This window comes from Petromyzon marinus, chromosome 22, assembly GCF_048934315.1.
Source record: "Petromyzon marinus isolate PM22_M1 ecotype Great Lakes invasive population chromosome 22, UKy_Petmar_22M1.pri1.0, whole genome shotgun sequence".
Classification (NCBI taxonomy): Eukaryota; Metazoa; Chordata; class Hyperoartia; order Petromyzontiformes; family Petromyzontidae; genus Petromyzon; species Petromyzon marinus.
The window spans coordinates 12394618-12960000 of NC_133688.1; the positions used below are offsets into that span (position 1 = coordinate 12394618).

At 47.2% G+C, this 565383-nt stretch overlaps 13 protein-coding genes across 24 annotated transcripts in view; 7 read left to right on the forward strand and 6 right to left on the reverse strand.

The window, feature by feature from the left end:
- Window positions 1-29740: 29740 nt before the first annotated feature.
- LOC142925635 (uncharacterized) lies at window positions 29741-34321 on the reverse strand. The gene is made up of 2 exons (XM_076068724.1): window positions 32012-34321; window positions 29741-31198 (listed from the first exon to the last, which is right to left on the reverse strand). Exon 1 carries the CDS (start codon window positions 33243-33245, stop codon window positions 32205-32207), a length of 1041 nt encoding a protein of 346 aa, XP_075924839.1. The 5' UTR covers window positions 33246-34321; the 3' UTR covers window positions 29741-31198; window positions 32012-32204.
- Window positions 34322-97782: 63461 nt separating this feature from the next.
- GAPVD1 (GTPase activating protein and VPS9 domains 1) lies at window positions 97783-169079 on the reverse strand. 5 transcript variants are annotated; one of them, XM_032959032.2, is made up of 33 exons: window positions 168916-169079; window positions 161480-161700; window positions 156332-156599; window positions 154448-154687; window positions 152163-152327; window positions 151595-151765; window positions 150070-150156; window positions 148723-148857; window positions 147028-147259; window positions 144725-144900; window positions 142807-142942; window positions 140461-140634; window positions 138442-138615; window positions 137411-137545; window positions 136454-136588; window positions 135531-135650; window positions 134756-134833; window positions 133603-133850; window positions 133191-133521; window positions 131424-131585; window positions 130273-130562; window positions 129279-129363; window positions 127915-127998; window positions 119246-119362; window positions 117982-118111; window positions 117105-117226; window positions 115828-115987; window positions 115151-115338; window positions 113534-113747; window positions 111284-111356; window positions 104975-105040; window positions 102880-103011; window positions 97783-101717 (listed from the first exon to the last, which is right to left on the reverse strand). In XM_032959032.2, exons 2-33 carry the CDS (start codon window positions 161662-161664, stop codon window positions 101577-101579), a joined length of 5154 nt encoding a protein of 1717 aa, XP_032814923.2. In that variant the 5' UTR covers window positions 161665-161700; window positions 168916-169079; the 3' UTR covers window positions 97783-101576. The 5 variants fall into 5 exon arrangements, with proteins under 5 accessions (XP_032814923.2, XP_032814921.2, XP_032814918.2 ...); XM_032959030.2 differs by having other exon boundaries at window positions 133191-133850; window positions 140461-140631; XM_032959027.2 differs by having other exon boundaries at window positions 133191-133850.
- Window positions 169080-177933: 8854 nt separating this feature from the next.
- On the forward strand, window positions 177934-183737 carry LOC116945001 (transcriptional activator protein Pur-alpha-like). Its single transcript, XM_032959026.2, has one exon. It carries the CDS (start codon window positions 177951-177953, stop codon window positions 178914-178916), a length of 966 nt encoding a protein of 321 aa, XP_032814917.2. The 5' UTR covers window positions 177934-177950; the 3' UTR covers window positions 178917-183737.
- A 26519-nt stretch (window positions 183738-210256) lies between these two features.
- Window positions 210257-219557, reverse strand: LOC116945087 (CDGSH iron-sulfur domain-containing protein 1-like). The gene is made up of 4 exons (XM_032959193.2): window positions 219547-219557; window positions 218558-218787; window positions 214564-214784; window positions 210257-212378 (listed from the first exon to the last, which is right to left on the reverse strand). The coding sequence occupies exons 1-4, from the start codon at window positions 219555-219557 to the stop codon at window positions 212286-212288; spliced, it is 555 nt and encodes a 184-aa protein (XP_032815084.2). The 3' UTR covers window positions 210257-212285.
- Window positions 219558-223406: 3849 nt separating this feature from the next.
- Window positions 223407-236992, forward strand: LOC116945000 (ubiquitin-conjugating enzyme E2 D2). Its single transcript, XM_032959025.2, has 7 exons — window positions 223407-223605; window positions 228165-228228; window positions 230409-230440; window positions 230992-231069; window positions 233983-234088; window positions 235802-235895; window positions 236555-236992. The coding sequence occupies exons 1-7, from the start codon at window positions 223582-223584 to the stop codon at window positions 236598-236600; spliced, it is 444 nt and encodes a 147-aa protein (XP_032814916.1). The 5' UTR covers window positions 223407-223581; the 3' UTR covers window positions 236601-236992.
- Window positions 236993-246925: 9933 nt separating this feature from the next.
- Window positions 246926-287907, forward strand: LOC116944999 (prolyl 4-hydroxylase subunit alpha-1-like). 4 transcript variants are annotated; one of them, XM_032959023.2, is made up of 15 exons: window positions 246929-247118; window positions 259423-259525; window positions 262668-262764; window positions 264055-264200; window positions 264930-265067; window positions 266622-266885; window positions 268177-268415; window positions 270227-270403; window positions 274680-274750; window positions 276883-276982; window positions 278777-278830; window positions 280959-281018; window positions 285057-285125; window positions 286204-286300; window positions 286455-287907. In XM_032959023.2, the coding sequence occupies exons 2-15, from the start codon at window positions 259438-259440 to the stop codon at window positions 286523-286525; spliced, it is 1671 nt and encodes a 556-aa protein (XP_032814914.2). In that variant the 5' UTR covers window positions 246929-247118; window positions 259423-259437; the 3' UTR covers window positions 286526-287907. The 4 variants fall into 4 exon arrangements, with proteins under 4 accessions (XP_032814915.2, XP_032814914.2, XP_032814912.2 ...); XM_032959021.2 differs by lacking the exon at window positions 274680-274750 and adding an exon at window positions 273683-273753 and having other exon boundaries at window positions 246931-247118; XM_032959022.2 differs by lacking the exon at window positions 274680-274750 and adding an exon at window positions 273683-273753 and having other exon boundaries at window positions 246931-247061.
- Window positions 287908-301516: 13609 nt separating this feature from the next.
- On the forward strand, window positions 301517-350048 carry LOC116944998 (uncharacterized). Of its 2 annotated transcripts, XR_004403187.2 has the most exons (21): window positions 301517-301739; window positions 307496-308043; window positions 309313-309405; window positions 316568-316702; window positions 319769-319882; window positions 322731-322813; window positions 325072-325177; window positions 326981-327127; window positions 328161-328310; window positions 328717-328885; window positions 329401-330016; window positions 331444-331547; window positions 334341-334523; window positions 338258-338380; window positions 338992-339356; window positions 339615-340809; window positions 341512-341678; window positions 342834-343001; window positions 344131-344302; window positions 344648-344730; window positions 345444-345567. XR_004403187.2 is itself a non-coding variant. In XM_032959018.2 (20 exons), the coding sequence occupies exons 2-20, from the start codon at window positions 307912-307914 to the stop codon at window positions 347087-347089; spliced, it is 5868 nt and encodes a 1955-aa protein (XP_032814909.2). In that variant the 5' UTR covers window positions 301517-301739; window positions 307496-307911; the 3' UTR covers window positions 347090-350048. The 2 variants fall into 2 exon arrangements, 1 of the variants encoding a protein (XP_032814909.2); XM_032959018.2 differs by lacking the exon at window positions 344648-344730 and having other exon boundaries at window positions 345444-350048.
- Window positions 350049-354129: 4081 nt separating this feature from the next.
- Window positions 354130-400266, reverse strand: LOC116945085 (broad substrate specificity ATP-binding cassette transporter ABCG2). The gene is made up of 16 exons (XM_076068725.1): window positions 399892-400266; window positions 391643-391838; window positions 391331-391390; window positions 389268-389385; window positions 387212-387379; window positions 386484-386641; window positions 369492-369643; window positions 368138-368257; window positions 366606-366814; window positions 364443-364594; window positions 364150-364239; window positions 363399-363523; window positions 361568-361722; window positions 359289-359378; window positions 358492-358544; window positions 354130-357966 (listed from the first exon to the last, which is right to left on the reverse strand). Exons 1-16 carry the CDS (start codon window positions 399896-399898, stop codon window positions 357819-357821), a joined length of 2001 nt encoding a protein of 666 aa, XP_075924840.1. The 5' UTR covers window positions 399899-400266; the 3' UTR covers window positions 354130-357818.
- A 19145-nt stretch (window positions 400267-419411) lies between these two features.
- Window positions 419412-428360, reverse strand: TMEM254 (transmembrane protein 254). Its single transcript, XM_032959017.2, has 4 exons — window positions 428157-428360; window positions 421851-421954; window positions 421633-421692; window positions 419412-420574 (listed from the first exon to the last, which is right to left on the reverse strand). Exons 1-4 carry the CDS (start codon window positions 428241-428243, stop codon window positions 420457-420459), a joined length of 369 nt encoding a protein of 122 aa, XP_032814908.1. The 5' UTR covers window positions 428244-428360; the 3' UTR covers window positions 419412-420456.
- Window positions 428361-428411: 51 nt separating this feature from the next.
- Window positions 428412-459228, forward strand: BMS1 (BMS1 ribosome biogenesis factor). Of its 3 annotated transcripts, none has more exons than XM_032959013.2 (23): window positions 428412-428659; window positions 430220-430516; window positions 431347-431537; window positions 435751-435830; window positions 436265-436453; window positions 436723-436865; window positions 438230-438351; window positions 439036-439232; window positions 439890-440059; window positions 441481-442403; window positions 442695-442796; window positions 444430-444653; window positions 445843-445924; window positions 446373-446446; window positions 448231-448458; window positions 449416-449604; window positions 454033-454213; window positions 455392-455450; window positions 455588-455710; window positions 456238-456385; window positions 456657-456832; window positions 457315-457476; window positions 458274-459228. In XM_032959013.2, exons 2-23 carry the CDS (start codon window positions 430248-430250, stop codon window positions 458493-458495), a joined length of 4254 nt encoding a protein of 1417 aa, XP_032814904.2. In that variant the 5' UTR covers window positions 428412-428659; window positions 430220-430247; the 3' UTR covers window positions 458496-459228. The 3 variants fall into 3 exon arrangements, with proteins under 3 accessions (XP_032814904.2, XP_075924842.1, XP_032814903.2); XM_076068727.1 differs by having other exon boundaries at window positions 444472-444653; XM_032959012.2 differs by having other exon boundaries at window positions 430224-430516.
- Window positions 459229-460648: 1420 nt separating this feature from the next.
- On the forward strand, window positions 460649-469563 carry LOC116944994 (protein AMBP). The gene is made up of 6 exons (XM_032959011.2): window positions 460649-460822; window positions 463124-463266; window positions 464666-464736; window positions 466378-466497; window positions 467881-467982; window positions 469197-469563. Exons 1-6 carry the CDS (start codon window positions 460706-460708, stop codon window positions 469247-469249), a joined length of 606 nt encoding a protein of 201 aa, XP_032814902.1. The 5' UTR covers window positions 460649-460705; the 3' UTR covers window positions 469250-469563.
- Window positions 469564-472658: 3095 nt separating this feature from the next.
- On the forward strand, window positions 472659-487350 carry LOC116945084 (protein AMBP-like). Its single transcript, XM_032959191.2, has 9 exons — window positions 472659-472883; window positions 474794-474936; window positions 477027-477097; window positions 478103-478219; window positions 482000-482101; window positions 484068-484114; window positions 484703-484766; window positions 485655-485822; window positions 487105-487350. Exons 1-9 carry the CDS (start codon window positions 472773-472775, stop codon window positions 487275-487277), a joined length of 996 nt encoding a protein of 331 aa, XP_032815082.2. The 5' UTR covers window positions 472659-472772; the 3' UTR covers window positions 487278-487350.
- A 1338-nt stretch (window positions 487351-488688) lies between these two features.
- Window positions 488689-565383, reverse strand: part of COL24A1 (collagen type XXIV alpha 1 chain) — a 150340-nt gene continuing 73645 nt past the window's right edge. For both annotated transcript variants that reach the window (XM_032959009.2, XM_032959010.2), the window contains exons 13-61: window positions 561637-561690; window positions 558801-558845; window positions 555984-556037; window positions 555382-555426; window positions 553186-553239; window positions 549572-549625; window positions 549215-549268; window positions 547967-548020; window positions 547114-547167; window positions 545437-545481; window positions 544587-544640; window positions 543597-543641; window positions 542857-542910; window positions 542087-542140; window positions 539439-539492; window positions 532054-532107; window positions 531242-531295; window positions 529489-529533; window positions 529259-529303; window positions 528248-528301; window positions 527310-527363; window positions 525472-525525; window positions 523618-523671; window positions 522469-522522; window positions 521347-521454; window positions 519778-519831; window positions 519290-519397; window positions 517121-517174; window positions 516648-516701; window positions 515635-515691; window positions 514713-514766; window positions 513169-513222; window positions 512939-512992; window positions 512464-512517; window positions 509184-509291; window positions 507017-507124; window positions 504985-505092; window positions 503852-503905; window positions 503513-503575; window positions 499873-499926; window positions 499689-499724; window positions 497944-497961; window positions 497434-497469; window positions 496828-496854; window positions 496314-496379; window positions 495756-495924; window positions 493369-493478; window positions 492210-492428; window positions 488689-491384 (exon numbers count right to left, since the gene is read on the reverse strand). In XM_032959009.2, coding sequence (XP_032814900.2) covers window positions 491241-491384; window positions 492210-492428; window positions 493369-493478; window positions 495756-495924; window positions 496314-496379; window positions 496828-496854; window positions 497434-497469; window positions 497944-497961; window positions 499689-499724; window positions 499873-499926; window positions 503513-503575; window positions 503852-503905; window positions 504985-505092; window positions 507017-507124; window positions 509184-509291; window positions 512464-512517; window positions 512939-512992; window positions 513169-513222; window positions 514713-514766; window positions 515635-515691; window positions 516648-516701; window positions 517121-517174; window positions 519290-519397; window positions 519778-519831; window positions 521347-521454; window positions 522469-522522; window positions 523618-523671; window positions 525472-525525; window positions 527310-527363; window positions 528248-528301; window positions 529259-529303; window positions 529489-529533; window positions 531242-531295; window positions 532054-532107; window positions 539439-539492; window positions 542087-542140; window positions 542857-542910; window positions 543597-543641; window positions 544587-544640; window positions 545437-545481; window positions 547114-547167; window positions 547967-548020; window positions 549215-549268; window positions 549572-549625; window positions 553186-553239; window positions 555382-555426; window positions 555984-556037; window positions 558801-558845; window positions 561637-561690 — 3213 coding nt within the window. In that variant the 3' untranslated portion in view covers window positions 488689-491240. The remainder of the gene's footprint in view (window positions 491385-492209; window positions 492429-493368; window positions 493479-495755; window positions 495925-496313; window positions 496380-496827; window positions 496855-497433; window positions 497470-497943; window positions 497962-499688; window positions 499725-499872; window positions 499927-503512; window positions 503576-503851; window positions 503906-504984; window positions 505093-507016; window positions 507125-509183; window positions 509292-512463; window positions 512518-512938; window positions 512993-513168; window positions 513223-514712; window positions 514767-515634; window positions 515692-516647; window positions 516702-517120; window positions 517175-519289; window positions 519398-519777; window positions 519832-521346; window positions 521455-522468; window positions 522523-523617; window positions 523672-525471; window positions 525526-527309; window positions 527364-528247; window positions 528302-529258; window positions 529304-529488; window positions 529534-531241; window positions 531296-532053; window positions 532108-539438; window positions 539493-542086; window positions 542141-542856; window positions 542911-543596; window positions 543642-544586; window positions 544641-545436; window positions 545482-547113; window positions 547168-547966; window positions 548021-549214; window positions 549269-549571; window positions 549626-553185; window positions 553240-555381; window positions 555427-555983; window positions 556038-558800; window positions 558846-561636; window positions 561691-565383) is intronic.

Genomic DNA, 565383 nt, shown 5'->3' on the forward strand with positions numbered 1-565383 from the left:
TTGTTGCCACTCTCTGTTGTTGCCCACTCTCTCTGTTGTTGTTGCCCACTCTGTTGTTGTTGTCCACTCTCTCTGTTGTTGTCCACTCTGTTGTTGCCCATTCCCTCTGTTGTTGCCACTCTCTCTCTCTTTCTCTGTTGTTGCCCAATCCCCATTCTGTTGTTGCCCACTCGCCACGCGGGTAGGGCACCAAGTTTGACTCCCACTGTGGGAAAGGGGTCGATGAATGGGTGCATCGGTGGCGGTGGCACTTGTGGGGATTGTCGTTTGGGTGGTCCTGCCTTCTCGTGCGCCTCCTCCCCCTCTCTCTTGCCCCTCCCGGCGCACAAAGGGAGAGAAGTTCCGCGGGTTTGCCAATTTTATTTTTTCTCCCAGATACAACCTCGGCGCAACTCGCGAGCGGGAATCCGGCGAGCGACGGCAAAACGCTCTCAGCCAGCGGCGTGCGCGCCGAGGAGGCCACCGACGGCCTCGACAAGACGCGGCAAAGCCATGCCTGCGCTCAGCTTTGGAAATTGAGTAAAGATCTCGCCACCATGGACGCTACGGTGGCGAGATGTTAACTACCTTGCCAGCTATACAGGAGGTTGTGGGTTCGATCCCGACCGTGATGCCTGCTTATTTGGAGTTTGCGTGTCCCTCTCCCCGAGGTCGCATGGATTGTTCTCCGGGTCCTCCAGTTTTTCCCTCCACATTTAGAATCAACATCACGCGTTTAGAGTATTTGGCTGCTATACATTTCCACATAATGAGCCACTTCGTTGAGCTATCATTTGTGGTCAGGTTGCTTCTGAAAAAGAGCTAAATAGCTCAGTGGGCCTTACTTGGCTAAGTAAAAAAAAAGTTAGTTTATTTTAAGTTTTAAATAAATGTACGTCCAATCTGAAATAAAATTTATGTTGAGTTTAACACATCACCGATGAGATCCCAAACTACCTCAATTGGTGAACGTCACATTCCCCGAGCGGATACGAATGATTATGGCCTACAAGTCAAACAAAATAAGAGACAAGGCCCATGGATGTTCAGCTTAGAAAATGTGGATTAGAGTTTTGCTTCTAAGCTTAGTGCTTTGAGCAAAACAAATCACCAATGATATCCCTAACGACCCCAATTAGCGCTCCGTCTCTCTTAGCTGAATGCGAACGCCTGGGAGAAATTCAACATTGCTATAATCGATTATAATCGTATTATTTTCCGATAATTCCGATAATTATCGGAAGACAACGCTTTACAAGCGTTGCGTGGAACTCGTGTGCCGTGAGAGCGGTGGAACGGTGTCATCGGTGGCAAGCGAGTGACGTCTGAACCGGTCCAACTCGCGCAATGAAGTAGGGTCAAACCACCCTCATGATTAGCACGACGTGGGGAGGGCTACGCACAGCAGTGAGTTCACAAAGGGCGACGGTCGAGAATGAAAACGGAGTGCCAACCGAGGAATGTAACGTGTCCGACGGGACGTCCACCGAGGAGATGGAAGCATGGAATCGGTCGGCGTGCAGGTTCCATGTAGAGCGTCACATTGCAGGCTCGTGAGAGGTGCCGATGGCAGCGGATTTAAAACGATGAAAACTAAACTATTTTCCATGCTACCAAGTAAGGCCCACTGAGCTATATAGTTATTTTGTTCAGAAGCGACCTGGCCACGAATGATAGCATGACGCAGTGGCTTATCGTACGGAAATTAATAGCAACCAAATGCACTAAACGCACGTCAATGCTAAATGTGGAGGGGAAAACAGGGGGACCCGGAGAAAAATCCACGCGACCACGGGGACAGAGACGCAAACTTCAAATATACAGCAGGCGTCAGGGTCGGGATCGAACCCACGACCTCCTGTATACCAGGTGAAGTGGTTAACATCTCACCACGTGGAGAGAGAGAGACACGCAAACTTCAAATATACAGCAGGCGTCAGGGTCGGGATCGAACCCACGACCTCCTCCTGTATACCAGGTGAAGTGGTTAACATCTCACCACGTGGAGAGAGAGACACGCAAACTTCAAATATACAGCAGGCGTCAGGGTCGGGATCGAACCCACGACCTCCTGTATACCAAGTGAAGTGGTTAACATCTTTCCACCGCGGTGGAGTGAATTTACCGTGGCTGACGAGGACGACGATGAAGACAAAGTATTGCTGCGATCATGCCAAGATCCCCTCGGGGAATGAGATATATACGATGTCGTTGGGTTTGTTTTTTTTACTCTCGTCAAATAAAGCACCGCAGATTATTTAGTGTTCATTCATTTATGGTGAGAGAAAGGGAAAAAAAAAGCACCAAGAGGAGTATTTGGAGTGCGAGAGAGTCGACGGCACTGCAATGAGCTCGCTCGGTTTTGTTTTTTTCTGCCGGTGTTTGTGCGACGTTGTTATTTGGCAGTCCCTGTGCTTGTGCGACGTTGCATCCTTGTCTACTATTTCACATAAAGACAAGGCCTAGTGCCGCCGCCTCTCATTGGGCCTCTCAAACGGGTTTTATGCAAGACAAATCAAGCCATCTGTTTCGCAATTATAGAACTGGAGCAGGCAGTACAGCAAGTAGGGTTTTTTTTTCTGTTTGTGTCATCCACTCAGCGCTGCCCATAGACTCGGCACAACCCATAGACTCAGCACTGCCCATAGACTCAGCAACGAAAGACACAAATTCGCCCGTTTTCTCAATGAAAATAAGTAAATTTCAAAATATCACTGTCCTGGTCACAAAAGCGAAGTTTGTGGGGAATAATAGCCATTTTCTGTACTCTTTGAGGCGTAAGCAATTAGGAAATAACACGTACTACCCAGGAACAAAATATGTTTATTGTTACACAGTGTAAGAAATATTGCCGGGGCTCCAGGCTTCACGGTGACAGCTCGTTCTCCTGGCGGGGGGGGGGGGGCGAGACCAGCGCTGGTGGAACGCACGACAAGAGGAGTGGAGAATTGAAAGACTGGGCCACAGAAAGGAACACTAAAAGAATGTGTTAAATAGTTTACACATGAGATTACACCGCCGTGCGCCGGGATTTGCGCTTTGTGAGCGGTCAGCGTGGCCCTCGGTGCTCAGGGGAGGTGTGAAGGGCCCCCCCCCCCTCCCACCCCCCGCCCCCCCCCCCCCCCCATTCATTACGCGGCACTCTGTGCTGAACATGTGTGAAAAAGAGCTTGGCAGCTCACCGGCTTTCTAAATATTCTTGATTTTGAAAGAAAGATTCCGACCCGTGGCATCCGCGGCGGCGGCGGCGGCGGCGGCGGCAGAGTCCACGGCCGTCGCTCCGTCGATTAAAGAGCGGCGACCGGCGCAGGGAACGGCGGCGGGGGGCCGCTGGCGAAGGAGGAAGTTTAACTTTGTGTGCCGTGACGCATGCGGACGGGTGGCTCAGCGGTGGAGCGAGCGGCTCGCAACGTGAAGCTTGCGAGCCGTCGAATCCTTGCTTGTGCGTGGTGGTGGAGGCTGAGTCAGCCCGTCAATCTTTCCGGGGGGGGCGGGGGGGGGGTCGGTAAAATTCGTTTTAAAATTAGTTTTAGCGGCCCACGGAGGAGTCGGCGCCTCACCTTACGAGGCAGACACTCGCCCCCGTCATGGGAAGGTGGAATCTCCACCGTTAGCTGCAAACAGGAGGTTAGCGCGCCGACTCCTCGCTCTATTGCGCCAGAAATAACTTTATGAGATTTTTTTTTTTTGGTCTCATATAAAACCGACGGCAGTTATGCAGTGCAGATTGCATTTGTCGCCGTCGTCATCTCGATCCATGGGCAGAGAGCCCGTCGGTGCCCTCTGCACTTTTTGGCATTTGTTTCCACTTTCCTCTCTGTATTGCAGTGCCAATATGGCTCAAGCAGTGCCACATCGGTCTGGCACCAATGCCTTGCGTAGTGAGGTTTGAATTTATACAGCTTCTAAATATGACGGCGTTCCCAGATGCGGCACAAACGAAAATAAATTAGATAACGGAGGGAAATGAGCAAAGAGATCCATTGAACTGACATTCACCCTCATCGAGATCTGTCACAGCAAGAGACATTCACTCTCATAGAGACCTGTCACAGCAAGAGACATTCACTCTCATACAGACCTGTCACAACAAGAGACATTCACTCTCATACAGACCTGTCACAACAAGAGACATTCACTCTCATACAGACCTGTCACAGCAAGAGACATTCACTCTCATACAGACCTGTCACAGCAAGAGACATTCACTCTCATAGATACCTGTTACAACAAGAGACATTCACTCTCATAGAGACCTGTCACATCAAGAGACATTCACTCTTATACAGACCTGTCACAACAAGAGACATTCACTCTCATACAGACATGTCACAACAAGAGACATTCACTCTCATACAGATCTGTCACAACAAGAGACATTCAATCTCATAGATACCTGTCACAGCAAGAGACATTCACTCTCATACAGACCTGTCACAACAAGAGACATTCACTCTCATACAGACCTGTCACAACAAGAGGCATTCACTCTCATACAGATCTGTCACAACAAGAGACATTCACTCTCATACAGACCTGTCACAACAAGAGACATTCACTCTCATAGAGACCTGTCACAGCAAGAGACATTCACTCTCATACAGACCTGTCACAACAAGAGACATTCACTCTCATAGATACCTGTTACAACAAGAGACATTCACTCTCATAGAGACCTGTCACATCAAGAGACATTCACTCTCATACAGACCTGTCACAACAAGAGACATTCACTCTCATACAGACCTGTCACAACAAGAGACATTCACTCTCATAGAGACCTGTCACAACAAGAGACATTCACTCTCATAGAGACCTGTCACAACAAGAGACATTCACTCTCCTACAGACCTGTCACAGCAAGAGACATTCACTCTCATACAGACCTGTCGCAACAAGAGACATTCACTCTCATACAGACCTGTCACAACAAGAGACATTCACTCTCATAGAGACCTGTCACAACAAGAGACATTCACTCTCAAAGAGACCTGTCACAACAAGAGACATTCACTCTCATAGAGACATGTCACAACAAGAGACATTCACTCTCATACAGACCTGTCACAACAAGAGACATTCACTCTCATACAGACCTGTCACAACAAGAGACATTCACTCTCATACAGACCTGTCACAACAAGAGACATTCACTCTCATACAGACCTGTCGCAACAAGAGACATTCACTCTCATACAGACCTGTCACAACAAGAGACATTCACTCTCATACAGACCTGTCACAGCAAGAGACATTCACTCTCATACAGACCTGTCACAGCAAGAGACATTCACTCTCATACAGACCTGTCACAACAAGAGACATTCACTTCATACAGACCTGTCACAACAAGAGACATTCACTCTCATACAGACCTGTCACAACAAGAGACATTCACTCTCATACAGACCTGTCACAGCAAGAAACATTCACTCTCATACAGACCTGTCACAACAAGAGACATTCACTCTCATAGAGACCTGTAACAACAAGAGACATTCACTCTCATACAGACCTGTCACAGCAAGAGACATTCACTCTCATAGAGATCTGTCACAACAAGAGACATTCACTCTCATACAGACCTGTCACAACAAGAGAAATTCACTCTAAAACAGACCTGTCACAACAAAAGACATTCACTCTCATACAGATCTGTCACAACAAGAGACATTCACTCTCATACAGACCTGTTACAACAAGAGACATTCACTCTCATACAGGCCTGTCACAAAAAGAGACATTCACTCTCATAGAGACCTGTCACAACAAGAGACATTCACTCTCATACAGACCTGTCACAACGAGAGACATTCACTCTCATAGAGACCTGTCACACCAAGAGACATTCACTCTCATAGAGACCTGTCACACCAAGAGACATTCACTCTCATAGTGACCTGTCACAGCAAGAGACATTCACTCTCATAGAGACCTGTCACAACAAGAGACATTCACTCTCATAGAGACCTGTTACAACAAGAGACATTCACTCTCATACAGGCCTGTCACAAAAAGAGACATTCACTCTCATAGAGACCTGTCACACCAAGAGACATTCACTCTCATACAGGCCTGTCACAACAAGAGACATTCACTCTCATAGAGACCTGTCACAGCAAGAGACATTCACTCTCATAGAGACCTGTCACAACGATAGACATTCAATCTCATACAGACCTGTCACAACGAGAGACATTCACTCTCATAGATACCTGTCACACCAAGAGACATTCACTCTCATAGAGACATGTCACAGCAAGAGACATTCACTCTCATACAGACCTGTCACAACGAGAGACATTCACTCTCATAGAGACCTGTCACAACAAGAGACATTCACTCTCATACAGACCTGTCACAACGAGAGACATTCACTCTCATACAGACCTGTCACAGCAAGAGACATTCACTCTCATACAGACCTGTCACAACGAGAGACATTCACTCTCATAGAGATCTGTCACAACGAGAGACATTCACTCTCATAGAGACCTGTCACATCAAGAGACATTCACTCTCATAGAGACCTGTCACATCAAGAGACATTCACTCTCATAGAGACCTGTCACACCAAGAGACATTCACTCTCATAGAGACCTGTCACAACGAGAGACATTCACTCTCATAGAGACCTGTCACATCAAGAGACATTCACTCTCATACAGACCTGTCACACCAAGAGACATTCACTCTCATAGAGACCTGTCACAACGAGAGACATTCACTCTCATAGAGACCTGTCACATCAAGAGACATTCACTCTCATACAGACCTGTCACAACGAGAGACATTCACTCTCATAGAGACCTGTCACATCAAGAGACATTCACTCTCATAGAGACCTGTCACAGCAAGAGACATTCACTCTCATAGAGACCTGTCACAACGAGAGACATTCACTCTCATACAGACCTGTCACAACGAGAGACATTCACTCTAATAGATACCTGTCACACCAAGAGACATTCACTCTCATAGAGACCTGTCACTGCAAGAGACATTCACTCTCATAGAGACCTGTCACAACAAGAGACATTCACTCTCATACAGACCTGTCACAACGAGAGACATTCACTCTCATAAAGACCTGTCACATCAAGAGACATTCACTCTCATAGAGACCTGTCACAGCAAGAGACATTCACTCTCATAGAGACCTGTCACAACGAGAGACATTCACTCTCATACAGACCTGTCACAACGAGAGACATTCACTCTCATACAGACCTGTCACAGCAAGAGACATTCACTCTCATACAGACCTGTCACAACGAGAGACATTCACTCTCATAGAGACCTGTCACATCAAGAGACATTCACTCTCATACAGACCTGTCACAACGAGAGACATTCACTCTCATAGAGACCTGTCACAACGAGAGACATTCACTCTCATACAGACCTGTCACAACGAGAAACATTCACTCTCATAGATACCTGTCACACCAAGAGACATTCACTCTCATAGAGACCTGTCACAGCAAGAGACATTCACTCTCATACAGACCTGTCACAACGAGAGACATTCACTCTCATAGAGACCTGTCACAACAAGAGACATTCACTCTCATACAGACCTGTCACAACGAGAGACATTCACTCTCATACAGACCTGTCACAGCAAGAGACATTCACTCTCATACAGACCTGTCACAACGAGAGACATTCACTCTCATAGAGACCTGTCACATCAAGAGACATTCACTCTCATACAGACCTGTCACAACGAGAGACATTCACTCTCATAGAGACCTGTCACACCAAGAGACATTCACTCTCATAGAGATCTGTCACAACGAGAGACATTCACTCTCATAGAGACATGTCACATCAAGAGACATTCACTCTCATAGAGACCTGTCACACCAAGAGACATTCACTCTCATAGAGACCTGTCACAGCAAGAGACATTCACTCTCATAGAGACCTGTCACAACAACACGTAAGTGCCTATGTGGTGCATGTTCATGTGTCTGCGCCCATGCGTGCGCGTGTGTGACGGGGAGCGGTGTTGCAATGGTTAGCACTACGCTGCGCTATGAACCCAGCGACCAGAATTCGATTGCCTCTCATAGCCAATCCCGGTGATGATCATTTCAATATTGAATTCAGATACCAACGTATAAATTAATCAGAATATTTCTTCATACTGGAGAAATACAATCAATCACTCACAAAACCACCTACCCACCCTCTCAAGCTCTCACGCACACAATAAGTCATTCACCAAGCCGTGCCGGCCTTCACAGGTGCTCGCGAAAAGCACCTGCCCCGACAGCCTGTTAAGGCTGTCGGGGCAGGTGCTGTGGGATCTGTGTACTTGCGTGAGCGTGTAAATGTGGCAAGCGATAGTGTCGCGCGATAAGCGCACTTCGCCATGAAGCCGGCCAACCAGTTCGATTCCCGCTTACGGCAAAGACCGGTGGCGGTTGTCTGAATCGGTTATGGGCCTCGCCTAGGTCGATTCAGCCTCAAATCAACACGTGTAAACATCACCACTAGGGAGACAAATTATAATTACACCCAATTACATTCCTTAAATCATTATCAAATGGAGCACATGAAGATATATAAGAATATTGGGGTAATCTGTGATTCAAAACTGAATTTTCAAGATCACATTGATTATATTGGTAAAAAGACAAAATAAAAAATTGGTTTTCTGTATCGACACAAGCACTGCTTCCCCCCTATGTTCCGTTTGGAATTGATAAAAGCTACCATACTGCCTCTACTTGATTACTGTGACATCGTGTATAAATCAGCCCACAGTACTGTACTGAAGAAGCTTGACCCAATTCATCACTCGGCCTTGAGATTTGGATTGAACTGCCCATATAGGACCCACCACTGCGATCTCTACATTGGGTCAAACTTAACATCGCTTAATGATTGACGGCTTGTGCATCATATCTTATTTATTCACGATGTCCCTGCTCGACTCCTCACTGTTTCGAGGAACAAATGTGACCGAAGGTGCACGCTCATTTACCAGCTTCACATTCCTTATTGGCGTACACACACTGGAGGAAGGGCCTTTGCTGTTGATGCCCCCAGGGTATGGAATGCTATCGCCAATGAACTGCAACTTGGATCACTACCTCTGAGATCTGTACTCAAAACTGCTCTTGATGAGCTGTACACCCCTAGCTGCCAATGATATTCAGAATGGCCTGAAATCAAATGCATCGCTCCGGATGACCGCTGCAAGGTATGATCTTGAGTTTGTACCATAGTGTGCTGATCTTTAAAGGTGCATTGAAAAATGTTGATACTCCTGCTTCTAGATTTGAAGCTTTCGTGTCTGCAAGGATCCATACTCTTTGGTTCTATTCGGTAAAGTCACGTAGGTAAAAAATAAAACAACAATAATCACGACGTTTCGGCCACGAGACAGTCTGGTCCCTTCACCTGATGAAGGCCACTTGTGTTGTGACCGAAACGTCGTGATTTTTGTCGTTTTATTTTTTACCTACGATACTCCTGCTGTTATGGAGTGACTCGTGCTGCCAGCTATGGATGCAAAGTTTGGTCATACATGTTATGTTTATCGTTTATTGTTAAATTTGAATTACAGTTCCTATGATCACTGTTACATTGTTTTTTATAGCTTTATTTTGGTGATTTCGAAAACGTATGGTTAAGCCATGTTTGTTTGTTGAGGTACAGAGTTAGCCTGATAACTTTAATCTAAATTGTCTTATGGTTGTTATTGTTTGACTTGCATCCCACTGGGATTTGTGCACACAGCGTTGATATACGGTGGTTTTTTTTCCGTAAGATTTTGCTGTTTTTTCCTGGATGTTTCTGTTGTGCGTCGTCACGTCAAGATGTTTCTTGTTCGTGTTTTGTTTGTTGCGGTTGCACCCGAGTCAAGAGCCATGCGGTTTCATTTATTTATTAATAAATGAAACTGAAACTGAACCGGTCCTGGGCCTCCCCTAGGTCGACTCAGCCTCAAATGAGTACCCGGTGCGGTGCGTAAACATCGCCACTGGGGAGACAAAGGCGGTCGGGCGTGGTGCTGGCCACCCACGCCCTCGTGTGCCGTGCCGGCCTTTCATAGGTGCTCGCCAACAGCACTTGCCCCGACAGTCTGTGAAGGCTACCGAGGGGGGATCTTAGTCTTTGTGCGTGTACAAGCGCGGTGTGTGCCTGCGTGCGTGTGCATGGGGCTCAGGGCCGGGCCACGGGGCAGGAGGATGAGCGGGGGGGGGAGCAGAAGGAAGAGAAAAGCGCAAATCAAAGCGTCCATTTGTAGGACAGGAGATTAACGCCGCTTACAGGAGGAGCCCTCGTGAGGGGATCGCGGGCTCCGATTGAGACGTCGCCGCTCCGACGTCGCTCATCAAACGAGCGGCCCGCGGCGGACAGAAAAGAGAAGGTGAGGGAGGAGGGGGGAGCGGCATGAAAGCGCGATCATAATCCCCGGAGAAATCCATAGGCTAGGCCTTCGAGGGCAAAGCCCACGGGCCAGCGATGGTCAGCCACCCACGCCTGGGCTCTGGTGGCCAAACATTATTGGCCCCCACAACCACCCCCCCCCCACCCCCACGCCGAACAAAAAAAAAGGTTTTGTTGAAATGTTGAGGACGCAGGGTCGTGCCAAAGGTGGGAACGACTCGAGAGTCCCGTTCCCACGTGCTGGTAGTGGTCACGATTGTCAAAGTCAAATTCCCCCTCAAATGAGCATTCATTCGGGCCGCGCGAGCCTCCCCGCTCGCTGTTCTGAGCCAGCGGCGGAAATTCCACGTTCCCGTGGCAGGGGCGAGTCTGTCCATGGGATAACCAGACTGGCGAGCAGCGCGTTGAAGTATGGTGAAACAACCCCAAGACAGACACGATGTGGAGAGGCCTCCATCCGATCCTGTGTTGATTATTCTACTCTAATCCACTGCCCAATGGTGGAAGGTCTTCGGCTCCAACTGCCTCCATCCTGTCCACCCGCGAGCTCTCTGCCCTGCCATCCTTCCCCGTCGTCCTTCAAGTCGCCACGCAGCCTCCCGTTTCCTTCGCCCAACGTCCTTCGTCGGGCGTTCACCATCCCCCCCCCCCCCCCGCCCCGCCAGACCCACGTCTGCGTCTTCGTCTTCGGTGTTTTTCTGCGTCGGTCTCGCGCGCTGTTTCCCCGACTTCTTCGGCCCATGGACCGCTCGGCCGATGGAAACATTTCCGCGGACAACCTCAGCCAGCCTCTTCAACCCCCTCCCTCTATCCCTGATGGCAACACGCATTCACTTCTCTCTCAATAGCAGTAATAAAACATTTATTCATATTAACCGGAACATTTTAACATTTTTTACGCAGTTGTAAAGTTGTATTAGGGGGGGTGGGATGGCATTTAGATCTTAGGCTTAGGGTAAGTTTAATCAGGGTAGTTTACCTAACTTAATTATTAAATCTTGATTTGAAGCTTTCGTGACTGCAGGAATCCATACTCTTTGGTTCTTCCGGTAAGGTCACGTGGGTAGAAAATTAATAGATCACGACGTTTCGATCGCAACACAAGCGACCATCTTCAGGCGAGAGAGAGAAATCTACTGCAACAAGGTCTTATGTAGGCCTGAGATGGGTGCAGCCTCAGGGTAAGAGGGCGGGGCTAGAGATGGTCTGCCTGAGGCTGTATATTCAATTTCATTATACAATTTAATATCACGAGTAAAATACGAATTAATGTCAGAGACTAAAGGTATAATAAACGTTTGTCGTTATTGTCCGGATCACCGTGAGTTTGCATCACAGCCCCGCTGACCACCCTGCCGGGCTCCTCGCGGACTCCGAGAAGCACTTCTCACTGGGGACTCTCCTCCTCCTGAACCTGCTCTCCCTGTCTTCAAAACCCAACTTGATGTCCGACATCACCGCACGTCCGTAGCTTAAGCCTTCCCGGTCTCCCCCTCACGTTCCTCCTCCTCCCTCTCTCTCTCTCTTTCTCTCTCTCCAAGAGTCCCCCGGACTCTGCCAGGGGGAACTCCACACGCTCGTCAATGACGCCGCCTTGAAATGTTGCAGCAGTTAAGTCGTTGACGTTTCAGGCAACGGCTCTTCTCCATTGCACATTAAGGGCGTAAACGATGCGCTGTGAAAAAGGAACATTAGCCCGAAACGTCACCTCTTGTATATATTTTATTTATTTCGCAGACAATGTTATTGAGTGTCATTGTTGTTGTTGACCGTGCTAGTGCACCCACTGCCAACGTAGCAGCAGCATCACCAACTAATTCCACACGAGGGTTTTCACGGCTGATCAGGGGCTGTTATTATAATTATCATCACCCAGATGACGTCTGCACTGTGTATGTACGTGTGGTGTCATCAGCGAGTCATCAGTAATTTGAAAGCCAACATTTTATATATATATTTGTTTGGAAATTTGTTTCGAAAACAAAGCGGATGAGCGGCAAACAAAACTTGGTTACTTTCAGCGATGCGTCTCGCGTCGGCTGGAATTGTTACATCGTGGGGGATCGATACAGCTGGCAGTGGCTTTGGGGAGGGCCCTTCGTCCGGTAGCGGACTGGCCATGGTCGACGAGGACGACGAGGAGCCGCCTGCTACTCGTCAAAAAACGAAATTGGAGCGCGCGCGTTCCAAGTTCCCCGACGGCACAATCGTTCCGCGCTCACCAACTATCGGACGGACGCGGCGTGCAATCGGCTTAAACGCCGTACGAAGAAAAGGCCGGGTACCGATAATAACGCAGGGGTGTGCTGTTGAGATCACACGCCGCTCTTGAAGACAATTATTTATTAGCTTTGATTCTTTCGGTAAAGTCAAGTAGAAGGGGAAACAATCAGGGGCGGAGCCAGGATTTTCAGGCCGGGGTGACATTCAACAAATTTTCATTTCAAGAATGATTTAGAGAGAGTCAGGCTGTTGAACTTAGACGCCATCGGTTGGCGACACACTCTGACAATGCAGTTGCACGGAGTCCGCCAGACCGAGTGTCGTACACTTATACGCAGAATGTCACCCCTGTCACCCCCCCCCCCCTGGCTCCGCCCCTGGAAACAATAAAATAATAAAAAATATAAAACAATAAAATTCTCACGACGTTTCTACTGCAACACAAGCAATCATCATCAGGTGTGAAAACCACAGCAAAATGTTCTTGCTGTGGTTTTCACACCTGATGATGATTGCTTGTGTTGCAGTCGAAACGTCGTGAGAATTGTATTGTTTTATATTTTTATTATTTTATTGTTTCCCTTCTACGTTACTTTACAGAAAGAACCAAGAATATGCATCCTTGCAGTCACGAAAGCTTTAAATCAAATTATTTATTAATTTAGCGAATGCTTTTACGCAGTTAAGAGCACCAGACACGCATGCAAAATAAGTCATTAAATTGATATATGTCGATGTTACGAGTGGACGTCAATTGATGTCATTGACAAGAGGTCGCTAATAATGTGGCAGTCTGCCAGAGTTCAGTGTCTCAAATCCCACCTAAGTCCATTCATTCCGAGGGGGCATTATCCTGTTAACAAAGCACATCTGCTGCCATGATGATGACGTTACAGGATGAGCACCCTGTGACGTCCTCATCATCGCCAGCATCAACAGCGTGCTCTCTCGTCTTCATCTAAGGGAAAATGTATTTGCGATGATCAAATCGTAAGTTATTCTAACATTCAAATCTCTCTTCTTGGCACGTGACAAGGCTGAACTATCGCTTGGTCGATTCAGCGACTGAGTCCGTGCCTTGAAAGGAAATGCCGAATGAACAAAAAAATGTGAATGAAGGAGTGATTCAAACTAAATGAATTACACGTTCAGACAATCGTTGCTTTTTCCTTCGAATGCACTAAGCGTGTCGTGGCCGTGCCGTGCGCGTGGTTCAGCACGATGCCCGTCGTGTCCCTCCCACGTGCCGGAGCGAAACGTCGGACACCGCGCCGAGCGACGCACGGCGGTGCGATGCTCACGCCCGGCGCGGTGTTGTACGGCGCAAGCCGCCGAGAGGCTACGGGGGCAGAGCGTGCGAGAGGTTTCAGAAGGTGCGGCGAGCGAGAGGGACCCTCAGCGTGCCGTCTCAACGGTTGCACCCCGGGCCACTTCTACCAACACGTCACCGCCAGGAACAAAAAAAAAAGGTGGCAACGCTTCGTTTCGTTTTTGTTTATTATTTAATTTCGTCTGCAAAATTGGGTTTGTAATTCAGACACGACGGGACATGCGTCGGAGGCATTTTATCTGTCCGTCGTAATGTCGTTGTGTTTTTTTTTTTTGAAGTTTGTTAATTTCTCACATCGCTCCGGAGCCGTAAATCTTAGCACGTGACCGCGACGTGAAAGAGTGGGAGCCGTCCCCACGAGACTTTTATTAAAAAATCTGAAGTTTCGTGACTAGTTCGGAATCGCATTCCTCGTCGCGAGCGAATTCTCTACATTCGCAAGCGACGCTTTCTTTTCTGTTCTTTGTTCAACTTCCGAGTGTCCCTTCAAAGTTGTCCTGAGCGAGGTGCACGAGCGGGCCCAGCCCCAAACTCGCGCCCTTGCACCCCCGCGAATCCCTCGCGGCTTTCGTGCCGTCTCGGCGGATCCTGAGAAGCTCAACCTCCGCCGCCACCTCCACCACCACCGCCACCTCCACCGCCACCACCTCCACCACCACCGCCACCGCCACCACCACCACCACCGCCGCCGCCGCCACCACCGCCACCACCTCCACCACCGCCACCACCACCACCGCCACCACCTCCACCACCACCGCCGCCACCACCGCCACCACCACCGCTTGTGCTAATTTTTTTAATAACCGCCGAGCCGCCCCTGCGTGTTTACTCTCTCCGCCAGGGCGTAATTAAAAAAAAATAAAACAAATACAGCCCCCGCGCCGCAATCACGGCCGCGAGTTTTCAGCGTTGGGATTTTTTTTTATTGTGGAGGACCGCAATAACGCTCGGCATCTTAGGAAAGGGAGAGCGGGGATTGCGGTGAGATCCCAACCAGCTGTTCCTAAGCCCACGCCCAAACAGAAACCTCATAAAAATAGGGTTAGGGGGGGCTCTCCACTAATCCTCCCGGCCTTCCCCATTCAAATGAGCGCCTCCCAGCTCCGCGAGAGAGTGAGAGAGTCGTACGCGGCCGGGCCTGTCCTTCCTCCTTCACGTTCCTCCCGTACCCACGAGGTTCGTTCACCGCGAGTCCTAGGGGCGTCGCCCGCCCGGGTGACTCGGACGGACGTCGTCCAGGCTGGGAAGGGACGCGGTTTGAGTGAAGTGGCCGGTTATGTGACATCATCGAAGTAATTTTTATTTAAAAAAAAAATTTTTAACAAATGCTTCACGGCTGTCCGTCAATCCGCTGCCGGATGAAGGCCTACCCATGCCGTGTCGGCCATGCGGGTGGTGTAACCATACTTCACCACACCGGTCAGTGCGGCGTTGATGGAGTGGGGGGGGAGGGGGGCAGGACCGGTGGCCACTGATGATCGCCGGGGGCCGAGAATCGATCTCGGGTCGCCTTGCCCACGCAGCGATGCGCTAACCACTGCGCCACCACTCTGGCCCACACTAATTGGCGGCTGCGAAGGATCTTTCTTCCACGTGAGGTGCTTTCGCTGCGCTCTGCAGGAAAAATAATCGACCGCGTTTGTCTCGACGCAAGTGTAAAGAAAAATGTACGTTTGCTAAATATATTTAACTCGGTCCTTTTATCCTCTCTTTAAAATTATCAACTCTGATCGTTAATGTCCTTATGTGCGAGCACCTTTCACGCAACTGCAAAGAGCGATAAATATCCGTTCTGTAAAGCGTCTTCGACGATGATTCATGATTGTCTTTTGGGTCAGATCGCGTCAGTAAAAAGCGTGTAGTCAACCCTCCGCCACCCGACATCGCCAGTTCATGAAGTTGTCACGTGATGAACAAAAGTGCCGATTTATTTCTACTTCAGCACTCGCAGTGTGCCGGAAAGCGATCCACAACATGTAACAATTGGCTACAGATGTGTCCCTAAGGATGTCTGGTGCTGCTGAAATCAGTAATACATTGGCACGTTTGTTCATCACGTGACGACTTTATTATGTGTCTGTGTCAGGTGGGGGAGGGGTTACGACACACATTTCACTCACGCGAAAGTCACCTATGAATCGTGGTTTTGGTCACCAAAGCCCATGTAATGAAATCGTCTGGGAGAGTTGAGCTGCGATGGGAAATCATGGGTGTTTCGAGTCACTAGAACATTTCAGCAAGCGCCACTAGACACTCAGATCCATACACTTACACCCGTCACTCCCACAATGCACCACGCATTGTGTGACGTAATTAATCTAACACGCGGTTGCTGTTGCTGCTGCTGCTGTTGTAGGTATTCGATGAACTGGTGTGATGCACAAACAACATCGTGCAGATGGTACGGGACAATTGTGTTTATTTTTGTTTTGTTTAAAACCATCGCAATAACTGCAGCAGAAATAAAACCAAACCCCAAACCTCACCAAGTCGTCCCCCTTTCACCCAAAAACGTCCCCCTCAAACGTTCGAGAGCGCGATTACGTCCGGCGCGAGTCGCCCAACAGATAAAACTCGCGGATGCGCAAACCAAAACACACGCGCGGGCGTGCTGCGGAACACTTCCCACGTTCACTGCCGGGAGCCAGCGGCGGGGAGCTCCCGCGTGGCCACGGCGAGAAACGAGCAAAGTGAATCCCTCCATCAACCTCCCCGCCAGGTGGTGGTACTCATTTTACCCCCCACCCCCGAAAAAAACGTCGGTGAGTTTCAGTCGGAACCGCCGACCCGGGATTTACGAACGCGCTCCGGACCGCTGCGGCCACTCGGCACGCGACGGGGACGTCCTCCATCGACGCCGAGATCCCACGGTAAATCCCCCCCACCCCATCCTGCCCCATCTCCCCTCTACCCCACCGACGTCTCGGTGCCACAGCTCGCTCGGGGATGTCCCTCTTCAGCTTCAACACCAATCGCGAGAGCATCCACCCACCCCCCCCCCCCCCCCCATTGTGCCTCTGCGCTCGCGTGTGCCCCCCCTCTCGTGTGCCCCCCCTCTCGTGTGCCCCCCCCTCTCGTGTGCCCCCCCCTCTCGTGTGCCCCCCTCTCGTGTGCCCCCTCTCGTGTGCCCCCCTCTCGTGTGCCCCCCTCTCGTGTGCCCCCCCCCCTCTCGCGTGTGCCCGCGGTTGCTCCCCAACGCCCGCGCCTGCACCGCCGCGGTTTAACCGGCCCGAGTGAAGCGGGGCCGGCCACAAAGAGCCGCCTTGTCCCCCCCCCACCCACCCACCCACACCGCTTCCTCGCCTTCATTAGTTTGAGATTAAATTAGCGGCGCCCGTGGCAAATCGCCGGCACCCTGAGCGCAAGCACACACAGTGCCAATGCCCGAGTGGGTGTGATGCTTACTCTGCCCAAGTTCAACAATGCAGAATGCGTGTAAGACCCCGGACAAGGATCCCTCGAATAGCCGCACACACCACACACACAACACACACACCACACACACACGCCACACACACACCACACACACACCACACACACACCACACACACACCACACATACATACACCACACACCACACACACACCACACACACACCACGCACACACCACGCACACACACCACGCACACACACCACACACACACACCACACACACCACACACACACAACACACACACCACACACACCACACACACACACCACACACACCACACACACCACACACACACACCCACACACACACCACACACACACACCACACACACCACACACACCGCACACACCACACACACACACCACACACACACACCACACACACCACACACACCACACACACACACCCACACACACACCACACACACCACACACACCACACATACATACACCACACACACACACCACACCCACACACACCACACACACACCACACACACACACCACACACACCACACACACCACACACACACACCCACACACACACCACACACACCACACACACACCACACATACATACACCACACACACACACCACACCCACACACACCACACACACCCACCACACACACACCCCACACACACACACCACACACACACACCACACACACCACACACACACCACACACACACCACACATACACACACCACACACACACCACACACACCACACACACACACCACACACACCACACACACCACACACACACACCCACACACACACCACACACACACACCACACACACCACACACACCGCACACACCACACACACACACCACACACACACACCACACACACCACACACACCACACACACACACCCACACACACACCACACACACCACACACACCACACATACATACACCACACACACACACCACACCCACACACACCACACACACACCACACACACACACCACACACACCACACACACCACACACACACACCCACACACACACCACACACACCACACACACACCACACATACATACACCACACACACACACCACACCCACACACACCACACACACCCACCACACACACACCCCACACACACACACCACACACACACACCACACACACCACACACACACCACACACACACCACACATACACACACCACACACACACCACACACACACCACACACACACCACACACATACACCACACACACACACCACACACACACCACACACACACACCACACACACACACGCCACACACCACACACATACACCACACACACACACCACGCACACACACACGCCACACACCACACTCACACACACTACACACACACCACGCACACACACACGCCACACACCACGCACACACCACGCACACACACCACGCACACACACCACGCACACACATACACCACACACACACCACGCACACACACCACGCACACACCACGCACACACACCACACACACACCAAGCACACACACACACCACGCACACACACCACGCACACACACACGCCACACACCACACACACGCACACCACGCACACACACCACACACACACGCACACCACGCACACACACCACGCACACACCACACACACCACACACACACCACGCACACACACCGCGCACACACGCCACACACACACCACGCACACACCACACACAAACCACATACACCACGTACACACCACACACAAACCACATACACCACGTACACACCACACACAAACCACATACACCACACACACACACCACAAACACACACACACCACGCACACACCACACACACACCACGCACACACACCACACACACCAGGTACACACACCACGCACACACCACACACACACCACGCACACACCACACACATACACCACACACACACCACACACACACCCCCATCACACACACCATGTACACCACACACACCTCACACACCACGCACACACCGCACGCACACCACACACACCACGCACACACCACACACACACCACACACACTACACACACACCACGCACACACACACGCCACACACCACGCACACACCACGCACACACACCACGCATACACATACACCACACACACACACACCACGCACACACACCACGCACACACACCACGCACACACCACGCAAACACCACACACACCACACACACACCACGCACACACCACACACACACCACGCACACACACACGCACACCACGCACACACACCACGCACACACCACACACACACACCACACACACACCACGCACACACACCACGCACACACGCCACACACACCACGCACACACACCACGCACACACCACAGACACACACACCACGCACACACCACACACAAACCACATACACCACGCACACACCACACACAAACCACATACACCACACACACACAACCCCAAACACACACACACCACGCACACACACCACACACACACCAGGCACACACACTACGCACACACCACACACACACATACCACGCACACACCACACACATACACCACACACCACGCACACACCACGCACACACCACACACCCCACCACACACACCATGTACACCACACACACACCACACACCACGCACACACCACACACACTACGCACACACCACACACACACCACGCACACACCACGCACACACCACACACACCACGCACACACCGCACACACACCACACACACTACGCACACACCACGCACACACCACACACACACCACACACACACACCACGCACACACCGCACACACACTACGCACACACCACACACACACCACGCACACACCACACACACACCACACACACCACACACACACCACACACACCACACAGCGGTCAGCGCTACGCTGCGCTACGAACCCGGCGACCTGTGTTCGATTCTCGCTCACGGCCAACACCAGTGACGATTAATTGAACCGGTCATGGGCCTCCCCTAGGTCGACTCAGCCTCAAACGAGTATCTGGTGCGGTGTGTAAACATCGCCATTGGGGAGACAAAGGTCGCTGGACGTGGTGCTGGCCACCCACCTATGAAGGCCGTGCCGGCCTTCACAGGTGCTCGCTAACAGCACTTGCCCCTACAGTCTGTTACAGGCTACACGCAGGGGATCTTTGTCCTTGATGTGTTCACACTGCACCAGCTGATGGAGGGAGAGGGCCGGCACGGCTTCTGACATCGCACGTCGTCCCTGGTTGGGAATGGACCGCAGGACGCGAGGATCACAGCGCAGAGTTTTCATTCTCTTGCCCATTTTACATTTCGCGCCGAGTGTAAAATAAATAAGCGGACGATATACGCCTCCTTTCGCACGTCCACGTACAAAAATAAAAACAGTTATTCTTGCACAAAGCCACCAGCCTGCAGGGGCTTCTGGGAGCGTATAACACTGGAGCTAGAGTCACAGAGTGGCTGTAATGGAAGGTGTGTGGCTGTAGTGGAGGTGTGTGGCTGTAGTGGAGGTGTGTGGCTGTAGTGGAGGTGTGTGGCTGTAGTGGAGGTGTGTGGCTGTAATGGAAGGTGTGTGGCTGTAGTGGAGGCGTGTGGCTGTAGTAGAGGTGTGTGGCTGTAGTGGAGGTGTGTGGCTGTAGTGGAGGTGTGTGGCTGTAGTGGAGGTGATGGCTGTAGTAGAAGTGTGTGGCTGTAGTGGAGGTGTGTGGCTGTAGTGGAGGTGTGTGGCTGTAATGGAGGTGTGTGGCTGTAGTGGAGGTGTGTGGCTGTAGTGGAGGTGTGTGGCTGTAGTGGAGGTGTGTGGCTGTAATGGAGGTGTGTGGCTGTAGTGCAGGTGTGTGGCTGTAGTGGAGGTGTGTGGCTGTAGTGGAGGTGATGGCTGTAGTAGAAGTGTGTGGCTGTAGTGGAGGTGTGTGGCTGTAGTGGAGGTGTGTGGCTGTAATGGAGGTGTGTGGCTGTAGTGGAGGTGTGTGGCTGTAATGGAGGTGTGTGGCTGTAGTGCAGGTGTGTGGCTGTAGTGGAGGTGTGTGGCTGTAGTGGAGGTGATGGCTGTAGTAGAAGTGTGTGGCTGTAGTGGAGGTGCGTGGCTGTAGTGGAGGTGTGTGGCTGTAGTGGAGGTGTGTGGCTGTAGTAGAGGTGATGGCTGTAGTGGAGGTGACGGCTGTAGTGGAGGTGATGGCTGTAGTGGAGGTGTGTGGCTGTAGTGGAGGTGTGTGGCTGTAATGGAGGTGTGTGGCTGTAATGGAGGCGTGTGGCTGTAGTGCAGGTGTGTGGCTGTAGTGGAGGTGTGTGGCTGTAGTGGAGGTGATGGCTGTAGTAGAAGTGTGTGGCTGTAGTGGAGGTGCGTGGCTGTAGTGGAGGTGTGTGGCTGTAGTGGAGGTGTGTGGCTGTAGTAGAGGTGATGGCTGTAGTGGAGGTGACGGCTGTAGTGGAGGTGATGGCTGTAGTGGAGGTGTGTGGCTGTAGTGGAGGTGTGTGGCTGTAATGGAGGTGTGTGGCTGTAATGGAGGCGTGTGCTGTAGTGGAGGTGTGTGGCTGTAGTGGAGACGTGATGGGTGTAGTGGAGGTGTGTGGCTGTAGTGGAGGTGTGTGGCTGTAGTGGAGACGTGATGGCTTTCGTGGAGAGGTGACGGCTGTAGTGGAGAGGTGACGGCTGTAGTGGAGATGTGTGGCTGTAGTGGAGGTGTGTGGCTGTAGTGAAGGTGTGTGGCTGTAGTGGAGATGTGTGGCTGTAGTGGAGATGTGTGGCTGCAGAGGAGACGTGATGGCTTTCGTGGAGAGGTGACGGCTGTAGTGGAGAGGTGACGGCTGTAGTGGAGGTGCGGGTGTTGTCACAGGTTGGGTGTGGCATGCAGTTTGGCCCCGGGCATCCTTATGATTGGGATGTAATGAAAGGGACAGTCGCGGGCAGCCATGGGGCAGTGGTGGTAGTAGTGGAGGTGATTGTTATGATGATCGCAGTGGTGTTGGTGGTGATGATGATGATGGTGGCTGTCGTGCAGGTGGTGTTATTGGTGATGCTGGAGAGAAAGACTTGCGGCGGTGTTAACCAAAGTGTACGGCGCTGGAGGTGATGTTCGATTGCTTTGGTGGCGGCGGTGGCGGTGACGGTGGTGGTGACGGTGGTGCCGGTGGCAGCGGCTTCCGGCGATGGCACTGCGCGGGGTGGCGACGATGCTCGCGACGCTGCGAGTGGCAGCGGCGGCGGCTGCGGTTTGCGATGGCAGAGGCGGTGGCCGGGCCCGCCCGCCAGCAGCAGGAGGCGGATTACGGCATTCCGTGCTCACCGCCCCGGCTACCGCGCGGCTAATATTGGCGGTGCGCGGCGCCCTGCCCATCACGCCTCCACCCCCCCCCACCCCCCCTCGGTGTTGATTCAGGTGGAGGCCGGCGGCTCGCGCTTTCTGCACAGCGAGCAGATTTTTTTGTTTTGTTCCTCCGCCCTTATTTTTCTTGCCCTGGAAGCGGCTCCAACGAGGACAACCCCAGGACTCCGGCGTGCTCCTCCTCCACCTGGAGCGGTGATACTGCCCGAGCTCATGGTGCCGTGCCATGCCGTGCCGGCCGAGCGGCACAGCCACGTAGGCACGGTCCGCACTCACGCAGCCTCAAGAACCTCGGGGGCCTGGTCAGCCCAGGGCCTTTGGGCCTTGGAGAGGGCCTCAATAAAAAAAAAACGAACTCGGTGCTCGACTTTAGCGGGAACGGTCCGAGAAATCTGTTCCAGGGATTGCTGCGGCCTCATTTTGTCCTCACGATATTGCGGCGGTGATGATACTCTTCATAGAATTATACGAATCGAGGGTGCAGTAATACATGGTGCAGTCAGATGGGGTTATTATGAATAGGTGGTACCTTGTACTCGAGTTGGAGTGCCTTACGCCAAAAAATCATCTATTCCAAGCCAGCCTTGTGGCAGCGTTCTGGAAAATATCTAGTGGGAAATCAAGTTCTGGATACACGATATTATAATGGCTGGGATGTAAGACTGCAGCGTTATGATACATCCTCTGGTGTAATATGGTCATCGAAGCCATGGCATTTCCACGTGTATTACTCTTCTTTGGTTCTTTCGGTAAAGTCACGTAGAATGAGAATAAAATAATAACATAAAATAACGCAATAAAATTCTCACGACGTTACTGCCAGCGATGTTCCGAACTGAATATCGTTTTGATCGTTTTAACTTTTACGTATCTTAACGAACCCTGTCATATGGCGACTGGCGCTTGCTACTATTCCCATGACCGAGTCGATGATCGGGGTGCCCCCCCCTCCCCCTCTTTCGGAATGACCCAGCCATCACAGTATCCTGCAAACACGTGCAAGTGCTGGCATAAACAAATGACGTGCAATTCGAACACTACGTTGGAAAACACTCGACACTGAAATAACTCACAGGCGAATGATAACGGCGTGCGTGGCATCGCTCGTGGGTAGTGGTAAAGGGAAGAAATGTAATCCACAGAAGTCCCCCCCCCCACCCATAACAACTATAACAGCCCAACAGCTCCGCCCCCCCCTCCCCCTATCAGACTGACAACCCCACGGAGTCGCCAGCGTGGGGTTGGCGGGTCGCGCAAACACGAGACGGGAACCGCAAAGCGACGCAGCTCTTCTGCTTCGTGCCGACGGCGGCGCAGCAAGTAGGGTTTTGTGCCGATCGATGATCTCTACCGACGCGGCGAGCGATGGAGGCTTTTTTTCCCTCTCTCTCTCGAGACAAATGCGGTTTCCTTCGCGAGCCGAATGAAAACACTCACATAGGAAGTGACCAATTCCATCCCAAGTCGGAGCCTCCTGCACACCAAATTGTCTCGAGACTCATCGAGGCTATCCTGTGTAAATAGACCCCTATTATTATTATTAGGATGATGATTACTACTGGTGCGCGGTGTATGGATTAAATGACATCATGTACTTTTCTATGATCATTTCCCTGCAGAAATAAGCGGCCGGCGGCGGGGAAAGCAACCGGCCGACCACAGAGAAACGCCATCGCGCTTACTGGGCGCACCTTCAATGAAGGACAAAGCGTCGCCAGTAGGTCCGAGAGACGTCGGTGACAACGAGCGGTCAAGCGCTGACGATGGAGCGGCATCCAAAGGAGGGAATAACACGCGGGAGAGGGCGGTTGGGGGGTGGGGGGGTGGTGGCGGCGGGCGATGAAACCGGTTTATGTGCAGGTGCCGGACCGATTGGTGCATCTCAGGACCAGCCGTGAAAAATTACAGAGGCTTGGGGAGGGCTTCGTCCAGCAGTGGACTGATCATGGCTGGTGATGACGTAGACACGAGACGCGTGCATTCGTGACAAAAACAAGACAAATGATCCCCCGTGTAGCCTTAAAAGACTGTTGGGGCAAGTGCTGTTAGCGAGCACCAGCGGAGGCCGGCACAGACACACGCGGGCGAGAGGCCGGCACCACGCCCGGCCGCCTTCGTCTCCCCAGTGGCGATGTTTACACATCGCGCCAGGTGCTCGTTTGAGGCTGAGTCGACCTAGTGGAGGAGTCCCAGGACCACGGTTCAGATAATCGTCACCGGTGTTGGCCGTGAAGCAGGAATGGAAGTCGGGCCGCCGGGTTCGCAGCGCAGCGTGCCGACCTCTGCCCAACCACTGCTCCGCACTCTTCACGGCACCCAGGCACACGGGGACACTTGCACAATGGTCCCTCCCTCGACGAAGCTGCACCGGCGGTCGAGAAGCGCGCAGCCAGCGAGCACCGGTCAGGCCTGGCACGGCGTGCGAGGCCGTCTTGCGTCCACTGCAACCACGTAGCCACGTTTTTAGGCTGAGCCGACCTAAGTGGGGCGTGCGCAGGCGATGTCTCAGAAGCGGGACTCGCACTGGCGTTGTGCCTCGTGTGCCGTGAGTTGCACCGCAGGGTTGCGATCATCATATCCAAACTATTTTTTTTAAACAAATCAATTTTATTTTTATTTGACAAGGTAAAAGCCCCACGCTGAGCTGTTACAGCCCTTTTTGAGAAGTGACCTCAACGAAGTGGCTCATCGCGTGGAGATGTAACAGCAGTCTAATGCTCTAGAAGCACGCCGCTTCTAAGTGTGGAGGGTGACAACGGGAGGAGGATCCGGAGAAAATTCCACGCGACCACGGGGAGAGAAACTCGCAAACTCCAAATACACAGCAGGCGTCAGGGTTGGGCGTGGACAATACCACAGTAACGGAATTAGACAACGGAGCATAGAAACCCGACAATAACAGAATGTAACACACAGGCGTCACTCTGGGGATCTTCGTTTCTGAATGCTTAATACACAGCAGACCGGACGTCCTGGTCACGCATAACAACACTTAATCGAACAACAACAACAACAGGAGGAGCATCAACACGCAGCCACAGCGTGTTAGATTCATCGCACTCTCAGTGTGTCTATGTTGTGTGTCTCTCTCTCTTTCTATGTGCCTCTGTGTTGTCTCTCTCTGCTTGTGTGTCCGTCTGTGTGTCTATGTTGTGTGTGTCTCTCTCTATGTGCCTCTGTGTTGTCTCTCTGCTTGTGTGTCTGTTTGTGTCTTTGTGTTGTCTCTCTCTGCTTGTGTGTCTGTCTGTGTGTCTCTGTGTTGTCTCTCTCTGCTTGTGTGTCTGTCTGTGTGTCTCTGTGTTGTCTTTCTCTCTGCTTGTGTGTCTGTCTGTGTGTCTATGTGTGTCTCTCTGTGTCTCTGTGTTGTCTCTCTCTGCTTGTGTGTCTGTTTGTGTCTTTGTGTTGTCTCTCTCTGCTTGTGTGTCTGTCTGTGTGTCTCTGTGTTGTCTCTCTGCTTGTGTGTCTGTCTGTGCGTCTCTGTGTTGTCTCTCTCTCTCTGCTTGTGTGTCTGTGTGTCTATGTGTGTGTCTCTCTCTGTGTCTCTGTGTTGTCTCTCTCTGCTTGTGTGTCTGTCTGTGTCTCTCTGTGTGTCTATGTTGTGTGTCTCTCTCTACGTGCCTCTGTGTTGTCTCTCTCTGCTTGTGTGTCCGTCTGTGTGTCTCCGCTCGACCTGTTGACGCCTGCTTGCGTTGCAATCGAAACGTCGTATTCTATTATTTAATTAATTTTCTTTCTACGTGACTTTACCGAAATAACCAAATGGCAGATTGCATAATGTCACACAATGCGTGGTGCATTGTGGGAGCCGGCACAAGAGCAGAGTGACGGGTGTAAGGTGAAGGATCTTATCAGTAACTAATGGCGCTTGCAACAATGTTTCAGCGACTCAAAACTCCCATGATTTCCCATCTCAGCTCAACTCTTCCAGACGATTGAATTAACATGGGCTTACGCGCCCAATATGACGATTCACGTGTGCATGCATGTTGAACGTAACGCAATCAGATCGCGTGGGTAAATTGCGCGTCGTAAAACCCTTCCTCCACCTGACACAGCCAATGAACAAAGTTGTCACGCGATAAACAAAAACGTGCCTGTTCATTAACCGGTTCATCTGATTTTTTTTTGTTACTGCCGGGGGAGCCACCTGCGCGCGAATTGTTTAAAACCTTGCGCCTCACTCTCCAACACACCGGTGGCGCCGCTGAAAGCCGTAAGCAACGGGCACGCTGGCTCGTCGCGTGACAGCGCTGGAGAACACAGTCCGCACACGTTCTACGGCCAGCATCATCAGGCACTTGCCAGACATCGGGTGCTGCTTCTCGTAACGCCAATTGGATACGACGCGATGGAGTGAAGGGAACCGCGTCGCGCGATTGGGAACCAGCGGTGGTACGGCTGCCTCGGCGTGGCATCGCACAAGGCGGTGGGATGCTGCTGGATGCTACCCAGGCGCCTCTGTCTTTGTTCGGCCTGCGTTACGCATCACGCGTGTTCATCGCGGACTCTGCTTTGCTCTGCATTGTGTATTATTGAGAGCGAGATTGTTCTATCACCTGGTGTTCTTCAGGAACGCAACTGCTACTACCGCGGTAGGGGAGAACAGGCTGTACTTGCTGATGCGATAAACATGGAACTTGAAATTCCGTTGCCCTGGAAGCGCACGAGTAAGTTTACAACGTGCGCATACACTTACGAGTCAGCCCCCCCCCCCCCCTTTCCAACGCACTGACGATGATTATTATCTCATTAATCATCCCTTACAAGCGCTGCACCCACGAGACTACACAGCGATGGGCGACCATAAGAGTCAATAACGTACAAAACAACGGCGAGCACAACAAATAAAACCCCACCTCTTTCATTATAAAGTCATGCTGCAAACGTAACAAAAGACAAAGTACCCCCCCCCCCCACGTAGCCTCGTAAAAATTTCGGAGCCAAGTGCTGTTAGCCGGGAGGCCTACGACGGCTGGCAAGGCCCTCAAGGGGGTGGTGTGGCCGCCACCACTCATCCGTCTCTCCAGTGTCGCAATACGCACTGCACCAGGCACTCATCCGTCTCTCCAGTGTCGCAATACGCACTGCACCAAGCACTCATCCGTCTCTCCAGTGCTGCAATACGCACTGCACCAGGCACTCATCCGTCTCTCCAGTGTCGCAATACGCACTGCACCAGGCACTCATCCGTCTCTCCAGTGTCGCAATACGCACTGCACCAGGCACTCATTCGTCTCTCCAGTGTCGCAATACGCACTGCACCAGGCACTCATCCGTCTCTCCAGTGTCGCAATACGCACTGCACCAGGCACTCATCCGTCTCTCCAGTGCTGCAATACACACTGCACCAGGCACTCATCCGTCTCTCCAGTGTCGCAATACGCACTGCACCAGGCACTCATCTGTCTCTCCAGTGTCGCAATACACACTGCACCAGGCACTCATCCGTCTCTCCAGTGTCGCAATACGCACTGCACCAGGCACTCATCCGTCTCTCCAGTGCTGCAATACACACTGCACCAGGCACTCATCCGTCTCTCCAGTGTCGCAATACGCACTGCACCAGGCACTCATCCGTCTCTCCAGTGTCGCAATACGCACTGCACCAGGCACTCATCCGTCTCTCCAGTGTCGCAATACGCACTGCACCAGGCACTCATCCGTCTCTCCAGTGCCGCAATACGCACTGCACCAGGCACTCATTCGTCTCTCCAGTGCCGCACTACGCACTGCACCAGGCACTCATCCGTCTCTCCAGTGTCGCAATACGTACTGCACCAGGCACTCATCCGTCTCTCCAGTGTCGCAATACGCACTGCACCAGGCACTCATCCGTCTCTCCAGTGCTGCAATACGCACTGCACCAGGCACTCATCCGTCTCTCCAGTGCCGCACTACGCACTGCACCAGGCACTCATTCAAGGCCAAGTCCGCCAGGCGAAGGCCCGGAGCCGCTTCGGATGTCACTCGCCATTGGCCGGGAATCGAACTCAGCTCTCACCGAGTTCGTGGCGTGGCATTGCTAAGCAAGGCACCGCTGCTCCCTCCCTCGACGCATGCACCCTCAAAGATCTCCTTCATAGACTGCACAGACAGATTGTCGGGGCTAAAGCTGTTGGCCAGCACCTCCGTGCAGGCTGGCACGGTGCACGAGTGGGGGGGGGGGGTGCTGCAACTAGCACCATACTCGACCAGGTACTCATTTAAAGCTGAGTCGACCTAGGGGAGGCCAAGAATCAGTTTCAGATATCACTCCCCCATTTATCTGAGGTCAAGGAGTTCACGGAGCAGTGCTAAGCACTGCACCCCGTAGAGACAAAGATAACGACCCCCCCGTATAGCCTTAACAGAGAGTTTGGGCAAGTGCTGTTTGCGAGTAGCACCTATGAAGGTCGGCACGGCACACGAGGGGGTGGGTGGTCAGCACGACGCTTGCCGAGTGGCAACATTTACATACCACACCAAGTAGTCATTTGAGGCTGAGTCGACCTAGCGGAGGCCCAGGACCAGTTCAGATAATCGTCACTGGTGTTGGCCGCTCGGGGGTTAGTTGCGGAGCGCGCTAACCCCCGCAGAAAGACAAAGACACATACCCACACAATCATGTGAAAATGTTGATATGCTACGTTCGCTAAATTCCACAGGTGCCAAAAAAAGTGTAAATTGGAAGAAAAATTGAAAGAGCAGCGGAGCGAGTTTTGTGTGCACGTGCGTTGAACTTCTTTCGCGTCGTACGTAGCCAACCGTGCGAATCGTAGGCGCGTGGGAAGCGCGGCTCCCGCTTTCCCCGCTCCACGCGTTCGTCTCGAACGTCGCCGAGGTGCGAAACCAAACGCCGTTTGAAGCACCGAGGAGGTGGCAGCGGCGGTGGTGGTGGTGGTGGTGGCGGTGGTGGCGATGGTGGTGGCGGCGGTGGCGGTGGTGGCGGTGGTGGTGGTGGTGGCGGTGGTGGTGGCGGTGGTGGTGGCGGTGGTGGTGGCGGTGGTGGTGGTGGCGGTGGTGGCGGTGGTGGTGGCGGTGGCGGTGGTGGCGGTGGTGGCGGTGGTGGTGGTGGCGGTGGTGGTGGTGGCGGTGGTGGTGGTGGTGGAATATTTCCCAGGAGTGCCACGCGCGCAACGCCCCGCACCATCGCCCCGAATCCCCCCAAAACTTGAAATTGAAACTTTCGCTCATAAAATCGTGAAAAACATTGTGTTTCTTCACAAGTGCCGGGCCATCTGGGGGGGGGGGGGGGCTCCCCCACGAACAGCTCGCTTGGTCGAGCGCTCGCCTGGTCGAGCGCGGCGCGCCGATTTGGCCCGTGGCCACCCGCGGACCACGCCGGAGGCTCCGTGCGCGTCGATGCTCGTTCCGTTCACGGAATCGTCGACGGAAATATTCGTCGACGGGGGAGTGGTCCTTTTTGTTTTACTTTTTATTTTAGTCAACGATGGCTGCGATTCAAACGAAAATCGTCGAATCGCGAAGGACCCCACGACGACGGGGAGAGACGAACCGGTCCGCGCGGAGACCACTTAGTCACGCTGTCCACCAATCGATGTTAATTTTATTTTTATTTTACAAGTAAGCCTTTCTTAAAAGCAAGGCCCCATGTACATTAATCATTGTCCTAAATTTAAACCTTCGAACCATCCAATCAAGTTCGTCTACAACCGCACGTTTTGCGTAACGCCGATTTAGTTTTGATCTGTGAGCGCCAGGATAAACAGGTTAGCGTATTAAGTTTCATTTTTTTGTTTTACTTTGGACGGTCACACGGTGCGCAGACGAAGACAGCAAATGGTGATTGTCAATAGATGAAACGACTTACCGAGCTGTCTGATTGGCCTACCTGGCGGTAATCTTGAGGCCGGGAGGCTGCGTGCCCCTTCACACCAAAGATGAATAATATTAGCTTAATATCAGCATGTTTGACGAAATGTCTCACAGCTTTAGTCGACTTAGGCTAAGAGAGTGGCTGCACGAAATCAGGCTCAATGAATGCTCGGACGAGAGCGGAGTGGAGTGTTTATGGAACGAGGGCAACGCGGACTCTCGAAGGCTGCACCGAATCGGCGTGCGCTGTCCGCTATGACTCACGGATGAGACATATCGGACAACGACGACGAGGAGGAGGAGGAGGGTGCAACAAATGGTGAGGAGCGCGCAAAAGAAGCACGGAGAGAGGAACGCTTGAAATGACGTTCAGAAAGAGGAACGCGTGAGAATTGGAGAACGTACGCAGGTGGATGGCATCGTCCAATCTATCGGAAAGAGTTGGGCTATCGCGGGACACTTCACGGGACGGCCTGGAACAACAGCGGAGCGGCAGCTGTGGAGAAGAACTCGTTCCGAGAGAGCGTCCACCGGGGAGACGGAGCGATGAAACCGGCTCGTGTTGCGCAGGTGCTCGGTGTTTTGTGACGTGGCGGGCATCGCGGAGAGGGTGGTGGCGACTGGTGCTGCTGCTGCTTGCTTGGGGTCAGGCCTTCGTCCAGCAGGGGATGGGGCACGGCTGTTGACGATGAAATGGACACCGCCTGTAAGCGAGACGACGCGCTTCGTGGGTGTTAATGAAACCTCTGGCTGCCGCTCGCCATCCCTGCGCGCCCCGTGCTCCCGGAGAACCGACAGACGATATTCCGCTGGGCCCCAGTTGTAAGGTTAGCAAAATACTCGCCTTTTTTTTTGCGGTGCATCGACGACGCCTGCGTTTGATTAGCGACTCTCGCTCGGGCACGTCGGACGTTATCTGGGCTACAGGCGGCGTCAGCTCTCAAACCCCCTTCGCCGCCCTTCTCCCTCCCTGCCTGCCTGCCTGCCTCTCTCGCTCGTTCTCTCGTCCTTCTCTCCTCGTCGGCCCAGCAATCGTAATCTCCCTCGCGCCCACAGAGTCAAGTCGTACGTGCTATCTCATCGTGCGCGCGCGTGCGCGTGTGTGTGTGTGTCGAACTTATTTCGCAGCGTGCATAGCCAACCGTGCCAATTGGAGGTGGCCGGGGAAAGCCACCAAACTAAACAGGAAAAGCAGTTTGAGGGCAATGAGTTGTCAATCTAAATGTAAGAGTACACAGTCCCAGTGACTTCCAAATGTCGGAAAGAAGAGAGTTGCAGAAGCGCACGCGAAAGCGCGCGATGCGGTGACGTTAACACGGCGCCGTGTCTCTCGATATCGGCCATGGCTATAAGTCAACGACTTCACAATAATAATCATCATCATCATCATCAAAATCGGTTTCTCTTGGGATGGGTCGCCGTGTAGGCATAATGTCAACTTTGTAACTGTAACCCTCCACCAATTCACGTTGTTGCGTTGGCGAATGCGCCGACTGCTGCGGTGTTTTGCAGCGAACCCGATGGAATGTCGACGAGGGCGCAAAGTTCGCCACTTCTGCAGGCGGCGTTCCGCCGGGGACTCCGTCCAGCATCGTCAGGTTCAGGCCACAGCTCGCCTCTGGCGAGACGCGTGGAACTGCAGCGGGAAGATGGGGGGGGGGGAGTCGTTCCGAGTCTCTCTTCACCAGACACACCCGACGCAACACACACTCAGCACACACACGGAACACACGCGAGACAGGCGATGGACAAGAGAGAGCTGAGAGCGGAGAGATAGGTGAGTGGGCGGAGGGGAGTAGAGTGAGATGAGAGGTAGGGTGAGTGTGTGGAGGGGAGTAGAGTGAGAGGTAGGGGAGTGTGTGGAGGGGAGTAGAGTGAGATGAGAGGTAGGGGAGTGTGTGGAGAGGAGTGGAGTGAGATGAGAGGTAGGTGAGTGTGTGGAGGGGAGTGGAGTGAGATGAGAGGTAGGTGAGTGAGTGGAGGGGAGTAAAGTGAGAGGTAGGAGAGTGAGTGGAGGGGAGTAGAGTGAGATGAGAGGTAGGGGAGTGTGTGGAGGGGAGTGGAGTGAGATGAGAGGTAGGTGAGTGTGTGGAGGGGAGTGGAGTGAGATGAGAGGTAGGTGAGTGTGTGGAGGGGAGTGGAGTGAGATGAGAGGTAGGTGAGTGTGTGGAGGGGAGTGGAGTGAGATGAGAGGTAGGAGAGTGAGTGGAGGGGAGTGAGATGAGAGGTAGGAGAGTGAGTGGAGGGGAGTGGAGTGAGATGAGAGGTAGGAGAGTGAGTGGAGGGGAGTAGAGTGAGATGAGAGGTAGGAGAGTGAGTGGAGGGGAGTAGAGTGAGATGAGAGGTAGGAGAGTGAGTGGAGGGGAGTAGAGTGAGATGAGAGGTAGGTGAGTGTGTGGAGGGGAGTAGAGTGAGAGGTAGGGGAGTGTGTGGAGGGGAGTAGAGTGAGATGAGAGGTAGGTGAGTGTGTGGAAGGGGAGTAGAGTGAGATGAGAGGTAGGGGAGTGTGTGGAGGGGAGTGGAGTGAGATGAGAGGTAGGGGAGTGTGTGGAGGGGAGTAGAGAGAGAGATGAGAGGTAGGTAGGGGTGAGTGCATGGAGGATGTTCTGACTGAGAGGTCTTCCCAGATCTAATCGTCAAGGCCACCAGTAAGTGCAGTGCTACGGTGCCACGTGACTTACTAACTATTGTGACGCGGTTGTTGACGTTAATGGTAACGGCACGTGGCTCCGCGCTGTGGCAACGTCGCATCTCGGTGGAAGATGTCTACAGAAATATCCCCGAATTGGCGACCAGACACCGGAGGCCCCGCGGCCACCGGTGAACGCCGCCCGTCGTCATTATCGTCGTCGTCATCATCATCGTCGTTGTCATCGTCGTCGTTGTCATCGTCGTCGTCGTTGTCATCGTCGTCATTATCGTCATCGTCGTCATCGTCGTCGTCATCGTCGTCGTCGTCGTCATTATCGTCATCGTCATCATCATCGTCGTCGTCGTCATCATCATCGTCGTTGTCGGCGTCGTCGTTGTCATCGTCGTCGTCATCGTCGTCATTATCGTCATCGTCGTCGTCATCGTCGTCGTCATCATCACATCATCGTCGTCGTCATCGTCGTCGTCATCATCATCGTCGTCATCGTCGTCGTCATCGTCGTCGTCGTCATCGTCGTCGTCGTCGTCATCGTCGTCGTCGTCGCCGACGTCGCCAGGCCGCCCTGGCGACGTCCGCTTGAGTCGAGGCCGTTCGAGAAGCAGGGCGAGGAGCAGGCTGGGACTGCACGGACGTGATTGGTGGAATTCTCCGCCGCGCCGGGCAGCTCCGGCGGATAATTATTATTGCACAATCACAATTAATTTGCGGAAACATTTAACACACTCGTATGTTTACAAACATTGCAGTCTAGGTGCACTTTAAGGCCACGTGAAGTGTGGGAAGCTTGTTAGCACATACGCGCAAGCAAAACAACACAAAGATGCCCCGTATAGCCCTACACGATGTTTGGGGCAAGTGCTGTTAGCGAGCGGCACCTATGGAAGCAGCCACGGCTCACGAGGGGGTGGGTGGCCAGCACCACAGCCTTTGTCTCCCCAGTGGCGATGTTTACACACCGCACCAGGTACTCTATTTAAGGCTGGGTCGATCTAGGGGAGGCCCAGGACCGGTTCAGATAATCGTCATCAATGTCGGCCGTGAGCGGGAATCGAACCCGGGTCGCCGGCTTCGTAGCGCAGCGTAGCGCTAACCGCTACGCCACCGCTCCCCCACCCCTCCCCCTCCCCTCCCCCTCCCCTCCCCGTACATGCACACACACGCACGGCGCACACTTACCTACTCCTCTTTATCGCTAAGCGAATCAAAGGGGGAAAATGCAACGTAGGATATGGAACATTTCTGCTGTTGATTTGCGAGATCAGGCCGTGTCAACGGGAGCCAAGCCCCCCCCCCCCCCCCCCCCCACAGCGGAATGCGGTGGCCTCTGGGTTAGGGGGCCTGGCCCAGCGCCCGAGGACAGGGCCGACCTGCACCGGCGTCGCGGCCCACGGGGCCTTGTTCCAATTGAGTCGTGAACCCGTTCGTCGGCAACCACCGGCCCGCGCCATCTCTCCCGGCAGGAAGCTCGCCCCGGTCCTCGGCGGCAGCGTTGAGTTTCGCCTCTGGTTCGTCGCATCGCGGAGAGAGACGCGCGAGGATATACGTGGAGGTGAGACGTGGAGGTGAGACGGGGAGAAGAGACGTGGAGAAGAGACGTGGAGAAGAGACGTGGAGAAGAGACGTGGAGATGAGACGTGGAGGTGAGACGGGGAGAAGAGACGGGGAGAAGAGACGGGGAGAAGAGACGGGGAGAAGAGACGGGGAGAAGAGACGGGGAGAAGAGACGGGGAGAAGAGACGGGGAGAAGAGACGGGGAGAAGAGACGGGGAGAAGAGACTGGGAGAAGAGACTGGGAGAAGAGACGTGGAGAAGAGACGTGGAGAAGAGACGTGGAGAAGAGACGTGGAGAAGAGACGTGGAGAAGAGACGTGGAGAAGAGACGTGGAGAAGAGACGTGGAGAAGAGACGTGGAGAAGAGACGTGGAGAAGAGACGGAGCGGAGAGACGTGCGCAGAGACGCGGCACCGGGACGAAGGATGTTACAGCGTCGTCATCGCTACTAGCGCCGTTGTCGAAATGAGCATCGTAGATTTCGTAATAAATACAATCATCACCGCCACCATCATCATCACGATAACTCACGGAAATGCGGCACCGTTGTGCACAATAGCGCTGCTATGACAGACGGTGGCAGTCACTCGGTAGTCCAAACAATTTAGCTACAACTCCCTCTAACCCAACACGATTATAAACCCTCTGCTGCACCCTCTTTCAAACCCTATCCCTGACCCCAAACCACCCCCAATCTCAACCGGAAACCTAACCCTATCATATCCCCAACTGCTAACCTCAACCATATTCCTACCCTCAACCCTATCTCCTCTAACCCTAACCCCGACCCAATACCAACCAATCCAAACCGTATCTCTAACTCCTGAGCTCAACCCTAATCCTATCCCTAACTCCTGACCCCAACCCTATAACCCTAACCACCCTGATCTTATACCTCGCCCGAAATCCCGGCCATATCCTGAGCTCCGAGCCTCAACCCTCACCCTTATTCCATCCCGTCCCCCACACCCCCACTCGCGTTGTTCCCATGAACTTCGCTGTTCGTTCACTCACGAGGCCCAGAGGCCACTCACGAGGCCCCCGAGGCCACTGACGAGGCCCCCGAGGCCACTGACGAGGCCCCGAGGCCACTCACGAGGCCCCCGAGGCCACTGACGAGGCCCCCGAGGCCACACGCGAGTGGCCCCGAGGCCACTGACGAGGCCCCGAGGCCACTGACGAGGCCCCGAGGCCACTGACGAGGCCCCGAGGCCACTGACGAGGCCCCCGAGGCCACTGACGAGGCCCCGAGCCCACTGACGAGGCCCCCGAGGCCACTGACGAGGCCCCAAGGCCACTGACGAGGCCCCGAGGCCACTGACGAGGCCCCCGTGGCCACGCGAGTGAACGAACGTCGAAGACGCCAGCGGCGTTGTTGGTTCACTGCGCGTCTGCAGTGCGGCGCTACGGAGAGAGGAGGTCGTGGATCCAGAGGAGAGCGTCGCGCCTGTGAGAGAGAGAGAGGGAGGGGGAGACGCTCGCCTGCGTAGTGGCTTTCCACAGCAAGGCTCGGCACTGCACTTCGATTCATCATAAAGGCTTGTGGTTTTATTTATTTTTGGGGGGGGGGTTAGATCTCGTTAAGTAGTAATGCGTTGTTAGCCCACCGCCTGACACAGGGACAATTAGTAAGGTTTGTCGCGTGAACACAACGCGGCAATTAATGACTGCTTCAGCACCACCGGCGTGTGTTGGACGAGCAACCCCCACAGCATTTGCAGTTCGAGTTAACGACGTTTCGCTGCTCATTACAACCAGCTGCATCAGCTCGGAGCACGCAACCATAGCCACAATCGTCACGCTGCTTTTGAAAACCACACCAGCGGGACTCATGTGGTTTTTTTTTAGTTTGTTTGGCTGGCTGGCTGGCTGAGACGCGGTGGTTACGCCACCGCAAAGATCTGCATGGTGATGTCACCCTCATCCCACAGCGTTGAGCCGGGTTCGTGCATCGCGCTGTCGTCACCCCCCCCCTCCTCTGCCCCCTCCTGCCCCCCACTCACCCTCTACCCCGGCCAGCGCGCGTTGAAGTTCAAAAAATAGCCCAAGGTGAGCGATTTCCTTCTCAAACGAGGCTTGAGACGATGGTGCTCATCTCGTGCTTAGAGGCCCTGAGCCAGCGGTGGGAATTACACATTACTATGGTGGGGGGAGGGAGTGTCCATCCATATAGAACGACTGTTGATTCCCCCCCCCCCCGCCCCCCACAATGTGGTACCAATTTTATCTACCGCGGAGGGATGATGGGCCGAGTCAACCGCACGACCGCTGAGCCGCACGGCCGCGCCTACTACGTTTAGCTGCCTTTACCCATAATCCCCGGGACTTTCGGTCATTAATTACAACTCTGCGGGCGGACAAGCGCGCGCGCGCGTTCGCAAAGAAATAAAAACTCAAAATCTGCGAGCATGGGGGAGGGCGGGGGAGGGTGGGGGAGGGTGGGGGAGGGAGGGGGAGGGAGGGAGGGGGAGGGAGGCGATTCAGGCAGCCCTCCGTGCGCGTTTGGGCGAGCGGGCACGGGCAGCACATGGGACGCATTGTGCGACGGTGGCACAAGGGTCACATTGTGCGGCCCGCGTGTCAGGTGACGCTGCGCACGTGGTTTGCGTGCGTGCGTGCCGACCAGAGCCATCAGCAGCATCAGCAGCAACAGGGGGCGGCGGGGGGGGGGTGGCAGACCACAAGAGCTAAATCCCGCGAGCGATCGTACAAGACGAGAAACGCCAACGATTAAATGCGTCCACGTAACTTGGGAGGGTATAGCAGCGCAGCTGAACAGTGTGCGATAGAAGTGTGGAACGATGGATGTGTTGGAGTTGCACCGGAGAGGAAGGCGAGGATCGAGAGGAGGTACGAAGGTGGACGACATCGTTGGAACGGCTACGAAAATAAACCGCGCGTGGGCAGGACACGTCATGGCCCAGAGGGGATGGTGGAGCGAGACGAAACAACGGCGGTCAAGCAAACGGATCGCATCCGAGAGGATAACCACCGGGGGGGGGAGATGGAGCAATGAAATGAAGTTTGCGTCCAGGCGCCGGGGTGGATCATTGCAGCATGTGATCGTGAGATGTGCCAGCTGGATGTGGAGGTCATCATCGCGCAGCGGACTGACCATGGCCGATTATATATATTTAAAAAAACATCGCGCAAACAAAAACAGACGCTCACGCACGTTTTGAGTACCGATTGTAAACACAATCGATTGTCGGTGCGGTGTTTCTACTTATCGAGCGGAAGGGTGAAAAGTCTCACCTCTGTTTTTCCCGTGTGTGTCGCTGGACGGGAGGTGATGGGCAGTGGGCGGGAGGGCTTGGTGATGCCATCGGCATCATCAGACATTACTTGACCCGGTGGCTGAGGTCAGGGCGCTGAGCTGGCACCGCTGGTAGCCCGGGTTCGAGCCCAGGCAGCTGCCCCGCGATTGAACCGGGTTCCGGAGTGTCGTGTGCGTCGATGGTCGTCAGCCTGGTCAGCAATGACTGCACAACAACAACAACAAAACTATGCAATTGGGCTTCCCGCTAGAATGTGGCCCAATTCGATGCGTGGCAATTTTGACGGCCGAGCGACGAACAGTCTCATCGCAGATTGTGTGGGCCAGGCGAGACCTCGCTGCTTTCTCCGGGTTTTTTTTCCGCAGCCGTCTCCTGTGAGACTCGCGGACGAATTCTTCTACTGATGAGACGACCACCGAGAGCGCAAATTGGAATTAAACTGAAAGCAAGAAAATACCTCAATTGTATTGAAAAAATTAAACGAATAGGTTAACCAAACATAAATTTTGCGACCCAAAGGGGTGTTATGTAACAAGACATTGCAGACCCCTACAGAATGTGTGTGTGTGCATGTACACAAGCAAGTCCGCGAGCTGCGAACCTGGCGACCCGAGTTCGATTCCCGCTCACGACCAATAACAGTGGCGAATATCTGAGCCGGTTGTGGGCCTCCCCCTAGGTTTCCTCGGCCTTACAGGCGACAAAAGTCGCCGGGGTTTGGTGTTGGGTCGACCCCCTCGTGTGCCGTGGCAGCCTTTATAGGAGCTACTCGCTAACAGCACTTGTCCCAACAGTCTGTAAAAGCCGATACGAGGGAGTTAAATGTTAACTTTGGATTGTATACAAAAGACCAAGACAAAGATTCACCGTATAGCCTTAACGGACGTTTTGGGGCAAGTGCTGTTAGCGAGCACCTATGAAGTCCGGCACAGCACACGAGGGGGTGGCTGGCCAGCACCACGCCCGGCCGCCTTTGTCTTCCCAGTGGAAATGTTAACACACAGAAACACGAACTCAGTTGAGGCCCAGAACCGGTTCGGATAATCGTCGATGGTGTTGGCCGTGAGCGAGATTCGAACTCGGGTCGCCGGGTTCTTCGCGCAGTTCTAAACGCGTGTGTAGACGCGTGTGTACACATGGTCGCGCGCGCACACACACACACACACACCGTGGGAGACGCTCAGGAGGCGGGTTAAGAGCGTTTGAAGAGCGCGGAGTATGTGGGAGGTTAAACGAGTGGCTCAGGGTGGCCAAACGAGGGTTGCTTTTCACCAATTGTCAGACGCAGGGCCTCCCACACGGCGCTCCCATCGCACTGCGCTACGGCTCGGGGCGCCCAGATGGGACCGCTCCTCCTGCCTCCTCCGCAACGTCTCCCCGACCCCCCCCCCCCTCGTCGCCACCCGCCCCGTGCCGCCCTGCGCCTCTCGTGATGGTTTCCCACCAGGCAACTTTTTTTTTTTTTCTCCCCCCGGGGCTCGTTGGGGAACCCGCGAGTAGGCAGCAGCCCTCCACTTGCCGGCCGGAACGCCGTCTCCGTGGAATTCTTTCGGGCACGCCGCATCCGTCTCGTCCTCCGTTTGGCAGCGTCGTGCCACGTCGGGGTCACGCCGGCTTTGTCGTTGCACGGAGGGCCGGTGCAACGCGTCAAGAGAGAGCCCGTTTCGTTAGCCGTGTCCAACGTTCAAATATTGTTAGTTTGATTTCACCGCCGCTTGAAGAGTCTGCACAGTAACGCGCAAGCGCTTCATTGCGGCCGCAACAATTTTTTTTTATTCTGGCGTGACAAATCAAACGCCGCCTTATTTCGCGTATCCGCGCATATCGATTTTATAAACCTGTTCACTGGATGGCAGGAATATGGGTGCAATGGTTTAGGATTATTATTACGAACAGGCGGTGCCGTGTGCTCGAGTGGCAGTGCCTCATGCCAATGATCCCAACTCCAAGTCGGCCGAGCAGCGCTCCCAAAGATATCTGAGTGAGAAATTAAGCAAATTAAATATACCAGAGCGTGACATGTACACACACACACAATGTGACAGGTACACACACATTGTGACAGGTACACACACACACAATGTGACAGGTACACACACAATGTGACAGGTACACACACAATGTGACAGGTACACACACACATTGTGACAGGTAGACACACAATGTGACAGGTACACACACACACACAATGTGACAGGTACACACACACACAATGTGACAGGTACACACACACAATGTAACAGGTACACACACATTGTGACAGGTACACACACACATTGTGACAGGTACACACACAATGTGACAGGTACACACACACACAATGTGACAGGTAGACACACAATGTGACAGGTACACACACACACAATGTGACAGGTACACACACAATGTGACAGCTACACACACAATGTGACAGGTACACACACACACAATGTGACAGGTACACACACATTGTGACAGGTACACACACATTGTGACAGGTACACACACATTGTGACAGGTACACACACAATGTAACAGGTACACACACAATGTGACAGGTACACACACACACAATGTGACAGGTACACACACACACAATGTGACAGGTACACACACAATGTGACAGGTAGACACACAATGTGACAGGTACACACACAATGTGACAGGTAGACACACAATGTGACAGGTACACACACAATGTTACAGGTACAGACACACACACAATGTGACAGGTACACACACAATGTGACAGGTACACACACAATGTGACAGGTACACACACAATGTGACAGGTACACACACACACAATGTGACAGGTACACACACACAATGTGACAGGTACACACACACAATGTGACAGGTACACACACAATGTGACAGGTACACACACACACAATGTGACAGGTAGACACACAATGTGACAGGTACACACCAGGGACGTGCGGTCAGGGGAGGCACGGGAGGCAGAGCCTCACCTGTCATACTCTAATGAAAATAGCTGTTACGAAAACAAAAAGAAAAAAAAATATTAAGACGTTTACACTGATCTGTTATAAATGTCATTTCTGTACGATTCCAATCATTTTTATAGTCAAAGTCGACAAATTTGCGGAGCTCCGCTGCAAATACAGGAAGAGACGAGAGGTGAGGCAGCGACGAGCTCAGCCTCCCCTCTGATTGCGCAACCCCTCAGTAACTGGATGGAGCGCGGGCAATACGCGTGTGTCTGTTACTATCTCAGTATATCACAATGTAATGTTTGTAGACCCCTTAATTTCATTTCCTCGCCTTCCATACTCCAGGTAACTTATTTCACGTATGTGTATAAAGATTTTTAGGCTCGCTGGTCTCGTCATGAAACTGCAATGGAAAAGCACCAGGGGAGGCAACGATCGCATCTGCCTCACTGAGGGGGACGTGTCTAACACGCCCCCCTCACTGAGGACACGCCCCCTCACTGAGGCCACGCCCCCACCGTGAAGCCACGCCTCCCTCAGTGTGTGAATCTGGCTCTGACACTAGCCAGTGCCTCCCCAGCCATTGACCTCACTGCACGTCACTGGTACACACACACAATGTGACAGGTACACACAACGTGGGAGTACAATGACTTCCATACGACGCGTGTCAACGCGATTCATTCGTTTTATTTGCAGAGACCGGTGTGAAACACAGATCACACAGACAGTGAATTGACATGGTGTGCAACAGGTTTTGTGTTCACTAATTTGATCACATTGATAATTAAGCACGAAGAAGTTCTGGCGGGGGTTTGTGTAAATAATATCTTGTTTTGGCTCTCATTAGTTTGCCCATTACCCACCCTGCCATGCCCTCTAACTACCGCCAATGAAGACGCTCTTCGGCTGTGGTCTATGGATCTCCAAGTAACTGTATGGATCTGTATGTAACTCTGTACATCTCTATGTAACTTTACGGATCTCCATGTAATTTTATGGATCTCTACTGTAAATCTCTATGTAACTTTATGGATCTCAATATGTAACTCTATGGCTCTGTATGTAACTCTATGGATCTCTGCGTCACTCTATGCCCTGTTAGGGCCACCACTCGCGATATTCTTGGGCTGCGGTCGTCCTTCCTTGCAACAGAGATGCTCAGCTCGATGGGGTCCTTACTGGCCGAAATAATGAAGTCCGAATCCGAGCGTAAGCATAGGCAGAGAGAATGAAAGGCAAAACACGGCGACGGAGAGAGGAATACAAAGATGTGAACAGCGACAGAGCGACGGACAAAGTCGATAACAGGAGGACAATAGCGTTCAGACACGGACGGTGACGGACAGAGAGGCAACTAACTATACGTTGGGCAGTGACAGATGACAGATAGACAGACAGTCAGGTGGACAGGTGGACAGCCAAACAAGGACCCTGGCATGGAGGCAATGCCATAGACGCGCGAGCATTGACGGACAGCCAGACAGCGGAACAGAGAGGGGAAGCCAGCGATGTACTAAACCAAAGCGAGGAGAGGCACGCAGACAATCATGCAGACGACAGAAGTGGTAGACAAGTAGACGGACACATGGACACAAAGTGGCAGCTGGGCAATGATATAAGCGGTGAGACATCGATAGACAGGACAGAAAAACAGAAAGACGGACAGACATGAACTGACAGTGGGGAGGGAGGGGGGTAATCATAAGCATTGACAGGAAGATAGACAGACCTGGCAGCATTGATGCAAAAGAGATGCCATGACGGACGCACAGACAGAGGGGGCAACGACCTCGAAATAATAAATGACGGACAGACAACTGAAATGGACCGACGTTGGAGACACGGAGGCAATAACGCGCAGCAGTGACAGACGGACAGGCGTGTGGTGACACAGAGACACCGCGACGGACAGTCGACCCTGACCCCTGGAGATCGAGGCGACAGTCGATTACGGAGCGAGCGAGTGACAGCCGCGGTCCGTCACCATCGTCATCATCATCGCCGCTCTGCCAGCGTCATCATGTTCATCATGATCCCAGCACAGGTCAGCGCTGGGGGTTTATTAGCGCAGCGACGAGACTGTCAGTCAATCTTTAGAACTGCTCTTTTTTGTGGTTTGTTTTTTTGTCCTTCCCGTCACCCCCCTCCCCCCCTGCACCTCCGATTAGCACGGCTGGCTACGTACGGTGCGAAAGAAGTTCAACGTACACACGCGCACACAAACGCCTTGTTGACGAGCAACCCGCTCCCCGCCGCAGCCCACCGCGAGCAGCAGAGCGGGAGGGAGCGAGCGAAGCGACGTTCCCTCGTCCGCACCGAGTGCTCATTTCAGGCCGGGTGGGCACGGGGGAGGCTCAGTAAAAGTTCCGATGCCGACTGCTGCCGACGTTGAGTCGTGGCCACGAATCAAAGCCCCAAGTCGCCGGGTTCGCATCGCAGTAACACACGTGGTGTGCATTTGTGTCATTCCTTCACATAAAGTCCTGGTCACAAAAGCAAAGTTTGTAGGGAATAATATACATTTTCTATACTTTTGAGGCATAAGCAATTAGAAAATAACACTTACTATCCAGGAACAAAAATCGTGTTACATAGTGTATAATCACTCACTCATTGGCCTAAGGGGCCGTCCATAAATGACGTCACGCACCTGGGGGGGGGGGGTCAGACATTTGTGACGACGTGTGACGAGGGATGGGGGGGTTTGAGAAATGTGACGTCACATCAAAATGCGCAACTCTTAATTAATATAGACAACACGTTCTACTTAATTAAATATACTTTTTAATAAATGTTTTCTCCTACAACATCAGAGTGCAGCGCCACATTAAATACGCACTACAATGACAATAGTTTAAAGCGATTTTAAGCATGTTTATATATTTTTTGGGGGAGGGGGGGCAGAGCTTTGTGACGTCATATTTGAGGGGGGGGTCTGACTTTTTTTGACGAGGGGGGGGGTCAAAAATCGTCCAAAATCGCGTGACGTCATTTATGGACGGCCCCTAAAACATCTTCATGTAGAGAGAACCGCAGAGCAATTGTTGGTGCCGGCTCACCGCATGGCAGGCTCCCCAGCTAGGTCCATGGTTCCTCAACGATTGTTCGATGCAATTGCCACGAACAACGCTGTATACATTTTGATTTAAAGCTTTCGTGACTGCAGTAATTCATATTCTGATGATGACCTTTGTGTTATGGCCGAAACGTCGTGATAATTTTTATTGTTTTATATATTTTATTATTGTATTGCTTCCCTTCAACGTGACTTTACCGAAAGAGCTAAGAATATAACGCTGTATAAAATAAAATAAAAAAGATGTGTATTTGTTTTTAGGCTATCAAGAGACGCTCTGTGACCTTGGAGTCAAGTTTGCCCAGAGGCATCGCATCCGAGGTGTGGAGGAAAAGTAAAATCTAAAAACATTTTATTTTATTATACCAGGTAAGGCCCACTTGGGCTGTGTAACTCTTTTTGTCAGAAGTGATCTGGCCACAAATTGATAGCTCAATTAATTTGGCTCGTCATGTGGAAATGTATAGCAGCGAAATGCTCGAAACGCACACGTCGATTCTAAACGTGGAGGGAAAAAACCGGAGGGACTCGAATAAAAATCCACGCGAACCACGGGGAAAACATCCAAACTCCATGTGTACAGCAGGCGTTAAGGTCGGGATCGAACCCGCGACCTCCTGTATACCGGGCGAAGTAGTTAACATCTCACCACCAAGGCGCTGTAGGGAAGGGCGGTTTTGAGGTCGCTGTGCTGAGCGCGGCACGTGGTGGAGCGGCGTCACAGAATTTGTGGTCGGAGATGTGGAATTGTGTTAAGTCAAAATCTGGGGGGGGGGGGGGGGGGTGGGAGGGGGTGGGGTTGTGGGGGGGGGCACCGGTGCCCCCCATTCCTTCACCCAAAGAATTTGCAACTCCGAACAGTTGAGGGTGGGTGAGGTCACGGAGGCCACAGACAGCCACCCCACCTCAAACTACAAGGGAGCTTTGTCCAGGCTTGAGGCCTTGGGTTTTTATTATTATTAATTTAATGTTATTTTTTTTTCCAACAAAACAACTAAGCCATTTATTTGCCAACTGCAGACAGTTGTTACTGCCCAAGGTTAAAGGTAACAACATCATGTAGTTTTTTTGTTTAAGAAAAGCAATATCAGATGCACATTTCATTGAAAATATTTTTTAAATTAAAAACTGGAGGAAAATAATAAATAAACTGGCTGCTAAAATTTTCCAGATCTTTTTTTTAGATCTTCCGTGTCTGGTTTAGGCGCTGTACATCAAACACAACGGCATCTGCATCACGGTATTCACCAATTGCATGGAGCGGTGAGTAGTACAGGTCAAAAATCAAGAGACAAGTGACGTCACTTCGTCGGACCACAGATAAAGAAGATCCTGGAGTGCAATGAATTCCTCCAAAAAGCTCACTAGTAAGGAGAAAGCGGCTTGGGACAGCCTTGTCGCAGTGGCTCGTGGCTTCCTGGGCAATCACAAGGTCGAAAACTATGTGGAGCTGGTTGAGACTCTGGTGAAGAACTACGGCACAATGGGCTGTAGGATGTCCCTCAAAGTCCATATCCTTGATGCTCATCTTGATAAATTCAAGGAGAACATGGGAGCGTACTCGGAGGAGCAAGGCGAGCGCTTCCACCAGGATATACTAGACTTTGAACGCCGCTACCAAGGACAGTATAACGAGAACATGATGGGAGACTACATTTGGGGGCTGATTCCATTAAAGTGATTTACAGTATAATCGTAAATCTCGAAAAACTACTCACTTCTAAATCTTTTAAAGTAACTTTTGTATTACTGTAGTATAAATACATATTAATTTTCATTCATATGTTGTTTTTTATGACTTTATGTGAACGAAAAGACACAAATTCGCCCGTTTTCTCATTGAAAATAGGTTCATTTCAAAATATCAATGTCCTGGTCACAAAAGCAAAGTTTGTTGGGAGTAATATCAATTTTCTATACTTTTTAGGCATAAACAATTACGAAATAACACTTACTACCCAGGAACAAAAAAATTGTGTTACATAGTGTTATCACCACAACATGATTACTCACTCAGTATTTTCAGGAAACACTTTTGTGCTGCCTTGGGATTGGGGATTGTCGGCGTTAAGGCACTAACGACTGAAGTATACGGTATTCCTATCCTCAATAATAATTCTACGTATGTACGTTGAACTTCTTTCGCACCGTACGCAGCCAACCGTGCTAATGGGAGGTGCGGGGGAAGGGCAACAAACTAAACACAAAAGGCAGTTTTAAAGAGGTGAGGATTTTTTTTTAAATCCGATAATATTGCACCCTCTACTCCGACAACATCATCAACATGTTTAGAACGAAACAAGGTTTAAAGGGATGTGGCGTGCCAAAATTATTACCGGGGCAGCGTTCAGGACTGATCTAGCCGAAGTTTTACCATTGCTTATTGAACGAATGAAACCATGAAAGAGAGCCGTTTGACACCGTGGGTTGGGTGGGGTGAAGTGGTTTTGCAGTGGTATTCTTTTTTTGTAAAACTTATTTTATCCAGAAAGGTCTCTTATAGAAATGTAAATTCATTTCGCCAAAGCATGCCCTCTTGTGGGAAACCCACTGCCACCAACTAACACCACCGTTTATGCAAACACACGTGACTGTTTAAGGTTTTTTTTTATTCTGCTCAATTTTAACTAAAACCCATCAAGACTGCTGGTGTGTGAATTCAAAACTGACCGTTTGTGAACTTTGGTAAAAAAATATATATAAGTTTTCTCAGGGCTCCAACTACAAGTCAGCCAATGTCTACTGACTCTACTCCCTCCTCTGAAGAAGGACCATGAGCCAAAAACGTCAGCTTCCTGAATAATTAATGTCTGTAAAAAAAAAAGCATCGTAAATGACGAACCGCTATGGGTATATATTTTTTTGATCTCTTGTAGTGATGCACGACCTTGCTGCCATCCAATACCTGACGTGGTACGGTTTGCTTTTGAATTATTTTGTTCCCGTTTTATTGTTTCCTGTAACCAGATTCCTGTAGTGCAACCGGGACCCCATCGAAAATGAGGCACTTATTGCCCGACGGGTTTTACCTGCACCAATTTTTTTTAAAAAACTCGACCCTACGTACGTAGGTGCCGCAAATGTGCGCTTGCAACGCGTGCAATGTATGCACCAAAGACGTGCCGCCCGATTGGCATCACGATCAGGAATTAAAACGATTTTTATTTGACCAGGTAAGGCCCACTGAGCTATACAGCTCTTTTTCAGAAGCGACCTGGCCACGTGGAAATTTATCGCGGCCAAAATACTTCCAACCGCATGTTTCTAAATGTGGAGGGGAAACCAACAGAGGCAGCCGGAGAAAACCCCCACGCGACCACATGCAGACTCCAAATAGACAGGCGTCAGGGATGGGATCGAACCCACAACCTCCTGTGTATCAGGCAAGGCATTTAACATCTCCTAGCCACCGTGCCACCCTATCGCACAACCCCTCAAATCGACCAGGGCGTGCACATACATTTAGACGCCTAGCGTTGGTTCCATGATTCTGAGGGCGTGCTATAGGGGTGGTATTGTTGTGTGGTGGTGGTGAAGACTGTGTGAGCTGAGTTGGATCAGCTTGTGGTGGGGGTGGTTGTGCCATGGTGGGGGGTGGTTGTGGTGATGGTTGTTGTGGTGGTGGTGGGGATGATGGTGGGGGTGGTGGTGGTGGTTGTGGTGGTGGTGGCTGTGTAATGGTGGAAGCGATGGTGGGGGGTGGTTGGAGTGATCGTTGTTGTGGTGGTGGGGATGATGGTGGGGGTGGTGGTGGTTGTGGTGGTGGGGATGATGGTGAGGGTAGTGGTTGTGGTGGTGGTGGCTATGTGATGGTGGGGGTGGTGGAAGCGATGGTGGGGGGTGGTTGTGGTGATGGTTGTGGTGGTGGTGGTGGGGATGATGGTGGGGGTGGTGCCGTGGTGGTGGTTACGGTGGTGGCTGTGTGATGGTGGGGGGTGGTGAGAGCGATGGTGGGGGATGGTGGTGGGGGTGGCTGGGCACGAGCAGCCTTGAGGCGAGGATTGACTTCACTTCGCACTGGGGGGTGGTGACAGGCTGGGAGGAGCGGTGGGGCTCGTGTTGCGAGGTTGTGGCGCGCACTGCTGCGAGGAGACAGCGGGCTGGCTGGCACTGCAGGTGGCGCGGTGACGGCGCTCGGCTGCTTAGTGGGGGGGGGGGGGTGGGGGGAGGAGCTCCACTCCCTCTCACACACACTCACACACACACTCACAGACACTCACACACACAGTCACTCACACACTCACACACACACTCCCTCTCACACACACTCACACACTCACTCACACACACACTCACACACACAGTCACTCACACACTCACACACACACTCCCTCTCACACACACTCACACAAACACTCACACACTCACACACACACTCACACACACTCACACACACACACTCACACACACACTCACACACACACTCACACACACTCACACACACACACCACACACACACTCACACACACACACACACCACACACACACTCACACACACTCACACACACTCACACGCACACTCCCTCTCACATACACACACTCACACACTCACACACACACACATACACCACACACACACTCACACACTCACACACACATTCACACACACACTCACACATACCACACACACACATACACCACACACACATACACCACACACATACTCACACACACACTCACACACACACTCACACACACTCACACACACACTCACACACACACTCACACACTCACACACACTCACACACACTCACACACTCACACACACACACACTCCCTCTCACACATACTCACACACACACACTCCCTCTCACACATACTCACACACACACTCACACACACGCTCCCTCTCACACACACACACTCACACACACACTCACACACACACTCACACACACACTCACACACACTCACACACACACTCACACACACACACACACTCCCTCTCACACATACTCACACACACACTCACACACACGCTCCCTCTCACACACACACTCACACACACACTCACACACACACTCCCTCTCACACAAACACACTCACACACACACTCACACACACTCCCTCTCACACACTCACACACACACTCCCTCACACACACACACACACTCCCTCTCTCACTCACACACACGCACTCCCTCTCACATTATTTTATTGTTTCCCTTCTACGTAACTTTACCGAAAGAACCAAGAATATGAGCCACTGTTGTTGTTAATTGGTCGTGAAGAGAGTGGGAATCGAACTCGTAGGGCAGTGCTACAGAGACACCCAATAAACACGCAACGTTGGATCAATGTTGGGCCAACGTTGGCTCAACGTTGGAGTACGGTTGGGCCGACGTTGAGTCAACGTTGGAGTAAGGCTGGCCCAACGTTCCATGTTTACTAGAACTGATGTTCCAAAAACATCTGACACAACACCCAAAAAAATGCAAACAGGCTGTACGTCTCACAACCGTTCTGTCAACCCACTGCTGGACGAGGGCCTCCTCGAGTCTCGCGGGGTTGTTATCTGACCATACTTCACCGCCCTGGTCGCGATCGCGGCCGAGGCTACAGTTAGAGCCCGTGGACTCGAATCGCAAGACGCTTGGCGATTACGCGAGGCGAGAGACGGCACGCCGGGTGCGTGCTCCGAAATTTCACTCGCCACGTGCTCCTGGCCAGCGAGCGTGGGTCCCGAATCAAATCATTAGATTCAAGAAATCGAGTCATCGTACGTCGTTGTATTTTTTTTTTAAAGCCGGTGATTGATGTAGCGGCCTCTGGTGGCCGCCCGTCCGCACTGGGTCGGAAACCTGCGGGTACCGGAGCCGCATGCGGCTTCGTTAAGGACCACATCGCAGCTCTTGAAATATTGAGTTGGGTTTTTTGTGTGTTTATATCCATGCAGAATTCGGATAAAAAGTATCTTCCCGTTGTTGCTTTGGTCGCTGACCCCTGACCATGGGAATCAAATTCACCATAGAAGTCCAGTTTACCATGGAAATCTAGTTTACCATGGTAGTTCAGTTTACCATGGGAGTCCAGTCCACCATGGAAGTCCAGTTTACCATGGGAGTCCAGTTCACCATGGAAGTCCAGTTTACCATGGGAATTCAATTCACCATGGAAGTCCAGTTTACCATGGGAATCCAGTTTGCCATGGAGGTCGAGTTTACCATGGAAATCCTGTTCACCATGGGAGTCCAGTTCACCATGGGAGTCCAGTTCACCATGGAAGGCCAGTTTACCATGGAAGCCCTGTTTACCATGGCCCTAAGCGAACCAATGAAATAAACACTCGTTCGGTGCTCATGCATCATGGTGATCATCATCGGCCATGATCTATCCCCTGCTGAATTGATAACTATCCTAAATCCCTATAGCCCATCTCTCAAGAGACTTGTGATGCTCGGCAATGCAACCCACATACCAGATGATCTCACCGCTCCATCTCCACACTCGACGTTCCCTTGAGCGAATACCACCTTTATCTACTCTATCAAACGTATTTATTCACCTGTATAACGCATTTGTTTATAAAGTTCAATATCCCAGTTTGGTGGCGTTAATGTTGAGTTTATTAACGTTCATCTGGAAACGTATTGTTTACCGTCTGTCAAAATTGAATGTGATTTCCTGATCAAATCAGCATCAAGGCACTGGTGCTCATCTCCTGCTCACAGCCGTGTGCCAGTGGTGGAAATTCCACATTCCTATGGCGGGGCCATGTTAATGAGGACAAGGACAATCAGTGTTGACTTCCGGACAAATTGTTCCTTGTTTTCATCGACCTCGGACGATCGAGTTGTCAACGTGGATGGAGGAATCAGCGAGTGAAGTCCGCGCTAGTAGCGATATAAGAGTTGTAAGGAGGTGACTGGTGAGCGAGTGACTGAAGCCAATCAGTGAGTGCTGGATCCAGCAATCAACCATCAACAAAAAAAATTGGCCAAGATTGCGAACAACTTCTTTTCAAAGAAGCTTTAACTGGTAGGAACTAAGTTGTAAACTGAGTGTACCAGCCTGCAATAGATTAATGTGTCCGTCCGTCCGTCCCCTTTCAATACTTTAACGAAGTGAAATCTCGTGCTGTTGGGTGTAAAAAAAATCAGCAATAGACAGCGCAGAGACTTGTCCTACCAGCCCACCCTGCAGGGACCTGTTATATGCTGTAATGTCGCACCAGTGCGATGCGCGTGTGGGTCACGTAACGCGTCAGCTGTCGGTCGTGGTGTGCGTATTCGTGGTCCCGTGGACGCTCCCTTTAAGTGGCTGATGTGACGACCTGTTTGTTATAATCACCCGTGTAAGAACATTCCTTGAGGGACGCGACAAATGTCACGGACAGGCAAGATGAGTAAGGTGAATTACGGATATCAGTAGGTACACATTCGGTAGGTACACAGCAAGGCACTTTTCGAGAATAATCATTAGAGACAGGTCGAGTTGAATTTCTTGTACGTGTCATGAGAAGGCAAGAGCGTGAATCCAAATGTGCTTTGACTGGATAAATGAAGTTTAACGCGTAGCCTTTCGCGACAAATATTATTGTCGTTAAACCCACCACCACCCGACAGAGCCAACTAGTCACGTGACACAAAACATGCCAATTCGTTACGAGTACAGCACACCCGTGTGTTGGAGAGCAAAGCCGGCGTGCTGTACTCGTAACGAATTGGCATTTGTTTTGTGTCACGTGACAAACCTTACCGATTGGCCTCGTCGGGTGGTGGCGGTTTTAACGATACACATTTACGCGATCTATCCCAACAACAACAACAACAGCAAAAAACCTCTACTATGGACGAGCTGTACTGTGAAAGAAAACCTGGGAAGACAACGAATTAAGTTTCGGAGGCAATTCGAACAATTGGATGCAACTTGGAGGGGAGTGTCCAACGCAAATGTTGTGTGGGCAAATATCACGGCCGGAGCTAAATGGAAGGCCACGATCGACGACGTCTTTTGATCAAGTATATGGCACTCCGACAAACCCCACACTTTAGGCCGGCCCACGTAACAGGCAACGTTCCGGAAAGCATCGAGTGAGAATCTGGGCGTCAACGGCACGGTATGACATGTTTGGGACGCGTAAATACGCGTCGCGTGTGAAACATTGCATGGGGGGTGGCAATGTTGGTTAGCTATTGTAACGAATTCGTGGCATATTTGACCATGATAATTTGATCCATCTTACAGGCTAAAGAGGACCTTCCCATTACGACATTGTTAACTACTGTATATCCTGCACAACGACGCTGATGGGCATATTTGAGTTCGGTATTACGACCCGACCTACCACCGTAGCGTAAGGAGGGACACGGAGCCCTTGCCCTGTAAGATGGGTTGCTTATCCGACGTTGACGCAAGGAAGCTCGACTCTGCTGATGAGCGGCTGCGTGTCGAAACCGGTGGCAGAGTCCCTACTGGTCTTGCTTGAATCAATGCTGCTGAAATGACGCACTCCCAAACAGGCCGTGTGCGGCTCATGGGTTGCGTAAGAAATATTAAAACATTTCCACGTAAAATTATTATTATTTGTTATTTATATTCTCCATAACGACGTGCTTGACCAGACTGTTGGGGCAAGGGCTGTTAGCGAGCACCAATTGAAGCCGAGTCCGGCCTGCGAGGTCGTCATGGACGCAGCACCACGCCCCACCGCTCATGTCTCCACCCATTTAAGGCTGCGTCGACATAGCGCAGCTCCAGGCCCGGTTCTGATCATCACTCGGCACTGATAAATATCCGTGGCCGGGAATCGAACCCCCGTTCGCCGCGCCGTGGTGTAGCGGTCCGCGCTACGATGCTCTATGAACCTGGCTACCCGAGTTCGATTTCTGCTCACGGCCAAAATCAGTGACGATTATCTGAACCGGTCCTGGGCCTCCCCTAGGTCAACTCAGCCTCAAATGAGTATCCTGGTGCGGTGTGTAAACATCGCCAGTGTGGAGACAAAGGCGGCCGGGCGTGGTGCTGGCCACCCACCCCCTCGTGTGCCGTTCTGGCCTTCATAGGGTGCTCGCTAACAGCACTTGCCCCAACAGTCTGTAAAGGCTATACGGGGGATCTTTGGGACTATTGGAATAGACAAAGATCCCCCCGTATAGCCTTTTTTTATTCTTGACCAGACTGTAGGGGCAAGTGCTGTTATCGAGCACCTATGAAGGCCGGAACGACACACGAGGGGGTGGGTGGCCAGCACCACGCCCGTCCGCCTTTGTCTCCCTAGCGGCGATGTTCAAACATCGCAACAGGTACTTATTTGAAGCTGAGTTCACCTAGGGATAATTCACATTATTCGTCACTGGTATATAATTATCAGGACATGTTCTGTTTGCATGGTCACCACAAGTCCTGTGTTCGGTTACTGCAGACATGATTCCTTGCAAAGCGTTTCTATTTGGTGTCTGAACATCTTGACACCTCCTGTTTTATTGCCAGCAAGGGTCAAACCTCTTCTTATTTTTTCAGTCTTCGTCGCCGGTGTTGGTGGCCGTGAGCCGGGGAATGGAACCCGGGTCGCAGCACCTCTCCCCGCTGATAAACACCGCGCGGCCACGTTAGAGGCAGACACGTAGAGACAACTCCGTCCGGCAACTCCCTCCATCACTTCGCTTCAACGACCTCGCGTCATTATGCTCCATTTGAGAAAATTGTTAAGCTTGCGGAGCGGTTTGGGTTCCAGATAATTAAAATTAAGTGCAGCCTGTCCTGCAGACATCAGGGCGGAACGAAATCTTGATTGGTGGTGGGAGCCAAAGTGGGGTAGGGTTAGGCTGTTACTGCTGCTGCTGCTACTACTGCTCGTGATGCGAGACAGAATTTAGCCGGGCAAGTCAAAGTATGCGCGGGGTGAATCATAAGATTTACGGCGCTTTGTCAATCCACTGCTGGATGAAGGCCTCCCCACACCGGGAAGGGTCATGGTGATCGTGCGAGCAAGCACGTGCTTCAGCCAACGCTGGTCCAGTGCGGGTTCGCGGATCGGTTGAAGCGGGAGGCCCCGGACTGGCTCAGATGCCCTTCGTGACGCGCCGCTGATGTTAGCCGTGTCCGGGAATCGAACTCAGGATGCCGGGTTCACGGCGTATGTGCCCTAAAACCTGCGCCACCGCTCCACCCTAATCACGGTGGCGAGGTGTTCACTCCCTCGCCTGGCAGACAGGAGGTTGCGGGTTAGATCCCGACCCTGACGCCTGCATATTTGGAGTTTAAATGTCTCTCCCAGTGGTTACGTGGATTTTTCTCCGGGTGCTCCGGGTTTTCTGTCTACATTTAGAAACGTGCATTTAGAGTATTTGGCTGCCGCTATACATTTCTACGTGGTAAGCCACTTCGTTGAGCTATCATTTGTGGCCAAGGTCGCTTTCTTAAAAGAGGTCCATTGGGCATTACCTGGTAAAATTCAAATAGTTTTATAGTTTAGTTTATTCACACGCCCAATGGATCATGAGTGATTGTCTGACCATACTTCACCACGATGATCAGTGCGGGTTGGTAAAGGGATGGGGGTTTTGGACCGTCACAAACAAAGACAAAGATCTCCCGAGTAGCCTACGCAGAGTATTTGGGGCAAGTGCTGTTAACGAGCATCTATGAAGGCCGGCACGATGCAGAGGGCATGGTCTGACTTGTACCACTCCAAGCCGCCTTTGTCTCTGCGGTGCTCGTGTTTACCACTGGTTACTTATTCAACGCTGAGTCTACCTACCTAAGGGATGCCCAGGAACGGTTCAGATAAATCGTCACCGATGTTGGCTGTGAGCGCGAATCGGGTAGCTGGTTTCGTAGCGCAGTGCGCTCACCACAGCACCGCCGCTCACCACTCACAAGTTGACAAAGATCCCCCGCATAGCCTTAACAGATTGTCGGGGCAAGCGATGTTAGCGAGCACCTATAAAAGTCGGCACGGCACACGAGAAGCTGGGTAGCCAGCACCACGACCGGCCGCCTTTGTCTCCCCAGTGGCGATGTTTACAGAGCGCACCGGGTACTCATTTGAGGCCGAGTCGACCTAGGGGAGGCCCGGAACCGGCTAAAATAATCGTCACCGGTGTTGGCCGTGAGCGCGAATCGAACCCGGTTCGCCAGGTTCGTAGCGCAGTGCGATGGCCACAGCGCCACCGCTCCCCACACTCACGTTGACACACGCGCGCACACACACGTTGACACACACACTCACGTTGACACACGCGCGCACACTCACTCACGTTGACACACACACTCACGTTGACACACACACTCACGTTGACACACGCGCGCACACACACTCACGTTGACACACGCGCGCGCACACACTCACGTTGACACACACACTCACGTTGACACACGCGCGCACACACACTCACGTTGACACACACACTCACGTTGACACACACACTCACGTTGACACACGCGCGCACACACACTCACGTTGACACACACACTCGCGTTGACACACACACTCACGTTGACACACGCGCGCACACACACTCACGTTGACACACACACTCGCGTTGACACACGCGCGCGCACACACTCACGTTGACACACACACACTCACGTTGACACACGCGCGCACACTCACTCACGTTGACACACACACTCACGTTGACACACGCGCGCGCACACACTCACGTTGACACACACACTCACGTTGACACACGCGCGCGCACACACTCACGTTGACACACACACTCACGTTGACACACGCGCACACACACACACGTTGACACATGCACGCATACACACTCACGTTGACACACACACACACACGTTGACACACGCGCACACACACACGCGCGCGCACTGTGATCCTAATCGCATAGCCAGGAGCCACAAACACAGATAAGGAGCGCGGGGCTCTTAATACATCAAAGCGGGCAGGACAATGGGCATCAACCCCACTTAAACGACTTAATGATCCAGACTTTCCCCCATCATTCCCTTCGCTCCTCTTTTTGTAATTGAAATAAACCCGACCAGAGGATGTCCCCCGTATAACTTGAGACGAAAATAATAGAAAACTCAACACATTCGTCGATGGCACTGCCCTCCCTGAGAGGTAAACGATAGATGATAGGCATAAAAAACAGACGACGTTTCGGGCAGCTGCCCTCCTTTCATAGCAGGGAGACAGAGCGCACCCAGAGCGATGATCGAGTGAATACAGTTACAGTAATGCCCCGGTTTACGTCGGGGATGCGTTCCTGAAAGGCGTCACGACGACGGATATCGAAACGACGTGAATCGAATCGATTTACAACGTTGTCGTGGGCAGTGGAGGCGAAGGCTGAGAGGCGACGGATAACGAGGGCGGGCGGATGATGCCGTCAGCGGCGTGAGTGTGAGGGTGTTGGGACGACACAAATCAGATCGTGGTATTAATAAAGTGACGACGTATTTACGAAACGACGTTAACGAGGGAGAAATCAATCGGGGAATGACTGTGTACACAGGGTGGTGCAAAGGACGCATAGGGTGCTTATATTTATTCGAAAAAATGACATTGGGTAATTTTATTTATTTGACCAAATATTAAAAACTGACCGCCATTAACACGATTTCATGATGCGTGAATTCTCCTTTGGAATAAATGGAGGATTTTTTTTTTTAAGATTACGTACGTGATCTTTGAACGTCAATGAATTATGGTGTGTCTCAATTAATCGAGGTTTTTTTTATAATTAATCGAGTTTTATAATCGACACGTTTAAAGTGACCCCACAGATAGAAGACAAATATATATTCAGAATGGTAATCGATTAATTATTAACATGAATAACAAACAATTGTATACAGCATCCACAGTATACACACCATGGATCCCTGAGACGAAAATAATAGAAAACTCAACACATTCGACTTGAACAATGTTTCCAGGGGAACCCATTGGATATTAAGTAGCAGACAAATCATTCAAAAGTAAAAAACTAAATGTTTGTCATATTTGTAGAATATGTAGTTGTTGTACAACAACGCCGAGTTAGTCTTGTGTAAGTGTATGAATGCGCTCTAATGTGAATTATTATGTATTGCAATACTATTAACTAACTAACAATTTATTAGCTTAGCAGGTAAGGCCCACTGAGCTACATAGCTCTTTGTCAGAAGCGACCTGGCCACAAATGATAGCCCAACAAAGTTGGATTATCATCACGTGGAAATTCACAGCAGCCAAATACTCTGAACGCGTGATGTTGTTTCGCAATGTGGAGGGAAAACCCGGAGGACCCGGAGAAAAATCCACGCGACCACAGGGAGAGAGAGAGAGAGAGACGCAAACTCCGAATACACAGCAGCAGGCGCCGGGGTCGGGATCGAACCCACGACCTCCTGCGCACCAGGCAAGGTAGTTAACATCTCCTAGCCACCGTGATGATGATGAGAGAGATAAAATCTACGCGACCACGGGGAAAGAGACATGCAAACTCCAAATATAGAGGCATCAGGGTCGGGATCGAACTCATGCCAGGCGAGGTGGTTAACATCTCACCACCGTGGCTCCCACGTCCTGTTAGCGAGCGCCTATTAAGAGGTGGTGTGGCCAAGACGAGAAGGGTGGTGTCACCAATACCACACTCGGACGCCTATGTCTCTCTGACTAAACGCACTTGCCCCGAGAGTCCAAGAAGGTTGTTGTCGTTTCCACAACAATGTCTGTGCGTCATGTTTGTATACAACATATGGCACACTTGTTCTAATCGTGCTATAATAGTAAAACAACGTTTTTGCTGGCTGGCTGGCTGGAGGGAGGAACGGACGGACGGTCACGTCTGGCAGGGTAAGAGACACAAGATAAAGGCGAAGCCCCTGCAATTGCTGGGCTCACGCCACTGCTGACGGAAGAACCTCCCCCCCCCCCCCCCCCCCCACGAAGGCAAGCTCCGGAATGCACCTGTCGGGGGTCACTTGGCCTACTCTTCCTCCACGCTGGACGGAAGTCCTGGAAGAGGTGGAAGCACCGTACCCACATTTCACCCCACCGTGCGCGACCTGCCAATCCACCGGCTGTCGTGTGCCTATTTATAAACGTTCCGGTTTCAACTGCCGCGCCGGGAGATCGAAGCAAATTGTTTCAATTCCAGTGCTCTAACCATCACACCACGGCAACATTACCAATTAGACTCACACAAAGACGAAGATCCCCCGTGTAGCCTTAACAGACCGTTGGAGCAAGTGCCGTTAGCGAGCACCTACGAAGGCCCGCACGGCGCACGAGGTGGTGGGTGGCCAGCACCACGCCCGACCGCCTTTGTCTCCCCCCAGTAGCGATGTTGACACACCGCTGAGTCGAGATTCGTACATACACGCGCACACAGACGACACCGCGAACTCATAGACACGCGCAGCCTCATATTCATCCCGTGTCACTGTTGGTATAGCCCAGAGTTTATTTGTGTTTGGCTCATGAAAAAGACCCAGCACATTTGTAAACGTAGCACCGCGTCACCGGCGAGGTGGTATGGCGTTGGGAAAAAAAACAACCAGGCCACGATTGTGTACTTGATGTTGTGAGCCATTCCAGGGCACCCAGGGTGGTAGCTGAGTGGAGTAGTCCGCTTGCTCCACCAGTGTACCGCGTGTTGTACTGAGGTAGCTGAGTGGGGAATCTGTCTGCTTGCTCCACCAGTGTACCACGTGTTGTACTGAGGTAGCTGAGTGGGGAATCTGTCTGCTTGCTCCACCAGTGTACCACGTGGTGTGCTGGGGTAGCTGAGTGGGGAATCTGTCTGCCTGCTCCACCAGTGTACCACGTGTTGTACTGGGGTAGCTGAGTGGGGAATTTGTCTGCCTGCTCCACCAGTGTACCACGTGTTGTACTGGGCTAGCTGAGTGGGGAATTTGTCTGCCTGCTCCACCAGTGTACCGCGTATTGTACTGAGGTAGCTGAGTGGGGACTTTGTCTGCTTGTTCCACCAGTGTACCACGTGTTGTGCTGGGGTAGCTGAGTGGGGAATCTGTCTGCCTGCTCCACCAGTGTACCACGTGTTGTACTGAGGTAGCTGAGTGGGGAATCTGTCTGCCTGCTCCACCAGTGTACCACGTGTTGTACTGAGGTAGCTGAGTGGGGAATCTGTCTGCCTGCTCCACCAGTGTACCACGTGTTGTTTTGGGCAATCATCGTTTGGTTTACGCCTGAGGGTGTGTACCGTACCGCATTCTCAGTTTCGTGGAGTCCGTGATCTTCCGTTAATGGGGGAAATATTCCCACCACCTTTCACGTCTTGTTGTTGTCTATGCCGTATGTACTGTATATTTGTTGAACTTCTTTTGCACCGTGCGTAGCCAACCACGGTAATCGGAGGAGCCGAGGGAAGGGCAATAAACTAAACCCCAAAAGCAGGTCTAAATAAATTAGTTTTCAATCTAAGCGACTTAAAAGTGTATAGCTCCAGTGGCTTTCTAATAGCGGAAGGAAGAGCGTTCCAGACGGCCGCAGAAGCGCATCTGAAAGCGCGTGATGCAGTGACCGTCTGTATAAGAATAGGTTTCACCCTTTATGGCAATAAAAAAAGATGTTCAGACACCAAACAGAAACCTTTTGCAAGGAGTCATGTCTGCATTAACCACACGCAGTACTTGTGGTGAACATGCAAACAAACATGTTCTGATAATTATATACCAGTGACGAATAATGTGAATTATCCCTCGGTGAACTCTGCTTCAAATGAGTACCTGTTGCGATGTTTGAACATCGCCGCTAGGGATACAAAGGCGGCCGGGCGTGGTGCCGGCCACCCACCTCGTGTGTCGTTCCGGCCTTCATAGGTGCTCGCTAACAACACTTGCCCCTACAGTCTGGTCAAGAATAAAAAAAAAGGCTATACGGGGGGATCTTTGTCTATTCCAATAGTCCAAAGATCCCCCGTATAGCCTTTACAGACTGTTGGGGCAAGTGCTGTTAGCGAGCAACTATGAACGCCAGAACGGCACACGAGGGGGTGTGTGGCCAGCACCACGCCTGGCTGCCTTTGTCTCCCTAGCGGCGATGTTTACACACCGCACCAGATACTAATTTGAGACTGAGTTGACCTACAGGAGGCCCAGGACCGCTTCAGAAAATCGTCACTGATGTTGGCCATGCTCTGGCAATATAGACCATTTGTCTTCGAGACTGATTGGTCTACACCGGCGACAGCCTTCTTTAGGCCCTCGTCTCAACCAGTGTTAGACCAGAGAACAACGCCAAAAGGCGAACGGCCAGAAAGGGTCAGAACCTATTCTCACACTTTGATACTGGCAGGGAAGGTGCCACGCAGTGACACAGTTCGATGGCCAGCCAAACGCCGCGGCCACCGCTCTGTCGTCCTGGCAGAGAGAACCCAGGGGCTGTTTCCCTTCGTCGGGTCGATGAAAACAGAGGAACGTTACCAAGTGGACTCGCGAGTTTTAGCGTCACAAAAGTGAAAACCACAGCAACGATTTTATCAGGGCACGTGCCGGATGAATTGATGCATCGCAAGATCGTGATAGGTTGGCGGCGGCGGCTTGTGGGAGGCCTTCATCCAGCAGTGGATTGATCGTGATGGTGTTTTATTCGGAGGCCTGTGAATGTCAGAGTTACACGCACGGGGTTGCACCTACTGACGGAGCGAGGCCAACCTTGACAGCTTTGCCATCCTCAACCCAATAACGGAGGGCAGAGAAGCGGCGCTCAGAATCAAAATCGGAATGTGTATTCAAACTGGAGGAATCCGATGGGCTATGAAGCTCTTTTTCACAACAACGAGTCGAGCGTCGGGCGGATAAACCGCAAAAAGTTGGCACAGCGGGGAGCACAGGTGGTGCACCTGCAAGTCATCTCAGGCAGTCAACCCCATGGCATCTGGATCTGTCCCGTGACCTCCTACCAAAAGACTTTCGACATTCCACGTGGCCTTAGAATGTACCTAGCCTGGCACAAGCGCCGTGGTGACGTCGCCGCCAATTATAGTTGTCAACGGCGGTTGTTATTCTTGTTAAAGTCAAACATGTTTGTAAAGGTGCAGCCCCTGCAATTGCGCACCAACGCCGCTGCAGGGAGGTAGAACTTCGACTCGAAGGTAGCTAACCCCTCTGGAGGGTAGTCGAGTCGTTTGTATGGCCTTCTCTTTCACGCTGGTGTCTCGGCAGAGGCCATCTAAGCGAATTCGTGTGCAGCATCTTATTATAAAAGCCCGGCGTTCCGTCTGTCCGTTTGTCCGTCAAACTGAATAATTATAAGAGAGCCTTTCAGAAGGCCTGAATCAAAAAGTTATAGAAAGTGGATCCCGCCCGCTGCCTGCCCACCCCCCCGATACAAAAAAATGTCGGCATTTATACCTACACACCTTAACATACAATAGAGTCAGTAGTATCTACATGCCTACACACCCTAACATACAATAGAGTCAGTAGTATCTACATGTCTACACACCCTACATACAATAGAGTCAGTAGTATCTACATGCCTACACACCCTAACATACAATAGAGTCAGTAGTATCTACATGCCTACACACCCTAACATAGAGTCAGTAGTATCTACATGCCTACACACCTTAACATACAATAGAGTCAGTAGTATCTACATGCCTTCACACCCTACACACAATTGTCAGTAGTATCTACATGCCTACACACCCTAACATACAACAGAGTCAGTAGTATCTACATGCCTACACACGTTAACATACAATAGAGTCAGTAGTATCTACATGCCTACACACCCTAACATAGAGTCAGTAGTATCTACATGCCTACACACCTTAACATACAATAGTCAGTAGTATCTACATGCCTACACACCCTAACATACAATAGAGTCAGTAGTATCTACACGCCTACACACCCTACACACAATAGAGTCAGTAGTATCTACATGCCTACACACCCTAACATACAATAGAGTCAGTAGTATCTACATGCCTACACACCCTAACACACAATAGAGTCAGTAGTATCTACATGCCTACACACCTTAACATACAATAGAGTCAGTAGTATCTACATGCCTACACACCCTAACACACAATAGAGTCAGTAGTATCTACATGCCTACACACCCTACATACAATAGAGTCAGTAGTATCTACATACCTACACACCCTACATACAATAGAGTCAGTAGTATCTACATGCCTACACACTCTACATACAATAGAGTCGGCAGTATCTACATGCCTACACACCCTACATAAAATAGGGTCAGTAGTATCTACATGCCTACACACCCTACACATAATAGAGTCAGTAGTATCTACATGCCTACACTCCCTACATACAATAGAGTCAGTAGTATCTACATACCTACGCACCCTACATACAATAGAGTCAGTAGTATCTACATGCCTACACACCCTAACATACAATAGAGTCAGTAGTATCTACATGCCTACACACCCTACATACAATAGAGTCAGTAGTATCTATATACCTACACACCCTACACACAATAGAGTCAGTAGTATCTACATGCCTACACACCCTACATACAATAGAGTCAGTAGTATCTACATGCCTACACACTTTAACATACAATATAGTCAGTAGTATCTACATGCCTACACACCCTACATACAATAGAGTCAGTAGTATCTACATGCCTACACACCCTAACATACAATAGAGTCAGTAGTATCTACATGCCTACACTCCCTACACACAATAGAGTCAGTAGTATCTACATACCTACACACCCTACATACAATAGAGTCAGTAGTATCTACATGCCTTCACACCCTACACACAATTGTCAGTAGTATCTACATGCCTACACACCCTAACATACAACAGAGTCAGTAGTATCTACATGCCTACACACCTTAACATACAATAGAGTCAGTAGTATCTACATGCCTACACACCCTAACATAGAGTCAGTAGTATCTACATGCCTACACACCCTAACATACAATAGAGTCAGTAGTATCTACACGCCTACACACCCTACACACAATAGAGTCAGTAGTATCTACATGCCTACACACCCTAACATACAATAGAGTCAGTAGTATCTACATGCCTACACACCCTAACACACAATAGAGTCAGTAGTATCTACATGCCTACACACCTTAACATACAATAGAGTCAGTAGTATCTACATGCCTACACACCCTAACACACAATAGAGTCAGTAGCATCTACATGCCTACACACCCTACATACAATAGAGTCAGTAGTATCTACATACCTACACACCCTACATACAATAGAGTCAGTAGTATCTACATGCCTACACACTCTACATACAATAGAGTCGGCAGTATCTACATGCCTACACACCCTACATAAAATAGGGTCAGTAGTATCTACATGCCTACACACCCTACACATAATAGAGTCAGTAGTATCTACATGCCTACACTCCCTACATACAATAGAGTCAGTAGTATCTACATACCTACGCACCCTACATACAATAGAGTCAGTAGTATCTACATGCCTACACACCCTAACATACAATAGAGTCAGTAGTATCTACATGCATACACACCCTAAAATACAATAGAGTCAGTAGTATCTGCATGCCTACACACCCTAACATACAATAGAGTCAGTAGTATCTACATGCCTACACACCCTAACATAGAGTCAGTAGTATCTACATGCCTACACACCCTACATACAATAGAGTCAGTAGTATCTATATACCTACACACCCTACACACAATAGAGTCAGTAGTATCTACATGCCTGCACACCCTACATACAATAGAGTCAGTAGTATCTACATGCCTTCACACTTTAACATACAATATAGTCAGTAGTATCTACATGCCTACACACCCTACATACAATAGAGTCAGTAGTATCTACATGCCTACACACCCTAACATACAATAGAGTCAGTAGTATCTACATGCCTACACTCCCTACACACAATAGAGTCAGTAGTATCTACATACCTACACACCCTACATACAATAGAGTCAGTAGTATCTACATGCCTACACATCTTGACATACAATAGAGTCAGTAGTATCTACATGCCTACACACCCTACATACAATAGAGTCAGCAGTATCTACATACCTACACACCCTACATACAATAGAGTCAGTAGTATCTACATGCCTACACATCTTGACATACAATAGAGTCAGTAATATCTACATGCCTACACACCCTACATACAATAGAGTCAGTAGTATCTACATACCTACACACCCTACATACAATAGAGTCAGTAGTATCTACATACCTACACACCCTAACATACAATAGAGTCAGTAGTATCTACATGCCTACACACCCTAAAATACAATAGAGTCAGTAGTATCTACATGCCTACACACCCTACACACAATAGAGTCAGTAGTATCTACATGCCTACACACCCTAAAATACAATAGAGTCAGTAGTATCTACATGCCTACACACCCTACACACAATAGAGTCAGTAGTATCTACATGCCTACACACCCTAACATACAATAGAATCAGTAGTATCTACATGCCTACACACCTTAACATACGATAGAGGCAGTAGTATCTACATGCCTACACACCCTACATACAATAGAGTCAGTAGTATCTACATGCCTACACACCCTACATACAATAGAGTCAGTAGTATCTACATGCCTACACACCCTAACATACAATAGAGTCAGTAGTATCTACATGCCTACACACCCTAACATACAATAGAGTCAGTAGTATCTACATGCCTACACTCCCTACACACAATAGAGTCAGTAGCATCTACATACCTACACACCCTACATACAATAGAGTCAGTAGTATCTACATACCTACACACTCTACATACAATAGAGTCAGTAGTATCTACATGCCTACACACCCTACATACAATAGAGTCAGTAGTATCTACATGCCTACACACCCTACATACAATAGAGTCAGTAGTATCTATATACCTACACACCCTACACACAATAGAGTCAGTAGTATCTACATGCCTACACACCCTACACACAATAGAGTCAGTAGTATCTACATGCCTACACACCCTAACATACAATAGAGTCAGTAGTATCTACATGCCTACACACCTTAACATACAATAGAGGCAGTAGTATCTACATGCCTACACACCCTACATACAATAGAGTCAGTAGTATCTACATGCCTACACACCCTACATACAATAGAGTCAGTAGTATCTACATGCCTACACACCCTAACATACAATAGAGTCAGTAGTATCTACATGCCTACACACCCTAACATACAATAGAGTCAGTAGTATCTACATGCCTACACTCCCTACACACAATAGAGTTAGTAGCATCTACATACCTACACACCCTACATACAATAGAGTCAGTAGTATCTACATACCTACACACCCTACATACAATAGAGTCAGTAGTATCTACATGCCTACACACCCTACATACAATAGAGTCAGTAGTATCTACATGCCTACACACCCTACATACAATAGAGTCAGTAGTATCTACATACCTACACACACTACATACAATAGAGTCAGTAGTATCTACATGCCTACACACCCTAACATACAATAGAGTCAGTAGTATCTACATGCCTACACACCCTAACATACAATAGAGTCAGTAGTATCTACATGCCTACACACCCTACACACAATAGAGTCAGTAGAATCTACATGCCTACACACCCTAACATACAATAGAGTCAGTAGTATCTACATGCCTACACACCTTAACATACAATAGAGTCAGTAGTATCTACATGCCTACACACCCTAACACACAATAGAGTCAGTAGTATCTACATGCCTACACACCTTAACATACAATAGAGTCAGTAGTATCTACATGCATACACACCCTAACATACAATAGAGTCAGTAGTATCTACATGCCTACACACCCTAACATACAATAGAGTCAGTAGCATCTACATGCCTACACACCTTAACATACAATAGAGTCAGTAGTATCTACATGCCTACACACCCTACACACAATAGTCAGTAGTATCTACATGCCTACACACCCTACATACAATAGAGTCAGTAGTATCTACATGCCTACACACTTTAACATACAATATAGTCAGTAGTATCTACATGCCTACACACCTTAACATACAATAGAGGCAGTAGTATCTACATGCCTACACACCCTACATACAATAGAGTCAGTAGTATCTACATGCCTACACACCCTAAAATACAATAGAGTCAGTAGTATCTACATGCCTACACACCCTACACACAATAGAGTCAGTAGTATCTACATGCCTACACACCCTAAAATACAATAGAGTCAGTAGTATCTACATGCCTACACACCCTACACACAATAGAGTCAGTAGTATCTACATGCCTACACACCCTAACATACAATAGAATCAGTAGTATCTACATGCCTACACACCTTAACATACGATAGAGGCAGTAGTATCTACATGCCTACACACCCTACATACAATAGAGTCAGTAGTATCTACATGCCTACACACCCTACATACAATAGAGTCAGTAGTATCTACATGCCTACACACCCTAACATACAATAGAGTCAGTAGTATCTACATGCCTACACACCCTAACATACAATAGAGTCAGTAGTATCTACATGCCTACACTCCCTACACACAGTAGAGTCAGTAGCATCTACATACCTACACACCCTACATACAATAGAGTCAGTAGTATCTACATACCTACACACTCTACATACAATAGAGTCAGTAGTATCTACATGCCTACACACCCTACATACAATAGAGTCAGTAGTATCTACATGCCTACACACCCTACATACAATAGAGTCAGTAGTATCTATATACCTACACACCCTACACACAATAGAGTCAGTAGTATCTACATGCCTACACACCCTACACACAATAGAGTCAGTAGTATCTACATGCCTACACACCCTACACACAATAGTCAGTAGTATCTACATGCCTACACACCCTACATACAATAGAGTCAGTAGTATCTACATGCCTACACACTTTAACATACAATATAGTCAGTAGTATCTACATGCCTACACACCTTAACATACAATAGAGGCAGTAGTATCTACATGCCTACACACCCTACACACAATAGAGTCAGTAGTATCTACATGCCTACACACCCTACACACAATAGTCAGTAGTATCTACATGCCTACACACCCTACATACAATAGAGTCAGTAGTATCTACATGCCTACACACTTTAACATACAATATAGTCAGTAGTATCTACATGCCTACACACCTTAACATACAATAGAGGCAGTAGTATCTACATGCCTACACACCCTACATACAATAGAGTCAGTAGTATCTACATGCCTACACACCCTAAAATACAATAGAGTCAGTAGTATCTACATGCCTACACACCCTACACACAATAGAGTCAGTAGTATCTACATGCCTACACACCCTAAAATACAATAGAGTCAGTAGTATCTACATGCCTACACACCCTACACACAATAGAGTCAGTAGTATCTACATGCCTACACACCCTAACATACAATAGAATCAGTAGTATCTACATGCCTACACACCTTAACATACGATAGAGGCAGTAGTATCTACATGCCTACACACCCTACATACAATAGAGTCAGTAGTATCTACATGCCTACACACCCTACATACAATAGAGTCAGTAGTATCTACATGCCTACACACCCTAACATACAATAGAGTCAGTAGTATCTACATGCCTACACACCCTAACATACAATAGAGTCAGTAGTATCTACATGCCTACACTCCCTACACACAATAGAGTCAGTAGCATCTACATACCTACACACCCTACATACAATAGAGTCAATAGTATCTACATACCTACACACTCTACATACAATAGAGTCAGTAGTATCTACATGCCTACACACCCTACATACAATAGAGTCAGTAGTATCTACATGCCTACACACCCTACATACAATAGAGTCAGTAGTATCTATATACCTACACACCCTACACACAATAGAGTCAGTAGTATCTACATGCCTACACACCCTACACACAATAGAGTCAGTAGTATCTACATGCCTACACACCCTAACATACAATAGAGTCAGTAGTATCTACATGCCTACACACCTTAACATACAATAGAGGCAGTAGTATCTACATGCCTACACACCCTACATACAATAGAGTCAGTAGTATCTACATGCCTACACACCCTACATACAATAGAGTCAGTAGTATCTACATGCCTACACACCCTAACATACAATAGAGTCAGTAGTATCTACATGCCTACACACCCTAACATACAATAGAGTCAGTAGTATCTACATGCCTACACTCCCTACACACAATAGAGTTAGTAGCATCTACATACCTACACACCCTACATACAATAGAGTCAGTAGTATCTACATACCTACACACCCTACATACAATAGAGTCAGTAGTATCTACATGCCTACACACCCTACATACAATAGAGTCAGTAGTATCTACATGCCTACACACCCTACATACAATAGAGTCAGTAGTATCTACATACCTACACACCCTACATACAATAGAGTCAGTAGTATCTACATGCCTACACACCCTAACATACAATAGAGTCAGTAGTATCTACATGCCTACACACCCTAACATACAATAGAGTCAGTAGTATCTACATGCCTACACACCCTACACACAATAGAGTCAGTAGAATCTACATGCCTACACACCCTAACATACAATAGAGTCAGTAGTATCTACATGCCTACACACCTTAACATACAATAGAGTCAGTAGTATCTACATGCCTACACACCCTAACACACAATAGAGTCAGTAGTATCTACATGCCTACACACCTTAACATACAATAGAGTCAGTAGTATCTACATGCATACACACCCTAACATACAATAGAGTCAGTAGTATCTACATGCCTACACACCCTAACATACAATAGAGTCAGTAGCATCTACATGCCTACACACCTTAACATACAATAGAGTCAGTAGTATCTACATACCTACAAACCCTAACATAGAGTCAGTAGTATCTACATGCCTACACACCTTAACATACAATAGAGTCAGTAGTATCTACATGCCTACACACCCTACACACAATAGTCAGTAGTATCTACATGCCTACACACCCTACATACAATAGAGTCAGTAGTATCTACATGCCTACACACTTTAACATACAATATAGTCAGTAGTATCTACATGCCTACACACCTTAACATACAATAGAGGCAGTAGTATCTACATGCCTACACACCCTACATACAATAGAGTCAGTAGTATCTACATGCCTACACACCCTACATACAATAGAGTCAGTAGTATCTACATGCCTACACACCCTACATACAATAGAGTCAGTAGTATCTACATGCCTACACACCCTAACATAAAATAGAGTCAGTAGTATCTACATGCCTACACACCCTAACATACAATAGAGGCAGTAGTATCTACATGCCTACACTCCCTACACACAATAGAGTCAGTAATATCTACATACCTACACATCCTACATACAATAGAGTCAGTAGTATCTACATACCTACACACCCTACATACAATAGAGTCAGTAGTATCTACATGCCTACACATCTTGACATACAATAGAGTCAGTAGTATCTACATGCCTACACACCCTACATACAATAGAATCAGTAGTATCTACATACCTACACATCTTGACATACAATAGAGTCAGTAGTATCTACATGACTAGACACCCTACATACAATAGAGTCAGTAGTATCTACATACCTACACACCCTACATACAATAGAGTCAGTAGTATCTACATGCCTACACACCCTACATACAATAGAGTCAGTAGTATCTACATGCCTACACACCCTAACATACAATAGAGTCAGTAGTATCTACATTCCTACACACCTTAACATACAATAGAGTCAGTAGTATCTACATTCCTACACCCCCTAACATACAATAGTGTCAGTAGTATCTACATGCCTACACACCCTAACATAGAGTCAGTAGTATCTACATGCCTACACACCTTAACATACAATAGAGTCAGTAGTATCTACATGCCTACACACCCTAACATACAATAGAGTCAGTAGTATCTACATGCCTACACACCTTAACATACAATAGAGTCAGTAATATCTACATGCCTACACACCCTAACATAGAGTCAGTAGTATCTACATGCCTACACACATTAACATACAATAGAGTCAGTAGTATCTACATGCCTACACACCCTACATACAATAGAGTCAGTAGTATCTACATGCCTACACACAATAGTCAGTAGTATCTACATGCCTACACACCCTAACATACAATAGAGTGAGTAGTATCTACATGCCTACACTCCCTACATACAATAGAGTCAGTAGTATCTACATGCCTACACACCCTAACATACAATAGAGTCAGTAGTATCTACATGCCTACACACCCTACACATAATAGTCAGTAGTATCTACATGCCTACACACCCTGACATACAATAGGGTCAGTAGTATCTACATGCCTACACTCCCTACACACAATAGTCAGTAGTATCTACATACCTACACACCCTACATACAATAGTGTCAGTAGTATCTACATACCTACACACCCTACATACAATAGAGTCAGTAGTATCTACATACCTACACACCCTAACATACAATAGAGTCAGTAGTATCTACATGCCTACACACCCTAACATACAATAGAGTCAGTAGCACACATTGGTGGTGGGGGGGGGAGAGGACATCAGTGGGGGGCCGACGGGCGAGGCACCAAGGAACGAGAAACCCTCCGCACGAGCTCGAATGAGACGGCCGTGGGCCTTCGAAAAATGTTCGAGTTTAACAAACAGATCCTTCTTCACGTTCTGTCGCGGTTCGCAATCAAAGCGGACGGCTCCGTCCTTTGATGTGGGCTTGAGGTCACATGCTAAGGAGCGGGGGGAGGGGGGGGGGTTCAGGTGAGACTCTGGTCAGTGGTCCGGAATGATAGGCGACGCTTTGTAATTGGGTCGGAGCTCCAGTCGGGCTCCCCGAGTCATCGTCGTTAGCGGTGGGCAATGTCACTTCAAAGTGGCATGCCTATATCAAGAGAGCGACTCACGTGCGGGTGTAGAAACTAAGATTGCCTCCCGCCCGCCCGCCCGCCCCCGTCATCTCGAGGCAGCGGAATGTGCTGTTTGCGAGCGCCTATTTAAACCAGCACCGCATACTGGACAAAGTTGACGGTGTGGACACACACCACAGACGAAGATCCCCCCCGCATAGCCTTTAACAGACTCGCCGTGGTGAATGCTGCTTAGCGAGCACCTGTGAAGACCGACACTGCGCACGAGGGGGTGGGTTGCCAAGCCTCAAGCCCGGCCGCCTTTGTCTCCCCCGAGACGGTGCCTACACATCGCACCAGACGCTCATTTCAGGCCGAGCCGACCTAGGGGATGCCCACGACCCGATTCGGCTCGCCGGGTCCGTAGCGCAGCGCGCTCACCACAACCACGCCACCGCTCCCCGCTGTAATGTACACAGACACGCGCGGCATGCATGCGTGCAACAGAAGCCCTCATTGTTGAGGGCGTGGGTGGCGTGCCCTGTGTGGCATTAGCGGCCGAGCGGAGGGCTCGGGACTTGTGTAAAACTCGGCGTCGCTCTGGGCCGTCAAGAGCCGATTAAACGGCGATTGCCACGTGTCCCGTTGAAGGGTAAAAGCCATCGTCGCCGCGAGGAGCGTGGTGGTGGTGATGGTGATGATGATCGCCGCCTGTGCGGGGTGAACGTAGCGCTGTCGAGCCTGGCTCCACTGCTCCGAGTGGCACGCATCCGCGTGCCGTCCGGCTGTAAACGCCCACAACAACAATACTACTACTAATAATAATCACCACGATATAAACACACGGCACGGTCATCTTTGTTAATCCGCTGCTGGATGAGCGCCTTGCCCCCCCCCCCCCAACCACGCCGCGGGGTGGAGCGGTGGCGCAGTGGTTAGCGCACTGCGCTCTCAATCCCGTCCACCTGAGTTTCATGCTATTAACCCACACGGAGTTAAAATAGCTCGACCCCACATTACTTGCAGGAGCGAATAAATGTATATATTCCATCAAGGTCCTCAATATCTTCGGATGTCCAACTGCTCAGCAGTACTCCCGGGTCTAGGTTGGACTCTTTTGGTGACCGGGCTTTTGTTAGCGTGGCAACCGAGCCATGGAACGCCTTGCCACTTGAAATCAGCCAATCGAAGTGGGTAGATGTATTTAAGTCTGCTTTGAAAACCCCATCTCTTTAAAGTGGCCTTCCCTCTTTAGTTTGGTCGGTTACCCCCCTGGTTCTGTTTTTGTTGTTTCCTGCATTTCATGCATTCCGCATTGGGATCCTAGGATGGAATGCCGCATTATACATTTGACGTATGATTATTACCTACTATAATACTATAATCACCTAGAAATGTCTGTCCATCCCGCGCGTGACGTCACTCCACATGAGACCCCCCCCCCGCTTGACGCCCCTCTACATGAGGCCCACCCCCTCATTAATATTCATGAGTGAGTGGATTTTTGAACTAACGCAAAGTCGCTTCAAATATGACGTTTCTTTACAGAAAGTCACGGTAAAAAATACATCTACGCAGCACAGTGCTACATCCGTGCGTGACGTCACTGCAAAAGAGCCCCCCTACATTAATATTCATGGTCGAGTGGAAATTTACACGAACGCACAAGAAGGTCGCGCACTCCACATGCCCCTCCCCTCATTAATATTCATGAGCGGGTGACGTCACTCCACATGCCGCACCCCTGCACATTAACCATTAGCGGGTGGCGTCACTCCACATAGGGCATCAACCCTCCGTCATCAACGATCATGAGCTGAACAATTTTTCTGTTGAATATTTCAGATTTACTGCAATAAACAACCCGTACTTGGACGGGTACAAAAAGCTCGTTATTGTTATTCCCGACCGCGGCTAAGATCGGTCAGTCACGAGTGACGTCTTGACATGGACCTGGGTCTCGCCCTTCTCAACCTTCCGAAAATGCGCACTGACCAGCGTGGTGAAGTATGGCCAAACAACCCCCATCCATGGAAGACGCGGCGTGCCGTGGGTCATGACCAGGGGGTCATGACAACCCAAGAAAACAAAAAAATTTGGAATTCGGTTAAAAAAAATTCAATATTTAAAGAGCCGCAATGCAATGCTGCGGTGGTGTGAAACACGAAACGGTGGTTCCTGTCTGGTGACTGAAGGTCACGAAGATAGCGTGGTCAACACCAACCCCGCCCGCCTTTGTCTCCCCAGTGCTGTCGTTCACAAACCGCCTCGAGTCGACTTCGGGGAGACACAGGGCCCCATTGGGATACGCGCGTCACGGATGTTGAGCGTGAGCGGGAACCCAACTCGGTGTCGTCGGGGTTCGTCGCTCGGGTGCGCTGAGCAGCTCCATCACGCACGCGCTCCATCACGCCCGCGCTCCATCACGCACGCGCTTCATCACGCACGCGGCCAGAGGCGGCAGTGGCGGCGTTTGGGGCCGATCAAAGCTTCCCTTCTGCAATTACCCATCGACCCGTAACACAATCACGAAGAAAATCACGTCCGTGCATAGTCCCGGCCAACACCCAAATATAACAGTGACGTCAGAATGGACGCAACCACGAGGCCTCTGCGTGTTTATACGCAACAAGAGTTTAGTATACAGGGGCCGTCCATAAATGACGTCACGAGATTTTGGACGATTTTTGACCCCCCCCCCTCCCTTCGTCACACGACGTCACAAAAAGTCAAACCCCCCCCTCAAATATGACGTCACAAAGCTCTGCCCCCACCGCCCCCCCCCCAAAAATAAAACATGCTTCAAATCGCTTTAAACTATTGTCATTGTAGTTGCGTATTTAATGTGGCGCTGCACTCTTGATGTTGTAGGAGAAAACATTTATCAAAAAGTCTATTTAATTAAGTAGAAAGTGTTGTCTATATTTATTTAAAGTTGCGCATTTTGATGTGACGTCACATTTCTCAAACCCCCCCCCCCCCTCGTCACACATCGTCACAAATGTCTGACCCCGCCCCCCCCACAGGTGCGTGACGTCATTTATGGACGGCCCCACACGCACAACCGCCTAGGCCGTTCGCGCTTGTACGTGTACCCACGCAGTCACTCGGCGTTTGTTGCGGAGCAAGCGCGCGGCGTGTTCGGGGTGTGAGGAGCGGTGGCGCCGTGGTTTCGTAGCGCACCGCGAATCATCCCGCGACGAGGACTCACCTCGGGCAAAGTGGCGCCTGCCCCGCTCCCCGGTTCACCCCAACTGACGTACGTGTCGAACTTCTTTCGCGCCGTACGTAGCCAACCGTGATAGTCGGAGGTTGACTCAGCCTGAGATATGCACTTTGCGCGGTGTGTAAACAATAACACTTCATCATAATAAACTGCATTTTATGCGTGGAGCGGTTTTTTTTCTCTCCCCCACGCTCAAAGCACTGCACATTAAAACGTATTCAATATATTTAAAAAAAAATATTACATGACGATGGCATATGGATAAAACATAAGAACAGCGCAGAGAGCATTCAAGGGACGGAATATGCAAGGTGGGAGAGGTGGCGGAGGGAACTCACTTGGGGAGACAAAGGCGGCCGTGGGGTGGTGTTTACCACCCCACGATGAAGGCTGTACGGGGACATCGACATTTGTATTCCTCTGTGCCTCAACGCTCACGCTCTGAGACGAGTCATCTCTCAGCAAATGGTAATGGTGGCTGCTCATACCCGCGTGCATACCTCGCCTGCTGCTGTATATTTGGAGTTTGCGTGTCTCTCTCTCTCATCATCATCATCACGGCATCACGGTGGCTAGGAGATGTTAACTACCTCGCCTTGTGCGCATGAGGTCGTGGGTTCGACCCCGGCACCTGCTGTATATTTGGAGTGTCTCTCTCTCTCTCTCCCTGTGGTCGCGTGGATTTTTCTCCGGGTCCTCCGATTTTTACCTCCACGTTCAGAATCAACATCACGCGTTTAGAGTATTTGGCTGCTATACATTTCCACGTGGTGATAAGCTACTTGGTTGGGCTATCACTTGCGGCCAGGTCGCTTCTGAAAAAGAGCTACAGTATACAGCTCCAGTGGGTCTCCCCTGCTAAAATAATAAACAGCGTGTAGAGTGTATTCGCAAGATGTAACCGCTGCGTGTCGTCTTCGGCGTGATGTCCGACGTTTCGCTGCACGTGCACGCGACTGGAGACCAGTTCCCCGAAGCGGCTGCGAGCACAGTGGAGCGAAATGGTGGAGACATCTTTCATTCGGGAAAAACACGATCGACACAACATCAAACGCACACTTTGGAGAATAAGTACAGCAAGGATCGAGGCGCACACTTCTTCTTGTTCTGCATCTTCTTCGTCTTCTTCATTTTCTTATTTGTCTTCATTTTCTTTTCTTCGTCTTCATTTTCTTCATCTTCTTAATTATTTTCGTCTCCCCCCTCCTCATTTCCGAACATAGATGGACTCGTCCATCTGAACAAACTGTCAAATCGCTCTCCGTGGTGCTAACGTTAAAAAAACCGCCACTTTTTTCAAATTTTCTTGCTGTGGTTTTCACGCCTGATGATGATTGCTTGTGTTGCAGTCGAAACGTCGTGAGAATTGTATTGTTTTATATTTGTATTATTTTATTGTTTCCCTTCTACGTGACTTTACCGAAAGAACCAAGAATATAATATAATCATCTTCTTCTTTCCATTCTTCATCTTCTTCTAATTCTTCATCCTCTTCATCTTTCGTATGGCTGATGCGAGATGCAGAGCAGCAGCAGCAGCAACAACAACAACAACGACTTCGCGTCCACGTGGTCAAGCCAGACGATCACCGCGTCAGGAGTAGCGGAGTGTCATCGCCTGCGATGACTCCTGCGTGCCTGTGGGTCGGGGCTTTGCCTCGTCGCACGTTGCACTACGGCCTGTTCCGGATGACCACAGAGTTACACCACCACCACCACCCGCGTGTTTAAAATGCTCCAAGGGTATCCGCATCTACTGCCGCCATGGCCACGTGCAGCGGATTCGGTGTCGGCTGGACCACGAGCTTCGTCGGAACGATCAAACCCAGGCGGCGGGGGATCTTCTGCGTTGAGTCTTTCACCAAGGTGGTGTTTTTTGTTGTTTGTGAGTTCATGTGAACTCCATTCAGCTCTACCCGAGCTTCATCGTGGGGAGAGGGAGGGGAGGGATGAAGTCACGCGCTGACTTTCACACCGGTAAGTGGTGGTGCAGCGTGGCGAATAAAATAAAATAACCCCGAAGGGTGCCGTCGCTGCTGCGTGAATTCTGCGCTCGCGCGTCCCGGGCGTGTCTCGGCACGGAGACATCACAACAACAACAACAATCGCCATTCGCCACTAAGTGGTCACAAAGTGGCGGTGACGTCACCACGACGCTTGTGCCAGGCTATGTGCACCTTGAGGCCACGTGAAGTGTCGAACGCCCGCTGGCAGGAGGTCACGGGGCAGACCCAGCAGGTGCCACGGGTCGACTGACTGAGATGACTGAGATGACATCACACACACAAACACGCACGCAGCCCCGTGTGTGTGTGACACGCAGCCTCGTGTGTGTGTGTCACACACACACACACACACGTGGCTGCGTGTCACACACACACGTGGCTGCGTGTCACACACACACGGGGGCTGCGTGTCATACACACACTGGGCTGTGTGTAACACGCACACTGGGCTGTGTGTGTCACACACACGTGGCTGCGTGTCACACACACACGTGGCTGCGTGTCACACACACGTGGCTGCGTGTCACACACACACTGGGCTGTGTGTGTCACACACACGTGGCTGCGTGTCACACACACACGTGGCTGCGTGTCACACACACACGGGGGCTGCGTGTCATACACACACTGGGCTGTGTGTAACACGCACACTGGGCTGTGTGTGTCACACACACGTGGCTGCGTGTCACACACACACTGGGCTGTGTGTGTCACACACACGTGGCTGCGTGTCACACACACACGTGGCTGCGTGTCACACACACACACGTGGCTGCGTGTCACACACACACACGTGGCTGCGTGTCACACACACACGTGGCTGCGTGTCACACACACACGTGGCTGCGTGTCACACACACACACGTGGCTGCGTGTCACACACACACTGGGCTGCGTGTCACACACACACGTGGCTGCGTGTCACACACACACGTGGCTGCGTGTCACTCACACACGTGGCTGCGTGTCACACACACACTGGGCTGTGTGTGTGTGACACGCACACTGGGCTGTGTGTGTCACACACACGTGGCTGCGTGTCACACACACACACGTGGCTGCGTGTCACACACACACACGTGGCTGCGTGTCACACACACACGTGGCTGCGTGTCACACACACACACGTGGCTGCGTGTCACACACACACGTGGCTGCGTGTCACACACACACGTGGCTGCGTGTCACACACAAACGTGGCTGCGTGTCACACACACACGTGGCTGCGTGTCACACACACACGTGGCTGCGTGTCACACACACACACGTGGCTGCGTGTCACACACACACACGGGGGCTGCGTGTCACACACACACATGGCTGCGTGTCACACACACACGTGGCTGCGTGTCACACACACACGTGGCTGCGTGTCACACGCACATTGGGCTGTGTGTAACACGCACACTGGGCTGTGTGTGTCACACACGGGGCTGTGGGGGGCGTTGGTGCAGCGGTAAGCGCAGTGCGCTAGGAACCCATCGAGCCGAGTTCGATTCCCGCTCACGGCCAACACCAACAACGATTTTCTGAAGCGGTCCTGGGCCTCCCCTAGGTAGACTCAGCCTCAAATGAGTACCTGGTGCGCTGCGTCAACATCGCCACTGGGGAGACAAAAGGCGGTCGGGCGTGGTGTTGGCCACCCACCCCCTCGTGTGCCGTGCCGGCCTTAATAGATGTTCGCCAACAGCACTTGCCCCAACAGTCTGTTACAGGCTACACGGGGGCGACCTTTGTCTTTGCTTTGTTTTGTGCGTCACGCACGAGGCGGTGTGCCACAACCGGCCGGCTCCCACCATCATCAGCACCAAAAACGCCACCAATCCTCGCGAGCCGTGTCACTTCAGCACTGGAGGATTGAGGGGGTTAAGCGCGCGCGTGTGTGTGTGTATGTATGGCGTGGGTGTGAGAAGAGTTGGCGTGGTGCAATGAATGAGTTATTGCATTCGTTTGTTCATTCGTTAATTGCATCGAATTATGCTCCTGGTTTTATTTTAAAGTGTGTGGGTTGTTTGGTTTAAGGCGATAAGACAAGTGGAGGACATTCCGCCGTTGTTGGCAAGTGGGTGCGCACGCACGACATTGATGCGCCATGAAAGAAGGGACGTTGCCCGAAACGTCGCCTGGTGCTGAGTTTGTTTTTTTAAAGAGGCAAACATCAACGAAAGGGACGAGCAACACGCTCCAGCGTGTGGAGCAGTCGACAAAAAACCCAGCAAGGGTTGTGCATTGCTGGGGCTCGCCAGGCCTAACGCCGATCCACTGCTAGATGATGGGGCCTCCTCCTCCTCCTCATCTAGCAGTGCAGGTCGCGGGTTGGCGGCGGAGGGGGGGGGGGGGTGGTAAATTGACCATACTTCACCACGCTGGTCAGCGCGAGTGGTGGCGAAGGAAAAGTGTAACAATTTAGCTAAAAAACTAAACTATTTTTTTTTATTTTACCAGGTAAGGCCCACTGAGCCATATATATCTCTTTTTCAGAAGCGAACCCGGCCACAAATGATAGCTCAACGAATGTATCAGCCAGAAAAACTCAAACCGCATGTTTCTACATGTGGAGGAGAAACCCCCGATGGACCCGGAGAAAAATCGATTCCACCACGGGAAGAGAGAGAGAGACGCAAACTTCAAATATACAGCAGCAGGCGGCAGGGTCGGGAACGAACCCACGACCTCCTGTATACCCGGCGAGGGAGTTAACATCTCATAGCCACCGTGGCACCGTCAGGGAAGCCGGCAACGCTTGTCCCGAGCAACAATCGTAGCATTCAAACAGACAGTGGGCATTACACATAAGACATCAATTGACTGCTGAAACAATAAGCACACGACGTAGCTTGGAATGTTGAACAGGGTCAGTCGGCAACGATATGTTTGTCACGATACGGTAAACGTGATCACGATTTGACGATTATCGCGATATCAGTATATATTTTTTTTCCAAAGCTATTAGTTTACGTTTCCTACACTTTAAACTGCTATGGTGGTTTCGTATTGTTTGTTGTTGTAACGTTCTACTGGACATCTGTGAAAGAAAGAGCTTCATAGCTCATCGGATTCCTCCAGTATAAATACATTTTCTGCGGTTCCGATAGTTTTGTATTTGTCCTTCAATCGCGCGTGCGTCTCCCAATCATTGCAACTTTACCACCTGGAACGGCAATTACGCGCATGCGGCCAAGTGATCTAAGAGAGTAACCAGCATTGCATGAATGCAACAATAATGTAGGCCCGACGTTCAGGGTTTATGCAGAAACACATTGCATGTGCATTGAGCACGCGGGCTATGTATTCAGAACTTTAATGATTGCTTTTGTGATTTCACCAATCTTTTGTAGGACAATAAGACATTCCCTAAACATCTATTTCAACGAAACTTTGCCATTTTTGTTTTTTTTTTTGCAAAGACTGACTATGTGGTGATTGTGGAATTTATATAGTGCGATATATTGTGGAATTCCAATATCGCGGCAAGCCGAGCAATAATGTAGGCATGAGCTAACATGACCTACCACCAGCCCTAAGCCTGACCCCAGCCCTATCCCCAAGCTAAAACTGCAATGATTAATTGTATGCATCGATGTCCATGCCAAAGAAATACACCCATGCATGCGTCACATACAAACCCTTTCGCATGCCTTAAAATAATTATCATCAATCTATATGATCACATTTACTCACCCGCAGATGTAGCCACAAACAGTGTGTATTTTAGTTAACCTGGTATGCATTGTGTAAAATTACTAAAACAGTCGAAATGTAATAATCATATTATTATTTAACTAGTGTAATTGCCCATCGTTTGACGGATATTTTCACGTCGTAAGCGACCCAGTGTTTCTCGACTGTGTCGATTACGCCATGCTCGGCTGTCTTTCTCTGTTCGAGCAGCGTCTTCGTTCGTCTGCAGACCCTTCTGGATTAATCCGAAAGAAGTTCTAAAATTACAGAATGTGACGTGCTGAATGCAATTTATCTTTTCTGAGAGGCATTTATTACAAGCCTGATGTATCGTAGGTTTGTAATAAGAGCCGTTTGAGTTACCCTTTCTATCAGAAACAGAGTAAAAATCGTATATAAAAAAATAGGTTTTCCAAACTTTAATTTTTCCTCAAATGTGAAAGTGAATAAAATACAAACACCTGGTCCTCGACTTACGTTCGTTACAAAATATGCAATATTTGTAGGAATGATTTAATTATTATAAGTATCGACTTACCGGATTCTGTATTGATATGAATACAAAATAAAACGACCCATTTATAAACCGAAAGGCCAGGATCGGTGTTCACAAATTTTCGATACAAATGTGAGCAGAAGGTCGCTTTTACCAAAGTGAATTTGCACTGAGTTACAGTAACTTACTGGGTTCTGATTTGCTGTGAATTAGAAATGTTTTATGTGTTATTGATCGGAAGGGGAGAGGTTGGTGTTCGCAAATTTTCACAAAAGTTCACTCTCAGTGCGAGCAAAAATTCATCAAAGTGAAACACTAACGAGTTCAAATTAAAAGCGGATTCTGCTTCTTTATTTACATTCCATATCCTAATACTAAACTATTGTCACGCACAAATTCACTGAGTTATTATTCGTCTGTAACGGTGGTGTGGCAAAACGCAAAGATAAAAGCAAGCAGTTGCGAGCAGTTGTGTAACCGGTTGCTGGCAGGAGAGGCGCTTTCCCACCTGATGACGGACGCTTGTGGTTGCGCCCGAAACGTCGTCATTTATTTTATTTTATACCTACTACGTGACTTCGCCGAAAGAACCAAAAAGCATGGTGAACCGGACTTTGAAGCGACGGGTTTCACCGCGTGCTGCACGTGGAGCGCAACTAGTGCTGTTTGCAACTTCGCGTTGTGAAGTGGCGCGTGACTCGTGGACGTGGACGGTGGGGTGGGGTCCGTGACCCGTCCCGTGCGTCTGTCAAAGAACCCTCAAAGCCGCGCGGCCTCGTCCCACGGACGTCCCTGGCTTCGTCCTTGGGTCCTCATCGACGAGGCGACTGTAACGAACGTCTTCTCGCGACCGCGGTCAAGCTGCGAACCGGACATTTTCCCGAAATGCCGGTCAAGCTTGCCGGGTGCAAATATACAGGGTGGTCTAGATGTCTTGTGACCCCCCCTCCCTCCCCCCCCCCCCGCCCCCCCATTTTAATTCTCCAAAACTTGTTTTTTTTAAGTACGGTTTATTTAAAACAGAAATGTACGTGCAAAGGGATACAAAAAAATATATATATACTTTAGGAGGTCAATGAACTGCGTGATCACGATGCACGCGGGGACCGCCCCTCTGTCCACTGCAGTGTGGAGTTCCCCGTGATGGACGTCGACTCAGAGTGGCTGTCCCCGCCGTGCGGCGAGAGAGACCCGTGGCAGGCGACGGTCGGCGACAGTGCGCGGATTTAGAAAGCCACGTTTAAAGTTTACGTTTGAAACAATTTTTAAGTATATATTTTTAAAGTTCATTTCACCGCTCGCTGTGCGGAGTTTCTACATCTCTCGCTCCGCAAAGTGAGATGGGGGGGGGGAGGAGGGAATGAGAACCAAAAAATAAAACTCCACGTTACAAATTGTGTCTGACAGCTTTGACCGGCACTTTCGTGAAGTGTCTTCGGTAGCGAGACTTCGGCAGCGCTCCCAGAGGGCATTTCACGAAGCCGCCGTTCGAAGGTTGGAACTGGCACAGCAACCACGAGAGGCCGGCGCATCAAACTTTAGTCGAACAAAACTGCGAGCGCACGCACGCAGACGAGGCCCCGTACCTTCTTGACTCACGGGGGGGTGATGGGGAAAGTTGTTGCACAACTGTTCGCTCGGGTGAGCGCAAAGCAGTTGCGCGCGTATTATTTGGGTCTTTCGGTAAAGTTACGTGGAGAGGTTCAAAGAAAATAACCAAGAAAACTACGACGTTTCGATCACAACACGAGCGATCCTCGTCCTCCTCCTGATGACGATCGCTTGCGTTGTGATCGAAAAGTCGTAGGTTTTTTTGTTGTTCTAATTTATTTGTTATTTTCTTTGAACCTATCTACGTGACTTTACCGAAAGACCCAAATAATACGAATTCCTTGCAGTCACGAAAGCTTTAAGTCAAGATTCAGTTGCACGCGGTTTAAGGTTTGCGCGCTCTCGAGAGGACGAAAACTGGTTGGGCGCACCTCCGAGACTGAGCGATGACATCAGCTCGTGTGTGCAGGAGACGAATTGGGATGGCGACGGTTGTTGACTCGATGCAGCAATGGATGGCGTCTGCAAGCGAAGTATGTGGCCTGGGCCATTGCACTAAAGGGGAATCTGGATAGATGAAGGATGGGGAGGGATGGAGGTGGGGGGGGGTGCAGCCTCAGACGCTGCGCCCGGCTGCCCTGGAGACAGGAGACGGCGGAACCCCATGGGGCTTATGCAGAGACGGCGTCTCGCCAGCCTCCACTCTCACTCCCTCCACTCTCACTCCCTCTCTCCAGCACTCACTCACTCACTCCCTCTCTCACTCTCTCTCTCTCTCACTCCAGCACTCACTCACTCCAGCACTCACTCTCTCCCTCTATCACTCCCTCTCTCACTCCACTCTCACTCCCTCTCTCACTCCCACTCTCACTCCCTCTCTCACTCTCTCCCTCTCTCACTCCCACTCTCACTCCGTCTCTCACTCCCTCTCTCTCTCCCTCTCTCTCTCCAGCACTCACTCACTCCCACTCTCACTCCCTCTCTCTCTCCAGCACTCACTCATTCACTCTCTCACTCCCTCTCTCCCTCCAGCACTCACTCACTCCCTCTCTCACTCCCTCCCTCCCTCCAGCACTCACTCACTCCCACTCTCACTCCCTCTCTCACTCCCTTCAGCACTCACTCCCACTCTGCCTCCCCACTCCCTCCAGCACTCACTCCCACTCTCACTCCCTCCCTCTCTCCAGCACTCACTCACTCCCACTCTCACTCCCTCTCTCACTCCCTTCAGCGCTCACTCCCACTCTGCCTCCCCACTCCCTTCAGCACTCACTCCCACTCTGCCTCCCTCTCTCCCTCTCTCCCACTCTCCCTCCAGCACTCACTCCCACTCTCACTCCCTCTCTCTCTCCAGCACTCACTCACTCCCACTCTCTCTCCCTCTCTCCCACTCTCCCTCCAGCACTCACTCCCTCTCACCTTCCAACACTCTCCCCCGCTCTCCCTGCAGCACTCACTCACTCCCTCTCACCTTCCAACACTTTCTCCCGCTCTCCCTGCAGCACTCTCTCTCGCTCTCTTTTCCTCCCTTCGACCAACACTCTCTCCCTCCCTCTCTACAACAGTCAGGACGTAATCCTTACTGTTGTAATCCTTACCTCCCTCTCGCTGTCTGACACCGCTCACGCACATCTCTCTCTCACCTATCCACTCACCCACTGAATCACGCGGCTACTAACTCGCCATTTCTCTCACTCACGTACGAGCACCTTAGAAGGTCGGAACGGCACACGAGGGGGTTGGGTGGCCAGGACCAATCCCGGCCGCTGTTGTCTCCCGAGTGGCGATGTTTACACACCGCACCATACATTTACAACAAATTCACCTTATGGCTGTACCCCGGGGTTCCATAGGCACCCCGGCTCTCGCATAATGTCCGTGATGCAGTCACTGTCAGTCTGTTGATGGTCGGCGATGCGGCAATCGACTCATCTCGACGAGCTGTACACGATGCACCATCATGGTGCGTGCGAGAGTTCAGGGTTTCAGCGCAATCGTCCTCGCCGAGTTTCTACATCGCGGGGTAGCACTGATTTCGCATTCATTGGTTACCCCAGTCGCGGAGTGAAGTAACACCCCTGGGAAACGATAGTGTCCCAGAAACAAAATATTTAATTGCCTCGCCCGCTTTGAATTATTTGGTCACCCCGGGGTACCGCCATGAGGATCAAAGACAAACTTCCCCCGTGTAGCCTGAACAGACTGTTAGGCCAAGTGCAGTTAGCCAGCACCTATGAAGGCCGGCACGGCACGCGAAGGGGGTGGGTGGCCAGCAACCACGCCCGGCCCCCTTTGTCTCCCCAGTGTTTACACGCGCACGCACACACACACACAGAGACGACACCAACGCACGGCGCGAGCGACCCTGTTGCTCACGGATGCCAGACCGTCTCCCGGAGCGATGTCTCCTGACCGGGGGAGGCGCGCATCACCGCCACTTAATCCTGATGCGATGCTACGACGCGAGTAGGCGGCGGCGGCGGCGTTCGTGATCTCGTGGGGTCCCGCTGCGAGATCCCCTCCACTGGGAGGGGAGGGGGGCGCTACTGGAGCTGGAGAGGGGGTGGCACAATCTCAGGCACACGGGACACGAGCCCCATCCAATGGCATCGTCCCAAATAGAAGCGTCTTTCACAGACTGCAGGGGCAAGCGCTGTTAGCGAGTGCCTATGAAGGTCGGCACGGCGCACGGTGGGGTTGGTGGCTAACACCACGCCCGGCCGCCTTTGTCTCCCCAGTGGCGATGTTTAGACGCCGCAGCAGGTACTCATTTGAGGCTGAGTCGACCTAGGGGATGCCCAGGACCGGTTCAGATAATTATCGTCACATCGGCCCGGACACAAACGCGGAGACATCCACGGCTGTTTCTCGCAATGTCCGATGGCCGCGCCTGTTATCCACAACTCTGGAGGCAAGGGGTTGGTGGATCACGCAGAGGACTCGCGTGACTTCCAGTGCTGTTCATTGCAAGGCCCGCGAGCCACTGACGGCCCCTGGTGGCCTTTAGTACGGCCCCTGACAATACACAACGAGTGAAGACACCACCCCACCCATCATCATCATTGTTATCGTGCTGCTGCCAAACCCTCAATGGTTTCACACTGACGATGTCTTATCGGCGAAAATACCCCACCCCTCCCCACCCCCACCCCTTCTGAAAATCAGTGAAGACCGCTGACCTCGAGCGTTAATCAGTTCGCGTTTCCGCGTGGAGGGGTTTCCTCCGGGCGCTCCGGTTTCCTGCCACTCTGAATCGACACACTCGATTGTTACTAAAAAGAATTAAAGCTTTCGTGACTGCATAAAATTACTGATTGTTTTTTTCGGTAAAGTCACGTATGCAGAAATACAATAAAATTATATTAAAATAAATCAATCACGACATTTCGACCGCAACACAAGCGATCTTCACCAGGTGTCAAGAATAAATCATGGAGGTAAATACAACAAGAAGATGAGAGACGAGAATTCAACAAACCTAAGAAAAAATTACGTGAAGCACAACCAGTCAGGCCAACAACACAGTTAGACACTTCCTGGCGGACCACGAATTTCAGAAGAGTGTTAAATTTCTGGATTGCACATACCAGCATAGACAGAGTGAACAAATACGAGGTACAAAGTCAGCAGAAATACATATACAGGCCCACAAAGAGGCAAGGAGGGAGGAAAGACCGGACAGAGAAGCAAGGGGAAAGAGAAAGGGGGCCGGAGGGATGAACAGAAGCCTTAAATAGGAAATAGTAATTTTATGCAGTCACGAAAGCTTTAATTATTTATTAACACACTTCTACGGGGAAGTTACCTTTGCAATTCTGTCCTAAATGTGCACCCCATGCCTGCTCCTACCCCTCCCCCCGCTTCTGTTGCTGTGCATGATGTGCTTATTTCAGCTGCCGCATCCTCTCTCTCCGGCCCCTCCCCCCAACTTTATTTCCTATTTAAGGCTTCTGTTCATCCCTCTGGCCCCCTCTCTCTCTTTCTCCTTGCTTCTCTGTCCGTCTTTCCTCCCTCCTTGCCTCTTGGTGGGCCTGTATATGTATTTCTGCTGACTTTGTAACTCGTATTTGTTCACTCTGTCTATGCCGGTATGTGCAATCCGGAGGATGAACACGAAATTTAACACTTCTGAAATTCGTGGTCCGCCAGGAAGTGTTTAACTGTGTTGTTGGCCTGACTGGTTGTGCTTCACATAATTTTTTCTTAGGTTTGTTGAATTCTCGTCTTTCATCTTCTTGTTGCATTTACCTTCATGATTTGTTCTTGACACCTGATGAAGATCGCTTGTGTTGCGGTCGAAACGTCGTGATTGATTTATTTTAATATAATTTTATTGTATTTCTACATACGTGACTTTACCGAAAAAACCAATGAGTACACTCGATTGTTGTTACGATTATTGCGTAAAGGAAGCTCGCAGAAAAAAAAATGGGCCTTGAGACTCCGCAAAACCTTCCGGAGAAATACTCGTAATGACCGACGCACTTTGCGTATCCCAAGATGGAGCACTAATCTCTCCACCGCTAGACGAAGGCGTTCCACGGTCGCCACCATCCCACGGTGCTGCTGTGTCCGCAGTCCGTCTCGCTTCCCGCGAGGGAGCTGGGCCCGTCGCTCCACCTCTGTGGTGGTCGTCATATCGGGCGCGTTCCTTCACAGACACACACACACAGAGATCTGCCATGCCATCATCACAATAAGTGTTGTCCATCGACCGTCAATCCCTTCGAACGACGGGTCCTGCGTAAAACTGTCTTATCAGAGCACGTCTTCCTCCTTCAGCACCATCTCTCTCCCCCTCTCTCTCTCTGTAATTCCCAGAACACGTCTCGTCACGCTTTGCTATTTTGTGGATTTTCGTTCCACGTGTGTTTTTTTTTCTTCCCATCCATATGCTTAGGGCCAGGTAATGCCCCCTGATTACAAACTTATTCCACCCACAATCCCGGTAAACATGCCAATGTTGGACCAACGTTGACTGTGCTGCTGAAGAGTCAAACTAAAACTCAACGAAACAATGTTTTATTTTACCAGGTACGGTCCACTCAGCTATGTAGCTATTTTTCAGAAACGACCTGCCCACAAATGATAACTTTATCATCACGTGGAAATGTAAAGCAGCCAAATACTCCAACCGCGATGTTTATTCTGAATGTAGAGGGGGAAACTCGGAGGACCCGGAGAAAAACCCACGCGACCACGGAGAGAGAGAGCGAGAGAACACGCAAACTCCAAATATACAGCAGCAGGCGTCAGCGTCAGGATCGAACCCGCGACCTCCTGCATACCAGGCGAGGTAGTTAACATCTCACCACCACCCAACCTGCAAGCTCTGTTCTTCCCGTCTCATCCCACTCGTGACGTTTTCACTGAGGGAGTGGATGCGGATACCCATCCCACAGTGGATTGGGGTCTTCCGTGTTGCCCTACAGAAAGAACATTCGCGCTTGATTGATGCTCAATGCCCTCTCAGCGTCTGAGAGTGACCGCTGGTGTCACCGTCTGAGTGTGACCGCCGGTGTCACCGTCCATCACTGGGTGATGCGTAGCCGCACGCCGCAATGCAATGTACTACGAGTGGCGTCCACGTCCCCACTCCTCTCCATCCTCGCCTCGTGCAAGCACGCGGCGTTCCGCACTCTCCGTCGTCCGCTCGATGTAGCTATTCGCTTCGCGACTCGCAGATGGCAGTGAGGCGGTGGATGCAAGGCTTGTTCTGTTCAACGCAACGATTCGCTCGCTCTCCAGGTCAGGTGACGCAAACTCTTTTCTTAGGAACACGTGCGTTGCACTTTTTTTACGTTGTTATGCAGAAATTTCTTGTTACGCATTGCTCGTCCTTGTGGAGCGAATGTACGTAGGACTTCTTTCGCACCGTACGTAGCCAGCCGTGCAAGTCGGAGGCGCGCAGGAAGGACGCCAAACTAGACACAACGAGCAGTTCTCAAGAAATTCGTTCTCAATCTCGATTTAGCAACGATTGGTTCTCAGGTTAGAAGCACAATGGCAAGAGGACAGACATTTGTATTTTTTTATATATATACACAGTACGTGTACATCAATATAATGTAGATAATTGGGTATGAAGTGTAATGTTCCTGGAGCTGTTGTATTGCTCCCGGCCCTGAGCAGTGTTACGCAGGGGTCGTAACGCCCGCGTGAAGTGTCAACACATTTGCGAGCGGGCGTGATGGATATTTCAAACCCCTTTCACCTCCACTACACCACTCGCCCCACACTCTCCCTCCCCCTCTCCCTCCCTCCCCTCACCCCGAGTCCTGCCCCCTCCCCTTCTCCGTGCGGTCCCGTGTGTGATGATGATGGGTCACGGGCTCGGGTTAGGCTTCCAGAGAAATGCAAATAAATACTGATCACTCTCACCCAGAAGCCACGAATCCCTCCCTCCCAGTCTGCCCGTGACGCGACCCCCCACCCCCTACGCAGCCCCGTACTGGGGTCATCCGCATTTGGCATAGACGTTTGACAAAGGCGCAGCCCTGCAATTGCCTACGAGCGCCCCCGCTCGCCGAAGGACCTCGACTGAAGGCAGCTTTGAGAGGGCCCTTTCCGGTGGATATCCTTGGCCTACTCTTTCACGCCGGCCAAAGGTGTCGGAAGAGGTCAGAGTAGCGACACCTCACACCACGAACTACACGCGCCAATCCACCACGTGCCCATCGACGCCGTCGCCAAAAGTCGAGTCTGTTCCCCGCATTACGGCGGCAACTCCCTCCAATTTGCAGAACGTGCCGCTTAAGCGAACGCCAAATGTAGAGAGAGAGCTGTTCTGTGGCCGCTGGTTGCGATTGAGGGGACAACGTTAGCCATGGGCCATGCGCACTGCCGGCTCCGTGCCGGACGTCTGACACAACTCGCTCGGCAAGTGGCGTACGGGCGCGTGACCCACGGCCAACACGGATTAAAATCGGCGTGCGAGCAGTGATGTCGCAATCGGATGTTCCCCTCCTCACCGACCCGGTGCTCTGTCCCGAGTGGTGAAGTATGGTCAAAAACAACCCCCGTCGTGGTGGCCGTAACGCGCTGCTAGCCTGGCCACCCGAGTGGATTACATCGGTGGCGAATATCTCGGCCGGTCGACTCAGCCATAAAACGAGAGCACACGGAACGGTGTGATGAACACAACAACAACAACAACACTGAGGGCCACAGAGGCTGCCGGGGAAAGGTTCTGCCCCCTCCCCCCCCCCCCCACGGGCCGCTTCGTGGGCCCTCGTGGCCAACAGCACTTGCCCCAACAGCACTTGCCCCATCAGCACTTGCCCCAGCAGCACTTGCCCCATCAGCACTTGCCCCAACAGCACTTGCCCCAACCCAACAGCACTTGCCCCAGCAGCACTTGCCCCAGCAGCACTTGCCCCAACAGCACTTGCCCCATCAGCACTTGCCCCAACAGCACTTGCCCCAACAACACTTGCCCCAGCAACACTTGCCCCAGCAACACTTACTCCAACCCAACAGCACTTGCCCCAACAGCACTTGCCCCAGCAACACTTGCCCCAACCCAACAGCACTTGCCCTTACAGCACTTGCCCCTACAGCACTTGCCCCAGCAGCACTTGCCCCTACAGCACTTGCCCCAGCAGCACTTGCCCCAGCAGCGTGTGTCAGTGCTGCACGGGGGAGGGGAGGGGGGGGGGGATCTTTGTCTTTGTTCCGCGGCGCTTGCGCTGGCAACGCGGACGCAGTGCCGGGCGCGTTGGCAGAGGCGCGCCGGAGGGAGCCCCTTTGGCTCATTCTCCACTGCCAATGAGCTGTGACGCTGAGGCGCCGGATCCCCTTTGTGAGACTGTCATGTCCCGGCGACCCCACGGGGAGAGCAACGAGGGGCCGGGCCAGCCACAGTCCCCATCCCTCGCTCTCCACACCCCCCGCCACCACCACCGCCACCACCGCCACCACCGCCGCCACCGCCACCGCGAGCAGCCTCCCTCGCCCCACCGCCTCTCAACCGCCCGCGAGCGCCAGGGCCGCTAATTTGCGAGGACGTGGGGGACGATTTTCTCCGTCGGGCGGAGCGAGTCCCCTCTCTCTCTCTCTCTCTAATTTTTTTCAATTGGGGAAGCTTCATCCTTCTGTAAATCACGATTTTATTTTTAAACAACAACGGCGAACAACAACCACCTCCGATGGGGGTGGTTGTTGCCAGCGCCGCGTTTGGAGGGAAAGTTTCGGAGTTTGCTGTTCACCCCAGCGTGCCGGCCTCGAGAGCGGGGAGCTTCGGCTATTAACGCTCGTCCAGGCGTGTTGACCATGGTATGCGCGCGTGAGTCTGTGCCAGTCGGTGAGAACACCGGAGACGGTTATCCTGAACCGGTCTTGGGCCTCCTCTAGGTCGACTCAGCCTCAAATGAGTACCTGCTGCGGTGTGTAAACATCGCCACGAGGGAGACTTGCCCCCAACAGTATGTGGAGGCTATACGGGTGACCTTTGTCGGTGAGAACGTGGCACAATACAAGTAGGAGCTTGCACGCAGAATGGGCGGTGGGATCGGTGGGAACTTGGGAAGGAGAGGATGGGCGGGGATGGCATGGATGGCTGAGATGGATGGGAAGATGCGTAGCGATTAGGTTGGGGAGATGAGAGGGGTGGGGAGATGAGAGGGGTGGGGAGATGAGAGGGGAGTGGAGATGAGAGGGGTGGGGAGATGAGAGGGGAGTGGAGATGAGAGGGGTGGGGAGATGGAGGGGTGGGGAGATGGAGGGATGGTAGATGAGAGGGGTGGGGAGATGAGAGGGGTGGGGAGATGAGAGGGGAGTGGAGATGAGAGGGGAGTGGAGATGAGAGGGGTGGGGAGATGAGAGGGGTGGGGAGATGAGAGGGGAGTGGAGATGAGAGGGGTGGGGAGATGAGAGGGGAGTGGAGATGAGAGGGGTGGGGAGATGGAGGAATGGGGAGATGGAGGGATGGTAGATGAGAGGGGTGGGGAGATGGAGGGATGGTAGATGAGAGGGGAGTGGAGATGAGAGGGGTGGGGAGATGAGAGACGGGAGGGGGTGGGGGGAGGCGGTGGGGCTCAGGTGGGGGGGTGAAAGCGAGAAGAGAATCACACGAATTCCACGTGTTCACGGGAGAGATCCTTACACCTGACACTGCTTAGCAAACACGAGCTTGGGTTTCCCTTTAACTAAAGCACCACCTCTCCCACCGCTCCCTCCCCATCACTCACACACACAGATCTGCCTTTTAGCCACACACACTGTTGGAGCCAGTGCTGTTAGCGAGCACCTATGAAGACTGGAAAGGCACACGAGCTGGTGGGTGGCCAGCACCACACCCGGCCGCGTTTATCTCCCCAGTTGTGATGTTTTTGTTTTGTTTCCACCGCACCAGGTACTCATTTGAGGCTGAGTCGACCTAGGAGAGGTCCAGGACCGGTTTAGATAATCGTCACTGGTGTTTGCCGTGAGCGGGAATCGAATCCGGGTTGCCAGGTTTGTAGCGCAGCACGCTAACCGCTACACCACCGCTCCCCACACTGGCACACACACACACGCAGACGCACACAGACACACACGCAGACACACGCAGACACAGACACACACAGACGCACATAGACACACACACAGACACACTCACAGACAAACAGACGCACACACACACAGACTCACACAGACACACACGCAGACGCACACAGACACACACAGACGCACACACACACAGACGCACACAGACACACACGCAGACACACACACAGACACACACAGACGCACACACACACACAGACACACACACAGACACACACAGACGCACACAGACACAGACACACACACACAGACACACACACACAGACACACAGACACACACACACAGATACACACACACAGACACACACACAGACACACACAGACACACACACAGACACACACACAGACACACACACAGACACACACAGACAGAGACACACACACACAGAGACACACACACACCGACACACACACAGACACACACAGACACACACACACAGACACAGAGACACACACACACCGACACACACACAGAGACACACACACACACACCGACACACACACACACCGACACACACACAGACACACACAGACACCGCGCCCCAGGCTGAGACGGCCTCTCCGCGGGTCACGGTGCTGCTGCAGGAGCCACTCAGCTCTGGAATGAAGATCCGCGGCCCCGCAGCGAGGGTCACCGCTAATAGCGGCGCCCCCTCGGCACCGCTCGCGAGGGCTCTCCCCGAACGCACGCGCAGGGGAGAGGGACACAGCGAGCGCCAAGAGAGTGTCAGTGGCGGTGGTGCTGCTGGGCTGTTGGTGGGGAGCGGTAGTGTAGCGGTTAGCGCTACGGTGCGCTACCAACACGGTTTACCCGAGTTCGATTCCCGCTCACGGCCAACAGCCAGTGACGATTATCCGAATCGCTTCTGGGCCTCCCCTAGGTCGACTCAGCCTCAAATTAGTAACTGGTGCGATGTGTTCAACCACCACCACCACCACACCACCACAGGTCACAGCAACTCACTCATCCACCCACTCAACCACCACACTGCAGGTGACATCAACACACTCACCCACCCATCCACTCGCCCACGCACTCTCTAACCCACTCATCGCACTGACTCACTCATCCCCACCACAGGGGTAGCGGTCACCTTCAAAGTAAACACCAAACTCCGTCCTCGTGTCGCCAGGCCACGCCGAGTCCCCGCGTGCTCACGCGAGTGCGGAGCGGCGCCTGTAACCCCACCGGTGGTGCTCAGCTCACGCGATGGTAACTTTTTAATCCCTCCGCCAGTGCGCATTGCCTCGCTCTCGTTATCACAGCAATGGAATAATACAGGAGGCGAACAAGGGGACGTCCATAAATGACGTCACGGGATTTTGGCCGCTTTTTGACCTCCCCTCCCACCCCTCGTCACACGGTGTCACAAAAAGTCAGACCCCCCCCCCTCAAAAAATATGACGTCACAAAGCTCTGCCCCCCCCCCAAAAAAAAATTATTAAACATGCTTCAAATCGCTTTAAACTATTGTCATTGTAGTGCGTATTTAGTGTGGCGCTGCACTCTGATGTTGTAGGAGAAAACACGTAATTAAAAGGAGGCGTTGGAGAGCAGAAATTTAGCATACAATTCACTTGAAAATATTCAACGTCTAACTAAAACTGCAGATGTTCAGAATATATTGAAATTACCTTATAATTATAAAATATTAATAGTAATTATAACTATTAAAAAATACTTTAAACTTTGTAGTAGAACGAAGCAAAATGGAGAGTACAATTATAACAATCACATATTCATTCCACAGAATGAAAAGCCCTGGTAGAATCATTAAAATAAAAATGTTTAATAACAATAATTTTAAAAAATACACCATGTATGCTTCTCCATTCTCCCATGGAGAAGCAAATTGCTCCTTCATGGAATACATAAAAGGTGACCTTAGTAAATTTCAATACTCAAATAGTTAATCATGAAAATTAATCAAAATTAGTGTTCTAACAATTCTATTGAACGAAGTAGAACGTGTTGTTTATATTTATTTAAAGTTGCGCATTTTGATGTGACGTCACATTTCTCAACCCCCCCCTCCCCCCCCTCGTCACACACCGTCACAAATGTCTGACCCCCTCCCCCCCCCCCCCGAGGTGCGTGACGTCATTTATGGAGGGCCCCCAAGGGCAGGCAGATCGGGGTGAAGTTAACAATTTGAAAAAAAATAAAGGATCGTCTCCGCGTGGCGAAGAGAAAGACGTTCATACTCGTTTATACAATCGGCGTGCATCAGCACCGTACGTAGTCGACCATGCTAATCAGAGGAGCAGGGGGAAGTAAAACACACACACACACAAAAGCAGTTTTAAAGAAATTAGTTTTCAATCTGGGTTTAAAAGTACACTTCTCCAGTGGCTTTCTATTATTGTAAGGAGAAGATATCAAACATCCATACGCTCCAAACCTCGGATTTCTCAGCTAGAAACAAGCAATGTTACTGGTATTGGGCAAATGCAGGGCCCCTTCTGGAAAATAGTCGTTCTTGTTATTATTGTAATGACGACTTGACGCACTTTGACCGCGTGGGTTACTCTTGTTAACCAACATTGCTTTATACGATCAATGAGTTTCGAAAGGTCTGTTACGCCATTCGAACTTACCACGTAGATTCAAATGTTATCGATACGCGATCACTCACCGACGACTCTCATGCACGACATAATTTCACGCATTTATAAATCACCTCGCCACGTAACTCTATGGGTCCCCACGTAGCCCCCCCGCCCCGCCCCTCCCGCGGTTGAGAACCACCGCGAGTCGTTGCCGTTGTGACGTCGTTGTGACGTCGGGGCCACGCGTCACCGTCCAGCGATGCCCAAGCGCCACCCAGCGTCTCTCCGCTCTTCCACACGCAAGACGATTTTTGTTTGTTTGTTACTGGGAACGCCGCAGCACGACCGACCCCACCGCGGCGGCTCGCGCTCACCGATGATTCTCTTCGCGCGGCCGCCGATGTCGACGGCAACATGGAGGCGATGGAACCAGGACGATTGCGTCAGGCGTAGCGGAGGGCCTCAATTCCATTCGAGCGTATGGCAAGCGCCACGGTGGGTGGCGATGTGTTAACTACCTCGCCTGGTGTGCAGGAAGTCGTGGGTTTGATCCCGACCCTGACGCCTTCTGTATATTTGGAGTTGGCGTGTTCTCTCTCCACGTGATCGCGTGGATTTTTCTCCGGGTGCTCCGGTTTTTCCCCCTCTGCGTTTAGAATAAAGGTGTTTTAGAGTATTTGGCTGCTCTGCGTTATTACCGTTTGGCTGCTATAACATTTCCACATAAGCCACTTTGTTGACCCATCATTTGTGGCCAGGTCGCTCCTAAAAAAAGAGCTCTATAGCTCAGTGGACCTTAGCAGGTCAAACGAAAAGTTTAGTTTCTATGTCCAGGAGCTGTAGTCCAATGTCCGAGGTCTTCTGGCCACCACAAGATGGCTTCAGGAGAGAGTTCGTGTCGTTTCTCTTGTTCCTCCTCCATTGAACAAACACAGACCACGGTTCAGTTCATTTATTAGGTATATTCCTGTGAGCCGTGCGGCTCTTACATCGGGTGCAACCACAACAAACAAAAACATGAACAAGATTTACTGTGCGGTCCATAGTTTGTGTTGCAAGGCCACAATGGCACTCTGGCACGCGTCTTGACGTGTTCAACTCACGAAGGAGCTGTGCGCATCGGCCTGTTGACGTGGTCGACGATTAGGGGCAGTGTCTTCGAGGAATGTCAAAGCGAGGTGGTGCGACGTTTGGATTTCGAATGAGTTGGGTTTTTTATTTTTCTGGACGTCCAGAGCGCATTGTTGTGGTTAATTTTTTTTATTTTTCTGGACGTCCAGAGTGCATCCCTACGATGCCTCCTCCATATTTTTGAGAATTGGTCGTCGAGTCGTTATTACGCCCCACCGTCGATTCGGCGTGAGCACAGTCGCCGGACACTCAGCCGAATTATTTTTACTTTATTTTAACAATGGTAACTTCACCCGTGATGTTTGGGGAAAAAAAAATAATCCGACCGGAGTTCACAAGATGTGGCACAGAGACGGGTGCCCCATCAACCCTTCCGGCCATGGTGCCCTGCCAAAGATAAGTGTTCTTGAAGAGTCTGAGGTTGCGTATGTTCTTTAATCCACACAGCTTGAGAATGTTAATGGGGAGCGGGCGGGCGGGGGGGTGTGTTAGGCAGCGTGCCCTGGTTGACACGAGGTTGCGCGGCTCGCGAACAGAGGGGGAGGATGCGGCTTCAAGACACCTGCCGTAATTAGTAACTCCACACCTGGGAAATGCGGTTTGGCCGGGCCGCCTGGGCAACGCGAGCCGATGATTGCCGATGGACGAAGATGAGAAATGAGGTGGGGGGGGGGGGAGGTGGGGGGCGCGGGTCGGGGGTCAAGCCGCGCAACAAGAAGGCATGAAGAGGCGGAAGATGAAGATGTAGGGAGGGGCGGGCTTCATTGTGGGCAGGTGTCGCCCTGTGGGAGCCTTGCGCCGCGTTCATCCTCGGTGCAGTCCCTGCCTCGTGTCCAGTGCCACGCAGCGAGTCGCTCTGCGTTGTTACCGTTGGGCGGATGATGGACGTAGACATTGCATACAAAGGCATGCGTATCCGGCGTATGTAAACTAAACTGTTTGTTTAACACGTCGCAGGCTTTCGCGACCAATATTATCCATAAGGTTTTTTTTCTTTTGGTGAGATCGCGTAAACCCACCACCACCACCATACACAGCCAATGTGTAAGGTTTGTCACGTAAACAAAACATGGCAAGACCCAGAGTACGACAATTATTGATTGTGGGTTTCATCTCCAACACAACGGTGTGCTTAACTAGTAACTAATTGGCATGTTGTGTTAACGTGACAAACCTCACTAATTGACTGTCGGGATTAACGGCACATTTATTTATTTACGCGATCTAACAACAACAAAAAACCCTCTATTATGGATAAACTATGTATTTTACCAGGCAAGGCACACTCAGCTACATCTAGCTCTTGTTCAGAAGCGGCCCGGCTTATCACAAAAGATAGCTCAATGAAGTGGATCACCATCAATGTGGAAATAAACATGGGGCAGAACGTTTGCCAATCTAATTCTGTAGGTGACTCCCCGCACTGGCCACGAGTAGCGGGGGGGGGGGGGGGGGTTAATCTCGGATTGAAGCTTTCGTGACTGCAGGAATGACGATACTCATTGGTTCTTTCGGTAAAATCACGTGTGTAGAAATAACGTCGTGATCTATTTTAAATTTACTTCTACATACGTTATTTTACCGGAAAAGAACCAATGCGTATACATGGTGGGGTTATTCCGCCGTACTTGATAACACAAGAAATGTGCGTGTGGTATCTCAGCCTCGGGAGCATAGTGCAGTGCAACAATGCATTTTGCTGCCCTGCCCTCTGCTGATAATGTAGCCCCATGGCCGCCTGCTTTATGCACGGTGATTGCGCATGCAAACACGACACGGGTGCAACGCTGCTTTGGCTCCTAGGTCCGGGTTCTGCAGATGGGTTGTCAAAGACTTACTTCCTCCACCGCTTCCTGCAGGGCAAGACCACGATGCTTGTTGAACAGGTGTTTGTTTCTCTGTGCACCTGAAGGAGATCCACCTGAACGACCCACCTCAACCGTGATCTACGTGGAACTTCTTTCGCATGCACATCGCTAACCACACTCATTAGAGGTGCAATTTTTTCCAATCTGGTTATAAAAAAGTGCATAGGCTCCCAGTAGCTTCTGAATAATCGGAAGGGCGTTCCAGACGGCCGCAGAAGCGCATCTGAAAGCGCCGCGCGATGCGGTGGCCGCCGTCTTTGTTCGATGGCGAGCAGCCAAAAGCCGCCGCCGCCGGTGCTGCGAGGATGACGACCGGAGGTCGAGTGACGATGGTTTATGCAGGACGCACCAGGGTGGAGACAGAGAGGCAAGCCTAGGATGAGGTGGATCCAAGTGGTAAGACCGGGAGCAAGAGAGCCTCACCATTCTGGCAAATTGCCCGATGAAGCTGGATGTAATTACCAGCGAAACGTCGTACTCAAATTTTAAATGATGTTGATTCACTCAACACACCGGTGGGCTAAAGTAGTGAACTATTTGTCTTTTGTCAACGTGACACATTTTTTACTGATTGGCCGTGTCGGGTGGTGGAGGGTTACGACAAATTTATAAATAACGCGATCTAACCCAAAAACCTTTATTATGATTATTGGTCGTGGAAGCCTACTAAGTGTTAAACATAGGAAGGGATGTGGGAGTAGACATGGAGATGGCAACGCACAGGAGTGAGCAAAGAGGAGCAGGGATGTGGATCGTCTACGAGTGGGGTGAAACTGCCAGGTAAGATGACCAACATTGTACAGATATTTAAAAACACAGACACCTTTCGATCATACTAAAAAAAACACAAACACACATGACTGTTATATATACGATTCCATGTTGTATACTTTGACGTGTGATTAATTACAGGCGCTAACATAAAAGAGGAATTCACCGTTTTCAACGAATCTGAAACGACTTACATCGACTGTGCGTAACCGCGTCCCATTCAAGTGCACATCAAACTCTCGCCCCTCGCCACCCACGCCGACTAACCGCCGCACGGGTGGACGCGAAACCTCCTCGACACAGTGCGCGTTCTACCTCGGCAGCAAAGCACAAACAACTCCACGTGGCCTTATTGTGCAATAGAGGCCGGGACTTGGTCACACGCGCACACGACACACGGGGGGGGGGGGGGGGGGGAGCGCCAAACCCGGAGCATTTCCTAATGCCCACACTCGCACGTCTCTCCTACCTTGATCCCGCAGTTCTTCGGCATTGGGATTGACGCGTTTATTTTTGTTTAAGCGATTTGGTTGGTGTTTGGATGTGTCGAATGAATCTTGCGGCCTGTCATACACGTTCGCGTCCAATATATGCTTTATTAATTATCTTCGCAAAAGCTTTTGTCATCCGTCATCACGGCGACAAAACTGTAGGTATAATGAGTTACAGGTCTGATTTTCCTCAAACCAACAAATACAGGTCATGGATTTACCAGCGATCACCTGGAAATTCATACAAATGCATATTTCCTGCATTGCATCCCTTCGTCGTTGTGTTAATGCATTTCTCAATTTCAACAATCTTAATTTTGGCTTACTCCAGTAAGCATTACACACGCCCTTATGGATCTGGAAAAGGTGATTCCGTGCCAGTGCAAACCCATAAGGGAGCGGTACACTGGCTAAGATTTGGCAAGCAACACTGTCGACAACTAAACATTGCTCTCTTAAGCTGGGTTCACGCGTGGCCACGTGCATAAGGCAGCGACGGAGCAAACTCAAAAGGATGCAGCAGAGGCACCTACGGTTCAAGTAGAATCGACTTAAACCAGCCAACGCCGAGCGGGGCTTGCCCGTATTTTAACTAATGCTCACAGTAGCCCGAGAATCCCCAAGCACCACATATATATACACACACACACATCACCTCCTGTGATCAAGTGAAAACCCATCTTACCCAAGTCCACTGGGCACTCTCAAAGCCCTCAACTTACTCTGGGGGACAAGCACATGTCAAATTTACACCTTAGAAGAAACACATGTGTATACATTCAGTATACCGCCCGTGTGTGTATACATACATACACACACACAAAGCTGTACGCATGCATGTACATACACTCATACGTACGCACAAAAAACGTACAGCGTAGACACACGCGCACACACCGTTTAAGCTTAAACTAAAGCCCACAAACGACACTCCAAAGTGATCGGGGGCCTCAAGCAGAGTCGGCTGAATGGGCCTCCTTCGCTCGGCCCATTTTCAGTGGCCATGGCTGGAGAGGCTGGAAATGTCTGCTCAGAGCGCATGCCGAAGTGACCGTTAAAACCCAAATTGCGCCAATTCCAACACTTTGATTTGATTCTCCACTAAGCTCCAATTATAATTGTGCACGGCGATTACATTTAACTACTGTGGAGTAAGCTGGCAAAACATTTGGCGCCTACTTATTCAGGTAAATATGCTTGGTTTGTTTTGGCTAAATACTATTTCAATAGACGAGTTGTTATGACGATTGTTGTGCAGGTAAAAACGTGGCTCTGCACACTGCGCCCCATCTCGCTCTGCTGCACACGCTCTACTAAAGGGGGCCTTCCTCCTTGCTTTCCAAAGGTGTCTATACATCCAGCGCCGTTGTGGCGACGTCCCACACAGGCTACGAGGGGGGTTAAGGCAACAGCTACAATAAGCACCCACTATCTTGAGAATACTTCACAACACTTATCGCTATCCTCGTGGCCTTATAGACCAAAACACGCGGTGCAGAGTGGGGCTTCCGTTCATTGTACATTAGTGGGCACGGGTGGAATGGTGGAAGCAACTTGAGAAGCCGATCTTGGACACCAAATTTGAAAAGCAATCGTCGCACAGCTTGACGTTTAGGTGTAGCATTCTTCACCCCTGGTGTTGTCAAGACTTCAAAACCCTGGACCGTTTTAAGGACAGCGGTCGCGAGTAGCAGATTTCATCGATAAAAAAATGAAGCCCACAAAAAAACACGTTGGCCTAAATCAGGCATCGGCGACGCACAGTCATTCGAACAGGACTAGTCGGTACACAAGGTGACCTCCTAAAGAATCTGGGTTGGTGGTTTTAACACCCACGCTGAAGGGAAATTAATACGGCACATGTTTAGTGGCACAGCTCCAGGCCGTTCTCTTTGCAAGTGTTTCTCAAAAGCACCCGTCTGATCCCAGGGAGCACTCCTTGCACGACCGCACACAGGACGACCGCACACAGGACTTCACCACAAACATGCACGAGGGGGAAGGAGGGGTGGGGAAAGAGAAGTTTTGAGCCAGCGCTTCCGATACTCCGCACACGTATTGGTAAACGACGGGCATGCGCACACACGTAAACTTTATTCTGCACCTCCGCTGCCAAAACTCCCTTAGGCGTCACGCTGCCTGCAGCTGGTACGACGCTCGGACAAAATCGACAACCCAGTAGAGCACCGGAAGTGGGCCAGAGGCAAGGGCAGAGGTAGAGAAGGGCGGCCGTGAAGCCTGCGGAGGGCGGACGAACACGAGGGGTCCAAACGCAGCGGGCAGTGAAACAGCGGCGTCGCTGTCGCGGGTTGCGGGCGTGCGAGACCACGCCCTCGATAGCGGGGCGGAGGTGGCTACTATGCGCCGGGGTTAAGAGTGGGGAAAGTGGACGGAGGGGTCCCCATTTCATTCCTCACACACCATGGCGGCCCAACGCCAACTCGGCTACGCCGCACGGTGGTGAAACACAGCGAGATCTGCACCGGATTCACCATGCGACCTTCGCCATTTCAACAACGCACAAGTATCGCGGCGCTGCTGTTACGTTCGAAAACGAAACCTGTTCCAACGGTAGACGCATCTGTACCGAGTGATGTATGTTATCTTTTGCTCACCTGATGCCATGCACAAGCTCCATGGGACATTGACGAAAACTCAGCTTACACACCACGATGATATTGTGGTTACAATTCCCCGCAGTTTGTATCGTGAAAAAGGAAATGGCTTAGAAATGGCTTTTCTTGTCGGTAAGTGGAGGTTTTTTGTGTAAAAGGCTCATTACCAAAATGACGAGTTGGTATTGGCTGCAAGTAAACATGTGTGGCGGAGTGTAAGAATGACTCCTGCAACAGTCCGATGGAACATTTCAAAATCCGACAATTAAAACTTCAAATTGAAGTCGGTCGGAAAAGGTTCTGGAAATTCGAAAACTAAACTCAAGATTGAAGGAAGCAGATGATTGAACGCACACATAAGAGTCACATGTAAATATCTAACGACTCCTGATTTTTAATGTGTCCTATGTACAAGTTAAAAATAAAAGTCTGTGACGTGGCCGGGGATTCAATGCCTGCAAACAAACCGCTGCGCATCCGACCCCCACCCCCCCAAAGATGACGGGCGCCCGACAAATCAAGTACTTCCGAAGGACGTTACGCTTCGTATATATGTACAAGTTCTACATACTTGAGTCCCATTGAGATTGAAAAAGTTGGGGCGGGACTCGAGAAGAGTGATGCTGCAGACAAAAACCAGCTATGTACAAAAGCAATTTTTTTTTTACACGCCTCTCCTCGACTCGACATCTGCGTAAACTATTTAGGCTTTTTTTTCTCGGCTCTAGAAACGACACATGCGTTTTAACGGATCGTCGATGTCCACCACGGATGGACTTCACTTGCGGTCGTCTATGGTCTTGATGAACTCGATGGCGGCGGTGAACTGCATCCACCAGTACTGCTCCTCCCCGCTCAGTCGCTTCTCGTAGAAGTTGTTGATGTACTGCACCGTGGACAGCATGCACGGTGGATTGGCCTGTGCATAAAGGCAAACGATTCCCCCCCCCACCCACCCCGTATAGCCATTATCATTCACGCGCTGTTTGGGACAAGTGCTGTTAGCGAGCACCTATAGAAGGGCGGCACTGCAGAAGTGGGGGCGTGGGGGGCGGCCGGGCGAGTGGGAGAGTGGAAGCGGCCTTACACCATGCCAGGCTGCCTTTGTCTCCCCGGTGTTTATGTTTACACGGTGCACAAAGCCACCTGTTGACACTATGCCTGATTGCCTCTGGAATTTCATGGTTCCTCTGCAAGCTTTTTCCTTTTGCTTAAGGTGCAAGCGACCGTTGACTTTTGCCTTCGCATTCTGTCTCGAGATTTTTGTTTACGGCAATATGCGGTTTAAAATAGAAGCCATTGTCAACGATTGTACAAACTTCTTACGGGTGAGGCTTGAAAGAACAGGAGTGTTTTTTTTTCTTCTCACGTTTACATAAAAAGATATAAAAAAAACATAACGTAATCGTATTGGCAAACGTAATTAGTGCTGAAAATTTACCCACAGATCACTCAATTGCGATTAGACATAGCAGCACCGCCGACTACTGTGAAAACTTGGCAGGACCCTCCTGGAAGAGAGTCTTGAGACTCGGCGAGGCTTTCCCGGGTAAACATTCAGGGTAATAATATTCATAATTGTACGCATCACCGTCACGCTTGCACCTTATGGATTTAGCGAGAGTGGCGGTGAGACGGGGAATCAGCGACGTTACGTTGTCGCGGTGGTTGGGACTGACTAAACTCAAACTAAACTATATTTAAAATAACCTATTTTTTTATTTACCAGGTAGGGGACCCATGGAGCTATATAGCTCGTTTTCAGAAGCGACCTGGCCACAAATGATAGGTCAATAAAGTGTCTTCTCATGTGGAGATTTATAGCAGCCAAATACTCTTAAACGCGTGACGTTGTTTCTAAATGTGGAGGGAAAAATCGGAGGACCCGGAGAAAAATCCATGCGACCTCGTGGAGAGAGAAAATGTCAAACTCCAAATATACAAGCAGGCATCGTCAGGGTCAGGCTCGAACCCACGACCTCCTGCGTACCAGGTGAGGTAGTTAACATCTCGCCACAGCGGCGGCCCCTCTGAATGGTGGGGCAGGGAGAGAGCGACACGGAGTGGGGAAGCATTGCCACCTTGATGACGACGTAGACCAACACCGGGACGAAGTCGTCTGCTCCCGGCACCGAGTCTTCGTTCGCGAGACTCAGCAGGTTCATGATGGTCGAGCACGTGCGCAAGATGCACTGCACCTTGTCTCTGGGGGTCTTGGGAGGGACAATGCAGGCGGGAGACAAAGAAAAGTTATAACCTTCGGTCATTCGTGGACCGATTATCTCGGCTTTCAGGTTCACTTTTGGCAAATAAAGAAACCTCTTCACTTGCAAGCCGGTTTCATTATCAGCGGCTCTTCACTTGTCGTGGGGCGAGCGACTCCATGCCAAAGTGACCGTAAACACCTTGGCAAGTCTTTATCCCCATTCTATGGGGTCAAACAATGCATATGTTTGTGTTGCTAAATAGAGAAGTATTGCATTGTCCATGTTTTTGTTTAATCTGGGCCACCGATCCCACCTCCCATTGCCAATCCTTCCAATAGAGAGTCGGCCATATTCTATAAACATGACAGCACCAATGGCAATTGGTGTCGGAACCCGGACTGAATCTCCGTTACACCAACTGGGAATAAATATTCGGTTGCAGTAACAATGTGCTTCTGTTATAACCTTGACTGTCCAGTTTGTATACTTTCTTATTATTCGTTTCGTTCGTATACATTTTGTACACTCCCTTCGCCTAAATGTAACAATAACATAAAACTAGTGTACATTTTGCATGCATGGTTAAATAACCGATTTTTACCGAAGTGCAATTTGATGGGACTACCAGGAGCGAAAGAACCGATGCAGCGTCACATGACCTAGTGTGTGATTCAGAGCTACGATTAGCAAGGGCAGCGGCAACCAGGCATGGGTGAACCAGCACTTGACAGTGAGCGCCTATGAAGACCCTGCCAGCCTTATTCGGCGGCCACTAGCAGCACTTGCCCAACCATTCTGTAAGGCGAAATGGATGCTCTTTGTCTCTATTAAGAGCTTAGTGTGTGCTCTGTTTATGCCACTGCATTTAGCTGATGCTTCCTGTCGTGTCTCTTATCAACACACTCGCTGCTCAGGACCCATCTTGGGGTTAGACCAATCGGTGGCCGATACATCTTGCACTGTGCTCCAGTCTGGTGGATCCTAATGGGCTCCACGATTCACCAGACCGCTTTGACTAACAATAGTGGACAGAGTATATTTTTACCTTGTACAATGTTTATTGGACCACGTAAGGCCCACCGAGCTATATAGCTTTTTCTGAAGCGACCTGGCCACAAATGATAGCTCAACGAAGTGGCTCGTCAACTCGAAATTTGTAGCAGCCAAATACTCTAAACGGATGTTGATTCTAAATGTGGAGGGGAAAAAGCGGAAGACCCAGATTAAAATCAAAGCGACCATGGGGAGAACATGTAAACTCCAAATGTACAAGGTTTCAGGGTCGAGATCAAACCCACGACTTCCTGCATACCAGGCGAGGGAGTTAACATCTCGCTACCACGCCTGCCAGTAAATAAAGTACCAGCGCCATATATTGGAAAAAATATATTATTTTCATGCATGGATTCTTATGCTTACGCAATAATTCCGATTTGTCCCGCGATCCACAAAAGGTGTTTTGCGATCCACGTTATTGGCCACTGCTGGGTGAGACCAACGTCATCAGTGCTGCTGTGATGGTGTTGTAGCGATGAAAGTGACCCATCATAACAGCTGTTTAAATATTACAACTGCCTATGAACAAACCACCTGGAATCTGCCCCACCACAGCAGATCTCAGAAGCGAAGCAGGGATTTGGCCTGGATACCGCTTTGGTTGAGCGAGCGCCACGCATGGCCGAGATGTGCTATGTGGCCAGTCAACCCACATGGCATTGGGAGGCCATCATCCAGCAGTGGATTGAAAAAAATGCTGCCTAATGTAACATCGCAATAACATTCAGCCGTGCTGTTAAATGTCACGTACATTCATATGTTTTACTGCGTTAATTATAGGATGTCATGTGTTAACCATGAGATGGGGACAACGTGCATGGTCCAATAACGTGTAAGGTGTGGGCGATTCTGCCTGTTATTCACATTGGGAACACGACACACACATGGGAGTGAGGTGAAGATTGTCTTGTACCTTGTAGGCACTGATGGTGCGGACTTCAGCTTGAGCGGATGGCCAGGGAGCCTCCTTTAAATAAACCTGCACGCCCCCACACAAATCACAACACACACGGATCCCCCGGTTAACCTTCAACAGACTGTTAGTGCATGTGCTGTTTACAAACACTGAATCAGGCTGGCACGGCACACAAGTGGGTGGGTGACCAGCACCACACCCGGTGCACCTTTGTCTCCCCCAGTGCTAATGTTTATGCACCAGGCACTCATTTAAGGCTGAGTCAACCTTGGGGAGGCCCAAGACTGGTTCGGATATTCGTCACCGATGTTGGCTGCGAGCAGAAATGGAACTCAGGTCACCGGGTTTGTAAAGCTGTGTGGTAACAACCACTGTGCCACCGCTCCACACGCATCAACAAAGACAAAGATCCCCCATTATAGCCTGAACAGACTGTTGGGGCAAGTGCTACAAGCGAGCACCTCCGAAAGCCAGAAGAGCACACGAGGGGGTGGGTGGCCAGCACCATGCCCGGTCGCCTTTGTCTCCCCAGTGGCGATGTTTGCACACCGCTCCAGGTACTCATTTGAGGCAGAGTCGACCCAGGGGAGGCCTAGAACCGGTTCAGATCATCGTTACAGGCGTTGGCCGTGAGTGGGAATCGAACCCGGGTGTCCGGGCTCGTAGCCGCTTCCCTGCCTACCACACGCACGCGCGCACCACACCACAGCAAAGGACAGTTACAATTCCACTGCTGTGTTAGCATGCAGCTATCAACATGGCACACGCACACTCAAAGACCACTCTTAAACTCTCCACTGTGGTGTGCTCCAACTCTGTTGAGTTCACATTGTCAGGTGGTTCACATGATAATTGATTTAAAATGTGTATTGCAGACACCGTGTTGAAACAAACCGACCAATATGCTGTGCATATACACGTACAGCCCTTTTGTCATGTTACTGCACTCAAGAGGGCCTTCCCCACCCCATGAGGGTTGTAGGGGTTCTTTGACCATACGTCAACCAAGTTGGTCAGTGGGAGTTGGCCAAAACATTAACGCTACTCCAATTGACAAGTTATCCAGGACATGTCTCTTGGCAGGTTACACACATATTCTTGGTTCTTTCGGTAAAGTTACGTAAAAGGGAAACTATCAAAAAAATATATATAAAACAATACAATTGTGGTTTTCACACCTGATGATGATTGCTTGTGTTGCAGTCGAAACGTCGTGAGAATTGTATTGTTTTATATTTTTATTATTTTATTGTTTCCCTTCTACGTGACTTTACCGAAAGAACCAAGAATACGAATCCCTGCAGTCACGAAAGCTTTCAATCAAAGGTTACACACATTTGTTAAACGTTTTTTTTTTACATTAAATGGCAGTGACAAACATTAAAACCTTTGCGGTTGACAAACATAATTAAGAGAAGAAAAAAAAAAAGTCGCACTCCAACCAATAATGAATTCCTGAGCTGCGTTTCAGTGGTTAGCCCCCCCCCCCCCCCCCCCCCCCCCCCCCCCCCCCCATTCGACTGTCATCAGCTCCTTTATTAACGTCGGGGTCGCCAGTGAAATCCACTACGGTTTTTTTTTTCCCCCGAGGCTGATGAAGTCGCCGACAGTTTGCTCCGACCGAAACCCCCAAAACGTCGCTCCTCTCGCGCCGCGCACACAACCGTCACGTGTCGACGACCTTGGGTCAGGATCTTCAAGACTTTTCACAAATCTGGCTGTCGCCTGATGATGAAGCTGGTTGTGATTACTGGCGAAACGTTGTACTCAGATTGTGAATGTCATGGCTTTGCTCTCCAACACACCGGTGTGCTGTTCTAGTGACGAAATGGCCACGTTCTGTTTACTTGACAAACCTTAATAGTTGGCCGTGTCGGGTGGCGGCGGGTTTTTAACGACACATTTATATATTTACGCGATCCAACCCAAACAAAAACCTCCATTATGGACGTTTCCCTCTCTTTAATTTAGCCTCGCGCGGTCTCCTCCGGATGGACTTTCGAAAAGTTGAATATGTGCGCGTGACATTCCCACAGGTTGGGGCATCGAGCCTATCACCCCCCACACTAAGCGTGGTCCTCAACGCCGATAGCCCCCCCCCCCCCCCCCTGCTGATGTTGTCTCTCTCCTCTCCCGTACCCATTGGTGCATTGTGCCGGGCTCGTGTTCTTATCACAATAAAAACATTTTTTTATATATGTGCGCTTTATGCATTTCATGTTTTACGATCTAATGTATCTCTTGAATATAATTTCTACTGAGCAAAGGAGAAATGTGGATCGTGATTTCACGGGTATCGGTAGCACGACTTCGCCGTTCTTCATCAGAATCTCTATTTATCCTGGAGGGATCTGATGAGCTGTGAAGCTCTTTTTCATAGATGTTCAATAGAGGCCGGGTCAGCAAGTTTCAAACAATACAATGTGGTATACAACACTAAGATAGAGACAAGTTAAGTCACAAATAAATAAACACGTAAAATAAAACATGGAAGTACCAATTGCACTCGAACATATATTCCTGCAGTTTCGGCAACATTAAAAGCAAGCGTGGGCAAGACAGCAAAAACACCAACAATTCAAGACCACGCCAAGACAATACATTGCACTTTAACAATTAACTATCAACACGTGGGTAAGATTTAACAGTGTGAAATCACAGTCGCAGGGAACATTCCATATGCTAGGAATGTCCTCAACCACGTAGCAAGGACTACCAGAGCACAATGGTTACAAACACAACCAAGACAGAACAAGTATGCGGTGGAAAAGGTGACCTTACAAACACCCTTTCTTGCCACGATGGTAACCTCAAGTGTAACATACACACACGCAGACAGCCGCAAGCACACAGACATTTTTAATTAGAGAAAAATATAATTGCGGAAAAAAATCTTGGCCTCCAATATCCCTAATTTCCACATGCGAGTGAGACGGGTGGGTGGGGGAGGTGTTTCTGTGCAACATGCAGGCAGGCAGGAAAGTGGATGAGCAGGTGCGCGTGGAGGGGGTGAGCCGGTGAGCTGGTAAATCGGTAAGTGGGTGGATGAATGGGTTGGTGGATAAATGGGTGGGTGGGTGAAATGGGTGAAGGGGTGGGTGGGTGAAGGGGTGGGTGAAGGGGTGGGCGAAGGGGTGGGTGGGTGAAGGGGTGGGTGGGTGAAGGGGTGGGTGGGTGAAGGGGTGGGCGAAGGGGGGGGTGGGCGAAGGGGTGGGTGGGTGAAGGGGTGGGCGAAGGGGTGGGTGAAATGGTGAAGGGGTGGGTGAAGGGGTGGGTGAAGGGGTGGGTGAAGGGGTGGGCGAAGGGGTGGGCGAAGGGGTGGGCGAAGGGGTGGGCAAAGGGGTGGGCAAAGGGTTGGGCAAAGGGGTGGGCAAAGGGGTGGGCGAAGGGGTGGGCAAGGGGTGGGCAAAGGGTGGGCAAAGGGGTGGGCGAAGGGGTGGGCGAAGGGGTGGGTGGGTGGGTGGGTGGGTGGGCGAAGGGGTGGATGGGTGAAGGGGTGGGTGGGTGAAGGGGTGGGTGGGTGGGTGAAGGGGTGGGTGGGTGAAGGGGTGGGTGGGTGGGTGAAGGGGTGGGTGGGTGGGTGAAGGGGTGGGTGGGTGGGTGAAGGGGTGGGTGGGTGGGTGAAGGGGTGGGTGGGTGGGTGAAGGGGTGGGTGAAGGGGTGAAGGGGTGGGTGAAGGGGTGGGTGGGTGGGGTGGTGAAGGGGTGGGTGAAGGGGTGGGTGGGTGGGTGGGTGAAGGGGTGGGTGAAGGGGTGGGTGGGTGGGTGGGTGAAGGGGTGGGTGAAGGGGTGGGTGGGTGGGTGAAGGGGTGGTGAAGGGGTGGTGGGTGGGTGGGTGAAGGGGTGGGTGAAGGGGTGGGGTGGGGTGGGTGAAGGGGTGGGGTGAAGGGGGTGGGTGGGTGGGTGAAGGGGTGGGTGAAGGGGTGGGTGGGTGGGTAAAGGGGTGGGTGGGTGGGTGAAGGGGTGGGGGTGGGTGGGTGGGTGAAGGGGTGGGTGGGTGGGTGAAGGGGTGGGTGGGTGGGTGAAGGGGTGGGTGGGTGAAGGGGTGGGTGAAGGGGTGGGTGGGTGAAGGGGTGGGTGGGTGGGTGAAGGGGTGGGTGGGTGGGTGAAGGGGTGGGTGGGTGGGTGAAGGGGTGGGTGGGTGGGTGAAGGGGTGGGTGGGTGGGTGAAGGGGTGGGTGGGTGAAGGGGTGGGTGGGTGGGTGGGTGAAGGGGTGGGTGAAGGGGTGGGTGGGTGAAGGGGTGGGTGGGTGAAGGGGTGGGTGAAGGGGTGGGTGGGTGAATTGGTGGGTGAAGGGGTGGGTGGGTGGGTGAAGGGGTGGGTGGGTGGGTGAAGGGGTGGCGTGGTGGGTGAAGGGGTGGGTGGGTGGGTGGGTGAAGGGGTGGGTGGGTGGGTGGGTGAAGGGGTGGGTGAAGGGGTGGGTGAAGGGGTGGGTGAAGGGGTGGGTGAAGGGGTGGGTGGGTGAAGGGGTGGGTGAAGGGGTGGGTGGGTGGGTGAAGGGGTGGGTGAAGGGGTGGGTGGGTGGGTGGATGAAGGGGTGGGTGGGTGGAGGGGTGGGTGGGTGGGTGAAGGGGTGGGTGAAGGGGTGGGTGGGTGGGTGAAGGGGTGGGTGGGTGAAGGGGTGGGTGGGTGGGTGAGTGAAGGGGTGGGTGGGTGGGTGGGTGAAGGGGTGGGTGGGTGGGTGAAGGGGTGGGTGGGTGGGTGAAGGGGTGGGTGGGTGAAGGGGTGGGTGAAGGTGTGGGTGGGTGAAGGGGTGGGTGAAGGGGTGGGTGGGTGGGTGAAGGGGTGGGTGAAGGGGTGGGTGGGTGGGTGAAGGGGTGGGTGAAGGGGTGGGTGGGTGAAGGGGTGGGTGAAGGGGTGGGTGGGTGAAGGGGTGGGTGAAGGGGTGGGTGGGTGAAGGGGTGGGTGAAGGGGGGGTGAAGGGGTGGGTGGGTGAGGTGAGTGCAGGGGTGGGTGAAGGGGTGGGGTGGGTGAAGGGGTGGGTGAAGGGGTGGGTGAAGGGGTGGGTGGGTGAAGGGGTGGGTGAAGGGGTGGGTGGGTGAAGGGGTGGGTGGGTGGGTGAAGGGGGTGGGTGGGTGGGTGAAGGGGTGGGTGGGTGAAGGGGTGGGTGGGTGAAGGGGTGGGTGGGTGAAGGGGTGGGTGGGTGGGTGAAGGGGTGGGTGAACGGGGTGGGTGAAGGGGTGTGGGTGGGTGAAGGGGTGGGTGAAGGGGTGGGTGGGTGAAGGGGTGGGTGAAGGGGTGGGTGGGTGGGTGGGTGAAGGGGTGGGTGGGTGGGTGGGTGAAGGGGTGGGTGGGTGGGTGGGTGAAGGGGTGGGTGGGTGGGTGAAGGGGTGGGTGGGTGGGTGAAGGGGTGGGTGGGTGGGTGGGTGAAGGGGTGGGTGGGTGGGTGGGTGAAGGGGTGGGTGGGTGAAGGGGTGGGTGGGTGGGTGAAGGGGTGGGTGGGTGGGTGAAGGGGTGGGTGGGTGGGTGAAGGGGTGGGTGGGTGGGTGAAGGGGTGGGTGGGTGGGTGGGTGAAGGGGTGGGTGGGTGGGTGGGTGGGTGAAGGGGTGGGTGGGTGAAGGGGTGGGTGGGTGGGTGAAGGGGTGGGTGGGTGGGTGGGTGAAGGGGTGGGTGGGTGGGTGAAGGGGTGGGTGGGTGGGTGAAGGGGTGGGTGGGTGGGTGAAGGGGTGGGTGGGTGGGTGAAGGGGTGGGTGGGTTGGTGAAGGGGTGGGTGGGTGGGTGAAGGGGTGGGTGGGTGGGTGAAGGGGTGGGTGGGTGGGTGAAGGGGTGGGTGGGTGGGTGGGTGAAGGGGTGGGTGGGTGGGTGGGTGAAGGGGTGGGTGGGTGGGTGGGTGAAGGGGTGGGTGGGTGGGTGGGTGAAGGGGTGGGTGGGTGGGTGGGTGAAGGGGTGGGTGGGTGGGTGGGTGAAGGGGTGGGTGGGTGGGTGGGTGAAGGGGTGGGTGGGTGGGTGGGTGAAGGGGTGGGTGGGTGGGTGGGTGAAGGGGTGGGTGGGTGAAGGGGTGGGTGGGTGGGTGAATGGGTTGGGTGGGTGGGTGAATGGGTGGGTGAATGGGTGGGTGGGTGGGTGAGTGGGTGAATGGGTGGGTGAATGGGTGGGTGGGTGAATGAATAAATGGGTGGGTGAGTGGGTAAATAAGCCAGTGAGTGAATGAGCTCATGAGGTCAGTGGCTGAGATGGGTGGGTGGGTAAGCAGGGGAATGAATGAGCGAGTGGGTGGTCGAGTAGATGGGTGGGTGTTGGTGAGAGGGTCGGCAGTAAAGCGGGTGAGTGAGAGAGTAGGTGAGCCGGACGAGCGAGTTGCTCTCACCTCCGGGATGAGCAGTGCCCTGTGGTTGGCCGACACAACACGGCACAGCCTCTGGATGTGTTCATGGAAGAGCCTGCGTGAGAGAGACGCTCCAAGTCAGTGGGTGAGGCTCCCACCTCGCGCTCGACCAGGGACCATTCATGGCGGACGCAAGCTCAAGGGGTCAGGCTGTGCTGTGCTATCAGCCAACCTTCGTGACGCAACGGAGAAGTGCTTTCTATTCGAGGAAAAAAACCACACTTGCTATTCATTGTTTCAGGTGTGGAGGCCAGGTTAGTGGATCACACAGACGGAACCAAGACGTTGGCGAGGTGTCAACCAGTAGAGGTGGTTTGTGGAAGGCAAGTTGGTTGCTGACCAAGATCTGTCAATTTAGGAGGTGCTAAACCCCATCCAAATACGTTGAAGCCCATGGAATGACACTAACATGGACATGGGAATACATCTCACACAAGGTTTTTAGGAAAATCGTGAAACATCGTACTAGCTTTCGTAAGTAAATAAAGGACTTTCAACTTCATATAATTGAAACATCTATGACAAACTGCGGTGTATGAACATAAAACCACCGGGGCCCTTTATTTAGTGGGTATTGTAAAATAGTTGTTCCAACAGCTATTTTAGCATGTATGGTTTTTAACTATAGGTGCGGCATTTAATATTGCGACCTGGCCCCATAAAATATTTTAATTTGGCAATTCCAATTCACACATGCACGAGCCCACACACGCGGGCGCAAAGGTGCGTGCGCGCACGCCCTCAACCAAAAACACACGCACACATACACAGCCCACCGCACACACGCACATCCAATACGAACCCTAATCAACCACACACCCCGAAGCGTACCGCACGCACATCCAAACACACCCACACTTACGGCCACACCCAGACACTACAAAGGCAAAGATCCCCCGCATAGCCTTAACAGACTTTCCAGGCAAGTGCCGTTGACGAGCACCTATGTTCGGAAGGCACGGCACCCGAGGTGGTGTGTAGGCCAGCACCACGCCCGACCGCCTTTGTCTCCCCAGTGGCGAAGTTTACACACCGCGTAAGGAACTCATTTGAAGCCGAGGACCGGTTCAGATAATCGTAGCTGGTGTTGGCCGTGAGCGGGAATAAAACTCGGTTCACTGGGTTCCTAGTGCAGCGTAGTGCTAACCGCGACACTACCGCTCCCCGAGGCATTACGCACGTGCGCGCACGCGCGAGTAAGCAAGCACACGTAAGTGCACGTCCTTTAACATATTTGGATAAACAAAGCAACCGCTGACAAGAGCTGTGCTTTGGCCAAACCCACATCATACACAAGCAGCAGCAGCAAACGTCATTGGGTTATGTACATGTTCAACTCTTTTGTGAATCCACTGCTGGAAGCAGGTCTGCTCCAGACCACGTCAGTCATGGGAGTTTTGTTTGACCGTACTTCACCATGCTGGTCAGTGTGTGTTGTTGAGGGCGGGGAGAAGAGATGTAGGAGCATAATAGTACAGTACAACCGTAGAATGTGCTGCACTGCCCTCTAGTCAAACACCCTGTCTTGGCTCTTTCCCCCTCCCTTGATGTTCAATGGAGCCATCAGCAAACTTTCAGAAGGCTGGCTGATAAGGAATATTCGTCTCCAAGACAACACAATTTGAAATCATACGGCAGACATACGCGACTGCATCTCAAGAGACATGCACATATTAATATTATACGGAGAGGCTGTTCATAGGCTGCGGAAAAAAAAAAAGGTCTCCAGCCCGAGCTTGAACAGGAAGTCAACAGCACAGCCGGCTGGGCGAATATGATTCCAGACTATGGAGCAGCAGAGGAGAACGTGACCTCCCACTGAGCAAAGATTGAAAACAGAACACCTTGATTTCAAAAACAGAGAGTACATTTTGGAGCTGAGTGGGAAGTGGAGAGTAATAGTGAGATAAGTGGGTAGTGGTAACCTGGGAAAAGGTCAATGTAGGATGTTAAAGATGGTTAGGGCAATCTTGCAATTCATTCAAGGCGGGCTTGGGAGCCAATGGGAGGATTTTAGAACTGTGGTCATGTCATCACGTTAACATGTGCAGGTGCGGAGGAGTTTGGCCGGGGGCTTTGATGAGACATTGATTGTAAAGAACTCAACTTAAGCCAAGATTTATATATATATTTTTAGAAACTCCTGGCCCTAGATACTTGCACCACCCCCCCCGACCCCTACTCTCCTTCCCCCCACCCTTTCCCGCAACCTCCCCCCACACCCCTGCTCACTGGTCGCGCATGATGTCGCCGTCCTGGTTGGGGTAGAAGGCGAGGCGGAAGATGCGGCTCATGATGCTGCGCTCGATGGCCACCTGCGCATCCTGCAGCTGCTCCTCGCTCGCGTGCTGCCAGATCACGTCCTGCGCCATGGCGCCGTACAGCGACTCCAGGAAGTCCGACACCACCGCCGTCTTCTCGTCCGATGCCGTCAGACCCTTGAACTCTGCAGGAGCGAGTGGAGGCGGCGGTGGTAGTGGCGTGGATGGCAGCGATGTTGGAGGTGGTATTGATGGGAGTGGGTGGTGAATATGGACGTGGTGGTGGTGGTTGTTGCGGCAGATGTAGTGAAGATAAGAGTTGGTGGAGGCATTGGAGGTGGCGATGTTGGTGGTGGGTGGGGTTGACAAGACGGTGGAGGTGGTGGGGATGGTTGTGCCAGAGGGTGTGAAGGCCATGGAAGCGATAGTGATGGAGCAGAGGGGATGTGTGGTGTTCGCCGTTAATCATTCAGGCATTCATCAGTTGATTTATTAATTCATCACACATACATACATTCAATCGTTCATTCATCAGTTAATTTAATTAACAATGCATCATCATGAATTCAATAAATCAGTTTATTAATTTAGTAATTCATTCAGTAATTAATCTGATTGTTCAATCACTCATTGATATATTCAATTAATTATTCAACATTGTTAGGGAGAATTTTTTTTCGTAATAATAGAATACGACGTTTCGATTGCAACACAAGCAACCATCATAAGGTAAGAATGAATGAGAAAAAAAATTAGAAATGTAATGCAATACAACACAGAGTCGGATAACACAACAGTCAACACCCTCCCTACCTGGTTGATTACGTTCTTCCAAAGATTGCTAAATTTGAGAGAGACAACCCCCCCCCCCTCTCTCTCTATTTAAGGCCTCGACACAGAGGCGTTGTTTCTCTGTGTGTCTGTGTGTCTCTCTTTGACTGTGTTGTCTGTCTATGTGTCTCCGTGTCTTTGTTTTGTCTTTCTCTCAAATTTAGCGATCTTTGGAAGAACGTAATCAACCAGGTAGGGTGTTGACTGTTGTCTTAGCCGACTCTCTCTGTGTCGTATTGCATTATATTTCTAACTTTGTTTTCTCAATCATTCTTACCTGATGACGGTTGCTTGTGTTGCAATCGAAACGTCGTATTATATTACTATTTAATTTATTTTCTTTCGACATGACTTTACCGAACGAACCATAGAGTAATTCCTGCAGTCACAAAAGCTTCAAATCTAGATTGTTAGGGAGCATACAGGGTAAAAGAATGTATAAGCAGAATTCTATGCCAAACATATCCACATATAAAAAAAAACAAATGCTGTCCAGACCAATATTATACAGCAGCATTTGTTTCAGCGAGCAAACTCTTGGACCGCTTGACCCTCTGAGCCTCATCAACAGGGTCAGGCTCGTCAAAACAAATGCTGCCCGATTATCAATCGTGAGGTCACCACACCTCCTCATCCTCCTCCTCCTCCTCATGCATTCAGTCGCTCGTTCCATCGTTCACCGAATTCACGAGTTCACCCCGCCCCCCCTAATTAACGATCACGGGAGTCGCCAGATGCCGCCGGCCGCGCCGCTCACCATCGATGAAGGCGAGCACGCGGTCTTCGCGCCGCCCCAGGAACAGGCGCACGCACACGGCGGTGAAGTAGCGCGTGGAGATGTCCTTGTCGCGCTGCACGCGCTGCAGCGTGCGCTCCAGGTGCGCCTGCGTCGCCTGCAGGCCCTGGCGGCAGCGCGTCAGGTACGCGATGTACGGCGCCCGCCGCCTGCGAGGTTGAGTGCGACCCAAAACCCCCGCCCGGCAAAAAAAAAAAAAAAAACTTGTATCACGTGTAGGCCAGATTGACGAAAAGGCATACAAGCACAGACAGCAAGAGTAGGCACAGCTGGATAACAGACGAGCGCACAAAAAAGGGAAACAGGTAAGGTGGTGGTGGGGGTAGGCAGAAAAAAACAGAGCGGATCTGACTGCAGGCTGGTAGGCAAAGAGGAGAAGTAAAATCAACACCGGCAGGTGGGCCATGTTGGGAAATCGTGCACGCAGACAAGACGCGCAGCAAAATCAAGCGGCGACACAAGACCGCAAAGTCCAAAGTCAGGCAGTTAAAGACATACGTCAAGCATGTGAAGAGACAAAGTCGGGAAGGCACACAGACGAGACGCAGGCAGACAGGCGAACAATGGAGGGGGACGGACGAACCGTGACCGCTCTTCCCTCCGGGGCGGCTGAGCCACGTGTTGCTGGGCGCTTTCACCTGTAGTCGTCGTCGATGGCGACGAGCAGCTTGCGGCAGGTGCGGTTGTCGAAGCGCGCGACGCAGCGCAGCGTCTCCTGCAGCTGCGCTATCTGGCTCTTGTCCTGCAGGTGGATGGCCTCGGCGAGCTGCACCTTCAGGAAGCACACGATCTCGTTGTCTGCAAAAGACACGGAGCGGGCCGAAGAGTTGTGCGTACCGCCAGGGGGAGTGGGCGGCTGATCCGAGTGCGCGGGCGGTGCGCGAAGCAGCCACGCCGGAGCCCGTGGGCTGGAGGGGCCCCGGGTGCTGGGCTGTGACAAGCGATGAATTATTGGACGGGAGGGCCCCTTTTTTGTTCCCAACAGCCGGGGGCCCTGTGCCGAACGTGCTACGGGCCACTACGTACCACAATGCTACTTTTTCATAACACATGCACACCCACGCAACAGTTTTAATAAGGCAGCCGCGTAGCAAAATGTTTTGTTCTGCTTTCACGGTCATTATTAATGATAACTTCTTGAAACGGCTGTTCCATCCTTGCGTCTGTGTGCAAAGGTCACGCTCCGGTAGGGCCGAGAAAATATCGAAAGACTGGGTTGCACTGGAAGCAAAATTATCTTTGGAAGGTTATAGGGTAGTGGCATTAGGCGGCTGACCTTAGAGGATAGACAGATGACACAATTTACAACGGTAAGAACCCACTGAGCAAGAGGTCTCAAAGGAAATCTGCATATGATGATGACGATGATGCATCGGGTTAATCAACTTGACGATTGCAACAAAGTTCTTTGCTCCCTCTAGCATCAATCCATTCGTTTAAACACATCTTGGTTTCCACAACAGCAGACTTTTCTAATACAGGGACATACATTCGTGATGCTACGGTGATACACCGAATATATCATTGACATAGATTGGTGTCAACTTTGCAACAGCTTTGGAGATACATCTCGAGGAATTGAAATGGGAAGGTTTGATGGCATCCGCGGCATTGGCGGTGATGACCTCCTGAAACCCGGTCCTGACCCTGACACCTTTATATTTGGAGTTTGCATATCTCCCTCCCTGTGGTCGTGTGTATTTTTCTCCAGGTCCTCCGGTTTCCCCCTCCACATTTAGAAACAACGTGCGTTTAAGGTTTTTGGCTGCAACAAATGTTCACGTGATTAGCAACTTCGCTGATCTATCATTTGCGTAGCATTACCGACAATGCCGGCGGCTGCGCAAGCACGCCGGACAGACCGATTTCACCACCATCACGGCCACTCAAGGCAACCCGCGCCGGTGCCGCTGACCTTCGGGGTCCAAGTGCTCGGCGGCCGGGAAGGGGCCGTTGCGCACAGCGGGCGCCGACAGCAACGGAAAGGCCATGATGTCGGCCGAGCACAGCGCCAGACGTAACTTCTTCTTGGCATCTCTGATGACGACGACGACAACGACGATGGCCACGAGGACGGCGCCAACGAGCGGGGGAGTTGCACGAAGAACAATGGGCGGGGGGAAAAAACAACAACAACGTGCGTTCGCACAGGTTCCGCAAAAACCAAACGCTTTCCTTACGTAATTTTGTCTCGGAAAGTGTTTAGTTAGCAACACGATGCCCGACGACCGCTTTTGTGCCCGCACATCTGATGTTTACACACCATACCAAATACTAATCTAAATCCGAGTTGACCTAGAAAGGCCCGGGACACGTTTGATACCACCTGCCACTGATATAAGCCTTGGCCGGGATTAAACTTAAGTCACCAGGATTGTCGTGCATTGTGCCAAGCACTGTGTCACCACTCTCCATAAGATAACCCAATTTAGCGCAAGGCTCTGGGGTGAAATTAATCATATGTTTATGATAACGGATTAATCGGCAGGCATTTTAAAACGGACGATAGGCTGTTGGTTTCCAAAACACGATAAACTCAAAGTTCACACTCAGCGTGATACACCAATGACTAGTGATGATGATAATGACGCCATCAAAACCATGAAATCCTGTGCTTCAAACACGTTTTGAGTCGAGCGTTAACATCATTTATTCCAATCATATGCAAATTCGACGCAAATGTTTATTTCATCGATTAATGGAAGCAATCATGAATATTGTAATTTGCATCTCTACCACCAAACTCCAACACAAAAGGCTGAATGGCACTTTGTGCAAGGGAGTCAGGACACCTGAAGGTGAAGGAGGAGTGCCGAGGGAGGGCCGTCTGGCTCGCCGAGTCTGGGAGATCGTCGGCCGAGAGGCTAAGCGCACCCTCGTCACGGGGAGACTCTTGGAAAATGTCCCCATCCGCCGCTGCCTCTGCACAACAAAGAGACAGATCTCATTCAAAAACCTCTACGGCCAAAGGTGTGCTCGGAGGTTCACACTCACACACACTCACACACGTGGGTGGGGTTTAAGGACCTGGGGAAGTTTTAGTTGGGCTTAATCAAACGGCAACGGTCATAACCCAGCAGTTCTGATCTGACAGTAAATGATGTGATCTTGTCGTAACCAATCGTACGAGTTGTAAATAATTAGCATAATATGTCCGATCATGTGGTGAGGTGTTTCAAAATCCGAAGGTTACAAGTTCAGATCCGAATCAGGGACCGACTCGCCCCACAATTCTTCCAGGGTACCAATAATTTCAGTACCGTTTGGCTGGGAGCCAACAGTGATTGCGCAATGAAGAGACTGGAACCACCACTGGAAAAGTGAATTGTACACATTGGCTCAGGCCGATCAACAAAGATAAACGCTAGCAGAGACAACTAGGCCAAGAAAGTAACTTTACCCGATAAAAAAAAAAACGTATGACAAGCGATCCGTGTCTTGTCTCATGGGTGGCGGAGAATATATTTGTTCTTGTGCAGGTGTCTCCCAATAAAGAGTGAGCCAAGTCCGAGTCGATCTAGCAGAGGCCCAGGATCGGTTCAGATATCACTCGCCACTGTTAGCCGTGGCCGGGAATCTAACCAAGTCCGCCGTGTCTGTAGCGCAGTGCGGTTAACCACTATTATACAACGACGACAACCGCCGTTCGCCACCAAGCGGCAGTGACGTCACCACGGCATCATAAAGACACAGATCCCCCGTATAGCCTTAACAGAATGTTTGGGCAAGTGCTGTTAGCACGAACCTATGAATGCCGACACGGCACACGAGGGGGTCGGTCTCCTGAGTGACAATGTTTACACACTGCACCAGGTACTCATTTGAGGCTGAGTCGACCTAGGAGAGGCCCAGGACCGATTTAGATTATTGTCACTGGTGCTGGCCATGAGCGGGAATCGAACTCGGCTCGCCGTGTTAGTAGCGCAGCGCGCGAACCGTTACACTACCGCTCCCCACACACACACACATACACCCATAGACATCGACATACCCACAAAACACATCCACTCGCTCACTCCAACAGATGCACACAGACACAGAGCACCCAGCCGGTACCGTTGTGCTGCTCCTCGCTGGGACTCGCCCGCTTGATTGCGCTGCGGTACTTGTCCAGGATGTCATCAGCGGCGAATGTCTGCGGGCCCACCACTGGCAGGGCCTGCATTGCCTCGTCTGAACAGGGAGGGCAACACGCACACTACATTAACCAAGACAAAGATCTGCCGTGTAGCCTTTGACAGACTGCTGTCCACAAGTTCGCCCCGTGCAGCTGTTGTATACGCGTTCACGGGAGAGATCCTTATACCTGACACTGCTTAGCAAACACGAGCTTGGGTTTCCCTTTAACTAAAGCACCACCTCTCCCACCGCTCCCTCCCCATCACTCACAGACAGATAATTTCCTTTTAGCCACACAGTTAGGGCAAGTGTTGTTAAAGAGCACCTATAAAGGCTGGCATAGCACATTAGGGGGGGGTAGTGTAGCCAGCACCAATTCCGGCCACCTTTGTCTCAGCAGTGCTGATTTTTACATGCCAAACCAAGTACTCATGTAAGGCTTAGTCAATCCAGGAGAGGCCTGAGACTGATTCTGATAGTACTCAGCTCCCCCAGCAAGATGGCGGTGGCGGCGTCTGTAGCAGCGTGCGAGTTGTTTTTGCGAGTTGTTTTGCGTGAGTGTAAACTGTGCGTGAGAATGTGTGAAAATGTGAGTGAGAATGAGCTGTGTGTGAGCTGCGTGTGAGTGAGCCGTGTGTGTGAGTGAGCCGTGCGAGGGTGAGCCGTGTTAGGGTGAGCCATATGAGAGTGGCCGTGACGAGAGGGACTTCTGCATTCGTGTGTGTGTGATGGTGTAGTGATGTGCACTGTGTGTGTGTGATTGAGTGGTGGTGCACTCGTGTGTGTGTGATGGTGTACACTCGTGTGCGTGTGTGATGGTGTGATGTGCGCTCGTGTGTGTACCTGGCGCAGCCTGAGTGAGGCCTGGTTAATCGTGCACCTGGCGCAGCCTGAGTGAGGCCTAGTTAATAGTGCACCTGGCGCAACCTGAGTGAGGCCTAGTTAATAGTGCACGTGGCACAGCCTGAATGAGGCCTAGCTGATCGTGCACCTGGCGCAGCCTGATAGAGGCCTGGTTGATCGTGCACCTGGTGCAGCCTGGGTGGGGCCTGGTTGGTCGTGCACATGACACTGCCTGAGTGAGGCCTAGCTGATTATGCACCTGGCGCAGCCTGAGTGAGGCCTAGCTAGATCGTGCGCCTGGCGCAGCCTGAGTGAGGCCTAGCTAATAGTGCACCTGGAGCAGCATGAGTGAGGCCTAGTTAATCATGCACCTGGCGCAGCCTGAGTGAGGCCAAGGTAATACTGCACATGACACAGCCTGAGTGAGGCCGAGTAAATCGTGCACCGGGCGCAGCCTGAGTGAGGCCTGGTTAATCGTGCACCTGGCGCAGCCTGAGTGAGGCCTGGCTGATCGTACACCTGGCGCAGCCTGAGTGAGACCTAGTTAATTGTGCACCTGGCGCAGCCTGAGTGAGGCCTAATTAATAGTGCACGTGGCACAGCCTGAGTGAGGCCTAGCTGATCGTGCACCTGGCGCAGCCTGAGTGAGGCCTAGGTAGTACTGCACATGACACAGCCCGAGTGAGGCCGAGTAAATCGTGCACCTGGCGCAGCCTGAGTGAGGCCTGGTTAATCGTGCACCTGGCGCAGCCTGAGTGAGGCCTGGCTGATCGTACACCTGGCGCAGCCTGAGTGAGGCCTAGTTAATCGTGCACGTGGCGCAGCCTGAGTAAGGCCTAGCTGATTGTGCACCTGGCACAGCCTGAGTGAGGCCTAGTTAATCGTGCACGTGGCGCAGCCTGAGTGAGGCCTAGTTAATTGTGCACGTGGCGCAGCCTGAGTGAGGCCTAGCTGATCGTGCATCTGGAGCAGCCTGAGTGAAGCCTAGTTTATCATACACGTGGTGCAGCCTGAGGCCTAGTAAATCGCGCACATGGCGCAGCCTGAGTGAGGCCTAGAAAATTGCGCACGTGACACTGCCTGAGGCCTAGCTAATTGTGCACCTTGCGCAGCCTGAGTGAGGCCTAGTCAATCATGCACAAGGCTCAGCCTGAGTGAGGCTTAGTTGGTCATACATGTGGCGCGGCCTGAGTGAGGCCTGGTTGTGCACATGAGACTGCCTGGGTGAGGCCTGGCGGATCGTGCACCTGGCGCAGCCTGAGTGAGGCCTAGCTGATCGTGCATCTGGAGCAGCCTGAGTGAAGCCTAGTTAATCATACACGTGGTGCAGCCTGAGGCCTAGTAAATCGCGCATATGGCGCAGCCTGAGTGAGGCCTAGAAAATTGCGCATGTGACACTGCCTGAGGCCTAGCTAATTGTGCACCTTGCGCAGCCTGAGTGAGGCCTAGTCAATCATGCACAAGGCGCAGCCTGAGTGAGGCTTAGTTGGTCATACACGTGACGCGGCCTGAGTGAGGCCTGGTTGTGCACATGACACTGCCTGGGTGAGGCCTGGCGGATCATGCACCTGGCGCAGCCTGAGAGAGGCCTGGTTAATCATGCACAAGGTGCAGCCTGAGTGAGGCCTGGTTGATCGCGCCCATGGCACAGCCTGAGTGAGGCTTAGTTAATAATGCGACGGACCACAAGCCGTGTTCTTGCCAAGACGGCATTGCCATGGACCCCAAACTGTGTTCCTGCCAAGGCAACATTGCCACGAACCTCAGGCTGTGTTCCTGCCAGGGCAGCATTGCTACGGACACCAAGCTGTGTAAATGCCAAGGCAACATTGCTACGGATCCCAAGCTGTGTTCCTGCCAAGGCAACATTGCCACAGACCCCAAGCTGTGTTCCTGCCAAGGCAACATTGCGAGGGACCCCAAGCTATGTTCCTGCCAAGGCAACATTGCGACGGACCCCAAGCTATGTTCCTGGAGAACTTCACGGAGATCGTCAAGATGGCCAAGAGTCCCCTGTGTGGGCTTCAGTGGGGCCGCCTGGTCGGGCAGCAGAGACACGAGAGTCCAAGAAACGATATTTCAGTCGTGGGCTGAGCTCAAGGAGGGCTAGCTCGAGCACCATCCTGCGGCGGGGAAAGGAAGTGGTGCAAGCGGTTCAGCCGAGCCCACAACAGCCAAAAATCTGCTGTCCCTGTCTGGGGGGGGGGGGGCACTGTTCAACCCTAGCACATGGGCGAGAAGCCGTGCATGTGTGATGAGCGCGACAAGACGTTTTCTCGCGCTCGGCCTACAAGTATATATATTTTTTCTTTTCCGATTGTGTGTTAATCTGTGTTTACCCCGGATATTTTAGAGATGGCAATTATCCTGCTGTGTATCCTACTGCTGTCCCTCCCGGCCATATCTAGTGCCACACTCAACTCTACAAACAGCTACCCTCGTTACTTTGCGTCCATACTTGTTGCTCGATTTGCCACTACACCTGCTAATGAAACAGCTCATACACTTCTACACTCCATCATTGTATCCTTTTAAACCCTATTTTTTTCCCATTACTTCACCAGCACTCGTTCCAAACTTCATTCTGCTCTTAAATATAACACCGTCTGCGAGCTACTGCTATTCGTCCAAGGTTCGCCGCTCTACATCCTTTCACAGAAAATACTTGTGCAAACTATTAATTCTACTTTTCTTATTTCTGGGTGGTATTGAGCTTCATCCTGGCCCAAATGAAAATAACTCGTATAATTCTGTAGATTTTTCTGGCAGGAAAGGTGTTGGTGTTCTACATGTCAACATCAGAGGGCTGGTATGATTAAATTAAGTCAACTAAAACTGGGCCCCATTTTCTGCCTAACAGAAACATATCTCACTCCTGCCATCAATGACTTGCAGATTGCGATCGACAACTACAACCTTTTTCGGCTTGACCGAGGATCTAAAGGAGGTGGACATGCCATCTATGTTCGAAATACTATTGCATGTTCACTAGCTCACTCCTTGTTTAAAAAAAATGTTGCTTTGAAGGTCTGGCTCTCAAAATAACTCTACCAAAAAATCAACAGATATTGGTAGTGTGCTGCTATCGACCACCTAGTGGGAAGGATGTTGAAGCTGCATCTGCACTGAGAGAGCTTTTTGGGGTCCTCTCTAAAGGTGAAATAGTTTCAGTGGGTGATCTAAATTGGAATTGGCTAAACCTGCCGGCCGTGGCCACAAATTTTGCAGATGAATTTAATCCGTTTCAATAAATAAATATCCCCACAAAACCCAACCTAAAAAATCCGGGACAGTCATCTCTGCTTGACGTCCTATTGACAAATGCCCCTCACAATTTCACGCTGACTGGTGTTCTGGGTAATAACCTTAGTGATCACTCCTTCATTTTTGGGGTGAGATCATCAGCCAAACCCAAAGCACCCCCTAAATTGGTTGAGAAGCACTCTGAGACACTTCAGCACTCAGGCATTTACTAATGATGTGCTTCACTCGGATATTGACAAGGTCTGTGATATCCCCAACCTGACTTTGGCTTGGGAGACCTTCAGGTACACGTTTTTCCAAATTCTTAACAAACATCCTCCGTTGGTTAGATTTAAAACTAAAGGCAACCGCCCACCATGGTTTGATTCTTTAATTACAAAGCTTATGAAAACTAGGGACAAGGCTTGGGTTTTTGGGTTAGATCGCGTTTTTGGGTTAGATCGCGTTTATTTATAAATGTGTCGTAACCCTCCACCACCCGACACGGCCAATCAGCAAAAAAAGTGTCACGTTGACAAAAGACAAATAATTCACTACTTCAGCCCACCGGTGTGTTGAAGAGTTAATCCACATTTACAGTTTGAGTACGACGTTTCGCTGGTAAATACTTCCAGCATCATCGGGCAATTCGCCAGAATGGTAAAGCCCTCGCTTGCTCCCGGTTTTATATAGAGCAGCAGGGTGACGTCATCACTTAACTCATCAGGTGCAGTGATTAGAGGCGGAGGGGGGGGTAATGTAATTATATAATCGATTAGTAATCAGTCATTGGTTATGATTAGTAATGAGTTGTAGATTAGTAATTCTTTAAATCAAAATGTAATGTGTATTATTTAATAATACGCTTCCAGGCCGCACTAAGCCGGTAGCTGTCAGAGCGATTAAAGTTATTCTTGTTCCTCTCAATTTCAATGGATTCTCTAATTAGTCTTTGCCAGTAATAATTAGTTTTACACACCACTGCAACATTGTCAAAATCAATTGAGTGTCCTTGTTGACAAGCATGTTCTGCCACTGCCGACAGTTGTGTTTGAGATAATTTAATATTTCTCTGATGTTCTTTTAGTCTTACGCTGATGTTACGTCCCGTCTGCCCAATGTAGCAGCTGCCACAACACTGTATTAACCTGTATTAACCGGTGACATGGTCTCTATCCTTTCTAAAGGCCTTAACTTTGCCGTTACCCCAAGCACAATTCCAGTGGATGAGATAATTGCTGAGGTAGAATCAGCAGTTAGACTCCTTCCACATAATGAGGCAGAGATGACTAGACATGAGGTTGCTAAAATAATTGAGAATAGCAAAGTTCCAAAAGTAAATATTAGCTCTAACGAGGCAAAAGCCTTAAGAGAGCTGCGTGTAAATAAGGATATCCAAATCCTAGCAGCTGATAAAGGCCGCACTACTGTAGTGATGTCACGAGCCGATTATGATAATAAAATTAGAAATTTACTAGAGGAAAGTACCTACATTAAAATTAAACGAGATCCAACTAATACTTTAGAACGTAAGACCACTGCAATAATTGCAAATTCATTAATCCCTAAAAATGAGCAATACCTAATTAAGCCAAGGGCCTCAAAACCACCTAGACTCTATGGGCTACCAAAGATTCATAAAATCGGCATCCCATTACGACCCATAGTCAGTACAATTGGCTCTGCCACATATCAATTGGCAAAATATATAACCAAACAAATACAGCCCTACATCGGTAAGACATCTTCATTCATAAAAAATTCAGAACATCTTGTGAATGTGATTAAAGATATTAAACTTACTCCTGATGATATTCTGGTAAGTTTTGATGTTATTTCTCTATTCACTAAGGTTCCAGTGGACGAATCGCTTAAATTACTTGATACACTAGTAAAGAATACCGGTTTACAAAAAGATATTCCGAAACTTGCTGGCCATTGTTTAAATAACACTTACTTCTTATGGAGAGGGGATTTCTTTGAACAAAAGGAAGGAGCAGCAATGGGTTCTCCTTTATCCCCTGCTATAGCAAATTTGTACATGGAAAACTTTGAAATAAGAGCACTTGCCTCGAGCACATTAAAACCATCCTTTTGGTTTAGGTATGTGGATGACACTTTGGTTGTCTGGCCACATGGTAAAGATACACTTAATGATTTTCTAAATCATCTCAATGCACAAAACCCGGCCATCCAGTTCACCATGGAAATGGAGGTGAATAACACACTCCCATTCCTAGATATTTTGCTTGGACATGGCCTAAACGGTAAAATAACACACAGCGTTTACAGAAAGCAAACGCACACTGATGCCTATCTGAATGCAGAATCACATCATCATCCAGCTCAAAAATCCTCTCTTATCAAGACGCTCGTACATCGGGCGAAAACGGTGTCAGATGGTGAGAGTCTAGTGAGAGAGATTAAACACGTTAAAGACGCACTACGACAGAATGGCTACAATAATGCTCAAATTAACAGAGCACTGAATGCCAAATCACGATCGCAAAGCAATACTACTGAAAGCGACCACATTGTTAAAACAATAAAAATTCCATATATCTCAGGAGTAACTGACAAACTAGCCCGCGTTTTGCAAAAGCAAAACATTACAGTAAGATTTGGTACAGTACACAAAATTCAAAAACTAGTATCTTGCACTAAAGACGCATTACCTAAACTATCAACAGAAGGTGTATATCGGATTAATTGTTCATGTGGCAGCTGCTACATTGGGCAGACGGGACGTAACATCAGCGTAAGACTAAAAGAACATCAGAGAAATATTAAATTATCTCAAACACAACTGTCGGCAGTGGCAGAACATGCTTGTCAACAAGGACACTCAATTGATTTTGACAATGTTGCAGTGGTGTGTAAAACTAATTATTACTGGCAAAGACTAATTAGAGAATCCATTGAAATTGAGAGGAACAAGAATAACTTTAATCGCTCTGACAGCTACCGGCTTAGTGCGGCCTGGAAGCGTATTATTAAATAATACACATTACATTTTGATTTAAAGAATTACTAATCTACAACTCATTACTAATCATAACCAATGACTGATTACTAATCGATTATATAATTACATTACCCCCCCCTCCGCCTCTAATCACTGCACCTGATGAGTTAAGTGATGACGTCACCCTGCTGCTCTATATAAAACCGGGAGCAAGCGAGGGCTTTACCATTCTGGCGAATTGCCCGATGATGCTGGAAGTATTTACCAGCGAAACGTCGTACTCAAACTGTAAATGTGGATTAACTCTTCAACACACCGGTGGGCTGAAGTAGTGAATTATTTGTCTTTTGTCAACGTGACACTTTTTTTGCTGATTGGCCGTGTCGGGTGGTGGAGGGTTACGACACATTTATAAATAAACGCGATCTAACCCAAAAACCTTTATTATGAAGATCACTGTTACGTTGCAATTATGGCTTTATTTTTTGGTAATTTCGAAAAGTTTTTTGGTTTGGACATGTTTGTTTTGTTGTAGTACGGAGTTAGACTGATGGCCTTAATCTAAGTTTTCTTGTGGTTGTTGTTGTTGTTTGACTTGCATCCTACTGGGATTTTTTGCACACAGCGTTGGTGTACGGTGCTTTTTTTCAGGAATATTTTGCTGTTTTTTTTCATGGATTTTCTGTTTGCGCAGTCACATAGTCACTTTAAGATGTTTTTTCTTGTTCGTGTTTTTGTTTTTTTGTTTGTTGTGGTTGCACCCGATTCAAGAGCCGAATGGCTCACAGGGCTATACCAAAATAAATAAACTGAAATGTTTGCCATGGCCGAGAATTGAACTCGGGCCGCTGGGTTCATAGCGTCGCGCACCAACCACTATCCAGTGCTGCCCACACATACATACACACACATTGTATTCTTGAGATATGATCATACACAGATTATTAAAAATTCTAAATAGTATTCTATTGTATTTATTATCCGGCTTGTTGGTGTTTTGTTTTTGGGAGCAGCTACATCCCACCGAATTTGAACAGTGTCTTTGTGGGTTATCACACTGTATGCGCTGTTGATCTGGCAATAGGAGTTCGATTCCTGGCCACTGCTAACATCAGTTGGCAAGTGATATCTGAGAAATGGTGCTGGGCCCCTATCCTCTTCCTTAACCTGCATTGACCACCATGGTAAAGTATGGTCAAACAATCCCCATGACCAATACAGGGTAGGCCTTCATCCAGCAGTGGATTGATCATGGCTGCTGCTGCTAACCATTATGATTGTACTATAGAGCTAAATACACGATTAGAGGAATGTATTTAGGTTTTCACATGGACAGAGAACCAACCATAAAAAAAAAGATTGCATGGTATGAAAGAGGCAGGACACAAAATTCCAACAGATACACACAGACAGACAAACGGAAAGTATGACAAAGTCTAACACAGACAGGCACCAATCCCAACAGACGGACCCACAGTCTGACGTACGGATACAAAGTGTGAGTGGCAGACACAGACCATCCAAGCCAGACCAGACAGATCATCCGGTGTCGAACCTGGAATGGCCTGAAACCTGTTCTCCATGATCCCGTCCTCCCGCTCCCGCTCCTGCCTGTCTCTCTTCTTGAAGCTGATGGGGCCTGTCAGAAGCCACAAACTACTCCGTCACAAACACAGGTCGAGCGCCCCAATGCCGTTCACAGCACGCGCAACCGCACATGGCCAACGCGAGCGACGTATTTCCTTACATCTCACACGTGATCCAGTTCTCACCGACAAACAAAAACTATGACCATGACATCAGGGTGCCCGGTGACATTTGCCGAGGCCTTGCTGAAAGGACTCGTAGACCGTTGAAACTGGTACGAGGCGGTCATGTATGAAATAAATTAAAATGGATTTTAATTTCAACAGGTGAGAACCCACGGAGATGATGTATTTGAAAGGGTGGCCTGGCTCGATAACGGACGACTGTGCAGTGCATTTCACAACTAAATGCGTACAGAGCTAGGGATCACAAAATAATTAATCACACATTGTCACTGCATGCAACGGCAGATCATAATAAGGTACTAGCAAATGCATTCAATACACTGGATTAAAAAAGCAGGCTGCAAAATTAAATTAAATTAGGTAGAAATGCAAATAGAATCAAATGCACTCAAACTTTACAAGTTTGTCAGAGAAGCCCAGTTTTCAGAGGATAGGGCTAAGGGTCACCATCGACAAAGAGTTTATCACCTCAATAGGCCTCACCCGAACTAAACTGAATTGTTAACTGGAGAAGGGATGCCCCGTGCCTCCAGGTTTGCACAGCATTGTGAGCGAATGAGCAGTCTACAAAACTGGTATTAACTTCTGCTGCCATGTAGCAGAATTGTGCCTCGCCATATTTAAAGAGTGCAAGGGTTTTGAGCCTGACATGTTAAGAACTTGGTGTCACATCTGTTCCAATTGCTTTGAAAATAAATTTAGCCTGTGTAGATCACATACCTGTCAACCCCTTATCAGTGCCTACCTTATCATACCTTATTGATCACCTCGTGCCCTTACACATCTCAACTTTCCTCCCATCACAAGGGAGAAACACAAACAAATAGACAAAAATTATGTTACTAAAACACGTTTTGTTTGCCCGTATTAAAACGGCTGTACGCTGTATAGACCTGAAAACTCAATTTCCATGTACAAGACTGCGGCTAACCCGTATGGGTTGACAGGTATGAGATCTCTCCGCCGGGATAGTGGGAGCTAACCTGATTTAAAGCAGAGGTCACAATGGTGGATGGAGCGACCTTCGCTGACAATCACTACTAATCCACCGTATATACGAATCTCACAGAAGGCGCCCGAGCTGATGGATGAAATGGAGTATCCTTTCACAGGAGGCTCTCCTCGAACTGACTGGACGCTCCGTTACCTTTCTGGATGGCCGACAGCTTTTTTTTCCACCACGGCTTGCTTTTGTCGGACTTCTCATCATCACTGTCCTTTCTGTCATCAGACTGCCAACACGAGACGACAAGACAAGCCGGTATTGCACAGGAATACTCGCATACAAAAAACACAACGCATTCACCCCTAACCTTTCCTTCCTGGGTATATAGGACGCAGCTGAGTGGGATCATCAACATCAGGATTTGCTTGATTTTATTTGCTTATTACAATGCAAATTATATTTTGATTTAAAGCTTTCGTGACTGCAGTGCTTCATATTCTTGGTTCTTTTGGTAAAGTCACGTTGAAGGGAAACAATAAAATAATAAAATATATTTAAAACAATAAAATTCTCACGACGTTTCGACTGCAACACAAGCAGTCATCATCAGGTGTGAAAACCAACGGCAAGAACATTTTATTGTTTTATATATATTTTATTGTTTCCCTTCAACGTGACTTTACCGAAAGAACCAAGAATAATGCAAATTATATTTATCTGTATTTTATTATACATATGCGGTCGTTTATGAATCCACTTCCGTGTCATCCATTGGGGTATGTTTAACAATACTTTCCCACGCTGGTCATTGGGAGTCAGTGAAAGAGGGGTAGAGAGAACAGTTTATATCTTACGCGTCACTGAGCTTAGTCAAGGTTGGGACCCCAAGTGAAGTTCACGAGCCACTATGCCACTGCTCCACCACTATACACCGTGTTATTACAAGAAAACTATTTAATAGGCTACAGTTTCAGGAAATGGTCTTTCTTCAGTGTAGAGAGAAAACCGAGAGATTCAGAGCAGTCCACTTGTCAACTTGAACATTAAGGCCACACCGTGTGAAGTGCAAACTCAAATTTGCACGCACGTCTCTACTACCCCGCGAACTGCTAAGAAGACATTGAAAAAAAACAACAACACAAGGCACACGACGTCTCGGCCAAACGTAGTCTCGGCATGCCAACGGCGGACGCACCTGGTCCGAAACAGCCGCGAAATGGCCCCCGTCATCGTGCGGCGACTCGGAGGGCAACAAGCCGGCCATGTGACCTCCCGTGCCCGCTGACCCGGACGACAAACCGGACGCAGAGCCGACGCCCGGGCCGGACGGCTCGGACACGCTGTTGCGAGCCTCGGAGCCGAGAGGGAGCTCTCGACCCAGCTCTTCCCGGCCACCGCCGCCGCCGCTCGCTCCACCGCCGCCGCCGCCACCGCCACGGCGGATGCCCCAGTTCGAGGAAGAGGCAGCCAGCATGGCTTCATCGCCTGGACCAAAAAAAAACAAACATCGGAGTGTCTCCCTGCTCATACATGTAAAGGATTGCGATCTTATGTGTTGGCCGCCGTCAACACGTGGTGGTGATTCCATATTCTTATGGCCGGGAACAGCCTCCATAGGACAATATCATCCATAATGTAGGTTTTTTGGGTTAGATCGCATAAATAAAAATGTCGTTAAACCCGCCAACACCTGACCACAGCCAATTAGTTAGGTTTGTAAATCCACAATATTTATTGGCTCTCCAGCACACTGCTGTGCTGTACTAGTAACGAATTGGCATGTTCTGTTTACGTGACAAACCTTACTAATTGGCCGTGTCGGATGGTGGCGGGTTTAACGACACATTTATATTTACGTGATCTAACCCAAAAAAACCTATATCATAGGGATGTCCATTGTTGTCGATTTTCCGAAATGTGGTGTGAATTTTCTGATAACTGGATGAATGATGGGCTGAGTTAACCCTAACCAAGATTTGCTCTGATGTCTTATTACTATGGGTTTTAACAACATTTTTACTTTATGAGTGAAGATGCTGATTCAGGATTTTTATTTTCCGCAACTGATGGAGCAATGGCATACATTAAAAATTACTTTTACGCAATACTCTATTAAGACTCAATCTGACCCACGATTAATGCAAACACGTGGATATGAAGACAACGTTCATGAATCATCGCCGAGACCGTGAAATATGTAACACTAAACCAATTGATGCTCGCATCATTAACTAGAGCAACGTAGTGACGGCGGTGAGTATGTATGTACGTAGTACTGCTCTCGCACCGTAACGCAGCCAACCATGCTAATCGGAGGTGCGGGGGAGTGAGGTGTGGGTCTGCTACCGGCGAAAGTGGTGCGCTTGGTCCAGGCGTGGTGAAGGGAGCTCTCCTCCGAGTTGACGGGCCTTCGCGACCAACTCAGGGAGGGCCCAACCGCGTCCTCGCCACCCGGGCCCCTCCGGGCCGCGCTGGCCAATCCCTGGCCCAGAGGCGCTCCCAGACCTGCTGGGCGTGCGGGCGTGAGTGCAGGCGAGAGGCCAACAAGGCTAAGACAGCTTTCCATTGTGTACCTTTCCAGTGACAACGTCAGGCAGGTAATGATTAGCACACCACGCTCAAGCTACGTGCAACAATTAGTGCATGCATGTAACAATCATCAATATATGCTACGTAAAATTAATGAATCTTTTTTTCTTCTTGGTTCTTTCGGTAAAGTCACGTAGAATGAGAATAAAACAATAAAACAAAATAAGACAATAAAATTCTCACGATGTTTCGGCCACAACACAAGTAGCCTTCTTCAGGTGAGGAGAGACAGGTCTGTATGGAAGACAGAGCTCGAATACAGACCTGTCTCTCCCCACCTGAAGAAGGCTACTTGTGTTGTGGCCGAAACGTCGTGAGAATTTTATTATCTTATTTTGTTTTATTGTTTTATTCTCATTCTACGTGACTTTACCGAAAGGACCAAGACGATGAATCCTTGCAGTCACGAAAGCTTTAAATCGAAATACTGAATCTTTGTTATCTATTCCACCGGAAAAGGCGGGGGGGGGGGGGGCTAAAGGGACAGTGGGGAGGGTGGGGCGTGGGGTAGGTGAAGTTGACATGGCAAAATATGCAGAAGATTCGGATGAGCAAGCTTGGGGGTTTATGCGAATGGAAGAGCGTGCGAAGCCACTGGCTGCTTTGTATTTCTGAATATTCAATGCAAAGGTTACATTGCAGCTCATGGAACAAATGACGCAGAACTAATTTGCCAAGACAAGGGAGATTTTTAAAGTTTACAAAGACGTCCTTTAAATGCTCAAATAAGCGCACGCAAGAGGCATACTTTTAGTTGTGAATTTCTGCTACTTAGAACTGGAAACCTCGTGAGAGCCTGTTAATGATTATCTGTTAAACGTTGAGTGATGAATAATCCTCGTTATATTCCTAGTTATATATGCAAGCCAAAAGTGTGCCAAACCAGTAGACGATGCACGCCTGTAATCCAGTGCTTTGAACGCGGGGTTGGTGGATTGTGTGGAGACTATTGCGCATGCAAGTCTCCCATCAGCAGTGCTTCGAGGTGGTCAATCTATCGTAGTAAAGCAAGTTCATTGCTGGGAAGCTATTTGTGCAGAGGTTGCTATCCCCCAAGTTTCCTCCAGATTACACCAGCTATTGAGACTCAAGTGAGACATTGCCAAGTAAATAAAGGACAAATTATTATGAATGAATGTGCGGCGGTGTGATTCAAGTGCTCTATGCGTCATCAAAAGGTCACGAGTTCAAATTCCATTCAGGAGTACAGTTCAATACGTGTACCATTTTGCGGAAAGCCACAGCGGTCATGTTACAGAGAAACAGGCTCCACCATAGGACTGTGCAATTTATAGTAATGGCTAAGGGCTGCTAATGGCAATAAGCACCACCTCATGCTCATTTGTGCAGAGGCACTTTTACACAACTGATTAAAAAAAAAAGAGTAAGCAAATTAATTCGGCCCTCGTCTCTATGGGCTCTCGCTCGGTTACTAATAAAGGCAATCTCTCAATCTGTCTGGCCGGGCTAACGTGCCCCGCTCCGTCTCGCTGGCACCGTCGCACTACCGATACGCAAACGTACTCGTGCTCCGCGGGTAGCCGTCCCGGCCAGGAGGCCCGCCTGTCCCCTCCGAGCTGCGCGGCCGCACGAACTGCGTGAAGCGTTCCCGCACGGTCTGCGGCCGCTCGAACGCCGACTTCCACCCAAATGGCCTTTGCGCCGCAACCACCGCCGCCTGCTGTTGCTGTTGGTAGTGGTGATGGTGATGCTGGGGTGGCGATGGCGCCGCGGGGTGAGGCATCGCCGCCTGCGCAGCTGCAGCCGCATCCCCGTCGCCCTGCTGGTGATGCTGCGTCTGGAAGTGAACTTGCGTCTGTCCCGAGCCACCGTGCAGCTGGGGGGAGAAGTGCACCTGCGATGGCGTGAACTGGTAGGGCTGTTGCTGTTGTTGTTGCTGCTGTTGCTGCTGCTGCTGCTGTTGCTGCTGCTGCACCTGCTGCGACGGTTGCAGTGGCGGCAGTGGTGGTGGCACGAAGCCACCGTAAGCGCCCGGTGCCCCACCAGAGGCAGCGGCGGAAGGAGCGTCGCAGAAACCACCGGGCGCAGTCGGGTGCTGTCCCCCGTGCCCGGGCTGCCCGTCCCCCCCGCCGGCATTGCCGGCTGCATCCGCGAGGAATGGCTCGGACGGGGATGAGTGCTCCGGGCGCGACACCTGGATCCTGGGCCGCACCACGGGTGGTCCTGTCTCGTGACGACGGCACAAAGCACAGCTTTACAAAAAGGAAGAAGACGCAGCCCAAGAAAGATTGAGGAGCTATCTTCTGATGGATATGTATGTCGTCCGATAAGCATGTTACGGTGGCGCCAATTAGTTTGCTAAACTCAAGTTCTCGTGTGTACGATACTGTACCAAATTGTGAGCGCTAGAATGGATTCATTACGATTCATGCAAATATTTAATGAATGTTACTTTTAGGCAAACTGTTTAAGTGATAAATAAAAAAAATGAGACACAATACAGGTGAGATGGTAAAATCCAAGACAAAAAAGAATCAACAGAACACCTACCCTGAATCGTGGCAATTCATACAATTGCTAGGAGGTGAATCTTATCATAAATAGGACCTAAAAATGTGTGTCCCAAGCTCTCCTAACACGCAATTCATACTCTTAATGATAAAGACTTTAAAATAATTGTGAAGATGCTTAAGTAAGTAACGGCCCTGCATTGACACTTTTTTAAATGTACGCGTGACATCGGGGTAATGTCACGGCCGGGTTATAATTGCAGCATCTGACTTATTTTAAAGTAAATTATCTCTTTAACAAAGCTCCAAACTGGTTTAGGACAGGTCAGAACACCCAGGTGTAGTATTATGATTAGAAAAGAAGAGCTGTTTGTGTTTTTTTATGTCTTTATTGGGTCTCCATTGATGGCTTTATCCAGAGGACATCTCATGCGAGGGAATTCTAAAACTTGTTTCTTCTAGCGCAATGGAATAACGCTTTCATTATCGAGTCCAGCTTTCCAAATGTGCTCCATCCAACTCTAATTGACCTCTCTGTCATCAGTTCAGTTCCGGTCAGTAATGACCCTAAGCATACAAAAGTCTGCTTTGTTTTTTAGTTGCGTCCATCCCTCTCACCGTCTGCCAGGTTGAGCGGATCAAATATGGAGAGGATGGACTCGATTTGGGATGAAGAGGAGGTCAGCTGCTGAGGACCTGCACGCACAAGACAAAGATCCACCCCCCCATATAGCCTTAACACTTTTAAGGCAAGTGCTGTACGCGACCACCTACAAAGGCTGGCAGAGAACATGAGGGGTGGTTGGCCAGTTCCACACCAAACCGCCTTTGTGTTTCCCTAGTGATGTTTACACACCGCACCTGGTACTCATTTGAGCCCGAGCCGACCTAGGAGAGGCCCAAGACCCGGTCTGCAGATAATCGTCACTGGTGTTGGTGGCTGTGAGCGGGAATCAAACTCGGGTTGTTGGGTTCGTAGCGCAGCATAGCGCTAACCACTACACAACCCCTCCCCCACTGTAACCTTCACCAACCCACCGACCAGCAACGTATGGTCAAAAAACCCCACAACTTGTAGGACATGGGGAGATCCGCATTCATCCAGCGGTGGATTGACAAGAGGGATTTACAACCAATATCAGAGCAGAGATGTAACCGGGTCGTCTTCTCCTTTGGTATGGCTGATGTAGATGCAGAGCAACTACAATTTCACATTCAGGTGGTCAGGCCAGATAAACGCATCAGGAGCAGCGGAGTGTATCGCCTGTGATGTCTCCTTCGTATTCGTGGATCGGGCATTGCATCGTTATATGTAACCGAGTGACTGGCTCACGACAGTGGGTGGACAAAAGGTGAAGAGGCTGCGGAATGAAAGGACCGAGAGGAAACGCACCGCGCCCAGCCTCCTCGGTCTCGGGGCTCGTCATGGAGTCTTTTCCCCCGAAGTCCGAGTCGCACTCCGAGCGCAGGTCCTCCGTCTTGTTGGGGTTGTCCTCCGAGGTGGCACTGATGCCTGAGAGTCGACACGTTCGAACAAGCGTTCAGCCCGTTCGCTGGCTACTGAAGGTTTGTGCTAAAGCATACAAAAACTGGTCACCACGATAAATTAACACCGGTGATTTTTTTTCATTCGCCTGACCCTAGCTCTGAAATATTGTTTCTCGGGAAGACAATGTATAAATATATCTACTGGTCAAAGGGATCACATAAGCGTTTTGGCAAAGCACTGAAATTACTATTGAAATGTCGATTTCAATTCCCAACTGGGAGTCAACTCATGCCGTCATCCTTCCAAAGTGAAATAAAAATATCTTTATGGAATGTCCACAGAGTGGCTTTGCTCTTTCTGATGTTGATCCCATATACTGCTCATGGGTCCTGCCGACTCCTCTGCCGAAGGCCGCCCACTTCCGCCCTTTGCCTGTATTCACAAGTAGAATATGTATAACCGGGACCGAATCCCAATTTTCACCAGTGGTACAGGACACCGAGACAGCCTTTTCGACACCAAACTGCTTCTGAAATGGAACCGTTTTAAGTGCCAAACTAAACTCTATATGATGTTTTATACTGGTAGGAACGAAGTTGTAAACTGAGTGTACCAGCCTGCAATAGATTAATGTGTCCGTCCGTCCGTCCCCTTTCAATACTTTAACGAAGTGAAAAATTCCAATGTTCCTACCAGCCCACCCTGCAGGGACCTGTTATTAAACACCGAGCTAAAGCGGGGTATTTTTCAGCTCTACCATTCAGCCACCAGGCCGCCTGTAGAATGTAATTTCAAATGACAAATCTTTGCATCTTCAACGGCCTTACCCGAGACGACGCTGAGGCCAGGAGTGCTGGGCCTGGAGCTGACCTCCCGCACATCCGTGTCGTCTGACACCGAGCCCAGGCCAGAACAGCTCTCCAGCTCCTGCAACCGCTCCTCCTGCTTCAGCTCTGTCACCTCTGTGAGGAACACACAGGACAACAAAAGAGTGCTGTAAGCAATAACCCTTGAAGACCGGCATGGCACACAAGTAGTGTGATGTGGCCAGCACCACATCAGGCTACTATTTGTCTCGACCGCTCATTAAACTGCACCAAGTACTCTTTTTAGACCGAGGCGACCTAAGGGAGAGGGGCCCAGGCCCGGTTCCGATGCCACCGACGTTAGTTGTGGCCACTCGCCACATATTCATATACACGTGTGCATACACGCTCATCCATGCAAGCACACATGGAAACACAAAATCATAGGCACGCACGGTCAAGTGCTGGCACACTAAAACTAAGCTCCTTGCCCGCTGAACTCGCACCGAGCACCATGAGTCGAATTTACCGAGGGGCTTCCAGTGCAGAGATCACGTGAGTGGTGATGGGGGACGCCCAGAAGTGCCTGCCCCTGATGAACTCCTCTCCCGTGACCCTGGGCACGGGAGAGGAGTTCATCCATACGGAGAATGACAACAGCAGGCCGAAGGTAAAACACAACAACAGCCGCCATTCACCACTAAGTGGTGACTTCACCACAATGCTTGTACCACGCGAGGTGCACTTTGAGGCCACGTGAAGCATCCAAGGCTTGCTGCGGAGAGGAGGTCACGGGACAGAGCCAGGTGCCATGGGTTGACCGACTGAGATGACTGGCGGATGCACCCTACCGCGCCAGGTAAGACATGGGTGTGCTCGCGTTCACGCATTCACGCATTCACGCATTCACGCATTCACGCGTTCACGCGTTCACGCGTTCACGCATTCACGCGTTCACTGGCGTGCCCGTGTACTCACCCGAGTCGCTGGCGAGCACCTCGACGCTCCACGCCTCGCTGGTCGTCTCCGACATGGCGGATCCCGTGCAGCGCTCCAGCAGCCCCGAACCGGGCAGCCCCAGCAGGTTCCCGAGCATGCTGTCCGCCGCTGTGCCTGCACGCGCGCACCACCACCCCCCCCCCCCATCGCACTCCGAGTCACATCCCCAACCCACTGCCGAGAAACTCTACACGAGAGCACGCACAGCTACGAGCACGTGTGTCACTGAGGCGTGATGTTTTTTTAGACGAGCTAGGTTTGAATGTTAGACCCAACCCTCCCGGTTCCCCTCCTCCCCCTTCTCCCTTTCTTTCCCCCCACTATGCTTGTTATCTGTCCCCTTGTCCTTACCCCCTCCCCGTAAAAACGTTCATGTCCCTGCTTGCAGTCCCCACCTGGGTGGGGCAGTGAGCCCAGTTCTCCCCCCGTCAATGGGCCCTGCTGCGTTGAGCTCGGGGCTGCCGTTTACGGAATTTCTGTTCCCCCCCCCCCCACCCCAGTGCATTTGGCGATCGGTGCTTGTATCGGGCTCGCATTGAATCAGTTCTGTAGGATAAGATCATATGGAGTAATATGGCACAGTGCTCTGATATGTTAAATTCTGCTTTGCACAAAGCTTGAATTCGCCCAGTGACTTAATCTCAATCTGCTGAAACAATGACTATGCGATGTCAATAGTCTGCGTTGGTGAAACAATGATCCCCCATATAGCCGTAACAGACTGTTGTTGCAAGTGCTGTTAGCGAGCACCTATGAAGGTCGGTACGGTACACGAGGGGGGTGGGTGGCAAGCACCACGTCCGACTGCATTTGTTTCCCCAGTGGCAATCTTTTTACACAGCACCAGGTACCCATTGAGGCCGAGTCAACCTCGGTGAGGCGCAGGACAGGTTCAGATAATAGCCACTTGTGTTGTCCATGCGCGGGAATTCAACTCCCACCAGTGAAACGCACACACGCACGCACGCACGCCCTCGCTCGCTCGCTCACAACCACAGTCACGCACTCACCGGCGATCTCCTGGAGCCGATCCTCGTCCGGGTTCGGGTCGAAGTCGCTGCCCACGACGTCGGTGCTCCACGTCTCGCTCACCGTCTCCGAGATGTCGCGGTCATCTCCGAGCCCCATCATGTCGCGGATCTCAAACTTGCGCAACTTGTCATCCAGGTTGTCCTGCGTCGTGGCTGCCGACAATGGGGAAGAACAATGGGGAGGGACGCATCACCAACATCATCATCATCATCATCACTAAATTAACCAAAAATTGTCATCTCCCGAATTCCCTGCCATCTTCCGACCCATGGCGGTGGCACGCGAGTTGCTTGTTCATTCACTCGGTTATCCACGAAAGCCTCGACGTCAGCCCCGTTAGCCAGAATCAGAATATATCAGAATCGGAATATTTATTTACACCGGAAGAATCTGATGAGCTATAAAGATATTTTTCTTTACATCAGAGATCCACCACAGCCACCAGGAAAGAATAACAGAGGTTGGCGACCACCACAAGCTCCACCATAGGATGAGATGCATTATGTGACGTGCCCTTTATTTACCCAGGAAAGCCTGAAAGAGACTTCTTCAGGAAGGTCCTGCTATGGCAGGGGGTCGGCAAGCAAAATAACAAGAGTCATTTTCTCTGTATTCGATAAAAAACTAAATATTTCGAGAGCCACAAGCTCCACCATAGGATGAGATGCATTATGTGACGTGCCCTTTATTTACCCAGGAAAGCCTGAAAGAGACTTCTTCAGGAAGGTCCTGCTATGGCAGGGGGTCGGCAAGCAAAATAACAAGAGTCATTTTCTCTGTATTCGATAAAAAAAACTAAATATTTCGAGAGCCACAATGCATGTGAATACAAGAACCGCACGGGCACAACGATTTGCAAACGCTGCATTACAAATCATTTTTGGGGATTTTAAACATTCACCATTTGTCTCCATATATATAAAAGACAAAGTTGTGAATATGTGTGTCTGTTCAAAATGTTTAGCGTACTTTCCCGACATGCAACAATTTTTTTTTTGGGGGGGGGGGAGCTCAATAATGCATTTTTTTTTTGCACGGCAAGTGAGCTGTAACGTCAAATCTGTCATGTGACCCACACATGTGGAACCGTAACGCATTGTAGTGTAGTGGTTAGCGCGCCGTGCTACGAACTCGGCAACCCGAGTTCGATTCCCGCTCACGGCCACCACCGGTGACGATTATTTTTACCGGTCCTGGGCCTCCCCTAGGTCGACTCAGCCTCAAACGAGTAACTGCTCTACTGTGTGAACCTTGCCACTGGGGGGACAAAGGTGGCCGGGCGTGGTGCTGGCCACCCACCCCCTCGTGTGCCGTGCCAGCCTTCATAGGTGCTCGCTAACAGCACTTGCCCCCTACAGTCTCACAGGCTACATGGGGGATCTTTGTCTTTATCCTGTGTGTGGCGGGGGGGGCAGCGACTGCGTAGGGATTCGCGCGCTGCACTACGAACCCGGCGACCCGGGTTCGATTCCCGCTCACGGCCACCACCGGTCACGATTCTTTGAACTGGTCCTGGGCCTCTCCTAGGTCGATTCAGCCTCAGCCTCAAACACGTAACTGGTGTGGTGTGTGAACATCGCCATTGGGGAAACAAAAGCGGCCGGGCGTGGTGAATCCAAGTCCCAGGCAAAGCCGGGTAGTTAAGCTAGTCAAATATATTTTTCGATTTAAAGCTTTCGTGACTGCAAGGATTCATCTTCTTGGTTCTTTCGGTAAAGTCACGTAGAAAGAGAATAAAACAAATAAAACAAAATAAGACATTAAAGGCATGTCGTCCCGACAGTTCTGTTCCTTCACCTGAAGAAGGCTACTTGTGTTGTGGCCGAAACGTCGTGAGAATTTTATTGTTTTAGTCAAATATAATTTGGAGGGCTGTTTTTTTTGCAATTATCGTCTCGGGAGCCACGAAGCAGCCCTCAAAAGAGTCGCATGCGGCTCCGGAGCCGCAGGTTTTCTGACCCCTGCGCTCTGGGAGGGGGAAGAGCGGCAGTGCTCACCTTGCTCATGCTCGAGGAGATGCAGAGCAGCCGCGTCGCTGTTGGCGGAGGCGCCGGCTCCCAGCTCTGACACGGACTCGGCCTCCAGGTCGAGAGACGACACCGAGTTGGAGCGGTTCGACGGCCCTGAGGGGTCCGGGTATGCGCACGCGAACACGCCCGAGTTAAGGCCTGCTGTGGCGCTCCAACCGGCACACAACGCGGGGTAGGGAGACGGAGGGGAGGGAAGGAGGGAGGGAGGGAGAAATAACACGTGCGGTGCGTTAGGCTGCTTGCAGTGATGGCAATGACGGGTGCGGCACGGTCCGAATAAATAATTGTGCCATAATAATCCTGCAAACCAAAAATGTCGACAGAAACATGTGCACAAACGTAAATAATACATTCTAATGCGTGCGATTCAACAGCTTAAAATATAAATTTTGATTTAAAGCTTTCGTGACTGCAGTAATTCATATTCTTAGTTTTTTCGGTAAAGTCACGTTGAAGAGAAACAACAAAATAACAAAATATATATAAAACAATAAAAAATTCTCACGACGTTTCGACCATAACTCAAACGGTCATCATCAGGTGTGTCGGTTTGCATAAATTTATTTTTAAAACGGCATAATTTCAACCGAGAAGATGGATTCTATCTTAGCAATCATTGGAAAGATTTGATAAATCATTTCAGTTCTTGATTGATTGTTCACGCTTACAGTGGCTTTCAGACAGCATACATTAAAAAAAAAATTCGTCTCCCCCCTCCTCTTTTCAAAAAATAGATGGACTAGTCCTGGGCAAACTGCCAATCGCTGCGCGTGACGCAAACGTTTTTTTTTAAATAAATAAATAAATCTGCCGTTTTAGAAATAAATTTATGCAAACCGACACACCTGATGATGACCGTTTGAGTTATGGTCGAAACGTCGTGAGAATTTTTTATTGTTTTATATATATTTTGTTATTTTGTTGTTTCTCTTCAACGTGACTTTAGCTTAAAATGTCAAAAAAACTAAATGAAATTGGACACCCCCACGAACATTAGATACGATGTGTATTGTGGGCTGCGGGAGTGAAATGCGTATCCGTCAGTGAACGTGCACGTCGGTGTGCGCATGTTAATACACGAGCAGACCTTCTTCCGTCAATCCCCCAACTGGATGACAGCCTCCCGACACCACATGGACTTTCGAGGGTTATTTGATCGTATTTCATCGCGCGAGGCTAGCGGAGGCCGGTGAAGGCAGGGGAGAGCAGATGTTGGGAGCTGTCTATAATACAACGGTGGATTTTTTCTGCGCTGCCTTCTGCCGACACTTTAGCCCTCGCAGCAGCCTACAACGCCTTTTTTACGCACGGCGTTCAAACCCTTCGGACACCAACTAGGCCTAGGCCCGACCAAGTTTTCAAGATCTCAGGAGATTGCGGCGTGTTCCGAGCGACTTCGGTCGAATCTACAAAAACGATTTTCTTTTTTTTTACAAATATTGTCTCAAGAGGAAGGACAATAAAATGTTGTTGGCTGACCCCGGACACTCGAGAAATATAACTTGCGTACATGACAACGCATTCAGATAACAAACTTCAAAGTTTAAAGTCTGAAGCAAAAGACCTTGAGCATCACAGAGCATCAAAGTTGAAAGTTGTTTATGCGTTGCAGCGATGTGAAGATAAGCTGACGCGGCTGTGAGAAGAACTCGCAGCACCACGCTGTCTTCAAAACTGATGTTTCACACTCTGACCCAGGCTTATTACTGCCCAAAGAATTGCCAGTAAAGGGTCAGATGTGGTCGCAGAGACACGCTCCAGCATGCGAAATAAGGGGGGGGGGGGGTGGAGTTGGGAACCCGTTCTTGACGGATATAAATCCATGGTTCCCTCCCGCCGCACAGTCAGCACAACCGTTATTATGTTGATATACTCCAGAGCACCGGGCATGCGGCAGAAACCAGAGCCGCAGAAAACGATCAGTCAGTCATCCCCTAACGGCTGCTCGCGTCCATATATCTGCCTCGCCCAATACTGTTCGGGCTTGTATGCCAATTCTATGTGCTGGAGACCCACTTACCACTCCCTTCACGAAGAGACGGCTTTTGCCTGCAGGTTGAAAAGTGAGAGCACGGCTCCCCCGGAAAAAAAAAAAATAACTTTTGAGACTGCACAACGCCAAGTTCTCTGCTCCGATTGTCAACGCGGTGCGACGCGATTTCCTTATTCGCCTTCACCCCTTTCGGAGAACGGCATTCCGCGAGCCAATGCTTTTGCTTTCAATACAGATTGTTCGCTCCAACACGGCGAGGTTCCGTTTCCGCGCGGGCAACTGGAACTGCGGTGCAAGTCGTCCCGGGAGGTCGCCCCTACCTTCGGAGACGCCCTCCAGGTTGTCGGAGCACAGCGAGAAGCGCAGAGTCTTGTCGGGTTTGCCCTCGGCTTCCAGTTTACCCTCGTCCCCTCCGCCGTCCCCCTGGCTCCCGCCAACCACCTGCAGGGACAGCACCTGACAAGCGCATACCGAGATGGAAAGTGACGTGCAGGCACAGACTGCTGTAGGCTTGGCTACAGATTCCTTACATATCATAACGCCTGCACATATCACGGCTTCACACGGTCAAATTTCGTTGCTCCAACTCTTCCTTAACTTCCATTCTTAGTCTCTACCACTGGCCACCATCCCTTCAAGCAAAGACTGGGGAGGCATTTATCTAGTAGTGGATTTATCGTGGCTGATGATATCATAAGGGGAGTGGTGGCGCCGTAGTTAGTGCACTGCATTAGGAACCTGGCGAGTTCGGTTCATCAGTGGGGAGATATCCAAACCCTTTCTCTGGCCCATAATGTTCACCAAACCGTAATGACCAACGTGGTGAATTATGGTTAAAAAAAACCCTCCATGACCAAAACAGAATGGCAATGGGCTGCCAAAGGACCGTGACTAGTTTTAAATATATATTTATAATGCATTTCTGTGACATCAAGCCTCCATCCAGTGGATTCTTCTGCCGTCTCTCTCATAGTCTTATTTTAACAGAAACAAACACCTTCACGAGCTACCCAAATTTTCGACGATAATTTCTAGACAACCTCAGCCAGTTTATTTCAGTTAAGGCACATATTTTTCGAAGAGGAACCTAAACTATAAGGTGAGTGTGGAAGGTTTGGTTTCAAATTGAGCAAATGAGCAGAAACTGCGCTTGGCTGGAATAAGGTCACACATCAAATGCGCCACATTGTGAAAAACGAAATATACATATTTCAACATCAGTGACTGGCCTAAGGTCACTAACTTACTATACTTGTGAAACCAATTTAATTGCATCTGCCTGAAACGAAAAACAGCATCCCAGCAATATCGGTGCAGTACTCCGACCTCCCGAGCCACTTTTTCATCTCAGCCCAGTAGGTTTAGAAGTTTCACAAATCTACATGATCCACCAATTCAGTCCCCATTCAATGGCAGAGCCAAGATTTTCAGGTAGGGGGGCAACCCCTCCAGCAATGAAAAATGATAGGAATTGTAAGTAAGGACTTGTCCCTTGCTTTTTATTCAACGCGTGTGCGGCGATGGCACAGCCATCGATCGAGGGTCGAATTCGAACCGTGTGTGATCGGCATCGCGCTCGCTGAAGGTGAATGCCTTCAGGGAAGTCGTGTACTGTATACGCAACTGCGCACAATTCTGAGGCACTTATAACTGCTTTGCTGTAACTTATTACCAATTATGGACTCAGACTATTGTCCTATCATCTCATAGAGTCCCTGGCACATAATAATATGCTACACAGTGGCAGTGGGGGTCGCAAAATGCCGATGTATTACTAATAAATTAGGGATTTCGATCGGATCATTGGGGGGGCACGTGCCACCCCACCCCCCCCCCCCACTGGTTCCGCCAGTGTCCCCATTACTTTGCACCGACATTCGTGTGTATATATAAGCACACACAAAGATCCACTGTTTAGCCTTAACAGGCTGTTGGGGAAAGTGCTCTTAACGAGCACCTATGAAGGCCGGCACGGCATATGAGGTGGGTGGCCAACATCACGCCCGGCCGCCTTTGTCTCCCTAGTGGTGATGTTTAAACACCGCACCAGGTAATAATTTGAGGCTGAGTCAACCTAAGCGAGGCCCAGGACCGCTTCAGATAATCGTCACTCGTGTTGGCCGTGAGCGGGAATCGAACTCGGCTCGCCGTACTCGCAGCACCACCGTTCCCCACAATATAAGTGCGCACAAGGACACACGCGCGCACACACACACAGACACACAACCATGCACACACCTCATTTTCTGACATGAGGCCGGGCAGCACGTCCGAGCAACTGGCGCCCAGCGAGAGCACGAGCACCTCCTCCGGGACCTCCTCGGGGTAGCCGTCACCGGACGCCGCGTCGCCGTCGCAGTCCTGGGGCTGCTGGCCCCCCGCGACGGACAGCCGGCCAAGACTGCGGCCAGCGGCTGGAGGAAATCGCGTAGCCATGCAGGCACACAAATGGCATGGTGCAAGGGCAAAGACGCCTGCTTTGAGCCTTGCAGACCAGACAGTACAGGGGTCGGCAACGTGCACCTGTGGAACCGCATGCGGCTGCTTCGTCACGTTATTTATCAAGGACCATCTCGTATTCACAAGCTCTGCTCCTCTTGAAATAATGAGTTGTTTACCGAATTCGAAAACAAATTGTCCTGTTGTTATTTCGGTTGCCGACCCCTGGGCTAGTACAAAGTAACTCCTATTACCAGCAACTCCATTTATCCATGGCCCCAACCGATCCATGAAAGCGCCTATTATCTGTGGATGGATGCGTCCCATCATGTGTGTTCTTGTCAGATGAGAAGACAGCACCACCCTAATAGACACAGACACGAGTAGTTTTACTGTTTCGATGGCGAGCGCCTATTGAGGTATGCAGCCTGGAAACACAAGGCGGTGGTGTTGCCAACAAGAGGCATGTGCTTGGTCACCTTTCTGTCATATTCATCTCCCCATACCTGGTACTCATTTAAGGCCCAGTCGACACGGGGGAAGGAATAGACAAGGTTCAGGTACAAACTGGGTGGCAATTATTGTAGGACAGTGCACATAACACCACACCATCGGCCTTTTAGTTCACGGCCAACTCCACCCCAACCGTTTTTATGCCGGAGAGAGATGCAGAAAACATTCATCCCATGTCAAAAGAGCTACACGTTCAATTAGCACTGGTCCTTTATTATTTATGACCTGGCAAGAGCACCGGTCGTTATACGAAACAATAAAAGATACGCGCCGTGTGAACGAGTGTCAAAAATGTACTTCAGTTTGGCTGTTGCATCTATTAGTCATCAACGACGGCGCATGTGATTTAGGGAATTTAATACGTTTGATAACATATGAATGGTGAATACATTTCAGTGACATTGGCCAATGCCCTATGAATCAAGAGACATTTTCTTGAGACAACAAATCTATATTAGATAAGGTGAGGGCCTTTGGGTGGCATGCATCAAGGGTTCTGCATTGTGCAGGTCAACAGATCTTAATCAAACCGAGGTGGCCCAATTTGACCCAATGGCCTTTTCACTGTAAACTTATTTCCCTGCGATAGAAATAAAAGTTGATGCATTTTCATCACTTTATGATTAAATGCTCCTGCTCTTACAACCAAGTTATGTTCTGTTAAAATTACCATGGGGAGATGCTCATCTGTTCACAGCATTAAGCCGGTGGCATCAATTTCGCATTCCTATGACGATGGCCAATCAATCCACTGGATACCCACTGTTGACTCACAACAATGTGGTTCACCAATTGCAATGCTTGGGTTATCTCTGGCTTCTTGATTTTCCTCTCACAGCTAAACATAAATAAATAACAACATACCATGTTATTGGTATTGACCAACATATCCCAATTCTGAAATAAGACCTGCTAACTACTCCAGTTGGGATTACAGATAGCTACATCACCCCACTCGCACTGCGAAAACCTGGCAGGATCTTCCTGAAAAAAAGTTATGAACCTCAATGAGGCTTTCTTCGGTAAACATGCCGAATTATGAAACGACTTAAAACTAGCGGCCTTCCAATTGCAAACCATGTGCTCTAAGTATTGCGGGAATATTCTGGGTGATTGGTCACCAACAGCTCTGTAGTAATACCAAACAAATAAAACAAAGCTTGCGCATACTCCGGGATAAGACATTGAATTTGTTTTTCGAAGTGTTGAATTACCATTGTGGAAGGCAATAAGGTTGCTGTGAGGTCCAAGTACATTTGCATATTCGCAAAGTGATTTTAGCTCTGTCTTTCATGTCTTCACATTTTGAGCAACCAATTGATCAATTTGGCTGGTTTTCACACAGGCCCAAGTCCGCAACAGCAACAAAACATTACGCTCTGTGTGTATGTGGAACTTCTTTCGCACCGTACATAGCCAACCGTGCTAATCGGATGTACGTTTAAGTTTCAGTCAAACCGAATCACCTTCACAAGAGTAACAGTGCCTCTTCCCCATTGCCGACGGACGCACGGACGGACGGACGGACAGACAACCCACAAACGCTCTCCAACCTCAGTTGGAAAGCGTTTGCAGCAGAGATCCCTCACCGATCTGCAGCAGGTTCTTCTTGCTGGAGGGCGTGGTGGCGGGCGAGACGTGCGGCGTGGCAGACGGTGTGCACCCCTGGCTGCACAGGGCATGGCTGCTGCCGCTGCTGGTGGTGCCTCCGCCGGCGCCAAGTGGCGGTTGGGAAGGGAGGCGCGCGAGCAGGCTCTCCAGCCACGAGCGGTCGTCATCCGCCAGCGAGTTAGCGGCCAGCACGGCGTGCAGGAAGCCGATCTAAGGCACCGCGCCACCACCACCACCACCATCATCATGTGTAGCCACATACAGTAGATTATTCGATTCCTGCATGTATCACGGCCGGGTACTGAGAATAGTCGTGATTCGAGTGTGCCCCCAATGCGGCCACCCGATGCACAAATGGCGCAACAAATATTCGGCGGCCTGCGAGTGCGGCCACGAATCCCAAACCATGGACCACATCGTAAACACTCCGCTGCTGTCTTCACTGCTTTAAAGGAGGAATGGAAGAGATCCACTCTGCTTTTGGACAGACAATTGAGTGGATAACAAAACGAAAATGACATCTTTAATCCGCTGCTATCAACCCATATGAAAGAAGAAGTGCTTCCAAAAGGCCAGTTATCATCATCATCATCATCAACCTTGATCTTATCCACTGCTGTGACCTTCTCCCGCACCTCCGATTAGCACGGATGGCAGCATACGGTGCAAAAAAAGTTCAACATAGATACATACACCAACAGCAGCATCAGAGGTGGGTAATGATGCGGCGATTCAGCAATGGCAATACACTCTTGTCCTCGTAGTAGAGAATTACATGTGCATACGAATAGATTTTTTTCTTATTCCTGAAAATTGAAAGCGAGTTTCATTTATGCTCACATGCGAAATGAACGACACAGAACACGCCAGTCTCAACAAGACAGAAAAAATGTCACCTTAAAAGGCTGGAACGTTAAGAATGAGAGGGTCACCATCAGCCATAATCCATCCACTGCTCGACAAAGGCCTTCAAGCCATTGCCATCTCTCATGATCTTGCGATAAAACGATCCACACAGTTTTTTTGCACACAAGCCAATTTCATCGCTCCTCCGCAGTCAACATCCCCTGAGGATCATTCCCTCTCTTGGCTGCCACTCAGCCATCATCCCTTCCAGCGACATGTCCTGCCCAAGCCCACTTATTTTTATGAACAGCATTCATATGATGCCGCGAACTGGCATATGTTCTCCAATCCACACGTTCCTCTTTCTCTCTCTCGGTGCAATTCCTAGCATGCGCCACTCGCGTGATACAGTACAACGGTGAAAAAGGATCGATGATTGAATCGAGTTGACAACTGCAGGGATGGGTCGGTGGGTGGGTGCGTGCGAATCATTGCCGTGGCTAATCCCCACTACCACAAACATCACGCTCGGCACAGACACGCGTCATAGTGCTCCAGCTAATGGGCGATGTTGACAAAGAACGGCAGATGGCAGTCACTGCCATGCAAACATCCACCAATGCCAAATGAAAAAATCATGAGATGGCTTTGAGCAAGGACGAGCCCCCTTTATTTCATCTGTCACACCCTATGAGTCGACAAGACCGCAAAAACCTGACCACGCCGGTTTTTCCACAGCCGCCAACTGAACAGATTAAACAAACTGCACATCCATTCAAACCATTGAATTTGACGTTTTTTCAACGACTTATCAACTCCAGACGTACCATGCCCTGCAGCTGCTCCGCTGTGATGAACACTGTGGTCCTGCTCAGACCCTCCATGAGGTTGTAGCTGGACAGCGGAGGAGATTCCAGCACCCGCGCTCCAATGATCACGTCCACGAAGGACGACACACAACTCTGCACGCGCACAAACAAACACAAAGATAACCCTATGTAGATTGGAAGACTGAGGAGACCAGTGTTGCTCATGTGCACCACAGCACACAATGGGATGGTGTAGTTGGCACCGAATCAAGCTGTCTTTGCCTTCCCAGTTCTGATGTTGAACACATCTCACCAGGTACTCAATTTAAGCCAAATCAACCTAGGGGAGGCTCAGCTCAGATGCACATACCCATACCTGTATGGTTTCCCCGTATTCTTGTACAGAGAAATTTAGTTTTAAGGTCCACATAGCGCACAGCCGTTTCAATACGCCCAAAACATTGTTTTGTCTATTTGTTTGCGTTTCTCCTGTGATAGGCCTTTGTAGGATGAACACTGAGATGTATAAGGGGCACGGGGTGACGAATCAGGTCTGAATTGGTCTGTAATAAGGTAGGCACTGATAAGGGGTTGACAGGTATGCATACCACTTGTTATTGATTTTATAAGTGACTGTCATTTATCTCCAGGTCCTCTGATTTTGCCCTCCACATTTAGAAACATGCATTTACATTATTTAGGTGCTACTAAATTCCCATGTATGGTGATGATATAAGCCACTAAACGAGCTATCATGTGTGGCCAGGTCACCTCTGAAAAATAGCTCATAGCTCAGTGAGCTTCACCTGGTTAAAATAAAAACATTGTTTAGTTTCGAATTCAACTCAAGTTGACGGGTTCATAATACCAAGTGTCACGGTTCCTCGTGCATAAACTCACACGCAAAAGAAATATCGCACACACCAAGGCCGTGACCGAGCACCAATGAAGGCTGGCACGGCAAATAAAGGTGGGCTCTCAAACCAGCACCATGCATACCCGGCTGCCTGTCTCCCGAGTGCTGATGGTGACACCACCATCTTCACTTGATACTTACAGGTGCAGCAGGCTAGGTTCAAATTCCAATTTCCACTGATGTTCATTTCTGGACTTTTGAAAGGAAGCCACTGGGATCATTTCAAAGTGTACCAACCGCTACGCCACACGAACATGCATAAACATACAAACCCATCCCCCCCAAAAAAAAGGATAATCAGCTACTCGTTGTGTTAGCTGTCTACAAGGATCGGAAACTGGCTGGATCTGCCACACGTTATGCTAGTCGAAATGACTCTGCCGACTACTCATTGGTCCAGTCACTTGGCAGGAATTGCCGCTCGGCGAGACTGGCAAAGGACTGCGTACCCGGTCAAACCTGCTGACGATGTTCTTCATGCGCGAGTCGCTTTCCTCACAGCCCAGCATGGCCAGCTGCTGCAATGCCTGCCCCACCTGAATCCAAAGAAATCGCAAGACACAAGAGTGTGAAGTCACATCCCATCACGTCACAATAGAAATGAAAGGGCACGCCCACCCGCATGCGATCTTTGAATGTTACCCACTTGTATGTGTGGGTTTTCTCCAGGTAATCCAGTTTATTTTCACATGCAAAACATTTATTCATGAACCTGGCTACACATCCAAATGCACCTTCCTGAAAATGAGTCTTGAGACCGACCGTGTTTTTTTTCTGTCCATTATCATTTCATGTTATCGATTCATTAATCAACCGACTTAAAGGAAAATGCAACCCAAATAAACAAGTAGCTCATTAACTTATAAGCACATACTTTGATTTTGTGTCGTCATCAGGAAAACGACCGCTTGTGTTGCGATCGAAACGTTGCAGTTTTTTTGTTATTTTCTTTGAACCTATCAACGTCACTTCACCGAAAGACCCCAAAGAATATTAATTCCTGCAGTCACGAAAGCTTTAAGTCAAGATTTGGGTTGAACTTCTTTCGCAAGGTACGTAAGCAAACCTTGATAATCTAAGAGTTCCTTTGTTACTCTAAAGCACTTTGAGGTAGGATTGTGTTTGGTTTATATTAACATTCAAACGGCATGGGGCATTACTCTTGTCCCGTTTGCAGCCCTGAGTCAGAAGTATAAATTACAAATTCTTATACCGGGGTAACCACTGCTGGCATCATAATAGGCACGTAACCATTCACCACGTAACAGGACTGTTAAAATATGAATTATATATCAATCGTAGATTAAGAGAACAAGCCAGAATAAATGACACAATGCAAATTATGGTACAAAAAAATCTATTCTGCAATAAAAATGTGCACCAGAATGAAAACAATTCAACGAAATGCCAAGAGGGGTGAATGTGTTACATGCATACTTCCTCCGACAAAGCAGAACTCAATAGATTTATAAAAATAAAACTCAATAATTTACAGCCCTGAGTCAATCCACTCCTGGATGAAGGCCTTACCAAGCCGTGTCAACCAAGGCTGTTGTGCAGCTTGGTGAATGAAGGGGGAGTAGCAGGACTAGTGAGCGCCATGGTGGAGAGAGACCGCCACAGTAGTGAGATGTTAACTACCTCGCCTGCTACACAGGTTTGATCCCCAACTGGACTCTTTGCTGTAAATTTGGAGTTTACATGTTCTCTCCGTGGTCACGTGGATTTTTCTCTGCGTTCCTCCGGTTTTTCCCTCCACATTTAGAAACATGCGTTTGGAGCATTTGGCTCCACTAAATTTCCAGGTGATAAGCCACTTCATTGGGCTATCATTTGTGATAGCCAGGTCGCTTCTGAAAGAGAGCTATATAGCTCAGTGGGCCCAACCTGGTAAAATAAAAATCTTTTTAGTAGTAGTTTTAAATAGTTCAGCATCTGAACCACATCAATCCATCGGAGGCACTCTTCGCTTACCTGCATGAGGTTGAATCGGGCCACCTCGTTGATGGGGGCATCGGTGATGACGCCGTACTGCTCGGGGTTCACCAGGGCCGGACAGATGAAGCAGGCGAGCAGCAGGTCCGTGCACACAGCCCGAGCCTCACCGGGGCTCAGGCCTTCCGCGCGTGCCAGCGTCACGTACGCCTGTACGAGGCGAATTTATGACCGGAAATGGAAAAGTGGATTGAAGACAGAGGCGTTTACCACCTTCACTATCATCAGCATCATTGCCTATCGCCATGATCGTTAAGCACCACCTGTCATCGTTGTAAAGATTCACACTCTCACTAAAGGACGACGCACCCCAAAAAACCAACAGTTCTTATCTACAGTGGATGTAACTCCAGGTCACCCAAAAGAAACTTGTAGCTTCAATCATAAGAAACAATAACTGAAAGTTCAGCAGACACAAAGACAGACGAGTTGACATGAACAAACAAGCAGAGACATGGATACAGACAGAAAAAACAAATAAAAAGACATTCTCTCTCCACTGGACATCCTCTCTCTGCTGCTGCTGCTGCTGGATGGCGTGCAGTACCTGCGAGGCGACCCAGCGCAGCACGGTGGGGAAGCAGTGCGTGCTGCGGCGCAGGCTGGATGCAAAACGGTTCACCAGCGCCACCAGCCGCGTCACGTTCACCTCCACGGCCTCCAGCACGCGCGCCCGGAACTCGTCAGTGCCGCGCGGGCCAAACAGGCGCTCCTGTCGCCGCGCGTGGGAGACAGGGGGAAGAGGGCAGCAGTGGTGGTGAGGGGATGTGAATCCACCTGTACATACCTTTGAGTGTGTATCGCCTTGCTAGTTACTTGGGTGCATGAATGTGTGACCGCCATGTATAAAAAAAATAACCAGGTTATAGGCTGTTGGGATACGTGGTGGGTAGCATAGGGAAATGTAGCAATATCCATCATTGTACTGTATTTTCTATGCTCCTGGATCGATGATAACCACCATCACCAACCCACATTGAGCAGTGTGGTTAAGTAAGGTAAAATAACCCCCACAAAACCTGCAAGGCTTGGTAAGGCTCTCATCTTGCAGTGGTTTGTAAAGAGGGCTGTGCAAGTACAAACAGATCATGAATTGAGCTCCAAAGTGCATTTACTCTAAAGGGAATTCTATAGATTTCAAGAAACTCAAACATTCCAAGTACCCCACATAGACCAGTCACCGGAGGTTGAAGCTAGTCGGTTGCAGCCTCACACACACTTTTGTAACGTCATATACGAAAGGGCCAAGCGACATCACAAAGTGTATCTAAATGGACATGGCATAGAATCCAATTGCTAGAACAAGCTTAAACATTTTACAGTGAGGATCTGGGGATCTCAAAGGGCTCAACAAAGTGAATGCACGGAATGCAGCCGCGCCACCAACAGAATTCCCACGTGGAACAAAAGCCGTTGTAATCCGTCAACAAAGATAAAATTAAATAAATTGGAATTACCGCTGCTTATCATTGCACTGGTAGCACGCATGTAATTAAAGTTGGAGGGTTTTTTTTCCTGAACTCACAATTACATTTCTAAAAAAAATAATTCACCCACCTCAAAATACACTGCCACTAAAAGCATGCTCAATGGCCAATTTGTGCAAATGTCAGACACACAATTTAGGTTTCCCGCTGATACATCACTAACATGTTTAATTATGGTCAACAAATCAAGGCCTGGAGTGTGTTTTTTTGGTGGAGTGTTCCAGATCTGATTGCTATCTCCTCCAAGTGCACCTCATTAGATGAACACTGCAGCTGATGAATCCTTTAAAAGTCCATTAATTTCGCTGGAATGGTTTCACCGAGTCTCAAGGTTTGTTTTCAGCAGACTTGCACGGTGGATGCTTATCCAATGACCTACTTACTTTGCTGCATTCAGCAGGCCACCTTGCAGCCCCTGCACATGAAGCAATCCGCATGATCCACTAATTATCTCTTGAGGCCTTGGGCCAATCGAAATGTGAGAGAATTCGAGAAAAAAAAAACGTGGCTCAGGGGTCAGAGCACCAAGTCGGCACAGATGAGATCCTGGGCTTAAATCCGGGTAGCAACCCTTGGTGGAAATTTTCACCTCATTTGCAAACGAGACAACGCTATCAGCCCTGTTACCGATGACTGCGCAAAAATACCCCCACATTCTATTTGGGATGCAGGAATGTGCAACATCCCTCATGTTGGGCAAGTGACGTGTCTGGAAAGAATCTCAGATCTAGTTCTACAATATCACCTTCCACGAGCTGTTCTCTTAACACGGGGAGTTACACTGCTCACAACGTGACATCGATCGAACACAGTGGGAGCTAAAATTGGTAAAATAAACTTTTACCTTATAAATATTTATAAAGCGCATTATTCCAAGGCGCTTAGCAGCAGTTATAATATTGCACGTAACACGATAGTGGTGGAGATAAAGAGTGGGGTTATTAAAAGTGGTGGTGCAGTTATGGTGACAGACTAGGATAACAGGTGGGAGTGGTTCAGGAGAGGTTGGGGTAGGCCTGGTTTTATCGGGGGGGGGGGGGGGGCAGAGGCAGGAAGGAGCAGTATAATGGGCTCGGGCAGGGGTCGGCAACCTGCAGCTCTTTAAGGACTGCTTCGTGACGTCATTCACATGCATCTGAGCTCTTTAAAAAAAAGTTACCGAATTCGAACAAAAATGGATCCCCTTGTCATTTTGGTTGTCAACTCCTGGGTTAGGGAGAAGAGGTGGGGTTTTAAAACGAAACAAACATTAGACAAACATAAAAACTAACGGGTCACGACCAAAAAGCCACGGCATTCAAAATAAAAAGTATCCTACGAGTGCCGACACAGAGCCAGCGCAGACCTGCGTGTGGATCTCGAGGCGGTCGAGAAGCTTGGCCGGGTCTGTCTCGAGCCGGTCTTGGTCTTCGACGAGCAAACGCAGGATGGGCTCGCGCAGCGCCGCCGTCAGGAAGATCTTGGCGGCGGCCAGGCCATCCGAGAGCAGGCGGAAGAGCAGGCTGAAGGAGCAGGTGGCACGGCGGAGGAGGCGGCGCGGGGAGTCGCTCTGCTTGAGCGAGAACTCCATGAGGTAGCGCAGGACCTGCAGGCCCAAGAGCGTGGCGACCATAAGCGTTGCCACGGCCGCATGTCAACGCTGGCAACAACTACGTGAGATTTAGCTTTATTTATTTACGTATTGACATGTCTGTTTCTTTTTACTTACCACCAGGTAAGGCCCACTGCGCTATATAGCTCGTTTTCAGAAGCGACCTGCCCAATTAAGTGGCTTAGCATATAGCCAAATACTCTAAATGTATGTTGCTTCGGATTTAAAATCCGGAGCACCCAGAGAAAATTCAAGGCGACCATGGGCAGAAAATGCAAACTCCAAATATAGACGCGTCAGGGTCAGGCTCAAACGCACGACCTCCTGCATACCTGGTGAGTGAGTTAACTTCTCGCCACCGCGGCACCCGTTACGACTACGCTTACAACCAAATCACCCAGAATGCACCCCATATCATCAGATCTCAGAAGACAAGTTTGATTTTGCATGGTGATTGGATGGGCGACTACCATGCATAAATTGTTAGCTTATGTAGAGTTCAGTTGAATCTGAATGGAATGCAAAATCAAAATGTCATACTAACCAGAGCATGGATCCCATATTTATTGTGTGAATTCTCTCTTTGTCAGAGTATAGGTCAAGAGATCATAATGGTCAATTGTGTTCTATCCTGAACTTCCAATTCGGTCATATCCTTCCATAAATTTATATTATCTTCTCCAGCTGCAACATATAAACGTCAGAATCAATCAAACTAAAAATTTGCCAAAAAAAGGAAAATCATGAGTTTGGTTGCAACTAGATCAGCTAAAAGCAAAACCTCCAGCTATATGGTGATGGTGATGAGATAGTGAAAGCAGACCTCTGAGGTTAGGTCGACTGTTACAACTACAGGTTGAAACATCACACAGACGCCACTGTTACTTTATGGAGACTCACAACTCCAAATATACAGGCGTCAGGGTCGGGATCGAACTCACAACCCTCCTGCATACCAGGCGAGGTAGTTAACATCTTTTCACTTCATCACCCAAAGCTCTTCACTGGATATGAAAATGCAACACCATCCTGAAAAAAAATCCTATTTATCCATACAACTTTATCATCATCACAACCGTAAGAGCTATCAGTAGTAAAAATAACCATGGTGGCAGCAGCTATATTTTCTCTGATTATCTATTGACCTTGGTTCTGTGTCTCCACGTATAAAAGAAAATATATTTTAGTCCCCGGCTTATTGGCTTTCCAAAACCAATATTATCCTGCAGGGCAACCTCTTCACCCTCTGGAAGAGGTCGAGGTGGAAAGATTGCCCTTTTTCAGAGGGCAGCTTCTTCCAGATGGCACCGCTGTGGCGAGACGTGAACTACCTCGCCTGGTAAACGGGCCATAGGTCCGAGCGCGACCCTGACGCCTATATATATGGAGTTTGCATGCTTTCCCCGTAGTCAAGCGCATTTTTCTCCGCGTTCCTCCGGTTTTTCCCTCCACATTTAGAAACATGCATGTTGAGTATTTGGCTGCTATAAATTTCCACATGTTAAGCCACTTCACTGGGCTATCATTTGTGGCCAGGTCGCTTCTGAAAAAAAAACAGCTATGTAGCCCACCCAGTGAGCTTTACCTGGTAAAATAAAAAGATTCGTTTAGTTTTCATCTCCTCTTCAGTCAACCCACCTGCAGCAGGTAGGCCTCGTCCTGCGGGGTGATGCCATTGCCGTAGAGTGCGGTGTACACAACCTGCAGCACCGTCGTGGTGCCCTCTAGGCCGAGCCGCTCGCCGCACACGAGGCACGAGGCGACGAGGCGCGGGGCCTCGCGCAGACGCGCCACTAGCTCGCCGTACATCCCCTCGTGCGAGCCCAGCCGCCGGTAGCCCTCCACAAATTGCGTGTCCTCCAGCACCTTGGCACGCTGGCAGCACTCAGTCGGAGACGCATCCACACTGCAATGGCCGCGCAATTGTATCATGTTAGATAGGTGCAGTCGAGGTGGTGGTGGCGCTGGTGGTGATTGTGGTCACGATTAAACTATTTTTTATTTTACTAGGTAAGGCTCACCGAGCTATATAACTCTTTTTCGGAAGCAACCTGGCCACAAGCGAAAGGTGGTGCTGATGATGGCGTGGTAATAGTGAAAGATGCTGATGACTAATGATGTAAAATATTGGGTGGTGGTGGTGGTGACAGCAATGGTGGTAATGTTGGCGATGGTGGTGGTTCAAATGGTTGTAATGGTGAGAACGAGGGAGCAGTGGTAGCGCAGTGGTTGGGGCACTGCGCTATCAACCCGGCGACCCGAGTTCGATTCCTACTCACAGCCAATATCGGTGATGATAATTATAATCGGAATCGGTCCTGGGCCTCCCCTAGGTTTAATCACCACCATTTTGGAGGCAAAGGCGGCCAGGCGTGGTGCTGGTCACCCACCCACTCTTCTGCAGTGCCGGCCTTCAGAGGTGCCCGCTAACAGCACTTTCCCCAAAAGTCTGTTCAGGCTTTACAGGAAATCTTTGTCTTTGATGGTGACATTGATGTTCGTGGTAGTGACTGGAATTGTGGTAATGGTGGTGATGATAAATTTGGTGGTGGTGATGGGAGACATAATGGTAGGATCATGGTGGTGGTAATAAAGGTATGAATGTTGGTAATGGTTGAAATAATGGTGCGGATGGTTTTAAGAATGATGTTTGTGGTGGCTATGATCAATATGATGGTGGAATGTCTGCAGTGTTGATAGTAGTGGCGTTAATGTGGGTGGTTTAACGAGAGTGAGTGATGATGTTAATGGTGATAATGATGATCATGGTCGTAATGGTAATGATGACTGTGGTGGCGGTGATCATGTACAATAGTACTCCAGTTCCTGGGAGGTAGGGTAGAGGTGGATGATGCAGAGATCATTGTGTGCATGAAATAAAACACCTACTCGGACGGTGAGGTGGCATGGAGGAGGCAACACATAAAACATGTTTCTGCCAGTGCAGGGTTTGTCTCCGAGTATGATTGGATTTTATCCACACAGCTCAGTTATCTCCACCCTCATGCATAGTCCCAATGAGGTGGCCAATAAAAGGCAGTACAGCAAGTTTGTTGCCGACTGTTCGAGTGTCGCAGTGTTAAATAGCAACTGATCCCAGCCAAAGTAATTTCCTCTACTCTGTCAGGATCAACAACAAATATTGGCATCATATAACACTCGTAAAAATGTTGACATTATATGTATTTATTAATTTCCCCCATCGAATTTCAAAGCCAGCTGATGTAATGGGGTCAGGCACTGTGATCATCTACATATTCACCCATTCCCGTCACACTGATTTTGAAGTTAGACAATACAGTTTCAGAGCGGCTCACTCTACAAATGATCTCACATGGTCTGTAACCTCCATTTAAAATAAGACGGCAGCACAGTTTGGAAAATTCTCCGTAAACATCAGCAAGCAGCGACAGAAATAAACCGTTCAATTACATGGAAACTGGCACAGCAGCGAGTGTGACGACCACAACTCTGCACCCAGCCACCCATTGTGTGAGCCCACAAAGACAAAGATCCCCCATATAGCCTCAACAGACTGTAGGGGCAACTGCTGTTAGCGAGCACCAATGAAGGCCGGAACGATACACGAGGGGGTGGGTGGCCAGCGCCACGCCTGACCGCCTTTGTCTCCCTAGTAGCAATGTTTACACACCGTACCAGCTACTCATTTGAGGCTGAGTTGACCTAGGGGAGGCCCGGGACCGGTTCAGATAATTGTCACGTGGCTCAGGGTGCAGCCTTCATTTCATGAGGGTTACATCATAGAACGCTTGCTCTTGGCAAGATAAAATGTGTCTCGTGGGAAAGTGGATTAAGAGCAGTTCCGATCCTACACGTGTTTAAAATTATGTTAAAATGCTTTAAGGTATTATTCTGGGTTAAATAAGAGATTTGAGTTGAATAATCATTCTAATTATTTTAGGAGTCCTGCATCCTCAAATATTCCTTACGGACATCATTAGTGAATTTCACGGCTTGCGAATTCACGGTTACATTTTCGGCCCATCTGCAATACTAATGTGCTTAACTGGTACATTGCGCAGACCGACCGCGCCAAATTGTGAATCACATGCGAAAATGTACGCAACCCTAACCCCCCTCCATGAAATGTCATGACCCATTATGCGGCAGAAAACACATTTATTTGGAAAGCGCCAGTTCCTTTGGGGGGGGGGGGGAAGGAGGAACGGGCACCTTTCTCCTGCCGTCACTTTCCACCAGTCCTCCTCCACCCACGGAAGCACATCTCCCCTCATTATACAGTTACAGCACTCGCTGGGGACTTTGCTGCGGCTTACGTAATGCTGTGCGCCACAGTTACAGTCCAGAAGGCGGCAGCCGGCGGAGGGTTGCTAACCCTGAAAGTCCTTGGGCTCAAAGGAGCACATGCGCAGCTTTAGAATATTTCGCTGGCATGCGCAAGCAGGCCTGTCCGTCACCTTTCATTGGAATAAAATGCACGCATTTATTTTTCAGCAGCGTGGTCCATCCAGCCCCGCTGCGAAGTACAGCCGCCGTGGCCTTTGCTTGAATTAGGGAGACCTTATTTATAAAATAAATATAAATGTGCCTTCATTTCATACGCTCACAAAGTCGCAAGCACGTCACGTACAAGGACACAGTTCAGCGATTGTGCCGAGCGGTAATCGCTTTCGCGAGAGACGTGCAGCGGCACACGACAACGAAAAAAAGCTGTTCGAATGCAACTGCTTGACAGGAAATTATGACGGAGTGCACCAAAAATATTGACCAACCATAAGAACTCTCATGGTGCCGAGATAAAAAGTCAGAAGGGCTTTAACATTGGCACGCCAGACTCATAAGCAACTGCGTCATTTCATCTCGCGAGTAAAACATATCTCAAGAGCCATTCGTAAGCCAACATAAATAGGTCACTCAAAGTCAGTTTTTATATGCACATCACGGTGAACATTTTTGATTGGAGGGGGGGGGGCAATAGTTTTTTTGGGAGCATGACATTACGGACCTGCCATAAACCTCTGATAACAGCTCATAAGGGATGTGCATTTTCCATGAGCAATGAGCAGCTTTTCAGCATAGCGAAATGCACCGGATTATAAAACTACTCTTGAGACAGTAGCTGGAATGCAGCTACTGTGCAGCCTAGTATATGGCAGTGACACTCAACCTCACCGTCGTTTAGTTTACTGGACATGAGCCCATTGAGATTATATTCTGTATTAAAAAAACACCTGGGATTGCCTTCAACACCAACGCTAACCCCAAACCTAATTCCTAACTCTAACATCTAACCATAAACTCGAAACCTTATTGCTGACACTTAAAATTAACAGACCTCTAATCCTAAAAACTGAAATGTGTCTCTTGCACCTGTGTGATAATTAAGTCCTAAACTCTACCTATATATCTAACTATCAACTGATAAAATTTAGAATGATATATAATCCTAACTTTACCCTATAAAACTAGCCATGACCTAAAACTATGACCTATTATTCTAGGCATACTATGACCACCTAAATTCTAATCCTAACCCATAAAACTTGTTCTGACCTCTTAATTGTATCCTTCACTTTAAATGTAGGTCGTAACTTTAACCACTAGCAACAACAATACTCGTAAGACTAACCCTGACCACTAAATGGAACTAATTAACCCTGATCCCTAACAATTACTTTACAACACTAACCATTACCTCTGACCCGTAACACAATTAACCTGTTAATCTAAACACTAACTTTTATCCTAACTCACAACCGTAACCCACACCCCTACATGCAACTAACCATTAACGTATAACACTAACGCTAACTCTAAGGTCTAAACAATAACCTCAATCCAAAACTAAACCACTTTCCTCTAACTGCCCCCTAACTGTATGCCCAATCCCCAATAACAAATCTAACCCATAATATTAAACCCAAACCCTAACACCAAAACCATATCCTAACCATGACCACCAACTCTATCCTAGAGGAACCGTAACCCTTAACTTTGATCACTTGCCTATAATCAGCAATACTAAACGCCCTGGCCCCGTATTGTGCCCATAATATATTGCCTTTAACCCTAACTCTGACACTAGCCCCATCCTCAACTACTAACGCGAAGCACAATCCGTGCCACCTAACTATAACCCTATATGAATCACAGCATGAAGAACACATTAAATGATAATCCCCGAACACAAAACCCTGCCATCTCACACAAACACTAACCCCGAACCCTAACTATAACCGTAAACTTCATACCTTAAATAAAGCCCCTAAACATGAACCCAACCCAACATTCGCAGCCCCAGAGCACAATCGCTACAACCTAGTTCTAACGCTAATTCATTACCCAAAAATCATAACCACAACCACTATACGTTAACACCTAGCATAAACCCATCCCTCAACTCAAACCCAAACCCCAACCACTAACCACCCTGCACAAACCCTACCACCTACTCCTGAGCACAACTATAAAATCCCTAACCCACAACAGCTATCATCATCATCACCTTCATCACAATTCATGGGCAGATAGCCCATAGGTGTCCACTGCACATTTCATAATTTGCTTCCACTTTCCTGTCTTGTGCTAATATGCTGAAGTAGTGCACATCTTTCTGTCACTAATCTCTTATGTCAAGCCATTCTCTGCTACGTCTTCCTCTCTTTTTTTCCATTTTTCCACAACACTTTTAATTTTCCTGCTGCTATGCATCCCACATGTGTTCAAGGCAATTTCCAACCGCTATCTCCCGGTGTTACTGCTCGACCGGCCATGCTTTCCCGGCCCAGCATGCGGCACACGCACCTGGTGAGGATGAGGCGGTCGAGGTTGATCCGCTGCTGCTTGCCGATCCACGCCGTGTGGTAGAGGCGCTCGGCAGTCTTGAGAACGTCGGCATTGAGACGCTGCAGGATCTGCCGCTCAGAGCTTACGTAGAGGCGCTCCTGCTTCAGCTGCTGCGACAGTGTGCTGATGTCCGGCTTCATCATGGCCAGCCGGGCCCCGCCCTGCTCGCTCGTAGCTTCCTGAGCACACAGGCAAATGCACTCGTTAAAGTGTATATTGACATTAGTAAGTGTCGGGGCTGAGTAGCTCAAGGGACTCATAGTGGTCGTGTCAGAACACTGACCCGGGTACTGCTGAGAGAGAGCCCGAGTTTGAATCCGGATTTAGGCCACTGTGGTTAAACTGGATTTTCAAGTAGACCGAGACGATGGGCTCGGACAGATCGTCAAATACTGCGTCAAGAAAAAAGCCACCTCGCGAAACATATTTTATTGTTTAGAATGCACAACATCCGAGGACCGAACATTTTGGTTTCTCTTGCGATGAGCAAATTTAAAAGGCATAAGGGTGTTGTCAACGAGCTCTGTATGAGAGGTCTATTGAAGTGACTTTGCAAGTACAACTGTGGTTAAACCACCTTCCTGCGTGACCCACTGACATGCTATGCTTGATGTGATGCTATGCGCGCTGTGAGTTCTACGTAAAATGTATTTATTCCCTTGGCATGGCAACGATAGCACGACTGGGATCAAATATATAGACATGTAAAGGTGCATCTATTTATCAGTTAAACGTATACTCTATGCTTATATTCATGCTACGTTCACTGACACGTGTGTAAGAATCCGTAATTTTATTTGTATATGTTCTACTGAAGGTGCAAAAATCCCCAGAATGGCAAACTGATTCTTAAAATGAATCGTAACGCCTAATTGCAACAATTAATCAATATGGTGTAAGTGGGGGAAATCATTACAAGCCCAAAAATATGCAATTTAAATATCCCCAAAATGTTTTATTTACTTAACACTCAACAATTCTCAAGAAATGTATTGAGAGATGCAGCTTAAGTTGTTTAACCAATTTCTTTTGGGGAGATGTTTACACGTGAGAAAGAAGCCCACAGTTTACTCCCATCCAAGAAGGGTATTGTGTCCCAACGGTCTCTCACCTGCTTTTGAATATAGCAGTTCATTCATGCATTCATTGATTGACAAATGTAGATTCCAATAGCAGTGGTGGGCGACATCATGCAGCTGAATGGGTTCCATCAGGTTGTCCCATGTCAACTGGGAGCCAAACACTGAAATGAATGTCGCCAATAATAGTTTTCTGAGAAAGCTCATTAATCTTAGAGGCTAAAACCAACAAGCCTTCTTAATCCAAACTCCACACAAACACAGGGCCAAGATTGGATTATGGCCACATTCTCAACCCATGGTTTGCAGGTGAAGGACCTCTATTTGTATTTAAAAAAACATTAACTTAAACATCCATGCTGGTTAAACAAGGTGGAAGATACAGATGGATGGCAACACTTAGACATTTTTTTTACCAGGTAAAAGCTCAATGAGAATGAAAATCTCCTCTTCAAGGGAGGCCTGGCTTTAAACCAATACAGACAAAGAGCAAACAAGTTCCAATGCATATACAAAAGCAAAAAAGCAAGTGTTTAAATTGCTACACAATTTACAGTACACATTAAACAGTAACACTTCAAATGTATTCTCGTAAATGGTTACCTGTGCTATTGAAAAAAGTACTCCGCCAATGGCCTGGTATCCCACGGTGTTCAACTGAAAGCTGGGAAGATTGAGGCAAAGCTAGATGATGAAACTTTCCCAAGAAATCAAACCTTGAGTTGACCTGGTACCTCACCTAATTCCCCCCTGCATTGGTGTGATAACGTCAATAACAGGACAGCCAAACTTAGTAAACAAAAATCTTCATATGGCCAACAACCACAAAACACATGGGACGGTCACGCAGGGTGATCAGGCATCTGCTTCGCTCATGTTAGCTGGTTGGCTGCAGGGTTTTGCGTTTATAAATCTGCGGGTACACCCTGCGAGAACACTTGTCTGCCTCCCGCAGATCTTTTCCCGTTACAAATAAAGCTGTGTTGCCGTTACAAATAAAGCTGTGTTGAAGAAGGAAAAAAATATATATAGCTGCGTCTATATCAAGCTGCATGTGAACCGTCTGGGCGCTTCATGCAGGCACGAGCCGTAGGTTGGCAACACCTCGTATATCTTGCGAGGTTAATTCGTGCGTGCAAGCCATCACCTATTCCTAACCATTTAATTTCCACGAGGTATCTACACCGTCCTCTTGGGCGCATTCACTCCTTGGGCTACCGCTCTGTCGTGAGTCTCAACCACCGGCCAAACCTCCTTTGTAGCGAGGTGAGCAGCCCAAGCCAACTCACTGTTCTAAACGGCCAATATGATATTCATATTCTTGTTTTTTTCGGTAAAGTCACGTAGAAGGGAAACAAACAATAAAATGCTCACGACGTTTCGACTAAATTTTTATTTCACTTTATTGTTTTCCTCCTACGTGACTTTACCGCTAGAACCAAGAATATGAATCCCTGCTAATCCATGTGTTCATCCTACTTTTTTAAAAGTCCACCATGGAAATTAATTGATGGAATCAGCTCGTGTGCATATGATAGATGGCTTGCGACATCGTATGGCCATGAGAAATGGCGATGGTTTGGGGAGGCCTTATCCAGCAGTGACTTGATCATGGCTGATGATGACCTATACTGTTCTTATTACTCAGTCATTTTGCAGCATTGTTTAAAAATAATTGCAATATTTGCATGCAAAGGTTAATAAAAATGCATTGCCATATAACTTATGTTTGTGTTGTACAGGAAAGCTAAACATTTGAGTATGGTTTGTCTTATTCTCATGGGTGAGTTATGCTGCTATATGTAACATGAGATGTAAAGTAGAAGGCATGTCCTTTCATGTACGTTCTGCATGGACATTCAAAGTGCTCGAGTTAACAGGTCATTTGAGAATGCGGCTGTTAACTTCACGACGGCTGTTAACTTCACGACGGCTGTTAACTTCACGACAGCGCAATATTCTGCAGTGCGTAAATACGTCACCAACCCAGAGGGCGATCAATCAAAGACCGTGCTGGGCTCAAAACAGCCAACCTCAAATCATTCTTGCCATTGCTGGATGAATACCCTATCATGTTGGTTTCTGCTATCTGGACAGTAATTCATCTTTAATCAGCTCATCTCTGACTTCTCTGCAGTTAACTCATAATGCCCATCTTCAATAAGAGTCCCCCCCCCCCATTCTCCATAGCACACAAATAGAAAATGCTTCTCATAGCATTACCAATGCCTATGCCATGTATTCATAAAACTGTATCGCGGAGCTGTCGTGCATAGAAAGTCATTTTTTTCAGTGGTGATTTAGCATTCTGCAGCAAAGCTGGCAAAAGCCTTGTTTATTTTTGCACGCACTGTAAGAATAAATTATCTTTTGAAAGCTGAAGAGATTTAGATGGATGCGGTTGTCTCCTTGTATGGGGCTAACAATGCAGGTAGGCTTACAAACCATCACTTACCAGATGTATCATAGGGCTTGCCAATGAGCACCTGAAGTGTATAAGTCCTATTAATGAGTGATTCCAAATGAGCCTCAAGACAGACTCATTAACTGCACAGAATGCACCTGACAAGAGCACTTTGGAAATCCAATTCAGCCTCAGATCAGTGAGAGTAGCATAAAATTAATCCATGACACACTGCGCTGCACTTGCAGATACCCATATTTGCATACAACTTGCAGAGAAAACGCAGCTCCTCTCATGCATGCATGCAATTAACAAAATGTTCTGTTCCAAATGTATTATCAATTTTGAATAGTGTTCCAAATATAAGTATAAACAATATACATACAACATTTATTTAAATAGACAATTTTCAGCAAAAAATTAATCACCGGTTCCTTTAACCAACAGCAGAGTTTGTGCTAAATTATACAATGTATACAATTTACACATTACATCAACCAGGAAATATGCGTTTATATCCTATTATAAGACTGAGACTGCTCCATTAGAGAAGCCGTGTATGCATTAATCAAAAACAGCAACCAGCAACCCTGATGTCCTTCTGAAATTGACTTGCATGCAGCTGGGATTTCAAAGGATGCATAAAATTGGGCTACTGTAGGCAAGGGCCGTTTAGAACTGAATTCATAGGACCACCCATATGGTCAGCTTCTGTTTGAGCTGTGTGGTGCATTGTGGGATAAGCTCAGGCTGCAGTTACACCGTGCAATACAAATAGCATGGACGTTCACGAGCTTTCAACTTAACTAGTTTTGGATGCATCTGACAAAAGTGCACGACGTGCAGTTTTGCCAAGATGACAGTGAAACATCACACATTTGATTCAATACAGAGTACCAACTTTATTTCCTCTAGAGTTACAATTTCCTCATTACCGCCAAAACACAACATAATTTGTGCAATAAAATAGCATTTAATACCAATTCCTGCACACTTAAGCGTACAGGTTGCTGACAGTGTAGGGCAGTATGGCTTATTGCCAAAATATAGAGTGCTGTGTGCCCTCAAAGGTATGAAGCAATCCCTTAATGTATCACAAGAGTACCCAGAGAAATGAGTCATCCAAATTACATAGCTTCTCTATACAATTAAAACAAACTTCAGCACATCACCCGTGTACTGTATAGCTCTTTTATACACAGCCCTTACCGAACCATTCCACAGAACTGTCTGGCACTCAATATCATACAATGCTCTATGTGTATGTTGACCCTGTACTATTACTATGCTGTATTACTGTAATTTTGACTGCAAAAGTGACAGTTTCCATTCCTACAAATCATGGGTCTCCCTTTCTAAAAACGACCCATTGTGTGAATTGCCTCTCTCTTAATTTAGAGGTTGAATATCAGGGTTTGACAGAAGGGACATCAAGTTATAACATTACATTGTTTGTTAAGTCCATGAATAATTCTGAAATCTCCAATCGAAAAGCAATAACACATTACCTTTTTACATATATGACAAAGAACAGCCGTATAGCCTGAACATATTGTTGGGGCAAGTGCTGTTAGGGAGCACCTATGAATGCCGCAACCGCGCACGAAGGGGTGGGGTGGCCATCACCACGCCCGATCGCCTTTTCCTCCCGAATGGTGAGAAGTCGACCTAGCAGAGGCACCAGGACCAGTTCAAAAAAAAATCACTGGTGTTGACCTTGAGCAGGAATCGAAATTTGGGCGTTGTGCAGCAGGGCTAACCCGCTGCACTGCCGCTCCCCATACACATACAAACACAAAGATCCCCCCGTGTAGCCTTGAACTGCAGGAGCAAGTGACATTAACGAGCGCCCATATGCGAAACAGTACATACCACACACACGCAAACAGTAAACAAGTCGGCAAACATAATAACAATAAGCACAGTTGGCTTGAACACAGAAATTACAAAACGCAAGGGGCAATGGTTAACAAACCATTGCACGTTTCCACAACTTGGCTCGAACCGCAAGAATGCAAGAGGGCGGCCCAGGCAGGAAAACTCGTGCAGGTCACGCGGCTCGGTCAGGCGATTGGGGGGGGACCACGGAAGTTTGAGAGAGTAACACGTGCGCGCACACACACACAGGCTTGCGGTGCCCATTGCACGATTATAGTTTCCAATTAAACAGTGTCTGTCCGGAGCACGAATCACTCCGTATAGCATGTGTTCTCTGCAACCAAGTTCGTCCTCCGATGTTATTAAATGCTGGCGATGTGGCTGTAAGGCGATCAACAGAACAAGTTGGATCTCACATACAAGTAATGTTGCAATACTGTATACAGTACAGTATATACATGTGGAAGTCTGCATGCCGGCTAGCTTGCTTACAGAAAGCTGCACTTAATTACAACTGTGATGTGTGGATAGATTGCACCTCGGTGTTTACATCATGTATACACGTTTATAATAGCCTCGGGTCTAAATACTTGACGTTGTTTAGGCATCAAGAGCGCTACAGAATGACTCTAAAATGCACACTGGGCACGCGCACTACAGCACTTGGGCCTGGGTATTAAGGAACACATGGGTTGCATGGCTCCTAAAAAAAAAACTCGTGGGTGAAAAGTTCTTAACAAGGCAAACGACACTTTTCCAACGCTAATTTACTTAACATAGTACAAATGCTCAAAGGATGTTACACTCGCACGTACTGCATACTTCAAAGTCCTTCGGCTATTCAAATGTCATGAAACAAAACGTCCATATTAAGAGTCCACAACAAGAAAATAGTGCAAAATGGGACCTTTTAGCCAGTATCTCACCTCGAGCTATACATGCTCTTAATACGTGTGGCATTGTCTTTGTAATGTTCGCCTTCTGGAGTTGTTCTCTGGTCTGACACTGGTAGTTGAAACTAGGCCCTAAAGAAGTATGTCTCTGGTGTATACCGATCAGGTTCAAAGACAATGCCGGAACACATTACCAGAACATGTTTGTTCGCATGTTCGCCACAAGTCCTGCGTGTGGTTAATCCAGACTTGATTCCTTGGAAGAGGTTTTTATTTGGTGTCACGAAAGCTTCAAATCAAGATTAACAGATCCTCTTTTAATGCCAGCAAGGGTCAAACCTATTCCTATTCTTTCATAGGACAATCCTGCCTTTTTATTAAGTCCTATCAGATGTACTAAAACATAACGCCAGTCTAACGCTGCCTATACCTACACCTAAAAAAAAAAGTTCCAATCTACACATTAAAATCTTAATGTAAACATATTATGCCCTATAGACTAGAGTCAGGATGTGGAGGAATGTAACGACACTGAACATCGATCCGTATGCTCACGACACTTTGCATGGAATCAAAGCATACGTTTTGTATTATTTAACAATAATATGGTGTTCAGTCCTACGGGAGTACAACGCCGCACTTGTGCTAATGCTTACAAAGGTGACTTAATTAAAAATAAGAAGAGAACAAAGAATCAAGTCTCTCGTCGAATGGCCCAGTCAGCGGAATCGATACGCAGCGACGCTATTTCACACCCGCCCAACCATCATAAACACGTCAAATACGCTACATGCAAACATTCAATGCCAAACGTCGATCAAGCCACGGCTTGCCCCGTGCATCGTCCAAAAACGTAGGGAGAAATCGTTAAAGCATACTAATCGCGCGCGGCCTCCATCAGGAGTCTTAAGGAATCTCAGCGACTGCTTTGACACCGATCGCGGGTGGACGGCGCCTCCCCCGCCGTCGAGATCGCGCCAATCGCGGCATCGCATCTAGGAAACAGCGAGGATTCTCGCGGGGCGCTAAGGCCGCCCCCATCCCCCTCCCCTCTCCCCCGGGGCGAATCTTTCCAGCTGACAAAAGACGCGACCGGCCGATGACGACGGCGACAACAACAACGCTTTCGTGACGACTTACGAGTTTCGCTTGGCGGGGCAAATAACAGAGACTGCGAGACGCGGCGTCCGACTGTCGTTAGCACGCAGTTGTTTTCATGCCACGCGAGAGACGCGCCTCGACTGTGCCCATTGAAATCCCTAGCGCGCACAGGCGGGCCCGCTCGCCAATTCGGGAGCCTCCTCGATTGGTCGACGCAGGCTCGTCTCGCGCGCCCAGCCAACCAATTGCGAGCGCGCGCATTGCCGCCCACCCCGCCCCCCACTAACCCCCCCCACTAACCCCCCCCCCCCACCACAGTGCTAAATAATTGCACATCTGAACGTGTGACATTTTGGTTGCATTTGCAATGCTTCCAAATTTTGCATCTAACATCCCAGAATATGCATTTGCAAAGCTTCAAAAATTTGTATCTACCATCCTAAAATATGCAATTTATATATTTACACGATATTACGTGTATTGATTATCTGTATACTTTTGGGCGTTGGGTGACATAATTCTGGGTGAAGCCATGTCATTATTACACGCCCGAACCCAAAAATCAATTCATGAATCAATATTGACTGCGAAAACCGAAATGTTAAGATAAATTGATTTTGCTATCTTGCTTGAGTTCCCTTTCAAAATCCGTGTATATTATATCATTTGGTTGTTTCGGTTAAAGTCACGTAGATGGAAAAATAAGTATCTATCTACGGGACTTTACCGAAAGGACCAAAGAATATGAATTCCTGCAGTCGCGAAAGTTTTAAGTCCGTGCATATTATTCGAGCTGTAAGGAGAAACTCAGCTATTTAACATAACCAGCCACTTGTTTTCCCTCACCACCGTGTAAAAGTGAGATCATACACCAGCCAAAATATCACCCTTTACAGGAAAATGTATCTTATCCCTCATGACATGAGGGACCAATACGCATGTATGTTGAACTTCTTTCGCACCGTACGTAGCCAACCGTGCTAATCGGAGGTACAGATATCAGAGGTGCTAATATCGCCGATTCTTCTATCCAGCGGCGTTATTCACAAAAATATTCAATTTGTCTGCAGGTGTAAAATATCAGATACTGTAAATACAGATAATCAGAATATTTTGGCACTCAACTTCTCCGAAACACGAAAAACCCAGATCATTTGATGCTGTCCCACATTGACTGTTGGGAAAATTGGTGGATTATGGCAGACAATTTGAATAGGGCCACAGGTAACATTGCGTTTTCAAAGACCCTATTAGCTGCGAATAACAGGAGTCACGAATATAACGGTAATGGATAAGAGGAGTTCTGTATCTAGCCACTATAAAAGTGGTCAAATGCACGAGGTGAATTAAGGATTATAGGTTAAAGAAGGTATGCACCAATTGTAAACTAAACAGAATTCCATCGAGTACAGTAAAATCATTAAAATATATGAATACGCAGAAATATTGCATTACAAATTAAATTATTTAATTGAAATGGTCAAACATGCCGCAAACAAATATGAAAACTGAATGCAGTGTAAGTGATGTTGCAGATGGATACTAGGTCAATTTCCCAATCACATTGGGCCTTCATCCAGTCGTGGTTTGATCATAGCTGATGACCACCGTGGAAGTGATGTCAAGACAGCTGAAACGTCCAGATCCTCATTTCAGATCAATAACAAACCGAAAAAACCTACCAGCAAATGACCAGGTATGCACCAGATATCGTCAGATCTCGTAAGCCAAGCAGGTTTTGAGCCTCCATCATGTTTGGGTGGGCGAACCAACATCCATAGCAAGTTTGCTGGCTAGTATCATAGGGGCAGCGTAGCAAAATCCATTGTTGCTATTGCACTACGTTCCCGAAAACTACATTCACCGCCTTTCACCGACAAACACCGAGCATCGAAAAGTACTCTTACCCAAAAGGCATGGGGGGGGGGGGGGTCTTATCCACCAGTGTATTGGCTGTACACGCACATGAGAACCTACAAAATAACCTGCTATGTTACGCATACCACAAACATTCAGCAGCAGCGTCTTTGTGGAGAATGTGACGAAGTAAATTAGACAATATAGTGCCTTCCCGTGTCTGTGCCTACACATAAAAAAATATAAAAATGATAAACGCATTTTTTTACACTTCCTTCCAACCATAGGGTTGTTAGAGAGGCATAAATGAACTGCGCAATGTAATCATGAAGGTGTGTTTTACCAAACTTCCACGAACCAGTTCATTGTTTATCCACGTGTCACTTGTTTTAAACCGTCACACCACCTGTTCTCCTGGGGTCATTCTTGTATGGCTTGTACCACCATAATGTATAACATGTCACCCCTAAGGCCAGTGTATATACATTAGGTCTGTCATGCGCCCACCACCTCGTGGGAGCAATGATTAAACAAGGCAGTTTTCCTGTGGTTATAAACAAACCGTCTTTATTCACATGCCTTGGCAAAGGCTGCAATATATCACACGCAACTTCAAACTACAAGGCTATAGAAGTGGCTGCATGTGGATATTTTTACTTATTAATTAGCTCTGTCTGTAATATGGGGGTCACGATTATTCTAGTCAAAAAGATGCAATGTCAATGCAATTTTCGAATAAAGCTGTATCACGATAAGAAATATACCCACATTCAAAACCGGGAAAAGCGATAAAGGGGTATTAACCAAAATTCAAGATTAAAAAGGTAGCGCTAAATAGAAGAGCCTTTTAAGCCAAAGCGATGACATTATGTACCAAGTAACATAATTTTGTACGACTCATTATCGATAACGTTATTCATCATCAACGATGATCAATCCACTGCTGGATAAAGGCCCCCCCAAAGGCACCACCATACACTGCGGTCCTCCGATGTTAACAATCCATCCAACACTTCCACAGAAGCTGATTTTACTGCTGCTTGCAAGGGTACCAATTCGTCATTGCTGTTCTTGACCATCAGTCATCATGCATGAATTCTAGCAATGTGTCCTTCGCAAGCCCTGTAAAATCGGCAGTTCACCAGCAGTGATTCCAAGCACGTCTGACTGGTGCAAAGGTTGCTGGAAACTGGTACTGAGTTTTCTTATCTTGAAACAATGCTGCTGAAATTATACACTCCCAGTCCATGCGGCTGATGAGTTGTATAATACGGTACTTTTATTTCTACGTGAAGACAGATATGTGAAGGAGACATCTACCTATTTTTTTGTAACTTTCTTAAAGATCAATACAGTTTGTCTTTAACCTGCATTTGAAATCAAATCCATCTGTCTCTCAATGCAATTCCAAGCGTGCACCTCTCCATGCTTACTTGAACACTTTTCAGACTTTCACACTTTATATTGTTTGCACACTTTCCATTTTTTGTAACATTAATATTCATTTTTGATTTAAAACTTTCGTGACTGCAGGGATTCATATTCTTAGTTCTTTCGGTAAAGTCACATAGAAGGGAAACAATAAAATAAAATAAAAAAATATAAAACAATAAAATTATTGTTGTGGTTTTCACACCTGATGATGATTGCTTGTGTTGCAGTCGAAACGTCGTGAGAATTTTATCGTTTTATATTTTTATTATTTTATTGTTTCCCTTCTACGTGACTTTACCGAAAGAACCAAGAATATTAATATTCATCTTTCTTTTTCCACGTTATAGCAAAGAATACACATTTGTGAACGAAGCAATTAAATACTGCCGAGGGCAAAAACCTGTTGAAAAGCTCGAGTCCATTATATGCATGAATTTGTCTTCCTTGTTTAGATAAGTGTTTAACAACCCCCATAGGTGTTTTTTAAAGGATACTATACTGCCGTTTTGTATAGTTTCAAAACAACATTGTATTCCCAGTGTTCATTTTAAATTATTATTATGCCTCAAACTGGTCACCGATAAAAATCAGTACTATAAAGGAGAAATATTTTGCCGTGAAAGCATACTATGCAATTTACTACACATTAACAGTGTGTACTGTAATACTCTAATTTTATTCAGGTCCAGTGGCAGATCCAAAGAAGGGGAGCAATTCGGTTGATCAACCCTGGCCCCCTCGAACCCCCCCAAAAGTTGTATTTTATTGTTTACCAGATAAATACTTTGAATGTTTTTTTATTTTACTAATGTAAGGTCCAATATAAAACCCTTGAAAATTCGGGACTGTCCCTCCCCTTCAGAAGTCTCTAGATCCACCTAAATATAGGTCGAAGTGAATTTTGTCTAAATTGGACCTCACTCAATTTCTTCATAACATCCATTTCATATACCTGGATTCACATTCAAAGTGGGTTTCCTGTTTAAAGGCAGAATCCCACCATGGGGATATGGAATTTCCACCAATGGCCCAGAGCCATCAACAGAGATGGCTACAACCCAATTGCTCATTCGAGCGAAAACATCATTTCATAATGTTAATGTATGCACAATTGCATCTTATAGGAATACCTTGTACACTTTGAAAGATGTAAATCCTTATTCTTTCCATGAATGCACTTGTAATAAAATGTGTACTTATTTCTAAAATGTAACCTGAGTTTACTTCCTGGTCAAAGCTAACATCAGTGGCAAGTGATATCTGAACCAGTCCTGAACCCTCTTACTTCACCAATCAGATCAGCATAGCAAAGAATGGTAAAACCAATCACCATGATTGACACACCACAAGGTTTTCATCCAACAGTAGATGTACAAAAGGACTGTAAACTATATTTTCATTTTAAAGAAAGTGGTGGTGCAGCAATTCACAAAATGTACTATGGAACCCAATAACCTGAGTCTGACTCCTGGCAACAGCATCAGTGATTGCCCACCACCGTCAATTAACGCGAACCGAGGTGGTGAAGTATAGTCAAACAACCTCATGAAAAACACGGGACGGGGAATTCGTTATCAGTAGTGGATTGACAGAGCTCTTTATTATTGCATGCACTTACCAGCCTCTGAAAGAAGACAAGTTGCAAAGAAGCCAAGAAGAAACCACATTTGTAAACGTCATCAAAACTCGGACATTAATTTTCTTCGCAGAGGAATGTTTAAGCTTGCAGGCGACAGCCTTTGGTAATCGATCTGAAGGCTCAGATGGCCATTGCTGGTGAATTTCCATCCTTTTCAATCAGCTGATTCTAAAAGTGGCCAGAGGGTGTCATGTAAAAGCGCACACCCCACGTGCCACAGCTACGCTCAGTGTGGGCCACCCAGAGCCAACACACCCATCCATCATCATACTCAAGGTCATCCCAAATAAATATTTTTTAATACGTTTATTAATTAAAAGTACATAAAGCGAGATTAGGGCGCACCACTAGCTGCCTGTGCTAATTGTTAATAAATAGCAAATGTAATTGGAAGATTTTTTCATTTAAAAACTATTTCTTACCATATTTGAATGGGTTATTGGATTTCCCAGCACAGTGCAGTATACATTTGGGTGCAAGTGATCTTGAGTTATATTGTACCTCATTTTAAAACGTATCAAAATTTAAATTTGTACATTCATCCAATTTTGTTGGCTTACATTTAATATTGAGCGCTTCTTCACTGACGTTTGATGTTTTTCTCACTTTGCCATACCCATTTCTGAGGCTGTACGTTATTAACTGTTATTTATTAAATTAGCCTTTTGTCCGTCCAAGGAAGCGAAAAACAGACCACGACGTGATATTCATTGCATCCATTCGTGTGCAATTTGTAAGGCAGCGGTGACACAGACTTATTCAATTTTAAGGTTATAATCCATTGTTCATCATGACGTCCTTATTACTTCGATGTCTCAATAGCATTACGGAGATCACGTGACGTGAGGGTTCTGCCTTTGTAGTGAGGGTTGAAAGTTGACGCACAGGAGGGGGGAGGAGGCGCCTCGCCCCACCCCCCATGTGGAGTGACGTCACTTGCTAATTATTATTAATGGCGGGGGGGTGTCCAGTTCGAGGACGTCACCTGCGCATGATTATTAATGAGGGGGGCTGGTCGACGTGGAGTGACGTCACGCGCGTTGCACACAGACATTCTTGGGGAACTGTAGTAGTAAATGCATGGCTGCACCTTTGAAGGACTCAAGTGGTTTTAAAGCAACTGTCAGTTATAAAAGTGTTTTATTGTCACTGTGTGGTGCCGGCCCTGGAGGGGCACGGCGTGCGATGTACTCACATCGCGGACGTCACGTATGTAGCGACATCGTGTATGTCACTGTGAAATGCCGGCTCGAGCGAGGCACGGCATGCGATGCATTGTCATCGTGGACACCCCGTAGGTGGGTGTGGTACCAGCCCTAGAGGGGGCACCGTGAGCGCTGGGATAACGCAGTGGCACCACGCGTGGCGTGCAGTGCTGACTCCTACAGGAGGGAGTGTGAGAGTGTCAGCCATGGGATGAGGTTACCCTAGGCCAGGGGTGGGGAACGTCCGGCCCGCGGGCCGTGTGAGGCCCGCGAAATCATTTGATCTGGCCCTGCCAAGGCAACCGCAGGCGGGACTCGAAATTCAATAAATCTAGGAGCAAATCTGGAAAAGCAGTTGCGAGTAGCGACATCGTCAATACCAGCTAACATCATCACACTCCTCACCAAAGAGAAGCAGTTCCAGCCATCACATTAGGGGTGAGTTAATTAAATGTTTGGCCAAATATAACAGGCTAACTTTTTAAGTTGATAATTTTGTATGGCCCGCGAATGATGTTATAAATATCCAAATGGCCCTTGGCAGAAAGAAGGTTCCCCACCCCTGCCCTAGGCCATGGCACTCTGATTGATCCTGGAAGGCACGTGACCAGTAAGATGTACACAAGGGCCCCAAGGTGGGGCCTTGGGGGTGGTCACGTGTCAGGGTAAGATCCTACGGGAAGGGTCGAGAAACGACAAGAGGTTTCTCGAAGGTGGTCGTGGCCAAAGGCAGGGGCCCAGCCACGACCCAGCAGCATATAAACCGGGGTCTGCACAGGGACCGAGGTTCAGCGTTGCTATCGTCATCTGAAGATCTCCGATCTACGTCCAAGAAGAAGTCACCAACACGTGGATGAGGACCCCAGCTAGGGTCCTGTCCGTTGCAGCTACTCCCAGTAACTAGCGTAGTTAGCCTAGTGGTCCACCACCATAGGTTATCTGGTTAAAGGGCAGTAACCCCTTTGTGTTATGTGTTGGTGTTAATAAATGTGTTGCCTCCAAGAAGTACATCTGCCACTCAGTTGAATCCACTATACATGTATTTATATCGGATTGCTGCTAACGTAACTCCTTTCTTTGCTGTACCAGAGTTGGCTTGTGACCCTGGCCTTCCTTGAAATCCACTGCTGGATGAGAGCCCCCTACACCGATTTGAACACAGCTCAGCGCGCAACGCTGCTGGTCGTGTAGTGCGGGTTGGCGAAGTCAAGGCGTATCAAGGTACCAATGCCACTGATTTTTCGCACTACCCTTAGACGTGACCTCAAATGACCTCTTGTTGCTAAGAACTGAAAATGCCGCTGACAGGAGTCAAAGGTGTCGCAGAGATTACAGAAACAAAAGCAACTTTTCAAAGTCAAGTGGTAGGTAAGCTCCATAGTACAGGTTTATTGGGGTTAGATCGAGTAAATGTCGTTAAACCCGCCACCACCACACAGCCAATTAGTAAGGTTTATCACGTAAACAGAACGTGCCAATTCGCATACTAGTACAGCAACACCGGTGTGTTGGGAGAGCAAAGCCACAACATTTACAATCCGAGAACGGCGTTTCGCCAAGTAATTACAACTAGCTTCATCAGGTGACGGTCCAGACTTGTAAGCTGCGTTGAGTCATTGCACCTCGTGGGTCAGTCCAGTCGGTCCGAACAGACCATACAGCACACAAAGTAACGACGTAATGCCCCGATCCACAAATACGAAGGAGACATCACAAGCGACGATGACAACTCCGCTAACCCTCCCTCAACGCGGTTACCATCCGGCCTAGACCGCCCGAAATGTCAAATTGCCGTTTGTCGCTCTGCGTCTACATCAGCCATACGAAAGGCGAAGGAGTCAAATCCACCGTCCAGCAATTGCAATGCAGCTTTTGCATTGCAATGCCCTTGTTAAGTGCATAGCAGCGAGAGAAGATGGGAGAGAGAGGGGGAGGGGTTGCCTCGGTCACTGCAGTCTCGTATGCAAATGAGGCTCTGACCCGCCGGAGCAGACGTCACGTGACCCCCGCGGAGCTTCTCATTGCACTTCCCACAACGCACGCGTGCGCTTCGCCTCATTTACATATTGAAAGGGAGGGGTGGGGGGCGATGGGGGCGGGGCGCTAACAACCCACGTGACGCGAGGGGGGGGGGGAGCTATTCCTCATCCACCGCTGAGCAAATTTCAATGCCCCGCCTCCCGCCGCTTCGATTCTCCGGCTCCGGTTGCAAAAGCCTCGCTCTGATTGGACGAAACTTATCCCCCCACACATACAGCCCCCCCCCGCCACCCCCCCCCCCGGCGTGACGTCAAACGGTAACCTAATTGGACCAATCGCAGCGGGTGTATCTTGAAGCACGGGGGGATGGGTTATGAAGGGGGGGGGATGACGTCGCCAACATCGCCTCTCGTGATTGGTGTCGTGTTGCGGGCCTTACGTCACGACCGCGCGTGCCTGCTCCGGCCAATTGTAAGTTGCGTTATGTAAAGGCGCCCGCCCCCTATTGGGGTCCTTGTGGTTGAGGGGGAGGGGTTGGCCGGTGTGGAGAGAAATAAAAAAAAGTGGCGCCTCGCTCTCAAAGCCGCGTGCTACGATTGGTTCCGAACCGTTCCGACGTCACCCAAACGCGGTGCCACCGACCAATGGGAAGCGTCGTCTATACACGTCGGCACTAACCGTCGCACCGATTCGTCGTTTTAAGCGAGTTGAGAGTCCGCGGGGAGGGGGGGTAAAAAAAGCCCCTCCCCTTCCCACCCCCCCCGGGGTTCGTCTCCGCCCCTCCGCCAAACCGTCACGCGCCCCTTTGAAAGCTCAACGGCCATTGGTCCAGCCGCCGAGCTCGCGGCGCCGTCGACCAATCGTGAGCCGAGTGACACGGAGTTGTCTGAGGGGCGGGGCTCGGGAGGGGGGGCAGCGGGGAGGGGGGGTTGCGAGGGGAGGGGCTTGGGAAGAAGGCAATGATGATGGCGGACAGGGACAGTGGCAGCGAGCAGGGGGCGACGGGCGGCGGCCTTGTTGCCGGCGCGGGCGCCGCGTCCTCGTCGGGAGGCGGCATGATGATGCAGCAGCAGCAGCAGGAGACGCAGGAGCTGGCGTCAAAGCGCGTCGACATCCAGAACAAGCGCTTCTACCTGGACGTGAAGCAGAACGCCAAGGGCCGCTTCCTCAAGATCGCCGAGGTTGGCGCGGGCGGCAGCAAGAGCCGCCTCACGCTCTCCATGTCCGTGGCCGTCGAGTTCCGAGACTACCTGGGCGACTTCATCGAGCACTACGCGCAGCTCGGGCCCAGCTCTGGCATGGGTGGAGGAGGAAGCGGTGGCGGCGGCGGCGGCGGCAGCGGCATCGGAGGCGACTCGCTCCACCATCACCACCACCAGCAGCAGCAGCTGCAGCAGCAGCAGCCGGACGAGCCACGCCGCGCACTCAAGAGCGAGTTCCTGGTGCGCGAGAACAGAAAGTACTACATGGACCTCAAGGAGAACCAGCGCGGCCGTTTCCTGCGCGTCCGTCAGACCGTGAGCCGGGGCCCCGGTCTCGGGGCCCAGGGGCAGACCATCGCCCTGCCGGCGCAGGGGATGATCGAGTTCCGAGACGCGCTCGCCAAGCTCATCGACGACTTCGGCGTGGACGAGGAGCTGGCGGAGCTGCCCGAGGGCACGGCGGTGACGGTGGACAACAAACGCTTCTTCTTCGACGTGGGCTCCAACAAGTACGGCGTGTTCATGCGGGTGAGCGAGGTGAAGCCCAGCTACCGCAACTCCATCACGGTGCCCCTCAAGGCGTGGGCCAAGTTCGGCGCCACGTTCAGCCGCTACGCCGACGAGATGCGCAAAATCCACGACAAGCAGCGCGAGAAGAGAGCCGAGCATCTGCCCCAGGAGGAAGAGGAGGAGGCAGGCGATGATGATGGAGAGGAGGATTGACTCGGTGGTGACCGTGCCCTGCCTCCCTTGTCTCGTCCCCACTTTCCGCCACCACCTCGCCCTCAGTCTCCTCCACCACCACCTCCCTCAGCCTCACTCCTGGTTCACGCCGAAGTTTAAAGCCGCCACCCAGACGTGTACACCCACTCTGAGTTCACCACCACCCTCGCGATTGTCAACTCCACCTACTTAAGCAGATATACCCGGCTCTATCGTTAATCAATTAAACTCGCACTCTACTAAACTCGTCCTACTGTAAACCTACCCAGTTCCAGATCGAAACCCACCTCACGCTAAACCCTAACCCAACCCCTTCACGCTCTTAATCTCATGCGATCTTACACTCACCAAGTTTCCTCCCACTCGAAACTGACCTCGTGCTAAGTACTAGTTTCTTTCCACTAACCCCTCCCCCAGCTCCTTCCCACTCTTAACACCACCTCTCCAGAATTCCATCCAACTCGCAGACACTATAATCCCACAAATCACGAACGCGTCTAAGGTTACCTCCCGCTCAAAATCCATAAAACCCGACCCCTACACAGCTTTTTCCCACTGTAAACACGCTCGACTCTAAACGTGTTGGGCTCTTTCCCATTCTAAACCCACCTTGTCATTCCACTCTAAATACATACAAAACCAAACCCACCCATCTCCAGACAAATTCAAAACATCTAACGAAACCTGCCCATGCCCTTTGAACTTAATGCTCACCCAACCCCACTCGAAATCTACCCATCCAGCATAACTCCAAACTCACCCACACAATCTAATCGCCTACCCAACTCGCTGCCCCCAGCAATTCGCATAGCCACAACATAAAATGCTGCTAACGCTAAACTCCAGCACACGTTTCCAACATCGCGTGTCTGTGTCATTCTGCCCGCTTGTATCACCCCGATTCACTCTGGTAAGGTTGTCACTTTCTCACCCCTCTCGTCGATGGCACCCAACCTCTCAATACTGTATTACGAGTGCGTGTCTCCCTGCTTGTAACACCGTGGGCACACTTCGACAACGAGCGTGCCTAATTCTCTCACTTCCCTCGTCACCTGTAATCCACCTCAATATTTAGTCCCATATCCGCCCTGCTCAACCGCGACACCCCTTTACACCACTACAACTTTCCCAATAGCTCTCACTTTCTCTCCGAGACTCTCACTTTCCCCTGCCCTTAACCTTGAGGCCGAAGATGGCTTTGTAGTCGGCCACCTTATTCGAGTCTAAGAAGCCGAAGTTGGCTTCGTATTAGGCTGCCGTTACCACCTTGTGCGAATGAGAGGCCAATTTGGCTTTTTATTCGGCCGCCTTGGACAAGACTGCAGTTGGCTCCTTAAGTCCGCCACCAAACCTTATTCTCATGCGAGGCACGAAAGCTGGCTTCTTATTTGGCACCTCAACCTTCGCTTGCAGAACAGGAGGCCGAATCTGCTGCTACATATTCGGAGAGTCAAAAAGGTCCAAATTTAACCCTTGGGGCTCCAAATGTAGCCAATTTTGTCCTCCGCTAAGACGCCGGCTTGTGACCTCTTGTTGGAATAAGTATTTGGCTGAATTAGAAGTCAACTTTGGCCTTTTTCCTCAACCCACGCTCCCTACCTCTCTCTCCCAGTGGAGAGGCTTTTTTTCCCCCTAAAGGCCCCGTTACTTAACCTACCCAACACCCCCAAGGCACCTATACTTTCCCTTCCCCCAGGCCCCTCTTTGCCCCGGGACTGTTTAGCCTAGCAGATCCGTCATCACTTGAGTTTATTAAAGAAAAAAAATATATTAAGGAAATAACAAAAAAAATATAAAAAAACGAAAAATTACACAAAAAAATGCCGGCACTTGAACTGTTCCAGACTTAGACTATTCAATTGATAGGTAAAACTACAACTCTCAACAGCCAGCAGCAACGAATTTGACGAAAACCACTCGTAGAGCTGTAACCCACCCATCCATCTGCATTTAAATCAGTTGAAATATATACAACAACAAAAATAGGTCATTGCAAAATGTGTATCCACCTCTGGTCTCTAGCTCCGCTGTCTAGCAAGCCACACGCATCGGTAACAGCTGCTATATACTTAAGTAAGACGTTGATAAGAACTGTGTTTTTCCTACTTGACAAAAAAGAAATATAACATTTCTTGTACTAAGCGTTTTATTTCCCTAAAATAAAATTTTGTACTGTAAATGTAAGAGCAATTGAATATTTGCAGATGAAAAGAGAACATGAGATTATATACATAATTATATGTGTAATGAAGTCTACAATTGAGGCTTTTTTCCTTTTGGAATGTAGCACAACAGAGATTTGAGGAATATTTTAAAAAAAATATTGCATAAAAGTTTGAAACTATTTTTAGTTTTGCATTAAAAAAAAACACAAAAAATTATAATTGCAGTCCACGGTCTAAATTTAAATGCAAAATAACCTTGAATACGCCGAGGCTTTCGTTGACCGTAGGTTATGATTTGGATGGGGTGGATGCTCTATGACAGTCGTACCACAATGCACAGTTAACCCCATCTGTCCAAAAAGCAACGGTGATGAACACAACACATTTCCCACATCCGTAGAGAGAGAGGAAAAAAAGGTGCATTTATCAACGGATACAAAACAAATTGGTTACGGTCATTTAGATGTTATTTTTTCCCCGCGAGGTGCACATCCCAGTTGTGTCACGAGTGAAAAGAGATGCAATATAATTGTTTTTGTTGAACCCATCACAAGTTAGGAGTGCACTACTGGGTTGTTATTATGATTATGAGGGGGGGGTTATTTTTTTCTCTCCTTGACAGTTAACTGGACCAGACTCGGGCTGCAATCGATTAATAAGCAGGGGGCGATCAGCTTGTCTCGTGCATTGACGCCGATTCGGCTTGCCACTGTGTTATAATATAATACAACCATGGTGCTAAATATGTTTGCATTAAAACGGCTGACAGGGACCACGGATGGCTTTGGCAAAGCTTCAAGTGGCCTTTTTTTTTTTGGGGAGGTGGGGGGGGGGCATTGCTTTGGTGGTGCAGATGGCAACGACTGCATATAACGCCCACCCCCTGGTTGTAGACTGTCCCTGGGAGAGGTTGCATTTTGCTGTACTGCTTTTTGGTTGCATTGAGTAAGTAGAAGGTGGTTTTCTGCGGTTTTTTTTTCATTTCGATTGTTTCGTTTGAAAATTTGTACGGCTGATTGATGATGAGAGTGCATTGCATCCCCGACCTTTGTGTTACCGTGGGGTGATCTTGTGTGCGTACAGGTGTGTGACCATTAAACAAAAAAAAAAGCTTAAAAAAACAAAGTATATAAAAGGTGGTTTCATAATCTAGTCCATTATTGTGATTCTTGTAATCCTGAAAGGCCCATGGAGAAGGCAGCAGTGGAAAGAAAGTTCTGATTATATGCTGCTATTTTTTATTAAAAAAGAATACACACCAAACCCTATTTTCGTCATCGGTCTGTGTGAGGCGCATGCACCTTCTGCAGTTTTCAACGCAAGCTGGACGTGCCTGTGTGTGATCTAAGCAAAATAAAAAGGGGGAGATTATAATCAGTACTGTACAGCATTTTCGTGGTTTAACCCAAATCTTCTTTTCCAACGCTTGTTAAAACTGTCGATGCTTTGAGTTAAAGTTGTTGAATGTGTGTTTCGTGCACTGGTGAAACCCACACAATTTGTTGTACCCTTGGCACTTTTTGGAAGAAAAGAAACCTTGACATGATCACAGTTTTTATATTTGTCTCGGATGAAGACAAATAATGGCGAGCAGAAGTGATTTTGAATTGGAAAATGGTAATAAATTATTTCATTGATTCGCATGATTAAAGATCCAGAGAGGGAAAAATGACATGTGTTTTATACGAATATTGAAATCCTCGCAGAAAAATTACTGACCTGTTTTCATACCCTGGTAGTGATATTTCATTGGAAGTGACGCAATTTTAATGACTTTAATGTGCCATTCATTGTGACCCCCTTCATTTGTAACGGGGACTTTAAACCCTCGTTAATTTACAGTCGCTAAAACATTTTCAGTAATGAAATCAGCGCGTTGCATTCCTGTATCGTGTATTCAGCAGGAAATAGCTTGGAGCCAACGACTCCATTCTCTTTCCCTGTTCCTCAGGTCAAGAGTGTTGGCATATTTTGTCAAATATTTACAAGGCTGATAGCGGTTTAATTGAAAAAAAACTAAACTATAACTTGGATCCTCACAGACAAATTTCCGGCCGGCGATGGCGTATGAGATTCGTCATAAGATGCTATTAATCTTGAAGTTAATTCCCGATTAAATTTCTTCTACTCGTCATGTAAAACTAGGTATGGGAAAATGGATTGACCTAAGCCTGACTGCTGGTGAAGCCCAGTGTGATTATGCTCACACTGGTGTCATTGATTTCTGGTTCTGAAAAATAATTGTGCCGTTTTAGAACCAAAGGGCTAACTCAAAAAGCACGAATGCAATCTAAAGAAAATGTCTGTCTCAAACCTTGGTAAACCTCTGCTGCAACAAAAAACCAGTGCACCTTATCTGCTAGTTTTTTTTGTTTTAAACGATAAGCCATGGAGCCTTTTCATCGGTAAATACTTTTTGAAGTCAACCGTAATGACAATTGCTTTCTTGCAGGATGTTGGTGCTTCTGTCGATGTCCTCTGCAGTTGGTTTTGTCCGCTGACCCCATTGTTCAATGTTGGCATAAGATATCGTATGTACATGCATACTTGCATCAAGGACTTCTGCATGTATCGTAAATATTGTGTTTTTACGACTTACAGACGTTTGGCCAGTCTTTGCAAAGATACAAAAAAAATACACTGCACTGATAACCAATGTTAGTGTCTTGCCGCTTTTTGTTTGAGTCAGGGAGAGCGTACGGAACCGGTGTATGCTGGCAAAGGGAGCACAGCGGTGAGAAGGGCCCAACGTTTTCAGCTATATGAGCCTCCGCAAGGGCTCGGTGTGTGTCCCAGCCAGGGGCAGGGCGGGTGCGTCCAGGTTTGACCGTGGTTCACAGGCCCTGGACGTGAGTGCGCACACACGAGCGATTACAGCCTCAAGTGGGTCTCGCTGTGACCCTGTGGAAGTGCCAAAGCGGTCTTTTATTTCCCTTACAAGACGCACATGTATGCAAAATCTACAACGAGGTGTACCAAATATATATGCTTGCTGTACAGTATATTATCCAAGGAAGCCTCGCTGAATTGGAAGACCCCCAGGAGGGGGTCGCTCAGGATATTACATTAAAATAAGTGCTATTGCACAACAGATTTAACGGTTTACATATGCGTATACAATAGTCTCTTCCCGACGAAGTGCGTTGGCATGGCATTTTCTCCATTGATAGCCCTGAGTCAGCAGTGGAAATTCCACATTCCAAAGATGAGGGCCAGTCACCGTAGGTTGACTCCCGCTGTGCGTTAACATGTGTCACTTAGTTCTTTTTCGTGCAGTCTGCCCGCTGTGTGCAATACGTAAACAACGTGCATGCCTCCCGTACGCTATGTTCACGTGGGAGTAGCTCGTTGAGGAGGAACGGTGGCACAGCGGTTCGCACGCTGCGCTACAAATTCCAGTGACCTAAGTTCAGTTCCCAGCAATGGCGCACGCCCGCCAACTTTACCAAGCCGCACTCACTATTATGGTGCAGTACGGTCCAACAATACGGTACCTTAGAATTGACAATGTTGTGGATTTTACTCTACAACACACTGCTGAACTCGTAACGAATTGCCACGTTCTGTTTACGTGACAACCCGTACCGATTGACTGTGTCGGGTGCTGGCGGGTTTAACGACATTTATATTTATGCGATCTAACCCATAAACTATTACGGATAATATTGGTCGCGAAAGCCTCCGTGTTAAATATAGTACCTATGACCAACATACGGGCGGCCTTTATCCAGCAGTGGATTTGCATATTGTTGAGAGATGTTCACAATCGCTCCGTGTTGTTGTTCCCAGGCACCGCAGTCATGAAATGCAGCGTCGTACCAAATTGCTGTAAATGCACTTCATTTATTCAGATCTTGGAAGCTAAGCAGACTTGAGCCTGGTTAGTACATGGATGGGTGATCACCAGGGCTTGGCAGATGTTGTAGTGTCCAGGAGATGGCTGTGCTCAGCATCACTCCCTCAACTGTGTAGGTATTCTCCGGTTGCTCTGATTTCCTTCCACGTGAAGCAAAACGCCCGTTAACCAGTATTTATCGAAAGTTCCGATGCAGAAACTCCCCCCCCTGGAAAAGTCTCGAGTCTTGGCGAAGCTTTCTTGGGTACGTAAGGGGCATTGTGGATCCTCACAAAGGCAATGCGAGCATCGTTTGCCACTGCATGATTGGTGCCGATGTACATCGAGGCTCGCGCCGAGCAGCGTTTACTTCCCGGGTTAAGTTTCAAGAAGTCATCCAACTCGGGGTTGGGGCTTTCTTGCATCGCAAGCCGCTGCGGTGCTCGTTGAAGGATAGCGGCCGGGAATAAATTGCTGGGCTGGCGTTTGAGACTTGTGGCGCCATCCCGTGCGTGCTAATTTTTGCGTCGGGTTCTCTCTGTTCCGCGGTCGAAATGCCTAGTAAAAACATAGACGAGGCATTCGACTGCATTTTGTCGTGACATGGGCTGAACCATCCGAGCTATGTTTACTATTTAGTCCACGTATACCATGAGAGGTGGCCTCTCTCTGCCGAGATTATCGTATATATCTGGCCAGGGGAAACTTCCACCAGGCTACAACGAATTACTATTTATAAACAGAACATGTACACAATAGACTAGTAATGGAATGAAAGTATATTCTACTTTGATCATGTACATCCTTGTAGTGCATTCGTGGTCATATTTGGTGATTACACATTACCCATATACGTGTGTTACCTACTGTGTATTAAATAATTTTTTTAAGTTTGGCCATCGTCTGATTTACAGTTTTTTATTGTGAATATTAACACCGCAGTGTACATGGATAATTGTACATGTAGTCTGTTCATGCAAATGACCTGAACTGACGTCTTCACAGATCAGTGCACCAACTTGTGTACAGCTTGTCCCCGTGATGTCAACACAGGACGCTCTCATGCGCTGCAGAGGAGTCTTTAACATATCCTCTATAGTCCACCGTGATGTCTGCGAGGGCCAGACATCACGGTCAGTGCGCCCTTCACTGGAACATTTCAAATTTGATTCCCACGACCTCCCAGTAATTTGTACAAGGCAATCGCCAAAACACGTGGCCACGGGCAGTGTACTGTATTGAACTGCCGATGACAATCGTTTACAAGAAGCTCAATGGGATCTCACCTAGTTAAGGAAGTCATTTAATCGATAATGCCAGTAATACTAGAAGGAGAAGCGAACCCATTTTACTTTTTAGACTGCCACCTAAGTAGCCAGTGTGCAAGTTGTAATTTATGTGTTTTTAATCACATTTACTCTACATTGTTTTCAGTTTCACAGTCCACGTGATGATGTACTCTTTGATTCCACCAACTTGTTCAAAAAGTCTTGAGAGAAATACCTTTTAAAGTCATCGTTGGTTTTCAGTACTCGTCAAATTTCCGAGTTAATCTGTGCAGTAAAAAAAACCAACCCCAAAAAACAACGTTCATTCACCCCGGCCAGCCAAGTATCCCAGTGAAGCCCAAAAACAATCCTATATCTCCATTTGTTGAAGAGCCCTTCCCCGTGCTCATTAATCGGAATGTGACATCTGCAGCCGCCCGTGCGAAGGTCAGGCCTCGTCAGCCACTGGAAGCCAAGTTGCGCTGTGCATGGTCACCTCCTCGTATCGCGCCTGCAATTAGTGACTGCAATTAGTGACTGCCACTACCTACGACCGTGTTGGGCACTGTTTGTAAAAGCTCATCAAACAGGGCTCTGCACTATTATCAGCGATCCATAATCTCGCTGATAGCAAATCAAATGGCGGTTACCCTACTAATCAAAAGTGGACACTCGCTTTAGTGTTAACCCACAACAATGCACAGTGGTGTTTGGCAATTGGTAAAATGGACATGCGATCCCCATGGCTTGCTATACACAATGAGACCGTATTATGTCCAATTGAGGTGCAGCAAATCAGTTACGAGTTCCATTCTGAGAGGTCGGCTTAAAGTGAAAGCTCGCGCCGTGCTTATCCAGAGTAACTTGTGTGCAGGTCACTTTGGCTAATGCGCCCCTCCACTGACCGTGCGCAGGTTGCTTGTACCACTGGCGTTGGGGTAACTCTGCATGCCTGCTGCTGCCTCTCCCTAGGCAAGCGTTGCACACACAGGACGGTGCGAGTGGCCGCGACTCGAGCTTCGGGCGGTGCCAAAGAGGCCAAAGATTTCGACCTCGCGGGTGAAGGGACGTGCAAGTGAGGTACTACCCCCCCCCCCCCCGCACGACGGAATGGTTTGGATTTAGAACCGGGGTGGAGAACCTACGGCACGGGTACGCTGGAACTCTACCCGCTAATCCATAATCGGTGCATTTCTAATCCCACACCTCCGATTAGCGCAGTTGGCTACGTATGGTGCAAAAGAAGTTCAGCATAAATACACACGGTCCGTGGCCAGATGAGGCCCACCACTTGGCGGCACTAAGCATCTTGGCGGCACTACTTGGGAACTACCATTAGCGGGGGATAGATTTCACCTGGCGCCACCGTGTTTCTGATATTAGCACGCCCGGTCACTGCTGCCATTGCCAGGACCTATAGAAGTGACCGAGGCGTGTAATAATTTGTGGCCCGCCGAAAGTCTTTGAAAGTCCGATTTGACCCTCTGGTTGGTATAATGCTGTAAACACCGCCACTGCTTACAAGTGTTGGGATGCAGAGGTGCACGATTTGCTTAGACGGAGCACGATTCACAGGTCAAGGGAAGAATGTCTTTCTGTTAATTTTTTTTGTGGGAAAACGACCGGCAAATATAAATGTTTAAAATTTGTCAGTCGTGCAAAGTGAACCACCTTCGTGGAAATGCATGAATTGCGCTGCAGTCCTTTCGATGGGGCTGGCTAAATGGGAGCAGCTTGGAGAGGTGTGGGATTCGTGCCTAATAGCCGTGCGAGAGATAGCAGGTCAAGTTATGTAACACGAATACGAACGCATTGCAGCGCCAAGCGGCATCTCGGCAAGCCGCGATGCCGCTTGACGTGTGCGTATTTTATACCAGGGCACCATGTGTATAAAGCGTGCGCTCCCCCTGCATGTGAAAACGTTTTGACGATGTGATATAAATATTTAGAGATTTTATTTAGTGGTACGTTTTGATCGTTCACGGAGTGTGTTACTCATTAGCTACTGTGAGTGTAACTGTTCGTATGCCTATTTAAACACGAGGGTCATCAGAAAACGTTTCAAAAATATAATTCTCATAAGACCCCATGACGTTATGCGCTGTCTCCAACTCTTATGAACTCTGTCTCCTCTGGCCACTCAATTCACGTGCTATGAGGATGAGGCAATGCCCGAAATGTTGCCTATTGTATATATATATTTTTTATCAAGCAAATGTTTTATTGACGAATGTGTTTATTTTTGTTTTACGTTGTGACAGTGACGTTAAGTGATCATCGCTCACTCGAACGAATTGAAAAATTGTTTCAGTTATTCCGTGCGAAAATGGGATCTGTGAACGTTATTGACGGACATTTTTTGTTGCATTCAAGTTTGCCTTTGAGCCCGTCATGAATGTGCGTGCACGCACGCACACACACACACACAAAACAACACCAAAAAAATTCAGAAAAATCCACAATGTCATCAAAAAATGTAATCCTTGTGCATGTGTGGTGTAGTCCAGGGTCATTGAAAGGCCTCATTGGCATGACAACGAGGGGAGCTGGTGGGAGGAGATGGCAGGAGGAGGGAACAGTTAATAGTCCAATTTTAGTGCAATTTTACACAAACTCATCCCATACGTATTCTTGGTTCTTTCGGTAAAGTCACATAGAAGGGAAACAATAAAATATTAAATACAAATATATAAAACAATAAAATTCTCACGACGTTTCGACTGCAACACAAGCAATCATCATCAGGTGTGAAAACCACAGGAAGAAAATTTGAAAAAAGTGGCGGTTATTTTTAACGTTAGCACCACGGAGAGCGATTTGGCAGTTTGTTCAGATGGACGAGTCCATCTATGTTCGGAAAAGAGGAGGGGGAGACGAAAATAATGGATGCGGTCTGAAAGCCACCGTAAGCGTGAACAATCAATTAAGACCCGAAATGGTTTATCAAATCCTTCCAATGATTGCTAAGCCAGAATCCATCTTCTCGGTTGAAATTGTCTCTGTGTTTGTATATGTGGATAGCCTCATGAACGAATCTCTCATGATAGCCAGATGGCTTGCAAAGAACCTCTGTCTTGGAGAAGTCAATGTCGTGTGAGCCTACTGAATTATAACAGTGATCTGCCACGGCCGTGTTTTAGGTCTGCTTTGTGTTCACGGATGCGGTCCGAGACATGTCGTTTGGTTTCTCCAATGTAACTACTACCACAGAGGAAACTTAGTTTGTAGACGCCAGGGTACTGTATGTCCGGAATCACATCTTTTACAGACGGAATCAGATCACGGATTTTATGTAATGTGTTGAATCAGACCTGGATCTTGTGTTTATTCAAGTTTTTGGAATTTTTTTGTGATCCCCGCAATGTAGGGTAAAGTGTTGATTTTGAAAGGCTCCTCAAGGGGGTCCTTCTTCATGGTTGGAGTGATAGCTTTGCGGATTGTGTAGTCGGATTAACCATTAGCCTTAAGAGCTTGGTGTACATGCTTGAGTTCACTGGCTATGTGTTCCTGGTCGGATGTGCATTGGGCTCTATGGTGCAGAGTCTTGATGAGGTAATTCTTCTGGGATGGATGGTGGTGGGAATTCGGTTTCAGGTAAGCATCCGTATGGGTAGCTTTCCTGTAGACAGAGTGGCTCATTGAACCATCAGGTCTCTTTTTTATTAGGACATCCAAAAAAAGGTAGCTTGCCATCTATTTCGACTTCCATGGTAAATCTGATGGCTGGGTGTATGGAATTGATGTGGTCGAGGAATTGGTCTAGAGCAGGCCGGCCATGTGGCCAGATGACAAAAGTGTCATCCACGTACCTCTTCCATAAGGTTGGGCGCAGAGTGGCAGTCTGGATGGCGTCAGTCTCAAATTTCTCCATGCAAATGTTGGCTACAACCGGAGATAGGGGGGAGCCCATTGGGATGCCCTCAGTTTGTTTGTAGAAAGTTCCATTCCAAGTGAAGTATGTATTGGTTAAGCAGTGTCTCACCAGTGGGGGTACCTCAGTGTTTAGTCCTTGATGAACCAAATCTTCAATGATTGCGATGGTGTCAGGTACAGGAACTTTGGTGAATAAGGAAACTACATCAAAACTGACAAGCAGGTCGTCTGGGGACAGGGAAATACCCGTGATTGTCGATACCAGGTGAGTAGAATTTTGTACCGCAGAGGTGGTTTTTCCAGTGAAAGGCCGCAGGATTTCAGACAGAAAACGAGCCAGTTTGTAGGTGGAGGAGTTGATAGTAGAGACGATGGGACGAAGGGGTGTATCTACTTTATGTATTTTTGGTAAGCCGTATAATCTTGGTGGCAGCAGAAGGTTTCAACGAGAACTGTTTGGTTTGATCAATTAATGCGGTTGAATCAGAAATGATTTTGTTGGTTTGTATGATGAGGCTGTTGGTGGGATCTATTTTTATTTTTGTATAGCTGCCATCGTTGAGTCATTCTGTGTTGTTATATTCTATTTTATCCATGATGACAGTGGCATTGCCCTTGTCGGCTGAGAGGATGACAATGTCATCCCTCTTTTTTATTTACATAATTCAAAACGCTCATCTTTGCTGAGGTTGCTAGCTGGCATCTTAGCGTTTTTGAGGTTGCAGCGATTTCAGATCTTGCTATGTCTGCAGCAATGTGACCCAGGCCCTTGAGAGCCACGTCTACTTGGGCAATGATATCATTAACTGGTATGTGTTTAGGTGTGACTGCAAAGTTTAGCCCTTTAGCTAAAACGGATTTCAGACCATCAGAAATTGAACTGTTACTGCGATTAATTACGACTTTGTTAACGTCTAGCTTTTTGGTGTGTGGGTCCGGTCTTTGTTGGAGAGGTTAAATTTGGAAATCTGGTTGTCCTTACATTTGGTCGACATAGTGGCAGCTGAAGAGGCAGTCATATTGTCTACATGTTCCCAATCCAATGTGGACATTGTTGCCGTCAATAATAAGTGTGATTTGTAGAGTGTCATACGGTTGTTTTATTTCGCTCAAACCTTCACAGCCTGTTTGCATGCTACTGCAATGCGAATAATCCAGGGGTGCCTCGCCTTGACCAAGCCATCATCCCCCGGTGGCCAAGGAGGTGGCAGTACAGCCAGTGGGTTCATGTGCCCATCTGTGTGGCCCTTGGAGAGTCACGGTCTCATATGCGTGGGGATTTCTCCGAGGACCCGGATTTTCGCCCCACATACAAAATACAGCTTAGTTGGCACTGGATAAATAGATTTATATTGCTATCACTTCATTATATTATTATCGCAAGTAAATAGTTTTCAGCATATGGGTCGGAAGTTAAACGTTCAACAGCATTTGTGTAAAATCATGTCTTGCTCTGTGTTTGTCGAAAATAAAGTCACGTGGCTTTTGATCAAGATCCAGCCAAAAGCATTAAAATGACGTTCCAGTATTAAAACAAGCATAGCCGATGACATCCAAAGAGTCAATATTATCAATGGTATCCAAGGTAGAAGGAACTTTTGCGGCTCAGGTGAGAGAGAGGCTGTTTGGAATTGAGCAAGCGAGCGATCGACATTCTGCCAACAGTCCACGATATTTAATTCTCAAAAATTTTAAAGAGAGAAAATATATACGGGGCGGCGGGGGGGGCGCAGGGAGAGCTCCCAGGCAGGGGATATAACTGTGACATTCCGTCCAGGAGTCCTTTTATGGACCTCCTTGGCAAAGACACCTGTCTTTGAGAATCCCTTGCAAAAACACGAACAAGACTGCGCCTGCGAGCTAGCACAGGCACATATATGATCCCTTGTGCAGTATCCAACATCTAGGGTAGGCACACTGTAAACGTGGTGGTGGAGGCCTTGTGCTAATAAAATGGCAGTGCCGTTGCCGGCGTGAAGGCCACACCATTTGCCAAGTTCCTAGAAACACCACGTAACCCAATCCCCTTGCCCTATTTTGCAGCCGCGAGCCCGCTACTAATACAGTGGACGTCTTGTTTACAGGATTGCAGGGCGTCTTATCCCCACGCAGGGGGCTGTGGCTTGCCACCTCCCCCCGTTCGCGGGGGGGCACCTGGGCAAGGAGGCCCTAGCAGGGGCAGCACCAACAACGACAACCACTCAGTGGCGGTGATGTCACCAAGGCGCTTGTGCCAGGCTAGGTGGACTTTAAGGCCACGCAAAGTGGCATTGATGGCACCGGGCCTCACCGGCGAAAGGGCAGCCCGGACCAGAGCTGCGCTCTCCGCTTATCGATTACCCAACCGATTATTCACTGGCAAATACTCAACTGCATCGGGTGAAGATGTATAATGATGCATGTTGAACTTATATTGCACCGGACTTAGCCAACCGTGATAAACGGAGATTGCGGGGAAGGACAACGCCATTGCCATCAACCGTGGGCGTAGCTTGTAGGAAGTTTCCCACCTTCGGCAGACAGGATGTTGGTTAGGCCACCGTTTTTTTTAAAGAGCCTGAGAAATGGACTACGTTGCCGAATCGACACAGAGACCGTGGCTTTCCCTAGTGACGGCGGGCCGTGTTGTGTCTGTGTTGCGTACCCTGCGTCATGTGTTTGAGAATTCGTGACCGACGGTGACGAACGCGACTGCAATCCAGTAATTTTACTGGGGGGGGGGGGGGGGGGGGAGAGGTGGGGTTGGTGGTTCACACGGAGATTGTCATGCTCACAAGGCTCCCACCTCCTGCACGGAAATGTTTACGTCATGACGATCCTTGTGCCTGGACGAACAATGCATTACCCGTTAGTTACGCGTGCATTACATCTCAGTGGGAGTTGGGTGGATTTTCAAGGGACATTGTGTTTTTGAATCGTACCTTTATACCTCGTTTTACCATCCATCTGTTTCAAACATTATCCTTCCAATAATATGAATTAGCTTCATCATTTGTAATCGGGTTTTTTACGTATATATAAATATTTTGACACAAAGGGATGCGATTTTGACCATATACCAAATATTTACTGTATCGTTTTCATGACCCAGGCCTCGCTTGAAAAGACACTTTTAGTCTCAGTGGGTTCTCACCTTATGTAAATTATGGATTCATTTGACTGAGAGATGAGCAGCGGCAAAATGAATTAAATTAGTAATTTACACGGTACAGAAAGTAGGCTATGCACCAGTTTGTGTGGTTTTAAAACACTTTCAAACTCAAGGTTCCCATTGTCAACCCATTGTCACCTGGGAAAGCCATTCTTTTCTGACCTCTGTCCATCTGTCGTCTGGTGTAGTGGGGGGTGGGGGTCATAATAACGTTTGTAAATCCCATGCAATATATGCACAACTTTAGGATTAAGCTATGTTGCTGTTAGTTACTAACTCCATAGCATAGGGGCCGCATTGATTTATGGGTTGCCCAAAAACTTTCCTTTTAAAACCAAAGCAGAAGCCTTGTCGACCACAGCAGCTGCACCACTTGCACACTCGATAACTAATACACTGGCAGGTCACAGGAAATAGATGCAGTTCAGAGACAATACGGACTCTTAAGAAGAGTGAGTATGGGCAGGACACAACAATGGCCGACAGACAAGACTTGTGATGGAATTGCAGACCAAGGAGAGAATGTGCGGAGGGGACGCCCAACGTGAAGATGGAGCGATGGCAATCTGGCCCAACTACTCGTGTAGCTCCCGTCCTTTTGCCCATAGCCGCGAGTCGAGTGAGTGGCCGGAAAATAAAAGAGCGGCACAAAAATTCAGATTTTCACGTGGTTCTGCAGGACACTGGGACATCCTTTTCTGAGAGTGGAACTTTTCCGTACCGTCCAGGACGTTTGGTCGCTTTACTTGTAGAGCCCCTTTAAACAGGTGATTTGATAGCATGTGTCAGTGCACAGTAGACATCCCTCTGTTTTTGCTGAATCTGCAGAGTGGCCATGCGGGCTGGTATGCCGCACTCCCTAAATGGGCACAACAATCATTCTTGTCATTCTCTTTTGAGGTTGGGCGGATGAGGTTGGTTTTTTTGTTTGTTTGACTCGTGGAAAGAGTGAGCCAAAGAGGCTAAGACGCTCGGGCCGACGTGGTTGCGCTTGAAGCGGCTGCTTCAGAACAAACTAAATAAATACGAACTTGCGCCCCCCCCCCCCATTACAAAAGTACCGTCTTGTTTGCAAAGGTGCGGGCGTAACGGGAGCGGGCGGCATGGCCATGTCTCTTGTGAGGCTGGAGGAAGTCGTCGGCCAAAATGTATCAGATGGACGGCTCCACAAGCTCTCCTCGGCGAGGAGCAAGCCCACGTGGCCGCGCCGAGTCCGTCGCCCGAAGGCGCGTTTGCACCTCCTAATGCAACGAGCCTCAAGGCACGCGACGGATCCGTGGGGCTCCGAAGCCAGCCCCTAATTTATTTCGTCAGAAGTTTTTTTTTTGTCGTGGGTGACAACTTTTGGAATGTTGTCGGGTTTTTTTTTCTTTCTGCGTGGTGCATTTCGGAAGTGCTGCCCTCTGTTGGGTTCTTTGTGCCGCTATGTGACAAGGCCCCACACACACTCTCCCATAGAGGCTGGTCCTAACCCGGTGGTTCAGCAAAGGCAGCCGATAAAGACACAGGGGCCAGGGCGCTTGGGCGGCAATGCGGCCCAGCGGTAGCGCTTTCGCCACTCGTTGCAGAGTTTCACGGTTCGAAACCCAGCAGCGACCCGCATGATAACTGCCGTATGTAAGAGCCGTGATAATATTATATTAACTATTTTTTATTTTACCAGGTAAGGCCCAGCGAGCTATTTAGCTCAAGTTTAGAAGCGATCTGTCCACGTATGGCAGCTCAACGAAGTGGCTTATCACGTGGATATGTATAGCAGCGAAATACTCTAAACGCGCGTTGATTCTAAATGTGGAGGGGAAAAACCAGAGGACCCGGAGAAAAATCCCCACGACCACGGGGAGAGAACATGCAGCCTCCATAGGTACAGCAAGCGTCAGGGTTGGAATCAAACCCATGACCTCCTGTATACCAGGCGAGGTAGTTAACATCTCGCCACCGTGACTCATAATTCATAATAATATGCGTCGCCCACTTCATGGTGGTACGTTAAAGATTCCCTGACATTCGCAAGAGTAGGCCATTGCGCGAGCCGGCGTCAGGGTCCAAATTCACCGAATTCGAAAATGACACCGTAAAATCGTTTAACGAGGACTGTACACAGCAGCAATCACCACTCGCGACTGGCAGGCAAATGCCCCAGGTCACTCTTGCAAATGAGACTATCACCTGGTTTAACAAAATAAACTTGAACTGCTGTGCTGATGATCCTATTAATGGTTAAGACGAGTTATGCAGAAGTGGGAGGAGAGATTCGTCCTATTTGCGTTCATCCGTGGATGAACCATGCCAGCCGTGGTCTCTTGTAAGCACTAAATTCATTCTTCTGTGTTTTTTTGTTGCAGATTAGGTTAATCACCCATAAGTGATGGCAATTTCGTCATATCACCTGGGTAACATCAAGGATACCGGGAGTTCATATTCTTAGTTTTTTCGGTAAAGTCACGTTGAAGGGAAACAACAAAATAATAAAATATATATAAAAAATAAAACATTCTCACGACGTTTCGACCATAACTCAAACGGTCGTCTTCAGGTTGAGTTATGGTCGAAACGTCGTGAGAATTTTTTTATTGTTTTATATATATTTTATTATTTTGTTGTTTCCCTTCAACGTGACTTTACCGAAAAAACTAAGAATATGAATTACTGCAGTCACGAAAGCTTTAAATCAAAATTTTATACCGGGAGTTGTTTGATAGGCGCTGATTGTATGACACACCAAAAGCACACCCCACATCAACGTGTACGAGAGGAATTTCGCTGTAATATTAATTGTTCACATATATCTGAGGACTTCGGTGGAGCACGGTGGCTAACGCTTTGCGTTATGAACCTGGCGACCTGAGGTCAGTTCCGATCGTTTGCTAATGTACGTGGCGAGCGATAAGTGAACTGGTCCTGAAACCCCCTCGAATTTCATCAAACTCCACTGACCAGCGTGGCGAAGTATAGTCCCGTTGTGGAGAGGCATTCATCAAGCCTTGGATTGGCTTGGCAAAGGGCCGAAATTTAGCTTATCATAGTACCTCGCCGAGCCCCTAAAACATTGCAAATTGTGGGCCTTGCCAGGGAGGTTTGGCCCGTTGGCCCACGGAGCGGTGATAGGTTTTCGTGTCGGCGGCAAGGCTGACGTTAGGGGTTTGAAAGGGGGGAGAGTGGGGGGCTATTTTGGGGGATATGGGGGTGCAAGGAGTGTAGACCAGGGCCCGGGCGCAGTCAGCTGTCATCGTACTCTTGCAAGGGCCCTGCCGCGCCTCCTGCGGCCCGCGCTCAGGGCTCTGCCCACCGCATTTGTTTAGACCCAGCCACCTGTTCTCCCTTAATCCCCCCACTGTCGCTCTCCCACCCCACCCCCCTCCAATGCGCTTGTGTAGAGGGTCCACGGAGGGTTTTACTTCTCTGCGCTTCTCAAAAGGTGGCCCTCGCATTTCGTTTAAAATTACTCGTTCATTACTCATTCGTCGTCGGCGTCGCAAGTAGCGGTGTTATACGGTGATTTGGTTGCGTCAAATTGAGTGTTTCTGTGCTCAAACAAGAAGTGCGGTGGCACTCATCTGCTTCACTGGTAGCCACGAGCCAGTGGTTGAAATTCCACGTTGCTATGACTGGCACCAGTCTATTCACATAAGACATTACATTCTCACAAAGTGTCAGGACATTTCATAAGGGATCTAATTCTAGATATGTTTCCGACTGATTACACCGAGGGGAGAGCCAGACCAGGCTCAAAGACGCCAATTGTGACGTGGCTCAGATACCACGTGTAAACTGGGCCACAATGTCGAGCGCAATCCACTCCATGGCCACTCTCCTCTGCGAACGCAGAGCTTCACGAACACGTGCACAATAACCGCCGACGATGCGCGTGGAACGCGCGCAACCAGTGTTCATTCCAGTTCATTCAGGACTCCTTGAGCACTACTGTTCGCAGATTTCCGAGCTCCAGGGAAACGTTGTAGCGCGTATAGCCTTATCGCAGAGAATTCATAGAATGAAAAATACCAGGAATGCAGCGGGAAGTTCGCTCTGTGGCCGTGGGTAGAGCAACAGCAGCATTTGTCCCGCACGTGTTGCTTTTGCCCGATGCTCCCCTTAGACTGCGGCCACTGAGCAGGAAACTCAAGGGCTCAAATAGAGGAACCGTGAGGCCCTCGCATGCTGCGTGCGTACCTAGATCCCTTTTGTCAATCCACTGTTGAATGAGGGCCTCCCCGCGCTGTTCGGCTCGTAAAGGGTGAAATGTCCATACTTCGCCACGTTGGTCGGCGCGGGTTAGTGATGGCAAGGAGAGCTCGAGTGGGGGAGCATACGAAGTACAGTACAACTGCACATTTACTTTGTACCAACCCCTGCTGCCCACCGCATAACCCATCCAAGCAGTGGCCAGGCTATTAAAAAAAAAACCTGCTTAGCTTTCGGGGTCTGATGAGATTGGGGCTTTCCGGGTGATTTTGTTCAAGGAGCGAGACGGTACGCGTTGAGGGGACGCGCAGCACACGTTGTGCGTACAGGTTGGATGTCAGTGTTTGTCGCAGAGCCACTCGGTTTTAGGTGTAATTCTCACGGTCATGCTGACATTTATTCTTTTTAATGACCAAAGCGAGGTTTGTCTTCAATTGAATCTTAAATACCCCCGTGACTCTTCCATTCAGAGAGCAGTCTATGGATGCCCCAATTTGAAATCTAAATTCCATCCAAACTCTGAATTGGTTACAATTTTTTTTAAAAAAAGTTCCCGTATAATTAATGCAAATACTGTATGCCCAATGCAAAACAATGTCATTGTTCACTGAGCTGATTACGTAAGGCACGTTCGTATTTAATGACTATATCTGTACATATGGGGGGCAGCAGTGGTGAGTTAGTGGACTCTGCAGTGAGCTTGATACAGGGTCACAGCTAACGTCACGTGTGTTGGGGTTAGTGGCCATCCATTTAGTACGTACGCATGGAGGGGAGAGGGGGGGTTAACCCAAATGCGTACGCTTGCGTATGGGGGGTCTACTGACAATGTGCGTACGCATAGCAAACGGGGGGGGGGGGGGGTGAAACCTCGATTATAATTTGTCTACATTGGCCTTCAACTGAGTTAGATAGTCCGGTGGTGGACTATCTGTTTGCTGAAACACGTTAATATTATTAATCCTTGATCGTTTCTGCGTGGATTAATTATAGGCCGTTCTATAGGATTCCGGGGGGGGGGTGGGGGGAGGGGCGGTGCGTCAGGCGAACGTACGCAGGTGGGGAAGGGGGGGTAAAAAGTCCGCGTGCGTACAGCGAAGGAGGGGGTCAAGTTTTGACAGCTTTTTGCGTATCAACTAAATGGATGGCTCCTAAAGTGTGGCCAACTCCCACCCCTTCCAATACGCGTGACCACGCGTGAAAGAGTTAGGCCACAATACCCTCGAGTGATCTAATCGAACGAAACAAACGGGACGGGCACAGAGGCGCAACGTTATCACGTCCTCGCGTGAAATGCTGCCGCACGCAGTGTTAGGCAGTGCTGGATGATCCCAGTATGCACAAGTAGCTACTACATATGTAGTAGCTACTTGTGCATACTACATATGTAGTAGCTAAGGGCCCCGCACTTTCAAGGGCCCCGCGCTAAATGCTTTCAAGCTATCAATTCCGGTTCAGTGATTCTGCACTTGCTCTATTACTATAGTACTATACCGCCTTCAACTTTTATGAACCACATGTGTGTTTGAGGTGAGCGATTTGTCGTATTATCTGTCTGCGTAGCAAATAAAAAAAAATACAATTACTTTACTATGCAAGTTCAAAATGTATGTGTTTTTACATCATTTTTTTTTTATTTAGGGCCCCTTTATAACATGTGCTTCAGCAGGCCCCCGCACTATCTCAATCCGGCACTGGCTGTGTGTAGGTGTAGCCAAGGCGCCACTTTATGGAGCTCACGGACGTGTGCGCGTGCGCCTCCCAATTTCCGCGGCGCCGAAAAATGTCACGAAGCCCTCAAACGCAGCTGCTCGGACCAGTCGGTTATCGAGCGCTCCCGTGGTTGCACGTGGCGCGCCCGCTGAGGCCGGAGGGCAGCTGCTGCCTGGCGCGCGCACGGCGACGATGGGAGCCGCCGTGCGCCACGAATTCCTGAATCCATCATCGGGAGAGAGCACACGGATCACCTGCTACGTGCCGAACACGAATGTGCGGGGTCTCGAGATTTACTCCCGATAGTAGGGGGACTCTCTGCCTTTGCTCCAGCCCGTCCGTGCTGTCGGCTTCCTGTCCAAGTCCAGGTTCATGTCTTCCCTTATTTATTCTTCTGACTACTCACCGACTGCCTCTCCATATATATTTTACGATGGACAGCTCCCGCTTTTACGTCGTTTCGCAAATACGTCTTCACTTCATGAAGACCGCGGCCTGATTGGCACCGACTCAACCCCCAGACTTACGTAGCCGACAGCATCACCATCCGCCCTTTCTCGTTATCCGTCGCCTCTCAGCCTTCGCCTCCACCACCTAACCCTGTAAATCGCTTCGATCCACGTCGTTTCGATATTCGTCGTCGCGCCTTTCCAGGAACGCATCCCCGACGCAAACCGGAGTATTAGTTGATGCCGTTTCTGTACGCGGTCTCGTCGACATCAGTTTCTGTTTTAAGTGCGATAAAAATCCGAAATGTTATTGTGAGTGCAGTGAGCAGTGCACCACTCTGAGTCAGAGATGGACCTCGGAAGATGGCATAGCAGAACTACTTCCAAAGTCACATAAATATGCACCATTATCCACGCTACAGGGACATCCTTTTTTTTGTCTACTTCTCAAATCAGTTTCAAATCTGTGTAACTAACAACCTATCATAATAAACATGATTCATAACGTGCGGATATTTCGCAAATTGGACGCAATGTTTAATCGAGGACTCGGAGGTGCTGAGCCGGAGCTCAAAGTTCATGATTTGACTGCATAAACAGGTGAGAGCCTGAAGTGGGTGATAGTTTTGTTTATCGCCTGAACAGTTGAAAGCCTAAATAGTTGAGAATCTGAACAGTTGAGACCCGGAGAATGAACGAAAATTCATTTTTGTCCCAATGTTTTTTTTTGTGGGGAGGGGGGGGGGCAAAAATCCGTGCTCACCGTCTCTTTTTCTTATCAACAACGGGGCCACATTGCAAAAGGGCGATGCTTGTCTCGGCCATTTAAGAAGTCAACGTGTCAATCTGGGCCCCCTACCTATTACAGAGCGCACTCTGCCCGGTGAGATTTACACCAAACTCTTGTACGGAACCCCTCCCCCCCCCCAGCCCCCCACACCCCCAAGGCCACCCCCGGTGACGTGGCCTCTTCCAGTGGGGCATTTTCTCTGAACGGCGGCGGTGGCGGTGGCGGTGGCGAAACAAATCGCTTCGTTTCTGCGCCACGTTAGTCGAGTCCTTAGATGGCAGCACTAATAAAGGAAGGTCTCGTCACTTAAGCGACTGCATTGTTTGCAGCATTTTATTTTTTACATAACGCACACGGACCACCTTGCAAAGACACAATTGTCAGCTACTTTAAATAATTGATAACGTTCAACTATTTACCCTTCTCCTGGTTAATCAAGTCACAAATCTACTGCTGGATGAAGTCCTCCGCGTGTCGTGTCGGTCATGGTCAGTTGTTTAACCATACTTCACGCCGCACGGCAGTGCTGGTGGGTGGATCACGACGCCACTGGTGTTACCCGTGCCGGCAATTGACAACTCAGGTCATCGGGTTCGTAATAGCCCAGCGTTCTAATCTCCACGCTTCTGCTTCACCCTCGTCTATTAATAGGGCATTTGTAATCCTGCTGAAAGCCACGACCCAGCGATGAGAAACCACGGCGTTCATTAATTTACGCGGACTGGTCCACCACGTACGCCGTGTCCTGCACTCTTCTCAGCTGCCGAACCCATCGCTCTGAATGGCAGCTCCCTGTGCTCGGCATCACTCGGGAATTTCCTTCCCTGCGATTCATTCACACAACTCGACGCTTCTTCCCCTGCCAACAAGAGCCCTCCCCTCCCTCCCCTCACACCCAACCTCTCCACGTCCTCTTACTCATCTTCCTGGGTTCAAATCGGTGCAGTGAATTGTACCACATTAGAGCATCGGGTTGTTTGCCCAGTCACATCTGCGTGTGTGGGCGGCTGCAGCACAGTGACCCACTGCACACGTGCTACGAGCCCGATTGTAACAAGGGGCAGCCCTGCAAGTGCTGTGCTCACGCCGCTGCAGGTAGAAGGGCCTCCACGAGAGGGAGCTCTGGAGAGCATCCCCAGAGGGTATTGTGGTCTTCTCTTCCAGACTTGCCAGGCATCCAGGAAGAGGTAGGAAGTGCCCATACCTCACCGCCGTGAAAGACGACAGGCTTCCCCCGCAGCCCACTCTAAGTGACAAATCTGCGACGAATTCCATCAACACGGCGACCGAACATTGATCATCGAACATCGATCTTGCGGTCTCCAGAGAAACAATTCACCGCACCACAAGGCGACCTTTGGGTGGTAAGAGGCCGGGAGATTTAATAAATGTGCACCATTGTTTCTGTTTCCGCGTCGGGAGATTGACCTGGTGACCTCTGGATTGCAAGTGCAGTGTGCTACCCCACCACACCACGGCAGCATCCCCCAAGCCCGAGTTAAATTCCCAGCTATAGATAGCACCCGTGACTTTGTAATATCCAGACCATGCCCTGGGAATCCTCCCCTAGGTCGACTGAGCCATAAATGGGTACCTTGGTGCCGTGTCTGTATAGTGGCACACTACCGGCTCGCACCGCCGCTTAGCACGGTTGGCTATGTACGGTGCAAAAGAAGTCCAACATACAAACCCTTTCATGGGCAGTTCCAAATGTATTAGGCAATCGATAAAAGCCACTCAGCCTGTAAGAGGGATATATTGATCTAAAGCATGGAATTCAACGTCGTTCAATTTGCAGATTCCATAGTTTGTGTTTGAATGCGCGAAGACCAGTATCGTAAAGTATGGTCAAACAACCCTCACTCCGGATAGGGCGTGTGGAAAAGCGGCTTTCATCCAGCAGTGGATTGACAGAGGGCTGTAAATGTGCAAAGTGTGATGACTCTGTGCAGGCTCAGCGTCTCCCTCTCTGGTGGAATAGTCGGTCCGTTTATCTCCATATATATCAAAGGCAAAGTTGTGCTTGTGTGTGTCTGTTCAAAATGTTTAGCGTACTTCCCGACATGCAACAAACTTGAAATTTGCCATGTGGGTACTTTCCAGACTGTACACCATGCAAAAATTCTTAAAATATATTTTTTTTGGGGGGGGGGGCTCAATAATACATATATTTTCTGCACGGCAAGTGAGCTGTGACGTAAAATCTGTCATGTGACCCGCGCATGTGGAAGGGTAACGCATTGTAGTGTAGTGGTTAGTTTGAAGTTTAATTTGTTAGATATACGGTGAGGGAAAAAAGTATTTGATCCCCTGCTGATTTTGTACGTTTGCCCACTGATGAAGAAATGATCAGTCTATAATTTTAATGGCAGGCTTATTTGAACAGTGAGAGACAGAATAACAACAATAAAATCCAGAAAAACGCATGTCAAAAATGTTATAAATTGATTTGCATTTTAATGAGGGAAATAAGTATTTGACCCCCTCTAAATTAGAAAGATTTCTGGCTCCCAGGTGTCTTTTATACAGGTAACGAGCTGAGATTAGGAGCACACTCTTAAAGGTAGTGCCCCTAATCTCAGCTTGTTACCTGTATAAAAGACACCTGTCCACAGAAGCAATCAATCAGATTCCAAACTCTCCACCATGGCCAAGACCAAAGAGCTCTCCAAGGATGTCAGGGACAAGATTGTAGACCTACACAAGGCTGGAATGGGCTACAAGACCATTGCCAAGCAGCTTGGTGAGAAGGTGACAATAGTTGGTGCGATTATTCGCAAATGGAAGAAACACAAAAGAACTGTCAATCTCCCTCGGCCTGGGGCTCCATGCAAGATCTCACCTCGTGGAGTTGCAATGATCATGAGAACGGTGAGGAATCAGCCCAGAACTACACGGGAGGATCTTGTTAATGATCTCAAGACAGCTGGGACCATAGTCACCAAGAAAACAATTGGTAACACACTACGCCGTGAAGGACTGGAATCCTGCAACACCCGCAAGGTCCCCCTGCTCAAGAAAGTACATATACATGCCCGTCTGAAGTTTGCCAATGAACATCTGAATGATTCAGAGGACAACTGGGTGAAAGTGTTGTGGTCAGATGAGACCAAAATGGAGCTCTTTGGCATCGACTCAATTCGCCGTGTTTGGAGGAGGAGGAATGCTGCCTATGACCCCAAGAACACCATCCCCACCGTCAAACATGGAGGTGGAAACATTATGCTTTGGGGGTGTTTTGCTGCTAAGGGGACAGGACAACTTCACCGCATCAAAGGGACGATGGACGGGGCTATGTACCGTCAAATCTTGGGTGATAACCTCCTTCCCTCAGCCAGGGCATTGAAAATGGGTCGTGGATGGGTATTCCAGCATGACAATGACCCAAAACACACGGCCAAGGCAACAAAGGAGTGGCTCAAGAAGAAGCACATTAAGGTCCTGGAGTGGCCTAGCCAGTCTCCAGACCTTAATCCCATAGAAAATCTGTGGAGGGAGCTGAAGATTCGAGTTGCCAAACGTCAGCCTCGAAACCTTAATGACTTGGAGAAGATCTGCAAAGAAGAGTGGGACAAAATCCCTCCTGAGATGTGTGCAAACCTGGTGGCCAACTACAAGAAACGTCTGACCTCTGTGATAGTCAGCAAGGGTTTTGCCATCAAGTACTAAGTAATGTTTAGCAGAGGGGTCAAATACTTATTTCCCTCATTAAAATGCAAATCAATTTATAACATTTTTGACATGCGTTTTTCTGGATTTTTTTGTTGTTATTCTGTCTCTCACTGCTCAAATAAAGCTACCATTACAATTATAGACTGATCATTTCTTTGTCAGTGGGCAAACGTACAAAATCAGCAGGGGATCAAATACTTTTTTTCCCTCACTGTAGCCCTGTGAGCCATGCGGCTCTTGAGTCGGGTGCAGTCGCAACAAACTAAATATGAACAGAGAACATCTTAAAGCGACGACGCGCAACAGAAACATCCTGGATAAACCAGCAAATCTTCCAGGAAAAAAAACACCGTATTACAACGCTGTGTGCAAAAATCCCAGTGTGATTCAAGACAAACAGTAACAACCATAAGACAATTTAGATTCAAGTTATCAGGCCAACTCCGCACTTCCGCAAGAAACATGGCTTAACCATATGTTTTGAAATCACCAAAATAAAGCTGTAAAATACAATGTAACAACAGTAATCATAGGAGCTTTGATTGAAATTTAACAATAAACGATATACATAACATGTACGAACAAACTCGCAGCCATATCTGTCAGCATGACACTCCCCGTGTATGATGTGTGAGTGAGTCAGTGGTAGTGTGAGTGAGTGTATGATGTGCGAGTCAGCGTATTGAGTGAGTGTATGATGAGTGAATCATTGTATGATGAGTGGGTCAGTGGTTGTGTGAGTGTATGATGTGTGAGTGAGTCAGTGTATGATGTGTGAGTAAGTGTAAGATGAGTGAATGTATCACGCATTCCTCCACGCCATCGTGGCCTCCTCCCCGCTATTGGCCTCTAGGGCCCAAAGTATGCGCTTCATTAGGATCGGGTGCCATTCGCTGATTGTGATTGATGATCCCCAGTATTTATATGCGGATAATGAGATTCAGTTAATGAGTGTGATTTTGAGGCTAATTTGGATGGGTTTTTGCGGCTTAACGAGTTCAAATTTCGTCCTTTTTACTTTCATGTCTCAACAGCGTTACGGAGATCGCGTGACGTGAGGGTTCTGCCTTTGTAGTGAGGGTTGTGAGTTGACGCCGAGGAGGGGGAGAGGAGGCGCGACCCGAGTTCGATTCTCGCTCACGGCCACCACCGGTGACGATTATTTGAACCGGTCCTGGGCCTCTCCTAGGTCGACTCAGCCTCAAACAAGTAACTGGTGTGTTGTGTGTGAACGTTCGCTACTGGGGAGACAAAGGCAGCCGGGCGTGGTGAATCCAAGTCCCGGGCGAAGCCGGATAGTAAAGCTAGTTTAAAATAAAGGCCCTTTGAGCGAAGAAGCTCTTTATGAGCGGCCTCCGCTGCCAAACCGGCTGATAGGAATGGCAGCGAGCACGTGGCCAGGGAGAGTTCACGCGAGTTGCATCGAACAGAAGCGGGGACTTTCGATTTAAAGCTTTCGTGACTGCAAGGATTAATCTTCTTTGGTTCTTTCGGTAAAGTCACGTAGAATGAGAATAAAATAATAAATTGATAAAATAAAATAACACAATAATATTCTCACGACGTTTCGGCCACAACAATGAAGGCCGCTTGTGTTGTGGCCGAAACGTCGTGAGAATTTTGTGTTATTTTATTTTATCAATTTATTTTATTCTCATTCTACGTGACTTTACCGAAAGAACCGAAGAAGAAGAAGCGGGGACATTTTATAAACGTGGCAATTTCCTTTTTTTTCCCCAAACCAGCCTGAAATGTTGGAAGGGGAGTGAACTCACTTGTCACGTGTTGAACTTGTGAAAAAATCAGGATAGGTTTTACCCTTTTCTGGCAATAAAACAGGTGTTAAGATGTTCAAACACCAAATAGAAACATTTTGCAACGAATGTTGAACTTAATTCGCACCCTACGTAGCCAAGCCGTGTTAATCGGCGGTGCGGGGGAGGGGAATGCAACAATAGTAAACACAACGTAAATATTCACCAGGCGGAGGAGGGAGCCAGTGATTAAATGAACGCGACAGCTTGTGGGCAGGAGTGGGTCAGCTGCAGAAGAGCTTCGGAGCAGTAAAATAAGTGGCAACAAAATAGTAATATTTAAAAATACATTTTAAAAACACGCTTTAATGAAATGTACCGTACGAGTAGTGGCTGAACTCCACCACTCCATGAAGTGGCCCCGAGGCTTGCCACAACGTCAGGGGGCCGTGGTCAATTACAGCCAACGTCAGTTGAGCGTGGACAATTAGACCCAAGCCGAAACATAACATATAAAAAAGATGGTTTTATGATAGAATATAGTATTGTCATCAGTATGACATAAGTATACCAAGTTAGCAGTCGATGCCACATTGGGAAGTGGGTTAAAATTGAGTTACAAGATTTGAGGATACAACAACAGACAGAGCAAGTTAAATAAAAGCGTGTAATAATAAAAACGGTCTAGAGAAGCGGTCTTCACGAATGTTCAGAGGTGGTGGGAGGGGAGGGTCACTTTCGCCGATAAAACATCGTCAGCGCAAGGGCCGCCACACGTTTTTGAACCATTGAGGGTTTGACAGCAGCACGATGATGATTATGGGTGCGGTGGTGTCTTCACCCGTTGTGTATTGTCGGGGATCCCACGTGCAGGGGGCCGCACTAAAGGCCACCAGGGGCCGCACTAAAGGCCACCAGGGGCCGTCAGTGGCTCGCGGGCCTTGCAATGAAGAACGCTGGCCCTGAGCGTGGGCGAAGAGGACTGACGTGGAGTCCTGAAGCACAAACATCCGTCACCCAAGCCGGCCCTGGTGTCGGGCTGCGATGGAGGCCACGCGCCGCCTTCACGACGTTAGATTTTTTTTACATCGATTTTGCTCATCAGCAGGGAGTTATCGTATTGGCAGATACGTTTTTGGCAAGATAACCAATTACGGTTTGCCTACTTATAATAACGCAGTGCTGTAATTTTTACTTGTAATGCGCCGCACGGAGAAAGAACGACTCGGGAGATGCGAGGAATCACAGACAAGTGCAGTGGCAACGCAGTGAGCCCGTGCCAAATCCCCACCCCAAAGCTCTGCAGTCCTCTATATATGAAGGTGTTACCAGCCAATGAATCACCGTTTACATGTGGGAGGACACCAGAGTACCCAGAGAAAACCCACGCGTGCGAGGGGGAAACGCTCTATCCCATACAGACGACACAAGTGCAGTCAACACTTTGCTGCACCACCTCCTGGTGAGCCAGGGTATGGGCACCTTCTAGACACCCACTGGAAGGGCGCTTCATGTGTGTGATCCATCAACCCCTCCCCTCGACAGTGCTCTACTGGATTAGAGGCGAGTGTGCGGGAGCTGGATGAATCATTGCATCGCGCAACTGCGAGAGATGGGTTGGGGAGGCCTTCGTCCAGCAGTGGATTGACGTGGATGATGATGATCGATGTAGACTCTTGCACTCACAATACATGCATTGAACGGTGCACGTAAAATGTAAGATTTAATTCGTAATATGCCGTTACATGGAGCAGACAAAACTGTCAAATGAGACATAGTAAGAAACAATACCAACGAGATGCCAACAATGAGACAAATAATCCGATTCTTGGAATAAATTGTGACTATTACTGACTGGGGGCAGGGGTGGATCCATTTAAGACTCTTGTTTAATAGAACTCCACAACATGCCAATGCCACTGCCTTAAATGGATTTATATAATAGTATCATTATAATAGATATATAATAGTATCATTTCTGAGATATGAAAGACAATTGCCCGAAAACATTGCCAATTATATTTCCTTTTATGCCAACGTTGTTGACAAATGTGTTGTGGAGCTTTAGTAATTTTTGCTTGTGCACCACTGCGAATACAGCAGCATCACCAAACAATGCACTGTTTAGGAGATGTTTTTTTTCCAATGGTGATGTGGGAATAACGTGGAATTTCCTTTAAAAAATATCAACTCGGTAAACATAGTTTGACAGTAATCGTTCATAAGTGCCATATTTTATTCTCCTGGAATACTTTGCCAATTATAACTATAAAATTATAAACTATTCGATATTATAATCTTAGCTCTTTCGGTAAAGTCACGTTGAAGGGAAAAATAAAATAATAAAATATATATAAAACAATAAAAAAAATTCTCACGTTTCGACCATAACACAAACGGTCGTCATGAGGTGTGTCGGTCTGCATTAATTTATTTATTTTTAAACGGTGTATTTATTAAATAAATTAATGCAAACCGACACACCTGATGACGGCCGTTTGTGTTATGGTCGAAAGTCATGAGAATTTTTTATTGTTTTATATATTTTTTATTATTTTATTGTTTCCCTTCAACGTGACTTTACCGAAAGAGCTAAGAATATGAATTACTGCAGTCACGAAAGCTTTAAATCAAAATTTATTCGATATTAGTTCATTTTAGAGGTTAGATTACATAAGCTCCTGTGAAAGAGATGCATTATGGCATTAAGGCATCATGGGATCGTGACGGCTGGTGATGGTGATGGCATGGAGGCGCATTCATCCCGCTTTGGATGCACCAGGGCTCATGAAAAAAAGGTACAGCTTGGAATTATTTTACTGTGTTAATCTACCAATGAAATTGGTAGACAAGGCTCACCTGTTCTGATCCTTAGTGTGTTGGTACGGATGCCAACACACAAACAGCGCGCTGTTACATTAATAAACACGCTGGTAACACATAGCGCGCCAGAAACCAACCCACTCGCAAAATATGCAAATGAAACATTCACAGCACACACGAGGCCTCGCAGCCCATGCCACCTACCGTAAAATGGCCGTAAGTCAGCTCAGCAGTTCTCATCCCACGACTCGCGCCTTCTACCTTTCAAGGGGGTGCCAGTTTGCAGCATCATACCTGTCAACCCATACGGCTTACCCGTATTCTTGTACAGGGAAATCGAGTTTTCAGGTCCATATGGCGTACAGCCGTTTCAATACGGGCAAACTTTGTTTCGTCTATTTCTGTTTCTCCGTTGTGATGAGACTTGGCAGCATGAACATGAACGTTAAGATTTAGAAGGGGCACGGGGTGACCAATAAGGTCTGAATTGGTCTGTAATAAGGTTGGCACCGATAAGGGGTCGACAGGTATGCAAGCATGGACACCGCGCAAGGAGAAATGTCGAACGCGTGCGCGGGAACGCCGGCGCCAAAACACCCCCACAGCGGGCAACATGAAACAAACGCCTTGCCAACATCGCGAGAGACGTGTGCCTGAGCGTACTCTGTGGTATTGTGGCTTTATTAACCTGGGCCGAGCAGGTGGCAAGCGGCCCCAGCGGTCTAAATTAGTGGTGGGGGCCACCATACCAGAAATGTTGAGAACCACTGACTTGGCGCTGTCTTCATGCCAACGCTTGCTTGCTTGACTTGACCGACCGGGGCACCGAGTTGTTGTTGTGTGCACCGGTCTTTATCTTGAATCTTCAAGTTATTTGTAATTAATACCTAATTTAACTAAATATTTACTTGAAATGTGAAGTATAAAAGGCTAAATACAACAGGTATTTCATTTTAGCACTCCCGAAGGACCTGTATAAATGAGCACGTGGCAGAGCGGAAAGAAAATTAGATCAGAAGTGAAGTGGTTCACGATTTGTTTGCATGACTGCGCTAAAAACCTTTTACTGGTTCCCTGTCAAATCCAGCATCAAGTACAATGCCATACTCTTGTCATCTTTCAAGGTCAGTCAGCATATCTCTCCACTCTACTTAAACCTCTGCCCACGGAGAAGTGCCGTGTTTTTCAGAGCACGTCCCGAGATCTTTTTATCGTCCCCCGCAACCAGGACCCGATCCTGGGCGAGTGGCGTTTCTCCGTGGCTGTTCCTGTCATCTGCTCCACAAACGAAGCATTTAAACTGCCTGAAGCTTCAGGCTGGCACACGACGAACTACCAGCCTGCCCTCCGTGCCTTCAAGTAAACAATCAAACAACAATGTGTTTGTTTCGTGATATTTGTGCGAGTTACAAATTGTTTATTATTTAATGGCCGTCGGTCTCGTGCGCTTTGCTGGCCTTAATATTACCCTCTCGTATGTGTTTTATTTCTCTCTCCAAATGTCCTTCCACAAGTGGTATTCGCCAAACATCCCAATGCAGGCCCCTCCTGAAAAGGCAGTCTTTAGACCTGGTGATGCTTTTCTGGGCACACACAGGTCATTGCGATATCAGTAGTCCCCTAACACTGCTATGCCCCAGACATAACTTACAAAGTAAACACTTCACGAGTAAACTGCATTTATTAAATGCAATACAAACTACCCACAGAACAAGACATGTACTGCAGCCGCAAACACAGTACATGTTACAATCATAACTTACATGGTACAACATTTGGACCAATCTTAAAGATTGGAGATTGAACATGATCTTTTTTTTTCTATTTTTGTTTTTGCTCAGGCGACTTGTGTGCATCATGTGCATACACATGTTATCTCCTACAGTGCATTTCACACCTGATAAGATTATCATTTTTGTTTAAAGTGGCTCCAGGTCAGAATGCGAATCATTTAAAGTGACGCTAACGATGCTAATGTTAATCATAAAATAAATGATAAAAATAACATTGTCTTTCATCATGCAGAACACCGGACCATCACGTTTGTGTGCCTGTCCTGGCATCGGATAAACCTTTGATGGTGAGAAAGCAGTTTTGTCAATACGAGATTCCTTGCTCAGTTTGTGCTTTAAAGCTTTCGTTCACATTGACTGGAAGCAGTGTTTTAGGAAATAATGCACCAGCCATATTTTTTTTTGAAGATGATTGCCACGGGCGTACTGTGCCAATCAATACGGCACGTTATATGTCTAAATCACATCGCTCGTTGCCTTAAACGTGCTACTCTACGAACCGCAACAGAAACCATCGCAGCTGTTTTACTTTCAGTCCTTTGGGCCTTGCTCTGGAGCAGCTTTAAGCGCTATTAGTCTTAACTTGACCGACCGCCACGGTGGCTAGGAGATGTTAACTACCTCGCCTGGTATACAGGAGGTGGTGGGTTTGATTCTGACCCTGATGCCTGCTGTATATTTGGAGTTTGCATTTTGTCCCCGTGCTTGCATGGATTTTTATCCGGGTCCTCCGTTTTTTCCCTCCACAATTAGAATCAACGTGCATTTAGAGTATTTGGCTGCTATGAATTTCCACGTGATAAGCCACTTCGTTGAGCTATTATGTGGCAAAGTCGCTTCTGAAAAAGAGCTATATAGTAAAGTGGGCCTTACCTGGTAAAAACAAAAAAAAAAGTTTCATTTACAATAATCGAAAGGGCCACGGAGCCCAGCCATTCGAAGGATTGAAGCCTCATGCTTTGTCAAGTCACATGGGTGCAACGCCAAACATTTACTCTGATGATGCTGCAAAACTAATTCCAGCCACTGGTATTACAATAGTACCCCTGCTTTAAATATACATTTTTTTTAAATCATGTGTGTGCTATCCACCAAGCCAATACGGTTTAATACATGCTCTCTTTCAGTTTTATAATTGATTGAAAATGCCAGGATGCACATTTAATGAGCCAATCAGACTAAGGCCTTTGTTTCAAATGTAATTTCACTCCTTAATCTGTGCTCTAGCTTCAGAAGGAAGGACCCTCCTGAAAAAGAGTCATATGACTAAGTGTGGCTTCCTGGATAAATAAGTTAACAAAAAAACAAGAAGCGGATTAACACTTGCCATCATATTTAATTAAAAAAATGTGTAATTGGAAATATGGGCCGACAGAAATCTGAACCGATGTGACATTGTTCGTGGAAATGCTAGCGTTTGTAAGCCACTGACCTATTCACCTTAAGGCCTAAACCTAACACAATTCAAGGCAACTAAGGCACATAAAAGCAGAGAGGTGTGGCTTAGCCTTAGACAGAAAATCCATTGGGAAGGAAGAGCCTGTGGAGGAGGGACTCCGACAGGCAGCATCAAAGGGACCTGGTTAAAAAGGGAAGGCTGAGACCAGCGGTTCTCAACCTTCCTCAAGACTGCGAAGCTATTAGCGTCGCTTTCGCATTCCACAGGCCCAAGTACGGTGGGAAGTGCTGTGTAGTGATAAATGTGGAAGCAGTGGCATGAATCTATACCAATGCTTGCGCTTTGTGGACCTCAAGGTTTCTCGCAGAACTACTGGTGCAAAGCAAGTAGGAGAGAGCGTGTATTTGGTTTCACACTTGTGTGTTTGGCTCAAGTAATACAGGGGTCTGGGGCTGAAAGGAACGATGGAGGGGAGGGGCTTGTGAAGAAAGGGAGGGGCTTATGAGCTCTTCTTGACCGTGATGACGAGCGGCCCAACGTTGTCTCCCGTCGTCTCATTGTGTTTGTTGTGTGTCCCATCGCAATAAGGGAACTGCAGAGGGTGGCAGGCAAGGGCGACACAAGCAGGAACAAACGTGAGACACTACGGCTTAAGCTATTATGCAGAACCATTCCACTGTGATAACATGCTCGTTTGTGCTACGTTTCGTTATCGACTCTATACGCAAGGGGGCAATGTACCTTTTCCAACGGAATGTTGTAGCTTTCAAGATTGCCAAGATGCTCAGACAACAAGTTAATAAAAAATCCCTCTTATCGAATGTTTGCATTGTCCTGTTTTAATATACTAATATTGAACATGTACATGTGCAGCTCTTTCGTCAATCCACTGCTGGATGAGGACCTCCCCACGCTGTGCAGGTTATGGAGGTTAATTGATACATACATCATGCTGGCCAGTGTGGGAAAGAGGACAGGGAGCATAGACATTGGAGCTTAGTACAGTACAATGGCTTTTTCTGCATTAGCCCCTGCTCAGAATATAGCCCCACAGTAGCCTACACCTGTTTATATGCATGGTGAACATCCATCAAAGTAATATCGAGGTTAAAATCTGCTTAGCTTCCGAGATCTGATGACACTGGGTGCATTCCTGGTGATTTTTCATGGGAATTATTTAAAAGTATATTAAGATATAGTAATATGGGTACGTAATAAACAATTGTTACTAACAATACACTTTTTTTTATTTTACCACAGACCTATATTGCTCTTTTTCAGAAGCGACCTGGCCACAAATAATAGCTCAACGAGGTGGCTTATCGTGTGAAAATTACTCGCAGAGAAATACTCTAAATGCATTATTCTAAATGTGGAGGGAAAAACCGGAGGAACCAGAGAAAAATCCACACGACAGGCGTTAGGGTCGGGATCGAACCCACGACTTCCTGCACACCAGGCGAGGGAGTTAACATCTTCGCCACCAAATATCCTGTTCTTTAAACTTTTGTACTACTCTGGTGATAAAAATAACTTTGAAGCAATCGTTTATCTGTCAAGGCAACTGCTCTGGGATGCTTCTCAGCAAACCACAACGATACTTCTCAGCAGCCAAATTTTCTACAAGGTTATAGTCAAGAGCGCTAAGTTATAATACTGCTGGCGCTGGGTACACGTCCTTCCAAGAGTACCCTGTGTTTTAGAATAGACCGGCATTGCTTTGCAAACTTGTGAAACCAAAGTCATGTGGGTATTAAGCCCTATGTTTATACCGACCATACTTTTTCAGCACTCTCTATAAAAAACAAGTCCTAAATATCAAGACATCTTACTGCAGATAAAATGGTATTCCTAACCAACACATAAGGATATGATGCACACTATGGATATCCATATTTATTAATATACATCAGCCCTCTGGGGATTATTATTAAACTGGGGAATGTTACATTTTATTTGCCAATTACTCTAAAGTACACATTTGAACTGGTTTTATCATTTATGGAATGTAAAATAGGTCATCTTGGAAAGGTGCTTTTCGACTGATGTCCATTGCTCTGCCAGTCTAACGCAGTTTCTGAATTTGAATTTCACTCGACTTGGATATGAAATGTTAATTTCATATTTTCCCCTCATAATTATTATAAACAATCACGTTGTGCCTAAATCTGTGACCAGGCTGACACCATCAAAGACTGCACAAAGAACCACCACATTAAATTCGATTTTTCGCTTAAATAAGTTTGACTGCCGTGCAACACACATTTCTCGGTAACAGAACATGTGAGGAAGTCTGCCCCCTTGTGTGTCGCTAAAACAGTCGATTGAAGAGATCTTAATACTGTAATAATGCTTACATTTATGGAGTGCCTTTAATCGATGATCTCAAAGACACAGGAGCAAACACTCAGCAAAATAAATAACGATGATATCTGCTTCATATTCTTGGTTCTTTCGATAAAGTCACGTAGAATTCGTGAGAATTGTATTGTTTTAATATTATTGTATTATTTCCCTTCTACGTTACTTTACCGAAAGAACCAAGAATATGAATCCCTGCAGTCACGAAAGCTTTAAATCGAACATATCTGCTTCGGTTGGCCATTCTCTAGCACGCAGGGTTGATGCATCGCCCTCAAACACGCGGGCTCTCAGACACACGCAACACATCAACTTGTGACATGACGACAGCTCAAGTCAATAAATGCCTGACTGAAGAAAAAGAAACAGACACACACTTGAGTTGACCCTTCCCCACCGCCGCCGCGGCACCACACCTTCTTGGAGCGCCAGCACCGGCAGAACGCAGACTCGTTGCCCAGGTCGGACGTGTCCATCGCATGCACCACCTTGGGGTTCTCCTTGTCGATGGAGGGGTTGATGCGGCAGCACGTCTTGGCGCAGCACCGCCCCGGCGGTGCGCGCCACGCGCGGTAAGCCAGCAGCCCCACGAGCGTCACGCCGCCAACCCCTGCGGCGATCTTGAGCCAGATCGAATCTGCCTCGGTGGGGAGAATCGTCGCAAAGTCAGCCGAACGCCGTTAATCAATGTCTCTTTTGATCTTGTGATTAATTTGCTTTCGGTAAAAGCTGCAAAGGATGTGGCTCCCCCTGTCTAACTTCACGTCAAGTTTGTGAGCCAATTATATTGGCCATGCTGCTGGTTCTACGACATAATTTCTAGGTGTGTAACGTTGTATCACGTGTATCAACTAAAATGTATTCTTATTCCCATAATCCACGTGTGGAATCATGAGTGTGAGAATCTATTAGGACTTTTCAAGATTATATGGTGTTAGATTTAAGGGAATGCAGTAAACAAAACATCAAACGAGACGAAAAAATACAATCAATTATAAAACGAGGAAGTACAATTTATAGAAACATCACCTCTTCAATGTAATCGCAACCCTAACTTTGACAGTGTGTTGAATTGCTAGTGTGGGTTATGAATTACATACCCCTCTTTATAATCACTTTAAATGTTCATTGTTTGGTAGGAGTACAGCTTAACATATATTTAAATAACCAGGTTGGCACATACCATGTTAAGTATATTTTTTATCAGTCTTTTGTGCTTGTGTCGATTTATCAGCACGTGTAAATTTAGCCTCAATGTGTATGGTATGCATAACCATCACAACCATCAGCACCATCGTAAAGTTCAAGCTTATTTAATTTAAACAGGTGACAATTCAACAAAGCAGGATAGTCTCATTTGCAGGAGTGACCTGGACCACCAAAATGACAAAATCAAATCAAATAAAGTACAACAATGAGGCAAATAGAAATCAGAACTAAAACACAAACACACCACCACTGTGAAGTGGGAACAGATAGGGTCGCTTGTAGAGGTTAGTAATCCACTTTACATATTTTTGCATCTGTCAAAAGCTTCAGATAATCTGTTCCAACTGACTGACGCATTTATTGCACACATGGTATAAATGTGATATATCCTAATAGAGACCACGCCACTGCACAGATTGTTTGGATTTGCATATACTGTACCAATATTTTTTTGAAATCACATATGCAAAGCACAGGCCCAAAAGGCCCAAACACCAAGTGGCCAGCAACAAACAGCACAATTAAAAGTGTAATGTATAAAAGTTAATACGCGTGTTGAGAATGTGCAAAGTTACAAGAGCCTAAAAAAAGAGATCAAGGGAAGGAATTCCACAGTGCAGCAGTGCAAGGGAAGATGCAGAAAGAGAAGGGCTGTGACCTTGCAGTATGGTGGTTGAACACAGTGTAGGCGAGACAACAGTCAGTCTGGTAGACCAAGTCCCCAACTAGGCCTCGGCAATGTAAGGTAAAAACAACGAGCTTACCTTTACCCTTCATTTTACCCTTATCCCATACAAATTACCCGATCACAGGGTAATTACTGGGGCACTACTACACATGAAAAAGGTTTGTAACAGGTAAATGCTAGGTAGAGCGCTTTATTCATACAGAATACTCTGGATGATTCCAATTTTAAATGGAGGCCACGGACTGCGCCACGGAGCTTTTAGCAAGCGGTAAACAAGGTATTCACCGGGTAATACTTTGCGCTACCTTTACCCTACCGGGTAATTCTTCCGCGCTACCTTTACCCTACCCTTTACCTTACCCCTTGGCATGTCGATACCTTTACCCTTTCACTCGGTAAAAAGGGTGATTTACCTTACCTTGCCGAGGCCTATCCCCAACATCGGTGTGGGGGAAGCAATGAGTGCAGTTCAAAGGAGCAGTAACCATGACAGTAGCGACATACCCAAACAGAGGTCAATGCTGCCTTATCGGTTTTTCATTTCAGAAGCACCATTCACGTAAATGCAATGCGACAACATTTCCCGGTGGTGAAAATAAAAGATGAGTCAAAATGCATACCGTCATCAGCAACCACGATCAAAACCACTGCTGGATGAAAAGTCACGTAGGTAGAAAACAGTCTGCGCCTCAGCAGCATACCATGCTTTCGCACCTGATGATGGATGCTTGTGTTGCGCCCGAAACATCGTGATTTATATTATTTTACACATTCCAATTCCATCGACAAATGCAGAGAGAACACTTCTGCTATGCGACAAATGTGCTATTATGTTCGTGCTAATCCATATTCTTTATAAGCTCTGCAATCTAAATTAGTACCTTATGGTCCAAAGCACCATGAATTGCTTTCTTTCAGAAACTTAACTCGAATATGTCAATTAACTCATGCTGAACAAAAACATTCTAACAGTTATAACGCATTTTTACATAGAATAGTTCAGCGGTAGAGCAAGTGGCTCGCAATCAGAATGTTGTTAATTCAATCCCTGGTTGGGGATTAACTCGGCCATAATCTCCCCGCGATCGATAAAACAAATACCAACTTGTGGTTAAATTAACAGTTTGTCCTAAAAAATTCACTCGCCCCGACCATAGGAATGCGGCATTTCCACCACTGGATTCAGGATCGAAAGGTCCGGTGTAGGGTGGGGGGGGTCTGCGTTGGGAGTATCTAGATGTGTTGGTGGGTAACCCAGATCCTCATACCTGGACCTTCCACCCTACCCGTCTAGGTCCCTCAATAGAGAAACCATGTAGCTCTCATGTTCTATGAATACTGCTCTCATATCTGGAGGAGGGGGGGGGGCACCCAGTTCCCACCTGACTATAATTGACATAATTCAACGTGAAGCAGTGAGGTTAAATGATAATCAGGCCAGGCACTCACTGCGGTCACTTCACTCGTCGATGCCCCACCCATGCTGGGCATGACTCGGTCGACCCAGAGCCGTTTCGTCTCGCGCACAACGGCGTCACAATCACCAACGCTGCAGGTCAGTTTAACACGTCGTAGGCTTTCGAGAACAATATCATCCATAATGCATGTTTGTTTTTGGTGGGGGGGGGGGGGGGGGAGATCGCGTAAACATATAAATGTGTCGTTAAACACGCCACATCCAATTAGTAAGGTTTGTCACGTAAATAGAACGTGCCAAGTCGTTACTAGTACAGCACACCGGTGTGTTGGAGAACAAAGCCACAACAAACTTCATCAGCAAGTGATGCCATCACATCTACCCCTCTATTAACAGGCGGATTTCTCCACAAATCTGGCTGTCGCCTGATGAAGCTCCTTTTAATTACTGGCGAAACGTCGTACTCAAGATTGCAAATTAGGGGGCTTTGCTCTCCAACACAACGGTTAGTGCTGCACTGGCAACGAATTGACACGTTCTGTTAACGTGACAACCCTCACTAATTGGATGTGTCGGGTAGTGGCGGGTTTAACGACACATTTATATACTGTAGATCACGGCGCGTCTCGACTTTCGGCTCGTTCCCTCGGCACTGATCCACTCTTTTTTTTATTCCCTCCCGTTGTCTCGTTGTCAAAACGTTCTGATGGTAACCTTACTAAATTCCACAAACGCGTTCACTGTTATTCAATGCGGTTGTAATCGTGCTGTTTTGACGCTGGCCGATTCGCGTTTTGGCCCTATGCGCAACTACCGTGGCAAAAAGCTACACATATATTAGACACACACACACAGAGATAACATATCGATAGAGAATCCCTATTAAGTAGCCAAAGACCCCACCGGGGATCCCGACCGTCACCCTCTACGCCGTCGCCCCCAAAGGGAGGGGATTCTAGGCAAGACCGAGGTCTCAGGCGCGGCCTAGTCGCGGCTTGACCCCTGCCCGAAGCGACCGCGCGGCACGACTCGGAACGCTGCGCCGCGACGAAGAAGAGGAGGGAGTGACGGCGGCGACGTCCTCCGTTGTGCTCACCTCGCAACGAATTCATGGCTCCGTCTCCTCCCCTGCCTCGGACGACGCTGCCGATGCTGTCGCCGCTGCTGCCGATGCTGTTGCTGCCGCCCGGGGCTGAAGGACGCGCGTCAATCGTCTCCCTCGGCACGCGCGATTGGTCGGCGAGAGCCCACGCGTCAGCGCCGAGGGCGACGCCGATTGGTCCGACGAGCCGTTTGTTTACGTCGGCGACGTCGCGCGTCACTCGTCTGGAACGCAACCTCGGAGTTCACAGCGATTGGCGGATGGAGGAGGAATTGGGATCGGATTTAGTGAGCACTTTAATTAATAATTTTATTGATAAACACTCCAGCAGCCCCATAAGAATGCATTCAGATTTGATTAGTAAGCACTTTAATTTACCCACGAGAATGTATTCTAATTGTATTAATAAACACTCCAGTAGCCCCATAAGAATGCATTCAGATTTGATTAGTAAGCACTTTAATTTACCCACGAGAATATATTATAATTTTATTAGCGATCACGTTAGTTAATCAATAATGAATGCATTCTAATTTGATTAGTAAGCACCCCAGTTACCCCATAAGAATGCATACTAATTTGATTAATAATCACTTTAGTAAAACAATAAGAATGATTTTTTATTGTATTAGTAAGCACTCTTTTATTAATTGGTTATATTTAGTGACTTGCACTCCTATCGTTTTTTTTTTATTGTTTGCTGTTGTAACTTGCTGACCTGCCCCATACTGGACATCTGTGAAAAAAATAGCTTCATAGCTCATCGGATTCCTCTTGCAGTCTAAATAAAGATTCTGACATTCTCGCACCTGACAATGATTGATGTTCAGAAGCTACTGCAGATGCCAATGTTGAGGTCTGCGAGCCACGATAAGGCTTCAGAAGAGAGTTGGTGTAGGTTTGCTATCCTTCCATTGAAGAAGCGCAGAATAGAGCGGTTCACTACATGGCCAATATTTTGGGTTGCATGGCCACAATCGCACTGTGGCTTCATGGAGGAGATGTGCCCATCGGCCTTGTTGATGTTCTGACGCGGGTTGACGGTTCCATCACCAGTGTCTCCGCGGGGGAATGTCAAAGCCAGGCGGTGCAAAAGTTTGGGTCTCGAATGAGGTGTTTATTTTGGACGTCCACGTTGTTCCACTCAGCATTCTTTCGGACTTGGGTGAGATTCTAGGATGGTGACCAGAAGTGGGACTGGGACTTGAATCGGTGGCGAGGTACAATTTTGAGGTCTTGGTTGATGATGGGTAGGTTTATTGTCATTGGTAAGAAAACGTGTAAACACTCCCTTGTAGTTTGCGTGTCTGGGTAATTTTTTTTTGGTGGCGAAACGTTCGCCAGAAGAGGGAGTCAGGGGATTGGTGCCGGTTTAATAGTTACGGTTATGATGCGTATTTCGTAATCTAAGTGTGCATCTAGCAGTGTTGTGTAAGAGTTCCCGAACCAGGCTTGAGTAGAGGACTGCACTTTGCCACTGAGTGAGTCAAGTGACAGGTTGGCAGTTCGCAGCACATCAGCTGAAACGCCCCATGTCATTTGTGCAAGTTTCTGTAGCAGGAGGATTCTTCATTTGGTTTGATCACATATCTGTTTAATGTGGGACTTCAAGGACAGATAGTCCCAAATATTTTTTTCAGTGGGGTCATAGCGCACTGTGCTACTTCAGGACACATCAAGGTTGACATTTTATGTATAATCGTTGATGTGAAGAGTACTTGTGGTGGTTTTGGAGGGCTTGGTTGGAGTTTTCACTTTAATACGTAATTCTGGCAAATCGCCTGATGAAGCTGGTTCTAATAACCAGTGAAACGTCGTTCTCAAATGGTAAATGTTGTGGGTTTACTCTCCAAAACACCAGTGTGCTGAAGTAGTAACTAACTGGCACGTATTGTTTACATGACAAGCTTTACTAATTGGCTGTGTAGGGTGGTGGTGGGTTAACAACACATTTACATTTACGCGATCTACCACCCAAAAAACTTGTATTATTAAATATATCTCCAATAACATTATAACAGCTGTCAGATTATTGGCATTGTTTTCTAGATTTGTGCCCTATGCAACAAGGGCTATGTCATATGCATGCCTGAACTTGCAAAATTATTTACATGGCAGGCCACATATGTATGTTGAATCATGACCGTGCTATTACGGACCTTTGAAGGGGGCGATTGTTCATAATTCTCTTGCGGCTGTGTGTTACCGGCGAGGTTGAACCCTTAAAGTATGCCTGCTAACCATGGCATTGATTAAGTGAACGGCATCTGATGATTTTGGACAACTTCAGCAGCAGGCCAGGATGCGAACAGTGTTGTAGGCAGCGGATAGGGCAATCATTGCTGTGCCAGATTTTTGTTGTTGTTGTTGACGCTGGAAACCGGCTTCTATGAGGATGGTGAAGGCAACGATCTGTTTGTAGCAGCAGCTACGGCCAGTTCGAAATCCGGCTCGTTCAGGAGGCAGTTGGGGGGGGGGGGTGGATAATGGGGCAAAGTTTGGCGAGCGTGGCACATTCCATCGGCTTGGAGGTGGAGAATAAAGACAATTAATATCGTCATCTAGGCAAATGGACGTCGTTATTTTGAATCCAGGTATGGTCAGTAAGTGCTGTAGTTTACCTATAAGAATGCATTATAATTTGGCCAGTAGGTACTTTAGTAGTAAGCACTTTATAGCGCTTACAGCTCAAGTAGTAGTAAGTAAATTTGTGATTCGGTGGTAGAAGTCAGCATTTTAGTGCTTGTGATGGCACTTTAGTGCTCACGACTACCAAATCACTAAAGCGCATACTACTCCATGTGATAATCACTTTACATGGTGTGGCTGTGCTGATCACTTCAACCAGAACTTGCCACATTAGAAAAGTAACCACAAATTACTCATTTGGGATTACAGTATAGTGTACATTGGCAGATTAGTGCCCAAAATGGGACATTTTTGTCAGTATCAAAATAGGAAAAAATAATATTAGGTTTCATCCTTTCTGGCAATAAACTAGGTGTTAAGATGTTCAAACACCAAATAGAAACTTTTTGCAAGGAATCATGTCTGCATTAACCACACGTACGGAACTCATTGTGCGTTTCAAAGACAATGCATCTAATATCGGAGCATGTTTGTCTGCATGTTCATCACAAGTACGTGTTGTTAATGCAGGCATGATTCCTGGCAAAAGGTTTCTTATTTGGTGTTTGAACATCTTAACACCTGATTTGAAGCTTTCGTGACTGCAGGAATCCATTCTCTTTGGTTCTTTCGGTAAAGTCACGTGGGTAGAAAAATAATAGATCACGAGGTTTTGATCGCAACACAAACAATCGTCATCAGGTGGGACAACCACAGCAAGAATAAACTGCTGAAATAGTTTTTTTCTTACCGAAAGAGCCAAGAGTATGTTCCTGGTTCTTTCGGTAAAGTCACGTAGAAGGGAAACAATAAAACAATAAAAATATAAAACAATACAATTCTCACGACGTTTCGACTGCAACACAAGCAATCATCATCAGATGTGAAAACCACAACAATAAATTTTGAAAAATTGAGAATTTTCTTCTTGTGGTTTTAAACATTTCTTGTTGTGTTTTTCACACCTGATGATTGCTTGTGTTGCAGTCGAAACACCATCAGAATTTTATTGTTTTATATCTGTATTATTTTATTGTTTCCCTTCTACGAGACTTTACCGAAAGAACCAAGAATATGAATGTGATTTTATGGTATTTCTACATACGTGACTTTACCGAAAAAAACAATGAGTAATTTAAGCAGTCACGAAAGCTTTAATCCTTTATTAATATGAATCCCTGCAGTCACGAAAGCTTTAAACCAAAAGCCAAGAGTATCTTAACACCTGTTTTATTGCCAGAACGGGTAAAACGTATTCTTATTTTTTTTGTTATCATAGATTATTGTCCGTTTGCACGCCAGGTCCCGCCACATTGTGCGCACATTGACAGCTGCCACTGTAGGTGCCGTTCAAGTGTTTCTAATACGTGGGTTATCAAAAGTGCATGCTCTGGCGTATAGCACGCGACTTCAAAGACAAATCACTGTTAACCTATGCGAATACATCTGCATATCGATAAGTCGGCACTTTAATAAATATGTGGGAATGTTTTGTAATGCGATGAGTGAGCGCGTTCGCCAACCTATCACAATGCATGTGACGTCACAATGGGACGTCACGCGTCATATGCTTGTTCATTCCGCAGAAAAAAATCGCACGTGGCGTGGGAACGTCACTTTCGTACGCACGACGAACGCGTCAAATTGTACGAATGTAAATAATCCTAAAATACGACGTAAATATTCTCTCGTGTCCTTAAATCCGACATTTCATCCTTCGTAGCCCAAACGTTTAAATACGACGCAACAGAATAATTAATTATAAATCGTGCAAATTAATCAAATCGATATTACGCCCCGCGCTGCGGCATGGACGAATATGAATCGAAATGAATCGATTCCCGACGCGTACTCGCATTCACGAAGTGCGTGCCCGCAAACGGTAACGTTCGACACCGCGGATCGATTCCTCAACACGAATCGCCGATCACGGAATCACGTGGAGGCCGTGCCCCGCAAATAGTGCGCGCGAGTGCGCGCGCGCGCCACCGCCCCCGCCGGGGGATGGGGGGGGAGCCCCGCACTTTTTTCCCCGCGCGGAGGGACGCACGTCACGTGCGCGCGCTCGCCCCCGCCCGCCCGCCACGACACACCCCCCCCTCCCCCACCGCCTTATAAAAGCGGCGGTGGAGTCCTCCGCGGCGGTGAAGCGTCCGGTCCAAATTCAAGCTCAAGAGGAGTTTTTTTTCCCCTCCCTCCCCTCTCTCCCCTTGGTCGGTAGCGCGGCGCTTGGTGTCGGGCCGCGCCAACGCAGCGACAATAATTCGCCTTTCCGAGCGCGACGGGTTAGAAAGGGAAACGGACAACAGCGGCAGCGTCGTCGTCTTCGTCGTCGTCGTCGGCGTGAGCGAGAAAGAAGGACGCGGGGAGGAGAGAGAGATAAAATAATCATGGCTTTGAAGAGAATTCACAAGGTAACAGCTAGCTTAGGGGCGCCGTGGTGACGGGCGACGGCCGCCTCGACTAGTGTAGGCCTCTGCTGGGGTGTTTGTGGGGAGAGTGAGTGGAGAGGTGGTGGTGGTGGGGTGAAGAGGAGCCAGTGGAGGAGGGGGGATGAAGAGGAGCGAAGAGAAGGAAGGAGGGGAGCGTGGCGACGAGTGGGGAGGGAGGTGAGGGAGGGGACGAGGTTAATGGTGACTAAGCACAAAGAGACGTGGGTATGAGGAACAAGCCGAAATGGGGGTATGAATTAAGAGAATGAAGAGCAGGAATAAGGTTTTTTTTTTGTGGGGGAATGGGGGGGGTCATGGTACTCGGGCGATTGCTGGGAGTCGGGGAAGAACGAAGTTTAATGATAAGGAACACGAATAGTGAAAGAGGAACCATGGGGGGGAGGGGGGAGTGATGATGAGATGGTGCGGGTTAATTGAGGGAAGGATGGGAGAGAACGTCGACAAGATCACAGAACGACGTGGTAGGTACGAGGAAGCACGTTGAGGGATTAATAAAACAAAACGCGTCTTCGGGGGGGCGGGGGTGGTGGTGAGGATAAACTGGGAACCGAGCGAGACGAGGAGGATTGCTAAATAAACGAAGCTGCGTTAACGAGGAGCGGCATGAAATAACAGGAACCATGTTTTGCGCTGGGGATGGTTGACTGTGACGTTCCTGGATGACGGCTCCCACTGTTCCTCCCCGCTCCAAATCGCTCTCGTTTTGCTTCTCTTTCCCTCTCCACTTGTCTCTTCTTCCCCTTCCATCTTCACCCCCTCCATCCCCCCCTGTCACGAGAGGTTTGCGCCTCGCGGTGCGTGCGGGTTCCGCATTGACGCCCGCATTAAAGCGCCAGCTTTGGATCGATTCTGCGCCTCCGTTCGGTCATTTCGTTGAGTCCTTCAGCGATATTCTTGACCGGTTCGCTAATTCGACACCGTCGTTCAATCGTTCTCTGTGTTCGAGTTAATTCGCCTGTTGTTCTCTTGACACCATTCCCTTTGCTCATTCTCTCGCTTATCCGCCGACTCGTGTTCGTCCAGTTGGATTCATTCAACGCGATTCGTTCACTCGGTTTCGTTGACCCAGTCGATGAAGACTTCCCCCCCTACTCTTTCGTGTGTGTAGCGACTCGTTAATTCGCACGTTAAATTATATAATCATTACCGAGTGGTTATATCTCTTTAAATTTACAATTTCGTTCGTACATTCAACTAATGGCCGCGTTCGCTCAGTCGCCGTATACATTTTAACGTTTGCGTTCCCTTCGGTAATTAATTCACGTACCGTTTTTTTGTTTTATCATTTGAGATATAATGAAGGCGTTGACGTATTCTTCGTCTCCTTGGTTAATTATCTTCACTCGGGTCAGCCAAACTCGTTACATTAACATTCAGCCGGCGTCAAGGCACGAACGGGGATTTCATTTGGCTCTCCGGCAAACCTAAAATAGTCCTAAAAAGTAATCCATCGACACGGCCTGTCCCCTTATTTAGATGTGTTCGTGTCGAACGAGTTATATATGTGTGTGTGTGTGCGACTGTGTGTGTGCTGCACAGTGCATCTTTGTGCACGATGGTGGTAGTAATAATGCCGGCTGTTGTCGTAAAGGAACGTGCTTGTAATTGGAATGGTTCCATATGGCCAATACCGCATTACTATGGGGATGAATTAAACCCTTGGTTGGTGGTGATGTCACTGGTTATGCCGAGTGCCGATTTTATGCTGATGGTGAAGATGGTGGGTGCTGACGGTGGTGGAGATTGATGATGGTGGTAATGAGAGTTTCGTGGTGGTGGTGGTCTTTATAGTGGCATTGGACGTTGTGCTGATGGTGTTTGCGATAGTAATGGTTGCAACAATAGTAATAACGTGATGGTTGTGGGTGTAATAATTATTTTGGCGATGTAGGTGGTTGTATAAGTTATGTTGATTGTCCTAGCGATTGTTGTTGTGGTAACGATGGTAAAGATTGAGTATATGGTGGCCCACTGGTGATATTGATTGAGTGGTAGTTATCATAGTGGTATTGGTGATTGTAATTTGTAGTGTTGATGGCAGAAACCTTTGGTGTGGTGATGGGATCATTTTGACAATGGTAGTTATGATTATGCTGTTTATGTTGATTGTACTGTACTTGTAGTGATGGGTGGTGTTGATTTGTGTGAATATTATGGTTTTGATGGTGGTGATATTGGTTCACGTTATTGAAGTCATGGTGATGTTGATTCTAGTAGTCGTGGGATGGGTGTTCCTAGTGATTGTGGCGATGGTTGACTCATGTTTTTCTCGTGACTCATGTAATTCCATCGTGAACTTGCCACATACTGAAAGCCCGTGCGTTGGTTAATAGTGCCATTAGTGTCCTAAATACATTTCCAATCTATTTGTACCCTTTAGAATATCCATAAGTTGACCCTTTTGTATAGTCAACATTCGGTATAAGGTAAACGTTTTGTGCGAGTCTCCACACGGTGCTGTCTGCACAGGCAAAAATTGTACATTGAACAGGCCTCGTACACGCGATGCTGTGTAGAAACCGTGCACTCAACATGCTGGGTTCGCATCCGTTACACGGTTACAGTGTTCCAGAACGGTTGACAATCTTGCACGCACGCAACGCGGCGTTCTCTGAAGCAGTGGTTGCGGATTGCCATCCTTGTGAGCGAAAATGGCCACAACCACGGCTGACCCCTTTTGCGTGACCCCCCCCGATGATAGTTTTGGTCGAAGTTGCCGTGGCCACCCCCGGGGAAGTCGTCCGCGTCCTTAAAACGCCGCGGAACGGGAATGACGTTGCAGTTTTGAAGGACCGAAAGGGAAGTGACATCGCTTCGTGGCGTAAACAACAAAAAAAACGTTTCAGCCGGGGCCCGCCGACGCTTCCGTCGGGGGCCTTTTGCCACGAGTTTCATAACGAACTACGTGTTTGGCTGTGCATTGCCCTTCGTGCCTCGGCCGTTCTTCCACAGGAAATGGCCGTGAGGCACAGCAGATATTACTCGTGGTGGTGGGGGGGGGGAGGGCTTCTATGGCTGGTTGAGTGTGTGACGCACAATTGTATGTGGCCTGGCAGTTGAAAGGTTATGCGTTGTCAGGTTGCGCATGCCGCTTCTGAGAGGTGTGAATTTGGCACGTTATGCCGAGCAAGGGTGGCACTATAGAGCTATATAGAGAGGCTCCCGTCAGTCGTTACATCGTGTGTTATCATTTTATTCTATAATTGGAACATGAGCATCTATGTTCCAAAAAAACTGACGAGCATGCAAGAATGATTGTGCTTTTCTGCTGACTAAAGTCGAAGGTCGTTGACGTCATTGTGCCTGCAAGATTAAAAAAAACTCAATACCTTCCTTTATGGGCTGCTGTGTCAGATCTAGCTGTCATCTCTGCTTGTATCCAGCCAGCGAGCATACAATTCTAAACATTTACGGCACTGCGGTACAGCTGGACAAAACTGCCATTGGGCACCCTGGTGAATTTGACATTGAAGTGAAATGCATTGCCATCTGTAACATGCGGTGTCGATCAATGGCTTGAGTGTTCAGTTTACAGGCAAAGATGCTTTAAATCAATTTCGCGGAATTTATGATGTGGACAATAGTTTCTGCTGAGCAGCTCCAAGCACAAAGTGTCAAACTGCCAAAAAATAAGTATGGCGTGTCGTACACAATTCAAATGTGTTCAGGAAATACAGTAATTTAACTGTTGGTGATGAAATTATCCTTATTGCGGTACCCTGGGGTACAAAATAATACAAAATGGCCGAGGCAATTAAATATTTTATTTCTGGGACACTATTTTTTTTCCAGGGGTGTACTTAACTCTGCGACTGGGGTACCAATCCGAAATCGGTGCTACTCCGCAATGTCGAAACACAGCGAGGACGATTGCGCTGAAACTCTGCACGGCTGGTACGCACCGTGGTGGTGCATCGTGTACAGCTCGTCGATGAGTCGATTGCCGCATCGCCAACCATTAACAGACTTTAAATAACCACGGACATTATGCGAGAGCCGAGGTACTATGGGTACCCCAGGGTACCGCTATAAGGTTCATATGTTCATTGGCTCTCCTGAAATTCAACACATTTGAGCGAGCGTGTGGCAGTGGGCATTTGCACCAACAATTACGACAGTTTTGCGCATTTGGGAGCGTTACCCAAGCTTCGCTGTGCATGCCCAACGTATTTGTTTTGTGTGGAATATACAGTGAGTCTCCACTTGGTGAAATTGTATTCGCCATTTTAAAGAAATCATCCGTGTTAAGTATCTGAATGTTAGGCCACTGATTGTCCTTGCGAGCAGTGATCAAACATGCTGCACTCGATTACACCAGCCCATCCACATTTTTAACCGAAGGCCTCCGCGCACTGTACCTCCTTGCCGCAACAATGCGTGCAGAACTGCATTCCCGTTACACAGGTTTCGTTTTTAAAGCCTTACATTTTTTTTAAATCAATCGCTCCTGACGAACGCCGTCTTCTTTAAGGAAGAAATGCTGCTTGTGACAACGTTGGGTCCTTCTCTTCTGCCCGCAGGAGTTGAACGACTTGGGGAGGGATCCTCCGGCACAGTGCTCTGCAGGACCCGTTGGCGACGACTGTAAGTCATTGAAACGTCTTTTACATGAGAAGCACAATCGAAATCTTTATTTCTACTGGAGGAATCCGATGGGCTTTAAATCTCATTTTGAACAGATGTCCAGTAGGACCAGGTCAAAGTTACAACCACAAACAATACAAAATACGATAGGAGTGCAAAGTAGAGGAAAGGTAAAACACATCGCTTTTAAAATATATTAAAGTAAAACTGAACTCTTTTTTTTGTATCTTACCAGGTGAAGCTCACTGAGCCATTAACTTATTTTTTTTAGAAGCGACTTGGCCACATGATAGCTCAACGAGAGTGGCTTATGTGGAACTCCACAGCAGCAAAATAATCTTTAATTACATATTTCTAAATAAAGATCTTGAACCTTACTCTTTGGTTCTATTCGGTAAAGTCACGTAAAAAAACAACAAAAAATAAAAAAATTCACGACGTTTTGGCCACAACACAAGTGGCCTTCATCAGGTGAAGGGACCAGACTGTCTAGACAGTCTGTCTAGACAGTCTTGCTTTTTTTACGTGACTTTACCGAATAGAACCAAAGAGTATGGATCCTTGCAGTCACGAAAGCTTTAAATCTAGGATCTTGAACCTTACTCGACAGAAAAAAACCATCACAAACCTTGGACCCCAATGATCACTACCTTTTTATGATTGGTAACCAAATTTGTATATAATGGCGTGTCCCTCCGCAAGCTGACGCGCATGAATCCTGATTGTGCATGCTTACCAGGGCTCTGCTGTGACACGCTGCCAAGGAATCCTCTGGGCCATTCTTCTGTAATGCATCTTTCATTAATTCATGAATGATGCCATCTTGTTTATGTCAAGAGATTTGTGTTCGAGAGACTTTAATGTCCTTTTTTCTTGGTCTCGCAAGAAACTGATTACTTTCATGGCAGTGCTGTATTGGCTTTCTGTACTTGGTGCAAGTTACTTGACCAGGGTTAAAGCCTAGAGCGGTAGACATCAAGGCACATGCCCCACCCCCACTGCGCTACCTCGCCCACCCCCCTTCATCAATATAGCTGTAAAGCTATAGACGGAGCGTGTTATAATAAGCAAATGGGCCCAGCAAGTCAGCTATGCGGGCAAAGTGTTTTACTGCGTTTGGTAACACCAAGTACAGTGCTGTACACTCACCGCGAGCGCTTGTGATATGTATATGCATCCTTGATCCTGTACCCTGCAAATCCTGGCTAGACTTCTGAACTTGACACTGCAGGGCACACATGAAAGGGATGGAGAATTTATCCCACCGTTGAAGCAAAATTGCTTTGAAAATGTGTTGACTAAAATGACGAATGCTGCATATTTGGTGATAATTACGGACGTGCATGAAACGTGCTTTGTTGGTTGTACTGATTTATTTTTTTTATAAATTATTCTAACGTTGCTGTTGACGTGCTTTAATGTGTTTTTAAATAAAGGTCGGTTTTTTCCACAACGGGGCAAATTAGCTCTTTTTTAAAGAAACCTCATTTGACACATATAAAAAGATACAAGTAAAACTGTCAGTCTCACATCCTGGGAAGTGCGTGTCTTATCTCTGGGGTTAAACGGCAATAATAGTCTAACGTTGCGGTGGTTTTGTCCACGTTTGCAGAAAAAAACACGACGGTTGTTTTGCATAAAGTAGGTCCGCGTAGTGGTGTGATGTGGCCATCGGTGTAACGTTGGCTTTGCCGAGTGTACGCCCTTGACGTGGCTGAGCTTGGGTAATCTGTCTCCACTTCTGGGTACAACCACGTCGAGTTTTTTTTAAAGAAGACTGCGTTTGTGTTTTTTCAATAGGTTTTTTTCTCTTGAGCAATGTTGGCAGCCGGGTACGGTTTTTACAAACTGCGCACTTGCGTTCATGATTATGGTATATAACTACATTTATTACTGACCTTTTACGCACTGCTTTTTATAGTTTGAGGCGGATTTATGTTTGAGTAGACAGCCAAGATGAGAGTATTTTTGCACTTGAATGCTGAGCTTTATAAATACCTGTTGCCACACTGCATTCAAGTATTACATAACACTTTATAAGCACCTTCAATGAAGGTGATAAAAATGTTTTGTTGAGCCCATTTGGATGCGTCCGATCACTTTTAGGTTCCTATGTTTTACACGTATATTTTGTATTCGAGCTGTGTTATAATGTTGTGGCTTGTCGTTTCTCCTTGCAGTGTTTCATTGGCAGGCCACCATTATGGGACCAGTAAGTCAATATTTAATGTAATGCACGACACTGTTAAAGGCTTTGCGTCACATGTTTGCAGATGGGCAATTCTGCCCGCGGAGTGTCCTGTGTTTGGTAGAGCTAGTGGAAAAAATAATCGTAAAGGGAACGCTCACTGTTGCACCTGCGGAGATGACGGGTTTATTGGTGTGAACCGTGCCTTACGTTTTAAATGGGAAGGGCAAAAAGTTCACCTTAAGTAGTTATGTTCAAATGGTGGCAAAGGAAACCCTATAAAAAGGGAAAAACACTACTTGTGATATTTAATGTGAAACGCACGTACATTTAACAAGTACCCAACCATCATTCTAATTCTCTTTACCTTTTCATAAAGTACACCAAATTGAGATAGCTGCCGGTGAGTTTGTGCTTCACGAAGCTGAACAGGCCTAAACATGAAAGAGTACAGTGCAATTTAACAAATGTAATCCTGTCACAGCGTCTGTAATACAGTATGGAAAGTGTTTCGGTCTGTGTATGTGAACGTGTGTACAAATTTAATTACTCCGTTCATGTTTGTTTTCATGTAGAATGACAGCCCATACCAAGGGGGTGTGTTCTTCCTGACCATTCACTTCCCAACAGACTATCCTTTCAAGCCTCCAAAGGTCGGTGTTTGTTTCCTGGGCTGTGCACAGCATTTGTTTTGAATGACGGTGGAATCCCGCGGGAAAACAGATTTTGTGAGAATGTAAGCCCGTTATATTTTTTTCGGGAGCTTTTACATTAGGGCTAGTGAGACTGAAGTGAAGGAAACCTGCCTTTAAGGCACTTTAGAAGATACCTGTTGAGCTCGATGGTGTTTCCCGTGAAAATATTGGTGACTCCTCAAGTTATAGTAACCTCGAGAAAGTGTTATCTCAGAAGTGGCGAGCCTCAACTGTAATGATATTTTAAAGGCACCTTTTTAGGACGTGTTCCCGTCCAATATGGAAAATCATGACCGAGTTGTATAAATTCTAATGGTCTGTAAACGTGAAAGATGAGATTTGACACAAACATAGTAGAGTTTTCAGCTTAATAACATCTGAAAGCCAAGCCTGTTCTTTTGGATCCCTGGATTGCAGAGTAAAAAAATATCTTTGCTTTAATCTGCACCTATGACATTTAGTCTCATGGTTATGAAGAGTGCTGGATCCAGAAAGGAGTCTTTCAAAACTGTACTTTTGCTTTGGGTACATTTAAAAAAAAGTCACAGGAAAGCCGATAGAAAGTAGGCAAAGCCCCTCTGCTTTGTTATTAGTCATTACTATTAATTATATTAAAGCTGTTTTCACATTTGTGTTGCATATCTTCCTTACAAGCATAGTAAATATGGAGCACAAAATATTAGACTGCATTCAGCAAAATGTTGTTTTATTTATAGAGAATGGGGTTTGGCTATGCTATGATGTAGAATGTTTATTATATATTCTTCATATTTTTAATTGGGATTTCAGTACTGTACAGGTAAACTGAATTGTGACATTCTTGTTTTATATTTTTATTGTTTTGTTGTTTCCCTTCTGCGTGGCTTTACTGAAAGAACCAAGAATATGAATCCCTGCAGTCACGAAAGCTTTAAATCAAAATTGAATTGTGACAATTAATTCCTCTCGTAATAGGTTTGCTTAATTGCCTATTTCCATGGAGTGCCTGAATATTGCAAGTTCAATGACATGTCTGTTTAGGTATGGCATGCAAACAATGCTGTAATTCAAGTCTCTCTCTATTAAAAGTTGATCCGAAATGCTATGTTTACACCAACCTGAGCCTTGTTTATTTACAGATTCTTGACAATACAATATTTATGGAAAGTCTGCCCTCGCGTCTCTTGTTCTTGACAGGCCAGGTTCCCACAATGGAAACGTGACTATTGAGACCGAGCCAGGCAGAGTTGGTCTCTCCATGCGTTAACACTGCTGCACTGGAGTGCACTGTGCTAATGGCATCATTTAGCGAGTAGACAAAAGCTTGGAAACACGGGCAGAATATTCTGCATAAACATTCTCGAACCTCCATTGTGATGTTTGTGTTAGGAAACAAATGTGCTTTCAGTAGCTGGTATAAAAGTGTTGAAGATAAAATTTATATAGTGCGGTGATACGGCCTAGCGGGAGTGCATTCGCCACTTGTCCTAGAGGAATACTGTTCGAATCGGTGGTCGCCCTTATTATAACTGGGTATGACATGTGCCGATTGCTTAACAATAGACGTTAAAGATTTGACGGTCATTTGCAACACTCGGCCATTGTGTGCCGGTGTCGAGGTCTGAATTTGCCACGTTTTAAAAATGACCCTTAAATTACGCAATTGGAATTATACGCAGAAATCATTTCACCCTACTGGCAGACTGATGCCCCAGGGTCAGTCTTGCAAATAACAATTCGTCTCGACTTCTCGCCTACTTCAATAAATTTGAACTTAACGTAACATTTTTAGTCATGAAAGGATTCCTACTTTTTTGTAATGTGTGAAGCGAAAATATAAATTAATGAATAGACAAACTGAATGTGATATATTGTCCAAATAGGTTTTGTTATTTTGCAGCATTGTTTTCGAAATGGATATTTTGAGGGATGATTTAAAAGTGTTTTAATTTCCGAAAATGTTATTTTTTATGAAAACATGGGTTTCACAAATATAACCGCGCCTCTGTTTCCTTTTGTTGCTTAAAGTTCTTTATCTCGCGAAGCACATGGTCAGACCAACCCCTCGCTAAACCGTTTTAACGTTTGCGTCCAGTTTCCCATCATTGCAAAGACAATTTGAATCCAATATATTTTTGGGAAATTAACCGATTTTGTGGGCATTTTTTGTTAAAAGCCACTTTGCACAATTCACATTATGAACTGTAAAACTTAACTCGTAGGAATGGACAAAGTCCAAGTTTATAGTGCTGGAAGACTACAGGTGTGACTTTAGTAGTCATCTCGGCACATGCTGTCAGACACATTGCTCAAGGCGAATGAGCAGAGTAAGTGTTCCCCTTGGTTTAAACTAATTTTTCTAGATAAGGCCCACTGACCTATATAGCTCGTGACTTAAAGCTTTCGTGACTGCAGGAATACATATTTTATGGGTCTTTTGGTAAAGCCACGTAGATAGAAAAAAAAATAATAACAATATCACGACGTTTCGATCGCAACACAAGCAATCGTCTTCAGGTGAGAGGAAGACGATTGCTTGTGTTGCGATCGAAACGTGATATTTTTGATTATTTTTCTATCTACGTGGCTTTATCAAAAGACCCATAGAATATATATATAGCTCTTTTTCAGTAACGACCTGGTCACAAAAGTATAGCTCAACAAAGTGGATTACCATGTGGCAATTTATAGGCGCCAAATTCTCTTAAACACATGATTCTAAATGTGGAGGGAAAAACCGGAGAAATCCACGCGACCACACACAATCCAAATATGCAGGTGTCATGGTCGGGCTCGAACCCCACGACTTCCTATATACCAGGCGAGGTAGTTAACATCTCGCCACCGTGACGCCCTCATGATGCCAGTGTTTATGGTGACCGTATGTTGCAGGTCGCATTCACAACGCGCATCTACCATCCAAACATCAACAGCAATGGTAGCATCTGCTTGGACATATTACGCTCTCAGTGGTCTCCAGCCCTCACTATATCCAAAGGTAAGTGGTTTGTCGAGTCGTCATAACCGTGTGAGCTATGCACGTCACTTCATCCCCACTGGTTTTAAATAACGTATTCCTTGCCAGTGCGGTCTCTTCTTGCCCCTTTTGTTGTGTGCGCTCCAAAGGCAATATGAACTGAGGGTTGAAGCCCAAACTGTTCGTGTTACATATCTAACTATTCTGATTCTGAAATGGTTGTGCAATGGGCAGTAAAGTACGGTGTTTTGTAAGGAAAAAAAAATCATAGTTTTAGCAGCAGTTCCGTGAACAGCTTCCCCACACCCTTGCAGACCACAGTCTGAGAACCACTGGCATTAAGGAAGTGTGTGCATTTTGCCAAGTTAAGAGTAATCGCTTCTTACAGCCAACATATTCCTGCATTGTGAACTTCATTGATTAAAAAAAACAATTTTATTCAGAAACCCATTTTGGTTAACGGTAGAGGAGCCAAGATAGTTGGTAGTGCAATTCCTGCCGTTCCACTATACCATACACTAGCATTTCACAACCTTTCGAAGCTAGCAGCTGCTTGTCACAAGTAAACTATTTTCACAATCGCCCCAATATTAACACGTGCACGGACAAAATAAAACTCGCATACAAGCACACAGCCATTTCCACAGTTAAACGTACGCAAGTTTCCCTTGCTAAAGGAGTATTGATGTACATGTTTGGCTGGGTTTTTTTTCATCACGGCTAAAGGAATCCTGTCTACTTAGATGTGAAAATATGCTCTGACATGGAAATGCCCATGTATATGAACACTTGCATACGCACATCTCCATACGTTTGTGTATAAACAAAGATACATACAAACATACACATACACGAGCACACGTTCATACATAATTGCACTTGTATGTAAATACGCATGTGCGTGCACACACAATAATACAAATACTTTACTTATCCGGGAAGCCACACTGAGTCACACAGCTCTTTGAGAAAAGAGCTGCATTGATTTTTTTTATTTTAAGGTGTTTTTGGCCAAACATGCATGTGCACTTGTATGGAAGAACAAGATGTGGAAAGGATGCAGTATGATAAACAAGAGGATAGATGCAGCGGAGACTCGTACAAGAGAAACATGAGGCATGCAGGCATTAAAGAGACACAAGGAAAGGAAACCCTCGCAACAACTTTGCCTTTGCTAGCCCCCTGGAGGTCATGACCCATGGATTTGTAAATGTGCCGTTTTTTATATATATTAAATTCATAGATTTGTTACTTGGCAAATAAATTGATCATATCGTGTTTGTATGTGGCATTGCTTTTCACATCACTGTAATTTCAGCCGGTTAAGGAATTTAATACCTGAACGGTTACTTCACCGTTAGAAAATATTGTTTTGATTAGATTCACTTTTATTATTTGTCACCTGCTGTGAACTGGCAAGCAAATAACTACGGCAAGTCCTCAATTGGATGCTGAAGCATTTGCACGCCATATGTTAGGTTGATGCAGCCCACTCCCACGCTTCTGTCTTAACATTGGCTCTGCTGCTCTTGTGGATTTCTGGTGGTTTTGGTGTCGAGGCAGCTGGGGATGCGTTTTACGCATAGTAGCGCCTGCTGTACTTTGCATTCGGGTACCAGTTGGCATCGCACCTGCGTGCCGTGCACTCGCACGCATCCGCTGCCTCGCGTGTCACGTACACGTTGCTGGGAGTTTAACATTCCTCTCGTGCGTTATTGTGTGTGCCCCGTGTAGTGCTGCTGTCCATTTGCTCGCTGCTGTGTGACCCAAATCCCGATGATCCTCTCGTGCCAGAGATAGCACGCATCTACAAGACGGACCGAGAGAAGTGAGTGGCCTGCTTTTAAGAGCTTCCTGCTGCTGCATGGCGGCCTCTTCCCTTGCCTCTTACCCTAAGATCTACAAAAAGCACAATAACCACATGCCAAAGAGGAAAAAAATGTTCACCCAAAGGATTGTTTTGCAAAGCTACTCTGTCTTGAGTGTCCATGATCTGCTGTTTGCATAATGCCCAAGTGAAAAAAAAATAGAACTGTGGCTACGAACACCAAACCATGAACCATATAATTTTGTACTGCCCCAAATGTAAATTTGAAGGTGGTGGGTATATCTGCTCTTCACCAACTTTGAGACCATGCAGTTGAATGGCTCAATTACTTAGAACTGAATCTATAATAGTTCTTCATTGGCCAGAAGAAATCACATTCCTGTGAAGACTGCACCATCGCAGTGCTGTAATGCGAGTCATCGCGGAACGAGTGCAGATTTTTTTTTCATGGTCTCGTGTTAAGATTAAGAATGTACATACACGTCCAAAGTTGCTCACGAGTCGGCACACTGACCATCGAGACTGGGTCCCTACTTTTTTATATAGCTTCATAGCAGTGGTTTGATGTGAATATCGTGTTGTAAGTGGTTATAGACACAATGTCATACCAGATTTATGTGATTCTCGTGTACCGTGACCTGTTCTCGTCTCGTTTACAGGTACAATAAACTCGCCAGGGAATGGACGCAGAAGTATGCTATGTGACACAGCGGAGGGGAACCTGGTGCTCCGTTTTATACGTCTGTTCTGCTTTTTGTCGCTCGGTTTTCTTTTTTTTGGTTTGGTTTTTTTATTTTATTTTCTCTGACCTGTGTGCACACCAATCCCTTCTGACCCAGCGCCTTCCCAGCCTCCATTTCATCACTTGGCACAAGTGCTTTATTTTAACTTTAATTTCTTCCTCCTTTTTTACCCCTCCCCCCCCCCCCCCCCCCCTATGCAGTCCCCTCCACCTTGTCCCATTGTGTGTATAAACTCCTGCCCCCTCCTGTACATTTCTGTAATAAAAGAACAAAATTGTGAGATGTTTCTGTTGTAATATACTTGAGGTCTTGCTGTAGAAAACATAATAAAGCTAATAAATGAACACACAAATATACCGTGGTGGCCTATTTGATGTCGTGTTCATTTGCCTGTAAAGTGCTATCTGCTGTGTGCATGTATGTACACTTTGTCTGGAGAAGGTTTGTGAAGGACCCTACAGGGCAGTTGGAGGTAGTCGGCCTCCAGCAACAATGGAGGGCGTGAGGAGCGACACTCCCAACAACGAATGGAGTGCCGGGTGGCTAAAACACAGCAAGTTTGAATAGCAGGGGGCACAGGTGTTGCATCGGCTAGTCCTCGGTCGACCCATGGCACCTGGGTCTGTCCCATGACCTGCCACGCGGGTGTTCGACACTTTGTGGCCTTAATGTGCACATAGCGTGGCACAAGTGCTGGGATGACGTCACTGCCACAGTGTCGAATGGTGGTTGTTCATCAACTTCCGCACTGTTAAATATTGTTTATATTAATGAAGTCACTTTAAAATCCAGTCATGGAAAGCCTCTTACTCATTGGTAATTGGTGACCTAACATCGGTGACATTTCCTTTAGTGTTGCTAACCAACGTCACTTTTTTAGCATATAGTATTAAAGCTTTGGTTACACTTCTACAGTCCTCGTGGGGTGCAATCTTGCATCTTTTTAGACCTCTTAAAATCGCCAACCCTTTTACTGCTTAAAGATATTTTTCAAAAGTTATTTATTACATTTAGGGTTTGAGGAAGTTGAGAGCAAAAACTGGAAGACACTGACCCGACCCGTGAGGTACTGGAGTTTTTAATATATGGCTAAACTCACTATAATCAACTAACTGCACTGGTGTAAATACAGTGGATCTAGTATTTGCAATATTGTGGTCAATATAAACCGTTTTGTGCTATAGTGCAATATTTACTCTGGAGATGAGAGCGCAACGCTTTGTGGGTGGTGAGGGAACGGTGCAGAAATGTTCGTCTCGTGTGGAGTAGCTGGGAGATTGTGAACTGAAGGCAGTGTTTATCACTCATGTCTGCGACACGTTCGGTTTTCATAACTACACAATTGATTTGAACAATGGCGATGTGTTAGTTAATTTTGTAAGCAAACCTGACGACCAAAAATGTGTGCTGCTTAACTTTTTGTTTAGATTTGATGTACAGTGCTTTGAGATGACCAATTTGAAAGGCGCTTTATAACACTTGAGTTTATAACTATATACTTTGGAAGTGCGTTTCTAAAATATATTATGTACAATTTGGTAGTTGTCTTGGAGACCACTAGCCAATGTGAGATATATTAATAGATTGCTGCCTTTTCTATGCGTCGATTTGTTTAGATCATTTGTGCTGAAAGTAACGGGACGAATTTGCTACCACTTCTCGGTGGCACTTATCTGTGGTGACCTTGCAGAGTGGTAGCACATTTACGGTTTGTTGCAGAGGTTCACTCTTAGAGCACCAGCAACCACCCTGGTAAACACTTATTAATTTGTATTATAGATACGTGCCGTCTGCGTCGCTGTTAACATTGAACCATACTGGTGTCGGGAATTAAATGGACCACATTTTGATAAACTCTCAATTGGAAAAAGCACAAGGCAAGATCGCCCCCTCCTAGCAGGGAAATGCCCATTTGTCAGCATATTCTATGTCCACCTTGTCGCATGGGGGCAGGTGCCACTAGGTGTCCCCTTGGCCAGACTGCAGCATGCCATTGGGTGATTGATATGAGAGGATGTAAAGGTTTTGGGGGCTTTTTAGTGCCCTCTGCATATCTGAAAAAGTAAATGCAGTAATTTGATTCAATGATCACTTTCGGGAGACTCGTGAAGAAAGGTGCAGATAATAGAATTAGCCCTTTCGTGAAAGAAAAATACCAATGCTGAATCAATTTAGTACTTATGTAGTGGATTCAACTGAGTTGCAGACGTACTCCTTAGAGGCAACACATTATTACACCAACGTAATACACAAAAGGGTAGCTGCCCCTTTACTAGATAACAGCCTGGGGTGGTGGACCACCCGGCTAAACTACACTAACACACTGGGAGTTAGCTACAACGAACCGGACCTCGACTCTGGTCCGGATCCACATGTTTGGAGACTTCTTCAACTTAGAACGTAGATCTTCAGATGACGGTAGCAACGCTGAACCCCGGTCCCTGTGGGGACCCCGCTTATATGCTCCAGGGTCGTGGCTGGCCCCGCCCTTGGCCACGCCCACCTTCGAGAGAGTCCTCGCTCTAGACCCTTTCTGGAGGATCTTTCCCCCCCCGGCCTGTGACCACCCCTTAGCCCCCACCTGGGGCCCCATGTCGACTTTACTGGTCACGTCCCTGCGGGGTCAACCAGAGTGCCATGGCCCAGGGTCACCCTGTCCCTGGGCTGACACTCCCACTCCCTCCGGTAGGAGACGGCACTGCACGCCACGCGTGGTGCCACTGCGTTATCCCAGCGCTCACGGTGCCCCCTCTAGGGCTGGTACCACACCCACCTACGGGGTGTCCACGATGACAATGCATCGCATGCCGTGCCTCGCTGGAGCCGGCATTGCTCAGTGACATTCACGATGTCGCTACATACGTGACGTCCGCGATGTGAGTACATCGCACGCCGTGCCCCTCCATGGCCGGCACCATACAGTGACATCCGCGATGTCACCACTTATGAGAAGCCAATTCTGGTAGGTTTTCCATGGATTAATGTGTATTGTATAATCCACATGGTAACATGAGTTCCTGCGAGTTGGGTACACAGATAACGAGTGCAGATAATACGTTTATGGATAAGGGGAGTTCCACTATTTAATAAGCAACTTAGCAAGAGCAAATATTTGCTGAAGACAATACTCAAGGAAAACATTATTTAAGAAATTGGCCAAATATCCCAAGTAAGACCACTGGAATAGCGTCAGTGAGCCAAATGCACTTTTATTGCTTTCCGAGAGTGAATTCAAACGAATTTATTATGCCAACAGATGTAACACTAGAACTGTACCAGATTTTAAGATCCTCAGGAGTTAAAGATGCACTCAAAACTTGTGCCCAGTGTCAATAAAAGGTGTACAAACTGGTCACACACATGCATTACCCACAAGATGACAAGACGCACCACCCAAATGTTTGCTCTATAATACAGGAACATTGGCGAATATCATAATCTGACTACGGTAATAGGTTTTGTCGCATGGAATCCTCAATGAATCAATATTATTCATATGGGTCCTGCATTTGATATGTTTGGCCAATTCCATTCTTAAATATTGACGAGTGTGGAATAAATGATGGATGGGCAGACCCAGGAGGAACAAATACCCGAAGAAAACACCAACATTTGCACACAAGGGGTTCACATCCGAAGTTGCTCACAGATTGATTCAATAATCCACTGCTCTACGACTGCAACGTTTACGCTACCTTGATTTTTGTTGTATGAATTTGTGTGCTATTTTTTTTGTTTTGTTTAAAAATAAGTGGGGTGTATGCTCAGTCGGCTTAGCACTCCCTCTCCCACCGCTCGCACGTTACGACATCCACCCACGACTCTGGTTCAGTTGCAGAGATGGAGGGGCACGGTTAAACGATTCCATAAAAGCAAGTGTGTTGTTGTTGTTATTGATGTGCAAGGTGGCCGGCAAGGCAGTTAACGGTGTGGTTAAAGGAGGGCACTACCGTTCGTGAGCGAGAGAGACCAGCATCGGTGCCTCTAAGGTTGTATATGCGTGACTTTACGAACTCGGCAGTTTTACTGAAACTAAACAAAATAAGTAATATTTAAAAAAATACTTTTTCAAAAATACGCTTTAATGAAATGTACCGTACTAGTAATGACAGAACTCCACGACTTTAGGAAGTGTCCCCGAAGCTTGCCATAACGTAAAGGACCGTGGCCAATTACAGCCAACGTTAGTTGAGTGTGGACAATTAAACCCAAGCCGAAACATAACACATAAAAAATAATGTTTTAAAATGTTTTTGTTACTTTTAATGATAGAATATAGTATTGTCATCACTATGACATAAGTACACCAAGTTTCCAGTCGATACCACATTGGGAAGTGGGTTAAAATTGAGTTCCAAGACTTGATACAACAACAAAAACGACAACAGACAGAGTGAGTAAAAAAAAAATCGTGTAATAAAAAAGGGGTAAAGGTGCACCCCTGAAACTTCTTTCTCACGCCGGTGCTGGCCGAAGGGCATCGTCTACTGCAAGGGGACTCTCGACTGGAGCCGCTCTATTGGACGCATCATCAGCCACGATCTATCCGCTGGTGGAGGAAGGCATCCAATAGCTGTTACCATCTCACACACGCCAAAGACGTTGAGTTATGTGCCTGTCTCTCTAAGTGTATATGTATCATTGGCCTACTCTTCCACGCTGGACAGCCTTTCTTTTGGAAGAGGCGTGAGCACCCACACTTTACCCTCCACCCCCCTCCCCTGCCGATCGGCCGTGGTGCACGGGGTGGGTAACTTTCGCATTGTTTTAGCTGCCGCACCGGGAGGTCGAATTGAACCAGAATCCTTAGGGCAGGGGGTCCCCAACCCCCGGGCCGCGGACCGTGAAAAAATTGTACTCCACGAAACCGCTCCCTGGTGCCAAAAAGGTTGGGGACCGCTGCCTTAGGGGACTGTAAATCCATCCAGCGTGCTCACCATTACACGACCAAATTCAAGACAAAGATCCCCCGTATTATTGCCTATATAAGTCATTTTTGTTTCTCTCTGTCTGTCAATGGACGCAACTTGCGACGGTTTTAACTTACAAACTGTGGGGGTTATTTTGATTTAAAGCTTTCGTGACTGCAGGGATTCATATTCTTGGTTCTTTCGGCGAAGTCACGTGGAAGGGAAATAATAAAATGATAAAAATATAAAACAATAAAATTCTCACGACGTTTCGACCGCAACACAAGCAATCATCGTCAGGTGTGTTGCAGTCGAAACGTCGCGATAATTGTATTGTTTTATATTTCTTTATTATTTTATACGTGACTTTACCGAAAGAACCAAGAATATGTGGGGTTTATGTTTCCAAAAAGTACCCAGATACCACGCGATAAGCCCCGGGGGGTGAGCCACCACTATTCATATTTCACATCCGTCAACTTTAAAGTAGTTAAGTTAACATTTTTTTAACTATTAATCATTAATCTTGATTTGAAGCTTTCGTGACCGCAGGGTTCCATACTCCTCTGGTTCTTTCGGTAAAGTCACGTAGGTAGAAAAAATAATAAAATAGCACGACGTTTCGGTCGCGACACAAGCGTCCGTCATCAGGTGAGAAAGAATGATCTGCTGTTGTGGCTTTATATAGGCACGGGAGGGTGGGGGGTGTAGAGCCGTGGCTGCAGGAGTTCACAGGGGGGGGGGCAGGGGGAGTGTTTGTGGAGTCGTGGCTGCAGGAGTTCACAGGGGGGGGGGGCAGGGGGAGTGTTTGTAGAGTCGTGGCTGCAGGAGTTCACGGGGGGGGGAGTGTTTGTGGAGTCATGGCTAGAGGAGTTCACGGGGGGACAGGGGGAGTGTTTGTAGAGTCGTGGCTACAGGAGTTCACAGGGGGGGGGCAGGGGGAGTGTTTGTAGAGTCGTGGCTACAGGAGTTCACGGGGGGGGGGAGTGTTTGTAGAGTCGTGACTGCAGGAATTCACGGGGGGGGGCAGGGGGAGTGTTTGTAGAGTCGTGACTGCAGGAATTCACGGGGGGGGGCAGGGGGAGTGTTTGTAGAGTCGTGGCTGAAGGAGTTCACACGGGGGGGGGGCAGGGGGAGTGTTTGTAGAGTCGTGGCTGCAGGAGTTCACGGGGGGGGGGCAGGGGGAGTGTTTGTAGAGTCGTGGCTACAGGAGTTCACGGGGGGGGGCAGGGGGAGTGTTTGTAGAGTCGTGGCTACAGGAATTCACGGGGGGGGGGGGCAGGGGGAGTGTTTGTAGAGTCGTGGCTGAAGGAGTTCACACGGGGGGGGGGCAGGGGGAGTGTTTGTAGAGTCGTGGCTAGAGGAGTTCACGGGGGGGGGGGGGACAGGGGGAGTGTTTGTAGAGTCGTGGCTACAGGAGTTCACGGGGGGGGGGGGGACAGGGGGAGTGTTTGTAGAGTCGTGGCTACAGGAGTTCACGGGGGGGGGGGGCAGGGGGAGTGTTTGTAGAGTCGTGGCTAGAGGAGTTCACAGGGGGGGGGGGGGCAGGGGGAGTGTTTGTAGAGTCGTGGCTACAGGAGTTCACAGGGGGGCAGGGGGAGTGTTTGTAGAGTCGTGGCTACAGGAGTTCACAGAGGGGGGGGGGGCAGGGGGAGTGTTTGTAGAGTCGTGGCTACAGGAGTTCACGGAGGGGGGGGGGCAGGGGGAGTGTTTGTAGAGTCGTGGCTACAGGAGTTCACGGAGGGGGGGGGCAGGGGGAGTGTTTGTAGAGTCGTGGCTGCAGGAGTTCACGGGGGGGAGAGGGGGGGTGTTTGTAGAGTCGTGGCTGCAGGAGTTCACGGAGGGGGGGGGGGCAGGGGGAGTGTTTGTAGAGTCGTGGCTACAGGAGTTCACGGAGGGGGGGGGGCAGGGGGAGTGTTTGTAGAGTCGTGGCTGCAGGAGTTCACGGGGGGGAGAGGTGGGGTGTGGCGTGCAGGGACGGGTGGGGGCTGGAGAAATGAGCACGTCAATGAGCTTGAATTAGTAAACGAAAACAGCACGGGTGTAAGAGTGAGAATCGCAGCAGTTAAAACTTGACATGGTTTCTACACGTCCTTCCAATGATTGCTCAATCTCAATCCATCTTCTCCATTAAAGTTTTGTCTGTGTTTGTATATCCTCTTATTATTATCTCATATTACTACGCTGAGCGCGCGCCAAAACACACATCTGCGCATGCGCGAGAACGCTGACACGTGGTTCCCATAGCAACGCACACACGCGGATCGGTGGAGGGGGGAAGAGGGAATTCTCATTCGCGTTAAAAATTAAAAAAAAGACACAACGCTGAGGTTAAATTTTCACACTGTGTTGTCCTCTTCCCCCCCCCCACCCCAATGTATGCACTTACTACTATAGGGTCAATAGATAATACTATAGTCCGTAGATACTACTACTGTAGTGCGGGCGGGGAGATGGTGGGGGGGGGGGGGGTAGCGGCCCAGCCCCAGCTGGCTAAGGCGCCACCTCGGCCGGTTTGGCAAGCTAGGCGAGGCCGGGGACTCTGCACGGGACTAGGCCTTACCACGGTATTCTGTTAAGTTAGTAGTTAACTGCTATAGAGTCGATAGATACAATTATAGAGTCGGTATATACGACTATAGAGGAGGTAGATACTACTGTAGAGTCAGTAGATACTACTGTAGAGTCAGTAGATACTACAGTCAGTAGTTACTACTACAGTCAGTAGATATTACATACAATCAGGAGCTACTACTGGGCTCAGTAGATACTATTGTACATTCAGTAGATACAACTACAGAGTCAGGAAATACTACTATAGAGTCAGTAGTTACTACTGGAGAGCCAGATACTACTGTAGCGACTTGTAGCATCACTACTGTGTACACACACAGACGTGTGACGTCACTATATGGGGGAGCGTCACTACCATGCGGGTCTACACACACACATGACGTCATCCCGGCTGGAGGCAGGAATGAGGTCAGGGCCGCTTCTGGACTCGGGAGGCCACGGGGGTGGTGTGGCACTCTCTGTGATCCCGGCTGGACACGTGACCGGATCCCAGTGGGGGCCGGGGGCACCTCGGGGGGCACCTCGGGGGGCACCTCGGGGGGCACGTGGACAGCGGGGAGGCTTCGAGAGGGTTCTCAAAGGGAGGCGTGGCCGGGGTGTGGCCCAGGCACGCCGAGGCCCATATAAGCAGCCTCCTCACGAGGTTCGAGGCTGCTGCCCGTATTAAGAATGAAGATGCATCGTGAAGATGCCAAGAAGAGTCACGACTCCAGTCAGCGGACCTGCCAGTAGCCCACCTGGCTGGGTCACGCTAGAGTATCTGAGAGTTAGAGAAGTGTGTGTTAGCTAGAGTAGGTCGGTGGTCACCACCCTATGCGTAATGTAAGAGTTAACGGTTGTGTTCAGTGATACATAGTGTTGCCTCCCAAGAAGTTGTGTGCGCCTAAATTCGAACCCATTACACCACTATGGAGTCAATATACACTACTATAGAGTCAGTAGTTACTACTGTAGAGCCAGATACTACTGTAGTGACGTCATTGGATGTGACTGTGTGAAGCCGGTCCGGGAGAGGCACGGCGCGCGATGTCTCGACATCGCTGACACCACTTGGATGTGGATGCAGTACGGGCCGTAGCCGGGCTCGGTGAGCACTGACTGACAGTGACGGATGGCACCACGCTCTGCGTGCAGTGCCAGCCCCTACAGGATAAAGGGCGAGAGTGCCGGGCACGATACGGGGTTACAAGGGGGCCATGGCACTCTGGTTGAACCCGGAGGACACGTGACCGGAGGTATCTACCCGGGGACCCCCAAAGGGGGGGTGGGGCTGGGGTGATCACGTGTCCAGGTGGAGATCCTTCTCGAGGTTTGGAGGTGGGCGTGGCTAGGGGCGGAGCCAGCCCCGCCACAGGTTATAAGCCGGAGCCCTGAGCAGCACCGGCTGCTGTTGTTATCCTGAAGAATCTACGTCTACGCACTACGTCCGAAGAAGAGTCACCAACACGTGGACCTGGACCCAAGCTGGGGTCTTGTCCATCGTAGCTACTCCCAGTGTAGTTAGTATAGTTAGCCTGGTGGTCCACCACCATAGCTTGTCACCTGGTGAAGGGGCAGTTACCCCTTCGTGTTAGTGTGTTGGTTTTTAAAAATGTGTTGCCTCCAAGAGTACGTCTGAGTCTCCGTTTGAGCCCACTACGCTACCATAGATTCACTAGATACTACTCACTCTATTATATGTAGGGTGTGTAGGTATGTTTGCCTACGCGGGGGTAAAAACTATTTAGCCCCCACTTCTGCAAGACTCTTATAATTTTGTTGACGGACAAATGGACAGACAAACGGTACGCCGGGCTTTCACAATAGCTTAGTATTAACATAACATATGTTATGTTTTTAAGAGAAGTTTTAAAATATATTTTTCCCCCGGGCAACGCCGGGTACATCCCGCTAGTAGCCTATAACAGGCGGCACGGCACACGTGGGAGGAGGCGTGGGCGGCCAACACCGCGCCCGGCCGCCTTTGTCTCCCCAGAGCTGATGTTTTACACACCGCAACCAGGTACTCATTTGTGGGCGATTCGAGCTTGGGGAGGGCCCGGGATCGGTCCAAGATGATGGTGGTTCGCCGTGAGTGGCAATCGAATGCAGCGGTGCGCGCTAACCACTGCGCCACCGCTCCCCCCCCAACACACACACTAAAGTCACGTAGGTATAAAATAAAAATTTATTTTAAGTCACGTAGGTATAAATAAAATTTTATTTTATTTTCTACCTACTATGTGACTTTACCGAAAGAACCAAAGAGTATGGATCCCTGCAGTCACGAAAGTTTCAAATCAAGATTACACAAACTAAACTTTTTTTTTCATTTTAACCAGGTAAGGCCCCCAAATTGAGCTGTATGACTCTTTTCTTCAGACGCGACCCGCCTATCACAAATGATATGCTCAACGAGGTGGACTTATCGTCGCGAAGAAGAAATCCGTAGCAGCCGGATGATCTGAACGTGATGTTGATTCTCATGTGTGGAGGGGAAGACCCGGATAAAAGTCCACGCGACCACGGGGTGTGTGAGAGAGACAGAGAGAACATCGCTCAGACTCCAAATATACAGCGGGTGTCACAGTGGTCGGGGGTGGAACCCACGGCCCTCCTGTGTATCGGGCGAGGTAGTCAACATCTCGCAACCACGGCCCTTTAGGGCCCCACCGCTTCCAAGGCGAACTGCGCTGGCAGGCAGCAGGAAGCGACGTTTCTAAACGAGAGTGGAAACGGGGGTGGCTGGGTGGGTGGGGATGGGATTTTTTTTTAATGCTTTCCGTTTAAAGAGGAAGCGAGGGAGGGGTCGAGGGATGGAGTTGATGGAGGGAGGGAGGGAGCAGGGCAACTTAGACTTGAGAGCACTGACGTGGGCAGTCTCCCTGTTAAGAAAGGCGGAAGGCTGCTCTGCTCTGCTCGCTGCTCTGCCCACTTGGAGCGTGGCTTAAACTGAGACTGTGAGCGGCACACACGACAACAACACGACTGTCTGTACTCGGCACGTCACAAAGCAGGTAGGCGTGTTTCGAGTTGTGTTTGGTCACGACAACACTCGGGTGCGTAAACAAAAGTGATTAAAATAGTGACGTTCTGCAAGCCCTGCCTTGCCAATGCTGCTCTGTATGAATACAATGTGTAGTTGTGTACTGCACAGAGTACGGTTACGTAACGCATAGGCTGTGTAATGGGGAATACAGCACGAGTTGTTGTACCGTGTTAGAGCGATACGGTGCTGTGTGTGCTGTGTAAGAGTTGGGTAGTTTGCTTGTGCTTGGCGAGACGGAGTCGACTGGTCATGTTCACTAGAGGTCAGCAGCTCTCTGGAATATTCTGTTGATCCAGCGGAGCAGTGCACTTGTGAACACTGAACACGTGTACACAATGATTATACACAGTATAAATTACACACACACATGCTGCACATACATCAAAACATACATTTATACACAGTGTGTTCACAAAGTGTATACACACCTACACTGTACATGCAATGCTTGTATGTATACTGCACACAATTGTGATAGAGTACACACGATATATACACAAAATGTGTACACACACTACACAATTATTATACACAATACACACACAGCAATACACAAATCAGACACACACAATGTGTGTACATACACTATACATACACTATTTACACATATATAAAATATACATGAACAATACAGTTATAAACAATGTGCATACAGACACACTACACATTGTATACACATACTGCACATAAAACATACATAGACAATCCGCACATCCGATTAAGCACGGTTGGCCACGTACGGTACAAAAGAAGTTCAACATACATACGTGCTGAATATGTTTTTTACCTTCATAAGTGTGATGTGTAGTTCAGGTAACGTATAGGGGGAGTGGTGGTGCAGTGGTTAGCGCACTGTGAAACCCGGCACATTGATGAGTTCGATTCAGGCCACGACCGACACCAGTGACGAGTGATATCTGAACCGGTGCTGATGGATCCCCCCCTGTCTGGTAGGACAGCACTCCAGCGCTGTCCTACCAGACAGTCTCGTCCCTTCACCTGATGAAGGCCGCTTGTGTTGTGGCCGAAACGTCGTGAGAATATTATTGTGTTATTTTATTTTATCAATTTATTATTTTATTCTCATTCTACGTGACTTTACCGAAAGAACCAAAGAAGATGAATCATTGCAGTCACGAAAGCTTTAAATCGAAACATTCTGCTAATTGAATGAGGGCATTGAGTTGGGGCTATTTGGGCGTGTGTGTGTGTTTTTTTGGGATCTTGTGGAAGGGAATGCCCCCAGGTACACAGCGAAAAGTCTTCTCTCCTCTGTTTATTGGTTATAGGGGCATTCCCATAATTTCCACAAGTCCTTTTTCAGTTAGTGCAATGTGGATTTTTTTGTGGTCGTGCAAAATATGAAGAGGAATTTAGCCCATTAGGACATCCAAAACAGCTGGGATCAGCCTGACTAATTTGCTTTTTTGGAAGGCTCAGCAAATATTTCTCGAGCAATTTGTTAAATTTCTCTCCCACTTCTGCTCAACCAAGAGTTATAAATGGGTGCACCAAAGTTAGTTTATTGGTAGATCCCATGTAGTGGGTTAAAGCGCGGGTGACTCTGACATCTTCCAAGACGTCTGCCCAGCGTGGAAGAGAAGGCTACAATGCCTTCTAGAGGGGCACATGGTCTCTGATTGCAAAACGTGGCACGTGTGTGATGGTGACAACATTTGGAGTTTTTTTTTTAAACACAGCAGTGGAAACGTGCACTTACAGTAACATCAGCAAATACTACACTTTTGCGGCCCTTTTTTTAAAAATCGCATATCAAGTTGCATGTGTTCTTCAAAATCACCGTTTTTATCCGGCGTTAACGTTTTCAAGTTACAATTAGATCTGGTACGCAGAGAACCTGGGCCATGGGCTTTGAAGTTGCAGTGGGCAAGTGTGGACGTGCAGGTCGTCACATACACTCAGAGGGCCGAGCCGCCCCCTCAGCCCCAGCGCCCGTCCCCACATAGGAACTGGCAGAAGAGGACCAGACGCATTTTTTTGGGCGATATTGGCCGCTGGCAGTGGCACACAAGCCCACATAATAAAACTGAAGACATTGGTCAATAACACTGTGGCTTTGAATGAAAAAAATACAATGGCGTTTCAAGCAACAGCCCTTCTTCATAGCACATACAGCAATAGCAAATAATTCTGTCAAAACTGCCAGTTAACCTCCACTTGGTGGGAGGTCGCTCCTTCTCCTTTGCTGCCCACGCAATGTTATGATAATTTGCACTTATTAGGCACCTCTCGTGGAACTTTCTCTCCAGCAGTCTGTGCTGTTGACTCCCTGCCTCTGTTCAAGTCCAGGATAAAGAACTTGTATCTTCTGCCTATGACATGAAATGCAAGCTGCACTGCTTTTGTTGACCATCTTGAGATGCAGTTGTATTTAGGCACTTTTATGAATCCAAATTGTATTGTTTGTATCATCCCACTTGGGCGAATGAGCATTCCGTGGAGAGGCAGCACCACCTATATTGGAAGGCAACAGTGGTTGCCCTGAAAGGCCTGGCCCCTGCCATTTAAATGTGCAATTGACACAATTGACCCATGGCCTCCAATAGAGATGGGCTGTGTTTACAGTGTCTACAGACACAGCTGAAGTGTAGAGTCTCACATAGCTGAAATGTAGATCTGTCCCTTTTCTACTTAGCACTATACAAATGTAGCACATACCACTTTTTTATTTCTGTAATTTATGGGGACTTTTTTTGTTGCATGTGGACAATTGCCTTAGAGTGTGCAGACAAGATGTGGTATCGGTTTTGTGTTGGTGCTGCGGTGTGGTGTGCGGGCACAGTTGTGTATGTCCCCACCCCATTGGTGTACGTGTAGAAACTTCAAAGGCCATGTGGTCCAACCACCATATGCTCCTCCGTCACGACACAGCCATAATTTTTCTCATGAAAACACTTAACACCGTTGCCGTGGTCATAAAGTGTAGCCGTACGTGTTTCCCTTGGCGTGGGTGGATAACAGATAGGCCATGTTGGTGGCAGGTTTTGGTGTAAGACCCCCCACCCCCACAGGCAAATGGTGGGACTCGGGTGCCAGGGAGTGCAGGGAGTGTTAAGTAAAAACTCGACTGCTATACTACAACTTATTAATATCAAGATGTCGTCGTGGCCATATCCGTGGATGCCACCACACCGCACCAACATTTTTCACTACCAGAAACCACAAACTGGTGCACAGTAGGCACGCGCGACGTCCAAGATCTGTTCCAACATTAGCCCACCATGTGGTTGAGGTCTTCTGTTTCTAATGAATAAAATTTTTTAAATACTTAACATTTTTTTTTATTTCATTGCGTATGTTCAATAACGGTACATATATACTTATGCAGATCTCTATGGAAAAATAATGCCTTGAGCTCAGCACGCTGGTCATCTCTCAGATGAAGATTGTCCATGTCACGTCTGAAGAAGTAAACTCTGCCCTTAGCAGTACGATCAAGGGGACATCTCCTGGATCAGATGGTATAACTATGGACATCACCAAAGAGTTGTGAACAATTGTTGGCACCAAATTATGTGTCTGGTACCTGGGACAGACAAAATTTTTACTCAAAAATAAATGCCACAATCATAGATTAATGCCTCAATCATTCTGGTATAAAAAAAAATATTATACAACTGTCTTTAACAACTATAGATCCCATTATCTTCTTATACTCATATAATAGTTTTTTTCATTGAGCTCATTGGGAACAATTACAGAAAGGCCCAGGCGGGGTTAGAAAGTACAAATGTTAATCGTATTCTGGTAAAGCCTAATAATTGTTAATTACCAATGTGCCTCAACTTTTGTAGATTTACAAAAGAGCACTTGACTCGTTAGAAAATGATGCAGTCATCCAAATGCTCATAAATATACAGCATGCTTCCAAAAAATGTTAACACTTCCGAGAATTTGCAACAACACCACGTGACATGCGCTGCTGCCTCCGGGTTCTGGAGACCACCTGGATAAAATCCTAGGCCACGTGTTGACAACGATGGCGAACAAGTGGAGACTCTTTGACTTTTTTAAGCTATTAACATTACATTTGTTTTAATGTTACAGTGTATTATCAGTTCTTTTTCCATTAAAAACGAAAGTCCCATGTAAGTGTTACAACATTGTTGAAGCACCCTGTATATATATAAAAAATATTGCAGACAATCGCGGATAATTGGATGCATTTGCCGAGTGACTCAGAAAATGGAACAGCCACACGAAGATGGTGGGAATAAAGTAACAACATTTTTAAAGGGGGAGTTAGACAGCGTGACACGTTTGCACCAAAGTTTATTCATAGCAAGATCAGAAAAATATTTCTTGAGCCTGTGCATACTGCTGGGTGGACCGAGGCTGTGGGGGTTGGGGGGGGGCATTTAAGAACCCTGTCCCATTGTTTCATCTGCAGCGATCAAACTGGCGACCGGTCAAATTGCAAGTCCAGTGTGGTAACCGTTAGCGACCCCGGCAGCATCTCCTGCCACAGAATGCCGTGCAAATAAACACTCCACAAAAGGCCATTTTCTGCTCACAGTGCCTCTTTAAGGGCTCTAAATATCACTGCTGCCGTTCACCGAGCGGGTACGTCTGGATTTTTCTAGAGAAATTGGAAGCGGTCCTGTACATTGGCTTTGGCTCACATATGGCAAAGTTTGCCGGCGCGAAGGAAGGAGGGAGGGGGGGGGGGCTATAAGCTACGTGCGCTATAGAGCAGTGGCGTGGGCTTGCTTCTTTCAGGGGGGGCGTCGGAGGGCGATGCGACGTGGCAATTTTTTTCTGCCTCGCTGCCGTTTTCTCACTTCGACGGTGAACTTCATTTTTCATCGTCCTTCTTACAAGCCCCGACAAAAAACCGTCCCATTGTTGCATCGGCTTGGTTGTTTGTATTCTCTTCATCGGCGTAATTCTCTTCCGCGCCCCTTTCTTGCGGCACATCGACCGTTCTCATATCCCGTTCATCCAAATTCTTCCGTCTCACCCCCCTCCCTTACTTTGACATTAAACCCACATTTCCATATCTGGCACGTTCTTGTCTGTCAGTTTGGTTATCTTTTTTTACATATATTCCAAAGGGAGAGATTATACGATGTGACCAGATGTGCGTGCGTGTGTGTGTCTGCCAGTATGGGGACTGATCGTACGGTGGTTAGCCCACTCATCTATGTGTAGTGTTGTTCACCAGCACGGAGGCACACACTCTGGACTGGGAGGCAACACTTTTATTTTACAACTTCCCGAGCGGGTAACACGGAACGTAACTCGGGTTCTATAGTAGGTGATGTGGCTAACGATGTGAAGACCCAGAGACGACGAGACACGGGACCCAGGCTGGATTCCACAGACGAGCCAAGCTCTCTCTCGGGACTGCCCCTTTATGCTCCTGAGCGTGGCCTCGCTCCGCCTTCGGCCACGCCCCCTTCGAGACCTTTCCTGGAGGATCTCGGCCCAGCATCACGCGCCCTCCCGGGTTCACTCAGGCCACCACCAGGACCACGCCCCCTAGGGCTGGCTGACATGCCGTACCCACTCTGGTGCTAGAGAGAGGCTCCAGACGCACAGCTGCACTCCTGTAACAGCAGCTGGTGCGAACACGCTAGTGACGCCATTTACGTCACTACATATGAACTCGGAGACCGAAGTTTTTATTCCGGCCGCAGACTAAAAATGTGTTGCGCTTGGCCTTAACTAATGCCAATGTGCGATCGTCCGTTCTGGGGAGACAAATGTGGTCAGGTGTGAGTCTACGGCCACGTTGCACTGTACCAGCCCCGGCGCTTTGCGTTAACGAGCTACAGTTGATATATGGGAGGGTGAAGCGAGGTTCAAATACCAGTTGCCACTGGTAATTGGCAACTTTGGTTCAAATCCAGGCCATGTGGATCATGGCCTAGAATTGACATCACGCCAGAATATGCAGTGCATTGCACTAGTCAATAACCATGACGTTATGGTAGGAATTTACACCGTCATGAAAAAAACTACTTTCACGAGGAGTTATTTTTGTTTAACACGTGCCATAATGTGTTTGGCATTTTCGCACTAAATCACGTTGCACTCTTGCAAATGTCTAGTTTCTCCAGGTGAACATTAATCACCGATGTGCTGACTGTAGATTGAAATTCTTTCACACTGTACGTAGCCAACCATGCTAATCGTTTGCCAACATATGTGCTCGTGGAATGCTGCTTATCCGTGAATAAAAATGTATTCCTCAGTTTAAAAAAAATTTCATTACCCTGTGAGCCAATAAGCTCTTAAATCGGGTTTCATCAACAACAAAAAAACAACACGACCGCTTCTCCGACATACACAACAAGTATGAGACTGGTATCAAATTGCCAACTTTGCCAATAATATATTTATTTTGCAAAGCATCTGCGCATTAATGTCAGTGACGTGATAATTTCACGCGAATGTCGCGACCGACGTGACACAGGGAGGCGGGCGGTGTGATGGAGACATCACATCGATGGAGACAGCGATTCATTGCATCCACTGCTTGGTGCAGTTCCACACAGTTACATTTTTGTAAGCCACCAACCGTTGGTTGTACTTTCAACAGTGTTTGGCCCCGCCGTAGAAATGCATAATTCCATCGTGAATATAGAATTCCATTGTGAGTGCAGCTCCAACTGGACATCTGTGCAAAAAGAGCTTCGCAGCTCATCGGCTTCTCTCCAGTGTCAATAAATATTCTGATTCTAAGCTATTCTGAGGCATCTCTCGTGGAGACGAGCCACCACCCCCGTGCTAGTTTACGCAGCGAAAAACTCGACGCTTTGACGTGGCTTGGACGTGGCGCAGCACGCCCGTCAAGACGGCAGCAGTTGGGAGGCAGGAGTCGGCGGGTCGTGTAGATTTTGTCGAGATTCCCAAGTCTGCTGGGCTTTGAGGCTCGGGGAGATGGCAGCACATTCAGCCAGCGGGTTCACGGACCCACGTGGTGCATTCCTCGAGTCTTAGTCACTCGTATAAACCTTGAGTTGTCTCCGTGTGCTCGTGTTTCCTCCCACGTAAAACAACACACGCTCACACTCATCAAACATCCCGATGCAGGATCCTCTTTAATCTTGAAACTTCGGGAGACTTTCTTGGGGCAAGCGATCATTATGCACTGAAACATTACGTCGATGCACTGCGCATGTCATTGGTGGGCGGAGCGGCAATGCAGTGGTTAATCCACTGCACTATGAAACCATCGACCCGAGTTCGATTCCAGCCACCAACCCACACGTGATCAAGCAACTTCCATTACTGGCAGGGCGTGGGTTGCGGAAGCCTTCATCCAGCAGCGGATCGACAAAAGGGCTTTAACTTGTCATTACTCATCGTCGTCAGCCATGGCAAAACCACGACTGGATGAAGTCCTCCTTAAGTTGCCCCGGCCACCTCTCGTGATGCTGCGATGTAACAGTCCACTTCGAGCTACCTGCATGTTGACTGATTTCGTCGCTCCGTCTGCTTGTGGTGGTAGTGGTGGTGGCGGTACGTCGATGACTGGTACCAGCGGTGTCAAGATCGGCCTCTGTGGAGGAAGCTGGTGAAGGACGCTACTGGGCAGTTGGAGGTAGTCGCCCTCCAACAACAACGGAGGGCGGAGGAGCCACGCTCACAACAACGAGCGGAGCACCGGGTGGCTAAAGCACAGCAAGTTGGCACAGTAGGGGGGCACAGGCGGTGCATCAGCCAGTCGTCTCAGTCAGTCGACCCGTGGCATCTGGGTCTGCCCCGTGACCTACTGCCAGCGAGCGTTCGACACTTCGCGTGGCCTCAACGTGCACATGGCCTGGCACAAGCGTCGTGGTGACGTCACCGACACTTAGTGGCGAATGGCGGCGGTTGTTGTTGTTGGTGGTACGTCTCGATCAGTCCCGTGCCTCGACCTCTCGCTGAGCGCTCTGTGACCCCCCCGCCGCTATCTCTCTCTCTCCTGCGAGCTGCTCTCCTCCTCTCCCTCACCTGACTGTTCACGTTCCGCGGTGGAGACAGAGAAATACGCCTCGGAAGGAATGTGGCCTTGGGCTTGTGGAGAGGCGTGTGACACCGCTGTCGTCGTGGTGAATCGATGAGGAGGTGGAGGCGGAGGGAGGCCCCGGGGGTTTGGTTTAGTTCTGGGTTCACAGAGCTGGAGGAATGTGGAAGAGGAGAACTGAGAAGGTGGAGTGGAGGGGAGGGTGGTTGTCTGCTGCTGTCTAGGCAAGGCCCGATTGGGTCGGGGGGGTAAATGGAACATTCGTGCAGAGTCCAAAAACTTTTAGAGGGAGCCATGAATAAAATACACGTGACATTTTTTTGTATCAGGAAAAAGGTGACATTTTATTCATGTTATTGTTTAAATATGAATGTATGTATTCATTTTATTTTCACATCCAGGCATCTGCAAACCACAAGCAGGGAAGGCAGCCAGCACTGGTGCCAACAATTTACCAAACTCTGTGGTCCTGTATTGGGATATTTGGCCATCTTTATTGACCCTTTCCCATTCCGATGACGTACGTGTACGTCGTCGGTTCTTCCGATTCGATTCCGAACGGAATCGGAAATAAAAGGCCGCGCGGGAGGGCGTGTGGCACAGTTTGGCGCCAGCGATTGTCGAGCGCGGTTGTGCCGCTTGGTTCGCTGCGACGAGCTCAGCAAAACGTCTTTGAAAAACAGCGGCACGACGCCTCTCTAAATAAAATTAACGCCGGACCGCTCGCGCCTTCCGAGATTGGGCCGGTGAACGGGACACCATCCCTGCAACCTGCAGACGTTTCGGAATGGGACAGGGTTAATTTAGTGTTGATGTATGCGGTGAGACACTGGAGAAAACCCACACTCGAGCACCGTACGGATGGATGATGACCCACCTGCTGTGTTGCCATCACACCCTGGCTATGCGCCAGGAGACGGCGACCTCGACAAGCCACGGGCAGCGAGGGAGTTTCCTTATTTGTGTGATCCACCAACTGAGTAATGAAGATGACGAAGCTCGTCTCTTGCCGTTGAGACGTTAAAGTCAGCGTTGGACGAACTGAAAAGGCGATCTTGGTAGGGCATCAATGACCACGCCTGCAGGAGGTGGTGTAACTTCACTGGCTTCTCTCGGTCAGTTTTACACGTAGTCGGTTTTCGTGACCAATATTGCCCATAATTGAGGTTTATGTGTGAGATCGCGTAAATATAAATGTGTCGTTAAACCCGCCACCACCCGACACAGCCAATTAGTAAGGTTTGTCACGTAAACAAAACGTGCCAATTAAACCTGCCATCACCCGACACAGCCAATTAGTAATGTTTGTCACGTAAACAAAACGTGCCAATTAAACCCGCCACCACCCGACACAGCCAATTAGTAAGGTTTGTCACGTAAAGAAAACATGCCAATTCGTTACTAGTTCAGCACACCGGTGTGTTGGAGAGTAAACCCATCTAAAATTGTAGATGTTGTGGGTTTACTCTCCAACACACCGGTAATCTGTGTCGGGTAGTGGTGGGTTTAGTGACACATTCATATTCTCTCGGTAATATACTGTACACGTGGGCAAACTGACATTGCAGATTTCCCTGGCAACACACTACAATGCTGAATTGAACTTCACCCAGACTGCTTGCGATTGACTTATGTTCCCTGAGGATTGTCCACGATTGGGATTCAAACTATGGAACGCCTTGCCAACTTCAAATCAGGCAATCAGAGTCGGTAGATGTATTTAAGTCTGCTTTGATAACCCCATCTCTTTAAAGTGGCATTCCCTCTTTAGTTTGGTCGGTTACCCCCCTGGTTCTGTTTTCGTTTCCTGCTTTTCATGCATTCCGCATTGGGATCCTAGGATGGAATGCCGCATTATACATTTGGGATTATTATGTTGGACAGTCCTTTGGCCGTCAAGTAAATTAGTCCCATTATTTTGAATGTAGAAGCAAGAATTGCCATTGGAATGAACGGGGGGACTCTTTGACTGGTATTCATCGAATCATCCATAGAGTCTCGGCGACCGCCACTGCATGGCACGCTTTTGGCAATTCTCCATAGAAAATACTTTGGTTGTAGTTACGCATTGATTGTTTGGTGAATACATTTCTTCGAGCAAATGTTACATGCGTTGAATTGTGCGTGTGCACAGTCTTTATTAATTATGAAAACGACATGCTCATGTTGCATTTAGACCAACGGTGCAGACAAAACTGTACCAAGAAGGTGTAATATCAGAGAAATAAAAACAAATGAGAGAATATAAACAAGACAAAAATAATCAATGAATTCACATTACCCACCTCGTGCATATTCATGGAATGGCTAGAATGGGGCAGTGGGGGGGGGGGGGATGATTTGTTCAACGTGTCTAGAAAATACTGGCGACTCCACCATTTCAATGCTCCCACAGTCCTGGGATTGTATTTGATTCTGAGCGTCAAATCGCGATTCTGAGCTAGGGATTGATCTCGTCGCGGAGCATAAACCATCATCATGCAAACTCCGATCGTCATCTTCGCAGCAGCGGCTTTTGGGTGGCCGTCGAACAAAGATGGCCAACCGTATCGCGCGCGGTGCTTTCAGATGCGCTTCGTTGGCCGTCTGGAACGCTTCTACCGATATTAGGAAGCCGTTGGAGCTTTGCACTTTTACATCATCTGTGATTGAAAATTAATTTCTTTAGAACTGCCTTTTGTGTTTAATTTGTTGTCCTTCCTCCCGCACCTCCAATTAGCACAGTTGGCTTTGTACGGTGCGAAAGAAGTTCAACATACGTACATAGACTCACACAGAGACCCACAGACTCACACAGAGACCCACAGACTCACACAGAGACCCATAGACTCACACAGAGACCCATAGACTCACACAGAGAGCCATATTTTGTTGTTCTACCCCCCGCACCTTCGAATAGCACGGTTGGCTACATACGGTGCGAACGATGTTCAACGCACATAGTGGAAATTGCCCAGCGTCAGCCACGGGCAGCACGTGATCGCAATGACAAACGCCTGCACGAGGATTCCGCTTTGAAAGGGTCCCCGCCTAGCTCTTCTCCAGGGTCTTGAGCACAAATCCTGGTCTGAGATTAGCTCGGCCCAATCATCATCCTTCTGGGGGGGGGCAGTCAACAGTGGTTGTCCTATGGGAGAGACTGGTCATCTTATGTTACGTAAAAATAATCTATATAGCGCCTTATCCAAGGCACTTTACACAGACTTGACAATGGTGGAGATGAGCTGAATGAAATAGATGAAAGGGAGCAATTGAGAAAAAATCTGTGATGTGTGAATTTGGTGAAAGCGAAAATTATGGCAGTAAATGATGATGAATGGATTTAACGAATGGGGTCAATGATTGAAAGCCGTGTAATGAGAATATGAGGAGGGAAAAGTAACGGTGGCGGTTATGAGAGAGAGATTAAGGGGTCGTGCAGTGCGCTGGGGAAAATAAAGTGAGTTTTGAGTGCGGAGCGGAAATCCGTGAGCGAAGGTGACTGTTTAATGTGGAGGGGAAGTTTGTTCCAGTGAAGAGGGGCAAGAAGAGAAAAAGAGCAACAGCGTGGATTGAGCACAAGGAGGAGGTACAGAGAGAGAGAGAGACACAGCAAAGATTGAGAACGTTGAGGGGCGAGAATGCACGTAGGAAGGTGCAAGCGTGGCAAGATATGGTGGAGCAAGACCATGAAGGGATTTGTCGACCAGGGTGGGGCAAATTGCATTTGGACGATCCTTGGAACTGTGTCATCCCTAATGAATTGCGTTCGCAACATGAGAGTGTCAATGCAATTTCAGCCAACATTACCGCTGTGTTTCTATGTATACGCCCGAACCCAGGGCTGTGGTCTCCACCAAAGAAAAGTCGAATTTCCACAAGGCCACCAATCAAGGTGAATGTCATCCCGTGCTGGTTGGGGCAGGTAGACCTCGTGACAACGCGGTGGGGCGGCCCAGCCTTTCGTTTAAAAACGGAGACATTCACACCGCAGCAAGGAGACCGTAGTCGTGAACATTCTGACATTTCCCACACTTTAACCTTTTGGTGATGACAGCGATGATGATGGTGATGGTCAGCAGCACTGGAACTGTGAGGGATGGCGTCAGCATGGCGACACAGTGGATCGAGAATTCAGCAGTGGCCAGACAACATATGGATGCTGAACTTCTTTTGCTCCGTACGTAGCCGCACGTGCTAATCGGAGGTGCAGATGGTGACTCCAGTGACGGTGATAACGGCTGTGGTGGTGGCCCGCGACGATTTGAAAGTGAGCTAATCGGAGTGTGACGCTCGCACTGTTTCCTGCGCGGGACAGGGGTTGGGCCTCATCATGACGGCCAGCGGCGCTTTCCTCAAATGGCTTCTGTTGGCTGCGTTGGTGATGCAGCACGGCACGGCCGAGGTGTTCACGTCCATCGGTGAGATCCTCACTCCGGCCTTGGTGTGCCCACTTTAGATTCTCTCGCCCACGCGTGTTAAGGCCACGCTTGCAGGATGGACCTCTGCCACAATTGCGAAAGGGTGACCGAGGTCCGTGACGTCCGAGGCTGTACACACACATCTGTGACAGGATGTTTTTTTCATGCTGTTTTTCCATTTGTATTGTGTTCGCAGTACATTATGTAAATAAATTACGTTTTTTTACTCTTGTAATATCCTGTAACCGCCGCCTGTTTTATTGCCAAGAAGGATAAAAACCTATTCCTTTTTTTGCTCGTACTTTAATACTGCCAAAAAGTCCCATCATATAGCTGCTCACCCCGCGTTATAAATGCTCTGATACGTGTGCATGGTCTTTGTACTGTTCGCCTTTTGGCTTTCTCTAGTCTTGACACCGCCAGTGAGACTAGGCCATAAAGAAGGCTGTTTCTGGTGTAGGCCAATCAGTTTCAAAGATAATTCCATATTACCAGAGCATGTTTGTTTGCATGTTCGCCACAAGTATTGCGTGTGGTTAATCCAGACACATGATTCCTTGCAAAAATGTTTCTATTTGGTGTTTGAACATCTTAACACCTCCTGTTTTATTGCCAGAAAGGGTAACGCCTATTCTTTTTTTCTCGTACTTTGATACTGCCAAAAAGTTCCATGATATAACTGCAATTTCGCCTGGCTTGTATTGTTGCTCTGTAGACCGGGGGATTGACGATTGATGATTCGGTCGCCGCGTTGATGGCATTCGTCGCGATTTCTCACTTGACAGAGTCCGGCCGTGTGAAGGCTGCCATCTTCCACTTCTGTGTGTGCAGTCATTGGTGACTACACTGAGGCCATCAACTCCCTACACGTGGCAACCCGGTTTATAATCGTGGGTGCCTGCCCAGATTCGGACCGAAAAATCTCAGCAGTGCCAGCCCCAGCACTCTGACCCCTGAGCCCCCTGGCCACCACCAGTAGCTGTAGGCCGCCATGTTGAATGCAGCAGTGGGTGCTGCTGGGCCATCTCCAAACCCTGTTCTCCCAGGAGGCTGCGTGGGTTTGTTTGTTGTTGTTGTTGTAACTTTCTGACCCATCCCTACTGGACATCTGTGAAAAAGATCTTCATAGCTCATCGCATTTCCCCAGGATAAATAAAGATTCTGACTCTGTTTGTTGTCCGTAAAACCTGAGGCGGAGATCAACCGCTTGCCTGACCCCGCGTCCACGGCACGCCGCTGCGTCGCCCTGTAGACCTTAAAAGGTCGCACTCATTACACACAAAGTGCCTGCCGCAAATTAACCGCAATACCTCGCTGATCTCGTTTGTCAAGTAGCATAAACCATAACACAGGGTCCGGTCATCCTAGCGCGAGACCCCGCAGGGGACGGGGGGGGCGAATAAGCGGGCGAAAACTCGGGAGCGAGGAACAGCGCGTTAGCCCGCTGGCACTTACGTTGCGGAAACAAATGGTGCTCGTAAGCTCGAGCCTCGCTAAATTGTCCAACTAAATATACAGGGTGTTCCAACGAAGCATAGTACGTCTTTTAAGGTTTGCAATTAGGTAGCCGTTTTTGTGTTGGCTCAGTAAAACTACACGCACTCGCACGCTTAGTGGGCGGTGTCAACATGCCATCTTACACGCTTCTTTCCTACAAACCTCCAAAGACTAAGATCCCCCCTATAGCCTGAACAGATTGTTGGGGCAAGTGCTGTTAGCGAGCACCTATGAAGGCCGGCACGGCACACGAGGGGGTGGGTGGCCAGCACCACGCCAGGCCGCTTTTGTCTCCCCAGTGGCGATGTTTCCACACCGCACCAGGTACCCATTTGAGGCTGAGTCGACCTAGGAGAGGCCCAGGAACGGCTCAAATAATCGTCACTGGTGTTGGCCGTGAGCAGGAATCGAACCCGGGTGGCCAGGTTCATAGCGCAGCATAGCGCTAACCGCTACACTACCGCTCCCCACAAAAACCTCCACACGCTAACACGCACACACACACTTATTAGGCGGTGTCAACATGCCATCTTACACGCTTCTTTCCTCCAAACCTCCACGTGTCCGCCAGTGCTTTGGCGACGCTCGTCGTTACAGGGATTCGGGAGTCCCAGAGGTGTTCGCCGGCATCTCGGTTGCGATTATTTCAAACGCTTCTTCCATTACGTTTTCACCCACGTCCCCTACGTGACCCATACCTGTTGCATGCAATGAGGGTACTTTCTCACCCAATTAGCGTGCACTGTGCTATGAGGATAACCCGATTCCAGTGAAGAAGGCCTTTGAATCGATTTCCCGGGGACTGCTCATCATGACTGCTTTTCACACGTTCAACAGTTTCTCCACACGTGGTGTTTAGGGTTGGCACCTTTTTCACTGTAGAACAAAGGTAGACTTAAGAATAGTTTTTACCCTTTCTGGCAATAAAACAGGTGTTAGGATGTTCAAACACCAATTAGAAACCTCTTGAAAGGCATGTTTGCATAAACCACACATACTCGTGGCAAAATATGCAAACACGGTAAAACCTACTCTGATATAGTAATAGGTTTTACCCTTGTAACTGGCACAAAAACTGACACCTTTGTTCAAGGCATCATGTTTGCAATAGGCCACAACACAAGCAGTCAAAATGCAAACAAAAAAACCTACTCTGATCTTTCATAATTTTGGATACTGGCAAAAAGGTCCCATAAACCTCGACGTATTTGTTTAAAGATCAGTCCGCCTCGGTGAGTCCATTCCTGTCAATTCCTGCCACCTGAACACGTGCCAAATCGCGGACTTGTATGGGTCAAATCCAGACAGGTGGCGACCTTTTTCACGGAGGTGCCTTGCCAGCCATCATTCGACTCTTCATAAACACAGCACGTGTTCTTAAAATTACGATACTGGCCCAAAATGCTCGGCAATCCTGCGGATAATCCTCCGGTTCTTCAGGATGATGAAAAAAATGAGAATAGCCTTAACCCCAAGATGTTCAAACCACCAAATAGCCACTCCTCTTGCAAGGCATCAATTCTGCATGAACCCCACGTACTTGTGGCAAAACATGCAAACAAACATGCACTGACAATATACGCGCATTGGCCTTGAAATTGATTCGTCGAGACTTTGACCGCGAGCTCCGCGTCGCTGTGTACAGGGCACATGACCGACCTGCTGTACGTGGAGCAAGAGCTACTCAGCTCGCTCGAAAAGCACATCGCCGAGCAAGAACTGCGGCTGCAGAGAGTGAAGCGGTACGTCGTCGAGCAATTCGAGAGTCTGCGTTTGTGAAGGGTTCATTATAGTTCATCTTCTTTATTATTTTATTATCATTCTACGTGACTTTACCGAAAGAACCAAAGAAGATGAATCATTGCAGTCACGAAAGCTTTAAATCGAAAATTCATTATAGTTTTTTAGTTTCCTCCACCGCCCCCCCCCCCCCCCCCACCGAGCAACGGAATAAACAAACGTTCGCATACATGTATTCTTCACCCCGGATCCATGTTACCGACAGTATTCCAACGTGTCCCTTTCTCTGTGTTTTTATTTGCGGTTCAGTTTGTTGTTGTCCATCCCCCCACGCCGTACGTAGCCGGCACGGCTGGCTACGTACGGTGCGAAAGATGTTCAACATATGTACGTACAGCCGGGGAGATAAAGGGGACGGGAGGTGGCGGTGGAGAGATGGTTTAAACATTTTGCACTGAAGTTGAGGACGCTGGCGGCAGCAAGGGGTTATTCCCTAACGGGGACAACATTTTTAGAAACTATTCATTTATATTCTTGGTTCTTTCGGTAAAGTCACGTAAGAAGGGAAACAATTAAATGATGAAAATCTAAAACAATAAGACAATAAAATTATCTTCTTACGTGACTTTTACCGAAAGAACCAAGAATATGAATCCCTGCAGTCACGAAAGCTTTAAATCAAAATTTAACTATTCATTTGTTTATAAACCCCCTAGCTAAAAACTAAACAAAACTAGTTTTTAATTTACCGGGTAAGGCCCACTGAGCTATGTAGCTCTTTTTCAGAAGCGACCTGGCCACAAAATGACAGCTCAACGAGAAGTGTGGCTGATCACGTGGACATCTACACCAGCCAAATGCTCTGAACGCGCGACGTTTAATTCTAAATGTGGAGGGAAAAAACCGGAGGACCCGGAGAACAATCTACACGACCACTGGGAGAACTTATGATATGCCCCAGCACTGTCAAAGAGAGGCACTTGGAACAATGGCGCGAGTTAAATCCCCACCCCAGGCAGCCTCTATCCAGCCAGCAGTTTAAACGGGTGCAGCACAGTCAATCGGCAGGTCACGTGTGGTGTGCGGTAAAACGCGGCTACTGCCACATCTTCCAACGTAGGTACGTTTGTTGAACTTATTTCGCGCCATGCTAATCGGAGGTGGCCGGTGTGGAAGAGTAGGCCAAACTCCCTCTTGAGCGGCTCTCTAGAGCTCGTCCTTTTGGAGACCCCCTCCGCGAGCGGTGGCGCGAGTGGACAAATCGCAGCGCGTTGGTCCCGCGTGCCTTGCAGGTGGAAGGAAATGAAAGAGGCGGAATCACACGTCGCCACTTCGGACCCCGAGGGTTTCTTGGGAAATCCCATCAACGCCTACCACACCATGCGCATGGGGCAGCGCTGGGCGGCGCTCGAGAACTTCCTGCAGGAGTCTGCAGAAGGTACCGGAGGATCTCCCTGGGCAAGGAGATGGGTCTGCATCGAGCTGGGGGTGGGATTGCGGTTAGGGCGCCTGACTTGGGCCCGATCTCGTCAGATCTCGGAAGCTCGGCAAGTACCAAACGAGGCTCAAGCTCAGGCTTGAGCCTCGTTTGGTACTTGGATGGGACACTGTCTGGGAATGCCAGGTGTGTGTCGGCATGGACTGCAAGGTGGACAGGAGATGGCAGTACAGCGGTGGATTCTTGAATCTATCTTTGCAGAGTTTTGAGCGTCGCCCCTTGTAAGAGTGGGTTTTTAGTTTTTTTCTTCCGTCTTCTGCTCTATGCAGAATGCTCCTTAAAACGGACTTGCTTAGTCCAGCATCTCTACGCAGGACCTGGCAAGGATTTCCTGGAAATAAAAATTATAATTTATATTGTGATGGTTTTATTTTTTTATTATTATCACCAATGATGTTCTAATTGTGATCGCGAGCTCGTGTGGAGACGGTGACGCAACAGTCAGTACAGCGCTGCCAGAACTTGCTGTGGCGAGCTTCGACTGTGCGGTGTGTGGTTGACTGTGCGGTGTGTGGTTGACCGTGCTGTGTGTGGTTGACCGTGACATGCGGTGTGCTTGATGTGCCACGTGGTTGACGTGCAGTGTGGTTCACGTGCCATGCGCTTGACCGTGCTGTGCGGTGCGGTTGACCGTGCCGTGTGCCACCGTCCCTCACCGTGGCCGTGCAGGTTTCGTGTCGCGGCTGGCCGAGCGGAGGGCGCTCTTCCCGAGCGAGGAGGACCGCGTCGGGGCTGCGCGTGCGCTGCTGCGCCTGCAGGACACCTACGCGCTCGACGCCGAGCTGCTGGCCTCGGGGAAACTGCCCGGTGAGTCCGGTCGCTCCGACCGCAGCTGCGTCTGGCACCGGAATGTTTTCTGTTCAGAGAAGACGAAGACCCAGCACACAAATAGCTCTTGTAGGTGCCGACCTGTGTCCGTTGTATGTTGAACTTCTTTCGCGCACCGTGCGTGGCCACAACAAAACACAAATCTATTCTAAAGAAATTGGTTCTCAGTCGAGATTGGAAATTCCATAGCTCCAGTGGCTTCCTAATACCAGAAGGAAGAGCCTACCTAGGCTGTGTGCGTTTCATAACGCTTTCCACCCACCTAAGCTTTAAAGTGTTCATGCGTGAGCTGTGATTGTCCGTCCATAACTTGGGGGGGGGGGAGGGCACTACAACTCTTGTCGTGATATAATCCAATAAGAATGATACTTTAGTGGAAAGTCGCGTTGTCCTCGGGGACTTTATCATTTTGAAAACCGATTTAAAAAAAAATGAACCAAAGTGTTGCCCAAAAGTTGGAGACTGAATCCAGAGAAGGAATGGCGACTGTAATGGCAAAGGACTCTCCGAGGGTCTTTACCCATCGCACCCAAACCTGTCAACCCACATGGTTTACCCTGTATTCTTGTCCAGGGAAATTGAGTTTTCAGGTCCACACGGCGTACAGCCGTTTCAATACGGACACATTTTTTTGTCAATTTGTTTGTGTTTTTCCCTTGTGATGGGACTTTGTTGGATTAACGTTGAGATTTATAAGGACACGGGGTGACAAATAAGGTCTGAATTGGTCTGTAATGAGGTAGGGCACTGATAAGGGGTTGACAGGTATGTGCACCTGGCAGTTCACCAGCATTGATTTGTTAAGCTGGCAGGACTCTGTGACTGAGACGCTGTGTGTGCTTGTGCTGAAATAATGCACTCCTAGAAGGCTGTGGGCCGGCGGAGGGTTGTGTAAGATATACTCTTTTTGTTTAAAGATCTGTTTTGTTGTAGGTATTCTCCACAGCGACGCTCGTGATTATTTCTAGTTTTTAAATGTTGTTCTAAGGGGCGTCTAATTTTCCCTCACGACCAAACTTATCAGGTAAGCCAATGAGTGAACTCGGTTCACTCATTACATATACATGGAAAACCAATTAACTTTTTTGGAATTTGTTTTACTGCAGTCTCTGATAACGTTGCTTAGTAATCTTTGTCTGCTTCATTCTAAACTAAATATTTTTTTTCTATGAAACAATATTTTTATTTTACCAGGTAAGACCCACTGAGTTGTACAGCTCTTTTGCAAAACCAACCTGGCCACTAATGATAGCTCAACGAAGTGGCTTATCACGTGGAATGAATAGCAGCCAAATACTCGAATTGCATGTTGATTCTAAATGTGGAGGGGAAAACCGGAAGAACCCGGAGAAAAATCACACGACCACAGGGAGAGAAACACGCAAACTTCAAATATACAGGGGTCACGGTCGGGATAGAACACACGACCTCCTGCATACCACGGCGAGAGAGTTAACATGCAGTCTCATCGCCACGCTGTGGTGGGTAATTGCAGCCATCGTCGGCCACCCATCCCGGTCTCTCCCGTCGCAGGCGTCCCGCTTGTCTCGGCCTCCGCTCTCTCCGCCGACGACTGCTTCTCGCTGGGCCGCCTCGCCTACTCGGAGGGCCGCTACGCCCGCGCCGAGCCCTGGCTGGGCCACGCCCTGAGGCAGCTGGACGCTGGGGCCCAGGAGGGAGTGGGGGACGAGGGCACGGTGGGAGCCTCGGACGTCCTCGACTACCTCAGCTACTCTGTGTACCGGCTCGGCGACGTGCAGAGAGCGCTGAACCTCACGCGGAGACTCGCCGTGCTCGGTACGCGCCCTGGCGTCCGTGGCGATGCAGCCCCTTTCGCGGCGACTCCTGAGAGACCCATATACTCGCGCAGAGACACCCATAGCCTCGCACAGTTACCCACAGAGACTCGCAGGCTCGCACAGAGACGTACAAACTCACAAGGAGACCCACACGCTCACGCAGTGATCTACAGATTCATGTTGAGACCCACAGCCTCACAGAAAGACCTATAGACTCACACAGACACCTGTAGCCTCACAGAGTTACCCACAGACTCACAAGGAGACCCGCAAGCTCACAGAGAGATCTACAGATTCATGTTGAGACTCACAGCCTCACAGAGAAACCAATAGACTAACACAGAATCCCATAGGCCCACACATTTACCCACAGACTCACAAGGAGACTCACAGGCTCACACAGAGAGCCACAGATTCATGTTGAGACTCACAGACTCGCAGAGAAACCCATAGACTCACACATTCACCCATAGCCCCACACAGTTACCCACAGTCTCACAAGGAGATCCACAGCCTCACAGAAGGACCTATAGACTCACACAGACATCTGTAGCCTCACACAGTTACCCACATACTCAACAAGAAGACTCACAGGCTCCCATAGATTCACACAGCGACCAATAGGCTTCTCCTGGTGACCCACAGACTCACCCAGAAACCCATAGGCTCACCTCCACATATTCAGCATGGAAAGTGCAGCATCCTCCTGTACTGGATGGCACAGCGGAGTGCGTCGCACCTGCATCTGTTAATCTGGCCGCACGGGCGCCGTGGGAGGTCACAGCCGGTAGCTGCTGGGGTCAAATGCAGCGACATTCCCATCCCATCGCGACATTCCCATTCCCATCGCCGCTTACCCGGAGGATGCCCATAGGTGGAAACCGAATTTGCAACTCGCGAACCGAATCCATCCCAGGTCCCGTTACTGTGGACCTCGATGAGGAACGATTTCAGCGAATGACCTTCTCATGCCGGTGCTCGGCGTGAAGGCCTCCTGCAGAGGGCAACGTTGGCCTACCCTTACACACTGACCGTTTCACGCCACCCGCGTCGCATCCACTCTGTGTCCAACCACCACGCTGCAGATCACAACGCTGCAACTATTCTTTTGCATCTGTCTGTGCGAGGGCACTGCTCCACTTTGCAATAATTCTCTCCCATCGCCATTATAAACGTTGCTCACCTCGACATATGTGATAACTTTTTGCCCATTACAACTTTCATGGCGCTGCACGTTCTTTCCGGATTTCTGCCGTTTTTGCCATCGATGGCCGTGACGTTTCTCCCAGACCCCGACCACCCACGAGCACAGGCCAACCTGCACTACTTCGAGTACGAGATGGCGCAGGCCGCGGCCACGGAGGAGGCGACGACGGATGACGCGGAAGGGGATGTTGCCGCCGCCGACGACGACGAGGAGGAGAACGCGACGGTCCCTGACGGCGTGGAGGGCCACCCCAAGGGCGACGGATACTTCTCGGAGAAGGAGGAGTACGAGCTGCTGTGTCGCAGCGCCAGCGGCCTCATGGTAGGAGTCCGCGAGGCCTCGCGTGAAGGGCCCCCGCCGCCCCGCGCCGGAGGGTTGCGGCTGCGGCCTCTGTCATCGGTCCGTTTCTTGTCGTTAGGCCGGTGTTCTTCGCTAATTCGCTAATTTTGAGGGCCGCCACGCCGCCTGCAAGGGGTCTCTTCACATTTGTGTATTGTCAGGGGCCGCACGAAAGGCCACCACGGGCCGCAAGTGGCCCACGTGAATTGGTTTGAGATTTTGTCTATTTAAATATTTGTCAATTTTATCCCGGCCGTGCTGTTGGTGTCATGTCATGAGACCGAGAATCCATTATCCGAGATGAAGAAATCATTCTTTGGTTTCATGGCCCGCAGACGTGGATATTATATTCAGGACTACATCTGAGATGCCTTCAAGTGACATCTGAGCTATCCAGTAGGGGGCAGCACGTTCCTAGCTGCCCTGCTACAAAGAGGAATGTTGGTGGCATGATAGCTATCAAAGCAATTTTTACTCCTTTGGGATAGAATTTATCCAGAATTAGCGCAGAGCCAAATTTATTAGTGTCGTTTTTTTGGTGCACTCTTTGTGCAATGTTCGCAGATCCTCGACTCGCTAGACACGTGAGCTTGATTTAATCAAGGGCGGCTGTCTGGATTCGAACCCAGGATCTCAGAGGTGCCAGGTCATCGCTCTGACTTCTGAGCCACCCAGCCACCTCAGTTTTTGGGAATTTATCACTGTGTTTCAGTTTCAGTTGATTTATTTTGGTATAGCCCTGTGAGCTATTCGGCTCTTGAATCGGGTGCAACCACAACAAACAAAAAAACAAAAAACACGAACAAGAAAACATCTTAAAGTGACTACGTGTGACTGTGCAAACAGAAAATCCATGAGAAAAAACAGCAAAATATTCCTGAAAAAAAGCAGCGTACACCAACGCTGTGTGCAAAAAATCCCAGTGGGATGTAGTGTCGCTCGCAGGGATTTGCGACGTGGATTGAGTTGTTTGGCTGTTGCTCCACGGGTCTTGATTCTACAGCTTATGAACACCACACTGTCTGGGTTCATGTCTCAATCTGTGTGAGGCTGTGGGGCGGTGGTGATGTTTGCCCAAAGGCGGCGGGAGAAGTAGAAGCTGCCTTGTTGGTGAGCGCTTTGGACGCTGTCAAAGCGCTCCTTCATTGCTCCGCAGAACGTGACACGAACGCTCACCAACGCCCCAGGTCCGTGTCGGCCCACAGTGTCGGGTCCATAGCAACGCGGCTTGTAAATCGACAACAGAGCGGGCAAAGTCTCGTGACGACACATTTTGGTGACTTTGCCAAAGTCAGGGAGTTAGGAAGGGAAAAAAAATCTGGAGTTATGAAAGTGCGACGACATTTGTTTACTCATAATAAATGTTTTTGGGTTAGATTGCGTATGTATAAATGTGTCGTAACCCTCCACCACCCGACACAGCCAGTAAGGTTTGTCACGTACACCAACCGTGCCAGTTAGTTACTATTTCAGCCCACCGGTGTGTTGGAGGGTAAATCCACAAAACTCGCAAAACGTGGGCCTTCACCCCAGAACTGCATTTTTGCCAACAAATGCCTGCCTCTGCTTCTGATGGAGCTCTCCGCTGCCCGTAGCTTCCAGGCCACACGGCGGTTCCTACATTTGCTCCAATTTCAGGTTAACTTGGCACACATTCAGTCGGCACGTACTTAGATGTGACTTGTTTGTAATAATAATAACTTGCAATCCTTTGCCAATCCACTGCTGAATGGAGGCCCCCCCCTCCCACATCGTGTTGGCCATGGGAGTTGTTTCACTTTCCCCCACCGCAGACCCCGCGCCGGCAGAGACTCCTCTCGTGCCGCTACTGGGACGGGCGGCGCCACCCGCTCCTCATCCTCGCGCCGCTCATGGAGGAGGACGAGTGGGACCGTCCCCGGATCGTCCGCTACCACGCCATCGTCTCCGACGAGGAGATCCGGCACGTGAAGGAGCTCGCCAAGCCCCGGGTGAGCCGTCTCTGCCGCCTGTCGCGCAGCGGATTGCGGATGCCCCCCCCCCCGCCCCCCCCCCGCGGCGGTGTCACGTCCCCCCGACTTGTGCCAACGGGGATGGGTGAAGCCGATTAACGTGTGTGCACATACATTAGTAATCCGAATAGGTTTTTACCCTTTCTGGCAATAAAGCAGGTGTTGATTCTTTATTAACACGCCACGTGTCCTTAAAATTACGATACCAGCCCAAAATGCTCCGCAATCCTGTGGATAATCCTCCGACGGTGCATCGGGATGATGAACAAAAATAAGAATAGGCTTTACCCTTTCTGGAAATAGATACCTTTTCAAAGGCGTCAAGTCTGCATTAACCACACATACTTGTGGCAAAACATGCAAACAGACACGCTCTGGTAATATTTGCATTGTCTTTGAAGCTGATTGGCCTACACCAGAGACAGCCTTTTTTATGGCCGTGTCTCACCAGTCTTTGACAAGAGAACGCCGAAAGGTGAGCAGTACAAAGACAAATGCACGCTTTGCCACAACGTATGCGTGGTTCAACTGTTTTTATCAACGCATGACGTAGGGGGTTATTTGACCATACTTCCCTACGCTGATCAGCGTGAGTTGGGGCAAGTGGGGAGGATAAATATGGCAGCATAGTAGTACAGTACAACAATGCAATGCTGTCTGCTGCCCCTTATGTAGCTTCGCAGCTATAACATCTGGTTCTAAGCACGTTGCATCATCCATTCAAGCACTGTCCAGGCTCAACCCTACTTTGGGTCTGAGATCTGATGAGACCGAATACATTCTGGGTGCATTGGTCACAGGAGCATCTTCAAATGACATTTATCTCAATCAAAAGTATTTTTACCACGCTGATTTTAAATTATTTGATCTAAAATGTGTGTTCTGAACTGTGCTCATCTTCAGTGATAACACCGAGCCAATGGAGTAAAATCCACATTCTTACGGCAGGGGCCATTCTCCACTGAAGGCAACCACTGATTACTGCTCACACAGCAGTACTCACTTTGTTTACCCTTTAAGGATGATGGGCTGAGGTGGCACATGACCCTGATACAAACCTGAAGTCTAATGGTTGTGAGCAAAGCACTCTAACCACAGTGCCATCTGGCCCATTAAAGTCTAACGTCCCATTTGACATTAAATACCGGCTTGATCGATATTAATTACCGGCTGAATCGATATTAAATACTGGCTAAATGTATTCAAGCGTAACATTGATTTTTTTTCTCTCCATGATTGTGATTGGTCACTGCTGACGCATGATATAAAAATGTGGATTTTTTTTTGTTAAGTGTAAACCCTCAGTTTTTATCGCAACTGTCTTGTCATGCGGTGAAATATGAACAAATACCACAACACGAGAGCAACTGTCTTGGGGGAGTTTCCAATGCACTTAGTGCCAGGTCCCCCTATACAGATGTTGCTCATGCTGATGCTTTAATCTTTTCGGGGCTGACAAGTTACCCATTCTGCATACTTTTCTGAGAACGAGTTCCATAAATCACGGGTTAAAATGGATTACGGATCGGAGTGGCAAAAAAAACACAATTGACACTTCTTTTTTCCGTGGATAAATTGCATTGATTTTAAACTCAAAACTCGTTTTTAAATGAGTTGTGTTTTGTTTCACTCGCACCTCTGATGAGCACGGTTGGCTACGTCCAGTGCTAAAGAAGTTTAGCATACATACACGCACACGTGCGTACAGCCGTGACAATCTGGCAGCGGACAAAGTGAAACTGTTGGGGTGAAGCTCGCATGGGAACACAACATCATCAACGTGAGGTCAGCTCTCGATGGGAAAACCCACGTGGGGCTCGTCGTTGAATGGTTAACCCATTCCATGCCGATTCGATTGAAGAATCGACGGCGTTTTTTTTAATCTCATTTGCGATGTGTGCCTCATATCTTTCAGGCGATCGTTTTTCTTGCTTTTTTGTTTGTTCATGCTATGCTAAAGGTACATTACAGTTTGAAATTTGCAAATCGTCATCATTATCAGTCATTGCCGGATGAAGGCCTCCCCCACTCCGTTGGCACCGCCTTCACGGGCCCGCGATGCCATGAGCCATCTCGCTCCTACGCGAGCACTGACCTCATGAGCCGCCCTCTGCTTTTGGCTGCCGTTCTGTCACCAGTCTGGTCCGTCAGCCGTCACCAACGTTTGCTGTTATGTGTCCTGCCCAACCCCACTTACATTTCATTGACAGTCAAAATGAACTCTGTCCTATTTGTATTTTTGCCCAGACCCACGTTGAGCCCCTTTCTATCACGGCATTATCCTACGAGCATGCCCCTTCTCACGCTCCTTTGCAAACCCTTTCCGCGATTGTTCCATTTTCTTTTGTCACCATCGTCCACGTTTCTGACCCATTCGATGATAACAAGTTTGCACACTGTTCTCATACATTGTCAATAATTGATTGTAAGATGTTGGACTTGATGCACGTTTGACTTGATGATGATGACGATCGTGAGCCTCACAAATCAATTTGAGTTAATACATTGCTAAATGCCCGGGAGTCATATAATAAGCTGCAGAAAGTGCATCTGATTGTTGAAATACATTGGCAGATCGGCATGGAAAATCGGTTTTCCAAACTGAGTGTTAAAGGGTTCATCATCGTCAGCAATCGTCTGTACCAGGGGTCGGCAACCAAAATAACATGAAGAGCTATTTTTTTTATTCGGAAAAAAATTATAATCAATATTTGAAAAGCCGCAATGCACTGTGGTGTGAAAACGAGACAGTGGGTCCTTTATAAATAACGGTCACGTAGCAGTCCTTAGGGGCCGTCCATAAATAACGTCACGCACCTAGGGGGGGATCAGACATATGAGACGATGTGTGACGAGGAGGGGGGGGGGTTTGAGAAATGGGACGTCACATCAAAAATGACGTCATATTTCAGGGGGGGTCTGACTTATTGTGACGCCGTGTGACGAGGGGGGGGGGTCAAAAATCGTCCAAATTCGCTTGACGTCATTTATGGACGGCCCCTTAAAGAGCCGCACGCGGCTCCCGAGGTTGCCGAACCCCGACCAATAGAGTGTTCTTCATCTGCAGACGGCCGAGTGGTCTGGTACTAACTTGTGTGCATGTCGACAATCCGTGTCACAATCCCTCCTTACCCCCCCCCCCCCCCACCACTTCGACATCGCCATGCCTCTTTGATGCATCGCCTCTCCCCATCGCTTCCCCTCCTTGCCGCCACCGCTCGCTGCCCTTCTCTCCTCGGCCCTGTCCGTGACGGACAGCTGAAGAGGGCCACAGTGAGGAACCCATTGAGTGGGCAGCTAGAGACAGCCGGATACCGAGTGAGCAAGAGGTAAGCTGGAGGCCACGGTAAGCCCCCCCCCCCCCATCTCCCCTTGTGCTACCTCAATCCCGGCCGCCACCCTCCACAGCAGTTTATCGCTGGCCTCGCCCGCCTCCCACAATCCCCTTGATGGTAATGACAGGTGATATGTAGTCGCTTGATACATCGTGCCAAAATAAATAACGCTTTTCCTGCTTTGCTTTGAACGTATAGCAAAGCAGGTTTAGTGGCGATGTCCTGTTAATAATATCACTTGGTATCGTGGTGCTTTCAAATGTTCATGGTTTCCCGGTCAGTCTTTACCACCACTTGCATAACGAGCTATATTATTTTAAGAGTTATGGCTGATGTTTATGAGGAGGGTGAGAGCCCATTGGGATTAATACGTCTCTCTTGCAAGGGAGACCTGGGATTAAACACAGGAAAAGTGATCGCAATTACACAACAACAAACCACGAGGAATAAAAACATTACAAAAACACTAATTCGAGGCTATTCAGGTAATAATAGGCCCTCACAATTCCAAAAATAACAACAGATTAACGTAATGATCCTAATTCTGAAAGAAAACAACTGCATTGCGCGTTACTTAAAATAATTTAAACGGCACCTTACGGTGACCCCGTGATAATGCATCCACGTTCCGCTGAAGCTCACCCCCGTTTAGATCTCGGTGGAGAGAAATAGAGAAACAACTGACTTCAGCGAACAGTATCTGAGAAATGAAGTGGTGGGCATGCAAGCAGAGGGCACTTGTGAGAGGCGGGCAGGGAGGCAAGGGAGTGACGTGAGGCAGGAGGGCAGCAGCTGGGGTTGTCGATTCGTGGCACGGTGTCATCCTGGCGAGAGGAGCGACGGAGGGGGTTGTCAGGTCGGGGTGGGTTGGGGGGGGGGGGTTGCTGGGGGCGGCTTCTGATTGGTTGCTGTTCCCGCAGCTCAGTCGAGCGACAGTCTTCCACCCAATCACGGGGGAGCTGAGAACGACGAACAATCGAATCAGCAAAAGGTGGGTGACGGAACACGTGGGATTTGATGGACTCCGCATTTTGCGAGGATATTGTCGCTCAATGCCCACGGTAATGGCCCCCCCCGTTTGGGGAATATTCCCGAAATTGGCTTTTGAAGATCCTGCGACGTGATCGTTCGCACGTTCGGGCCGTTGTTGTGCCTTTGGTGTCGCGACCCGAATCCTGACCTGAAAATTAGCGAGTTGCTTGCATGAATCGCGAAAAGAAACTGCTCTTTACACAAATGCTTGAACTCATCACGGTCTTCCCTTCCAAGGGATGTGGTGACTCTCAATGGGCTCTCACTTTAAACAAAACATGCACTTTAGCCGTTCCACATTGCATTGCCTAATTGAAATAATTATCAAGGATTGAAAAATATATAGTACACGCAGTCGTGCATGATTAACAATGCAGGAATCTGATCCTTTTTTTTAGTGCTACCAACATTGTTTTTCTTCAGTTTGGGCAAACGTTAGATTGCTACATGCAATGTGTTAACCTATAATAAAAAAGTACGAACCTTTGTCGATCCACTGCTGGATGAATGCACTCCCCAACTCTATCGGTTAGATGTTCATTGACAGCGACATTAGACGTAGCGAGGAATCAAACTCCCGTAGCCAGGCCCTTAGCGTGATGTGCTCACCACTGTTGACCACTGCTTCCCCCCCCACCACCACCAACCTTCATCGTGGCAAATATCAACAAACTTTTTATAGTTACAAATTAAAAACAATAACGACCTAATTAAAACAGAACTGGGCGAAGTCATCTTTAAGGCAGCGGTAGGAATCGCTGTGGTTTCTGTAGGACGTCTTGATTACGTTTTATTTGCGCGTGCCAAAAACGGGACCAGTATTTTTAATACTAAACAAAATCACCCCTTGTGAAAATACCACAATGCTGCCGCGGTCTGTAGCTCATAGTTGCGAGCGCCATGCGTGGTGGCAATTATTGGGGGCAAACCCATGTTGCTCTTACCGTAACTAGGGCCCCGATCGCCAACTCGTGGTAATAAATCTTCTCAGTATAATAAACAATAAGATCGTTGTCGTTTGAAGTGTGTGTTGCTTTTTCAACACACAAATTGCTTCGTACCAACAACCACTCTGAATTGAATTCGTAGTTATGGAACAATGTTTATTATATACAAGGGGGAGGCGGGGGGGTGTGAGTTATGGGGTAAAGGCTCGAGTTGTGATCTCAACCCAAACTTAATCCTTCATCCTAACGGGCGTTGCCGAACCTTAACTTTCACTTGAACTCTTTGCAGTAATCCCCTTGCCCGTGGAGATGGAGCTATCGGCAATAAAACTAAGTTATTTGGTGATAATGCGCTGGCAGTGGTGCACAAAGCACAAATAACCAAAAAAACTCAACACGCCCATCAATAGCAACGTCGACCTAAAAGCTAAAAGTATATATTGCAGGCGGCACTTCAGGCAATGGCCTCTCTGCATGGCGTGTACAGTTTTATGTTTGCTATAAACTGTTTCCTAGCATTTACTCTTTCCTTTTGAGGCAGCGTTTCTGAAAAAAAAAATGGGTTGGGTTTTTTTGTTATTGCCAATAAAGTCTGCTTGTTGAAACTCAATTTGTCCGTTCACGCATGACCTCTGACCTTGACTTATGGATTCAACAACTGACCATTCATTTGGCATGCACAATAAGTAGTTCACCCAGGAACGCCTTACGGAGTCTCCAGATACTTGAACGAGGATCTTACGTAGGATTTTTTTTATTAACCAATTCAATTACTTGCAAGTATTTTAGCGTATTAATAAATTGCCTGTGTGTCCGGATAAAGCCCACGCATACGAGAAAAGAACGCTCAAGCTCAACACGAATAGATCAGCAACCTCCCTGCCGTACTGCCTGCCACGGTCACCACCTTGCCACCCTGTAGCCGGGGGCATCTCGCACGCATGATCCGAGTGTGGCTCGACCAACCCCGTCACGCCTCGCCGCTTTATCCGGCCTCCAAACACTGATGCGGTTCTGTCGAAGCGGAGTTGTTGCTTGTTGTAACGTGAAACATTGATTTATGGCCCATCGGATTCCTCCAGTACGAATCAATGTTCTGATTCTGGAGGAGGTTAAGCGAGCGTGCGGTTGTCTTGCCCCGCAGCGCGTGGTTGTCGGAAGACGAGAATGCAACGATCGCTCGGATCAACCGGAGGATAGGGGCAGCAACGGGGCTGAGCATGGAAACTGCCGAGGAGCTGCAGGTAACTGCCTCTTCCCCCCCAACCCACCCCACACTTATTCTCCCAGCCCAGAAAGGTTTACACACCTTATAAGTGACTTCAGATGATAATATTGCGCAGGGTTAATTTTGTCCTTTGAGTTGGTGACGAAAATTATTCGTCGACGGTGTGATTTTATTTCCGTCAAACTGTGACGATGACGATGTCAAAATAGTCCAATGTGACAATGACTACATTGACCCAGCAGGGCACGACTAGATGTGATGAAACAAAAGTAACTGGAGTCTGCGTGAAGATTCATGCTAAGATGATTTGGTGACGTGAGAGACTGCAAAACCATAATATGTGGATACATTAGATTTACTGAGTTGACCGATTGGCTGACCTGGTAATAACGAAGAGGGGACTGTATTTATACTGCTTTATTTGAGTAGACTAAGAAAACAACTTAATCAACTCTAAAGACTAAAACTAACATTTCATGCGTTATCGTCGGATAGACAGGCCACGACTGAAATAGAAAATGCTGAATAAATTAACACTGCTGATTAAATCCACGAAAAGAGATGGTATACCCAGCGATGTCGTGTCTTAAATCACTGATGCTGCCAATTACCAGTTTCCCACGCTTTATGCGGGTCCGGTTTGTGCCATTTCACGTATACGCTGCAAACCTATTTCTACACAAAATTCGCGATACTATGCGGTTTGAATTCACTCAACATGCGGCTATGCGGTTGTACGTGGGACGTAATTATGTATGTGTACTGTGTGTGTGTATACTGTGTGTGTACTGTGTGTATGTGTGTACTGTGTGTGTGTACTGTGTGTATGTGTGTACTGTGTGTGTGTACTGTGTGTATGTGTGTAATGTGTGTGTACAGTGTGTATGTGTGTACTGTGTGTGTGTAGTGTGTGTGTACTGTGTGTATGTGTGTACTGTGTGTGTGTACTGTGTGTATGTGTGTACTGTGTGTGTGTACTGTGTGTATGTGTGTACTGTGTGTGTGTACTGTGTGTGTGTGTACTGTGTGTGTGTACTGTGTGTATGTACTGTGTGTGTGTCCTGTGTGTGTGTGTACTGTGTATGTGTGTAGTGTGTGTGTACTGTGTGTGTACTGTGTGTGTGTGTGTACCGTGTGTGTACTGTGTGTATGTGTGTACTGTGTGTGTGTATTGTGTGTGTGTACTGTGTGTGTGTACTGTGTACTGTGTGTGTGTACTGTGTGTGTGTACTGTGTGTGTGTACTGTGTGTATGTGTGTACTGTGTGTGCCACTCGACAATTTGGCATTGTGTACCCTTTTTTTGGAATGCATCTACTACTACTACTACTACCGTAGTTCAGCACATGCTCGTTTTCACCTAAACTGTTTTAACTTCGCACGCATATTTTGTGCCTTGTAAAAGCGGCGTTTAATCCACACGTGGTTACGTGCAAAGGAGAAATCTCTCTCACGCCACCTGTTTGACCGCTGAATCTAATGGAAAAGCACGTGGCGCCGTGATGTGTAGACGTAAACTCACTTTGTTCGGCCATCAGACCTCGCAGCCGTTGCTGCGCTGGTGGTATTAGTCCACGTTTAAGTCCCCTTCAATCTTTGCTGCTTCGATGAGCCCTCTTCTTCCCCGAGACCTCTCGATCCCTTGCTGCGTCGCTCTTTATATTCCCCGTGCCGCCTCTGTGTGACCTCTGCGGTCATTACTGAGCTGACCTTTTTAACCCTTGTTCTGTTGTTTTCCTTATTGATCTTTTGCTGCCTCGGTGCGTTTGTGCTGGTGACTAAGCTGCCCTGATGGCTCACTGTGTTGTCAGGTGGCCAATTATGGAATGGGAGGGCAATACGAACCGCACTACGACTTTGCACGGGTGAGTTCCATTGTTGCCTCAGTTAATGCCAACTCAGCGCTGAGCATGTGGATTATTGTCTGGAATTGAGACTGGTTCTCAAATCCAGTCTTGACCAGAGACTGGATTTCGATGCCTCGAGTTCGATTCCTGGCCCTGGCTAATGTCATTGGCGAGCGATCTCTGAACCGGTTTTGGGTAATCCCTAAGTCGATTCAGCCTTTAAATAATTAACCAGTGCACTGTGTAGATATTAGTACTGGGGAGACAAAGGTGGTCAGGGATGCTGCTGGCCATATCATCCGCTCGCGTGCAATACAGACCCTCATAGGTACTCGCTAACAACACTTGCCCCAACTGTCTATGTAGGCTACACGGGGGATCTTTGTGGTTGTGTCCATAAATGCGATGGCAATGATTCAAAAGCAAATCTGATTGTGCGTTTAAATTAAATTACCAGTGAGATCATTACTGTACAAACTAACTTTGTAATGCTTGCCTTTAATCAGCCGATACGTTTTCTAGGTGGAATCCAAAAAGAACCATGTTCATTGTTTAGTTTTTACTAAGTGATTGTGTTGGCCATGGTCTGCAAGCACACGAAAAAATAATCACTACATTTGTCCTTAACACTGCCGCATTAATATATACAAAAAAATCAAACGGAGGAATTCTTTGTGTCTGTTCCACTGGGAAAGGCGGGGCTAAAGGGACCGAGGGGAGGGGCTGTGGGGGGTAGATCAGGGGGGAGCAGAGTGGCAATTGTGGAAAAGGCTAAGGGATGGGAGTTGCAGGCAGATGTTAATTAATAATAATTTACATTTGTAAGGCACATTCCATCATCTTATCCCAATGTGCCCCTGGCTGCCCATTGTAACATACACATAACCATATTATGATGGTGTTTCAGGCAATGGCCCGCCTTTAGAGTATAGAGAGAGGGGGGGGGGGCAGAAAGGTTGATTATATATTTGAATGAATTCACTTGTGTTTTTATTTCGTGGCCTACCACGTAACCAAATGCCTCTGCGCACATATCCTTCTGTCCCTGTGCGTCGATTAGGGTGCCTCAGCACCTAGCCTGGCTGGCGTTGGGCGTTAGTCTGCCACTAGCGGGAAATATCGCTTTGTGAGTCATTTGTGGGGGGTTTTTTTAATAGAAAATTTGAGAGATCATACTTTACAATGTCGTGCCCAGATGAAGGTTTTAAGAATGCTGACAGTTTTGAGTTCATGTACGAACAGTTTTCCATGAGCAGACATTAAGGAGCAAGTCAGAAATATAGTGCGCGTACGTGAATTAAAATGGTGACACTGCAAAATTGTGACATCACAAAAGCTGGCCAATATGTCCATTCCACAGTGACTTTTATTAAATAGCAAAATTGAGTCAATTCCAAAAACAAATTACCAACACGATATGAGCTCAGCAATGCTTAACACGCAGCTACATGACTGGGCGCAAAACACATTGTGCCTAACGCATTTGCTCATCATATGACAGCGTTATTCATATCACAGCGTGACACAGTAATCGAGGTAACATTCAAGTGATGTTTTTCTTTTCCACAATCTGGCCGATTAATATTATTACAGTAAAACCTTGGATTGCGAGCATAATTCGTTCCGGAAACGTGTTTGTAATCCAAAGCACTCGTATATCAAAACACTCGTATATCAATTGTGATCACGTGACGCTCGGCAGACAAAGCGTATACGTACTGCTCGTATTGTAAGACCCTCGCTCGTTTATCAAATTAATGTTTATTTTAAATTTTTGCTCGTCTTGCAAAACACTCGCAGACCAAGGTACTCGCAATCCAAGGTTTTACTGTACATAATATCCGTTGTATGCGTGCAGTGTGTAAAATAACCATCACATTGTAAATGCTGTATGTAGATTCGGGCAAAGCACCGACATTTTAAGCACTTATTGACCGACAACACCTTAATATATAGAGGACTGCAGAGCTTGAGCAATTGTTGACGTCGGCTCGTCGTGTGGCTGCCTTCCTGCTTGTCTGTGGAATATCCTCGGTGCCTCCGGCTCGATCTCTCTGTCTCTCTATGACAGTGAGCCAATGCTGTGCGGTGCGTTACAAGTTGAAATGATTTTAAATTATTGTGACGTGTGCTCTTGATTTTCCAGAGAATCCAGGACGCTAGCTATGATGGGAAAGGAAACAGGGTGGCTACGTTCCTGATCTATGTGAGTATACAATCGTCTCTTTGTTTACCCAGGGAAGTCTCACTGAGCCTCAATATCCATTTTCGTAAGGGCCCTGAATTAGGGTGTTTGCCCATTTCTTTGAGATGTGTTTTTGCATGTAGAATCAGATGCCTACTTGCTGTACTGCCTCCAATAGGCCTTGCAACTAGGTATCTCACAACCGTAGTCAGTCTCTGCCTGACTATGGTTCTCAACACATTTTTTATTTATTTTTTGGAATCGATTATTGATTGCTAATGTTTTTTAATCGATAATCAAATCTAGTTCAAGAATTGGTTAGGATCGAAGCAAGTGGCAATCACGACGTTCAAACCGCATGGCTTGTTTGAATGTGATTGGTCAGCGGCATTCATCAACGAGCACACCAGTCACCGTGTGGTACGGTATAACATCATCATCATCGTCACGATCCACGGGCAGATAGCCCGTAGGTGTCTCCTGCACATTTTGTCATTTGTTTCCACTTTCCTCTGTCTTGTTGCAATATGCCCAGGTAGTGGCCACATCTTTCTGGGACCAGTCTCTTATGTCGTCCTCAAGCCATTCTCTGTTAGGTCTTCCACTCTTTCCGGCTCCGTCCATTTTTCCAAACCACACACTTTTAATTTCCCTGTTGTTGTGTCCATCCTACATACTGTATGTGTCCTTACGGTATAACAAAGACAAAATACAGATCCCTGGCGCACGAGGGTGGGTGGCCAACACCATCCCCGGCCGCCTTTGTCTCCCCGGTGCTGATGTTTACGCACTGCACCAGGTACTCATTTGAGGCTGAGGGTAGGCCAAGGACCGGTTCAAATATTCTTCGCTGTTATTGGTCGTGAGCGGGAATCCAACTCGTTCGTAGCGTAGTGCGCTCACCGCTACACTACCGCTCGCCAGAACAGACACAGAGACACACACACACAGACACGAGGCTAGATCTTTATATTATTTGAAGCCTTCCCGCAAACCCGATAATAATTTGTATTGTTTATGAATGCGATTATTGACAACGCTAATACCCTTGAATTAACAAACCTAGGCGTGCAGTCATTACTCTTCTTATTACTACTCCTGTGACATTTCATTTGATGTCTTCCCAAAAGAATCCCCTTGTCCTCAGCTTGCACACAAGCAAACAAAGACAAAGATCCCCTGTATACACAAGCACACTCCCGCATGTATACTCCCGCATGTACACTCCCGCATGCATACTCCCATGCGTATACCGCATAGACTGTTGGGGCAAGTGCTCTAGCCGAGCACTTGTGCCTTTTACCCCACCCATTATTAATATTTATGCACCGCAACATGTATTTTTTTTATTTGAAGAACACTGTCAGATCATGTAGATTGTGACCAACACTCAAACTCAGATTGCCAGGATCGTAGGGTAGTGTGTAAACCAAAATGCCACTGCTTTTCCGCACACAAAGGCAAAGATCCCCATGTGGCCTTGAACACTGTAGGGGGCAAGTGCTGTAAGCGAGCAACTATGAAGGCCGGCGTAGCGCACAGTGGAGTGGTGTGCCCAGTACCACGCCCGGCCACCTTTGTCTCCCCAGTGCTGAAGTTTACACATCATGTTTACACATCAGCACTGGATAGTGCTCGGATGGACGACCCCCACGCATCAACCTGGTGCTGTGTATCCTGCGGCGGGACTGTGCTGTCAGCAGAGGGCAGTGCCTCCAACACCTATTGTACTATTCTTTGGTTCTTTCGGTAAAGTCACGTAGAAAGAAAATACATTTAATAATAGAATACGACGTTTCGATTGCAACACAAGCAACCGTCATCAGGTAGAACTAAATTTTAGAGAGAGACAAAACACAGACACGGAGACACACAGACAGACACACAAGCAGAGAGAGACAACACAGAGACACACAGAGAGAGACACACAACATAGACACACAGACAGACACACAAGCAGAGAGAGACAACACAGACACACAGAGAGAGACACACACATAGACACACAGACAGACACACAAGTAGAGAGAGACAAAACATATACACAGAGAGAGACACACACATAGACACACAGACAGACACACAAGCAGAGAGAGACAACACAGGGACACACAGAGACACACAGACAGATACACAAGCAGAGAGAGACAACACAGGGACACACAGAGAGAGACACACACATAGACACACAGACAGACACACAAGCAGAGAGAGACAACACAGGGACACACAGAGACACACACACACACATAGAGACACAGAGACCCAATGCCTCTGTGTCGAGGCCTTAAATAGAGAGCGGCGGGGGGGGGGCAGAGCTTTGTGACGTCATATTTGAGGGGGGGGTCTGACTTTTTGTGACGCCGTGTGACGAGAGGGGGGGGGGTCAAAAATCGCCCAAAATCGCGCGACGTCATTTATGGACGGCCCCAAATGTCCAGAATGCACCGCGTGAATGTTTGCTCCGTGGTGTCCGTCATGGGGCAAATTGTACAGGAAGCCCCGTCGGCTTGCACGAGACGGGGGTCTCACCTTGCAGCGACATTCCTTTCCAGGGTTCCAGCCCTCGCTTTAATTGATGGGGGGGGGGGGGTGTTTGCTTAGACCCATGGGGACGCTTCCCGTGGACTTCCCACGGGCTGGCATTACCCGCCAGGCTCCTGTTTAAATCGACTGGAATGTTGATTTACTCCGCGCTGTTGCCACGGGGTCGTCTGGACACGAAGCGGACCCGTCCCAGTGTCACTCACTGCAGGGTGCGGTGCTTTCGCCGCTTTCAACATTCTCATACGGTTTTTTTAAATATGTTACACCGCGTTAGATTGTTACTCTTGTGTGCCTTCGATGAGCAATATAGTCAATTACTCATTCCGCTGACCACAGGTAAACAGCCGTCTACATAGACTGCCCATCGTACCCAGAACCAGGACTGTCCTTGGCCGAGCGAGATTTCTCCGTCGCTGCACGAGCTGCCTGGAACACTCTCCCCCACTGCACACACTGACACAGCAGCACCAGCAGCATCCAATCAACATCGTCAGCTCACGGCTCCCACCTGTGCAGGCTCTCACCGGTTCAGCCGCTCTTGCCAATTCAGGCTCTCACCGGTTCAGGCTCTCACCTGTCCAGGCACTAGGCAGTTCTGGCTCTGACCAGTTCAGTCTCTCACCCGTTCAGTCTTAGGTATGGGGGACTTTGAGCTTTGGTTCAGCGCCTCCGAGATCTTGATCGAACAACGTGTTTGATTTGTGAAATATGCGTGAATTAGAAAGAATTGATTATTGTTATAAAAGTCGCGTAATTAAAACTACGAAAGTCAATCTCGTGTGTCTTGAGCCGTCGTTAATGAATAAAAGCCCGAAGATAGGACTACTTTTAAAACGTGTGTCAGTGATCAAAGTGCTTACGGTGGAAGTTAGCCCCTTTCGAACCAGTAGGTGGAGTAGCACCAGCACTGCCACGGACTCTCATCCCTTAGCTTCCTCCCTCTTGCAATCAAAATAAAAATAGCCTCTTCTTTCCACACGATCTCATGTTAACGCGCGACATTCTTTTACCGTTTCTTGAGATGTTGTTGCATCTAGGCGCTGTATCCATGCACTCCTTACTGTGAGGAGCCATCAGGCAAACTCCTCGCAACGGCTTTTGGCTAGCATCGCGCGCTTTCAGTTAGGCTTCTGCGGCCGTCTGGAACGCTCTTCTGATATGAGGAAGCCGCCGGGAGCTATGCACTTTTTCAAATCTAGGTTTAAAACTCATTTCTTTACAACTGATTTTTGCGTTTAGTTTGTTGTGCTTCCCCTGCGCCCCCGATCAGCACGGTTGGCTCCGTGCGGTGCGAAAGAAGTTCAGCATGCATACGAACATTTCGTACAAGAGGGTCAAGGACCGCTTGTGTTTGTTGCCGCAATGTGTGATTCAGCAGATGACAAATGCCAGCAGTGAATTTTAGTTGTTCTGTGAAACGCAAGTCGGGGGTTGCGTTCGACTCTCCGCGCCGGCCGTGCCCGTCGATGCTGGCGCCTGACGAGGTCTCGTTTTTTCCTGTCGCCTTCACAGATGAGCGAAGTCCCAGCCGGCGGAGCGACCGTTTTCCCAGGAGTTGGGGCGACGGTTTTGCCCAAAAAGGTGGGGAGCCGTTTTGATTTTACGCCCAACGTTTTCATGGCCGCTTGCAATCCGAAGTGTGCGTTTTGTTGTTGTTATTGTTGTTGTTTATGGTTTGTGTTGCGCGTGGAGCATTTACTGGATGTCTGCGAAAAATAGCTTCATAGCTCATCGGATTCCTCCAGTCTAAATAAACATTCTGATTCATTCATTCTCTCAAGCTGTCGCCCAGCGCTACCTACCGTGTGCGGGCATCTTCAGGGGTTGAATGACACTTGGATTATTTACAAATTGTGTTTTGTACGAGTAATTAAGCGCGACTGCTGGGCAATTACAGCATGCGTCAACCTTCGCGCAAGCAGCAGCAGCAGCTACCTTGTCAGCTCGAGCAGGGATTATGTAACCTGCCCCTGTCCTCGCCGGCTCGCGCATCTATTTCCATCTTCCGCTCCCAGCTGTGTGCACTTCCTCCCCCTTGCTCCCCGCGCAGGACCGATCGCCCGCAAGTGTTGGTGACACTATTGTAAAGCCTGACCGTGCGTGTGTTTTTTTGTTGTTGTTGCAACGAGCTTTGTACTTTGTGGATGTGCCAGGAACGCTCGTTGGGAGTGCACGGGAATGGGAACGCGTCCATAGCTTCGTCCCAGACCTTGTGTAGCTCTCCGTGTTGTCGTCTTGGTTATTAACACTGTGCTTGTTTGTGTGTTCTTTGTTGTTGTTGTTATTGTTGTTGTTCACATGTTGATGGTGATGGTGGTTGTGGTGCCGATGGTGGATTTCATTGTGCTGGTGATGGTTGTGAGTGATGGGTACTATGGTGGCTTTGGTGATGGTGATGCTGTTGGTGCTGCTGGAAATGGTGCTGTAATGATGATGATGGTGGTGGTGATTGTGCTGACTGTGTTTGTGGTGTTGTCTGTGGCTGCGGCGCTGGCTGTTGTTGTGGTGGGCTGTGGTGCTCATTGCGGCTGTGCTACCTGCGATTGTGCTTGCTGTGGTTGTTGTGCTGACTCTGGCTCTGGTGGTGGCTGTGGTGGTGGCTGTGGTGGTGGTGGTGGTGGTTGCTTGCTTGTTGGGCTCCCTCCCCGGGCTCGCGCAGGGCTCGGCCGTGTTCTGGCACAACATGCTCGCGAGCGGCGAGGGCGACTACGACACACGGCACGCCGCCTGTCCTGTGCTCGTGGGCAGTAAGTGGGGTACGTCTCCCGCACCGCACCGCACCGCACGCACGCACGCACGCGCCACGCCGCGACACTGCCGCCGCAGCCGCAGCCGCAGCCGCACGTTCGTTTTCGCGTGCTTCCTGTAAAACCTCGCCCGTCTGTGACGTCTCCTCCTCTCTCCCGACAGTTGCCAACAAGTGGCTCCACGAGAGGGGCCAGGAATTCCGGCGGCCGTGTGGATTGACGGAGCTCGACTGAAACCCGGCCGCTTGCTCGTCGCGCGCGCGCAGGCGGTGGATTACATCCACGACACCGGACAACTCGGGAACGGGAAGGGAACGAAATCGACCGAAGCCAAAGAGCAAAGTTTCTTCTTGCACTTGCCACTTTTTTGTTTTTCACCTCTCCCCCTTCGTCTCTCCTCCGTTCCTTGTTTTTTTTTCCCGTCGCCAATGCGCCGCGGATGCCCTTTGCGCTGCGAAGCTTCGGAGGGGTTTTACGGAAACGCCCTCCCCCCTGCCGGCCGACGGAGAAGCCACGAGACGCGTCGTGGGACCGGACTGCCGTGGAACTTTGTGGCCAGCCCTCAGGATCTCGTTCTGTGAAACTCGTCTCTGTCCGCCACGCGGGGCTCGCGGTGTCGCCCGCGCAGATGAGGGCCTCATTTCACCTTGCCCTCCCGATGCCACTTGTGTGTTCTCGATCGAATTGGAGCGCATGCGTTGCCGCCAAATGAATGGTTGCGTTTCGTCTTTTGACACGTTTCGCGCGCCTCGCACCGCCAGAAGCTGTTTTCCGTCGCGTGGGCTATGTTTGTGCCTGTTTGAGAGTTTAAAAACAATGTATAACTGCTTTTGAATGTGAATATTTACCGTTAATATATTGCACCGCAATCCCGGCCCATGTACAAGTTATGGCTGTATCTAAATGTTAATGCAGCTCAGAAGGGAAGGACAATCCCTTTGGGGTTTAACCATCGTGAGTTAATGGGTATTTTTTGTTCATGGCAGGGTAAATGCCTCTAGCGTTCTAATTAATAATTAATATTTTAACGGTCATTTGTAACTCTTGCTTCTGCCGTCCATTTTGCATGCTTCCTTTTGTTGAAAAAGGGGCCTTGATGATTGGGCGTGCAATCTTTAGCGACCGCATTCAGTGTACGTACGATACTCGGCAGGAGCGTGTCTTTAAAGGGCACTGCTTTTTGCTTGTAAAGTTTAGAATTGACATGCAGGGAAGACTTCTAAATTACGATATCATGTCACAACTGCATGCCTGATGGGCTGACTGCCAAATGACATTAAACCCCTGCATTGTTACACGATGGAGTGGTGTGGTACTTTAATGTCTTTCACCTTGAAGGCATGGATGGGAGAAGTATTAATTGGCTGGGTATGTGCTTATACAATGTCAAAACCTAACATCGGTGAAAGTTATGCTATTTGCAGAGAAGTTCAACTGCCTCATTGCGAACGCGATGCCATTTCTCAATTATTTTTAAAATAATATTTTTAAGAGTATTATTTCTGCATGCTGTTTACGATTAATTAATTGGAGTAATTGCTTTTTTAATTCTGTTTCTGGATCCTCTTCCAGGTAATTGTGAAACCACTGATGATACCATTAAACGATGACTGGTGCCTTTGATAATGATTTGTTTTCTACAAGAAAATGCCAGCACGAAGGTTTTATTACGCGGAATTTATCATCTGGTTCTGTATTAAAAACAACCGATACAGTATATTCTGTGACACATCATAACAACCACTTCAGGGACTTATCTGAAGTCAAAACAGACGGTTGTGCAGTGTTAGATGCATCTTAGGACATGCACAGCTAGTTCCACTTCAGAATGAACTGCATGTCTGAACGTGAGTAAACTTGCACACAGTAATGCATAGTTATGTAAATTTTTTGGTCAATAAACCCCAACTGCAGAAGAAAAACTACAACTTACATTTATATTTTACTCCCAATGTAATGCGCTGCTATTCAGTGCTACCACAAGCTCCAATTGAAATAGGCGTGGTGTGCGATTTATTGGTGGCGAGGTTGAGAAGGAAAAAATAATCGTGCAGTCAAATCTTGATACTTTTTCACTTATTAAGCATAGCCATCTATGTCGCAAACATACAATGGCACAAAGTTTAACACGTACGCTTTTGCGACCAATATCCATAATAGGGTTAGATCGTGTAAATAGGAATTGGGCAACAGCCAGATTTCTGGCTGTTGCCTGATGAAGCTGGTTGTGATTACCGGCTAAACGTTCATACTCGAATTGTAAATATTGTGGGTTTACTCTCCAACACACCGGTATGTTGTACTAGTAATGAATTAGCACGTTTTGTTTCCGTATCAAACCTTGCTTCTTGGATGTGTCAGGTTGTGGCGGGTTTAATGGCGCATTTATATTTACGCGATCGAACACGAAAAAAAAACTCCTGGATTATACTGGAGGATTTAAAAATGGGCATTAGGTTGGTGCAACCGTTTGAATCCAGACCTTGGATCCATTTGACCACCTGCCATACCTGTGCGCAATAGAGCCATGGTGACTGGTGGAAAAACAACACAATTACAATATTTAAATCCAACCTTGCTGCGTCATTTCATGTTGAAGTAATTATTTTAATTTCCAAATTGCAACCAACTTATCCACGCCGCGGTCCTGCGTGAATGCACGGCATCCATCGTTTGTCATCGTTGGGTGGGTTTTGGGCAAACGCGACTATTGTTGTTGCCCTTCTGTTGTTTTTGGCTGTTAATGGGGGCCTCTGTAGGCTTGCATACCCACGAGCTGGAGTTTGAAGAATTATGGTCCGATTGGTGTCAATAACACTACGCTATTGGGGGTCATCGCGTAAAGACACTCTTATTCTGAACTCTCCCAACACCGAACAGCGTACACCAGAAATACGGAGACATCACAGCGATGCACTCCACTGCTCTTGATGTGGGGTGTCTGGGCTTGACCACCTGAATGTGAAGTTGTTGTTGTTGTTGCTCAGCATCTACATCAGCAGCCATACGAAAGAAGAGAAGCACACAGCAGCCCAGAATTTGACGTTACGTAGCTACACGAAGGGGAATATATTAGCTACTCATTGCGGGAGGGGGGGGGGGGGGTCGCGAACTTTCAGTTGGAGTCTTATTGCAATGTACTGAACGTGTAAAATTTGTCATTGGAAAATCTATGAAAGTAAAATACACTAATATTGTTAATCGAAGTTGCAGGTATGAAACCATTACACGCATTCATAATTTACAGCCGATTACTAATCCACTGCTGGATGAAGAAACTCCCCCCCCCCTACACCCCCCCCCCCTCTCCCCGTGCTGTTCATGGGGATTTGACCATGCTTCACCTCACGGGTCACTGGGTTGTTGAAGGGGGTCCTCGCGGTTCAAATATCACTTGCTACTGACGTGATCTGTGACTTAAAATGTAACTCGGGACACCAGCTAGTTGACAGTGGAGTGCGCTAACCACAGTGCCACCTCTTGGGCATTGCGGTGGCTAGGAGATGTTAACTACTTCGCCTGGTATACAGGAGGTCGTGGGTCCGACCCCGACCATGAGGCCTGCGGCATATTTGGAGTTTGCATGCTCTCCCCGTGGTCACGTGGATTTTTCTCCGGGTCCTCCGATTTTTTTCCTCCACGTATAGAAACACGCGTTTAGGTTCTTTGGCGCATATAAATTTCCACACGATGATAGGCCACTTTGTTGAGCTATCATTTGTGGCGAAGTCACTTCTGAAAAAGTTCCATATAGCCCAATGGGCCTTACCTGGTAAAAAAAAAATAGACTTTCATACTAAATAGATTACAGCTCTATACATTAAAATAAATGTTACAAATTAACAGCCAAATATGAAGGGAATGCATAAATGTCAGCGTCATACGTTGCGCAAGTTGCATTGTTGGCATCGCTGCAGGTGGATCAGTGGTCGTGCTGCCTGAACGCCGCTACAGGTCCCTGATCCAAGTTGGAGAGAAACACGGAGCATGCAAACTGCTGTTGTCGTACGTCTCGGCCAGGGATCGGCAACCCCCCCCCCCCCCCTGAATATTCAAAGAGCCACAAAGCACTGTGTGGTGAATACGAGACGGCGGTGGTCCTTAATTAATTAACGTCATGAAACAGTCCTGAACGAGCCACGTGTGTCTCCAGAGCCGCAGGTTGCCGACCCCTGCCCATGGTGAACTGGACTCCCATGGTGAACTGGACTTTCATTGTAAACTGGACTTCCATGGTGAACTGGACTTCCATGGTGAACTGGACTCCCATGGTGAACTGGACTCCCATGGTGAACTGGACTTCCATGGTAAACTGGACTTCCATGGTGAACTGGACTTCCATGGTGAACTGGACGTCCATGGTGAACTGGATTTCCATGGTAAATTGGACTCCCATGGTGAACTGGACTTCCATGGTAAACTGGACTTCCATTGTAAACTGGACTTCCATGGTAAATTGGACTCCCATGGTGAACTGGACTTCCATGGTAAACTGGACTTTCATGATGAACTGGACTCCCATGGTAAACTGGACTTCCATTGTAAACTGGACTTCCTTGGTAAATTGGACTCCCATGGTGAACTGGACTTCCATGGTAAACTAGACTTCCATGGTGAACTGGACTCCCATGGTAAACTGGACTTCCATTGTAAACTGGACTTCCATGGTAAACTGGACTTCCATTGTAAATTGGACTCCCATGGTGAACTGGACTCACTTGGTTAACTGGACTGCCATGGTAAACTGGACTTCCATTGTCTTCCAAAATAACAAGAAGACACAAATTGGACTCCCATGGTGAACTGGAGTTCCACGGTGAACTGGAGTTCCATGGTGAACTGGACTTCCATGGTAAACTGGACTTCCATGGTAAACTAGACTTCCATGGTGAACTAGACTCCCATGGTAAACTGGACTTCCATGGTGAACTGGACTTCCATGGTGAACTGGACTCACTTGGTGAACTGGACTGCCATGGTAAACTGGACTTCCATTGTCTTTCAAAATAACAAGAAGACACATTTTTTTTTCAAATTTCAAGAGCCGCCACTGCAGTCCTTAAAAAGTCACCGCATCCGGCCACGGAGCCGCAGGTTGCCGACCCCTGGTCTCGGCTAACGAGTCTCATTCTGGTATGAGTGGCATAACAAAGGGCAGACAGCAGTCTCCCCACAGCTGACCCTTTCCTTAAGGCTGGTTATCACCTTTACGCATCTGCAGCTCTGACACAAAGACCACCATCTGTTTCACGGTTTTTTGTTACAGTTCAAGCAATTACAATGCCACTGCTTATGCAGGCTGTTGGCATACAGTTACCCTGAACTAGCCTAGCCCGTCTTGGGCAACTTGAAAAACCTGTACCGGGGTGGAGAGATTTTTGGAGGCTATGTCCCCCATTGTCGTTCGCGTGCCACCGATTGACACGTTCCGACTTGCGCCCGCGAGACATTGGACCATCACAGCAACAGACCGTTGGGACGAGTGCTGTTGGCGAACACCTATGAAGGCCAACGCCAGTGGTGATTATTGCACAGCGCACCAGGTACTCATTTAAGGCTGAGTCGACCTAGGGGAGACCCAGGACGGGTTTAGATAATCGCCGCTTGTGCTGCCCGTGAGCGGGAATCGAACTCGACTCGCCGGGCTCGTAGCGCAACGCGCTAACCGCTACCCCACCGCTCATTGGAAATCAAAACACACACACAAAATGACAATGTTTTACACATTGAGCCTGTACAACCAGAGTAGATGGTAGACTGGAGCGAATGACGTAATTTTATTTAAGAGGGCTTGATTGTTAAACAAGGTTGGAGCAGTGGTGCACTGTCATTTGAATCCGATGACCTAGGTTCAATTCCCAGCCGCAGCTAATTATCCGAAGCGTTCCTGCCATCCACAAAAGCCACCACCTCCCCCGTCCTCCACTCCCTTCACTCCCCAGCACTGGCAAGCATGGCGAAGCATGTTTAAACAATCCCTATGACCGATACGGCACGGGGAGGCCGTCATCCAGCAGTGGATTGACAACGGGCTCTGACTTTAATGGTCGATGAGAGTGTGACCAGAATTTTAACCCCATGTCGGCCAAGTCTCAGGCGATTCACCGGTGACTACGTTTGCTTCATAGTTCAGTTTCACACTGAACACAATCATCATTATTCACAGCCAGCTGAGCATCGATTGAGACGTCTATATCTTAACGAAAGACGCCGGTGACAAAAAAGGATTGTAAAAAAAAGTTGTGCAAAAGCAATCACGAAATCCCAATGCCAATTGGGATTGCATGCCAATGCAATGCCGGTCACAGGGGCTGCTTGACTATACTTCACCACAGTGGTCAGTGCAGGTTGGTCAGAGGGGATCAGGGCCGATTCTGATATCACTCTGTACTGATGTTAACCAAGACCAGGTTAACTAAGAATTGCACCACCGCTCCACCCAGTGATAGATATACTGTGTATATCACATACATTTCAACAAATATATTTTAAATGGTCTCACAGGTGTACAGCTGATGAGATACATATTTGAATCCAAACGTTTTGGCTGTATCTCCTGCTTTCTATGGTATACAGTACATTACCTACGAGGGTAAGGATCATATTTTCACTCGACGTACAGAATGTGACGTGGTGCCCTATACAGTGAGGGATAAAAGTATTTGATCCCCTGCTGATTTTGTATGTTTGCCCACTGACAAAGAAATGATCAGTCTATAATTTTAATGGTAGGTTTATTTGAACAGCGAGAGACAGAATAACAACAAAAATCCAGAAAAACGCATGTCAAAAATGTTATAAATTGATTTGCATTTTAATGAGGGAAATAAGTATTTTACCCCTCTGCAAAACATGACTTAGTACTGGGTGGCAAAACCCTTGTTGGCAATCACAGAAGTCAGGCGTTTCTTGTAGTTGGCCACCAGGTTTGCACACATCTCAGGAGGGATTTTGTCCCACTCCTCTTTGCAGATCTTCTCCAAGTCATTAAGGTTGCGAGGCTGACGTTTGGAAACTCGAACCTTCAGCTCCCTCCACAGATTTTCTATGGGATTAAGGTCTGGAGACTGGCTAGGTCACTCCAGGACCTTAATGTGCTTCTTCTTGAGCCACTCCTTTTTTGCCTTGGCCGTGTGTTTTGGGTCATTGTCATGCTGCAATACCCATCCACGACCCATTTTCAATGCCCTGGCTGAGGGAAGGAGGTTCTCACCCAAGATTTGACGGTACATGGCCCCGTCCATTGTCCCTTTGATGCGGTGAAGTTGTCCTGTCCTCTTAGCAGAAACACATCCCCAAAGCATGTTTCCACCTCCATGTTTAACGGCGGGGATGGTGTTCTTGGGGTCATAGGCAGCATTCCTCCTCCTCCAAACACGGCGAGTTGAGATGATGCCAAAGAGCTCCATTTTGGTCTCATCTGACCACAACACTTTCACCCAGTTGTCCTCTGAATCATTCAGATGTTCATTGGCAAACTTCAGACGGGCATGTATATGTGCTTTCTTGAGCAGGGGGACCTTGCGGGCGCTGCAGAATTTCAGTCCTTCACGGCGTAGTGTGTACCAATTGTTTTCTTGGTGACTATGGTCCCAGCTGCCTTGAGATCATTAACAAGATCCTCCCGTGTAGTTCTGGGCTGATTCCTCACCGTTCTCATGATCATTGCAACTCCACGAGGTGAGATCTTGCATGGAGCCCCAGGCCGTGGGGAGATTGACAGTTCTTTTGTTTCTTCCATTTGTTAATAATCGCACCAACTGTTGTCACCTTCTCACCAAGCTGCTTGGCAATGGTCTTGTAGCCCATTCAGCCTTGTGTATGTCTACAATCTTGTCCCTGACATCCTTGGAGAGCTCTTTGGTCTTGGCCATGGTGGAGAGTTTGGAATCTGATTGATTGATTGCTTCTGTGGACAGGTATCTTTTATACAGGTAACAAGCTGAGATTAGGAGCAATCCCTTTAAGAGTGTGCTCCTAATCTCAGCTCGTTACCAGTATAAAAGACACCTGGGAGCCAGAAATCTTTCTGATTGAGAGGGGGTCAAATGCTTATTTCCCTCATTAAAATGTAAATCAATTTATAACATTTTTGACATGCGTTTTTCTGGATTTTGTTGTTGTTATTCTGTCTCTCACTGTTCAAATAAACCTACCATTAAAATTATAGACTGATCATTTCTTTGTCAGTAGGCAAATGTACAAAATCAGCAGGGGATCAAATACTTTTTTCCCTCACTGTATGTATACATGTATGTTGAACTTCTTTCGCACTGTACGTACACAACCATGCTAATCGGAGGTGCTATATGAAGAATACTGGACATCTGTCAAAAAGAGCTTCATAACTTATCGGATTCTGAATAAAAGGCAAAAAAGAGTGTGCAAAGAAGCATGAAAAGGTGCATGCATGGAATTACAATGAGAGCAAGGCCAACACATGGATCAGAGAACAAACGCAAGTCAAGAGTCATCATCGTGACCATTAAGTGGGGATTTGGGCGGCCGGAAGTGAAGACTAACAAAAGTGGCAGCCAAATGAGGTAATGCTTTGGAGAGGACCTCAACCATGGAGATGTAGAGATTAAACAGTCTCGAGTGTGTGGTAGGGATTGTTGCGTCGCTGGACTGAGGAATGGCGGGGACTTTGGGTGGCCTTCATTCAGCAGCGGATTGATCATGGTTGAAGATATAATTATTACAATGCCACGCCGACTCTTATACAGATAGGAACCACACTGATCCACATTGAGCTTTGCAAAGATTATCTTTCACAGTTGGTGGCTGAGTGACAGCAGTGATACACCCAAGTGATTTTCTGCTGTGCACAGTATAATTACAGTGGTGCTTAGGCAAAAGTGACCTAAGCAGAAGATGAGGACCCCCAGAAAATTCAAGGGACCTCGGATTCGTGAAAAAAATTGAGATGTACGAAATATCAGCTGGAATTCAGAGCCTAACAAACATAAAAAGGTGAATTAACATAAAACGAGAATAAATCTCTCAGCTTGTCTGCACTCCTCTAATTTTCACGCCATCTCATGTGTATAAGAACTTTCATGTTATTCCTTTAGCCTCACCCGTATCTGTCTCCTCTCATCGCATTACACATCAATATTTTGTCCACATCTCTCTTATGTCGCTAAATCTCCAGCTCACGAGGAGTTCATAAATTAAAAGCGGAGGGAGGGGGGCTGCCAATGTGCTTGCACAGGGGTCAGAAACCAAAATAACAAGAGGAGGCATTTCATTCGAATTCAAGATCAGCAATGCATGCGAATACGAGACGACGGTCCTTAACAAATCACGTCACGGAGCCGTATGTTTGCCGACCCCTGAGCTAAGCACCACCGTGGACCGTGCACATCAAATGCACCCGTTGTAGGCGGTTGGGACCATTTATCTCTCAAGCCGAGGAGGTTCAACGAGGAGCCACGTTAATGCCACGGCTGCAAACCACAGCGGCCTCGGCCGCCCCGCTACGCATTGCCCATCAGTGGCAATGCCAACCAGCCATATGCAAATACGTCTGTAGCGAGTCATTCTGACACTATTTAGGAGGCAACGTTCATTCTACACTTTACGCGACACCGTTACACACGGGACTAAATACACCTATTCTCACTCTTGTTACGCATAGGACCACAATACACCTATTTCTCTCGCATACGGGATAACTATAATCGGGCCGGAGCAGCCAACGTACTGCCTGACCCACGGTGTCGAAGACGGGGACGAAGACGCAGCACTTGGGTTCCACTTCACCTGCAGACAGCCCGGATCTGTGATCGCGGCTTCCCTTTTATCTCTCTCGGCGCGGCGGCCTGGCTCCACCCTCGGCCGCGCCCTACGTCCAGAATATTCCCGACTGTTCCAGGCGACACCGCACCTGTTCCCTCTCTGGCTCCGCCCTTAACCACGTCTCTTCACTCTCTAGACGTTCTCAGCTAATACCCCCGTGCCCCCTCGTTCACCATTGGCCCACATTACTCACCCCGGCCCATCACGTGCTTAACCCGGTGCCGGGGTGACTCGTCCTCACATGGCCCCTACCATCAGCTGCCCCCCACCGCACTCTCCCAGCGGCCCCCTCTGTGGTGATTCCCTGCGACGCTGGTGGAGGCTGCAATCCCCGACTCTGTCGGTAGGACTCGTCAGGCTTCCTCCTGCCAGCACCCAGTACCATGCCCCTAGTGGCCCACTTAATGGTACTGCACGGTGTGTTAGCCTCTGCGCCTGTTTCAACGGCACTTGGCGATACGCGCCGTAGAGATCCATTTAACGTCCCTATACGTGTACAAGTCTCATTACAGCCTCCAAGCTAAAACACATTTCTGAGTAGCAGCCATCAACATTACGTAAGCACTGTTTTAAATATTATTTGTAACCCTTGCCACTGATATTTTAGTGGGTCGTGGTGGCGCGTTGATTAGAACACTTTTTAGAGAACCCGGCCACATGAGCTCAATTCCCGGCCATGGCGATATCGTAATCAGCTCTGCCCCGATGCTTACGCACCAACCTGCACTGACACAGTGTGGGCAGGCTTTCCTCCATCCAGCAGTGGATTGGCAATGGGTGAAAAAATATAAAGAAAATCTTCACCAGAGACCTCTGAAGTTTCCACTGCACGTGGGCACATAAGCCCTTATTGGAAATGGCCTGATCGTAGTCATAGGTACTGGGCACTTTGTGTCTTTGTGTGCGTGAGAAACGCAAAGCAGATGTTATGGGAACGATTTCTCTGTGGCGGTTCAGTTCGCATTTGAAGAGGCACCTGCTATCTCTCTGCCTTGGGGCCCGAAGTCTAAAAAAACAGGGGTCGAGTTTTAAACAAATGAATGCCATCTGCAGCAGCCTTCCACACTGTAAACAAGATTATTGCTACCATTCCCCAAGCCCGACCCTTTAATGTTGAGACATTTTAAATAGTTATAGCTTTACGCATGTGCCCCTTTCTCATGTGTGATGTGGGGGGGTCACATGGAGCTTTTGCGGAAGACACATGACAAAGGGCCCTGTTGCATCTACAAAAGCCCCCCCCCCCACCCCCGAGGCTGTAAAGGGTCAAGGAATTCACTGACCCCTTTTCTCTGATCGTCAGGTGGGGTACAATATGCAAACATAGGTGGGACTGTGCTTACACCGGCACGACTGGTTGGAGAGAATACAAAGCTGGCTAAAATTGCAGCTCCCTAGGGAGTGCTTTTACGTGGCATTTACACACCAGCCATGCTTGGTAAATGGAATGGAGTTGCATCAAAATGTCGTCTTTGTAATGCTCATCTCTATTCGTGGTCCTGAGCCTTCCAGTGGTGGACATTTCAAACCCCTATGGTGTGGACCAGTGTACCTGTGGGCTGGCTACCGTCGACTTTACATGAAGTCATACGTGAGCAACAATGGGCTGAGTTCACCCAACCATGTCCTGGACTCATTCCAACTGTAATGTATGTTGAACTTCTTTCCCACCGTACATGGCTAACCGTGCTAATCGGAGGTGCGAGGGAAGGAAAAAAACTAAACACAAAAAGCATTTTTAAAGAAATTAGTTTTTCAATCTAGATTTAAACATGCATAGCTCCAGCGGCTTCCGAACAAATGATTACAGTAAAGCACGCATTTTTATTTTAAAGCCACTTAACTATGTACAATATAATGCTCAGTGCCACACAGCAAAAACGTAATTGTGTGGCATGACGGAACAAGTTGGAAGGAGGTTGCAACGGATAGGGCCACGTGTGCAAATCAGAGGGAAAATTGCAGGCAGACAAACGAGTGACACCCACTCGGTCGGTGACCACACGGAATACTTCAAGCCACGAAATGATAAAACTTTATGAACGTGGACTGAAGGACACATCGACGGTTACACATACAATGTAGATGGTGGTGAGACGAGAGTGGTGCTTGAATGACGCGTCAGTGTAACAAGTGGAACACGGCATTCAGATAGCGACGATGAGCCAGACTTACCGCTAGTGCAAAAAAATAACCAGACTCTTTATTTGTATAGTTCTGGAGGAATCCGAAAAATAACCAGACTCTTTATTTGTATAGTTCTGGAGGAATCCGATGAGTTATAAAGTGTTTTAACACGCTTTTATTTAACTAACTCTGTTGTTGTCGTTGTCGTCGTTGTTGTATCCTAAAATCTTGTAACTCAATTTTAACCCATTTCCCAATGTGGTATCGACTGCAAACTTGGTATACTTATGTCATACTGATGACAATGCTTTATTCTATCATAAAAAAAGAAATATTTTTAAACATTATTTTTTATATGTTATGTTTCGGCTTGGGTATAGTTGTCCACGGTCAACTGACGTTGGCTGTAATTGCCCATGTTCTCTTACGTTATGGCAAGCTTCGGGCCACTTCTTGGAGTCGTGCAGTTCTTCCATTACTAGTTCATACTCTTTGGTTCTATTCGGTAAAGTCACGTAGGTAAAAAATAAAATAACAAAAATCACGACGTTTCGGCCACAACACAAGTGGCCTTCATCAGGTGAAGGGACCGTGCTGTCATGAGGACAGCGTTAGAATTACTAGTTCATTTCATAAAAGCGTGTTTAAAAAAAGTTAAAAAAAATATTACTTATTTTTTGTTCACAGATGTCCGGATAAGCCAGGCAGCTGTGGCAAGAGTACGTGCAAAGCCCCGGAGGTCAGGTAACCAATCGACTGAAAAACAACGAGCACATGGAAGGGAGCGATGGCGACGTGAATGGACCAACGGCTTTGCACACAGAACGGCGGCAGGGTGGCACAACGTGTGCCACATAAGTTCGATTCCCGACTCAGGCACCGTTCTGTAAGAAGTTGCTCTTTCTCTCTCTCTCGCCCCCCCCCCTGTTTCTGCATGTGGTGGGGGGGGGGGTCCTCCAGGTTCCCTGCTTTCCTCCTGTTAATACCCCAAAAAATCCAACTGGTTATCGGGCAAATATCTCAACGCAGAAAAATAAAGAACGTAAAATAACGAAATTAGGTTTATACTTGAACATTGCCCCTTGCGAAAACTTGGCAGGATATCTTCTGAAAAAAACGTATTGAGACCGCGGGGCTTTCCTGGCTAAGCAAGAGTAATAACAACAACACAATCAACAGCTGCCACACAAGACCGAACTGAACGGCATCACCGAGGCAATAAACACGAGCTCACAACGAACGCAGTTGAATGGCTAAACATGCCATGCGTAGACACCTTTATAATAATAACATTCGCATGCTCTTCCGTTCATCAGTTTCTCATCTCTGCAAAGTCGTACGAAATGAGAATAGCACGGTTGGCTATGATAACCTCTTGACCGTGACCAATTTGGTGTCTAAACACCAACTGCGTACACGTGTACACTTAACCCCAACCCGTGCCAAGGTTTGTTGAGCGGTCACGGTGTTGAGAATCGATGATGAGCTGCTCCCGTCAGTCGTTGTGATTGTAGCAGTGTGGCTTACCCACACTTTACCCAACACGCACGACCTGCTGCTGCTGCTCGACTGTGATGTTACCCATCATTACCGCTACAGTATGTGGGGTACAGGCAGTGGATGGAGGGGGTTTAAGAATGCACGAACCAAACATCTTGAGAACTCCGCTCATCCTCGCAGTGCCTTTTCACTAAAATATGGCTCTAGATTTTGGTGTTATAATTTATTTATGTAGTTTATTGTTAAAAATTCGGTCACAGTCCCTATGATCACTGTTACATTGGATTTATGGCTTTTATTTTGGTGATTTCGAAAACGTTTTTTTTTGTTTTGGCCATGTTTTTGTTTATTGTAGTACGGAGTTAGACTGATGTCCTTAATCTTAGTTGTCTTGTGGTTGTTATTTGACTTGCATCCCACTGGGATTTTTGCACACAGCGTTGGTGTACGGTGCTATTTCAGGAATATTTTGATGTTTTTTTTTCTCCTGTATTTTCTGTTTGCACAGTCACAAAATCACTTTAAGATGTTTTCTTGTTCATGTTTTGGTTTGTTGCGGTTGCACCCGATTCAAGAGCCGAATGGCTCACAGGGCTATACCAAATAAATGAACTATGAACTGCTCGCCATCGAACAAAGGTCGCGGCGATCGCATTGCGCGGCGCTCTCGGATGCCCGTCTGGAACGCTCTTCCTTCCGATATTGGGAAGCCACTGGAGATGCGCGCTTTTAAATCGTCCAGATTGAAAATTCATTTGTTTAGAATGACTTGTTTTTATGTTTTCAGTTTGGTGTCCTGCCCCCGCATCTCCGATTCGCACGGTGGGCTACGTACGGTGCGAAAGACGTTCAACGTACTTGAACATTGTGCACTGGGAGATGGCAAGCGAACCGGCGACCTCTGGAAACACTTACAATGACGCTGCCTTCGTTTCTCCGTGAAAGAAGTACTAACGTTGCCTAAATCTAGATTTGAAGCTTTCGTGACTGCAAGGATTCATACTCTTTGGTTTTATTCGGTAAAGTCACGTAGGTAAAATAAAATAAGAAAACAACTAAATCACAGATTTTCTGCTGTGACTATTCCACCTGAAGACGGAAGCTTGTGTTGCCTCCGAAACGTCGTGATTTAATTGTTTTCTTCTATTTTATTTTATTTTACCTACGTGACTTTACCGAATAAAACCAAAGAGTATTAACGTTGCCTATTGAAGTTTCGAAGACTCGCTGGAAGGCCACGGGGACAAGATCCAGGTGCCATGGGTTTTGACTGAGATGACTGGCAGATGTACCAAATGTGCTCCTCACTGTGCCAATTCGTGCGTTTTATATCGCCCGGCGATCCGCTAGTTGTTGTGAGCGTGGTTCCCCTCGTCCTCAGCTGTTGCTGGAAGGGCGACTGCCTCCCAACTCCCCCAGCAGCGTCCTTCACGAACCTCCTCCACCGATCATGATGCTGCTGGTTCCACAAGTCGCCGTCAACTACACTCAGCTCCACACCCTTTTGTACCACATCAGCCCAGCTCTTCTCTAGCCCGTGCCGCGCCAGTTTTAGCCCCCCTCCTCCTCCTCTATCCGGCCGGGCACGGGGTGGCCGACTAAACTAAGAGATCCAACCTCACGTGGCCCAACAATACACAAAAAAGCACCACGCCCTGCAACGAAACCCAAGAATCGCAACCCCCCCCCCACCACCACCACCACCGGAAACTCGCGCACGCCCCCCTCGTCCGCTCAACAGGAAGTGACGTCACGACGAGTTGTTGAGGGGGTAGGGTATTGAGGGGGTGGGGGGGGGCGATGCATTGGGGTGGACAGAGCAGCAGCAGGAGGAGGCGGAGGCGGCGGCTGTGGTGCGAACTTCGTGAGCGGCAGGGAGGGGAGGGGACACAAAAAGTTGAATTCGCCTTCGACTCGGCTCCGTCTCGCACGAAGCTCGGCGTCCCCTGGCTTCGGAAGCGTCGCGCGGCAGCCTCTCAAGAAGGAGGGCTGGCGGGCTGGCGGGCGGGACCGAACAAAGGTGAAGCGTCGCCCCGTGTGTTCAGTGTTGCTGTGCGTTACGGAAGAACTGCGCCGCTGTTGATGATGATGATGCGGCGGCGGCGGCGGCCCTTCTCTCGGTGGTGACGGCGGTGCTGGTGGTGCTGGTGGTGGCGGTGCTGGTGGTGGTGGTGCTGGTGGTGGTGGTGCTGGTGGTGGTGCTGCTGGTGGTGGTGCTGGTGGTGGTGGTGCTGGTGGTGGTGGTCCTGGTGGTGGTGCTGGTGGTGGTGGTGTTGGGTCTTTGCGTTGAATTCCCTTTTAACCGCTCGCGAATCACGCGGAATTTTGTTGTTGTTTTGTTTTTGTTTGCTGCAAATCGGCAATAACTCTTTTTGGGGTCCACCGTTGCCCTTTTGTTACCCGATCTGGTTTTGTTATTCTAACAAAACCCGGCAAGGCATCGTGGACGCAATCATTTGCGGCTACCGTTGCATTTGTTTAAATAAACGCACACATTTTGGAAGCTAATTACACGCATTTTTTGTTGTTGTTTTAAATCGTTTCTTTGTAATCGCAATGGTTGTGCATCTATGCGCAACGCTTGATCGCTACGAACACCGCCACGGTGAGTGAGTGTGTGTGTGTTTACATTGGGCGACAACAACAACATCGTCGATCAAGCAGCCACAGAGCAAAGCGAACCACTATTGCGTTAATCGGAATACGTATTCATACCGGAGAAATCCGATGAGCTACAAAGCTCTTTTCCCCCCCCCCACGCACTCCACGCACATCTCCAGTATTGATTGTGGCGGCTGTGGTCGCGGAGGCCGCTGTCACCCAGACAACAACAACAACCAACAGCTGAATTGACTTAAATTGTGACTTAAAACATTCGTGACTGCAGGAATGAATATTCTTGGTTCTTTCGGTGAAGTCACGTTGATAGAAAATAAAAAAATAAAATTGTAAATGAAAGCGGTCTTCATCCGCCTGATAAAGACCGCTTGTGTTGCGATCGAAACGTCGTGGGGTTTTTGCTTTTATTATTTCATTTATTTTCTATCTCCGTGACTTTACCGAAAGAACCAATGATACCTTAATTGACTACCTGTACTACTGCTGTACAGACGCCAAACTCATTATCGCCGTGACGGGAGCGTGAACTGCGTACGTCCCATACCTGTCAACCCCTTATCAGTGCCCTATCTTATTGCAGACCAATTCAGACGTTTATTGGGTGGTCCTTTTAACATCTCAACGTCCATCCTACAAAGTCCCATCACAAGGGAGAAACGCAAACAAATAGACATTCACCACTGGTAGACTCACCCACACACTCACCCACACACTCTCATACCTGTCAACCCCTTATCAGTGCCCTATCTTATTACAGACCAATTCAGACGTTTATTGGGTGGTCCTTTTAACATCTCAACGTCCATCCTACAAAGTCCCATCACAAGGGAGAAACGCAAACAAATAGACAATCGTTTGTGCTTTTGCCCGTATTCAAACGGCTGTACGCAGTATGGACCCAAAAACTCAATTTCCCTGTACAAGAATACGGGGTAAACCTGGTGTTGACAGGTATGATGTCGTGTCAAGAGTAACATTCTCCCCCCCTCTCTCCCCGCTCCGATATTTTACTTCCAATCGTATTTATGACGGTGTGATAAGAACAAGTACCGTAGATGGACTTGGAGCAAGGGACACGTCGCCTGAACGTCTTACGGCCGCGCCACGGGTCGTGACGAATGGCGAATCGACAGCTCAAGGAGGGCAGATATCGACTCCCACCGTGGAGACGGAGCGTCTAAAATAGGCCCCCTGTTTTGTGTTGGGAGATAGACGCAGTGGCGATGCGTGTCAAAGAACGTGAGAGATGGCGACGACTTGTGTGGTGCCCATCATCCAGCAGTGGATATGCAGCGTCTGTTGCGTTAAACAGTTGATTGCGGCGCCACGTAAATCAACTGCTTTGAAATGTATGAAATGTATGTGGAACTACGAATGTATTCATAATAAAGGTTTTTGGGTTAGATCGCGTTTATTTATAAATGTGTCGTAACCCTCCACCACCCGACACGGCCAATCAGCAAAAAAAAGTGTCACGTTGACAAAAGACAAATAATTCACTACTTCAGCCCACCGGTGTGTTGAAGAGTTAATCCACATTTACAGTTTGAGTACGACGTTTCGCTGGTAAATACTTCCAGCATCATCGGGCAATTCGCCAGAATGGTAAAGCCCTCGCTTGCTCCCGGTTTTATATAGAGCAGCAGGGTGACGTCATCACTTAACTCATCAGGTGCAGTGATTAGAGGCGGAGGGGGGGTAATGTAATTATATAATCGATTAGTAATGTATGTTGAACACACCACCTTCCCTCAATGGGGAGGAGGGAAGGTGGGTGTGTAATGCACATGTATAGTACTTACATAAAGAATATTACACATGCGATCAGAATAGCAGGCATATTACTTGCTGGGTTATACTACAGGGTATTCATTCGTTCAAGTGTGTTGTCTCTGGCACACTACAACTCCCATCTTCATGCCCCGTTTAAGTGAAGCTCCGGTCTGGATCATATGAAGGGACATTATTATATTTCTTGTGTGGGTGGCATAGTTGGTTAAAAGCGCTGGCTTAAAATCGGAAGGTCACGAGTTCAGATCGACTGACCCATTGACCTCCTCTACGATGCCAATTTGAATGAGTTACCACTTTGTGAGAAGTCAGCGGCGGTCATATGGCGAGGTTGAACCCGGATTGGAAATGTGGAATTCTCACGACTGGGCCAGGATCACCGACAGAGATGAGAATCCTCCCCCACACCCCCGTCTGTTTGAGAAACACTGACTTTGAGAGAGTTGAGGGTTTTTTGTTGTTTAACTTTGGTGTTGCTTCACATGCTAGAAGCAGGTATATTATTCAGCTTCCAGTACTCGGAGTGAAATGTTACATATCACGCCGTGCATCGGAGAGCGTTATAGACCATAGCTCGGGAAAACAACTGGAAAAACCTACGCAGCAAAAGCGACTGTCGATCCTATGAATGCCGTTGCTTGTGGTGGCCCTCGTTTTGCTACCGCTTTGAGGATCATTGTCTGAAATAAAGGACTCTTTGTTATAAATGTTGGGTTTCTTGGTTGCACTGAGTTGTGCTCTTGAGCCCCCCCCCCCTCATTTGTCGGACCAACATAGTCTGCAGCAGATAACCCTCCGTAGATTATTCAAGGATAGCTGAGGTTTTCCTGCAGGCAAGTTATTGATAATTGCCTATCCCCCCCACCCCACCTTGTTTGTAAGCTTATCAGGCACTACTAAGGTTTGCTAGATGTTTCAGGCTTGGAAGTGTGTTTGGCAGAGGTAAACATTTATAATGTTATGTTTTCATCGGTTGTAAAGATATGAAATGTAACACATTGCATCATGTAGTGTTTAAAAGCACCGACGAATGTTAGTTTGACGCTGAATGTGAAATGAAGTTCTAACTGACCTCACGAGAATAGTGAAACGTGATTTGGTGACGCTGCTTTGGCAGTCAATAACGCCGTGGCTGTAAAAAAAAATACATGTAATTGGCGACGTTTCGGGCAGTGGCCATTCGTAGCACATGGCTAGATATATTCGCTCGGTTTTGATTTGCGTGGAACCAAACGAGTCTTGCCTGGGTGTGTGCTGCGAAATCATTTGGCGCGTTGTATTATTACGTTTGTGATGGACAGTTTACTTAAGTCTTTGAGCACATAAGCCGAATCCTAAGAATCGCCGAGTGTGGGTGTGGTTGAGGGGCACACGTTCTTGGCCCTTTTAAGTGACGCGTAAGCCGTGTTGCACGCGGCCACGTAAGTTCCCCACTCTTCTTCACAGTATTGTGAACACCTGGCCCTCCTTCTGTAAACTGTTAGCGTCCGGCGAAATCTGCGCCCGGCTAAATCTACGTCCAAACAAAAATGCTCATTCGGTTGTTTCTCAGAAGTTTCTCTCTAGCTCTTCTCATCTCTTGTCACATGACGCTAACGCAAAGCGAATGGTTGGGCGTTAACAGTGTGTTCGTTGGACTGCTGACTGTAAAAAAAAGCGACGAGAGAGACCCTTTGTATCTGTCGTCAGCGATCTGTCGTTACGCGCCTCACGAAAGGAAGCAGATGTTGCTCGAATCAAAGGAAATCGGCTTCTTGTTGTTCTTGTCGGATTTGTTCTGACCTTGGTCAGCAATTACAGCACTGGGCGTGTGTGCTGCCACGGCATTTTCACAGCATTTTAGAGTAAAATCATTGCTCACAAACGTCGTGCCGATGGTGTGTGATACTGAGGTGGCTTTGCAGCTCCATTGCGTACTATATCGGCTTTTACAATTATTTCGTTTTTCACTGCAGTCGCCACCTTTACGGAAATGCCTGCAATGTTCCCTGTCTTGATGCTGTCTTTAACTTCACCGTTCGCGAACGTCGATTATTTTTTGGTAAATATTTTGTTATTAACACGGGAGCTCGTTTAGCCATTGGGGTGACAACGACTTTTAGCTCTGATCTGCTTACAAGATCTACTAACGTCCGGTCACTTTGATTGCAGTTGGGTGAATTTATAAATAGACGACGTGCAATGCTACGCAAAAATTAATGCTGCACACTTAATAAATGTGTCACTGCCGCATGAAATCAAATTGCAAGCGCACTTTGTTCGTTCTGATGTCACCTTCAGAGATGGCGCCTGTTCGGTTGGTGGATTTAATATTTGTTACTGATTAATAACAGAAGACATTTGGGCTAATATTTGCACGTCGAAGACACTTTCGTTTGGACCAAGGTTAAATATTGAGCATCTGTTGTGGTGTTTCTACCGTGGCACCAGACGCGCCTCATTGTATGACGACGAGCAGAGAGTAGGAAAATAATTACCATGGTGGTCATCCGTCTTTTTTGCTGATACTGACCTTTTCAATTCCTTTCATGCGATGCAGTATTGCAATTGCGTGAGCATGAGCTTGATCGCTTCATAAGGGCACCTACACCCCCCCCCCGAATCACACGTGGATATGGCTTGCATGTTTTGGACACTGTATGGCCGCGGAGCGTACTCTCGCGTTCATGAGATCGCGCTGTTAAACCCCATATCAGCATCCCAAACAAAAAAAACCCCATAAATAAACGTTGGTTACTCCAAAAACAATGGGTGGACACACAGTACCCGCTCATTGTTTAAAAATGGAGGGGCGTGTACACGGAAACTGGAAGAAACTGCTTATTCCCCGTGGGAGCAGCAGTTAATGTAAACTAGCAGGCGACTTTATTCACGGTGGCTTCTCATTGGATCCACATTGCGAATCGCGTTGTTTAAAACACTGAAAATGCTGTGGAACGTTTAGAATCTGCATTGACAACCGGTGCCAAATGCCATCAACAACGTGTCATCTGGTGTGCGTGGGGGGATGCGTTGTTTAAGAGGCTACGTGACACACTGTGATGTGCACGATGTGCATATCCGACGGTGTGCATATCCAGCTGTGTGTCGACACTGTTGTCTGTGCGTCATGCTTTATGGGTTTATGGAGTGTCACTTTATGTAGCCAAGAACATGTTTCATTTTACGTGCGTGCCTTTCTGCATTCATGTCTTTGATGTGATCGTGTCGTTCTGTTTGTTGTCACGGTTCCATGTTTGGTCCATTATTATTTGGAGACGCCATGAACAGGAACTGTATTTGCCACTTCAGGTGTTTTAATAATGTGTTTTTTTAAAGGTGAGCGTTCAGGACTAACCGTCCTGTTTTTATTATCTTCTTTACCAGGGCTTAACTCACTCCGGCCATAGGGTGAGGAAACGTGAGCGATGAAGAAAATTGTGACGGTGACATCACCTTGACCCGTTGGGTCGGATGTGGAAACACTGATTTGTCACAGCAAACGCAGGAACGCTTCACATCAGCGTAACGTCAACACGGAGGCGGTCCATTTAAAGCGGATGCGGCGCAGCCTCGACAACTACGGGAGCGCATTTTTATTCTTCTTTCTTAGTATTCAGAATAGAAGCGAGAACGAAAACAAGCACACGCGCGCACAAAATCATCGTCCCCGCGACATGCTGGGCTGCGGCCAACGCCTGGGCGTTTCGTCGCAAGAGCTCGCCCACGAGGGACCTTGAGAGTGAGAGAGAAGCGGCTTGCAGAGCGAGCAGCGGGGACCGAGGCGGCAGGCATCGGTCGCGATGTCTTCTTACGAGACGGGCGCGCTGCGCCGCGGGGCGCTGGGCAAGCGCAGCGTCTACCAAGAGGCGCCCGACAAGGGACTCGTCAACGAGCCTGGCCAGAACAGCTGCTTTCTCAACAGCGCCGTGCAGGTAAAAGCCGGGCACAGAAGACTCTTGCTGGCGGCTCAGCGGGGTCGGGGGGAGCTGCTCATGCGGGTGTTGTGTGTTTGTCGATCGGGCGATGGTGTGGGGTTGTGTGAGAAAGGTGATTCTTATCAAGATTTTGTCTGCAGAATATTTTAGTTTCACGCAGAGGTCCGCGCTGATTTGAATACTCTTCAATGAATTTAATTACGCGTAAAGAACACGTTTTCAAATTGGTTAATTGTTTTGTATGATTGCGATTCTTCTACCAATGTTGAACAATTTCATCATGTATATTTTGTTATATTCGTATGTATCTACACCATATTTAAAGTGTATCAGATCAGCGCACAAACATGCAGTATTTCTGGTTTTTTACGCCTGCATTCTTTCAGTAGAAATATGAAGGAAGTTTTGGAGACAGTGGAATGTTGGTGGGGGTTGTCATTTTTGCTGACATTCTTAAGTCATGTTTTATTTTTGAATGTGGACTGTTAACCAATGTCAGATTGAGTAGTATGCAATTGCCATACTTTCCACAAGATACTTTAGTAAATATTTTGTTCGGTTAACACTCTTTACTTACCATCGCTTTAAATGTGGTAATTACATGTTGTATAGAGTGTTGTTTGAATTAAACCAGGTATTTTTGTAGTATTAAACTGTATTGTACATTAACGTACAATAATTTAACGGTATACAGTTACATCCGTAATCGCGTACGTGCGATTATACTGAAGTTTTTTTTCTTCCGAGTATAATAGTGATCTGAAATGTTTACAAGCCTTTAAACCCAGTGAGGGATTACACGGATTCAGGTTTTTCCAGTTTTTTTGGCTCAAACAATGGCTTTGCCTGGTGAGACCTCTACACCATTTTGGAGCTTCACTCTCCCTCGAGTCTCTCGGGCAAAAGCCTGCTTGGCCGCTCATTAGAACGCAAACGAATCAAACGGTCATTTGAAATGAAGCCTTTCATAAGATCGTTATACCACATGGGATATACGTCCAAAATACCTAGCTGCCACGTGACGCGAGCAGCTTAATTGACGGTGGTTGTGCTTCCTTTTTTTTTTAGAAGACACCGTTTCTCCTATAAAAAAAGCGGCTCTGCCCTGCATTGCCAAAAGCAGGAAAAGGCAGAACAAACGCTGGAAGTTGACAGTTGCGCCGCCGATTCGCCCGTTCCACCCGTGCTCGGGCCTTTTTTGTGCGGTGGCTTTTTTCGCTAACGGGCGGCCGTCCATTTCCTCTGTGCCCCTTCCTGCCGCTCAAGGTGCTGTGGCACTTGGATGTTTTTCGGCGAAGTTTTCGGCAGCTGACTCAGCATCAGTGCCTCGGGGAGGCCTGCGTCTTCTGCGCCCTGAAGGTAATGTTGTGCCCCGCGCCGTACCCAATGCTCTGGCCTTCCCACCCCGCACCCCACGACTCCCGATCAGTGCAGTCTGTTCTCCTATAACGCGGTTGTTTCGTTCTTGAGGAACACTGCATTATTAAAAAAATTGAATATATGATATAGGATAAAGCACAGTCCGTGGTAACACGTGGGATGTTTATGCAGGCCGCAAACAACCTGTTTTAATATTCTTGGTTCTTTCGGTAAAGTCACGTAGAAGGGAAACAATAAAATTCTCATGAAGTTTCGACCGCAACACAAGCAATCATCAACATCATCATCAGATGATTGCTTTTATTGTTTCCCTTCTATGTGACTTTACCGAAAGAACCAAGAATATGAATCTCTGCAGTCACGAAAGCTTTCAATCAAAACCTGTATTAAGGCCGAATAAATACGGAGGTGCGTGGGTAGCATCCAGAAGCAATCCAGCAGCATCCCGCCTTGTGTGATGCTATGCCGAGGCAGCCGTACAACCGCTGATTCCTGCTTGCGCAATGGAGTTCTGTTCACTCCATCGCATTATATCCAATTCGCATCCGCGTTATAAAAAAATGTGTTCCCGAATACATTCATCGCGTTATATCCAATTAATGTTATGAAATCACACCTTATAGGAGACCAGACTATCACTAAAACTCAGCCAGGCAACACACTATTATTGTTTAGAAGTGTAAATCTGACTGTTTTCCCTACCTCGCACAGCGGGGTAGCACTCTAAGGGAGTGTGGTTTCATGTCTGACAAAACAAATATAAGATGATCGAAACTTAAACTGGACCCCCGGCAATACAGCGTCTACAGGGTGGGGTGGAAGTTCATATACTAATGTTTTAAAAGCCTTAACACAATTTAGGGTCAAGGTTTGATTTAGCATTTGATTCTGTTTTCTCTAATTTTCACCATAACCTTTTCATTGTGTCTCATTGTTTTCTAACTTTTTCATACGCTTTAGTTTATTCCTATTTGGCTAAATGTAACAGCATAAATCATAATGTATTCTTTCATGCACAATTCGATGCATGTATCCGGAGCGGGAGTATCTATTATTCACCTGAATCTGATTTGTTATGTGCCAAGTCTCGAGTGTCATAGTGGAGGTGGGTTTCATTGCTGTGCACATTTGTGTCGATTATTTTCTAATTCAAATAATAATTGTAAACTTTCATATGACCGTTCCTATAGAAACTCGAGAAAAGTCACATTTTGCAGCTATCAGAGATGGCGTGTTCTAAAATATGAATGTTACGTGATTTACAAGTCTATCAAATGTTGAAATCAAACTGAGATACTGCAATAAGGACACGTGGATCAAAAGTATATATAAATATCGCGAGACGTCATACCAGCTGTTAAAGAAAGTAAGTGGGTTTAGACAGGCAGGACACATGCCCAAAATGTGTAATTGGCTGATGGACGAGACTGGAGATGACATACACAGCAAAGGCAAGACCTCACGTGCAGGAGTGAGATGGATTACGGCATCGTCGGCACTGTAAGGGGGATGGTGACTGTGTGGAGGCCTTCATCTCGCGATGGATAGGTGATGTTTGCTGCTGATGATTTGGTTTGATCCAGCATGTCTGAAACTCTACCTGCTCTCATATCCATTCATTATATTGACGTTGGCTTTCAAATATTAAATGCTTCTTTAAGGTAGCACAATAATGCGAGCGCTATTGGCCTTTAGGGCATTCGCGCCAGTCTTTATACCCTGACTAGTACTCTTCAGGGGAGAGACGGGTTTGCCATTGTGCAGTGCTGTGCATTCTCGCTTGAGGGGGAGGAAGGGAGGGATTTTGTTGCATGTAAACACTGTTGTGCTTGAGTGAAGTCTTGCGTTGAAAGGCAGAAGTCTATGAATGTTAAACAAGTGTTTGTTAGACACAAGCCGAGGGGGGGGGGGACCCTTGCTCCCATTAACAAAATGCAGCCTGTTTGCCAAAAGCTTTGCTTGCTCCATTTCCCTAAAATAACTTACCGAGCCACCAGCTCGAGAGAACGTTCAGAACATATTTGTCTTGCATACTTCACCGTGTTTTTACAGTTAGGCGGGCATGCTCGATTGCGAGAGCCGGAGATTGTAAATTTAACAAGGGTAACTTTATTCCATTTCCTGTCTGCTCGCGCAGTAAATCTGTCACTCGACGATGGTACAATATGCACACGCTCAAGTCGGCACGAAAAATCGTGGCCATTTTCCAGCACAGTGTGTTACTTCTTATAATGTTTGACTGTTTGGCTTATGATGTTTGGCTCTGAGAATGTGTAGTACAATAATAATGCCCATTTATTTACCCAAGAGAGGTTGACTGAGTCTAGAGACTCGCCTGCATTGGGATATCTGTGAGTTCTATTTTTGAGAATTTGGCATTTCAGAGGTAACTGGCATACGGAGCGAAAACTCAAATGTGAGCGGATAACACTTAACACCTCTGCACAGATAGATGCAGTCCACAGAGGTGTACCAAATACATGGAACGTATGAGGACGGCCCATTGCTGTCATGCTATCTCCTGGCCACCTCAAAAACCAAATATATATGCCTAGAATTACCTGGGTATGCACTGGTGGTCACCCATTTAAGTATGAACAAGACTCAAGCCCTCCTTAGCTTCTGAGTTGAGAAGAGATCAGGTTGTATTCAGGAAAAGGAGAGTGGTTTGATTTATCATCATCATCACATCATTAGAATCGGCGTGCGATTTTATCTATCTGCTGTTGGATGAAGGCTTCCCCATGGTATCACCATCTATCATGGTCCTACAATGTCACATTCCATTTCGCTCCTACACATGAACTAATTTCATGCCTTCTAGCGATGTGGTAGACCTGCTTGGGGTGGGTTTTCTTATTTATCTGCCATTCCATCAACAGTGTTGCTTATCAGCCTCTTTTGCAATTTGTCCTGACAAGACTTAATACCTTTTTTTAACTGGAATTTTAACCTTCCAACTATTACGTTAACTACATTTTCGACAACATAGCTTTGCTGTGTCAAACGTTTATTGTTGTGTTTAAATGGAGAGCAGCGAGGCTTGTTTACGCGATGCACAAAATGGATGTTTATTTCAAGACGAGTTGAGTGGGATTTTGTTTTCCACTGTCTTGTTCTTGTGCAACCAAAGCATATCTTTTGAGCTGCGATAATCCTGCATTGTGTGTCTCTGTGTAGCGTAAGCTTCCCTCAGTGGGTATTCATTTACATTTCACCTCTCCTGCCACGCTTAGTTTTTCCCACACGACCAATGAATAATTAACTGTCCTGGGGTCGAAATTAATACACCCCTTTTTAAAGGGTCAGATGGATCCAATGCTATTTGAGATTCTATGCTTTGATGCAGACATTAGGTAAAAAAAAACGACGCTTGCAGGCAATTGTGTGATATAAAACAATCAAGCATCCCCAGACTATATTTCTTGATTTCAGGCACTGACAGAATCCTGATTTACGACCTGTAGCCACCAGTGGCACACTTATCATGTTTTAGTTGAGATTGTACGCTATGAAGAGATACCATTGCCTGAAACGTCGCCTTTTATATTTTTATTTTAAAGCCACAGTGTTATTGATTAGTCTGTTGACGGTTTTGTTGTTATTTGTGCTTCTGCATCACTGCCAATGCAGTTGGGACCCATTTAATTTACATCGTATTCAGATCTGAGCTAAGTGTGTGTGTGGGTGGCTGGTTGAGCAACTGGACGCTGCGAGATGAGGGATGGGTGTGCACTGCTGTCTGTGTGTGCTGGCTCGTGCCAGTGTGCGTGCGGTGGAAGGGGTGATAGCACGCCCGGAATGTGGCTCCTTGCGTTCCTGCGAGAGCCCAGTGATGATACAATCCATGTGTTTTACGGCTCCGGCCATGCTGCTTAAAAACAAAACCAGTTACAAAGGGCACAGAGAGGAATCTCATTTTGCCCGTTGTTATTGTGAGAGGAATGTGTCCTCGGGCTAAGCCACGCCTAATACAATGCCTTGTTCATATGCTACGTGGTTTGTCACATTTGTGGGCAGTGAAGATCATTCTTGACAGAAAGTTTAAAACTTAAGTCGGGCCCCGTGTTTTTTGTTGTCATGAGAAATCTGCTTGGCAACGGCATTTGGAATTAATGGTTCATTGTAAAACTGAAAATAATTCCACGAACAATAGCAGTTGTTATTAGTCATGTAGAGCAAGGTTTAGGGTGGGTTGTGACTTCATTTTCGTTAGTTGCCGTGTGTGTTGAGTACTCGATGTCCTGCAGAAAACAATGCCGTGCCCTCAGTCAGTAATGCACTCATTGGCCTCGTGAAAGTCAACCTCATACCTATTTTTAATATTCACTCTCAGCAGTTTGCAGGGCCCCATGTGACTTCCAATAGTGATCTCAAGAGTCTTTGGTGGGCACTGTAAAACCTTGTGCAAAAGAGATGTTTCAAACATTTTAAGTCAAGGTGTTGGAAGGAGTGATATTTTCTTTACGTTATTCCAATTCTTGGAATGGTTAAGCCAGATTGGTGAGCTCCAATAGAGGGTTGTACAAGCGGTCTTTGGCAACAACAGGTTTCGAAAAAATGTAGGTGAATGAATTGAATCAATTACGTAATTTCAGAGTTAAACGATAACACGTCGTTTGCCAGTGTTACAGAAACTGCAGCCAGAACCTGCTCTAGATAATCCAGGCACCCCCAATGCATCATGTCTTGTCACATGCACACCTGCTTGTCATCAGGTGTATAATGGCTGACATTCTGCCCAGCCTTAGTGTCAGTCGATAGGATAAGCTCATCCACCTCAAGAGGAAAGTGCCCATTGTATTTGGTGGTCCGTGAGATCACTCGATTGTACCCATCTAATCTGGTGTCTGGGATTTGAGCTGCCTTCGCAGTGTATCGCAACACATCATTGTTGAATTCAGGTCACACTCGTGTTTTGGACATCTGCAATTATATATGTCTATGGTATTTTAACTCATCTACTCATTTAATCAAGATAACAACTCAAGCATAGTAGGGTTTAAAAATATATTTTCATAATCAAAACCAAAAAACTCTTAAAGACGTCTGCTATTTTGGGAGCATGATCGTTTAGATATGGGACGTATTTGTTGTATTGTCTAACTATTTGCAATACTCAAATCGCATGGACTTACAATTCCTATAGTTCAATGAAAAATCATGAGTCTCTAACTAGGATGCCTTACTGGTGCAACATGATGGTGATGTGCTGCAATAAACTGGACCACATGTTACAATATAAAATGTACAAGAACACACATTACATAGCTGTGAGAATTTTTATTTTCATAACTTGGCAAGGCTCTTGAGTTCTTTTTGTTATCATTCATATATAGAACACATTTTCGATAAGAAATATCAATGTCCTCATAAATGCTTACCTTCTTTGCATACCAGTTTTACCATGCAATGTGTTTTTATTGCCTCCCAGCATCCCGTCAACATTGTACCAACACATGCCGGACATCTCTAATAGCAGCGCATTGCATAACCACGCTGCGATAAGATATTACTCGCACACATCCCCAGAAACTTTATCCTTGCCGCATTACGTGGGCTATTGCCCATTGAAAGTCGCTGTACCTTGAGCTGTGGCTAGTGTTGGATAGACATTTCATATAAATTAGTAATCACCTAATGTTTAAGAGTGTTCAAGATGTTACACAGACTACTGTTCGTGTTTGTGAAGTAAAGCCCAAGCGAGCATATTTAGTCACAAAATATAATAACGGACAGACAAGGGTGGAGCTGTGGTGCAGTGGTTAGCAACCTGCGCTATGAACCCGGAAACCTGCGTTTTAATCCTGGCCACGGCTACCATCGGTGGCGAGTGACATCTGAGCTGGTCCTGGGCTTCCCTCTTCACCAACCCGCATTGACCAATGTGGCGACGTCTACAGCATCACAGAGTTTCACATTACATTGCATTTAAATGCAGTCACATCACAAGACATTGTAGTGCGGGCCTATTTATTTCCTTGAGAGGAATAGACACTGTAGGAAACTAGGTGTTTTAAAGAGTGTGTTGTTGTGTTATTTTGGTTTGGTGGCTCTTGCTAGCCTTTTACGATCTAATAAAGCACCCACTATTGGTGATCTCTTGAGTGTGGACTTGGGCAGGGAGTTTGGCAGCACAAATGGCAGCGGGAGAGTAATTCCAGATTATGGGGGGGGGGGAGTAGAGGAGAACGAGTGGCACCCCCACCAACTCGGTAAAGGTTGACTAGAAGCTTCAACTGAAAGCCTTGGTTGCTGGAGCGGAGAGTGCATGGATGGGAAATGAGAGAGATGAGAGGTGAGGAGAAGTCCATTTATGGAGGATCTCGATAATGTAGGGTGTGATCTTGAAATTGATCGAAGGTTAGATTTGGAGACAGTGGTGGGGGAGTTATTGCAGTATTGGGGTCGTTGAAGTATGGTCAAACAATCCACATGGCTGACGTGGTGAGCTAGGCTTCCATGCAGCAGTGTATTGGCAAGGTGCTGTGCACATGTGAAAGTGTACAAAATACAGTCACATCCCAAAATGTTCTCGTGTATAATAGATAATATTGGGAACATGCTTACGAGAGGATGAGCGTTATCAGGAAAAGTAAATGATGTGCTATGTATAGTCACACGGAAAGGAAAAGTGGAAAGTCTGTACCCTGGACTTGAACAAAAGGAGTACGGTAATGAGAAATCTAAGATTCAGGGAAAGATTGTAAATATTTTCACCCTCTCTACTTTGAAGAAGAGTCATTGCCTGAAGCTTCAGCCTACTATTTATTTCCGTGAAATTACTCGAATAATGATGAATGTGGTGAGTTTATAATTTGTGTAAACATGTACATCATGATTTTTTAAATCACTTCATTCAAATATTACCGGTAAGCTATGCTGAACAAAGGGACAGATAATACAAGAGATAATACACGTGAGACAAATAGAATCCTGTCTTGAGTTGAACCATGAGTCCTGTTTTGTTACACTTTAACTTGTCGCAGTGAGACATTGGGTGAATCATTGCACGCCAACTAACAATGATTATAGCCTGTAAGCTCCATTATCACCGGACGGGGTAGAGCGTCTCCTCCTCCCTCCGGTGTAATTAGCGGTCCTGTGACTGCTGGCTGTGTTTTTCGCGATGCTGCTGCAGGCGCTCTTCTCTCAGTTTGAGAGCAGCCAGCGTGACGTGCTCACATCGGACGAGCTGCGGCGAGCGCTGGCCGAGACCTTCCGTGACGAGCAGCGCTTCCAACTCGGCCTCATGGACGACGCGGCTGAGTGCTTTGTAAGTCTCACCCCCCCCCCCTGGCCGGCTTTCCGGCTTCGTGGACGACGTCGCTTGTACCTGTCAGTTCTCATGCCTATAAAATGTAAGGTTTTTATTTTATTTTTCAGAAGTGACCTGGTCGCAAATGATTGCGCAACAAAGTGGTTTTATCATTTGTAAATTTATAGCAGACAAATACTCAGAACGCATGGTTGTTCTAATTGTTGGAGGGAAGACCCGGAGGACCCGGAGAAAAATCCACGCAAGTGCAATTGGCCTGCATACGTTTGAACACTTGCAGGCGGGCAGGCAGAAGCTCACATGCTCAACGTGTGTTTGTGCATTCATATATATGCATGTTTCCATACGCGTCTTTCTTTGTACAGTTGAATCCTCTAACAAACTGGAGTCTACTTTAATGGATTGGCTTCCCAGCGTGTTACACCTGCGCATGCTTGTTTTACAGGGGAAATTCTGGCAGCCCAATTGGCACATTGCAGAGCAGTGCAGATTATCAAAAGACGTGCCTATCTTTTATTAAATCTCCATGATGCTGTGCAGGATTACGCATCCAGTGTAATTATATTAATGAGCTCGGCGTGTGCACACCACGTGGGTTATTAAGTTTGTTTTCGTACAACACAATTTACTTCCCTTACCGATGTTGAATTGCCTGGATTGGCTGCTCGTGTAACCTTTTGACATATTTCAACAGTAAAGGTTATATGAATAGAAAATGTGTGGCAGAGGTGTGTTTGCTTGAACAAAAAGGGCCCTTTTATCCTCTTCCAACTCTGACACCACTTCAACATACTTTTAAGTACGTTTCAATAATACCGTAGATATAGGATTTCACATTCTTGAGTTGTGGCAGCAAATTCCAGTTTGCCTATTTTTCGTTACGTGAATTCCTCGTTTCTTTTTCAGCTAAAAATAACTTTAATATGTTACTTGCAAGTCTCGTGAATTATGGTGTACGCTCCAAAATGAGGCTGTCCAGTTATAAACACTTGTGTTGTAATTGAGTAACGGCAATTGACATTCGACCTGTCCGGGACATACGATATCAACTGTACAGCCAGCCCTTGCACTCGGTCACTGCAGCCCCGTTGCGTTAAATCAACGTCAGACGGCAGCTCAAAAGGAAAATCAATATTGTGCTACACCTCAAACACTTTCCACCTCATTTGTTACACAAGCAGCCGATTGAAATCCGCCTTGATTAACAAAATAAACCACCCCCTCCTTTTCGAGAGTTGAATTTTAAGCATGTAGTGCTGCTCGTGTTCAAACGTATGCAGGTGCTTGGCTGACTTGGAAACTTGGGGGGAAAAAGAAAACATGAAAGTAGCTCGGTGATGGTCGAAGGGGGCAATATATCTCACGTCCCATTGTACCGTGAAGCCACTCTTTCACTCGCCTGCTCCCACATTGGCTTAAAGAAAGCTTTTCAAAAAATGCTTGGCTGAATCAACATGAATAGTGCCAAGGTGTTTTGAAACAGTGTGTCGTTGTTTTCTTTTGGTTTGGTGGCCTTTTAGGATCTAATAAAGCACACGCTATTGGCGTTCGCTTTTTACCCGTGACTCACGTGTGTGCACGATGACTTAAACAAGAGAAGGATGAGCGTTGTTTGCAGGGTTGTGATTCATCCTGTGGTATAAATCGGTAGCCCGTGCTTAAAGAAGCAGCTTTCTTTTGAAAATAAAGTACAATCATTTCAATCGAATACAGATGGTAAATGACTAATGAGTTCGGTGTCTTCTTATTCAACGGTGTAATTTTGGAAAGTAACGTCCCATTTTAGTAAGCACTGCCCCATTTTAGCAAGTAGTGTTAGTAAATCCAGGATTTAGTGTAAAGTAAATGTACTAGATTTGAAGTTTTCGTGACTGCAAGGATCCATACTCTTTGGTTCTTTCGGTAAAGTCACGTAGGTAAAAATTTAACAATATAAAACAAAAATGAAAAAAACTAAATAAAATCACGACGTTTCAGGCGCAACACAAGCATCGTGATTTAATTTAGTTTTCACTTTACCGAAAGAGCCAAATAGTAAAGTAAATGTTACTCTTTGGACTACACAATGGGCAGTTTTGTTTTACATTGGTGAGTCACCTAAGCAAATAAAGGTTAAAGAGTAAATGAAGGTCGGTAACTAATGCCTATGGCAAGATCCTGTTTGCTTTAGACACTGCTTCACTGCTAGATAAGTCAGTGACATCATGCGAAATAAACCGGAAAACACAGTTTTAACACAGTTGGCGATTTTAACAAGTGATTAAATGCAGTCAAACAACGAACCACGAATGCGATCATCCTTTACTTAATCAACAGCTGGGAGTGCAGAACCGTGTGATTGAAAGAATGAGCTCAAGCAATTAAAAGGATAACCATTCAAGCATTTAATACAAATACCTTTTGTCTTTCACTTAATCATCGGTATAAAAGAGTAAACGCATGGCTTTAAAGAATAACATCGGACACCACTTGAATGTTGCCCGAGCTGCATAATCGCATGAGTGTTTTGTGTAATTGCAAGGTGACAATGAGCCAGCCCTGAGGCTTTGTTCCGCACTGTAGATTTGAACTCTGCAGAACATGCATTTCCTTTTGAAACTAAAACCAGCAAAGCTCTACAGAGAGCAGGGTCTCATGTTTGTGAGTCACATTATGGTGACGTGCGCTTGTTCATTACCATAATGCGGCTCACAAACATGACCTCCTGCTCTCTCTATACCTTTGTAATGTAATTAATGTACGTACGCATGCGTGTTTGTGTGTGTGTGTGTACACGGTCGTGGGGAGCGGTGGTGCAGTGGCTAGTACGTTGAGCTCGTGGTCAACACCACTGACGAATATCTGAACCGGTCTAAGGCTTCCCCTAGGTCAACTCGTCCCCAAATGAGTACCTGGTGCTTTCTGGCCTGCCAGCCTTCATAGTTGCTGGCCCCACAGCACTTGCCCCTACAGTCTGTTCAGGCTATACGGGGGGGGGGGGGGTGGGGGGGGGGCGGATCTTTGTCTTTGTACACAGTCATAGATTGTGAATGTTTTAGCTGACTATTGTTTTCCATTGCCCAGGAGAACCTGATGATGTGGCTTCATCGCCAAGTGGCTGGCGAGGGCCACGAGGACGTGTGCACGTCCACCAATTGTATCCCGCACCAGAAGTTCGCCATCGCGCTGTTTGAACAGGTGCGTAAACTAAGCGTGCAATGATCAACCTCATCTTTTCCCCCCCGGGCAATTAAATTCGCGTGACTTTGTCTGTCCTTTCTTATCCTGGACAGTCTCATTCCATTAAGCCAAAGGTTATTTTGTGTGTATCATCACACGTTATGTCCTCTGCTAGATGAAGGGGCCTCCCCAAGCAGTTGCCACACCTCATGGTCTCGTGGTGCAGCAATCCTTTTTGGCTCGTGCGCGAGAGCTGATCCCATCACTCCTTGGTCTATTGTCTCTGAGAGTTGCCACTCACTCCATTGTCGCTCCTAACGATCGTCCGTCATCCATTCCAGTGACATGTGCTGCCCAAGTCTGCTTTTCTTAACAGTCAACATATCTACAATTTGTATTTGTTCTTTGCTCCACGTTATTCCTCTTTCACTGCAATCCCAGAATGCACCTCTTAATGCGTCGTTGCATACTTTTCAGATTTTGTCCATTTTCTTTGCCATTGCCCACGTGTCTGATGATCCTTAGGTAATCGCGAGGAATAGGTGGCGATTATAAACATTTCTTAATTTGTTTCAGTAAATTGTATATTTTTTTGCTTTTCTTGATCAGTCACAGTTTCCCAACAGTGTTAAATGAGTAACTGACTTGGCATATATACATCAGCAATGGAGAGACAAAGGTGGCCAAGCGTGGTGCTAGTTGTGCTAGCCTTTGCCCTCGTGTGTCACTGTTACCTTGTTGGGTGGTCGCTGAGAGCACTTGCCTAAATAGTTTGACAAGAAGGGAGATGTTTCTTTTTGTGAATAGATTTTTAAAGGGACTGTTTGATGTTGTTTAAGTTGTGACCCCCACCCGTTTGGATGTGCTCAGTGTTTATGTACCCACTGGACTTGTGTTATTGCGTGTTTCGCCTTATAAATTGAACAATTGAACATCTCATTTGTGCTGATACGTGGACACTATTGTTCTGTGGAACATATTATACAATGCATATGACATTCATTGGTGTTATTCCACGAGCATGAAAGTGTGACCCTTTCATGACCTTGGCAGCTATATTCTTCAAGTGCCTGTTGGCACGAGTCCATGACTAACACATTTGTGTGGGAGTGACTGGCAACTGTGCTTTGATAAGTGCACGATCTAGCACTAGCTGGCCTCTGGAGAAAAGTTCAGGATTCCCCATTACATGACAACAGGAGCTTGTGTGCTGAACGCCACCAAGACTGTGAAATAGTAGAGAGGTTATGCACAGGAGTTGTGTTGATTGTATCGATGTGCTGTTTTTGGTAATGCTACTACATCTGATTTCTGTGAAGCTTCACCGTTGGCTTGGTGGTTTACTATTACTGTATATAGAATGAGTTTGGTAACTGGGGTAATGTGGAAATGTTAAACTTGGTAAATTTACCTACAAGTTTGCTGATTGCGTGAGCCCATTTGGGCTTGTTGTAGTGGCAGAGCATTAGACATTACAACAACTGTTGACCTTGCAGTGAAAGCTGGAAAATTATTAACGCATGACCTTCAGGAATAAAAAATAGCCCAATTAAGAGATTGAAACCTCTCGAAGCTGGCTTGTATGGGGGAAAGCCATTACGGTTATTTCAGATGTTGGTATACTATAAATAATCAAATTCTGCATAATTATTTACGTTAAATTGTGTTTACACGTGATTAACACCGAGCACATTTAATTAGCATGTTATTAGTAAATACCAACTAAATATTTACAATTTAATATGAACTCTTTGAAAGCACTGAAGAAAATCACCATGTGTACTGTACAGTTTAAGTCACTTACCGTCAACATAAGCAGAGTTGGGAGGCTGAATCTTTAAACGCCTAGAAGCAGAGGCTGAGTCTAATCGGCTTGAGTTTATTTGTAAAATGAATATAAATCTATAATTCTCGCAAGAGAAAGGGAGCCCTGGCAAAGCACATGGATGAGTGCAGCTTTTAAGCATTTGGTGCACCAATTCCATACAACAGATAAGTACAGAATGTGTATATACCTATAGAATTGCAAGTTAATGATATTTACTGTTTTGAATTGTCTGGGATAGTATTTTACACTTGCAAGTCTCAATAAACAAATATAGAATTTCCTGTACAATCTTTGCATCGCGTTCTACATCTAACCCTGGGCAGCTTAATTATCGCACACAGTGTTCCGAGTGGAGTTTTTTTGGTGAATAAAAAAATAGGTATTAATATTTTTAGCATTTCTGGCTTATGCTGAATTTTGGCTTATGCTGAATTCTCGCTTATCTGAGTTTGGCTTCAAAGGTTTTTATCGTCTATCCATGATGTTTATTTTCTGATGTGGAACCTTAAAACAATCCTAGAAAAATAAAGGCCAGTTGGCAAGTCCACATTTACCATATATCCCCTGGCCAAATAAGTTAAACCTCTGTCCTTGTGTTTTTTTTCCGATGGTGCTCATGTGAAATAATGACATGTTAAATACACATGACCTTGCTTGCACACCTCCACGATTTTAGACCTACCTAGCACAAAGCAGAACAGTGTCTCACCATTGAGCTGCCAGCTGCTGCAAAAAGCACATCTCAAGCAATCGTGGGTTTATAAGAGCAAGGGCGAGTGCGCAGCATCTCTCACTTGCACAATCAATGCCCCTGACCCGGGATCTGTCGGGGAGCACCCCCGGCTCGTGGGACCGGCGTGCAATTTCCGCTTCGCGCCTGTCACTCAATGAAAGTCCTCTCTCCGAGTCAAGGATGCCGAATCGGGAGCATCGCAGCGTGCGTGAGCGCGAATAAATAAATAAGAGGGGTGAGTAAATGAACGTCGCCGGAGCGTTTCCCCATTGTGTCAATATGATCGTGTGTGTTGTCTCCCGCAGTGCGTTTGCAGGCGCTGCGGAGCCACGTCAGACCCCTTGCCTTTCATCCAAATGGTTCACTACGTCTCCACAAGCGCGCTCTGGTGAGAATCTGAACGCCGGCTGATGTTCGTAGTGTTGGGCTGAAGAGTTGTGTGCTCTCAATTAATGTCTTGTTGATGGAGCAGGAGTTGTGTTCTTACTGCACTGGACACAGACGCCATGGCGTTTACCTTGTCAATGCCAGGGCCTCCACTTCCATACAAATTGCCTCCAAATCCCTCTTGAGTTTCTCGATTGAGCTGTAGTCTTAAGGGAGGGAGGAAGGAAGTGGTGATGAGTGTTTTGTGGCAACAGCAGCGTTGACTCTTGTGACCTGTTAACCTTACATATATGAAGACAAATATCCACCATATAGCCTTAGCATACTGTTGGGGCAAGGGCTGTTAGCGAGTGCCTGTGAAGGCCAACATGGTGCACAAGGGGGTGGATGGCCAGTGCACCAGGTACTCATTTAAAGCTGAGTCGACCTAGGGGGAGACTCAGGACCAGTTCAGATATCTGCTACTGATCTTGCCCGGGAGCAGGAATCGAAGTTGGGTCACCGGATTCATAATGCAGTGCGCTCATTGTTACACTACCGTTTCCCCCAACCATTACATACACATGCTGTAGATACACAAACATTATAACCAGGTGAGCGCCCTTTAAAGTAAACATCCAATTTGCCAAGGAGAAACTGGGGTAAACACTACGGTACAAAATATCTCAGTGTAACAAAAACAGATGAGCCAACCATTAAAAATAAAGATAATATATTTTTTAAAGCAAAATAAAAGTATTTTATTCTATACATAATGTACTAGAAAAAAATCACAAGAACTTTAAAGTTCTACATTTTACACAAGTTTCAAATAATTGACTACCATAATATGTTATCTGGTTTTGATAAGTTTATCCAATTATGATTGCATGACTCCCACTTGGCAAACCTCGTGTCTTCTAATCCAAACTCCAAAACGTATCTTTGCGTTGAACAAACTCTTAATCGGCCCTTTCAATTCTATCCTATTATGCATACACTGTATTTTAATTTGTTGTGCAAACATGTGTACTCTTTTGATTTAAAGCTTTCGTGACTGCAGTAATTCATATTCTTAGCTCTTTCGGTAAAGTCACGTTGAAGGGAAACAATAAAATAATAAAATATTTTATTATTTTTTATTGTTTCCCTTCAACGTGACTTTACCGAAAGAGCTAAGAATATGTGTACTCTTCCTAAAGTCATTCAGCACCACAAAATACACTTAATGGTACATGTAATTACTGATGAAATTCCAAAGTTGTGTTTACGATTTTTGCATTTTTCCTTGCGTGACACTGATCCACTGTTGGTGTCGTCCTGATTAAATTTCCCTCACTGTGACTAATAAATATCTTTAGATGAAAAACATTATTCACAATAGCTTGACACAACAGTATTTTTTAAAATATATATAATGTTACCCTTGCAAATCATGTAATCCTTGCGAAATGTTTCATGGGTCTGCCCAATGAAAACATTTTGCATGCCAGGCAGCTGGATTTATACATTCAATTACATACAAACATACATTGATTGCCAACTCAACCTTGTAGACCAGCAGGGAATGTGTTGTTAGCATCTGTTATGGCAAGCATGGAATTCCATGAGGTGTGTGTGACCAGCACACACCTCCAACTGCCCTTTCCCCACCCATTATTAATATTGAGACACTGTAATATGTACTCTTAACTTGAACACTCTCAGATCATGTAGATTGTGACCAAGACTCAAACTCAGGTTGCCAGGATCGTAGGGTAGTGTGTTTTAACCAAAATGCCACTGCTTTCCGCACACAAAGACAAATATCCCCATGTGGCCTTTAACAGATTGTACGGGGGCAAGCGCTGTTAGCGAGCACCTGTAAAGCCCGGCACGGCACACGAGGGAGTGGGTGGGCAGCACCATGCCTGGCTGCCTTTGTCTTGTCCAAGTGCCAATCTTTTGACACATCACCGGTACTTATGTGAGGCTGAGTCGACCCAGGGAAGGCCCAGGACCGGTTCAGATAATTGTCACCGGTTTCGAAGTGCAACGCGCTGACCGCTGCACCACCGCTGCACCACCGCTCCCCACTTTCCACGCAGACACGATGCAGGATCACATCACTACCCTTGGGGGTGGGCGAACAAGGCAGCTACCCAGCATATAGAGCTGTAATGGTTGGGATTTTTTTTTCTGTGTACTGTATGATTTGTACCATAAAAGTACTCGGTACTCATACTCGTGCTGCTGCTGTTCACAGCGTACTCATACTTGTGGTGCTGCTCCTCTTCCCAGTGTGACAGCGGAGAGGGCGAGTGACAGGGCTGAGCAGCCGAGCTGCGGCTCGTTTGGGAAGTTGCTGAGAGAGGCCAGTGGGAGCGGCGACCTGCGCAGTTGCCCGGTATGGCACGCCACGGACACAAGCGCTCGCTTACAGACAGATGCTCCTTTCCCCCCCCCCACCACCACCACTGCCACCCCCAACAACAATCCTCCCCTTATTTTTGCAGCTGTTCAGCATAACATCTTGCCTCATATTAACCACGTGTTTTTCATATTTTTTAAAGTATACATCGCCGTGATGTTTATTTAAAAAAAAAAGTTTAATTCAGTGTTTTATTTATCGGTCTTCATTTGATGTCGTCTCGTTTGGCTGTCATCTGTAAACACGCACAGTTAGTTTAAAAAAAATAAAATTCATATATTCATTTTAAATAAGCCATATATGCACCGTAAAATATTCAATACATTCACTCCGTTTCAGCTGTCGATGCTCGAGGACCTTGTATGTGTCAGGCACGGCCTTAGGATTTATACAAACACGCGAGTGCAATTTGAATGCTTCACGCAGACAACTGGGCAGAGCCGAACGAATCCCCCGCTCCACCCCGTATGCTTGAAGCCGCCACTACCCTGGGTGCTGTGCAGCTGCATCAGCCCCGACATGCTCTGAATGTCGTTCCACTTTTACCTTAATCACCATGCCCACTTTGTTTTTTCTTACAAAAAAATACCCCACGACACGATTATTTTCTTCCCATGCTGCCCGCCTAAGGCGACGTACTTTACTTCGGAGCGTGTGGCGATACCGTGTTTGTGCGTGGCGTGCAGATTGGCTCGTAGAGCTCCGGTTGGCACCAATTGCCGCGATGCGTCACGTTTTTTTTTTAATATCAACTACCCTTGGGCGTGTTCTGCCTCTCCCTCTTCCTTTCTGCCGTAACTTTTTCCGTTTGTTCTGTGCGTGAAACTGCTGCCAACAGCTGTGGCGGGTGCCACATGCGATGAGCGCTGTGCCCAGTGTCTTCGCACGTGTCGTTATTTTCCCACGAGTGATTTTTTTTAAATCAAATATGCTCAGGACGAGGATAAGGGTGGTATTGTTTTCTTTATGTTGTCGCTCTTTTAATGTGGAGGGTACGATACTGTTAAATCGGAGTGTTTGGAAAGGGCTTTGATGTGCTCGTGACGCTTGCTTGTTATTGCTTAATGTATCATATTACCGTGACATGAGCTCACATTTCAAGGAAGTTCGTGTCTGCCTCTATGAAAGATGTGCTACTTTTTCAAACGGTTTTACTCTGAAGAAATATATTTTCTTCTAATTAACGAATTTCCTTGAGTCATAACTTTGTTAAAGCACCAAAATGACAGCCATACAATTGTATCATGAACAATTATGTTTCTTGGTGACAGCATTTGCACAATACAGGTGGGGTGGAATGGTAGCACAGAGGTGTGCACACTGCACTACCCATCCAGTGACCTGGGTGCAATTCCCGGTCATGCCTAACATCAGTGGCGAGCAATTTATGAACAGTTCCTGGGCTTCCACGTCACCAACGCTCACTGAAACTTCGTGGTAAATTTTGTTTAAACCATCCCACGACCGACACGGATTGGAGAGGCCTTCATCCAGCACTGGAGTAACAAGGGGGTGTGAATACATGTAAATATTATCCGAGGTGCAAACAGATGCAAGGCAGAACATTGTAAATTAATTTCCACCACTGAAGTTGGGGGCAGGGTGAGTTAAGGGGGATGATCATTGCTCGAATTGTGCACACGTGGAGAAACAGTCAGGCGTGCATTCTCATTCGGTCTTTGCCCTCCCCTCTTGCCGTGCATCGCGTGCTCGTAAATTTGACTCCGCGTTGTCACGTTTTGTCACCCGCCGCCGCTGCTGCCCATGATGCGACTGAAGGCCGAGTGCGGGGAGATGCAGCGAATCCGCAAGGTCCTGATGAACCAGCCCCAGGTGGTGGCAGTGGGGCTGGTGTGGGACTCGGAGCAATCGCACCAAGCTGCCGACATCTTGCACATCATCGGCACATGCCTCTACCTCCCAGATGTATGGCGACTTGCACGCGCGGTCACGCGATTTATGGTCAATAATTCATGAATGATAAAAAAGTGTGTCGTTAACCCTCCCCCACCGGACACAGCCAATTAATAAATGTGTCACTTGAACAGACGTGACAATTTATTACTGGTGTGATGTCTTCAATGTTTGCTCACAAGGGAGCAGAAACTGGAAGGAGTGATACTTAAAGGTTGATGTATTAACATAATTTAAGGTTTTTTTAAAATCAGAGTTCATTAGTTGTACAAGATGGTTCTAATACATTGTTAAACATGTTAATATGAGCTATACTTTACGCAGCAAAACTGGTTCGTCATATCCATTGGTTATTCTAAATGGTTAGTTGATTACGTGTTAAGTTATGGTCTTTAGTTCACTCCTTGACAGACATTGACCAAGCATCCCAAAGCAGGACCCTACTATAATAAAAGTGTATTGACACTCCGTGAGACTTTCTCTGATTAATAAATAACTTGCATACCCTTTATCACCTTGATCGACTGCATTATGCATGGGGTGATTGGTAATTGTGAAAAGCTGGACTGTGAGGTGGCCCCACGGATTGGTGTTGAGTAAGTGCGGAACTCCACAGAAACAACTGGCTGCTGGGAGCTTTTGTGATTGATTCGGTTACACATGTGACACGATCCTCAGTGCATTTTGCCCAATCACACCTCATCCTCCAGCAATTGGCCACACCCTCTGGAAACCCGCAGTGCCTTTGAAGGTTATACAGTTTGGAACGCGATGCTAAATGAAGCTCCAGCACCATTTCTGATCAATATTTCCTTTTTTGCCATTCTGTTCATCAGCTGCCATGCCTATCCACAGACGCACGGATCCGTTCGCAGGTTAAACGCACATTGGTCAATGTACAGGCGCTTTTATTGTTTTTTTTTTATCAAGGTCCGCGAGAGTTCCGTAGTCACGGGGTCGCGTGTGCGACGAGCCGTTCGGACTGCAACGCTCGCACCCACACACAATGCGACTGCCTGCTCCCTTTCCTGCGTGATGGGTACAGCTGTACTACCGCGTGACGGATGAACGGGCCAAGGCGTCCGAGCTGTCCCTGGTGGGAATGGTGTGCTACTACGGCAAGCACTACTCGTCCTTCGTCTACCACACTCACAAGCGCCGCTGGTGTTACTTTGACGATGCGCAAGTTAAGGAGGTAAAGCGTTGTCGTTTTCAGTCGATTTGTTTTAAAAATAATCATGATGATGCCTTGGTTTTCAAACCCGTTGCAGTGTGTCGTTTCAAGGTGGTGTGTTTTCACCGTTCAGGGCGAGCACGCGGATTAGTCTGCACGTGTCCGATGCTGAACCCGCCAAAGCATTCGCTTGATTTTCACAGGCTGCTCGCCCGTAATGAACAAATACCCTTGCAAGCGAGCTAGTGGATGTCGTTCACTTGCTCACTTGTCAACACTCCCCTCCCACTCCTGGATGAAAAGCGGGTTAGGTTTTGCTCAATCCTGAGCAGCTGGCTCAAAAACTTGATTAATTAAACCTCCCAGAGCACACCCACACCCCGTCAAGAACGCACGTTCTTGTGTGAACCCGCTCGCTCGTTTTCAGGTAGGATCTCACTGGAAGGACGTGGTGAGCAAGTGCGTCCAGAGCCACTACCAGCCCTTGCTGCTGCTCTACTCGCACCCGGACGCCACTCCCCTCGGAGGCTCGGCGCACAAGGGCGATAGCTCGGGGCCCGGCCTTGTTGGAATCTACTCTGACAGCGAGGATTCTGGTAATTGCTTTGTGAGCACCCGGTCACTCACGCACCCACTCATGAATTAATGATTTTAGCGTAACGATCCCGGCGTACCAAATAATCTTTACGCCCAATTTGCCCTGCAGGGTTTTTGGAGCTCTAACAGGTCATGAGCATGTTGACCTGAATTTCAAGGTCAAACATGCACAAATGTGATGAATATAAAAAAAAAATATTCTAATGGCCAGTTATTACAACTACGCCGACAACCAGACAATTGCAATCATTATGCGCCTTTGTCCAAAAAAGTCTCCGGACTCTATCTGAGGAGAGTCTGGCTTTGGAATAAACGGCTACTTCATTAATAATTAATTTACAAATGGAAGGAAACCTGGTAAGTCGCGTGCATGTGATATGTACGTAAAGTAACCTCATTTAAATTTACAATAGAGGTACATCAGCTACATACTTGTGCTGTACTGTCACAAACAGATGACCACCCATCCATGGGCATCGCGTAAATTCCTAACGTGCCTTTTTGTGCTCGGCAGGACTGGTGCCTTCCATTCTCAGCGATTCCCGAACAGATTCATCCAACGACGGCCGGGGGCCCAAGTCGGAGGTGGGGCCTCCGCCGCCCCCGCGACGCACGCACGTCCTCGGCTTCGACGTGATCCGCGTGCCCGCGATGAACGACGCGGGCCGGGGCGAGCCTCCCCCTGTGGCCACCAATGGGTCTTCCTGGACCGGGAGGCCCAGGGCGGACGACGCGAGGGTGGATGCTCCGCACGAGGCGGGGCGGCTCGGGGTCGTGACCCCGCCCGCCGCGCGCGACCCCCCGGAGGCGTCCGAACAGCTGTCCTCTCCTTCCGCCGGAAGCGAGCTAGCGGACGGTCGGTTTCCACCTCGCCTGTCGTCCGGGAGGAGGCAGAAGGATGCCAAGGGCAAGCGGCGGCGGCAGGAGGACCTGAACGTGGACAGCGTGTTCAGCGACGGCGAGGCGTGGGGGGAGGGCGGCGAGCGCGAGGATGGCGGCACCGGTGGCGGGCAGCACTCTGTACGGAGCCCGCGCAAGCGCGATGCTGCGAAGACGCCGTCGTCTGGATCGGAGCGGCGTGACAGGGACGGCTCGGCCGATAGCGGGAGACGGAGCAAATCTGTGGAGAGGTATCGTGAAATCATTTGATTCTGCCAGACCTCTGCTGTCTGTGGGCTGATGGTTGTGGTGGCTCGTATTAATGCAGTATCGTTACTATTAATACATACAGTATATTTAATATTGTTAACATTTATAAAAATTATGAATGTAACAACATCACACACGTCAATGCTCTCAAGGATACCCCTTGAAACTTACTTTGAGTGTCTCACGGCCGTGCAATGGATTGCCGTGTTTTGTGTTTACCCGAAAATAATTCAATCAGGCCTATTTATTTCAATGCACCGGCAGCTGCTGATGGTTCCGGTCTTCTGTAAGGATCAGATCCGAAAGTGTTGTCTTTACTTACAGTAATGTTTCCCTCTTTTCTCCAAAAATACTTGTCCTTGCCTGCTGTGCCTGAGTTTTTGGCTTTTTCTCTCAGTATCTTGGGGTTCGCTCTAAGTTTCTTGGATTTCTATCTCAATTTCTTGGGTTTTCCCCAATGTTTTTCAATAGAGGTCTCATTGTTTATTTTACCCTTGGGGGTGAACATGTACACAACATGGCAAGACACTGGAGGAGTGGGAGGGTGCCACATGTTGTATAAAAGTGAATGGAAGGTTGGAGAGATGTGTGTCAAACATGAAGAGGTGGCAGCAATGCATTTTGAGTCGATATGGGCAGTGAGGGGGTGGGGAGGGTCCAGACACAACAGGGACTTGATCCGTAAATGAATGTGCATTACATGAAGAAAGAATGGTGAGTCTGCTGAATTGGCAGAAGTATAAACAGATCAGTGGAGATTATAATGGATGCAGATCGCTGACTCTTATAGGTAGAAAGCTATATTTGCTTTTTTTCCCACTTGTCCTTCCGCCGCACCTCCGGATCGCACGGTTGGCTAATTACGAAAGCATTTCAACATACATATATGTTTACTTTTCTTACTCGTGTTAGCACAATAATTTGGTGACATTTAATACTCTGAACAAATATAATAGAACGATTTAAAGCCTCCATCAACAACAGTGCAAAACGTGCTTCATCATCATGAGTCTCCATGCCCAGACACTACCTGGGTTGGTTGTTAGACATCTCTCCATACTTTGCTATCTTTCCATTCGGTATCTAAATCACTGTACAGTCCCTTTATCAATTTTCCAAAGTCTCCACAGTAACTTTCTACCCACTCTTCATCCTACCTCTTTGTCTTCTTTCCTTTATCCCATACTTAAAGGAACTAGCTTGGTAATCAGTCTTTTGTCATTTGACCGTACCACTTAAATATTGTTAAGTTGTTTCAATCCGCTCTCCTGTTAAATCCCGTGGTTGCCCAGCTGTCATTTAAAAGCATGATGCTGGTGTCCACAAAGCGTGCAAGCTTAATGCGATATGCAAAGAAAAACGCAAATTTTAGCTTCACAAGGTGCATTGTCATGCTCTTCCGTTGCAGGTCCCTGGATTCGGCAAGGAGCCGGGAATCCAGCCCCCTGGCTAACGGAGTTGTCAAGTCTGGTCATCGCTCTCGCCGACTGTACAAGCCACACGCCCTGCTGGGTGAGCTTCCTCCCCGTGTACTTTTTCCCTCTGGGAATCCAAAGCACAAATGCCTTGCATTGTGTTGTCAAACTCAGTGACTTCAGAGTTTCACGCCCCATTGTATTTTAGTTTGGTGACTCGGTGTAATGTAACAGTGTTTAATTGAACGTCCAGGATGGATTAGCGTTGTGGTTATAAACGCGAACAATGGCTGTGAGATTGATAGAGATCTTAAGACTGGTGCTGTATCAATGTGACATGGTGGCTGAGGTGGGGGTGTCGTCAATCTCCAGTTTCTGGCGGAATGATTTGTTTGTTCTGCCTTTGTTAATATGAGCCAGGGTTGCATATACAGGCCCGTTCACTCTGCTGATAGTGCACACTGGATTGCTAGAGAGCGCTGGCAAAAGGACATTTACATACTTTAAAATTACATGTTGGTTGCAGTGGTTAGTGCACTGTGCTATGAACTCCATGACTTGACTTTGATTAACAGCCACAGATAGCTAACATCAGTGGTCAGCGGTATCTGAACTGGTCTGGCCCCCGCCGCTAGCCTTCTGTAATCTGCCCTGGTCAGTGTGGGGAAGTATGCTCAAACAAGCCCAATCCTCCGACGCTGCATGAGGAGGGCTTCCTTGGATTAACAAACGGCTCTAAATTATTTTTTTTATTGTTACTTTTAGCGCTTGATCATTAGTTGCGCTAGAATAATGGCCCCTGATTACTTGATAAATGTGAATGTAAGTAATATCCGACAGCTTCCCTGACTGTTTTAATGTGGTATTTTGCACTGTACATTTACTGTTGTATATTTGGTTAAAAGTCATTTTCATTAAATTGGTTATTTTATCAACACGACTTCATGAGTACATATATTGGGCTGAATTGCTTTGGTAATTGTATTTGGGTCATCAGTGACAAACTATTAAACTTTTTTTTATTTTACTGGGTAAGGCCCACTGTGCTATATAGCTATTTTTCAGAAGCGGCCTGCCCATAAATGATAGCTTAAAAAGTGGCTTATCATGTGGAAATTTATAGCATCCAAATACTGTAAAAGTATGTTTCTAAATGTTGATGGAAAAACCGGTGGACCCGGAGAAAAATCCATGCGGCCGCAGGGAGAACATACAAACTCCACATAAACAGGCGTCGGGGTTGGGATCAAACCCACGGCCTCCATACCAGGGGAGGAAGTTAACATCTCGCCAACAAAGAAGCTAACTGGAAAACATCACACAATCTGTGCGGAAGTTTTATCCAAATTATTATTGTGAAGCCAGTTGGAAATAAATGGATCAGACAGGCAAGGGGGAAGTCCTGCTGTGCTTGCTGGCTTGCATTAACTGGTCTACAGTAAGACCGTGGGTTCATCCTGAGCCTGGCCAGCAGTGTATCTCTCAAGTGGCAAGTAAAAATACGGGGAGGTTTTTTTTACTCGGCAAATGTAACTTGTGGATACCAACACGAAGCCTCCCTCTCATCTGTCCAGGAACAACAGTTTTTAGAACACATTTTAGTCGCAATTTGTGTGTGATAGAGTATTTATTTCATAAAACAGAGTTAAACAAAGGAAAGGAAATGGTTATTTATATGAAAATACTTTTTGTTCTTTTTAAGTTAAAGTAACTGTTAAAATAATATTTAAAGACTATTACCGTTTCCTCTTCCACCCTGGTCTACAAAGATGTGTGCAAATTAAGAGCATACTGTAAGAATGTTAAGAAGTGTTTAGCCTTTCAGCATAAGCATATTATTGACCGTTTTAGGTAATTTCATTCAATAAACGCCTGTCAACCTGCTCGGAGCTAATTCATGACGATGTATACATGCTTGCATGAAAGAAATAAACACGCACAGTGCCCAGTCTAAACACTAAAGTCCGTCCATTCCTAAGTAGGTGGGCAAGGGGGTGACTCTTTGGGGCTTATAATGCCGTCTCCACAAAAAAACGCAACTCGAACAAACTGTTATGGTCCTGGAGCCTGAGTTCAGAATGACTTGCATAGTCCTAGAAACGACACAAGTCTGGTTAAAGATAACACTTCTCATAACCGATGATGAAACATTGTGGTTTGATTGGCTTGTGAGAAAAGAATTGTCAATAATCTTTCGTAGATAATTTAGCCAAGACCCAGCTGAGGGTGACCCCTTTAGAAGGGCATGAAGTGAATCTCTCGCTTGTCTGAATAGCTCAAGAGAGAATGCAGTCTACCAAGTCTGTGAGTCACTTAAAAGCTATCGAGTGAAAATGGTCACTTGAGTGAAAATGCTTTTGTGTGATAACGCATCATTTCTGCAATTGAGAGACAATTATTATTTTTTTAAATGGTAAAACAAAAAGTTAGGTTGCATTATGTTTTGGTGGCTGCAGGGCTAATACAATATTGGAGTGCTGAGCTGGCACTGATAAGATCCTGAGGTGAAATTCTGATAGCCATCTGTGGATATGAAAAATCCCCATCATAGATTGTGAGCATAATTTGGGTTATACCAAAGCTTTCATAATGCAGATTTGTTTCTATGTAGATAATTATGGAAACACCTCTAGCAAATTTTACACATTCTGCTCCGAGTGTGCAAAACAAACTATTGAAACCGCTTCAGCAATAGTTCTCTGATGTTATCTTACGGGCCATATTCCTTAACGCTGTGTTATTGTTGTTACACTGCTCACTGCAATTGTTTCCGAAGGGAAGAGTTCTTTTCGAACATGACCACCACAAGCACGATTGCAATATGACTATTAAAATAAAACGCAAAACTCCTGAGGCTAAATAAGACCACGGTGTGCTTGTGTGCGCGCAGGACTCGAGTCGGACAGCTGGGAGCAGGAGTCGGAGCGCAGCGAGCTGGACGAGTTGGAGCACCAGGCCACGCTGCGGGCGCGCGAGCACGAGCAGAAGCGCGCACGCGGAGCGATGGGCTCCGGGGAGAAGTTCAATCCCAACCCGTCCAAGATCCTCGACCTGGACAACCTCATGCCCAGGGGTGCGTGTGTGCCCGGTGTGGCTACATCGGCGCCAGGGTTGCTGTGATACGGCAATATATTGTGCAGTGTTGTAATATGGTCTGCGGTAACGGTGTAATCCGGTTTGCTAAGTGTATTATTATTATTATTACCTTTGCTTACCCAGGAAAGCCACACTGAGTCTCGTGATTGTTTTTCAAGAGGATTCTGCCAAGATTTAGTAGGAGGGAAGCGATGATTGCTATGTATTTTCCAGGAGTGGTTTGTGGATTTTTTGTTTGATGTTTGGATCATGATGCAGGAACACAATGCCCTAATTTTGCGAATGACGTAACGGGATCTTTATTTTTCCACTCTGAAACAGACGGCGTGCAATTTATATGATTAATACTCTCACAGTATTAAACAAGCGGCTAATATGCTACCATTAGACGCTCTCACCGCTATCACTATGATACGTTTATTATTGCTCATTTTATGTTTGTATTATTAATTGATTTTCCTGATAAAAAAATATTAATGAAATAACAGACAGTTATGGTTTAAATAAATAGCAAATACCAATTAAGTTAGTGCTTTGCAAAACATTTTGCTGGGAAAATTACATCAATGTCATTTTTGTAAATGTATTTGTTTCTCAAGTAACTACACGCATGTGTGTGCTACGGGCATTCATTATTGAAAAGTTGCAATGATGAAACTTTTACCCATAGGGGAGGGGTCCAGAGTGGGGTTGGCCACGCAGAAGTCACGTGATTTACTGGAGGCTTGAGCTGATTCAGATTTATATTGGAAGGCTTATGGCTGGCTCATTTTGAGTGAAGAGCAGTACTGGAAGTACAGCACTAAGCACACATAATATAGTAAACATACATGAAGCTAATTGAAATTGTTGGGAAACTAATAATGTAATAATCAACTTTCTATTGCAAATCGTAGTTAGGAATTACTGTGTAAACATGCATGCAATAGACGTAAAACATGTGTAATACATTATTTAAATGCACAACAGGCACGTAATTATACATGCCTATCACTATACAAAATACTAGCTTCACCAAGAACTGACCTCTATTATGGAAAGGCACAATGTAAGGTTTACAATTTAATATTAATTTAAACATAGTGGGAGTAATGGGAGTGCATTCCACAGCGATAGTCAACTCGGCAAATGATTCCACCCCCATCTTCACGGTACAAACCACCGGCAAGAGGGAGTGACGAATAGGAACGGTCGTAAAAATACAAACGCTTTCCCTTTAAATTTTGATTTAAAGCTTTCGTAACTGCAGGGATTCATATTCTTGGTTCTTTCAGTAAAGTCACGACAGAATACACTTTCCCTTTGCTCATGCCTACGCTGACAAAGCCTTCACACGTGCACAATTTAACACCGAGAAACCGTAGCACGCCATCTCAAGTTGTTGGGCGGCAGATGCACAGGCGACAGCCGCACGGAGCCAGAGAAACTCCTGCTTTCACTGCCGCTGTTAGGACACGCTTAATACGTGTGGTCTCTTACCTCGTGGGTAAACCCAAGATAGACGTAACATTATATTCTCCTCCGCCAACAGCTGTCTTGTCAGCATGCGGGTAATTGGTTGCAGTGTGCAAATTATGCGGGACAAATTTTTTAGTTTCATATTTATAAAGACAGCCTCTGTGTGTATGAAAAAACCAGCATTTCCTGAAGTCCATTATCGAGCATCTTGTGACCAACTAAGCAGTGATGCAGTGAGAGACAACTTTGGATTAGTTTCATCCCAATTAGGACTCGTCTGCACAGCAGTCACCAGTGCTCACTGCATCAAAGTCTGCCTTTTGAAAACCTTGTTATAATGGGGTTTTTCTCATTTAAAGATTTTAATATTGCAACAATGATGAAGCAAAGTGGCGGAGTCACGAGCCAGACCATCAGCCACGTGATCTAACACTGCACGTGTCGCCGATGCGCCGGCTAGGTCACTGATCTCCACCAAACCTCCACAGAGGCTGTTGAATGGCTCACTATCCTCGATACACACACGTGCGTAATGTTACAAATTTCACCTCGCCATGCGAAAGAAGAATTGCAACAAACTTTTGAATTGAGCAATGAGGGCACTGGAAGATGTCTTGGCGTGGGCTTATTCAGCCGTATACTCTCTAGCATAAGTATGCATTAGGCAATTCAATTCAACTCAACAACAATTCATGTTAATTGTGTCATGATTTTTAGGGTCGCGATTCTGTTGTAATAATAGATTCTGTTTCAACTCGTATTGTTGAATTCATGTAGTTTCTCATTTCTTTTGTCTCGTACAAATTTTGTTTGCTCCATTAGCGTGGCGTAAGCACACACTTGGCATACACGGTGGGTAATGTGTACATACATGCACGATTTGCTGTATGTATAGTTGGGTTCATATTCTTGGTTCTTTCGGTAAAGTCACGTAGAAGGAAAATAATAAAAATAAAACAATACAATTCTCACGACATTTCGGCCACAACGCAAGCAGCCGTCCTCAGGTGAAGAACAGAGCTGACTTTACTGAAAGAACCAAGAATATGAATCCCTGCAGTCACGCAAGCTTTAAATCGAAATTTATAGTTGGGTTGAGAATCGATTTTAAGTGAAAGATTTGCATCGATATGTCCAGTTCGAATACAAATGTATGAAAATATTGTGTTCTGCCTACTATTTCTGACCAGTTTTAGGAACAAAATAAAAAAAATATTGTACATGCTCATATATAATTAGTTAACAGATGGGGCTTCAAAAAATAAGCCTAGCTTACAGTGCTGTCATCTTGTAAGCTTTATTTTCTTATATGGACCCTACTTGTATATTTATCCTCCTCTTAATTGCAATGTTTCCCAGTTCTCTCGGCATTTAAAATAGAAGTATTTATCCTACCACTCGTTCTGTCATCAAGTGGGCTATTACAGAGGGCTGCTCGATATCCAACACTGCCTTGCTTTTCCTCCCGACATTTTTGGCAGATCGCCCTGGTATGCGTGTAGACCATGACGATATGCACAGCTGTAAAATACTCGCAGCTGAACATTTAGTCACAGTTGCGTGTCTCGCTTGGAGAGGGGCAGCGAACCGGTTGGTTCTACTTTTCGCGATAAAATAACCAACACCAAATTTCGGCACCGCACACTTGCTGTGTACGTCGACTTCACAAGCAGAGAGAGCCGGGCGGATCGAAAGGCTGCCTCGCTGCTAACTCACGGAGGAATTCGATCCGAGCCGCTTGCGTTCAAATCCCACAATGTACAAGCGTGTTGGACTCGACAAAGAAAATGTGTTCTTTGGAGGAGACAAGCGGTCGGTGCGATCCAGTGCTTCGTAACCACGGGGACAATAGTTGGACCATTTCCTACGTATCGATAGTTCAATGTTAATGTGCAATTCTATTGAGGGACCACTCTACTGTGCGGCGTTATCTTGGTGTGGGTCTGGGACTGTTTTGCTGCTGTTATTTGCTGCCTTGCCCATTCTTGACAAATCGGACTTATGTAAAGAACGCATGCATTATTTATATTTAGTGCCTTGCTTACCATTTTCTCTATTTTGCACTGCTATTGTTTTGTATTATTTGCTGTTGTAACTCGCTGACCCCGCCCCACACTGGACATCTGTGAAAAAGAGCTTCAGAGCTCATCGGATTCCTCTTGCAGTCTAAATAAAGATTCTCATCTTCTGATCCGATGTGACGCCTCCCCCCCCCCCCCCGCTCCTCGCTCCTCGCTGCCGGGTCGCCTACAGACGCGCGAGACCGAACGACCGCTGCTCTGCTGGCGGAGTCGAAGGCCCTGCAGGAGCAGTCGGAGCTCCTGGAGCGCGAGGGAGACCACGCCGCCGCGCTCTGCCACTGCAACGAGGCGATCGGTGAGACAGCAGCCTTCGCTTCTTTAGCGGTTTTCTACGTTAGTTATAGTCCGAGTCGATGATTCGGCGTTTGGCTCATAATTGTTTGATTGCATACCCCCTCCCACACCCCCCCTTTCCAATGTTATCAGTTCAGTTAAACAGTTTAACTCTTACATATCTAGTCAATTACCATTTGCTGCGGGACATTGTAGTGTCTAATAATGTAACTAAACCATCTTAGATTTCACATATCAGTTTTACCGTCATTCGATGAACGCGACTGTCTGTGGCAGAGCAAGTGGGAACGTTCTGCCCTGCGTGTGAAACAGAGGTCACTTTGAAGGGAAACTCACGAGGAGGCTCTGCGGTATCCACTTCTGTGGGCTGTCCTCTAACACGAAGGGTCGCACTGCTCTGCGAGTGCTCCGAATGGATTTTTCTTTCATAACATGACACCGAATGAGCCCGATTGGGATATGCTTTAGAAAATGTATATATTTTTTTAACTCCCTTGTTATGAAAGCCCTTCAGCCGGTGTGTGCATGTGTGGGGAGGCGGCATTTTCACAGCCTTCGCATTTGTGTGTGTGTGTGTGTGCTCATGTTCGCACAACACGTGAATCCGCGCAGCCAAGCTGAAGCAGGTGACCGCCAAGGGCGAGGAGAGAACGCGGGCGCTGGCGCAGCTGAGGCAGCGTGAGTGCGCGGAGCGCGCGCGCCACCTGCACGCCGCCCTCTCATCGCCAAGGGAGCCAGTGCCAACACCAATGCCAGCGCCATCGTCAGCGCCATCGTCAGCGCCGTCGTCGTCAAGAAAACAGGAAACCTGGGCACCCCCTGCCATCACCATCACCACGGCCACCCCGCTACCTACGCCCACGCAGCAGCAGCAGCAGCAGCAGCCGGCGCCGCCTCCAAAACCCGAGCGGCTGTCGCCCGTCCCTACCCCCGAGCAACCTCGCCAGCAGCCGCAGCGTGTGGATCAAAGCGTGCCCGTACGTGTACCGTGTTCTTTGTGGTGTTCCGTACACGCAAGTGGGCAATGGTTTTGTTATCCGCTTTTGGGCATTGAGTCGCTTTGTCCTGTTTCGCGATGCTGTTTCTATTACATGCGAGTCGGGATCCTTAATTGGTTTGAACAAGATGAGATTTGCTTTGGTTGTATGCGTTGTCTTGTCATTGCCCAAGTGATGCTGTGTCATGTGCGTTGTAACGCTTAATGGAATAAATCAACTCGTATGTTCCCCGTGCAGAGTGAGGAGCCTTCGGTGAGCGATGAACAAAGCGTCTTCGCCAAAGCCCAGAATCTTCCACCAGGAGCCGAGCGTTTATCTCCAAGGGCCCATTACTCAGCCGGTGATGGTTGGCAAGCTCTAGAGCCACCTCGTCTTGACGATCGGAATTGGCAGCCCAAGGAAATTGCTGAAAATGCTCGTGAGCCTTCCCCCAAGCAGCCCTCTGAAAACCCCATGAGCTTCTTGGAGCAAGGAAAGACAGCCTTTTCCATCCAGTCACACTGTGCACCTGCAGCCGAAACGTCGTGGAGTAAACCCGGCCTCCAGGCACAAGGGGAAGAGCCTTCGGGTTCAATACACGATAGCCAAAGCCTCCCAGCAAAAGCATTGCCTGATAGAATCCCTCCAAAGCCTCCACCCAAGCCTACGAAGACCAACAGCGTCATGTCATTTCTGTCGAACATTGCTGCTGACTTGCCAAGAAAGTCCGATTCAGAAAAGACCGCTGCATCGACAGTGGAAAGCTCGCACAATCGGCTGCAGAAACCCCCGCCTCAGGAGCATGTCCATCCGCCGCTTGCCCCAAAACCATCTGCGGAGAAAACGCCGCCGTCGTTGCTGCAGAAGGAGGGTGGGATGGAGCAGCCCCCGGAGAGCGCGCCGCCCCAGAAGTCCAAGAAAATGAGCAAGTGGGAGGCGCTGTTCGGCAAGCTCGGCAACGAGAAGGAGCAGGAGATGAGGAAGCAGCGTGAGATGGAGCTGGACTTGGTGCGGGCCCGCACCGCCGAGGTGCCCGACTCGCAGAGGGCCCCGAGCGCAGCGACGGCACAACCCGGCAGAGACGGGCCCAGCGGCAGCGGCGGCGGCAATGACGGAAGCAGCGGCGGCAGCGGCGGTGCCGTGAATGCCCCCAGCGGACCTGTCGCCCAACCGAGAGAACCGGAGAGAAACGAGTCGGAGGACGAGCATAGCCCCGGGGAGCTCGGAGCCACGGGCGAACGGCGGGCTGAGCGGGGATCGGCGCGGCAGTGGACCGTGCCGGAACACTTTGTTTGGGAGGAGTACGATTCCGGCATGGACACGGGGAGGGCAGCAACGTCCCCACAAAGCGAGGCATATGGTGCAAGTCCCAGAGAAGGAGGCTTTAATTGGCCACCTGCTGTGCAGAGGACGGCCAATAGGGATGTGCCAGAGGATGGTGGCAACCAAACAGGTACTTAGAATGTTCTGTGTCGTCTCTGTTTAGAACTTTAGATTTTTCACTCCTACAGTTCCAGTTTGGTAAACCCAAGTTTACAATGAAAAAGAGAATTATGGTCTCAATGTCTCTCTTGCAAAAGAGGCCTTTTTGTTTCATATATCTCAATGGGGTTATAGTAACTCCTGGATAAATAAAGTATACCAATTGACTAATGGGGTATCACCTTGGTCATGAATAAAATTTGAAAATTACTATTAAATACCATTCTGCCTTTATGACAGTAATGTAGTTATGTACATACGTTAGAGTGTTTGGGCTTGAACACTTGTGTTGGCATTAGTATAAAAGCGAAAGCCGTTTTGCCTTATGACTCGTGCATGATTGAAAAATATAAAACCAAATTACGTAGTAGAAAAAAAAGTGTTCACCTATTAGGCATTGTTAACATACATTTATTTACTTTTTGTTCCGAGGCCTATTTCATTGAGCATTCAGTTTGGAAGGGTGGACTAATGTGCACGCATGCATGCATTCACGATTCCTCGACATTTTATTTACCACGGTTGGAGTTGCCTTGACCTCGAAATCCTGTGGTTACCGTGAATTTAACGCTGTTTATCACCGCGGTGGTTTCGTTCAATGGTGGTTACAAACCACATCCACCTTTGTGATTAAAATGGAGCCCCCCCACCCCGACCGCTCTTGTCGCCATAGTGGGCATGTCGGCGATGGCCACGGCCCGGCAGAGGCACCCCCCGGGATTCTCGGACCGCAGCCCGTCATCGGCTCGTGGGCAATCGCATGCCCCGAGCGCCGAGCCGGAGAGGAGGAGACCGCCACCCGCCACGGAGCCGCGCACGATGCTGCCTCCGCGGGGGGTGGTGAGTGCCTCCCCAGGACGACGGGACGGGTCCCGGTTGTTGGTTGTGTTGAGAGCGCCAATTTTCCCGTTTTCTTAAGTACTCAACTGACTTATTCATTTGCCTGTGCGAGTAAACGGGCTGGCATGTCAGTGGTTGGGCAAAAAATGTAATGGGAGATGGAATATCATGCTGAATTCTGTGGATTAGACATTCGCCATTAGAAACCTCATTCATGTTTACCAACCGATATTCACGTGTTTATGTATTTAGCATGTATTACTTATTGCATTTCCTTGTACAGGCTGTAAACTGCATGTAATTTATTTAACATTTGAATCGCCTATTGACTGCGTATGCTTGAACTTTAAGCTTCGAGAAAGTTTCGGAAGGGTTGTTGTTTTCGCTTGTGTTGTGAACTTCCAATCCTGTTTTCAGCTTCATGATAACCATTCACAAATCTCGCACAGCAGTGCGTTCCACGTGTCGGAGGATGGTTAGCAGAAGAGTTGTATTTCAGGACATCAAATAACTTTTTACCCATAGCACAGTAGAATGGGCACTATCCCATTCATTAGATTGTCATGTGACAGTAAAACAAAAACATTTTTCTAAGAGTTTTTTTTTTTTACAAAGTTCAAAGGTAAATTCAATATCATGGGTTTTTTGTGTACATATATTGGTAACCGGGCAAAGGTCACCAACACCTGGAAAGCCAGTATAATCACGAGCTACAACTGCATGCATTCAAACCTAGTATCTCATCATTATTGCTTCAGTTTTCTGACCTCTGAGCCACTTGGCTACCTCTGAAAAAGTTATTCATGTTTAGGTTCATGGGGATTAAACAAATATTCATGGAGTGATATCAAAAATAATGTCATATATCTTACTTCACATGCCTGAATTGTGAGCGAGTGCATTTTAAAGTGCAGTCCTTTTAAAGCACTTGCTGTGCAGTTTTCCACATCGACCGATCTCCTATCTTCACAAATGGACCACTTATCAGTTGTCGGTTGTGAGTTGGGGTAAATATATCACCCGGGCGCCTGCGTCAGGGAAAGCTGGAGGCATCGGTGGGGCGGCGGGGCGGTGGCCTATTTCAATCATGTTGCTTTGGGGGGGTGGCGCTGGTTGGCACTGACCTACGGGTGACTTTGTTTGGCGCACGTGCAGCTGCAGAAGCCGCCGCCCGGGCACTACGCGGTCGACGGCAGCGGTGGCCGGCTGCGGGAGCAGCAGGACGATTCCTACGCCGCCGAGAATCTCCGCAAACTCTCGCTGCACTTCCACGGCAGGCCACCAGCCGACGGGCAGCCCACACCTCGCCACGTCGCCAGCCCGGTGTGTGGAGTGGGGGGGGTCTCGGCTTATTTATCGTGACGCCGCAGCCGCAGCCGGGTGGCCTAGCGGCGGGTAGTTGGCATAGTCGCCATTGAGTCTATTTGCGCAGGTATTATCTTTGGGGGAATTAACCAAATGGGGCTCCCAGATATGAAGTGTTAACGTTAGTTCAGGGACGTGATTAATCCTGTGTACAATTCGTGCCTCTGGATCTTGATGATTAATTGAATCACCGACGGGCAACAGGCCGTAAATCATATCTATTAGTTATACTGCCTTTGAGTTATCTAGTTTAAATAACGAAGGTGGAGAGTTTTTCATATTTGCCTGTACACCAGTGACAAACCATTGCATTTAATTTGAATTGAAATACCAAATAATATTTTTAGCTCAAGTAGGCAATTCATTGTCCTTGTGTTTCCCAATTTTGTATTACCCAAACAGGCAAAACATATATTTATGATCCTAAGTTTTTTCCTGGCTAGTGATTTGAAATGTGGCAGTGATTGATTGCACGAACAATCGGGCGGTGGAAATGTACGTGAATAAAATGTCACCCATCGCTTTAATGGCATGGGCTTTTGTTGGTCTTTGTTTTTATTGGTGGGGATGATCAAACTCCAATCTTTTGCAAAGCGTTTGCTCGAATCAATCTCCCCAGAGAGTAATAAAGAACTTTGAGGCACCATTCATTAAAATACATTTTTAAAGAAAAAAGTGATTTCTAAATGCACTGCTTGTGAGTCTATTATTTATGTAAAACCTATTTTCATGCATTCATCGTGTTAATTTATGCCGTTATAATTCTTGGTGTTTCATTTGACATGGGTTGTGCTTGAAAAATTAGGTTAATTCGTATCAAGTATATTTGTGTGTGGTTGGGAAAGTGGAGTTGTCAGAGAAAACCCATAAAGAGATCACTTAAAACCCTCAATTAGATCCGTAACTCCACTTCCACATGCTGCCAGGCCACCTCATTGCCAATACTCAATCCACAAATCCTGTCTGCAAATCTTTGCACCTAATGGTTAACTGCGGTATCTTATCACTGCACGCCGTTGCATCATCTCTTTAAACCCAATGGGTTGCTGCCGCTGTTGCCGACCTTTGCCCCCGTCCCTTGGCGCAGGTCAAGCCTCAGGGCCCCGGGGGCACGCGTGACCTTGCCGGTGGCGTGGCGAGCAGACCCGCGGGGCCAAGCACGGCTCACCGGATGGGGCCGGCAGATGACGGCGCTCCCGCTGGGCAGCGCTTGCACGTCCTGCCGGCGCAGTGGGAGGCACCTCGCGATAGAGTCCCAGGTAGGTGGAATCCGCCGGTCACGTCGACTCTTAATCATCCCAACGTGCCCTTGTCGTTGCGGAGGTGTTAACGGCACATTTGATTTAGGCGGTATAGACGTGCATGCAGTTTGCACGTATCTCTGTTCTAATCGAATGTTATTAAACTTTCGTGTGTGTCAAAGTCTTCTTAACTGTTACATCATTGCATGCCTCTTTCTTGATAAACTTTTTTGTTATTAGAGCTAGTGCACTGTACTTGTAAGCCCCCCTTTGCATGCGAGTTTTTTTGTCATTTACGTGCTCTCGTGCCTTGTTAGTAAACCAATTGCGATGTTTTGTTATTGAAAACACTTCACACTGAAGGGCAAGCGCAGAGGAGCATGGTAAACCGATAGTTTTCAACCACTGGAGCTGCTGGCTAGCTACCGGCGCTGCAAAATCGTCAGGTGTGGTAAAGTCCGTACATTGAACCTCTAACAGATTGTGCTTTACGATGCATGTGCATTGCTTGTGGTGGTGGTGGCGGTGATTGAGGTGATGATTCTAATGATGGTGGACGGTAATAATGAGAGCCGTTTGTGGCATCAGTAATGGTGGTTACAGTACGTTACTGACGGTGATGGAAATAATAAATTTTGGATCCAGAATATTTTCTCAGGATGCAGAACTACTAACCTATGGGATTGTTCATGTTCTCATTCACAATCAGTTGCTGCTGTGCATCTAATCCTCAAGGAAATATGAATCTCAAATGTTTTACGAGGATCCAGCAGTGATCTGGAGGATCATTCGTTTGCTTATTCTCAATGCGTCCATGAATGCCAAAACCTGAAACAGTAGTGGGCCTGGTTCACATTTTCGCAAATCTTCCCTCTGTAGGTTTTATGGCCTTAAATGTCTCTCCATCGCAATGGCTCACCAAAGCAATTTTTTTTCCATTTTGTCAAGATGTGAATCTGGCCCAAAGTGTTTTTCTAAAATTGTGAAAAAAATTCATTCCTCGTGTGTTCATCGATCTTAATATACATACATATATTGAAAATATAGAAATAAAAAGGTACTGGTTTATAATGGGGTACCGGCTGTACTACGTCCTCGTACCCAACTGATGCATTTGGGTTTTTAACGAGCACACGTACATTCATCTGACTCTGCGCAGACAGTAACGAGGATCGTAGAGCGCCACATGGGGGTCGCCACGCCTTGCCTGAAGACACGCTTCCCGCCGGGCCGCTGAGCCACGACACGTGGATGCCGGACGTCGACGCCGACCGCTCCCCTGCCAAGCGCTCCCTCTCCACCCCAGTGCTATCGCCCACCGCGGATGACGTGGGAGCGTACGGTGTGACGTACACGCAGGAGGGCGGCGCGTCTCACGCGTACGATTACGCGCCTCGGGCTTCGCCGGGCGGCGGCAGCGGGGGCAGTCGTGTTCCTCCATCGTTGGCTGGCTACGGCGACGTGCGTGCCGCCCCCCCGGGGACGGGGGGGCGGGCACCGCGCTCGGCCGTCCCGTTTGTCCCGCACAGCGAGTCTCTGCCAGGGAAAATGAGCGCGGAGCACGCAGACAACTACGCCGACTACCGGCAGCGGACGCCGAGCGAGCGGACGGGCCCGGGGGAGGCAAGCACGCAGCCCGGACCGACGTACAATGTCGGGCGCGTGTCGCAGGTGCGCCCCGTCGACGCCGCCGAGATGCGCGCCCGTGTCCTCGACCACTACTACGCCACGCGCACACTGGGGCGCGGCTCTCGCCAGGTGCCTCCGTCACCCACGCAGGCGCATGGGCGCATCTACGAGTACGATGACTCCCCTCCGCAGGCTTCCCCCACGTCGCCGTGCAGCCTCAGCGGAGTCTCGCCCAGGGCCTGGCGCGGGGAGTTTGCCTACCCCAGCAGGGACGTCGTGCACGTCGGTGGCCAGGCCCAGCAGAAAGTGCCGGGGCAAGCAATGTTGGGCCGCGGGGGATTCCCCGATGGTTCTGAGTGGTCAATGGCGGTTGTGCGTTCGCGGCAAGACGTCCCTCCAAGCTCCGCCCGTTTAGAGTTGCCGCACCACGGTTATAACAACACCAGCAGCACCCTCCCACGCAGCATTCCACAGACTCCTTCCAGGCAGGACATGCGACTGGAGGCCAGGTCTCTGCCGCGTGAGGTAGCCTCGTCCGTAAGCCTCTCCTCGCTTCTTATAAACAACCACCACCAGCGCCAGCAGTACAAGCATCAGCAGCCTCAGCCCTCGATGCGGAGCCCCTCGCTTGGTGCGCATGCCCTCGCTGTGCTGGAGAGGAGAAGCCGCCAGCAGCAGCTCGTGGCCCGGCGTGAAGTGCCCCCGAGTGGCAACCCGCTCATCCTGTCACACGCTGACGGTTTGGCGCGCGGCCCTGGGCGAATGGACGTGCCCCCCGACCGCGAGTCGCTCCTGATGTCGCCGCTCGCTGATTTCCCCAGGAGCTGGCGGTTGCCGGCACGCGTGGATGTGCCGCCGGACGAGGACTCTCTCCGTGCGCTCGCGGCGACGTCATCGCCCCCCGTACAGCCGCGCTACGCCGAGCTGGGCCACAGGCACCCGGCGTTTTCGTACGATGAGGAGTGGGCGCGAGTGTCGGCCACGCTGCCATCGCGCGGACGGCGAAACGCGTCGGATAGCGGCGCTTACGCCGACACGGTTTCCTACGCCGACCCTTACGCGTACGCTGGCCCGGCCAGTGCCGGTGCTGCCGAATTTCGGCAAGGTGTCATGCCGGGATCGCTGTCCTCGGCCAGCCTGATTGAGTCCGCCAAGCTTGCCTACCCACGTCGCTGAAAGGCACAGCGCAACAGCCTTTTTTTGGGTTGTGCTTAATACACAATTCCATGTTTTTGTTTTATTGCTTTGGCTTTGTTACATTTTCGAGCCCAAGTCGCTTCCTGTAATAGGATTCAACTTGGTTTGGCAGTGCACGTGCATTTCATTATCTTAATTGACCAACTTCCTCCACAAAAAAACTCCCATTGTCAAAGATAATGTAACTTATTGCAAGTTTCTGTTCGTGATGATGCCACTTCATGTGCTGTGCACATTTCCGTGGCTTCCTGATGTTGCCCGCTACGTTGCAAAGTTCCATTGAAATGTCAGTAGTGGAAAGATATTATTTTCCAGTTTTTGAGGCTGCCTTACTCTGTTGAATCCTCATTTGGATTTATTACTTGGATTTTCTTTGTAAACTAATGTTGTTTCCGAACTCTGCGCTCCATTGAATAGAATTCCGTAGTTTTCCTACCACAACATTTACAGACACTATGAATACCATGTTGCCCTCATTACTGTTGCTAAATGCAAATTCCACTACGTGTCACGTTGGAGTGGTCGGCTGTTTAAAGGAGAGGTGTGGTCACTTTGTTTTGTACGGTTTTACGTTTTTTTACACTTACTTTATGATGGGTGTTAGCATATAATACTGTATTTTCTATTTACATCTCCAAACACTATTTTTACATTGGCGTATATGAAATGTATTGCATACACGTAAAGCTTAATATGCCGATTATTAGTGAGCTTCATTTTCAGCAACGTATCGGAGTGTTTATGAAAACGTCTATCTCGTATTTGACTTAGTTGCACGACATTTTTTACGCGCTTTGGTGTCTTGTCAAGGCAGAACTGTTTCAGTATTTCAGCGGCAACAAGCAAAACTTTATGCACGCATACGAGCCAAAGGAAATCGCGTCGTTGATTTAACGGATGCAAGCCTTTATGCAGACTCAAGCGGGATGCAAGTGATGCCGAGGTTCAAACTGTTATCCTGTCATCGCACACACAAGAGCCCTGAAAGTTGCTGTGTATATTTTTTGTCAAGTGTCACCTTGCGGGGGGGGGGGGGGGGGCATGTGGCTGTAATTGTTTTTTTGTTGTCATGCAACCGAGTGGCACACCTGAAACCCAAGTGGAATTGAAATCGTGGATCCAGCCCCATCGGGCAGTTCGAGTACCCACCTCTCAGGTCCACACAATGCCGATGGGCCTTTTAAGTTAGCTCATCCATGCGAGGAGTAATCGGTTCAAGGATCACGTAGCCCAAATATTAAACGGCCCTCATTTCACTCATATCCACTGAGGGCCTGTATGGTTCCGGCTTGTCGGACTCGCGTGTGCTGCGATGTCACGAATGGCACAGTTCTAGTCACATGACCGGCCGAAGCGCTTTGTTCTGTTTTGTGCTGCGTCCTTAAAAGTGATGATAGTCTTGGTCGTATGTCAACTGAACAGATGGTGGGAGAGCACAAGATCCATATAAATGGAGTTGTTTCACCGTTCTCACGGCTTCAACCGTTTACACACACACCCGAGTTCAGCTGTGAATCCACCACAAGTGCCGATGTTGCAGACTGGTGACTTGTTCGCAATAAGGACTTGAAAATAAATGTGCGCGAGTTTAATGGACAATAATAATAATAATAGTGGGTGGGGTGGGGGGGAGACGCATTGAAACGACACTCAGGCTTCAGAGTGAGATGAAGACTTTCATTGTGATGTAAAAAATTTGTTCCGTGGAATTCTTGTTCCTTGTTATGTAGATGTCATTGTTTTAGATATTTACATGTCAAACGTTAAGTGTACAGATTTGATAATTTGTCAGTTGGCACAAGCTTAGCAATTGGAACATTTACTGGAATTAGCTGAAAGTTTGTGGCTATATTGTCAATAATATTACCCGTTGACCACTGTGTGACAATTTGCTACATTTCTCTGCGTCCACACTGTATTCTTGTTCCGATATAACGTTAACGGTCAGCATTCAATTTTGTGAATTTCAATTACACCACTGGAATTAAATGCCGTGTGTGGGATGTCCAGTTGTTGGTCCGGAGAATGTTATACGTGGGAGGGAAAAGATTGACACGCATGGAATTATCACGGCAGTGCGGCCTTTGCACAAAGTGAACGTACGTGGTTGAATAAGAGCGAATTCAAGTGTCAGTGTTGGTTGATCTTGTATTGGTCTGTGATGAAGGGAGTCTCGTATAATTGCGCCGACTGATGGATGGTCCATATTGATGCTGTTTCGATGCCACCCAGCAGGATTTATAGACCGAGTGGTTTTACTGCTCATGTTGGGAGGTGTTTTTGTTTGCCTAGCAGCCTTGCAGACACACTGGGGGAGGGGTGGTGGTGGACAAGGGAATTATTTTAGCAAGCGATTGGAAAGTGGTAAAGTCCACCTTCATGATGCTCATTCGCAGAATTGTCGAAAATTATCAGCCAAGTAGTTGAATCTACATGGGCTATCGAACCTTACACGTTTCAGCCACAACACTGGACCGGCAAATCTGCTTGCACATTGGTCAGGGTTTGGGCTTTGCCTAAACCCTCTTACCGTGCCACTTCATTGCTTTGCAACGTTTATTCATGAAGGCTAAATGCTGATTTTTACATTGAGGTTTTTTGCCTCATTCACCACCTCCGACAAACATTTTCTTGGCGCAACACTGACTGATTCGTTGCTAGAATTGGCTGGACGGCACGTTTTGCCGGCCCCTGAGCAAGATGCTCGTTTGCATGTATTCCCATTGTAACGTGGGATTTGTTATGTTTTGCAATATATAATTTACTTAAACTGTACTAGTACACGACAATCACATGCAGCTTTGAAACCAAATACTGGATTAAAGTTTTGTTACCTGCTTTTTTTCGCCCCCCTTCATAAATGTTTTCGTATTTTTAGTTAGTATTGTTATAACACCACTGTTTTGTTGCCTATTTTATAAACATTTTTTAAGTACTAGTTGCTTTGAGTCGGATATTTTTGCTATACAATGATTTGAATCGTGCGGTTTACATTGTGCCGTTTTTTTATAAGTCTGAGAAGTGCAACGGCTATAACGTGATGCTGAAACAAAAACTAAAAAAAACATTCTCTGCGGTGATAAAAAAAAAATTGTGGATGCTCTGCTCTTCGCCTTGTTACACCATACCGCGTCACTTTGTGTCAGACCCACGGAGCGCCAAATTGTGGCAATTGGCGTGTTTCTCCTTCATATTGGAAACAAGGACCACGTGCGGCACAATACATGGTGCTCCGCCACACCGCGTGTCTTTCAGCTACACTTGCACAGATCCGCACTGTCGTCCTAAAGGAGTGGTTTGAAATCCACCGGAATTTGCTCTCCTTTTGGCATAATCTGGAAACGCAGGCAGTTTCGTAAGACTTGTGTATACGTACAGCATGTTTATATATTTTTTGTTGCTTAAAACCATTTTGGATTCCATGAACCACATGCTTACTCGGCATTTTTTATATGTTCTTGAAGTAATTTTCCATTCCTACATGTGTAGCAGTGGTGTGTGTAGTTGGCTGCAGTCGAAGGGGGGGGGGGGGGGGAGTTCATTGAATGCTGTCAATTGATGGTGCAGTGGCATATCCTGCTTCATCATCTGCTACACAGGCCACGGTAATGATGTGCACAAGTTTCCAACACTACCTAAAGCGGTAACATACACAAGACCCTACAGTATTAATGGTCCTCTTTTAACAAGTTACCAGAGGCGATTGCGTTCAATGCAATTATAAGCACGTGCATTGCACGTGTTTTGCATGCAATGTCATACCGAGCACAGACGCGTAGCTGACCTGCAGTCTTCGGTGCCCTTCAGATGGTGGAAAATCGTCAGTTTTACGTCCAATGGCCATGCAACAAAGATTAATCCTTGAGCCATTGCATCAATGAAACTGTAAAACTACACTCCCTCCATAACTGGAAGTGAAATTGTCAATTCATCTCTTTCACACTTAAAACGAGTTAAAAAATTTTTTGCAAAAAAGAGAACATATGTTTGTTGGTTGACCCAAATATTTCTCTGGCTGTAGTGAATTAATTTAATTGGTTCGGCAGTCTTCAAGTTGGACGTGATTTTCTTTAATCATCTGCTTTTTATTATGTATTCACTGATAAGTGCATTTGTCGTATTTAGAACTGTATATATGTGGTTTAAAGCATTGTTTCCACTGTAAGAATAGGTTTTTCCCTTTATTCTGGCAATAAAACAGGAGGTGTTAAGATGTTGAAACACCAAACTAAAACCTTTTGCAAGGAATCATGTCTGCATTAACCACAGATACTTGTGGTGAAAATACAAAAAAAAATACTCTGACAGTATATGTAATTGTCTTTGAAACGCATCACACCAGAGACAGCTTTCTTTAGAGCCTAGTCTCAAACAGTGTTAGACCAGAGGAGTAGCACTGTGGACCAATCAGTTTCAAAGACAATGCATGTACTGTCAGAGCATGTTTTTTTGTTTGTATTTTCACCAAGTATCTGTGATTAATGCAGACATGATTCCTTGCAAGAGGGGTCAGTTTGGTTTTTTAACATCTTAACACCTGTTTTGTTGCCAGAAATAAGGGGAAAATCTATTCTTATATTTTGACACTGGCAAAGGAGGTCCCATGACATTGTGTCCACTGTTACAATTTTTGGAAAGTCAATATTTAGTACTAAATATTTGACCCAACTGTATATGTTAATGGCACGTTTTTGGTGACCTGAATTTAATAATCACATGACCATCATCTACATAGCCACATGGTAGACCAGGATAATGCAAATGTTTTTGTTATGTAATCAAATACAAATTCTCGTTTTCATTATAGTACAAGTGTTTACTAGTTCCCCATGTGATTTTCCGATTCCTTTTGGAGATGCCATATACGTTTTTTTATGTATTTATGGTTTTTTACTGTTGCTTAATTAAATAGCAGTCCTGAGAACAAAAGTGGTTATGACTTGTGTAGGCGGTGCGATGTCATGACTAATCAGCTGGTTTGGTAAGCCTCACTCACCTAGCAGAGGAGTTCAAAAACACTTCTGTGGCAATTTGACACGACGGTGTCGCGAAGGACACTGCCTGTATATAGGACTCGGCTGAACCTTTGACATTCTAAATACATGTCGTCCTTTAACGTCTACTTTAGCAACGCTTTATATTATTTAATACATAAATAAAAAGCAGTCATTAATCTTTTCCCAGTCTGCGGATTTCTCGCTTGCAATTAAACATTAAGTGAGCATGAGTTAAGTGTGAATTGCGCAGAACGCTCGCTTTGCCGTGTGCAAACCTTGGCCTTTAGTCACATTGCTGTGCCTCCATGTCCATTCTAGATACAGTTGATGCGTAGCCCAAGTTTACAGCACTTGCGTTTATGATGGCAATGCCTTGCGAAGGTTGCGGGGTGTAAGTGCAAGACTGAAGCTATTCGGGAAGTATAATGCAAGCCAACACACATCCGGGATTTATACCTCTTGGGGGGGATGAGTGTCTGTTCAACACATGCCACCACCACGTATCCAGCAGCCTGTCCAGCCATTGCCTCTGTACAAGTGTTTGTTAGAGCAGAAGCGTTTTAGATCTGGATAGTGGTGGCCGTGACGAACAGCTGCTGGGTGTTTTAAACGGCTTTGATGGTACACAAGCACAACAACAATATCACCAAGTCTGCCATTAACGCGGTCATGTAAGGATTATTAAGATTTATAATTGGCTAAAGGCCCTTCTGAGTAACTAAACACTTCCCCATGTGTCTCCACATAGACATTTAAGTATTTTTACACAACCCCCATCAGCTGCACATCCTTTTGGGAATGCATCTTATCGGTGGCATTCGTTCAATACAAGCAAACTGCTCCGGTTTCAACATAAATTGTCTCGCTCACTCGGATTAAACCGCAGCTTCTGACAAGATGCAACCGCAGAAGGCCGTGTGGGTGACAGGTTGTGCGGAAAATATTTATGTGGAAAGATGTGGAGGAGTTAGCTACCATGTTATTAACATTCTCCACAACAGTGCGTGACGATGATTCTGAGCACGTGGGTCAAGTGAAGAGAGGTGTTTGCCTGAAGCGGTACACGGTACACGCGTGACACGTGGTCACACGGTACGCGTGGTAACACGGGCGGTGCTGCTGACTAAAGTGGCAAGTGCTTGTGGTCAGTGCTGGTGCACAGCGCTGCCATTGCAGAACCCCGCAACGTGACATTGATACAGTTTCTATACAGCAATTATTAAAAAAAAAATTGTACGTAGCATAACAATTGAAATGAAGAATTTGGTTATTGTAAGTGGCGGTGTACTTTTGATGACAGCAAAACAAGAGGGTTTGGGAAGGAGGGGTTTGGGATGGGGCTTGGGCGGGGGGGGGGGCTGAACAATGACGCATCGTTGTCTTGGGAAGAGGCACTGCAGCCTTTGGCTATTACTGCGTATCGGGAGAATTCCCTCCGTATTCTCCTAACACGTAGGCAATCTGTTTGGTAGGGGGAGCACATTTTCGTGCGCTCGGTTTGTAACCACCAGCGGCAGAAGTATATAACATTGCCAGTCAAGCCTAACATTGCAAAACACTGCTCCTCCACCCTAAGATCTAATGCTGTGGCTTCCGAGAATGTTCCGAATATAATCGATAATAGTCGACTCAATTATCTGGTAAATAGGGGCAGCAAAAAAAACCATGGAAAATGCAAAAAAATGTAATACAAAAATGTGTGTTGTTTTTATTGCTTATCTTTGCTATGTATGCCGAAGTTGTGCAAGCACATTTGCCCATCAGCTGCCAAAACTTTCGCTTCACGATTACAGTATGTTACGTGTCTCAAAATGCACACGGTTAGCCAAAAACTCAACATTATCTGCCCCGCTGGCTAATTGAGAGTTGACTATTTTTGGTTGAGAGAGGCAGCCATTGAGTCTCAACATAAAAATTAACGGTTGGGTCAAATGATCCTCATGGTGGTACCCCGGTGTGACCAAATAATTCAAAACTGGCGAGGCAATTAAATATTTTATTTTTTGGGACACTTTGTTTCCCAGGGGTGTTACTTAACTCCGCGACTGGGGTACCAATCAATCCGAAATCAGTGCCACGCTCCGCGATGTCCAAACGCAGTGAGGACGATTGCGCTGAAACCCTGAACGCTCGCACGCACCGTGGTGGTGCATCGTGCACAGCTCGTCGAGATGAGTCGATTGCCGCATCGCCGACCATCAACAGACTAAAAATGACTGCATCACGGATATTATGTGAGAGCCAGGGTACTATGGTACCCCGGGGTACCGCCACAAGGTTCAAATGTTGCTTACAGTGCCTGACTTGGGAGCGCATGATCAGCTGTGTCGCGATTTGAACTCAACCCTCCATCTAATTCTGCACGCACACACAAAAACACCACCTAACTTGTGCCTAGAGCGTCGTAGTTGTTACAGCCTTTTATATTTGTGAGTTCAGAGATTGCTGCGGTCCCCCAACTGGGTGTTGTTGGGGTAGGCTGGGCAGGTGCGTCTCTTTGTGGGGTGCGGTAGTGTAGCGGTTAGCTCGATGCGCTATGATGAACCCGGCGTCCCGTGTTTGATTCCTGCTCACGGCCAACATCGGTGACGAATATCTGAACCGGTCCTTGGCCTCCTCCCCTGTCGACTCAGCCGCAAATGTGTACCTGGTGCGTTGTGTAAACATCGCCACTGGGGAGACAAAGGCGGCCGGCCGTGGTGCTGGCCACCCACCCCCTCCGTGTGCCGTTCCAGCCTTCATAGGTGCACGCAAACAGCACTTGCTCCAAGTCTGATAAAGCTATACGTCGTATGTGAAATCACCTTTCAAACCACTTTTACTTTGAGTGCATTTGGAACATTGCTTTATTTTGTGAATCGGCGATGCATGTTTCCCCCCTTCTCTCTCTTTAGACGGGTTTACAAAAAAACTCCACTGCTGATGAACGCAATGTTACGGAGTTTCTATTCGGCCCCGGATGACGCAAACTTTGCCAGAATCACTGTGTTACTGTGACGATGCCCTCGAGGATTTTCGTAACCTCATGGTTGAACTGGATAAACAGTTTCAGAACCACTAAGTTATCTACCTTATTTGCATCGAGGCTTGTTTTGGGAAAATAATAATCGGGAGTCTCCTGACCGATCCCATGTGCTGCCCCCATAACGAGATCAAGTCATCGCTCCCAAATTGAACTCCGCAATGGTTGCTATTAAATCACTCGACGAGCCCTCGTGTGCGTGAACAGACTAGGCTCTTGTGTATCCACAATTATATACTTTAAGCAAACTTTGCCAGAATCACTGTGTTACTGTGACGATGCCCTCGAGGATTTTCGTAACCTCATGGTTGAACTGGATAAACAGTTTCAGAACCACTAAGTTATCTACCTTATTTGCATCGAGGCTTGTTTTGGGAAAATAATAATCGGGAGTCTCCTGACCGATCCCATGTGCTGCCCCCATAACGAGATCAAGTCATCGCTCCCAAATTGAACTCCGCAATGGTTGCTATTAAATCACTCGACGAGCCCTCGTGTGCGTGAACAGACTAGGCTCTTGTGTATCCACAATTATATACTTTAAGGAAAAAAAATGCCATTTGGAACCAAATTCCTCGTAAATGTGTGAAAAGTGACGTTTATGATTGCGTGGATCGCTCGCGTTACGTCGCTGCGGTTGGGCACTCTCCCACTTTCTAAGACAGCGTCACTGTGGTGACATCACAAAGGCGCTCCTGTTAATTAATAAACAATTAGAAGAAGAAAAATAATGAACTAAGATTCAATCCTGTGTGAGGACATGTCGTCTGATGATCCTGAAACAGGTTAAAGGCCCTTCTGGAAACGAGGCCTGTAGGGCAGGTCTGCCGGTAGAGCTGAATTAAAAATTGTTTTATGTCTCCAGATGCATTGTATAGGGGGGGGGAGGGGGCATCGCCTTGTTTATTTTTGAACATCCAATAAAATGTATTGAGCACAAGTGAACGTGTTTGTGTTTTGTTATATATGTAATCACATTGAATGGTCTTTACCGATGCTGTCGTGTGCAAGCACATTTGCCATCAGCTGCCAAACTTTCGCTTCACGCTTACGATGTCTACAATGCACTTTAGGTATACATACTGCCTTTTGTGTTCTGTAAGAATGTATGTCCATATTCGGTGAGCGTGAGCACCTCCGTACTCTTGTGTTTAACGGCGGCGGCTTAAGCTGCACGTGTCCACACAATGATTCAAAGGAAGGGGGCACGCAGTGCCAACCACATTTGCCAATGCATGGCGTAAAGAATCTAAGGCTACATGGCTGAAGAGGTGCATAGTTGATATTCACCAGCATAGTGCTTGGTCAGACTTTAATTGCTGAAGATTCAATGGCAACACAAAGCACGTGTGTGTAGGCATGTCGTTATCTCTACAGTTGTCACCATTCGGTGTTTCGCGTATTCAATTGCACTCTCGCAGATCTGACTGAGCAATTTGGATACTCTTTGTGCATGTTCTCACTTGCTGCTTCAATTAAATTCCTGACTAAAATCGGCAATCAAACGAAGTACAATACAGTCAAGAAATCAGAACGAAAGCAAAACACAACTGTCACATGAGGAATCAAAATATTGCAAAACTGTAGCAACGTTAAATCAAAGCTAAACTTTAAATTCGCTGTAGCACAATCAGTTTGGGCAGATTCCCTCCAGATTGATCATAGCATAAATGACAAAACCATGCAACAGACACATTAAACATTAAGCAGATATAGGTTGACTAGTATGTAAACAAACAAGGACCTATGTCAAGAGCAACTGCAAGTGAAGTTGTAAAGAATTGATGGCTCGGCATCAATTTGTTATTCAGGTGGGAGAGTAACCAAGGACGCGTGTGAAGCGATAGAATTCCAGGTCCTTGGGGCATTAGCAGAGTGAGTGGGAACCAGGTGAGTTATTTTTGCTGGGTACAGTGTGAGTTAGTGCTGTGGGGCATTGAATAAACTACGCTGGCTCGGTGAGGGGATTGCGTTGAGTAAGCACTGAAGATGAACTTGGCCCAATGAATCTTCCCACCGAGGGTGATAACCGGTCTTGGAATAAAGATCAGAGTGTTGAGTGGAGTAGTTTGTAAGATAAAGCATACGGTAAAATGAAAGAGGGGATTGAGAAAATACAAAGTAGCTTTTAGAGGTTGACTTGTATGTCAACAGTCTTGGAGAGGCATAGAGGAGCCAGTGGCTATCAAATGTTTCTGTGTAGAAGATGGCAAACCGGATTTGTTTCGATACAAAGCCCTGAGTTGCTTAATTTGTATTCATTTTTAAAATGAGATTTGAAGTTGACATTATAATTCAGCCAGATGCCAAGATACTTTTGTGAACATTTAACATTTTTGTGTTGCCGACAGCGGTTATGAAGAAAGTACATAGGCTTTGAGCTGTAACTAGAGTTGGCACTCATAACCATCACACTGGATAACTGTGAAACAGCTTCACAGCTCATCGGATTCCTCCAGTCGACAAACATGATTCTGATAAAGATTCTGACACTTTGTTTTGTTTTTGCATTCAGGTGGACCTTCAAACCAATACATTTGTTGTAATGGTGGTTGAGTCATCTTGTTATTTAGTCGTACAATATCTGAGCAAGATCCTTGCCGTATCTAAGGATGATGAAACAAATACAATCTCTGGCTTCAATGCCGCACATCTGCAAAACCCAACACCTGACATGACCAAGTACTCGTCACTTCCATCGATTGATCCTTAGCATCTGCACGTATGCCAGAATCATGAACACCACCGTCATCACTGCCAGTGCCAGCTGATTCTGCCAGAAGCCCCACAAGCTGTAGTCGATGCCTTGCTGCTCCAGGAAGTTTGATCCACTCATGCTATGACACAGAAGCACATGTGACTTTTGGTTAGACCCAGGTAATGATCTGACCAATTCTGTGGCATTAGAAGCCCTTCACTACGTTGCTCAAGAGCCAGATTAACGTAGGGCTTTTGATTTTATACTGCGATATTATGGCTGACGATACGCTCGCTTTATGATACATTTTCTAGGTCATTAAAAACAGTTTCTTTGTGCGTTACTACCAGTTATGGGCCGAAATTTAAAGAGTTTTGTTCGTATTAACTTTGATTTAGCTTTACAATTTGTGTTTATCACATTTTAAATACTCGAACTGAAATAACTCAGTCTAATAACAATGGAGTGTGTGTGGCATCAAGCATTGGTGGCGGTAAACAGTACAGCGAAGGAACTGAGTATACAAAGAGAGGCCCCCCCAAAACTATAACGGCCCTGGACGTCCATCAAACTTATTCAGGCCCTGCACACGCTCACCAGGTGGGTGAGTGGTGAGGCCGGGATCGGTGATGTATGACGTTTATATGCTTGTGTGCATACTCACCAGGTCATGTTCCTGCAATACTGCACGTCCTTCATTTCGTTTATTGACAGCGCCTGGAAGGAGATGAAGGAGGCTTGTGATCCACCAAGTGGTAAAAGTCACATGATCCGATACATAGCCATTACCCATTACCCATTACCTGGGATGTTAGAGGTCGATCCCGACCCTGATGCCTGTATATTTAGAGTTTGCATGTTCTCCCTGTGGTCGTGTGGATCTTTTTCCGGGTCCCCCACATTTTCCCTCCACATGAAAAAACACCCGTTTTAGAGTATTTGGCTGATATACATTTCCACATGATTAGCCACTTCGTTAAGCTATCATTTGTGGGCCATGTCGTTTGTGAAAAAGAGCTATATAGCTCAGTGGGCCTAATCTGGTAAAATAAAAATAATTGTTTAGTTTAATAAAAACAATTCTATTAGCCCATTCTTTATGCTTGTTTATTTATTTCCAATGACAGTATCAGATTAGCGATGGTTCATGCACTGTGCTACAATCCCATCGACTTGCGTTTTTTTTCTTTGGCCAAGTGCCACATAAGTGACGAGTGGCATTTAAACTTGCCCTGGGTTTCACTCAGGTCAACCCAGCCTTAATGGAGCAGCTGGCACGGTTCGTAAAGATTTACAACTGGGGTGAAAAAGTCGGCCGGGAACGGTGTTGGCCACAGCAGCTATGCGCGTGCCCTGTCGCCCTTTAACGAGTGCTCGCTAACAGTATCTGCCTCTGCGCTGTACACAGATACACCGACGGTCTTGTGCAAAAGATGACGGTTCTGTCCTGGGTCAACTCACGTTCATGCCGTAGCGGAAGATGCTCACGTACTTGATCCAGGACAGCCAGTCCAGCATGGTGTTAAGGTTCACGAGGAACCCACCAAACACCTGCAATGACGACGCAATGCATTACCAGCAATCAGATTACGCACAACCAGGCCTCTGTTACATTGGAAGGCCGATTAAAGCCCCATTGGCTGATGTACAAACACGTCACTTTACCTTTACGTGACGAAACAGACCTGTGTGTTTATTTGTTATTTTATCACTCAATGTGGAATTGGCCAAACATTCCAGCCAGGCCTCTCGTGAGAAGGAGTCTTGGGACTCGGTGAGGGTGAATGAAAAACTGAGCAGTTCCACAATTTCAGACTTACATTTCAGATGCAATATATTTGTGGGTAATTATTAGAATAAATCGAGTGGCTTTTTACTTGGGAACAGTGGGTTATCCAATTAGGGCTGCAATTCTGGCAGATGTAATTTTGTCAACTTTTTTTGATATAATTTATATTTCTAGAGCGCCATCACTCAAGGCGCTTGACATAGCTTACACAACGGTGACAATGGAATGCTTTAGCCGTGCAGGGGTGTCCATACAAGGATTGAGGAATGAGTGACAGTGATAGAGGGGTACTTAGGGATTATGTAAGGGTAGGGGAGGGACGGGAAGGAGTGGAGGGGTGAGGGGAGGGAAGAGAATGGGCAATAGAGAAGAGGTGAGGCTGTGAGAGGAATGGAAGGAGATTAAGGAGGGGAGCTGCTTAATGTACAGGGGAAGTGTTGAGTCTATGTGCAGTGCTGATTCTATGGGCAGTGTTGAGTCTATGGGCAGTGTTGAGTCTATGGGCAGTGTTGAGTCTATGGTCAGTGCTGAGTCTATGGGCAGTGCTGATTCTATGGGCGGTGTTGAGTCTATGGGCAGTGCTGAGTCTATGGGCAGTGTTGAGTCTATGGGCAGTGCTGAGTCTATGGGCAGTGTTGAGTCTATGGGCAGTGCTGCTCAATGTACAGGGGAAGTTTTTTTTTGTTCCAGTGGAGGGATGCAAGGGGGGAGAAGGACCGAAAACAAGATTGGGCAAATGGGATGCCGGTGGTTTGACGCCGATTATGATCGAAGGTCTGACTGATGTGAGATGCAGAGCAGCAACTAAAATGTCACATTCAGGTGGTCAAGCCAGATAACCGCATCAGGAGCAGCGGGAGTGTATCGCTGTGAGGTCTCCTTCGTACTTGTGGATCGGGCATTGCATCGTTAAATCGGCCATACGAAAGAAGAAGAAGAGGACCAAAGGCGCCGTGAGATGATGCGAAACAGTGGACGAATCGGGGACGCACGCTCGGCTCAAGCGATGGGTGCTGCTGAGTGTAGAAGTGAGAGGAGAGGGCGCGTTCTGCCAATGTGCCTCCCAGAGCCTCCCGCCCTCCAGATGAGAAGGAAGACAACGGTGCCGTTCTCGCCACCGTGTGGAAACTAGGGCGCACTGACTCTTTAATCCATGCTGGGATGGCGATGGTGCATAAAAAAAATTTGCGCAATGTGTCAAGCCAATTTACCTATTCCAAAAACCACGTTTTCAAAAATTATAGAGTGCTACCTTCAAACTGGCATCCTTTGTATTATTAGGGTTGATTTTGAAATTGTGAAAATGAGATTGCCCATTGGGAGGAACGGCCGACTGTTCACTCCGAATGAGACTTGACGCTTCATAACTGGTTTCTGTTGGGTTAGGTCGTGTAAAAATGTGTGTCGTAATCTTCCTCCACCCGACAGCCGATCAATAAAAGTGTCACGTGAATCAAACGTGGCTGAAATTAATTCCTGCTTCAGTAGCACCAACGGTGTGTTGGAGAATAATCTCACAACATTGAATTGGGTACGACGATTCGCTGCAGATTACTGGAGCTCAGATCTCGAGATCTCAGAGCTTGAGATCCGAGCTCCTTTTAACTTGAAAATGCTGAATTTGATCTCCAACGAAACGCTGAACGCATGTACATGTTACGTGGATCGCTCTGTGTGAATGTATCATACGTAGCCAACCGTGCTAATCAGAGGTGCGGGACCGTGCTAATCGGAGGGGCTCTCCTGAAGCAGGAATAATTTTAGTTACGTTCTATTCACGCGGCACTTTTTATTAAATCGGCCGTGTCGGGTGGAGGAATGTTGACGACACAACACATTTTTTTACGCCATCCTAACCCAACAGAAACATCGGTCACGAAAGCCAACGTGTAAAATTAGGACTTCCACACTGCACACAGGGGGTGGGGGTGCCCTCGTGGCTATGCCTAACCATCATGAAGACGTAGGGGATGGCGATGAGGGCGTTGGCCACGGCGAAGATGCTGACGCTGGCAGACACGAGGAAGGCGAGGCTCACTGCCGCCAGGCTCGTGAGCACGAGCGTGAGCGCAAACAGGAAGAACGCCACCACGTCCAGCCGCAGCCCTGCCGAGCGTGCAACGGCACCGGTGAGCGCGGGCACGTGCCACTGCATCGTCACCGGCGTCGTCACCGCCAATGCAATCGCCGTCATCATCAGTAGCAGCAGCAGCAGCAGCATTAGGATCAACATCACCGGCAGCAGCATGATCATCAGCAGCAGCAACAGCAGCAACGTCAACATCATCATCAGTGGCAACAGTAGGATCGTCAACATCAGCAGCAGTATTAGAAACAACAAAATCATAAACAGCAACAATACCATGGTCGTGATTGTCAGCAGCAGCAAGAGAATCGTCAACATCATCAGCAACAATAATTACCACCAAGACCATAATTAATAACACTATCATGAATCACTATCAATATACAGCCATCTTAAAAAAATGCTTATATGGAGGTGACCAGCGCTATGGCATCATCATTGTCATCATCAGTAGAAGCACCATCATTTAAAAGAAGAAATTCCCATTACCTTCATCGTGGTGTCAGACGTTGAGTGATGTCGGTATTTGTACAGGAGTGAGCACAGACCCCATCATCACCAGGCTGGCCAGCTGTCGTAGACATGCCTGATTTTCTCTCCCTGTATTTCTCTGCTATGTCTTGGTTGGTAGACTGCAATTTTCATTACTAATGCTTTCCCTGCTTTTACCTTCTCATTTGTATTATTTTACTTCGTATTCAGATACAAAAAAATGTATTCACGCCGACATTTGGGCTTGCTTAGTTATCGACCTTATCGTGCTCTCGTGGCATTCCCCTCCCCCTACCCCCACTAACTACATCGCCTGGTATACAGGAGGTCGTGGGTTCGACCCCGACCCCGACCCCGACGCCTGCATATTTGGAGATTGCATGTTCTCCCCATGGTCGCTTGGATTTTTATCCAGGTCCTCCGGTTTTTCCCTCCACATTAAGAATCAACAACATGCGCTTGGAGTATTTGGTTGCGATAAATTTCCACGTGATAAACCACTTCGTTTAGCTGCCATTTGTGAGAGCCAGGTCGCATCTGAAAAAGAGCTATACAGCTCATGTGGGCCTTACCTGGTAAAATAAAAATTGTTTAGTTGTATAACTGGGTGACATCCTGGGGCCTCACCTGGCAAGTGTGGGAATCGTCACACGCAATGCACCACTTCAGTTGGTGATGCATTGCATCATGGAGTCTCCCGCGGGGCCTTGCTGCCACTGCTGTTGCAATGCAGCGCGGTAACTCTCATTGGGGTTGGCCGCTACGACACTGCGTCAGCCTGGGTTGGCGGTTGGTGGGGATGGATGGTGGTGACTGGCTGGGATTTCGGGACAGCAGACTCGGCCAGCCACCTCTGCTGTGCCGTGTTCTTCGACATTCCAAGCGAGACTCTGTTGATGCGCAGGTGAGCGTGGCTGTCACGCTCCCGTGCAGTCGTTTTGCCCCCAGTGACTTTGATGTCCTTCATTCGCTCCTCATTTTTAATCCTTTCTATTTCCACCACCCCCCCCCCCCCTCCAATTGTTTTTGTCCTGGTGATGTATTGTATTTTCCTGATTTTTGAGTTCCTACTAAATACAAATCCATATCGATATATAAAAAGTCTCGAGCCAGTGGGTAAAAAACATGTCACATTCCCACGGCTGAAAACCAAGCTCTCATGAGGACACTCTCCACCATGAATGACGATACAAACATCACTTACCGATCATGAAGTAAGAGATTGCAGCGAAGATGACAATGGGCACGATGCGGTTGGGCAGCAGGTCGGCAAACACCTTGGAGAGGAAGTACGCCGAGGTGCGGTAATACCCACTCGAGCTCTCGTGCCTGCGAAGGAAGTCCCCGCCCCCCTCGTACACAGTGTATGTACGTACGTATGTAGAACTTCTTTCGCACCGTACGTAGCCAACCATGCTACTCAGCGGGGGAACTCGTTCTGGTCGAACGTTAACATTTCGAAGCAAGTAATACCCAGATATGACACGGAACCCAGCTCGGTGTCTACTCAAGGGGTGGCGAACCCATTGCCCACGTGCCAAACACGGCCCGTGACTTCATTTCATGCGGCACGTGGCCACGTGAGGGCTGCCTCTCAAAAACGGCCCTTGCGAACGATATTTTTCCACCACTGCAAGCAGTGCCTTGGCCGTACTGACCAGGTTCAAAGGACCTCAGGACTCCAGAGTGGTGCCGACCCAAATGATCTCAGATTCCGCATTGGAACAATTGCTTTATAAGACCCTCCCAACCTTGATTCGATAACTAGAAACACTTATTTGAATGTGTACAGTCACTTCTGTCACTGCAAGGCCCCCTTGAGGCATGTGTGTCAGTGTGTGACCTGCACAAGGTATGTAAACGTCCTATCTGGCGATCGGTATGGGAAATGTTCCCCCAAAAAAGGAGGTGGGGAGTGGAGTGGGGACTGGAGGGGTTGTTGGTGTGAAACTCACATGAAGAGGACCCGCTCATAGAGGAAGAGCTCCACGGCCGACAGGTTCGCAAACACCAGGTTGATGATGAGGAAGAAAAACACTCCCATCCTGCACATACAATTCCACCACCAGCATCAACATCATCAATAACGTTTATTCTACCACCACCATTATTATCATCGACAACACTGCAATATCTGATGACGGCTTGGGCGGTCCTTCGTCCAGCAGTGGATTGATCACGGTTGACGACGTTGGGGGGGGGGGGGGGATGTGTCGTTGAGTCTTCGGCTTGGCTGTAAGACACCCACCTGTTCTGGATGGCGGCTGGAGGTTCGTCCGATATCTGCCAGTAGATGAGGCCCACGAGGACTGCAAAGAGGGTGTTGATGAAGTACTGCATGAACGAGGTCTGGGGATTCCTCAGCATGTTCTTCACGGTCCGTCCACACACGATGTACAGCTGGGCACACGGGGAGCATGCAGACTCTCACCTCCCACTCTAGTCCATGCTTCGGCAGCCCTGTGGGCTACTTGCAATCATTACACACAAAGTGCTTGCCTCAAATGAACCACAATACCTTACTGATCTCATCAAGGAGCATAAACCATCGAACAAAAGATGGTCGCCGTATTGCGCACTTTCAGATGCGCTTCTGCAGCCGTCTGGAATGCTCTTTTTTCCGATATTGGGAAATTACTGTAGCTATGCACTTTTAAATCGAGATTAAAAACTCATTTCTTTAGAACTGCTTTTTGTCTTTAGTTTGCCGTCCTTCCCCCACACCTCCGATTAGCATGGTTGAATGCAAACAAAAAACATACTCTGATAATATATGCATTGTCCTTGAAACTGATTGGTCCACACCAGAGACAGCTTTCTTTTGAGCCTCGTCTCAAACGGTGTTAGACCAGAGGACGCCAAAAGGCGTACAGCATTCTGACCACAAGTACTGTGGTTAATGCACACATGATTCCTTGTAAAAGGTTTTAGTTTGGTGTTTTAACATCTTAACACCTGCTTTGTTGCCAGAAAAAATGGGAAACTCTATTCTCAATTATGATGATTTTAACCAGTTTCTACTTCCTGACTTAACGTTGGAAATCGACAACTCTGTACTGAACTGATGTGTTATGAAGAAGGGCCAGTGCCCAAAGAGTAGCCTATTTAATGCATTTGCATTTAAGGAAGTGCTATTGACGAATGTGTTGAGTTTTTGCACTGAGCTGAAAGAAAATCCTTACACGCCAAACAAGTAATATGTAATCTTTGCTGCCAGCACTGAAGACAAAAGTTTAGATTATGTAGCAATCAATATCTTCAAAAATGGTTATCCTATGGAGACTCAGCACTACCATAGGAATATAGAATCTTCACTTTTAGCTTGGAGTCACAAACAGAGATCATCACCACCAAGTATTCATTGGAGCAGGGAGACACCGTGGAATATAGTCACAACCAACACGGTGGTGAGATGTTAACTACCTCGTCTGGTATACAGGGGGTCATGGGTTCGATCCCGACCCTGACGCCTGTATATTTGGAGTTTGCATGTTCTCCCCGTGGTTGTGTGGATTTTTCTCCGAGTCCTCCGGTTTTTCCCTCCACATTTAGAAACGTGCGTTTAGAGTATTTGGCTGCTATACATTTCCACGTGATAAGCCACTTCGTTGAGCTATCATTTGGGGCCAGGTCGCTTCTGAAAAAGAGCTATATAGCTCAGTGGGCCTTATCTGGTAATAAAAAATAGTTTAGTTTTAAATAGTTTAGTTTATTCCCACCACGAAATAATCAACATGATAATATTTTGCCATTTTCACCTTGCATCTTTCCCTGTTATCAGCCTCAATACACCTTGCATAAGTTATACAAGATGAAGAATACTCTCAGGACTCCAGAGTGATGCCGATTCAAATGATCCCAGATTCCGCATTGGAACAATTGCTTTTATAAGACCCTCCTAATCTTGATTCAGGTGAGATAAAACCACTGGTGGAAACTAATGCAGATCACGGAGAACTAGTGTGAACTAGTGTAATCATTGCCAGCCATGCAAACTCCGGAGAAATTGTTCCCTACCATTCTCTAACAGCTGCGGTGTGACAATTGCCCAGTCTTGATGATGAAAATCATCATCACTATCAGCAAGTGTCAGGGCTAAGATCATCATCACCAGCAGCAGCATCAGAGCATCATCATTCACTCCATCATCAACAGTAGCAGCATCACAAGTACCATCTACATCAGCAGCATAAGTATCACCATCATCGTCGTTCTCATCTCTATAAGCGTTAGAAGAATCACAATCATCATCCATAGCAGCCACATAAACATCATCACGGTCATGATCATCATCAGCAGCAACAGTATCGGAGGCACCATCAACATCTGTATTATCAACAGTAGTGGAAGCAACATCTGTGTCATCATCACCACCATCACGACTGTCGTTTCGCTGGTGGCTGTCGCACACCTGGTAGTGGAAGCGTGTGGCGTAGTGGCTACGTATGAGGACTGGCACGGCCGCCACGTTCCCGATGCCCTCCAGTCGGCGCTGGGTGTCAGCCCAATGGTGGCACGACCTGTAGGCTTTTGCCAGCTCCAGACTGCCACCTTTCTCCATACTATCCTCCCCACGTTCTACATCATCATCATCATCGCAGCTCCCATTGTGCTTCTTTCCTGCAAGAACAAAGCATTCCTCTGTTCATATTCTTGGTTCTTTCGGTAAAGCCATGTAGAAGGGAAATAATAAAATAATAAAAATACAACATACACTGTAATACAATCAAATTCTCACGACGTTTCGGCCACAACGGCTGCTTGCGTTGTGGCCGAAACGTCGTGAGAATTTGATTTTATTATGCTTTATTTTGATTATTGTATTATTTCCCTTCTACGTGGCTTTACCGAAAGAACCAAGAATATGAATCTCTTGCAGTCACGAAAGCTTTAAATCGAAAGTTAATTCCTCTGTTTAAAAAAAACAACAACAAGTTAACTCCACGATTCTTTCTGCAGCGGTTGCACACCCCAAACTGCTCTGCCAGCGTCATGTCGGGAGGTGCAGAAACGTGCTCACAGAGCTCCGACGTTGAGCGCAGCATCACATGAAGTCATCGAATATCCCTGGACTACGATGTCACAGAACCACATCATTAAGCCTCTCTCTACCGCAAACTCCAGATGTTGATGTGGATATTTAAGAGTACGAATTAATGATTGTGTTTAGTTTGTTGTCCTTCCTCCGCACCTCCGATTATCACGGTTGGCTACGTACGGTGCGAAAGAGGTTCAACATACACACATTTTGAATATCTACATTTATTAAGATGTGTGCACATAAAAAAAAAAACTAGAACGTGGATATCCTGGCAAGGCAACGTGTTTGTTGTGAGAAAAGTTACATTTCCTTATTGGGCCTGTTAAGTCGCAATTTATTTAACACAGGCCAAGGTGGTAGCTTGACAGCTACCGATTCACAACTGGCAGATATCCTGGGATTGTTGTGCTGACGAACATTGTCACGATGTACGTGCTAGCTTGGCATTGACACATTAACAACAATAACAACAAAAAATCTATCAAATGTCAGGGAGGTGCAATCAAGACACACGGTGAGAGGGCAGCCCTGCCCACATTTCTATATCCACACCCACTCAATCACTAGCCCCGCCCATTGTGAGTGACCTCACGCTCTCTGACGTTGGCCCCACCTACTGCTAAGAGGCCCTCTACTCCTTCGCTAAGCCCTTTGTCCATATTATGAATTGAGTAAGAGGCCAGAAATGTTCAAACTAGGACAAAATCCCGATCTTTTGCAAGTGCCTCAGGACACCGGGACAGCTTTTCTGAAACCCGGACTTTATCAGCCAAACTGAGACATTTGGTAGCTTTATGCCTCTGGTGCTCGATATGAAACATGGGCCTGGCTGTGAGCACACAGCCCTTTGCTCGTGCCCGTGATCTCGTGTTTTCCTGTCGGCGATCACGTGTAGAACTCACCGATTGATTTCGCTGTGCGACCACCGCTTCCAACGCCGTGATGCCCCGAAAGGAGAATTTCCCCATTAATCACGTCCAGGAAGAAATCAGGCGGGTTGTTAAACGCCTCGCACTCGTAGCCTGCGGGGGATGTGGAGATGGAGTTCGGAGCGCAGAGACAGGGTGTTGGAGATCGGTAGGAACGGCGGTTGCTACAAAGAATTCATTAAAACATAACAAAAATATATGAGGCCTCCTGTGCATTTGAACTCATTGGGGAATGATACAGACAAGAGAAGCTAAAATGAGTCCTCTTGTGGGGACAACATCGTTGCGTGATACACCTGGCAACATAAAAGGGCAGAATGTGCGGCACTGCGATTGCAGAATTCCACGTACGATCGTAAGGATGCAAGTTCAAATGTGAAATCTCAGTGGATTATTCATCTACGTAAGTAACACAAATTTTGGTTTATCCTTCGGAGCGACAGTTCCCTGCCATAGGAAAGATACATTCCCAGCACTGGTTGAGGGCTGCCGATACAATGAGCTCCAACCGCACGTAGTTGAGCAGGGAGACCCGCTTTGATTTTCACTTTGACTCGTGACTGCAGTAAGGAAATAATTAACCAGCAGACACATATTCAAATACTTTGATATACCAGTCAATGGGCAAATGGATAAAATAAATGCTCATAGGCTGATGGACTGCAATAAACATTGATGAAGCAAAACAGAATGATGGCTATTCATTATGGCATTTTATCACCCATATTACACTATGACATTGCATAATGAGTTGTGTACAACCCCACATTTTTGGCCATGTTACTGCATAGTATTATATGGGGAAGAGCAGTGGCACAGTGGTTTGGGCACTGCATTATGTATCCTGGCCACAGCTGTTGAAAAGTGCAGCAAAGCACTAACAACAGCACGACAAATTGAACGAAGTTAAGATAAATTTCGATTTCAAGCTTTCGTGACTGCAAGGATTCATCTTCTTTGGTTCTTTCGGTAAAGTCACGTAGAATGAGAATAAAATAATAAAATAACACAATAAAATTCTCACGACGTTTCGGCCACAAGACGGCCGCTTGCGTTGTGGCCGAAACGTCGTGAGAATTTTATTGTGTTATTTTATTATTTTATTCTCATTCTACGAGACTTTACTGAAAGAACCAAAGAAGATAAAGTTAAGATAACTCGAGGGATGGCTGCGAGATGGACTATCCCAAGCCACGGGGGCTCCGTCTTCAGCAGTTCTTGCGAGCTGCCCCATTACCGAGCGCCATCAAAGCCGGCATTGGACCTCGGTGGTGCCGAGCGTATCGTGTTGCGAAAAAAATCCATGCGTGGCAACCGCAGTTGGTACCGATGGAAGAGAAGTAAGGCACGGCGTCAAGGGAGGGTCCGTGAAACACGACCTCCCCGTGGTGCATCAGCGTGAGCCGGTCAAAGTTCTGGAAGATGGAGTAGCGTGGCTGGTGGATGGAGAAGATGACCGTGCGGCCATTGCGGGACAGCCTGTGGGTGCAAGGACAAATGTGAAGTGGCAAAGTTTACTGGGTTGTTTATAAACCAACATAATCTGAGGGCATGAAGAGACGGCTTTGCTGTTTGAGTTCGCTGATTACAATCAGTTTAGCTAAGGTCACAATACTCGTGCCATTACGATAAGTGTGGTGCCGCCGCAGCGGAGCCGCTCCAGCGGAGCCGTACCCACCGCCGCGACGCCGCCACCGATGCCTCGGATTTCCCGCCACTCTCCCGGGGCTGGTGCCTTCTCAGACGTCCCCGGTTTGCCCACTGCACAGTCGTGAGGCCGCCGCAGCAGAGCCGCTCTGCCGAGGCCGTGCCCACCGCCGTGAAGCCGCCACCGGGGGATGCCGACACCGACGCTGTGCACCCCCCCCTCCCCACCCCCCCCCTCCCCCGCACGAACGCACACACGCCCCACGTAGAGCCGGGAGGGGAGGTCACCCGGCCAATAGGTTTTTTTCCAGAAGTCCCTAATGGGATCGAACTTCATGGTTTCCTGCGGCCGGGAAATTGGGCGATCTTCCCCCCGTAGCTGACATGCACTGCGGCACCGTGACCTAATATTAAAGTTGCATGGTCACGGCAGGGGCCGTCGGGCCACCGTGGTTGGAACCACACACACACAAGCACGGGTCAGTGGACTGGTAGCAAGAAACCACTGCAGTGACGTCACCAGCGCTAGGATCCGCACATCAAAGGACACGGGTGCGGAACATGGGGGTGCCACGGAATGCCTTTGTGATAGGTAGGATAAGAGGTGATTGAGGCAGTATTAGGGACTTCTTCTTCAAGATCATCGCGGTCCCGGGAGCAGCAGAGTGAGCCGTCCGAGACGTCCGTGGGACGTACTCCAGCACCGCCAGGCTAGCCCCTCTACAGAGTCAACTCGCCACCTCGTCCCCCTACAGCGATCAGCACAGCAGGGTGGAAGTAAGTGCGAGGGACAGAGACGTAAGTTTAAGTGTTTTAAATCCAGGGTAGAGAGCGGGACGATTGGTAGGAGAAATTGAATTGAAGACCTCCGAGGGATAGACTAGCGTCTACTGACCCCCACCATCACACGTAGATTAAACTGGTTACTCGCGGCAAATAAAATCACTAGCAGGGGGATAAAGCTGCGTCGTGCGGTCTTTGAGAGTGTGGAGTGTGCTTCGTGTCCACGCATCTGTACGATTGTTTACAGTAGTGTTTAGCGCTCGCGCACCTGCGCAATCACTTACAATAGTGCTTAGCGCTCGCGCGCCGGTGTGACTGTGTTACGATCACTCGCCTGCACGAGTGTCTATAGCGAGGTAGCGAGCGACGCGCCAGACGTGCGCGTATTCGCGCGGCGGTTTAAACGGCCCCTTTGAATCAGAACGCAGGGATCCCCTTTAACCAGCGCAGCGCGCTGCAAGCGTAAAGCGTACCGCCCCGCTAATAGAAATATGCCGACGTGGGCAGCAACAAAGTCAGGGGTACAGGGAGGCGAGGGAGTGGAAGCCGGTAGCCCGGACCCCACAGAACAGCCGGGGGGTAGTGGTACGAGCGTCACGGGGGAATCGGGGGACAGCGGCCCCGACAATTCGGCGATGGCGGGGGACGGTAGCCCCCACAGTTTGGCGTCAGAAGCGGTATGAACCCCCGCGTTACCCCACACGAAAATAAGGCATATATTCACCGGCCGGGGTACCACTTCGTGGAAAGCGTTTGCCCGCAACGTCCTAGGGGCTAAGGAAATTAATGGGTGGACGGACGCGCAGGCGTTACGTCAACTTAATATGAACCTGGATGGGCGGGCAGCCGATTTTGTGGAAGCTCTACCCACAAGCGCGCAGACACAGCTAGAGGAACTGATGCGCCGACTTGATCTGCGTTTCGGTACGCGTGATGAGGAGGCAAAAGCGGTCTTAGAGGCACGCCGTCGCCAACCCGGCGAGGACCTGCGCTATTATGCCGAGGATCTGCGCGAGCTAACAAAGATCGCACGCCCGGGGTACACGACAGAGGTGATTGAGGAGCTGGCCACCGAGAAAATTCAGCGATACTTGACTCGCACGGCGTGGTGGCAGCCAGACATGAACTGTACGCGTCTTCCCTTTAACGCCCTTGTCGAGCGCGCGCGTAAGTGTGAAAGAATTTCTAGCGAACGCGCGCAGCTCTGAGGACTGGGACGGGAGCGCACCGTCGCAAGCCTGTCCCTAGAGGAGGAAGAGGAGGAACAGGAGCTCGCCAGGACAGTAAGGGATCGGGAAAGGGAGCCTCCGGTATCCCGCGAGACAACCCCGGGATGGGTGGCGGGAATACAGACGGGCATAAAGGATGTAGCCTGCCAGGTGACCCACGCACGTGAGGAAGCGAGTAAAAATATGAAAGCCATCCAGTCCGAGATGGGGGAACTACGCTCCACAGTAGGGGGACTGGCTGGGCGGGTGTCCCAGTTAGAGTCCGACCTGGGACAGCTGCGTATGGGAATGGGAAGAAGGAATAGGAAAGGGGCCTCCTATGGGACCGCCCCCCGAGCGTGTAACCTGTGCGACCGTCAAGGGCATCTCGTGAGGGACTGTCCCCAGATCGCCCACACTAGAAATGCGCCAGGGTTAAACGCCAATGCCCCCTAGAGAGTGGACCACCTAGGGGTGCAGTCAACACGATCCCTTTGCAGAACGACGATAATAATGGTGAGCGAGTGACCCCCACGCAGATTCCGACTACAACACCCAGGGACGCGGTGAGCACGGGCGACTGGCTGCAGGAGCTGTTGGCGGGAATCACGGGGGCCACGTCGCTGGTGGAAGGACAGGTGAACGGGCAGCGCACTGCAGCGTGCTCGGGGTTGACGTGAGCCGCCTGCAGGCCCCGGATCGCGCGCTGCACACCACGAGCGGAGCCGGGATGGGGTTGCTAGGAAGGATCTCCCTCGAGGTCCGTCTCGGAAACCAGGTGTGCACACAGGAATTCTACGTCTCGAGTGTGTTGTGCCACGAGTGTATTGCAGGTACGGACCTCCTGAAAAAGCTGGGGCTCAACGTGCAGCCCCGCCAGCGATGCGCCACCGTGGAGGGCAGCGGGGAACGGATCCCGTTCCTGGGACCCGAGCCGAATCGCCCTCGCTTCACACCCGTGGCCGCTAACCTGGTGTCGGCCGTCACCATCGGGCCGCTCGCCGAGATGCTGGTGCCAGTGGCAACCCCCTCCGCCGACCCCACACACCGACCATCGGGCGAGGTAATGCTAACCCCTCACCCGGAGTTGGCAGCGCGATACGGAGTCGTAGGGTCAGCCACGCTGGTAAACGCAGACGGGGGGCGACTGTTCATGCGGGTGTTTAACCCACACAGTACCCTGGCGATGCTACGACGGCGCACCACAGTAGCTACCATACACCCCCTGCACGCGCGCCACTCTAACGACTCGGTGTTCGCACTCTGGGCGGAAGACCCTGGCCGCCCCGAGGACAACCAGGATCTGGCCTGGCGGGTCGGCCCGACCCCCTGGGCCTATATCGTTCCCCTGCATGATGCGTTACATGTGCCTTGGGCAGATTTACCTAAGGGGGAGGCCGATCAGCTGCGCGGGTTGTTACGGGAGTACGCCGACGTGTTCAGTGAACACGATTCAGATGTAGGCCGGACAGACCTTGTTAAGCACCAAATTGACACAGGTGCAGCCCGACCGATCAAACTCCCCGCATACCGGGTGGGCGCGCCCGAACGGACCCAGATCAAGGAGGCAGTCGCGGATATGCTATGTGATAACATAATTCAGCCCTCGGCGAGCCCCTGGTCTGCCCCGGTGGTGCTAGTGACGAAAAAGGATGGGTCGACCCGGTTCTGCGTTGATTACCGAAAGTTGAACGCAGTCACCCTCGGCGATGCCTTCCCCATACCGTGCATCGACGACACCTTTGACAGCCTTGCAGGAGCACGGTATTTTTCCACCCTCGATCTAGCGTCCGGGTACTGGCAGGTGGAGATGGCGGAGGAGGATCGGCCGAAAACCGCATTTACCACCCCGATGGGGCTGTTCGAGTTTCGAGTGCTTCCGTTCGGACTCACTAACGCGCCCGCGACGTTCCAGCGGTTGATGGAGTTGGTGATGCGGGGCTTACAGTGGGAACAGTGCCTGATTTACCTGGACGACGTGATAGTGTTCAGCAGATCTCTGTCCGAGCACTGGTCCAGGCTGCGAGAGGTGTTCCAGCGACTGCGAGCAGCCCATCTCAAGCTCAAGCTGTGTAAGTGTTACATAGCGCAGCACGAGGTAGGGTACCTCGGACACCGAGTCAGCGAGGCGGGGGTGCGCACCGATCCGGAAAAGGTGCGCGCCGTAGTGGAATGGCCACAGCCAAGGAATCTGACGGAGATCAGGTCATTCTTGGGACTCGCCACCTATTATCGTCGATTTGTAAAGGGATTCAGCAAGACTGCACGCCCCCTCACCCAACTCACCTCCCCTAAGAACCCCTACCGATGGACAGAGGCCTGCCAAACGGCCTTCACCACCCTCAAAGACCACCTCACCCACACCCCCACCCTAGCTTTCCCGATTTCACCACGGATTTTATCTTGGACACCGACGCCTGCAGCAGTGGGCTGGGCGCGGTGCTGTCACAGGTACAGGGTGGGACGGAGCGGGTCATCGCATACGCCAGTCGGACCCTGAGTGGGGCCGAGCTGAATGATTGCGTGATCCGTCAGGAACTGTATGCCGTGATCTTCGCGTGTAAACAGTTCCGACCGTATTTGTACGGCAGGAAATGTCGAGTGCGCACCGACCATTATGCCCTGCAGTTTCTCCTTACATTCAAGGAACCGCGGGGGCAGATGGCCCGATGGCTGGCGCAGCTGCAGGAGTACAACCTGCAAATAGAGTACCGAGCTGGGCGTACGCACGCAAACGCGGACGCCTTGTCGAGGCGGCCCGCGGTGTGCGCCGAGACAAGGGTGGAGGAAGCTTGCCCGTGCTTCACGGGGGGCCGTTGCCGGCAGGTGGCGGACCCCCAGGAGCGCACCGAGACTAACCCTCCCCCGGTGAAAGGCAGTGCAGTATGCGCCACAGAGACCCTGGTAGGAGGAACCAGGGACCCGGGGGACCACTCGGTGGGCATGGAGCCCACACCCCGGGGCCCAACGGGTCGCTCAACCCCACCCGATCGGATCCAGGAGGACGTCGGCTGCGCCTTCCCGGGCCTGGACGACGAGCAGCTGAGACGGACCCAGCTGCGGGATCCAGATCTGGCGGCGGTGGAGGCGGCCCTACGGGAGAAAGAGGACACCCTACCACGGCCCTGGAGCGGTTTGTATGCCCAATTGTGCGTGCAGAACGGGGTGGTCCGGGAACTAACCGAAGCCGGCCAGCCGGGATGCATCTGCGTGCCCGCCCAGGTGCGACCCCAGCTGCTGAGACTAGTGCACGACCACCCGCTCGGGGGCCATGATGGAGAACGGCGCACTCGGGAAACCCTGCGCCGCCAGTATCTCTGGCCCAAGTTGGCACAAGACGTGGCCGCCTGGGTACAGGGCTGCCGCACGTGTCAGCAATGGGGCCGAAACCGGCGCGATATCAGGTACCCCTGAGGCCGTTCCGCGTCAGCCGACGAACCAGTTGGTCGGGATCGACCTGCAGGGGCCATTCCCGCGATCCCACCGGGGCAACCGATATATTCTCGAAGCGGTGGAGTACTTCACACGCTATCCCGTAGCGGTAGCCATCCCCGATAAGACAGCCCTCGTAGTGGCCCGAGCGTTCGTGGAACACTGCGTACTTAAGCACGGGATCCCCGAACGAGTCATTACTGACCAGGGTAGTGAGTTCGAGGCAGAGCTATTCCAGGCACTGTGCCGGGAGTTCGGGATCCAGAAGGACCGAACTACGGCGTATCACCCCCAGGCAAATGGGATGGTAGAGAGAATGAACCAGACTCTTGCCGGGAAGCTTAAACGCATGGTGGCCGCGAATCAACGGGACTGGGACGAACACCTCCCCTATGCTCTGTTCGCCTACGCCACCACTGTACACACATCCACGGGACAGACCCCGTTCCTAATGATGTTTGGTCGCGAGTCTCGCCTGCCTACAGATCTGCTGTTCGGTGTCCCTCCGCCGCAACGGGAGGAAGGGAGCCGCCCCGTGGAGCACTTGATGGGGACCCTACGAGAAGCTAGGGTCCATGCCTACCCGCAAGGCGAGGCCGCACACCGGCGGCAGGAGCAGGGCGCCCGACCCCGGATGGAGTCCCCCTTCTACTCGGCGGGCTCTAAGGTGTGGCTGCACACCCCTCGCGTTGGGGCCGGGCAGGTGGGGAAGTTAACCACCTACTGGCAGGGACCCTGGACGGTGGGGCAACAGATCTCCCCCTGGACGGTACTGATTCAGGGGGGAGAGAGGGGCCGGGAGGTGGTAGTTAATGTTCGGCGACTAAAACCATGGAGGGCGGCCCCAGCAAGGGAGAACCCCGCCGTTCGAGGACCCCGAAACCCCGGGGTCCCTACACCCCCGATACCCAGGGGCCTCGCACAGTATATGGGCCCCACGGGGCCCCGGGCCCCAGGGGGTCCCGGTCCGAGCCAGGAGAGACGGGGACGGCGCCCCCGAGTTTGTCTCCCAGCCGCAGGTACCCAGGGCTGGAGAGAACCACTGGAGTGGAGGAGACCGCCGCCGGAACCCCGAGAGATGGAGCCACCACCACCAAGACCAGCCACGAGAGCTGGACGAGCCCTGCGGACTCCGCGGCGCTACTTCATAGGGGCAACCCAGGCGAGGTGCTACAGTCAACCCGGGACGGGCACTAGCACCTCGGGGGGCTGTGTGGTGCCGCCGCAGCAGAGCCGCTCCAGCGGAGACGTACCCACCGCCGCGACGCCGCCACCGATGCCTCGGATTTCCCGCAACTCTCCCGGGGCTGGTCCCTTCTCAGACGTCCGCGTTTTTCCCACTGCACAGTCGTGAGGCTGCAGCAGCAGAGCCGCTCTGCCGAGGCCGTGCCCACCGCCGTGAAGCCGCCACCGGGGGATGCCGACACCGGCGCTGTGCACCCCCCCCCTCCCCACCCCCCCCCCCCGCACGAACGCACACACGCCCCACGTAGAGCCGGGAGGGGAGGTCACCCGGCCGATAGGTTTTTTTCCAGAAGTCCCTAATGGGATCGAACTTCATGGTTTCCTGCGGCCGGGAAATTGGGCGATCTTCCCCCCGTAGCTGACATGCACTGCGGCGCCGTCACCTAATATTAAAGTTGCATGGTCACGGCAGGGGCCGTCGGGCCACCGCAGTTGGAACCACACACACACAAGCACGGGTCAGTGGACTGGTAGCGAGAAACCACTGCGGTGACGTCACCAGCGCTAGGATCCGCACATCAAAGGACACGGGTGCGGAACATGGGGGCGCCACGAAATGCCTTTGTGATAGGTAGGATAAGAGGAGGTGATTGAGGCAGTATTAGGGACTTCTTCTTCAAGATCATCGCGGTTCCGGCAGCAGCAGAGTGAGCCGTCCGAGACGTCCGTGGGACATACTCCAGCACCGCCAGGCTAGCCCCTCTACAGAGTCAACTCGCCACCTCGTCCCCCTACAGCGTTCAGCACAGCAGGGTGGAAGTAAGTGCGAGGGACAGAGATGTAAGTTTAAGTGTTTTAAATCCAGGGTAGAGAGCGGGACGATTGGTAGGAGAAATTGAACTGAAGACCTCCGAGGGATAGACTAGCGTCCACTGACCCACACCATCACACGTAGATTAAACTGGTTACTCGCGGCAAATAAAATCGCTAGCAGGGGGATAAAACTGCGTCGTGCGGTCTTTGAGAGTGTGGAGTGTGCTTGGTGTCCACGCATCTGTACGATTGTTTACAGTAGTGTTTAGCGCTCGCGCACCTGCGCAATCACTTACAATAGTGCTTAGCGCTCGCGCGCCGGTGTGACTGTGTTACGATCACTCGCCTGCACGAGTGTCTATAGCGAGGTAGCGAGCGACGCGCCAGACGTGCGCGTATTCGCGCGGCGGTTTAAACGGCCCCTTTGAATCAGAACGCAGGGATCCCCTTTAACCAGCGCAGCGCGCTGCAAGCGTAAAGCGTACCGCCCCGCTAATAGAAATATGCCGACGTGGGCAGCAACAAAGTCAGGGGTACAGGGAGGCGAGGGAGTGGAAGCCGGTAGCCCGGACCCCACAGAACAGCCGGGGGGTAGTGGTACGAGCGTCACGGGGGAATCGGGGGACAGCGGCCCCGACAATTCGGCGATGGCGGGGGACGGTAGCCCCCACAGTTTGGCGTCAGAAGCGGTATGAACCCCCGCGTTACCCCACACGAAAATAAGGCACATATTCACCGGCCGGGGTACCACTTCGTGGAAAGCGTTTGCCCGCAACGTCCTAGGGGCTAAGGAAATTAATGGGTGGACGGACGCGCAGGCGTTACGTCAACTTAATATGAACCTGGATGGGCGGGCAGCCGATTTTGTGGAAGCTCTACCCACAAGCGCGCAGACACAGCTAGAGGAACTGATGCGCCGACTTGATCTGCGTTTCGGTACGCGTGATGAGGAGGCAAAAGCGGTCTTAGAGGCACGCCGTCGCCAACCCGGCGAGGACCTGCGCTATTATGCCGAGGATCTGCGCGAGCTAACAAAGATCGCACGCCCGGGGTACACGACAGAGGTGATTGAGGAGCTGGCCACCGAGAAAATTCAGCGATACTTGACTCGCACGGCGTGGTGGCAGCCAGACATGAACTGTACGCGTCTTCCCTTTAACGCCCTTGTCGAGCGCGCGCGTAAGTGTGAAAGAATTTCTAGCGAACGCGCGCAGCTCTGAGGACTGGGACGGGAGCGCACCGTCGCAAGCCTGTCCCTAGAGGAGGAAGAGGAGGAACAGGAGCTCGCCAGGACAGTAAGGGATCGGGAAAGGGAGCCTCCGGTATCCCGCGAGACAACCCCGGGATGGGTGGCGGGAATACAGACGGGCATAAAGGATGTAGCCTGCCAGGTGACCCACGCACGTGAGGAAGCGAGTAAAAATATGAAAGCCATCCAGTCCGAGATGGGGGAACTACGCTCCACAGTAGGGGGACTGGCTGGGCGGGTGTCCCAGTTAGAGTCCGACCTGGGACAGCTGCGTATGGGAATGGGAAGAAGGAATAGGAAAGGGGCCTCCTATGGGACCGCCCCCCGAGCGTGTAACCTGTGCGACCGTCAAGGGCATCTCGTGAGGGACTGTCCCCAGATCGCCCACACTAGAAACGCGCCAGGGTTAAACGCCAATGCCCCCTAGAGAGTGGACCACCTAGGGGTGCAGTCAACACGATCCCTTTGCAGAACGACGATAATAATGGTGAGCGAGTGACCCCCACGCAGATTCCGACTACAACACCCAGGGACGCGGTGAGCACGGGCGACTGGCTGCAGGAGCTGTTGGCGGGAATCACGGGGGCCACGTCGCTGGTGGAAGGACAGGTGAACGGGCAGCGCACTGCAGCGTGCTCGGGGTTGACGTGAGCCGCCTGCAGGCCCCGGATCGCGCGCTGCACACCACGAGCGGAGCCGGGATGGGGTTGCTAGGAAGGATCTCCCTCGAGGTCCGTCTCGGAAACCAGGTGTGCACACAGGAATTCTACGTCTCGAGTGTGTTGTGCCACGAGTGTATTGCAGGTACGGACCTCCTGAAAAAGCTGGGGCTCAACGTGCAGCCCCGCCAGCGATGCGCCACCGTGGAGGGCAGCGGGGAACGGATCCCGTTCCTGGGACCCGAGCCGAATCGCCCTCGCTTCACACCCGTGGCCGCTAACCTGGTGTCGGCCGTCACCATCGGGCCGCTCGCCGAGATGCTGGTGCCAGTGGCAACCCCCTCCGCCGACCCCACACACCGACCATCGGGCGAGGTAATGCTAACCCCTCACCCGGAGTTGGCAGCGCGATACGGAGTCGTAGGGTCAGCCACGCTGGTAAACGCAGACGGGGGGCGACTGTTCATGCGGGTGTTTAACCCACACAGTACCCTGGCGATGCTACGACGGCGCACCACAGTAGCTACCATACACCCCCTGCACGCGCGCCACTCTAACGACTCGGTGTTCGCACTCTGGGCGGAAGACCCTGGCCGCCCCGAGGACAACCAGGATCTGGCCTGGCGGGTCGGCCCGACCCCCTGGGCCTATATCGTTCCCCTGCATGATGCGTTACATGTGCCTTGGGCAGATTTACCTAAGGGGGAGGCCGATCAGCTGCGCGGGTTGTTACGGGAGTACGCCGACGTGTTCAGTGAACACGATTCAGATGTAGGCCGGACAGACCTTGTTAAGCACCAAATTGACACAGGTGCAGCCCGACCGATCAAACTCCCCGCATACCGGGTGGGCGCGCCCGAACGGACCCAGATCAAGGAGGCAGTCGCGGATATGCTATGTGATAACATAATTCAGCCCTCGGCGAGCCCCTGGTCTGCCCCGGTGGTGCTAGTGACGAAAAAGGATGGGTCGACCCGGTTCTGCGTTGATTACCGAAAGTTGAACGCAGTCACCCTCGGCGATGCCTTCCCCATACCGTGCATCGACGACACCTTTGACAGCCTTGCAGGAGCACGGTATTTTTCCACCCTCGATCTAGCGTCCGGGTACTGGCAGGTGGAGATGGCGGAGGAGGATCGGCCGAAAACCGCATTTACCACCCCGATGGGGCTGTTCGAGTTTCGAGTGCTTCCGTTCGGACTCACTAACGCGCCCGCGACGTTCCAGCGGTTGATGGAGTTGGTGATGCGGGGCTTACAGTGGGAACAGTGCCTGATTTACCTGGACAACGTGATAGTGTTCAGCAGATCTCTGTCCGAGCACTGGTCCAGGCTGCGAGAGGTGTTCCAGCGACTGCGAGCAGCCCATCTCAAGCTCAAGCTGTGTAAGTGTTACATAGCGCAGCACGAGGTAGGGTACCTCGGACACCGAGTCAGCGAGGCGGGGGTGCGCACCGATCCGGAAAAGGTGCGCGCCGTAGTGGAATGGCCACAGCCAAGGAATCTGACGGAGATCAGGTCATTCTTGGGACTCGCCACCTATTATCGTCGATTTGTAAAGGGATTCAGCAAGACTGCACGCCCCCTCACCCAACTCACCTCCCCTAAGAACCCCTACCGATGGACAGAGGCCTGCCAAACGGCCTTCACCACCCTCAAAGACCACCTCACCCACACCCCCACCCTAGCTTTCCCGATTTCACCACGGATTTTATCTTGGACACCGACGCCTGCAGCAGTGGGCTGGGCGCGGTGCTGTCACAGGTACAGGGTGGGACGGAGCGGGTCATCGCATACGCCAGTCGGACCCTGAGTGGGGCCGAGCTGAATGATTGCGTGATCCGTCAGGAACTGTATGCCGTGATCTTCGCGTGTAAACAGTTCCGACCGTATTTGTACGGCAGGAAATGTCGAGTGCGCACCGACCATTATGCCCTGCAGTTTCTCCTTACATTCAAGGAACCGCGGGGGCAGATGGCCCGATGGCTGGCGCAGCTGCAGGAGTACAACCTGCAAATAGAGTACCGAGCTGGGCGTACGCACGCAAACGCGGACGCCTTGTCGAGGCGGCCCGCGGTGTGCGCCGAGACAAGGGTGGAGGAAGCTTGCCCGTGCTTCACGGGGGGCCGTTGCCGGCAGGTGGCGGACCCCCAGGAGCGCACCGAGACTAACCCTCCCCCGGTGAAAGGCAGTGCAGTATGCGCCACAGAGACCCTGGTAGGAGGAACCAGGGACCCGGGGGACCACTCGGTGGGCATGGAGCCCACACCCCGGGGCCCAACGGGTCGCTCAACCCCACCCGATCGGATCCAGGAGGACGTCGGCTGCGCCTTCCCGGGCCTGGACGACGAGCAGCTGAGACGGACCCAGCTGCGGGATCCAGATCTGGCGGCGGTGGAGGCGGCCCTACGGGAGAAAGAGGACACCCTACCACGGCCCTGGAGCGGTTTGTATGCCCAATTGTGCGTGCAGAACGGGGTGGTCCGGGAACTAACCGAAGCCGGCCAGCCGGGATGCATCTGCGTGCCCGCCCAGGTGCGACCCCAGCTGCTGAGACTAGTGCACGACCACCCGCTCGGGGGCCATGATGGAGAACGGCGCACTCGGGAAACCCTGCGCCGCCAGTATCTCTGGCCCAAGTTGGCACAAGACGTGGCCGCCTGGGTACAGGGCTGCCGCACGTGTCAGCAATGGGGCCGAAACCGGCGCGATATCAGGTACCCCTGAGGCCGTTCCGCGTCAGCCGACGAACCAGTTGGTCGGGATCGACCTGCAGGGGCCATTCCCGCGATCCCACCGGGGCAACCGATATATTCTCGAAGCGGTGGAGTACTTCACACGCTATCCCGTAGCGGTAGCCATCCCCGATAAGACAGCCCTCGTAGTGGCCCGAGCGTTCGTGGAACACTGCGTACTTAAGCACGGGATCCCCGAACGAGTCATTACTGACCAGGGTAGTGAGTTCGAGGCAGAGCTATTCCAGGCACTGTGCCGGGAGTTCGGGATCCAGAAGGACCGAACTACGGCGTATCACCCCCAGGCAAATGGGATGGTAGAGAGAATGAACCAGACTCTTGCTGGGAAGCTTAAACGCATGGTGGCCGCGAATCAACGGGACTGGGACGAACACCTCCCCTATGCTCTGTTCGCCTACGCCACCACTGTACACACATCCACGGGACAGACCCCGTTCCTACTGATGTTTGGTCGCGAGTCTCGCCTGCCTACAGATCTGCTGTTCGGTGTCCCTCCGCCGCAATGGGAGGAAGGGAGCCGCCCCGTGGAGCACTTGATGGGGACCCTACGAGAAGCTAGGGTCCGTGCCTACCCGCAAGGCGAGGCCGCACACCGGCGGCAGGAGCAGGGCGCCCGACCCCGGATGGAGTCCCCCTTCTACTCGGCGGGCTCTAAGGTGTGGCTGCACACCCCTCGCGTTGGGGCCGGGCAGGTGGGGAAGTTAACCACCTACTGGCAGGGACCCTGGACGGTGGGGCGACAGATCTCCCCCTGGACGGTACTGATTCAGGGGGGAGAGAGGGGCCGGGAGGTGGAAGTTAATGTTCGGCGACTAAAACCATGGAGGGCGGCCCCAGCAAGGGAGAACCCCGCCGTTCGAGGACCCCGAAACCCCGGGGTCCCTACACCCCCGATACCCAGGGGCCTCGCACAGTATATGGGCCCCACGGGGCCCCGGGCCCCAGGGGGTCCCGGTCCGAGCCAGGAGAGACGGGGACGGCGCCCCCGAGTTTGTCTCCCAGCCGCAGGTACCCAGGGCTGGAGAGAACCACTGGAGTGGAGGAGACCGCCGCCGGAACCCCGAGAGATGGAGCCACCACCACCAAGACCAGCCACGAGAGCTGGACGAGCCCCGTGGACTCTGCGGCGCTACTTCATAGGGGCAACCCAGGCGAGGTGCTCCAGTCAACCCGGGACGGGGACTAGCACCTCGGGGGGCTGTGTGGTGCCGCCGCAGCAGAGCCGCTCCAGCGGAGACGTACCCACCGCCGCGACGCCGCCACCGATGCCTCGGATTTCCCGCCACTCTCCCGGGGCTGGTCCCTTCTCAGACGTCCGCGTTTTTCCCACTGCACAGTCGTGAGGCTGCAGCAGCAGAGCCGCTCTGCCGAGGCCGTGCCCACCGCCGTGAAGCCGCCACCGGGGGATGCCGACACCGACGCTGTGCACCCCCCCCTCCCCACCCCCCCCCCCCGCACGAACGCACACACGCCCCACGTAGAGCCGGGAGGGGAGGTCACCCGGCCGATAGGTTCTTTTCCAGAAGTCCCTAATGGGATCGAACTTCATGGTTTCCTGCGGCCGGGAAATTGGGCGATCTTCCCCCCGTAGCTGACATGCACTGCGGCGCCGTCACCTAATATTAAAGTTGCATGGTCACGGCAGGGGCCGTCGGGCCACCGCAGTTGGAACCACACACACACAAGCACGGGTCAGTGGACTGGTAGCGAGAAACCACTGCGGTGACGTCACCAGCGCTAGGATCCGCACATCAAAGGACACGGGTGCGGAACATGGGGGTGCCACAGAATGCCTTTGTGATAGGTAGGATAAGAGGAGGTAATTGAGGCAGTATTAGGGACTTCTTCTTCAAGATCATCACGGTCCCGGGAGCAGCAGAGTGAGCCGTCCGAGACGTCCGTGGGACGTACTCCAGCACCGCCAGGCTAGCCCCTCTACAGAGTCAACTCGCCGCCTCGTCCCCCTACAGCGTTCAGCACAGCAGGGTGGAAGTAAGTGCGAGGGACAGAGACGTAAGTTTAAGTGTTTTAAATCCAGGGTAGAGAGCGGGACGATCGGTAGGAGAAATTGAATCGAAGACCTCCGAGGGATAGACTAGCGTCCACTGACCCACACCATCACACGTAGATTAAACTGGTTACTCGCGGCAAATAAAATCCCTAGCAGGGGGATAAAACTGTGTCGTGCGGTCTTTGAGAGTGTGGAGTGTGCTTGGTGTCCACGCATCTGTACGATTGTTTACAGTAGTGTTTAGCGCTCGCGTACCTGCGCAATCACTTACAGTAGCGCTTAGCGCTCGCGTACCTGCGCAATCACTTACAATAGTGCTTAGCGTTCGCGCGCCGGTGTGACTGTGTTACGATCACTCGCCTGCACGAGTGTCTATAGCGAGGTAGCGAGCGACGCGCCAGACGTGCGCGTATTCGCGCGGCGGTTTAAACGGCCCCTTTGAATCAGAATGCAGGGATTCCATTTAACCAGCGTAGCGCGCTGCAAGCGTAAAGCGTACCGCCCCGCTAATAGAAATATGCCGACGAGGGCAGAAACAAAGTCAGGGGTACAGGGAGGCGAGGGAGTGGAGGCCGGTAGCCCGGACCCCACAGAACAGCCGGGGGGTAGCGGTACGAGCGTCACGGGGGAATCGGGGGACAGCGGCCCCGACAATTCGGCGATGGCGGGGGACGGTAGCCCCCACACAAGTGCTCATGTTGTTTTAAACTGGAAATCCTCACTTGGTCTCAGTACTCTTTTTCAGGTAGTTCCTACATTGGGTTATGTGGACCGATTCCATGAATGGGTGTGTGACAAGTGGGAGGAAACTGCAGTAGGGTGCCTGGAGACAACATAGCCATACAAAGGGACAACTGTGTGCATCCCGTACAAGATTCAAGAATCCATTGCTGTTGTGCCCATCTCTTGGCAAGTCTGAAAATGTGTTATTGCACGCTCTTATGGGTCCAGTCCATGACGATTGCGCCGCAACCGATCACACACAGAGTGAGCCCTTTGCACTAACAACGCTGCATGAAGTCTGTTGCAGAACTGGGCTCAGACTCAAGGATAGATCCCAAACATCTGCTAGTAACTGGGTCCAGGTCTTCTGGGCCGGAGGCACCGGAGAAACTGCGCCGGCCGTACCTCTTATTTTTTTAAATTGTAACTCTATTCTGTCATTGCGCTTCATTATAAAATCTGTTTAATGTATACAAGAGTTGAAGGTGCTGATTTACTCAGTGTTGAATTAGTTAATTTGCTTAGCCTTTGTGTTGGTTTATTCACACGTGGATACTTCATTTATATTATTTAGATTTGGCTGCTATACATTTCCACACGATAAGCCACTTCTTTGAGCTATCATTTGTGGCCAAGTCGCTTCTGATAAAGAAGCTGATAGTTCAGTGGGCTTTACCTGGTAAGATGAAAATAGTTTAGTGTCATTTGTATATTTTCTAAGTTATTTGTTTTCCTTTTCCTATACTTTGCACTCCTATCGTGTTTTTGTATTGTTTGTTGTGGAAACGTTCTGACCCCGTGCCCCGACTGGACATCTCTGAAAAAGAGCTCTATAGCTCATCGGATTCCCCCAGTTTTAATACAGATTTTGATTCTGCAATATGCATGTTTATGTCACCTTTTTACTGTATTGTTGTTTAACTTTATACTTTCCCAATAGTTTGCACTCTAGGACATGTTGCTGTAGCGGCCCTGCCGCACTCTACGATAGCAGGCGCCAAACTGTGTCACGCCTTCCCACATGGGAGCTTCAGTACGGCTTCTGATATGAAGATGTACCGTTAAAAGTTATTTATTTTTTTCTTTCTATTCCGTTCCGATGACATACACATACGTACACGTGGGTCTTCGGAATGTAATCGGAAGAAAAACTGAATGGGAAAGGGTTAAGAGGTCCGCATGATTCTTGGGATGTGTCCACAGCATCTCGAGCAAATACATTTCTCCGAAGTGCTTTCGACGAAGACACCTGTCTGTCAGCCATTCTGGGTCAGCAGAGCCATAGAGCATCCTCGCTTTGCCGGCATCTCAAGCACGGCGGCGAGCTTGAGATGGCGATGCGGTAGAGTCGTGCCTGAGGAGAGTGGAGTGGCCGCCAGCACCCAGTTGCGCAAGGATTCTTCGCGGGCCGGTGAGCAGCGTCGTTTTCTCTGGGTTGAGCTGCAAATGCTGGTAGCGTGGGACACGTGGGTGGTTGATAGATTTAAACCAGGTGGTGAATGTGCCTTTGCTATTGCACTTCATGCATACTGAGAGCCCATCAGGGTGAGATAAATGTGGAGGCACATGCCTGATCCAGAGGGCTGGTGAATCCACCAAATTTTAGGTGTCCAAGAGATGGCAGTTCACCAAATGAACTGAATCCATCTGTGTGGAACTTTGAGTCTTATTCTCTCCTATGCATTGGCTTCCTCCAGTTTTCTCACGCATCTCGAACACTTGTCGATGGAATTGTCCACACATCTCAATGCAAGGATCCTCCTAAAATATGAATCTTGATAATCGATTAGGTTTTTGTGAATGAACATTGGCCATTATTATTTATTATTATTACTAAGGGGTACGGGGCATTACCTGTAGAGTAATCTGATGATGGCGGTGGCTGTGTTGGCATCCAGACCCGTCGTGGGCTCATCCAGAAACAGCACGGACGGGCTGGTGATGAGCTCCATGCCGATGTTGCAGCGCTTTCTCTCACCACCTGATACGCCGCGGATCATGTCCGTGCCCACCTGGTGTCGAGCGGGTGAGCCAACAACATGGCCATCACCGTCATTGTCACCATCATCATCATTATCATCGCAGTATATTTTATCACGTCATTATCATCATCATTGACGACATATTCATCCTGACCACCACGGTCAACTGCATAATCATCATCATGGTCAATTGTACTGTCATTTTAACCTTTATCACGTGTAATATCATCACGGTTAGTCATAATTAATATGATCATAACCATGGTTAGCATTATCATTCTCAACATTATTATGATGGTCATTATTATCGTAATCATCTGTTTTATCCTGGTCCGCACCAAAGTAATCACCATTGGCACAGTCTCCTACCAAGTCGCGTTAATTATTCAAGATTGTTTATGAGCAAAGATCATCGTCGTCAGCCTCAATCGCTCCATACTGGTGAACATCAATATTATACATCAACGTTCATTGCATTTGACGTCAAACAGTACACTGTTAGGGCACAGCGTCACTGTGTCAACTACACGCGTGTCTCTACTCGTTCACTGCACGTGACGTCAGCGGCATGGTCAGGTACTGAAGTGGAAAAAAAACAACCTTGGTGTTCTGACACTCAGTGAGGCCCAGCTCCCGGATGACATTGTCCACGCGCTGCTGCTTCTCTTGCTCCCAGTCACTTCTCTTAGCGCCCTGCTGCGCCAGCCGTAGGTTTGCCGAGAACTCGATGTTTTCCCGCACCGAGAGGGTGCCCATGATGACATCGTCCTGTGCTCAAAACGAAGACAAACATGACTCCAGTTTAGTGCTGCAGGCTTAACCGTTATATCAGCCATGATAAAGCCACTGCTAAATGAAGGCCTCCCTAAGTCATCGCCATCCGTCACTGTACTACGATGTAAAAATCCAGGTAGCAAATGCACGCGAGCCGATTTCATCGCTCCCATCTGTCCAGTGCACGTACCCTTGACTGCGTTCCCACCCTTAGCTATCAGCGAGCACTTGTTGGGGCCGGCATTGCAGGACTGATGTTTACACACCACTCCTGGTTCTTATTTTTTCATTGACCTGGAGGATGCTTAGAACAGGTTCAGATATCCTTCGCCAGAAGTCAATCCCCAGGATGCACTACTGTTTGTTAATTCATGAAATCAGGTGCCCAATTTTAAGTCTGAATTGACGCACAGGAGATGTGGACCTGGCAGTGATGCAAACCGATGGCACATTTCCTGGATCCACATCTGGCTTCCCCACACCGTGTCGGTTATTTGAGTTGATTAAGTTTGACTTTATTTAATTTGTCGCATGGATGACCCCCGTTTAGCCAGTTGCCCGGCCATTTTCCAAGGAGAGATCCGTGGTTGCGTGAACACAGGCGCAACAAAAAACAAAACATCAACATTGCACAGAACGAGTACACGGATTATGGGAGTTGTTTGACAGTACTGCACCACGCTTTTAGCCACGAAAGGTCTATTGCCCGAAAGCAGAGATACATTTTTCCTATGAATAACGGCCATTGGTCAAAACATTGTCACACCCGTCAACCCATACGGTTTTACCCGTATTATTGTATAGGGAAATGTCGTTTTCAGGTCCATAAAGCGTACAGCCGTTTCAATACGGCCAGAAAGTAAATCATTTTTTTGTCTATTTGTTTGTGTTTCTCCCTTGTGATGGGACTTTGTAGGATGAACGTTGAGATTTATAAGGGGCACGGAGTGACCAATAAGGTCTGAATTGGTCTTCAATAAGGTAGACACTGATAAGGTGTTGACAGGTATGCATTGTGTATTCTACATTTATTTACATATTTATTTACTTATATTTTCCATCGGTGGCTTCTACTTTAGCAAATCGCCCTGACAGCGACGTGAAGGATGGTGAAATGTTGGCCAAAACATCGTCTTATACCTATATAAATAAAAACCTTCATCTGTATGTACGTCTCAACACCCTCGAGGGTACTTCCCGACAAGTCAGAAAGCTCAGACTTGGTACACAGGTAGCTTTTAGGACACAAACAGGATAATTCATAAAGTCCGAGATTTTTCATTTTAAGGCCCCCAAAGGTCTATTTTAATTGCCCCATAAACATGTTTGTGCCTGGTGTCATTCAGAAACCGTTCAAAATATAAGATTGTGGGCTTTTTCGTTTGGTAGAACGTTAAACAGCAAATAAAATTTAAGCGATAACCGTTGTTCTATCTTTTATTGTTTTGGAGAAATTTCGGATTAAATTGGTTTTGAACGAATAAATACACATTTTATGATGTACAAATCTGAATAATTTGAAAGCGGTGAAAGATAGGAGCTTCCCCTCAGAGTATTAAGTTAATTAATTTTTGCTCTTTATCATAATACAAAAATAACAGAATCTCTAAATTGAGCGGGGAGGTCTTTAGATATAAGAAGTTGAATCAAGTCGTCAACAATGTTTGTTTTTTTTTGCGGAAAAGTACACATTTTTGCAGTTGTGAGCGTCTGATTGTAGATACAAAATATTTGTAAAAATCACATGAGACGAATTATTATATGTATTCAGAACTTTTACCTGGCTTTATGAAATTGTTATAGATACGATGATTCCTTGCCCGCCTAGCCCCACCCCACCCCGTTGTGGCGCTCGCACCATACCACTTTTGCTGTCCGTCACCTGCACGACGTATCCTGAGATGAGGCGGAAGCCCGAGTCCATGGGGTGACCGTCCAACAGCACCGTGCCACCCTTCAGCCCCTTGGGGTCCTTCCTCCCGGCCAGCACGTCCAGCAAGCTGCCCGTGAGATTGCAAAGGGCCTCATTCACGTGCAGATCATCAACAATAATAATAATAGTGTGAGTGAGCGTAATATGTTAATAAAAACAACAACAACAACTTTTGAAGTGGCCAGGTGGCTCAAAGGTCACGGCACTCAGCTGTCATCATGAATATCGTGGGGTTGATTCTTGGTTTGAATATTAAGTACAGTGAGTTGGTCTCAGCCGAGTCATAAATGACTGCACGAACCCCCCCCCCCCCCATCATATAAAATCTCATTCTGCACTGAATTTGGCCATATTCTTGTTCTGAGAATAAAAAAATGTTGGATTGAACAAAACGACCATGTGGCAGTGTGAGTGAGAAAGTGTGCCCCCCCCCCCCCCGAGTGCATTGATCAGAGGTCGCTTGTTGTGACATCCGCTTCCGTGCGCCGTTCTGCAATACGGAGAGGCTGCATTGCTCTGCTGTTCTGAATGGATGCTCCATCTCATGACACCACCTCAATGGAACGATGTGGGTAAAATTTGGGAAAAATACCAAAAAGTTAGGGAGACCCAAAAAATAAATAAACAAATTGATTCAGAAATTTGCCACGTTATGCATTCTGGAAGGGTACAATAAAAACAATTTTCATTTATATAGCATCTAAATCAAGTGCATGTCATGACGCTGCACATGACGGTGACGTAGAGGGAGGTGCTACTGTTGAGTGAGCTAAGATTAGAATCCCACCACATTGACAGCTACGTGCAGTGACAAAATTGCAAAGGGTTTAAAGACCAATGAAATATAAAACCCCTTGAAGTCGGGCTTTATCGCCGTGTAGTTTGAATGTAAATTTACTGACTTAACAATGAGCGCACTCAATTCCCCATTCCTTAGCAGCTCCACTGTCTAGATAGTGTGTGTGTGTGAATGCAGCCCAGTCTCATTGCCAAGGACACTCAATTGATTTTGATAATGTTGAAGTTTTGTTCAAAACTAGCTACTACTGACCAAGACTAATTACAGAATCTATCGAAATTTAAAGAAATAAATATAACTTTAACCGTTCGGCTAGCTACCGCCTTAGTGCTGTGTGGAAGCGAATCATAAAATAATACATTATTTAAATGCATGCCTACAAAGGGCAGCGTACTTCAATAGGGATTACAGTTGATAGGGCTATTTTAATACACACAATAGACAAAAAGGACAACTTCAAACGGCTCGCATAATGCACATGCATAATGTATGTTGCCTCAGTAATTCCCCCCCCCCCACATTGTGCAAGATTGTGCAAGAGCGCAGAAGCGTGGTCACCACATCTACGCCTCTATATTAGGAACGAAACAGTAAGACTTCTCCACAAATTTGGCTGTCGCCTGATGAAGCTAGTTGTAATTACTGGCGAAACGTCGTACTCAGATTGTAAATGTTGTGGCTTGGCTCTCCAACACACCGGTGTGCTGTACTAGTGACGAATTGGCCACGTTCTGTTTACGTGACAACCCTTACTAGCTGGCTGTGTCGGGTGGTGGAAGGTTTTAACGACACATTTATATATTTACGCGATCTAACCCAAAAACCTGTATTATGGACTCATTGGCTATGTTTCAACAATGCGACATCAAATGAATGCATCTAAATAAAATTCAACACAAGTTAGAGGCCATGTATCCTATACAAATAAATCAATTTCCCTCAAATGTATGTGCAGATGTTAATCTGTATCGAAGTTCCAACATGATTTTTCAGAGCAGCAAACATTATGCAAAAATATGCCCTCCTCCATCACGGTTGTCAGACTTTTTTGGTTGTCCATAAAAACGTAATAAAATAAGAGAGGTCTCCAACGGAAACAACGCCGCTGTGTTTTTTTCTTCGATGCTTCCCACACGTTTAACCCAGTGATCCGACACATTTTGCTTGTGAACTTTGCTCGGGCGCTGCCCAACAGCGGACATTTGTCACTCACGAGGTCTTGCCGCTGCCCGTGGGACCCATGATGGCGTTCATCCCGGGCAGCATGATGCCACTGTGCGACAAGACAAGCGAGGCGACAACAGCACATAAGTACAACACGGACACTTTGCCTGAAGACCAAAATCACCCAGGCTGCGCCCGTTCTCGTAAGACCTCGGCAGCTAATTACGTCTAGAGCTTTTATTAGTTCTTGGGTGGGTGACTTCCACATCCGTTCATCTTTCCCCAAGTCTGGCCTTTGGCCCCTCAGACTTGGACACGAGTTGCGACACGAAAAGCCATAGGAAGAAGAACCCAGCGGCACCTGACATCCCGCAGGATCATCTTGGTCTCATGCTTGCGTCGGCATGGGAACCCGCAGCCCTCGTTCACGGAGTAGATGATGCCCTGGTAGGAGAGCGTAGAGCCGTGCAGGCCACTGCAGTCATCGCCCGGAGGACCACCCACACCGAGCTCCACGGTGCATTCTTCATTCTTCTGGCTCCGCTCTGAAGGTGACACTGGTAAAAGAGGCGCATCTTTGTGAAATTTTCCTCAAAGCACGAATGTTTTTTTATTCATATCTGCTTCTGAAGGGAACAGAGGGCAGCCCCTCCTACAGACGGAATTATCTTGCCCATAACCCCCTTCTCTAGTCTACTCCCACTGGTTTCTCTGCCGTTGTTGGCTCTGCCTCTCCTCTGGTGGCCACTCTCAACACTCACCAGACACCTGCCACTACTCACCACCTGACACTGTCTCCCACTACGCACCTGACATCTGATCCTCACCACACACCACTCACCAGCCACCTCATCCCTGCCACGACACCATTCACCTGTCATCTACCTGACCCTCACCACACATCTGACACCTCACCACTTGGTAGAAACTCACCAGACGCTATTCTGCTGACACTCACCAGGCACACTACTCTCCTGAAACTCAGCAGACATCACCCACTACTCACCTGACACCAGCCACCAGCCTCATTGTTTCTCCACTCACCACACCCTCAACAAATCAATAATTTCAATTACTAAACAACACCACCACGCCAAACCACGAAATGAATACACTACAGTACACCACCACACACCATTACAGTGCACTACTACATCATTTCACTACACCACATAATACTGTACCTCACAACTACACCATACTTCTAAACTACACCCTCCGCTACAACGACACGGAACAGCATCCGACCACACCACAACACAATATTGTGAGAATAAAAAAAATATATAACAAAAATACTGAAACCGCCACCAATCCCCGTTTGTTCTTCTGGCGAGGTCCCAAACTGAGCTCAGCAGCTATTTTAACAAGGACAACCAAAGCCCAAGGCCCTGCTGCATGTTTGGTGTCTTGGGGCACCGTTTCAGCACAATATCTAAATTATTCACTTCCCTGTACAAGTTCGGCGTGTAAAGAGTGGTGGAGTCGACTCGGCCGATTAATTCAGGGTCGACCACTCGCTGAGGAACTTCTCACTTCACCCGAGCTCTGCCGCCCAAACACGATGTTGCCCGTCCTGTGGATAGCTGCCTCTCGCCTGTGGCTGTCTCTCGCTCCCCCAACTTCTAACCTATAAAAGGCGTTTTTTGTCTGTCTGTCTGTCCGTCTGTGTATGTGGCCGACACTTGCGAGGGATTTGTCTCGCGAACCGTGGGGTTTACATTTGAAAAAGTACCCAGGTAGAACGGCATAAGCCCCGTGATGAGCCAGCGCTATTCCGATTTCGCGTCCGTCACCTTTAAAGTACTTTAATTAGCGATTTAGTGAAGTTTTTTTTATTATTATTTGTTTATTCATTATTTGCGCCTCTCAGCGCGCCAATGCACACATCTGCGCATGCGCACCCCCTAGCGACGCGCACGTGTTCGGTGGGGGGGATTCTCATTAGCGTTAATGCAACAAATAAACACACAAGACTAAGGTACATTCTTCAAAGTGTGATTTCCTCTTCTCCCCCCACCCCAATGTGTGCAATTACTACTATAGGGTCGGTAGATACTAATATTATAGAGCTTACATACTATTACTGTAGAGCGGGCGGGGGGATGATGGGTTGGGGGGGGTGATAGTGGCCCAGCCCCAGCCTGCCAGGGTGCCACTTTGGCCGGCTGGGCAATCTAGGTGAGGCCGGGGGCTCTGCACGGGACTAGGGACTAGGCCTCACCACTACACTCTGTGAAGTGAGAACTATTATAGAGTCGGTATATACGACTATGGAGTGGGTAGATACTACTGTAGAGTAGGTAGATCCTACTGTACAGTTTGTACGTACTGCTATTGTAGAGCGGGCGGTGGGGGGGGGGGTATAGCAGCCCAGCCTGCCAAGGTGCCACCTTAGCCGGCTGGGTAATCTAGGCGAGGCCGGGGGCTCTGCACGGGACTAGGCCTCACCATGGCACTGTTAAGTAAATACTATTTTCTTGCTTCTTTCGCTAAACTCACGTACATAGAAAACTAATATTAAAAAATTAGTTAGTAAATATTAAAATAATAGTGTGTGTGTAAAACGATTATTAAAAAAATCAGTTTATAAATATTTAAATAATAATGTGTGTCAATGTCCATGTGTGCGTGTGAGTCAATGTGCGTGTGTACGTCGATGTGTGTTTGTGGGTCGATGTGTGTGTAAGTCCCTGTGTGTGTGTGAGTCCCTGTGTGTGTTAATCGATGTGTGTGCATGGGTCCATGTGAGTGTGTAAGTCCATTTGTTTGTGTGTGTAAATGCATGCGTGTGTGTGTGAGTCGATGTTTGTCTGTAAGTCTATGTGTGTGTAAGTCGATGTGTGTGTGGGTCGATGTGTGTGTGGGTCGATGTGTGTGAGTTGATGTATGTATGTGTGCGAGTCGATGTGTGTGTGCAAGTCCAAAAGTGTGTGTAAGTCGATGTGTGATGTGTGTGTAAGTCGATGTGTGTGAGTCGCTTGTGTGTGTGCACGTCGATATGTGTGTGTGCACGTCGATATGTGTGTGGGTCGATGTATTGTGTGTGTAAGTCGATGTGTGTGTGTGTGCGTCGATCTGTGTGTGCGTCTGAGTTGACGTGTGTGTGTAAGTTGATTGTGTGTTTAAGTCGATGTGCATGTGTCACTCGATGTGTGTGTATGTAAGTCGATGGTGTGAGTCCATGTGTGTGTGAGTCGCTGTGTGTGTGTGCACAAGTCGATGTGTGTGTGGATCCATTTATGTGTGTTTAAGTCGATATTTGTGTGTGTGGGTCGATATCTGTGTGTACGTCGACGTGTGTGTGTGTCATTTTTGCCCGGGCAACGCCGGGTTCTTCCCGCTGGTCCCCCCCCCCCCATAAAAGCCTTCAGCACCACCAACTTAGGTTGGCGCGGCTGTACGCCACTGATGTTGCCACTGTTCCACCTGAAACCCTCCGTTTATTCCCTCCGTCGCAATAGTTGTATGTATCTGCCTCCCCCATCCCTAGGCCGTATTCGAAAGCTACCTTGTGACCCTTCCATGACCTCTCCACTCCCACAGCCGTCCCCTCACGTTCCTCCCCAGGGCCCGGTCTGCCACCTTTGAACTCGTCGATCGTGTCCAAGTTCTCCCTTGGGGGCTCTTTGGTGAAGGACACAGGACCCCTCCCCCCGTCTCTCCCCCCAACCCTCCCCCCTACATCCCCCCCACACACCCTCCCACCCCCACTCACCACCCCACCTCCCCCCGCCACCCCACCAATCCAGTTGCATGATTAAAAAAACACATTTACGGGATAAAACCATGGAGAACCACGAGGAAATGGAGGAAACCCATGCAAGAACAGGGGGAGAACGGGAATCAAACCCACATGCTTCCTGCGGTGAGGTTTTATATCTTCCACGTAACCTCCCATCACACGTACATGAATTGTCCACTCCGCCACCTCTCCGCCCGTGGGTCCCCAATGAGTTGTTATTATTGTTGATGCTTGGCCCCAGTTGCTCTGTCCAGCGCTGTGCCTCTCAGTGTTGCTCTCTCTCCTCTCTCCCATGTTTCCCTGGCCTGCGCCCCTCCCCACTGAAGCCCAATGTAGTTTGAAAAAAAATGGTATCACTCATTTTTAGATGCGATTTCATTGAAATGACATTGTACATGCAAACTGATATATTTTTGAGAGGGGTTCTAATTTGCTTGGAGCAGTTGAAACGCGGTGTCACACGAGCGCCAGAGCCCAATGCTACTCGATGTGCGTGCGAACGGATTGTAAACTAAAATAAAATATTGAAAAATACGTTTTTAAAAAACACGCTTTAATGAAATGTACTGTCTGAGCTGCTCCTCACCCTGCCCCCTTCCCCCATCGCCCCTCCCCTCCTTCCACATCCCCCGCCCCTCGGCGTGGCTCCCCGACGCTTGCCGTAACGTAAGGGGGCCGTGGTGATTTACAGGCAACGTGAGTTGAGCGTGGACAATTAGAGCCGTAAAAAAGATTGTTAAAAAATATATTTAAAATTTTCAATGGTATAATATAGTAATGTCATCAGTATGACATACCTATACCAATTCTAGATTTGAAGCTTTCGTGACTGCAAGGATTCATACTCTTTGTTTTTTTTCGGTAAAGTCACGTAGGTAAAATAAAATGAATGATAACAACTAAATTAAATCACGACGTTTCGGAGGCAACACAATCTTTCGTCTTCAGGTGAAACAGTCACAGCAAAATAGATGTATCAAGTGAAGAGCTCTGAGACACCAGAGATTATATACAGGTTAAGTGGGGGGGGGGGGGGGGGGGCAGGAAGGGCCATGGGTGGGGAGGGGAGGGCTAAGTTAAACCGCCTCAAGATGAATGGATACTCTGACCGTACTATCCGCCAAGCTGTTTCTCCCACCATACAGAAACAACAACCTGATACTACGATCAAAATCATCACACTGCCATACATAGCAGGCGTTACCAAAAAAGATTTCCAAAATTCTAAACAAACACAAGATCCAGGTCCAGTTCAATACAGTACACAAAATCCGTGATCTGATCCCATCCGTAAAGGATGTCATTCCTGACTTACAGTACCCCGGTGTTTACAAATTGAGTTGTACCTGTGGTGACTGCTATATCGGGGAGACGAAACGACATTTCTGACCGAATTCGCGAGCACAAATCAGATTTGAAACACGGCAGAACGAATTCTTCGGCCGTGGCTGATCATTGTTTCAACACAGTGGGTTCTCATGACATTGTTTTCTCCGATACCAAAGTACTATGCAAACCTCCTGGTTATTATACTCTTTGGTTCTATTCGGTAATGTCACGTAGGTAAAAAATAAAACAACAAAAATCACGTTTCGGCCACAACACAAGCGGCCTTCATCAGGTGAAGGGGGCAGACTGTCTCGAGGACAGCGCTGGAGTGAAACACAGCCACGCTCAGACCGCGACCTTAAGCTGTGTGCGAGGAAACAAGGTGGCTTGACAAAGGAATTATTACCAAAGATTTGTCCATGAAGCCATCCAGATATACAAACATAGACACAACTTCAACCGGGAAGATGGTTTTAAATTGAGCAACCATTGGAAAGATGTCATCAACCAAGTCAAACTTTAGCTGCCTTATAATTGTACAGCCATTTCTACCAGTGGGTTGTACTCGCTCTCGTGCAGTGCACCACCGCTTCCCCAGAACCCCCTGCAGCATAACAAAAGGCGGCTTAACTTAGCCCCTCCCCCTCTCCACCCACGTCCCTTCCTGGCTCCTCCCCCCCCTTAACTTAGCCCTCCCCCCCACCCACGTCCCTTCCTGGCTCCTCCCCCCCCTTAACTTAGCCCCTCCACGTCCCTTCCTGGCTCCTCCCCCCCCCCTTAACTTAGCCCTCCCCCCCACCCACGGCCCTTCCTGGCTCCTCCCCCCCCCCCATAACCTGTATATAAGCTCGGGTGTCTCAGAGCTCTTCACTTGATACAGCTATTTTGCTGCGACTGTTCCACCTGAAGACGGAAGCTTGTGTTGCCTCCGAAACGTCGTGATTTAATTTAGTTGTTTTCATTTATTTTATTTTACCTACGTGACTTTACCGAAAAAACCGAAGAGTATATACCTATACCAAGTTTGCAGTCGATACGACATTGGGAATACGGTTGAAATTGAGTTTCAAGATTTTAGGATACGACAACACACAAGAGTAAGTTAAATAAAAGCGTGTAAAATGTAAAAAAAAGATATGTTTTGGATTTTTTTTATGATAGAATATAGTCTTGTCATCAGTCTGACATAGGTATTTCAAGTTTGCAGTCGATAGCACATTGGGAAGTGGGTAAAAATTGAGTTACAAGATTTATTTCTTGATACAGCAGACGGAGTGAGTTCAATAAAAGCGTGTAATAATAATACAAGCGTGTGAAAATAATAAGGCAAGCTGATGAGTCATCCCCCAAGACTTAACCCCCACGAGTTATTTTACACGGCTCAGTTATTTAACACAACTCCAAAGGTCGCTGTAACACCTTCCCTGAGGTGATTGGGATTTTGCCGGTGCAGCTCACAGGCTCGTTATAATCAGAATCGTTCGTTATAATATTAAAGTTTTGTCTTGAAAACTCACCTCTTTAAAACTGGTCTCTGAACCCTTAGTTCTGGCCGTGTACCCTGCAGATTCTGTTTATTTTTGCTTTCCATACACGGTGGCGTATTGGGATCTACGGTTGAAATGCGCCTAAACAAATTGTTAAATATTACGTCACACGTTGGCAAAACAGTGTTGTTGACTGTTAAGGGTCGATCCTAGCAGTCACGAAAGCTTTAAATCTAGAATTGTTAAGGGTCGCTTGCTGTTTGTAACCCCCCCCCCCAATAAAGCTTTTGTCAGAACTGTCAAGCATGTAGAATTTACCCTGTTGTGGATGTTGGTCCTGTACTAATGATTTAGTTCTTTCGGTAAAGTCACGTAGATATAAAAAAATATAAAGTGAATACAAATAAAAATAATACAAAAGTAAAATAAAAATCAAATAATAAAAACACTAATGTAGACTGTAGACTTGTTCTTAATCGGAGTGTACTGGCAGTCTATAATGTAGACTGTAGCAATGGTTATTACGCTGGGTGAGTACTGGCAGTCTATAATGCAGACTGTAGCCTGGTTCTTAATCTTGGTGAGTGTCCTGGCAGCTTAAAAACCAGGCTACAGTCTACATTATAGACTGGCAGTACACTTACCAAAATAAAATAACCAGGCTACAGTCTATATTATAGACTGCCAGTACACTCACTCCGATTAAGAACCAGGCTACAGTCTACATTAGTGTTTTTGATTACTTTTTATTATTTTATCTTTGTATTATTCTTTTCACTTCATTTCTATTATTATATTTTTATGTGACTTTACCGCAAGAACCAAAGAAAATGAATTCCTGCAGTCTCGAAAGTTTTAAGTCAAAAGTCCTGTACTTTCCAAAAAAAAACCCCCACCAAATATTCATCACCATAAACTTTAAAATAATAATCATCATCGGTAACCAACGTGGAGTAAATGCTCTTCTGCTGTAAATGTGGCTCGCAGCCAGCGGTGGAAGACCGCCGTTGTGTTCAGAACGAGCGAAACAAAGCAATTTTCCCTTCAAGTGTATAATTTTGCATGAAGAACACTTGATTTCGCTGCTGTGGATTAATGGCATGCACCTCTTTCGCACCGTACGTAGCCAACGGTGCTAATCGGAGGTGCGGGAGGACCACAAACTAAACACAAAAAGCAGTTCTAAAGAAATTAGTTTTAAATGTAGATTTAAAAGTGCACAATCGTTCGCAAAGGCTTCCCAATATCGGAAGGAAGAACGTTCCAGACGGCCACAGCAGCTCATCTGAAAGCGCGCGATGGTAAACGCACATTGCGCTTGGAATATGAAGCACAACGCCGTTCGATTTCCTGGCGCGGCAGTTGCAACAGCAGGGAAAGTTCCTTAAAATAAAAATTCCCCTCCACCTCCAAACTGTTTTTTCCCTGGATTTTCTGTTTGCACATGCACAAAGTCACTTTAAGATGTTGTCTTGTTCATGTTTTTGTTTTTTTGTTTGTTGCGGTTGCACCCGATTCAAGAACCGAATGGCTCACAGGGCTATACCAAATAAATGAAACTATGAAATGAAACGATGAACTGCCCCCTCCCCCTGTCCACCCAGTGTAATGCTGTCCAAATGTTGTACAGTATGTCGCATGTGTTGGGGTAAAGCGTGAGTCATAAGAGTCTAGAAGGGCACTCTAAGAGTCTAGAGCTCTCAGTTCAGTGCATAGCCGGATTAAGGTTATGAGGGGCTTAAAAGGCTAATAGGATGGCAGAGCCCTCAGTACAATATGAATTACATATTGCAAGACAAATTCTGAAGTCGTTAAACATGTATTTATTGATTTTGCCGATGTAAAGTTAACAAACGTACGCACAGTCCAAAATAACAACAAGAGCAGCGGGCCTCAACATGTAAATTATTTTCGAATTCGGTAAAAAACAAAAATCAAACAAGCGAACAAACCCAACAGACTCAATATTTCAAGGTGCCGCGATGCAACGTGAATAGTTGGTGGTTCAATAAGTAACACCACGGAGCCAGTCCTTGAACGAAGGCGTACCTGACATAGCTTGCTCCTGGCGGCGGGTGGGAGGGGTGTGTGTGTGAATCGTGATGAGGATGCAGGAGGAGATGATGGACTGACGTTTACTCCGCAGGAAGCACAGCTGTCCCTCTCCCCGTGGTGCTGGGCAAGTGACCTGATAATCCGGCACTTTGCCGTTACATAATAAACGTGTTGGCGATGGAGCGGCTCGGACAACAAGAACAACAAAAATTGCAAACTCCTCCAAGAGACGACGCGCCCGTGTCGAAAGCGGAATCGTGCCACGCTCAAAGCGCCAGTTTAAACAAGGGTCATTGCAACACACTGCTGAGCTATATAATGTGTTAAAGTCCACCGCGGTGCTTGCGATGGAGCGCTTTCGCTCGCATTGTCCGAATGGCGCAGACGCGGCGGATCGACTTATTTGACGATATTTCGAGTGTTTGTTTTTACGATATTTCGAGTGTTTTGTTTCGATTTTATCCTGCCGCATTGTCGGTTGTGGCACCGCACGTGCGGTTCCGTCCGCGTCGGTGTTCACCGATATTTTCAAAGAGATAATTGCAGGCGTGTAATTAATAAAGACACTCGAGATCAGGACTTAGGAGCATTTAGATTGATTCTAAGCAACACATACAAATTCTAAATGGCGTAAAACAATTAGGAAAAGAACGAGAGACCAACGCTAAAGTCAGTGAAATGTAATAATAATCAATTCAGCATGAAATTAATTAGTTTACGATTGGTGAAACAAATTATAGCGTTTAGAGGGTAATTATGGAACCATACCAAATGATGGAGACAAAAAAATACATAGTAAATCAAGTGGAGGAAATTTATACAAATCGCCCTTGCAAATATAATTAACACCTTAAAAAAGTTTTCAGATGAGGAATATTGAACATAAAGCTCCCACACCAGATTAAATACTCTGAAGGAGTAATCAAATTAGCAGGACCAAATGTTGAATTAAACTTAGTGGTCCCATTACCGACTATAATCACCCAGAAATCTTCTTTGGTTCTTTCGGTAAAGTCACGTAGAATGAGAATAAAATAATAAATTGATAAAATAAAATAACACAATAAAATTCTCACGACGTTTCGGCCACAACACAAGCGGCCTTCATCAGGTGAAGGGACGAGACTGTCTGGAGGACAGCGCTGGAGCGAACAAAGCCACGCTCAGATCGCGACCTTTAAGCTGTGTGAGAAGAAACAAAGCGCCTTGACAAAGGAATTAGCATATAATGTAGCATTGAAATAGCTGAGTGATTAGCTTGTGACTGGTCACAGAAATAGCTATGTTAAAGTCAGAGCATACACATTCACAGAGGCACCTAGTACAAATCTCGGACCGCATCCGCGAACATCAAGCAGACTTGAAACACGGTAGAAGGAACTCCTCTGCCGTGGCAGATCACTGTTATAATTCAGTGGGCGCACATGACATTGACTTCTCCAAGACGGAGGTTCTTTGCAAACCAACCGGCTACCATGAGAGATTCGTTCATGAGGCCATTCACATATACAAGCACAGAGACAATTTCAACCGAAAAGATGGATTCTGGCTTAGTAACCATTGGAAAGATGTTTTAAACCATTTCCGTTCTTAATTAATTGTATTTTACGATGACCTTCAGACCGCAGCTCTTTCGCTGGCATTGACTCTTAATACCTCTCACACCACGGTTAATGGTATGGTTTACAACATGGAGTATAACAGCGCCTCGCAGCTGTCTCTCTCCCCCTCCTCCGTTCCGACCATGGATGAACTCGTCCGTCTGAACGGGGCCCGTAGCTATTCGTGTTGCTAAAGTTGAGGGTAAGAATCCACCCATTTTTGTCGCCATATAGCATTGTGATATATAACGACTTATTGTTGGTAGCTTAGCTGATTGGAGAATATGTAGAGTTTATTGATAACATTGAGGTAATTTATATTTTAGTTTTTTATTGGTTCACTATATAGTATTCATTATATAGTGTAGTGTATACCCAGTTACTGTGAATAGTTCAGATGTGTAGGCTTTGACTTCAACATAGCCATTTCTGTGACCAGTCACAAGCTAATCACTCAGTTATTTCAATGATAAATTCTCCTAGTTATTTCAATGCTAAATTCTCCTGATTGATTTGTACTAGGTGCCTCTGTGGATGTGTATGCTGTGACTTTAACATAGCCATTTCTGTGACCAGTCACAAGCTAATCACTCAGCTATTTCAATGCTAAATTCTATGGTAATTCCTTTGTCAAGGCGCTTTGTTTCTTCTCACACAGCTTAAAGGTCGCGATCTGAGCGTGGCTTTGTTCGCTCCAGCGCTGTCCTCCAGACAGTCTCGTCCCTTCACCTGATGAAGGCCGCTTGTGTTGTGGCCGAAACGCCGTGAGAATTTTGTGTTATTTTATTTTATCAATTTATTATTTTATTCTCATTCTACGTGACTTTACCGAAAGAACCAAAGAAGATGAATCCTTGCAGTCACGAAAGCTTTAAATCGAAATTCACCCAGAAATGTCTGTCCGTCCCGCGCGTGGCGTCACTCCACATGAGGCCCAACCCCCCGCGTGACGTCACTCCACATAAGGCCCACCACCCCCCTCATTAATATTCATGAGTGGGTGGATTTTTACACTAACGCAGAGGAAGGTCGAGCTAAATTTCATAATTTATTTCGAAAAGTCGCTTGAAATATGACGTTTCTTTACAGAAAGTGACGGTAAAAAGTAAATCTACATCCGTGCGTGACGTCACCGCGTGGAAATGTACATTAACACACAAGAAGGTCGCGCACTCCACAAGCCGCACCCCTCCCCTCATTAATAATCATGAGCGGGTGACGTCACTCCACATCCCGCACCCCTCCCCAATAACCATTAGCGGGTGACGTCACTCCATATGGGGCAAACCCCCCCCCCTCATATTTAATATTTCAGATTTACTGCAATATGCACCCGTCCTTGGACGGGCAAAAAAGCGAGTTGACTATTAAATGAATACACAAAAAATAGTGCAATGATGTCCCAATCATCCGATATTGTCTGCATAGAAAAACTGATTTGCAGAATTGCAGACTCATTGTTCCCTTGTCTCTTTCCTTCTGTCTTCACCAAGCCCAGGGGTCGGCGACCTGCGGTTTCGGAGCTGCAAGCGGCTCTTTAAGGGGCTGCTTCGTGGCCGTTATGTATTAAGGACCGTCTCGTTATTCACCACGTGCACCGCGCATCTTAATAAATTGAGTCTTTTCTTACCGATTTCGAAAAAAATGCCTCTTCTTGTTTTGGTTGCCGATCCCTCGCCGAGCCGCATTGTCCAGAGTGATTGATGTCGTACGGTCAAATAACCTCCAGCCCGCACAGTGTGGTGATGCCCTCATACAGCAGTGGGTGGAAACATGGCTTTACATGTCCATGTAGCCTCCTATCACACGTATGTCATTGGTTCGTAAAGATCGTGAGGAATAGAATATTGGACAACTCAAGAGTGAAATCAACCACTTGAGCAAGCGAGTTTAATGAAAGGGTTTGTCCAACATTGACCCCAGAGAGAGAAAGAGATGAGGACTGCAATGATGAGATCATCTCATGTGCAGGAGATGATGGACTGTGGGATCACAGGACCGTGTGGGATGGTGACGACTTTCGTGCAGCATTGGAAACAATGATAATGGTGATGTATGTTAAGCTTAATTTAGTATCATGTAGAATATACTTTTGTTTTGCTTTGTCTTGGAATCATTTATAATTACCCGTTTTTTATAGACAGTAGAAAACCCAAAAATATATTTTATGTCAGGTTTAAAATATGTTGCATTGAATGAGAAATCAACTTATGGTAATAGGGGTTTTCCCCTTTTTTCTGGCAACAAAACTGAAACCTTTTACAAGGAAGCATGTGTGCATTAACCACAATAATTGTGGTCGAAATGCAAAAAAAAACACACACTGATAATATATGCATTGTCCTTGAAACTGATTGGCCCACACCAGAGACAGCTTTCTTTTGAGCCTCGTCTCAATTGGTGCTCGACCAGAAGACGCCAAATGGTAGATGCTCACCCCGAGCCCTCATTACTTTGATAGTGCATTGTCTTTGAGCTGGAGGCCTTTTGGCGTCCTCTGGTCTAGCACCAATTGAGACGAGGCTCAAAAGAAAGCCGTCTCTGGTGTGGACCAATCCGTTTCAAGGACAATGCGTATTATTAAATAATATTATTAAATAATACATATTACAATTCCTTATAGGGGAAACACATGCTAATTAACGGATTACTAACGTAGCATATAATCACAAAAACACATTGCAACTAATTACTAATCTACAACTCATTACTAATCATAACCATTGACTGATTACCAATCGATTATATAATTACAATACCCCCCCCCCCTCCACCTCAAATCACTGCACCTGAATGAGTTAAATGATGACGTCACCCTGCTGCTCTATCTAAGACCGGGAGCAAGTGAGGGCTTTACCATTCTGGCGAATTGCCCGATGATGCTGGATGTAATTACCAGGGAAAGTCGTACTCAAACTGTAAATGTTGTGGATTCACTCTTCAACACACCGGTGGGCTAAAGTAGTGAACTATTTGTATTTTGACAACGTGACACTTTTTTGCTGATTGGCCATGTCGGGTGGTGGAGAGTTACGATACATTTATAAATAACGCGATCTAACCCAAAAACCTTTATTATGGACAATGCATATATTATCAGAGTGTGTTTTTGTTTGCATTTTGACCACAAGTATTGCGGTTAATGCACACATGATTCCTCGTAAAAAGGTTTCAGTTTTGTTGCCAGAAAAAAAGGAGAAAACCCTATAATAATAGGGTTTTTTGGTGCTGGCAAAGGAGGTCTAATGATGAGAAATGAACTTGTTTATTATTCCTCACGTGTGTGTTTCGACTGAACCAGCGGAATGCAATCCACACGGCTCTCAGTCGTGTGTTTGTACTGTGGCCCGAGCATGTGTACACTGCAGCAAAAAAAAACAATCTGTAACTTAGTAATTGGCAAAATCATAGTCATTGTGCCTGGCCTTCGAAGCTAAAGCAGACTTTGCTAAATGCTCATATTTCAAAGTAGGACCCTCCTGCAAAATAGTCTCAAATAAAGAACATTACCCCATTATTATGAGGTGGAGTGGTGGTGCAGTGAATATCACACTGCACTTTAAATCAAGTGACCTGACTTCAATACCCATCCATGGCTAGCTAGCGCCAGTGGCGAGTGATATCTAAATCGATTCTGGGGCTCCCTTCACAACCCTTACTGAGCAGCATGGCGAAGTGCGGTCAACCAACTCCCATGCCCAATGCAATGTGGGGATGCCTTTATCTGGTCATTGATATTTATTAATAATAACTTCACTTGGTCTGCTTCTCACTCTGATGAACCACCAGGGAAATAATAATCGCGTCATCACCTAAATCGCCGTGCAATGAACGGCGTCATCACCAGTGCGGGGTGAACTCGCCGTGCAATGAACCCACTGCACATGGAAAGGGAGGGGGGGTTGGTGTGGCCCTGAACGTCGGCGTTAAAGTTCAAGTCCCCAGGCTCGTCGGTCGGCTGAGGGACCCCTCGTCAACCCTTTCCCACCGAGAGCTCTGGCGGCATGTTGGGTGAACATCGGAGCCGCGGCCCGTCATACCTACCCACGATACTGGCTGGGTATGTGAATGGGTTGTTGGTTGGTTGATGAGTATGTAAGTTTGTTGGTGGCTGGGTATGTGAGTGAGCTGTTTGGTGGGTATGTAAGTGGGTTGCTGGCTGGGTATGTGAGTGGGTTGGTTGATGGTTATGTGAGTTGGTGGCTGGGTATGTAAGTGAGCTGGTTGGTGGCTATGTGAGCAAATATAGAAATGTAAATAACTTAATGAGCATGTAACAAAGAATAGAATGCAACTCCTTCTTCCACATCCCATTTTTTTAATGAAATGACCAAACTTCCGTTTGGTCTCTCCACGCAAAAAGTTAATCTATTTTATTCGTTCAATAGCCTGTGGGCTTTCCAGACGAATAATTATCCAGCAGGATTATAATAACCAAACAAACTCTGGACCAGTTTCAACCTTAGGGGTCTCATCAGCAGGTAGACTTATGAAACAAAAAATGTTGGGCCGCTGAACTTTATTGGCGAGAACACTCCAACTAAACCAAGGGGTCTGAGTGAAGGCAAAAAAAGCAAAAAATTATAAAACGTATGAACTAAAGGGGAACATTGGACCTAGTGGATTCAATAGCGTATTCAATAATTCACAATGTAACACAATTTTTGTTCCTGGGTAGTCAGTGTTATTTCGTAATTGCTTATGCCTAAAAAGTATAGAAAATGGATATTCTTCCCCACAAACTTTGATTTTGTGACCAGGACAGTGATATTTTGAAATTTACCTATTTTCAATTAGAAAACGGGCGAATGTGTGTCTTTACGTTCACATAAAGTCAGAAAACAACATATTAATCAAAATTAACATGTATTTATACTAAAGTAATACAAAAATGACTACAAAAGATTTAGAAGTGAGTAGTTTTTCTAGATTTACGATTATACTGTATATCACTTTCACGAATCAGCCCCCAAATGTAGTCTCCCATCATGTTCTCGTTATACTGTCCTTGATAGCGGCGTTCAAAGTCCAGTATATCCTGGTGGAAGTGCTCGCCTTGCTTCTCCGAGTACGCTCCCATGTTCTCCTTGAATTTATCAAGATGAGCATCAAGGACATGGACTTTCAGGGACATCCTACAGCCCATTGTGCCGTAGTTCTTCACCAGAGTCTCAACCAGCTCCACGTAGTTTTCGACCTTGTTATTGCCCAGGAAGCCACGAACCACTGCGACAAAGCTGTCCCAAGCCACTTTCTCCTTACTAGTGAGCTTCTTGGGGAATTCATTGCACTCCAGGATCTTCTTTATCTGTGGTCCGACGAACACACCGGCTTTGACCTTTGCCTCAGACAGCTTAGGGAAGAAGTCTTGAAGGTACTTGAAGGCTGCCGACTCCTTATCTACAGCTCTGACAAATTGTTTCATAAGGCACAATTTGATGTGCAGTGGTGGCATCAGCACCTTCTGGGGGTCCACCAGTGGCTCCCACTTGACGTTGTTCCTCCCCACAGAGAACTCGGTCCGCTGTGGCCAGTCCCGCCTGTGGTAGTGCGCCTTGGTGTCCCTGCTGCCCCAAAGGCAAAGATAGCAGGGAAACTTGGTAAAACCGCCTTGGAGACCCATCAGGAATGCCACCATTTTAATGATGACCTCCCAGCTGTACTCATCATGCTTCAAGGCGTACAGCAAGGTCTTGATGCTGTTGTAATCATCTTTGAGGGGCACCGAGTGAGCCAGGGGAAGAGACGGGTACTTGTTACCATTATGAAGCAGCACTGCTTTGAGGCTCCTGGATGAGCTGTCAATGAAGAGGCGCCACTCATTCTGGTTACAGGCGATTCCGATTTCCTCGAACAGACTGGTCACATTGTGGCAGAAGCAGAGCCCATCTTGACGGGTGAAGAAGCTGCAAAAAGGTTGGTGGCGCTTCCTCTCATCTGCGACTTGTACATTTTCATCCAACAAGTTCCACTGCTTGAGCCTAGACGTCAAAAGCTCGGCATTGGACTTGGTGAGACCAAGATCTCTGATCAAGTCGTTGAGGTCTTTTTGGTTGGGGTAGTATGGGTTTCTCTCTTCAGCTCCAGCTCTTAAATTGTCATCTGGATCTACAACGTCTTCCTCGCTCTCTGACTTGCTGCTCTCTTCTAAAGACGGCTGCTCTCTCTCCGGTGGAGTGGGTACGGGGAGCTCATGGCAGTGTGGCACCGGGGCGATGGATGAAGGAAGGTCCGGATACGTGATAGCAGGTGCATTCTTGCTAGTCCGACGTTTGGAAGGGTCCACCATGCAGAAGTAGCTGTTGCTTGAGTGGTCAGTGGGTTCCCGCCAAATTCTTGGGATAGCGAACTTCATGGCTCTCTTTTCCCCTCTGTACCATCTGACAAAAATACCCATGACTAATGTGTAAGAAATTCTCGCGACATTTTTCATACGTGATATATGTTTTGAATAACATTGGAAATTGTAAAACATTTTAAATAAAAAAATATACAATTTATTTTTTTTATAACATAAAATTCGGAGCAACAATTGTCCATATTACCTTCCAGAGTTTGTTTGCATTGCTCGCAGGTGAAATGAGGTGCCCAGCTTTGTCTTGATCCCTGATAGGCATGCCGAAATATGCCTTGTAGGCCTCACATATCTTAGCAGATGCTTCCACAGAGTACTTTTTCGCTCATGTCTTGATAAATTGGCTGCAGACAAAGCAAAATATGTCTGCCGGATTCTTGAAGCTCCTTCAGAAAAATGCAGATTTGTATCCACTTAGGCAGCTGGAACTAAGCTGAACTGGTGGGCTTAAGGCTCCTGTATTTATACTACTATTTATATTACTGCAAAGTTCGAGAATGGTCTAGAAGTTATTCCAAGTTTACTCTGCACTGAATCTATCTGGAATGTACTGGAAAATAGGTAAATTTCAAAATATCAATGTCCTAGTCAGAAAAGCAAAGTTTATGGGGAATAATAGCGATTTTCTGTACTTTCGAGGCATAAGCAATTAGGAAATAACACTTACTACCCAGGAACTAAAAATAAATGGTTACACATTATAATGTACAGCTCTCTGTCAATCCACTGTTGGAAGGCTTTCTCACGTTGTATTAGTCATGTTTTTATTTTACCGTGCTGCACCATGCTGGTAACTGTGAGCTGGTGAAGGTGTGGGTGACCAGGACCGGATCAGATATCACTTCCCATAGATGTTAGCTCTGACCAGGGCTCAAACTCAGGCTGCCGGGTTGAAGCACAGGGCAATAATCACAGTTACCACTGCGCCTAGATAATGTTTGTTTTGTGTTCAGTTTACATTTGCATTGCAAATAGGACCTAAAGCGCACACAACCCGATTGCCAGAATATTGCATCTGGGAGAGGCTTGCAATGGCTTGTCTGATCTTGGTGTACAGTGCATTAATTACAGGTGTGTTACAGGGAACGGCTACCAAGGGGCTAATGGCTAATTCTGGTGCTCGCCTTTTCAAATATATTGGCGTATATACCACCGGCGTGAGCCACAAAGCAAAGTGTGAGTCAATATCTGGAGCTCGCAAACGAGAGCACAGTGACACCTCCTAGCAGTGAGCAGCACGAGCAGGGAAACTGTCCAAGCGTCCTCCATTGCCCTCTGTGGTGGGTGGGAGGTGGGAAGTCCATTTACCTCCCTGGTCTCCTCGGTCCAGACAGCCTCGACATTGCCCCCACCTCCGTGAAAAGGAGAATGAGTTTTTTTTTCCGTTGGGGTCAATCTCTTTGTATGTCTGTCGCCGTGTGTCTCGCTCTGTCTCTCTGCCTCTCCATTTGCCTTTCTGTTTCCCTCCATGTCTCTTTGTATCACTGCTTGCACCTCTTTTTGTGTATATTTTTGTCTCACTGTGTGCCCCTTCATTTATTTACTTCCCAATGGCTCCGATTCTTGACATTTCTCTACGTCCCTTGCCGTGTCTGTCTGTCTGTCTCTTTTTGTGCCTATCTCTGTGTCATTTCTGTTTATATCTTCATATATTTCTGTCTTTCTTTCTCCCGACATGTCGTTGTCTCTCGTCCTCCATGTCTCTGCCTGTCTTCTGGTGTCCCCGGGTGTATCTTCATGTTTTATTTGTTTTTATATCTCCATCTTTCTAGCTGTCTCTTAATGTCTCTTTCTCGATTTTCTGGGTCTGCCTCTTCCCAGCAAAATTATCCTAATCGTACGCGGTGTACATATATTTTTAGAGGTATAATTTATTTCCACCTTATTGGTTTAAAAATGCACATTGGAAACATAACCGGGCGGTGGTAGCTGCATGCCTGTGTAGTGGAGTAGGAAGGTGTGCTGGGGAAACTGCGCGAGTGTATTGATCACACGGACAGTGTGGGGGTTATCTGGGGTCAGCCTGAGGAGACGGCAGAAACAGTGGGGTCGTGTGAGGACAGCCAGGTGAAGAGGCTGGGGTGGATGAGGTAACGGTCGGGCCAATTAAGCCAGAAGGGCTGTGATTGGTTGGTGCTCTTGCTGGGGCCGAGGAGGCGTCGAGGTGTCTGGAAAAAGGGAGGTGGTTGAAGACGCGAGGCGTGCGGAGGCACGCGGACCAATTAATTAGCGATGAGAATGGGGATAAATTGGGGGGAGACAGAGAGAAAGAGATTCGAGTTGGGAGCTGTGCGGTGAACACGTGGAGTTAGGAAACAGAGTTTAGAAGAGAGTTGGAGCAGGGTGATAGCGAAGCCGAAGCAAGACGAAGCAGTTAGCAGTGGAGTGAGCATAGTGATAGCGAAGCTGAAGCAAGACGAAGCAGTTAGCAGTGGAGTAAGCATAGTGATAGCGAAGATGGAGCAGTTAGCAGTGGAGAGAGCGTAGTAATATAGGAGCTGGAGACGACGTGTACGGAGAAGTGAGATTGGGTTTCGCTGTGTGCGACGACGCTGTATAGCGGAGGAGCTGAGGAGGATAGCCAGCAGTGGAGAGAGCGTAGTAATAGAGGAGTTGAAGACGTGTGTGTGTGTGCGGAGCAGAGCGACGTGATACTGGGAACCAAGGTGGTGAGCGAGACGGGCGAAGCACGGCGAGTGAGCCGCGGTGTCCAGGATACGGTGGAGTGTGGAGAACGTGTTAAACGATGGAAATAAAGCAGTGGTTGAAGAAAGACAAAAGTTGTTCGTGTAAAGTTCAACCACTACACCTGTAATCCAGCACTGTGAAGGTGAGGGTTGACAAATCGGACAAATGACAAAGGTAGCAAGACTCCCTCTCCGTGGGCATCGAGGCGCAACATTCTGGCTTTCCAGCAGAATGCAGATATAGTGTTGCCCCCTCGCATGCGTGGGGTTTCTCCGGGGCCACCGGTTTCCCTTCCACGTGCATAATAAACACTCACTCATTGGCTGAAAAGAACTTAACATATAGATGACTGGAAAAATTGTGCCGGTTCACTGCCTGGCAGCCTTCCAGCTTGTCTGTGGTTCCTCAGCGATTGTGGAGATGTAATCTGCATGACTGATGCTGCACAAAATTAATCCTACATTTTTTTCCAGTGAATCACTGGGCGAAACAATGGGTTTCCTTCATTAAATGAGAAATTACTTATTCAAATATAAAATTTTCCGAGTTGGATTCCAGACTATGGCTAGCATAAGGGAAAAATCAAAACTGCATTTGAATTGGGCTTGAGCTCCCCCTTCAGCAATCCGCACTGACCAGTACGGTGAAGTATGGTCAAAACATCCCCATGATTAACATGGTGTGTGGGAGCCTGCTTCCAGCAGTGGATTCATAAAGGGATGTAGAACCTACTTTTTATTATACGGCACGATACTTTTAAGCATGGCTTTGATATAATTATTATGTTCAGAGTTCTGATTGTAATTTTTCACCTGTAGCTTCAATCTCAATCACTTTTTCCAAAATATGTTTTTTATTATAAATATATACATATAAAAAATAAATCGATTGCGTTTTTATCTTGGTAGTCAGTTGGAACTACATTGTCGACAACATAGGGGAGTTAAAAAGACCTGGTGCCGTACTCTGGTGCTATGTCTTATGCTCCCTGCCTTTATTAACCTGCACTGACCTGCGTGGTGAAATATGGCTAAACGATCCCCAGAAATCGTACATTGAGGTTTTCATCCAGTAGTGGATTAACAAAGAGCTGTATTACGTACGTGTAAATATGCGTTTTTATTGGAATTACGTATGCATTTCTGTCCATATCACATTTTCAAACAACTTTTTTTAAATCATATAAACAACACTGTATTTCAATCAAATATTTTATTGTGAAGCACAGCAAATGTCTCGGAATTTACTCTCCATACGGTTAAATAAAGGATCCCGTATCAGCTCAAACCTCCCATAAGTCATTGCGTCTTCTGCGTGGTCACTGCCACTCTGAATCCCTCCCCTCTCCCCACCGCCTCCTCTGAGAATAGACGCTGCTCTGTTGGATCACGTAAATATACTTTGTGTCGCCTGGTGATGCTAGTTGTAATGCCTGGCGAAACGTCGTACCCGAATTGTCAATGTTGTGTGGGTTTACTCTCCAACACACAACCGGTGTGCTGTACTAGTAATGGATTGGCATGTTCTTTACGTGACAAACCTTACTAATTGGCTGTGTCGGGTGGTGACAGGTTTAACGACACATTTATATTTACGCGATCTAACCCCAAAAAAAACCTCTTATGGAGATGCTGCTCTCTGTGAAGCAGCGTCGGGGCCCTCATGTACCCTCTCCCCCCCCTAGCAAACATGTTTAGTGACCCTTTGCTACAGTTTTTACCTTCATTTTTCCTTAATTTCCCATTCGTTGTCTTCTCTCTCAGCTTTCCCATTACTTATTCATTTTCCATACATTATGTCCTTAACCGCCACAACTGCCACAGGGCGGAGAGGATTTTATCCAGCTGGGAATTGCCAACATGTTGGACATGTCCATGTAGTCTCTTCTCACGTCCATAACATGTTCACAAACATCGAACGGAACAGAATAATGGATGATTTAGCTGGTTTTAGAAAACGTTTTTCTTCCAATTGACCCAAAAATGTATAAATTACATTTAGCTAGGCAGTGGTGGCTATGCACTCCAGTAACCCAGCATTGTGGAGGCGGGGATTGGCGGATCAAACAAAAGTTGTGCAACTCCCTTTCCATGGTTATTGAGGTGCCACACTCCGGTTTGCCAGAAGGCGGTGCAGAAAAATGTGGACAAAATCTCCATCTATTCCATCTGCATGGGAGAGAGTATTTCCTTGTTGGAGGCAAGGTTTTTTTTCAGGTTGGCTCCTTCACGTAAATAGTAGTTGTTTGGCTGAAAACATCTTAATATATAGAGGACCACCGAGTTTGGGCAATTGTTGGGAGTGCCAGTTCACCGTGTGGCTGCATTTTCTGCTTGTCTGTAGTTCTCCCACCTCCAAGTCGTTCTCTTTCTTGGAGAGTGAGCCAATACAGGAACTCCTCTACTTACGAGTTAGGTTCCAAAGGTCTGTTCGTAAGTCGATTTGTTCGTAAGTCCAACTTTACTCCTGTCGATCCCAAACTTGTTGTGCAGTGTGTACACTAAACACGGTGAATGGCTTTAAAAGTCGAAAATCTCCTTTAGATGTCAATGCCACTGGTTTTTCACATTCGGCAGATGTAAATACCACCACTGCCATCTATTGCGCAACGGTTGAACATACGACTCTCGGTCCAAACAGGCAACTGGACATACGGAAAAGTTTGTTCGTATCTCTGAAAGTTCGTAAGTCGAGTGTTCGTAAGTAGAGGTGTCCCTGTACTGTGCAACGCATTACAAGTTGATTTATGATTATCCAAACAAAAAAAGCCCTTAAAATACCATCATGCTTGGCTTTTGTAGATGAAGAACATGCTTTTGATTCAGTGAAAACCGATGCAGTTATCCAAGTATTATATCTCCAATTAGACTACATTATTGAGCCAGGACCTCTGAAATGTCAATTAAAGTTTCCACCCTGTTCATGCTCTGGATTATCACCAACGCTGAACGTCTTCCATGTCATGAGCTGTGTTGCCAGATTACTCTGATTCAGCCCAACCTAGCTCAGCTGTAAAGCTATAAGAAGGGCCGCAGACAAATAAAAATGCATTGAGACACTGGGAGAGCTGACAGAAGCCCTGTGATGTCTTAGTTTATTAAAGCTGTCCCCCATGCCAAGTATGACTTGTAACTGCAGCGTAGAGGTGCAATGAATATCGACTCCTAAGCTCACGATATATGCATCACATCACAGGAAACAGAATCGACAGTTTGTTTAAAATTTTGTGTGCAATGGGTTCAGATGACCACTGGCGGTCACTTCGTGGCCGTGGCCATAACAGGAAAATGAAAATAACGAAAATAAACATTTTCTTCAACAGAATCACCACCCTAGATCATGAAAATGCAAGCTTTTGAGGAGGTGCGTCATCAACACAATGTCCGATCATCGATGCATCGTCACTCCTCCATTGATATCTTATGGGAGCTTTTTGCCAGTATCCATAATTGATGACATAAGAAAAGGGTTTACCCTTTCTGACAATAAGACACGTCAAACACTAAATCGACACCTTTTGCAATGCATCAAGTCTGCAAAACATGCAAACAAACATGCTCTGCTAATATATGGATTGTCCTGGTGTAGGCCAATCACTTTCAAGGACATTGAATATAGTTACCAGAGCATGTTTGTAAGTTTTTCTACAAGTATTGTGTGTGGTTAATGCAGACTTGATGCCTTGCAAAAGGTGTCTATTTGGTGTTTGAACATCTTAACACCTGTTTTATTGCCAAAAATGGGTAAAACCTATTTATTATTAATCATAACCTCCATTGATTTTCCCATTCAGTCTCCATTATCCTTTACACGGTAGCTAGTGATGAAAACATGGTGTTTCTCGATTAAAATAAGCTATCTTAAGCTTCCTTTCGATGTTGTCCAATCGTTTCTAGACACAAGTGTCGGCGCATATCAAGTAACGCTTCAACGTGTTAACGTTCAGGTCAGAGTTGATATTTTAAATGCCGTGTTGCGGATGGGTACCTCAACTTGAGTAATCGTTACGCAAGAGAGGGCACGAGGATAATTGACGCTCTTAGAATTCAAGAGACCTCTCTTGTGTTTAAGTGAAAGCTCGACTTCCCCACTCTGCCAGATGCATTGTTTCCCAGCTTCCAGATCTCTCTTTCTGCTGCAGTTCTTCAGGATTTAAAAAAATAAAATAACATCATTTGGACATTCAAGTTCACGCACAAAGGGGGGGGGGGCAACGACTGTAGTGATATTCAAATATGATCAAACAATGTGTATCTACTTCACAAATGCAGACTAACCATCAACCTAGCAAGCTTTGCAATCAGATACCATGTTGTCAGTCATAATAATTGGCACCTTCAGTTGTAAATCACAATGAATACCGTCACTACCTAAGGTCAAAATGAATGAATGCTTCGGTGGACCCGAGGTAATTGTGTTTTTTGTGCTCTCTGCAAGGGGCCACTCGATCGCTTCAAGGTCGCCAAGCCTTGTGATATTTTTGAGCAGAGGATGAGGACATTCAATGCACAGTTCAATTGGTTCTCACAGGTACGCGTTTAAATGGTTATTGAGATGGCTTCTTCGACGAGCAGGCTCAGTGGTTGTGTGGATCGCGTTGAAAGATTTTTACAACCGTGTAGTTGCGTATAAATAAAAAAATAATTGACAGAGATTTGAGTCTGTGTGGTCTGCTTCGAGTAGTCGTTGATGGCAACGTGAGCGTAGTATTACATGTTTTAATTTTATAAGGTAGTGTTCGCTCTTCATGAGAATGGTGGCAACGTATTTTCGGCCTTTGTTTCCGCAGGACTCTCAACGCAGTCCTCAGCGTTTTATTTTTGCCTGTGTTGCTCAGGAGTTGTGGTCGAGAAGTTGATTTGATAGCAAACGAGGTGTTGATTTTTTTCACCGATGGAATGCTTGGAACTCAATATCATCCAGATGAGATCAGCTCCATGAACAGGTTTGTATCCCGCACGTCACAGCCTGCCACACAGTCACACAGGCACACAGCAGCTCGATGACTCATAGCTACACACACCCAAATACCATATGACCAATATAGTACTGGGCAAAGACAGCTCCAGATGTATCATTGAACACTATTTCTATGCTGATAACACCCATATGTAAATCTCCATTGACTCCATGTACCCATGTTCACTGTCCACTCTCATATCCTGCATAGTTCTATCTGGTCAGACCCCTTTTGGAGGAGCCAGGTATTTGAAACTTCCAACTCGGAGAGCCTCAAATAATAACAGGCAATTGCTATGGCTGGCCATGTGGAATTTCTGAAAGATTGTTGGGGAAGAGAGGCTGTCATTCCCCTTTTGAGAGCTCAAATAATACTGCTTGCATATTTGTGGAATAGAGCTGGACTGGTTCTGGCTCCAGTCACCATTAGGTCTGAACAATGCTCGAAATGGGGCAGGCCAACATCAAATACTCGGGGAGTGGCTTTTGTTACGAACAAAATAATGGTGGGAACCTGGGAGCATGGCAGTCGGGGGGTGTGGGAGGCTGCGAGTCCCAGGCCATTGTGGCCTCGCTTTCTCATCAACAGGAGGCAGGACATGAGAGTATGGATGGTCACGGTGTTCATCTTCAGTGGTGGTGGGGGGGGGGCACCAAAGATGAATATTTATGGAAGAGCGCAGGTAAGGCTAATTCATTATATGCCTTCCATGACTGGTCCCAAGTGTTGGCTAAGGTGGTCACTCAGTTGCACCTTATTAGGTCATTTTAATGCTCAAGTGGGTCACGAGGCTAGCCTCTCGGTGGAGCAACACGTGGAGTGAAAGGCAAGGCAGATGTCACGCAGTGTTACGCAGCCGATAAAACAGATAATCTCGCATGACTAATTCGGAGCGGGGCCAAACCAGAGTTGACCATTAGCACATTGCCCACCACCCCCTCCATATCCACCCCATAACTCACGGAGGGTTGAGGGGGTAGAGTAGTTGATGACGAGTACCCAGGGAGGCTGGGTACTCTGTTAAGACCCCACCTCTTTGGGGCAAGTTCCACGTTCAGCAGAGTGGACAGCAATTACCATGTTTTACTGTCAGTATACATAACATCGTTGACCAGCAGGAAACGAGGCCATTACCACATCCAGGCATCAATCAACTTCCCAATGTATCCATAACAGATGGACATTTCAGTGGTACAGCCATTAAAGACTTTCATAAACAATGCCGCCAAAAATTGTTAAATCATGTACGAGCCAGAGGATATATTATTTTGGACCCTATGGTGCACAAGATTTACAACCACAGCTCTACCTGGGCCTGTCCATCATCAGGAAGGTCCTTGACGATCACGAGCAGTGGGTCAAACATACGGGATGAAAACCCCAAAGCCCCGGCCCTTTGTGGTATCATAGGCCTTGACCAAGTCAACAAAGCAGAGATGTGAGTCCAGTTGAAATTCTCTACATCTCCAATATCGCACATGGATAGAAAATTTGGCATCTGGCCTCCTACCACCAAGCCCTTCGACGATACATGTGTGTCCTCAAAGTTCACCTAGCTTCGCACAAACGCCGTGGCGATTGCCACTTCGTGGAAAAGGGCAATTGTTGCGTATATACAGAGTATGTGTGCGCGTGCACGTGTATTGTTACGTGTGCGCACGTGTATGTTAAAATGGGGAGTCGATTCCTGGCCGTGGCTTCTCAGTGGCAAGTGAGAGCTGAACCGGTTCCCAGCCTCCCCCTTTTGGTCGACTCAAGCGCCTGATGCCTTTGTGCAAACAAGCACTTGCCCAAAATCCACGATGGCTCGATCGAGGTGGAGCGGTCATTGTGGCAGTATCATCTGTGCATCTCTGCACGTGAACACGTGCGCACGTGAACACGTGTGCACGCGCGCGTACCTGTCCGTCTTACCTGCTCTCACGCGTGACCCTGGGAGGAGGCTGGTGCTGCGAGGGCCGGGGTCGGCGGAAGAGCCGGGCCCCGCACAAGAGGGCCCAGGTTCAGCACCCGTATCCGCAGGTCGCCCGTGCAATGGTTCGCCATGCGCAGGGTGACGGGCACCTTGGTGCGGATGCGAACCAGGCACTTCACCATGTCGAACGAAAGTGGGGGAGCGAGCGGGTTATTCGGACAGGCTTAGGTGGAGCGGGCAGGCAGGGGGAGAGAGGGATTAGAAGTTATGGATAAGGGGAAAGACAACAATGAGGAGACAAAGGAGGGATAAGTAATTGGAACGTTAAAAAAAGGAGAGGAAATAGCGGATACACAGAAAATGCACACACAGCGTAGAGAGGAGGAAAAGAGGTAGAAATGTCAGCCGGTGAAATTGGTTAAATGGAGAAATCAAGGACAGTGATGTGACGGTTCAAGAGCAATATAGGGCAAGTGATAGCAAGAGAGAGAGAAGTCGAGGGCAGCATCAGGGGATGCGTCAAGTGCCCACGCTATATACACGCATGCTATATTTAAATCCACAGCCGATTGGTGTTTGAAGATTTCCTCCACCCCATCTCATAAATCAAGCTTCAAGTGGAAAAAACACGAGGTAGTTTCTTTACTTGCATGTCAACAAAGCAATCCCGGGGAACATCTTTAGCAAGAATATAAATGATCAGGCAGTTCGGAAGACCCACACGGCAAGAGCGAATATGTTGTAAATGTGGTTAATGTGACTGCAGCAGACTTTGTGGCCTGTCTAAATGCAGCCACAAGACTTTAAACATGATAAATTTAGCAGCTGGTGGAACGCACTCGGATCGGTTTACACACACACGTGGAGTGCGTCTGGCTCACAGCAGTTGCCCAAGCCTGAGTTTTCACCTGTTCAGTCAAATCAGCAAGATGCTTGTGGCTGCCTCTTTACTAACACTGAGAATGACTGACAGATCACCTGAAATAAATTACTGCATTAATCAAGATGCCGAAATATTCCCCGTGCATCCAAACACTTAATGAATTGAAGTGGAAAAAAAGGTGCACTCGCTCACATGTACACAAACACAATGGCGAATACGACCCCCACACAAGTGACATCACATCGAACCCTCTAAGACCGAAACAGGAGGATTTCTCCACAACTCTGGCTGTCGCCTGATGATGCTGGTTTTTGTAATTACTGGCGAAACGTCGTACTCGGTTTGTAAATGTTGTGTGGGTTTACTCTTCAACACACCGGTGTGCTGTACTAGTAACGAATTTGCACGTTTTATTTACGTGACAAACCTTACTAATTGGCAGCGTCGGGTTTCACGACACATTTATATTTACGCGACCTCTATTGTGGATGTTGGTCGCGAAAGCCTACGTGTGAAACCGATCCCCATTTAGCCTTACACATCTACAGCCTTTTGTCAGTGCACTGGTGAATGAGGATATCCCGATGCCGTGTGGGTCGAATTTGACCTTTCCTCACCATACTGTCGAGAGCAAGTTAGTGTAGGGCAGCATAGATGTGACAGCACATACGTAAAATACAACGGGTTGTACTGCACAACCCTCTGATGGTCACCAATGAACCTCTGCAGCCTATTGTCAAGCGTGTTACGTTGTGTGGAACTTGTTTTGCACTGTCCGTAGCCAACTGTGCTCAACGGAGGTGCGGGGGAAAGCATGGTGGTGGCACATCCAAGTTCAGGAAATCTTCAGGCTCAAGATTTTTCTCTCTGCCTGATGACGACCGCTTGTGTTGCGATCGAAACGCTGCGAGTTTATTTTTTTATTTTGTTGCTTTCTATCTATGTGACTTTACCGAAAGAAACAAAGAATATTCAGGCCCAAGCATTCTAAACTTCCCAGATCTGACGAGATGAGCTACATTCTGGGTGATTTAACCTTGCACAATGTGGGAGAAGCATTACTTTCAAGAACTGTAATCTGATATATATAAGTAAATGCAAGACAACGTTCATTTGTCATGGTGCACCATTATAATTTCAAACATTTATTATTTTATTGACAAGACAAAGCACACAAACGCATTGACCCCAATAGAAAATTAGGTTGGAAACTACTCGCTCCACTGGAATGATTCACACCTTTAGCTTCAAGCCAATCACTGCATCAAGAAACATCCACAGGTATCACAGAGACAGATTCATCGGTTGTAGCAAACAAGGTCCTTTCAGTTTTATCCCTCCCAATTACACACCAATTGTGCCATTGGTGTCAAATAATGAGATGGGGTCATTTTTATGTCGAACTCTTGCGCAACCAGTGTAATATTCCTTCACGTTAGAGCGTGGCCTCTAGGAGATGACATCACATAACTACTTCCAAGGTACCTGGTATTGCAGTATTCGTTGCATGGAAACAAAACTTATTTTTTTTTAAACCGCAGACCTGGAATAAAGCAAATGTTCTTGAAATACTAACTTAATGACGGATATTTTGTGCAATAGTGCCATCAACTTGCTACACTTGTAAACCTGGTGTAATCATTGGGTGGCTGCCTCGTTTGGAACCCAGAATCTAAGCATTGTTGGTTCAGTACTCTGACATATTATCTAAGTCCCCTGGCTACTATTGCTGTAATCAAAATCACCAGTCAGATTTCTGACTAAAGAGACAACAACCGTTGTATGACACAAGTTCACGGACGTAGTGCCCTGCTGCCTGTTAACAGCTGTTCAAATGTATGTAACACATACACAGTTTCAAACTGGGATAAATTCCATCCAGATGCTGCGAGCTGCCTGTTTTCATTAAACCGACAAGTTTCAGTGTAGTGCAGTAATACCAAGTATACAGAGAAAATGTTTTGTTTCTGAATTCATATGACTCAGAAAACCCATGAATGCATACCTGATGGACTGCTTTTGTGAATGTCTGTTGGTGCTGGCAGTAGGTAGCTAATCACAAGACACGAGAGGTGCATTAGGCCTCGGCTGGATGAGTTTATAATGAGCGATGCCGCCACCAGGACATCACCAGCCATCGTAGGTCGACGCACACCATCACCCTCTCTTCGGCTTTGGGGGCTGGTACGCGTTGAGGAACTTCAGAGAAAATATTCCAAACAAGAGTGTCTGAAGGCTCCATTTCAGCCTGGTGGAGGACGTGAGTCCCTTGTCGCTAGTGTGGGTGTGCGGAGGTGGCAAAATGTTTCAAGTTCGGGGTCGTTGGAAAGACAAATAATGTGGCATGTTAGTGAATTTGATAGGAAATGACATAACACGATGTTTAACAAAACTTTGCACCATGGTCCGTTACATTTTTAAAAATCCACAAATATAATGGGAAAACCACAGCAGCATCGCCCTCTACTGGCAGATTATACTAATTTGCAAGGTGGTGCTGTGTACAACTGGTAGCGCTGAGTGGCACCTCCTCATATGCATAGCCTTCTCCGGGACTGGCTTGCTCCCACATGAAGCCAAGCATCAAATCATAGAATTGGTCAAACATTCCAATGAATTATAATATCTACATCAGTGGTTCTTAACCTTTACTGATAAATAGGTTTGATTAAACAAAGTAGTCGTACTTTATGTGCCCGTGCTTCATTTGTGTCTTCGATTATTTACCTTCTAAAAAGATCTGGCATGTCTCACACCCCCAGAAAGGGCATCACGCACCTCTGGGGGGGGGGGGGGGTGCACCCCAGGTTAAGAACCACTGCTCTACATTAATAATGGTAAGTTCAAGTACAATGACATGCATATTGTCTGATATAGCATATGGATCAGAAGCATGGACATTGACAAGGAAAATAGAACAAAAGCTCAACAGTTTGCAAATAGGCATGAAGAGGTCCATACTGGGAATGAAACCAAGATATACTAAAGTTGAACAAGTGGATTAGAGAACATATGTTAGTTAGACATCATAATTGACTGTTAAGATGCCTTCATTGAGCAGGATACTGATTTCACTTAATGATGAACAAAACAAACCCAACTTAGGTGGTACAATCTCACATTCAGAAGGTTGCAAATTAAAGTCACAGTCCAGGGGGTTAACTCAGCCCGTCACCCCCCGGGAGAACAATAAGTAGTGTACCACTTTGTGGGAATTCAGCAATAGTCGTGCCATGGAAAGATAGGCCCACGCCAGGGGAGTGTGGAATTGTGACATGTGGACAACAATAAGGGTTACAATGACAGTGGAGTGTGCAGTGGCTCTGGCTATACCCAGCCAACTTGTAGGTGTACAGGGCCTCGACTCCGTGGATGATCCAGGTCAGATAATACCTGTGGACCAAAAGAAAACAGAAACAGGAGTCTTCTCGTGACAGCCAGAAGCTCCAGATGAATTTCAGCCAAAGATAATGGAGCTCTGTCATGCAAAATACTTGTCTGGGTGTGAATTTCTGTGCATATTGTGTGTGCACCGTGCACTGCCAACCCACCCAAAGTAGAGTTTGCCGTAATGATTGACAGTCAGGTACTGCAAGAAAGAGCCGAAAAAGCCCAGGCTCTCGTACGGAATCGACTTGGGTGCCAGCACCACTGCCTGCAAGTGGGGGAACCAGGGGGAGGGCGATGAGGTGTGGGTGGTGAGGGAAGGAGACAGGGAAGTATAAGGAGATGAGCGGCACAGAAGAGGGGACACAGAGTTGACATGTATGAATGCTTACTTCTTTATAAGACGTCAAGTTTTAACTGACCCACAGATGACCTTTCGGTCTCCGAATATAACACTGGGTTTACAGTGCCTCCTCAGTGATAAGGAATGGCAAGATAGTCCTGAACTTTACACACACACACCCTCTCATCAGGTGGTAGTATCGTCAGCAGTTCCCCAATGAAAGAAATTCATCAATCAATGGATAAAAATACAGATGCTGGACTTTTTTTTTTCCCTTCTCTGCACATACGCAAGGCTAGGATGTTGTTAAAAAATATATTGAAAAAAATGTGAAACACAAAATACAGATATTTATCAAACACAGCCATGTTGGTCATATCTTTCAGGGTTAGGTCATCGACCCCACTACACCTTTGGACTAGTGCCCTATGATCAGGGCCACTGAGCGCTTGGGTTACGAAAATCTTGTCGCAAGAATAATGACCCAGCGAGAGAAAGGTGCAAGTCGTCAATGAAGTAATGGTCACCGGGACCTGAAACAAGATGTTCAAACTCAGACTTTTAATGGGCAAGTGATAAATAAAATATGTTGCGGCCCGAATAAACCACATTGTAATGTAATTACAAGAGAATGTATTCCTGTGGCAGAACTCTGGAAGGAATGCACTTTGGCATGTGCTTGAAACAAAGATAATCAGGTGCAAACATGAGTGTTGTTTATGGGTTTGGCTGTCACAAATGAAATTATTACATTTTTAAATGAATTATATTTCCCATTAAACTGTCAAATGAGACATAGATGCGTTGATTGTATATGAGAGATTATGAATCTCAATGGGGTCTCGCTTGTTTATTAACATTTAACATACACATCTGGTATAACTAGATTGAAAACTAATTTATTAAGAAATGCTTTTTTGCATGTTTAGGTTGTTCTTCTCCTGCACCTCCGATTAGCACGGTTGGCTAGAATACGGTCCAAAAAGTCAACATACATACATAACAGTCTCACTGGGGTCTTGTCTAGATAACTTAATATATAATAATAATACAAGCACATTTCCTGAATAGATATACAATTCCTGTATTTATATATAAAATACATATTCCCAAAGCCTCTTGTCTGCTTAACTACACAAAGACCACTCCATAACCTGTAAAAAGTGTTCTTTTAAAACACATGACGTGTCCAGGGCGCTGTAGGAACTAAATATTTAAAAGTGAAAAACATATACAGCATTGATTTAAGTGTATTAAAATTACCTTTTAGAAACTGCTGGAGTACACCATGGGGAGTTTATGGGGAAATTATGTGGAGTTCTGAGATAAATTTTAGTTAAGGTGTGGCAATTCATGCTGGCGTTCTCCGAATATACTGTCATGTGTTTTACCATAAAGTACAGTGTAACATTTTCCCCACACATCCGAATAACACATTCCTGCGGAGGGAGCTAGTAGGAACGTTGGGTTGCTCGGTCAATGGCCAGGGTCAAAGGCGGCGTGGTGTATTCCACAAATATGCCCGACTGTGACGGCGGGCACAAGCTGGCGTGAGTAGGTTAAACTTTGAGTTTTATAAGGGCACCACGGGGTGACCAGCCCCTCCTCACCCAGCCCCACCCTCCCCACCCAGCACCTCCCCACCTAGCCCCTCCCTCCCCACCCAGCCCCTCCCGACCCTCCCCTCTCCACCCAGCCCCACCCCTCCCATTTTTGGATGCACGACGGACGGACACAATAATCCCCTGTGGGCTGGTGTAACCAGGAGGTTCCTACCAGTATTATTTTATGGTGAGAGTAGGTAATCTGTTGGTATCGGTGCTGTTGAAGCTAATTGTGTACGGTGGACAGGGTCATAATGGCTGACAACTTTGCTTTGCCGGTGCGGGGTCAAGTAACTTTTCAGGTTGGTATTGGGGGGAAGGAATTGTTACGTGAATTTTTGGTGGTACCTGGGTTGTCGTAGGACATGGTGTTGGGCGCAGATTTATTCCACGCGACTGGTTTTATATGCTAGATGTCTCAAACGGGCGAATTGTGTCACCACTTAGCGATGTACCCGTCATTGCATTATGTAGAAACCCCTATTGTTGATGGCTGCCCATATTGATGTTGATCACGTGAGGATGCGGCGTTGGCAGAAAATGACAAGAGAAATGTTGGGGGTGTTAAAGCGGTACCCGGATGTATTTTCGGAGAGGACGGGGTGGACATCCACATTGCATCATATCATCGAACTCTTGGAGAAAGTTCCAATTTCGTCGATGCCATACCTGTATTCTGCTGAAAAAATAGGGTTTTTATGAGGTCTGAGATTTACAGAATTATAGGATTCGTTGGACCAAGCTGCTCCCCCTGGGCCTCACTTGTGGTACTGGCTGCAAAGAAATATTGGGACGTGGATATTGTGTCGACTATCGTGGGATCGACTCGGTCACAATCCCCGATTGTTACCTTTGGCCGCAAATTCCAGACCTGCTGACATCTGTAGGGGGCGCCAAATGGTTCTCTACGCCGGCTTTTGGCAGATCCCCCTGGATGGGAGGAGTCAACGGCATTCGGCTTTCATCACACAAGGGTTGTACCAGCTTTGTGATGCTGTTCGGTCTGCGTAATGCCCCTACACACGTTCCAACGTTTGATGAATGTCCTTCGCGGTTTAGTGGGGACGTGTTGTTATGTGTACATTGATGATATCATATTTCCAAAACTTTTGAGCAGCACATGGAACACTTGCACCTGGTAAGCCAAAGGCTTCTCTACCTGTAAATTAGAGAACTGTCACTTCGGGACAGAGCAAGTAGAATATTTGGGGGCACATTCTGGGATTGGGAGCGGTATTATGTCAGGAAGAAGGGCCCAATTCAGGAGTGGCATTTGCCAGTAAATCGGTTAATGCGACTGAGAGACAGCATCACATTAACGAGCTGGAATGCATGGCAATTGTGTAGGCTCTTCAGAAGTTCCGTGGCTACCTGGAGGGGCAGGCTTTTGTGCTGTAGACAGATAACAGGGCTCTCCAATGGTTACACACCATGAAGTACGAGTCTGCTAAGTTGTTGAGATCAGCATTGGAGCTACAGAGATATGTTTATGAAGTTGAACACGTTACAGGGTCTCACAACGGGTTTGTGGACTGTTTGTCGCGAGATAAACCTGTATATTTGTCGGTTGAGGTGGACAGCCAAGGTGTGGACACAGGTGATAGTTTAACAAGTAGGCTTTCGCGACCAATATCAATAATCCATAAGAGTTTTTTTTGGGTTAGATCGCGTAAATGTGTCGTTAAACCCGCCACCACCCGACACAGCCAATCAGTAAGGTTTGTCACGTAAACAGAACGTGCCAATTCGTTACTAATACATCACATCGGTGTTTTGGAGAGCAACTCAATAACATTTACAATCTGAGTACGACGTTTCGCCAGTAATTACAACTAGCATCATCAGGCGGACTGCCAAATGCATGCCTTTACCTGTGCGCTGACAAGAACAGGTACTGTACTGCTATTTTAGTGCACACAAACGATACGCATAATTTTAACTTAAAACTTTCGTGACTGCAGGAATTCATATTCTTTGGTTCTTTCGGTAAAGTCACGTAGATAGAATTTTTTTATAAAAATAAAGTGAATAATAAAAACGAATGTAGACTGTGGTCTGGTTCTTAATCTGAGTGTAGTGGCAGTCTATGATGTAGACTGTAACCTGGTTATTAAGCTGAGTGAGTGTACTGGCAGTTGTATAATGTAGACTGTAGCCTGGTTATTAAGCTGCGTGTACTGGCAGTCTATAATGTAGACTGTAGCCTGGTTATTAAGCTGGGTGAGTGTACTGGCAGTCTAAAATGTAGACTGTAGCCTGGTTATTAAGCTGAGTGAGTGTACTGGCAGTCTATAATGTAGACTGTAGCAATGGTTATTAAGCTGGGTGAGTGTACTGGCAGTCTATAATGTAGACTGTAGCCTGGTTAAGCTGGGTGAGTGTACTGGTAGTATATAATGTAGACTGTAGCCTGGTTATTAAGCTGGGTGAGTGTACTGGCAATCTATAATGTAGACTGTAACCTGGTTATTCCGTTTAGTGAGTGTACTGGCAGTCTATAATGTAGACTGTAGCCTGGTTATTAAGCTGAGTGTACTGGCAGTCTATAATGTAGACTGTAGCCTGTTTATTAAGCTGAGTGAGTGTACTGACAGTCTATAATGTAGACTGCAGCAATGGTTATTAAGCTGAGTGAGTGTACTGACAGTCTATAATGTAGACTGTAGTAATGGTTATTAAGTATGGTGAGTGTACTGGCAGTCTATATGAGTGTACTGACAGTCTACAATGTAGACTGTAGCAATGGTTATTAAGCTGGGTGAGTGTACTTGCAGTCTATACTGTAGACTGTAGCTGGTTATTAAGCTGAGTGAGTGTACTGACAGTCTATAATGTAGACTGTAGCCTGGTTATTAAGCTGGGTGAGTGTACTGGCAGTCTATAATGTAGACTGTAGCCTGTTTATTAAGTTGAGTGAGTGTACTGGCAGTCTATAATGTAGACTGTAGCATGGTTATTAAGCTGAGTGTACTGGCAGTCTATAATGTAGACTGTAGCCTGGTTATTAAGCTGGGTGAGTGTACTGGCAGTCTATAATGTAGACTGTAGCCTGGTTATTAAGCTGGGTGAGTGTACTGGCAGTCTATAATGTAGACTGTAGCCTGGTTATTAAGCTGAGTGTACTGGCAGTCTATAATGTAGACTGTAGCCTGGTTATTAAGCTGGGTGAGTGTACTGGCAGTCTATAATGTAGACTGTAGCCTGGTTATTAAGCTGAGTGAGTGTACTGGCAGTCTATAATGTAGACTGTAGCAATGGTTATTAAGCTGAGTGAGTGTACTGACAGTCTATAATGTAGACTGTAGCCTGGTTTTTAAGCTTGAGCGGATTGGCAGTCTAATGTAGACTGTAGCCTGGTTATTAAGCTGAGTGAGTGTACTGGCAGTCTATAATGTAGACTGTAGCAATGGTTATTAAGCTGAGTGAGTGTACTGACAGTCTATAATGTAGACTGTAGCCTGGTTATTAAGCTGAGTGTACTGACAGTCTATAATGTAGACTGTAGCCTGGTTATTAAGCTGAGTGAGTGTACTGACAGTCTATAATGTAGACTGTAGCCTGGTTATTAAGCTGTGTACTGACAGTCTATAATGTAGACTGTAGCCTGGTTTTTAAGCTTGAGCGGATTGGCAGTCTATAATGTACTGTTTCTTTGGTTCTTTCGGTAAAATAAAAAAATAAAAAGCAAAAACCACGACGTTTCGATCACAACACAAGCGATGCATAACGTTGATTATCATATTATACATAACCCAACTGGTAATGGATACACATTGTAATTTATATAAATTCATTAATCCCCCCCTTTCCACGTGAAGGGCTCACAAGTGACATCAGCAGATCTATGCTTCTATTTTAAGGAACAAAACAAAAATATTCTCCACAAATCTGTCTGTCTCCAACACAACCGGTGTGCTGTATTAGCAACGAATTGGCACGTTCTGTTTAAGTGACAAACCTTATATTCTTGGTTCTTTCGGTAAAGTCATGTAGAAGGGAAACAATAAAATAATACAAATATTAACAATAAAATTCTCACGACGTTTCGACTGCAACACAAGCAATCATCAGGTGTGAAAACCACAGCAAGAAAATTTACCTTACCACATGAATTGGCTGTCGGGTGGTGGTGGGTTTAACGACACATGGACACTTTACGCGATCTAACCCAAACAACTAAAACCTTCTGTTACGAAGCCTCAAAGGGTTGATCGACCCTGTCCATACTCTTTGGTTCTTTCGGTAAAGTCACGCAGGTGACGAAAACTTCAAATCCAGATCAGTTTCAGTTGAATTTATCAGGATTTACCCTGCGTGCCATTCGGCTCTTGATTTGGGTTCAAACCGCAACAAACAATACAATTACAAGATACACCTAAAATTAATTCTACGCAAATCTAAACATCACATACGTAAACAATAAAATCCTACTGGGGGGTAAAAAAAAGCACGACCCCCGTCCCCGCTGCGTACAAAAAGTGCAACAAAAATAAAACCCCGATAGACCAAAACGCGAGACTCACCGTGTACAACCCGAGCCCCAGGCTGATGGCTGTTACGGCTCCGAGGCCGGTTCTACGGAAATATTCTGGGCCCGGTTGCGGCGCCATGCGGGGTACGCGAGAGACCCGTGAGCGAGGAACGCGGCAGCCGCCGATAGCAAACAAATAACCCAGAGAGAGAGAGTGAGAGGACACTTTGATATAGAAATCGCGAAGGGTGGGTTGAGGACCGCGCGCGGCTTCCGTAGCTGCCCACCCCCTCCCGCGTCGTTCTTACCCGCGCGGCTTCCGTAGAACCCGACCCCGCTCCCGCCCGCCCACCTCCAGGCTCTTCCCACAACGCACCGCGTCTCCCACAGTATGGCGGCGCTCACGTCTGCGCCCACGTGTGCTTGATTCGGCGTGGTGGGAATTCTAGATTTCGCACTCATCGTGGCCGCGTTGACTCCGCGCGGTGCAGCGCAGTAACGAGAGCGAGCCGGCGTCCTGCCTCCTCCCTCGCGGGGGTCTGAACTCGGTCGTCGGTGAGTGCTGGCCGGGGCCTGAAGGCGGTGTGCGGCCTGTGAAGTGTGCGCTGGAATTCATTGTGGTCATTCGCATTTGTAATCGCGCAGTGAATTTAAGTTGGCATGTGTACGTTTGAGTTTACTTTGGGCGCGCCACCCTGGCGAGACGCGAAAAACTTTCAAGGGGGGTTCGCAGGCTGTGGCATGGATATCGTGCAGGAGATGTTAATGAAGAACTCGTGTCCCCTCCTTGCATTGCGATATATTGCTGTTATGAAAAACGCGTTTCGGCCCGTCCATAACCTCAATTCATCGCCTTTTACTATGCACCTATTAACGTTCATTCATATGGCCATTGGGCTTAACTAATTTTGATTAACAAATATGTTAAGAGCATTGCTGATTGGTTCTCCAGCGCACGCCTGGAGAACGGTGATTCGAGGGCGGGGGGATAAGCAGAATTCAGGTGTGTGGCACTTTATGTTCTAATTGACTGCAGTACAGCAAGCTGGTTGCCAACTTGTCTGTGTGGACTTGACAAATGCATACGTGGGTGCGATATACTGGTGTTAAACATTTAATCCTAATATCTATTATAAAACAAACTTAATGTGTGGTGAGAGTAAATATGTGTTCATGAAGTGTAATTCGTGTACACAGTACTTTTTTATTGAGCTGACATCGAGTTTTCATTTGGATTTAGTGGACAAGCAGTTGTACCCGTTCTTCGCACGGAAATTAATAGTTTAGTCCTAGTTTGAAGTTTCATATTCCCTTATTTCACTGAAACACCCAGAAAAAAATAGATGCTTGCAAGAAAAAAAAGCCGAAACAAATCAGTTTAACTAAATCGGATGTTTTTCACTCAAGGAAATGCAATCTTAACCCACTTATACGTGTGGTCTATTTTGGCAACTCGAGAAGGGAATGACTTGGCGAGCTGAAAATATTCGCGTTCATTTAGAAATTGCAGAGAGCGTAAGCTGGGCAAATGTGACGTCAGAGCTCAGCGTTGGAGAGTTTTTGCTGCGGGTTGACGCCACACACTTCATGGTCATCCCCCCCCAAAAAATATACAAAAGTGTATTTTTATACGTTTTGCATTGTGTACAGTCTGGAAGATACCCACATGCCAAAATTCAAGTTTGTTGCATGTCGGGAAGTATGCTAAACATTTCAAACAGACACACATTCACAAATTTCCCTTTTGTATATATAGATTAGTGTGGGTGGAGTGAAATTGGCCTTATTCCCCCACTGGATGAAAATATAAATATACATACATTATAATTCATTGTCCTTTGTCAATCCACTTATGGATGAATACCTTGTCTGTCATGGGGGTTGTTTGACTATACTTCACGCTGGTCAGTGCGGGTTGGTGAAAGGGATCCGGAACCGGTTCACATCTCATTTGCCGTGGCCTGGAATTAAACTCGGGTTGCTCGGTGCATATCAGAGTAAACGAACCACGGACCACTATTGAACCCCAAAATATGGATTTGTGATTATAAGTCATGAGGTCATTTTTGCATAAAGGTAACGAGTGCATTTATTGTTTTGTGTGTGTTTTAATAGGAAGATAGAAAAGGCCACAAAGCATATCATGGAAAAGGAGGATAATAAGAAGCTGCACCGTAAGCGGCAGAGCGGCCCTAAGTTTGACAAGAAGAGGAAGCGCAAGTTTCAGCAGCTCGGTCTCGACGATGATGGTCAGCAGCATGGAGCAGGCGAGGGGGAGTGGACCCGTGGAGCCCAGAGGAAGAAGGCAGAACGAGCGAAGTCTGCGCCAGAGAATGTGGAGGACGCACGGCGACGTAACCCCAAGGCGTTCGCCTTTCACTCGGCCGTGCGCATGGCCAAGCAGTTCCACAGGTGCGCGCGTTAACGTATGGTTTGTGCGTTGTTACCTCTAGCGCTACCGTCAACATCACCCACAAAAGTACGGTCCCTGTGGAAGTAGTAACTGGCAGAAGGGAGATTTATGTCATAGAACAGCATGAGACTCGTGTGCCAAATGATGAACAGTTAATAAACGCGTGTTATCTGGTCATATGGAATAACTGTAATTTTTGGTATATAGATGCAGTGGTACATGCAAGAGAAGTCTTGGTAGTTGTGACAGTCTTAGAATTCTTTAAATGTTTTCATGGTTTTGTCATTTTGTATGGTATATTCACATTGGTGGTCTCCTGTTAGGTGAATAGGTAAATGTTATTTGCTCTCCGGATTCCAACCAGGAAGTCGCATTTAGGGCTTAACAGTCCCATCAATATTTAGTTGGCAAACTAGAAAAGACCTGGTGTGATCAGTTTCTGGCCCTTAATAGGGCCTCTTTGGCATAAAGATATAGTAATTAAATCTGGATTCGAATGAATGATATCCGTTTAACCCAGATGACGGTAGTAGTTAGGTTTAAGGTGACACACAAACAAGTAACAGGTGGGCTGCTATAGTAGTGAATTATTTTTAAATGAAAGAATACTGAAGACTTACATTGACTGCATACTTGGATCTCATTGTTGAAACATTTTACTTAAGTACCAAATTATGCTTAAATACATGTCACATGCAACTGTATGGAATTTTAAACGTTATTTTATGTATGTATGTTGAAATTCTTTCGTGCCATACATAGCCAACTGTGCATAAAAATGCATTCGCGCATCTTCATATTAATCTCTTGCTGCTGTGGCTTCACTTAGGACTCAGGACCTGAAGGCACGCAAACACCACATTCCCCTGGTGGATCGCACGCCCCTCGAGCCCCCGCCTATACTTGTGGCCGTTGTAGGGCCCCCGAAAGTGGGCAAGAGCACGCTGGTGAGCTGCCTCGTGCGCAACTTCACGCGGCAGAAGCTCAGCGAGCCCAAGGGACCCATCACAATTGTGTCTGGTGAGAGTGCACCCTGGCCCGGCATGCCTTAATTCAAAATCAGAATATTTATTTATACTGGAGGAAGTCGATGAGCTATAACAGGGGTCACCAAACTTTTTTCACAGTGGGCCGGATAACTGAAAGAATGACGAGCGCGGGCCGCATGATCATTCTGTTCAATACTTGCAAGCCAGAACGAAAGCTCGGGGAAAAAAGACGAAAAACTAAGTTTAGCATTCCATGTTAATCATGGGTGAGTGGCGTGCAATGCACAAAAAACAAAGACAACCAACATATTTATTTACTAAAAAGTTATCAAAGAAGGCGACGTTAGCAAAAAGATAGTTACATCAGACCTAGTGTGCACATATCCGAATCTCACAAACTAAGCAGAAAAAAAGGTTAGTGAGATTTGTGAAACTGACGTTTGGCTTTCAAGATATCAGCAATGTTTGGTTTGGAATTGCTGCATCCAATCAAGAGAATTGCTTTCAAATGTTCATCAGTCAATCTCGTTCGATGTGTTGACTTCACATACTTCATTTTTGAAAATGTTTGGTCACAGACATAAGTTGTTCCAAACACTGATGCCATACCAGCGGCAAATTTTTTCAGTTTCGGAAACTCAACATCAGGTAAGCAGCGGTAAAATCAACAAGTTTTCCTTCTCTGTGCTTCTCTTTCAACAAGTCATTTGCTTGCAAATCAATGAGCTCCAACTTAGTTCAACTGGCACATCATCAAGGTTACAATCAAACGGATTCTGGAACAGAAGAATGTCACTCTCAATTCTGTCAAGATCTGAAAATCTCTTCAAAAAATTGCTTCTTCAAGTCACGAATAATCTTTTTCGGAAAATAGAGGTTGACATCTTCAGCGATTGTAGCGCAAAACTCTTTGAAACAGTGAAAAGAGAAATGTTTTTTTTCTTCCAGTTGTGCTTCAAACAATGACAGCTTTCTCTGAAATCCTTTGATGATTCTGTAGAGATCACAGACGAGGTTATCCTTTTCCTGAAGTTTCAAGTTCAGTTCATTCATGTGGGATGTGATGTCGACCAAAAATGACAACTTTGACAGCCAGGTAGGATCTGACAGCTGTGGATCAGCTCTATCTTTTTCAGTGAGAAAAACATCTATTTCTTTTCGGAGCTTGTAAAAACGAAACAGGACTTTACCGCAGCTGAGCCACCTCACTGCTGTGTGATAAGGCAAGTCACAGAAATCAGAATCCATTTCTTCAAGAAAAGCCTGGAACTGACGGTGATTGAGTGCATGTCCCCGAATGAAGTTCACAGCAGAAACGACTGGTTTCAGTACATAAGAAATATCTAAGTCTTTCCCACAGAGTGCTTGCTGATGTATGATGCATTGTATGAACAGAGCGCCCGGAATTTGCAAATCTTCCAACTGAGTCCTGATCTGCCCCACCAGACCTTCACTCCAGCCATGTTTTTTCCTCCATCAACTGTAACACCTCGAAGCTGATTCCACTGAAGGTTATAGTCTTGCAAAGTTTTTTGCACTTCCATGAAAATGTCTTTGCCAGTTGTTGGCATGCTGCCAACTCTTCCGTTATCTGAAAGGCCAAATTGACACCACGAATGAACACGAGAAGTTGTGACGTACTCGAGAGATCAGTAGATTCATCCAGCGCCAGAAAATACCACAAGTTCCTAGCTTTCTCGCGTATCTGTAGCACTATGTTCTCTCCAAGTTCTTCTGTTCTCCGCGCAACTGAACTTGCCGAAAGGCTGATACTTCCAAACAAATCGGCTTTCTTAGGACACAAGTCATTTGCTGCTTCTTTCGTACACTCTTTGATGAAGTTGCCATCAGTAAACGGTTTTCCTCGTTCTGCCATCTTATGCACTATTTTGTAACTTGTACGAGTGACAGATTAATTTTCAGCAAACTTTCTCGTGAAGAGATTTCTTTGAGTTTCTAAACCACGTTTCATGGACTCATTTCTCAGAGCGTAACTTTCCAGAAAACTTTGAATATGTTGATAGATGTTTTCTTTCATAGTGACGCCGAAGATTGTACTCTTTCAAAATGGCAACACTTTCACTGCATATTACGCAACTAGCTTTCTGGTCCTTTGTTTCAACAAAGAAGTACTTTACTCCCCATTCTTCATTGAAAACGCGACACTCGGCATCCACTTTTCTTTTCTTAGTAGCCATAATGAAGGGTGAAGAAAATGGGATCTGAAAATGAAAAAGACATTGAATTGTTTCCTATTGAAACACAAGAAAAGCAGAGGATTCAGGGATCACTGGTGAAGCTACGGCTCACCAAAGGTACATATAAAGTTTATAGGTACCTTTGGTCATAGAATATACAAAATATATAAATAGGGCGGGCCTAAATAAACAGCCTAGAGACCAGCTCGATTAACACCTTGACCGGGGAATTTTCCTGAGCTGGGGATAATATTTTCGTAATAACACGAGGCTTCTATGGCATTATTCTTTGTTTGTTACTTTATGACCTCTAATCACACTTGTAGTTCACTTACCTATCACTGTCAACACAAATAAATCCTTATTCTTAGTTTTTTCGGTAAAGTCACGTTGAAGGGAAACAACAAAATAATAAAATATATATAAAACAATAAAAAAATTCTCACGACGTTTCGACCATAACTCAAACGGTTGTCTTCAGGTGTGTTGGTTTGCATAAATTTATTTTTAAAGGCGCATTTATTTATAAACAAATAAATAAATGAATGCGCCGTTTAAAAATAAATTTATGCAAACCAATAAATAAATTTATGCAAACCAACACACCTGAAGACGACCGTTTGAGTTATGGTCGAAACGTCGTGAGAATTTTTTATTGTTTTATATATATTTTATTATTTTGTTGTTTCCCTTCAATGTGACTTTACCGAAAAAACTAAGAATATGAATTACTGCAGTCACGAAAGCTTTAAATCAAAATAAATCCTTGTTACATACCTATAAAATGGATGACGGGCAAAAAGAAGTAAATATTTCTGGAGCGTTGACCTGTGTTGACAGCCGGAAAATCTGGGGGCGGGAAAGATGCGTGTTTGTGTGTGTTGCCATGGAAACCATGGTAACGTGTTGCCATGACGTTGCCATGGAAACCACGGTAACGTCAGAGCGTAGGCGGAGCTGCCACGAGCCAGCGAAGGACTTGGGATGGCGCGAAATAAGCAAACATTACAATAAACAAGAACATCTAGATACAATAATTTACAATAGAAAATAGTACATTTAAGGCACATAGCAGTCAGGAGGTCTCCGCACACGTGAAGATCTCCTAGTATTCTAAACATAATATTTAAATTGTATCACGTCTCGTGTTCCATACGTTTTATCAACCAAATTCAAGTACCGTCGGCGGGCCTGATGGACTGACGTCGCGGGCCGGATTCGGCCCGCGGGCCGTAGTTTGGTGACCCCTGCATCTATAATAAAGCTCTTTTTCGTAGATGTCCAGTAGGAGTCGGTCAGAACGTTAGAACAACAAACAATACAAAACACGATAGGAGTGCAAAGTATAGGAAAGGTAAACAAATCGCTTAAAAATATATATCAATAAAACAAAAAAATGTTTTACCAGGTAAAACCCACTGAGCTATTAGCTTATTTTTCGGAAGTGACCGGGCCACAAATGATAGCTCAACAAAGTAGCTTATCATGTGGAAATGTATACCGTCTTGGAAATGTACGCGTCTTGTGAGTTGATAAGGACAGTGCAATCTGGAGGTGGTCAGGAGGCTCGGAAGATGAATAAATAAATAATACCACCATGTTGGAGCAATGAACTGCCTCTGCTTTGATCCTGTGATGAAATCGGGTCCTCAAGTGGACTGAGTTGATGGTCACAGCCCAGTCATCCAATGACCGCGCACACAAAAACACGTTTATAAATTGTCTTATTTAATTTGACATGCAACTTTTGAGACGTAAGCTATCTGTTGGTGTATCATGTTGTGAACTCTACTATAGCAGCGTATGTGCAGTGCCCTAGGATAAATAAGACTGGAATGGATCTATGAGCTACTGCATTCTTGTAAAGTTACAAATGGAAAATGTATTTTCATGACAGTAGGCTCATAGCACAATTGAAATTTAACTGGGAAGATTACAAGATACACTACATTATGTCAATTTTTTCCCACGTGGATATGAATAAAGGAGTTAATAATATTGGTGCATGGTTGAGTGATTGAACAATGCACGAATGTCCCTGAACAGGCAAGAAACGGCGGTTGACAATCATGGAATGTGGCAATGACATCAATTCCATGATCGACATTGCTAAAGTGGCTGACCTGGTGAGTGCCCAATTTTTCCCGAGATTACAGTCATCATTACAAACGCCCTCTCTGCCTCGTACTCCGTGCCCCACCTTGACACCCGCCAACACCCCTCCTTGGCTCTGCCGCATTCCTTTAATCCCTTGGCCTCTTTCGCCATTGGTGCATGATTTTTTTTCATTCAATTATATCTCATAGCAATGATCTCTCTACTTCTTGCTGTCCAATGCCGCATCCATCAACTGAGATCGCTTCTATCTTTTACAAGTTTGATTCTTTTTTAATGGTCAGATAATGGTTTTCCTCTATCTCTTGCAACCTTTGAGTAATCTCTCCATCACTATCATTTGCAGCCGGTCATTCATCCTGGTCACATGTCCTTCATATTAACGTGTCACATGCGTGACACATAAATATCGCTGATGTGTGGTTGTCGTTCATTTTCTCTTAAGGTTCTGCTGCTAATCGACGCGAGCTTTGGCTTCGAGATGGAGACATTTGAGTTCCTCAACATCTGCCAGGTGCACGGCTTCCCGCGCCTCATGGGCGTGCTCACGCACCTGGACGCCTTCCGCAACTCCAAGCAGTTGCAGAAGACCAAGAAGAAGCTGAAGCACCGCTTCTGGACCGAGATCTACCAGGTGCTGGGTTAATAAAATAACAGCACCGGGGAGACGAATGTAGCCACATGTTTTAACTGTCCACAGCCATCCCCATCCAATTGTTTGTATGCATGTTGAACTTCTTTCACGCAGTACGTAGCTAACCTTGCTATTCGGAGGTGCGAGGGAAGGACCACATCCTTTTGTGTGTACCGTACTTGCCCTCGTCGCTGGCTAAATATCACTTGCTCCTGCAGTGTATTACGGTCATCTTATTGTGTTTGTTGTGTTTGCGCTAAAACCTACAGGGGGCCAAGCTGTTTTACCTGTCGGGCATGGTGAACGGAGAGTACCAGAAGCAGGAGATTCACAACCTCGGCCGCTTCATCTCTGTCATGAAGTTTCGGCCCCTCACCTGGCAGACGACGCACCCCTACATGCTCGCCGACAGGCAGGCACACACACACAAACACGCACGCACGCACGCACGCGGTCACACACGTATAACGCATGCACACACATGTATGCGTGCACAGATGCATGTATACACGAATAACACAAGATCCCCCTTTGTAACCAAAGCAGAATTTGGGGGCAAGTGCTGTACATGAGCGCCTAATGAGGGCCGGCATGGTACACGATAGGGTGGGTGTCCAGTACCATGCCTCATCGCCTTTTGTCTCTCCAGTGGCAATGTTTACACACCCCACCAGGTACTCGTTTGAGTCGATCTGGCCACAAATCGAACCCAGGTCGCATGGTTTGCAGCGCCAAGCTCTTAACCACTACGCCACCACTCCCCCCATATATATGATGCAGTTGTATACACACACATACATGCACACCCACATGATAGGTTAAGTGATAGTAATTCTACAACTTGACAAGGTTTTTCACACAAGTTAAAGAATAGCTGTGTGCTGTTATATATACAAGTATTATATTACTAGCCTTTTGCCCGTCCAAGGACGGGTGTATTGCAGTAAATCTGAAACTTGCAAGCGAAAATCAGCCCGCGACGTGATATTGCATCAATGCGTGTGAAATTTCGTAAGGGCGCGGTGACACAGACATATTTCATTTTAAGGTTATACTCTCGTGTTTATCATGACGTCCTTTTTACTTTGATGTCTCAATAGCGTTACGGAGATCACGTGACGTGAGGGTTCTGCCTTTGTAGTGAGGGTTGTCAGTTGACGCACAGGAGGGGGGAGGAGGAGCCTCGGCCCCCTTGTGGAGTGACGTCAGCCGCTAATTATTATTAATGGGGGGCGGGGGGGGGTGTGTCCATTTGGAGGACGTCACCTTATAATTATTGTTAATGAGGGGGGGGCTGTTCAATGTGGAGTGATGTCACCTGCTCATGGTTATTAATGAGGGGGGGTCCATGTGGAGGATGTAACCTGTTCATGATTATTAATTAGGGGGGCTGGTCGACGTGGAGTGACGTCACGAGCGTTGCACACATTCTTGGCTCATTATAGTCGGTAATAATAATGGGGGGTGGTGTCCATTTTGAGGACGTCACCCGCTCATGATTATTAATGAGGTGGGGGGGGGGTGTCCATTTGGAGGACGTCACCTGCTCATAAATATTAATGAGGGGGGCTGATCTATGTGGAGTGACGTCATGAGCGTTAAGGACAGACATTCCTGGGTGATTATAGTAGGTATACCAAGGGAATAGTGAGCACTGAGTTTGTTCTGAGAAAACAAGCAGGTGTTTGTAAATGTCCAAGTAATATTTACCAGTCACAGTAACGTTTCTCCGCAAACCTACTAAGTGCGTGCGTGTGTGCGCTTGCGTCCCATCAGAATTGAGGACCTGACGAACCCGGAGGAGGTCCGGTTGAACCCCAAGTGCGACCGCCTGGTGTCGCTCTATGGGTACCTGCACGGGACTCACCTCAAGAGCCGCTCGCAGGTGCACATCCCAGGTGATTTCCCGACAGTCCCTTTACCGGTTGCCCACTCCAGTCGTGGCATCGAGCGAGTACCTGACCCGATGAGTGTCGGACGAAGGCGCCGCCCCTCTTCGCGTGCCGCGCGGGCACACAATGAGGGCCACCGTGGGGCACCGCGGTGGCGAGATGTTTACTACCTCGCTTGGTATGCAGGAGGTTGTGGGTTCGATCTCAACCCTAATGCCCGTTTATTTGAATTTTGCATGCTTCCCCAGTGGTCGTATGGACTTTTTTCCATGTGATAAGCCACTTCATTGAGCTATCATATGTGGCCAGGTCGATTCTGAAAAAGAGCTAAATAGCTTCGTGGACTTTACCTGGTAAAATAAAACATGTGATAGGCGCTCGCTGATGTATATGCACAAAGACGGACCAATATCCCCCATATAACCTTAACAGACTGTTGGGGCAAGTGCCGTTAGCAAGCACCTATGAAGGCCGGCACGGCACACAAATGGGGTGGGTGGTCAATATGCTCGGCCACCTTGGTCTTCCAAGTGGTGATGTTTACACACCGCACCAGGTACACATTTTAGGCTGAGTCGACCTCGTCACTGGTGTTGGCCGTGAGAATCGAATTCGGGTCGCCAGGTTCGTTGTGCAAGTGCGCTAACCGCTACACTACCGCTCCCCACACGCACGCACACACACACACAGGCGCAGGCGACTTCTTCTTGCGCGACGTGAGCTTCCTGCCGGACCCGTGTCCCCTGCCCGAGCGCCGCACCAAGCGCACGCTCGACCACCGAGACCGCCTCATCTACGCGCCCTTCTCCGGGGTCGGAGGCATCGTCTACGACAAAGACGCTGTCTACATCGACCTCGGCGGCAGCCACTCGCACAAGCACGGGCAGGTACGCCCGCACGCACGCGGACACGCGGGTGTGCGGGCGAGTTCACTCGCGCGCGTCGAGAACAAGTCGCTTTCGTAGATTTTGTTCAGAAAATGTTGTGTTTTTTCCGTGTTGTGCTACGTAACAGTTTTATTTTAAATTTCGCCTGCTTTCCCAACAAAAGCGCTATTCAGATATATTATCACGAGTTTACAGCTTTGGATATTTCACCGATTTCTTATTGAGTGCTTATTCACATGAGAGCATTCAGGATTCTATTGTAATTACATTGAAACATTTTAGGTATTGCCTATCAATATTGTTCCTTGGGTAAAGGATTCAAAGGTTTATCCTTAACTCACTGGCTAAAATGAGACCTTAGGCATAGTCGTAAGAGGAAGCCTCTGATTATGTCATGTGCTTTATGGCTATAACCATTGAATTCACCTTGCCCTTTTTTCCATGTCACTGCCACCCATTTTCACGACCCCTCCTTCACTTTCACGCCCCCTTTTTCTGCTGTCCTCTTTTTCTGCTGCTCCCCAATTCCTAACTCTTCTTTCACTGTGGCCTCCTTTTCCCTGACACCCGCCGTCCCTTGTACCTCCGTCCCTTCCGTTTTTCCTGCAACCTAATTCTCCTTGCCTTGTGCGCTCTCTCCGCCGCCGTCCGTTGCAGGAGGAGCTGGAGGAGACGCAGGGGCCGACCCAGGAGCTCGTGCAGACGCTCATTGCGAACCAGTCCACGCTGGACGTCAAGATGGCAGCCAGCCGCATGGCGCTCTTCAGCCGCTCGGAGCCGATGCAGTCGCTTGACGTGCAGGAGGAGCCGGGCGCAGAGGAGCCACCGTGAGTAGCGCTCATCCTGATGAACCGGGTGGAGCCGATTAATGAACTTATATGCATTGAAGATGATAGAAATGGCAGCTGTGGTGCAGGGAACCATAAGAACACAGCATGTTGGCACTGGATGGATCTGTACGTGCCTGTGGGGGAGCAGTGGTACAGCGGTTAGTGGGCTGTGCTATGAACCCCGTGACCCGTGTTTGGTTCGTGCTCACGGCCAACACCAGTGACGATCTGCTCTCGGGGCCTGCCCTAGATGGACTCGTGAGTCCTTTGAGTGGTGTCTAAACTTCGCCACTCGTGAGACAAAAGGGGGACTGGGCCGGGTGTGGTGCTGTCCACAACCACCACCCTCTTGTCTGATGTTCAGGCCTTCATAGGTACTCTCGCTAACAGCACTTGCCACATAAGTCAGTTCATGCTATTTGGGGGATCTCTGTCTTTTGTCTTTGTGTGTGTAAAGCAGTGTTACTCCATTGGTAGTAAGAATTGTGCGGTGTTCATGGTGAGAAAGAACATTTTTTTCATGTTGGTTTTTAAAACGACCCACCATAGGAACATGGAATTTTCTTTCAATTTCTACTGACCACGAAATTGTGTGATTGATTCAGGCACAATCTAAATAAAAAAACATGACTGCATATAGCAAACATTTACAATGTTAACATTAGGGAAAAAAGTATTTGATCCCCCCGCTGACTCTCCCTCACTCGAGATGGACTCGTCCATCTGAACAAACTGTCAAATCGCTCTCCGTGGTGCTAACGTTAATAAAACCGCCACTTTTTTCAAATTTTCTTGTTGTGGTTTTCACACCTGATGATGATTGCTTGTGTTGCAGTCGAAACGTCGTGAGAATTTTATTGTTTTATATTTTTATTATTTTATTGTTTCCCTTCTACGTGACTTTACCGAAATAACCAAGAATATGAATCCCTGTAGTCACGAAAGCTTTAAATCAAAATTATGGACACATTTGGCAGAACTAATTATGAACGATACAGCAAACAATCTTATGATTCGTGTATTTAATAACTTTAATACAAATCTAGTATTCCCAGTTCATAGTCGTCGATTGTGATTTGTGCATGGAACCCCATGAACCCAAATAGATGTGACATGTGCCACAAGGGCAACGGAGAAACAATTAATCGAATTGTGACTCCGAATTTGTGACAATTCAATCATTACATCCTACTAAATAAATCTCTCGTGATTTGTCTAGCGCGTATAGCCTTAAGAATCGTCTGTTAAGGTTACGTTGCCAGCCATTTATGAAATGGCCATGGTGTTCAGGTGTTGTTTTTGGATTGTGCAATGTGCTCTCGCGTGTTTATAGCCATCGCAGTTGTCTTGAGGTTTATGTGTTGACAAATTAGATCGCTGCTGTTAAAGACTCAATAACAATTGTAACCATGCTGCAGGTCGGATTCCCCCGTGGAAGAGCGCGTGACGGATCCTGGGACGGGTCGGGTGAGACGCCGGGCTGTGTTCAGTTCTCAAAGTGGTGACGCTGGCGCTGAAGATGATGATGGTGATGATGATGATGACGACAGTGAAGAGCATGACAGTGAAGGAGAAGCGGATGAAAAGGAGGACTCGGGAGATGATGATGACGATGATGGTGATGATGGTGATGATGATGAAGATGAGAAAGAGGAATATATGAAAAGTCCAAAGAAAAAGCCCCTTGGCCGTGTAGGTCCCATGTTGAGTCCGGCGAAAAGGTCGAGGAAAAGTTCAGTCTTGACAAAGGAGGAGACGGCGGCTTCCACAGACGAAGACGTTGAAGAGGAGCCACGGGTGGTGAGCAACAAGAAGAACAAGGAGCAAGGGCAGCCTTCCCTCGATAGAGATGGTGACGACGATGATGATGATGATGAGGCTGTCAATGAAGATGGTAGCAGTGATGATGATATCGATAACGAAGATGAGAGCGATGAGGAAAGTGATGAAGATAAGTCAGGAGGTGAAGTCTCCGATTTTGAATGCCAAAAAAAATCGAATGGACATGTTTCTGAAGGTTTGGGAGACTCCATTGAAGACCGAGATGGTAATGAAAGCAGCGGTGATGAAAGCGATGACGACGAAGATGATGACGATGATGACGGTGATGAAGCAACAAAGATGATTGCCAAGAGTAAACAGGAAAAAAACTCAAAAAGAGCTCCCATGGACTCGGGCAACGCTTCACGTGACCAAAGCAGTAGCGGTGGCGATGATGAGGGTGGTGAAGAAGAAGATGATGATGATGGCAGTGAGGACAGTGATGACAATGCCATCGAGAAGATGTTGAAAAGCGAGGATATGTTTGTGGAAACTGAGGACGCGGACAGGGAAACGGAAGGTATGCATGTTCGCACACACGACGGTCGTGATAATAGCCAACGATTCGTGCAACGAACAATATTATAATGTGCAGGGTGGGCAGGAAAGTTTTTCCCTCTGCTTTACACTTGAGGGTATCGCAGTGGTAGCTCTGTGATATCCGCTTCTATGGGCCATTCTCTTACAGGTTTGCACTGCCCTTGAGAGATTAAAATAGTTGCTTCGTCTCGTGTTACACTGGTGGCACGATTGGGATAAAATTGATCGAAGCAAACAGGTTACCGTTGCCGCATGCTGTGTGTTTGTGCAGGCGCTGTCATGTGGAAGCAGGACCTGGTGAAGAAGGCTGCTGAGGCATTTGTGCGGAGGCGCAGGGCAACAGGGAATCTGCAGAAACTCGTCTACGGGAACGGTATGTATAGTACTGGATGTTAAACTTCTTTCGCACCGTACGTAGCCAACTGTGCTAAATCGGAGGTGCCAGTCGGGAGGACAAGAAACAACACAAAATGCAGTTACAAAGAAAGTCGTTTTCAGTTGAGATTTAAAGTGTGGCTCCAGTGGCTTCCTAATATCGGACGGAAGAGCATTCCAGATGGCCGCAGAAGCGCATCTGAAAGCGCGCGATGCGGTGACCGTCTTTGTTCGATGGCTAGCCAAAATCCGCTGCTGCGAAGACGACCGGAGTTCACTCGACGGTTTAAACGGTGAGCGGGGGGGGGCGGTAGGGACGTCTGCTGTTGTGCCGTGGACAGTCACGATGGTCTTAAGGCACGTGTAAACGAGGTGTCAAGCTGCAGATTCAAAGTTATTCTTAAGATCACGGTGGATGCATTGCATGACGCCTGTGGAAATCGACCTATTTATCGCTTGAGCAAAGTATATGCATATGCTGGCCTACCGCTCGGCGGAGCGGTGGTTCAATGGTTAGCGCACTGCGGTATGAACTGCGCGACCCGCCTCCTGGCTCTGGACAATGTTGGTGACTCATGATGTCTGAATTGCCCATGGGCAAACCACCCTTACAACCAGGAATGGTAAAAAAAAATAACCCCCAAAACTACCCTTCATCTTGCAGAGAATTTACATTAGTGCTGTAAATGAACTTTTTTTATGCACATTATTAGGTGTTGCTCCATTGGCAGAGGCGCTCATGATCAATTAACAAAAACAACTCGAAACATTAATCAATTTGTGCTTCCTTGAAAGGAGATAATTGGTGACACTTTGGGCAATGGCTCTTCATAGAACATGAATGTTATCGAAGGATGTGAGTTTTTAATATATGTTACTATGACATGTAGATTAATAAAACAAATGCAACCTACAAACTGGGCAAAAATAGAAAGTAAAATATAAATGAGATGGTCAAGGCAAGAACAAAAGGAAATGATTGTTGGATGGAGTCGTAGCCCAGCTTTCTGACAATTCATTGATTCACTTGGTGGGGGGTGGGGGTGGGATAATTTCTTGCATAGTGGTCACAAAATCGGGCATTGACGGTGATTTGATGAACGACAGTGACAACTTCCATGTGGATGGTTGCGATTGTGCTTAACAATATTACTCTGATTACAAGTGGTGCTATAGAAGGACGAGGTATGATGCCGATAACGCCCGTGGTGCTTATGAGCATCATTAATGTGACTCCGGGCCTGATTATTGTGACGATCTAAATTAATCGGGTTCGATTCCTGGCCACGGCTAACATGTGCTGGCTCTTTAAAGACTGCATTGTGGCTGTTGAAATAAAAAAAAAATTACTTGTTGTTTTGGTAGCCGACCCCTGACTATGGAAGTCGATTTTACCACTGGCAGGGATCGGGCAACCCCTTATGGCTCCGGAGCGGCGAGCGATTCATTAAGAACTGTTTCGTGACGTTATTTATTGAGGACCGCCGTCTCGTATTCACGTGCGTTGCGGTTCTTGAAATATTGAGTTTTTCTTGACCGATTTCAAAAATAAATGGCTGCTCTCGTTGTTTTGGTTGGCGCCGCCGCCTGGCCGCGATGGTGCCGTCGATGGCTATATCCGGGGGTGACAGCAGTGACGTGCTTGCCCTTCGCACCGACGAATGATGAGGCAGAAGTAGAGGCGGAGGAGGGAGAGGATGGTCGCGGTGACGTGGAGTCCGGCGGGGGCGAGCTGGGAGGGCTGTTCCGCGTGAGCGTGGCGGATCGCACCGAGCGCACGGCACGAGGGCGGCTCGACGACATCGACTCGACGCGGTACCCGCCGGAGAACCTGCAAGACTGGGACCTCGACGAGGTGAGCGGGGGCGGCCCACGGAGGGGTTATGTGTGCGGCCAGGTGTCGGCTCCAGAGTAAGAATCAGAATCTTAGACTGAAGGAGGAATTCAATGAGCTATGAAGCTCTTTCGCAGATGTCCAGTATGGGCGGGGTCAGCGAGTTCAGGCTGGGTGCCGCACCTCACTTGCCCTGCAACGAGCTGGAATGTACCGGATGTACAGAGTAACAAATCGATCAAATGTATTATAATGGTTTGGTTTTAGCTTGTGTGTATGCCCATGTAGGGGACGGCCAGATGTGCCTCGACACTCAGGTCTGTGCTGTGTTCGATTGTAAGATCAGGTGATTATTATGTTGGTGAGGCCAAAACCCATGGTCGGTAGTAAGTTCAGGTGTGTGTTTATCAGTCATAATTAGGCATGGTAACAATTCGTCACCCAGGGCTTGAGGGAGGTGGCCCAGTGGGGCAGAGCGCTGAGCCCCTGGGTACAAATCCATTCAGTCGCCTGTGATTATACCAAGTTCTCAAATCAAAGTGAGTTGGTGGACTCAGCCCATTCAGCAATAACTTTTCAAAACGGCATCACATTCTAGTTTTGTATTTCACTCCCCAGTGCGTGGGTGTAAAACATTATTTGAAGACACTTCGGAAGAGGTTGTGAGGAATTTGCTTCTGCAGGTCATTCTCTATAGCACACGGGGAGAATGCATTGCTCTGCGAGATTTCCAAGTGCATGCTTTGCCTCGTGACATTCCCCAATAGCAGAATTATAGTGGCAGACAAAAATATTTCATCCGTAAATCGACGCATTGTTTCTTACATGCCCATCAGTAGAAATGCCTCCACAGTAGTAAGGTCAGGTGCAAGCAGAGTTGTCTCCATCGCAGTCAATGGATCCAGACTTTTAAATCCCTGGCTGAAGACCTCACCACCTGTTTAAAGCCACCTCCTCCCTCTAGTTCTCTATCTGGTCTCTAATGGTTTTTTTTTTCCCCCCGGTTCTCATTTTCTTCCTTTTATTTGCACGGCTCTCTCCGAGATCCATTGTTTGAGGGTGCCTTATCAATCTGAATTATTATTGCGTTTCATGTTTATTGTTGAGGCCTAGGTAGGACCGGAGATGTTGATAGGCGTGAAGGCACAGCACGCTCGCTCCACGTTGTGACTGCGAACCCGCACCCTGCGTGCGTGTCCCCTCGCCCCAGATGGTGGAGAGCATCAAGGACTGCTTCGTGACGGGAAAGTGGGAGGCTCACAAGGATGCGAAAACGCTTCTGGAGCAAGACGGTAAGGGGTGCCCGCGTCAAACCTCGTGCCTGATCCACGTGCCTGATCCACGTGCCTGATCCACGTGCCTGATCCACGTGCCTGATCCATGTGCCTGATCCACGTGCCTGATCCACGTGCCTGATCCACGTGCCTGATCCACGTGCCTGATCCACGTGCCTGATCCACGCTTGGCGTGCGAGAGGACGGCCACCGTGGGGATGTGGGAGTGGCGACCTCGGCACGTGCAGAAGTGGTCTGTGGACTTTTGTTGCACGATGGCACCGCGAGATGGCAACCGCTTGGAGAGAGAGGCCTTCATCCAGCAGTGGATTGATCACGACTGATGATGATGTTGTGTTTACTGCACTACTTTACAAGTTGTTGGTGCAATTCCACGGGGAAAGTTTGTTTTTTGTATATGCTTCATCAACTTGAGCCAACTTTTTAACTCTGTTTTGTTTTGAAGATGCCCTTTATGGTGACTTTGAGGACCTTGAAGCTGGAACGATTATTCATGGGAAGAAAGATTCAGCTGGCGCTGTAAGTAATTTGCCGTTTATTTAATTGTATTTATTATGCATTGTCTTTAATTAAATTATTGGTCTTGTGGCACTAACAGACAGTAGTTAACTGTGGTTACTTGTTCAGTTTTGGGAATAATAAACCTAAATATACGATTGACGACTTTTATAAATATTTTCATTGCATTTTCGTCAAAAGGACCTCTTTGTGAGAGGTTCTGCGATCGTTTTTCTTCCCCTGAAAGTAATACGCACCACGAAATAGCATACTGTTTTTTTACATGTTATACTTGAAGCCTAATCTCAAATGTTTAAAACTGTAAAGGATTTCTTAAATCTGGACTTTTCTTGTTCGGGCTGGAACTTCGTATATTTGGTTTTTGGGATCACCACGTCATTTATTAACCCTGAGGAAGCAGCCCTAAAGTGCCGTATTTTCTCGCATATAACCCGTGGGGTATACCACTTTTTACAAAAAAACAATACCCTGCAGTGTATATGGAGGTGCAGGCTATCTCAAAAATATTTTACACGTGTGACATGTCATAACTCATTAATTTTTTTCATGGTAGGACTATCCACTATGCAACACTTACCTTTGACTAAGGCACTGCTGAATAAACCACTCGCGCTAAAATTGCACATGTTATCAAGGTTTTAAATTATTCGAATTGTTTGTACAATGAAACGACTGGGCGCACTTTGTTTACCGGCGACGGGAGAGCTGGGAGGATAGAGAGGTGGAGGGGGGGGCGAGACAACGGCGTTACCGTAGTGCCGCTATTGTCTGCGCAGTGCGCAGTCTACCAGTGCTAAAACTGTACTTATCTACCAGTTATGTTACTTATTTATTGGATATTTACTTTTGTTACTTGTTTACTGTTTTAAGTTCACTCGTTTCCGGTAAGTTTGTTTTCTTTGTGCACGTTATGATTTTAATGTTAACAATTGATAGTGGAATGTATTACAAATGTAAACTTCGTGTTAATATGATGGAATTAAGCTACGGTAACAACGTTATAGATATGAATGCATGCGGGGTATATGGAGGTGTGGGCTATCTGAAATTAGTTTTACACAAAACGCTATTTTTGCGGGGTATATGCATCTGCGGGTTATATGCGGGAAAATACGGTACTCCACACTCCTCTAGTGGTTGGATCTGGAATACCCGTACAGACCATAATGTGTATTTTGCTCAAAAAGGGTGACTTATTATTGAGACCTTTTATGTCACAAGACATCAAATGTCGTGTATTAGGTCATGGACGAGCCTGTAACATGTACAGCAAGGATATATGGCCGCAAGGATATTCTATTCTATTTTTGAACTTGGCAACATGTTCAGGAGCTGAATACTAATGTCAAGCTCTGCCAGTCATGAGAGGGCTTCGGGAAAGTTGATGCAGTTTTGCTATTTCTCAGTTGGAGTGCAAACTCTACAGTGGTTTGCTATATAGGCCATAGTTTTGTTTGCATGGCCACAATGGCACCGACTCATCTTTGATTTTCCATTTATCGAGATGTGCAGGTGCAGTTATGTTGGACTAAACTTAAATCACCCAGAATTAAATGTCTTTGCCGATGACACTCATGCGAGTCTTGGGTAAATCTCAAAACGAAGTCGAACATAATCCTCAAAAAATCCATGGGATTTTTTTTTTGCCCGCGTTCTACTGTATCTAGGTGAGCGTATAGTTAATGGTGGGATGCATTGAGACTCATTGCACGGGAGGCACGCGCGCCATTACATATCGGACGATGGTGACAAATCGTCAACTTTCAATGGGTTCTGCGAGGCAGGAGGGAGCCGAGGCGGGCAGCTCGGACGACGGAGAAGACGGCGCCAACGATGATGACAGCGAGGGCGAGGGCAAGGAGAAGGGGCAGGAGGAGGAGGAGGAGGGCGACCTGCGGGGGAAGCGTTTGGAGAAGAAGCGCAAGCTGAAGGAGATGTTCGACTCGCAGTACGACGAAGGCGGAGAGACGTATTTCGACGACCTTAAGGCGGAAATGGACAAGCAGGCACAGGTGAGGGGGGCCCCTCGCTCGTGGCCGGTGCAAATTAAGTATGGTGTTCTTTATTTGGGAAAAGATCACCGTGTTTTCCCCCCCGATTCTTTGTCAGGAGGGATCTCCGATTAGCGCATTTGGCTATGTACGGTGCGAAATAAGTTCAATATACGTGTATACATCTGCATTGGGAGTGGTGGGCCAATTCCATTACTGATTGCGTGTGAGGGGCAGATAAAAAGCTGTGCCACATGGATTTAAATACATCAACGTACTGCCATATTCTGGCCACCTTACAGCCCCGAGTTTCAAACAACATGCAAAAATGTGTAAAAAGCACTGTGCCTTTGTACATATGCAGCAACCATCATTGTGAAGAAGTGCATTGTGGGCCTCTTCTCTTAGTTCACCATAAAAATGAATTTGAGCATCTGTGACCAATTGACTTGAGCACAAATGCAGTTATAGACAGATGTGGACCGGTTTAATCCTCATTAGGTCTTATCAGAACAGTATAGTGGTCCCCATTTGGCTGTCTTGTATGATTAACATACACACTGTTGTAATGTCATTGACCTGGGTTCTGCTCCCAGTTTACCATTAATCAAGGCCTGGGGGAACCTTTCTAGTCCAGCCTGCACCCTCATGAGGCCTACTACTTTGAAACAGCCTGATTTTTTTGATCACTAACGATCTTGGCCATACGCAGGCTCTAGGGAGGAATATTTTCGACCCGACGACACTGTTCTTAATGAAGTGCACTCGGTTATTTCCATTATGCAAGGGGCCTCATGCATTGACGGCAGCGACTCAGGCGTGCGTTCACATGGGGCTCGCCAGCAGTATTCCAAAGGCCTGTTCGGCCCCTCGTACGGGAAGGGTTCCCCTGACTGGGGTAAATGATGGGAGAGGAAGGTCGCGAGTAGACTTTGAGGACACTGATCTTAAACAACTGCTTGCTGTGTCGGTCGGCAGCTGAACAGGGGAGAATTTGAGGACGTGAGCGAGGAGGCACGTGTGCTCTACGAGGGATTCCGCCCTGGCATGTACCTCCGCGTTGAGGTTTCCAGCATGCCCTGTGAGTTCATCGCAAACCTGGACTCCAGATATCCCATCATCCTTGGCGGCCTTGGCGCCGGTGAAGGAAATGTCGGCTTCGTGCAGGTAAACAAAATGTGATTGCGTCAGTGTTCTGGTTCATTATCTCTCTACGATCAAAGTTAATGGCAAGTCGGTGATGTTTTAACCTATGGTAAATGTTGATCCTAATAGCCATGGGACCAAGGCGGTTAATCATTGTAGCTTGGTGTGCGGTGTTTTGTTTCATATGCAGGTTTTTCTCGCTTTAGGCGGGGTTCAGTTTGTGCGATTTTGCGTGCATGTGTCTAACCTATTTCTACCCAAAATTATCTGTTTGCGATTTAAATTCCAACGAGGTAAAGCGGTAAGACGTGGGACAACATTGTGCGTGTCCTGCGTGTGCCACTTGGCATGCAGCTGTCTCGTGCGGTTTCGCTTTGTGCGCCCTTTTTTGAATGCATCTACTACCGCACAAAGCGAGGGGACACCTGCAATGAGGTTTGTTAAAATGAGAACAGATTTGGTTGATTTTGAAACTCCACATGATTGGCTAAATATCCTTCAAAGTGCCACATTAGTCTCGGGGTGAATGCTGACATCAGTTATTTTGGATTATATCAAGAGTGATTTTTTTATCGCAGTTGCGCATCAGCCCCAAAGGCCTATAAATAATGAAGCAGCCAGCAACCTAGTGATTAGAGTGAATTGGAGCATCGATCAATGGGTTCTGTGAAGCAGAGTTCAGTTGGTATGAGGAGCTCAATTGCTGGGGTGACAAGGGTATCCAAAATTAAAACCAAGCTTCTTCAACGCCTCCTAATGCCATGCTTTTGAAACCCAGACCCGGACACATCCAGACATTAAAACATCTCTGTCAAGAGCTGAACTTGTCGAACATTCAAGAATATTGCTTCGGTCCCTTTACTCATTCAATGCAGATATGGTAGTCGCTTATCTGTTTGCTCTCTGGTTAGGTATTTGTACAGGATGTTTCGTTTTGCTGTGTTATCTTGTTTGCTTTTAATACAAGATATCATTTGGGGGGGGGGGGGGTAACCAAAACAATGACGCAAATGCAAATCCTCTAATTTTAATATTACATTTATTTTATTTGTATATTTTTTAAAGTTCTAAACAAATATGTTATTTACCACTGAATTCAATTCTACATTCCGACCACAAGTATTGCAGTTAATGCAGACATGATTCCTTGTAAAAGGTTTCAGTTTGGTGTTTAACAACTTAACACTTTTTTGTTGCCAGAAAAAAAGGGGAAAAGCCTAGTTTCATATTTTGGTACTGGCACAGGAGGTCCCATGATGTAGCTGCTTGACCCCGAGCTCTAATTAGTCTGCATTGTCTTTGAGCTGTACGCCTTTTGGCGTCCTCTGGTCTAACACCGTTTGAGACGAGGCTCAAAAGAAAGCTGTCTCTGGTGTGGACCAATCAGTTTCAAGGACAATGCATATATTATCAGTGTTTTTTTTGTTTGCATTCTGACCACAAGTATTATGGTTCATGCAGACATGATTCCTTGTAAAAGGTTTGGTGTTGAACAACTTAACACCTGTTTTGTTGCCAAAAAAAAGGGGAAAAACCCTATTTTCATGAATTTTACATGGTTAACATCAGAGCTGTAAAAAAATTTGACTTAAAATTTTCGTGACTGCAGGAATTCATATTCTATAGCTCTTTCGGTAAAGTCACATAGATATAAAAATAATAACTATAAAAAAATAATTAAAATGAAAATAAAGTTAATAAAAAATAATAAAATATCACGACGTTTTGATCGCAACACAAACGGTCATCATCAGGAACAGGGAGGTTAGCCTCTGAGGGCAAGCTGTGTATAAAGGATTAGAGCTGGGCGGGGCAGCTAATGTTAATGCAGGAGACGTCTCCGACACCAGCAGTAGGTCTACACCAATCAAAGAGCTGTTTATAAAGGTTTAGAGCTGGGCGGGGCAGCTAATGTTAATGTAGGAGATGTCTCCGACACCAGCAGTAGGTCTACACCAATCAAAGAGCTGTTTATAAAGGTTTAGAGATGGGCGGGGCAGCTAATGTTAATGTAGGAGAGGGCTCCGACACCGGCAGTAGGTCTACACCAATCAAAGCATTGCACCTCGCTTCACACACCCACACTGCTGACGGTGGAGGTGGACAAGACTTGTTTGTCGTGATATTTTATTATTTTTTATCCACTTTATTTAATTATTATTATTTTATTATTATTTTTCTATCTACGTGACTTTACCGAAAGAACAATAGAATGTCAGAGCTGTTGCATCGCATCCATCGAGTGAGCAGCAGTCCCCTCTACTCTAGAGCACATTAACAATATCTCATGCCAATTAGAAGCTTTATATACACAAGTACATGTGGAAATATTCACATTTGGAATCGCTTCCATAATTATCAGCGGATACTGAACAGTTGAGGTGGAGCTGCGGTGCAGTGGTTGGTGCACGGTGATATAAATTTGGTGAGCCGTGGTCCATTTCCGTCACGTCTAACATCAGCGGCGAGTGATATCAGAACTCATCCTGGGCCTCCTTCACCAGTCTGCACTGACCAGAGTGGTAAAGTTTAGTCACACAACTGCCATAGCTGACGTGTTTTCAGGGAAGCCTTCCAGCAGTGGTTTGACAAAGGGCTGGACATTATTTGAATTCACAAATTGACTTGAGGGGCCCGTGGTGTATTTGGCGTGCTCTCGCCAACAACATCCAGCAACACAACAGTATTAATTTAATCGGTCTAACTCTTCTGCACCAGAGTTGGTACTGTATCAATGCTGATGAAATTATACCCTCCCAGAAGGCTGTGGGGACGATGGGTTGTGGAAAATACACTTTAAATACACTTTTCCTAGCAGGAAGTACCCGGCGTTGCCCGGGGGGAAAATATATTTCAAAAACTTATCTTAAAAACATAACATATACATACACAAATACTAAGCCATTGTGATTGCCTGGTGTTCTGTTGGTCCATTTGTCCGTCAACACAATTATAAGAGGCTTGCAGAAGTCCAAAAATTATAGAAAGTAGGGGGTAAATAGTTGATCTGAAAGGTTTCCGAAAATTGTCGACCTCCCCCTCAAAAAATGTTTTTACCCCCGCGTAGGCATTTATACCTACACACCCTACAGACAATAGAGTAGTATCTAGTGCATCTACAGTAGTATCTGACTCTATAGTAGTATCTGTTGACTCTATAGTAGTATCTGTTGACTCTATAGTAGTATCTACTGACTAGCAGTATCTACTGAGCACAGTAGTAGCTACTGACTAGCAGTATCTACTGCGCACAGTAGTAGCTACTGACTAGCAGTATCTACTGAGCACAGTAGTAGCTACTGACTAGCAGTATCTACTGAGCACAGTAGTAGCTACTGACTGTATAGTAGTGTCTACTGACTCTACAGTAGTATCTACAGAATCTATAGCAGTATCTGCTGACTCTATATCAGTATCTACTGACTAGCAGTATTTACTGACCGTAGTAGTATCTACTAACTCTACAGTAGTATCTACTGACTCTACAGTAGCATTTACCGACTCTGCAGTAGTATCTCCCAACTTTACATTAGTATCTACCGATTCTATAGTCGTATCTCTATAATAGTATATATCAACTCTATAATAGTACTAACTTCACAGAGTGTAGTGGTGAGGCCTAGTCCCGTGCAGAACCCCTGGCCTCGCCTTCATTGGCTAGCAGGCCGATGTGGCACCTTTTCAGGCTGGGGCTGGGCTGCTACCCCCCCCCCCCACCATCCCCCCCGCCCGCTTTACAATAATAGTATCTAAGGGCTATAATAGTATCTACCGACCCTATAGTAGTAAGTGCACACATTGGGGTGGGTTGAGAAGAGGACATCACACTTTGAATAATTTACCTCAGCGTTGTGTATTTTTATTTTTAACGCGAATGAGAATTCCCCCCCTCCCCCCACCGATCGCGTGTGTGCGTTGCTATAGGAATCACGGGTCAGCGTTTCGCGCATGCACAGATGTGTGCTTTGGCACGCGCTAAGCGTATCAATATAATAAATAGTACAAAATAGTTAATTTGACTACTTTAAAGTTGACGGATGTGAAATACGAACAGCGCTGGCTCACCCCCGGTCTTATTGCGTGGCATCTGGGTACTTATTAAAAACGTAAACCCCACAGTTTGCGAGTTAAATCCGTTGCAAGTTGCGTACACAGACAGACATACAGACAGACAAAAAAATTAGTCTTATATCTAAAATATTTTATACAAAGATGGATCAATGAAGGAAACATTGTCGGCTTATCCATTTTAACTGCTGTTTACACCCCAAAGTATGGTCAAACAGACCTCAACATGACCGAAAGGCACGGCGAGTTCTTCACCCAGCAATGGATTGATAAGGGACTCAACTTACGTAAATATATACGCGCGCGCCCACATGAAATACGTATTTGCTCTGCGTTCGCGTTCAGACGACGCCCCGCCCGCGTTGATCTCTTGTGTCGCAGATGAGGGTGAAGAAGCACCGCTGGTACAAGCGCATCCTGAAGACGCGCGACCCGCTCGTGTTCTCGCTTGGCTGGCGGCGATTCCAGACGGTGCCCATGTACTACATCGAGGACCACAATGGCCGGCACCGTCTGCTCAAGTACACGCCGCATCACATGCACTGCCACGCGGCCATCTGGGGTGAGTGGACACATATGGGGGGGGGTGAATCTGCCGCTGGTCAAGCTGCGAGCGTTTTTTTTTTTACGCCTTCGCACGTTGTGAGCGGGGGACAGTACAATGTCGCATATCCGACTGTCCTGCATCGGCCGTGATTGGTTTACCTGTCAGAAATCCAGTGTGGTACTTCTACACGGTGTCACTCGTTTTGTATTGGTGTTCACAAATCCGAACTTGTCACCACGCATTTGTTTATTCTTAAATCTCTAGCACGTCATTTTTTTTTTATAATGCACGGCGAAACATTTTCGGCACGTTTATAGGCCTTTGCGTTTTATTTTTGTCCGGGAAGCTATTTGTGTTTCAAACTTTTCACAAATTCACCTGTACACAGTCCTCAGAAAGTCAGATATGCGACATTGTACTGTCATACTTGATGATGACAGCATTGACATTTGTACTCATTGCAAATAACCAGTCTCATTAGCAGCTGCGGAGGAGATTCTTACTGTGTGTGTGCATGTGCTTTGAATGCTTGAGCATAATTGGATGTGTTCACAATTAGTACAGAACAGTGTGTAAATGTGGCTGAATCTCAAGACACTATAAACAATAGGGCGTGGGGGGAGGGGGTCGAGGTGGACAAAGATAGAAGAGGATGGTTATAGAAGGTGCAGTTGAAGATACTTCCTCCAGAAGAGACGGTCAGAGGCAGGGGAGAAAAGGCTGGTCTTAATCCTGCACTTGAACTAGGTACAGGAGATATGGTGGTGCTAGAGGCTGAGGAAGGAAATGTGATGATTGAAGCCACTCAATGTGAGGTCGTTGACAAAGAGTGTGTAAATGTGTGTAAATGTGGCTGAATCTCAAGACACTATAAACAATAGGGCGTGGGGGGAGGGGGTCGAGGTGGGCAAAGATAGAAGAGGATGGTTATAGAAAGTACAGTTGAAGATACTTCCTCCAGAAGAGACGGTCAGAGGCAGGGGAGAAAAGGCTGGTCTTAATCCTGCACTTGAACTAGGTACAGGAGATATGGTGGTGCTAGAGGCTGAGGAAGGAAATGTGATGATTGAAGCCACTCAATGTGAGGTCGTTGACAAAGGACATTGTTTGCTGGCACAGTACATAAGGAGGAGCAGATTATATATCACCCGCAACAATCATATGTACTTAATATTTTTTTGTTCCTTTTCCAGGACCTATCACGACGCAGGGATCCGGATTCCTGGCTGTGCAGTCGGTGGCTGGTTCCTCTGTAAGTATTGTTTACATTTACTAAAGCCATATCCAGATGAATGGAGGAAAACCGAGTTGGGCGGAGAGAGGGGAAAATTCCGATGGGGTTGACCGAGTCTGCACATTTGTTTCTTTCTGTACTGCGGATCTTCTCAGCCGGACTTCCGGATTGCGGCGACGGGCTCCGTGCTTGACCTGGACAAGTCTGTGAAGATCGTGAAGAAGTTGAAGCTCACGGGATGCCCCTTCAAGATCTACAAGAATACAACTTTCATCAAGGTATGACTGGCATGGCAACCGTCAAATTATGTTAATTACTCTCACTGTGTATAGGGGTGTCGTGTAACTAATGTTCTTGTCAAGGCAATGAGCCAGCACTGCTGTGGTCCTTACTTTAAAGCGCTGGGTTGCTGTCTGTGATAAACATTGGTGCATACAAGTTTGATGGTCTCGGAAAAATTGCACACTATTGCCGTGATAATTGTGAAAGTGTTTCTGGGGGGGCGGTAGCGTCGTGGTTACCACGCTTGTAATATGAACCTGGCGACCTTAGTTTGATTCATGCTCTTTCAAGATCACTGACGATTATCTGAACTTGTCCCAGGATTGCCATAGGTCGACTCGACTTTAAACGAGTACACGGCAAGGCGTGCAACCATCGATGCTGGGAGGATGATGGCGGCTTGGTTCTGGCCACACTGCGCTATTGCGTGCCATGCCAGCATACACAGACGCATTTGTCCTAACTGCATGGCGATGCGGGTGGTTGTTCGTCTTTCTCGGCGTGTGCGTGTGTACGAGTACAGGACATGTTCAGCTCGGCACTGGAGGTGGCGCGCTTTGAGGGAGCGGCGCTGCGCACCGTGAGCGGGGTCCGCGGGCAGATCAAGAAGGCCATCAAGTCGCCCGAGGGAGCCTTCCGCGCCACGTTTGAGGACCGCCTGCTCATGAGTGGTACGCGTACCCCTTCCTGTCTCCCCACCCCCCTCATTTCATCGCCACTGCAGATTTGGCACAGCCCGTGGATGAACTTCTCACGGAGCCATGATCAATCGCTCCATCCCAAAACGTTTATTTTATATTATAAAAAAACACAATGAGCATAGGTAATGCCCACAAGTTTAGTGCTTGCACAGGGAAAGCGATGTTTTTTTTTTTGTAAATGTTGGCTACGTATGCTGCGAAAGAAGTTCACCATTGCGAACGTACATGTGTGCGCTCGCAGACATCGTGTTTGTGCGCACGTGGTGCCCTGTGGAGGTGCCCAAGCTCTACAACCCCGTGACGACGCTGCTGAAGCTCACGGAGGAGCGCTCCTCCTGGACGGGCATGCGCACGCTGGGGCAGCTGCGCAAGGACCTGGGTGTGCCGCTGGTGCACAACCAGGACTCAATCTACAAGGTCGTCCCCCACCCACCCCTCTCTCTATGAATGTGTGTGCTTGCACGCATGTTGTTGTGGTGCAGCTCTATGGGTTGCGGTCGTTAATACAGTGCACTACAAACCCAGCAAAGGGGGTTCAATTACCTACCCTTAAACAAAGTGCCTTGTGCAGTGTGTGTGTGTGTGTGTGCCAGACATGAACACTGGAGAGACGACCATGGCCTAAATAGGTGCTGACCGACAGTTCTTGTCCTAAGTCTAGTTAGACTCCATGGAGGTCGTTACCTTTGCGTGCATTCCACTAACTGATAACCACATGCAGTGGAATGAACCACAGTGCTATCAACCCCGGCTTACGTGGGTTGAATTTCCATCCATAGATAACAGCGTCGGCGTTGGCCTATATGACTTGTCCCAATGGTTTGTGTGTGGATGCTAACCTGTTTTGCTTGCGGCCCGTGTGTGCGTGTGCGTGTGCCCCATGCATTCCCTGCGTGCAGCCCGTGGAGAGGAAGCCACGGGTGTTCAACCCGCTGGTAATCCCCCGTGAGCTGCAGAAGGCACTGCCCTTCAAGTCCAAGCCCAAGCTGACGGAGGCCGCGAGCCGCGTCCCGCGCGACCGTGTGCGTCCTGCTGTCGTCCGGGAGCCCATGGAGCGCAAGGTGCGTGCCTCGTCTAACGGAGTCCACCGCTGCCCTTCGGATGGAAGCCATTGCTATGATGTTTGGTTGCTTGCTTCTGCACTCGGATTCACCGCAGTCACTCCCGCACTGTCGTTCGGTCACCTCCTTGCCTCCCTCTCATCGCTGCTACCACAGTCGTTTTCATTAAATTAACGTCTGAAACCCTACGCCATTCCCAAGGATGACTCCGTCCCAAATTGACTACTTCCCCACTGTTCAACTAAAATACTGGATGCAAATTTGTCTTCATATTCTCTTCACACTGCTTCACTCTGCAACTCTCCATGTCAAATTTTCCCAATTTCCTGTAACCGAGGCCAATCCAAGAAGTGCGACTCATCTTCTGCACTCATCATTTGCAATTTTAGTTTTTGAACAATTTTGTAGGCCTTTAGGCCTGTGCTTGGCAACCATGAAAAAAGGGGTGTGGTGAAGTTTTGGGCCATTTATAAGATGCCTCTGTTTGGATGCATGCTGGGTACCTGCAATTCTGTGGTTTATCTCAATGGCTGTTAGTAATCCATAAAGCCACGGTTCTGTCATGTGACCTCTTTCCAGCAAACCTTTTAACACTCATGAGGCCTCAGTGCCCCGAGCCTCGCGCAAGTGCCATCGCGGCATCATTGTCGGTTAATGTAAAACGGCGGCTGTTGTTGAGTGCGAGACACTTTGGCTCAACCCGTATGCGCGTGCGTGGCCCGCACTTTGTTTGTGCCGGGCTGACGGCGCCAGAGTTTCCACCCCCGATTGACCCACGTCTGCATTGATGACCGCAGATCGCCGCGCTCCTGCAGTCGCTGGGCACCATCAGGAACCAGAAGGTGCGCAGGCAGAAGGAGCAGGCGCTGCAGAAGAAAGGCGAGTACCAGCGACGCCGTCAGAAGGAGGACGAGGCGAAGATGCAGAGGATCAAGGAGGTGAAGAAGCGCGTCTTCCGCACCATCGGACAGAAGGAGCGCAAGCAGCAGAAGTCGAGTCTCTCGGGCCCGCGCCGCTAGCGGTGACCACGAACTCCGCGGCACCACTGGACGGTGGGACAGCTTGTAACTGTGCTGGCGACATGGTGGGGGGGGGGTGGGGGGTTGGGAGAGGCACGATGGGGAAAGGTTTCCCATGGCACCCTCCAAATACATGCCTCCCTGTTTGGAGGTGGCCCTGTGCAGGACTGGAGACGGCTGCATTCGTTGCGCTTGTTCCAAGTAGTCTGGCTCTACCAAACTAATTAGAGGTTTAAGGAGCATACATTCAATGGTTTTGTTTGCTCCTGATATGTGCATTCATTTTCCAGTGTAATCATCTATTCTTATATTTTTATGTAAGGGATTCGTGTGCCCCCCCCCTCTACCACTCCCAACATCTACATTCACTACCATGTAACAAAATAATTGCTTTTTGAATCAGATTGCTATCCTGAACTAAGTCGATTGTTATTTGCAAGTGGGGGAAGACTTTCTAAACCCCGAAAACAAATGGAACCCAGCTCACCGCACTCACCATTGCCGGACCGTGGGATGCAGTTACGTTTTTGTCAAATGTTTGCATTTTTTGGAAATGTGTGATCTTTTACATTTTTGTTAAAAGGTCTGTGGTCAGAGTTATGTTAATATTGCGCAAGGCTTGAGTTTGTAGACTGAATGCACTCGATTCTACTCGGCCAATCCATTTTTATAAATAAGCGCTCCATGTTGCATACATGTGCTTTGGCGAGTTCAATAAAATATTCTGTCTATACTGTGTGCGTGGTTGTGTTGTGCTGCACGTTGACATTTGAGATATTAGAATACGGTGTGAAGCAAAATAGTTAAACCTCGGCTAGCTGGACTAATATGGAGGAGGAAGGCCTGGCCTGGCCAGCTGAAATATCCTGAGAAAGCTGCAGAATTACTTCCGAAAATCACGAATAACTGAACACCATTAGGGGTGGGGCTGGGTGGGGAGGGGCTGGTCACCCCATGGTGCCCTTATAAAACTCAACGTGTAACCTACTCACGCCGGCTTGTGCCCGCCCTCACAGTCGGGCATATTTGCGGAATACACCACGTGCCGCCGTTGACCCTGGCCATTGACCGAGCAACCCAACGTTCCTACCAGCTCCCTCCGCAGGAATGTGTTAGTTTACTCTCTACATGTTCTGGGAATGCATCTATTGCAGGTGACAGCTTTTCACTGGTGGAACTTTTCGAGAAAAGCTCAAATCTCCGTATGACTAGTGAGAGGCGTTTTCTGTTGGCATATACCAGTGATGTGAGTTGTCGAGCGATGCATGCAGAATAGTGACCCCCAAGGAGCATGAAGCCATCCAGTAACGTCACAATTTTCAGACAGGGTCTTCATCCACTTTGACCTATCCCACTGAATGCACTTGCGGAGTCACAGGCACTCAAAAGGCATGGTTTGAGGGCGATACAAGGGAAATGTCTTGTCCAAGATTTTGAGCAAACGGTGTGACTTGGGGTGTAGCGTTTCTTCTGTGCAACTCCCGTATGTACTGTCGGCATGTTGAACTTCTTTCGCGCAGTACGTAGTCAACTGCTAATCAGGGGTGCGGGGGAAGGACAACAAACTAAACGTAAAAAGCTGAGCTTGTATCAACCAGGCGGCTGTATTTAAGAAAAAACCGGCACCACTTCAGAAGTCCACATTCCGCCCGAAGGAATGCCCACAAATGTCATAGAAAAGCTTGGCACCATCAGAAATGTTCTCGCTTTCATGGATAAACTAAGAAAACGTAACAGGCTACATTTTCTTGAAATACAATAAAAAAAATGGGTCATGGAGTTGAAAACCTCTTAGTTATTTTCACAATAATTTATGCACGAAGTAATAAACATTTAGAATGAATGCGGTCATTTTTATAATGCTGCAATCAAGACAATTTCCATGTTAAAATGTTGCAAAATATATACACACTAATTTTGGCTATTTTGTAACAAAAAACACAGCAAACTTTATTTCCAGCACAATGAAGGTAATCATTCCCACTTGAAAAGTGCCCACTCATCATACATGATCATACATGTTTAAATAAAATATATACAAACACGCAGCGCTTAACACAACATCGTTGTGCAAATATATGGATACCAATCAATAAAGACAAATAAATGGTTTACAGCCACAAATATAAAAGGGCCGCAAGGCACGGTGCCCGGACAAATTTGCAAGTTCTCTGCTAAGCTCGTCGACAGGAGAACGGTTCGCAACAAATATGCGGATCGCGTGCCTACTGCTGCTGCTCCTCGGCGCCCTATGTCAGGGCCACGCAGCGCCCGCCGATGGCGCGCAGGACGACGTCCAAGCACAGGAGGACTTTGACGCCTCGCGGGTATTCGTCGCGCGCCACTGCCACGCGGCGCTGACCACCACCACCACCACTCGGCGCTAACCACCCCTGCCACACTGCGCTGACCACCGCCGTCACACAGCGCTGACCAGTCTTCTTGTGCCAATTATCTGGGGGCAAGCCCCTGCGTTGTGTCATCTTGTTTAAAGGACGGCGGGAGTGGCAGGGGGCGAGATGTTAACTCCCTCGTCTGGTATGCAGGGGATGCAAGGATTTTGGAGATTAGAAGATGTGGCTCGTACTGAGCCGTACGCACAAAACGGATCAATGTATCGCTTATCCTTACAATGAAAACCCTCGATTAAAGTGAGGAAAAAAGTGAGATTCTCTCGAGATCCCGTTGCATTTGGCCTCGGTGGCGAGATGTTAACTACCTCGCCTGGCACACAGGGTCACGGGTTCGATCCCGATCCTGACCCCTGTGTATATTTGGAGTTTGCATGTCAGTCTCCCCTTGGTCGCATGGATTTTTCTCCGGGTTTTCCGGGGTTTCCCACCACATTTAGAAACATGCGTTAAGCGTATTTGGCTGATATCAATTTCCACGTGATAAGCCACTTTGTTGAGCGAAAATTTGTGTCCAGGTAAGCTTCTGAAAAACAGCTATATAAAGCTCCTCGGACCTTACTTGGTAAAATAAAAATAGTAGTAATAGTATATGTTGGGCAATCGTACATTTTAAAGTTTACGTTTTTTCGTCAACGTTTATTTTCATTTGTTACTCGGACGATCCCGTCGAGCCAGTTGCCCGGCTGTTTTACAAGGGAGGTGCGTGAACCCATCACTACCGGCAACATCAACAGACAAAAAACATCAATATTGCAGAGAACGAATACAGAGTCCCCAAGGAATATTGCAAGAGAACCAGTACAAGGTCCCTAAGGAATATTGCAGCACAACTAACAAACGAGGTATTTAACGGTCACAAACTAAATACACGAGAAGCCCAAAACAGTCCAAATATAGCGTGAGAGCGAGAGGCGGCAGAAAAGTCAGGTACAGGTGCAAGTAAGTTCTCTACGGTAAATCCTCATTTCACGTGCATTCACACTATGCGTTCTCGCTTCAACGCGGTTTATCTTTTTACGGAACCTTTGCTTCCGCTTAACGCGCGCCCGCTATAACGCGAGTCTGGCGCATGACGGACTGCTTTTCAGAGCGGCGTGGGTGTTGGCACCGCTGTTCGGTGGCGCTGTGAGTTGGTGCTGTGGTACTGTGTGACGCACGGTGGAACGTCTTCCTCTGTCTTTGTGCCGGCATCCTTGTGTGCGTTGCGTCATCTCCCTCCCTCATCTTTCACTCGCCATATATCTCTCTCTCATACTTTATATTTAAATAAATTACTGTTACAAATATCATACTTAAGGAAATATTGCAACGGCACCCCCACCTTGAGCGTTATTCCTTATGGGAAACTTACTCTCGCTGAAGGCGAATTCGCAATGTTCAGGAATGCAACCCCCCGCGTTAAGCGAGGACTTGATGCACTTTACGAGAAATGTAAAACGGAGATGAAATTTTCCTGTAAGTTCCCCAACCTTGGTTACAGACTCGCAGGACATTTTGACGACCAGACTTAGTAAGAGTCCCCCCCTACCCCGCTCTCCCAGTGCAAATCCCAAGTGGCGGTGGTGGCGCAAAGCCTCATGTCCTGGATATTCCGTATTATTTTTCTGTGGGCTGCACGAGCACAGTGCACCTACGATCTCCTACATGCCAAGGACGTGGCTATCGAGCGAGTGTACACAGGTGGTGGGCAACCTGCACCCGGGCCCATTAGTGGGAGGCGCCCAGGTGCCAGGCTACCAAGAGGGCAAATTGGACAGGGCCCATGCCAATTACGCTATGCCACCGGTATTACAATTCTCTCTCCTTGCTCCAAATCCCACTCAAAGTTTCTTCCGGCACTCGCCGGTGCAATCCTACCACGTTTAAAACAAAAGGTTCCCCATACTCTTTGGTTCTATTCGGTAAAGTCACGTAGGTAAAAAAATAAAATAACAAAAATCACGACGTTTTGGCCACAACACAAGTGGCCTTCATCAGGTGAAGGGACCGTGCTGTCATGAGGATAGCGTTGGAGTGAAAACAGCCAAGCCCAGGTCGCGTCCTTTAAGCTGTGTGGGAGGAAGCAAAACGCTTCTAGAAAAGGTTCCCCATTTGCTATATTATTCTGCGTCGCCTTTATCATAATCAATCTGTGCTCACCGAAATGCCGGCACGATGCCCTTTTGTTAAAAATATCTTGTACAACCCGTCGCTCTCACCCCGGCTGAACGGCAGTTCCTGGGCACGTGGTACGTGACCGCCTTGGCCAGCAACTGCAACTACGTGGCCAAGTACACCAAGCTCAGCACGAGCTTTAAGATGGAGATGGAGGCCAGCGAGGAGGAAAACAAGTTTACCGTCACGTCCACCAAGTCCAAGTAAACGACAACTTCCTGCATGGGTCCCGAGGTCTTGCCGCTGGCGCAGTCACTGCACTAAACAAGTGGGCTTGCGCCACGGTGACGGGATGTTAAATACCTCGCCTGGTATGCAGGAGGTCGTGGGATTGATCCCGACCCTAATGATGCCTGCTGTATATTTGGAGTTTGCATGTTCTCCCTGTGGTCGTGTGGATTTTTCTCCGAGTCTTCCGGGTATGCCTCCACGTTTAGAAACGTGACTTTTAGAATATTTGGCTGCTATAGATTTATACATGAAAAGCCGCTTTCTAATCATTTGTGGCCAGGTCGATTCTGACAAAAGCTATATGGCTCAGCGGGCATTACCTGGTAAACTAAAACTAGTTTATAACTTTATCAGATGACAAGATATAGGTTTTTCACACCACTTTCCTAGAGTATTGCTCAGATATGTTGATTTTGGTGGTTCATTATTGCAGTGTTCTTTGGCATGTTCCCTCCTTTGACTCCACTCGGTCACTGGCTCTACCGTAGGCCATCGACCCTTCTCGCGATCTGCTCTGCCCAAGCCCAACTTTTCTTAACAGTATGTTGAACGTCTTTTGCACCGTACGTAGCCAATCCTGCTAATCGGAGGTGCGATATGAATACGATATCTCTAACTTAGCTATGTTCTCCAACCCACGTTTCTCATTCTGCCACCGAGTGGCATTCCAGGTATGCAGGTCTCCCCTTGTTTTGTGCACATTTCGTATTTTATTTGATTGTCTTTGTTCATTTCCATGTTTCTGATCCGTATGGCACAGCAGGTAATTCACACCGATTATACACGCTCTCCTCGGAGTTGAGTTTCAGTAAGTTCAGTTTTCCAAAAGCGCTAGAACCTATGGTTACCGTGGGAATCTAGCGATGGCATTGGCTCACGTGCAGATGTTAAAGATGCATTGTGGCCCCACAAGGCTGTGAGACATGGCAATGGCTTAGGAAGGTCTTCATCCCAGTGGACAAAATCATGGCTGATCGTGGCCAATAGTTATTATTGCAGTAGCAGCAGAACTACATGCTTAGCCTTGATACTCACGATAATCCACCGCTGGATGAAGGCTTATGCCAAGCCGGCACCACCTCTCAAGATCTTCTGGTGCAATTATCCATCCAGCACTTGGCACTTGAATCGATTTCATTGCTCCATCATCCTCCCGGATTCTTGGTTTTATTCCCACTTTGCCAGTCTGGTTTAATTCTGGACCATAACCTTCAAAGCTACGTGTACTTCCCAAGCCCACTTTTTGTAATACGGATGTCATTAACCCGCCTCTCAATGCCATTCTAAGCAGGACCGCACTATTTGAATGTCTGAGTGATCATGACTGAATGTATTTTGCCTGCTTTATTATGATGCTCTGTGATTCCACAGAAATGGTGCATGCTACCAGCATGTTTCCACCTACGAGCTGATTGAAAATGGGAAATTCTTCACCATTACAAGTACAGTAATTCATTACCTATTGTACGCAATAACCATCAGTGAAACAGACAATATATACACACACATACACAGAGACCTATACACATGTGTGTATAGATGTATAAATATGTACACGCATGTAACAATACTTGAGAATACAAATACACTTATAGATGTAGGTACATGTCCACATGCACTGTTGATACACGTAGAACCATATTTACACATTCCCTAAAGTAGAAACATAATACATATGTTTAGGCCCGACCAAACACACGTACATGCACAGGTATACACGTACATGTTTACATTACCGGACTCATATTTCATTGTTTCTGTATTTTCTTTAAGTTCAATAAATGAATGCACATCAATGTTACATACGTGTACATACAAATGCATTGTACGTCGTGGACACGTTTATTAAATCCTCCCCACATCTGTCCACCCCAGCAGCATAAATGGGTTCACCACAGTTTCGTTTATCAGCTGGTACGCCAACCTCATCCGAGATATCTGCCCAGCATGGAAGAGGAGGCCAAAATACGACGTGGAGGGGCTCTCTAGAGCACCCCCCCCCTCTTTTAGTGGACGTCCTTCCACCAGCAGGTGATGTGAGCAAGCAATTTCTGGGCTGCTCACATTAACCTTTTATCATATATGTTTAAGCCGTAAGAAAGACGGTCACTGCATCGCACACTTTCAGGTGAGCTTCTGTGGCTCTCTGGAACGCTCTTCCTTCCGATATTCGGAAGCCACTGGAGCTATGCACTTTTAAATCTAGCTTGAAAAACTCATTTATTTAAAGCTGCTTTTGTGTTTAGGGTAAACACCTATCTCCCGCTGATAAGCACAATCATAACGTCACAGCTCTCTCAGCTGTCAGAATTCAACAAAAGTGCACATCCAAATTCCACATAAATTGGTGCCAATCACAAAAATATAATTTGTTAATTAATTATAATTACACAGCAGTTTGAACTGCATGGTTGAGATTTTGGCAACATATTCATTTTGGAGTGAGGTATCTTCAACAGCACATGACAGAAACATCGGAAACAATTGTACCCCCAGAAACTGGGGTAAAATACCTGGGTGTCCCTCGAATCTAGACACGATTTTGTGTCATTAACAAATATATTGAGGTTTAGAAGGCTGAAATCCATCAACTCATGCGAGCGTATCTATAGTTTCATTTTCAGTGAACTAGCTCAAACTATGGCACACCTGTCAACCCCTTATCAGTGCCAACTTTATTACGGACAAATTCAGACCTTACCGGTCACCCCGTGCCCTTCTAAATATCAATGTTCATCCTACAACGTCTCATCACAAGGGAGAACACGAACAAAGACTTTTTTTTTGCCCGCATTGAAACGGCTGCACGCCGTATGGACCTAAAAACTCAATTTCCCTGTACAAGAATATGGGGTAAAGTGTATGGGTTCACATATTCTGCCGTATCATTATAACTGTTCATAATGGAACGAAACCTCTACGGATACCCTGCAGAAGGATACGATGCAGTATTTCTGCAGGTACAACGCGAACGCACGGAGAGACTCTACTGTTTTGTTCGCTATAATAACGAACGCATGAGAAGGGGCACACGCGATCGCCCCGTAACTCGACACGTTTCTCGTCCGTGCGCGCCCGTCCAGAATGGAGACACTCAAGGCACATGACCCTGACGGTCTTACGCACCGACTACGAGACGTACGGAATACTCTACTACGGAAAAGTTAAGGAGGGCAAAATCATACGGACCATGCGCATGCTGGGTAAGACTTTGTTATGTTGCGGTGAAAGTGATCTTTGGGTTCTAGGGCCGGAAAGAGAGCAGAAGAATAATAAGAAAGAAATGGCAGCTGATCAGTGTTCTTCACCGAGGTTGTGCGACGGATGAGTCCGGCGAGGCGGAAGGGAATGGAGAGCGTGACGATGAGATCTGGGGAGGGCAGAGAGAGACCAGGGAATAGTGAGACGTGGGAGAGTGAGGTGAGAGAGCGTGTGGCAGGATAATTACACGCAGTGACTTCTCATACGCCAGTATTGTGATTGTGGCATCCAAGTGCCGGGCTCTATATAAAAACACAAATGTGCCGTAGTGGTTGCACCGCATCTTAAACCCGGAAAACGGTGTTCGATTCCGAGCCGCAGCTAGCATAAGTGTCGACTGATATCATATATGGTCCTATGATTCCCCGCTTCACCAACTCACACTAACCATGATCATCTACTGGAATCTCTTGATGTCGAGTACGATGCTTCTCCATGGACAGCGATGATTGTTAGGGTTCCGTGGGTACGCAATTTTCTTTCATGGAGGACGCCTACGCGTGAGCAGAACAACGCGAGGACACTTTTGCGCGTTAGTTTCCACACGATGCTTAATCAGCACGGGACTTGGATCCAATAGCAAAGGAGACGAAGGCAACTGGAGGATCCCAGTGGCTCATCCGCCCGAAAGTGGGCCATCTAGATCACGGCTCATCCATCACACTAACCAGTCGTGGGGGGGGGGGGAAGTTTAGTTAAACGACCCACATGACCGATATGGTGTATGGAGTGCCTTATCCAACAGTGGATTGATAAACGGCTGCAAATTGTAATTTATGTTTAACCCACCTTTCAACCCCACTGTTCTCAAACCTCATTGATTGATGCATCTTAATCTATGCCATTCAATTGTTTTGAGGAAAGTAAACAAATGTATGCATTGATACGTGAAATAATACCGATGGAGTGATGATGCATGTTGATCGACAGGACATTCGTTGCATGAGAATAAGAGAAAAGTACTTTGCAACCAAACATTATACAGAGTAATTCCTGCAGTCACGAAAGCTTCAAATCAAGTTGATTATACAGGTCATCTCGGTGCTAAACATTAATCAGGCCATGATTTTGTCATGTGGCTCAATCTGCAGAGCCGACACGGGATTTGAACCTTTAATCCTGTGGTTTTTTAGTTGTACTGAATATTTGCTCATCAGCACGACATCCGAGCGTCCGCTCCACGTGCTGGGAGCGAGCAAGTGGAGCGAAACCGTCAGCCATCGTGCCAAATAACACGCAGCACAACGCGAAAACTCATTGGCTTTCACGTTCGAGCTATGCCGCACAACCATGAAAGCAGTAAATCTTGCATCTTTATTTCACAGCCAGGTCACCGGACGTCAGCGAGGACCTCATGAACGAATTCCGCAGTTTGAGCCTGGAGATGGGACTCGCAGAGGAGAACGTCTTCTCACTGCCTTACACCGGTACATGCGCTGGAGCACTGTTTCTCAAACTCCGGTCCTCACGATGGCCCCACGTTTCGGCCATCCGTCATGACAAAGCTTTTGAGATTCTCGTGAAAATTAAGCACCTGGTGGTATGCAATCACGGATAACTGCACTGCGTGGGGCTGTGAGGAATGGAGTTGAAGAAATGCTGTCCTGAAGCTAGAAGGGTTTAAAAAATAAGAATACTGGAGTCTGATAAGGATTAATTTGAAATCTCCCATTTAATTCTCACATTTCGCCTCTCCTCCTTCAACTTCTCTGGCTTCCCGTTGACTGTCGCTGTTATGTCAAATACCTTACACTAAGCCTTTACATCTGTCGATGGCCTTGATCAACCTTATCTTGCCTCTCTCATCTCCTTTGCATGTCGCTTCTCATCCTCTTCATTCCCAATCTTGTCCGTTTCTGTGTCCCTCCTCCTCCCTGGGCCCAGTCCCCTTCTCGATCCTTCTCCCTCCTTGCACCCCGCTCCTTAACCTCCTTCAGTTCCTCTCTCAAAGCCTCAACCTCTTCCTCATTGCCAATTCCCTTTCGCTTCCCTCCCCTCGCCCCTCCACTCCACTCCACTCCGTGCAGTGCCATCCCTCCCCTGCCCTTTCGTGATCCCCAGGTGCCCTCTGTCATGGTCACTCATTCCTCGGCCCTTGCACGCCCCTGCCATGTAAATTACCAGATTTTTGATACCGCTTTTGAAACTATGTAAAGTGCCTTGAGCTTAGGCGCTCTATAAATATAAAATTATATTTTACGACAATCATTGACAATGGAAAGTAGTGAGAGTAATGATTGCAGTAGTGAAATTTGGTAAATCATACGGATATGATTCAGTTTCGCAGAAATACAATTAATTGTCACAATTCAGGAGCGCAATTGGATTCAAGAATAGTTCATTTTCATCATTTTTCTGTCTCACCTGCATTGTCCGTTGGGTTTGCCTCAAGCATATGGCTCTATTTCCCCTATTATGCTAAATTCAACATCAGCATATAGTTTGCACAAAATGAATTGTTCAAATTATTTTCATGCGCCCGATTCAAGATACAGCGTGCGTGTACCAATCGATATTAAGCATCAAAGTAATACTCTATCGCTGCCTTGTAATTGCAGCATTGCTTTTTCTGCCGACATTCGTCTGCTGAAAGACAATGGATGAACCAAACAATGCGATTACTGTGATTTGTCATTTTCAGACGAGTGCATCGCTGGAGAACAGGGTTTGATTCCGGTGCCACGCACTCTGTAGGAGTAAACAACCTCCAATATCTACCCGCGTAGAACAAGCCGGATCCTCATTAAAAGACGTGTTCATCGCACATATAGACGCAAATTACATCAAGCATGTGAGATATGATGACACACGGCAGATTATTATTTCCCATGGCAGTGCTTGCACTATCGTTGTCAGTTGGCACGTGTTGGCTGTCGGTATTTCCAGATGGAATACCTCCATGATCATATTCTGCCGACTTTATTTTAGAACTGTAACGTATCTCAAAAGGAGAGTGTGAATGACTGCCACATTGAAATTACGAAAATAAAGCTGATTTGTGCACTGCATTTGAAACGGATGATTTGTGATTCAGAGTGACTTACTAATAACAAGGCAATATATGTTGCTTGTGCAACAAAGCCTCACCGAGTCTCTAGATTTGTTTAGGAAGGTCCTCCTTATGAAATATTTATCCAATTCTATAATGGAGTGATTGGCATGTTGGAGGAGTACGAGAGGTTAACGCTCAAAAACCTCTGCATGGATGGATTCAATCCAATGCGATATTTCCATTTCATGGCCACTTCTTCAGCACCGTTCCTCCCATGATGAAAAGGAGAGAGACGCTCTCAATGATTCCTGTTAGGGAGGAGGAACAAGAGCATGGGAGGAGTTTGGGGGGGGCACGGGGGGGGGGGCAATGTCCTCCCCAAACTGAGCACTTTTATTAACTTATTTTCAGTGGTTTAAAATTAGGATTAGAAATAAATGTTTTATATGTACCCGCGATTCCTAATGTGAGGGACAAAGCGAACCCCTGCCCCCTCCCCCCCAAAATATCTAAGTCAATCTCCACCTGTGGCCAATAGTGGAGGCGATTGCATGGCTTGGTCAGCATGGGCCCTGATACATGAAATGGAATGGCGTCCTCTGTCAACCTTCCCTACTCTACATGCTCAGAGATTGGCCTGCTTCGGCTCATGGACCTGGGTGCAGTTATTATTTTCGATTTTATAAAAAAAAAGATATTTTTTTATTTTACCAAGTAAGGCCCACTAGGTCAACAAAGTGGCTTATCGTGTGCAAATAGCAGCCAAACGCGTGTTTCTAAAATGTGTGTGGTGAGGGGAACCAGTGGACCCGCAGAAAAAATCCACGCGACCATGGAGAGAACAGTGGCACTGCCTACACACTCGCTTGATAGCTACGCGACTGTCTGGAGGTGTGGTTGATGTATTTGTAAGCGAGGACTGTGACAGGGTGGTCGAAAGCCACGGGAAATTCTTCACGAGCGAGATTCACCGTAGAGAATTCCACTAACGACTGCATACGAAAGGGGTAAAAAAAAAACCTGTTCATGATGAGCAACAGCTTTTAGACGTTAAGTTCTTGGACACTCATAGAATATGTCCAATGCTTACATTTTCCAATATAATACATTCTCATACATCTTCTGCGGTGTATCACTTAGCACACTGGACTTGCGTTCCAGAGGTCGCCGGTTGGATTCGATCTCCTGGTGCGGCAGAGACAATGGAGCAAGTTTTTTTTTTATTCCCTGCGCCTGTCCACCAAGCAGTATGAATGGGTGCACTCGTAAACTCGTGCAGTGGGGGTTAAAGTGTGGGTACGCTCACATCAGACAAGATTTAAAGTAAACTTTAAACTATTTTTTTTACTTTACCAGGTAAGGTCCATCGAGCCATATTGCTCTTTTTCAGAAGCGACCTGGCCACAAATAATAAAGGAAGTGGCTTGTCGCGTGGACATTTAAAAGCAGGCAAATACTCTAAACGCATGCCGATTCTAAACGTGGAAGGAAAAACCGGAGGACCCGGCGAAAAACGCACGTGATCACGTGGAGAACATGCAAACTCCAAATATACAGGTGTCAAGGTCGCGATCGAACCAACGACCTCCTGTATCACGGGTGAGGTAGTTAACATCTCGTCAACGTTGCACCCAAGTTAAAACTGCATTGTGCTAACAACTCTGACCGCTCCACTAGACTTAAAAAAAACTCGGCATCATTCAGTGGATACACTGTAGCTGAGTGAGTAGGGCACTTGGAGGCGATGTTTGACATGAGACGGATATGGGTTCTGAACACTGGATGGGATGAACCATATTACCCCGCACCTCCGATTAGTTGGCTACTTACGGTGCGAAAGAAATGAAACATATATTTACAGTGATAGTTAATGTGTAAACAATCCTACTATATGCATATGGAGTCTTCGAATCATCTGCTTTTCACAGAAAAAGGAATGACATGCAAATGGTGCAAATTTGATTTAATTTGTCGTGTTTATCTCTGGTTGAGTCACCCATAAGTGTCCCCTGGCAAGACTAAATTAATTTTATTACCATGAATATAAGAGAAGTCATCCGGAATTGGCAGAAAATTCACAATGTTATCTGCGTTTACCTGCACACATCAATGTGGAGTTATTTTTGCTGACTGGTGCAGATAATGGTATCTGGCAATAACACTCCCATATCAACAAATGTAACAGTATTTCAAGTGTAAAAATAGCCTTATGGGAGCCTTTGGCTATTTTAACCTTCAAGCATGATTGATCATCATTGGGAATCATAAGCTGCGATTAACTTAATAAATTAAGGTCGACGAGTATTGCTGGTTTAAAATTGACAATGTCATTGAGAATGTTTCTCTTATTATTTATAGTGCACAATGTGGTGTATCAGACTTCGTCATGTGCTCTGAGCAGCCCATGCCATTGGTAGTCATGTTTTCTGCTGGGACATTAATGAACGTCTTCTTTGTTTTCATTCCAATAATTTTGAAGGAATTTGAAATAAACTTTCCTAGGAACCCGGGGAATGGAACAAAAAATAATAAGAGCCAGAAAAAAAATGTAACATAACAAAATGCTACTTTGAACAGGAAAATCATTGGAAGATCTTTTGTATAATCCTCATCACAGGATATAAAAAAAAATAACATGACATGTTTGCACAGCTCTTTGTGAACAGCTCCTTTGTCATGGTGGCTGTCTAACTTTCCTGCACAATATTGTTCATTGCAGGGGGGGGGGGGGGACGATGTTAGCAATGCCATTCAACTTCAGTCCAGGTCGCCAGGTCTATAGAACAAAGCGCTAGCCACGGTACCAAGGATAAACACGAGTGTCATCACGATCATTGTAAAAGGACTGATGACTATTGACGTAAACAAAGTCACGTGCAAAGCGCATTCACGCAAACACATGGGAGAACAAAAAACACACACATTGCAGAATGCCATTACGGCTGCATCACACACAAGGCACAAATAATTCCGTGCAATCTTTCACAAACATGCCCTGTGCACCGATCAACTACATGCTGACGGTGCTGCCGATAACGCGCGGGGTGCTGGCGCAGCGTGGGTGGGTGGGTGGCTGGGTGGGTGGGTGGCTTGGTGGGTGACTTGTGAACGTGCCCACCGGGCACCCATTTGGGGGCGGTGGCACAGAGGGCAAGCAAGCAGCAAGCAGCCAGAGCGAAGCCAGAGAGCCAGAGAGCAAAAGGCGTGCGAAGCCACAAGGAAAACATGAAGCTCGCATTGTGCCTGCTGCTGGGGGTTGTGTTCTATGTGGACGCAGCGCCCACGGACCCCAGCGAAGATGAGGTTCAAGCCCAGGAGAACTTTGACGTGACCAAGGTAACTTGGCTGGCTGGCCGGCCGATCTACTGACATACCGTGTTCATTTTTCGTCGAGTTATTTCGTTCATAATTGTACATACCGTTACGACTGACAATGTTGATCGTTTATTGTACTTGTAACCAGGTTGTGAAGCTTCGTCTGCTCGCTATTTTGCTTTAGGGTCAGACGCAACAGGAGGCGAAATACTCGGTTCACCGATTACGGGGGTCATAGTTTAGGCCACGGGGTCGGCAACCTGCGGTTCCGGAATCGCGCGCGGCTCTTTAAGGAGCTGCTTCGTGACACCGTCATTCACACTGCATTCTGTGCATGCTCTTCAAATATTGAGATCTTTCATCAGAGAACGACACATTTATATATTTACGCGACCTAACCCCCCCCCCAAACCCCCCCCCCCCCCTCTATTATGGATATTGGTCGCGAAAGCATACAACGTGTTAAATTGAGATCTTTACCAAAATCGAAAATAAGAGGCTCTTTTTGTTATGTTGGTTGCCGGCGCCTGGTTTAGGTGTTTAGTCAGCGACATCAGCCATTCAGAATGTTTGGTTGATACCCTACGAGTGAAAATAATCATTCTCCGGGGCATATTATTTTGGCGACCCAACTTCAGAAATGTTGGCTTATGGAATTTTCTAGTTACAGTATAAGCATAGAGTTGACTACGTTTGTTGTAAAATGTTGGCTTCTTATTAGAGCCTAAAACATAATTAAACTTGTAACCAAGTCACTTGGTCACAATTGCCTATGTAATTGAATGTTTTACAAGTGCGTTACTTTTGATATCTGTAGTCAGTGCACCATATAAGCTTGCATTGGGCACTGGCCATTTTACCTTACACTAAAAATGAAATTTAAAGGCAATACTTAATCATATGCATCGGGATGTTACACGGATTCTTAAGGGGGATTCTGTAATATGCACGGCTCTTCTATACTCTCGTATGTAGTCTTCGTTTCGTTCCGAATAAAAAAAAGTTTTTAAAGCGTCAGATTGGAGAACCGATCTAATCGTTAATCAGCAGTTCAAAGTACCTCGTACTGTGCTATATCACTGCAGTTAAGATAGAAGAAGGCCCGAGCTAAATACATAGCCCAACACAGTTACCGTTACATATTGTGCACGGTGTATCAAAATTGTTCATGACTTTCATGGCAATGTTGAATTTTAGCTCAAATACATTTGAATCACGAGTGTCAAAAATAGTGGGTAAATTACAGCTGTATTCAGACCGAAAACCGCATTTGGAGTGCTGATTGTAGCATTATTTATATTTACAAACTAAGACACGGGTACAACTCTCTCCTGCAACAAAAGTACAATACATATTTAATGTATACTGGCACCGCCCGTAGGTTGACTCGGCCTAAAGTGTGTACCTGCTATAACATGGTCTGCTAAATCAGCTTGAGGAGAGAGCGCGAAAAAGGCAGCAATGATCATGATTGATGGCCTCACCACTCCCAAGCATCCTTTGCCAATGACAGCCACAACGCCGATTATCACGGTTGATTACGTACGGCGCCAAAGAAGTTCAACATGCATACGATAATAGGCGCTCGCAAACAACACTCGTCCCAAGCAGTTGAATCAAATGCAAGCGCGGGTGAGGTCGCCTGTGTTTGTGGCTACCCGTGCCTGCTGCGCTTGTGTTTGTGTGTGCTCACCTGGGCAGTCGGGAGCAAAGGCGGTGCGTCTATGATTGGACATCTGTTAAAGAGAGCTTCATGGCTCATCAGATTCCTCCGGTGTAACGAAAGATTGTGATTCTGCCAGTCATCTACGGAAGTTAACCAGGGTGTTTGCCATGACCTCGACCTCCTTGCCAGTAGCCTGGCACAAGCGCTGTGGTGCTGCTCTTTTGTTGTTTTTGTTGTTTACCTGCGTGCGGATGCTTGCGCGCAGTTCCTGGGGAAATGGTACGTGGTGTCCATAGCCGGAAACTGCCAGTACCTGCCCGGGCACGTGCAGAAGCACCGGGGTGGCTCCTTTGAGATCGTGGCCGGGGAGGAGGAGGATAAGTTCACCGTCACCTCCACCAAGGCCAGGTAACGTACCCCGGCAACCCACTGCTGCTACCTGTGGTAGCTGCAGAGGCTAACGGGACGGGGCCAAACTTCCCCCCAGCTTTGCCCCAGCTTTGCCCCAGCTTTGCCCCAGCTTTGCCCCAGCTTCTTTCGAAATTTATAGCCCAAAATTCAGCGTCGCAGACTTCCTTCATTCAAATGTACACGGAGTGTGAGAGATAGCGCTTGGGCCAAAATGTATGATAAACAACATCGGATCATTCTGTCCCGTATTTAATACTTGTCTGTATAACATAACTGGCTTTTTTTAAACAAGGTCACGCTGCAGGGTTTTGTGTCATAGTGCCCTGTAACGCAGGTTCACAAAGCTAAAGTCTGCGTGGGATGGGGAGTCGATGCCTGAATAATGGATTTTATTTTGAAATGGAGTCGACTTCAACCCGACGATCGATTCCAAATCTTGGAAATGAAATTAGACAATTGGGTTTTATTAGTTGAAACATCACAAATGTATTTAATTAACAGTCATTAGGGCAAAATTACTGTCTGCCTGCACGACAATATGTAGTTTAAGGAGAAATTGCATTCACGGTTTGCCTTGTATGGAATGTGCCACCTGTTTTTTTCCCATTGCTAATTAAAGCAATCGGTTTACCTGCCAATATATCCGCCAGGGTGTTCCTACTGTAAACACACCTTCCATATCACGCCTAATCGATGACTGAAATGCGAACACAGCGTCACAACTACACCAATGCTGTGGACCCTCGCTAGACCAGTTATGCTAAGAAGCTGTCAGTATCAAAACTCGGCTGATGTAGCCGCTGCCGCTTTGGCGCTACGGTTACTGAAAACCTCTCAGTCGACGAGTTGCATGAAACGAGAAAATACCACCGTTTCAATTACAGCTGCAACCACTGTCCGCCACAACAACAACAACAAAAACCCACTCTTGCAAGTGTATATAAACATATATATTGCACAGTACGTATGTGGAACTTCGCACCGTACGTAGCCAACCGTGCTGATAAATCGTGATGTTGGGTTACACGTTGCAGTGGTGGCATTAGAAACAGCGTGAAGTGCAAGTAAAACAAAATCTACACGCAGGAAATTGAACGCAAAATTAACTTGATCGTGATAGTTGAGAGTAATGTGCATTGTACGTCGAACCAACACACCTGAAGACGACCGTTTGAGTTATGGTCGAAACGTCGTGAGAATTTTTTATTGTTTTATATATATTTTATTATTTTGTTGTTTCTCTTCAACGTGACTTTACCGAAAAAAACTAAGAATATGAATATATTTGTACGTCCTTGTTTGGGGTAGTGACATTGGTCAGCGGTCGTGAGTTCGGAGAGGTTCACGGTTCGAGAGTGGCGGCCGTCCTGTAAATTACTGCGGTTCAATAAACTACATAATTCTAGATTTAAAGCTTTCGTGACTGCAAGGATCCATACTCTTTGGTTCTATTCGGTAAAGTCACGTAAAAAACAACAAAAAATAAAAAAATTCACGACGTTTCGGCCACAACACAAGTGGCCTTCATCAGGTGAAGGGACCAGACTGTCTAGAGGACAGCGCTGGAGTGAGACACTGAGACACTCCTCTAGACAGTCTGGTCCCTTCACCTGATAAAGGCCACTTGTGTTGTGGCCGAAACGTCGTGAATTTTTTTTTATTTTTTGTTGTTTTTTATGTGACTTTACCGAATAGAACCAAAGAGTATGGAAACTACATAATATACGCACAGTCTGCTTGGCAGTAGACGTTGCAGATCATGTAATGTCATTCGCAAGAGCAGGCGGGCATTACGTGCCGGCTTCATGGTTCAAGTTTGAAGAAATTACTCAATTGGAATATACAGAGCAATCATCGCCTTCCCTACTGCAAAACACTTGGCAAGAGCGTCCTGAAAAATATCCATGAGACTCAGTGAGGCTTTCTTGGGCAAACGAGCATAATAAAACAATTATATGAGTTGTTACATCACAGGGCTGCCAGAGATGGTGATGGTTTGGGGAGGCCTTCATCCAGCAGTGGATCGATTGTGGTTGATAAGTTATAGTATGCCTGTAATGGACACGTGTTCCCTGTTGTTTAAACAGAGAAGGGGAGTGCCACCAGAGGAGGTCCACGTTGAACATGGTCGCCAACGGGAGGTTTTTCACAATTATGGGTGCGTTTGCCCACACATCTCATGATCTGTCACATGAGTCTTGAATGTAGTGATCGGAGTACTTGCTTTGCATACTGCATTATGAGCCTGTATCTATGTATATTGAATTTATTTTGCACCGTACGTAGCCAATCGTGCTAAACTAAACACAAAAAGCAGTTCTAAAGAAATTAGTTTTCAATTTAAAACCTGGTAACTTGGGTTTAATTCCTGGCAACGGCTAAAATGAGTGGCAAATGATATCTCAACTGAATGAAAAAACGCGTGTGAGATTAGATGAAATGCAAATTCTAAAGTGAAATGTCAAATTATAATTTTAACTGTTACTTTATTGTGCAATGGTGGCTGATTTGACCGGCAACTTGAGTGAGATTCCTGACCACGACTAATATTGTGGCTCGTGAACTGGACCTGGGCCACCCCACCCTTCACCAACCTGCACTACACCAGCATGGTTAAATATAGTCAAACAGCCCCACACAACCAGCATGGCATTGGATTTACTATGGGGTATAGGGTTTAAGTTACAAAAGTAAGGTTATTTTTACAGCATTACATCAAGGAGATATTTTTTTTATAATACAGATGTGATTGAAATATATTGTAAATACAGTACTGTGTACAACTTGGGTGGGAAAAACTAAAGTAAAAACTACGTAAGAACAAAAAATGTCACGTCAAAATCGAAATGTACAATATTATGGTGATATTCTTGCAGCAGACAAAAATATTCCCATTGGTGGATGTCGATGATATTGGGCGTGAATTTGCCCACACTGCTGATTCGGAGGCGACATCACCGATAATCACCAAGCCTCCACATAGGCTATTGAATGACTCAATAACCTCCATATGCACACACACACATATTCCGTTGAAAATTTCTCCTTGCCATACACAAGAAGAAATAATTCCCATTTAAACGGTTGTTATTTTCTGCTTTCGTGGTTTCTCTATTAACCCTCAATGCACTCTGACCATCGTCATTGCTTTTTTTTGTTGCAGCATGGAAGAAGCCAACCCATATGAACATGATCGTGGTGCGCACAAACTACAATGAGTACGCCGTGATGTATGCCTACAAGGAGTCTGACAAATCTGTCAAGGTCCTGCGCTTGATGTGTGGGTGATCGCAGCGACTGACACGTTACACCTGCACATGCATCATTTAACAGTGCAGCAATAGTTTGCACTGATTAGGCACCTTTCGCAATGTCTCAAGGTGCCATGCTATGAAAAGGACACAGATAATACAGAACAGAATTTATTAGAATAAATATATATTTTAAAAATGTGTTTTAATCTGGAATTAAATATATCAACATTGTGGGATAACCTGGTCTCCGCAGGTACGGAATTCCACAACTTGGGGCCACCACAATAAACGCCCAATCGCCACAAAACTTAATCGAAATCGAGAGATTCACAGCAGGGCACCACTAGCAGATCTTAAGGACCTTATAGGTCAATATGATTGAATTAGCACTTGAATATGACGGAGAGCTAGTCCACTCAAGACCTTATATACGAGAAACATGATCTTAAATTGCACTCGTCTAGAGACAAGGGGTCACTGGAACTATGCAGCAACAGGAGGGATGTGTTCTCGCAGCGGGACAACCCTTGTGCACTGCTGGATGAAGGCCTCCCCAGGGCGTGTGGGTTGTGGGGGGGTTATTTAACCACACGTTGTGCTGGTAGGTGTGGGTTAGTGAAGGCAGGGAGCATAGAGGTGAAAGGATAGAAGTTCGTACTGTACATTATTTTAGCAAATAATTTTGCTCACTGCCCTCTGTTGCCCACCAGGTAGCCCCATAGCCTTGATGGTGCATGGTGGTCGCCTGTCAAAGCAATAGCCAGGCTAAAATCTGCTTAGCTTCTGAGACCTAATGGCATCAGATGGATCCTGGGTGATTTTTGGTGGTGGAAAATAAAAAAAAATATTTCTACATTTCCTGAGGTCACACTCAGCCAAAATGTTTGCAAATTTGTCGTAAGAATGATAGGTGCTATTCAAAAGGTGCAATGTTTAACTCTGTCCCCAAGATAACGTGAAAACCTTTGTGCTCATTAAGGGTGGTACGTACGACTAATGTACTATACGTCATGTGAGTTACTCGGTAATTGCATGTGTGCCAAAGGTTCAGTAGCTGAAAGGCCATCAGAAAAATAAAACGTTTCAATTAGTAATTATACAGTATATCTTTAACAGCCAGAATATTCCACATTTTCATTCTCAGATTTGAGTCCAGGAAGGATTTTTTTGTCATTCATGGCAAGAGAAACATAAAGGCAGGGACGTCTTGCAGTAAAGTTTTAATGTTTAGCCAGTTAATTCTACTCCTAAACAATGACTCATTTACATGTGCCAACGTTAATTTAAAAAAAAACATCGTTTGTTTGAGATGCAAACATTGGCTACATTATTCGTCATTGATGAACAAATAATACATTACATCATGTTATATTATATACCATAACTACATTATATCCTATATAGCTGAGACGTATACATTGTAATGAAAGTTTCATATATATACAGTCAATTGGCAATATTTATTAAGTGTTGCATGTGCTGTTTCGTTATGCCTTTTGTCATATTTAAACTATTAGTTTACATATATACTGTATTGCTTTGTGATCGAGCTCCCTGTAAAAAAAAAAAAAACCTCCATAAATCTGGGTCACATGGCTCTCACCTGCTTTGAATATCAATGAATTATTGACGAACAAAAACCCCATTAAAAAACATAAAATAAAACATTTTAAAAACACAAAAAAACCATAAATCTGGGTCACATGGCTCTCACCTGCTTTGAATATCAATGAATTATTGACGAACAAAAACCCCATTAAAAAACATAAAATAAAACATTTTAAAAAGACAAAAAAACCCATAAATCTGGGTCACATGGCTCTCACCTGCTTTGAATATCAATGAATTATTGACGAACAAAAACCCCATTAAAAACATAATTTTTTTTTTTTAAACAAAAAAAACCCCATAAATCTGGGTCACATGGCTCTCACCTGCTTTGAATATCAATGAATTATTGACGAACAAAAACCCCATTAAAAAACATAAAATAAAACATTTTAAAAACACAAAAAAACATAAACCTAGGTCACATGGCTCTCACCTGCTTTGAATATCAATGAATTATTGACGAACAAAGAGACAGTAATTTACTTACATCTTTTCATCACAGTTTCAGTCATGTAATGCGCCTTGATTTTTAAATCGTCGATCAAAGTTTGATCTTTAACAGCCGGGATGACTTATATGACAAGGCATATAAAAAAAAATCAAATACTCGGTGGCCTGCACATTAAGGCAGGTCCAGAAGTTCACCCAAGTCTCAACGATTAATGCTCGTGCAGGGAGGTAAAGTTTTATCTGAAAACCTAGCATATTTGATAGCCAGATCTGTGCACTACCATGTCAGGTTTACAGCCAAAACAGAGTTAATCAGTACGGGACTGCAAGGGTTGCTTATCCAGCTAAAGCGAGGTTGATTTGAAAGGTTTGTTTAGTCGGTCAAAGAACGGTCATTCACCTGCTCTGTTGGGGATTTCTAGCCCGCGTCAGCTAAACAAATCTGAACTATGGAATTGCTCACCACCACACGTCAAATCAGTTCATGACCAATCCTAAAGTGTGATTTTGTGCGGGCGGCACATACCATTAGAACGAATAATGCCTGCTGGACAGGACTGATGACAGAGGGGACGCACCTGAGAGAATAAGCACAGTGGAGAATGAGCAATGAGATGAGATGCCGTGCAGGAGTGAGATAGATCCTGGCGTCGCAAGACTGCGAGTGACGGCAGATGGTGTTGTGAGGCCTCCATCCAGCAGTGGATAGACAATGGCTGTTGGTCATCTTGATGGCACCAAGATTCCACAGATGAATAGCATCTTGGATGGCTTTGCTTTCAGTGAAGGTTGTAGTTATGTGTGGCAGGTTATCAAAGTGTGTCTGTGTACTGGATTGTAATTGGTCAGTATATTATCTAACCATTGCATGCAGATGTCACTCACTCCTGGGTGTTGTCGTCAATCTGCATTTTTTGACAAGTTTATAACATATATATATAAAAATATGCCGTTTTCAAAATAAATTTATGCAAACCGACACACCTGATGATGACCGTTTGAGTTATGGTCGAAACGTCGTGAGAATTTTTTATTTTTTTATATATATTTTGTTATTTTGTTGTTTCTCTTCAACGTGACTTTACCGAAAAAAACTAAGAATAAGTTTATAACAGTCTGAAGCCGCAATAAAAACTGTAAAACATTATGAGGCTGATATTAGGTCTTTAGTGCATTTCTATAGAATGTCAAAAGGCTGTGCATTAAAGCCATTTGAACAATAAACAACACAATCAGTCAACATAAATTATGAAACAAAAGTCAAACAAAAACACGAGTAGAGCAGATTGACACACTGTCAACAGCTCTGTCAACCAACATCACCCCACAGAGAAGATGAAATGCCCTGCAGTTCATCCGGTGAATGTGTAATGATTGAAGCAACATCTAGAATAGTACAAATAATTTCAACTTGTAACGCACCGCACAGTATTTTTGCTCGCTCTCGAGGAGAGAGACAATGACCCGGAGGCACAAGGAACAACAGACAAGCAGGAAGGTAGCCGCACGGTGAGCTGGTGCCAACAATTGCCCAATTGTTTATGCAACCAGCAAAAGAACGGGAGATGTGACCATACGTTTTGGAGATAGAAGGTTACATGGCTGGGGGGAAATCATGGACTCTTTTGTTTTATGCTGTACCTATGTAGCAGCAGAGGAGAGGAGGATGGTCTTAAGTCTGGACATGAAGACAGTAGGGAATGATGATGATTCATGTGCATGTTAATGTGTGTCTCTTATCATAGCCAGGACCCAGGAAATCAGAGACGACCTCATGGATGAATTCCGAAGCCTCTGCCTGGAGCTTGGCCTGACCGATGAACAGATCTTCATGCTCACTAATGATGGTGAGAATTGGAGTTGGCACTAAGAACCGTACTATCAATGGAACATGCAACCCAAGACAATGGAACATGCAACCCAAGACAACCCAAGCTCCTACCCTGTAGATTCACACCGAGGCGGTGTGTCTTATCGGGCCTGTCCAATATGGATTTTAATCTTTGTTCATGAGAACATGACACTTCAAAATCCACAGTCAGGCACCATTTTACAGTGCACCGATGTCACTAGTACATTCACAAAGTTGTAGGCGTCTTCTTATTTTTCCATTTGCTATCAGAGGTCAATATCCAAATCACTCACCCACCCACTTGATAGCCTTGTTATCAAGTTCAGTAATGTACGTGTAGTGGTCGACTTGACGTGGACAACTTTCTTGTTTTCTCCGACACCACTTTTATTACAACTCTTCACATTTCGTCTACGACTCCGTCATTCCGCTTAGCCGCAGCTCGCTCGCCGCGCTCCACCCGTCTCGCTCACTCCGCTTCCTCCCCTGTCCCTCACTGTCCCTCTGCGTCGTCCCTGTCTCTCTCCGTCACTCGATGTCTCTGTCTCTATCCATCACTCGATGTCTCTGTCTCTATCCATCACTCGCTGTCCCTGTCTCTCTCCATCGCTCGCTGTCTCTGTCTCTCTCCGTCACTCGCTGTCTCTGTCTGTCTCCGTAGCTCGCTGTCTCTGTCTCTCCTCGTCACTCGCTGTCTCTGTCCGTCACTCGCTGTCCCTGTCTCTCTCTGTCACTCGCTGTCTCTGTCTCTCTCTGTCACTCGCTGTCTCTGTCTCTCTCTTCGTCGCTCGCTGTCCCTGTCTCTCTCCGTCACTCGCTGTCCCTGCCTCTCTCCGTCACTCGCTGTCTCTGTCTCTCTTCGTCGCTCGCTGTCTCTATCGCTCTCCGTCACTCGCTGTCTCTGTCTCACGCTGTATCGCTGTCTCTGCCTGTCTATGTCCCACTCCGTCTCTCTCTGCCTGTCTCTCTCTGCTTGTCTCTACTCGTCTCTACTCTACTGCTAGCCTGTTCTGTCTCCTATGTCTTCGCTCCGGTTCTCCCCGACCTGCTTCGTTCCAGTCCCAGCGACAACTCCACTCCTTCTTCCCGTCTCCCGAATATGTCCCCGTTCTCATTACCAACCAATTAATTAGGCCGCGTGCCACCGACGCCCCCCCCCCCCCGCACCTGTTACTTGCCCCCCTCTATTCCCAGACATCCCGGCGCCACTCCGCCCTTGACAGCAACCCCAGCCAATCACAGCCGTACATCGCTCTCCAGATTAATTGGCCCGTCAGTACCGCACAGTTAACCCGCCGCCACACCTGGCCGGCCCCATGTAACCCCACTGGTCCATAACTCGCGCGTCTTTGCCATTCCCCCCCCCTGTATGCGCGTGTTAATCCACTACATACGTATATGGTATGTGCTATAAAGAAAGACCATTGCCCGAAACATCGCCTATTACACATTTTTATTTTTAAGGCAGTGTATAATTGATGATGACTGTGTTGAGTTAGTGCACGGCTGCTCCAAAGAATGTGTGTTTAGTTGTAGAAGTGATGTCGCCAGACGTCGCGACAGTGTCATATCGACAACCTCGAATGTAACTTTGAAGCCTTTTATTCTCATTGACACAGCTTTAACGTCATGTCAAACAGCGCAGACCACACGGCACGGGGGCACGTGTACACGGTGTATGCAAGATGAGAGCCGTGTGTGTGTGTGTGTTTCGTTTGGTCTTCCTTCAATGATATATAACCAACACCGGCAATGAATGGTGCCGTCATTGTACTGGATAATTGCACCACAGAATGAGTTATGTATTTTGTTACAGCTCATTTGCACCAAGCATGGCTTAATCTTTCACGCACAGGTAACGTGGACACAAAGGGTAGACGCTTTACATATGTTTTGCAACAACGGCAGCGCGTTGGGCAGTATATGCGATCAGATCGAGATGTGGAATCTTTTCTTCTCAGAGGAATGCGTTGCCGGTGAAGATGGACTGGGCCTCGTACCACAGCGGGTGCGTTATCATCATCACCATCAGCCATGATCAATCCACTGCTGGATGAAGGCCTCCTCAGTGTTATTATAACACAAAGAAAACAAGGGAAATTAGCTGGCTCGCCAGTCCTAATAGAACCTAAGATTTGTAAGGGGATTTTACTGCACAAACAGTGCTTGAGAAATGATGAAAACTCAATGGACATAGATGTTATGCGCCAACACCCACGCACACGTATTCTAACACACATTATAATAGCATTTGTACATATGATTACATTATTATTTATAATTTAAAATGCATTTTCAGAAGTATTTCAATGCCAATCTTGTCCAAACATTATACGGATCTGGATAGTAGTATGGATTACTTGTGTGATGAATTTCAAAGGAATTGATTTAGCGGTTTTGTAGTTTTGTAAAAGTGTCAAGTATTCCTTCGACAGACAGAAGAACAGAATGTCATATATATGTCCTCAAATATCCTTGTAAGTGGTCTCTCCTATCAGCACCTTGAACAAAGGTTTCATAACTATTTGTTTTGTAGTAACAGCTAATCAGATGAATTGAATGCTTGAGCTGCTTCTATACTGTATATTGTTCACAGCGAGTGCCCCGTGCCATTATGGAAGCGGAGGAAGAAGGCTCTGGATTTCAACCTGAAAACAAAGGTGAATTAAGGCCCAGAAATAATATATCCCACCAAACTCTTCAAAAACATATACATTTTATGCTGCAAATAAATAGCAATAATATACTCAAAAACATACTGAGCTACATCTGCTGTAACAGTGAAGACAAAATTCCACGTTAAACACGATACCCAGTAAACATGGACGCGTTGGGCCAACGTTGCACGTTTACTGGGTATATTCCTGCAAGGAATGCGCTGTTCCAAAGCCGATTACACAATGCATCGGCAAGTTGCCTTGCAACAGCAAATGGCTTCTCAAGTCAGAATCATGACCATTTATTTGTGGCGACAAAGTGACTCGTTGCAGTTTTACCGCTGCGATGCTGATGGTCTCTGACTTTACAAAAAATCGCCAGTGTTGAGTAGATCACAGATTTAAAAAACTGAACACTTTTGAAAGTCTATGCAAGGTGTACAGGAGATGACAGTAGAGCAGTGGATTCCGGAATATATCTGTGGTATACTCTGGTTTCCTCTCACGCGCCACTCATTTATGGAATTGGATGAACATCAAGCATGTTTACATTGGCTCGAGTGAAAATGGGTCAGAGGCCTTCCAAACAGTTGGAGATTATTTTGAATGTGGGATGTTGGAACTCCTATGGGGTATCCAGGTCAAAGGTCAAGCCATGTTTACACAATTATCCCAATACAGGAGCCTACTGAAACACGGTCTTAAGGTTGAATGAAGCTTTCTTGCAGCAAGAGAGTATCAACTTACACATCACGTTGGCATCATTACTGACACCTTTCAGTACGCTATTGCACTGACCAGTTAAGTAAATCAGATTACAGTGACTGGTTAAGTAAAACTGAACTTAGCAACCAGTCAAGTAGTTAACACAAAGCACGCCTGATCCCGCAGAGCTCTGCCTACTGCCCTCCGATTCCGGCCCGTGCTTTGGAATGTTCAACAAGTTCTACTACAACAAAACGTCCATGAACTGCGAGTCCTTCGTCTATGGAGGCTGCCTGGGGAACAAGAACAGGTTCACGACGGAGAACGAGTGCTTCAGCACCTGCCGCACCGAAGGTACAAACCCAGTGGGATACACCACTAATGGCTTGGTACTGAAACCCAGGTGGCCAGCATTGAGACACGTTCAGCTCACCATCACGTACAGCACAAAGGACCGTATGCTGCATTCCGTGCTATCGTGGTGGGTTGTAGGTAATCGGTGTGTTTAAGACCAGACTAAAACGTGCATTTTCTCTTCTGTTTAGTTAACACTTTATTGGTGCCATCCGCGCTTCCATCTGAGCTTTTTTGGAGAATATGGCGCGTTACAAATCTTGGAACGGTTAAATATTGTAATAGACAAGGCTCTATGTCGCCATTAAGACATTGTACTCAATTGATATATCAGCATATGGGACTTCTCACCAATGTTTGATGTAATAGCGGATCATGGCTCCAGGTTGAGGAGGCAATAAAGGCCACCTTATGTTCTCCAGTCTCAGGTGACAACGTGTGCAGGTGAATTCATTGAAACACTACAGAGTGTGCTCGCAGTGGCTTCATCATCATCAGCAGTGCTTTCTCCACCAGACCAACGCATATTGCCCACGCAGCTTCCCAGAAGAGCTGATCTCGTGGAAGCTCAGAACTGGTGCATTATCTCCACACATTACCTTTGTGTTCTAACCATCAATTAATCCACCTGAAAATTTGTTTAAAGCAAATAACACCACTTTATCAAATGTTTGAAAAAAAATTACACGTTTTTATTTGCTTTGAAAATCACGATGCGGTAAATGGGTTAAAAATAAATCATCAGCCTACCGCTGGGTTAAAGAATGTGAAGTTGGCCGTGGCTGGGAATGAGTCTCAGGTGGCCTGGTTCACAACGCAGTGCGCTAACCACTGCGCCAAGGCTCCCCCTTATGTTGGCCAACTCTTCCATGCTGGCTAAATGTCTGCGAAAGAAGTGGGTGGTACTCCCATTCAACCCACACTAATCCCATCGCCGAACAACGAACTACAAGTGTGTGTGTGTGTGTAAATCCTGTCTAAATGCAATGACGATGGCGTGCGTAAGCAGCTGCGGCAGTGGTAGCGGTGAGCGCAGCGAACCCGGCGGCGACCCGAGTTCGATTCCCGCTCACGGCCACCAATACCGGCGACGATAATCAGAACCGGTCCTGGGCCCTCCTAGGACCGGCACACGATGGGGTGGGTGGTCAGCGTGGTGCTGACCACCCACCCCATCGTGTGCCGTGTCGGGCTTCATAGTTGCTCGCTAACAGCACTTGCCCCAGCAGTCTGTAAAGGCCCCCCCCCCTCTCCTCCACCCCGATCTGTGGTTTGTACGCAGCTGCGTGCAGGCTGCCCGTGGACGTGGGGCGCTGCAAGGCCAGGAAGCCTTCATGGGCCTTTGACTCCGCCAAGGGCGCCTGCTTCGCCTTCAACTACGGCGGGTGCAAGGGCAATGCCAACCGCTTCGGGTCTCGGGAGGAGTGCGAGAAGCACTGCGGCGTATCGCAGTGACTTTGCCAATGACGGTGGTGGTTGGTTGGTGGTGATGATGATGGAGCAGCCCAATAAAGTAATTCCAAAATAATTCGGCTGGAAGGAGCTTTTGTGACCGATTGCAAGGAGGCAGGCAACTGGAGGAGCCACAAAGCCAAGCACGGGACATATTTACATTGTTTGTGTGTTCCTCTCAGGGCCACCAACATTGCTATCATCATCAGTATTGTGGCATGAGAAAAAGTGTTAATTTGGAACTCTTCCAGAGCAGTGTGTTTAAAGTGTGGCACGCATCTCTTCAACAGTTGATGTAAGAGAGACCGTTACTTGGAATTTGAGTTCTGCAGATGCTTAGCTCTAGTCTAACATACCCTTAAATGCAATCAAGTCTAGGCTGTTTGAATGAAAATAAACTTTGTTTTTAATCAAAATAATTTGGTTGTGAAGCACACACACATGCACCAACACAAACTATTCTCAGATGCACTGGACTATTGTGGGACGCGCTGTTAGTGAGCACCTACAATGACCAGCATTGTACATGTTGGAGTCGAATAGTAAGCATATCAGTACCGGTCATCTTTGCTTCATGGCAATGGTGTTGACACAGCAATCACCACTCATTTAATTCCGAGTCAACCTTCGAGAGCGTCAGAGCGAGGCATATGACCCGCCCCTATTGGACATCTGTGAAAAGAGCTTCATAGCTCATCGGATTCCCCCAGTCAAAACGATTCTGAAATCCCAAGGTTAGATACCGAACCTAGATTACTTGCAGCGCATTGAGATATGACCACAGTTCATCAACAATGATACATCCACTGCTGGATGAAGGACTCCCAAAGCCATTGCCATCTCCTGCGGTCCTCCAGTGGCACGTCGTGGTTGATACTCCCAGTCTCAAGCGTGTTCCACCCTTTGGCTGCCACTCCATCGTTAGTCTTGACCAGCGGCCATCGTCCCCTCGAAGCGAAGTCTCCTCACCCAGCCCACTTTCCTTAACAGTGCGATTTCGCAGATCGGCGTACATTCTGAAACGCACGTCCTCGTCTTCCCGTCTCTCGAGTCAGTTCAAGCATGTTACTGCCGGCTCCATATACGGAAAGCACACAATATTTAGGGACAATCCTGTAGCACGGCCGTATTTGAATGTGGGTTATACCAACATACAGGGAAGGGTAGGGTCCTGAAGAGTCAATGTTAAACAAATGGAATCCGTGACTTTATAACAATTCACAAGTGGAGGTGAGTGTTCAGCTGGGGGGGGGGGGGGGGGCTCAGCCCCCTAAAGACCCCATGACCCTATGGGGAAGTTTATCGAGTATTTAAATAGGATCAAGTACACAATATTTGCGGAGTGCTCAAGCTAGTATCGAGGGAGTTAGTATAACTATTGATACCCTTAAGAATGCACAAACCGACAGTGAAACGATTACTCCATTGAGTTTACTTTAAAAAAAAAACCTCCCACGTGGCAATGGAACAACAGCAAGGAGAGATTATGAAAATAGATCGAGGTATATGCTGTGTTGATGGGTCATTTAGCAAAATAAAACAGCACCAAAAAAGTGAATGACTTAAAATAACAAACTTTATATATATAAAAAAAATAACCTGTTGTACCTTGCACTTGCGCATCCACACACATTCCACTTTAATAGCATCATAACTAAGACTTTTTTTTTAATAAACTTTTTTTTCAAGTCAAAACATTTACACACAACGTACAAATGTTGGTGTTGGATATAAAAATTATTTTTTGTAAAAACAGGCAAAATTTACAGGTTTTGACATCTCGAGCCAGTTTGCTTGACATGAAATGGCGACTTTAAATAATATTAAATAATTTCCTGGAAAAAATTCTATTTTGTACAACGTAATCTGTCAATAAAAATGTATGTACAATATATGTGATAAAGTTAGTTTTTCTACACAATATTGAACACTTGCCTACTTCAAATGCTTTTTATAAACAAGACGTAGCATGGAATTGACATTATCCTTAACACTACAGCTCTGCTGAAGTTCATATAATTATATTTCACGATTTAAGTTTTACAAATGGTACAATTAAAACTGTCAAACATTGTGATCACAAGTCCAATATGTGGCTGACAATATGTATTTTTTTAAAGTAGGCCTTCGAGTGAATTTAAACACACGTAGGGAATTTAAATCAATTATATGGACGTGCATATGCTGCGTAATACACCTGTATGCATATTGAACTTACGTAGCCAACTGTGCCAATTAGAGGTGTGGGGGAAGGACACCAAACTAAACACAAAAAGCAGTTTTAAAGAAATGAGTTTTCAATCTAGATTTAAAAGTACACCTGCCGTGACGATTCGCAAACGGTAGTCTATGCACTATGCATTGTTGATTAACTGCAGTTCTTGACAACCTCAAGCAAAGGATAGTTTGGGCTAATGAGATACGTTTAGAAGTAGAATAAGGATGTTTTTGTCGCAGGCTTTTGTGGCAATAACTCATCACGATTGCACTGAGTGGGGTCTACAGAAATGTCTGATGTCATCTTCGACGTCTTAACCACTCACAACGGAAGCTCCGCTCCTGCATTGAGACGCTCACCTGCATGGAGTCAATTGATTTTTAAAAGTATGAATTTTACAGGTCATAAGAAAAAAAAAGAGTAAAGTTTGAAATATAGTACTGTTCTGCATTTCTCAAATGTTACCAGAGCAGTTCTCAACATAGCGACATCACATTGCACAGAGGTGCTGTGATTTAAAAGTTTTCCATTCATGTATACGGTGCTTAAGAGTTGTCTTTTTACGAAGCTTATCGACATGAAGACTTACCTAATCATCTGACTAGTTGTGGACGAGACATTTCAAATTGAGCCAATTAAAAGCGTACACAAGATACAGTGGAAAATCAGCAATGTGTAAGGTGTAGGCCCCCGGTGCTTGGAATTGTGAAATATCTCGACATCTTTCTGTGGGCAGGAAACTTGCCAGGTACAAACAAAGCGTCCCGTGTGCATGGCTTGAAAGTGAGCATATTGCGGCTTTTTTTTTTTAAACAACCCACCCTAAAGTGACAACTACGATGCCTGTCCCACCACTCCAGGGTGCAACAAACCAATCAGCAGCAACTTACCAGCAACGAAGCCGAGTCGCTATGGTGAGAAACTGTGTGATTTGGCCGTAAGGGTTTTGGAGGATGGGGTGAATTTTTGTGTATTTTTTTGTTCCTTTGTTTTATTTTTTTTAAATTATTTGAAGTTAAAAACGAATAAGTTTTGTCATTTATATGAGGTAGTAAACTTAAACACAAAAAACACACCAGCACCAATTTGAATTATCACAATGGTTTTTTTGTAAAATACATAATAAAAAAAATGTCACTGTGCACAAAAGCGTAATTAAATGTAGCAACAGACATCAAACTGCTGTGTTTTGTGAGCACCGAAGGTATTAACACTTTAGCATTCCCAGATATGTTTGCAATATGTGTTGGAGCACAGCACCAAATCACGTTATTTAGTATCGTCAGTTATTGCACATCTGGAAACGATCAGACTCTCGATCCAACAGCTTGCATCCACAAGTGCCGCTGTGGCCGAGCGTACTATTAAATAATTATTTACAAACGCCTTCACGATTGCAGCGAGGACGAGTCGAACGAGCGCGGATCAGCCCGTTAAAAAAAAAAAAAATCCTTTTTCGCGACCAACCCCAAGCCTCGTTTCTTGCATATTTCAGCAGTCCTCTCTCACGGCTGCGGTCAACGCCAATATATGAACGCGCCACAGTCGGTAGAGAGAAACGTTTCTGCGTAATTTTTGGCAAATTGCGTTGCTACCATGGTGGGTGTGAATTCCACATATTTTTTATATAAAAATAGAATAGAAAGTTGGATTTAATCTTTCAAAATGCTAGTCCTTTTGTAAAACCATGTAATCCTTCATTTCATACTTGCTAATAAAAAATATAATAAGAATTTGCATAAGTATCTTCAAAGGAAGCAGACGGGTCCCACTTCAAGATGGTACTGGGAGTCGGGCTTCTGGTGAGTAAAATGGACGTCTACAATTGGCAAGTGGTTGACATCCTGAGTGGTAAACAGAAACTCGGTCTTGTGCCACTTCCCATCGTCCATCTGCGAGGAGGAACAGACACAAACGAGTGAGCAGTGGGTCAAACGAACGGTTAAACCCAGGGAAAATTCCATGGACACGTCATCTACGGTAGAAATGCCAATAGAACGACCATCAATCAATACGTTGGCGATACTACTTTCATCTTTGGAAATAATATTTGCTAGTTGCTGCCATTGCTGATGTACCATCTTCGTGAAGCCACATTCGCGAGCCATTACATTCATTTCATGATCGAAAAATATTATTCTTACACATTCAATTCAATGCATGAATCATGGGCTTAAAAGTCACTATTGATATATTGAGTCATCATTACACCTCGAATGTTTATTAAATAGCAGACACATCGCTGATGTAATTGTATGGCCCAGCTTTAATTTGTGACTGTAATATCTACAGACACAATGAGCAATAGTTCATTTGAAAGACAATGTTCAAATTCAAAATGTGTGTACAGTACACATCCCCGCAACTGCTTATAATTAGCGACAAAAGTACTTTTGGAAAAAAACGTACGAGGGAAAACATTTGGAACACTTTACCACCATCATCATGCTTCGAAACCACCGGCCAACTATCGCAATCCCTGCAATTTAATCAGAGCAAATAAATGCATCTTGTGTCGGATATGTATGCACGTATGCTGAACTTCTTTCACGCCGTACGTAGCCAACCGTGCTAAACCGGAGGTTGCGAAATCGACCAATCGATCGACCGTGCTTGATCCTCCAACCCTGAAACGCACAAGAGGGATCGAAAAGCCCCTTTGAGACAGGCGTCGCCGTCCGCTCAAGCGACCCAACGACCGCCTTGGCCGTCCGTACCCGGCAGCCGTCGTGGAGCACGCGCGGCTCCAGGAGGCCTCCCGGCTCATAGAGGCGGCCGCTCCATGCGCGGAAGCGTGCGGCGTGGCGGTGAGGGTGCGGTGAGGAGGGGTCCTCCCAGGCTGGCCCGCCGCGGCAGTGCACGGTCACCGGCTGCACGGCCTCCGAGCTCAGCAGGTGCAGGAAGTTCATCTGTATCTTGCCCACTCCAAAGTCCAGCTGAGGGGAGGAACGAGAGCGGCGGGCAGGTCAGCGACGCGTCGTGACGCGAGCGAGTGGTTGCAAGGTGCGGGATAGGATTGTAACAATTTTATTCAAGAATCAATTGATTTTTACATTGATATATATGTATTTTTAACCATAAGATGCCGCCACCCTTGTTCCGAGAGACCGAGCGTGAGGCCTTTTGTCTAAACGTTACAGGCTGTTCCTTGATCTTATATGTCTTGTTACTTAAAGGGATCAATAAGTGATCTTTTGTGAGCAAATATTACCGCTTGTATAAGTCTTCCAGACCACAATGTGGAGCAGTTCATGGCTGCGCTTTAGGGTTAATGCATTTCCCCCCGATTGGATTCTGGTTATTTTGTGGCGTCACGAAATGACACGAAGCAATGTGATGTCGGAACTGTTGCAGACCAGTGCATCACCCCACGTGTATACGACAGTGCTCTGAAAAAAAAGGTGACGTCACAAAACTACTCCTGAGATCCCTTTAAATGACTTCTTTTCCACACTGGGGGCACTGCATTTTCCCACGTGCAGTACACCAGAGAAACGTCTGCGACATGGCAGTCAGACCCATACATTTAATTTTCAGAGTTGCAATATTTGCCAAATTAAGTGAAAAACCCAACTTAATGTTTTTTTATTAATAATTGGTGACTGGGCTGAGCGCATCAACTCGTTATACTTGATAATCTGATATGAGCACAGGTGAGGACCCCCTAGATTAAAACCCATGATTTCATTAGTGCTCGAACCCTGAACCTATTTGAAAATAACTCTCACACGCACGATTCGATGCATGTAGCATGAGTGTTGAGAACCTAATTCGAATCAATTAATTGATGCATTGTTACTTGCCCAGTGCCAGTTATCTGGCGAATGTGGTCCCGTGAAATATCAGCGCACATTCTGGCCAATAGGAAGTTCTTACCTTGCTCATGGCCAGTGGCTTTAGGCATGTCTGGCCACCAACAGTAAAGTTGCAGAAAACGTCAATGCTGTCCGAGGAGCAGCCGAGATTTGGGTCAATCCAGTAATTACCTGGTAGAGAACAGTGCGATTGAAAGTTAGATGCAAGAATAATAGAGAATTTACGATTTTACAACAACACCGGAACATGTTCCATTCATTTAACTAGATAGTACAACAACAACCAAGAGTTAGATACGTTGATATAAATGATGCAAACATGTTTGGCAGCCACGATGCTGCACACAATAGTGTTTAAAGACACAACCCAAGTAAACACATCTAACATATCTCATGATACACCCATTGCATATGTGCGCGAGGCTAGTGTTTCGCAACTCCAGTCCTCGTGACCCTCCCACGGACTGCATATTTGCGATAACCAATATTTTCCATTGGGACCCAATTTAAGCCACTGCACTCTGCAGGGCACCTGGATGGTTGGTAATCATGGCGATTTGCAGGGACGTGGGGATTGGAGTTGAGAAACACTGGTCGAGGCTGTCCAGCATGAGTTTTAAGCTGAGTGGAAATTACAGGTCAGGAAGCCTCTATAGGAGGGGTGGGCCAACCTGTAACAGATCAAGAGCCAAAAAGTACCCATGAGTTCTGCAAAGAGCCAAGTGTATGTATAAGTGTATATATATTGACAGTTTTCAGCACAGCATGGGAGACATTCACTAGTCTTGCTACTGTGATCGTATGTTTAATGTTGTTATGCCCTTTCCATAGAGCCGCATGTGGTGGATTAAAGACCGCATGTGGCTCGTGAGAATCCAATTGGACACTGCTGCTATATAGCATCCTCTCGTAACATCACTGCAATGTGCCTGCCGTAGCTTTTAATAGTGAGATGGTGCTGATAGGTTTGTAATCATAATTGTTTACTCTGATTCCAGAAATCATCACTTTTCAATCTTGACTTAAAACTTTCGTGACTGCAGGAATTCATATTCTTTGGGTCTTTCGGTAAAGTCACGTAGATAGGTTCAAAGAAAATAACAAAAGACCAGGGGCGGAGCCAGGATTGACTTTGGGGGGGCTGACTTCAATATTCTGAGATATCCAGTGTATGTTTTCCAATGGGCGCCACAAATGTTTAAAACAAATTTTATTGGATTTGAACGCGGAGTTTATTAATAGATCGGAGCCGCTGATGTGGCTAATAAGTTCGATAAGTTGGAAAGGCTGCCGCTCAAGCAGCCTACAGGGCAGCACAAGGTGGCAGCCTGCAGGGCAGCACAAGGTGGCAGCACGAGGTGGCAGCACAAGGTGGCAGCCTGCAGGGCAGCACGAGGTGGCAGCACAAGGTGGCAGCCTGCAGGGCAGCACGAGGTGGCAGCCTGCAAGGCAGCACGAGGTGGGAGCCTGCAGGGCAGCACAAGGTGGCAGCCTGCAGGGCAGCACAAGGTGGCAGCCTGCAGGGCAGCACAAGGTGGCAGCCTGCAGGGCAGCACAAGGTGGCAGCACAAGGTGGCAGCCTGCAGGGCAGCACGAGGTGGCAGCCTGCCGGGCAGCACACAAGGTGGCAGCCTGCAGGGCAGCACAAGGTGGCAGCCTGCAGGGCAGCACAAGGTGGCAGCCTGCAGGGCAGCACAAGGTGGCAGCCTGCAGGGCAGCACAAGGTGGCAGCCTGCAGCATTTTGCAGCAGCCGGATATCCGGTTATCCCGATTACCGACTTTCCCAAAATTTCAGGCGGAGCTAAGCCCCCCCCAGCCCCCCCTGAGGCTCCGCCCCTGCAAAAGACTATGACGTTTCAATCGCAACACAAGCGATCGTCATCAGGAAAGGGATGATGACGACCGCTTGTGTTGCGATCAAAACGTCGTAGTCTTTTGATATTTTCTTTGAACCTATCTATGTGACTTTACCGAAAGACCCAAAGAATATCACAGTTCAGGTCCACGATATGAAATACATTTTCTCGCTGTTGAAGCTTCACGCTTGAATCAGAAAATGTATTTACACTGGAGGAATCCGATGAACTATAAAGCTCTTTTTCACAGATGTCCAGTCGAGGCACGTCAGAACGTTACAAGAACGAACAATATAAAACTACGATAGGAGTGCAAAGTATATGAAAGGTAAACAAATCACTTAAAAAATATATATACAAATAAAACTAAACATTTTTTTAAATCTTACCAGGTAAAGCCCACTGAGCTATTAGTTTTTTTTTTTCAGAAGCGACGTGGCCACAAATGATGGTTCAACCAAGTGGCCTGACTTGGACATCGCCTGACACACAGTCAAGGCAATGCATTTACAAAGCGCCGGCTGTGAATGGCCTCCGTTGTGCTCGGGGAGCCACACGGGGGCCCTTCTGTTCCCGGTGCCGAGCTCTCACCGTCAGCCACCTTCTGCTCGCAGTTCAGGAGGTCGCGGCAGATGCGGGCGGGGTTCTCGCGCGAGCCCATGGGGTTCTTGATGCCCTGGATGAGCGTGCTGAGGTAGTGCAGAGTCTTGAGTATCTCCACCCCCTGCTCCATCGCCGGGAGGGTGGAGTCCTGATAGGTCTGTGGCAGCCGTGCGTGGGTGTGTGCGCATGCACGCGTGTGTGTAGAGCGCGGTAGAGCAGTGGTTAGTGCGCTGCGCATCGAGCCGGGCGGCCCAGGTTTGATTCCCGCTCACGACCCACGAGAGTGATATCTGAAACGGTCCTGGGCCTCCCCTAGGTCGACTCAGCCTCAAACGAGTACTTGGTGCAGTGCGTAAACATCGCCACCAGGGAGACAAAGGCGGCCGCGGGTGATGCTGGTCACCCACCCACTCGCGTGTCGTATCGGCCTTCACAGGTGCTCGCTAACAGCACTCGCCCCACAAGTCTATTCAAGCTATACTAAGGAATCTTTGTCAACACAGGGTCTGTCTCATGGGCACATGCGGCACTCCGCGCTGCCCTCACCTCTATGTTAAGTGCTGTATTGGACTCGATGAAGGCTTGGAGAGCTGCGCCAAAGTCGTGTTGTCTCTAAAGGTAGACACAACAGATTGGGGAGAACCATTGAGTGTGTTCCACACTGTGCATCAGCAACATGCAAAGTAACATCGCGGCACTGAACCCAGATGTCAACATGGGAAATTATTTGGTGATGTCGCCATGTTGGCAGTGGTGCGCAAGCACAATTAACAAAAATACTCAACGCATTTGTCAATAACGATGCCTTCACGCGCAATGAAGGAGGACCATTTCCCGAAACGTCGCCTATTTTATATTTTAAAGTTAATGTCAAGGCAGTGTTATCAATGAGTGTGTTTTTTAATTATTAATTTAATTCATGCCGTATGTGTGTAGCATGTAGTTACCATTCCAAAGTAATTTGTATGAGATTTAGAAAATCTGTGCTCAGGGCAAATCGAACTGAATTTGTAACGATCGCTTTCGTCAGATGTAAACGACAAAGTCAATCGTGACTCACCAAAGAGCTCGGTAGAGCCGGAGGACCCTGGAACAAAAGCGAATGCAGCAAAGTTAAATCTGCAAAATGCATCGGTTACTATAATATAACAGGGCGAAGTGGTGGTGCAGTGGCGAGCGCACTGTGCTATTAAGCCTTGCCAAGTGAGCTAGATCTCCAACCACGGTTAACGTCAGTGACGAGCGATATCCGAATCGGTCTCGCATGCCTTTCACAAAATTGCAATCACCAGCATGGTGAAGTATGGTCAAACACAGCAAGAGAAGGCCTGTATCCAGCCGTTTATTCGTTTTTTTAGTAAAGCCGTAATTAAATCAAGTTACAGTCAAAGGCTTTCTCGATTGAATGAGCATGACACAACAAGCAGCTCTTGTTTATATCCCTGATCTAGTGGTGGAAACTGTACATCCCTATGATGGGGATGAGTCCACCTAGAGAACAACCACTGCTACCTTCCCCTAAAGTGTAATAGCCCAGAACTGAATGGATCCCCAACCAAGATTTGAACTCGCAACCTTCTGATTGTGAGTCACGCACTCAAACAAAGTCCCCAACCCGCTGGTCACCGAGCAATTGAAACCAATTAAAGAGAGAAGCTTAACTCACAGGAGGCCCAGCCTGGCCTGTCGGTCCCTTTGGTCCCTGTAAAGATGAAACACGATTGTTATTCTGTGACCCTGTTACGCACAATGTGTAAAGAGATGCACGATCGGTAAGGGATTGTGAATGGCTATTACCTATCGAAAAATATCAGCATATTGAACACATTCAGATTTCACATTGTATTTTTTTCTGCTAACACGGCAATGTACAGTGATTATTGGAGGCGTAATGAGTCGCCACCTCACGCCCCTGGCTATTTGAGGGTCATAGACCATGGTTGAAATTGTATTAATTAATGTTGCATTTAACATTGTGGTGAATGTAGTGGCTACTAATAGCGGTACGGTTCAAGTAGAGCCCAGTACATATAACATAAACGGATTAAAATAAATAACAGTAAAATTCTTACACGTGCAAATGCATCGAATGCATCGTGAGCCTAAGAACTGACGTTAGACAGTGAACTCGTGCGTCGGTACACTTCTGGTAAATAATACTTTAGCAGTCACTCACCCTTGGCCCTTGAAGACCCTGAGTCTCAGAGGGACAGCGAAGGGAATGGGTTTGGGAGCACAGAGAAAGTTACACTGGAATTCCCAGCTCAATGTCATATAAACATTTCCTTTGGAGACATTTTTTTCTGATTTTCTCCCAGTTTTTATTGCAATTGTGACATCAGCCTCATGTCACCAGCCTCAGAAGTTCCCATTCGCAACTTGCTACAAGCGCTGCAATCACCTTGCATCTGAGAACAGCAGTTGTTTCAGCAGTTTGGAGAAACAGCAGTTGTTTCAGCAGTTTCCCCGCTGTGATTGTCTCACCCTGATGATGGTCGCTTGTGTTGCGATCGAAACGTCGTGATTTTTTTTTCTACCTACATGACTTTACCGAAAAAAAACAAAGAGTATGGATTCCTGCAGTCACAAAAGCTTCAAATCCAGATGGAATATGACATCACTGAAATAGCTCTGAAGTCAAGTTTTGATTTAAAGCTTTCGTGACTGCAGTAATTCATATTCTTAGCTCTTTCGGTAAAGTCACGTTGAAGGGAAACAATAAAATAATAAAATATATAAAACAATATATATTTTTTTATTATAGCTCTGAAGTCACTTCAATATACTGAAATAAACACTAATTGGCACACCTTTAAAGATGCCCTGCAGAGTGGTCATCGTGCGTGAATCATATTAAAGCATTTAATTATTGGAGCTGGAAAAAGCAAAAAAAATGAGTGTGATTGTTTTTTTTGTGTGCAACGTTGAGTATTGAGATGAGACGGTCAACTTAATACACTTGAGAACCTGTTTAATTAAACTCATCACTACCAGTTGAAAGCACTCGCATGGTAAGAGTCATATGAGCCATGAGTCCTTCATCCATGAGTGCCTTGACTAAGGTGTGTAAATTTTTATATATTCATAGCAATACCAGATGGTTCAGATCTATGAAACACTCTAGCTCCACATGGCTCCATGTCTTTAATGATTAACTAATAATGAAAGTCTTTTCATCACCATTGACCTGTCCCTTTGTGGTGAGCATGTGGTTTTCGTGGAAATCAGTGGAATTTTGTTTGCTTTAGATTTGCCAGAACAGCGATCTCTAAAATCAATTTCACAATCGCAAGATAAAAGGACAGCTGAACTTTGTTTTGTTAAAACTGATGGATGCTTTTTTTTGTAAACCATCCCTTACGCAATACAATGTTAAATTAAATATTTATTAATATTTACATGTAAAATCCAAGGTGGTACTTTTACAGTAATCGGCATGTAGATGTAACAATTATATTTTCAATGCTTTAGATTTTTTCACTATTGAAAAAACCATAACATCTGCACTTAGTTTCTAGGTCTATAGATTTTCATTTGGAATTTCAACACACCTCCCTTGCAAAACAAGAGCATTTTTCAATGGCCTTTCATCTAGCTATAAAACAACATCAAGTGCTTCATTGCCTTACTACGCAGACATAAGTAAAACACTATTGCTTTTGTAAACAATCAGAGTTAGAATCTTTATCTGAATAAATAATCTTTATTTAGACTGGAGGAATCTGATGAGTTTTGAAGCTCTTTTTCAAAGATGTCCAGCATGGGCAGGTCAGCAAGACTGGCCTGAGACAATCAAATCACTACACTTGGCAACCAGGTTTAATCACGGCGACTGAAAGCTAGATTCGAACCCAGGTCCCTCAGCTGTGCCAACTCAACACTGCACTTTTAATCCTCCCCACCGGTGGCATGAAACCTTACCGTCTCTCCTGCTTGTCCCTTTATCCCCTTGAGGCCCTGTGGGGTGGGAGAGGGAAGAGAGACGAGTCAAGACACGAAACATCAGCGTCACCTGCGACAACCCCTTGCGTGTGCGACAACGCAATTCGCCCTGCATGTTGTGCGGCTCGCGCAGTGTCAGGGGGGGGTACACGGCGAGACTCACCGGACGGCCGGCTGGCCCGACGGCACCCTCTGGTCCCACGATGCCTCGGCTTCCCTGAAAACGTCGCGCAGCGATCATTGTAAAGGTATCCACGGAGAGATCAGAATCAAAACATTCATTTATCACCGGAGGAATCTGATGAGCTACGAAGTTTATTTGCACAGACGCCCACTAAGGGGGTGGGGGGTGAGAACGTTGCAACAATGAACAATACAAAACATGACAGAAGTGAAAAGTATAGGAAAGGTAAACAAATCACATAAAAACATGTAAGACGAAATTATTTATTATCTTACCAGGTAAAGCGCCCTTTTCAGAAGTGACTAGGCCACAAATGATAGCTCAACAAAGTGGCTCATCATGTGGAAATGTATAGCAGCCAAATCATCTAAATAATCTCAATGCACGTTTCTAAATGTGGAGGACAAAAACCGGAGGACCCATAGAAAAATCCACACGACCAAGGTGAGAACATGCAAACACCAAATATTAAAATCAGATAGTTTTCATAGTTCCAATTATTTGGTATAGCCCTGTGAGCCATTCGGCTCTTGAATCAGGTGCAACCGCAACAAACAAAAAACAAAAACATTAACAAGAAAACATCTTAAAGTGACTATGTGTGACTGTACAAACAGAAAATCCAGGAAAAAAACATCAAAATATTCCTGAAATAGCACCGTACACCAACGCTGTGTGAAAAAATCCCAGTGGGATGCAAGTCAAACAACAACAACAAGACAACTAAGATTTAGGCCATCAGTCTAACTCCATACTACAATAAACAAAAACATGGCCAAACCAAAAAAACGTTTTCGAAATCACCAAAATAAAAGCCATAAATGCAATGTAACAGTGATCGTAGGGACTGTGACCGGATTTTTAACAATAAAATACGTAAATAAATTATAACACCAAACCCGAGAGCCATATTTTAGGCCACTGAATAGCAGTGGCAGCTAGGGGTGTACAACTCCTCTAGAGAAGTTTTGAGTGAAGATCTCATAGGTAGTGATTCAAGTTGCAGTTTATTGGCAATAGCATTCAAGACCCTGGGGCATCAATAGCAAAGGCCCTTCCTCCGGTTTTTGTACGGCAATAAGGAATGTGAAGCTGGTAAATGAGCGCAGACCTGAGGTCAAATGTGTTCTTTGAAACAGAGAGGAGATCCAGTAGGTAGTCTGCGGATGTTTTTGTAAGTACATCGTGAATAAATAAGATCTGGTGCACAAGCCGTCGAACATTAAGAGATGTTAAGTTTGACCCAATGTAGACCACCCCCTTAAAAATAGACATAAATAATCATCATAATATTGGCATTTATAAGGCATTGCTAAAAAGGTCACGGAAACTCAAAAAACCTTGCATCACATCTCGAACATTTAAAGAGCTAAGCATCCCTTTAAGTTGGACGATTTAAGGCATGCAGTCGGCACGGGTCTGATTGCAGCTCCGATTATATAGGAGGAGATCAATCAGTTTACAGATACTCATTTCTTTAGAAGTGCTTTTACGAAGCCACTGGAGATAATAGGAAGCAACTGGAGCTACACACTTTTAAATTTAGATTGAAACTAGTTTCTTTATAACTGCTTTTTGTCTTTATTTTGTTGTCCTTGCCCCGCACCTCCGATTAGCACGGTTGGCTAGGTACGGTACAAAAAAAGTTAATACATTTGTGTGAAGCCAAAGCAGCTCCTCTAAAATACCAAACAGTGGTAAAGGTTACGACCCAGCCCTGTAACTACTCGCTCTCGCCACTGCTAGTAGAAGGGGTTCCATCAGAGAGAGCTCTCAATAGCCCATATAGAGAGGATGTTGGCCTACTCTTCCATGCTGGACGAACATCTTGAAAGAGGTGGGAGTACCCACAATTTACCCCACCACACGTGACTTGTTGATCAACTAACTTCCCTGCATACTGTTGGGTGGACAGAGGTGGGGGGATTTCATGAACTTGCCATTGCCAGGAAATTGAGCCTCTCGATTGCAAGTGCAGTCTGCTAACCATCACACCAAGGCAGTATTGTCTTTAACAATAATACTACATCCAGAGAAGTCTCACTGAGTGTCAAGATTCCTTTAGGAGGGTCCACCCTGCTTGGGATGTTTTGATTGATAGAATGTTTGCAGTCACCTCAACACTATGAGCATTCATGGACAGGGGCGGAGCCACATGGGGGGGGGGGGCTGGGGGGGGCCTAGCCCCCCCTGAAATTTTGGGAAAGTCGGTAATCGGGATAACCGGATATCTGGCTGCTGCAAAATGCTGCAGGCTACCACCTTGTGCTGCCCTGCAGGCTGCCACCTTGTGCTGTCCTGCAGGCTGCCACCTTGTGCGCTGCCCTGCAGGCTGCCACCTTGTGCTGTCCTGCAGGCTGCTTGAGCGGCAGCCTTTCGAACTTATCGAACTTATTAGCCACATCAGCGGCTCCGACCTATTAATAAACTCCGCGTTCAAATCCAATAAAATTTGTTTTATAAATTTATGGCGCCCATTGGAAAACATAAACTGGATATCTCAAAGTCAAAATCCTGGCTGCGCCCCTGTTCATGGATGTATTATTTGGTTATTTCATTGTCAACGTTTTAATCTGATTATATGTACTATTGCTAATGATTGAAATCGACATTTTCTGTTCAGAAAACAACTGGTTGATAGTTTGAATACTCCAAAATGCTTTGGTAATATATTATAATTTGATATTCCAGAAATAAAATGAAGCATCCATTTAAATGCAAAGCTAAGAAAGCTTAAGATTAAATAAACTATATAGGTGAAAAAGAAGAGAGTCCCTGGTATTTGAGTAAGATATTCATTGTTTACGTGCATCATGACTTTATAGAAGAACAGATGCCAATTATTTAAAATGATGCCAATTATTTATCCAGTAAAGGCTCACTGTGTCTCAAGGCTTGTTCAGGAGTCCCCTACGACATTGTGTAACTTGCTGACCCACTCCTACTAAACATCTGTGCAAAAAGAGCTTCATAGCTCATCGGATTCCTCCAGTCTTAACAAAGATTCGGATTCTAATTTTATTTGGCACATGGGAGGAAACTGGAAAGCTTGAAGAAAACCCACACATTACAAGGGGGTGACACTCCACATTGCTATCTCCTGGCCATCTCAAGGCCCCACACCTACAATGCCTAGCCAGCCCCGACTGTTACCCATCCAAGTAATAGCCAGGCTATAACCTATATTCTTGGTTCTTTCGGTAAAGTGACTTTACCGAAAGAACCAAGAATATGAATCCCTGCAGTCACGAAAGCTTTAAATCAAAAGGCTATAACCTATTTAGATTCTGGAATCGGACGCATTATAGCCGTGTTCTTGACTAATTTTCAGACGGGGTCACTTTCACCGATAAGACATCAGTGTGAGGGCCGCCACACGTTTTAAACCATTGGGGTTTGACAGCAGCACGATGATGGGGTGTTTTCACAAGTGTATTGTCGGAGTCCGCACGTCAGGGGCCGCACCAAATACCACCAGAGGCCGCCAGTGGCCTGCGGTGCCTTGCAATGAAGAACATTGCATTATATTATCATTTGGTTCAAAAGCAAAACCTTGAGACACCACACTGCCATTTCACACACTCGCCACCTGTGCACTCACTCTCTGCCAGTGACTTACTGTTAGGCCAGCAGGGCCTGTGGGTCCAGCGGAGCCAGAAAATCCATTGTCTCCAATGGGGCCCTGTGAAAGCCACGCATGGCAGACCACAGTCGCAGGGTGATAGGTCAATGCCAGCCAAATCACCCTGTGGACAAACTTGACACTTCCACGTAACTTGATAAATTACATAAATGACTTTGTCTTGTGGTAATAGGTTTTACCCTTTTAACTGGCACAAAAAAGGTGTCAGTTTTTTGTTCCAGTTAAAAGGGTAAAACCTATTACTATATCTTGTTACTGGCAAAGGAGGTCTCATAATGACTTTGTCTTGATTGCCTGACATTACAATAATCTCACCTTGGGCCCAGGAAAACCTTCAAAGCCAGGAATTCCTGCTTCACCGTGGTCCCCCTGTGAAGAATACATTTTTTAAAGATATTTATCATTCTTCAACTCCTCAACAACATGTACTTGTTTTGAACAAAACCCGATTTTTCTATTTTTAAACTTTATTGCATATTTACAGAACCTCATCTGAGGACTACGGTACATAGCACAACATTGTATAGAAGACTATGAAAATATCGATGCAGTATGTTTTCAGGAAGATGCATACGTGTTGTTTACATCTACACATGTCGCAATGTAGGTACGGTATTGGAGAAAATATATTGTGCATTGACTACATTTCCTCGCTTAGAGGCATGCTGGCCTATCACATTTATTCGATAATTATAACTAAAAATAATGTCTCTGCTGTATGTATGTTGAATTTCTTTTGCACCGTACATTGCAAACTGCGCTAATCAATGAGCCACAGTGAAACAATGCCGCTGAAATTATATAATATTATTTAGTTATTTTCACATGGAAACGGATATGTTAAAGAGACACATTGTCTGCTTATTTAATTGATTATTTGATTGTCAGGTCATCAGACTAATCATGCCCTGGTGTATTTTTTACAGAAGTGTCATGGGCTTAGCTTTTTTTAAAATCTCAGTATAATGTTATCAACTCTGTGAGTACAGTCTTCCTCTAATGTAGCTCGAATAAAATCTAATCCTGTAGCAGTGTGATTTTCACATATGCTAGTACCATGTTCAAAAATGTACCATGACAAACTGTTCAGCTTCAGATTTTATAAAAAAAAAAATCAAGCACATTGGCGGAAAAAAATATTTTTTATTCCGCTGTGTACATTAACTTATAACAATGAAACAAGTATTCTTAGCTCTTTCGGTAAAGTCACGTTGAAGGGAAACAATAAAATAATAAAACATATATTGTTTTATATATATTTTATTACTATATAAAGCAATATATATTTTATTATTTTATTGTTTCCCTTCAACGTGACTTTACCGAAATAGCTAAGAATATGAATGACTGCAGTCACGGAAGCTTTAAATCTAAATTTAATGAAACAAGTGTGATATATCTGCACATGTTTAATGAACTTGCTTTGTTTATGTGGTTATAATATTTACCAGCTGCCCCTTCTCGCCTGTCTCCCCTTTGTTGCCCTGAGGGCCGTCGCTGCCCAAAATTCCTCGCTGCCCAGGTATCCCGGGCTGCCCATCCATACCGCGATCACCCTATGCAGGACAGGGTTCAAAGGTCACAACGTAAAATTGCACAGTAAACTTCACGATTAAAAAAAGTGTCAAATGTATATTTTTCATGAATACATTTCCACTGTTTCTCTCTCTTTTTGTGTCAACCAGATTATAAACCAGTTGTGCTCTCTCATAACTCAATAAATTATTAACTCCTGCAGAGCAGTGCATCTCCCTGTGTTACAGCACGCATAATAAGATACTGTATAACAAAAGCACTTCTGAGACCCCTTCAAATGACCTCTTAGACACATTAGCAGTGACGCACCATCCCATTTACCCTGCTGCAGCTAAATGTTTGTCACATGGCCGTCAAACTGAACATTTTTCAATCTTCAGAAAAAATGTTTCGTCAAATGAAACTAAAATATGACGTTACATACTTTATGGTCACAAATTAATGAATTGCTACTCGGCATCTATTAACATGTATTCTTAGGCTCATATTATATGCATTGAGTAATGCGTATGAGAATCTATTGCTGAAGGTATAAGGAAATAGTATCAATATTTTGAAGTTACATTTAGGTTCATAGCACGAAAACCAAACTATACAAACGAGATGCAATAAACGAAGCTGATATACAATAGATATGAGCCATTAAAAAACTGCAAAAAAATAAATGTATGATTTTACTGAATCCTGAACATAACTGACGAGGGGGAGGGGAGATGAGTCGGAACGCATACTTGTTATCACTGGGTAGCTTTCTCAGAGAATGTGCCGTGCAAATTAACACATTGAGCATGTGTGGTGTGTTAATTCAATGGCTCAGTGCAAGGGACATGAAAAATAGAATCCTCCAGTGCATGGGGTGTATAAATTTAAATGGCTCGCTGCACGAGCTGTGTAAATGTAAACGCCTCAGTGCTTGTGGAAGGGAAATTTACATCCCACTTGGCGCTGCCATCGTTTGTTTTGTGTTTCAAGGCCTGCTGGGTGCAGTGTGAAAGCTATCATTGTGCTTTTTCTCTTTTGCTAGCGAAGCAAAAGTCATACATTGGGTCCAGCTCTCGTTTAGCTGTGGAACACCGGGGATGGGCTCGGTCATTTTTCCACTTTGGAACGGGAGCCAACGTGGATCCTGCCATCAATATTCTTTCACAGGAAAATAACCCCCACCCCCCCCTCCCCCAGAAAACTCCTTAAACAGAAACACACACTTATGAGCCAAGTTCAGATTTTCAATGCTGGCATCAAATACCCCAGTGTAATGACGATGATGTAATTGATCTCTTTGCTGCGTTTTCGGGTTGTGCCGCGCGTTGCTCAGCATGACGTCTGATGTTTCACTCCAAGTGCAGCTTCCATTAAGCGTCTATGTCATTTCCTGAAAAAGCTCCCAGCACATGCAGCGAAACGTCTGACATCGTGCCAGACAACGTTCGGTAGCAACCTAGACACTGGAGAGCTATGCAGCAGAACCAACAAAAAGGAAATAACGTGATTCATGTATCTATCTGTGAAGGACTCGCAAAAGACTGAGTTTCAAGGCTTTATTTCAGGGGGTTCTTGTACAATGTTTTTAGGCCAATTCCTCATTCAAATGTGTTTTGCATGTTGGAGAAGAAGTATAATATCTCACAACATCGGAAAGAGCGGACAACTACATGTAACTAAACATTTTTTAACCGGCATATTATTACACAACTGACAAAAACATTGTATACCTGTTTATTAATGTGCTTGTTTGCACTCCTGTATGTAGGCATTCAATGTCCCAGAAACACTTACAGATTCCCCAAGACAGCGACGCTAATAAGTTGAAAATCGTGGGGAATACCAGGACACGTGGTGACCCAAGCGTCACCGCCCATGGAATAATGACCACCGCCTCAACCCCATCCAACCAGAGGACAACATTTATTTGACTGCATTTGATCTGGATGCCAGAGAGCTCACCTTGGCCCCCACGAGTCCCGCTGCTCCCGGTTGCCCAGGTTTTCCGAGTTTTCCTTGAGCACCTGCCAGGCCTGTTCTTCCAGGTTGACCCACACTGCCTGCATCTCCCTGTGAACAAATACATATCTTCACTCAATGTTGGAGGCAATAACGCTTTATATCTTAGTGTGCGTGTGCCCACTACGGCGTGGAGGAGGCTCATGAAGGACGCTACTGGACAGTTGGAAGCAGTCGGCCTCCAGGAACAATGAAAGGCAGAGGAGCGACACTCCCAACAACAACCAGAGTGCCGGGTGGCTAAAACACAGCAAGTTTGCATAGTAGGGTTACAGGTGGTGCATCGGCCAGTCATCTCAGTCAGTCAACCCATGGCACCTGGGTCAGTCCCGTGACCTCCTGCCAGTGGGCGTTCGACACTTCGTGTGGCCTCAAAATGCACATAGCCTGGCACAAGCACTGTGGTGACATCACCGCCACTTAGTGGCGAATGGCGATGTTGTACCCATGTGTATTATATTTGTCTCTATTTGTCTTTGTAGGTGCGTGGTGCTGGCCACTTACCCCGTCGTGCGCCGTACTGGCCTTCAAAGGTGCTTGCTAACAGCACTTGCCTCAAAAGTCTGTTGATGGCTACACGGAGGATATTTGTCTTTGTGTGTGTGTCTGGAGTGGTGGCGTAGTGATTATCACACTGCAGTTTGGTTTATATTGTATATATGTATGTTGAACTTCTTTCACACCGTACGTTAGTCTTTGACCTCCCATAGGTCGACTAAGCTTTTAAATGAGTACTTGATTTGGTATGTAAACATTAGCACTGGGGAGAAAAGGCAGCTAGGCATGGTTCTAGCCACACCACCCCATCGTGTGTCATGCCGCCCTTCAGCGATATTTGCTAACAGCACTTGCCCCAATGGTCTTTTGAGGCTATATGGGGTATCTTTGTCTTGTGTGTACTGCTTTTAGGCACTTACACATTGTGTATATGTCTGTATGTATGTATGTGTTTCTGTGTGTATTTATACGTGTCTATGTCTGTACATGTCTTTGTGTGTGTGGTCAAGAGTATATGCTTAATATATGTGTGCCTGGGTATGCTGCTTGCATTCGTGTGCGCATGTGCTTGCGTATATCAGTCAGTGTATGCTTGAAATGGATCACTCTATAACTGTAGAAAACCTGCTGAAGATTAAAGGTTTATCCTTTAGCTGTCAGTGAAGGGACACTGCCATCTTAAAGAAAACCATCTCCATATATGCATTCAGGTTTTCTCCCACTGGTCTGGAATTCATCACTTGACACTACACGAAGAATGAATGCAATAAAAGAAACACAATAAACTTCACTCACTGGGCCTTTTAAAGAATCTTTAACATTTTACACGGACATTCTTCAAAGCTGCCAAGCCGCAAATAAGGAAGAGCACCATCAATCACACATTCTGAAAACCACAAAATGCTGCAAAGCAGCCAAGACTATTGATATAATTATCACCTTAAAAGCACAAAAACTATGAAATAATTTTCTTGAAATACTAAACAGATATCCCAGAACATTTGGAAGCACAACCAACAATTGTCATCTTCAGCTAGCAATAGCTTAGAAAAGTGAGAACTGAATGTTCAATAACAAAACGATCAACAACCACGAAGGTATGAATTTCTTGATATCAAATTCTGCACTTCCAGTGGATGAGCACAACTCTTTGTTCACCCATTGTGTTTTAGTAGTATTCATAATAACACGATAATAGTCTTCAGCCCTTTGCCAATGCACTGTTGGATGATGGTCTCTTTATGCGGTTGCAGTAATGGTGAATCGTTTGGCCACACTTCATCGCGCTGGTCAGTGTGGGTTGGTGAAGCAGGAAGCGGTCTAGACATCGCTCCCCACTGATGTTGGCCTTGACCAGGACACAAATTCAGCTAGCTGCGCTAAATACTGTGCCGGTAAACATAGTATATTGGCGCGTGGCTGAAACCGTTGGACCAACATTGGATCAAGGTTGGCCCAACGTTTACTGGGGCACCCACTGCTCCACACCTTCGTCACGTTGCTGTTAAATAATCTCGAGAGCCGTAGCGAAAACGGCATTACGGCGTTTCTAATTTTCTTGCGCTAGGGTCTCAGAAAAGCTGCGTGGTTGTCGTGAGGGAGAGGCGCTTACGGGCGGTCCCGGTTTCCCGTCCTTGCCTGGCGCGCCCTCCAGCCCTCTCTCACCGTCCGGCCCAGGCCAGCCCGGCAATCCCCGTGGCCCATGGGGCCCTACCGGACCCTGTGTAAAGGACAACGAGACAGAAATAAGGTTCGCACACTTATCCGTTACACGTCGTAGGTTCAAGTTAGGATTTAAGGGTACGAGATTTGCATTTTATAGGCACATAAATGCCTCAGCAACTCAATGTGCCTTACATAATAATACAAATTTCAACTTGAAACACGCACATTATTTGCTCGCTCTCGTAGAGGAAGAATGCCTCAGTGGCACGATGAATCAGATACAAGCAAAATGCCAGCTCTGTGATGATCCAGCGCCAACAATGGCCTGAGCTCCTGCGGTCCGCTATATATTCAGGTGTTATCGGCCAATAAATGAATACTTACATGTGGGAGGAAACTGGAGCACGCAGACAAAACCCACACATGTGAGTGGAAAAACTATATCTCATACAGACGCAACAGGTGGAGTCAAAATGCTTTTCTGAACTCTCTTCTCCTAGTGAGCCAGGGTCTGGTACCTCAAACCACGGAAAGGGAGTTTCACAAAATGTGTGCGATCCACCAACCCTTTCCTCCACAGTGGTGAATTACAGGCATGCGCCACCACAAACCAGCTATTTAAACCATCTTCATCTCAACCATTCCCATGTCCTGCTGCAGTCTAGCCAAGGTGAACTCCAGCAGAAGCTGTACCTGTGCGACGCAAGATGTACACTGGACTGGCCTTTCAAATAGGCATTAGTCTGCCAGTGGAAGGTGATTTTGCGAAATGGTGTTTTCCCAATTCAGTAATTTGAGAGTAATTGATCTAACTTAGAAATTTGGACCGAGTCCCATAAGTGGGATTGTGTGTACAGTAAAATGTGCTCCCAACTGCCTTTGTCACCTAAATGCTGATGTTTATAGCTGACACTATGTACTAACTTTAGGCTAAGATGACCAAGGGGAGGGCCAGTCCAGGCTAAGATGCCAATTGACACCTGTTTTGTTACCTCAATGTTCCCAGATTGGAAAAGTCACGCGCGGGCGCATAACACAAATCTGCCATGGGAGGATCTGTCTCGTTTGACTGGGGCTGTCCCCAACACATTTCCTGTAATAATAGGGTTTTTTCCCCTTTTTTCTGGCAACAAAACTGAAACCTTTTTGCAAGGATTCATGTCTGCATTAACCACAATACCTGCAGTCAAAATGCAAACAAACAAAAAAAACATACTATGATAATATATGCATTGTCCTTGAAACTGATTGGTCCACACCAAGAGACGGCTTTCTTTTGAGCCTCGACCCAATTGGTGCTCGACCAGATGACGCCAAAAGGCGTCATCCAAACTCCACTTGCTGAAAAAAATCTTAAAAAGATTTCGCTCGACCAGACACAGTTGCAGCAGAAGCTGACAAAATATTACACAATTAACAAAACCTGCTGTTCTTTGCAAACCTCTACTTGCTTTGAATCAGATTATTTATTTATACTGGAGGAATCCGATGAGCTATAAAGCTCTTTTTCCACAGATGTCCAGAACTTTAATAACTAGGTATGTACAACAACTTTGCTCAAAATAAAGGAAATAACTGTTGAAGGGACACAACTGGAACACATAATAGTGTAGTTGTATACATATGGCGATTATTGAAGGAAAAGTAGAATGAATACGGTGAAATAAAGAGGTGAACGAGAGCAGGATTGCGTGCCTTTTCGGACAACTACTTTTGCTCATGGAAAGCAACAAACCAAGGTATGTCAAGGAGATTTTTTTCAATCAGTGCATACTGCTTGCCCATGATATGCATTGGAAACATGAACAATTGAACAGTTTATTTAGAACTCGCTTTTTTGCCCGTCCAAGGACGGGTGTAAATTTCAGTAAATCTGAAACTTGCAAGCGAAAAGCAGACCGCGACGTGATATTCATTGCATCAATTCGTGTGCAGTTTGTAAGGCTACGGTGACACAGACTTATTTAATTTTAAGGTTATAATCCCTTGTTCATCATGACGGCCTTTTTACTTCGATGTCTCAGTAGCGTTATGGAGATCACGTGACGTGAGGGTTCTGCCTTTGTAGTGAGGGTTGAAAGTTGACGCACAGGAGGGGGGAGGAGGCGCCTCGCCCCCCCCCCCATGTGGAGTGACGTCAGCCGCTAATTATTATTAATGGCGGGGGGTGTCCATTTGGAAGACGTCACATCTTCATGATTATTAATGAGGGAGGCTGTTCGATGTGGAGTGACGTCACCCGCTCAATGATTAGCAATGGGGGGGGGGGTTGCTCCATGTGGAGTGACGTTACTTGCTAATGGTTATTGGAGGGAAGGGTGCGGCATGTGGAGTGACGTCACCCGCTCATGTTTACTAATGAGGGGAGGGGTGCGGCATGTGGAGTGACGTCACCCGCTCATGATTATTAATGAGGGGAGGGGTGCGGCACGTGGAGTGCGCGACCTTCTTGTGCGTTCGTGTTTAATTTCCATGCAGGCATGAATATTAATGAAGGGGGGAGGGGCTCTTTTGCAGTGACGTCACGCACGGATGTAGCACTGTGCCGCGTAGATTTATTTTTGACCGTCACTTTCTGTAAAGAAACGTCAAATTTGAAGCGACTTTGTGAAAAAAAATATATTTCCGCTCGACCTTCTTCCACGTGAGTGTAGAAAGCCACCCGCTCATTATTATTATTTAATTATTAATGACGGGGGGGCGCATGTGGAGTGACGTCACGTGCGGGACACATTTCTGGGCTATTATAGTAGTAATTACCCTGTGAGCTAAGAAGCTCTTAAATCGGGTTTCATCAACAAAATAGAAAAAAACTATTAAATTTAAAACACGACGTTTGCAATAGGTCGCGTAAAAAAAATCTAATCACAATAAATACAGCAATGAAAAAAAGTCAACATGGACTCTGAGAAGGAATTCAGCAACAAATACCGTCTCCAAAAAAAAATCGGAGACATCTCGTTGACTGTTACCAAAAGTGGATTTTTGGCAGGAAACATTGTGAAAAGAGATGATAGCATTCAGATGAGATTGGCGAAGGAGTGGCAGCCAGCGGAGGGAACACACCCCTGGGGATTATATTCGCAGGACCGTAAGAGGGTTGGTGACATATATGGAGAGGCCTTCATCCAGCAGTGGAAAGATACAAGTTGCTGCTCCTGATGATGATGATGATGACAGAAGTAAACAAACTTAACAGGCAATACTGCAGGACTACAACAACGTACCATAAGTCCGGCTTTTCCTTGAGTTCCTGGTGTACCAGCTTTGCCCTTCGTGCCCTGTGGGTAAAGGCATTTGGATAACACTGCCATGAATGTGAGGTAATGCAACAATAGGATTTTCATACGAGAAAGCAGTCGTCACTTGGCTTGCACATGGCACACACGGGGTGGCCAAGTTGCTTCTTGAGCCGAGGTCCACGTGACAGCGCAGAGCTCATGGTGGATCTGAGGTTCAAGCCTCTCAGGCTAGCACTGTCAATACAGGAAAGCAGCTGGAGATGACTGAGTGGCTCAAGAAGCTCACAATGGCCACGTAAGAATGAATGAGAACCTGGATGTAAAAATGGGCAGCCATCCATTATTAAGCAACGAATGGTGTGAGCCTGACTGCACAAAACAAAAACCCATTGGGCATACAATTTAAAACTGTGGTTTATCATGTCAGCACATTGCAGGTATTGTTCGGGAAGGTACTCACCTCGTACCCTTTAGGTCCTTTTGGCCCTGGATATCCCCGCTCTCCCGGCTCGCCCTGCAACAACCAAGCAAGCTTATGAGCACACTAAGAGCAATACACTGCTTGTGGTGATCGGAAAAGGAGAAATGAACTTAAGAACGATGATCTCGGTGAAGCCGGATATGGAACACGTTTGAAAGACCGCAAGTCGTGCCATTCTGTGGAACAGTGTTGTTGGTGGTGCGACTTACGATGGGACCCTGCTCTCCTCTGGCTCCCCGTGATCCGTCAAAGCCGCGCTGCCCCTGCAGTTAACAACAAGCACGCATTTACCTCATTTCCATGGACAACTAACCTGAGTTGGAAAGGGTCTGAACTCGAGTCGAAGGGAAATTCACATTGGCTCAAAGAAAGCGGCATTTCACTGCCGAATAAAACTTCCCCAGGGCCAAAGGTCAAGACTGAATTGGTGACAAAAAAAATGATGGTACCATTACCTACTACATATTTCATTGGCATGTTCGGTGGTGACGATGCATTTCCACTCGGCCAGAAATTTGATGTAGGGAATTCAGGCCAGCTCCCACCCCCGCCCCCCCCCGAGAAGCAAAATCGGCCTGGAGAAATCTGGCTCCGGCCCATAATGGCATTGAACGTATTTGTCTAAAATACAAGGAAAGTGGTGACGGCGGAATGACCAACTGCAGTACGCACTTGGGTTTGTGGCTCGTGGAAACTAGCTAAATCTCCACATAGATGTATCACAAGCACTGGATTCTTTATTTTTATTGTAAAATTTGACAAGGGATGTGCTGTGCTGAATGGCCCCGTGGCATTAGTGGATTGCTCTCTCCTGTACCACTAGGCAAACCAGCACCATTTACTAAATAGGCCACACCCTGCTGGTGAGACCCGTTGAAGTTGAGACTGATGCAGTGGGCATGGTTTGATCAAACAAATTCTGCTGGAAATCAATGATTCAAAAGAACCATTGGTTTCTAGACTTAAATATGATTTAATTTTGAGGTAACCAGGTCGCTCAGATGTCAGAGAATTGAGATGGCATTATTGAATCTGGGCAGCCACCACTAATTACACCGAGTCCTTAAGTACTATATAGTGAGTCGATGGTCTCAGACTGGTTACCAATTTGAGTGCAACATTCCACAACTGATCATTAAATCTACTGTATCAGTTTTATACATCCTACTCTCCATAAAAGTCTCCTACAAGAGACTTCTTTATAGGCCATATTCGTTCCACTGCTGAATTGAAAGTCTCCCTCTGTCATCATCATCATCATCCCTCGTAGTTCTGTAATGCCACAATCCATCATACTCTCACACATTATCTAATCTCAGTGCTCTAACCCCATGGTAGTCATCCTCTATGAGATGTTCTCTTCGCTCGTTGGCTGCCACGCTTTTAGCAATCAACAGGCACGTTTAACAACTGTATTGTAAGTTAATGCTGGAATTTGTCAACATGCAATTGCTGACTGAGGTGGATTATGAATTCTGCAATTTGCAAAAACCCTGATATATGGAAATGAGAGGGCTTTTCATTGGAGGCAGATATGCAGGTACTGATGTGTAAAGCAATGACCACATATAATGGTGAACCAGTGGCGGGATTGATGAGGCCTGTTCTTTCGCCAAGCAGAGGCCCAAAAGCCGAAAATGCCAAGCAGCCAGCAACAAACAGAACTATCGAATGTGTAATATATAAGAATTTTTTTTTTTTAATTGAGAAAGGTTATAGGAACTTGGAGGAGGAGATGATGGAGGGTACTTACTGGGTATCCGACATCGCCAGGTTCTCCCTTCTCTCCGGGAGGCCCGACTGGGCCCTGCAAGTGACATGTTTTAATGATGTTAAAGTTTGCACGCTCAAGTCCAGTAAATCTGCATTCCAACCATAAATGTGTAGGTAAGCCATGAAAAAAGCTATCCCATGTTGGTATGAAGGGCAGTGGTAAAAATGTTCTGAGATTTATACGAATTATTAGGCTTGTTATCAAATCTCCATTTTAAGTACCAAATATATGATACATTACCTCATGCTATATTTATGAAACTTCAATACCCACTGGTCTGCGAGGTGGACAGCTGATGGCATGATATTCTCATATGCATTGATTTTAACAGGAACCCCAGTTTCCACTTACGTGCAAATTCCTCATTCATAAAGTAGGTCGAAAATCCCGATGCATTGTGAAATATCATGACACAATCTGAGTGTTACCACCCCCTTATATGCATGTGTGTTTTCCAGATACCCCCTGCTTCCTCCTACATGCCAAGTGCTCAATAATGGACATGGGCAAACATTTCATTGCAGGTCCCTTCTGAGAAAGAGGCTTGAGACTCAGTGCTGCTTTCCTACACGAGTAAAGGACATCGTTAAGTAAGGCTGTTTGTGTGTTGAAAAATAAATTCAGTGTGCACCGTAGCTTGTCATTTTAGAATCCCCATTCTTATAGGAAAAATAACGCAACAAATGTTCGTCGATAACACTGTGGCCTTGGCAGAAAAATGTATAATGGGCAACATTTTGGGTAATGGCCCTTCTTCATATCACATTCTTAAAAACATTGTGACCACCCGCTGTGCGTTTGTCAACTGCTGGCAGTGTGGCGAAACCGTGAGTGCAGTGTCACGCACGACTGTGTCAAATTCCAGTATTACTCTGCGACTGTGCCCAACTTGCGTTTGTACCATGAGGCCTTTTGGTCCGGGGGGGCCAAACTGTGTTCCGGGCTCGCCTGCCTGTCCCTGGTTAAACATGCAAAACCCGCAGCATACACAGACGACATTACTGCGCATGCATAGGCATCGGCGGGGGGGGGAGGGGAGCACGATACATAAGAGCACTGCTGCTGAAGTTGTTTTTTCCGTATTAACATTTTCCAACGCACGGTACGCTTCAACAATAAACACACTGGCCGACATTACAAGTCCTTAATTGCAGTGACCCTATTGTTGGAATCTCACGGGGTCGGCCATTCTATTATTTTTATACACAAGAGAGGTGGGGGAAGGAGAGCGCAGGCACCGAAGTTGTTTTGTAGAGAACGTCAAGGCTCCCGGAGCCTTGACGCGGCGTAGCAAGGCCGAAGCCACGGGTGCCACCACGAACCTCACTCTCGCATCCTGCTACTCGCTAGATCCCTCGCTTGGAGTGGAGTCAACACCTGACCTTCAAAGTGTGTCGCCAACTCCAATGTCTGCCTCAGTCACCTGTCCTCACATGTAACTATCTCACTCATTACAACCTCTTTCTGATGACATCTACAACAACAACAATCCCTCTTCAGGTTTTTTTTCTCAACTTCCAAGTTGCTTACACGATCTCGATATGAAATTCCTAGCATCCTTGACATGTACCTGTGTTCAAGGCCATAACCTTCTTAGGGGCTTTGACGTGGCCTGGTGGAAGGCACATTCGCCGCTTGTCGCAGAGGTTCATGGCCGTGATGATACTACACGCCGTCCGCTTCACAGTGGACATTAGAGATCCCCTAAAGTCGTTCCCAAGGGTGGAAAATTACCTGCCAATAACTCAATTGGGATTATTCACATAACAGCAGTCATTGCGCACCTCCTACTGTCAGACAAATACTCTTAGGTTGTCAGCCTGGTTAATAACATTAATTTGAAACGTCTTTTATAGTTGCATTGTTAAATTGTTACGAATGATGAAACAGGGAGATTAAGTATTGAACGTTTACCTTCTCGCCCTTAATGCCCGGTGGCCCAGAAGGGCCAATAGGTCCTTGGTGACCCTAAAAAACAAAACAACAATAATCATATATAAACAAAATGCAACTGAAGAAAGAACACATAAAATGAAACAAAATATTTACGTGTGTAAATACACAATGATAATGTAATACATTTCCTACTTTCTGTGACACAATTTGATAAATAGTCATAAGATGTTTAAATGGATTTAACAGAATTTCATGATCACCAAATGGAGGTGTAAGAAACCCCCCCCGCCCCCCCAAAAAAACAAAACACTCGGCGTTCCACGTGCTGCGTCAGCAACGTGAATGATTTGAGATCCTCAGAATACATTTCCTCATCACTGATTCTATTTGTCACCGACTTTCTTCTTTCTCACCATTACGAATACTATTATATCATTAAAAAAAAATTACGCGTGGACGGACGTGGAAGGGAAGTGCAGCGCAATCGTTACCGGGTAGCCAGGGAGCCCGTCCTCTCCTTCGGCTCCCATTGCACCAGGGGCGCCCTGCGGCGAAAGGCACAGCAGCGGTGTTACCCGGCCACTACTCCATCAGCGGCAAGGTGAGAGACCGCTCTCACGAGTTGTACAAACAAGAGGCGGGGAGTTTAACACGCAGTAGGCTTTCGCGACCAATGTTATCCACAATAGAGCTTTTTGGGTGAGATCGCGTAAGTATAAACGTGTCGTTAAATCCCGCCACCACCCGATACAGCCAATTAGTAAGGTTTGTCAAGTAAACAAAACGAGCCAATGAATTACTAGTTCAGCACGTATTCTTATGGGTCTTTCGGTAAAGCCACGTAGACAGAAATCGTCTTCAGCAATTGTCTTCAGGTGGCCCTAAGAATCACCTGAAGACGATTGCTTGTGTTGCGATCGAAACGTCGTGATATTTTTATTATTTTTCTATCTACATGGCTTTACCGAAAGACCCATAGAATATGTATTCCTGCAGTCACGAAAGCTTTAAGTCAAGATTTAATTCAGCACACCAGTGTGTTAGAGTAAACCCACAACATCTACAATTCGAGTACTCGAATTGAGAGAGTAAACCCATAACATCTACGAGTTGTTCTTTAGGGGTGCAATGATGCATCGAATCATAGAAAACATAAATTCTTAAGTGCGTGATGTATGCATCGACTCGGCAATGAGAAAATATACATAGGTTCACGTTGTGACCCCCGCAGCGTCTAGAGGTGCTACCATTCAGTACAAGGTATTTGTATTTTTATTTTTAAAAATTATATATTCTTAAATCAAGCCATGACCATGAATTGTAACATCGGATTTCAGAGGGGGGTGGCTAATCTTTGGATGGCGACTCTAGGCGCAGCGATGGCGAGATGTTGGTTGCCTCGCCTGGTGTGCAGGAGGTCGTGGGTTCGATCCTGACCCTGATGCCTGCTGTATATTTGGAGTTTGCATGTTCTCCCTGTGGCCGTGTGCATATTTCTCCGGGTCCTCCGTTTTTTCCCTCCACGTTTTAGAAACACGTGTTGCGAATGTTTTGGTGCTATAAATTTCCAGACGATGAGCGACTTTGTTCAGCTATCATCTTTGGCCACGTCGCTTCTGAAAAAAAAGAGCCATAGAGCTCAGTGGGCCTTACTTGGTTAAATAACAAAAACGTTTTTAGTTTACGTCCCAAGTGTTCACGCTTTGTAAGGGTGCTGCCCTCCAGTGGCCACTCAGTTCATCGGACAGGCATCCCTGTTTTCCCATATCAATACTAAGCAGAGATGTTATGCCTTGCTCACCCTGGACTTAGCCCTGAGAAACGTACGCGAGGGTGCCAAGAGCATCTGTGATGTTTTATCGGGGGCAGTAAATCTTGAACGCGTCTTTAGCTTCTTATTTATTTACTTCTTGTGCACATTCATTCGTGTAGGGAGGCTCCATTTAAATCTATATAAACCTTATTGGCAAGGAGGCCCCGTGCCTCCAGGAGTCAGTAGTTATCGTCGCCACGGGTAATTTTCCATACGAATCTGGCCAAGGAAAAGCCACGTGTAGGGGCCAAGCCATTTTTCAGACATGCCGCTGGGCTCGTTCACATTTTTGCTACTGGACAGCAGAGTTCCCTTTCATAAGGCGCCACACGCTCATGTCATTATATTTCTGCCGTGCCTTATCATTGTTAATATTATTACTATCATTGTCACCATAGTCACCAAGGTGAGGGTCTGGGAATAGGTCAGGTCAGGTTGCAGACAGGCAAAACTTTTTCGTGTGGTTCAAAGAGGACATCATAGTGTATTGGCCTCTCTAGGCCACCCAGACTCAAGATGAGCAATATTACATCAGAGGCACATTTAAATGTAATAAAGAAAATATATCTCAAAACTTGACACAGCCTATGAACAAATCACGTGGAATGTACTAAGCAGGTCTGAGCATGGATAATTATTTTATAGGAGACCTCCATGCATTAAATAGGTTGTTATACGCTGCTAAGGGTCTATATTGTCGGAGCACAGAAAAAAACTATATTGTTAAACTGTGTTATGTCAAAAATCAAATCTAGAATGTGTTATGTCCCCCGACCTGATCCACACAGCATGGGGAGGCCCTCATCCAGAAATGGATTTCCAAATGTGCTGCACACGTACAACTTACCACAGGACCTCTTGATCCTCGTGCCCCGACAGGGCCCTGGTTTCCTTTGCTGCCAGACTGGCCCGGTTTTCCTGGTTCTCCGATGTGACCCATTGCTCCCTTGTCGCCCTGACACGAGCCAGCCAGCCAAAAAAAAAAACGCAAACTCAAAACTGGACGGGCACCATGATGTACGCTGCAGCTTGTCAGCAGCAGTGATCGATGAGCTCACAAGTGAGTTGTGATGCTCTTGGCACAGTTTCAACTGTTGCTGCAAGTTTGTTCGAATGAATATTGCAATTTTTTCGGGAGCTCGTTTTAAAAATAACAATAGAAATAATGGATGGAATAAAATTCGGCTAATAAGCCGGTGCAAGGGTCTTCTGCAGTGAGTTTTAGATGAGAAATGGTAACTGATACGTAAACAAAAGCTCAGGCAAATGAGCCACTATTGCTGTATGATTTAAGACGCATCTGCCTGGGGGTGTGTTTATTTTTGGAACACTCACTTTCTTCCCCGGTTTTCCTCTTTCGCCGAGTTTTCCCAGCTTCCCTTCCATTCCCTGTAAAAGAAGGAAGGTGCCCAGTGGCAAATTCCATTCATTAGCGGTTTACAGGGGACCGAGCGGCAGCACGTTTCCCGCTTGTTGCAGAGGTTCGCGGATCGAGCCTGGCAGCTGCCCTGGTTAATACTGTGAGTGTAATAACCTCCATCACCACAGATCACCTGCTTCACAGTCGGTGAAAAGATCCCGTGGCGGCATTTTAAAAATAAATGACCACGTGTGCTGCAGTCATGGTCCAAATTTCATAAATCACTAAAAAATTACCTAATTGGAGACCAGCCACATAGCAACATTGTTCTCTGCTGGCAGATTCATGCCCACTTTCTGACCAGTGGTGCATTCACCTCGTGCCACACAGGGACAGCTGCCAATGGGGGGGGGGTCCAGATGCCACAGGGCGCCTCGAGGTGTACTGCATGGGAGGCACGGTCGAAATATCTACGACGATGTGTAACGTAACGGAAAAAAAATCACCCGGAATGCATCCACTCTTGTCAGATTTCAGAAGAGATATCAGAAGCTAAGCACGTTTCAGCCTGGGTAGAGGGTGGCCACCATGCACAGCAGGTTGCTATAGGCTGCTGTGGGGCCTTGTGGTGGTCATCAGAGAGCAGTGCAGCAAAATCCATTGTTGTACTGTACGTTTCCGCTCACATTCAGTGTTCTCTTCTTCGATAACCCAAAATGACCAGCGTGATGAGGTATGGTCAAATAACACCCACGATCTGTATGGGCATGGGGAGGCCTTTATCTAACAGTAGATTTCCAAACGGATGTACAATGTTAGTGGAAAATATAATTGTATTGAACGGCATATAAAATAATAATTCACAGTTTTAAACAAGGATGCATCTTGACAAAAGTAGTCAGGGTGAAACATTAGCTGCTGTTCAGGTTTCCTTGTGCATGTGTATATTTATTTACGTAGAAAAAAGGCATGCACTTATCCACGAACACACCAGCATTTGCTGGGCATAGTGAAAAAGCTTGGATGCCGATTTGCCGACAAACTTAAGTCCACACGCTCGATTAAAAACAATCCAGGGGATTCCGTCATCCTTCTATTGGCGATGCACAACACTCTGCAGCGTTGTGTTCAGTTTTTTCGGGTTCCTAACAATCTGCTGCTGTTTGGCGTTTGGATTTTTTCTTTTAGCAGCTTGGCACTGGGAGCACTGGAGAATTATTTTCCAAAACTAACACAGAGATTACAACTTAAGTTTTCGTTTGGCTACAGAGTTATTTTTTTGAGAGATCGTTCATTTGTTTATGCATCAGCTGGGGTTTTGCGTTAAAAAGCGACAATTTATTCTCGGCCGACATCTCAATGCTGGAGTCAGTAGGTGAGCTGGTAGCAGTTGTCAGGGCAATGCATTTGCCAGACATAACAGCAGGTCCCGCTGTGCTGAGACCACCAAAACCCGAACCTTTGGTGCCCTGAAAGGCCAGTTTTGGATCCAAGTGAGAGGCAGGCAGCAAATGTGACGAGGAGCTTAGCAACGGGAAACTCACCCTCATACCCACAATCCCCGGGTCTCCAATAGCTCCTTCTTTCCCCTTGTCCCCAATGTCGCCCCGTTCTCCATCCTCCCCATTCAGTCCCAGGTCTCCCTTCTCTCCCTGCACCAAGAGACGGTTGACAGAGAGATCGATACACACACATATTCCTGCTCAATCACCTTTAAAACTGAACAGGGCAAACAGAGAATGTGCAGAGGGCATGTGCTTTTTGGTTAAAGCTGTAACAAGGCACCATGGTGGCAAATTAATATGCATTTCCAGTTTCAATAGTCATGGAACCTGGCATGACTGAAACAGGCAGGCAAGGGAAGGAGCTGAGTATTGCACATCATCTCTTATTACCGTTCAGCGTGGCTGACGTCTGTCTCACCTCTTGTATCCAGACAGCACAGTCTTGCTGTTTAGGAAAATACAATCGGCTTTGCCAACAACTATTTTAAGCATGCTTCGTGCTGAAACGTATCCAAAGGAAAACACCAATACCGGCATAATGTGTTTATTAATGTATCAGCAAGTGGGATGAACAATTACACATTCGTTCAGCTTAAGAACTGTGCTAGACTGCGTGCACACTTTTCCTTTGTCCATTAAGGGGCTCTAAAGCTATTCATTCAGAGTACTGTCAATATCTGTATTTTCTAAACTGCCTCTTGTTCAACGCAAGAACAAGTCCCATAAATATACAACAAAAGGCATTTGCACCACAGCACATGACACTTCTTGGTAAACAAAAAAAAATCAAACACATTGTGATATGGCATAATCCAAGCCACTGTAAAACACTGCAGGCCACGTAGAGAGGTACAACTGACTGGGGGAGGTTGTTTTTGTTGGGTTCGGAAAGGCTTGTGGCCGGGGAGGGCTCATTGAGTGGATAATGCAAGACACACCAAGTCGCCTTTTTATGAGAGTTGTGCTCATCACCAGGGGACATGAATGTCTCATGTCTTGCCAGCATTAAAGCTCCGATGCTGACTGTTCACAGACAGCAAAATGCCTGTCCAAGGAGAGCCAAAATTGACCACCTGATATAGAGATATACTCTTTTCCCTGCGTGCAACAGGGCCACATTGCATGAAAATGTTTCATAACACCAACAGTGGGTCAACGTACTTTGATTCCATCTTTTCCTTGTGGTCCATCATCACCGACTGGGCCTGGCAATCCCTGAGGTACAGGCGTACACATTAATACATGTGTGCGTGTCTGTGTGTGAATGCATATGCTGTATGTGTGTATATTACGCTAGCCTAAACCGTATTAAGAACGTGTCTAAATCATTATGAATGCAACACACTCAAGAGAATAAATGTGGTATTTATGATTCTAGGCACAGTTACACTGGAACACTCCAGTAAATGTAATGCTACTGATTTTCATTTTAGAAATATTTTTTAATAGCTGCTAACAAAAATGTTCATTGTAATGGCCTGCCTGCCGAGTGTTACAAGCACCCCTGGCCTAACGAAGAAAGATGCCGACGACTCGCCAGACGCGGTGTCTGCAAGTGAGGCCTATTTGTTGCGAATGAAAAGAAGTCCAGCGTATGATTTACATGCCATTACGTGCTAATGTACGAGATGAGCAGCCCCGCTGCATCTGTAATCAATCTGGAGCGCTCCACGCGGCCCCAGTAAAATACGCGCTGTACCGCCGACGCACGCGAGTGCGTTTTGAAAAACAGATGACGCGCTTCTCCATTCTGCTGTTGCTTCAACGTCAAAATCAAGCATCTGTGCCGCAGCGGGAATGTCTGCAATGGAAGTTGCAAGACACCTTCGCTGCATCTCATCAGCAGTGCCCTATTAGTGGTTTCGTGCACTATTGCCACCGGGCAGTTTGGCTGCACAGTGTCAGGCCGCGGCTTGATCCTGATGAGCCTCGGTTGAGCTCATAACAAATCTAAGTTTCCTGCAAGTGTCAGGGCACTCAACTGGCGTTGGAATAAGGGTGCACTTTGCTCATTAGTCCAAGAAAAGTCTAAACCGGTCTGCATTTTTGCCTTGTGTAAGGTGGTCTCTGCGTCTTAATCCTGTACTTTGAAGGTGGGGTTAAAGATCACGCTGTGGCAGTACAGCAAGGCAGCGCATGTTAATGATTCCTGTCTGAGCCTGAGTTGAACTTAGGGCCCTGGATTTGCAAACACGGCCCTGTGTTGTTTCGAGCAGCGCAGCTTTGGAAGCTGAGCCTGCCGCCCACTCACATCTCCCGCTGCCCTCCTCCAACATTCCATGTGCTGGCGTGTCTTTGTGGGGTACCTACCCTGGGCCCCTCCAGACCGGGCTCCCCTTCACCTCCTAATGGCCCAATGTCGCCCTGCAAACACAATTACATCATATGAAAAAACTAAGAATAGGTTTTGCCCTTTCTGGCAATAAAACAAGAGGTTGTTAAGATCTTTAAACACCAAATAGAAACATTTTGCAAGGGATCAAGTCTGGATTAACCACACACAGGACTTGTGGTGAACATGCAAACAAACATGCTCTGGTAATATACGGCATTGTCTTTGAAACTGATTGGTCTACACCAGAGACAGCCTTCTTTAGGGCCTCGTCTCAACAGTGTCAGACCAGAGAATGCCAAAAGGTTTCTATTTGGTGTTTGAACACCTTAACACCTATTTTATTGCCAGAAAGGGTAAAACCTCTTCATATTCTTTCATACTATGACACTGGCAAAAAAAGGTCCCACATTTGCATCAGCCGCACATCCGTACAAGCTGATGCACACATCCTCTGTCTGTGGCAGGTTCAAATCCCATTGAAAACAAATGTCTATGTTTTGAGTACACACAAAGTAATAGAGAACATATGTAAACAACCGGTCAAAATTTAAGCTTGGATGGATTAGTTGAAACCCCAGGGAGTTCTTGTGTGGGCTCTGCACTGATATTATTTTAAGATAAATTAGCAAATAAATATATATTATTTTGTAACAGTTCCATTATTATACTGTACTTACTGGGAAGGACCATGCTGGAAAGACAGTATAATTAAATTAAACTTTGGAAGGGTAAAGGGCTTTGTTGGCTAAAGATGAATCGTACAAGCTTTGACATTTAATGCTACATCCCCGATTGAAGGCCTCTGTGTTGAAATACTGGCTATGAGTATTTCTCTTTCTTAACGTCTCCTTCGCGCTCTCAGATTCGATCAGCTGACACCACACACCAAAAAAGCACGAGTCACGGTAGCTGGAGGGAGATTCTCTTTTACGAAATAAAGGTAGTTTTATGTAACGTGATTCAGCTGAATTGGGCTTGGCACAGACGAACAAGATGACCTTTGTCTCCGATTTTAGTACAATTAACATCACATGACTCATTACACGAACAATTTCAGAGCTCGCTTCGGCTATTTACATCATTAACGGATTTTAATGTTTGTATTCATCTGCCCCAGTTTTTTACGATGTTTCACAACACCCGCAGCAAAACAGTTGTCGCTTCTACACAATAAGGAAAGCACGGGTGACCACCGCTGTTGAAAAGTGCTAGAATCAATAGTAAACGAATTAATTCAAATAACTCCCGACCTGCCGACCAAGAACCCAGCATTATTGCATGTGATAATACAGGTTTGCAGAAGGTTTCAAGGTTTGATCATTGAAAACCCATATCTTTGCATCTGTGATGTCATTTAAGAGGACAATTAATAAAATGGGCTGTTCTTTATGAGGAAGGACACCAAGGTCATGAGGGAAAACAAATTGGTATCGTACCAGGGCTTAAACTGTACATAATTCAACCAACAGTTTGTACATAGTGCCCCTTAAATTGGTGCTTTACCAATGCAAAAATGAACAATGTGGCCGAGTAAATGGCATTAGCTTAAAAATGAGAATTTGAGTTGCATTACTTTTTGCCGAGTCCACGTTTTCCTCATCAAATCACACGCATAAACGTCAAAACGGTACTTCAATGCTTTGCGAAGAAACCAAATGTCTGGAAAACTCATTATTGGGACTGGTGGATGCGACGAAACAACCAAGCCACTTAATATGAAATGCAAGTCTACACTCATTTGGATAATATTCATAGGTGCAGCTGCGTAATTATATATTTCTAAAGCAATTAGTCTGAATTGCGAGTGGCCTTTTCTGTATCGGCATTACCTTTTCACCTTTCTCTCCTTGCAGTCCGCTCTCCCCCGTTGGCCCAGGCAAACCCTGCCAAAGCACAAACAAAAGCAACCTTGTAAGAGATAAACATGGGGGAAAAGCAGCTGAGCGTCAAAAAACCCATTTCACACACATACACAGCCATGGGGTGGTGAATGCCAGTGACGGGATTTCAAGAATGAATTCATAGCTGTAACACTGTTTTCAATTTATACAAACCCATTCTGCACTGATGTGGAGAATGCATGTTGAACTTCTTTCACACCGTATGTAGCCAACCGTGCTAATCGGAGGTGCAAGGGCCTTAACAGACTGTTGGGGCAAGTGCTGTTAGCGAGCACCTATGAAGGCCGGCACGGCATATGAGAGGGTGGATGGCCAGCACCACGCCCGGCCGCCTTTGTCACCCTCGTGGCGATGTTTACACAATGCACCAGGTACTAATTTAAAACCTAGGAAAGGCCCAGGACCGGCTCAGATATTTCGTCACTGGTGTTGGCCGTGAGCGGGAATCGAACTTGGGACGCCGGGTTCGTAGCGCAGCACGCTAACCGTTACACTAGTGCTCTCAACTCAGGGACACAGACACAGAGACTCACACAGGGACACCCTGCCTGGGGAGACCAGGCTCGCACCGTGGTTATCAGCATGCAATGATTGCTTTTTGCACTGAACAGGGCATAGTTTCGACAGAGTGCTCTAACCACAAACATCTGGAAATTCAGCAGCATTTGGCTAACAAGCTGGGCTCTGCTTACAAACTAAGACGGTAAAAACTGGTCCAGAGTTCGCTCGCTTAACAAAATGCTGTAGGATAATATTGGTCTGGAAAGCAAGTTAGGCCGATGGGCAAAAATATGTATTTATATGTGGAGACACAGAACAGAGTTCTGCTATGCATGCTTTTGTTATAATTTAGTGATAAAAAGGCTTTATTTATAGTTCGTTAGTGTGACAGGTTAGTTTAAGAAACATGAAAACAAGAACAAATACTGTTTAAAAAAATAATTATTGGAGGGTGGAATATAAGCATCGTGGGTGATGTTCAAATTAAAAAAACATTTGTTTTTCCTCAAAAGCAAAGACATGAGTAGAAAACAATTAAAGTGTACAAAGTAACGGGAGCGATGATTGTCAACCTTCCAAACATTAACCAAGCCTAACCAAGGTTTAGGGAACGGAGGCAGAATTAAGTAGTCTTACCAGGGCCTAGCAATAATGTCGAGAAGCTAAGGCAGGTGAGACTTAGATTGTTTGAGCACGTGTTGAGAAGAGACAAAGAAGATGTTACCTGAAGGGTTATGGAGGTGAGAGACCAAGTATGTATGTATGTTGAACTTCTTTTGCACCGTAGGTAAGCCAACCGTGCTAATCGGAGGTGCCAGAAAGTTTAGCAGGGCTAAAGAGATGCCAGTGCAGAGCAGAAGAATGGAGTGAGACAGTGGGTGAGATTGAAGGATATTGTGGAACATATGATCGTGGATGTGACTCGAGAAGATGCACAGTATATGAGTACATTGATGCTCTTTGGTTCTTTCGGTAAAGTCACGTAGGTAGAATAATAAAACAAAATAAAAACTGCATGCAGTCACGAAAGCTTCAAATCAAGATTGAGTACATTGAAATAGACAATCCGAGCAGCTGACCTCATGGACGTTTGGCTTTGGCTAACAACCCAGCATTATCTTCTGATATATGGTACAACTATGGTGATTGGTTCATAGGCTGCATATCTCCCCAATGTGTACAAGTGTAAAAAGACATCGACGTCTTTCGATGTCCGTGTATGTGTTGTGTGCATCTCTTGCAATCTCCAAGTATCAGCATCGAACCTGTGTTCCAATGTCTCCCACGGTGCCCATCTCGCCCTTCGCTCCGCGGGGTCCCTTTGAACAAACAACACGTAAAAAGTGCATGAAAAGAAAATACTTGTGTCATAAAATGTAATCCACATTAACGAAGCTACGATGAAACTAGAATGCAAACTAAGCTCTTTCTTCTTAACTCTAACGATTTTAACAAAGGTGGCACTGCCGCCGTAGCAAAGCACATCCTACTACTTAACCAGATAGAAGTGTGTGGTTGTCCACAGTGGTCATGTGCAGCAGAAGCATTAGCTACGTGTTTGTGAGCACGTGCTACTTTCTCTGCGCTTTATGGGCAGATATTTGATTCCGACCCTGGCACCTGTATATTTGGAGTTTGCATGTTCTCCCTGTGGTCGCGTGAATTTTTATCCGGGTCCTCTGGTTTTCCCTCCACATTTAGAAACATACGCTATGAGTATTTGGCTATTTAAAATTTCCACATAAGCCACTTCATTGAGCTTTCATTTGTGGCCAGGTCACTTCTGAAGAAGAGCTATATTGCTTAATGGGCCTTACCTGGTAAAATCAAAAATTGTTTAGTTTAGTTTGTGTGCGAACCCCACCAACCCAGTGATGGCTCGGCAAAATAAAAACAGAAAAAAAAACGCCACCCCATCATTAATACTTACCTGCTCATAATAAATTATAAACTGCGTGCACCCCCCTCCCTCCGCGGCTTCCCCCTCTCTACCACCACAACCACCACCCTGTGGGCTTCAGTGCCCCACCAATAAATATATCCACACCGGCCACCACTGCCACCATACACGAGCGTTCATTGCAGTTATGTGCAGCAGAATTGTTGGCTGCGTGTTTAACAGCATGTGTTGGTTTCTTTGTGCTTTTGTGTATGAATCCCACCACAGCCACGCATCGAAATTATTAAATGCAATTTCACGCACGGGTGGTCCAATCGGTCCCTTGATTCCCACTCCACCAGGTGTTCCCTGCAAGCCCTGCCAAAGACAAAACGTTACTCGTTTTATGATTCTCCGCTCACCTGCCAGAAGGAGATGTTTATTGAGTGTGCACATGTACAAGGGTTTAATCGCTGGACAGCAGCCAATCAAAAGCTGAAAAAAGCTAAAGCATTGCAATTCACAAAATGAACACATTTCGAAGCAGAATGGAATTTTACAGTGACTAAAGTAAACAAATCAACAAGCGAAAGTTGATTTGGAAAATGTTGACATGGTCCTCCCATTGCATTTATCCTATATCTCTGCAAAAAAAAATCTGTAAGAAACTGTTGGAAATTAATTTTGTCGTAGTGCTTACCTTACTGTTTAAACTTTTGCATGGCTTAATATTGCAACTTTGTCAATTTGTGTCGTGATGGTAGCACATGCCAATTTAATGGAAGTATTCATCATATAGTACAGGACATTAAAATACAAATTACAATAAGTCCTGGTACATTCAGGATAACCAAATGTATTTAATTGACATTGAGCATTCACCTTTACTACCATAAATGAAGTTACATCATCAATCATTGAGCATAAGCTGAACACTTACACACTAACTAAAGGATAACCTTATGCTTTAGACAAGAACTTGAAAATGCATATGCACATTGATAAGGGCCTCCCCATGCCTTGTGGTCCATGGGGATTACTTAAAGTTACTTCACCACACTGGTCAGGGTGGGTTGGTAAACGCAAGGAGCATAGCCATTGCAGCATAGAAGTACAGTACAGCAATAGCTTTAGCTGCACTGCCCTCTATTGCTCACCGCATGCTGCAGTTCCATAGCCCAATGGCAGCCGGCTTGTGCATGGTTTGTCACCCACATCATATTATCCAACAAAAAATGAATGCTTTGTAAAATGATGGACATATGCAAACCCATGTTACAACGCACATCGTAATGCTGATGGCCTAAGAGTACAAAGTATCAGTCGAACACTCACTGGAAATCCAAGGGGCCCTCTGTCCCCAGGATCGCCAGATTTTCCCTGAAATGACACAAACGCACATGTCAGGACACCATGTATCATCACGCTGCCATACACTTGTAAACAATTCATCTGAACGTAAAACACATGCTGTGAGAGTCAATGATAAATTATTTTTGAGATGGGAGAGTCTGGCACGTGTGCGTGCCTTGCACGAGGAAACTTCGGGGCAACTAAATACTTACGATAAATCCTTCAATACCAACTTCACCAGCATCTCCAACAGGACCCTGTCAAGGATTACAAGCACGCTTGTTAAGATGCGAAATAATTACGTGAACAGAAACGAAACCGACAACATTAATCCCAATGATAGGAAATATTACATCAGACTGATGCGTGTGTTAGTGCACATGCAGTGTACTGCACCAGGGCCCTTAATGTTCTCGAGTAATATTTTCCTCTATATTTTCCGAATACTCTGAATTGATTTCATATTGAGCTTGAAAAGTTATTTTAACCAGACTGTTTCTGTTGAATCCATGCGGTAGGCAACAGAGGGCAGTTTAGACAAAAAATCAGTGGTTGTAGTGTACTTGTATGTTCCTTTTGCTTCCCAACCCATCCTGACCAGCATGGTGAAAAATGGACAAGTAACTTCCATGACCTTCATGACGAAGCAAGGCTCTCATTCAGCCCGTTGATTGCTTCAGGACTGTACATGTATTTACCCAGGAGTCTTAAGACTCTGCATTGGGATGTTAGGCCAATACCATTCACGATTGTTTGGCATGTGGCCGAAAACTGCTTTATATGGAGAATATCAACACACGTGGGTGGAAAACACTCCACACAGATTGATTCAATCCACAGACCCAATGCAGTTGAGCAGACAAAAATCTAACTGTGGATCGCACCTTTTGCTTGCTATGCTGTCATTTAATGGCTCCTCACAGCCATCATTTAGCTAATACTGGTCATGAGACATTGACATTTGTTTTTTTTAAGACGAACCCAAAAACTGAATTTATTTCTTCAGTGGAGCGGGAATTTGCATGACAGCCCATGGCTATGGTCACAGATTTTCCTCCTTGCGTGCGTCTGCCTCCAGTGTCTCTGGAATATTAATTTTACCCCCTTGCCCCGAATGGCTTTAATGAGCACGTGTCAAAGTGACGTGGTCTACAAATGTACGGTGTGGTATAGGGTGCAACATTGTAGACCACATTATTAGCGGTTTGTGAGATAAGGCAGAGAGAAGTTTTGGCTCAGCTGTAAACACGTCTCACTCGCTAAGTTTGAGTCTTTCAAGCATTAATAGGTCCACAGAGTGCCATTCCTTGGAGTGGCACAGACGGATTTCAATTTAAAAAAATCCCCTAGATGCTACTTTTTCAAAAGTTAGAATCGCTATTTTGGCCTAAATTTTTTTAAAAGTGTTATTACACTCACACTAATGTGGAATTTCTAATAGGAGTCTATACGCTCTCAAACCCAACATCAAACACAATTATTAATTTCAATTACATCCATTACACCTCATAGTTCCTATCAAAAAGGGATAATTAAAGGTTTATAATTTAAATTTGATTTTTTTTTACAAATTAATCCTCTGCTGATATACACGTATGAGGCAGACCTGCAAAAAACGGCGTTTTTCCATTTGCAGGTATGTTAAATTAGATTCGTCATTTACTTGACCAAAACAGTGCATTTGTAAAGTTAAAACCTGGGAGCAAGGGATTCTCATTTCCCCTTGGCTGCCAACAGATCCAGGTGTCAAACCTTCATTTGGCTGCTCTTTTTGCTCACCTGTCTGCTCAGGGAGAATCGTTCTCGTGATTAGAATAACAATGCCCTTCATTTAAAACTCAGGAAAGCCTCACTGAATCTCAAGTATCGCTTGTCTGGAGGGCTACCTGCCACAACGGGATGTCTAGCCAGTTCCGCTTTAATGAGTGTTTTTCGACTTCGTGTGTGAGAGGCGAAGGGTTTTACCTTGTTACCCTCTGCCCCCGGCTCTCCAGGAAGGCCATCTTCTCCCCTCGGTCCCTTCAATCAGAGAACCGCCACCACAGGCCCCATCAGCAGGTGTCACTCTCGCATTGCACAGCGGCAAGCACTGCTCCTCCCGGCTATCCATTCAATAACTCTACCTCTGATACTGTACCACAAACTAGAGCTCATGTCGTTACGTGTAAACTCAATGACATTTTTTTTTATCTGGAAGGGAACGAAGCTAATTGGTATTCGGTGAAACACAGAAGCATTTCACTGGCACGGAAGAAGACATTGACATACCCAGTATCTAACATCTCTTAACGAAAATGTTGAATAATGAAAAAAATATTATAGTAGCTGGGCCATATTATTGATAAAATATATTTTAGCAATTAAAGTCATTAAATGCCCAATGTACATGATGCATATATTATGAGAGTAAAATGTTTGTGGAATTACAAATGTTTTTACATTGCACATGTCATGCAAACATTTGAATATAGTTTGTATAGCTACATTAAATACAAGATACATTGAAAATGTAAATATGGTATATGCACACTTTTAAAATGATTTACTCAAATCTCTTTGATGGCTCATATTTAGTAAATAATGCAGATGTATGTGTACACAGTGTACATATGTAAATGTATAAATTACCACATTATATATCGCGCTGGGTTTGCTGTAAGCATTTTGTGTCCTTCAGCACTCTATGTAATTTATCCACATTGAGCAAAATGTGCTTCACGTACACAACGTTGAAATATTTCCGAGGCAATTTGTGAAATTAGCGGGCGTGCAAATACCCTTTTCCCTTTGGGTCCAAGGGGTCCTCTCCGGCCTGGTAACCCGGGCCTTCCCTGAAAAAACAAACACTCGTTTTTTTATTTATTTAAAGCTTTCGTGACTGCAGTGATTCCTATTCTTGGTTCTTTCGGTAAAGTCACGTTGAAGGGAAACAATAAAATAATAATACATATATAAAACAATACAATTCTCACGACGTTTCGACTGTAACACAAACAGTCATCATCAGGTGTGAAAACCAACGGCAAGAAACATTTGAAAGAAGTGGTGGTTTGTATTTATTAATTTATTTTTTAAACGTTAGCACCACGGATAGCGATTTGACAGTTTGTTTAGAAGGACGAGTCCATCTATGTTCGGAAAAGAGGAGGGGGGGAGACGAAAAATGATCAAGGGTCTGTGGACCGAGGTGGACAAAATAAATGCTTTCCGAGAGCTGTCCGGACAGATGGCTCAAATAAACTTGAGAAACAATTTGCACTACCTGTTGCATTAACCGAGGCGAGGCGAGGCGAAGGGAAAACGCACGTGGCCGCGCATTCGTCGGACTGGAAAAGTGGCTCCTATCACTCAACGCTCACTCGGCACACGGTGCCCCAAACATTCCCCATCGGTGTTCATTGTCTTCATCCATTCGCGGCTCATGCGTGTGCCAATGATTTGCCTCGCGGCAACGTGGCTGAGAGAAAGCTGTTATCTCGGCGCAAAGGGGCCTCTAAAGGCAATAAAGGGTCTATGAATAATGACCCATCATTCAACAATTTCCCCGTAATTTTCAAAATTTGCCATATTTGCACAGACATGACACCTATTCATCTTGTGAGTGTAACATCAGGAACTGTCTGTTGTTGTTGTCAATGATGTAATGGCAGGTAGCTCGCTCGGCTAATGCCCTGTTGTGGTGATACTGGGCAGAGATAGCAAGCAAACAACTGAACTATGTCAGTCTGCTCATTTGGCCGTGGCGATGATGACAGTGGCTGCTGTGGTATCCACACGATTCGTTATAACCTAGATGTATTTAGAAAAAAATCGGCCGTGTAATCGTGAGCATATTGATGACATGGATTTCTTGAAGTACAGTACTATATATTAAATAGTTTTGTTTATATTTAATGTGACTGCCTTCTTAAGAAAACTGATAACGTCATTTTTGTCCATGCAAGAATTAAGGGAAGGACAAATATGAAAATATAGAAACTGACAATAAATAAATAGCCTTTGCAACTGCACTGCTGGATGAAGGTGTCCTCCAACCGTGTTGATCATGGGTTTTTGTTAACCATACTTCACTGTGCTGGTCAACGCAGGTTGTTGAAGTAGTGTGGGGGGGGGTGAGGATCTGGTGAGACATCACCACTGATGTTCACCATAGCCGCGAATAAAACTTAGGTCACCGACTTCACAGCTCTGCGTGTGCGCTAATCACTGCCCCATCTGTCCTCCCTTTCCCCCATATAAATCAACAATTTTTATTAAAATTTACTTGTTTCAAAGTACATTTCAAAACTGGCGAATTTCCATCGCTGACCATTCATTACGTGCGTTGGAAATTGCGGCTCCTTCGGTGAAGCTAAAAGTAAACAAAAAAACAATCAATGCACGCGCATCACTTTATAAATTAGTGTCTCAAAAGAAAGTACGGATGAGTGGACCCTCAGACCGCAGACTACCCTCAAAGTAGCAATGGTAACAGTTTAACAGCAGGAGAGGGTGACAATTCGTGTTTACCCACAGTGTCAGTGTAACCACGAGGGAACCGTTCCCCGTGCAGCTGGCACAAGGTAGGCACGCAGGAATGAACGGCAGGGAAGAGCAGCAGGTGAGGGCCTTGACAGTTCGGCATGATTAAGATGTATGGCACCCGGGCAGAACTAATCGGAGTGTAAACTAATCCCCTAAGGGAGCTCGAACCTGGCTGCAGGGGCTGCTTGGTCACTAAGAAACAGGGAGGAAGATGATGGCCATGTGAATGAATGGGCTGACACACCCGCAGGTTTGGCTGGACTGTTTTTGTTTTCTTCGTGTTGTAGGTTCACGGGTTTAATAGTTCAAATGCAAGCACAACCCACTGGTAATGTCTCACAGGAGCATTATGAAACTATTTACATGCTGTCTACTGATGTGTTGTAGCAAAGAAAAAAAAACCTGTGCTGTTTTCAATTGCTATATTTTCATATTTAATCGTCCTTTCCTGAATTATTGCGTGGACAAAAGGCTCCTCCGCCCAAACTGAGATGCTTGTATTCCTCTGGGACTATTGGTCATCGGGCAAATAATGACGATAATTTAAATGTCGTGTTCTATGAAAGAATAACAAAAGAAAACGAGTGCAGCTGACTCCGTCACACTGTTTTGGCTCCGGTCCTGCAACTGATTGGCCAAGACGATCACGTGACCTGCACTTTGATGTGCTGGAAATGTTTTAACCACAGGAGAAAAAAAGACATGTGCAAAACATCAACCTTGGCCGAGCCATGCATACAGTGGGAAAATGTGGCAATTACAAAAAAACCCCGTAAACCACAGCTCGGTACAGTCAGCAAAAAAAACATTGTTCTCAGAAAGCAGAAACAAAGTTAGTGGAAATTTTGGCCAAGAAGAAATTATCATAAATGAGGACATTAACTGTGACCACCGTGATTTCTGTGCATTCCGCGCTAGATAGTTTGTCCAAGAGGAAGACTGTGAGGAATAGCTCAATCTATTGCCCATGACAGAGCACTGAGCAAGCGCTGCTGTTGCAATCCTGTATTTAATGATAGCGTAATAATATTATTGTCCTTATTTACACAAAAAAAACCTCACTGGGATTCAAGATTTTTTTTTCAGAAGGGACCTGCAATGAGATGTTTAATCATGTCAATTAATGTGTCTTTGGCATATGGGAGGAAATAGATTCACACAGATAAGATTAAAGAATTTGTTGCTGTACTTCCAAATGTCGGCTACCTTGCAGCCCAAGCCTACAAGACCTGGTATTTTCAGGCAGCTACCCATTCAAGTACTAACCAAGCATAACTCTGCTTAGATTCCAAGAACTGACAATATCTACATCAGGAGCATTCTGGGTAATTTCCTGTATTTGAATAAGGATCGGCTACTTAGGAAGAACCATTTGATAATTTTATTTTTTCATGCATTTTTGTCTGGGTGGTGCGTTAGTAGAGTGTGTGGTTCGTGTTCAGAAAATTTCAAGTTGAAATCCTGGTTGGGAGTCAATTGATCCCTTCATCCCTCCAGGTTTGATAAAATGAACACCAATTTTAGGGAAAGTTGACGGTGGCTATCTTACGGAAAGATTCGCCCTCCCAACAGGAATGGGGAATTTATATCACTGGCTCAGGGCTTAATTGGGCAGGATGGAAAACTTCACCTGTTAATTCAAAAATTATATTTGTTCACTTGCTTAAAATTCCACATTTTTCTGAGGGCCCCACAGTGCAAAGTATGGCATTTTCTCTGACCTCACTCTCTCTGCTCCAAAGAAGGGCCATGCCTGAAACATCAGCCTACATTTTTCTGTTATAAAGCAGTGTTGATGATGAATAGGGTGAGTTTTTCATCTCTCATGTAGACGATAGCCAGCCTGACTACATGGGAAGCACATCATTCCTTAATGCCGTGCACCATGTAAGCCAGTGCTCGCCTTCAAAACAATAGCGAGGCTTTCAGCAAGAGCTCCCAGCGCTCTGCTGAATACAGGAACAATTCTTTACAACTTTACGGAGCTCCAGGTGTCTGTGGCTTTTGACAAGCAGTGATTGTCCGTCAAAGCCTTAGCAGGGGGCTAACTTCAATGGAATCAAAAACCTCCCCTTCAGCCCATGTGCTTGTGCATTCCTTGTTTTCAAACAACATTAATATTGCCTGAAATAACACCCTTCTCCACACACACACAAGATTATCGCAATTGCCCAGGTTTTTCCAGTCGCCTGGCATGTAGTACATTAAACCGTTATGAGTTTTCACGGGCAGGGTTTACATTCAAAGATAATCTGACAGCTTCACCGTGAAATTTTGGGTTATTACAGCTAAATTTCGACCCTTTTCTCACCTCTTTCTTCACGGCGACGGCACGCAAAGCTTTGTGTTCATGTACATTCCACCCACAAAGCACTTCTGAGATTAAAGGCCATCCCATGAGAGTTTTGCACGTTGGGGTTTTGGATAAGCCACTCTACTATTGTGAAGTTTCCTTTAAAAGTGAAAATCATAGACGCAAGGTCCCTCGGAGGCAGTCAACTGAGGTCTACAGCCTTCCCTTTGTGTGGCGATTGTGGATTAAATGTAATCTTGGGCAAGATGGAACGGAAGAAACTCAGGTGTAAACACAGGGTGGCTGAAGGCATGTCTGTTTACAGATAAAATGTGCAAACAGCTGTTAAAAATAAAGGGTTTGTGCCAAGTTTACTTCAGTGTGAGTAAAGACGACTTAAAAGTTATTAAATCTCAATTCACGAAACATCAGCCTGTCATAAGCGTTCAGTCTCTGCAATCTATAAAATCGATACAATGCGGTCAGTTACACCGAAATCATTAAGTAAATTGATTGACTATATCAGGGGTCGGTCACCTTCAGCTTCCAGAGCCGCATGCGGCTCTTTAAGGACTGCTTGGTGACGTTATTTATTAAGGACCCCCGTCTCATATTCACATGCATTGTGGCTCTTGAAATATTGAAGTTTTTCTTTACTTATCGCCTTGTTATTTTGGTTACAGACCCCCTGGACTACGCACAAATGGTTGTGTCATATCGACAATTAAGGCATGTTTCTTCCAAAATCAATATAATGAGCAAAGAAAATAATATAACGACATTTTGCTCAACGGACGACATCGTGCTACCACGATGTCAAGGCAATTCTCGTTGCAACAGAGCGGTGCAGTTTGGCACTGCACTACAGCCGCCAACAATATTCGAACAATTTCCGTTCAAGTACTGTACATGTAAACCAGCCCCCTTATTATCGGTGATTATTAGATAGTAAGATAAACAGAGATAAATAACGTTGGCCATGCCAAAAAGCAGCCACCTTTAATGGAAATGAATGGAACTCTCATGGAGCCGACATGAAAATTATTCTTGACTTTTTGATTGACTTATTTTAAAGTATCCTTCTGTTGTGGTGATTAAATAATATTATTAGCATCTGGGTCTGATATGTTTTTGATTTTATATGCGAGCTTTGTTTAGAAAAATATTTACTTATGTATATAAAAAAAAGAAAATAATACTCTGTGCCATTTTTCCTTTGTTACGTTTTTCAACATTTTGCTCTTTGCTTTTGGTACTTCCGAAAGGTGGAAAGGCGATGCAAGTGAGATTATTACGCAAGACAGGAAACCAAACAAAACATGAACACTTTCAAAAGCCTTCTATTGCACCATTTACAAAAACAAACCTGCCGCTGAAACCTTCATATCCTTGCCTTCTCGTGTGGCTGCCCGTATTTTGGTTACTGTCTTTTTCACCGAATGATAAATAAGGTCAGGGCGTTGAGTGACAGAGACGGGTCGTCTTTCGCGAAGGCCCCCCAGCCACAACTTCTCGGAGACACCACCGAATCACAGCCACGGCGTCGTAACGGTTGACAACATTCCCTTGATAACAATTTCTTAAAATGACGCAGCACGTCCATCATATTGAGCCACGCAAAAATTCTGGAAGCCAGTTATTGCACGGCAAGCAGGAAACATGATTGCAAATCCTACCCAAACTGAAATTACACCTCGTTGCAGCATTTAGGGAACGGGAGGGGGTGGTCTTCTGAAGTGGCGATTGTCACGCAATTTCACGATCAGGACAGCCACTAGTGGCATGCGACAGTTCGAAGGTTTCTCCAGGTCCATGGTGGCAGTGTTGAATGTTTGCACGATGTCAAGCGGCTGTTACAGTTGCAGCCAGAGGGCTTCATGGGGGAATTTTGTACAATTTCCAAGATGGCTCATTACCTGAGGAATAACCCACTCTCGTGCCACTGCATCTGCTACGTGCAACGTGTTCAAATTTGAAACAAATATATTTTGGGAGGAAGGGATGAAGATTAATAAAATGATTAAATGGTCTGTGACTAATAGAAAGTAATTGTAATTTTCTGCAGCAGGCATTAGGAACTATTAAAGAATGTTACATTGTGAGATGGGATAAAGTAAGACAAATACATGTCCAGACTACACAATAAGTTATTAAAGCCATATGTGCGGTGTTGTGAGTGATATCCCCTCACATGTTCTTCCCATGCACTAAAGACTGATTATTCGAATTGGCTAAATAACGTAATGGTGAACCCTCCTGATGAGCTCTGAGACTCAGTGAGACTTTCGTGGAGATATACATAACATTATCGTTATTAAATAACATTTGGCACAGTGAAAATATATTAATTTCAATCAATATATTTTAAAAATATTTAATCTTATTGTTATTTCCAGTAAGCATAGTCGCTATAAGTCCCTTAAATTTTAACCTTCGGCAAAAGTGGCACAATGACCTGGCTTGAGAATTCACAAATAATTAGGAGGCACAGCCCAAGTGTTGGAAAAGGAGAGAAAATCATCAACAGGCTGCACCGAAGGCAGCAGGGTTCAGATAAACTTACCAGACCACGGCAAGCGCGAGGCGAGCTGACTACTCAGTCGCAAAGTAAATGTATTCAACAAGCCCTGCTAATATCAAATAATACGCGCTCCGATGTAATAATAGTAAGGCCGCAAGGGATTATGGTCACGCTCTACCTCCTCTTAATTAAACACCTGTAACGTTTTTTTTTGTTTACGAAGCCAGTTCCCCTTCCAAAAGAAGAGATGTTTAATAGAGGAAACCCAAAGCCCGGCGCAAATGAGCAATGCTTTTTAGCAGACGTTAAAATCAACGCAGAGGCCGGGTACGAGCGTGGGGGGGGGGGGCTGACGCAGGGTGCAGTTAGAGGTGGCGTGGGTTCACGAGCAGAGCGGGATACATTTTTTTTTAACAAACACTGTGCTGCTGTGAGGCTCAAGGCTAAAGGCACCGAGTACAAATAAACAAAGCGGTCAGCAGGCCGCCACCCGGGGGACTGCTGAACCTCTCTCTCGGATGTCTTTCACAACCCCGACGACGACGTCACAGACGCTGCCCGCCCTCCCAACAATTCCATCCTCACCCCCCCCCCCCCCCGTTTTATCCACCCCCCCCCCACCCCCACACCTTCCCCACCCCCCTCTCTTGAGGTCTTACTTCCTCCCACCTCCTCGTTTCACGAACAGTGCCTTATTGTGTGTGCGGCGAGTTAGCTGGCACGGCCAAAAAGGCTCTTGTTAAGGAAGAATGGGGAAGGGGCACGGTAGGACTGGCCTCGAATTTTGCATCTCCCCCGCCAGGCCCCCACCGTGTATCACTCACCGGTGGACCTTCGGGCCCCACTGGTCCCTGCTCTCCTGGAGGTCCGGGATAGCCCTGCATAAAAATACCAACAACAGCAGCAGCAGCAGCAACAACAACAGCGGTGAGGTGATGCTTGATTATTGCGAGCCACCACCACCGCCCCCACCACCACCCACTTTGTATCAAACGAGTCCCGAGTCTCTTCGCAGGCACGGCACATGCAGGTGGACGCCGCACACACCGCTGGAAGTGGTCGTCAACGCCGAGGAAATGATGCAACAACAACAAAAAGGTCAATGGAGAGCAAAAACTTGTTTTAACATTACCTTAAAATATATTAATGGATACAATTTGCGCGTCATATAAACCGGCAACAGTTTCCAAATACAGTGCTGAGTTACATCAAAGCCAATTCTGTCTGTCCTTTACTACGATGAAAAAAAACTCTCTGCAGTTGTTTGTGAACATCTTGGGCCATTGCTTCAAAGGCAGCTAATGGAGCAGACTGGAAGTGGTGTGCAGTCCAACCATTATCTAATAATATGGGCAATGTGGATTGCATGAACTTATCAAATACGTAGCCATGTGGTACGGCAGTCAGAATTTCATCAGAACTCTTTCAAGTGCTGAAATTATGAATCAAATACATTTATTATTCATATAATTCAGCATATTGGGGGTTCTTTTAGTAAGCAATTAACTGGCACCTGTTTTAATAACTATGAAACTAAACTACTTTGATTTTACCAGGAAAGGTCCACTGAGTTATAGAGCACTTTTTCAGAAGCGACCTGGCCACAAATGATAGCTCAACAAAGTGGCTTATCATGTGGACATTTATAGCAGGCAAATTATCTAAATGCATGTTTCTAAATTTGGAGGGAAATACCGGAGGACCTGGAGGAAAATCCACGCAACCACAGGGAGAACACACAAACTCCAAATATACGGGCGTCAGGGTCGAGATCGAACCTACAACATCCTGTATACCAGGCGAGGGAGTTAACATCTCGCCACTGTGGCACCCCGGTTGATGCCAAGGATCTGGCCTCCAACACGCAGGACGACTCACACACTCCCAGCGAGATGACAAGTGATGACGATGATGACGTCGTCATCCTCCACACTCATCTTCACCTCACGCCCAATGCCATTAAAACACGTTTAGAGTCTCGTGCACTCATTTATCTATTCTATCCAAATAAATAATCGATAGATTAACCAATTAAATTAAGAGTCGATTGCTGCAGCTCTAACCTTCTGTCATCTACACATCAGCGAGGTGTGAAGAAGTTCTGCCATGTAACTGGCTCCAAAGCCTCCTTTACACAGACCATAGTTTACATTAAATTGACAGAATGCTCTGACTGCAAGCGTGCGTTGGCTTTCTGCCTGTAGTGGGTGTTTACATGAGAGCAGCAGATACACAGCAGTCTTTTTTCCAGCTCATCGTACGCACCAAATTACCGAGACTGCACGACTCCCTCTTATCTCTCCACCACCGGTTCCGCTCATCGCTCTATTTTGTTAATTAAGTCTAGAACGGATACAAAATCTAGTATTGTAGCCACGCTACAACAAACATTCAGGCAGTTGAGAGACAACTAAAACATCCAACCAGACTTAAAAAAAATTTGTCAAGCAGTCCGAATGGCAACTGCCTCCATTCCGAGTCAGTTTCAATAAAACATTTTTAAAGATGAATACCCACATTTTTAGTCATTTCTAAACCACCTGAAGCATTTCAGGTGATATGCCTCAACTGTTTCTTTTTAGAATGCGTGTATGCTGTCACAGCAGCCAATGCTGCTCACTAACTTGGTACACTGGCGTGCAATGACTGGGATTAGCAGGTACCCAAAACAAGAGACCTGATGAAGATCGGTGGAAATACCAACTCCAGAATGTCAGCCCGCACAATTCATGGTCAGGGAGTGCGCCTAGGTTGGACGTGGGGTTCGTTGACCTCTTGGCACTTGTGCATGTGGAATGCTCTTGTAAACTGCCTGCCCGATTGAGAGTCTGCTCCTCGGTGTACATTGCTGAGATCCCTGGGGCGTGACATCAGGACACTGGAATAGGGTTTAAATGAAAGGGAGCTGTATCCAGCACAAGACCGTTTATGGCTGCGTGTGATGCTGAGGTATATTTCATGAAATGTGGAACCTTTTGACAAAAAAATAAACACAAGAATATTTCACCATTCTTTTGGGAGCTTTATGGTAACGTGAAATAATATAAGGGACGTTCGGCAAAGCTACAGCATTTGTTAATTTACGCATGACAAACAACCCAATGCAATACTAAAATTGGGATGTGTCATGGAAATATCTTACCACTTCACAAAATAAGGGGAGCACAAATGTTACATAATTGTTAAAAACAGCAACACAGTTGAAAATAACATTTGCTGATACCTTTAATGCTCCAATTATTGTGAACTTATCTCGTTTTAGAGCAACACTGGCACGGCAAACACAATTACAAAACGTTATATTCAACAATGCATGCATCTTAAGTGCATTCCTCTGCTCCACGCGCAGTGATAATGTTTACAGTGAAACGAGCAACATGGAGGTCTGTGTATGGTGAGCCGCCCGTGGCTTCGTGATAATGTGACTGTTTTTCACCTACCAAACCAGAGATGTGCCAAACTTACTGCTTACCATGGCTCCTTTCTCTCCAGGGGGCCCAGGGAGACCCACTCCCCCTCGTTCCCCCTGCACGCGCAAAGGAGACAAGTCGCCGGATGAAGCTGGTTGTAATCGCCAGCGAAACGTTGTACTCAAATTGTAAATGTTGCGGGTTTACCCTCCAACACACCGGTGTGCTGAAGTAGTAACTAACTGGCACGTTTTGTTTACGTGACAAACCTTACTAATTGGCTGTGTCATGTGGTGGTGGGTTAACGACACATTTATATTTACGTTATCTGAAAGGAAAAAAAAAACCTTTATTACGAATAATATTGGTCGTGAAAGCCTATGTGTTCATCTGAAGAGAGACACACGAATGCCTCAGCGGTCTTCGACTCACTTCTCACTACACCAGCACAACCGGGTGAAGGTGAGATTCGTGCACACAGTCGGACTGCTACCTCTGAGTTTACAAAACCAGGACATATCATGGGAAGATGAATATCTCACGGTACCGGAAGAGGAGAGAACGACTTTTTAAGTGAATTGTCCTGAGCGGTGTGTTATAATGCAACTGACAAAAACAGGGAAAATGCATACATTTCCCAGGACAGATACATCAAACGATGGCACAGATGGCAATCCTAGCGCACAGCCATGAGGATAATGATGGATTGCACGATCACAGCATATAGTCGACTAAACTTTGAACAAGAATATGGAGGTGCCAACATGCAGGGACTAAGGTGATGGTGCAAAATGAATTTCCTAACAAAACAGAGACAATAAGATAGACTCACTTTATCTCCAGCTTTTCCCATTTCTCCAATCGGGCCAGTCAATCCGATGAGTCCCTGTCACAAAGTTGCAATGTTTAGCTTGGGCAAGTGTCGTGGGTGAGTGGCTGTTTAAGCAAGCAGACCACACAGGAAGCCGGTGGGAACATCGTATTATTATCATAATCGTGATCGGCCATGTTCAATCCACTGCAGGATGAAGGCCTCCACAGGCTGCCACCATCTCCCACAATCCAGGTGAAATTTTTGTGGCTTATTTGGCTAAGTCGACCGAAAGAAGAGCAGGTTAACTGAGATCCCGGCTTTGAATTTGAGTTACAGCCACCATCGATTAAATTGGGTTCTCATATGTAGTGAGTTGTTGATGGTTTCAGCCACTTCCGAACGACTACAACAAAAAATGTTGCCTTGTCATTTAAAACGGCGAAACTCTGGCCCTGAAAATAAAAAAATATATATCCGTTTCACTGCCATTCGACGAAGAGTTTTATGCAAGTGCGCCCCAGGGTGTAGATAAAATGGTCATCTCAAAAGTAGCTATTTGTCATATCTGGCTCCACAGGCCATATCTCTGGAAGAGTTCCACACAGATACGTCGTCTTATGACCCGATGCTGATATCACAAATGAATAAAATTGAACTGAAAATGTGATAAAGTCAGCATTAATGAATTAATAAATTCAAAGAATGAAGATGACTGCCAGCTGTGGTGGCTGATATCGACACGGATGTGCGTTACTCACAGTATCTCCAATTTTGCCGGGCATTCCGGGGTCACCAGTCTCACCCTGCGTACACACATCAAAACAAATGCGTGCACACGAGTAAGCATCGTTAAATGATGGTAAAAAAAAACAGGTGAGTTTTAAGACGCGATTTAAAAAATGCAACAGGACGCGAGGTTCCTTCGTGGACCGAGGCAGGGAATTCCGCGATCGTAGAGGCCGGCTGCAAGAATCTCGACGGCACTAAATGCAGCGTAGTTCGTAGACCCTCTCAACACAACCAAGTTTCAATACACAGAACAAAAAAAACAATGGGCACTCACATCAAGGAAGAATGAGGAGGCATATGCTAATTTCTTCCAAGCTCGATGCATTGTTGATGTTTGTAATTATTTTCAAGGAGTGATTAAAAAAAGTGTAAATATATAATGGTAATATCATTGGACCTCCCTTGCCAGTATCAAAATATAAGAATAGGTTTTACCCTTTCTGGCAATAAAACAGTTTGTGTTAAGATGTTAAAACACCAAACTGAAACCTTTTGCAAGGGATCATGTCTGCATTAACCACAGATACTTGTGGTGAACATGCAAACAAAAAAAACCATGGGTAAAATCTATTCTTAAATAATGCTAATAATTTTACTTTAGTTTGCTTTGGCTTGGAGCAGCAGTTGTTAAGCATGGTCATCTTGGCAGCATTTTCTGCGCTCTACTGTAAACAATACACCACTGAATTTTAACCCTGAATCTGCAGGTCAAGGTCAGATTTTCAGCAGTTTTATTTATTTTATAATATATGTGTATATATAGAGTATTATTGTTATCTCAATATTTAACAATTAAAAAAGGATCGCCAAAATGTGACCAATGGATTTCAATTTCCGAAAACCTGCTGAAGAGCCAAGGTCAAACAGTCAAAAACAGAGATGCTTGCCCTTTGGTCCAGGTGTCTCTTGACCTGCAACATTCGCCAGTATTCAGAAGGGGAAAAGGTCATGAGCTCTACCTTGAGTCCATCTGGTCCGGGCTTCCCAGGAAAGCCTTGGCTTCCGGGATTTCCCTGCAAAATTACAAGGGTTACGGTCAATGTTAGTTCCGGAATTCCACTGCAGCCAAAGCGAACTGGCCGAATGAAACGCGCGTTATATTTAACGGAAGGTCAATGTCTTTTTCATGCCCCCTTTAGCCGCGGTGTGACGGACATCTGTTCCAGACTCCCCCATCTGGCCTCAAGTGCAAATGACTGCAAAACCATTTTTTTAAATAAATAAAAAACTCGACACATTAACCAATAATACCACCTTAAAATATATACCTAATAGGTGAAGTTTGTATGTATGTATGTATGCTGAACTTCTTTCGCACTGTACACAGCCAACCGTACTAATCGGATGTGAAGAGGAAAGGGCAACAAACTAAACACAAAAAATTTTCTTCTAAAAAAACGAGTTTTCAATCGAGATTTAAAAGTGCATAGATCCAGTGGCTTCCAAATCTCAGAAGCCACATTTCACACAATGGCCCTTCTTCACAGCACATATGGAGGCCAAACAAGTAAGGTGATATCTCTACCTCTAACTCTGCTGGCCTATGTCCAGTGACGAAGGGCCATTGCCTGAAACGTCACCTATTATATATTTTATGGCAGTGTTATTGACGAATTTGTTGATCTTTATTGGAATCTGTACTTGTGCACCACTGCCAATGCAGCAGTATCAACAAATAATTACTTTTATTTGATATAAGTGGCACTTTTATGTTGTCTAAGTATATACAGATACAGTCAGTAGGAACAAAGGCTGAATCGTGAGTTTAGTCCAGTATAGGGACCGGGAAGATATGTATTGTGGACCTACTGGTGGACCTGGAATTCCTGGTGGCCCCAAAGGTCCCTCTTCTCCCTGCAAAAGAGATGAGATGCACACACACACACAAAGACAAAGATCCCCCGTATAGCCTTAACAGATTGTAGGGGCAAGTGCTGTTAGTGAGCAGCTATGAAGGCCGGAACGGTACACGAGGGGGTGGGTGGCCAGCACCACGCCCGACCGCCTTTGTCTCCCCAGTGGCGATGTTTACACACCGCACCAGGTATTCATTTGAGGCTGAGTCGATCTAGGGGAGGCCCAGGACCAGTGCAGATAATCGTCAGTGGTGTTGGTCGTGAGCAGGAATCTAACCCGGGTCGCCAAGTTCATAGCGCAGCGCGCTAACCGCTACACTACCGCTCCCACACGCGCACACACACACACAAAGATTCCTCGTATAGCCTCTAACATACTGTTGGGGCAAGTGCTGTTAGTGAGGACCTATGAAGGCCAGCACAGCACACAAGGGGGTGGATGGCCAACAACACGCCCGGCCGTCTTTGTCTCTCTAGTGGCAATGTTTATACACTGCACGAGGTAGTCATCTGAGGCTGAGTCGAACTAGGGGAGGCACCCAGGACCGGTTAAGAAAATCGTCACTGGTGTTGGCGGTGAGTGGGAATCGAACTCGGGTTGCTCCCCACACACACACGCATGTACACACACAAGCATGCCTGAACCCAGCTTTGTAGCAGAGGACACTTAAAATAACACGAGCTTTTTCTGTTCATTTTGGAATATTTAAATGTTTTGGAATACCGTCCGGCATTTAAAGGTTGTTGGCTTGGAAAGGTTCCAACATAAATGAAGCTGAACATGAGCACGTGTGCGTCTGCAGTCCTGACATGCCTGTGCACGTTTGTAAATACTTTAGGGCCGAGGATCCAAAGCCAGGCGGTTTCAGATTCACCAAACAGCACTTCAATTATATGTTATGGTGCCGCCGCCTATATAATGTTTTTGCCTGACAATGACCCTTTATTGGAAAATAAAGTTGGCAGAGCCTGCCCTACGTGAAAAGTTTGGTGGACTAAGATGGAAATGGCTGTCTGTCACAGTGTTGCATTTGGATAGTGTATCAAATACCAACATAGGAATCCATTGAAGTGGCCGATTGATATTGATGTTCAATAGCTGATGACAACAGTTAACTAAAACAAAATTTAAAAGGGCATAATATTAGTGGCAAAACCATGTTGATTCTCAAGGAGTGAAATTGCTCGATAGGATAGCTGAATTTTTACTCGATATGCCTTTGAGTGTTAATTCTACAGCTAAATATGCAACAGGCTCCAGTTCATGGTGCTTGATTAGGATAGCGTTTGTGTTGAAGTTTACGTGTGGAGTGTGAATGTGGTGGTTAGCACACTGCCCAACAAACCCGGCGACTCGAGTTCAATATCCGCTCAAGGCTAACACCAATTGGCGAATATCTTAACTGTCCCGGGCCTACCCTAGGTCAACTAAGCTGAGATACAAAAACGGCCAGGTGGAGTGTTGACCACTTACCCCCTCTTGAGCACCATGCCGGACTTCATAGGTGTTCGCTAATGGTGGCTCGGCTCAAAAGTCCAGATGTCTACACATAGGATTGTATTTTGTGTGCGTGTGTGTGTGTTTCCTCGTGTCTTTCCAGAGAGCATTCAAACATGGACTGGTACTAACGTCAAGTCCCTTCTGGCCCGTTGGTCCTGGTGGGCCCCGGGATCCTGGCTTGCCCTGTTTGCAGGAAAAAAACAAACAAAAAAATTTAAATTCCAATGTTAGTGTTGGATAAACACAGTCGCCCACATCCCCTTGTTGACATAGACGGCTCGTTACAGTAAGGACTATTCATCACCATCGGTAAAACACTGCTCGAAGTTAACAGCAGTACACTATTCATCATTTAAGGTTGCACAACACCTAGCACAGTAGTTGGCTTTGAGCGGTCAACCAAAAAACATTGGGGCGCTCATCATGCCGCCGTCTCTCAGCACGCCCGGCAAATTAAAACGGGCGCGAGCGTGAAGTCAACGTGAGGCTCTATTTGACGTCCGTATATTAAAAAGGCTACAGAAACACGGAATTGTGAACAAATTTTTTTTTTTCTAAACTGAAACGCCGCTTCAGCGATGAAGGCTTTTGTTGGCTCTTTCAGCATTGCGCTGAGGAAAAAAAAAAATACCCTTGTGAAGCCGCGGTTGAGCAGTCAGTGAAATTCATTGGGTCACTGTTGGCTGATGGAAAGCAAGGGAGTGAGCAACGTGGTTAAATATAGACAGCAACATGTAATGGTGCAGCCCTGAAATGTCTTGCTCGTGTCGCTGCTGGTGGAACGACCGCTCCCTAGAGGGAGCTCCAGAGAGCACCACGAAAGGGTATTGGGTCTACTCTTCCATGCTGGCCAACACGTCTTGGAAAAGGTTTCCGGAAGTACCCACCACATTACAAGCGACCTGATCAAGCGTCAGATACAAATATTTTAGTGTAAATGCAAGTGTAAATATATAGCGTGGAATAATAATAATAATTTTACCTTTGGCCCATCAAGTCCATTAATACCTGGTGATCCAATGGCACCAGGAAAGCCCTGTGAAAGCACAAACGCATTCTATTTTAGAGAGAAGCACACCTATCCTAAATTCACATTGTGTTTCTACGAAACAAATTCGGATCGTACAAATCCTGTGACATATATTCAGCCCTGGACATTGGTGTTTAATGACCTACGTTGCTATGAACGATGACAAAAGGCCAATTGCCGTAGAGCGAACGCTTGCAGTAAATCTGCTGCATGACTTCAACCGACAAATCCAAACAATAAATGTAACACTGCTATTAATGTATATTACAGTTTACAGAAACTGTAGCAAATGTATACTCTTTGGTTTTTTCGGTAAAGTCACGTAGGTAAAATGAAAACAACTAAATTAAATCGCGACGTTTCGGAGGCAACACAAGCTTCCGTCTTCAGGTGAAAACCGTCAAAGCAAAATTGTTGTAGCAAGTGAAATTTTGCTGTGACGGTTTCCACTTGAAGATGGAAGCTTGTGTTGCCTCCGAAACGTCGTGATTTAATTTAATTGTTTCATTTTACCTACGTGACTTTACCGAAAAAACCAAAGAGTATGAATCCTTGCAGTAACGAAAGCTTCAAATCTATAACAAATGTGTAGATGTTTCAATGTTATTAAATCAGAGTAGTGTCAATATACCACTTAATAACTTGTTGTTAAACGAAAAATATTAGTACACTTACATTTTAATCTAAAACCATTCAAACTATGGAATAGAAAGAATATATTACAAGTATGATAACCACTTTTAAATCATGTAAGGGTGGTGGTAACATGGCTCAGGGGACAGTGCTGAGATGGCACTTTTGAGATCATGATTTAGATCTTGGCCAAGTGTGATTAAACTGCATTCTCAAACAGATTAGTAAATTGAGGGTCTCAGCCCGGTCACAAATGACTAAAACGAAAATCTATCGCATGAAAATTAGTTTTATGACCGACGTGCAAACAAACCCCTCCACGCAGAGCATAAACAAGTGTGCCCCTTATGTAGAGACGGCGTTTCGATTAATGTGGAATGAGGCCACATAGTGCACCGCTTGCTCCAAGATTCTCATGACATGATGCTGTTAACACAATCGTAATTGATTTGATTGTGTTCAAAATGTAATCGCCAAATTTCCAATATTTATATTGTTTCATTGACTTTCTACAATTGCATTTTAAAAATCTGTTGTTTAAATTCAGTGTTAGTACTGCTTACAAACCTCTGGTCCAGAAGACCCCGGGGGGCCAGGCGGTCCCGATTCCCCGGTTTTTCCCTGAAGCAAAGATTATAATCGTTCAGTTGTTTACATAACAGGTCATTTCTCTCTGTTTCTACCCAGATTTTAAATGAAGAGAGATATTTAGATAATAAATAATCATGGGTAATGCAAGTGTCCATAATGAACAGATGTAGGCACACTGGAAAAAAATGAAGAACGAAAAGTATTCGACAAAGTATAAAAACGGAAGTTCACTGGGTGGTGTTTGTCGCTTTACATTTAACCTCAAGCGATGTTCAAAATGTGGCACTGAAAAATAACTTGGTGTTCGATGAAATAACAAGGTAGTCGACTTACTGCTATTCCAGGATTTCCAATAGGCCCAGGGAGACCAGGAAAGCCTAGGTTGCCCTAGGAAAGTCAACGTAATTTCAGAATCATTTGTTCGCAGTTGTTTCAGTGAACACTTGGAGAGCACTTCTGGCATGACACACTCGAGCGAATGAGATGAAAGCAAGACATGTTTTTGTATGATATACCACAACAGGAATATATAAATACAATATCCTTGGATGCTCAATGATGAAGCATAAGGGAACGTAGTATAACATGATATTAATCCACAGCTGTATTACTTTGGCTCAGCCCAATTAATCCTAATCCTACCTCTCAATCTATCTATATCAGCTACAGGAAGGAACAAGTGTGTCAACCAATGCAGTGCCTTGGTTAATTTCTGCAAGTATGACGTGGAAAGGCTGAACATAACAGCAGTAAACTAATTTGGCATGAGGATTGCAGTCATAAACATTTAACACGTAGGCTTTCTCAACCAATATTATAACAGATTTGTTTTGAATTTTGATTTAAAGCTTTCGTGACTGCAGGGATTCATATTTGTTTTGGGTTAGACCACGTAAATATAAATGCGTCGTTAAACCCGCTACCACCTGACAAAACGGTACTTGAATTGTAAATGTTGTGAGTTTACTCTCCAACACACCAGTGTGATGAACTAATAACGAATTGGCATGTTTTGTTTACGTGACAAACCTTACTAATTGGCTGTGTCGAATGGTGGTGAAATGGCACATTTATATTTACGCGATCAAAACCCCCCAAAAACTCTAATATGGATACAATGTAATATATCAGCTATTATTCCAATCTACATTATCATTGCTAATACCGCACGTAGTAATTGACTTATATAGAGATATTTACAGTATAAAACGATATCTGTTTATTGGCTTGCCTATGAGGGTTGGAACAATGAGCTGAATTTGACAAGGCATTTGAGGTTAACATGTGATTCTCTGCAGATCCGGTAAATTAATCCTCGCTGGAATGAGCTAGCCATGCTGAATGGGTTCTATTTTAAAAAAGTATTCGCACTACCCCAACAGCCTGTGTTGGGAGGGAGGGACCTAAGGTTATCTGTTAACGGAGGCGGCTCATTGCTGGCTGAGCCTGCACGTCACAGTCCAAACACTTCACGTCACAATAAAGCAATGGGCGAGGATTTATTGTCAAGCGGCTTTGTAATTCATCAGACGCTTTCTGCCTGGTGACAGAAGGGCTCTTAAAGCCACTCTGGCAAGCCGAGGTTTATACTTGCTTGGGATTTCTTCCCTGCACAATGCCCACAAATGTATGCCAAAGGAAGACAAATGGGCAGTCGGTCAAATGGGGGCACAGTGGTTAATGCACCACACTGTGACCCCGGCGACCTAAGTACAATTCCCTGCCAAAGCTAAGGCCAAAGGTGAAGGATATCTGAATTATCCGTGCCCACCGCAGCCCCTTTCACAAACCCACACTACCCTGCTTGGTTTAGTTTAGTTAAACAACTCCCATTGGGTAGGCATTCATCTAGCAATTAATTGACAAAGGGCTGTCAATTATTGTTATTTTTAATAATAATTATAATTATTATGATAATTATTAATCGTAACTAGCACTGGCCCACGCATTTGCACGAGATACGCAGCTGGGATGGAGGGTGGGTGGGGGAGAGGGAGAGATGTCAGAGTGACGCACGAACCCAGCTCAAAGTCGTGGGATGTGGGTGACATCATCAAGCAAATGTGCGCGGCAATGTTACTACAGCGCACTTGCACGCCTGCGTGCCAGCCAGCCAGCCAGCAAAACTTTTTAAAAGAATATAACATAACATGATAACGATACAGTGGGGTAGAGTGGCAATGTAGTGATTGTAGTACTGCACTGTGAGCCCATAAACCTGAGTTCGATTCTTGGCCATTGCTAACATCTGTAGCAGTTACTAGGTATCCCATCCTTGTCACTAATCGCAGTGGCTTCGCATGGAGACGAATAGTAACAAAAATTTAAATCCAGCAGTGGATTGACAAAGGGCTGACATATTTTTTTTAATGGTACGATAACACAGTTCTCTATGTATCCAGGAAATCCTCACCAAGTCTCAAGACTCGTTTTTCAGGAAGATCCCACGATAATAAGGATGTTTGGGCAACAGTCCACTTAGTATGAATTTGCGTGTAGCAGGAAGGCAGACAGCCTGGAGCAAACATACATATAAAACAGAATTCTGTTCAAAACCCCACACTCAGTGGTACGCAACCTATTTTCTGTGCTGCCTCTTCCAAGTATTCTGCCCTGTCTCACTCAAATAATCTTGAATAATCTAAGCCATAGACATCAACCACCATGCCCTATTAACACAAGGTGCTAGCGGAACTGTACATGAACCATAAACGTGCTAACGACTATATAATGATGACTACTCTCGTTTAGCCACATTAGCATTTTTGGAGCATTTTAACATTCCAAGTTGACAAGTCTAAACAGCGAGGTCTCCGATTCCTCAGCCCATAATAGTCTATTTGTTTAGGTTATGCATCAAAAGGCATTTTCTGGCACACCTTCAGATTTCAATCATTCCTGGCTGTTCACAACTGTCACTAGCTGATATTTTGCTTTGCAGCACAACGTGACGCAAAAAAAGGCTCTGGCGACGAGAAAAGAAAGCGCCCAATCAGGAGGAGGCTCCTGCTTTGAGCAGAGCGAGTAGCAGAACAATGGGCGTAAATCCTCGGGGAAAGGGCAATTCAACACCCAATGCATTTTGTCAACAGTTCAAATTATGCCCTTCATGTATTATTACTGTTATCATCGTTTTAAAACTCAGCACGATTATACACTGCAACTGTTTACGTTCATCATGGACAGTTTACAGAGCTATCGGGAGTCTCCAGGATGAATCGGCTAATGTACAGCATATGCCATTATGGGACAGGAAAAGTGATTGATTTAGCATGCTTCTTTCATCTATGCCACTTTTACCCTCCTAAAAATAATGACCTCCAGCCCACGTGTCTTTTTGTTGTCGTATTACGCCTCTAAAATATACATTCTTTCACAGCCATTTCAAGACAGCAATAATAATAATGTTTATTATGTGAAAGTGCATCGTTTAAAACTTGCATTGCTGCTTCTAGGGTAGGAAAAAGCCAATAAAACCCCCCATAAAACGTAAAACCCTTAAGTTGCATAGTTCATGTAGAACAAAGCTCTGGAATAATGAGCTGCTCCAGTTATGTTCATGCCAATGACTGAATACATTTATATTTGTTTGTGGAGACACAGAATGGAGGTCTGCCTTTAAATGAATGTTACCAGTAATGCTCCACAACACCGTAATATGAGTTTGTATACATTATCGCTTTTGCATTGAACAAGGCACAGTCATTTAGCCGGAGTGCTTGCCAATAGCGTTTGGCAACCCAGCACCAATTGCTTAAGAAGCCTGGCACTGCTGAGGAAACCCAGAAGGTCGAAACCGGTTTGGAGTTTGCTTAAATAAATTCTGCTTGATAATATTGATCTCCAAAGCCAATAAATCAATTATAAAGAAATATTTTATTCGTAGGTGGAGACAGAACGGATGTCCGCTTTTATGTGTATGTTGTTACCCAGTAACGTTGACTCACCTTGTCTCCGGGGAAGCCTATCTCGCCTGCAATTCCGGCTGCTCCCTCATCACCCTGCGGTTCACACCACACGCGTGGGGCACACATCACGTCGCGGTACTTTGGGAGACATCCCCAAAACAGGCCAAAGCAAGCGGAGCTGCATCACAGCTGAGACCGTCGCAGGTGAAACAAGCTTTGCTGCAGCTTGACAATTCAGTCTCGCTCTGTGGCCTCAAAAACAAACAAGCAAATTACCTTTCAATGAAAGGAAAAAAATTAAAATGTTTGCTGCTAAGCAACAATGCGGCCATTATAACTACCAATTGTCCAAACAACCAATAAAGAGCCCAAGCAACCCAAGAGCCACATTTTCTGGACTTGATTATTTTGTCTGGGTACCCAGGAGAGGCCTATGATGAAATGAGTCCATGATCCAAGAACAGATATGTGACATGTCAGGACCACCTGTGGTGGCATTACGAGAGTGGATCCACTTTCTTTATGTAACCAATAGCAGAACATGATGTGATAACCATGTGAAATGTGTGGCGCTTTCAAATGATCCACTCTTACTAGCTGTATAAATGAATCGGGACTACTGACGTTTTGCGATCTTCAGTGGTACAAATTTCTGCTCTGGCCCATGGACTAAATGAACCGGACTGTGCTTGATCTCCGATCTTGGGGGCTATGCAGGGTTGAGCCTGCATGGTGCTTGTACGGGTGACCGTACAAGCACCATGCTAAAGGCAGCTGTGGGGTTACATAGTGGTCAGCAGAAAGCAATGCAGCAAAATATATTATTGTACTATACTCACATGCCTCTATGCTCCCCACCTTCACCAACCCGCAGCGACCACCATGGTAAAGTAAGATCAATTAGCCGCCACGCCCCACAAAGAGGCCCTCATCCAGCAGTGGGTTGACAAAGGGCTGTACGTATACATGCGAATGCTCACAGGTTTATTTGGGCCGGACAAAACCGTGCGATAATCTGCACTCTGAGTCACTGCCGTGTCAGCCTGGCAACTTGCTTGTGCCCACACAGGTTCTGAAGCCGGATTTTGAGTGGCGTCCACGTTAGTGACCAGAACATGAATGCAAACTCTGTTTGTTGACTTTGTGCTCGGAGGTAGGGGACACGCTCCGAGGTGCCAATTGGTTAATTATTTGGTAGTGCCCCGTACTGGGGAATTCGGTCAACTGCAGTGTGAAAATTGGCCACAATATCGCCTCCGCTTCAAATCTATCATCTTGGGTTCTCTGTTAATGATTCAGCTTCCTCTTGGTCTTTTCCAGACATTTTTTTGCAATGTGCTACACAAGAAAATACATTAAATAAGGCCTTTGTATTAAGAATAGGTTTTACCATTTCTGGCAATAAAACAGGTAAGATGTTCAAACACCAAAACTATTCTCATCCTCTGATACTGGCAAGAAAGGTTGCATATTGTGGTCTTTGTATTGTTAGAATGCTTCCCCGCATGCAATTGCCCATTACAGACGACACTCCTGGAAGTTGAAACCTTCTGACGAGTTGCTGCTTACACAGCAAAACCTATTTGGGAATTCTTTCTATTTAATTTAATAGAAGCTAAGGCAGAAATTATGCAAGTGTTTTATATAGGCAGGCACAGGTGTATGGATGGTCCAACTAAGAACCTCTTATGCACTGCCTAATGGGTTGTCGTGCCCTGTGTATGACACATGCAAGACATCCCAACACGAGAGATAAATGCCTCGCTGGATAATATTCCCAGAACACATTTGCAGTAAACTTGTGATTGGCCTCTTAGAATCTCCAAACTCGGGGTCTTGTAAATCGCCCTGCTAAACATTTACACTCTCCAGATTCTTGCAGATGTCAAGAGAGCACAAATTGCACGTGAATAAGCTCCGATATTAATGTGCAAACATATATTTTCCTGAAATGTAATTTGGGATAAGTTGTATCTAACGTTACTCTTACTACTAACAGGTGAGAAAAACAATCACCCAAGACTTCATTATGAATCCTGAGAATGAGCTAGTCTTATACAGATCTTCAGTGTTAAAGTTATGGTGAAATTATCATTCCCTGTTCTATCCTGTACAGTATTTTCTTAAATTAAATAATCCTTTTTCTGAGCATTCGCAAAATGCAAACAACCGGCCTCATCTCAACGCAAGACCGTTTAGACAAAACGTGGTATGTTAAAGGAATTGTCAGATCACCTTATCACCTTTCACTCCCGGCTCTCCGAGGCTTCCCATGAACCCCTGCGAGAGATCAATCATAGCCTGTTTAGCACAACCGTTAAAAGAAATCTGTAAATCTGTAATATCATCTGTAATATTATCTTACAATTGCGAATGTTTTTTCGGCTTAAAAAAATGTGTAAGCTCTAAGTGCCATCAACTCATCCACGCATTCCTGAACTCAACTTTCAATCCCTCTTTACCCCAACGTTTAATGCTTGTTTAAAACCACACTGGCTCAAAATGGTTAGGATCAGCCAAAAAGCACAAAACAATCCTGACAAATTGTTTTATTGAAGGAATATGGGGCCATCAACACCAAGGCTAAATCAATATTCAGCCTTCAGGCAGATGTAATTCAACATTCTGCATCACTACGTAAGTGACCTAACAGATTATGCAGGTGCAACATCATCGTTTGTTTACCCACAACCCTTTTAATTATATAACAATACAAATGCGTGTGCATTGAATGCAATGAAAGAATTGGTTTACATGGGTACATCTAAATCATGGTCAGTGGGGTAAACGACTATTGAAGGAGATACGTGTGGGGGTTAAGACATTTCTGCCTCTACCTTGGGGCCCACAAAACCAGGTGGTCCAATGTTCCCTTGAGGTCCTGGATCGCCCTTAAACACAAAAGAAAAAAAAATACATTCAATAATGTCATTTATATGCCCAGGAAAGCCCTGCGGAGTCTCAGGGCTGTATTTAAGGAGCTTGCTGCACTTCTAAGTTGGGCAAATTCATTTTTCCGAAGAGTATTTTGCACATTGGAGAAAACCAAAGCGCCTGGGGAAAACCTGTACAGGCGAGGAGAATAACACACAAACGTCTACACAGTCGGGTTCATTTAACCCCTTTGCGGTACTGCCATCTGCTGGCCAGCACGCTGCCCATTGGGTTTGGGAGTGTCACAAATCTAAGCGCACCAACCACTGCCTCCAAAGCACCGCAATATAGGCGTGCTCCAGCACATGTGACCAGACCAAGATAAAAAGCTTCGGACCATTAAATAGTATTCAAACGGTCAAGAAACGCTACGTGTAGACGTGTTGTAAAATCGCAACGCAAAACATTGAGGGGACCTCGAGATAAATTCGAATTTCAGAGATGTCAACCTGAGACACGTTTTACGATGCCATCACCATGCAGTGGCGACCCGAGACAAATAGCTATTGCTCATGCAGTGAAACGGAGGCCCTACAGCTGCTCTGGGTAGGGTGGCACGTCATCACGGTTTGTGAAAACAAAAAAACATATGAATGTAAAGGCTGTGGACGGACGATTGCTGAGAGAGAAGGGGAATGAGGAAATGGGTCTCTGTCGTCAGCTGCTTGTGTGGCTTCTGATACAGCTGACGTGATTGGTGCCTTGCCTCTTAATGACATTACCAGCAAGGATGGAGGAGAAAAGATGATTTCCCACAACGGATCGGGGGGAAAAGATGACTTACTACAAAAAAATACAGTTTCTAAAACATCTCTGCGTTTGCTTCACCAGCATTCCATAGGATTGGGTGGGCAGGAGGTGGGAATGTGAAGTGATTCAGTTCACATTTGTAAATTTCGCACTGTGTTGATACATGACCAGTCGCCTTTGCAGGCTGCACTTTGTTTCGTAAAAAAATGTTGGAGAAATATTTTGGAAATCTGCAAAGCACTGTTTAATGCCTTTATCTCAAAATTAACTATTCATAAGTATCATAAGCCAATATCCATTGGTGGATGAAGGCATCCGCATGCTGTCACCATTCCTCATGGTTCTACACGTCATAATCAATCTTATAAGATAGCCTATCTCGTTGTTTCATCTTCATGGCGGCTATCCACTTGGGTGTGTTGCTTCTCGTAGGGTAGCGGTAGTGCAACGGTTAGCGAGCTGCGCTATGAATCCGGCGATCTGAGTTCGATTCCCGCTCACGGCCAACACCAGTGACGACTAGCTGAACCAGTTCTGGACCTCAGATTCAAATGAGTACTCAGTGCAATGTGTTAACAGCGCCGTTATGGAGACAAAGGCGGCCGTGGTGGTGTTGGCTACCCACCCCATCGTGTGGTGGGCCGACCTTCATAGGCGCTCGCTGTCAGCATTTGCCCCAACAGTATGTTAAGGCTATATGGGGGATCTTTGTCTTTGTTGTATCTTTTGGCTGCTATTCCATCACCATTGTCATCCGTAAGCCATCGCCGCCTTCAGCATTGTGTTCTGTCCAGCCAACTAAATTTCCTCCGCATTCAATGTGACATCTCTGATTTGGGTTTGTTTCCTGAACCATGTAATCCTCTTCCGTCTGTCAACATAATCCTCAGCATGCATCTCTCTTTGCTTAAAAAATCAAAGCCAAAGGACTTATGATGTTTTTCAAACGGCAAAAACAACGTTCAACAATGTGCAGCATGCCATGGATATTGAGACTCAAGGATGCATTATTTTGGCACAATGCGGAAAGTGGCAGGGATTCTTCGGGTGAGCTATTCATCGTTGAGTGTGATGTGCGCCATCACTCTCCTTCCAGTGACTACTTTGACTTTTTGGTGCTGCAATTTGATTCAAAATCAATTATTTTTTGGTCCTGCTCTATTGTCTCATTGGCGTTGTCTCTCTTTCCTGTTCTTCCTCAGCCTAAATACGATAGCAGCATAACATTTGCATATAATTTACATAAATCCCAAATAAGATATTCATACATGCACAATATGATGTATCTATCAGAGGCATAAGATGCACTATGAATACATGACTCCCATACATTGTTACATACTTTACAGTTATTAGCAGTCTGGGCAAGATAAGGATGGGCATTTACAACATGTGAAGTAAAAAATGTATTAACATAACAAGACCACAAGAGCAAACATGTTATGTGGTCTCTACACTCGAGTTATATATCACAGTAACATTTATGTTCGATAAGTTTATGGGTCAGAAACTTTAAGATATGAAGGTCGGGAGGTTGTTCAGATTTAAATTAGAGAAGAAGTTAGGCCAACATTTTGGGACCAAGTAACAAATGTGATTCCCTCCTCGGACAGAAAAATCCGAATCCGAAACTTTACTTTGACTGGAGGAATCCGATGAGATATGAAGCTCTTTTTCACAGACGTTCAGATACTTAGGGATGGTGGAGAGAAGTGCAAATGCTCTGCGGGAAGTTGGTAGAAATGCAGAGAGAAGAAAAGGATGGATTCAGGTTGAAGGAATGTAGGCCTCAATAACATTTGCAGACAGAGATAGATGACTGCCTCTCCTGGAAAAGAATACACAACTAAAAAAATGAAACAAAATTGTGGAAAATGCTGTGGCTAGCCGTCTCCATGTCAAGCGTGTCAAACAATGAGACTGCCCCAGCCTATGAGTGTCGTCACGTGTGGTCTCCATTTTGTACTTACGGTCAATCCAAGGACTCCCTTTGGGCCTTCTATTCCAACTTCACCCTGCAAAAAATGACACACACACACACGCCCACGCGAATAGGTGAAATACCGCAATGTGTTTACTTGCCATCGCCGTCAGGGTAAGACGACTGAGTAATGAAACAAAATAGAAAACATCTCGAAACGTAGATGTTTACCACCTCACAGTCAATCGCTGGAGCGGTTAGCCAGAAGGTCTGTGTGCGAAATCGTGCCATTGTGTTGCTCTCAACGCGCCCCACGTTGGAAGCCCCGCGTGGATGCCAGTCATGCCTGCTGTACCACTCTGCGTGGGCGATGTTAGATGTGATGTAGGGTGGCATGGTGAAGGCGTCCACGGAATTGTGTTCAACAATGCGAGGATGTATTTTGAAGTTTCAGCGTTGTTATTTTTGTGCTCGACGGCGAGCAATGATGTCGTTTCAACTGATTCACTGAAACAAAGTAGATAATTGGGGGGGGGGGGCGGTGGACTGGGCTGCTGTATGTGGGAATGACTGGGCCCCTGTGAACTTTTGAAACCAAATGTAACTCAATTTGATCTATAACTTGTACCTCCTGTCATTACATTATTTTTTCGAATAACTTAATCCTAGGAATGCAGGAAACTGAATGATACTTTGTCAGTACAAATATTGCCGAAATTTTTGTTTTGTAATACATTAATATATTGGAGTTAATTTAGCGTTGCAATGATTACAGTTATTTTATGAGTGGCCCATGGAAGATGGCACATTCTCAAATCTTCATACACAGAGGAGTTATAACCCTATAAATAAACAAAGGCAGCATTAAATTTCGATTTAAAGCTTTCGTGACTGCAAGGATTCATCTTCTTTGGTTCTTTCGGTAAAGTCACGTAGAATGAGAATAAAATAATAAATTGATAAAATAAAATAACACAATAATATTCTCACGATGTTTCGGCCACAACACAAGCGGCCTTCATCAGGTGAAGGGGACGAGACTGTCTGGAGGACAGCGCTGGAGTGAGAAAGCCACGCTGAGATTCTAAATGACTGCAGTTATCACTGCATCACTGCTTCTGTTAGTCGGTGACATTTGGTCACGTGTCTAAGGATGATGACCTCAGACACGAGAACCACAATGCACTTCTTCTATAAATGCTCATGGTTTTAGCGTATGCACAAAGACTGTGTGCTCTTTTATGTTGCACGTTTCTGCGTATTGTTTGCAACGACAAAAAATTCGCATGCATCTGGTACCCAATTTCGCAAAGGAGTTCACCGATTTACTGACAAGTGGAACGGACAACACGAATAAGTTCAATACACAGGCTCCACAGGGAAATGTCCCGTTCTGATGGCCGTGTAGTATAAAACTAGCAGCAACTCCCAGGGGAGGGTGATTAATCTAGAGCAGCACAGTTTCCTCATGCGGCCCTGGTGTGCATAACATGGCAAGATAGGAAAAGAAGGTCACGCACGAGTGGAGGATGTGTGGGCGATAGGGCACTCATTGAGAAGAGGAGAAAGCACTAATTCATGGGGTTTTTTTTGTGAAGCGCAAACAATTGGGGTGCATTATTGATGCTCATTAGATTATATTTTCCACAAGTAAATCCCTTAATTGGCATGAGGCACACTTTTTTTTTCCACATTTGAGCGCTTGCACAATTGTGAAGGGTGAATATGATACACTCGTGTTTCCACTTGCTCCCAGCTGTTCTCTCGCACACGATTGTCCAAGTGGAAAAACGATGCATATGTGCACAAGCATAAATAAAATATCCGACAAACGGAAAGGGCAACGTGTTTGTAAATGCATAATTTTGTATGCGGAATACGATATTAGCATTTCCATACTTGCAGTGGCTATGACCTAGAAAGGATTAAAATCATGTAAAAATTATTTAAACTTGAAACTATAAAACGAGCTGTATAGCTCTTTTTCATAAGCGACCTGGCCACAATGAGAGCTCAACGAAGTGGCTTATCATGTGGAAATTCAAAGCAGCCAAATACTCTAAACGCATGTTTAGAAATGTAGCGAGACAAACCAGAGGACCTGGAGAAAAATCCACGCGATCACGGGGAGAACATGTAAACTCCAAATATACAGCAGGAATCGAACCCATGATCTCTCGTATACCAGGCGAGGTAGTTACATCTCGCCAATATTCTGGCTGTCGTTAAAAATCATTGTCACAGTTTCTTTGGGTGAACTTGGATTGAAGATGCAGTACATAATATTAAATGGCAAAAAATAATATATATCCTTTTGCAAATCCACTGCTGGATGAAAGTGTCACAACAACATGTCCATCAGTGTGCGTTGGCGAAGCGAGTGGTGGGGGGCAAAGTCCGGTTAAGATATCACTCACCACTGATGTTAGCCGTGGCCGGGAAATTATTTTAGGTCATCACGTTTATAGGGCAGGGTGCGATCCACTAAACTTCACCGCAGTTTAGTAAATGAATCATTTTCTATTAAAAGGTGAATTTAAGAGACATCACCATTGCACTATTTTGCTTAGAAGTGTGTCAAAGAGTGAACGTAATAATGGCAGATATGCGTTTTATAAACCATTGCTTATTAAACAACACTAAATTCTCTGGACAAAGAGAATGTGTAGAAACATGTATAAAAATGTACAGAGAATGTTCCCGTTAAAATCCCCACTTATGAGCCTGGGATTTCCTGCAGAGGTATTATTAAACAGCCAAATGGGAGGTTAATTAATCTGGCACAGAAATTCTGGGTGGGGTGGGCAGACACTTCTCCCTTCCAAAATCACTGTGCACCCTCAGTGCATGTAAGTGTGGACGTTAATTCCGAGAGAGAGACTTACAGGTTTTCCATCTGGACCAGGCGGGCCTCTTTCCCCATAATCCCCAGGAAAGCCCTGTTGGAAGACAAAGGTGGCGATGCCAACAGACAAAACATTTTTAAACAAAAAATTGAAATGAAAAATAATTCAGTGTGAACAAAAAAAACCACAGCCGATGCTATTGAAGGCCAGATCAAACGTCTTTATGTAGATAGTGCCAATAAAACATTTCTCAGCTGCAAATATAACAGTGACTTAAATGAGATTATATCTTTGTTGTCTTGGCAGATGACCAACATTACAGGGTGCTTCTTAAAAAAAACACACAGCACATGCATGATCATTTGAGAAAGAAAACAACTTCAGGGATATTAGAAGACACCAGGAGAGAGTGAGGGTTTGTGCGATAATTTTCAGCACAGAATACTAATGAATACGTTTGCAATAGTGGATGGCCATATAGATGAAACTGACTGTCAAAAATGCTTTTGTTGCAAATACTTCATTGAATGAAGCTCTGAAGGTAAAATGTATTCTAAAATTACCATATCACTACTTATTTACCAAAGAAAACCTCACTGACTCTCAAGAATCATTTTCAAGAGGGTCCTGCTTGACAATATTTGGCCAATTATTATTGGGCATTCGTGAATGGTGGACGAAGTGGCTGGAGAAAGGTCCGAGCACACAAAATAAAGACATTAAAACTCAGTCACATGTATTACCAAACTACTTTCTGTACGGCAGTGCCTGGGTGACACGATCACAAATCTCCACTCGCCCATCCTCCAAGTCGGTGAGAACCATCGGACCCAGCCGTTCACTTACGTGTGTTTTTATGGACACGAGAGACTGATGGCGGACGTGAAACAAAGCAAAGTTTTGACGACCACATGCCACATAAAACTGCCTTCCGTTTCCCCCTAGCCCAATTCTATCATGGCGGGGCGTTAATCAACAGGAGGCAAAACACAGCACCCATGTGTGCTGTACAAGTCACACTTCCCGATCGCTCCCATGCACTGAGCGTCAGCGTGGCGTGTGGCACCGTTTGCTTGGTTGACGAATCACAATCGCTGCTTTTTGGAAAGCCAATAGGGCCACAGACATTTTCTTGAGCAAGAAGGTTGGGGTGGCACGGGAGGCGTCGAGAGGTGGGCGGGGAGGTGGGGGGCAGCAATTGGTGGAGCTGTAGATGGGCTGTAAAAGCCACCCTAGGTGTGTGCACACATCTGTCAGACGAAGCCCTGTGTAAGCGGAAACTCCAAAAGCACGCCACGTGACTTGCTGGGTCATCCATCACTCCACGCTGTTGAGGAATTTCTGAAGGGCATTTTGTGTGGCTTATTTTATATTAACCACCAACAATGGATTCATATTTTTTTTGTAAACCAGTCATGACTTATTCACTGCTGGATGAAGGACTCCCTAATGTCTCTAACTTGTGTATGATTTCCTAATCAACGTATTTATCATTCTGTCATTCAGTGAAACTCCAAGCATGCGCCTCCGTGAATGTGTATACCGTTTCGGAAGCCACTGGAGCTATGAACTTTTAAATATTGATCGAAAACCCATTTCTTTCTAACTACTTTTTGTATTTAGTGTGTTGTCCTTCCGCCGCACCTCTGATTAGTACAGTTGGCTACGTACGGTGCGAAAGAAGTTCAACATACGTACATACCTCTCAGATATTGTTCCACTTTAAAAACAAGTACAGTACGGTACACTCACCTTTACCATTTCCACTCGCACCAGACTGATTTATTATGATCTCTTGTTTGTACATATCATCTTATTGGGACAGTTTATTTTGTAGGCATGTAACAATTCGCACCCGCACAATTCGATGAATGGTAACGATTCGGGTTTTGCAATTCAATTATTAGGATCGATGTTTTTTTTTTCTATTGTGGTTAACGGGGTGTCTCTAGTGGCTGAAAGGTTTAGATGAACCTATTGCACGTGGCATATATGAAAGGAAACAATTGTATTTTTACATATCTATAGGGTACATCATATTCTTATTATTTTTACATGTAATATTAATTGCATATATTGTGAGAGTAAGAATCGATTTTTCAATGATGAATAAATGTATCATTAGATGTCTAATACTGTGACTCAAATATCATTGTTCATTTCAGCTGAATCACGATTGCTTTCCTGTTGAATTGGAGTTAAACTCAGGCTACCTTACCTAAAGCAAGATGTAAAATATTGGCCGCGTAGAGAAGTAAAATCCTTAGGTGCAGTAGCTGTTAATGCACGGTGCGTCTACGGAAGATGTATGTCAGAGGCTGTGAGACACTTTATTGTTCATGTGATGGTCGTTAAGGCAGCAGTACATCGATGAGAATGCACCTATGTACACAATTTTTTTTATCTACAGGCGGCACACATTTTCTTTCCGTACAAAGTATTCCTATCAGGGCATAAGTACACGTTAAACTTCAGTGAATATTTTAGCTTTTTTTTAAGGTATACAACGCGAGTGTTGAACTTTTGAGTGTGCAATTTTAAAATGTGTCGGCGCTATTTACATTGGCGAGAAACGTGGGCACGCAGTGGGCACAAAATAGCCCCGTCTCCAAATGGAGGCTCGGCTCAACAGATGTCAAGGAACCCAATTTAAACCTGCTTTGCTGGCCACTCGCGATCGATATTTTTACAAATTGCAGCTGACGCGGGCGTACACTGGTGTCAAGTGAACACGCTGACGTACAAAACGCTATTTTTGGAAAGACCACTTGTTTGTATTTATTTTCTTGTTGCACGAAAACAACGTCAAGCAAAATATAACGCATTGCAATAATGATAATTAGAACAACCACGAAAAACTATGAGGATCGACACATTAAAACACAATGCTGTGTACAATATTTCGTGCAGATTTTTAGAATGATTAAAATCATATGTTTAGATTTCAAAGTGAGCCTTAACATACAAATAAAATACTTGTTAATAAAATCGAGTAAAGGCTTTGGCTGCTATACATTTCAACGTGATAAGATACCTTATTGAGCTATCATTTGTGACCAGGTCGCTTATGAAAAAAAAGCTAATAGCTCAGTGGCCTTTACCTGTTGCAATACAAAAGTTTAGTTTTATCATTTTTAGTGATCTTCTTACCTTTCCTAAACTTTGCACTCCTATCATGCTTTTGTTTCGTTTGCTGTTGTAACTTTCTGATCCGCTCCTACTGGACATCTGTGAAAAAGAGCTTTATAGCTCATCGGATTCCCCCAGTATAAATAAAGAATCTGATTCTGACGTTACGGTTAGAATGGCTTCGCGAAACGTGGACCCTCAAAAAGCTTGAGACGCACACGTGGTGCTACTTCTCTCTGCGATGTCCACCCATGCCACCCACGTAGGAACACAGCAACCCGCTCTGCGCAGAGCGGTGCTACACAGAGACGCATTTCTGACTCTTCGCGAGCAGCAGACCCGGCGGGGTTCTCGTCGCTACTCTTTGTCATTGGCTCTGTCAATGCCATTAAACCTACTTTAATGAGAGAGCTTACGATGATGATTATGATGATGATGACTAGATGCCTCTGTGCTGAAAATAAAATCGAAATCACCCAGAATATACCTGATCTCATCATATCTCAGAGGCTAAAAATTGTTGGGCCTGGAGAGTGCTTAGATACTTACCCACTATGTACAGCAGATTGATATAGGCTATGGGGAAATGTGGTGGGTAGCAGTGGAGTGCAGCAAAACCCATTGTTCTGTACTTTTATGTTCCCACGCCTATGGCTC

What these genes read in the sequence shown, in the direction of transcription:
- LOC116945001 (XM_032959026.2), top strand. Translation starts at nt 177,951, where the DNA reads ATGATGATGGCGGACAGGGACAGTGGCAGCGAGCAGGGGGCGACGGGC.
- LOC116944994 (XM_032959011.2), top strand. Translation starts at nt 460,706, where the DNA reads ATGCGGATCGCGTGCCTACTGCTGCTGCTCCTCGGCGCCCTATGTCAG. An exon ending in ACGGACCATGCGCATGCTGG is followed by an intron (nt 466,498 to 467,880) that starts GTAAGACTTTGT and finishes TTTATTTCACAG; the next exon opens with CCAGGTCACCGGACGTCAGC. An exon ending in CTTCTCACTGCCTTACACCG is followed by an intron (nt 467,983 to 469,196) that starts GTACATGCGCTG and finishes TGTCATTTTCAG; the next exon opens with ACGAGTGCATCGCTGGAGAA.
- LOC116945087 (XM_032959193.2), bottom strand. An exon ending in AGCCATGAATTCGTTGCGAG is followed by an intron (nt 214,785 to 218,557) that starts GTGAGCACAACG and finishes CCACCGAGGCAG; the next exon opens with ATTCGATCTGGCTCAAGATC. An exon ending in GGTGCTGGCGCTCCAAGAAG is followed by an intron (nt 212,379 to 214,563) that starts GTGTGGTGCCGC and finishes CACCCTCTGCAG; the next exon opens with TTCCCTTATTGCGATGGGAC.
- LOC116944998 (XM_032959018.2), top strand. Translation starts at nt 307,912, where the DNA reads ATGTCTTCTTACGAGACGGGCGCGCTGCGCCGCGGGGCGCTGGGCAAG. An exon ending in GTCTCCACAAGCGCGCTCTG is followed by an intron (nt 322,814 to 325,071) that starts GTGAGAATCTGA and finishes TCCTCTTCCCAG; the next exon opens with TGTGACAGCGGAGAGGGCGA. An exon ending in GCGACCTGCGCAGTTGCCCG is followed by an intron (nt 325,178 to 326,980) that starts GTATGGCACGCC and finishes ATGCGACTGAAG; the next exon opens with GCCGAGTGCGGGGAGATGCA.
- LOC116944999 (XM_032959023.2), top strand. Translation starts at nt 259,438, where the DNA reads ATGACGGCCAGCGGCGCTTTCCTCAAATGGCTTCTGTTGGCTGCGTTG. An exon ending in AAACTGCCGAGGAGCTGCAG is followed by an intron (nt 276,983 to 278,776) that starts GTAACTGCCTCT and finishes CTGTGTTGTCAG; the next exon opens with GTGGCCAATTATGGAATGGG. An exon ending in CGACGGTTTTGCCCAAAAAG is followed by an intron (nt 285,126 to 286,203) that starts GTGGGGAGCCGT and finishes GGGCTCGCGCAG; the next exon opens with GGCTCGGCCGTGTTCTGGCA.
- LOC116945000 (XM_032959025.2), top strand. Translation starts at nt 223,582, where the DNA reads ATGGCTTTGAAGAGAATTCACAAG. An exon ending in AGGCCACCATTATGGGACCA is followed by an intron (nt 230,441 to 230,991) that starts GTAAGTCAATAT and finishes GTTTTCATGTAG; the next exon opens with AATGACAGCCCATACCAAGG. An exon ending in ATCCTTTCAAGCCTCCAAAG is followed by an intron (nt 231,070 to 233,982) that starts GTCGGTGTTTGT and finishes CGTATGTTGCAG; the next exon opens with GTCGCATTCACAACGCGCAT.
- LOC116945085 (XM_076068725.1), bottom strand. An exon ending in CCACACGCTTCCACTACCAG is followed by an intron (nt 364,595 to 366,605) that starts GTGTGCGACAGC and finishes CCGTGTGCCCAG; the next exon opens with CTGTACATCGTGTGTGGACG. An exon ending in AATCTCTTACTTCATGATCG is followed by an intron (nt 361,723 to 363,398) that starts GTAAGTGATGTT and finishes CACGCTCGGCAG; the next exon opens with GGCTGCGGCTGGACGTGGTG.
- TMEM254 (XM_032959017.2), bottom strand. Translation starts at nt 428,243, where the DNA reads ATGGCGCCGCAACCGGGCCCAGAATATTTCCGTAGAACCGGCCTCGGA. An exon ending in TACGGCAAACTCTACTTTGG is followed by an intron (nt 421,693 to 421,850) that starts GTGGGTTGGCAG and finishes TTTGGTCCACAG; the next exon opens with GTATTATCTGACCTGGATCA. An exon ending in TACACCTACAAGTTGGCTGG is followed by an intron (nt 420,575 to 421,632) that starts GTATAGCCAGAG and finishes CACCCACACTAG; the next exon opens with CGACAAGGGACTCACGTCCT.
- BMS1 (XM_032959013.2), top strand. Translation starts at nt 430,248, where the DNA reads ATGGAAAAGGAGGATAATAAGAAGCTGCACCGTAAGCGGCAGAGCGGC. An exon ending in TCTGGACCGAGATCTACCAG is followed by an intron (nt 436,454 to 436,722) that starts GTGCTGGGTTAA and finishes TAAAACCTACAG; the next exon opens with GGGGCCAAGCTGTTTTACCT. An exon ending in GGGAGCCCATGGAGCGCAAG is followed by an intron (nt 457,477 to 458,273) that starts GTGCGTGCCTCG and finishes TGATGACCGCAG; the next exon opens with ATCGCCGCGCTCCTGCAGTC.
- LOC116945084 (XM_032959191.2), top strand. Translation starts at nt 472,773, where the DNA reads ATGAAGCTCGCATTGTGCCTGCTGCTGGGGGTTGTGTTCTATGTGGAC. An exon ending in GTCACCTCCACCAAGGCCAG is followed by an intron (nt 474,937 to 477,026) that starts GTAACGTACCCC and finishes TTGTTTAAACAG; the next exon opens with AGAAGGGGAGTGCCACCAGA. An exon ending in GAGGTTTTTCACAATTATGG is followed by an intron (nt 477,098 to 478,102) that starts GTGCGTTTGCCC and finishes TTTTTGTTGCAG; the next exon opens with CATGGAAGAAGCCAACCCAT.
- GAPVD1 (XM_032959027.2), bottom strand. Translation starts at nt 161,664, where the DNA reads ATGATGAAGCCGGACATCAGCACACTGTCGCAGCAGCTGAAGCAGGAG. An exon ending in GACCGAGGAGGCTGGGCGCG is followed by an intron (nt 134,834 to 135,530) that starts GTGCGTTTCCTC and finishes TTGTGCGTGCAG; the next exon opens with GTCCTCAGCAGCTGACCTCC. An exon ending in TCCGCTCAACCTGGCAGACG is followed by an intron (nt 133,851 to 134,755) that starts GTGAGAGGGATG and finishes GTCACGAGACAG; the next exon opens with GACCACCCGTGGTGCGGCCC.
- LOC142925635 (XM_076068724.1), bottom strand. Translation starts at nt 33,245, where the DNA reads ATGCGACGTTGCCACAGCGCGGAGCCACGTGCCGTTACCATTAACGTC.